Consider the following 576,716-nt stretch of genomic DNA (forward strand, 5'->3'; position numbering starts at 1 on the left):
TCCTGGTACACCATGAACAGAGACTTCTCTCCAGCTCCTTAACTCTTCTCGTCCTTGGATCTTGTGCTCCGCATGGTACACCATGAAGAGAGTCTTCTCTCCAGCTCGTTAGTACTTCTTGTCCTTGGATGTTGCGCTCCTCCTGAAGCACCATGAACAGAGGCTTCTCATCAGCTCGTTAGATCTTCTTGTCCTTGGATGTTGCGCTCCTCCTGGTGCACCATGAACTGAGGCCTCTCCTTAGATCATTAGCTCTTATCGTCCTTGGATATTATGATAGTTCTGGTACAAAATGAACCAAGGCTTCTCCTTAGCTCGTTAGCTCTTCTCGTCCTTGGATCTTGTGCTCCTCCTGGTACACTATGAACAGAATCTTCTCTCCAGCTCGTTAGCTCTTCTCGTCCTTGGTTCTTGTTTTCCTTCTGGTACACCATGAAGAGAGTCTTCTCTCCAGCTTGTTAGTTCTTCTTGTCCTTGGATGTTGCGCTCTTCCTGATACACCATAAACAGAGGCTTCATTTCAGCTTGTTAGCTCTTCTCGTCCTTGGATGTTGTGCTCCTCCTGATACACCATGAACTGAGGCCTCTCCTTAGATCATTAACTCTTCTCGTCCTTGGAAGTTATTCTCCTTCTGGTACAAAATGAACCGAGGCTTCTCCCCCTTAGCTCTTCTCGTCCTTGGATGTTGCGCTCCTCCTAATGCACCATGAAGATTGTCTTCTCCTCAGCTTGTTAATTCTTCTTGTCCTTGGATGTTGGCCTCCTGCTGATACACCATGAACAGAGGCTTCTTCTCAGCTTGCAGGCTCTTCTCGTACTTGGATGTTGCCCTCCTCCTGGAACACCATGAACTGAGGCCTCTCCTTAGAACATTAGCTCTTTTCATCCTTGGATGTTATGCTCCTTCTCGTACAAAATGAATCGAGGCTTCTCCTCAGATCGTTAGCTCTTCTTGTCCTTGGATATTGCACTCCTCCTGGTAGACCATGAACAGAGTTTTCTCTCCAGCTCGTTAGCTCTTCTTGTCCTTTTATGTTGTGCTCCTCCTGATACACCATGAACTGAGGCCTCTTCTTAGATCATTAGATCTTCTCGTCCTTGGATGTTATTCTCCTTCTGGTACAAAATGAACCGAGGCTTCTCCTCCTTATCTCTTCTCGTCCTTGGATGTTGCGCTTCTCCTGATGCACAATGAAGAGAGACTTATCCTCGGCTCCTTAGCTCTTCTCGTCCTTGGATCTTTTGCTCCTCCTGGTACACCATGAACAGAGTTTTCTCTCCAGCTCGTTAGTACTTCTCATCCTTGGATGTTGTGTTCCTTCTAATACACCATGAACAGAGGCTTCTCCTCAGCTCGTTAGCTCTTCTCGTCCTTGGATGTTGTGCTCCGCCTGATACACCATGAACTGAGGCCTCTCCTTAGATCATTAGCTCTTCTCGTCCTTAGATGTTGTTCTCCTTCTGGTACAAAATGAACCAATGCTTCTCCTCCTTAGCTCTTCTCGTCCTTGGATGTTGCGCTTCTCCTAATGCACAATGAAGAGAGACTTATCCTCAGCTCCTTAGCTCTTCTCGTCCTTGGATCTTTTGCTCCTCCTGGTACACCATGAACAGAGACTTCTCTCCAGCTCCTTGACTCTTCTCGTCCTTGGATCTTGTGCTTCTCATGGTACACCATGAAGAGAGTCTTCTCTCCAGCTCGTTAGTACTTTTTGTCTTTGGATGTAGCGCTCTCCTGATACACCATGAACAGAATCTTCTCCTCAGCTCGTTAGCTCTTCTCGTCCTTGTATGTTGTGCTCCTCCTGATACACCATGAACTGAGGCCTCTCCTTAGATCATTAGCTATTCTCGTACTTGGATGTTATTCTCCTTCTGGTACAAAATGAACTGAGGCTTCTCCTCCTAAAGTCTTCTCATCCTTGGATGTTGTGCTCCTCCCGATGCACCATGAAGAGAGTTTTCTCCTCATCTCGTTAGCTCTTCTCGTCCTTGGATCATGTGCTCCTCCTGATACACCATGAATTGAGGCTTCTCCTTAGATCATTAGCTCTTCTTGTCCTAGGATGTTATCCTCCTTCTGGTACAAAATGAATCGAGGCTTCTCCTCAGATATTCAGGTCTTCTTGTCATTGGATGCTGCGCTCTTCCTGATGCACCATGAAGAGAGAGGCTTATCCTCAGCTCGTTAGCTCTTCTCGTCCTTGGATCTTGTGATCCTCCTGGTACACCATGAACAGAGGCTTCTCTCCAGCTCATTAGCTCTTCTTGTCCATGGATCTTGTGCTACTCCTGGTACACCATGAACAGAGTCTTCTCTCCAGCTTGTTAGTTCATCTTTTCCTTGGATGTTGCTTTCCTCCTGATACACCATGAACAGAGGCTTCTCAGCACGTTGGATTTTCTCATCCTTGAATGTTGTGCTCCTCCTGGTACACCATGAACTGAGGCCTCTCCTTAGATCATTAGCTCTTCTCATCCTTGGATGTTGTTCTCCTTCTGGTACAAAATGAACCGAGGCTGCTCCTAAGATTGTTAGCTCTTCTAGTCCTTGGATGATGCGCTCCTCCTGATGCACCATGAAGAGAGGTTCCTCCTCAGCTCATTAGCTCTTCTCGTCCTTGGATCTTGTGCTCCTCCTAGTTGACCATGAACAGAAGCTTTTCTCCAGCTCGTTAGCTCTTCTCGTCCTTGGATCTTGTGCTCCTCCTGGTACATCATGAACAGAGGCTTCTTCTCAGCTTGCTATTTCTTCTCGTACTTGGATGTTGCACTCCTCCTTGTACTCCATGAACTGAGGCCTCTATTTAGATAATTAGCTCTTCTCGTCCTTGGATGTTTTGCTCCTTCTGGTACAAAATGAACCGAGGCTTCTCCTCAGATCGTTAGCTTTTCTCGTCCTTGGAGTTTGTGCTCCTCCTGGTACACCATGAACAGAGGATTCTCTCCAGCTTGTTATCTCTTCTCGTACTTGGATCTTGTGCTCCTCCTGGTACACCATGAACAGAGTCTTCTCTCCAGCTCGATAGTTCTTCTTTTCCTTGGATGTTGCGCTCCTCCTGATGCACCATGAACAGAGGCTTCTCATCAGCTCGTTAGATCTTCTTGTCCTTGGATGTTGCGCTCTTCCTGGTGCACCATGAACTGAGGCCTCTCCTTAGATCATTAGCTCTTATCGTCCTTGGATGTTATGATAGTTCTGGTACAAAATGAACCAAGGCTTCTCCTTAGCTCGTTAGCTCTTCTCGTCCTTGGATCTTGTGCTCCTCCTGGTACACCATGAACAGAATCTTCTCTCCAGCTCGTTAGCTCTTCTCGTCCTTGGTTCTTTTTTTCCTTCTGGTACACCATGAAGAGAGTCTTCTCTCCAGCTCGTTAGTTCTTCTTGTCCTTGGATGTTGCGCTCTTCCTGATACACCATAAACAGAGGCTTCATTTCAGCTTGTTAGCTCTTCTCGTCCTTGGATGTTGTGCTCCTCCTGATACACCATGAACTGAGGCCTCTCCTTAGATCATTAACTCTTCTCGTCCTTGGAAGTTATTCTCCTTCTGGTACAAAATGAACCGAGGCTTCTCCCCCTTAGCTCTTCTCGTCCTTGGATGTTGCGCTCCTCCTAATGCACCATGAAGATTGTCTTCTCCTCAGCTTGTTAATTCTTCTTGTCCTTGGATGTTGGCCTCCTGCTGATACACCATGAACTGAGGCCTCTCCTTAGAACATTAGCTCTTTTCATTCTTGGATGTTATGCTCCTTCTCGTACAAAATGAACTGAGGCTTCTCCTCAGACCGTTAGCTCTTCTTTCCTTGGATATTGCACTCCTCCTGGTACACCATGAACAGAGTTTTCTCTCCAGCTCGTTAGCTCTTCTTGTCCTTGGATGTTGTGCTCCTCCTGATACACCATGAACTGAGGCCTCTTCTTAGATCATTAGATCTTCTCGTCCTTGGATGTTATTCTCCTTCTGGTACAAAATGAACCGAGGCTTCTCCTCCTTATCTTTTCTCGTCCTTGGATGTTGCGATTCTCCTGACGCACAATGAAGAGAGACTTATCCTCGGCTCCTTAGCTCTTCTCGTCCTTGGATCTTTTGCTCCTCCTGGTACACCATGAAGAGAGTCTTCTCTCCAGCTCGTTAGTACTTCTTGTCCTTGGATGTAGCGCTCTCCTGATGCACCATGAACAGAGGCCTCTCCTTAGATCATTAGCTCTTCTTGTCCTTGGATGTTATTCTCCTTCTGGTACAAAATGAACCGAGGCTTCTCCTCCTTAGCTCTTCTCGTCCTTGGATGTTGCACTTCTCCTGATGCACAATGAAGAGAGACTTATCCTCAGCTCCTTAGCTCTTCTCGTCCTTGGATCTTTTGCTCCTCCTGGTACACCATGAACAGAGACTTCTCTCCAGCTCCTTAACTCTTCTCGTCCTTGGATCTTGTGCTTCTCATGGTACACCATGAAGAGAGTCTTCTCTCCAGCTCGTTAGTACTTTTTGTCTTTGGATGTAGCGCTCTCCTGATACACCATGAACAGAATCTTCTCCTCAGCTCGTTAGCTCTTCTCGTCCTTGTATGTTGTGCTCCTCCTGATACACCATGAACTGAGGCCTCTCCTTAGATCATTAGCTATTCATGTACTTGGATGTTATTCTCATTCTGTTACAAAATGAACCGAGGCTTCTCCTCCTAAAGTCTTCTCATCCTTGGATGTTGTGCTCCTCCTGATGCACCATGAAGAGAGTCTTCTCCTCATCTCGTTAGCTCTTCTCGTCCTTGGATCTTTTGCTCCTCCTGGTACACCATGAACAGAGACTTCTCTCCAGCTCCTTAACTCTTCTCGTCCTTGGATCTTGTGCTCCGCATGGTACACTATGAAGAGAGTCTTCTCTCCAGCTCGTTAGTACTTCTTGTCCTTGGATGTTGCGCTCCTCCTGAAGCACCATGAACAGAGGCTTCTCATCAGCTCGTTAGATCTTCTTGTCCTTGGATGTTGCGCTCCTCCTGGTGCACCATGAACTGAGGCCTCTCCTTAGATCATTAGCTCTTATCGTCCTTGGATGTTATGATAGTTCTGGTACAAAATGAACCAAGGCTTCTCCTTAGCTCGTTAGCTCTTCTCGTCCTTGGATCTTGTGCTCCTCCTGGTACACCATGAACAGAATCTTCTCTCCAGCTCGTTAGCTCTTCTCGTCCTTGGTTCTTGTTTTCCTTCTGGTACACCATGAAGAGAGTCTTCTCTCCAGCTTGTTAGTTCTTCTTGTCCTTGGATGTTGCGCTCTTCCTGATACACCATAAACAGAGGCTTCATTTCAGCTTGTTAGCTCTTCTCGTCCTTGGATGTTGTGCTCCTCCTGATACACCATGAACTGAGGCCTCTCCTTAGATCATTAACTCTTCTCGTCCTTGGAAGTTATTCTCCTTCTGGTACAAAATGAACCGAGGCTTCTCCCCCTTAGCTCTTCTCGTCCTTGGATGTTGCGCTCCTCCTAATGCACCATGAAGATTGTCTTCTCCTCAGCTTGTTAATTCTTCTTGTCCTTGGATGTTGGCCTCCTGCTGATACACCATGAACAGAGGCTTCTTCTCAGCTTGCAGGCTCTTCTCGTACTTGGATGTTGCCCTCCTCCTGGAACACCATGAACTGAGGCCTCTCCTTAGAACAATAGCTCTTTTCATCCTTGGATGTTATGCTCCTTCTCGTACAAAATGAATCGAGGCTTCTCCTCAGATCGTTAGCTCTTCTTGTCCTTGGATATTGCACTCCTCCTGGTAGACCATGAACAGAGTTTTCTCTCCAGCTCGTTAGCTCTTCTTGTCCTTTTATGTTGTGCTCCTCCTGATACACCATGAACTGAGGCCTCTTCTTAGATCATTAGATCTTCTCGTCCTTGGATGTTATTCTCCTTCTGGTACAAAATGAACCGAGGCTTCTCCTCCTTATCTCTTCTCGTCCTTGGATGTTGCGCTTCTCCTGATGCACAATGAAGAGAGACTTATCCTCGGCTCCTTAGCTCTTCTCGTCCTTGGATCTTTTGCTCCTCCTGGTACACCATGAACAGAGTTTTCTCTCCAGCTCGTTAGTACTTCTCATCCTTGGATGTTGTGTTCCTTCTAATACACCATGAACAGAGGCTTCTCCTCAGCTCGTTAGCTCTTCTCATCCTTGGATGTTGTGCTCCGCCTGATACACCATGAACTGAGGCCTCTCCTTAGATCATTAGCTCTTCTCGTCCTTAGATGTTGTTCTCCTTCTGGTACAAAATGAACCAATGCTTCTCCTCCTTAGCTCTTCTCGTCCTTGGATGTTGCGCTTCTCCTAATGCACAATGAAGAGAGACTTATCCTCAGCTCCTTAGCTCTTCTCGTCCTTGGATCTTTTGCTCCTCCTGGTACACCATGAACAGAGACTTCTCTCCAGCTCCTTAACTCTTCTCGTCCTTGGATCTTGTGCTTCTCATGGTACACCATGAAGAGAGTCTTCTCTCCAGCTCGTTAGTACTTTTTGTCTTTGGATGTAGCGCTCTCCTGATACAACATGAACAGAATCTTCTCCTCAGCTCGTTAGCTCTTCTCGTCCTTGTATGTTGTGCTCCTCCTGATACACCATGAACTGAGGCCTCTCCTTAGATCATTAGCTATTCTCGTACTTGGATGTTATTCTCCTTCTGGTACAAAATGAACCGAGGCTTCTCCTCCTAAAGTCTTCTCATCCTTGGATGTTGTGCTCCTCCTGATGTACCATGAAGAGAGTCTTCTGCTCATCTCGTTAGCTCTTCTCGTCCTTGGATCTTTTGCTCCTCCTGGTACACCATGAACAGAGACTTCTCTCCAGCTCCTTAACTCTTCTCGTCCTTGGATCTTGTGCTCCGCATGGTACACCATGAAGAGAGTCTTCTCTCCAGCTCGTTAGTACTTCTTGTCCTTGGATGTAGCGCTCTCCTGATACACCATGAACAGAGGCCTCTCCTTAGATCATTAGCTCTTCTTGTCCTTGGATGTTATTCTCCTTCTGGTACAAAATTAACCGAGGCTTCTCCTCCTTAGCTCTTCTCGTCCTTGGATGTTGCACTTCTCCTGATGCACAATGAAGAGAGACTTATCCTCGGCTCCTTAGCTCTTCTCGTCCTTGGATCTTTTGCTCCTCCTGGTACACCATGAACAGAGACTTCTCTCCAGCTCCTTAACTCTTCTCGTCCTTGGATCTTGTGCTCCTCATGGTACACCATGAAGAGAGTCTTCTCTCCAGCTCGTTAGTACTTCTTGTCCTTGGATGTTGCGCTCCTCCTGATGCACCATGAACAGAGGATTCTCATCAGCTCGTTAGATCTTCTTGTCCTTGGATGTTGCGCTCCTCCTGGTGCACCATGAACTGAGGCCTCTCCTTAGATCATTAGCTCTTATCGTCTTTGGATGTTATGATAGTTCTGGTACAAAATGAACCAAGGCTTCTCCTTAGCTCGTTAGCTCTTCTCGTCCTTGGATCTTGTGCTCCTCCTGGTACACCATGAACAGAATCTTCTCTCCAGCTCGTTAGCTCTTCTCGTCCTTGGTTCTTGTTTTCCTTCTGGTACACCATGAAGAGAGTCTTCTCTCCAGCTCGTTAGTTCTTCTTGTCCTTGGATGTTGCGCTCTTCCTGATACACCATAAACAGAGGCTTCATTTCAGCTTGTTAGCTCTTCTCGTCCTTGGATGTTGTGCTCCTCCTGATACACCATGAACTGAGGCCGCTCCTTAGATCATTAACTCTTCTCGTCCTTGGAAGTTATTCTCCTTCTGGTACAAAATGAACCGAGGCTTCTCCCCCTTAGCTCTTCTCGTCCTTGGATGTTGCGCTCCTCCTAATGCACCATGAAGATTGTCTTCTCCTCAGCTTGTTAATTCTTCTTGTCCTTGGATGTTGGCCTCCTGCTGATACACCATGAACAGAGGCTTCTTCTCAGCTTTCAGGCTCTTCTCGTACTTGGATGTTGCCCTCCTCCTGGAACACCATGAACTGAGGCCTCTCCTTAGAACATTAGCTCTTTTCATCCTTGGATGTTATGCTCCTTCTCGTACAAAATGAATCGAGGCTTCTCCTCAGATCGTTAGCTCTTCTTGTCCTTGGATATTGCACTCCTCCTGGTAGACCATGAACAGAGTTTTCTCTCCAGCTCGTTAGCTCTTCTTGTCCTTTTATGTTGTGCTCCTCCTGATACACCATGAACTGAGGCCTCTTCTTAGATCATTAGATCTTCTCGTCCTTGGATGTTATTCTCCTTCTGGTACAAAATGAACCGAGGCTTCTCCTCCTTATCTCTTCTCGTCCTTGGATGTTGCGCTTCTCCTGATGCACAATGAAGAGAGACTTATCCTCGGCTCCTTAGCTCTTCTCGTCCTTGGATCTTTTGCTCCTCCTGGTACACCATGAACAGAGTTTTCTCTCCAGCTCGTTAGTACTTCTCATCCTTGGATGTTGTGTTCCTTCTAATACACCATGAACAGAGGCTTCTCCTCAGCTCGTTAGCTCTTCTCGTCCTTGGATGTTGTGCTCCGCCTGATACACCATGAACTGAGGCCTCTCCTTAGATCATTAGCTCTTCTCGTCCTTAGATGTTATTCTCCTTCTGGTACAAAATGAACCAAGGCTTCTCCTCCTTAGCTCTTCTCGTCCTTGGATGTTGCGCTTCTCCTGATGCACAATGAAGAGAGACTTATCCTCAGCTCCTTAGCTCTTCTCGTCCTTGGATCTTTTGCTCCTCCTGGTACACCATGAACAGAGACTTCTCTCCAGCTCCTTAACTATTCTCGTCCTTGGATCTTGTGCTCCTCATGGTACACCATGAAGAGAGTCTTCTCTCCAGCTCGTTAGTACTTCTTGTCCTTGGATGTAGCGCTCTCCTGATACACCATGAACAGAATCTTCTCCTCAGCTCGTTAGCTCTTCTCGTCCTTGTATGTTGTGCTCCTCCTGATACACCATGAGCTGAGGCCTCTCCTTAGATCATTAGCTATTCTCGTACTTGGATGTTATTCTCCTTCTGGTACAAAATGAACCAAGGCTTCTCCTCCTAAAGTCTTCTCATCCTTGGATGTTGTGCTCCTCCTGATGCACCATGAAGAGAGTCTTCTCCTCATCTCGTTAGCTCTTCTCGTCCTTGGATCATGTGCTCCTCCTGATACACCATGAACTGAGACTTCTCCTTAGATCATTAGCTCTTCTTGTCCTAGGATGTTATCCTCCTTCTGGTACAAAATGAATTGAGGCTTCTCCTCAGATATTTAGGTCTTCTTGTAATTGGATGTTGCGCTCTTCCTGATGCACCATGAAGAGAGGCTTATCCTCAGCTCGTTAGCTCTTCTCGTCCTTGGATCTTGTGATCCTCCTGGTACACCATGAAGAGAGGATTCTCTCCAGCTCATTAGCTCTTCTCGTCCATGGATTTTGTGCTACTCCTGGTACACCATGAACAGAGTCTTCTCTCCAGCTTGTTAGTTCATCTTTTCCTTGGATGTTGCTCTCCTCCTGATACACCATGAACAGAGGCTTCTCAGCACGTTGGATTTTCTCGTCCTTGAATGTTGTGCTCCTCCTGGTACACCATGAACTGAGGCCTCTCCTTAGATCATTAGCTCTTCTCATCCTTGGATGTTGTTCTCCTTCTGGTACAAAATGAACCGAGGCTGCTCCTAAGATTGTTAGCTCTTCTAGTCCTTGGATGTTGCGCTCCTCCTGATGCACCATGAAGAGAGATTCCTCCTCAGCTCATTAGCTCTTCTCGTCCTTGGATCTTGTGCTCCTCCTAGTTGACCATGAACAGAAGCTTTTCTCCAGCTCGTTAGCTCTTCTCGTCCTTGGATCTTGTGCTCCTCCTGGTACATCATGAACAGAGGCTTCTCCTCAGCTTGCTATTTCTTCTCGTACTTGGATGTTGCACTCCTCCTTGTACTCCATGAACTGAGGCCTCTATTTAGATAATTAGCTCTTCTCGTCCTTGGATGTTTTGCTCCTTCTGGTACAAAATGAATCGAGGCTTCTCCTCAGATCGTTAGCTTTTCTCGTCCTTGGAGCTTGTGCTTCTCCTGGTAAACCATGAACAGAGGATTCTCTCCAGTTTGTTATCTCTTCTCGTACTTGGATCTTGTGCTCCTCCTGGTACACCATGAACAGAGTCTTCTCTCCAGCTCGATAGTTCTTCTTTTCCTTGGATGTTGCGCTCCTCCTGATGCACCATGAACAGAGGCTTCTCATCAGCTTGTTAGATCTTCTTGTCCTTGGATGTTGCGCTCCTCCTGGTGCACTATGAACTGAGGCCTCTCCTTAGATCATTAGCTCTTATCGTCCTTGGATGTTATGATAGTTCTGGTACAAAATGAACCAAGGCTTCTCCTTAGCTCATTAGCTCTTCTCGTCCTTGGATCTTGTGCTCCTCCTGGTACACCATGAACAGAATCTTCTCTCCAGCTCGTTAGCTCTTCTCCTCCTTGGTTCTTGTTTTCCTTCTGGTACACCATGAAGAGAGTCTTCTCTCCAGCTCGTTAGTTCTTCTTGTCCTTGGATGTTGCGCTCTTCCTGATACACCATAAATAGAGGCTTCATTTCAGCTCGTTAGCTCTTCTCGTCCTTGGATGTTGTGCTCCTCCTGATACACCATGAACTGAGGCCTCTCCTTAGATCATTAACTCTTCTCGTCCTTGGAAGTTATTCTCCTTCTGGTACAAAATGAACCGAGGCTTCTCCCCCTTAGCTCTTCTCGTCCTTGGATGTTGTGCTCCTCCTAATGCACCATGAAGATTGTCTTCTCCTCAGCTTGTTAATTCTTCTTGTCCTTGGATGTTGGCCTCCTGCTGCTACACCATGAACATAGGCTTCTTCTCAGCTTGCAGGCTCTTCTCGTACTTGGATGTTGCCCTCCTCCTGGAACACCATGAACTGAGGCCTCTCCTTAGAACATTAGCTCTTTTCATCCTTGGATGTTATGCTCCTTCTCGTACAAAATGAACCGAGGCTTCTCCTCAGATCGTTAGCTCTTCTTGTCCTTGGATATTGCACTCCTCCTGGTACACCATGAACAGAGTTTTCTCTCCAGCTCGTTAGCTCTTCTTGTCCTTGGATGTTGTGCTCCTCCTGATACACCATGAACTGAGGCCTCTTCTTAAATCATTAGCTCTTCTCGTCCTTGGATGTTATTCTCCTTCTGGTACAAAATGAACCGAGGCTTCTCCTCCTTATCTCTTCTCGTCCTTGGATGTTGCGCTTCTCCTGATGCACAATGAAGAGAGACTTATCCTCGGCTCCTTAGCTCTTCTCGTCCTTGGATCTTTTGCTCCTCCTGGTACACCATGAACAGAGACTTCTCTCCAGCTCCTTAACTCTTCTCGTCCTTGGATCTTGTGCTCTGCATGGTACACCATGAAGTGAGTCTTCTCTCCAGCTCATTAGTACTTCTTGTCCTTGGATGTAGCGCTCTCCTGATACACCATGAACAGAGGCCTCTCCTTAGATCATTAGCTCTTCTCGTCCTTGGATGTTATTCTCCTTCTTGTACAAAATGAACCGAGGCTTCTCCTCCTTAGCTCTTCTCGTCCTTGGATGTTGCACTTCTCCTGATGCACAATGAAGAGAGACTTATCCTCGGCTCCTTAGCTCTTCTCGTCCTTGGATCTTTTGCTCCTCCTGGTACACAATGAACAGAGACTTCTCTCCAGCTCCTTAACTCTTCTCGTCCTTGGATCTTGTGCTCCTCATGGTACACCATGAAGAGAGTCTTCTCTCAAGCTCGTTAGTACTTCTTGTCCTTGGATGTAGTGCTCTCCTGATACACCATGAACAGAGGCTTCTCCTCAGCTCGTTAGCTCTTCTCGTCCTTGTATGTTGTGCTCCTCCTGATACACCATGAACTGAGGCCTCTCCTTAGATCATTAGCTATTCTCGTCCTTGAATGTTATTCTCCTTCTGGTACAAAATGAACCGAGGCTTCTCCTCAGATAGTTAGGTCTTCTTGTCATTGGATGTTGCGCTCTTTCTGATGCACCATGAAGAGAGGCTTATCCTCAGCTCGTTATCTCTTCTCGTCCTTGGATCTTGTGATCCTCCTGGTACACCATGAACAGAGGCTTCTCTCCAGCTCATTAGCTCTTGTCGTCCATGGATCTTGTGCTACTCCTGGTACACCATGAACAGAGTCTTCTCTCCAGCTTGTTAGTTCTTCTTTTCCTTGGATGTTGCTCTCCTCCTGATACACCATGAACAGAGGCTTCTCAGCACGTTGGATTTTCTCGTCCTTGAATGTTGTGCTCCTCCTCGTACACCATGAACTGAGGCCTCTCCTTAGATCATTAGCTCTTCTCATCCTTGGATGTTGTTCTCCTTCTGGTACAAAATGAACCGAGGCTGCTCCTAAGATTGTTAGCTCTTCTAGTCCTTGGATGTTGCGCTCCTCCTGATGCACCATGAAGAGAGGCTCCTCCTCAGCTCATTAGCTCTTCTCGTCATTGGATCTTGTGCTCCTCCTAGTTGACCATGAACAGAAGCTTTTCTCCAGCTCGTTAACTCTTCTCGTCCTTGGATCTTGTGCTCCTCCTGGTACACCATGAACAGAGTCTACTCTCCAGCTCGTTAGTTTTTTTCGTCCTTGGATGTTGCACTCCTCCTGATAGACCATGAACAGAGGTTTCTTCTCAGCTCGTTAGATCTTCTCGTCCTTAGAAGATGCGCTCCTCCTGGTACACCATGAACTGAGGCCTCTCCTTAGATCATTAGCTCTTCTCGTCGTTGGAGTTATGCTCCTTCTGGTACAAAATTAACCAAGGTTTCTCCTCAGATTGTTAGCTCTTCTCGTCCTTGGATGTTGCGCTACCCCTGATGCACCATGCAGAGAGGCTTCTCCTCAGCTCGTAAGATCTGCTTGTCCTTGGAACTTGTGCTTCTCCTCATACATCATGAACAGAGGCTTCTCTGCAGCTCGTTAGCTCTTCTCTTCCTGAGATATTATGCTCCTCTTGGTACACCATGACCAAAGTCTTCTCATCAGCTTGTTAGTTCTTCTTGTCCTTAGATGTTGCACTCCTCCTGATACACCATGAACAGAGGCTTCTCCTCAGCTTGCTATCTCTTCTCGTACTTGGATGTTGCGCTCCTCCTTGTACACCATGAACTGAGGCCTCTCCTTAGATCGTTAGCTCTTCTCGTCCTTGGATGTTATGCTGCTTCTGGTACAAAATTAACCGAGCCTTCTCCTCAGCTCGTTAGCTCTTCTTGTCCTTGGATCTTGTGATCCTCCTGGTACACCATGAACAGAGGCTTCTCTCCAGCTTGTTAGCTCTTCTCGTCCTTGAATCTTGTGCTCCTCCTGGTACACCATGAACAGAGACTTCTCTCCAGCTTGTTAGTTCTTCTTTTCCTTGGATGTTGCTCTCCTCCTGATACACCATGAACAGAGTCTTCTCAGCACGTTAGCTTTTCTCGTCCTTGAATGTTGTGCTTCTCCTGGTGCACCATGAACTGAGGCCTCTCCTTAGATCATTAGCTCTTCTCATCCTCGGATGTTGTTCTCCTTCTGTTACAAAATGAACCGAGGCTGCTCCTAAATATTGTTAGCTCTTTTAGTCTTTGGATGTTGTGCTCCTCCTGATGCACCATGAAGAGAGGCTTCTCCTCAGCTCATTAGCTCTTCTCGTCCTTGGTTGCTTGTGCTCCTCCTAGTAGACCATGAACAGAAGCTTTTCTCCAGCTCTTTAGCTCTTCTCGTCCTTGGATCTTGTGCTCCTACTGGTACACGATGAACAGAGTCAACTCTCCAGCTCATTAGTTCTTCTTGTCCTTGGATGTTGCACTCCTCCTGATACACCATGAACATAGGTTTCTCCTCAGCTCGTTAGATCTTTTTGTCCTTAGAAGATGCGCTCCTCCTGGTACACCATGAACTGAGTCCTCTCCTTAGATCATTAGCTCTTCTTGTCCTTGGATGTTATGCTCCTTCTGGTACAAAATGAACCAAGGTTTCTCCTCAGATTGTTAGCTCTTCTCGTCCTTAGATGTTGCGCTCCTCCTGATGCACCATGCAGAGAGTCTTCTCATCAGCTCGTTAGTTCTTCTCTTCTTTGGATGCTGCACTCCTCCTGATACACCAAGAACAGAGGTTTCTTCTCAGCTCGTTAGATCTTCTCGCCCTTAGAAGATGCGCTCCTCCTGGTACACCATGAACTGAGGCCTCTCCTTAGATCATTAGCTCTTCTCGTCCTTGGATGTTATGCTCCTTCTGGTACAAAATGAACCGAGGCTTCTCCTCAGATCGTTAGCTTTTCTCGTCCTTGGATCTTGTGCTCCTCCTGGTACACCATGAACAGAGGCTTCTCTCCAGCTTGTTAGCTCTTCTCGTCCTTGGATCTTGTGCTCCTCCAGGTACACCATGAACAGAGTCTTCTATCCAGCTCGATAGTTCTTCTTTTCCTTGGATGTTGCGCTCCTCCTGATGCACCATGAACAGAGGCTTCTCCTCAGCTCGTTAGCTCTTCTTGTCCTTGGATTTTGCGCTCCTCCTGGTGCACCATGAACTGAGGCCTCTCCTTAGATCATTAGCTCTTATCGTCCTTGGATGTTATGCTAGTTCTGGTACAAAATGAACCAAGGCTTCTCCTTAGCTCGTTAGCTCTTCTCGTCCTTGGATCTTGTGCTCCTCCTGGTACACCATGAACAGAATCTTCTCTCCAGCTCATTAGCTCTTCTCGTCCTTGGTTCTTGTTTTCCTTCTGGTACACCATGAAGAGAGTCTTCTCTGCAGCTCGTTAGTTCTTCTTGTCCTTGGATGATGCGCTCCTCCTGATACACCATAAACAGAGGCTTCATTTCAGCTTGTTAGCTCTTCTCGTCCTTGGATGTTGTGCTCCTCCTGATACACCATGAACTGAGGCCTCTCCTTAGATCATTAACTCTTCTCGTCCTTGGATGTTATTCTCCTTCTGGTACAAAATGAACCGAGGCTTCTCCCCCTTAGCTCTTCCCGTCCTTGGATGTTGCGCTCCTCCTAATGCACCATGAAGAGAGTCTTCTCCTCAGCTTGTTAGCTCTTCTCGTCCTTGGATCTTGTGCTCCTCCTAATACACCATGAACAGAGTCTTCTATCCGGCATGTTAATTCTTCTTGTCCTTGGATGTTGCCCTCCTGCTGATACACCATGAACAGAGGCTTCTTCTCAGCTTGCAGGCTATTCTCGTACTTGGATGTTGCCCTCTTCCTGGAACACCATGAACTGAGGCCTCTCATTAGAACATTAGCTCTTTTCATCCTTGGATGTTATGCTCCTTCTCGTACAAAACGAACCGAGGCTTCTCCTCAGATCGTTAGCTCTTCTTGTCCTTGGATATTGCATTCCTCCTGGTACACCATGAACAGAGTTTTCTCTCCAGCTTGTTAGTACTTCTTGTCCTTGGATGTAGCGCTCTCCTGATACACCATGAACAGAGGCTTCTCCTCAGCTCGTTAGCTCTTCTCGTCCTTGTATGTTGTGCTCCTCCTTGTACACCATAAACAGAGACTTCTCTCCAGCTCCTTAACTCTTCTCTTCCTCGGATCTTGTGCTCCTCATGGTACACCATGAAGAGAGTCTTCTCTCCAGCTCGTTAGTACTTCTTGTCCTTGGATGTTGTGCTCCTTCTAATACACCATGAACAGAGGCTTCTCCTCAGCTCGTTATCTCTTCTTGTCCTTGGATGTTGTGCTCCTCCTGATACACCATGAACTGAGGCCTCTCCTTAGATCATTAGCTCTTCACGTCCTTGGATGTTTTTCTCCTTCTGGTACAAAATGAACCAAGGCTTCTCCTCCTTAGCTCTTCTCATCCTTGGATGTTGCGCTTCTCCTGATGCACAATGAAGAGAGAATTATCCTCAGCTCCTTAGCTCTTCTCGTCCTTGGATCTTTTGCTCCTCCTTGTACACCATAAACAGAGACTTCTCTCCAGCTCCTTAACTCTTCTCTTCCTCGGATCTTGTGCTCCTCATGGTACACCATGAAGAGAGTCTTCTCTCCAGCTCGTTAGTACTTCTTGTCCTTGGATGTAGCGCTCTCCTGATACACCATGAACAGAGGCTTCTCCTCAGCTCGTTAGCTCTTCTCGTCCTTGTATGTTGTGCTCCTCCTGATACACCATGAACTGAGGCTTCTCCTTAGATCATTAGCTCTTCTTGTCCTAGGATGTTATCCTCCTTCTGGTACAAAATGAACCGAGGCTTCTCCTCAGATTGTTAGGTCTTCTTGTCATTGGATGTTGCGCTCCTCCTGATGCACCATGAAGAGAGGCTTATCCTCTGCTCATTAGCTCTTCTCGTTCTTGGATGTTGTTCTCCTTCTGGTACAAAATGAACCGAGGCTGCTCCTAAGATTGTTAGCTCTTCTAGTCCTTGGATGTTGCGCTCCTCCTGATGCACCATGAAGAGAGGCACCTCCTCAGCAAATTAGCTATTCTCGTCCTTGGATCTTGTGCTCCTCCTAGTTGACCATGAACAGAAGCTTTTCTCCAGCTCGTTAGCTCTTCTCGTCCTTGGATCTTGTGCTCCTCCTGGTCCACCATGTACAGAGTCTACTCTCCAGCTCGTTAGTTTTTCTCGTCCTTGGATGTTGCACTCTTCCTTATAGACCATGAACAGAGGTTTCTTCTCAGCTCGTTAGATCTTCTCGTCCTTAGCAGATGCGCTCCTCCTGGTACACCATGAACTGAGGCCTCTCCTTAGATCATTAGCTCTTCTCGTCCTTGTATGTTATGCTCCTTCTGGTACAAAATTACCAAGGTTTCTCCTCAGATTGTTAGCTCTTCTCGTCCTTGGATGTTGCGCTACTCCTGATGCACCATGCAGAGAGGCTTCTCCTCAGCTCGTAAGCTCTTCTTGTCCTTGGATCTTGTGCTCCTCCTGGTACATCATGAACAGAGGCTACTCTGCAGCTAGTTAGCTCTTCTCTTCCTGGGATATTATGCTCCTCCAGGTGCACCATGAACCGAGCCTTCTCCTCAGCTCGTTAGCTCTTCTTGTCCTTGGATCTTGTGATCCTCCTGGTGCACCGTGAACTGAGGCCTCTCCTTAGAACATTAGCTCTTATCGTCCTTGGATGTTATGATAGTTCTGGTTCAAAATGAACCAAGGCTTCTCCTTAGCTCGTTAGCTCTTCTCGTCCTTGGATCTTGTGCTCCTCCTGGTACACCATGAACAGAATCTTCTCTCCAGCTCGTTAGCTCTTCTCGTCCTTGGTTCTTGTTTTCCTTCTGGTACACCATGAAGAGAGTCTTCTCTCCAGCTCGTTAGTTCTTCTTGTCCTTGGATGTTGCGCTCTTCCTGATACACCATAAACAGAGGCTTCATTTCAGCTCGTTAGCTCTTCTCGTCCTTGGATGTTGTGCTCCTCCTGATACACCATGAACTGAGGCCTCTCCTTAGATCATTAACTCTTCTCGTCCTTGGAAGTTATTCTCCTTCTGGTACAAAATGAACCGAGGCTTCTCCCCCTTAGCTCTTCTCGTCCTTGGATGTTGCGCTCCTCCTAATGCACCATGAAGATTGTCTTCTCCTCAGCTTGTTAATTCTTCTTGTCCTTGGATGTTGGCCTCCTGCTGATACACCATGAACAGAGGCTTCTTCTCAGCTTGCAGGCTCTTCTCGTACTTGGATGTTGCCCTCCTCCTGGAACACCATGAACTGAGGCCTCTCCTTAGAACATTAGCTCTTTTCATCCTTGGATGTTATGCTCCTTCTCGTACAAAATGAATCGAGGCTTCTCCTCAGATCGTTAGCTCTTCTTTCCTTGGATATTGCACTCCTCCTGGTACACCATGAACAGAGTTTTCTCTCCAGCTGGTTAGCTCTTCTTGTCCTTGGATGTTGTGCTCCTCCTGATACACCATGAACTGAGGCCTCTTCTTAGATCATTAGATCTTCTCGTCCTTGGATGTTATTCTCCTTCTGGTACAAAATGAACCGAGGCTTCTCCTCCTTATCTCTTCTCGTCCTTGGATGTTGCGATTCTCCTGACGCACAATGAAGAGAGACTTATCCTCGGCTCCTTAGCTCTTCTCGTCCTTGGATCTTTTGCTCCTCCTGGTACAACATGAACAGAGTTTTCTCTCCAGCTCGTTAGTACTTCTCGTCCTTGGATGTTGTGTTCCTTCTAATACACCATGAACAGAGGCTTCTCCTCAGCTCGTTAGCTCTTCTCGTCCTTGGACGTTGTGCTCCGCCTGATACACCATGAACTGAGGCCTCTCCTTAGATCATTAGCTCTTCTCGTCCTTAGATGTTATTCTACTTCTGGTACAAAATGAACCAAGGCTTCTCCTCCTTAGCTCTTCTCGTCCTTGGATGTTGCGCTTCTCCTGATGCACAATGAAGAGAGACTTATCCTCAGCTCCTTAGCTCTTCTCGTCCTTGGATCTTTTGCTCCTCCTGGTACACCATGAACAGAGACTTCTCTCCAGCTCCTTAACTATTCTCGTCCTTGGATCTTGTGCTTCTCATGGTACACCATGAAGAGAGTCTTCTCTCCAGCTCGTTAGTACTTCTTGTCCTTGGATGTAGCGCTCTCCTGATACACCATGAACAGAATCTTCTCCTCAGCTCGTTAGCTCTTCTCGTCCTTGTATGTTGTGCTCCTCCTGATACACCATGAGCTGAGGCCTCTCCTTAGATCATTAGCTATTCTCGTCCTTGGATGTTTTGCTCCTTCTGGTACAAAATGAATCGAGGCTTCTCCTCAGATCGTTAGCTTTTCTAGTCCTTGGAGCTTGTGCTTCTCCTGGTACACCATGAACAGAGGATTCTCTCCAGCTTGTTATCTCTTCTCGTACTTGGATCTTGTGCTCCTCCTGGTACACCATGAATAGAGTCTTCTCTCCAGCTCGATAGTTCTTCTTTTCCTTGGATGTTGCGCTCCTCCTGATGCACCATGAACAGAGGCTTCTCATCAGCTCGTTAGATCTTCTTGTCCTTGGATGTTGCGCTCCTCCTGGTGCACCATGAACTGAGGCCTCTCCTTAGATCATTAGCTCTTATCGTCCTTGGATGTTATGATAGTTCTGGTACAAAATGAAACAAGGCTTCTCCTTAGCTCGTTAGCTCTTCTCGTCCTTGGATCTTGTGCTCCTCCTGGTACACCATAAACAGAATCTTCTCTCCAGCTCGTTAGCTCTTCTCGTCCTTGGTTCTTGTTTTCCTTCTGGTACACCATGAAGAGAGTCTTCTCTCCAGCTCGTTAGTTCTTCTTGTCCTTGGATGTTGCGCTCTTCCTGATACACCATGAACAGAGGCTTCATTTCAGCTCGTTAGCTCTTCTCGTCCTTGGATGTTGTGCTCCTCCTGATACACCATGAACTGAGGCCTCTCCTTAGATCATTAACTCTTCTCGTCCTTGGAAGGTATTCTCCTTCTGGTACAAAATGAACCGAGGCTTCACCCCCTTAGCTCTTCTCGTCCTTGGATGTTGTGCTCCTCCTAATGCACCATGAAGATTGTCTTCTCCTCAGCTTGTTAATTCTTCTTGTCCTTTGATGTTGGCCTCTTCCTGCTACACCATGAACAGAGGCTTCTTCTCAGCTTGCAGGCTCTTCTCGTACTTGGATGTTGCCCTCCTCCTGGAACACCATGAACTGAGGCCTCTCCTTAGAACATTAGCTCTTTTCATCCTTGGATGTTATGCTCCTTGTTAGAAATGAGGGGGCTCTGGTTGACGCAGGTGTGAACCCACAACAAGCAGGGACCCTTTACTTCTTGTCAGGGCGAAGGATGACTCCTCAGAATAACCCCTGCTCACCCTCTAGGTGCGTGGCGCGAGCAGTCTAGGCTAAGTCTCAGGCGTACACGGTTAAGCAAATGCAATTACACATACAGTAAACCCCTTGCATGCACCACAAATGGACACCAATCCGGTAGTATATAAAAATAAGCTTTTATGTAGTTTCAGCAGAGTTAAATACAAGGCCCAGTAACGTTGAACTGATGGGGCCACAATTCTTAGGAATACGGTAAAGTTCTCTTTGTACGGAAAGTTCTTTAGGTGGGCACAAGGTAACTGTAGGCCTCAGCGCACTCCAGGCTGAGGTGGCGACTTGGACGCCCACAGCAGATGACAGGGAAATCAGAACGTTGCGGACCCTGGATCCGATGCGAGCTCGCGGTCGAGTTCGTAAGTACAGTACCTTGTTTCTTGACGCGAAGGTGGGTGCGGGATGTCAGCGACTCTTCCTGAGAAGAGCGAGGCGGCGTCCGAGGCTCCCACACTTCACGCTGGGTGTCTGATCTTCAGGCTCACGACAAGAGCGGGTGTTGCAGGTGGCGGGTGAACAAAGCGGGGCAGCCGGGCACGCAGATACGTCCGGGCCGTCCGAGGCTTGGAGATGCTCACAAACGCCGATTCCGGCGGGAGGGTGAAGGTGCACAGCGAGCCTCCAGCGAGCGAGGTGACAGGGGCAGCCCAGCACAGCGTAGGGGGAGCGGCTCCGATCGAGCGAGGCTCTTCCCAAGGCGGGGGCGGCTAAGCAGTCCTGGTCACGGCTCAGGGAGGGACTGCGGCACGAGGGTCACAGCTCCGGCGAGGGAAAGGACACCACAGTCCAGCAGCAGGCGAGTGAAGATCAGGTAGAGCCCAATGGTCCTGGGGCTCCGTTCAGGGGGCAAGCTCAGTTCCAAGCCCTTGGAGATCGTTTTGGAAAAGCACAAGTCTTGAAAGTAAGAATAAAGCAAAGTCTTCAGCAACAGTTTCTCTTCTCCCCTTTGGCAGCGAGGTCACCACTGCAGGCCAATCCCCCAGGACAGGGACAGTCTTCCTCCTACAGCTTTCCCGGTGCCTCCTCCTCAGGCAGAGATTCTTCTTGGTCAAAAGCGGATCTAGTTTCTTAGGAGCAGGGCTCCTCCATTTATACCACAAATCTTTTGTTCTCCCAGGCCAGGGGGGCCCTTGCCTAGTTCAGTCCGGTTTCTGAGCACTTTGTTTACGTGATGCAGGCTTCTTCTTTCAGAGTGCAGGGCAGAGTCATCAGACGCTCCACAGGGGGTGGAGCCGGCATCGAGGTAGCGGAGCACTGTCCTATTCAGAGCCTAGGAGCACTCCTCCCACCCATCTACCTGCCGATCGTCCTATTCATACCAGGCTACCTAGCCCTGCCCATCTGGGTTCCCCCATCCCTGTCACTCACACCAGCCAGACATCAGATACACATCACGCAGAGGCGGCTGAAATGGTTAGGCAAGCAAAGGCCAACTTTCTAAAAGTGACATTTGCAAACCCGGAATATTAAAATAAACCTTGCGAAAAGATGTACCTTATCATTCCGAGTTCAGGCATACTAAACTCGATCTCCTACCATGTTCCCTGGGTCGGTTAGGATCATAGGGTGTAATAATCCAGGCCGCCCATACTGGCCTATGAGAACAGGGTAGCCTTACAGTAGTGAACAACAAAATGGCGGTCATTCACTACCCGGACATGCCACGCATCTAGGCTTGTCCTACCTCAGGCTCACAATGCACCCTGCCCGTGGGCCTACCAGAGCGGTGACTAACATGCAGCTAAGGGAAGGTTTCAGGGACCGGCAAGTGTGGGCACTTGTCGGTCGGCGCGTCAGTACCAGACTGCACGCAGGTTCTGCGATGGCAGACCTTAGACGTATTTTACCGGCCGCTTCCGTGGGTGGCACAACCCGTGCTGCAAGCCCACCAGCGGCGTTTGCCTTTACATGCCCTGGCGCTCCTGGCGCACTTTACTGGGGTCTGATAGTAAATCAAACAATCCAATCATGGAATCCAACCAACATATACAATTTACAAAGGGAGCACTCGCACCGCGACACTGGTTGGCAGTGGCACAGCGCGCTGAGCGGCCAACACCGTAAAATCACATGAGGCACAGCGACAAAAAGAGGGAGGGAGACTCACGCCAAGGTGCCAGGTCTAACACTCCTTCTCGTACAAAATGAACCGAGGCTTCTCCTCAGATCGTTAGCTCTTCTTGTCCTTGGATATTGCACTCCTCCTGGTACACCATGAACAGAGTTTTCTCTCCAGCTCGTTAGCTCTTCTTGTCCTTGGATGTTGTGCTCCTCCTGATACACCATGAACTGAGGTCTCTTCTTAAATCATTAGCTCTTCTCGTCCTTGGATGTTATTCTCCTCCTGGTACAAAATTAACCGAGGCTTCTCCTCCTTATCTCTTCTCGTCCTTGGATGTTGCCCTTCTCCTGATGCACAATGAAGAGAGACTTATCCTCGGCTCCTTAGCTCTTCTCGTCCTTGGATCTTTTGCTCCTCCTGGTACACCATGAACAGAGACTTCTCTCCAGCTCCTTAACTCTTCTCGTCCTTGGATCTTGTGCTCTGCATGGTACACCATGAAGAGAGTCTTATCTCCAGCTCGTTAGTACTTCTTGTCCTTGGATGTAGCGCTCTCCTGACACACCATGAACAGAGGCCTCTCCTTAGATCATTAGCTCTTCTCGTCCTTGGATGTTATTCTCCTTCTTGTACAAAATGAACTGAGGCTTCTCCTCCTTAGCTCTTCTCGTCCTTGGATGTTGCACTTCTCCTGATGCACAATGAAGAGAGACTTATCCTCGGCTCCTTAGCTCTTCTCGTCCTTGGATCTTTTGCTCCTCCTGGTACACCATGAACAGAGACTTCTCTCCAGCTCCTTAACTCTTCTCGTCCTTGGATCTTGTGCTCCTCATGGTACACCATGAAGAGAGTCTTCTCTCAAGCTCGTTAGTACTTCTTGTCCTTGGATGAAGTGCTCTCCTGATACACCATGAACAGAGGCTTCTCCTCAGCTCGTTAGCTCTTCTCATTCTTGTATGTTGTGCTCCTCCTGATACACCATGAACTGAGGCCTCTCCTTAGATCATTAGCTATTCTCGTCCTTGGATGTTATTCTCCTTCTGGTACAAAATGAACCGAGGCTTCTCCTCAGATTGTTAGGTCTTCTTGTCATTGGATGTTGCGCTCTTTCTGATGCACCATGAAGAGAGGCTTATCCTCAGCTCGTTAGCTCTTCTCGTCCTTGGATCTTGTGATGCTCCTGGTACACCATGAACAGAGGCTTCTCTCCAGCTCATTAGCTCTTGTCGTCCATGGATCTTGTGCTACTCCTGGTACACCATGAACAGAGTCTTCTCTCCAGCTTGTTAGTTCTTCTTTTCCTTGGATGTTGCTCTCCTCCTGATACACCATGAACAGAGGCTTCTCAGCACGTTGGATTTTCTCGTCCTTGAATGTTGTGCTCCTCCTGGTACACCATGAACTGAGGCCTCTCCTTAGATCATTAGCTCTTCTCATCCTTGGATGTTGTTCTCCTTCTGGTACAAAATGAACCGAGGCTGCTCCTAAGATTGTTAGCTCTTCTAGTCCTTGGATGTTGCGCTCCTCCTGATGCACCATGAAGAGAGGCTCCTCCTCAGCTTATTAGCTCTTCTCGTCATTGGATCTTGTGCTCCTCCTAGTTGACCATGAACAGAAGCTTTTCTCCAGCTCGTTAGCTCTTCTCGTCCTTGGATCTTGTGCTCCTCCTGGTACACCATGAACAGAGTCTACTCTCCAGCTCGTTAGTTTTTTTCGTCCTTGGATGTTGCACTCCTCCTGATAGACCATGAACAGAGGTTTCTTCTCAGCTCGTTAGATCTTCTCGTACTTAGAAGATGCGCTCCTCCTGGTAGACCATGAACTGAGGCCTCTCCTTAGATCATTAGCTCTTCTCGTCGTTGGATGTTATGCTCCTTCTGGTACAAAATTAACCAAGGTTTCTCCTCAGATTGTTAGCTCTTCTCGTCCTTGGATGTTGCGCTACCCCTGATGCACCATGCAGAGAGGCTTCTCCTCAGCTCGTAAGATCTTCTTGTCCTTGGATCTTGTGCTTCTCCTCATACATCATGAACAGAGGCTTCTCTGCAGCTCGTTAGCTCTTCTCTTCCTGAGATATTATGCTCCTCTTGGTACACCATGAACAAAGTCTTCTCATCAGCTTGTTAGTTCTTCTTGTCCTTAGATGTTGCACTCCTCCTGATACACCATGAACAGAGGCTTCTCCTCAGCTTGCTATCTCTTCTCGTACTTGGATGTTGCGCTCCTCCTTGTACACCATGAACTGAGGCCTCTCCTTAGATCGTTAGCTCTTCTCGTCCTTGGATGTTATGCTGCCTCTGGTACAAAATTAACCGAGCCTTCTCCTCAGCTCGTTAGCTCTTCTTGTCCTTGGATCTTGTGATCCTCCTGGTACACCATGAACAGAGGCTTCTCTCCAGCTTGTTAGCTCTTCTCGTCCTTGAATCTTGTGCTCCTCCTGGTACACCATGAACAGAGACTTCTCTCCAGCTTGTTAGTTCTTCTTTTCCTTGGATGTTGCTCTCCTCCTGATACACCATGAACAGAGTCTTCTCAGCACGTTAGCTTTTCTCGTCCTTGAATGTTGTGCTTCTCCTGGTACACCATGAACTGAGGCCTCTCCTTAGATCATTAGCTCTTCTCATCCTCGGATGTTGTTCTCCTTCTGTTACAAAATGAACCGAGGCTGCTCCTAAATATTGTTAGCTCTTTTAGTCTTTGGATGTTGCGCTCCTCCTGATGCACCATGAAGAGAGGCTTCTCCTCAGCTCATTAGCTCTTCTCGTCCTTGGTTGCTTGTGCTCCTCCTAGTAGACCATGAACAGAAGCTTTTCTCCAGCTCTTTAGCTCTTCTCGTCCTTGGATCTTGTGCTCCTACTGGTACACGATGAACAGAGTCAACTCTCCAGCTCATTAGTTCTTCTTGTCCTTGGATGTTGCACTCCTCCTGATACACCATGAACATAGGTTTCTCCTCAGCTCGTTAGATCTTTTTGTCCTTAGAAGATGCGCTCCTCCTGGTACACCATCAACTGAGTCCTCTCCTTAGATCATTAGCTCTTCTTGTCCTTGGATGTTATGCTCCTTCTGGTACAAAATGAACCAAGGTTTCTCCTCAGATTGTTAGCTCTTCTCGTCCTTGGATGTTGCGCTACTCCTGATGCACCATGCAGAGAGTCTTCTCATCAGCTCGTTAGTTCTTCTCTTCTTTGGATGTTGCACTCCTCCTGATACACCATGAACAGAGGTTTCTTCTCCCCCTTAGCTCTTCTCGTCCTTGGATGTTGCGCTCCTCCTAATGCACCATGAAGAGAGTCTTCTCCTCAGCTTGTTAGCTCTTCTCGTCCTTGGATCTTGTGCTCCTCCTAATACACCATGAACAGAGTCTTCTATCCAGCATGTTAATTCTTCTTGTCCTTGGATGTTGCCCTCCTGCTGATACACCATGAACAGAGGCTTCTTCTCAGCTTGCAGGCTCTTCTCGTACTTGGATGTTGCCCTCCTCCTGGGACACCATGAACTGAGGCCTCTCCTTAGAACATTAGCTCTTTTCATCCTTGGATGTTATGCTCCTTCTCGTACAAAATGAACCGAGGCTTCTCCTCAGATCGTTAGCTCTTCTTGTCCTTGGATATTGCACTCCTCCTGGTACACCATGAACAGAGTTTTCTCTCCAGCTCGTTAGTTCTTCTCGTCCTTGGATGTTGTGCTCCTTATAATACACCATGAACACAGGCTTCTCCTCAGCAAGTTAGCTCTTCTCGTCCTTGGATGTTGTGCTCCTCCTGATACACCATGAACTGAGGCCTCTCCTTAGATCATTAGCTCTTCTCGTCCTTGGATGTTATTCTCCTTCTGGTACAAAATGAACCGAGGCTTCTCCTCCTTAGCTCTTCTCGTCCTTGGATGTTGCGCTTCTCCTGATGCACAATGAAGAGAGAGTTATCCTCAGCTCCTAAGGTCTTCTTGTCCTTGGATCTTTTGCTCCTCCTGGTACACCATGAACAGAGACTTCTCTCCAGCTCGTTAACTCTTCTCGTCCTTGGATATTGTGCTCCTCATGGTACACCATGAAGAGAATCTTCTCTCCAGCTCGTTAGTACTTCTTGTCCTTGGATGTAGTGCTCTCCTGATACACCATGAACAGACGCTTCTCCTCACCTCTTTAGTTTTTCTCATCCTTGTATGTTGTGCTCCTCATGATAAACCATGAACTGAGGCGTCTCCTTAGATCATTAGCCCTTCTCGTCCTTGGATGTTATTATCCTTCTGGTAAAAAATGAACCGAGGCTTCTCCTCCTAAGCTCTTCTCATCCTTGGATGATGTGCTCCTCCTGATGCACCATGAAGAGAGTCTTCTCCTCAGCTCGTTAGCTCTTCTCGTCCTTGGATCATGTGCTCCTCCTGATACACCATGAACTGAGGCTTCTCCTTGGATCATTAGCTCTTCTTGTCCTAGGATGTTATACTCCTTCTGGTACAAAATGAACCGAGGCTTCCACTCAGATCGTTAGGTCTTCTTGTCATTAGATGTTGCGCTCCTCATGATGCACCATGAAGAGAGGCTTATCCTCATCTCGTTAGCTCTTCTCGTCCTTGGATCTTGTGATCCTCCTGGTACACCACGAACAGAGGCTTCTCTCCAGCTCGTTAGCTCTTCTCGTCCATGGGTCTTGTGCTACTCCTGGTACACCATGAACAGAGTCTTCTCTCCAGCTTGTTAGTTCTTCTTTTCCTTTGATGTTGCTCTCCTCCTGATGCACCATGAACAGAGGCTTCTTCTTAGCTTGCTATCTCTTCTTGTACTTGGATGTTGCCCTCCTCCTTGTACACCATGAACTGAGGCCTCTCCTTAGTTCATTAGCGCTTCTCTTCCTTGGATGTTATGCTCCTTCTGGTACAAAATGAACCAAGGCTTCTCCTCAAATTGTTAGCTTTTCTCGTCCTTAGATCTTGTGCTCCTCCTGGTACACCGTGAAGAGAGCCTTATCTCCAGCCTGTTAGCTCTTCTTGTCCTTGGATCTTTTGCTCTTCCTGGTACACCATGAACAGAGTCTTCTCTCCAGCTCAATAGTTCTTCTTGTCATTGGATGTTGCGCTCCTCCTGATACACCATGAACTGAGGCCTCTCCTTAGATCATTAGCTCTTCTCGTCCTTGGATGTTATGGTAGTTCTTATACAAAATGAACCAAGGCTTCTCCTCAGCTTGTTAGCTCTTCTCGTCCTTGGATCTTGTGCTCCACCTGGTACACCATGAACAGAAACTTCTCTCCAGCTCGATAGCTCTTCTCGTCCTTGGATCTTGTGCTCCTTCTGGTACACCATGAAGAGAGTCTTCTCTCCAGCTCGGTTGTTCTTCTTGTCCTTGGATGTTGCGCTCCTCCTGATACACCTTAAACAGAGGTTTCATCTCAGCTCTTTAGCTCTTCTCGTCCTTGGATGTTGCGACCCTCCTGATGCACTATGAAGAGAGGCTCATCCTCAGCTCGTTAGCTCTTCTCGTCCTTGGATCTTGTGCTTCTCCTGGTAGACAATGAACAGAGTCTTCTCTCCAGCTTGTTAGTTCTTCTTGTCCTTGAATGTTGCGCTCCTCCTGATACACCATGAAAACAGGCTTCTCCTCAGCTCGTTAGCTCTTCTCATCCTTGGATGTTATGCTCATCCTGGTATACCATGAACAGAGTCTACTCTCCACCTCGTTAGTTCTTCTTGTTCGGATGTTGCGCTCCTCCTGATACACCATGAACAGAGGCTTCTCCTCATCTCATTAGCTCTTCTCGTCCTTGGATGTTGTGCTTCTCCTGGTACACCATGAACTAAGTCTTCTCTCCAGCTCGTTAGTTCATCTCGTCCTTGGATGTTGCGCTCTTCCTGCTACACCATGAACAGAGGCTTCTCCTCAGCTCGTTAGCTCTTCTCATCCTTGAATGTTGCGCTCCTCCTGGTACACCATGAACTGAGGCCTCTCCTTAGATCATTTGCTCTTCTAGTCCTTGGATGTTATGCTCCTTCTGGTACAAAATGAACCAAGGTTTCTCCTCAGATTGTTAGCTCTTCTCGTCCTTGGATGTTGCGCTCCTCCTGATGCACCATGAAGAGAGGCTTCTCCTCAGCTCGTTAGCTCTTCTCATCCTTGGATCTTGTGCTCCTCCTGGTACACCATGAACAGAGTTTTCTCTCCGGCTCGTTAGGTCTGCTTGTACTTGGATTTGAGCTCCTCCTGATACACCATGAAAAGTGGCTTCTCCTCAGCTTGCTAGCTCTTCTCGTACTTGGATGTTGCGCTCTTCCTGGTACACCATGAACTGAGGCATATCCTTAGATCATTAGCTCTTCTCGTCCTTGGATGTTTTGCTTCTTCTGGTACAAATTGAAGCGAGGCTTCTCCCCAGATCGTTAGCTCTTCTTGTCCTTGGATGTTGTGCTCCTCCTGATGAACCATGAAGAGAGGCTTATCCTCAGCTTGTTATCTCTTCTTGTCCTTGGATCTTGTGATCCTCCTGGTACACCATGATCAGAGGCTTCTCTCCAGCTCGTTAGCTTTTCTCGTCCTTGGATCTTGTGCTGCTCCTGGCAAACATAAAGAATGTCTACTCTCCAGCTCATTAGTTCTTCTCGTCCATGGATGTTGCGCTCCTCCTGATACACCATGAACAGAGGCTTCTCCTCAACTCAATAGATCTTCTCGTCCTTAGAAGATGTGCTCCTCCTGGTACACCATGAACTGAGGCCTCTCCTTACATCATTAGCTCTTCTCGTCCTTGGATGTTATGCACCTTCTGGTACAAAATGAACCAAGGTTTCTCCTCAGATTGATAGCGCTTCTCGTCCTTGGAAGTTGCTCTCTTCCTGATGCACCATGCAGAGAGGCTTCTCATCAGCTCGTTGGCTTTTCTCGTCCTTGGATCTTGTGCTCCTCTGGGTACATCATGAACAAAGGCTTTGCTCCAGCTCGTTAGCTCTTCTCTTGCTTGGATCTTATGCTCCTCCTGGTACACCATGAACAGAGTCTTCTCTCCAGCTTGTTAGTTCTTCTTGTCCTTGGATGTTGCGCTCCTCCTGATACACCATGAACAGAGGCTTCTCCTCAGCTTGCTAGCTCTTCTCGAACTTGGATGTTGCGCTCCTCCTGATGCACCGTGAAGAGAGGCTTATCCTCAGCTCATTAGCTCTGCTCATTTTCATCCTTGGATCTTGTGCTCCTTCTGGTACACCATGAAGAGAGGCTTTTTTCCAGCTCATTAGCTCTTCTCGTCCTTGGATCTTGTGCTCCTCCTGGTACACCATGAACAGAGTCCTCTCTCCAGCTCGTTAGTTCTTCTCGTCCTTGGATGTTGCACTCCTCCTGATTTACCATGAAAACAGGCCTCACCTTAGATCATAAGCTCCTCTCGTCCTAGGATTTTTTGTTCCTTCTTGTACAAAATGAACCGAGGATTCTCCTCAGCTCGGAAGCTCTTCTCGTCCTTGGATTATGTGCTCCTCCTGGTACACCATGAACAGAGGCTTCTCTCCAGCTTGTTAGCTCTTCTCGTCTTTGTATCTTGTGCTCCTCCTGGTACACCATGATCAGAGTCTTCTCTCCAGCTCGTTAGTTCTTCTTGTCCTTGGATGTTGCGCTCCTCCTGATACACCATGAACAGAGGCTTCTCCTCAGCTTGCTAGCTCTTCTCGTACTTGGATGTTGCGCTCCTCCTTGTACACCATGAACTGAGGACTCTCCTTAGATCATTAGCTCTGCTTGCCCTTGGATGTTGCACAACTCCTGATGCACCATGAAGAGAGGCTTATCCTCAGCTCATTAGCTCTGCTCATTTTCATCCTTGGATCTTGTGCTCCTTCTGGTACACCATGAAGAGAGGCTATTCTCCAGCTCATTAGCTCTTCTCGTCCTTGGATCTTGTGCTCCTCCTGGTACACCATGAATAGAGTCCTCTCTCCAGCTCGTTAGTTCTTCTCGTCCTTGGATGTTGCGCTCCTCCTGATTTACCATGAAAAGAGGCCTCACCTTAGATCATAAGCTCTTCTCGTCCTTGGATTTTTTGTTCCTTCTTGTGCAAAATGAACCTAGAATTCTCCTCAGCTCGTAAGCTCGTCTCGTCCTTGGATCTTGTGCTCCTCCTGATACACCATGAACAGAGACTTCTCCTCAGCTCGTTAGCTCTTCTCGTCCTTCGATTTATTGCTCCTCGTGGTATACCATGAACTGAGGCCTCTCTTTAGAACATTAGCTCTTCTTGTCCTTGGATGTTATGCTCCTTCTGGTAAAAAATGAACGAGGGTTGTCCTCAGATTATTAGCCATTCTGGTCCTTGGCTGTTGAGCTCCTTCTGATGCACCATGAAGAGAGGGTTCTCCTCAGCTTGTTAGCTCTTCTTGTCCTTGGATCTTGTGCTCCTCCTGGTACACCATGAACAGAGTCTTCTATATCGCTTGTTATTTCTTTTCGTCCCTGAATGTTGCACTCCTCCTGATACACCATGAACAGAGACTTCTACTCAGCTCGTTAACTCTTCTCATCCTTAGGTGTTGTGCTACTCCTGGTACACCATGAACTGAGACCTCTCCTTAAATCATTAGCTCTTCTCGTCCTTGGATGTTATGCTCCTTCTGGTACAAAATGAACCAAGGTTTCTCCTCAGATTGTTAGCTCATCTCGTCCTGGGATGTTGAGCTCCTCCTGATGTACCTTGAAGAGAGGCTTCTCCTCAGCTTGTTTGCTCTTCTCATCCTTGGATCTTGTGCTCATCCTGGTACACCATGAACAGAGGCTTCTCTCCAGCTCGTTAGCTCTTCTCATCCTTGGCTCTTGTGCTCCTCCTGGTACACCATGAACAGAGTCTCCTCTCCAGCTCGTTATTACTTCTCGTCCTTGGATGTTGCTCTCCTCCTGATACACCATGAACATAGGCTTCTCCTCAGCTCGTTAGCTCTTCTCGTACATTGATGTTGCGCTCCTCCTGGTACACCATGAACTGAGGCCTCTCCTTAGATCATTGTTCTTCTCGTCCTTGGAGGTTTTGCTTCTTCTGGTACAAAATGAACCAAGACTTCTCCTCAGATCGTTAGGTCTTCTTGTCCTTGGAAGATGCTCCCCTTCTGATACATCATGAACGGAGGCTTCTTCTCAGCTCGTTAGCTCTTCTCGTCCTTGGATGTTGTCCTCCTCCTGGTACACCATGAACTGAGGCCTCTCCTTAGATCATTAGCTCTTCTCGTCCTTGGATCTTGTGGTCCTTTTGGTACAAAATGAACCAAGAATTCTCCTCAGATCGTTAGGTCTTCTTGTCCTTGGATGTTGCTCTCCTCCTGATGCACCCTGAACAGAGGCTTCTCCTCAGCTCGTTAGCTCTTCTCGTCCTTGGATCTTGTGCTCCTCCTAGTACACCATGAACAGAAGCTTTTCTCCAGCTCGTTAGATTTTCTCGTCCTTGGATGTTGCGCTCCTTCTGATACACCATGAACAGAGGCTTCTCCTCAGCTCGTTAGATCTTCTCGGCCTTTGAAGATGCGCTCCTCCTGGTACACCATGAACTGAGGCCTCTACTTAGATCATTAGCTCTTCTCGTCCTTGGATGTTATGCTCCTTCTGGTACAAAATGAACCAAGGTTAATCCTCATATTGTTAGCTCTTCTCGTCCTTGGATGTTGCGCTCCTCCTGATGCACCATGAAGAGAGGCTATTCTCCAGCTCATTAGCTCTTCTCGTCCTTGGATCTTGTGCTCCTCCTGGTACACCATGAAAAGAGTCCTCTCTCCAGCTCGTTAGTTCTTCTCGTCCTTGGATGTTGCGCTCCTCCTGATTTACCATGAAAAGAGGCCTCACCTTAGATCATAAGCTCTTCTTGTCCTTGGATTTTTTGTTCCTTATTGTACAAAATGAACCGCAGATTCTCCACAGCTCGTAAGCTCTTCTCGTCCTTGGATCTTGTACTCCTCCTGATACAGCATGAACAGAGGATTCTCCTCAGCTCGTTAGCTCTTCTCGTCCTTGGATGTTATGCTCTTTCTGGTAAAAAATGAACGAGGCTTCTCCTCAGATCATTAGCTCTTCTCGTCCTTGGCTGTTGCGCTCCTGCTGATGCACCATGAAGAGAGGGTTCTCCTCAGCTTGTTAGCTCTTCTTGTCCTTTGATCTTGTGCTCCTCCTGGTACACCATGAACAGAGTCTTCTATATCGCTCGTTAGTTTTTTTCGTCCTTGAATGTTGCACTCCTCTTGATACACCATGAACAGAGACTTCTCCTCAGCTCGTTAACTCTTCTCATCCTTAGATGTTGTGCTACTCCTGGTACACCATGAACTGAGGCCTCTCCTTAGATCATTAGCTCTTCTCGTCCTTGGATGTTATGCTCCTTCTGGTACAAAATGAACGAGGCTTCTCCTCAGATTGTTAGCTCATCTCGTCCTTGGATGTTGCGCTCCTCCTGATGTACCTTGAAGAGAGGCTTCTCCTCAGCTCGTTTGCTCTTCTCATCCTTGGATCTTGTGCTCATCCTGGTACACCATGAACAGAGGCTTCTGTCCAGCTCGTTAGCTCTTCTCGCTCTTGGCACTTGTGCTCCTCCTGGTACACCATGACCAGAGTCTTCTCTCCAGCTCGTTATTACTTCTCGTCCTTGTATGTTGCTCTTCTCCTGATACACCATGAACACAGGCTTCTCCTCAGCTCATTAGCTGTTCTTGTACTTTGATGTTGTGCTCCTCCTGGTACACCATGAATTGAGGCCTCTCCTTAGATCATTGTTCTTCTCGTCCTTGGATGTTATGCTCCTTCTGGTACAAAATGAACCAAGACTTCTCCTCAGATCGTTAGCTCTTCTCGTCCTTGGCACTTGTGCTCCTCCTGGTACACCATGAACAGAGTCTTCTCTCCAGCTCGTTATTACTTCTCATCCTTGGATGTTGCTCCCCTCCTGATACACCATGAACAGAGGCTTCTCCTCAGCTCGTTAGCTCTTCACGTCCTTGGATGTTGTCCACCTCCTGGTACACGATGAACTGAGGCCTCTCCTTAGATCATTAGCTCTTCTCGTCCTTGGATCTTGTGGTCCTTCTGGTACAAAATGAACCAAGACTTCTCCTCAGATCGTTAGGTCTTCTTGTCCTTGGATGTTGCTCTCCTCCAGATACACCATGAACAGAGGCTTCTCTTCAGCTCGTTAGCTCTTCTCGTCCTTGGATCTTGTGCTCCTCCTAGTACACCATGAACAGAAGCTTTTCTCCAGCTCGTTAGATTTTCTCGTCCTTGGATGTTGCGCTCCTCCTGATACACCATGAACAGAGGCTTCTCTTCAGCTCGTTAGCTCTTCTCGTCCTTGGATCTTGTGCTCCTCCTAGTACACCATGAACAGAAGCTTTTCTCCAGCTCGTTAGATCTTCTCGTCCTTAGAAGATGCGCTCCTCCTGGTACACCATGAACTGAGGCCTCAACTTAGATCATTAGCTCTTCTCGTCCTTGGATGTTATGCTCCTTCTGGTACAAAATGAACCAAGGTTAATCCTCAGATTTTTAGCTCTTCTCGTCCTTGCATGTTGCGCTCCTCCTGATGCACCATGCAGAGAGGCTTCTCCTCAGCTCGTTAGCTCTTCTCGTCCTTGGATCTTGTGCTCTTCCTTTTACACCACGAACAGAGGCTTCTCTCCAGTACGTCAGCTCTTCTCGTCCTTGGCTCTTGTGCTCCTCCTGGTACACCATGAACAGAGTCTTCTCTCCAGCTCGTTTGTTCTTCTCGTGCTCGGCTGTAGCGCTCCTCCTGATACACCATGAACAGAGGCTTCTCCTCAGCTTGCTAGCTCTTCTCACACTTGGATGTTGCACTCCTCCTGGTACACCATGAACTGAGGCTTCTTCTTAGATCATTAGCCCTTCTCGTCCTTGGATGTTATGCTTCTTCTCGTACAAAATGAGCTAAGGCTTCTCCTCAGATCGTTAGTAACCCCGGGCGTAGCACTACGCTTCGCCCACGTAGTGTACGTAGCGCTGCCTGCTGCGCACTTTTCGAAGTAGGCGACGCAGGCAGCGCTACGCACACGCCAGGGTGAAGCGTAGCTGCGTGCCGCCCGCCACCCACCTCCCGCCCACCCTCCTTTTAAATCTTATCTTGCATGTAAAATAAATTAAAAGTATAGACTTACCTTAAGCGCGGCGTCTCCGGGGCTCCCTCTTCCTCATTTCCAACTTCTTCTGACAAATGCGCAAACGAGGAAGAGGGAGCCCCGGAGATGCCGCGCTTAAGGTAGGTCTCTTTACTTTTAATTATTTTACGTTCACGCAGGAGGCGGGTGGCGTGTAGTGGGGCTACGCGAAGCGCGCATGTGTGCGTAGATTTGGGCACACTACACGCTGCTTCACATAGCCCCACTACGCCCACTACGCCCACCCTTATTTAGCTCTTCTTGTCCTTGCTTGTTAGGCTCCTCCTGATGCACCATGAAGAGAGGTTCATCCTCAGCTCATTAGTTCTTCTCGTCCTTGGATCTTGTGCTCCTTGTAGGAGAGTAGGATGTGCTTCACATGGGTACCCCCACTTTTTGCTGGTGTTTCACTGTTTTTCGACCTTAGTCTGGCTGTGGCCCTGCCAATCAGGACCACAGCCTAGCTGACTCCTCTCTAAAATGGTTTCCATGTACATTAGGTACATATCTGATTGGATTCTGGAGTGATTTATAAGTCCCTAGTATATGGTATACTATGTATCTAGGGCATAGGTACCTTAGAGGCCTACCAGGGGCTGCAGCATGTATTACGCAACCCCTGGGAAGCACTACAACATGACACCACAGGTGTGCTTGCACCCCTTACTGTGGTATAGGCTACCTATATCACTACCTTATCCAGACACACATAAACTTATAAGCCACTCCTATGGCAGGCCTTGACAATCCTGAAGGCAGAGTGCTTGGTTTTATGTGAGAGGGTGCCCAAGCATGAGATGAGCCCCTCTGCAGCTTTCAGAAATACTTACTTATGGCTGTTCTATGATACAGCCATACCATATACTCTTAAGTGCATTATAAGCTCACGTAAATGCTAACTTTGGAATCGCTGCATCAAAACATGTCGTGTTTGGTGTCAAACGCTTTGGAATACTACCCCCCCACCAGTCCTGGCGGCGGGGGTAGCATTCCACCCTTCTAGAGGGAGAGACATGTTCACACTGGCTAAACCCGGTTAAAACTTTCCAAAGACCTGGCATCACAAAATGGATGCCACTGCCACAGACACGGGTCTGGCCTCCTGCTCCCCTGCCGAAACTCCGGCAGGGGAGGCCTGGACAATAGGTTTCCTGTCACAGGGAGGTGTAACCACCTCCCCAGAAGTGCAGATGTGTATTGGGGCAGGGTGGGTGCATTCAGAGAATGCTTTTGAGACACTGCCTGGGGCACAGAAGGTGTCCCTGTATATAGCCCAGTTCAAACCGGTTGCCGGGGCACTCAGCCCCTGCTCTGGTGTGAAACTGGAAAAGGGGAAGGGGTGTAACAGCCCCCACCCCAGGCCCACCCATAAGTGGGGTCTTAGAGTTAGTCCATCCCCTAAACGTAGTATAAGTATAGAAATCCAGTCCCTAGGACTTTAGATTACCTTGGAGGAAACTCTGCTACATATATCCTGGACCTTCGACTTTCTATCACTACTGGAAGATGGAAGAAATCTCCCTTGGGGTCAAGGAGTGACTCCCCTGCTTGGAAGGCACCAAAGAAGCAACTGACCGTCTGCAATTCTGAAGCTCCCGCCAGACGTCGAAGTCTCTGCATCCCCAGAAGTTGATTTCCAGACTTCCCTGAGGCTACCCTGAGTCCACAGCAAAGCTGAGGCCCGTGGCTATCGTGGGTGAGGTGGAACCATGACCCCTGGACACGGTGAACTTTTGCAGCAACACTATCTTCCTGGACATCCTCAAAGTTGTGCTTTGGAATCCGAGTAGCCCCAACCTTGGGCACCTCCTGCACCAAAGATTGTTGGCCTCCGCTCCACGAGTGAGCCATGGGCCAGCTCCAAGTGCGACCACTTGAGGCTCCTTTGCGATAATTAGCTCGTTGGCTAGCAGGTCCCCACGAAGGCAACTCCACTTCTGCTTGGGCTTTTCTGGTTTTGCCAGACTTACGCTTACTTACCCTTGCTGAGTGAGTCCGTCAGACCTTGCTGGTCTGCACCGCAGTCCTTTCTCTGCATTTCTGTGACTTGCAGTTGCCAAGGCTTGTTGGGTCCTTTCTGGTCGCAGACACCGCAGCACTGGACAGACTTCGTGGGCAGCTGGAATCCGGCTCGCAGACTTCTTCGACGCCTCTTGGACTTTGTGGCTGAAGAGTCAAGACACCCATCAACTCACCTGAAGCTCCCGACATCTGTGGGCATTGATCCATCCTGCCCTAGGTCACTGGCAAGTGAAACAGACTCTGTTACCTCTGCTTTCAGGTTCCTTACATCCTAGATCCAGGCTTGGATCTCTCCGGACACTTCTCCTCTTCACGGCAGCAGCAGTTCCTTACAGGCTTCCATTGAAATCGACGACGCGACCCGACACCAAAAGACACCTATGCACCCGGCTTCCCTGGGTGACATAACTCGAGTACTCTGGTACTCTCGTGGGTGCTAGCCCTGGAACTTCTTAAGTCCAAAAGGGTTTTGTCCTGATTCGATTAGAAGTGTCCCTAATCTTTAAAATTCCAACCGCGACATTCCCTTACAAGATAATAGGAACCCGCGGTTGTGTTTCCACACTGCATACAGTTCCCGTGGTTCCCCTGTGTCACTACCTTGGGTGGTTCCTTGGGGTCCCAGCGATTCTAGAGGCCCAGTGCCTATTACAGTTGTGGTTCTTATACCACTTTTTAAGTATATGGTTTGGTACGCCCCTAGGGCCCAAACGTGTATTTGTGCTTTACTGATGCTTGATCACATATAACTACAGTACTTCGAACTCCAGCCTCATAAAGAGACTAGAGGGGTGTGTTTAACCTTAAATACATATATTTTGAATATATACCTGGTGTGGTTGTCATTTCATTTGATCATTCAAGAGATTATAGACTGGTAAAACAAGCTGCTTTACATTCCTTCAAGACTTAGCCTGAATGCTGCTCTCCATTGCCACCACTAGGATAGCTTTCAATAAAGGTTGTCTTTAGCCTATTCACCATAAGGGGTTGTTTGGACTGATACAAGGTGCCCACTAGAACTAGTGGACAGCATATATCAGGCCACCTTCTCACATTGGTGTGCAGCGTGTGGGATTCCAGCTTGCTATTGTTTTACCAGATAATCTCAATTGAATTGATCAACTGAAAACATCTAAAGGTACCTGAGGTACATATAACATCAAGTTTAGCTACAGTAAGTTCTACTGAACTTAGAGCTGTGTGTTAAGGGATAGCACTCAAGAGATTTCAGTAGGCCACACTAGTGTAGGTAGTGCAATACACCACACCACATTAGTAATGTCTAACCAGCCAGGAACCAGTGGGTCCCTACCTGGAACCAGTGAGCTCCTTCCCTATAAGTATGAGCATCTCACCTTTGTTCAGCTTAGGTCCCTATGCACACTTAGGAAGCTGAAGACAGGCAAAAGTCCATCCACCAAGGAACTCATAAAGATACTGAAACTGGATGATATCACAAGTCCTAGAGGCCTGTAGATGGAGACAGTCTGGGTGGGGCAGCACCTGAGGGTGTCTCCAGGGATGGAAACCCCCCTGACCCTAACTCTAATGCTGACCAGATTGGTGACAATGACCAGACTCTGGTGGACGCAGACCATCAGGATGAGGATGAGGATGATGACAATAATGCCACTTCCTTCATTCCTCCTGGTAGGCCTGAACACAGGGCTAGAGGGGATGGATCTCTGTCAAGGGGATCTATTCTTTTTAACTCCTCTATTAGAACCTCTGTTTCTTCTCACAGAGGGAGGGAAACCTCCCAATGAGAGGAGAGAGAGACTGCAGAAGTATGAGCAAGACATGTTCAACCTCAGAAAGCAGCAGATGGCCTTAGATAGGGAAGCCCTGGAGCTCTACATAGCTAGTAAAAATGAGGGACTAGAGTCCCTTGGTGGCAGCAATTTCCCTAGAGATAGGGAGAGGTCTTATGACCATAGAAACATAAGTAAGATTGTCCCTCCCTACCAGAGTGGGGATGACATCCACAAATGGATAACTGCCTTGGAGAGGGCCTGTAAAGTACAGAAGATCCCTCAAGGACAGTGGGCAGCAATCTTATGGCTCTCCTTTGCAGACAAAGGTGGAGACAAGCTCCTCACTGTAAGAGAAGAGGATGCTGATGACTACAAAGTCTTGAAAAGTGCTCTGATAGATGGGTTTGGCCTAACCACTGAACAATACAGGTTAAAGTTCAGAGATACCCAAAAGGCACAAAATCAGGACTGGGTTGACTTTGTTGACTGTGCTGCTAAGGCTCTGGAAGGTTGGTTATTGGGCAGTAAAGTGTGTGACTTCAAAGGATTGTACAATCTGATAATGAGGGAGCAGATTATTAATAACTGTCAAAATCAGCTGTTGCACCCGTACCTGGTAGACTCTGATCTGACCTCTCCCCAAGAATTGGGAAAGAAGGCAGACAAATGGGTCAGAACCATGGTGAGGCAGAAAGTACAGAACCAAGGCGGTGACCCTAAGAAGCAATGTTCTAAAAACTCTGATAAGGGTGGGGACAAGGGTAAAGACCAGAAGTCTTCACAAGGGCCCCAAAAATCTTCTTCAGGGGGGGATTCACAGGCTAACAAAGGGAAAGGCCAAAAGAAGCCCTGGTGCAACATCTGTAAGCAGAAAACTCACTGGACTAGTGACTGCACCAAGGCTAAAGAAAATACACCAACCACCACAAATGCCCCTAAGGCACCTGTTCCTCCTAGTACAGTTACAATTGGTGTTGGGAAAACACAGAATAAGGGTATAGTAGGTGTTAGGAATCAGGTATCTTCTGCAGTATTCAAGACTACCTGTCCCAGAATGCCAAGCAATAGAGGCGGGTTGTGTGCTAACCCATACTACACTGGGGATGGTTAGCTGATGTGGGAGGGTATTTAGCTCCATGAGACCTGTCCTCCCGTGCTTGGCTTTGCTCGAGTTTCCATGAATGGTACCTTTTTGATTCCTGTTTCCAGTATCCCTTTAGTGAAGGATTGGATCGTGTTCTGCCTCGTGCGACCGTGGTGTTGGACGAAACACTAGGAAGCGCTGTGTTTGATCGTTGAATTTGCCTACCTTTTCCGATATCTCGGACGACCGGCGGATCTCCCAGCTGTAAACTATTCAACAGCGTGAAGGCGCGCTACGCTGAAAAAACTCAAGTTCAATTGCCGGCTCCGCCCCCTGCACGCAGCGTTGAAGTCGCTGCGGCTGCCTAGAGACGTTCCTGGATTGCTCCTTGTTGCTTTTCATCAAGCTCTCGCTGCAGCGTACCATGAGAGGACGTTGCTGACATGTCATTTCCCCCACCAATATTCCCAAAGCCCTCAACTTCCATAAACCCAATTCTTCAGTTCTGACAACTGGGACGCTTTAATTAGCTCGCGCTTAATGTTCAAGCTCTGACTGGCTGCACTCGTCTTTCCTCCTCCTTCTGGCTCTGTGGAGAGAAAGCGACTTCACAGGATTCAAAGTCAGTAAGGACCTTGCTTTTTCTTTGTGTTGTATGAGAGGAGAATAGACTAACATTTATTACGTTTTGGAATATTTTGGCACCAGTATACTTTTGTGACTTTGGATACTACTATATAACTCTAAAAACAGGATTTATCTGCGGCTTAAGATTTATTAAGCTTACAATTCTTTTCAAGCACTAATTTTTTTTTGTGGATACAGAAGAGACGGACTTGTGTCGCAGGGTCCCGTATCATGTTATAACCTACTACCTGTAAGGAGAGCAGGTGGGTATGGAACAGCACAACCTACAGGGTTAAATAGGGAGGTGGAGGTAGTTTACTTAGACTGCATCTATCCATGGTTTGGTCTAACTGATTTCTTGTCCCTTTGCAGACGACTTGCTGTTCCCTCTGGTGTCTGGACCCCCTCCTGTTGGTGACCTTGTGAGACTGGTCGTTGCTCCTCTCTGGTCTCTTCATGTTTTGAGAGTATTTGCCTTCCTTGAGTGTGGTTTTCTGACAACACTGGGTAGGAGGTATTCTTGAGAAAGGGAGAGGTTTTTTCTGCGCTCCTGGGGAAAGGTCATTTCTGCTTGGGAAGCCACACGGACCCGACAGTAGGGTTGACCCTGGTTTCTGAAATGGACTCTGGACTAGTCAGAGTACCAACTCAGGCTGTGCTTGTCAGTGTTGGGGGCATGGATATGTCCCCCTTTGTGAGCCCCAGTAACATGGGCAAATACAGACAGCAGCCTTTAATTAATGGAGTAGAAGCTTGGACATTCAGGGACACAGGAGCAAGTGTCACAATGGTGACAAAAGATCTTGTGGATCCTGGGCAGATTATACTTGGTAAAACGTACCAAGTGACCAATGCTAGCAACATCAGAAAAGACCATTCTCTGGCAGTTGTTAACTTCTCCTGGGGAGGGGTAACTGGCCTTAAGAAGGTTGTGGTAAGTGCAGAACTACCAGTACAGTGCTTGCTTGGCAATGATCTGGAAACTTCAGCTTGGGCTGAAGTGGAGCTCAGGACACATGCAGAAATGTTAGGGATCCCTGCACATGTATTTGCTGTGACCAGGTCACAGGCTAAAATGTCAAAAGCTGGACAGGCCCTGGATTCTGGAATAATGGACCAGGTACCTCACAAGAGGAGGAGCAGTAGGGTTAAGGCAGGGCCATCTCACATGTCTCAGGAAAGTGATCAGTCTCCTCAGGGAGATGATCTTGAGCCTGAAGAAGGAACTGTCCTAGAGGAGCTTCAACCTGATCAGGTTGAGTTCTTGGGGACAGGGGGCCCTTCCAGGTCTGATCTGAGCCAGGAGCAGAAAACCTGCCCCTCTCTTGAAACCCTCAGACAGTAAGCTGCTGCTGAGGCTGCTGGGAATGCTAGTGGCACCCATAAAGTTTATTTGGAGGATGGACTCCTTTACTCAGAGAGTAGAGACCCCAAGCCTGGTGCATCCAGGAGGTTGGATATACCTCCGAAGTTTAGAGTTTCCTATTGACACTAGCCCATGCTATTCCCCTAGCAGGACACTTAGGCCAGAACAAGACTTGGGTCAGAATTGTTCCTCACTTTCACTGGCCACACATGTCAAATTACAAAGGAGTTTTGTCGCTCCTGTGTAACCTGCCAAGCCAGTGGCAAAGCAGGTCGCACTACAAAGGCCCCCCTGATACCACTACCTGTGGTGGGGGTTACCTTTGAGAGGTTTGGGATTGACATTGTTGGTCCCATGGATCCTCAAACAGCATCTGGGTACAGGGTTATACTGGTGGTAGTGGATCATGCTACTAGGTATCCAGAAGCTATTCCCCAAGGACCACTGCAGCACCTGTAGTGGCAAGAGCCCTCTTGAGTGTGTTCTCAAGAGTAGGCTTTCCTATGGAGGTAGTATCTGACAGACGTGCAAACTTTATGACAAGTTACTTAACTGCAATGTGGAAGGGGTGTGGAGTGAATTACAAATTCACCACACCAAAACCTTAAAGGGCATGATCAAAGGACTCCCAGAGAAGCTTAGGCGAAAATGGGACCTTCTCTTGCCCTGCCTTTTATTTGCATACAGGGAGGTGCCTCAGAAGGGGGTTGGCTACAGCCCTTTTGAACTTCTGTTTGGTCACCCTGTCAGGGGTCCATTGTGTTTGGTGAAGGAAGGATGGGAGTTACCTCTCAAGACCCCAAAGCAAGACATAGTGGACTACGTACTTGGTCTCCGCTCTCGGATGGCTGAGTACATGAAAAAGGCAAACAAAAACCTTGAGGCTAGCTAGGAACTGCAAAAAGCCTAGCATGACCAAAAGGCTGTACTGACTGTTTATCAGCCAGGACAGAAAGTGTGGGTGTTGGAGCCAGTGGCCCCAGCAGCTCTCCAGGACAAGTGGAGTGGACCCCACACTATTGTTGAACAGAAAGGGGAGGTTACCTACTTGATAGACCTTGGAACCCCTAGGACTCCCAACAGAGTTCTCCATGTCAACAGGCTAAAGCCATATGTGGACAGGGCTGATATGGGCTTGCTCATGGCAACTGATGAGGGACAGGAGGAAGAGAGTGCCCCACTGCCTGACCTCCTCTCACCGAACCCTGATGATGGGTCAGTTGATGGTGTAGCCTTGGCAGGCAGCCTCACTGCCCAGCAGCAAACTGATTGCAGACAAGTTCTCAATCAGTTCAGACACATGTTTTCACTGAATCCAAGTTAGACTACCTGGTGCACTCATAAGGTGGACACTGGGGACAGTCTGCCTATTAAAAATAAGATTTCTAGGCAACCTGACCATGTCAGGGACTGTATCAGGACAAAAGTCCAGAAAATGTTGGATCTGGGTGTGATTGAGCCCTCAGATAGCCCTTGGGCTAGTCCAGTTGTCTTTGTGCCAAAACCTCACACCAGTGGTGGAAAAAGAGAGATGAGGTTTTGTGTGGACCGTAGGAAAGTAGGATCTGCTTCACATAGGTACCCCCACTTTTTGCTGGTGTTTCACTGTTTTTCAACCTTAGTCTGGCTGTGGCCCTGCTAATCAGGACCACAGCCTAGCTGCTTCCTCTCTAACATGGTTTCCATGTACATTAGGTACATATCTAATTGGATTCTGGAGTGCCTTATAAGCCCCTAGTATATGGCATACTATGTACCTAGGGCATAGGTACCTCAAAGGCCTACCAGGGGCTACAGCATGTATTATGCCACCCCTGGGAAGCACTCCAAAATGACACCACAGTTCTGCTACTGCAACCTGGGTAAGGGTGTGCTTGCAACCCTTACTGTGGTATAGGCTACGTATATCACTACCTTATACAGACACATATAAACCTATAAGCCACTCCTATGGCAGGCCTTGACAATCCTGAAGGCAGAGTGCTTGGTTTTATGTGAGAGGGTGCCCAAGCATGAGCTGAGCCCCTCTGCAGCTTGCGGAAATACTTCCTTATGGCTTTTCTGTGATACAGCCATACCATATACTCTTAAGTGCATTATAACCTCACGGTAAATGCTAACTTTGGGAAGGCGGCATCAAAACATGTCGTGTTTGGTGTCAAACGCTTTGGAATACTACCCCCCCCAGTCCTGGTGGCGGGGGTGGCATTCCATCCTTCTAGAGGGAGAGACAAGTTCACACTGGCTTAACCCGGTTAAAACTTTCCAAAGCCCTGGCATCACAAAATGGATGCCACTGCCACAGACACGGTCTGACCTCCTGCTGCTGGGGGAAACTCCGGCAGGGGAGGCCTGGACAATAGGTTTCCTATCACAGGGAGGTGTAACCACCTCCCCAGACAGACAGATGTGTATTGGGGCAGGGTGGGTGCATTCAGAGAATGCTTTTGAGACACTGTCTGGGGCATACAAGGTGTCCCTGTGCATAGCCCAGCTCAAACCGGTTGCAGGGGCACTCAGCCCCTGCTCTGGTGCGAAACTAGACAAAGGGGAAGGGGTGTAACAACTAAGGGTGGGCGTAGTTCGCGAAGTAGCACTTCGCGAAGCTACGCAAAGTGAAGTTCGCACTACGCGAGCTACGCGTAGCACTTCGCGAACTGCGTAGTATCATGTTCGCATTGTGCAAGATGTTGTTTTCAATGATTGCACAGTGCGGACAAGCAACCGGCACTGTGCAATCATTGAAAATGGCATCTTGCACAGTGCGAGCTGTAGTTTTCTGTTGCTCGAGTAGATTTTTACACGAGCGGCAGCTTTCTCAACGCGAACTGGTAGTTTCTCATCACGAGCGGTCGCGAGCATACGCGACCTCTCGCAATGAGAAACCTGACCTCCTCGCGTTGGGAATCTCACCGGGAGGTTTATTTTCCATGCTCGCGATCGCCAACTTGACGTTGAGGACCGCGAGCAAGCAAACAATGACCGCAGCACTACGCAACACTACGCTACGTGTGTTCGCACTGTGCTACGTGCAGTTCGCGTAGTGCGAAGTAGCTCGAACTTCGCAAACTACGCGAGCGTAGCGTAGTGCTTTGCCCAGGCTTAGTAACAACCCCCACCCCAGGCCCGACCATAGGTGGAGCCTTAGAGTTAGTCCATCCCCTAAACTTAGTATAAGTCTAGGAATCCAGTACCTAGGACTTTAGATTACCCTGGACGGACCTCTGCAACATATTTCCTGGACTTTCGACTTTCTATCACGACTAGAAGATGGAAGAAATCTCCCTTGGGGTCAAGGAGTGACTCTCCTGCTTGGCAGGCACCAAAGAAGCAACTGACCAGTCTGCAATTCTGAAGCTCCCGCCGGATGCCGAAGTCTCTGCATCCCCAGAGGTAGATTTGCAGACTTCCCCGAGGCTACCCTGAGTCTCCAGCAAAGCTGAGGCCCGTGGCTATCGTGGGTGATGTGGAACCATGACCCCTGGACAGTGCGAACTTTTGCAGCAACACTATCTTCCTGGTCATCCTCGAAGTTGTGCTTTGGGCACTGAGTAGCCCCAGCCTTGAGCACCTCCTGCACTGAAGATTCTTGACCTCCACTCCTTGAGTGACCCGTGGGCCAGCTTCAAGTGCGACCGCTTGAGGCTCCTTTGCGTTCACTAGCCCATTGGCTAGCAGGTCACCTCGAAGGCAACTCCACTACTGCTGGAGCTTTTCTGGTTGCTCCAGACTTGCTCTTAATTACCCTTGCTGGGTGAGTCCATCAGACCTTGCTGGTCTGCACCGCAGTCCTTGCTCCGATTTCCTATGACTTGCAGTTGCCAAGGCTTGTTGGTTCTTTTATGGTCGCCGAAACCGCAGCACTCGACAGACTTCATGGGACAGCTCGAATTTGGCTCATGGACTTCGTCAACACCTCCTGGACCTCGTGGCTGAAGAGTCAAGACACCCATCAACTCACCTGAAGCACCCGACATCTGTGGGCATTGGTCCATCCTGCCCTAGGTCACTGGCAAGTGACCCAGACTCTGTCCCCTCTGCTTTCAGGTTGCTTACATCCTAGATCAAGGCTTGGATCTCTCCGGACACTTCTCCTCTTCACGGCAGCAGCAGTTCTTTGCAGACTTCCACTGAAATCGACGGTGCGACCCGATACCAAAAGTCACCTATGCACCCGGCTTCCATGGGTGAGGTAACTCGAGTACTCCGGTACTCTCGTGGGTGCTAGCCCTAGAACTACCTAAGTCCAAGAGGGTTTGCTTCTGACTCGATTACAAGTGTCCCTAATCTTTAAATTTCCAACCGCGACATTCCCCATAGAAGATAATGGATAATGTTTCCACGCTGCATACAGTTCCCGTGGGTCCCCTGTGTCCCTACCTTGGGTGGTTCCTTGGGGTCCCAGCGATTCAAGAGGCAATAGGCCTAGTGCCTATTACATTTGTGATTCTTATACCACTTTTTTAGTATATGGTTTGGAACGCCCCTAGGGCCCAAACATGTATTTGTGCTTTTAATGATGCTTAATCACTTGTAACTTTAGTACTTCGAACTCCTGTCTCATAAAGAGACTAGAGGGGTGTGTTTAACCTTAAATACATATATTTTGAACATATACCTGGTGTGGTTGTCTTTTCATTTGATCATTCAAGAGATTATAGACTGGTAAAACAAGCTGCTTTACATTCCTTCAACACTTAGCCTGAAGGCTGCTCTCCATAGCTACCACTAGGATAGCTTTCACATAAGGTTGTCTTTAACCATTCACCATAAGGGGTTGTTTGGACTGATACAGGGTGCCCACTAGAACTAGTGGATTGCATATATCAGGCCACCTTCTCACATTGACTACAGGGGTCTCAATGCAGTCACTAGGACTGATGCCCATCCAATACCAAGGGCAGATGAGCTTATAGATACTTTGGCCTCAGCCAAGTACCTTAGCACATTTGACTTGACAGCTGGCTACTGGCAGATCAGACAAGCTGATGATGCAAAGCCAAAAACATCATTTTCTACCCCTAGTGTGCACTATCAATATGTGGCAATGCCCTTTGGGTTGAAGAATGCACCTGCCACTTTCCAAAGGTTGGTGAATACAGTTCTCACAGGCCTGGAAGCCTTTAGTGCAGCATATCTAGATGATATTGCTGTCTTTAGCTCCACCTGGGTGGATCACCTGGTCCACCTAAGGAATGTTTTGGAGGCCCTGCAAAAAGCAGACCTAACTATCAAGGCTACTAAGTGCCAGATCGGGCAGAGTCAGGTTGTGTACCTGGGCCACCTTGTAGGTGGATGCCAGGCTCAACCATTGCAGAGCAAATTCCAGACCATAAGGAATGGACTGCTCCAACTACCCAGACTCAGGTGAGAGCCTTCTTAGGCCTGACTGGGTACTATAGGTGACTTGTCAAAGGGTATGGATCAATAGTGACACCCTTGAATGACTTAACTTCCAAGAACATGCCCAAAAAGGTTCAGTGGACAGCTAGCTGTCAAAAGGTATTTGATGACCTGAAGCAGGCCATGTGTACCGCTCTCATTCTGCAGAGTCCTGACTACTCCAAAAAGTTCATTGTTCAAACTGATGCATCTGAATTGGGGGCAGGGGCTGTACTGTCACAATTGAATGAAGAAGGTCAGGATCAGCCAGTAGCTTTCATAAGCAGAAGTCTGACCCCTAGAGAGAAACGTTGGTCAGCCATTGAGAGGGAGGCCATTGCTGTGGTTTGGGCTCTGAAGAAGTTGAGGCCATACTTGTTTGGTACTCACTTCCTTGTTCAGACAGACCATAAGCCCCTCTTATGGCTCACACAAATGAAGGGTGAAAACCCCCACCTGCTTAGGTGGTCCATTTCCCAACAGGTATTTCCACTTACAACATGAAGACTCAACTGGTCAAGGTTAGTTTAATGTCCCTGCGTTTGGGGGGGGGGGGTTGTGAAGGAGAGTAGGATCTGCTTCACATGAATGCCCCCACTTTTTGCTGGTGTTTCACTGTTTTTCGACCTTAGTTTGGCTGTGGCCCTGCTAATCAGCACCACAGCCTAGCTGCTTCCTCTCTAAAATGGTTTCCATGTACATTAGGTACATATCTAATTGGATTCTAGGGTGCCTTATAAGGCCCTAGTATATGGTATACTATGTACCTGGGGCATAGGTACCACAGAGGCCTACCAGGGGCTGTAGCATGTATTATGCCACCCCTGGGAAGCATTCCAAAATGACACCACAGGTCTGCTACTGCAGCCTGGGTAAGGGTGTGCGTGCACCCCTTACTGTGGTATAGGCTGCCTATATCACTACCTTATACAGACACGTATAAACCTATAAGCCACTCCTATGGGAGGCTTTGACAATCCTGAAGGCAGAGTGCTTAGTTTTATGTTAGAGGGTGCCCAAGCATGAGCTGAGCCCCTCTGCAGCTTTCGGAAACTATTCACCCTGGAGCAGAGGTGGGTGATGAGACTGTCTTCTAATACCGATGGACTGAACGAGGACATCCCGTGGAGCAGCCTTACTAACATTTGACGTGACAGAACTAGCTGTCTCCAATAGACGTTCTATACCTGTTTGGGTCCACCCTCGTTTGAGCTTGTGACGCTTAGACACCATAGCATATTAACACATGTACCTATAGGCATCCTCTGATACATTTATGTCAGTTTCCCAAACATGCGAGTTGGCAACACAATGATTATTTCACATCAGATACCTATAGATATCCTATGATACGTGCATGTCAGTTTCCCTAACATTCGAGCTGGCAACGCAACACTTGCGAGTTGGCAACACAATGATTACATTACATCAGGTGCCCACAATACGCATTTGTCATACATATAGATATGTCTTCTCGGCTCGAATCGCGGAATTACGTCCATACCAAGCATTCCGGACTGACACGACATCACAAGGTTACCACAGCAACCCCAGCTCTAGCAACCAATAAGGGCTCCTCACGTAACACTGTTGTTGTTACATGTGACTCCGCGTCATCACTTCCTGTTGTTTACGCGGCACGTCCTGCTACACGCCCACATCCATCTCTCTTCCTCTACCGGAAGTAAACCTCGCACACTAGTCTTTCCACCGGCAACTCTCTGACGTACCAATTGGCACGCGGATCAGATTGGCTGGTCTACGCTAGATAATCCCTCCGGGAGTTCTGAGATTCGTCCCCCGAGTCGGCGTGGATCAAGGGTAGGTGGATAGGCGTCCTGTACTACGGACTTCTGTAAGTATTCTCTCGTGGGTCCCAGTGCCTGGGTCCTCATCTTGTGCGGATTTCCATGCTATATGATTAAGCTACTAAGTGAACAGCTCTCAATTCTATCTTCTTGCGGCTGCACTTTCTGCCCTCCGCTCCGGTCGCCGCTTTTTGTACCATTAGGACACTGTACTATCCGGTGTCTGCCTCCAGCGCCAGCTCGTTGGATCTTGCAGCCCTGCAGTTAAGGGTGAGTGGTTGAACCAAATTAACTGATATCTCTGCCCTGATGCCATTAAATACCTCCCGCATCCGGCGTTCTTAAATTTCTGCCCTAGCACCAGTCACAGTGGGAATTGGTCAACTTTTAAATACTCTGGTTTTAATCCACTTCTAAAGGGTGTTCACAACTAGTACCACCTTATAGCTGAACACTTGGCAATAGTGAAATTGCATGACAACTGATTATCGTAGTTGTTAAGAGATAAGATCTATAATGTTTGTCGCCAAGCGATTGTTATTTACATGTATGTTTGTGTCCCTGTATATTTTTCTCTTTCAGGCATTTTACCTAACCTGCACTAGTCACCACTTATTAGGGTGCTGTATGTGTGGTAAGTGCCACAGTAGCCACTACCACTACCAATAAGTGTGTGAATCACCTGGTCCTGAAGAATTGCGGTTACTTTACTTCAGCAAGAAACATGTTGACCATCTATGACCACAGCGTAATACAGTCAATCTAACTGTAATATTACGCACTCTATTGTTTTTATTATAAGAGTGGGACCCCAGTCATTTAATAAACACTATTCAGGTTCCCCACTACTTATTTTTAATACACTCCCTTCACCACACACTTTCTCACTTGAAGGCCCTCACCTGCATTCACCCACCGGCAACTATGGAATAAAGATCTCCACTAAAAGGCGCCATTGGGGTCGCCGATCGGGGATTGCAGCGCCGCCCCGATTCGGAGCAGACCCGATGATGACACTTAACATCTGGGCCACATGCTGACGACATATGACAGCTAGTCTGCCGGGTGTGTGAGGGTCTTTTTCCTAAAGGAGGATTCTCCTCCTGACCTCGGGGACACATTTATCTCTTTTCTCACCAATAATTCTCTCTAGGAACAGCATACTTTCTTATTTATTCGAGTGTTCTGTGATACAGCCATACCATATACTCTTAAGTACATTATAACCTGGCGGTAAATGCTAACTTTGGAATGGCTGCATCAAAACATGTCATGTTTGGTGTCAAATGCTTTGGAATACTACCCTTCCACCAGTCCTGGCAGCGGGGTTAGCATTCCACCCTTCTAGAGGGAGAGACATGTTCACATTGGCTAAACCCGGTTAAAACTTTCCAAAGCCCTGGCATCACAAAATGGATGCCACTGCTACAGACACGGGTCTGGCCTGCAGCTGCTGAGGGAAACTCCGGCAGGGGAGCCCTGGACAATAGGTTTCCTGTCACAGGGAGGTGTAACCACCTCCCGACAGGCAGATGTGTATTGGGGCAGGGTGGGTGCATTCAGAGAATGCTTTTGAGACACTGCCTGGGGCACACAAGTTGTCCCTGTGCATAGCCCAGTTCAAACTGGTTGCAGGGGCACTCAGCCCCTGCTCTGGCACGAAACTGGACAAAGGGGAAGGGGTGTAACCACCCCCACCCCAGGCCCACCCATAGGTGGGGCCTTAGAGTTAGTCCATCCCCTAACCTTAGTATAAGTATAGGAATCCAGTCCCTAGAACTTTAGATTACCCTGGACGAACCTCTGCAACATATATCCTGGACCTTTGACTTTCTTTCACGACTAGAAGACGGAAGAAATCTCCCTTGGGGTCAAGGAGTGACTCCCCTGCTTGGAAGGCACCAAAGAAGCAACTGACCGTCTGCAATTTCGAAGCTCCCACCAGACGCTGAAGTCTCTGCATCCCCAGAGGTGGATTTCCAGACTTCCCCGAGGCTACCCTGAGTCTACAGCAAAGCTTAGGCCCGTGGCTATCGTGGGTGACGTGGAACCATGACCCCTGGACACTGTGAACTTTTGCAGCAGCACTATCTTCCTGGTCATCCTCGAAGTTGTACTTTTGGCTCTGAGTAGCCCCAGCCTTGCGCACCTCCTGCACTGAAGATTGTTGGCCTCCACTCCAAGAGTGACCCGTGGGCCAGCTCCAAGTGCGACCGCATAAGGCTCCTTCATAATCACTAGCCTGTTGGCTAGCAGGTCCCCACGAAGGCAACTCCACTTTTGCTTGGGCTTTTCTGGTTGCTCCAGACTTGCCCTTACTTACCCTTGCTGGGTGAGTCCATCAGACCTTGCTGGTCTGCACCGCAGTCCTTTATCTGCATTCTTGTGACTTGCCGTTTCCTTTCTGGTCACCGACACCGCAGCACTCGACAGACTTCGTGGGACAGCTCAAATCTGGCTTGTGGACTTTGTCGATGCCTCCTGGACTTCGTGGCTGAAGAGTCAAGACACCAATCAAGTCACCTGAAGCACCAGACATCTGTGGGCATTGGTCCATCCTGCCCTAGGTCACTGGCAAGTGACCCAGACTCGGTCCCCTCTGCTTTCAGGTTCCTTATATCCTAGATCCAGGCTTGGATCTCTTTGGACACTTCTCCTCTTCACAGCAGCAGCAGTTCCTTGCAGGCTTCCACTGGAATCGATGACGCGACCCAACACCAAAAGACACCTATGCACCGGGTTTCCCTGGGTGCTAGCCCTAGAACTACCTAAGTCCAAGACTGCAGGTGCCCCCCAGTGCTGTAACATGGAGGTATGCTCTGGACCCAGACAGGAGCTCTCAGAACAGGGACCTGCAACCTGTGCACAGTGCCAGAGGGGGCCCCTACAGCAGTCATCCCTGCACACCCTGGGGTGTCTGGGGCTAATGTTACACCACTGGTGTCCCCCAAAGGTGTAACAGGGAACCCCCCTCACACTCTGCACCCAGTCAGGAGCTCTCAGACCAGGGACCTGCAACCTGTGCACAGTGCCAGAGGGGGCCCCTAGAGCAGTCACCCCGCGCACACCCTGGGGCTGCTGGGGCTAATGTTACACCACTGGTGTCCCCCAAAGGTGTAACAGGGAACCCCCCTCACACTCCGCACCCAGTCAGGAGCTCTAAGACCAGGGAACTGCAACCTGTGCACAGTGCCAGAGGGGGCCCTAGAGCAGTCCCCCCGCACACCCTGGGGCTGCTGGGGCTAATGTTACACCCCTGGTGTCCCCCATAGGTGTAACAGGGAACCCCCCTCACACTCCGCACCCAGTCAGGAGCTCTAAGACCAGGGAACTGCAACCTGTGCACAGTGCCAGAGGGGGCCCAAGAGCAGTCACCCCACACACCCTGGGGCTGCTGGGGCTAATGTTACACCCCTGGTGTCCCCCATAGGTGTAACAGGGAACCCCCCTCACCCTCCGCACCCAGTCAGGAGCTCTCAGACCAGGGACCTGCAACCTGTGAACAGTGCCAGAGGGGGGCCCCTAGAGCAGTCACCCCCACACACCCTGGGGCTGCTGGGGCTAATGTTACACCACTGGTGTCCCCCAAACGTGCAACAGGGAACCCCCCCTAACACTCCACACCCAGTCAGGAGCTCTCAGACCAGGGACCTGCAACCTGTGCACAGTGCCAGAGGGGGCCCTTAGAGCAGTCACCCCCGCACACCCTGGGGCTGCTGGGGCTAATGTTACACCACTAGTGTCCTTCAAAGGTGTTACAGGGAACCCCCCTCACACTCCGCACCCAGTCAGTAGCTCTCAGACCAGGGACCTGCAACCTGTGCACAGTGCCGGAGGGGGCCCCTAGAGCAGTCACCCCTGCACACCCTGGGGCTGCTGGGGCTAATGTTACACCACTGGTGTCACCCAAAGGTGTAACAGGGAACCCCCCTCACTCTCTGCACCCAGTCAGGAGCTCTCAGACCAGGGACCTGCAACCTGTGCACAGTACCAGAGCGGGCCCCTAGAGCAGTCACCCCCGCACACCCTGGGGCTGCTGGGGCTAATGTTACACCACTGGTGTCACCCAAAGGTGCAACAGGGAACCCCCCCTAACACTCCACACCCAGTCAGGAGCTCTCAGACCAGGGACCTGCAACCTGTGCAAAGTGCCAGAGGGGGCCCTAGAGCAGTCACCCCGCACACCCTGGGGCTGATGGGGCTAATGTTACACCACTGGTGTCCCCAAAAGGTGTAACAGGGAACCCCCTCACACTCCGCACCCAGTCAGGAGCTCTAAGACCAGGGACCTGCAACCTGTGCACAGTACCAGAGCGGGCCCCTAGAGCAGTCACCCCCGCACACCCTGGGGCTGCTGGGGCTAATGTTACACCACTGGTGTCACCCAAAGGTGCAACAGGGAACCCCCCCTAACACTCCACACCCAGTCAGGAGCTCTCAGACCAGGGACCTGCAACCTGTGCAAAGTGCCAGAGGGGGCCCTAGAGCAGTCACCCCGCACACCCTGGGGCTGCTGGGGATAATGTTACAACACTGGTGTCCCCCAAAGGTGGAACAGGGAACCCCCCTCACACTCTGCACCCAGTCAGGAGCTCTCAAACCAGGGACCTGCAACCTGTGCACAGTGCCAGAGGGGGGCCCCTAGAGCAGTCACCCCCGCTAACACTCCACACCCAGTCAGGAGCTCTCAGACCAGGGACCTGCAACCTGTGTTCAGTGCCAGAGGGGGCCCTAGAGCAGTCACCCCCGCACACCCTGGGGCTGATGGGGCTAATGTTACACCACTGGTGTCCCCAAAAGGTGTAACAGGGAACCCCCTGGCTGTTCTTAAATGTCATTTTAACATATGAAAAATAAAGAAGATCATTTTGGAAAAGAAAAATTTGATGTACATGGACTAATTTGATATGATTTAAATTTGAGGTTGTGGTGCGCCTTTTGCTGTTTATGTTCCTCTTTTGCCCCAGTATTTGGGGAGGTATTGTGTTAGCGGGTACCGGTCGAGAGCGCACACATAGGGTGAATTTGAACTTATCACCTATCAATATAAAGGGTAATTGATAATCCGGTGCTGTCCCAGAGGGTTACCGCTAGCTCTGTTCCTTCTGATTCAGTCACCCCCGCACACCCTGGGGTTGCTGGGGCTAATGTTACACCACTGGTATCACCCATGAACTTGCCTCGTATTAAAAAGATTCCTGAGTGTCTAGTGTGGATTCCTACTCAAACACAAGGGAAACCACACTCTGGGGATCCAGGCGAATGCTGATTTGGGTCATTCCGTGGCAGAGGTACGTTCCTGTGTGAGTAAAACTGAAGGGTGAAAAGAGATATTGATGAGAGGTTTACACGCCAGCAGGTCGCCCTGAATGTAACGAAAAAATGTACTGTTTTATAAGTGTATTGTGTGAGCTCATGCTTGGAAAATTCTAATGCTGAAATTTTAGCAAACACTCTGGCACAGGGGTTGTAAATATCCAGGCAGTGAAAGGGTTTATAGAATGAGAATGATTTGCATTTCTTCTGTTTCTGCAGATCCCTTTATGAAGGTTGTACTGACGGATTCCAAGGATCCCTGTGTTGGGTTTGTGCGGATTAAAGTCCGTGAATGGGGAAGAGTGTGTAACCACCAGTGGGACATGAAGGATGCTGCAGTGGTCTGTAGAGAGCTGGGATGTGGAGCTCCAGTTTCAGCAACAAAGGGATCTTCATTTATTGAAAATAGATATGAGCCAGTACTGATTTCAAATGTACAGTGCAATGGAGATGAACACAGGCTCTCAGAGTGTCCCTACACCATCAAGATACCTCAGGATTGCGATACCACGAAGTCCGCAGGAGTGCGCTGCACAGGTAAAAAAACAATCACTATTATGAGATCTCACTTCCTGGTAAGAGATGTAAACAATGACTCTGCATCTTTGTAAAGCAAAGCTAACAACAAAGTAGCAGAGTGCTGTACAGTAAACTGGAGGGCATTGCAGTGTGGCGAGGAGCACGTGGGAGCTGACTGAGGAGGAAACATGGTCCACAGAGATGGTGGACACGAGGACTGGTCTGTAACCAGAGGCTGTGACCCCAGGAATGGTGAGCAGTCTATATATCGACTTTTTAATATCGAGGGACATAAATATCGAGTCAAAAATATCGAATGTCCAAAATATCGAAATAGCTAATATCGATGTGAAAAATATCGTTTTTTTTTTTTACTTATATGTCGATGTAAGTAATATCGTTAGTAATAATATCGACATGTGAAAATATCGTCATTGTGTGTTTAGTAAATATTTTGAAGTTGTTTGTATAAATAGTTAAAATGTATATAATATGAGAAATATTTATATTGTTTTAGGGGCGGGATGTTGGGTTATAGGGGATAAGGGTGGGGAGTGTTTTAAAAAAGTTAATTTATTTTTTTAATATATTGTAAAATTTAATTAGTAAATTTTATTTAAAATGTGAAATGTATATTTAATTTTAGGAGCGGGATGTTGGTTTATAGGGGATAAGGGTGGGAAGTGTATTAAAAATGTTTATATATTGTTTAATTTAAAAAAAAAAAATTAGAAATTGTAAATTAAATGTAGAATTTTAAAAATAATTTTAGGAGCGGGATGTTGGTTTGTAGGGGATAAGGGTGGGAAGTGTTTTAAAAATGTTTATATATTTGTACATTTTTAAAAATACATTTTTAGAAATTGTAAATTAAATTTAGAATTAAAAAAAAAAAATTAGGAGCGGGATGTTGGTTTATAGGGGATAAGGGTGGGAAGTGTATTAAAAATGTTTATATATTGTTTGAATTTTTTTAAAAATTATTTAGAAATTGTAAATTAAATTTAGAATTTTAAATATAATTTTAGGAGCAGGATGTTGGTTTATAGGGGATAAGGGTGGGAAGTGTTTTAAAAATGTTTATGTATTTGTAAATTTTTAAAAATAAATTTTTAGAAATTGTAAATTAAATTTAGAATTTTAAAAAAAAATTTAGGAGCGGGATGTTGGTTTATAGGGGATAAGGGTGGGAAGTGTATTAAAAATGTTTATATATTGTTTGAATTTTTTGAAAATTTATTTAGAAATTGTAAATTAAATTTAGAATTTTAGAAATAATTTTAGGAGCGGGATGTTGGTTTATAGGGGATAAGGGTGGGAAGTGTTTTAAAAATGTTTATATATTGTTTAATTTAAAAAAAATATTAATTTAGAAATTGTAAATTAAATGTAGAATTTTAAATAAAATTTTAGGAGTGGGATGTTGGTTTATAGGGGATAAGGGTTGGAAGTGTTTTAAAAATGTTTATATATTGTTTAAAAAAAATTAAAATTTATTTAGAAATTGTAAATTAAATTTAGAATTTTAGAAAAATTGTTAGGAGCGGGATGTTGGTTTATAGGGGATAAGGGTGGGAAGTTTTTTAAAAATGTTTATATATTTGTTAATTTTTTATTAAAAATATTTATAAATTGGAAATAAAATTTCGAATTTTACAAATATATTTCGGAGCGGGATGTTGGTTGATAGGGGATAAGGGTGGGAAGTGTTTTAAAAATGTTTATATATTTGTTAATTTAAAAAAAAAAAAAATTTAGAAATTGTAAAATAAATTAAGAATTTTACTAATAATTTTAGGAGTGGGATGTTGGTTAATAGGGGATAAGGGTGGGAAGTGTTTTAAAATTTTTTATATATTTGTTAATTTTTTAAATAAATAATTTAGAAATTGTAACTTTAATTTAGAATGTTACAAATAATTTTAGGAGAGGAATGTTGGGTTATAGGGGATAAGGGTGGGAAGTTAATTTAAAATGTTTATATATTTTTTATTAAAAAATACAAATATTTAGAAAATTTAAATATATTTTAGAATTTAACAAATCCCATAGTTAAATATAGATTTCAGTCAGAATATTAAATTAATTAAGTTCACTGTCCAGCACTTATCTTAATGAAATATAGACTGGAGTAGGAATAGTAAATTAATTAAGTTCATTGTCCAGCACTTACTGTAATTTAATGTAGTTTGGAGTGAGAATAGTAAATTAATTTAGTTCAGTGTCCAGCACTTATCTTAATTAAATATAGATTGGAGTGGGAATAGTAAATAAATTAAGTTCACTGTCCAGCATCTACTCTAATGTAATATAGGTTGGAGTGAGAATAGTAAATTAATTAAGTTCAGTGTCCAGCATTTATCTTAATTAAATATAGACTGGAGTGGGAATAGTAAATTAATTCAGTTCAGTGTCCAGCACATACTCTAATTAAATATAGGTTGGAGTGAGAATACTAAATTTATTAAGTTTAGTGTCCAGCACTTATCTTAATTTAATATAGACTGGAGTGGGAATAGTAAATTATTTTAGTTCAGTGTCCAGCACCTACCCTAATTTAATATAGGTTGGAGTGAGAATAGTAAATTAATTAAGTTCAGTGTCCAGCACTTATCTTAGTTAAATATAGACTGGAGTGGGAATAGTAAATTAATTAAGTTCATTGTCCAGCACCTACTATAATTTAATATAGTTTGGAGCGAGAATAGTAAATTAATTAAGTTCAGTGTCCAGCACTTATCTTAATTAAATATAGATTGGAGTGGGAATAGTAAATTAATTCAGTTCAGTGTCCAGCACATACTATAATTAAATATAGGTTGGCGTGAGAATAGGAAAATAATTAAGTTCAGTGTCCAGCACTTATTTTAATTTTATATAGACTGGAGTGGGAATTGTAAATTAATTTAGTTCAGTGTCCAGCACCTACCCTAATTTAATATAGGTTGGAGTGAGAATAATAAATTAATTAAGTTCAGTGTCCAGCACTTATCTTAATTAAATATAGAGTGGAGTGGGAATAGTAAATTAATTAAGTTCATTGTCCAGCACCTACTGTAATTTAATATAGTTTGGAGTGAGAATAGTAAATTAATTAAGTTCAGTGTCCAGCACTTATCTTAATTAAATATAGATTGGAGTGGGAATAGTAAATTAATTCAGTTCAGTGTCCAGCACATACTCTAATTAAATATAGGTTGGAGTGAGAATAGTAAATTAATTAAGTTCAGTGTCCAGCACTTATTTTAATTTAATATAGACTGGAGTGGGAATAGTAAATTAATTTAGTTCAGTGTCCAGCACCTACCCTAATTTAATATAGGTTGGAATGAGAATAGTAAATTAATTAAGTTCAGTGTCCAGCACTTATCTTAATTAAATATAGAGTGGAGTGGGAATAGTAAATTAATTAAGTTCATTGTCCAGCACCTACTGTAATTTAATATAGTTTGGAGTGAGAATAGTAAATTAATTAAGTTCAGTGTCCAGCACTTATCTTAATAAAATATAGATTGGAGTGGGAATAGTAAATTAATTCAGTTCAGTGTCCAGAACATACTCTAATTAAATATAGGTTGGAGTGAGAATAGTAAATTAATTAAGTTCAGTGTCCAGCACTTATTTTAATTTAATATAGAATGGAGTGGGAATAGTAAATTAATTTAGTTCAGTGTCCAGCACCTACCCTAATTTAATATAGGTTGGAGTGAGAATAGTAAATTAATTAAGTTCTGTGTCCAGCACTTATCTTAATTAAATATAGAGTGGAGTGGGAATAGTAAATTAATTAAGTTCATTGTCCAGCACGTACTGTAATTTAATATAGTTTGGAGTGAGAATAGTAAATTAATTAAATTCAGTGTCCAGCACTTATCTTAATTAAATATAGATTGGAGTGGGAATAGTAAATTAATTAAGTTCAGTGTCCAGCACTTATCTTAATTAAATATAGATTGGAGTGGGAATAGTAAATTAATTCCGTTCAGTGTCCAGCACATACTATAATTAAATATAGGTTGGAGTGAGAATAGTAAATTAATTAAGTTCAGTGTCCAGCACTTATTTTAATTTAATATAGAATGGAGTGGGAATAGTAAATTAATTTAGTTCAGTGTCCAGCACCTACCCTAATTTAATATAGGTTGGAATGAGAATAGTAAATTAATTAAGTTCAGTGTCCAGCACTTATCTTAATTAAATATAGAGTGGAGTGGGAATAGTAAATTAATTAAGTTCATTGTCCAGCACCTACTGTAATTTAATATAGTTTGGAGTGAGAATAGTAAATTAATTAAGTTCAGTGTCCAGCACTTATCTTAATAAAATATAGATTGGAGTGGGAATAGTAAATTAATTCAGTTCAGTGTCCAGAACATACTCTAATTAAATATAGGTTGGAGTGAGAATAGTAAATTAATTAAGTTCAGTGTCCAGCACTTATTTTAATTTAATATAGAATGGAGTGGGAATAGTAAATTAATTTAGTTCATTGTCCAGCACTTACTGTAATTTAATGTAGTTTGGAGTGAGAATAGTAAATTAATTTAGTTCAGTGTCCAGCACTTATCTTAATTAAATATAGATTGGAGTGGGAATAGTAAATAAATTAAGTTCACTGTCCAGCATCTACTCTAATGTAATATAGGTTGGAGTGAGAATAGTAAATTAATTAAGTTCAGTGTCCAGCATTTATCTTAATTAAATATAGACTGGAGTGGGAATAGTAAATTAATTCAGTTCAGTGTCCAGCACATACTCTAATTAAATATAGGTTGGAGTGAGAATACTAAATTTATTAAGTTTAGTGTCCAGCACTTATCTTAATTTAATATAGACTGGAGTGGGAATAGTAAATTATTTTAGTTCAGTGTCCAGCACCTACCCTAATTTAATATAGGTTGGAGTGAGAATAGTAAATTAATTAAGTTCAGTGTCCAGCACTTATCTTAGTTAAATATAGACTGGAGTGGGAATAGTAAATTAATTAAGTTCATTGTCCAGCACCTACTATAATTTAATATAGTTTGGAGCGAGAATAGTAAATTAATTAAGTTCAGTGTCCAGCACTTATCTTAATTAAATATAGATTGGAGTGGGAATAGTAAATTAATTCAGTTCAGTGTCCAGCACATACTATAATTAAGGTGCCAATTCCGATCCGGTAAAAAAATTCCCCGTCCGACTCGTATCCGGATTTTTTTCCGTCCGAATCGTCAAAGTAGCGTACAAACTGCCAAGTACGATTCGAACGGAAAAAAGTCCATACGAATCGCATTGGGAAGATTTCCCCACACGTCCTCGGGTCGGGAAAAGTCACCGACACGTCCCCGGGCGAGAAACCCACCGTGCGGAAAAATAAAGTCCGACTGCGCAAGTACGATCCCTCCCGTCCTCCCCATTTCACAACCGTACGCAAAAAACACCGTCCGAACCGAACTCCCATAGCAACCATGGAGACATGTGCCCGCATACGCGCCGAACACCCCACCACCCCCCGCCCGCGTATGTACGCCCCGAACCCCCACCCGTGTATGTACGCACCAAACACCCACCCGTGTATGTACGCCCCCGAACCCCCCCCAGCCGTGTATGTACGCACCGAACCACCAGCCGTGTATGTACGCCCCCGAACCCCCCCCAGCCGTGTATGTACGCACCGAACCACCAGCCGTGTATGTACGCACCTAACACCCACCCCAGCCGTGTATGTACGCACCGAACCACCAGCCGTGTATGTACGCACCAAACACCCACCCGTGTATGTACGCCCCCGAACCCCCCCCCAGCCGTGTATGTACGCACCGAACCACCAGCCGTGTATGTACGCCCCCGAACCCCCCCCAGCCGTGTATGTACGGACCGAACCACCAGCCGTGTATGTACGCACCAAACACCCACCCGTGTATGTACGCCCCCGAACCCCCCCCAGCCGTGTATGTACGCACCGAACCACCAGCCGTGTATGTACGCACCAAACACCCACCCGTGTATGTACGCCCCCGAACCCCCCCCCAGCCGTGTATGTACGCACCGAACCACCAGCCGTGTATGTACGCCCCCGAACCCCCCCCCAGCCGTGTATGTACGCACCGAACCACCAGCCGTGTATGTACGCACCAAACCCCCACCCCAGCCGTGTATGTACGCACCGAACCACCAGCCGTGTATGTACGCACCAAACACCCACCCGTGTATGTACGCCCCCGAATCCCCCCCCCAGCCGTGTATGTACGCACCGAACCACCAGCCGTGTATGTACGCACCAAACACCCACCCGTGTATGTACGCCCCCGAACCCCCCCCAGCCGTGTATGTACGCACCGAACCACCAGCCGTGTATGTACGCCCCCGAACCCCCCCCCAGCCGTGTATGTACGCACCGAACCACCAGCCGTGTATGTACGCACCAAACACCCACCCGTGTATGTACGCCCCCGAACCCCCCCCCAGCCGTGTATGTACGCACCGAACCACCAGCCGTGTATGTACGCCCCCGAACCCCCCCCAGCCGTGTATGTACGGACCGAACCACCAGCCGTGTATGTACGCACCAAACACCCACCCGTGTATGTACGCCCCCGAACCCCCCCCAGCCGTGTATGTACGCACCGAACCACCAGCCGTGTATGTACGCACCAAACACCCACCCGTGTATGTACGCCCCCGAACCCCCCCCCAGCCGTGTATGTACGCACCGAACCACCAGCCGTGTATGTACGCCCCCGAACCCCCCCCCAGCCGTGTATGTACGCACCGAACCACCAGCCGTGTATGTACGCACCAAACCCCCACCCCAGCCGTGTATGTACGCACCGAACCACCAGCCGTGTATGTACGCACCAAACACCCACCCGTGTATGTACGCCCCCGAATCCCCCCCCCAGCCGTGTATGTACGCACCGAACCACCAGCCGTGTATGTACGCACCAAACACCCACCCGTGTATGTACGCCCCCGAACCCCCCCCAGCCGTGTATGTACGCACCGAACCACCAGCCGTGTATGTACGCCCCCGAACCCCCCCCCAGCCGTGTATGTACGCACCGAACCACCAGCCGTGTATGTACGCACCAAACACCCACCCGTGTATGTACGCCCCCGAACCCCCCCCCAGCCGTGTATGTACGCACCGAACCACCAGCCGTGTATGTACGCCCCCGAACCCCCCCCAGCCGTGTATGTACGGACCGAACCACCAGCCGTGTATGTACGCACCAAACACCCACCCGTGTATGTACGCCCCCGAACCCCCCCCAGCCGTGTATGTACGCACCGAACCACCAGCCGTGTATGTACGCACCAAACACCCACCCGTGTATGTACGCCCCCGAACCCCCCCCCAGCCGTGTATGTACGCACCGAACCACCAGCCGTGTATGTACGCCCCCGAACCCCCCCCCAGCCGTGTATGTACGCACCGAACCACCAGCCGTGTATGTACGCACCAAACCCCCACCCCAGCCGTGTATGTACGCACCGAACCACCAGCCGTGTATGTACGCACCAAACACCCACCCGTGTATGTACGCCCCCGAACCCCCCCCAGCCGTGTATGTACGCACCGAACCACCAGCCGTGTATGTACGCACCAAACCCCCACCCCAGCCGTGTATGTACGCACCGAACCACCAGCCGTGTATGTACGCACCAAACACCCACCCGTGTATGTACGCCCCCGAACCCCCCCCCAGCCGTGTATGTACGCACCGAACCACCAGCCGTGTATGTACGCACCGAACCACCAGCCGTGTATGTACGCCCCCGAACCCCCCCCAGCCGTGTATGTACGCACCGAACCACCAGCCGTGTATGTACGCACCAAACCCCCACCCCAGCCGTGTATTTACGCACCTAACCACCACCCCACCAGGGAATGTACGGACCGCACCCCCACCAGTGCATGTACGGACCGTACTGACGCCAAAAAAACACGTACTGAACCCGGACAAACCATATTTACACAAGGAGAGTCAAGTAGAGTTTCCCCACACCACCAAACAGGCCCAACAACCCCACAAACATCACATACACTCACCTGCAACTGCCAAACTGCCAAACAGAGGCCCAAAACTCAATCACTCCTCATAACACACCCACACAAATTTCAAACACAGCCACACCCACAAATGGACCAATAAAAATGGACCACACACACAAACCATGAGCCTTTGCAACAGACCCACTGCTGCCAGAGCCCACAGACGACCCACACCACCATACTTGAACCTCACACTTGCATACCTTCACACAACCACCTACACAAACACCCCCTCATCACATTCACACACACACCTCCACTACCACACCCACACACCCACAGCCATCCACACCCACACCCCCACAACCACACCCCACGCCATGTCCACCACCAAGAATCCAAAGTTCACAAAGGAGGAGCTGGAGATCCTTGTCGACGAAATCCTCAGAGTCGAGCCACAGCTCTTTGGGACATTGGTCAGACAGACCAGCATATCCGAAAAAACCGCCATGTGGCAGAGGATCGTCGATTCTGTGAATGCTGTTGGGACAACCAGAAGGACCAGGCACGAGTGCCAATCCAGGTGGTACGATCTGCGGAGGACGGTCAAGAGGAAGATGACTGACAATCACAACCAGGGGAACATCACTGGAGGAGGGCCGCCCCCCAGACCGGTACTATACCATCCCTGGGAGGAGAAGGTGATGTCCACGCTGGCGGTGGAGGGACTACACGGACTGCCAGGACTCCCAGACCCTGGTGAGTACACAAACAACTCACCTCACATGGGGGGGATGCCATACACAATCAATCATGCATGCCACCCCCCCCAAGCCACCACCGGACACAACAACACTCCACAAACACACACATGCCACTGGCACCTCCATGCCCCATGCATCAATCAGGGCCATGCCAAGTCACAGGCCACACAAAACACCAACACAACACAGGATGTGGTCGATGCTGGGAGTGGGGGCAGCAAAACTAACATTGAGCAACTCACAAGCACACAACAATGCCCTCAGCCCATATGGCCCAGGGCACAGCCATACAAACTGTGTGTACCCACACAGTACTGTCTTGCCTGCAAATGATGGCTGCCATGCAGGATGCCATGGGTCTGAAGGCACAATTTGCACATAACAGCAGACAATGAAGATGCATCGCTCTGATAGAGTCTCAGCACACACCGCCACAGCAGCAGCCTACACTCAGACACACTGCCCAATGGGTGCCCGGAGAACAGGGACTAACTCACATGAACAAGCCAATGGCCATTCAAAGACCGGCTAACTGTGTGTGCCCAGGAAGCTGGCCTGAGGTGACAGAGAGTGACAAAGAGAGGGAGGGAGAGGGGGAATGAGAGGGAAGGAGACAGAGGGGGGACACAGGGAGACAGACAGAGGGAGGGAGTAGGGTGACAGAGGGAGACCGACAGAGGGAGGGAGGAGGGTGACAGAGGGAGGGAGGAAGGGAGACACAGGGAGACTAAATCACCCTTGGGTGGTGTGGCCATGTCCACTCGTCAGCCGGTGGACTGTGTGCATGCAGACCAGGTCTGGCAGTGCCTCAACCCCCCCTTCCGTAGATGAAGACCGGTCCATGTGTCAATCTGTGCACGAGTCCATCCGTGCTGCAGGCACAGACCTAACCACACACCCAGTATACCCACCCACCGTGTCGGTAAGAACCCTGTCACAAATGCTTCAGTCCCCTACCTGCAACATCAAATTGCCTTGCCAAAACACCATTTGGCCACGTACAGTGCAACACGTAAGGCGCCTCTGCATGGCTCGCTACGCCCGCACACCACACTGCTGACTGTGTACCCAAATAGATGCATCAACTAAGATTGTGTCTCACACATGCGTAAAGCCCTGACAGCTGTGGCCAAGGGACATAGCCATGCACAAGTGCACTGTGAGAGGAATGCAGGACAGATCCAACTACCCAGAGGAAGAGTGCCAAATCAGAAATGCATGCAACATGGATGCCACATGTGACACTGTTAACATTGTCTCTCTCACACACAGGTCAACGTCGACGAACACCCCCCAACACTGGGGGGGAAGTCACACAGGACCAGGCTCCGCGGGATGATGACCCCACCGCCAGCGATGACTCTCACCACTCCGTGGATGACCCAGACCAACCTGGCCCCTCTGGTGTCCAACCACCTGCAGCACCTGCGTCAGGTACAACTGTGCCAACCACCACCCCCATTCCTGCCACATCCCAGGAGACGTCCAGGAGCCCTGCCCGCACACGACCACCCAGCCAGTCTGCCCAGGAGGGACACGGTCCTCCGGGCACCCAGGAGGAGGCAGGCGGCAACGCAGATGCCATCCCTCAGGGGTCCCGGAGACCCGATGCACCCACAACGGCAGGCCAGGTGCACGTGGGCAGGGGTGGCGGGAGTGGAGGACGGCGGAGGCGCGAACCTGACCAGGCAGCTCAGGACCCGGTAGTGTCCCAGGTCAGCAACATCCTGGATACATACCGGCGTGACACCAGGGGCATGGACCAGATTGCGTCCACCCTCAATGACATCAAGGGGACCCTCCAGGAGATGAAGACCCTGCAGTCCCAGCAACATGCCTGTCAACTGCAACACCAAGGAAGGATGGAGGATAGACAGGCTGAGCTCGTGGCGGTGCAAACCCAAATGACCGGTGTACTCCGTCGGATTGCCGACAACATGGGCAACCCTCCCTGTGGCACCAGGCGAAGGCCATTACCAGACACAGGGAGGGATCAGGAGGAGGAGGATTCATCCGACGGAGCGTCACAGACATCGTCACGGACTGCTTCCGAGGGTCCCCGCAGGAAGGTGGGTCGTCCACGAAAAAGACTGTGAGAGTCAGCAGAACATCACCATCTCCCAGGTCACCTGGCCTGGCACCTGGCCCTCTGGCCCAATAGCAGCACATGACATTCTCTGCCACATGGACTTGCTGGTCACTGTCTGACCTATGTTGACGAAGACTGTGGCATGGACTCTGACATTTTGCTACGACAAGGATACCAACTCCCCCAGTGAACTCTGGATTCTACACTCCCGCTGTGCACCTCTTGTCATCCCCACAAACCCGTACCCCACCACAAATAAATGAATCACACTTACAAGATGATGCCGTGATTCTACATTATTACAATACATGTGTGTGTCGTACAGTCAAAGCATGCCTGATCTCAGAATTAACTCCAACCATCCAAACCGTGGGGTCGCAGTCTTGCCCAGGACACACATGGGTCCCAATGTCTCATCTGATACAGACATGGAGTACCAAACTCACCTGTGCTGGGCCCAACCAGCTGAGTGGTTCCCGCACAACTGTGGCAACAGACACATTCAGGGGAGCAACAGTCATGCGCAGAGGTCAGGGATCATGTGGAGTGACCTGGCTTGCCGCTCCCAGGTATGTCTAGACATGTGTCCCTACAATGTGCAGCATGCTTGCGTCAGGCGGATGTTGAGAATGGTGGCTAGGCCAAGGTTGGATGCATGGAGATGCCAGAATGCAGTTTAGGATCACTGTGCCACATGGTTGTGTTGGGGTTGTGGGCTGCATCATGAGTGTGGGCGTGGATCTAGAAGGTCATCCTGCAGCTGGCTGTGAAACATTCCCCCCATCCCGTTAGGACGTTGATGTGGCCTGGTTGCCCGACGCAGTAGCAGAGCTGTGCAGATGCACTCCGGATATGGACAAGTACCATGGGAGTCGTGAGGCACATGTCCGTAGACTGCAGGGTAGGATTCTACACAGATGTTGTAGTTTCCCTGGGGGATGGTCTCTCTTGCCTTGAGGTGGATGGAACTGTGCATCTTGTGCATAATACAGTTCCCACTCCCTGACAAACCCCTAGCATCTTGTCACTCTACACATAGACACATATGCACCACCTATGAAAACTATGCCAGACCTGCGGCACGCACAGTGGCAACAGGGCACCATTGACAGGGAAGAGGCACCTTGGAGACAGAGGGACAAATTTATTAGTCATGTGTGTTGGAATGACAATGATACTCTGTCAACACATACACAGGTCATGTGGATGTACATGTGGGAGCAACACTGGCACCCCCCATTGCAACACAGATGCTGGCATCCCATTGACCTGGCACACAAGTGACGGATAACAGCTAAACACCCCCTGCTGCCACGGAGAGGCCGCTATACACCATTGAGGCCCTGATGGGGCAATCACACACCATGTCAACCCGGTGCAACCTGTATGTTTCCGAGGCCAGTGTTACACACAATGATGGCCTCATCACAATCCCCAATCCCCTGCCACATGACAGTCACCAAGTCTGAGCATGGCTCCAGGTGAAGCCTGCCCCATGTCATGTTCCCCATGTAGGATCACCATGTATGCAAATGGAACACACATGAACCGGAGAAGTGCACACAGACTACAAACAATTCACACACCCAAAACGACGTGAGGCATCCCTTACCCTGAGGAGATTTCAACACTTGCCCGTGCATGTGACGCTGAATCAGCACATGTCGCTGTGTTCATGAGGAGTAGCAGGAGCACAACAATGCCACCAGCAGACAGCATGCACATGGACCTGTGGAAGAGAGACACACAAGGATTCAGCACAAAGGAGCACATCCGCAAGCATGTACTTAACACGTATCATGTTGTTAACATGACAGGTGACAATGATGACCCTCAGACAACATCCTTCCATTGCGCCATCACTTGAGTGACACTTCAATACACACCACTGACTCACTTGGCAGACATGCAGATGGACACACACATTGCAACACATGCCACACACGGCCCAATGCGTGCACACTCAGACACTGGAACTCACCACTAAGCAAAGAAGTTGCGTATGAGCCGACTCCGCATGTCCTCCACAGCCTCCTCCTCCTCCACATCACTTGCCCCGTCACCAAGCCCTTCATCCTCCACGGGTGGATGGTCCTGGTCATCTTGATCCAGTATGAGTGGAACAGCTTCCTCCACTGCCATGTTGTGCAGCATGCAGCAGACGATGATGATCTTGCACACCTTCACCGGGGCATATGGGAGTGCTCCGCCGGTCTTGTGGAGGCACCGGAATCGGCTCTTCAGAAGTCCAAACGTCCTCTCAATGACTCTCCTGGTCCGCCCATGTGCGTTGTTGTAGAGGTGCTCGGCAGCCGTGCTGGGGTTGCGGACAGGCGTCATCAGCCATGGCATGTTGGGATAGCCAGCGTCCCCTACAAGGAAACATCATGGACAGAAGTGTGTCAGCACAGGCAGTGAGATTGGAAGATGACGCCAAACACTGAACTGCCAGAGTCTACCCACCAACAATACATGCTCGCTCGTTCCGCAGCTGCAGCATCATTTCTGGCACCCTGCTACGCCTCATGATGAAGGCATCGTGTGCTGATCCTGGAAAGCGAACACAGACATGTGAAATCACCATGTTGGACAGACACACCACAAGGGCATTAATGGAGTGATAATGTTTGCGATTCCTATACACCACCTCCTGTGCCTGTGGTGGTACCAACGCAACATGTGTCCCATCTATGGACCCAATGACATGGGGCATCCCTCCCAGGGCATAGAACTCACGCTTGACATCTGTCAACTGCTCACGATTTGGGAATTTAATGTACTCATCCAGGTGAAACAACATGGCCTCTAAGAAATCATGCAGAACACGGCTGAACATCGTCTGGGACATGCCCCCGACATCAGCAATGGTATGTTGGAACGTACCCGTGGCAAGGAAATGTAGGGCTGCCATCACCTTCAACTTGGGTGTCAGTGCACTTGGATACCTGTGGCGCGGGAGGAGTTGTGCTTCCAGCCGGCCAGTCAACTCATCAATCAACCGTTGGCTGAATCTGTAGCGGCGTATACAGTCCCGTTCATGCAGGGCAGCAATGTCTGGCATACGTCGAGGGAGAGGCGGAGCCCTGCAGTGAAATGGAAGGAACACCTAAGAGTGAGCACTGTACAACAACATCGTCAATGCACTGAGCACATGTTACACAGCCAATACACATATGCCACGTTGTGAGTCAGGTCTGTGCCACAGTTCCTGGACACGAACGCCAGTCAGGTTACACTCCTACCAAGGGACAGCCACTAACGGAGGGGGGCAAGATCACGATGACATGGCATGAGACTAGCTGTGGGCCAGTGTAAGTGAACATGCACACGCATCACAGGATTCACAGACATCCACACATGTGCAGAAGTAGTATGCGTATGGTACAGACAGGTAGTTGGATGCGATATGCACTGGTCACATGTCATAGGAATAGGACAGGCCACACACATTGCCTTTGAGGAGTACATGTCGAGACAGAACATACATAGGGAGCATGTGGATATGTACTTGTGTTGATACTCCGTGTAGTTGGATACATACACACCTCATGGCAAATCACATATGTGGGCTGGTGTGCGGAACAGTGTGCCATGCCCATCGACACACAGACACATGTTGGCAGCAGCAACTGCTGACACATTGAATCACACACCTACAGCAAAATCATGGAAAGACATGCCACACACATGACATGGTTGCAGCATGCAACGCAGCCATACACGTGTCATATGTAATATTCCGTGTACCTGGCATCAGGGGACAGGTGCGGGTGTCCGTGACTGGGACATGCAAGTGACTCATGGCTCCACTAGTGTGTACGACATGCACACATGTCAAAGGAGTGCAGGGGATGTGTGGTACAATGCGCACCATCACACACGACATGTGTACACAGCTCATCGTACATGTGCTTTGCCCACACCTCAGGGGTAAAGTGCCACATCACATCCTGACACACCTGTGTCACACACAGGTGGTATTGCACAGACAATGCATTGGTGTCCACCCTTGGCAATACCTGTCCGCTCCATTCCTGTCTGTGTGCCGCCTGTCACCACTGACAGTTGTAATACGCACCGTACATACGCTCGGAGCGCGTGTATAGGGTCCCTGGGCCAATATTGCCGCTGGCGTATGCGTACGCCACAGTAGTACGGACTGTACACGCGCTTGTGCGGTCCGGATCACAATATGGGCGCTGGCGTATGCGTACGCCACAGTAGTACGGACTGTACACGCGCTTGTACGGTCCGGATCACAATATGGGCGCTGGCGTATGCGTACGCCACAGTAGTACGGACTGTACACGCGCTTGTACGGTCCGGATCACAATATGGGCGCTGGCGTATGCGTACGCCACAGTAGTACGGACTGTACACGCGCTTGTACGGTCCGGATCACAATATGGGCGCTGGCGTATGCGTACGCCACAGTAGTACGGACTGTACACGCGCTTGTACGGTCCGGATCACAATATGGGCGCTGGCGTATGCGTACGCCACAGTAGTACGGACTGTACACGCGCTTGTACGGTCCGGATCACAATATGGGCGCTGGCGTATGCGTACGCCACAGTAGTACGGACTGTACACGCGCTTGTACGGTCCGGATCACAATATGGGCGCTGGCGTATGCGTACGCCACAGTAGTACGGACTGTACACGCGCTTGTACGGTCCGGATCACAATATGGGCGCTGGCGTATGCGTACGCCACAGTAGTACGGCCTGTACACGCGCTTGTACGGTCCGTACTACTGTGGCGTACGCATACGCCAGCGCCCTTATTGTGATCCGGACCGTACAAGCGCGTGTACAGTCCGTACTACTGTGGCGTACGCATACGCCAGCGCCCATATTGTGATCCGGACCGTACAAGCGCGTGTACAGTCCGTACTACTGTGGCGTACGCATACGCCAGCGCCCATATTGTGATCCGGACCGTACAAGCGCGTGTACAGTCCGTACTACTGTGGCGTACGCATACGCCAGCGCCCATATTGTGATCCGGACCGTACAAGCGCATGTACGGTCGGTATCACTGCTTGTGGGGTGCCCTAGGGCGTGGAACGCACCGTACCTGTGTGTAAATGTATGAAAACACATAGGGGACACATGAGGGACAAGTATAAGGGCCTAAATGCCTGATGGTTGCCATGGAGACTGAGTTAAATTTTTGATTTTGAGCACCAGGTGCACAGCAGAAGTCAGTTTGAAAGAATCTACATTGTTGCAATGTGGATGTTGACTTGACATCATTATCAAAACTGAAACCATGCAAAGCCACACACTGGGGTAGGTTTGAAGGGATTGGATGAAACGTAGGATGCTAATGTGACTGACCAATCAATCTGTACTCCTATACATGAACAGGCCAGCCAGGCATATATAAGGCAGCCAGGTCCCATGAGAGAGCACTTGCCTGCACATCCATTCATCCATTACCACTGCTGCTGATAGTGATTCCTCTGGCACCATGTCCAGGACTGTGGAGAGGTCACAGCCATTCACCCAGGAGGAGAACCTTGCCCTGATAGATGTGATCCTCCCACAGTTCCAGAGCCTGTATGGTCGACCAGGGGTTCAGGTGAGTGCAGACTCCACTAGCTTAGACTGTGCCCCTTTTGTGTGACAGTGACTTCTGGCATTGTGTCCATGTGTGACAGACATGCACTGTTGTTTGGAGTGGGTCCCAGGGTGTGGAAGGCCTCATGTCACCCATGCAGAGCATGCTGTGTTTCCTGTGTGCACTCCTCACTTGCATAGTGCCTACTGTGACAATGAATGCAAGGTGCATGCCACATTCTGCCTGCATACTCCTCCTGGGGATGTTGTTTCCACAGTCCTGATGTGATCCTGTGTTCCCCCCAGTGTGACAGGTGTCAGTACCCATGGATGTGTGTTTGTTCAGTGTACCTGTGCTGTGAGTGTCCAAAGGCCGTGTTCGTCCCCTGCACATTGGTGTGTGTGTTAGTCCCCTGTCATGTGGGTGAGTGCATATGGGGAGTGTTGCACACAAGCAGCATGAGGGATGGATATGGCCTGGCCATCGGATGTGAGCAGGGAGCAGTGCTGTGTGCATGCCGTGCTGAGCCAGCCCCACACCTGTGACACCCCCGTCTACTGGCACATGGGCAGAGTGAGGTGTGTACCCGCAGTTGGCAATGCCATGTGATTGTCCTGTACCTGTGTGTGTCTGTGTACTCTGCTGAGGTAGCATCAGTGTGCTGGGGCAGGTGACTGCTGTGAGGTGCTGTACATAATCCTGGTGTAGCCTGTGAGGCACAGTGTGATCCCTGGTCAGTGAGTGTGTGGTACCCCTCATGCCACCCGTGTGCTTCCACTGGCACGTAGTGCATTTGGCCTTCCACAGTGGATAATGTCCCTATGACAAAGGTGCAATTAGTTGCATGCATACCATGGCCTGTTCATAATGAGGATTGTTCTATATGTGTGTCTCTGTGTCTTTGCTCATGTGGATTAATGTATTCTCTCTTTTGCATCCTCACAGGTAGGCGCCATTGCCAAGGGGGAGATCTGGAGGGAAGCCGTCAGTGCCGTGAGGGGTACAGAGGGTCGGAGGCGGAGCCTGTCTCAGGTGAGGAAACGCTGGCAGGACATCCGGTGCTGGACGAGGAGGATTGCACGGCTCCTGCTGGGGGACTCACCTGAGAGCCGTAAGAACCGTGGCCGCCGTCGTCTGACCCACATCCAGAAGCGTGTGCTGGCGGTGGTCTTCCCCGATATGGACAGGCGCCTACAGGAGAGGCAGCAGCAGGAAGGGGGTAGGTACATGTGTGTCAGTTGTGTGTCCCCAGCCAATGTAAGTGTGCAGTTGCATGGATACACTGCCAGGGTTTGATTGTGCAGTGCGTCAACTTCTCCACAAAGTAGCACAGTGCTGTTCTCACTCCCTCCCTTCCCCTCCTTGCAATGTGTTCCCTGGTCTGTCGCCACTCTTGCACAAGGTTATTTATGCAGGCAGTTCATGCAGGTGCCCTATGCTATCAGCATCATGTGTGGGGGTGATGTGCCACAGGTATGGGGACCTTGCGTGTGCCATGGCCAATTTCAGTCATTGTGGTGTCCATGTCACTTGGCACTGATTGTGAATCACGACATAGGGGTGTGTCTCCAAAATGTACAGCCTTCCAGCATGCATGTCCAATTGTGTGCCCTCTGACATGATGTGCCTGAGTGGGAGGCCTGCTAAGTGCAGGGACGGTTGCTTAATTTGCAGTCATGTCCATCCTGGACCATGGAGGAGTGTGGGCACTACTGTGCCCTGGGGCACCTCTTCCTAGGTATCATGTGCGTCATCCAACAATATGGCCATTCACTGTGTCTTTGCCATGGGTTGCGTAGGGTGGCATTGTACCCTGGGCTCAACTGTTAGGACCTACAGGTTGCTACATGTGTCCACTGTACAGGGGGACCCATTTTGCTTGTGCATACTCACAGTGGGCATTACCTGTGTGTGTTGTTGAGACAATCTGATGATGTTTGCCTGTCAATGATGTGTGGACATGGCCACCAGGGGCTGTGTGTTTACAGTCATGAATTAGTGGAGGCCATGTGTTTCCATCCCAGAGTAAGAGGTGTACATACTTTCTCCGTCTCAATGAGATTGTCTCAGGTGTGGGTGGTTTGTGCGTACAAGGCCTACATGTCAGAAGCTTCATCCTCCTTGCTGGGTTTAGCCTGTGTGTGATGTTTGACTGGACATACGCTCAAGGTGCAGTGACCCTGTCATGTGTGGCCTGGTTTCATGTATTGCCTTTGCAGCATGCGGCAAGAGTAAATGGATATGATTCATGCTCATCCCTTTTTGACGACGCAGTGTGGTGCAGGTGCTGTGCACATTTGTCCCCAGAGGCTGACTCCTCTCTAAAATTTCAGGTGCAGTGATTTGCTGTTGTGTCATGATCTCCATTGTGTCTCAGTGGCATGGTGGGTAGAAAAACTGTGTGTTCCATGGCCTACATGTGTACATTGTTTTGTAGGTGTTACTCCTGTTGCTTTTCAGGCTATGCAATGTGACCTATGTATATTTGACTCATGTGACATATGTGTACAGGTGTCTGATTTTCTCCTGTCTCTTCACCTTGCCCACAGCATCGCCGGGGGACACGGAAGGAGACACTAGCACGGACCGGGAGGAGAGATTGAGCACCAGTACCAGCAGTGCTGTCCTGTCTGGCACATGGAGTGGCACGGAGGCCGAAGGGAGTGAGGCGGAGGACCTGTTGACTGCCAACACAGACTATGACGCAGACGGGTCCGAGGCTGAGCTCCCAGAGGTGGCGGAGTCTGCCCCCCCAGCTGATGGCAGCCCTCCACATCCCCCCGCCACCTCAGGTTCCATCACCGGCCTCCCACATGCTCGTGGCCCTTCCCTCCGTGCTCGGTCCCCACATGTCTCCTTCCTGCCAGGCACCGCACCCCCTGCCCCTGTCACCACTGCTGCGGTGAGTGCGGAGTCTGTGGACATCCTGAGGCAGTTGCAGGTTGGTCAGACTGCGATGCTAAATGTCCTCCATGCCCACACCCAGGTGCTGACCCAGATGGAGGCATACATGGAGGGCATGTCGGCTGCGCAGTCTGACCAACGGCAGTTGCTGAGGTCCATAGACTCCACACTGACTGCAGCACTGGATCTCCTGCAGCGCTGCGTAACACCCCCTACCCCTGCCCCATCCCCAATTCCCACTCCCGTGCCTGTCCCACGCACATCCAGACGTCAGCGTGCACGCACCCCAACAGACACAGGCACCACACCACCAGGGAAGTCGAAGCGCACACCTCCTGTCACGCACACACAGGGTGAGGAAGGCACACCCACTGGGTCGGGGGGGAAACGTAGAACACGCAGCCACAGTGGGAGTCCGCATTCCACACAACCCACTCCCTCCAAATCCACTCCCCTTAGCTCTCCTGGCCAACAGTCAGTGACAGCATCATCCACTGCGAGTGTGCCCCCCAGCCCCAGGATGACACCACCCCGCAAGCGGTGGAGGCGGGACCCGGCCAGGGGAGTTGAGTCCCCCACCCTGTCCACACCCTCCCCCAGTGGCGCTGCGACCCATCCCTTTGCCCCCCCCCCCTCCTTGGGGCCTGTGGTTGGATTGGGTACGGGGGAGTCGCTGGGGGAACTTGCCGACGTGTGCAGCGCCATTCTGTCCTCCACCTTTGGCGCTGGCACCCCCCCTGTGGCAGATTCATCCCTCCCTGCACCCACAACACCTACCCTTTCCCCTCCTGTCCCTGCGGTGCCTGTTTCCACCCTCCCCCCTGATGCCCCCTCTTCTGTGGATGAAATGGACTTGTGAACTGTGCAGCCAAGCTAGGGGACACACGTCCCGATGTGTACCCCCCCCCCGGACATTGCTGCTGGGCTGGCCCATGGCCCTTGTACATAGTGGACATTTTCTCTGATATATTTTCCTGCTGAATAAAGCCTTTTCTTTTTGTTTTGCACACTGATGCTTTCCTGGACTTGCTGTTGGTGCTGGTGCTCCCTGCGTTGGGGTGGTGATAATGTGTTAGGGGTCTGTGAAATGTTGGAGTGTGCTGCTCATGGGGTGTACCCTGCCATCTGCGTGCCATCACAAAGGTCTCTGCAAATGGTATTTGGTCATGTTTGCTCTCACTGTATGGTGACATTGTCCCAAGGTGTGTTCCGTCCTCTGTGGCCCAGCCCATTTTTCCTGCAGGGTGTCTCCCAAATGCTGTGCTGTGCTGTGTCTACATTTCCTGGATGTGTGAGGGTTGCCTTTCAATATAGCCATGCTGGCTCAGCGATGTCTCCGCCTGCATCTGGGGTATCACCCTTGTAGGTCACTGAACTTGTTGATGGGGTATATTGTCCGATGTCTGGGCACTGCTGGGAGTGATAGGTACACACCCCTCCTGTGTCTGGGCACTGCTGGGAGTGATAGGCACACACCCCTCCTGTGTCTGGGCACTGCTGGGAGGACCCTGCACCCACCCCTCCTGTGTCTGGGCACTGCTGGGGGTGTTTTGCACACCCCATTCTTATAGCAGGTTCGGTGCGTACATGCACGGGTGGGGTGGGGGTTTGGTGCGTACATACACGGCTGGTGTGGTGGTTTGGTGCGTACATACACGGGTGGGCGTTTGGTGCGTACATACACGGGTGGTGGTTTGGTGCGTACATACACGGCTGGGGTGGTGGTTTGGTGCGTACATACACGGGTGGTGGTTCGGTGCGTACATACACGGCTGGGGGGGGGTTCGGGGGCGTACATACACGGGTGGGTGTTTGGTGCGTACATACACGGCTGGTGGTTCGGTGCGTACATACACGGCTGGGGGGGGGTTCGGGGGCGTACATACACGGCTGGTGGTTCGGTGCGTACATACACGGCTGGGGTGGGTGTTAGGTGCGTACATACACGGGTGGGGGTTCGGGGCGTACATACACGGCTGGGGGGGGTTCGGGGGCGTACATACACGGGTGGTGGTTCGGTGCGTACATACACGGCTGGGGTGGGTGTTAGGTGCGTACATACACGGGTGGGGGTTTGGTGCGTACATACACGGCTGGGGGGGGTTCGGGGGCGTACATACACGGGTGGTGGTTCGGTGCGTACATACACGGGTGGTGGTTCGGTGCGTACATACACGGCTGGGGTGGGGGTTTGGTGCGTACATACACGGGTGGGCGTTTGGTGCGTACATACACGGGTGGTGGTTTGGTGCGTACATACACGGCTGGGGTGGTGGTTTGGTGCGTACATACACGGGTGGTGGTTCGGTGCGTACATACACGGCTGGGGGGGGGTTTGGTGCGTACATACACGGGTGGTGGTTTGGTGCGTACATACACGGCTGGGGTGGTGGTTTGGTGCGTACATACACGGGTGGTGGTTCGGTGCGTACATACACGGCTGGGGTGGGTGTTAGGTGCGTACATACACGGGTGGGGGTTTGGTGCGTACATACACGGCTGGGGGGGGGTTCGGGGGCGTACATACACGGCTGGTGGTTCGGTGCGTACATACACGGCTGGGGGGGGTTAGGGGGCGTACATACACGGGTGGTGGTTCGGTGCGTACATACACGGCTGGGGTGGGGGTTTGGTGCGTACATACACGGCTGGTGTGGTGGTTTGGTGCGTACATACACGGGTGGGGGTTTGGTGCGTACATACACGGCTGGGGGTTCGGGGCGTACATACCAGGGTGGGGTGGGGGTTCGGGGCGTACATGCACGGGTGGCGCTTGGGTGCGTACATACACGGGTGGGGGTTCGGGGCGTACATACCAGGGTGGGGTGGGGGTTCGGGGCGTACATACACGGGTGGCGCTTGGGTGCGTACATACACGGGTGGCGGTTCGGGGCGTACATACACGGGTGGGGGTTCGGGGCGTACATACACGAGTGGGGGTTCGGGGCGTACATGCACGGGTGGGGGTACGGGCCGTACTTCCACGGGTGGGGGTACGGTCCGTACATACCCCTGCCCACGCTCTGCGTGCCTGGGTACGGGCCGTACCCATGCCTTTGGTGTGTGGGTACGGTGCGTCCCACCATTGTTGCGGGCCGTGGGGTCCGCACCGTACACAGGCCTTGGGGGCGTGGCTACGGGTCGTACCACGCGTACCCCTACATGACCCCAGCAATGCTGGTACGAGCTGTACCAAGGCCTTTCTGACGTGGGTACGGGCCGTACCGCTATTGTTGGAGTGACGTAGGGGGACGCGTGGTACGTTCCGTACCCACGCTCTTGCGGCCTGGGTAGGGTACGTACCGGTTCGCGTGACCATCCACTTCCGTTGTGGCGGACGCTTGCGTTGCTGGCCTTGCCCCCACCCCCTGGAAGTGACCAGGCCCTGATGGTCAGGTATGTCCAGGCCATGTGTGATTTGGTACCATGTGTTGGTGTTGTGTGTCCTGCCCCTGCCCCCCCCTTTGCCCCTGGTTGTTGTGCTGACCTTCTGCGGCGTCTGCGTCGGTTCCTGTACGCCAGGTGGACTGCTAGGAGGGCAGGGATGGCACGTAGGTTCGGGTCCATGTCTGTTCGTCGCGTCCAGCTGCTCCTTGCGTGTGTCGTCCTGATTTCCCGGCAGTTTTTGGCAGCCGGTAAATATTTTCCGTGCGGGATGACGTCGGTTCGAATCGTACTTCCTGGTTCGTGAAACGTAGGCTGGATGCGTACCGACGTCACGTCGGCTCCTTTCAGGATCGGAATTGTGTTTAGTTTCTGTTCGGTCGGTGTTTTGTTCGAATCGTACGGAAATGGTGTTTCCGTATGATTCGTACTTGCATTTTCGGATGGATTTCGCACCGGGTACGAGTCGGACGGAGAAAAGGCTCCGTCCGACGGTTCGTACCCGGTTTTTACCGGATCGGAATTGGCACCTAAATATAGGTTGGCGTGAGAATAGGAAAATAATTAAGTTCAGTGTCCAGCACTTATTTTAATTTTATATAGACTGGAGTGGGAATTGTAAATTAATTTAGTTCAGTGTCCAGCACCTACCCTAATTTAATATAGGTTGGAGTGAGAATAATAAATTAATTAAGTTCAGTGTCCAGCACTTATCTTAATTAAATATAGAGTGGAGTGGGAATAGTAAATTAATTAAGTTCATTGTCCAGCACCTACTGTAATTTAATATAGTTTGGAGTGAGAATAGTAAATTAATTAAGTTCAGTGTCCAGCACTTATCTTAATTAAATAAAGATTGGAGTGGGAATAGTACATTAATTCAGTTAAGTGTCCAGCACATACTCTAATTAAATATAGGTTGGAGTGAGAATAGTAAATTAATTAAGTTCAGTGTCCAGCACATACTCTAATTAAATATAGGTTGGAGTGAGAATAGTAAATTAATTAAGTTCAGTGTCCAGCACTTATTTTAATTTAATATAGACTGGAGTGGGAATAGTAAATTAATTTAGTTCAGTGTCCAGCACCTACCTTTATTTAATATAGGTTGGAGTGAGAATAGTAAATTAATTAAGTTCAGTGTCCAGCAGTTTTCTTTATTAAATATAGAGTGGAGTGGGAATAGTAAATTAATTAAGTTCAGTATCCAGCACCTACTCTAATTTAATATAGGTTGGAGTGAGAATAGTAAATTAATCATGTTCAGTGTCCAGCACTTATCTTAATTAAATATAGACTAGAGTGGGAATAGTAAATTATTTAAGTTCAGTGTCCAGCATCTACCCTAATTAAATATAGATTGGACTGAGAATAGTAAATTAATTAAGTTCAGTATGTAGTGGGAGTAGTATGTTAATTAAGTTTCGTAAATAGCAAATATTAGAATTAGTTATAGAGTTGAATAGGAATAGTTAAATTAATTGGATTTAATTTACAAAAAATCTGTAGATTTTAGTTTTGGTAGGATAAAAGATAGAAGTTATATCAGAATGCAAATTCCAATTTTTTTTTATTAAATAGTAGAAAGGAAAATAATATTTATTTTATAGTTGTTGGAATGTATATTCATTAGAGAGAAAATTTTGTTTATTATTATGCATATTCTAATAATTAAATCATTGAAATAAACATGTAATAAAATAATTAATATTTAACATTTGTATTATAGTTATAATTTTTTTATAATGGATATATATTTGTTTAATGTATATTTTGGACATGAATATATGAACACACAAAATAAATAAAAATTAAAAAATCAGATTTTTATAGCTGTATAATATTTATAAATTTATATTGTGTACTCTGAAATTTTTTAGAATTTATTTGAATTTATAAGAAATTGTATGTTTTGAAATATATGACTAATATATTTTAATTATTAATATTTATATTATATATTTAATATTGAAATTGTTAACATTTTAGAATATGTATTTTTTTAAATATTTTTTTGGTATGTTGTAGATACAATATATTAATTATATCATGTTCATCTATTTATTTTGTTAATATATACTGTTTTATTGATATATTAATAAAAATATTTTATTTATTATATTTATTTTTATACGTTAAAGAATTTTCACATAGAGACAAAAATTAGGTATTCTTTTTTAGTATTATATTCTAATGTTTTACTAATTTTTAAAGTAATGTGTAATGTTAAATAAATAGTTAGGCCATTTATTGGTATTTTTTTAGTTGTTATGTTTGTTTTGGGTCTTTTATTTTGTAACCGCTCGCTGTTGTTTTGGGGTATTTTGGTCGAATCCAGGTCGCGGTCCGGAGCTGTTTCGCGTTTGAGAAGGTAAGAGTTATTTTCTTTATTATTAAATAGTTTTAAGTGTTTTGTGGAAGTAGTAATGTTGTAATAAGTGTGTATTGATTGATGTTTTAGAAGTTAGGGTGTTAGTAATAGTTTGTATACGGTTTTATAATTTACGTTGTGTTCCGTGTTTGTGGCTTTGTTAGTGTTTTGTTATTTCGGTGTGTTAAAGTTTTATAGTGTTTGAATAACGTTTGTAGTGATGTTTTTAGGTGCGTTTTGTGTGTTTGTGGGTGGGTGGGAATGTTTGTTTCTCTTTTGTAGGTTTTACGGAGAAGATATTTTCGTCGGTTTCGAACACCTTATTTTTTTTAAAGGAAGTGTGTATTAGTTGTGTTTACTAAAGTTTATTTTACACTTCCTTTATTGTTCGGGTTTCCAGGAGCGGTTATTTACCTTTTTAATATTTTTCGGGATTTTTATGGTTAATGGATAGTCGTTTTTTTGCGTAGACGTTGTTTTCGATAAACAGTTGTATTTTTACATTTTATTGGGATTTTTTTTTGGATACCTATGGATTTTGAACTCCCTGGATTTATTTGGAAGGAATGTTATTATCCCATTGGAGCAACTACACAGGTAAGTTCATTTAAATATTTTTATTGTTGGTGGCCAAACCTTATATATTTAATATTGTTGTTGTGTACTTGGTTTGTTTAATTATGTTGTCTAAATATATGTCCATATAATTGATGTATATATTTTAGACCACATAATTAAATATGTGATATAATAAAGTGGTTTATTTATGTTGTGATAGTTGTTTTAGTCGATTTGTGGGTTAATATTTAGGAAAGGGTTTAGAAGAGAGTTTGAGCTATTATATTTAAGTACTCAAGTCCTCTTGTGGATGGGTATAACTGTACCTGTTGTTGTAGGTAATTATACATTTGAGTAGTTTGTCTAGACTGTTTTGGTTTTAATTGTAGGACAGATTGTTGCATTCTTAATTCTTGGAAACTTTGTTCCTTTTGTATGGCAATTAGTAGTTTTTGTAGTGTTGGAGTTGTTCTCCCAGTAGAAGTTAGGAATGCATTATGCCAGCCCTCGACGGCGTTGTTAGTTTTGGCTTGTTGGTTGAGTTTACTTACATATACATTCCACCAAGGTATTTGGAACTTGGGCTGACGTCTATGGCCTGATCTGTGTAGTCTCCCCACCCAGGTATCCTCAAAATAATCTAAGAGGGGAGATAACTTTACTTCATTTTGTTTGTAGAATGGACTTTCTAATAAAAGATTGTAATGTTCTGCAACATCTGTGGTTGGTACATAAGCTAGGGCTGTTAGAAGTTTTATTTGATGTGCAAAACTTATGTTAGTGGCATATTCTACACTTAGTGAAGATTTTTGTAAATGTCTCCATATACATTGGTTTAGATGGAAGTAACATCCTTGGATAGCTGTATGGGGGTACAGTTTTAGAATGGAATTTATCATGGCTTGCTCAAAGTCTATGATAATTCTTTGAGGGTAAAAATCATTTGATTCTTGTTTTAGTTTTCCTAGCATTTCATGATATGTTGTGTTTTGTTTGTTAGGTAATAGTGCATAAATTAAAGGTATGGAAGTGTTGTGATATTGACCGTGTATTGTGTAAAGCTGGTAGAATGGTTTTGGGCATATTGTAAAGGTGCCATCCATCATCCATGTTTGGCATTGTTGCAGTTTAGTTATATTGTTTGCAGTAGCAAACATTATGATTCTTTTTTCTGGGCTTTTGTTATCAAAAAAAATAAAAGGTTCATTATTGTGGGTGATACTTAATTCTGGTGGAATGATGATCTCTTGAAAAGTTTTAGGGGATGGTATAGTTGTCGTGGTTGCTTTTTTGGTCCTAGCAATAGTTCTTTTTATAGAAGCAATTGATGGTAATTGGCCTCTTGCTTCTTTGGGCACTCTAGGTAATAGTTCTTTTAGGATTACACTTGTAGCAGTTTGTGAACCTGTGCTTAATTCTTTGATATTTTCAAGAGTTGAACTGACTTCTATTTCAGAGAGATTGGGTGGATGGTTATGCTCTCTTGTATATAGTACAGTTGTTTCTCTTGTTGTTGCTCGTCCGTAGCATTTGTTAGAATAATATTTAGTACACTTCCAGTTCACTTTTCGGTCCGTCTGCTTTTCTTGGGTGTATGTGTAACCCATGTAACACAATAGGAATTTTCCTTTCTGCGAAGTTATAAATTGGGCTTCTTCTGTCATCGTGATGTGTTACAAATCTGGAAAAAATGTATATTAAAATATATGCAATAGTACTTTATATATTTAAATGAAAATAGCAAAAAAGCATTTTTTTATATATATACTTACCAAGTGTTTTTGGTTGTATTTGAATGAAGATGTTGTTTGTAGACAAAATGTTGTTTAGTTGATGTAGTCTCTGAAAGTTAAAGAACATTTATTGTTGTGGTTGGTTTAGTTTTTTAAGTGGGGTGGTATTGCTGTTTGGTATAGACTATATTTTTATTGTAGAAACGTATTTTATTGTTTTACAAATTAACAACTCAAAAAACATTCCCCCGCCTTCACCTGTCCCGGAAGTACCACACATTTATCATCAAGACCAATTATTCAGGAGAATGAACAACCTTTCCACCCAGTTCTCTACCCCCCCTCCCCCACCACATGTCAATGTACCCCCGTCCCCTACCCCTCTTACTATGTGCCCCTCCTGCCTAATAAATAAGATGCAGTAGCCTAACCTCTCCCTAAGCAAACAGAGCCTACCCTCATGCCCAGTGGTATAGACTATAGGTGTTAATTTATACAGGTTTTTAAAAATTTAAAAAAGAGAACATGGATTTGTTTAGGGGTTTAGGATGTTTTGGGGTTTGAGTAGGATTTAATTAATATTTTATAAAGTATTTTGATAGTATACTTACTTTTTAGTGAGTCTTTTCTGGCAATCTTCAATATTTTCTTTAGCTGCTTGGAGTAATATCTGTAGTGGAAACATAAAGAGATGGAATATATAAGTTAGTTATTTATTTGAGTAAAGATAAACTAGTGTTTTAGTTTAATTTGGCAGTTTAGTTAGAAAAGAATATTTACTTACGTTTTTAGAATAGTAGTAGGATGTAGGTTTCTTCTGTTTAGTAGAGTTTCTTCTTCGTTCAATGCTTTGGTTTAAGGCACAGTAGAAGACTTGTTTTAATTGGTTTATATAGTGGTTTCAAATTGTTTCTTGAATGTTATTGGTTGTTTTCTGTATGTGGCCTTTCTATTGGATGGTTTGAATTGTTTTTAGTTAATTGGTTTCCTTTTATGGAAAATGCTAAGTAAGAGTATATTTAGTTTTAAAGGAGGAGAGTTTTAAATCATTATATATAAAAAGATTGTTTATAATGTGTAGTAATTTTATTTAAATGTGTTCGAAATGCCAATGTGATAATTATTTCAGTGTTTTTTTATTATGTTGTTAAATATTGAGATCGCTATAAATGTTATGTTTATGTTTAAGTAGAATCTCATTTGAAAATGTATGTTTTGGGAAAATATTGTCTTTATGTTGTTGAAAGTATTGGTTTTATTAGTATTAGAATTGTCGATATATTAAAAAAAACGATATTATTGATGTCTATATTTTGGTTATCGATATTTGTGACATGTGTCATATTTATTAACTCATGTCGATATTTAGTATTGCGATATTAATGTGTGCGATATTTGAGTGATCGATATAATTGTATTACGATATTGTAGTGTCGATATTAGTGTCGTTTTTTAAATAAGTATACAATGTCGATATTTTTGATGTCGATATATTTGATGCGATATTTGTGTAGTTCGATAATGTGTCTGTCGATAATATGTCAGAGATCCCCCAGGAATACGTTGGGAGTAAGATATACTTTAGGGCATTTTCAGGTAACATGGTTATAGTGAAATTGGATTTTGATTATATTTTTTTTCACAGAATCCACAAAACCATACCATTTTCAACCCAAACCAACCACCAAGTAGATCTTCCTTAACCCGCACACCTCCCACAATTTAGCAGGACATTATGGGTCAGATGTGCGACCATTTTTTGCAGTCACAAATGGGAGATCGGCCTGTTTGAGACCGCATAAAAGGGTCCAAGCATGTACAAACGTTATTTTGCGAGTCACTGATTCACAAAATAGCGTTTGCGACTCTTGCTATTAGGAAGGGGCATCCCTTCCTTATAGTGAGTCTCAATGGCAAGTACTATTTTTTTGTAACCGCATTTGCGCTCACAAAACACTCGCAGTTTGCCACCTGCTTCAAGTTGGTGGTAAACCACTCGCAAATGTGAAGGGGTCCCCTGGGGACCCCTTCCCCTTTGTGAGACTGTGAGAAAATATTTTTTAAGAGGGACCACTGCCTGCCCTTAAAAAATGAAACTGAAAAGTTAAATTTTTCTTTTTTAAATGCACCCCATTTTCCTTTAAGAAAAATGGACTGCTTTTATTTTTTTTAAACTGCTTTATTGAAAAAGCAGTCCCAGACATCGTGGTCTGCTGACCCCAGCAGGCCACCATCCCTGTGAGTGCTAGCCATTCCCAATGGGGTCACAATTTGCGCTTGCCTCATGAATATTAATGAGTCATGCAATTTGCGACCCCATTGGGAATCACAAACAGTATCTAAGACACTGTTGTACATTCACTTTTGCAAGTCGCAAATTGCGAGTCGCATTTTCCACGCAATTTGTGATTCGCCAAAGTGAATGGTCGTACATCTGGCCCTATGTGTATTGGATAAGACATCAATAATCCTACCAGAGACAGTCAAAAACACATTTATTTGGTTTGCGGGTTGTTGGAACACCTTTCCTCCCAAGGAAGCACACACAAGAACTCCACTGTAAGAAATTGTATCATTGTTTGTGGCGGGTGACTGCCCACCTCAAGTAAAAATCACAACACTAGTCAGGGTGAACCCTGAAAGTCACTAAATTAACTTTGCGCTCAGCCCCCTGATAGGTATGGCACAGTGTAGACAGGATGGACATAGCTCATGGTGCAAAGTTAATATGCCGTATCACAACAATAGCAAAATCAAAACACCAAGCAATACAAATTCAAAATTAGAAAAGTAGAGTTAAATGTAAAAACAAACACCATAGCAACACAAAACCAAGACAAATAGTGTTAGAAAGCACAAAGCTCCAATTGTAGTGAAGGGTTGGAATAGACAAGGACCTAAGAGTGATTTCAGGCCTACCTGGAGAGAAGATAGGATCTACCAACCATGTTAAACCCAGTCGGAGGTTTTACCTTGGGACTAAGTCTAGGAAATGGAAGACGAAATCCTTAAGTAACTCAGTATTTTTTTCAAAGCACGACCTAATGACCCATAAGAGTCTCAAGGCGCTGGGGCCGTCGAGGAGATTAAGTGAGCTATTGCCCAGAGTCACATGATGCTGAGCTGATCTGCCTCTGGCGCTGGGGATTGAACCGTGAGCCCCGCGCTCCAGAGTCAGCCAACCTAGCTGCTGCGCCACACCTCTCCCACCTTAAGTGAGGCAAGTCAGCAGTCTTTTTCAGAAGAAGTCCTCATGAAGTCGGTTATGCATTGGACAAGGTCCCACTGATGATGTTGGATTTGGGAGATAGCTCAGAGAAGGAAAAGTTTAAATGTCGCACCCAGGGAAGTCCTGTGGTTAGATACTTTTGCAGCCTACTTCTGGTCAAGATTTTACCTTAAGACTTAATCTCAGAATTGTGAGAAGTTGGCTTGGTATATGCTGTCCACTAATTAAAGTGGGCACCTTGTATCAATCCAAACAACCCCTTATGGTGAATCGGTTAAAGACAACCTTTATTGAAAGCTATCCTAGTGGTAGCTATGGAGAGCAGCCTTCAGGCTAACTCTTGAAGGAATGTATAGCAGCTTGTTTACCAGTCTTGAATGACCAAATGAAAGGACAACCACACCAGGTATATATAAAAAATATATGTATTTAAGATAAAACACACCCCTCTAGTCTCTTTATGAGGCTGGAGTTCGAAGTACTTAAGTTACAAGTCAGTATTCAACAGTAAAAGCACAAATACACGTTTGGGCCCTAGGGGCGTACCAAACCATATACCAATAAAGTGGTATAAGAACCACGACTGAGCTTGACACAAGACCGTTAGCCTTTAGAAGTGTTTGGGCCCCAAGGAATCACCCAAGGTAGTGACTTAGGGGACCCACGGGGGACACGTGCAGTGTTAGAACACAGGCGCAAATCGCCATTAACTTCTATGGGGAAAGTCGCTGTTGGAAAATTACAAGTTAAGGACACTTAGAAGATGACTACAAGCAAACCCTTTCGGACTTAGAGGTGTCTAGGGCCAACACCCACGGGAGCACTGGAGTATTCGAGTTACCTCACCCAGGGAAGCCGGGTGCATAGGTGTCTTTTAGAGTCGGGTCGCGGCGTCGTTTTCAAAGGAAGCTGGCAAAGAAGTGCTGCTGCTGTGAAGAGCAGACGTGTCCGAAGAGATCCAAGCCTGGATCAAGGATGGAAGGAACCTGAAAGCAGAGGGGACAGAGTCTGGGTCACTTACCAGTGACTAAGGGCACGATAGTCCATTGCCCACAGATGTCGGGTGCTTAAGGTGAGTTGGTGGGTGTCTTGACTATTCAGCCACGAAGTCCAGGAGGAGTCGATGACAACCAGGAGCTGGATTTGAGCTGTTCCACGAAGTCTGTCGAGTGTTGCGTTGTCGGCGACCAGAATGGATCCAACAAGCCTTGGCAACGGCAAGTCAAGTGGAAATAGAAGAAGGACGTCGGTGCAGACCAAAAAGGTCTGGGGGACTCACCCAGCAAGGGTAAGTCAGGGCACATCTGGAGCAACCAGAATAGCCCAATCAGAAAAGGAGTTACCTTCGTGGGGACCCACTAGCCAATGGACTAGTGATTGTGAAGGAGCCTCAAGCAGTCGCACTGGAAACTGACCCACAGGTCACTCGTGGAGTGGAGGGCAGAGATCTTTGGTGCAGTTAGTGCCCAAGGCTAGGGGTATTCAGAGCCCAAATCACAATTTTGAGGAAGACCAGGAAGATGATGTACCGGCAAAAGTTCATGGTGTCCAGGGGTCATGGTACCACGTCACCCACGATAGCCACGGGTCTCAGCTTTGCTGTAGACTCAGGGTAGCCTCGGGGAAGTCTGGAAATCCACCTCTGGTGATGCAAAGACTTCGGCGTCCAGCAGGATCTTCAGAGTTGCAGACCAGACAGTTGCTTCTTTGGTGCCTGCCAAGCAGGGGAGTCACTCCTTGACCCCGAGAGAGATTTCTTCAGTCTTCTAGTCGAAATAGAAAGTCGAAGGTCCAGGATATATATTGCAAAGTTTAGTCCAGGGTAATCCAAAGTCTCAAGGACTGGGTTCCTATACTCAGTCTTTAAGTTCTATAAGTTCACAGATGATTGATTATTTATATACTTCATGGTTGGGTATGTCATGACCTCTACGAAACAATCCATGAAAATGCCTTTGTCCAGGTTTATTGGGAATATTTGGACTCCCAAGGTCTGAGCAAGGAGAAGGTGACGGTTTGCTGAAACAATTAACACTATGTGAGAACTCTGCGTGGTATGTGCACAAGATATCATGGAAGTGTGCCTTTAATGCGACTCGTGATATGTGCTCAAAATATCATGTGTGTGCCCTTAATGTGACCCCGTAAAAACAGTTATTTACAGAAAGCTTGTTATTCATACACTCCAGTCACAAGTGCCACCTGCAGACTGCTCACAGCTAGGAGTGGGAGGAACTGCTAGAATTTCACTCTGTGAAGTTACCAAAAAATGCCATGAGATTCCTGGGAGTTCTGGAAATGGGCGTAAAATGTACCTGGTGCTGCTCGCATTGCTATTTAGTCCTGGTAGCTCGATCCATACTGTAAAATCAGTGCAAACAGCACCACAACTGCACAGCCATTTTGTTTTACCAGCTTCTGCCTAGCTTTCTCCTGCCGCTCTTTCCCAACTTTTCAATTCTACCAAACCCACCCCCTTTTGATCACCCACTTCCCAGTCCCACATTTTGTTTACCTATTTTTTATCACTTTCTCTTTTTTCCTGTGTGTATTTATGTTTCTGTGTGTATTTATGACTTCTACTTTTTTTTCTTTTCATTTCTTGACTTGTCCTCTTCTTATTTTCTTTTCCCTTTCCAAGTTACCCATTCCAGGCCGACTCCCTCCCATCCTGATCAGTCCAGTGCACTCCCCTTCCCCCATGGCATAGGCAGGCAACGCCCATGCCACCTGCACCCACCCATTTTCAGCAAGTCAGAGGCAACCACAATAATCTTTTGGATGCAGCACTAACTCCCCTACATTTTGGCAGCAGGGCCAGTGAGAGTTACACCCTGTGGGAGGGTCAGCTGCAATGGGGGCAAGTGTGGAGGTTTGCGTGTCGCAGCACAGAGGTCAAGAGCACCCAGCAGCAGCTGACACATCGCTGGGTCAACATCTTAGACCAGGAACAGGACCTTCTCAACCTGCTAGGTGTTAAGGTTGCAGGACTCGGTGAGTATTCTTTTTGTTTCTAAAAATGCAATTTGTTTTTCAAGTGGTATAATCCTACTCAGAGGTAAGTTAAGTTTATGTGATGATTGAATATCAATCTATCTATCTATCTATCTATCTATCTATCTATCTATCTATCTATCTATCTATCTATCTATCTATCTATCTATCTATCTATCTATCTATCTATCTATCTATCTATCTATCTATCTATCTATCTATCTATCTATCTATCTATCTATCTATCTATCTATCTATCTATCTATCTATCTATCTATCTATCTATCTATCTATCTATCTATCTATCTATCTATCTATCTATCTATCTATCTATCTATCTATCTATCTATCTATCTATCTATCTGTCTGTCTGTCTATCTATCTATCTATCTATCTGTTTATCAGTCTATTATCTATCTATCTTTGTAGTTAGGTGAATTGTTCAGTGACAACATTAAAGTTTTGAAGTAAAAAGCATCAGTGATGTCACATATGATGTCATAGAACATATCATCAGTGATTTCATGTGAGGCCATAAGCAGGGCGTGGCGTGGACGCATGTTTTAGTTAGTGCTGCTGTGAGAAGTTGGCCTGGCATATGCTGGTCACTAGTTATAGTGGCCACCTTGCACCAGTCCAATTCGACTCTTATGATGTTAGGTTTAAAAGACAACCTTTAAATAAAGCTATCCTAGTGGCAGTTGTGGAAAGCAGCCTTCAGGCTAAGTCTTGAAGGAGTGTTAAGCTTATTGTTTTACCATAGATAACCTCTTGAATGACCAAATGAAAGAGTATTCCACACAGGTATATATATAAAATATATGTATTTATTCTAAACAGAATCCCACAGTCTCTTTATGAGGCTAAGGCAAAATTATACATAAAACAAGCATTGATAGATACAAATAAATAGCACTGTTAACATTGGGCCCTACAGACAATGCCTAGGGCATTTAGGATCGCTGGCCCCTTAAGAATCCACCCCAGGTTATGAGGAAGGGGACCCACAGGAGGCGCGTGCAGTGGAAGTACCTGCTATCGGGATCTCTATTAAAGCCTATGGAGAATGTCGCGGTTGAAAATAAACTTCTAGCAGGAGTAAAAAGTTAAAACTTTAGAGTTAAGCTTTTGAAGAGCCCACAACCTTGAGAGTACCATAGTACCACTGTTACCTGCCCCAGGGAAGCCGGGTGCATAGGTCGTTTTCGATGTCCGGTCGCGGGCTGATTTTCAATGGGAAAATAGTCAAAAGTTCTGCTAGCCAAAAGCGTCGATGATGCCGTGAAGATCAAAGATGTGAAGATTGTAGAGAAGAACCTGAAAGCAGAGGGGACAGAGTATGGGTCATGGCAAAGTGACCAGGAGGCTCAAAGCAAAGAGCCCTTCGATGTCGGGTGCTTCAGGTTGAAGGTGGTGTAGCTTGGATCTGCAGCCACGAGCTCTGGGAGGCTTCAAGGAAGGCCAGCTTCTGGATGGCGACTGTCCCATGTCAGATGAGGGTCGCTGCGGTGTTAGTGTCCGGATTGGATCCACTAAGCCTTGGCAACCGCAACCCACGCAAGATGAACAAATCTGCTACGGTGCATACCCACGAGATCTGAGAGAGGTCTCCGTCAAGGAGACTGTAGAGCAGGCCTGGAGCAACCAGGGGAACTCTTGTTTGTTGTGATAGACCTCCGCTAGGGCCCACAAGTCAAGAGACAAGGGACCACGGGAGGCGGCAATTTGGAGTGCGTAAAAGGGCACCCACGGACCACCGGAGGGGGCTAGGGCGCTGGTCTTTGGCACAATTGCTGTAGAGTGGTTGGCTCGAAAAAAGGCCAAAGCACAACTTTCCCACTTTTCAGGGTCGTGTGCTACGCAAGAGGTAGCCGGTGTCTTGGTGTATTGGGGATCTCGGCACCCACGCGGTCCACAGTGCCCAAACTCATTGTGCACACTCACTGGCCTCTGGGATGCGCTGGAGACCCACCTCAAGGGGGCAGGAAGGCGTCGAAGTCCATAGGAGCAGCGAAGTTCCAACCGGGTCACTTGCAGTGTTTCAGGTGCCTGCCAAGCAGGGGGATAACTCCTTTATCCCAAGGGAGATTTCTTCCGTCAGCTGGGCAGCAGCAAGTCGAAGGTCAAGACTGTATAGTTCAAGATTAATCTGAGGCTCTGGGGCCACGTTATTCACCTTTATCCCCAAGATTAGGGGAGTGTCCAGAGTAGTGTCCACCAATGAGTGGTGAGGCGGGAAAGGGTGGCTACACCCTCTCCCCTTTGTGTGTTTCCCGCCTGGGGGAGGGGCAGGATGCCCCTGAACCGGTTCCAAGCGGTGTATGCAGAATGCAGGCGCTGGAGCTGCCTACGTGCAACTCTGAAAGGACATTTGGTGCACCCACCCTGTTCCAATCCACATATCCTGTCTGGGAAGGTGCTGGCACCTCCCTGCCACAGGAGCCCTATTGTCCAGCTGTCGAGGCTGGGATTTTCCCCAGCAACAGGCAGCCAGAGTTGTGTGGGTTGCCGGCCGCTTACGGTCGCCAGAGGCTCTACCGGGCCCCGTGACTACGCTCAGAAGCCACAAGGCTATTTTAAAAAATTGAACTGTGTATTTTAGATTGCATTTGCACTTTGTTTGTTAACCCCCTTTTTTTTGTGCAGGTTGACCGTATGTGCTTACCTGGGCTTTATTTGTGTATTCGCCCTTGATCTGTCTCGTGGCTGGCGATTGTAGCGTTGCCCGGGACCCGACTTTGGCCGCCATCTTGGGTGAGGAGCCTGTAGTGGAGCCGAGGCGAGCGGACTAGCGCTCGGCCCCTCCCGCCCTCAGCCCTACAAAAGCCTTTCTTGTGCTTCGGTCATTTGATAGACGCTTACGGTCGCTAGAGGCTCTACCGGGCCCAGTGACTACGCTCAGAAGCCACAAGGCTATTTTAAAAAATTGAACTGTGTATTTTAGATTGCATTTGCACTTTGTTTGTTAACCCCCTTTTTGTTGTGCAGGTTGACCGTATGTGCTTACCTGGGCTTTATTTGTGTATTCGCCCTTGATCTGTCTCGTGGCTGGCGATTGTAGCGTTGCCCGGGACCCGACTTTGGCCGCCATCTTGGGTGAGGAGCCTGTAGTGGAGCCGAGGCGAGCGGACTAGCGCTTGGCCCCTCCCGCCCTCAGCCCTACAAAAGCCTTTCTTGTGCTTCGGTCATTTGATAGACGCTTACGGTCGCTAGAGGCTCTACCGGGCCCCGTGACTATGCTCAGAAGCCACAAGGCTATTTTAAAAAATTGAACTGTGTATTTTAGATTGCATTTGCACTTTGTTTGTTAACCCCCTTTTTGTTTTGCAGGTTGACCGTATGTGCTTACCTGGGCTTTATTTGTGTATTCGCCCTTGATCTGTCTCGTGGCTGGCGATTGTAGCGCTGCCCGGGACCCGACTTTGGCCGCCATCTTGGGTGAGGAGCCTGTAGTGGAGCCGAGGCGAGCGGACTAGCGCTCAGCCCCTCCCGCCCCAGCCCTACAAAATGGCCTCCCCTTACCGGATGCGCAGCGGACGAGCGCAGCGGGCGCGACGTAGGCCCGCCGGAGTTGCGCCTGAGTTAAGCCCGTCTGCGCCCGTCCGCGGCCTGACGGGCCCTGGGCCCTGGAATGCTGCTCCTTGCATCATCCATTCAGCTGCCACACTTAGAGCGCTGCAGCATCCTCCCTGCGCACTCTCTACTACAATTTGGGATCGCCTAGTGTCTCTTGGCATCTCGGCTGATACATCTGCACCCCGACTTACACATCAGGTTCTGCCTACCCCGTCCCAGCCGGAGTCCTGCATTCGCATACTCTACCTTAACACACGCTCCCTCCCTCAACATCACTCCGATATATTTCTTCTTTTGACAGCTGAGAACCCTGATGTCTTGCTGCTTACCGAGACTTGGCTGTCTGATTCCTCCCTCCCTGATATCCTGGCAGCCTTGCCTCCCAGCTACTACATGCTGAATGCCAATCGGCCTACAGCTCGTCGCGGTGGAGGCGTGGCGGCAATCATACGTAAAGATCTCAAATTCATTGCGTCCTCTTCGCTCTGTCTTCCTGAGGTTGAGAACCTTGTCATCAGCCTAGCTTCTGAAGCTGGAGCCCTGACTCTCATTGTTCTGTATCGTCCTCCCACCCCTATGCCCTTGTTCCCTGCTGCTCTCAGCGATCAGCTTGCCGCCCTGATGACTGCCTCTGCTCGTATTGCCATGTTCGGCGACTTTAATTATTGGTACAAACAGGCTGACGCCGGCCCCCATGCTACCGAATTGACCGAGCCACTCCTCAGCTTAAATTTGACCCAGCATGTTACCACTCCCACTCACATCGGGGGTCACATTCTGGATCACATCTGGACGCTGGGGGCATCACTCTCTTGCCCGATCATCTCCCCATGTGTCTGGTCAGATCACTCGCGGATTGAGTCCTCCATCTCTGTGAAGGGCCTGGTTAGACTGCCGCCTTTGGAGGGTGGGGCCCCTAGGAAATGGAATGCTCTTGATCTTCCTGCCTTCCTCTCCCTTCTCGCAGAGACTCAACCCCCTCCTAGTAACAGCTTACGGGTCGAAGTTCTGGATGCAAATATCACCGACTGGCTCACAATGGCTAGCGACCAATTTGCCCCCCTCTCTCGGTTCCCTCGCTCCCGACATAGTAAATCTCATAAATGGTTTACTTCAGCCCTGAAATCTCAACATCTTGAGCTACGTCAAGCAGAGCGTAGGTGGAGACGCAATTACCTTAGCACCGACAGGGAGGCATACGTGCTTGCACGTAAGGAATATAAAAATGCCATCACCACCACTAAGGCCGCCTTTGTCTCTAAGAGAATACTAACTGCCCCTAATAAATCCAAAGAGATATTCAAGGTTCTTGCTCAATTAACATCAGACGATAGGACACTCCCCAACCAGGCCCCCTCTGCCGAGTCATGCAATGCCCTGAACTCCTTCTTTATCGATAAGATCTTGGCAATCAAAAACTCTATTCCTCATTCTCCCTCCCCGGCTATTGCTGCAGTCCCTTCTATCAATACCTCTACTCTGACTTGTTTCCCGACTCTTGACTCCGACTCTCTGGCCAAATTGTCTACGCGTGTGAAATCTGGCTCCCCCAAAGATTGCTGCCCTCCCTCAGTGTTCCGTGAGATCTGTCACACTTTCCCGCACAATGTTTTATCCCTATTTAACGCCTCTCTTAGCTCCGGAATAGTTCCAAGGTCATTCAAGGAAGCTATCCTGGTGCCTCTGCTGAAAAAGCCTGGCGCGGACCCTGCGGTCCTCGCAAATTATCGGCCCATCTCCCTTCTGCCTTACCTGTCTAAAATCTTAGAGGCACATGTCACTGCTTGCCTCTCGCAATTCATTGAGGAATCCAATTTCTTGGAAATAAATCAAGCGGGCTTTAGACCAGCCCATTCTACCGAGGCTGTTATTCTCGCCGTGCTGGATAACCTCAGAAGTAATGCTGACAGAGGTCTCTCCCAGGCACTGGTCCTACTGGATTTGTCGGCAGCTTTCGACACGGTGGATCATGCCATCTTACTCCACCGTGTCGAGTCAGCTGGAATTCGTGGGCTCGCTCTGACTTGGGTCAGGTCTTTCCTTGAGGGAAGATCTCAAGCTGTCAAACTGGGCCCCATCAGAGCTACTAGTGCCCCGTCGCTGTGCGGCGTTCCCCAAGGATCATCTCTGTCTCCCCTTCTCTTTAATTTATATCTCCAACCCCTCATCCACTCCTTGGGCAGGTGGGACGTCACCGTGTTAAATTATGCAGACGACTTACAAATTATTTTCCCCCTCACCTCCCCTGACGCCATTATCAACTTCCAGGTGGTCATGACACACATCCAGCACTGGATGAATCAAAACCAACTGAAGCTCAATCCTGGGAAAACTGAGCTCTTCCTTCCCGGGAGGAGCGTTTCCCACTGGGGTCCTCAGTTTTGGCCCTCTGAGCTCGGTCCTCCGCCTCTCCCAGCTGATTGTGTAAAGAGTCTCGGGGTCATTATTGACTCTGAGCTCAATCTCAAGGCTCAGGTGAGTGCTGTAACCTCCGCCTGTATGTTCCAGCTCTACAGAATACGGAAAGTCGCCCACCTTTTGACCCCGGAAGCCTTGTTACAGGTTATAATAGCATTGGTGATGTCCCGTCTGGACTTCTCCAATTCTCTTTACTTTGGCCTCCCAAAATCCCTGCTTTCCAGGCTACAGATTATTCAAAACCAGGCCGCAAGACTTGCCTTCAAAATCTCAAGATGGCAGTCGGCTAGACCTCTGCTCCACCAATTGCACTGGCTGCCTATCAGTGAAAGAATAGCCTGTAAGGTCTGCTGCTTGGTTTTTAAAGCCCGTACCGGCTCCTCCCCGGTTTTCGTGAAGTCCTTGGTTACCCCTTACTGTCCTTCCCGTACTTTGAGGTCCTCCAATCTCCAGCTTCTGGTCATTCCTCGCTTCAGACTCTCTAGACTAGGCGGCCGCAGCTTTATCCACTTGGCACCTAAGCTGTGGAATTCCCTCCCACTCTCCCTCAAGACTGAGCCCTCTCTTCTGACTTTTAGGAAATCTCTGAAAACCCTGCTTTTTTCACATCCCCGCTAAGTCTCCTCTGCACAACCTTGGTAGTCTATCAGCGCCAGGAAACTCAACGCTTAACAAATTCCCCTTAACATTAACATTAACATTAACATTTTGTGTTACCTGTGCACTTTTAAATTGGTGTCTAAATTCTACCGCTTTTCCCATATCGCCCCTTTAGCAGGGGGGAATCGTACCCTCATGCCCATGGCTGGACTGGGGGTATGATTCCTACATGTTTGACACCAAACTCGATATGGTTCTGTGTAGCCATTCTCAAGTTATCGCGATATCGCGATTGACTTATAATGCGGTTAAGAGTATATGGTATGGCTACACAACAAAAAACCCAGCAATGATGTTATGAAGGTTGCAGAGGGGCCCTACTCAGTTAGGGGTCCCCCCTCACACATACCTCAGCACCGGGCCTTGTAGGATTACCAAGGCCTGCTATAGGGGTGACCTATGAGAGTACATGTGTTGTAATGGGGTGGTATATAGGCTACCTATATCCCTGTAAGGGGTGCTAGCACCACCTTACCCAGACTACAGTAGTGGTCTGGTGGTGTCAGTTTGTATGGCTGTCCCAGGGGTGGCACAATAAGTGCTGCAGCCCCTGGTAGGCCTACTGAGGGACCCATGCCCTGGGTACCTAGGGTACCATCTACAAGGGGCTAATAGGGTGTCCTCAGTATCCAATTGGTTTTTACCTAGGGTGCTCACATCAGTTTAGAGAGGAAGCAGATAGGCTGGGGTCCTGGATAGCAGGACCACAGCCTGGCTAGAGTCATAAAACAGTCAAAACATCAACAAAAAGTTGGGGGCAACTATGCAGTCGATGCCACTCTCCTACAGCTGCTAACTATAAATGCTGAATTTCTGTATTTGTTTTAGTTTAAAACATTTATGATGTCACTGAGAAATTCACCAAACTATAACATAACTTTTTTACCTTTGTTTTTTTCTGTGAATTACTAAGGTTTTTTTTATTTTAAATGAAACAGATCTTTTTATTACCCAACACTATAACTTTACTCTAAACTTAGTTTTTTCTGTCAATTTCTAGGTTTTGTTTAACCCTTTAAAGGCGGGCGAAATTTTCCAGCAGTGTGGGAAGATTTGACGCGTGCACAAATCGAATGGCTCCCAGCCGTCCGACGCACACGTCACCCGTGGCGTCAGACAGCCGGGGGCCGTCTGACGCATTCAAAGGGTTAAAGTAAATAAAAAAAATTGTGAGTGTATGTGTGGTAGAATGACTTTATTGTATATGTTGTGTGCATACATTATTTTGAAAAAGAATGGTTCACAGTTTGCAAAATATTTCTTAAATATGTGTGAGTATTAAACAGATAAATATTCAGTATTTCAGTGTAGATTGTGTATTTGCTCAGTTCTTGTAACTCTCATATCGAGACATGATACCAGCAGTCTATTTTTTAGGTGTCATTACTCCCGTGAAAACCTTGTGGGACACTTGCGAGATAGTAGAGTTCTAAATTTCATTGTGATCTTTATATACAGGTCTTTATCATATTTCATTTATTATTTAATGCCAATCTATAATAGATTAATGATTTGGTGATAAAAACATGGTTGGATATATAATTTTTTTTAAGTGATGTCTCTCGTGAGACGCTTGCCGGAGTCGGATGTACATTCCCCTGCGTGGACTCTAAGGGGCTGTACCTTCTGTTTGGCATTTGCAATGTACTCGTGAGACCCTACATTTAGAATTAAGTTAATTACAGTGTTTTCCCGTAAATTTGAAGAAAGTAAAATATTATACATGTTGATTAAATTAGAAAAATGAATTATGTATTGATGTCATGACTCCATTGAACTGCACTTACATTGAGATGGGGAAAACACAATGTCATCCAGAGAAGTTATCCCCAATGAAATATCCACGATGGATTAAACTGGGCTGGACTTGGAAGACAACTCTTAAGTCCATTTTACTGAGACTAAGAGTTTCCACTTCCTCACATCCAGGCCAATGTCCCACTTCCCTAGAGAGTTCTCGGTCTAGTTGTTTTCCAACTCGAGACTCTCTTGGTGTTCAACGCGCCTGCGCGAGCTTCGAACGGCGCACTTCAACTGTGAACAAACCTGAAACGGATGTTTCTCTTCTGCGCGCTGTGACCAAACTGAGGAGATAAAGTCTGTGGCGGTCGCGTATCCTGAACTTCAGCTTAGGCATCTTTGAGGAAAGTACTGGAGGCATTTTTGTGATGTTTGCTTGAATTATTCCTTATGTTCTCAATTATTTGAATGACAGCGCTATTCCTGTCAGCAGGTTTATCGCGCTAATCAGTCAGCAAGTTTACCGGTGAGTCGTGTCCAGTATCTGAGGAAGGCGCAATGCAGAGTTTGACTAGGACAGCAAAGAGAAGAGTCTTCTGTGAAGAGAAGCCTTATCAATAGTCATAAGTAAGAGTGTTTATTCTACAGTGTTCTGCAAGTGTTCAAATAATCGGCAGGGTTATGCAGTGAAGAAATTATAAGCAACGTTTTTTCCAGCCAATAATTCCTAGAGATATATAAGACTTTTGAGCAGCTTTTTCCTTACATAGCTCTTCAAGTACAATTTAAGAAAATACTTATTTTGACTTACTGCAAACGGAGTTGTTTATCTTCCGCAATACTTCAAAAACAATTTAATGGTTTGAAAGACTGGTCAGCTACGAACTTTTCATTTTTCTCAATTCTAATATCACTCTGAAGCCCTAACAAACTGATCAAATGAATCAATGACAGAACTTTTAAGAGAGGGGCTAGATCTCTGACACAAAGAGGTAAAGAGCAGTTAAATAGGAAAAGTATTACTACGCAGGGTTTAGATTGGGAAAAAACTAATTGTTGTTATTCATTTTAAGAATCAAAATAGAGCAGATTTCCAGAAGAAGAAAGACAATCCAGAGGCAGTCTCTCTTGTTTTGTCTTCCACTTCCCCTTCCCCCCTGGCTGAATTCGGAGGCAGTTGTTTTCACCTGTCGCTGACTTTGGTGAGAGGGTTTTGGGACCAATCATCTGTTCCTGGGGAGATCGCAACAGGAATCTGACAGATTGAAGTGCCAAAAACCTCTTTATTGAGGATATAGATCTACCCCGGAGCAGAATGGCTGAAGGCTTTGATTTAAAAACCCTAGCTTCCATATTAGAGGGAATGCAGAAGCAATTCAATTGTGCCTTAGAAGATAATACGTCCTTGAGAGAGGAAGTTAGAAGGTCTAGTCAAGAGACCATTCAGGCTAAGCAGAAGTTAGATGAGTTGGTAGCAGCGGATCCGAGTTTTAAGAGTACGCAAGGTTTGCCAAGTAGTCTGTCTCCTTCTGATATCTCCACTAAAGTTATCCATGAAGTCTCGCCCATTATTCCTTTGGCCCCTCCAGAGAGATTTGGTGGGGACCCTCGGAAGGCGCAAAAATTTTTAACACAGTGTTCATTGCATTTTCTGTGCAGGCCAATCATTTTTGCCGAGGATCAATCAAAGGTGGCTTTCATACTGTCGTATTTGAATGGTGATGCAGCGGCTTGGTCAATGTCATTAGTCACGCAAAATGATCCAATATTGTACAATTTTGATGTCTTCAAGTTGGAATTTTTACGAATTTTTGATCGACGTTCAGCTTCACAGGCAACAGACAATAAGTTATTGGAGCTCAAGCAAGGCAATCGGGATTTGGTGGCATATCTTGCCCACTTTAACAAATTAATTGTGGAATCCAAGTGGCCAGAAGCCAAGAGAGCTGCAATTTTTTATAGGGGTTTAAAAGACGAACTTAAAGATGCTTTGGCACAAATCCCAAAGAGACCTACGGAAGTCTCTGAGTTGATCGACTTGGTATTGCAAATTGATCATAGATTGAGTGAGCGCCGAAGTGAAAAAAGAAGAGATTTTCGTGCACCCCCTCCTCGGTTTGATCGCATGAAGGTCGAAGCCCACAAGTACTCAGAAAGTTCATCTTCAGAATAGCCGATGCAGATTGGATCAATAAGAGGACCGTTGTCTAAAGAAGAAAAGGAAGGACGCAGAACAGGTCATCTGTGTTTGTACTGTGGGCTCTCGGGTCATTTTGTAAAAGATTGCCCGAAAAAACCAAAATCTGTTCAGCAGGGAAAAGATCGGCTTCACCTGTAGAAGGAGTTGTACAGGTGGAAGCAGTCTTAAAGTCGGCTCCATTTTCTCAGCAAGTAGTTAATACTCTTCAATCTTCCGCACCTCACTTGGTGGTCTCCTTTACTGCAAAATTTTGTGATCAAGAAATCAGTAAAGTCTCTGTGATGATTGACTCAGGGGCAAATGGGAACTTTTGCGACATCAAATATGCTCAGCGCATTGGTATCAGGTTTGTGGCAAATGCAAGTTATGGAAGCAGTGAGAGCTGTGGATGGTACAAATCTATCCTCTGGGCCAATTACTCACGAAACAGAATTGATTCAATTAACAGGTTTGAAAGGTCATTCTGAAAGATTAGTCTTCAAATTAATTGATGCTGCACAGTTTCAGTTAATCCTTGGTTAGCTGAGCACAATCCGCTTATAGACTGGGAGAAGAGAACAATAACTATGGATACAGCATTTTGTAAGGCAAATTGCTTTTGTGAGCAATTGAAATTGTCTGAAGAGTCTCCAGCTAGAGAATTACCTAGTCATCCTGATTTGATTTGTTCTTTGGAAACAAAGGAGATTCCAATGGAGGATTTGTCTATGGTATTTGACAAAAAAGAGGCAGAAAAGCTTCCCCCTCATCGTCCATACGATTGCAAGATCAACATCGAACCAGGAGCGGTTTTGCCATGCAGTCGAATATATGCATTGACCAAAACGGAAAACAAATATCTTAAAACTTATTTGAAATCACACTTAGCAAACGGTTTCATACCCCCCTCCAAGTCCCCAGTCTCATCATCTTTATTTTTCATTCCTAAGAAGGACGGTGATCTGAGAACTTGCATTGATTATAGAGCACTGAATCAAGTCACAATTAAGAATCGATATCCACTCCCTTTGATTTCAGTCCTCTTGGATCAAGAGAAGAATGCAAAAGTTTACTCCAAACTGGATCTGCGTGGGCTTACCATTTAATTCGAATTGCCCCAGGAGATGAATGGAAGACCGCATTTAGAACCCGTTATGGATTATTAGAGTATGAGGTGATACCTTACGGGTTATGTAATGCTCCTGCAGCATTCCAGCATTTTGTAAATGATATCCTCAGAGAATTCCTAGACAGAATTGCCGTAGTCTACATAGACAATATTTTTATCTTTTCTGACAGCATGGAAGAACATGTGGCGCATGTTAGGTCGATTTTAATTAGGTTACTAGAGAATCATCTTTATGTGAAATTGGAGAAGTGTGCTTTTCATGTAGAAAAGGTGGAATTTCTTGGATTTGTGTTGTCTCAAGAAGGGGTCACCATGGATATTTCAAAAGTCAAAGAAGTTCAAGAATGGCCTTCACCCAAGAGCGTAAAAGAGGTCCAGAGTTTCATTGGATTTTCACATTTTTACAGAAGATTCATTTCGGATTTTTCCCACAAAGTCAGTCCAATCACACGATTGTTAAGAAAGGAGTCAGGTTCGTCTGGGATAAAGAAGCTGAAGAAGCCTTTCAATTTTTGAAGAAATCTTTTACGCAGGCTCCTATTTTATTGCATCCCAGAGTTGATGAACCATTTTTTGTTGAAGCTGACGCCTCAGATGTAGCTATTGGAGGAATTTTATCACAACGTCACAAGAATACTGGTCAGCTTCACCCAGTGGCTTATTATTCCAGAAAACTAATGTCTCCAGAATGCAATTACTCAATTTCAGACAAGGAATTGTTAGCTGTTAAGAGTGTCTTTTTGGAATGGAGGCATTATTTGTTGGGTGCCTTGCATAAAGTAACTGTCTATACTGACCATCGAAACCTTCAATTCCTTAAGTCAGCTCGAACATTGACAGCACGACAGCTACGTTGGTCTTTGTTTTTTGCTGATTATAATTTTGTAATCACATTCCGGCCTGGCACAAGTAATGTATAAGCAGATGCACTTTCAAGAATTAATTCAGACCATCTGGAAGTTAATCCAAAAGAACAGACCATAATTCCAGAAGAGAAAATCATTTTGGCCACCCTCTCTACTGACTTTTCGACTGGTATTCAAAAGGCTATGTCTCAAGAGGACATTTTTCGTTGGGCAGGAGAACAATCTGAGAGAGAGATCAGGAATGGTCTTCATATCAAAAGAACGGTTTATATCTCCCAACTAGAGAATTACAAGATAAGGCTCTAAAGTTATGTCATGATGATGTACTCGCAGGTCACAAAGGGTTGCAAAAGACCATGGAATTGGTGGAAAGAAATTTTAGGTGGCCCAAGATAAAATCACAAATACGACAGTACGTTGCCACCTGCGAGAGATGTTTAAAAGGAAAATCTGATCGAGGAGCTCCTCAAGGGTCATTGATGCCTATGCCTGCCCCACCACACCCTTGGCACATGGTCTCTATGGACCTGATAGTTGACCTTCCTCTTAGTCAAGGTTTTAACACCATTTTGGTAATGGTAGATACCTTTTCAAAAATGGCTCATTTTGTCTCATTAAAGAGTATTCATCAGGCATCTCAATTGGCACATGTTAGTCCTGGCACCTTGGCGTGAGTCTCCCTTCCACTTTTTGTCGCTGTGCCTCATGTGTTTTGCTGGTGTTAGCTGCTCAGAGCACTGTGCCACTGCCAACCAGTGCCACAGTGCAAGTGCTCCCTCTTTAAAATATATATGTTGGTTGGATTCCATGATTGGCTTATTTGGTTTTCTGTCAGACCCCAGTAAAGTGCACCAGGAGTGCCCAGGGCTTGTAAATACAAATGCTGCTGGTGGGCTTGCAGCACTGGTTGAGCCACCCACAGAAGCGGTCTGGTAAAATGTGTCTAAGGTCTGCCATTGCAGAACCTGCGTGCAGTCTGGTACTGTTATGCTGACTGGCAGGTGCACCCACATGCCAGTCCCTAAACCTTCCCTTAACTTCATGTTAGTCACCCCTATGGTAGGTCCAAGGGCAGGGTGCATTGTAAGCATAAGGTAGGACAAGCCCTGATGTGTGTGGCATGTCCTAATAGTAAATTACAGCCATTTTCGTTTTTCGCTATTGTAAGGCTACCCTGTTCTCATAGGCCAGAATGGGCTGTTAGAATTGTTACATCCTATGATCCTAACAGACCCAGGGAACATGGTAGAAAATCGAGTTTAGTATGCCTGAACTCAGAATAATAAAATACATCTTTTAGGAAAGTTTGTTTTAATGTTCTGTGTTTGCAAATGCCACTTTTAGAAAGATGGCATTTGCTTGCCTAACCATTTCAGCCCGCCTCTGCGCTGATGTGTATCTGCTGTCTGGTTTATGTGAGTGACAGGGCTGGGGAATCCCAGAGGGGTAGGGCTAGGTAGCCAAGTGGTGAATAGGAAGATTACACCAGGATGGGTGGGAGGAGTGCACCTGGACTCTGAATAGGGCTGTGCTCTGCCACCACAATGCTGGCTCCACCCCCTGTGGAGCGTCTGATGATTCTGCCCTGCACACTGAAAGCAGAAGCCTGCATCCTGTCAACAAAGTGCTCAGAAACCAGACCGAACTAGGCAAGGGCCCCCCTGGCCTGCTAGAACAAAATAAATGCAGTATAAGTATAGGAGCCCTGCTCCTAAGAAATCAGATCCTGCTACAAGACGAACCTCTGCCTGAGGGGAAGGAACCGGGAAAGCTGTAGGAGGAGTACTGGCCCTGACCTGGGGGATTGGCCTGCAGTGGTTGCCTTGCTGCTGAAGGAGAGGAGAAAGATTGCTGATAAACTTTGCTTCAACTTGTGCTGTTTAAGGTCTCCAAGGGCTTGTGCTGGAGCTTGTCCCCTGAACGAAGTCCCAGGACCAGTGGACTTCACCACCGTGAAAAGAGCACCGGAAAACTGCGGTTTTCCCTGTAAAGCGGAAGCGAATTGCTGTGTACGTCTCGACGATCGAAGCGTACCCTCGAAAGCTTATACCCCGCGGTCCGGCCCGCAAAACGTTACTGGAGGCCCCCAACGAGCCGTAGCTCGCAACGCAAAGGAAGGACCTGTCCGACCCGAGCAACGCGACTAACAGGCCCCTGTGGGCCGTAGCTCACAACGTAAAGGACGGACTTTGCACCATACTTGCTTTCAGTTCCTGCGAACTGTACTACTCAGCGTACGCTCCTTTTCCCTGCTTCGGAAAGGCTGCGGTGCGTAGAGTAGCTGAGTACATCTCCCCCAAGCGAAGCGTATGGTTCGCTTCCTCATCGGACTTCAAAGAAGGGTGCTGATCTCACGGTACAGCGCGTACGCCGCTACAAAACTCAAGAGCACCGTACCTCCGCACCGTCACCTCGAGCAACGTGAACCAAGGCCCAACGTGCCGTAGTACGCCCCGCGACGGGAGGACAACGCGACGGACAACGCGCTGATTTTTAAAGCATCGTCCGTGATGACTCCTCAAGATAAAGGTACTGTGTACGTTTGCACCATAAGGTGTACGCTTCCCCCCGAAGCACCTGCAGTAGGTGTGAGACCCGTGCTGGAACATTTTTCCACCGCGTACGAAGCGTACGAAGAGGCAAGACGCGCACAGAACTTTAACATTACGCTAAACTCAAGAACTCTTTCCTTTTCTTTGTGCTAATAGTATTGTGGGCCGTAAACGTTATTTTGGTCTTGTGCTAAGCCTGATATATATAAAGATACTAATTTTTGATAAAACCCAGTGTGGAGTCCATTTGTGGGGGTATCATTGAATTACTGTGTGTGGTCACAAATGCTTAACCATTGCCCCCTAAGATAACGCCTTGTCTGCTCGCGCCAAGCTACCTAGAGGGTGAGCAGGGGTTATTGTTAGAGTGTAACCCCTTACCCTGAGGAGAGGATCCCTGCTTGACACAAGTCCCTACCTTTGTCAACCAGAGATTCCCAATTCTAACAGCACACTTGTTCACTCAGCATGTTGTTAGACCGCATGGAATTCCCAAAATATTAGTCACAGATAGAGGTTCACAATTTGTTTCCCATTTTTGGAAAGCCTTCACCAAACGACTAGGAATTGACACTCGTTACTCCACCAGTTTTCATCCTGAAACTGATAGACAGACGGAGAGAGTCAATCAGGATTTAGAACAATATCTCAGGCTCTATTTAATGAATCAAAAGTCTGGATGGTCAGATTTGTTGTGGTCAGCAGAGTTTGCTTATAACAATGCCAAGCATTCCTCTACTGGTTACTCACCTTTCTATTTAAACTATGGGTGACATCCAAGTTTGATACTAGAAAGAGAGGAGGGTCCAGTTCCAGCAGTAGAAGATTTTGTAAAAAGGGTTCAGGATTCCTTAATTCAAGCCTCTGAAAATATTGAAAAGGCTAAAGGTTGTTATAAATCTCAGACAGATAAGAAAAGAAGGGAGAGTCCGTTTTTTAAATCAGGAGACAGAATTTGGTTGTCAACCAAGAATCTTAAACTAAAAGAGAATCGAAAATTTCAACCTCGATTTATTGGTCCTTTTAAAGTAGAAAAAATGATAAACCCAGTGTCAGTTAAGATTCACTTGCCATCCTATCTCAAGGTGCATCCTGTATTTCATGTCTCATTAATAAAGAAAAGCCCACCTAACCTGAGAATCCAATCTCCTCCAAAACCTATAGTGTTAGATTCAGTAGAGGAGTTTGAAGTCCACAAGATTCTTGATTCAACCTTTAGAAAAGGCAAATTGTATTATTTGATCAGTTGGAAGGTTTTTGCTCCTGAGGAGCGATCTTGGGAACCACATACCAATGTTCATGCTCCAAGACTCATTCAAGAATTTCCTAAAAATAATCCTACCAAGCCAAGAATGAAAGGACGCCTGTTGATGGGGGGTACTGTCATGACGCCATTGACCTGCGCTTACATTGAGATGGGGAAAACACAATGTCATCCAGAGAAGTTATCCCCAATGAAATATCCACGATGGATTAAACTGGGCTGGACTTGGAAGACAACTCTTAAGTCCATTTTACTGGGACTAAGAGTTTCCACTTCCTCACATCCAGGCCAATGTCCCACTTCCCTAGAGAGTCCTCGGTCTAGTTGTTTTCCGACTCTATACTCTCTTGGTGTTCAACGCACCTGCACGAGCTTCGTGCGGCGCACTTCCACTGTGAAGAAACCTGAAACTGACGTTTCTCTTCAGCGCGCTGTGACCAAACTGAGGAGATAAAGTCTGTGGCGGTCCTGTATCCTGAACTTCAGCTTAGGCATCTTTGAGGAAAGTACTGGAGGCATTTTTGTGATGTTTGCTTGAATTATTCCTTATGTTCTCAATTATTTGAATGATAGAGCTATTCCTGTCAGCAGGTTTATCGTGCTAATCAGTCAGCAAGTTTACCGGTGAGTCGTGTCCAGTATCTGAGGAAGGTGCATTGCAGAGTTTGACTAGGACTGCAAAGAGAAGAGTCTTCTGTGAAGAGAAGCCTTCTCAATCGTCATAAGTAAGAGTGTTTATTCTACAGTGTTCTGCAAGTGTTAAAATAATCGACCGGGTTCTGCAGTGAAGAAATTATAAGCAACGTTTTTTCCAGCCAATAATTCCTAGAAATATATGACTTTTGAGCAGCTTTTTCCTTACATAGCTCTTCAAGTACAATTTAAGAAAAGACTTTTTTTGAATCTCAGCAAACGGAGTTGTTTATCTTCCGCAATACTTCAAAAGCAATTTAATGGTTTGAAAGACTGGTCAGCTACGAACTTTTAATTTTTCTCAATTTTAATCTCACTATGAAGCCCTGACAAACTGATCAAATGAATCAATGACAGAACTTTTAAGAGAGGGGCTAGATCTCTGGCACAAAGCGGTAAAGAGTAGTTAAATAGAAAAAGTATTACTACACAGGGTTTAGATGGGGAAAAAACTAATTGTTGTTATTCATTTCAGGAATCAAAATAGAACAGATTTCGAGAAGAAGAAACAGAATCCAGAGGCATTCTCTCTTATTTTGTCTTCCACTTCCCCTTTCCCCCTGGCTGAATTCGGAGGCAGTTGTTTTCACCTGTCTCTGACTTTGGTGAGAGGGTTTTGGGACCAATCATCTGTTCCTGGGGAGATCGCAACAGGAATCTGACAATTGTTCTTTGAAAGATATGGAGCAAGTACTTTTTTTACGGTCTCGCAAGACATCTGGAGAGTCACTGCCCGGTGGCTCAGGTTCCCTTTGAGTGGGGGGGGGGTCTCTGGTACTCTTCAGGTAGCAATAATGCCCGCCATGCCTGAAGACTGTCTGTTAGGGAACGATCTGGAGAGCTCACCTTGGGCTAAGGTGGAGCGGAGTGCTCACCTGGAGATGTTGGGTATGCCTGATTGGGCGTGTGTGACCACACGGTCCATGGCAGCCAGTAGAGGTGCTCAAGAGGACCTGGAGCCTGAGAGTGAGGCCCAGGAACCAGCCTTAGGGAGAAGAGGCAGGGGGCGTGGGAAACCGGCCCCCGAAGTTCCCATGGTCCAGGAGGAAGCAGACCTTGTGGGGGATGCCCTGGAACCTACAGGGGAACAGATAGTTGAACTGGGGGACCTGCCTGAGCTAACCCATTGGCAGCAAGAAGGAGGACCCTCCAGGGAGGAATTCTGCAGGGAGCAGAAAGAATGCTCTTCTCTCGTGGGTATGCGGCAGCAGGCTGCAGACCAGGCCAACGGTGATCAGTCTGGGACACATTTCATTTACTGGGAGAACGACCTCCTGTATTCTGAGCCTAAGGTTGCTGAGCCTGGGTCAGCCCGTGTGCTGGTGGTACCCCAGCGCTTTAGAGCCTTCCTACTGGGGCTGGCTCACGATGTGCCATTGGCAGGACATTTGGGGCAGGACAAGCCCTTTGAAAGGTTTGTCACCCACTTTTATTGGCCTCAAATGCGCAGGAGTTCAGACACTCACTGCAGGACATGCCAGACTTGCCAGGCAAGTGGAAAGAGTGGAAGGAAGCAGAAGGCTCCACTCCAGCCATTCCCTGTGGTCGGTGCCCCATTCCAGCGAGTGGGGATTGACATTGTGGGGCCACTGGACCCCAGGACAGCCATGGGCAACAGGTTTATCCTGGTCCTGGTGGACCATGCCACCCGGTACCCGGAAGCCATCCCTCTGAGGACAGTGACGACCCCCGTGGTGGGATGTGCACTGATGGGAATTTTCTCCAGAGTGGGATTCCCTCTAGAGGTGGTGTCTGACCGGGGTACCAATTTCATATCCAAGTATATGAAATCCCTTTGGCAAGAGTGTGGTGTAACCTACAAGTTCACCACACCTTACCACCAAGGAAACAGGTTAGTTGAGAGATTCAACCGTACCCTCAAGGGCATGATAATGGGTCTGGAAGAACCCATGAGGCGTAAGTGGAACATCCTCTTGCCATGCTTTCTCTTTGTGTACCGTGAGGTGCCCCAGAAGTCTCTAGGGTTCAGCCCCTTTGAGCTCCTGTATGGCCACCCAGTGAGAGGACCTCTAAGTCTGGTCAAGGAAGGCTGGGAGCAATCTCCCAGGAAACCTCCCCGGAATGTATATAGCTACATGCTGGCCTTCAGGAATCAGACTATGCGATTCAGGCAACTTCCTGAGGCAAATCTGGAAGCCAGCCAGGAGGAGATGAAGCGATGGTACGACCAGAATTCCACTCTGGTAGAGCTTCAGCCTTGACAAAAGGTGTGGGTCTTGGCCCCCGTGGAGCCTTGTGCGATCCAGGATAAGTGGACCGGTCCCTTTGAGGTTGTGGAGCGCAAGAGTTCAGTTACCTATTTGGTGGACTTGTGGTCTCCAAGGAACCCCTTAAGGGTCATTCATGTCAAGCGCCTGAAGCCCCACTTGGAGAGGTCCCAAGTGGGCATGCTCTTGGCCACAGATACTGGGATGGAGGAGGAGCCCGAGCCTCTTCCTGACCTCCTGTCAGCCAAGGAGCAAGATGGGTCAGTGGATGGTGTCATCCTCTCTTCCACCCTGACCCCCGAGCAACAGAATGATTGTCACCAGTTACTGGGACAATTTTCTGATATGTTTTCCCTGGTTCCCGGTGTCACTGATTGGTGTGTCCATGATGTGGACACTGGGGATAGTACACCTGTGCGGCACAAGGCCTACAGGGTAACTGACAGGGTAAGAGCATGCATCAAGGAGGAGGTCTCCAAGATGTTTGCCCTTGGGGTAATTGAGTCCTCAAGCAGTCCTTGGGACAGCCCAGTGGTCTTGGTCCCAAAGGCTGCAGCGCCGGGAGCCACACCCGAACTCCGGTTCTGTGTGGACTACAGAGGACTCAATTCGGTCACCAGGACTGACGCACACCCCATCCCCAGAGCTGATGAACTCATAGATCGGCTAGGGACTGCCAACTACCTCAGCACGTTTGAGTTAACATCTGGGTATTGGCAGATCGCCTTGACCGATGGGGCCAAAGAGAGGTCAGCATTTTCCACCCGAGATGTGCACTACCAGTTCCGGGTTATGCCCTTTGGGATGAAGAATGCCCCTGCCACCTTCCAGAGGTTGGTCAACCAGGTGTTGGCTGGGCTGGATTCGTTCAGTGCAGACTACCTGGATGACATCGCAGTGTTCAGCTCCACGTGGGAGGAACACCTGCACCACCTCTGGTAAGTGTTGATTGCGCTGCGGAAGGCAGGCCTCACGATCAAGGTGAGTAAGTGCCAGATCGGGCAGTGTTCGGTGGTGTACTTGTGGCACCAAGTTGGGAGTGGCCAGGTGGCACCCCTTCAACCCAAGATAGAAACCATCCTGAATTGGGAGTAGCCCGAAAACCCAGACAGAGGTGAGAGCCTTCCTAGGTCTCATCGGGTACTACAGGAGGTTTGTCAAGGGGTATGGCAACATTGTTGCCCCCTTGACAGCGCTGACTTCCAGGAAGCAGCCCAGGAATGTGATTTGGACTGACACCTGTCAAAAAGCTTTCGAGGCCCTGAAAGCTGCTATGTGCTCGGCGCCTGTGCTTTTGGCTCCCAACTTTTCCAAAGAGTTTATCGTCCAGACAGATGCTTCAGAACATGGTGTGGGGGCTGTTATTTCACAGATTAATGAAGAGGGCTTAGATCAACCTGTAGCCTTTCTTAGCAGGAGGTTACTACGGGAACAAAGATGGAGTGCTATTGAGCGGGAGGCATTTGCTGTGGTCTGGGCGCTGAAGAAGCTAAGACCCTACCTGTTTGGGTCTCACTTCCGGGTTCAGACAGACCACAGGCCCCTCAGATGGTTGATGCCTATGAGGGGTGAGAATCCTAAGCTGTTGAGGTGGTTCATTTCCCTACAGGGTATCGATTTCACGGTGGAACATCGCCCTGGTACAGATCACGACAATGCTGACGGTCTGTCCAGATTTTTCCGCCTTAGTGATGAGGAACTCCCTGGGGTAGGGTAGTTCTCCCCACATTTCAGCTGGAGGGGACACGTGTTAGACCTGGCACCTTGGCGTGGGTCTCCCTTCCATTTTTCATCGTTGTGCCTCATGTGTTTTTGTTGGTGTTGGCCGCTCAGAGCACTGTGCCACTGCCAACCAGTGTCACAGTGCAAGTGCTCCCTATGTAAATTGTATATGTTGGTTGGATCCCATGATTGGCTTATTTGGTTTACTGTCAGCCCCTAGTAAAGTGCACCAGGAGTGCCCAGGGCGTTTAATTCCAAATGCTGCTGGTGGGCTCGCAGCACTGGTTGTGCCACCCACAGACTCAGCACTGTAAAATGTGTCTAAGGTCTGCCATTGCAAACCTGCGTGCAGTCTGGTATTGTCATGCTGTCTGCGTAAGTGCACCCACTTGCCAGTCCCTAAACCTTCCCTTAACTTCATATTAGTCACCCCTATGGCAGGCCCAAGGGCAGGGTGCATTGTAAGCATAAGGTAGGACATGCCCTGATGGGTGTGGCATGTCCTAATAGTGAATTACAGACATTTTCGTTTTTCACTATTGTAAGGCTACCTGTCCCCATAGGCCAGAATGGGCTGTTAGAATTGTTACACCATATGATCCTAACAAGCCCAGGGAACATGGTAGAAAATCGAGTTTAGTATGCCTGAACTCAGCGTAATAAAAAGGGTATTTTAATATTCTGCGTTTGCAAACACCACTTTTAGAAAGTTGTGTTTGCTTGTCTAACCATTTTAGCCCGCCTCTGCGATGATGTGTATCTGCTGTCTGGTTTCTGTGAGTGACAGGGCTGGGGAATTCCAAGAGACAGGCTGGGGTAGCCCCGGTGGTGAATAGAAAGATTTACAGTAGATGGGTGGGAGGAGTACACCTGGAGTCTGAATAGGGCTGTGCTCTGCCACCACAATGCTGGCTCCACCCCCTGTGGAGTGTCTGATGTCTCTGCCCTGCACTCTGAAAGAAGAAGCCTGCATCACATACACAAAGTGCTCAGAAACCGGACTGGACTAGGCAAGGCCCCCCCTGGCCTGAAAGAACAAAATAATCTCTGTATAAATGTAAGAGCCCTGCTCCCAAGAAATCAGATCCGCTTTGAACCAAGAAGAATCTCTGCCTGAGGAGGAGGCGCCAGGAAAGCTGTACGGAGGAAGACTGTCCCTATCCTGGGGGACTGGCCTGCAGTGGTGACCTTGCTGCCAAAGGATAGAAGAAGAACCCTTTACTGAAGATTTGCTCCATTTTTATTTTAAAAACCTTGTGCTTTCAAAAACGATCTCCAAGGGCCTGGAAGCGAGCTTGCCCCCTGAACTGAGCCCCAGGACCATTGGGCTCATCCTGACCTTCATTCTCCCGCCGGAATCAGCGCTGTGAGCATCCCAAAAGCCTCGGACGGCCCGGACGTAGGAAACGTACCCGGTTGCCCCGCTCTGCTCACCTGCCCAACCGGAACACACCACTCCCCCTGTAAGCCTGAAGGACCAGATCCCCCCGTAAAGCTTAGGAGCCCCGGATGCCGCCTCACCCTTCTGAAGAGCCGCTGGACGCCCCGCATCTGCCTTTACCAAGAAACAAGGTACTGTGTAACACGAACTCGACCGCGAGCTCGCATCGGATCCACGGTCCGCAACGTTTGTTTTCCCTGTCTTAACTGTGTACGCCCTGAAGTCTAGCCTTGATTGCTCGTGCCACGCACCTAGAGGGTGAGCAGGGGTTATTCGAAAGAGTCATCCTTCGCCCTGATTAGAAGTAAAGGGTCCCTGCTTGTCGCTGGTACTTACCTGCGCCAACCAGAGCCCCCTCATTTCTAACAGTATATATATTATCTACTGGCGGTTGCCAGTAGACAGTTATAGTTATGACCTATTTTCCATAGGAAATCCGCAACATTCTATTGGGAATATCTTTGACGCCGGTTGACGAATCTTAGCGAAATTTTCCAAACTTTTGGCCAGCTGCACTCCGCTCCTATCCTGAAAGTTTCGTGGTGATTCGTCAAGCGGGGGCCGAGAAACAAGGGGGGTCCCAAAACGCGTTTTCCCTATGCAATTTCCCATAGGATCTGTTTCCACAGCTACAGCCCGAACTGCTGAACGGAATTACACCAAATTTGGCAAAGAGGTAGTCCTTAGTTCAGACTCGTCTCTTTTTCTTAAATGGTGTAAATCCGTTCAGTAGTTCCTGAGAAAATTAGGGTAAAAAAGTTAGTGATATCTATGGCTGAGGAGGATCCGCGCACCCTAACCGCACCGTAAGCGCACCCTCCCCGAACCGAGCGCGCACCCTCCCGATCACGTGCTGAATGCTAATTGGCTGTCGCGCGTCTCTCTGCATTCAAAACCAGGAACTGTTGGTGGCCATTTTCTGCCTCGGTAGAAGCGAGGCTGAAGAAGTAAGGGGAATAAGTGTGTAAAGCATATAAAGGGGGCAGAGTGGAAATACTCTGACCCTCTAGATCTGCTTAGGGGGTCCCAGAAGGACCCTCTGGGGCCCCCTTTTTAAAAAAAAAATGGCGAAATGCGCGCAGTGTATGCGGATCCCCTCGCGTTGGGTGCGCGGATCCTAACGCGTTGGGTATGCGGTTCCTAACGCGCTGGGTGCGCGGATCCAAGGGAAAAAAATTGAAATTTTTGGGAGATAAATATAAAGCTTAAGTGTTTTGGGGCATATTAACAACGAGGCGATAAAAAATTATCGCCGCTTTTGCGGCCGTTTTCGGCCGAAAAGCGGCGATAATTTTATCGCATTATTTACAAGGACACGCTATCGCGTGTTTCCTTGAATCAGCTCCTGTTTGGTTCACGCCTCACTTTGCATCTCTAATGAGATGCAAAGTAGGCGTTCCCTGCAAAAACTAAGGGAAAATTATCTCTAACTGCCCTACTCCGTATTTACAATACGGCCCAGGACACCCTTAGCGATGTAAAATACAGCGTTAACCACTTTTATCGCTGGTATTTTACGTCTGCTAATTTACATGACTACCCTATCTATGACATGGGAGGTGGATTCAGTGGCTGAATCCACATCTCCCTATCATCAAGGTTTCTTCTATCGCTGCGGGAATATCGCTGGTTTACCAGCGATATTCCCGCATAACGCCACTTTTGATGTAAAATTTATCGCCCTGGAGTAACGCTTTGTTAATAACGCGTTATCCAGGCGATAAATTACAGCGATAGGCAGCGATAAATATAAAAGCGCTAAGCTCTGGTGAAACAAAGGAAAGGAAATTTAATCAATCACAGGAAACTGAGTTGCGACACTGCTGACAAAAGGGAATTTTACTATTTAGCCCTTTTGCAAATGTTCAAACCATGGCGTTCAGAACTGGAATTACTTGGAGATTTTCCCAGCCATGAAGATTCATTTAATGCATCTAAAGATAGCATACAATACTTTGCAATGTCTTTCCAAATAAAAGTGTATGTGGAAATTGCTAAAAATAAATCAGTGATTTGCTTAATGCCAACACTGCGCGAGTGTTCCATATTCAACGAAGAACTATTGAAACTGGAAAACAAAGAAATTGTAAAAATGGAAGCCATCGATAAAATACAGCATGAAGGAATCACTATTATTTTGACAGTAAAGTTGAGATCAAAACTGGATTGTTAAGAAAAAAAATATCTAAAACTGCTGGTTTAGAAAAGACACTATATGAGTGTGTAAACAGTCGGGTAATTTTAAGGCGTAATTTGGATGTAGAGAAAGGTTTAGTTAACCCCTTCCATGCTGCGCAAATTCCGCCGCTGTGCTGACGGTTACTTGCGCGGGCGTGGTCATGACGGAACGGTTCCGTCATGAGCACAGCTCAACCGTGGCTCATGACGGAACCGTTCCGTCATGAGCACCGAAGGGGTTAATGGTGCAATGGGCAAAGTGGTGGATTTTGTGAATTATCAGAAAAAAGAAGGAATTGAATTTTTAAAAATTATATTTGATCAGATTGATGAAGGTAAAGAAATTGGTTGTTGTTCAGTTTGTTTTTTGCTTGTTAAAGATTTATATGTCCGCAGGAAACAATTTCCATTTTCTCTGGCATACGCAGTGACTATTCATAAATCTCAAGGATTAAGTGTAGACAGTGCATTGGTGAACATTGGATCTACCGTATTTAAAGTGGGTATGGCATATGTTGTTTTGTCGCGAGTCAGAACATTATCTGGTTTGTTTTTGATTAATTTAGATGAGACGAAGGTTACTGCAGATGCAAACTGTGTAAAAGAGTATAATAGGTTAAGAAGGGTTTATGCTCCAAATTTAGGTCAATATCCTGTATTTGAAAAGTGTGTGGTTGGTCAAAAAAGATGGTTAAAGAATATCTGTTCTGAAGGTGTCAAGAAGGGAAAAGAACAAGAAAATGCTGTGATTGCAGGTATAAAGAAATTGGACACTGTTGAAGAGATTGTTGGTTATCAGTTTGAAAATAGTTCAGGTGTAAACTGCTATGCTAATGTAGTGGTCAATGTTGTTTTTTATCTGGAAGGTTTGCAAGAAAAATTATGCAGAATCGGCAAAAAAGATTTTGTTCTCTGTTGCATTCTGTTTATGAAAAGTTGACAACAGATAAAAGTAAAATACAATCTGTTTCAGATGTTCTGACTAGGTGTGAGAGTACCTCTATGGATGATTGGTGGTGTGTGAGTGTCTATGTAGGTGTATAAATACATATGATAGTCCTGTACTGAGTGACTGTAAGTATGAGTGACTGTACAGGTGAGTGAGTGGATGTGTGTGTAGATCTAAGAGTCAATGAGTGGGTATGTAGTTATTGGTATTGGATTATCTATGGTTTTGAGAAGGGACGCCTGAAATTTTGATTGAGTATATCAAAGGGTGTGAGAAGATGCACTAATTTATCACATGGATGACGTCATCAGTGATGTCATCAGTGATGTCATTTCAGATGTCATCAGTGATGTCATCATTGATGTCACTGACCATGTCATGAGTGATATAATATGTGACGTCATCAGCAGTGCATTGTGGGGGCGCGAGTTATAGTTAGCTGAACTAACTATAACGGGGGAATTTCTAGGGTTTTGTACGAGGGAAATGTCCAGCTAACTATAAAACCCCTGAAACCTATGGTTTTTTCAGTGAATATATATATATATATAAGGTAGTTATAGTTACGACCAAGTTACCATAGGAAGAGCATTTTTTGTTTTGCTTATAACTGTGACGTTGTTTGATGAATTTTCATGAAATTTTCCAAACTAATTCTTTGTACATATGAGCTCCTATGTTGAAAGTTTGGGGGTGATTCGTCAAGGGAGGCTGAGAAAAAAGGGGGGTCCCAAAACGTGTTTTCTCCACGCAATTTCAATCGGAAACTTTCGACAAGGCTACAGGTCGAACGGGTGAACGGAATTACCCCAGATTTGGCAGGGAGAAGGAACTTGGTCTAGAAAGCAAACTTTTGTTTATTTGGTGTAAATCCGTGCAGTAGTTTCGGAGACATATCGAAATTTGCAGATATCGATATTTGGGAATTCTGCTATCTGATTGGTTGAGGCGTTACGAGCACGAGTTTGCTGCTTATTGGCTGCGAGCTGTTGCAACTAGGAAGTGTTGGCAAACATTTTGTGATTCCTTTGAAACGAGTAAGGGGAAAAAAGGGCCAAAGGAGTAGGAAACAGGATGACAGGAGCACTGTAACTTCTGTGGGGGAGTAAGAAGCAAAGTAGTCACTCCTGCCGGTCTGAAAGTGCGGTGTTGCTCAGAGTGACATGGTGCTGAAATGAGATGCTGCTGCACTCGGGTGTAAAACCGAGAACCTAAACCATGAGCTCATTGCTGTAAAGTGATGTGCTCTGGTCTTTGTAGCATACCTGTGCAAGTAGTGTTAGTAGGCATTTATACCATACAGGGAGCGTGAAGCGAACTACTGACCTCTATCGTTTGTTTATACTATACCGGAAGTGGGAAGCGAAGTACTCACGCCTACTGGAGTGAAGACTCAGGGATCAAACCGAGCTGATTTCTATAAAGTGATGGGCTCTGGGCGCTTTATCATACTGGCTGCTGCAGTATAACTGTGTAAGTAGTGTTAGTATGTGTTTATACTATACAGGAAGTGGGAAGCAAACTACTCACCCCTACTGGTCTGAAGACTCGGGGATTAAACCGTGAGCTCATTGCTGTAAATTGATGTGCTCTGGGCGCTGTAGCATACCTGTGGAAGTAGTGTTAGTTTGCGTTTATACAATACAGCGAGTGGGAAGTGAACTACTCACCCCTACAGGTCTCAAGACTCGTGGATGAAACCATGAGCTCATTGCTGTAAAGTGATGTGCTCTGTGTAGTATTCCAATGTAAGTCATAGTAGAAGGTTAGTATGTAATGCTACAAGAATGTAAGTATGTAATGTTAGAATGTAGGGCTGTCATGAGGGGAATCTTGGGGAGTTTGTACACGTTGCTGGAGAAGACAGTTGCCTTGCTGTCTGCTCCTGTTGGTGGCTGTTTAAGCTCTCTTCTTTTCCTGCAATAAATCTACTTATCGGATCCTCTGCTGTCTGCCTCTTCACTACATAAATTTGGCGACGAGCGGGAGAAGGTAAAAAGAAGGGAGCACTTACCAATATTTCTAGCTTCCTTGTGCTCTGCTGAAGACCCATTTTCTTCGTGAAGCTGGTTCTACTCATCCCAGGGTCGTCGGCTCATCGAACTATGTCATCCGACCTCTGGTAGGATTTATATTTTTGGATTTTGGGCTCCCTCTGCCTCTTCACTACACTCTGGTCACTGTACTACACGCGTGCAAGTAGTGTTAGTATGCGTTTATACTAATTCTGTAGTTATGCAGTAACCAATGCATCATGGCCCTATGGAGCGCAACCTCCCTGGTGCAGCTCATACAATGTCCTGGGGTGTGCATCCGCGGGACATTTGTGTTTGCTATTACAGGGCGTGAGCATGCCTTCCACCCTTTGATAGCAAATCCTTGTTTGCCTCGTTGAAGCGAAAGGAGGATAACCTCGTATCGCTTCAATAAAGTGGACCTGGATGGTAAAAATGGAGAAAAAAAATGAAGCGGGGTCTCATACATTCATTTAAATGAGCCCCCTGGTGAGTAATGTTCAGGGCCAATCCTATTATTATATTGTGGGGTCTCTGCAGCACTGGGGACCGTAATCTCACATGTAAATTAGGCGCGGGAGGGCACAGAGACGTTTTGCAGCCTAGGGGATCGCTACCTCCCCGGGTATTGTTTACTAATTGTTTGTAGGGGTTCGAGGCCAACTCAAATCCGGGGATCGTCACCCTCCGGGGCTTTACTTAAATATACAAGGGTGTGCCTTGCCAGTCCCTGAAGCCTCGGTGGCCCTAGGCAGTGCCTTATTGGTTCTGTAATCACACAGGCAGTACTCATGGTGTTATAAAGTGATACACTCACAGAACCCTTGCAGTTGTAGAATTACCAAGGCTTCATTTATGTAATAGTCTGTTGGTTTATATTTGGTAGGCGCACCGCAAAAATACAAATGTTTTCCCTCATAACCTCCTATCAACCGCCGATTTTCACAATAAACTACAGAAATAAATGGAAACACGACTTTATTCGAAACAACAGTATAACATGAAGAAAGTGGTTGGGACTTCTCCGGAAGCAGCGTTCAAAAACCTGCAAGACATAAAAGAAACATAAGTATGTGTGCCATGTCCAAGAGAAAAAGAAAGGTAGTCAGAACGAAAGGAAGAAAGTGAGAATGGGACAGAGAGCGAGTGGGTGGAAGGGAGAAGGGGAGGGAGAGTCAAAATAACAGAGGGAGGAAGAGACAGAGTGTCGGCCTACTGCACCCAGTGCTCACTGTTCACCTCCCGTCACCCGTGTGTCTGGGACGCTGGGGTCAGCGAGAAAGAGTGCGGTCCAGCAATTCCTTAAAATGAAACAGAAATATGAATGAGGCCAGAGATTACATTATTATATATGGCAACATCGCTTGTCTGCACCTGTGCACCCAGGCTGCTGCACCCCAGCCCCTTCCTCCACACTTTGCTCAATTGCAGCTCCTGTGCACCGAGGCTTCACTGCTCACCTACCACCACCGGTGTGTCCAATGACGTGCCGGTGCGAGCTCCGACTCCGAGGTGCCTCTCTCAGGATGGCACAGCTGGTCTCTGGTCTGGGACGGTGTCTTGATACAACGATGGAAGGCATCAGAATGCCCAGGGCATCATCATGGGCTGAGCACCTGCTGAGCGCGTTTTGGTGCAACTAACTCAATGTCTGAAAAGGGAGAAATAATATAATGTTGGAAACGTCTTGAGGTAAATGAAGGTTTCTTTCAAGCTTAATAGAGAACATCAGTTGAGTGCATCCTTCCTTGTTGAAGTACTATCTACCAACTGTTAGTGGTAATTGTGGTTCAAAGAGGAGTTGGAGTGCACGCGAATACAGAAGGTTAAATAATAATATGTTATGCCAACGTTCAAATACAAAGGAACAGAGCACATGCTAGAAGCATAAAGTGAGCGTGTAATGCAGTGGCGCAAGCCTGTGTGCATGTACACTTAGTAATCAGCTCACTAGAGTGCCCCAAAAGCCAAAGCCACATGTCTGTAGGGCAGCGCTGCCCACTGGCTCAGGCCTACAGTACGGTCCAGCAGGTCCTTAAAAGGAGACAGAGATGTGACTGAATGAGGTCAGAGATCACATCATTACGCACGGCAACATCGCTTGTTCGCTCCTGCGCACCCAGGCTGATGCACCCCACCCCTCCCGCCCCACCTCATTCAATTGCAGCCCCTGTGCATCCAGGCCCCACTGCTCACCTGCTGTCATTTTTGTGTGTCCAAACACGACGGCTAGCAGAGTTAACAATTCACATCGAGTTTTGATTGCCAGAATGGTGTACACCTCATGGATCCATTTTTTTATTGCTCATTGTGACATGTGAGGTGGATGCGGCCATATCACCTGAGGCAGTGTGGAAGAACTGGGACATGTGGCATCATCGGTATTCTATTTATACGTACACAAAGTGGGCTGGGCTTGCGTACGGCAGGCCAGTGTAGGGGTGTGAATAATTATTCCGGGGACCTGGGCGTTGTTCAGTTCCTGCATGGCTAGGAAGTGTACTTATGAGTGTGTCCCTGTTGCAGATTTGACGTCGTACAATCCGCAATTTACATTAATGTAGCATGTACTGGGAGGGAGGCAACTATAGCTAATGAGATGCTGACCGAAAACATTGAATGGCCAACATCACATGTCGTTGTCAAGCTTCCGGATATGCGCAAACACGCATGTCAATAGTGTGCGGTATTATTGAAAGTGTTGCTATTGTGAAGCGCACACATGTGAATGTGCTCGGATGGAGGGAGGATCAGCAGTGACGCTACGTCATACACAGTGATAATGCTCATTACAGTCAAGCAATGCATGTCAAATGTGAATCTGAAAGTTCCACATATGACACACTACAATACTGGTAAAGCCTGACAGCAGAGCATACTGTGGTAAATAATTTAATTACCGGTACTTAATTTGATGCGGAAAATTATTAAGAATAGCTCAGTAAAATAAGAGGCAGAATCCGTGGTATTAGAGGTTCGGAAAGGGCTTTATTCCTTATACAATTCGAATTGTGGGCTTCATATTCCATCACCACGGAGGTTCAGGAAGTGAAGGGCAATACATTATTGACAGGTAATCATTTTTATAGAAGAGGCATTACAGTGAAACAGATGCAGGAGGCGTAACAGTTGATAACAGAGATAAAGACATACATGCGTAACTAAAATAGGCGTAACTAGGCGTAACTAAAAAACGTCATTAGGTATGATGTCACAATGGGTGGTTCCATGAAAGAATTTCGCAATGTCAGCAGAAATACTTGGCAGAGATGCGCGCGCAGCAGCATGACGTGTGATTGACGTGCAACTAGGGGGTGAAGGGGACTTGACATTTAGCTCTACATGTGGAGACAGAAGTCTGGGGGGTCAAGTCAACCTAATCCCAAATCATATCTAACATCCTATGTTTAAAGAACTATGTTATCCAAAAGGAAAGGTCTTACGAACAAAATCTATTCTATACTGACTGTGAGTGCGTGTACAAGCATCTAAGTGTCTACATGAGATGCGAAGGGCAGAAATCTTCCATAGTAACAGGGCCATGAATTACTTGCATGAGAACAGAGGAGCCGGGCCCCTTGCTCGGTAGCTGGAAGGATGTTTACTTAAACTACCAGACAGGAATGCATTGGATGAGGAGCGGAGCAGATAATGTTGAAGGTGAAATACAGTTTTTGGCAGGCAGACGGGCCGAGTCAGGCACCGTTAGCCGCGCAGGGAGTAGGACAAAGTTCATGGATACAGATGCGAGCTCAGACTGGAGCTGTCAGAGGTAGAAAGCAGGGAAAGGCTTGATGGTAGCATTCAGGGCCTATTCGCCTGAACTGCAAAATGGAGTAACTGAGCCATATAAAGTCGGTGGCCTTTCATACTTAGGAATCGAATATCCAGCCCATTCATGGCGGATCTGAAAGAGGACATGTTGACTGTGGACGCACATGTGTTTGCGTCTTCGTAACTGGAACTGGAGGGAACATACATGTACTTATAACATATACATGGAACCGTTGGGGTCTAAGATAGGGGACATAACTGATCACAAAAATCCATATTTCCACATTCCCTCCTTGTCCCCTACTGGCCCTTAGGAGATATCAATCTTCATTAATCCATCGATCTGTTCATATAGCATCATTTGTTCTTCTTTCTTCTTTCGTGATCCTGAGCGAAAACCTTGATGTGGAATACACGATGTGGCACACAGACCACAAATCGCTGGTCCACATTGCAGGCATAAGCAGCAACTGAATAGTATGAGAAAGCCAATACCTAGGAAGGATAGGACCCTCCATCCCCAGGCTGACAATACACTCCAAAACCAACCGGACCAAGTCCAGGTGCCTGGATTCTGGTGTATCTGGTTTACAATCTTATGAAGGCGGGTTATAGCTTTATATACAGATGGCGAATTTTCTGGAATGAATACGCAGCAACTTGATCCGATGACCCTACAAGCTCCGCCCCTATCGGCCAGGATGACGTCAAGGACAAGACGATTTTGAAGAACAACAATCCTCATCGCAGACTGCTCCTCTGTCAAGTTGCCTAAGGCGGAAATAGTTTCATTTACTGCGGCTTCAAGAGTCCTAGTTAATCTACGTATCAGCTTACTATTGGTAACTGTACCTATATAGGGAAAGAGACCTTTATTAAAATCTGTATACTTTTCCCATGCCGTCTCAGTGTAGTCAACAATTGGGAGATCTCTCCGTTCTCTATTGTGTACTAAATGAGTATTTCTGTGATAATCAGGAGGGGCTAGAAAAACAGGTGGCAAAAGAAATGCGATGTAACAGGTACCATCCCAATCTAGAGGCAGACGTATATATGCAGTCTGACCACATACGAAGTAGGAATGACGAGAAGCTCTAAATGTAGACTTGCCTTGATCATTAAATTCTATCACAGTGGTGCATTTACTATGGCCCATATGTATTGAACCATTCTTTCTTACGCATAATTCACGTTTAACTGGAAATACTGACATAGCGGGCAAGCTTGGTGCAGCTTCGGATTCAACATTCAGGATCATGAGATTAAGCGTAAAATTACCTAATCCATATACTTCATTTTCTAGATCAGTTCCTGTTCTTTTGGGAAGTCCCTCCTTGTCAGGGTAGCAGACTTTGAGTAAAACTAGGTTCAGGTTTCCCCATACCCAATTATCTTGATAAACTACTGAGTTTGAATCTAAGGAATTAATTAAACTAAACCATGCTCCACAGGAGCCATTGTGTGTGAACGGATATGGAAAGAGAGGCAGAATTCCCTTATAGTTCTGATAAGGAGGGAGTCGGCCACATATCCAACAATTGGTAGCATTGCTAGTCTGATGGGAATGATGTAACATACTAATAAAAGTGTTATTGCGCAGCGCAAATCTATAGGACAACTCATGCGGTGGTAATTCACTAAAGGAATGTTCAGCAGTAACATTGTAAACATGTTTAGAAATAGGATAATATATGTGCAACAGTATACTCGTCGCGATGATTAGAAGACTTAAGAAAAATAAAATTAATAACGTCACTGTGCAATGACTACGCAGTGATTTACAGTACGCATGCTTTTTCAACTGCATCTTTCGGTTTCTTTCTCTATTCAGGTCTAGGGGATACATGTCAGAGACAAATTCAACCGATTCACCTTGGAGAGGACTTAAACAATCAAATTGTCTGACTTGCTTGACCGTAATTTCAGTTTGTATAGTTCCTTATCGCTTTGTTCAACCAAAGGGAGCTTTGAGTCAATCGGTGAAGACACGCAAGGTGTAACGTTTACATCAGACGGTAGTCCATGAAATTTCTTGATATGACTTGAATGTAACCATCCTTTGCGACCTTCGATCTTCACGGCTGTCCTCGTGGTGAGCAGTACAAGTTGAGGCGATTTCCACCTAGGATCCAGCTGAGTCTTCCGGTCAAAATTTCGCACTAACACCAGGTCCCCGGGAACTACGTCATGGGGTTTCACCTCGGTGTTGTCGGGAAAGGCTGCAGCTACCTGTGAACGACAAGATTGTAGTGCAGACATCAAGGAAGCCAGGTAATCTGTCAGCATATTACAGTCAACATCAGTTATTTTACGGGGTATAGGCGTCCCCCACATATTTGGTGGTCTGCCAAAGATCACCTCATAAGGGGATAGCCCTGTTCGAGAGTGCGCTACCATTCTCATGTAAAAGAGTGCAACTGGTAAGGCTACTACCCAATCAACACCTTTCTCTCTACATATTTTTGACAATCTAATTTTCAGAGTTTGATTATGTCGTTCCACGAGACCTGCTGCCTCGGGGTGTCGGACACAGTGAAACTTCCATTGATAGCCTAACAAAAGTGAAACGTGTTTCATTGGTTCAGATGAGAACGGCTGGCCATTATCTGAGTAGACAACACGTGGTAAACCGTACCGTGGGAAGAATTCTCGAACTAACTGTTTGGCAGTAGTCGGGGCAGTGTAATCTGAAACCGGGTAGGCTTCGGTCCAACGGGAAAGAGCACAGACAACTACGAGAACATATTTGAATCCTCGACATCGTTCCATCTGGATGTAATCCATCTGGAGGACTTCAAAAGGGTGATCAGGAGGCTGAAATCCACCCTGTTCTACGGGAATGCTTTTACCTGGGTTAAACTGACAACATATCATACAGGTACGAACTTTTTGTTTAGCTGCCGCTCGTAAATGTTTGTTGAACCAAATGTGTTGAATGCTGTCTAGCATAGCTTTTTCTCCTAGGTGCGCTGGACTATGTATTGTATTAATGACAACTTGAACCATAGAATCAGGAAGAAACCATACAGATTTTTCCTTCGTCATCCATCCTTGGTCCGTTTGGATCCCTCCTAATTCAGTCCATTTCTTTATTTCATCTGGTGTAGCATGTGTCTGTATGTCAACTACGTCAAGAGCGGGATCCTTAATCGTCATACAATGTGTTGGTGTCGGAACTATTGTCTTTGTCATGTCAGATGTGTGAGTTTGAGCAGTCTGTTTAGCTGTTCTGTCAGCTAAATCATTGCCTTGAGAAATGATATCAGTAACTTTCGTATGAGCTTTGCATTTCATAATCGATATTGCAGTGGGTAGATGAATTGCGTCTAATAGGGCATGAATGAGGGGTCCGTGCTGAATGTGGGCACCGTGAGAAGTTAAATAACCTCTCTCTCGCCACAGCACGCCGAAGTCATGTACAACTCCGAATGCATAACGTGAGTCAGTGTATATGTTGACTTTCCTATTTGTGGCTTGAATACAGGCTTGTGTTAGAGCGGTGAGCTCTGCTGCTTGAGCTGACAAGGTGTTTATACAATTTGTTTCGATGACTTCAGTGTCTGTTGTGACTGCATACGCGGCCACTAACTCTCCTGTACTTGTTCTCATAAATGAACCGTCTACATACAACGTCAGGTCTGGATCTGACAATGGGACATCTGTCAAGTCTTGTCTGGGTTTCGTCGTGATAGTAATAACTTCAATACAATCATGTGCTAGTGGGTCTGTTCCGTTTACTGGCAAAAGTGTGGCAGGATTCAATGTATTACAACGTCTGATTTCTATGTGTGGCTGAAACAATGTCAGTTCATAACCGGTAAGTCTTGCTATAGTCAAGTGTTGTGTTTGCGTTCGGTTCACAAGAACCTCTACTGCATGTGGTACTTGTACTGTCAATGGATGTCCTAACACTATGGCATCGCTTTGTCTGATTGCTAAAGCTGTCGCTGCCACAGATTTCAGGCACGCAGGCAAGGCCTGAGCTACGGGATCTAATGTACTAGAGAAATAGGCACATGGTTTGTGTGATCCTGCTTGTTCCTGAGTGAGTACTGACAAGGCAGTACCTTCGCGTTCTGTAACAAAGAGTGTAAAATGTTTATTGTAACATGGTGTCGCTAAAACAGGTGCTTGACATAAAGCTGTCTTTAAGCTTTCAAAAGCTTGTGTATGTTCCTGAGTCCAAGGGAGGACAGTCGATGTGGCCGCCTCCTGTGTTGTCAACTGAATGAGTGGTTTTGCTAGAAATGCGTACTGAGGGATCCACTGCCTACAATATGAAGTGAGGCCTATAAAAGCCCGCACCTCCTTTTGTGTCTTGGGTATTGGCATGTTAGCAATTAACTGGATGCGATCTGGTGTAAGCTGTCTTCCCTCCTTGGACAGCGAGTGCCCAAGGTAAACAACTCGCTGGACACAGAATTGCAGCTTAGAAGGGGACACCTTGTGCCCCTTGTCGGCCAGAAATTGTAAAACCGTCGGTGATGCTTTTTCACATTCAGGTTCGCTTCTAGCGGTGATCAGCAGATCATCGACATATTGAAGCAGTGCCGTGTTGACTGGCATGTGGATACTGTCAAGTTCTCGTTTCAGTGCTTGGCTATAGATGCTGGGGCTTTCTGTAAATCCTTGAGGTGCGCGTGTGAATTTAAAACTTCGTCCATTTAAACTGAATCCGAACAAGTATTGGCTTTCCGGATCTATTGGGACGCTGAAAAAGGCATTCTTGAGATCAATTACAGTAAAGAACGTTGCTTTGGAATCAATGGCTGTCAGTAATGACGAGATGTCTGGGACCACAGGGAATTGTGGTACAATGCATTTATTTAGTTCGCGCAGATCAATAACTAATCGATATACTGGCGAGGCCTTTGGATCTGTTCGTTTAAGAATCGGAATTATCGGGGAATTACATACATTGGAGTCTGTTTCCACAACCACTCCTTGGGCAATAAGCTCGTCAATGATTTGCAGTAAAGCCACTACAGCATCTGGGGGTAACTTGTATTGTCGCATTTTTGGTAGTACCACTCCTGTCTTTAGTGTGACTCGATATGGTGTAATGTTCATGCAACCAACATCTGTAGGGCCTTGTGCCCATAAATGTGTAGGTAAATTCTGCAGTCGGTGATCCATGTCTCGAGACACATAGTGCCCTTTGAAATCACGTAAAAACAATCTTACTCCTTCCGGAGAACAACATATTATAGCTCCTAGGGCTTTCAATGTTTTTATACCTAACAGGTTTTCTGGACATGATTTAGTAAGCAATAAATCTGTAGTTCGTGTCAAGGGACCAATCGTAAGTGGAAGAGGCTGTGATACTTCATTAATGACAGGTTTTCCTGAAAAGCCAAGGGAAATATTCTGTGAGCCTGAGAGGGGTGCCCCTGGAACTTCACTACGTCGTATTGTTGTTCTGCTTGCCCCTGTATCAAGTAAAAATTTTCTGTCTTGGCCTAATAGTTCACTATGTACATAAGGTCCCTCTTGATCTACAGGGACCTCGATAAGGGGTAAGCCAACTTCCCTCTCTAGGCTGTTTCATGCGTATCGTTGATAATCAGGGTAGTCATATTGTGCGTACTGGTACATCTGTCGTGTCGTGTTTTGTATTGCAGTAATAGGCTGCGGTGGTGGAGCTGGCATGGACTGTTGTTGAGCTGGCATGGACTGTTGTTGAGCTGGCATAGACTGTTGTTGGTTCTGATCCTGTCTAGGTGGCCGTGGTCTTTCCTTTGTTATACCTATGGCAATATTATGTTTCAAGACTGGACAATCGTGTATATAATGACCTGGCTGCTTACAATAGTTGCATGCCCCTTTCACAGGACCTGCTGAATCACTGGACTGTGTCATACCCTTTTTATGACCGTCAGCTGGAACTGTCTGGGCAACTAGCATTTTCATTTTCGTGTCTTTCATGCGTCTTTGTTCATGTTCTTGTTCCTCTCTAATTCTATTGTGATGATACTGTAACATTTGTAACATTTGTGACGGAGTGTTACCTTGCCAGGTACTCTCGAATTTCAATACTCTATTCTTAACTTGGGGCAGGGAATTTTCAACTAATTTTGTCACAAACAGATGTGGATATGATTCGCTATTTGCTTTTATGCCGCTATTTATACCAAAACATTTTTCGAATCGGGCATAGAAATCACTAGTGTCTTCATCTTGCTTTTGTTTACAGGCTGAAATTGCACCCCAGTCTTCCTTTTTCGTAGTTAATAAACGTGGCAGTACCTGTACTAGTAAACCTGGTAGCATTTTAGTCTTTTCCCCAAGCCCTAAACCTGCACCTCGGGCTTCCTCTTCGTTTTCTAATGCTGTCCAATCTATCTTTTGGTCTCCCACCTCCCAATCTTTTTCTTTGAGTTTTTCGTAAATGCCAGCAGGCATTAATACCTTTAATATTTTCATAATGTCGGGGTAGGTATATTCTCCCATGAGTAACATGTCTTTAATCTCACGGTGGAAACCCGCTGGGTCTTTGTCATGACTGGGTACCACTTTCTTCATTTCTAATAGTTCCATTTTAGATATGGGTGTGTATACAAATACGCGTTTAAAATGATTGTCATCACCTTTTATTGGGTGTACTTCGCGTAAGGGATTCTGTCTATCCATATGATACGTCGTTCTTTCCTTGATGGGCAGTGAGACATGTTCTGGACATACGAAAAGAATATACTGGTTTCTGGATTCTAGTATTTCTCTAATTAAATCAGTACCTGAACCTCTCCATTTATTCGTGAGTAATTCTGTCAATATATCAGGTAAAGGACCAGGATCGGAGTGTTGGCTTTTATATAATATAAGGAGATGTTGGATCATGTATATACCAGCTAAACGCTGTTCGTCTGGAGTAAGGTTCAAAAACGTGTGTGCTAGTGTATCATCACTGTATTTTCCGGGACTGTCAGCCCATAGTACTGCTGATCTAGCTAATTCCTGTTCGTCCAATGAATCAAGTATATGATGTCCTCTTCGTTCTCGAAGTAGGTTGTCAGCGGCTTGGAATAAGTGTTCGGGAGATCTTATATTGATTATAGGGGTTTGGTAATGTCTGCTACTTTCTGGACGTGTCGGATGTACCGAATCATTACAGCATCTAGTATTATTAGAAAATCTTCCTCTACCTACAAAATCCACCGTGTCCACGTGTCCTGTTGGCGTTCCTGACTCTTCCTCTTCCCTTCTGTTTTGTTCAGGCTTGTCTACCTCTAATCTCTCTTCGTGTATTCGTTCAATTTCTTTGCGGATCTTTCGGCACATAGCTACTATACTTAACTGTCTATCATGTCTCCCCTCTGATATATTCCGACTCCATGTGGTAAGAATTCGCATTTCTTCCGGATTTACCCCAGGTCGGTCTTGATTTCTGATCACACAATTTATGAGGAAACGTAACAGTTCCCCCTGTATCTCCACTTTCTGGTACTCCATGGCTCTGTTAATACTTTCAGAATCTCGCCCTGACTGGACAAAGTGATATATATTTTCTAAATGTGTAGTCATTCCTGGTAGCCTTGCTAAATATATTGCAGCTCGTCGGATACGTAATGATGCCAGCAGCATTTCGTCCTCTTTGCCGGGCACAGGGTCATATCTACAATCTACTAGAAGTTCCTTAAGCATGTCGGGAGTTACTAGTTTGGGCGTACGTTGGTGTGCTAATTCTTGAAAGGAAAGTTTATTTACTCTGGGTGGCGTGGAAAAAATGTTTGTTGTACCTCCTGTAGCACCGCCTGGGGTGCTGGGCGTGAAAGGATTTGTTGAACGTGATACAGCAACCATAGGTGTGGGAAGAGCTGTAGAAACAGATGTGCTTGCCGGAACTTGTGTCGGAGTTTGTTGTTGCGGAGGTACAGACGGAGGGTCTTGGCGTTGAACCCCCCCGGCAGGCGGTCTATGTGGTGCAGTATTAGCATACTCGGGAGCTGCGTCGTCTAAATAAGAGGAAAGGAAAACATCTTCTGCGGTTCTGGGATGCCCTTTGGGGTGTACTTTTATTGGAAACAATGGAGGTGGCAAGTCTTTTGGTATTTCCGGAGTAGCCTTAGGTAACCCTTCGGCCAGAAGTGGATACATACCATTCATAAGGGCGTTTCTTTGTCTATCTACTTGTTCTGATTTTACTCGGGTACCTTCTTCAATTAATAGATTTTCTCGAACTTTATTTGAATTCTCCTTACTTTTCTCTTCCTGTCTGAGTGCTTTTTCTGTACGTCTATGGGATTCTTTACGCCATAATTCAATGGCATCTTTCTGTGACTGTCTAGCTTTCTTTTTCCATAATTCTTCTTCTACTTTCATGATGCAATCCGCATCCCAGGTCCCAGCTGCGGGCCATCTCTGATTTTCTGGTAATTCCTTGGTGTAGTCTACCCATAAATCAAGAAATAATACGGCATCTAGGCCATGTTTATGATACATGAAGTACCCTGGAGTGTCCCTAGGAGGAATGGGAACAGCTTCTTCGAGTACCCCTTTTCTAGTTTTGATCTGTCTTAACTTTGAAAAGAGCGGCATGTTTGAGAACTGATCTGATACCTAAATCTTAAACACACTTAATACAACTAAACAAAATAATGAACAATAATGAACAGTCATTCACCCCACAATATGTAGAACGTATTTAAAACATTTAACATTTAACATTTAACAGTTAACGAACAATAACGATGGCCATTAGGGAACTAGTCACTTAGCATACTTGACATACTAGATATACTGCTAAACAGTACAGATACACTGCTGAAACAGTGCAGACCGGATTTGTGTACCCAAACCCGTCTTGACCGGCACAACCTATGTGCACGTCAGAACGCCTCCCCGGCAATGGTACTCACCGGGTAGCTCGGAATGGAAGGCCTCGGAACTGAACAGAACTGAACTGGACCGGACTGGACTCGACTCGGAACTTCGGAACTTCGGGACTTCGGAACCTGGTGGGCCTCTGTATACCTCGGATCTTGCTCTCTCAGCTAGGCTCTGGTCGGGATACTTCGCACTTCTCACCGCCTCGTCTGGGTGTTGATCGCAGCCTCAGTCGACCCCGCTTGACCGGAGGGAGATACAGGAAATCCTGCTGGTACGCGTTATTGTCCGTCCAGCTGTGGCAGGAGACCGGGCCTGCAACGCACCTCCGGCGCGTGAGATGAGAAAGTGTCCTGTTCGGGCGCCAATTATGTGGTAAATAATTTAATTACCGGTACTTATTTTGATGCGGATAATTATTAAGAATAACTCAGTAAAATAAGAGGCAGAATCTGTGGTATTAGAGGTTCGGAAAGGGCTTTATTTCTTATACAATTCGAATTGTAGGCTTCATATTCCATCATCACGGAGGTTCAGGAAGTGAAGGGCAATACATTATTGACAGGTAATCATTTTTATAGAAGAGGCATTACAGTGAAACAGATGCAGGAGGCGTAACAGTTGATAACAGAGATAAAGACATACATGCGTAACTAAAATAGGCGTAACTAGGCGTAACTAAAAAACGTCATTAGGTATGATGTCACAATGGGTGGTTCCATGAAAGAATTTCGCAATGTCAGCAGAAATACTTGGCAGAGATGCGCGCGCAGCAGCATGACGTGTGATTGACGTGCAACTAGGGGGTGAAGGGGACTTGACATTTAGCTCTACATGTAGAGACAGAAGTCTGGGGGGTCAAGTCAACCTAATCCCAAATCATATCTAACATCCTATGTTTAAAGAACTATGTTATCCAAAAGGAAAGGTCTTACGAACAAAATCTATTCTATACTGACTGTGAGTGCGTGTACAAGCATCTAAGTGTCTACATGAGATGCGAAGGGCAGAAATATTCCATAGTAACAGGGCCATGAATTACTTGCATGAGAACAGAGGAGCCGGGCCCCTTGCTCGGTAGCTGGAAGGATGTTTACTTAAACTACCAGACAGGAATGCATTGGATGAGGAGCGGAGCAGATAATGTTGAAGGTGAAATACAGTTTTTGGCAGGCAGACAGGCCGAGTTAGGCACCGTTAGCCGCGCAGGGAGTAGGACAAAGTTCATGGATACAGATGCGAGCTCAGACTGGAGCTGTCAGAGGTAGAAAGCAGGGAAAGGCTTGATGGTAGCATTCAGGGCCTATTCGCCTGAACTGCAAAATGGAGTAACTGAGCCATATAAAGTCGGTGGCCTTTCATACTTAGGAATCGAATATCCAGCCCATTCATGGCGGATCTGAAAGAGGACATGTTGACGGTGGACGCACATGTGTTTGCGTCTTCGTAACTGGAACTGGAGGGAACATACATGTACTTATAACATATACATGGAACCGTTGGGGTCTAAGATAGGGGACATAACTGATCACAAAAATCCATATTTCCACAATACTGCAACACAAATCTACACATTACTCTTTACTGTTTGTCACATGTGATCTAGGATGTGCACTCTGCCCGTGGCTGATGATACCCCTTCGTTGCATGTTGTGTGTAGTATAAGATATGTGTACACAGCAAAAAACTTTTCAAAAAAGCTCTGTAAGCAGAAGAGGAGTCACTCATCAAACGCTGTAGAGAGAATGTCTTAAATGGGTGGGGTCCTCCAACTGTTACAATGGGAAATGTTATGAACCAATCAAATGCGTTTTTTTAAGGTCACATGGCAATAGCGCACCGAGCACGTAATGAGGTCGCACCGGATGCTATTTTGAGAAAAGTTTATTACAGTTAGAAATATATAAATGTTTAAAATATTTTAGATTATCACTTGCTCTCATATACACTTTAAACTTATTTAGATATAGTTTTGAGACATAAAAAAATGAGGGAATGGCGTACCCGGCGCGACACCATATGTTTATGACGTAACACAGGGCCTGGCAGCCTGCACTCGTCTCATACGCAACGCGCAGCGGGCACAACCCCATAAGTACATGACATAACGCGCGGCTTGGCACTGCGTACCTGACGCATACCAAAGTAGCAGCTGGCGCGACCTCATACGTATGTGATGTTACACGGGACGCGGTGCCACGATCCCGTCGGATACGAAATGCACATTTACGAGTTTAGCAATATGGTGGATAGGATTCACATGCTGAAGGAGCTTGATACACTACCGGTACGGGACTCCAGTTTTATCCCCCCCCCCAAAAAAAAGATATACATATTTTTGGGGAAGATATAAAATATTACATCATTTTTAAAGTGCAAAAAAAAGGATAATTAGTTCCAAAATATTACAAAAAAAAAAGAAAAAATATAGGTTTTATAAATATTAAAATATGAAATTAACATTTAAAAAACTTTCAAAATTCAATAAAAAAACCATAGGTTTTACAGACGTTATAGTTAGGAATTAGCATTTAAAAAACCTTTGAAATTTACCGACATTATAGTTAGTTGGACATTTGACTCAAAAAACCAGAGAAATTCGCCCGTTTTAGTTAATGGGGCTAACTTTATTCGCGCACACGCAATGCACTGCTGATGACGTCACATATTTATCACTCATGACATGGTCAGTGACATCACTGATGACATCACTGATGACATCTCAAATGACATCACTGATGACTTCACTGATGACATCATCCACGTGATAATCTGATGGACATACTGATGCCCTAATATAAACTTTGATACACCCACTCTAAAATGCAAAACTACTATTTTTGAAACCATACACACAACAATGCCAGATACTACATACCACCCACTATTTCCTAGATCTACACACACATCCAGTCACTTATACATGCAGTTACTCATCAATACAGTACTATAATATGCACTCACACACCTATACATACAGTCACACTCCGCCAATCATCCATAGAGTTACTCAGACACCTAGTCAGTCATTCAAAGAATCAATCACATACCCATTTACAATCAATCAATCATTCATAGCATTTGTAAAGCCCACTACATACCCATGAGGGTCTCCAGGCACTGCGGGAGAAGCTGCTACTGTTCGAAGAGCCAGGTCTTGAGAAGTCTTTTGAAGGTCAGAAGGTCTTCGGTCTGCCGTAGGTGGATGGGGAGGGTGTTTCATGTTTTGGCGGTGAGGTGGGAGAATGATCTGCTGCCAGTGGTCACTCTTTGGATGATGGGAACAGTGGTGAGGGCACGGTCTGCGGAGTGGAGCTGGTGGGTGGGAGTGTAGAGGCTGCTAAGGTACGTTGGTCCAGTGTTGTGGAGTACCTTGTGTGTGTGGGTGAGGTGTTTGAAGTTTATCCTCTTATTGACAGGGAGCCAGTGCAGGTCTCTCAGGTGGGGTGTGATGTGGCTGCGGCGAGGGATGTCGAGGAACAGGTGTGGGGAGGCATTCTGGATGCGTTGAAGCCGTTTCAGGAGTTTGGCCAGGGCTCCTGCGTAGAGTGTGTTTCCGTGATCCAGCCTACTGCTGAAAGAGGGCCTGGGTGACCGTCCTTCTTGTTTCGGTGGGGATCCACTTGAAGATCCTGCGAAGCATGGGGAGGGTGTTGAAGCAGGAGGAGGAGATGGCGTTGACCTGCTTCGTCATGGAGAGGGTAGAGTCGAGGATGACCACTAGGTTGCGTGCGTGGTCGGTGGGTGTTGGGGGTGTTCCTAGTACAGTTGGCCACCAGGAGTCGTCCAAGGCCGAGGGGGTGGATCCGAGGATGAGGACCTCCGTCTTGTCCGATTTCAGCTTCAGTCAGCTGTCCCTCATCCAGTCGGCGACGGCCTCCATTCCTTCATGGAGGTTGGTTTTGGGGTGTGGGGGTCATTGGTGAGGGAGATGATCAGCTGAGTGTTGTCAGCATAGGAGATGATGTTGAGGTTGTGCCGTTGTGCGATGTAGGTGAGCGGTGCCATGTAGACGTTGAACAGCATTGAGCTGAGCGATGAGCCTTGGGGTACTCCGCAGATGATCCTGGTGGCTTTGGAGCAGAAGGGGGGGAGGCGCATGCTCTGTGTTCTGCCGGAGAGGAAGGAGGAGGTCCAGTCCAGGGCCTTCTCTTGGATTCTGGTGTCGTAGAGGAGTGTTCATAGTGTGCGGTGGCAGACCATGTCGAAGGCGGCTGACAGGTCCAGGAGGATGAGGGCCGCAGTTTCTCCATTGTCTAGCAGGGTCCTGATGTCATCGGTGGCGGCAATGAGGGCAGTTTCGGTGCTGTGGTTGCTGCGGAACCCAGACTGGGACGGGTCCAGGATGCTGTTCTCGAGTAAGCTGGTTAGGTGTTTGTTGACAGCCTTTTAGATGATCTTCCCCTGGAATGGGAGCAGGGAAATGGGCTGGAAGTTCTTGAGGTCCTTGGGGTCCGCCTTGGGTTTCTTGAGTAAGGCGCTGATCTCTGCGTGCTTCCAGCTCTCCGGGAAGGTTGCTGTCTCGAAGGAGATGTTGATGGTTTTCCGGAGATGGGGTGCGATGGTGCTGCTGGCTTTGTTGAAGATGTGGTGTGGGCAGGGGTCTTCCGGGGATCCGGAGTGGACGGTGTTCATGATCTTGATGGTGTCGTCGTCGTTGATGTTGGTCCAGGCGATCAGGCAGTTAGTGCTGTTGGTGATCGTGGGAGCGGGGGTCTTAGTGGTTGCCGGGGTGGTGACGACGTTGAAGCTGTCATGGATGTCTGCATTCTTGTGAGGGAAGAAGGTGGCCAGCGAGTCGCACAGGTCTTATGAAGGTGGGATGTCATTGGTGTTGGAGCTGGGGTTGGAGAGTTCCTTCATGATGTTGAAGAGCTCTTTGCTGTTGTGTGCATTGTTGTCTAGGCAGTCTTTGAAGGAGGTCCTTTTGGCGGATCTGATGAGGTGGTGGTGTCTGAGAGTGGCGTTCTTGTGGGCTGTGTAGCTTTCCGGTGTTCGCTCTCGGAGCCAGTTTTATTTTAGTTTTCGGCAGTTTCGCTTGGAAGCCTGGAGGTCTTTGGTGAACCAGCTGGCTTTCCTGCTGGTGTAGGTGTTGAAGGGCTTCTTGTGTGGGGCAAGGGTGTTGGTGCAGTCTTTGATCCACTGTCTGAGGTTGTGAGCGGCGGTGTCAGGGTCGGTCGGATCTGCGGGTGGGCTTCGGGCGAGGGTGGTGGAAAGCTGGTCTTCGGTGACTTTGCTCCAGCAGCGGCATGGAATCTGTTGGGTGCGATGGTGCATGGTGGGTTTCCGGAAGGTGAAGTGGATGCAGCGGTGATCGGTCCAGTGGAGCTCGGTGGTGTGGTTGAAGGAGATGTGGGAGCTTGTGGAGAAGATGGGGTCAAGCGTGTGGCTGGCGGAGTGGGTGGGTGTAGTGACGAGTTGTCTGAGTCCGAGGTTGGCGAGGTTGGCGATCAGGGTGGAGGAGTTGGTGTCGTTGTTGTTCTCGAGGTGGAAGTTCGGGTCCCCAAGAAGGATGTAGTCCATGGAGGTGAGGGTGTGTGTGCTGACAAGGTCAGTGATGGAGTTGCTGAACTGAGCTCGTGGTCTGGTGGGTCTGTAGATGAGGGTTTCTCTGAGGGTGGTGTTGGGATCGGTGTGGATCTGGAAGTGCAGGTGTTCGCAGTGCTGAGGGTGTCGTCGGTGTTGGTTGAGACTTTGAGAATGTTCCTGTGGACGATGGCGATTCCTCCTCCTACTCCATTGATGCAGTCCCTGCGGGTGATCTTATAGCCTTCTGGGATGGCTAAGGCAATGTTGGGTGCCAAGGAGGGGTTAAGCCAGGTCTCTGTCAGGAAGGCGACGTCTGGGTGTTGGAGTCCAGTAGGTCCTAGAGTTCCACGGCGTGTTTGCGTGCGGAGCGGGTGTTGAGAAGGATGCATCTGAGGTGGTTGGGTTCTTTGGTAGGTGGGTTGGTGGGCCGGATGCCGGTGAAGCTGCAGTTCCGGCAGGAGAAGGGTCCTTGGGTGCGCTTCGGGGAGGCCAGGCAGCAGGTGCGTGATTGTCCGGTGTTGAGTGCGTGGAGGTGCTGGAATTGCAGCAGAGGCGGGTGTCGTGCATTCACGGGGGCCGGGGGTCCTGGTGCAGGGTGCGGTCCAGGCATGGACGGGCACAGATGGGCTTACCTTAGGCGTGCCTTTGGCGCTCCGGCTGAGCAGCGGCTGCCATATAAAGGGAGGTGGGAGGGAGGAGCAGCAGGCAGGCGGGAGCAGGGAGGCAAATGGACAACGGGAGGGAAAAACGGCAAAGGGAAAACAGAAGGCAAAGAGGGGCACAATAAGTACAGAGGGAGAAAGAAACATTGACAAAAAAAAAACAGGTAGCAGAGATAAGCCACACAGCACAAATACAGTAAACAATCACAGTACAATTATATTGAGATGGGAGACTGGGCAGAACCTACGGCGGGTCTTGAACGCAAGACACCGTCACAGCGGCAGCAGCTGGGCTGAGACACGGGCACAGTCAGGTGGAGCTGCGTGGCGTGGGGAGCGACCTGCCTGGAGACAGGGTCAAGGGTCGCTCATATATTATCATACTCTGTTATACAGTTATACACACCAACTCAGTTATATATACACACACCACATCACTTATTTATGCAGATACTAACACATACATACTGTCTTATACAATCACTGATACAAGCAGACACTCATTTATACACCCACTCCTTCAAATAACTTACTCTCATGTATAGTCATTTATATACTGCAACACTCACATATACTGTCTTAAAACATATGTAGTCACCCACATATACCACTGAGGCATTCATTCACTCACCAACACACCCATACACACACTAACTCACCTATACAGCCCTTCGGAGATGCACTTTTGAATCCATACAAACAGTGAATCACCCACTCACACATCTATGCACAGAGTCACACACCCCCACCCACCCACACAGAAACTCAGGCACCCATACAGATACTCAGACAACAAATCAATAACCCATATAGACACTCATGTAGCTATTCACCAACCCATGCAGCCGCTTACACACCAACTGAGAGACTAATGAAAATTTTCACACAGTTTAGTCACTAACCATTACATTCAGTAAGACATGTTCAATCACTCATTTATACAGTCAGTCACGCAACTACTAAATAATCCCTTCAAGCACATGTAAATTCACTCATTCTTCAATACATCTTGGCATAGATATATATGAAAAATATTTAAACTTCACAGAAACACACATTCACTGGATGATGTCATTAGTGATGTCATCAGTGATGTCATTTGAGATGTCATCAGTGATGTCATCAGTGCTGTCACTGACCATGTCATGAGTGATGTAATATGTGACGTCATCAACAGTGCATTGCGGGCGCACAAGTTATAGTTTGCTCAACTAACTATAACGGGAGAATTTCTCTGGTTTTATAAGTCAAATGTCCAACTAACTATAACGTCCCTGAAACCTATGTTTTTTTCAGTGAATTTCTCAGGTTTTTTAAATGCTAATTCCTAACTATAACGTCTGTAAAACCTATGGTTTTTTCAGTGAATATATATATGCATATATATATGCAGGCATGTATGTATGTATGTATGTATGTAATATCTACTGGCGGGCGCCCGTAGGTAGTTATAATTAGAACCTAGTTTCCATAGGAAAAAGGTTTTTTTGATTTGCCAATATCTTTGGCGCCGTTTGACGAATCTTTGTGAAATTTTCCAAAAAACAGGGTTGGACAGCTCAGTTTGTGTGTTGAAAGATTAGGGGTGATGTGTCAAACAGGGGCCGAGAAAAAGGGGGGTTCCAAAGCACATTTTCCCCATGTTAATTTCTATATTAACTTTATTACAGGCTGCAGCCTGACCTGCTGAACGGAATTACACCAAATTTGGCAAAAAGGTAGGTCTTGGTTTAGACTGCGACCTTTTTGTTAAATGGTGTAAATCTATTCAGTAGTTCCTGAACATTTTTAAAAAGAAAAATATCGATATCTAAGCAGCGAGGAAGGTTCACAAACCCTCCCGGGCATGAGCTTCACTCTGATTGGCTGCCAACACTCCAAACCAGGAACTGTTGGCAGCCATCTTGTGACTCGGTAACCGAGTCACAAGAAAAGAGCAGAATAAAGGTTGAAAAAAAAGAAAACGGGGCAGGGTAGAAACACCCTGACCCCCTAGGACTGCTCAGGGAGTCGCACAAGGACCCCCAGGGCCAAAGAAAGCATTTTTTCTTTTTTAGAAAAACGGCATAATTCGCGTTGGGGTCGGGAATCCTGCCGAGAAAATAAAAAAAATGAAGCGCGACGACCCGCGCTTTGTTTTTAAAAGCCCCCCGGTGGGCCAGGACCTGGGGGGCACTCACCAATCAACTTGTGGGGGCCCCACAGGGGCCCCTGCAGCCCCAGGGACTGCCACCTCCCCAGAGCTTTAAAAAAATGCATGGGGGTCCCAATCCCCCATGCTGCCCCAAGGACCGCCACCTCCCCATGGCTTTGATAATAAACCGCTGGGGCATGTGGCCTCCCTGAAGCCCCGGGGACCGCCACCTCCCCAGGGCTCTGTTTTATAAAAAAAATGGTATGGGGAAGAGTCCCTCCACACGCCCACCCCTGGGACATTGCTGTTTGCTATGGCAGGGCAGGAGCACGGCTCTGGGGGGTCCTAGGAAATCCTGCTCTTGCTCCAATAAAGCAAAGCAGAATTGCTTTTGGGCAAAGGGAGCTGAATGTTAACAGCTCCCCTTGCTCAAAAGCAATGCCAGCTCCTGCAGGAGGTGGGCAAATGGCAGGGACCCTGGGGGCATTAGGGCTCCCCCCACGGTCCCGAACGCAAAGGGCCGGCCCCAGGGGATGGCGTCCCCAGGGCCAGGAGTTGCCCAGGAGGGGGGCTGAGCAGCCCCCATCAGAGTAATTTTTTTTTTAAAATGGCCAGGCCCCGGTGGATGGGCTCCACAGGGCCAGAATTGACAAAGGGGAGAGGGGACAGTGCAGCCCCCCTCCCTGCAAAAATATAAAAAAAAAAAAAAAACCAGGCTAGGCCAAAGGGGATGCGGTCTCTGGGGCCAATAGTGGCCATGGGAGGAGGAGCCACTTGGCCCCCTTCCCGTTTTTTTATATAAAAAAAAGAAAATGCTCAGGCCCCGGGGGATGGGGTCCCCATGGCCAAAAGTGGCCTATGGAACGGGTGGCACGCAGCCCCGTCCTATAAAGTAAGAATATTAAAAAAGAAACCGGCAACTCAACGGATGCTTTGCCCCCTCCCTGCAGCACTCTGCAAACATGCCCCCGGCGCGTTCTAAGTTGGGGATTAAGTCCCCTTGAATACTGAGGGTCCCTGGGGGAAAACTAGCCCACCTCTGGTAAGCAACACAGAGCTGCGTTGCACAGAGGTGATTCGAGGCATGCCCCTTTTTACACCTCTCTGCAATGCAGCTCTGTGGCCCTTACTGGAGGCACCTGATGGGCTAGTTGGCCCCCAGGGACCCTCAGGATTTAATGGGACTTAATCCCCCAACTTTCAACGCGCAAGGGGGTGCGTTTGCACAGTGGTGCAGGGAGAGGGTGGGGCTTGATATAAGAAGTGTGCAAACACGCCCCCAGGCACGTTGTAAATTGGGTGATCAAGTCCCCTTCAATCCTGAAGGTCACTGGGGCCAAATAGCCCACCAGGTACCTCCAGTAAGTGCAAAAGAGCTGCGCTGCAGAGAGGTGGTCCGAGGCCACTTCCCTTTTTATACCACTCTGCAAACGCGGCTTCTGGTGCACTGCTGGTGGGGCGATGGGGTCATCATGTGTCCTGAGGTCCTCAGGACATAAGTGGACTTCATCCTCCCAGCAGCAGTGCACCAGAAGCTGTGTTTGCAGCGTGGTTTAAAAAGAGGCGTGGTCTCGGAACACCTCTCTGCAACGCAGCTCTGTGGTGCTTACTGGAGGTACTTGGTGGGCTTGTTGGCCCCCAGGGACCTTCTAGATTCAAGGGGACTTAATCCTGTAACTCACAAAGCACCAGGGGGCGCTTTTGCACAGTGGTGCAGGGAGGGGAACAGGGCCTGATATAACAAGTTAGCAATCTTGCGGTGTGGGACTTACTGGAGGTAATAGAAGGGGTAGTTGATCCCCAAGGTTGACGTTGGGGGCTAACTACCCCTCCTGTTACCTCCAGTAAGTCCCACACAGTGGGATTGCTAAAAGGTATTTGGAGGCCACGCTCGCCTTTCTCCACCACTCTGAAAATGAGACGGCTATGTTATAGTTAGAAATTAGCATTTAAAAAACCATTGCAATTCACTGTAAAAACCATGGGTTTTGAGGGACGTTATAGTTAGAAATTAGAATTTAAAAAAGCTTTGAAATTCAGTGAAAAAACATAGGTTTAAGGTACATTATAGTTAGAAATCAGCATTTAAAAAACCTTAGAAATTCACTGAAAAAACCATAGCTTTCAGGTGTGTTATAGTTAGTTGGACATTTCACTCATACAAAACCAGAGAAATGTCACCGTTATATTTAGTTCAGCTAACTATAACTCGCACCCCAGCAATGCACTGCTGATGACGTCACATATTACATCATTCATGGCATGGTCAGTGACATCGCTGATGACACCACTGATAACATCTGCATTGTGCAGCAAACCTGGAAAAAGCTAAATGCCATGGTTTGTTTATGTATAAGAAGGTGACCCTTCCTGTACATAAACAATCTTTTTTAAAAAATGCCATTTTGCCACTTTCATGTGTGCTGCATGAAGCAGCACACATGAAAGTGACAGAAAGGCATTTTAGAATTGTTAATGTGCAGGATAGGGCACCTTCCTACACATAAACAATCCTCCCCTGCACGCAGACACCCTTTCACTATGGTGCGCGGGTGCCTCATATGCTTGTTTAACGCGGTGGGTGCGCGAATTCCGCAAAATATTTTTAATGTTAAAATATATATATATATATATGTACTTCATGTGAATATTAATTGAAGACATAATCTAAACTACTCATAAAAGTAATATATTTTTACTTCTAATCCTATATTCCTTTTAAATTCAATTTTGCGGATTCACGCTCGGTGCGTGCTGCCTATGCGCACGGTGCGCGGATCCCATGTGACCTGAAACAAAGAGATTTGATTGGTTCATTACACTTCCTATTCTAACTATTGAAAGACCCCACCTATTTCAATCATTCTTCTTTGACCTTCTTTGGAGGAGCATCTCTCTGCAGAGAAGAACCTTTTTTGGACTGTTTTCACTTAGCTCTAACTTTTTTTTTAAAAAACAATGGCTTCAGGGCAGCAGGCATCTCCAGGATCTCCTCATTCATCTGAGGGTATTTTTTGGAAGAACCACCACGCCCACCAAGATATTCATCTGTGGTGTGGAAATTTTTCACTTTTCCTGAGGGGCAAACCAAAACAAATGCCACCTTAGTGACCTGTAAGATCTGCCAGTGAGTGCTCTCCCGTGGGGATCCCAACAAAAAATATTCCTGCGGAACAGCAAGTATGATGACGCATCTGAGGACCCTCCATCCGGTGAACCTTGCTCGAGAGGAATGCTGAAGAATGAGAGTTCTTCCAGCTCCATCAGATCCATCGCAGCACTTCAAGGGTGGATCTGTGCAAGACTTGGACATCCGTCCACAGTTTGCAACCCTAAAAGTGCTCTGCATAAAATGCAACGCTGTACTATGCTATGGAGAGCAGTCAATTGATCTTATCTGTCGAGAGCAAGAGAATCATCATTGCTAGTTTTTTTTGTTTGTTTTTTTCCCTGAAGTTCATTGTTTTGTTCCTTGAGTTCTGTTTTTTCCTTTTTTTTCAAGAAAAAAACAATTTTTTTATATTGTTCAAAAAACCAAGAAAAAAATATAAAAGAAAAAATAAGAAAAAAATAAGTTCTTCTAAGAACTAACTTTCCTGGTTTAAAAAAAGAGCTACATTTCTTTGTTAGTGTGTGAAAGTTTAGATGAATGTATTTGTAGTATGTAATTGACTGAATGAATGCATTAGTAGCGTATGGTGAATGTATAAGTGCAGAACAATGAGGAAGTGCTGCAGCATCATACAGTAACCTCTTTAACTGCAGTGTGCTGTGGTACTTCCAAAGCACAGGGATGCAACATATGTACATAAATATGTTGGACATCTATGCTTCTCTCTGCACAGCTGCTTAAACTGCAGTCATGTGGTGACACAGGCACCCTTGCACCATGGTGCAAGGATATCTGTGTCATGTGGTGTTTGTTTTTGTGCAGGAAGACACACCTTCCTGAACAAAAACAATCAGAAAACACATTTTTCTCCTTCAATGTATGCTGAACATTTTAGCATGCATTTAAGGTTAAAAAATAAGGAGAAATGAAAACAATTCTCTTTGTTGTGCTTTCCTACACCAATTTTAGAATGGTGCAGGATTCACACACATATCAATATTTATGATTTCTGATAAATCTGGAGATGTGTCTTGTTCTATGAGTATTCAGTGCAATCACGCACAACCACACTAATAGAACGCCCTTACAACGCAAAGTGGTGTGTATGATGAGGTTGTATTTACATGGAGTAGAAAAGGTACACAGAGTGCCTTTTCCTCTCTTTGTAAATATGAAAGAGTGTCTTGCGCAATAACTATGTTACAAAAAGTGACATATTTCTGTTTGGAAAATTGATTGCGAATGATAGAAGGTAAGCACAGAGTTTTGTCTGCAAAGATGCTCAAAGAAGAATGAAACGATTGAGGTCCTTCAAAAGGTACAATGGGAAATATTATGAACCACTCAAATATGGTTATTTGCAGGTCACATGATATCCTATGACAGGGAGATTCAAAAACTACATAGGTATAAACAGGGTGTTTTGAAAAACGTACTCAAACGTTGTAGCTTCTTGCAGATCTGCCCATTTTACATATTAATACTTAGTTAAACTTAACTTCACAGTAATAGAAATAAAAAATGGTACAAATTTTTTTCAGATGTTTTTTGCAATGTAAATTGGGGTAAATTGCTTTTAGAATTAGGATTTGTGAAAGAAAAGAAAAAATACTTATAACATATAATAATACATTTTTAACAACACAGCATAATTTAAACAAAGTAATTTGTTTGCCTTTTTTGCTGTTCTCAGAATATATTGAATTTCACTAGAAATAGTGATTTCAATCGTACTCATAACATAACAGCGGGCAAAAAAAAAACAACCAAAAAGATTGTTTAAAAAAAAACATAATTCTATTCTCAGTAAAATACCAGAAAATACAAATCACACATATATGAAATGCTTATGGCTAACAACATTTTATAACATTAACTTATAAAAACTGTAAATGTTATCGCTTTAAAATATTCACCGAGTCAATGAGCATGAAAAAGTCCATAATTCAAACATATTCCTTTCCTTGAGGCCAAATGGTATTTTTGCACTCCTTTTTATGTAAATTGTCCAATGGTAATCCTATTAAATTATAATAATAAATTCCACAGAGAGTGAATTATCTTCCTAAAACTTTGACTTTAAAAATATTAGGTAGGAATTTTGTAATTCCCTAGGCAAACGTTGTTTGAAAACCAACTGGGAATCATTACAACGTGTCCAGCCTTTGTCACATTTTAGATAGGCAGTGTAATGTCCAGATGTGGTGGAAGGACCATCATGGAAAATTATTGCAATTGCTACAAAAGTCCTTCCTGATATTGATAGTTTTGTTGCTACAAATTGCTTAAATAAAATATCCAATTTTCTTCCATCAGATGTACAACGTTGCATCATTAAAATTATGTATTGTCCATATTTTTTTTTAAATAATGTGCATAACATTTCTGATTTACATTGGATACACTCCATGTTTTGATTTGCACCTTTAACTAATTTATTGAAAGACACTGATTTATAGTCTGGCAATGTGAAATACAGAAATCTTTCAGTGTCTACATTAGTGCTAGATGTATACATGCAATTTTCACAATGATGTTCCCATTTGTAACAAAGGCCACAAATATTTTCTATTTCTACACCTTCATTTTCAAAAATGGTAAGCATGTACATTAAAAATTCCTGAGCATCTTCTTGGATATTTTGTCTAAATTGTGTAGAACCAGAACACACATCCAAAAGATTACGAACATCTGAAACAGTTTGTATTTTACTTGTATCTGTTGTCAATTTTTCATCAACAGAATGCAACAGAGAACAAAATCTTTTTTCCCGATTCTGCATAATTTGTTCTTGCAAACCTTCAAGATATAAAACAACATTGTCCACTACATTAGCATAGCAGTTGACACCAGAACTATTTTCAAACTGATAACCAACAATCTCTTCAATAGTGTCTTTTTCTTTTTACTTGCTATCACAACATTATCTTGTTCTTTTCCCTTCTCTACACCTTCACACCAGATATTCTCAAACCTTCTTTTTCGACCAACCACATGCTTTTAAAATACAGGATATTGACCTAAATTGGGTGCATACACCCTTCTTAACCTATTATACTCTTTTACACAGTTTGCATCTGCAGTAACCTTTGTCTCATCAAAATCAATCAAAAACAAACCAGATAATGTTCTGACTCGCGACAAAGCAACATATGCCATACCCTCTTTAAATACGGTAGATCCAATGTTCACCAATGCACTGTGTACACTTAATCCTTGAGATTTATGAATAGTCACTGCGTATGCCAGAGAAAATGGAAATTGTTTCCTGCAGACATATAAATCTTTAACAAGCAAAAAACAAACTGAACATCGACCAATTTCTTTAACTTCTTCAATCTGATCAAATTTAATTTAAAAAAATTAAATTCCTTCTTTTTTCTGATAATTAACAAAATCCACCAATTTACCCATTGCTCCATTAACTAAACCTTTTTCTACATCCAAATTTCGCCTTAAAATTACCCGACAGTTTACACATGCATATAGTGTCTTTTCTAAACCAGCTGTTTTAGATATTTTTTTTCTAAACAATCCAGTTTTGATCTCAACTTTCCCTTCAAAATAATAGTGATTCCTTCATGCTGTATTTTATCGATGGCTTCCATTTTTACAATTTCTTCATTTTCCAATTCTTATATCTTGAAGAATACTTCCATATTCAGCATCATTTGCCTGTCGCTTATTTGTTGTCAGTTCTTTGTATTCAAAATTACTCCAAATGTTCACATTACCAACACTGCCAAGAGACTTCCTGGTATCTTCATGCGCAAGTGTTTTAAATACCGGTTGTCCTTTTACTGGAGTCAGTTGCAGTAGCTCTTCAAAAACTATGACGTGTTTTCCTCCAAATAAAACGTCATACTCTGTTTTTAGAATTTGCTGCATTCTTAAATGCACAAAGGCAAGCATCAAGATTGAGACCATGCTCACCTCATCAATAATGAGAAGTTTCATTTTCTTCAGGACTCTTGAAACTTCACAACAAGCTTCTCCAGATAGCTTCTGGTATTCCAATGTGTTCTCATGCTCTACTGGTAGCATTAGTAAACAATGCAAAGTAATTCCTTTAATGTTATATGCTGCCAACCCAGTTGGAGCAGTGACAGCACAAGACAAATGCAACTCAGTTGTTGTCTGCAGATAACTTGTAATTACTTTAATTAAGAAACTTTTTCCTGTTCCAGCTTGACCACTCACATATATTTGGATTGGTTGAAATGATGTACATGAGCACCCTTTCTTTTCATGAAGTAATCCATGGTCAATCTGTTCTTTCACTTGTTGATATATTGGTTTCTGTTAAACATTTAGTTGTTCTTTCAAGTTTCCTAACTGTATTACATCTTCTTGAGCTTGATACATTGCTGTTTCCACCTCATTCATGGCAATTGCTGTTTCATTTTCAACAATTGGTTGTCCTAGTGGATCTTGACTCAGTGCAGCAGAACTTTGATTGTCTTGAGAACTGTCTCCAGCAATCTCAGCTGCAATTGTAGCGTCTTGATCAATTTCATCATTCAACATTTTGACATAATTTGCAAAAGCACTGCATTGTATGGTATCTTTACAAGCATTAAATTAATCGTCATAGCTCTTAAAATCTCCAAGTAATTCCATTTCTGAACGCCACGGTTTGAACATTTGCAAAAGGGCTAAATAGTAAAATTCCCTTTTGTCAGCAGTGTCGCAACTCAGTTTCCTGTGATTAATTAAATTTCCTTTACTTTGTTTCACCAGACATCCTTCGGAACCAATCACTGCATATTTTCCATCATTAATGTTCTCTGTAGTATTCCGTTTAAAAGTCTAGTTCTGCAGCACTTCATAGAGACACATGTTCTCAAGATGATGACTTCTGTTTGGGTAATATGTGTCCAACATATTCGTTTTCAAAATATCTGTACTTTCTAGTTCTTTTTCTGCTAAATATTTATTTTCTTGAACAGATTTCAGTACCCGATTTCGCATTGCTGCAAGACCTAGACTCACCCAAATGATTCTTCTACTTTTGGAGTATAGACTTGCAGACGATAACCAATCTGAGCATTCATATGTTTCAATTTCACGATGCGATAACATCTTCAAACTGAAACTGTATAATTTCTTACTTAGAGTCTTCTCGTGAGAAATCTCTTCCCACATTTCTTTCAATTCCGTCTTTTCTGATTTAGTAATGTAGGACGTTACATATTGAGCAACAGCAATGGAATTGTCCGCAACATACTGAATATCCATGTTAGCATTCCACATGGATAAAATAACTGGATTGTAGTCATTTATGTCAAGACTGCGGCACCAATATCTTCACGGAGGCAGAATGATGCTAGCTCCCCTTGCCCCTTCTCCGGAACACACTGCGTATGAGCAGCTGCTCCAGATGGGGGGAAAGGGGAATGGGACAGAGAAGAGACACTCGTGCTGGCCTGGACTCCCTCCTCAGTCAGGTGACGATTTCCGGAGGATTCCTAATGCACAGATGGGAACATCATTTCAACTTAATGCCTCGACTTACCCCCTAATCACTAAGGTTCCAGTTTATTTCCTTCCCCCCCTTTGCCTACCAGGTGTCTGCAGGAGTTTTGCTTCTCTTCTTATGATCAGAGGTCCACTTCTGATTAGATTAAGTGGATGACCTAATGCACAGAGGGATAAATACAGGTTAAGTGATCCTATTCTAAACCTCTAATGCTCTCTGCTTACAGTATACTTCCTTCTCTTCCCTCTCTCTTACCTATTCTCTGATCTTCCTATCGTTACCTCCTTCTGTTAATTCTTGGTGTAGTCCAAAAGATGAAAGTTTAGTTCAAGAGAGCTTTCGCTTTTGAAGGATTATCCCTGCTCCACTGTAGCTCTGCTTCACGGCTTGAAATCGCGCAAAAGGGGACAGGGAAGGAAAACAGTAAGGAAAGAATAGGGAAAGCGCAAGGGAGGCAAGGAATTCCGTGCAGCAGGCGTAAGTACTTTCAGTCAAGAACTAGGCATGCGCTGCAACAACAGTCCAGTGCTTACTTGCTTCTTGTGACAACTGGTTGGCTGACAAACTTCGGTCTCCTTCTCTCGACGGTAAGCCTACCGGAGTAAAGGAGACACAAGATATCTTGTTCTCAGTAGCTCGACGATAATCTGTGTTTCTGGATTCCGCTACCTCTTCTGACTCTAGAGGGGCTAACGGATTTCTCTGACTGGAAACGCTCTTCTTTTGACGTGCTCATTCACGACCTCCCACTTCATGAGTGTAGGTCTGGGACAAGAGTTCCTTCCGCGTGGTTACACACGAAGGTACAAGACAGACGCTCTGACTGGAATAACTGAGAGCCTTCCGCAAACACAACCTCTCTCAGACTTAGGCAAATTGAAGTGCGCAGTGGAACGTTCTTCCACGGCGCGCGAAATCTCACTTCCCGCGAGACTTCCAACTCCCTTCAATACTGGGGTAAACTAGGCGGCCATCTTGTAACGGTCGACCTACAAGGAACAGCAGACCAACAGTTGCAAAGAGATGGCTTAACGATGACTCGATGTCTTTTCAGAGAGTGATTACTTAGAGTCATGGCGTTCACATAGTTCCTGACAGTACCCCCTCTCAAGGACCGATCCATCGGTCTCGGTTTCAGAGGATGCTGCATATGGAATCATCTTATCAGTTTGGGAGCATGAACATTCTCAGCTAGTTCCCAAGACCTTTCTTCGGGTCCATAACATTTCCAGTCTATCAAGTACCATAACTTTCCCCTACTCTTCTTTGAATCCAGAACCCCTTTTACTTCATACTCTACATGTTCGCCCAACATCAGAGGGGGTGGAGGTTTCTGTAATCGGAGATTAGGAACTGTTTTCTTCAAAAGGGACACATGGAACACGGGGTGGATCTTTAACTGAGTAGGTAATTTCAGTTTGACAGTGACTGGACCCAGTATTTGTTCAATTGGAAATTGGCCTATGAAACGAGGCTGAACTTTTCTATTTCCCTTCAGTCTAAGATGTTGTGAGGACAACCATACGGAATCTCCTACTTGATACTGGGGTGCCTTTCGCCTGTGCTTATCTGCCTGTCTCTTGTATCCCTCCTTAGCCTTCAATAAATTGGACTCTGCTGACTTACGAGCTGAATTTAAATCTGACAATCAATTGTTGACTGCTGGAACCCTAAAATCTCCTTGACTACAGAAAGGATTTGGGTGCTGCCCATAGTTTAGGAAGAAGGGAGAATATCCTGTGGAAACATTCTTTGCATTATTATGTGCAAACTCCGCCATCCATAACATTTCTGACCCCTGGCCACCCCGATCCAGAAGGAACAGACGTAAATACTGTTCCAACTCTTGATTCACCCTCTCCGTCTGGCCATCTGTTTCGGGGTGATAACTGGTAGAATGTCTGACTTCCACTCCCAATCCTTTCAAAAATGCCTTCCAAAAGTGGGACACAAATTGGGGACCTCTGTCGGAAATAACAATCTTTGGGACACCATGAATCCTCACTATGTTTTCCCGAATGAGTCTGGCTAACTCGGCAGCTGAAGAAACCCCTTTTACTGGTATGAAATGACTCATCTTGGTAAAGGTGTCGACCACCACCAATACTGTGTTATATCCCTTACTCAAAGGAAGGTTGGTAATCAAATCCATTGTAATAGTATGCCAAGGTTGATTGGGTGTGGGTAGGGGTTGCAAATACCCTTGTGGAGCCTGCCTATTCGACTTTCCCCTGGCACAGAGTTCACAGGCTGCCACATACTCTTTGATCTGAGAATTCATGTTGGGCCACCAAACATATCTCTGAATTAGGTCAATAGTCTTCGAGATTCCCTTATGGCCTGCTAGAGGATGGGCATGGCAGTCTTTCAACACTAGTTCTTGAATTTTCGTAGTTGGTAGATTCAGCGCTCCCTTTCGATACGGTAACGAATCCTTGATGATTCTGCCCTCTTCTTGGCTAACCCACTCCGCCATTTCTGCTGCAGACATCTGTTTCCCGACTTCTTCTTTGAACTCAGCCAGAGATAAGGTGCACACAAATTTAGATGCTGGAATAATAGGCTGCGGAGTAACGGAATGTTCAGAACTTTCTGTTTGAATCCTGGACAAGGCATCTGCCTTACCATTCTTGTTTCCAGGTCGATAAGTAATCACAAAGTCAAAGTCTGCGAAGTACAAGGACCAACGCAGCTGACGCGGAGTTAAGGTTCTTGCAGATTTGAGGAATTGGAGATTTTTATGATCAGTATACACGGTTATAGTGTGTCTCGCCCCCAGTAGATGATGCCTCCATTCCCCAAACGCATCCTTTACTGCTAACAGTTCTTTTTCGGCAATGGTATAGTTAATCTCAGCAGGATTTAATTTTCGAGAGTGATATGCCACTGGATGTAGCTGTCCAGTTGATTTGTGGCATTGGGACAAGACCCCCACAACTGCTTGATCTGAAGCGTCGGCTTCCACAAAGAAGGGTTCAGTGAGATCCACATGGAGTAAAATAGGCGCAGTAGTAAAGCTGTTTTTGAGGAAACGAAAAGCTTGTTCAGCCTCTTCTGACCACTGGAACTTCACTCCTTTCTTGAGTAGTCTGGTAATTGGAATGATTTTCTGAGAAAATCCCTGGATAAATCGTCAATAGAAATTAGCGAATCCCAGAAATCGTTGAATCTCCTTGATATCTTTGGGGGAAGGCCAATCGGCAACTGCTTGCACCTTTTTCTTCTCCATTGTAATGCCTCCAGGAGACAGCACAAATCCCAAGAATTCCACAGTCTGTACGCTGAAAGCACACTTTTCCAGTTTTACATATAGTTTGTGCTTATGTAGTCTTTCAAGAACTGTTTTGACATGCTGAGGATGTTCCTGAGGATCCTTAGAATAAATCAAGATGTCATCCAAATATACTACAGCAATTCGATCCACCAAATCATTCATGATGTCATTTATAAAGTGCTGAAAGGCCGCCGGGGCATTACATAAACCAAATGGCATCACTTGGTACTCAAAGAGCCCATACTTGGTCCTGAAAGCAGTCTTCCATTCGTGACCTTCCTTCATGCGAATAAGATGATAAGCACCACGAAGGTCCAATTTAGTGAAGATCTTGGCGTCTTTCAGCTGATCTAAAAGGTCCGAAATTAAGGGCAGAGGATAACAGTTCTTAACCGTGACCCGATTGATTGCTCGATAGTCAATACATGTCCTCAGTGATCCCTCCTTCTTAGGAATGAAAAAAAGTGGGGATGACACTGGGGACTGGGAAGGTCTGATAAATCCATTAGCCAGGTAACGGTCCAGGTATTCTTTTAGATAGCTGTTCTCGGCTTCTGTCAAGGCATAAATCCGACTACATGGTAGCATGGCCCCTGGTTCCAGGTCAATGGTACAGTCATAGGGACGGTGTGGTGGGAGCCTCTCTGCCTCTTGCTCACTGAAAATTTCTTGGTATTCTATTGGAATCTTCGAGGTGTTGACCACTCCGATAGCTCCTCCACCAAACGATAACAAAGTGGATAAAGAAGGCTCCAAGGCAGAAGTAGGATCAGCGAAACAGTGTTCCGTACAGAATGACGAGTCCATCTCCACAATGCGATCCTCCCAATTGATTGTAGGATTATGCAAGGAGAGCCAAGGAAGCCCCAAAATGATCTGAAATTGTGGAGCATCAATCAAGTTGAAATGAATGGTCTCACGGTGACCATTGGATTGAATTAATTCCAATTCTTCTGTGTAATGGGTAATTGGGCCAGAAGAGAGATTAGTTCCATCGACTGCTCGAACTGATTCTTTACATTCCTTGTGAATTGCTTGAATCCCCATCGCATTTGCGTACTTGATATCACAGAAGTTGCCCGTGGCTCCAGAATCAATCATAATGGCCACACCAGTAATCTCCTTTTCTCGAAACTTAAGAACCATTGATAAAATCAAATGCGGGGTCTGAGTCTGCAAGGTGTTCATGATATGATGAATCTTTGGAGCCGAATCTACCTCTTTCACCACCTGAGCGACTCCGCCTACAGATGGTTTTACAAGTTTCCCGAATTGGACAGCTTAGGCCTTTTTGGGCACTCTCTCACAAAATGCCCTGCTCCTCCACAGTACATACACAGTTTCTTTAACCTCCTCTGTTCTTTCTCTTCTTTGCTGAGGGGCCCACGAATTGACCCAATCTGCATTGGTTCACTTTCTGCACCTCCACCCGGAGATTTGCCAACTTCTGCTCTTGTTCGCTCGAATCGTGGGAAACTTCAACGAAAATCCTTGGTCTTCTTTTCTCCTCTTCTCTCGGAACTTCTAAAGTCGATCTCTAAAACCAAATCCACTAATTCAGAGTAGTTGGTGGGTCGATTGGGAATCTGTGCCAAGGTGTCTTTTATATCATCCCTCAACCCCCGATAAAATAAGGCTGCTCTTTTCTCCTCAGGCCAATTAGTCTCTACTAATAATTTATTGAATTGTGTTAGATAGGTGATTACATCCCTATTCCCTTGGCGCAATTCTAATAATTCATTGTCCGTAGCCTGGGACACTCTACGTCTATCAAAAATCCTAAGGAATTCTGCTTTAAAATTGTCCAAATTATACAAAAAGGGGTCATCTCGGGCAACTAAGGGCATGGCCCAATTTGCTGCATCCCCTCCCAGGTAGGATAAGATAAACGCAACCCGTGACTGAGCATCAGGAAAGAGATTTGCCCGACACATGAAGTGTAAAGAACACTGAGTGAGGAAGAGTTGGGCCTTTTGGGGATCTCCACTGTATCTTTCTGGGGGAGCTAAAGGAATAATGGGAGAAACCGAATGGACCACCTGAGCTACTGTGTGAGGGTCTTGATGTGGGAGTGAACTACTTGAAAGTTTTTGAGCAGGTGACGCCCCGGCAGAAATTTCACTAACTCTCTGAGCTAATTGAATTGTTTCCTGTCTAGACATTACTACATCTTGTCTTAAGGTCTTATTCTCATCCTTCAGGACCCCTAGATCTCTCTGAATTCCCTCCAACATTTCTCCCAAAGCTTTTAAACTAAACCCCTCCGCCATTCTACCTGGGTGAAGAACACTCTTTTAGGGCACTTCAATCTGTCAAGACTGCGGCACCAATATCTTCACGGAGGCAGAATGATGCTAGCTCCCCTTGCCCCTTCTCCGGAACACACTGCGTATGAGCAGCTGCTCCAGATGGGGGGAAAGGGGAATGGGACAGAGAAGAGACACTCGTGCTGGCCTGGACTCCCTCCTCAGTCAGGTGACGATTTCCGGAGGATTCCTAATGCACAGATGGGAACATCATTTCAACTTAATGCCTCGACTTACCCCCTAATCACTACGGTTACAGTTTATTTCCTTCCCCCCCTTTGCCTACCAGGTGTCTGCAGGAGTTTTGCTTCTCTTCTTATGATCAGAGGTCCACTTCTGATTAGATTAAGTGGATGACCTAATGCACAGAGGGATAAATACAGGTTAAGTGATCCTATTCTAAACCTCTAATGCTCTCTGCTTACAGTATACTTCCTTCTCTTCCCTCTCTCTTACCTATTCTCTGATCTTCCTATCGTTACCTCCTTCTGTTAATTCTTGGTGTAGTCCAAAAGATGAAAGTTTAGTTCAGGAGAGCTTTCGCTTTTGAAGGATTATCCCTGCTCCACTGTAGCTCTGCTTCACGGCTTGAAATCGCGCAAAAGGGGACAGGGAAGGAAAACAGTAAGGAAAGAATAGAGAAAGCGCAAGGGAGGCAAGGAATTCCGTGCAGCAGGCGTAAGTACTTTCAGTCAAGAACTAGGCATGCGCTGCAACAACAGTCTAGTGCTTACTTGCTTCTTGTGACAACTGGTTGGCTGACAAACTTCGGTCTCCTTCTCTCGACGGTAAGCCTACCGGAGTAAAGGAGACACAAGATATCTTGTTCTCAGTAGCTCGACGATAATCTGTGTTTCTGGATTCCGCTACCTCTTCTGACTCTAGAGGGGCTAACGGATTTCTCTGACTGGAAACGCTCTTCTTTTGACGTGCTCATTCACGACCTCCCACTTCATGAGTGTAGGTCTGGGACAAGAGTTCCTTCCGCGTGGTTACACACGAAGGTACAAGACAGACGCTCTGACTGGAATAACTGAGAGCCTTCCGCAAACACAACCTCTCTCAGACTTAGGCAAATTGAAGTGAGCAGTGGAACGTTCTTCCACGGCGCGCAAAATCTCACTTCCCGCGAGACTTCCAACTCCCTTCAATACTGGGGTAAACTAGGCAGCCATCTTGTAACGGTCGACCTACAAGGAACAGCAGACCAACAGTTGCAAAGAGATGGCTTAACGATGACTCGATGTCTTTTCAGAGAGTGATTACTTAGAGTCATGGCGTTCACATAGTTCCTGACAGTTTATGTATTTTGACTCTTCGCTTCTTCTTAAGTTGTAGGTATTTTTTGGAGACTTTCTTGTGATGGTATGTCGCATAGCTGACATAAAACTGTTCACTCTTCCTTTGGATAATACAAGACGTGGAAATCCAGAACGACATTTGGTATAGAGCTTATCCTTTGACTTGTACTTTCGTAAACAGTATTTTCCACACCTATGGCTTTGGAATCGTAAGACTTGTTGTTTTAAGTTTTTATCTTCTCTGCTATTGGGTACGGCACATGTGACATAATCTTCAATGAAAGACAAAACAGTTTCATCTGAATCTGTTCCAAATTTGGGGGCGTCCTTGATCCATAACAACATATGTACATGAGGAGCACCTCTTGCTTGATACTCCTTTCTCCAAAAGAAATTCACAACTTCTCCAAGAGGAGGATTCTTTTTAATGCAGATGAAAGGCATCATAGCTCCAAATCTATGATTGAAATATCTGCATACATTAACTGGATCCAAACAGCACAATTCTCCAGGTGTCTTGTATTCAATATTTTTTCTATTGGAATTTGCCTCTCGAAGAAATTCAAGTAAATCATCCCAAGCATACTCAGCACAGCTTAGGGTAACAAACCACGTAGGAGTTCCCAAGTTCTGTAGCATACATTTCAGTTCTCCATGACGACGGTACCAATATTCATTAGTCCCACACTGACATGCCATCAGATTAATCAACTGAGATTCTAAATGATCATCTCTCTGATGCACTTTATCCATAAAATCCTTTGCAATTACATTTTGCAGGTGCATTCCAGTTTTTAAAATATGATTTACTGCATATGAAAGTCCAGACAAGTCACTTTCAAACAAAATATGAAACATATAAGGGATACATTGTCAAAATTTTGGATCTTCTGCATATAATCTTGTTGTCCGATATTCAGATGCAGGAATCTGCACAGGACGTTCATCATATCATCCACCTTTTCGTTTTGGAAACAACTGCGGGAAACAACGAGCTTCCAAACTCTCTTCCCATACACTCATGGGACTTCCTCTTGCTTTTTTCATTTGGAACATCTCAATCGTATTCCCCATCACCTCTTTGGAATGAAGTGGATGTACACTGTAATGTTCATACATTTCTTCACATCTGGACATGTCCACTTTTTCAATTTGTCCACTTAATATTTCATTATCTTCTGCTAAATCTATTTCTTCTTCTCCTACAAACACATTTCTATAGTACTCATTATTTTTTAACAGATACGATGATGCCTTTTGCACTTTTCTAACATCCACTAACTCTTGCCAGATTTTCTTATTCTTAGTAGGAACACCATTAACTAGAATGACTAGTGGTTCATTTTCTGCATGGTCTACACCAATAGTTTCAATGTTTTTCTTCAAATCTAACGGTAATAATATACAACTCTTCCTTTCAGTCCTCTTTGTAACTCTGATGGAGGTAATTTACCTGTTTTAGGCTCCATACGAACAATAGCCTGAAACGGGTGCACACATTGAATGAGAATAGACTCATACAAATTTAAATCTATCAGCTCTGGAGGAATAGCAACCAACTCTAGATTATTATGAACACCTCTAGCAGGCATTTTATTCTCATCTAATTTGTTATAACAATGTTTGCAAATACGCTGCTCAGATCCCAAATCAAAACAATCCTCTACCAACAAATAAGTTGCAAATTCCTTCCACTTATCATTATTTTCTGTTTCTCTTTTTAAATACAGATTGACACTCCTAGTCTGATTTTTATAGTGACTTCGCCGACAACAAATACAAGAAACATTTGGTCTTTCACCTGAAATTACCTTAAACTTTGTGATTTGATCTTAAAATTTTTTTGTAATCACGGGTTCTACATTGTCTTCAACATTGTGTTCTACTAATGTGTCAGTTTCTGCACCTTTTTGCTTAGGACCAAAGTAACAAAACTCAATATCATCACAAACCTTCTTCACATCTGATACTGACCCACGCAAAAGAGCACTGTTCAACTCATTTAACTTTAGTGCTGGACTTTTTGCATAATACAATCTTCTCACTAACTTCTGCATTTGAGTATGATGTACTGCCAACATCCTGAAATGGTGAAAAACACTTTGATAAACTTTCCTAGAAAGTCAAGCCAGAGAATGACCTTGCAAACCAGTATTTTTTCTCACTCTGCAAGGGTCTAGTCCTTGCAACACCTTAATCTTTTGTTTAACACTTTTTTTACTATATGCTCGTAAAAAACTACATAATTTATCAATAGATTCTTGTTGTACACTACAAATACTACTGCTATCCCAAGTGTACACAGGGTGTTTAGGACGTCTCCCTAGAACTTCATCAGCTATCACTTCTTCTGATTTCTTTCAACCATTTTCTCTTTGTCAATTGGACAACCATCTCTAACCTCATAACCTCGACCACTGGTGTCAACTGCATGCAATAAATTAATGCTCTGTAAATAACTCTCCTCATTAAAGAAAGGCTCTGAACTGGAACTGTGTTTCCATTCTCCCAAAAAAAGCACAAAAATGTGTTCTATTAAGTACTCTTTTCCTCCTAATTTTGGCCTTCATTAAATGGATTGATTTATCTGGTGATCGAATTCTGTTTAATAATAAAATAAATAGTTTCTTTTTTACTTCAATAGCCTTTTCAACATTGGTTTCAATATGCTTCTTTTTTTTATAAAATAGTTCTCTCTTTTTATATTTCTTCACATCTTTCAGCAAATTATGTACTACTCTCTTGTAAAATATTTATTTGCGCATTTCCTTATACTCATTTTGCCTTCTTTTACCATACTTCGTCTCCTTTGACTGTCCATTTGCTTTATTGCTTTTCCTATTATTTTGAATTTTTTTTCTAGTTGAAGCATTCTCAGAGGTTTCAGCATTCTGTACATTCTGTCTGGTCCTACAAACATTTTTAATAAATTGCTTTGTGATCTTACCAGAAGATTTTTTCTTTTTAGCCACATTATTTTGTTCATTCAATACTTGTTGTTGATTTTTCTTCAAGTAACTCTCCTTTCTCTGTTCTCTTCTTTTTCTTTTTTTTTCTGGCATGATTTCTCTATTTTGGTGTCGATTCCAATCCTGTAAAACCCGGGTACGAATAGTCGTACGGAGCGTATTCTCCGTACGACTCGTACCCGGGAAATCCTCCTTACAAACCAGCAAGTACGAATCGTAGAGAAATACAATTTCCGTAGGATTCGTAAAAAACTACGTGCGGCAAAAAAATACCCACAATTCTGATCCGGGACATCGCGTACATGACGTCCGGACGGAGTCAGGCAGCGTTTTACGGACCAGGAAGTACGATTCGTGCCTACGTCACTCCGCACGGCTCATTTTTTACGGCAGCCAAAAACTCAAAGGAAATTGAGGACGACGCGAAGAAGGAGCACCGGTACGCAACGGACAGCTATGGACCCCATCCTACGTGTCATCCTAACCTACGATCTGGTGCACCGAAACCGCTGCGCATGCTGCAGAAGGTCAGAACAACACCCAGGGGCAAAGGGGGGGTGAGGGGCAGGGCATAACCTCTACCTAATTTTAAAAATACCATATACTGTACATACATTACCTCCAGGGTCTGGTCACTTCGGGGGACGTGTCCACCAATCCCTGCGTCCCGCTACAATGGCAGTGGGCGTGTACGTGTACCCGTCACCACTAAAATGGTGGTACGGGCCGTACCCACGCCCACCATTGTAGTGGTGATGCAGGGGTACGTGTGGTACGGGCCGTACCCACTCTCTGAGGGCGTGGGTACAGCACGTACCCCTACATCACCACTATAATGGTGGCATGGGCCGCACCCATGCTCTGAGGGCGTGGGTACGGCGCGTACCCCTACATCACCACTACAATGGTGGTACGGTCCGTACCCATGCTCTGAGGGCATGGGTACGGCACGTACCCCTCCTTCACCACTACAATGGTGGTACGGGCCGTACCCATGCTCTGAGGACGTGGGTACGGCGCGTACCCCTCCGTCACCACTACAATGGTGGTACGGGCCGTATCCACGCTCTGAGGGCGTGGGTATGGCCCGCACTACCCTTGTAGTGGTGATGGAGGGGTACGCGCTGTACCCACGCCCTCAGAGCGTGGGTACGGCCCGTACCACCATTGTAGTGGTGATGGAGGGGTACACGTGGTATGAACCGTACCCAACCTATGAATGCGGGGGTACGGACCGCATCACCCGTACCCCTAGGGCACCAGTACATTTGTGATACAAGGCTTACACGCGCCACGAATATTGGCTTAGAGCCTGATGCAGCATATAACCAGTATATTGGGGTGTGTTCATGGCCAGGACAGCAGTGTACTGCACCAAGGGTGCGGGTGGGTGGGTGGGTGGCTGCCTAGGATTCCCAGCAGTGGACAAAGACATGTGAAGTGTGGGTGCAGAGGAATACCAGCAGTGGACAGAGACATGTGAGGGGTGGGTGCATATCACTCCCAGCAGTGAACAGAGATATGTAAGGGCTGGGTGCCTATCACTCCCAGCTGTGGACAAATACATGTGATGGTGTGGGTGCAGAGGAAAACCAGCAGTGGACAGAGACATGTGAGGGGTGGGTGCATATCACTCCCAGCAGTGGACAGAGACATGGGGTGGGTGCCTATCACTCCCAGCAGTGGACAGAGACATGGGGGTGGGTGCCTATCACTCCCAGCAGTGGACAGAGATATGTGAGGGGTGGGTGCCTATCACTCCCAGCAGTGGACAGAGACATGTGAGGGGTGGGTGCCTATCACTCCCAGCAGTGGACAGAGACATGGGGGTGGGTGCCTATCACTCCCAGCAGTGGACAGAGATATGTGAGGGGTGTGTTGCCTATCACTCCCAGCAGTGGACAGAGACATGTGAGGGGTGGGTGCATATCACTCCCAGCAGTGGACAGAGACATGTGAGGGGTGGGTGCAGAGGAATACCAGCAGTGGACAGAGACATGTGAGGGGTGGGTGCCTATCACTCCCAGCAGTGGACAGAGACATGTGAGGGGTGGGTGCCTATCACTCCCAGCAGTGGACAAAGACATGTGAGGTGTGGGTGCAAAGGAATACCAGCAGTGGACAGAGACATGTGAGGGGTGGGTGCCTATCACTCCCAGCAGTGGACAGAGACATGTGAGGGGTGGGTGCCTATCACTCCCTGCAGTAGACAGAGACATGTGAGGGGTGGGTGCATATTACTCCCAGCAGTGGACAGAGACATGGGGTGGGTGCCTATCACTCCCAGCAGTGGACAGAGACATGGTGGTGGGTGCCTATCACTCCCAGCAGTGGACAGAGATTTGTGAGGGGTGGGTGCCTATCACTCCCAGCAGTGGACAGAGACATGTGAGGTGTGGGTGCCTATCACTCCCAGCAGTGGACAGAGATATGTGAGGGGTGGGTGCCTATCACTCCCAGCAGTGGACAGAGACATGTGAGGAGTGGGTGCATATCACTCCCAGCAGTGGACAGAGACATGTGAGGGGTGGGTGCAGAGGAATACCAGCAGTGGACAGAGACATGTGAGGGGTGGGTGCCTATCACTCCCAGCAGTGGACAGAGACATGTAAGTGGTGGGTGCCTATGACTCCCAGCAGTGGACAGCGATATGTGATGGGTGGGTGCCTATCACTCCCAGCAGTGGACAGAGACATGTGAGGGGTGGGTGCCTATCACTCCCAGCAGTGGACAGAGACATGGGGGTGGGTGCCTATCACTCCCAGCAGTGGACAGAGATATGTGAGGGGTGGGTCCCTATCACTCCCAGCAGTGGACAGAGACATGTGAGGGGTGGGTGCATATCACTCCCAGCAGTGGACAGAGACATGTGAGGGGTGGGTGCCTAACACTCCCAGCAGTGGACAAAGACATGTGAGGTGTGGGTGCAGAGGAATACCAGCAGTGGAGAGAGACATGTGAGGGGTGGGTGCATATCACTCCCAGCAGTGGACAGAGACATGTGAGGGGTGGGTGCCTATCACTCCCAGCAGTGGACAGAGACATGGGGGTGCGTGCCTATCACTCCCAGCAGTGGACAGAGACATGTGAGGTGTGGGAGCAGAGGAATACCAGCAGTGGAGAGAGACATGTGAGGGGTGGGTGCATATCACTCCCAGCAGTGGACAGAGATATGTGAGGGGTGGGTGCGTATCACTCCCAGCAGTGGACAGCAACATGGGGGGGTGTACATCATTATCAGATGACCACAACTAATGGGTGTATGTATGCATCCCTAATTTTCGAATATGTTGATGTGCCATAACAACACATCACTGACAGCAGTGTCCCACTCCCATGAGGATGGATGTCTTTCACCCACTGCATGACACACTACATGTGGGTGTGAGGACAAATGACACATGCATACCCACCCCTGGCAGATGCAGCACAATACACACACAGAGATCATGCCACAAGACTGTATAGTCATGTCAATGCCTACTAAACTAAGAGAGCCAAAGGGAACACACACTGTCATGCACATCCCAGGACTGATAGGAATGTACAGGTGCTGGGACAGCCACCAAGATGTTGTCTCTCATGGACGGAATAGGGTGGAGTTCCCACAGATACAATGCCCACAATTGTGAGTCAGGTGCCCAAATACCCTGCAGAACAAGTACCATATGTGTGCTCGGCTAGGATTACCCACATGCATAGTGCGGAAAAGGGACAATTTCTCCATGAAGGCATGGCAACATACTCAATACACAAGTACAGTGACTAGCAAGGATGGCACAGACGAGGCAGCCGGAGACATTGCTGAGCAGGTATGGCCATAGTTGAAGGGATCCGTCACCAACAAAGGGAATGTAGACAATTGTGCTACTCCCTGCAGGGAAAATGTCAGGTGCCACAGAGGAAGGAACACCCCTTGGGACAATGTCTCCAAACACAAATAGCACACACGACCAAAGATTCTTTGCAGAGACCTTGCAATGGCATGCATATACCATGGTCCACCCCATGAGCATTAGACTACAACAATTCCCTGAAACATAACACATTACCACAACCCCAACTCCTGGAGCATCAGCACCAACATCAATACCTGAAATGCAATAGTGTTCAAAGGAAAATGAAAATGCTTTATTCAGCATTACATTAAAAATTCTTAAAGGACACTATTTACAAAGGCCAATGGCCAGTCCACATCAGAAGTCCTTGGGGAGGACACATGGCCAAGCGTCTCTCCTAGCTTGCCTACACATTAGAACCCTCAGGTTTGTCGACTGGGGGGCATCATGTGGGGAAGGACCAGGCACCGCAGGGACAGGAGGTGTAAGGGTAGGTGTGGTGGGTGCAGAGCTGGACGCCTCCACCACAGGGGGTGGGGCAGTGCCAAAGGTGGAGGTGAGCGCGGCGCTGCACACTTCTGCCAGGGTGTCCAGAGTATCCCCTGCACCCGAAGAAACCACAGGCACAAAGGAGGGGGGGTCAGAGGGATGGGGTTCAGCACTTCTGGGGGAGGGGGTGGACAGGGGGGACTCAACTCCCCTACCCGTGGAGTGCCTTGCCCGTTTGCGGGCTGGTGAGCCAGTGGGGCTGAGGCCCAGAACAGCCATGTAGCTCTCTTTGTCAGACTGTGTGGCAGGAGAGCCGAGGGGAGTGCCTTTGGAGGGACTGGGTAGTGAGGCATGCGGACTCAGACTGTGGCTGCGTGTATGCCTGTGTGCCCCAGACCCAGTGGGTGTGCCATTATCCCCCTGAGTGTGCGTGCCAGGAAGTGTGCACCTGCCCTTACGTGTTTGTGTGCTGCCTGTGTCTGGTGGGGTGCATGCTTGGGAATGTCTGGGTGTGCATGGGAGTGGGAAGTGTGGATGGCGCAGGGGTAGAGGGGGACGAAGCGCTGCAGGAGACTCACTGCTGCCGTCAGTGAAGAGTCCATGGACCTCAGCAACATCCGTTGGTCAGACATCGCTGCTGACATGCCCTCCATGAACGACACCATCTGTGTCAGCAGTCTGGTGTGGCCATGGAGGATATTCAGCATCGATGTCTGGCCAACCTGCAACTGCCGCTGAATGTCCACAGACTCTGCAGTGAGGGCAGCAGGTGGGACAGGGGGAGGGAGTGCGGTGCCTTGCACGAAGGAGACATGGTGGTGCCCTGCACGGACAGAAGGGACCGGAGCAACCTGGAGGGCGGTGATGGGAATGGAGGGGGCGGTGACAGATGTTGTGCTGCTGCCAGGTGTTGTAGCAGCCTCCGCCTCCTCGAGGAGTTCAGCATCAGACCCGTCAGCGTCGTAGTCGTTGTCGCCACCAGACAGGTCCTCCGCCTGACTCCCCTCGCCCTCCGTGCCACTTGCTCCCGCAGACTCACCAGCACTGGTGGCACTGGTGCCGGATCCCTCCTCCAGGTCCGGGCAGGTGTCTCCCTCAGTGTCCGCCGATGATGCTGTGGGCAAGGTGAAGATACAGAAAATAATCAGTCACCTGTATACATCTGACACATGAGTCCAAACAAAATAGGTCACAGTGCATATCAGGCAATGCATCATGAGTAACATCTAGAATACTCCGCACATATGTAAGCCCTGTACTCCCCAGTTGGCTGACCCACCATGCCACTTGGAAACAAGGAAAAATAGGACACAACAGCCAAAAACTTGATTTAGAATTAAACTGAGATTCTAGTGTCTGGGTACAGTTGAGCACCGCAATACTATGAAGGCATGCCACCTCTTGTTTACTGTAAAAGAAACAGGATTGGTGCACCCAAGGCTAAATAACAGACCTCACACTCAGACACCTGTAAGTACTTAGGAAACCCAAACTAAATACATTGTGATCCCTTGGGAATCACACCACTTTACGCAATCTACATGTTTAGAATGTGTGAATGTGCCACTTTGTGGACAGAACACACATGTGCCTGTATAAAAGAAGTCACATAAGTAGGTGCACACAAAACTACATTTACACAGTCATTGTATGAGCTGGCAGCCTTATTCAAAGAAGCCACTGTTAGAAAGAAATGGGGTTTCAGTAAGTACATATACATGGCACCACGGTGGTCTGGATGACTTGACACTCGTAAGTTGGTATCAGCAACAACCAAGGACTTACCAGAATGCAACCACACTGTGGGAACATGTATATGTATAATCTGAAAACAAGTGTCATTCGACCTGTGCCTTCCTTTAAAATGTGCCAGCGTGTCCCCGGAAATTGTAAAGGTGGTCTCTTGTGCATTTCTTTGGGAGACATCTGTCATGCAGGCACATTATTGTCCTTAACAACAAAACATCAAAGTCAAGCATTGAAAATATTGAGACATGTTGACAAGTGTAGAGAGTGCCAAGGTACAAGACTTCTTGACTAACAACTTGAATCATGCCACCTGTGACATAGCCATCCATACCATTATGACACAGTTGGCAACACATCTGACCCACTGCCTGTCATGTGGAGTGGCACACATGTCCAAACACAGGACAATGCATTAGCTAATGTGCCTGCAATTGTATCGGAATAAGGAGCACCTGCACTGAGGAGACACCCTCATGGGAACCAAGAATGTCCACACAGATGTCAGCACACACAGACCAAACTACGTAGCATCTCGACCACACACTGGCGGCAAAAATGGATGAGCATGAACCATGTATGTAAACTTTTGACACATGCTGCAAAGCACAAACATTAAACCCTGCACAAAATGACTGGGCCATTGCATGTTGAGAGTCTGTCCAGACAATTATCACACACAGGTCACACCTGACAAGGAGACATAGGGTTTGGACATGTAGGCCTTGCCCGCACAAACCCCCCATACCTGAGACAATGTGATTGAGACAGATCAAGAAGTTACATCTCTTAATTTGGGTTTACAAAAATGTACATCAAGATCTCCTAAATGTACTCCACATCACCTTGTGAGGCTGCCAACACATATCTGTGACAAACAACCATCAACAGATAGTTGTACATAGACACACAGGCACTGCCCAGTGTGAGGAAGTACAAGCCAAATGGGGCACCCTGTCCAGTGGACACATGTAGCACACTTTAGATAAATACAAATGAGGCCAGGGAACAATGCCACAGAGGCCAACCTATGCTGAACACACAGAGAATGGGCACAGTGTTGGATGACACACATGATTCCGAGGCAAGGTTGTCTCAGGGCACTGTAGTGTAGTGGGCACACTGCTCCATGGTCCTGGAATGATCTGACTTTAACATGAGCAACCGTCCCGGCACTCTGTATATCACCCACTCATGCACATCATGTCTGAGGCCACAACATCGGTCATGCATGCTGCAAATCTGTTCATTTGAAACTTCACACTCCTATGTTGAGACTCAGCATCAGTGCCAACAAATATGGACCCCCAAATGACTGAACGGGACAGGGCACAGTCAAGTTACCAACACATGTCACAGACCACCTCCACACATGATGCAGAAAGCAATGTGCACTTGGATGAACTGGCAGATGACCTAGATGACCTAGATGACCATGTGCAATAGTGATTACACACAGACCAGGGAACACATGTTAAGGAGGGGAAGGGAGGAAGAACAGCACCGGTTGACTTGGGGGAACAGAATATGCACTGCACATATAAACCCTGGCAGTGTATCCAGGCGACTGAGCACTTCCAAAAGCTGGTGACACACAACAAACACACATGTACCTACCCCCTCCTTGCTGCTGTCTCTCCTGTAACCGCCTATCCATGTCAGGGAAGACCACCGGCCAGGACACGCTTCATCTGGTGGGTCAGGCATCGGCGCCCACTGTGGGGGCGCGGAGGTGAGTCCCTCAGCTGGACCCGGGCGATCCTCCGGGTCCAGCACCTGATGTCTTGCCAGTGTTTCCTCACTTGGGCTAGGCGCCGACTGCGACCCTCCACCGATATCACAGCCCTGATGGCCCGCTTCCATATCTTCCCCTTCTCGTAGGCAGTTACCTGTGAGGATGACAAAGTGTGACAACATCACTACACCTGCTCCATGTCACAGAGACACACATTTGAACATCTTTGATATGTTGAACAGGGCATAGTATGCTGCCAACGAATAGCACCTTTGTCATAGGGACATTAGCCTCTGTGGAAGCCCCAATGCACTATATGGCATTGAAAGGACACAGGTAGCATGAGGGATGCGACACACTCCCTGATCATGGCACACACTGTGCTGATGGACAGCACCTCAAAGCAGTCACATGCCCCAGGCCACTGACGCAACCTCAGCAGAGTACACAGACACACACAGGCACAGATCAATCACCTGCCATTGGCAACAGCGGATACCAACCTCACTCTGCACATGTGCCACTTGCCTGTGGGGTGTCACAGGTGTGGGGCTAGCTCAGCAAGTCAGACACACAGCACGGCTTACTTCTCACATCAGATGGGTAGAGTTGTTGCCTCCTCCATGCAGCTGTGGTGCAACACTCCACATAGACACTCACCCACATGACAAGGAACATTCACACACATCAATGTCCAGGGGACGTACACATCATTTGGACACTCTCACCACAGCTCCACTCAACTCACACACATCTGTGGGTACAGTCACCTGTCACACCGGGGAGACCACTGAATAACCTCAGGACAATAGAACAAAAAAGGGCCAAAGGATTAGCCAGTCTGAATGTGCCATGCACTATGCAGTGAATGTCACATTAAGCACAATGCAAGTGAGGAGTGCACACATTAACTACATTATGCTCTGCATGAGAGACATAAGCCAGTCCCCCCAGGACCCACTCTAAACTAGGGGTGGGCGGAATTTGCGAAATTAACGTTCGCAAATTATCGCGAAAATGTTTAAAATTATCGCAAACAAGCGGAAATATCGCGAAGATGCGGAAGTTCTTTTCCGGCATGTTCGCGAGATTTTCTGCATGGTTGCGGGTCGCCAACTTACCCATGTGGTTGCTTGCGGGCGCGGCCATCTTGTTTTGAGTTGTCTCGCGGTGCATGATCGCGAGAAGAAAGACGTGATCATGCGACGCATGACGTCACTGCGGGCGCGAACTGTCGCGAGACAGCGCAAATGGCTGAAAACAATACAACATCTCATGGAGAACGCGACCGGATCAAGAAAACTTGTCAGCGAACGCAGGGATTCAGGTAAGACGATCGCGCGCGCGCGAGAATGTATTATTTTACAGCGCGAGCAAGAAACAAATTATCGCCAAGCTGCGGAAATCGGAATTTTTTACATTTTCGCGCTCTCCGCGGAACGCGAAAATGTCAAATTATCGCAATTTCTGCGAACGGAACGAAATTTTCGCCCAGGCCTACTCAAAACAACATTACATGTCTGTCACACCTGGACACAATGCCAGAAGTGACAGTCTCAAAAAAGGGGCACAGTCCCTTTAAACATACACCAGTGACAGCATTTGCATGGTTCAAATTAGCAGCATCATGTCAAGTCAACAACCACTTTGCAACAATGTATTTTGTGGCCAACTGACTTTTCAGGGCCACCTGATGGAAAATTTTGAACAGAATACTCGGTATCCATGACAAACAGCATGCATTTATGGCATAAAACTTGTCCCTTATGTGTCCCCTATGTAATTTTCAAATCCCCACACAGGTACAGTGCGTTTCACATGTACGCAAAGCCACTGGGAGTACACTTACGTGTACTGTGGTAGTACACGTATGTGTACTCCCAGTGCCTACACGTACGTGTACTGAGGTAGTACACGTACGTGTACTACCAGTGCATACACGCACGTGTACACGTACGTGTACTCCCAGTGCCTACGCGTACATGTACTGAGGTGGTACACATACGTGTACTTCCAGTGCCTACACGTACGTGTACACATTCATGTACCACGTCAGTACATGTAAGCGTAGGCACTGGGAGTACACGTACATGTACACGTACGTGTAGGCACTGGTAGTACATATACGTGTACTACCTCAGTACACGTACGCGTAGGCACTGGGAGTACACATACGTGTACTCAGGTAGTACACGTACGTATACTCCCGGTGCCTACATGTACGTGTACATGTACGTGTACTCCCAGTGCCTACGCGTATGTGTACTGAGGTGGTACATGCACGTGTACACGTATGTGTAGGCACTGGTAGTACACGTACGTGTACTACCTCAGTACACATACACATAGGCACTGGGAGTACACGTACTTGTACTGAGGTAGTACACGTACGTGTACTCCCAGTGCCTATGCGTACGTGTACTACCAGTGCCTACACGTATGTGTACACGTACGTGTACTCCCAGTGCCTATGTGTATGTGTACTGAGGTAGTACACGTACATGTACTACCAGTGCCTACATGTATGTGTACACGTACGTATACTCCCTGTGCCTACACGTGCGTGTACACGTACGTGTACTGCCTCAGTAAACGTACGCGTAGGCACTGGGAGTAAACGTACGTGTACTGAGGTAGTACACATACGTGTACTCCCAGTGCCTACACGTACGTGTACATGTACGTGTACTCCCAGTGCCTACGCGTATGTGTACTGAGGTGGTACATGCACGTGTACACGTATGTGTAGGCACTGGTAGTACACATACGTGTACTACCTCAGTACACATACATGTAGGCACTGGGAATACACGTACTTGTACTGAGGTAGTACACATACATGTACTCCCAGTGCCTACGCGTATGTGTACTGCCAGTGCCTACACGTATGTGTACACGTATGTGTACTCCCAGTGCCTATGTGTACGTGTACTGAGGTAGTACACGTACGTGTACTACCAGTGCCTACACGTATGTGTACACGTACGTATACTTCCTAGGCCTACACGTACGTGTAAACGTACGTGTACTGCCTCAGTACACGTACGCGTAGGCACTGGGAGTACATGTACGTGTACTGAGGTAGTACACATACGTGTACTCCCAGTGCCTACGCGTACGTGTACACGTACATGTACTACCTCAGTACATGTACGCGTAGGCACTGGGAGTACACGTACGTGTACACGTACGTGTAGGCACTGGTAGTACACGCATGTGTACTACCTCAGTACACGTACTTTCCCTACAGTGAATACGCGTACGTGTACACGTACGTGTACTCCCAGTGCCTACGCGTACGTGTACTGAGGTGGTACACGTACGTGTACACATACGTGTAGGCACTGGTTGTGCACGTACGTGTACTGAGGTGGTACACGTACGTGTACTACCAGTGCCTACATGTACACGTACGTGTACTCCCAGTGCCTACGCGTACACGTACACATATGTGTACTACCTCAGTACACCGATGCAAAGGCACTGGGAGTACACGTACGTGTACACGTACATGTTGGTACTGGTAGTACACGTACGTGTACTACCTCAGTACACGTACGCATAGGCACTGGGAGCATACGTACGTGTACTGAGGTAGTACACGTATGTGTAAAAGTACGTGTAGGCACTGGGAGTACACATACGTGTACTACCTCAGCACACGTACATGTAGGCACTGGTAGTACACGTACGTGTACTCCCAGTGCCTACACGTACATGTACTAGGTAGTACATGTACGTGTGTACGTCCTGTAACACGCGTGCTCCTACAGCAACACTACTATAGTGATACGGACCGTACACGCCCTCAGAGCGTGTGTATGGTGCGTTTCACATGCTTACACTGGTGATAGGGGGCGCACACGAAATCCATGGAGGTCTCAGACTCGCAAAAGGCTGTACATCTAGTCATTGTCATTTATGTCCTTCATGTGCAGGGCCTAGGTGTGTCAGGCAGTGATATTGCACATGTCTCCTCATGTTTGAGCACAATAGATGTGTGATGACCTGTGTATACATGTCATGTGTGATGTGGCACTATGTGGCACACTTCCCCTTCACACTTTGCACATGTGTGCATGTATTTCAAACGTGTCAAGCACAGCATCACTGGTATGGCACAGTCACCAACACCCGCAACTGTCGCCTGATGCCAGGGACAGGGACACTAATAACTGACATAGAACGACCAGCGTGCCACGACGTGACTATGTCATGTGTGTGTCATGTGTTCCCATGAGCTGGCAGTTGGTGTCCCGTCAACTGCATCTGCTGTTGCTACATCCAACATGTGACGGTGTGTAGATGGGCATGGCACACATCTCCAAACACCATGCCACATGTGGAATCCCACGTAACGTGTGTCTGTATGCATTGAACATGGGATTTTGACATGAGGACATATCTGCGTTGTCTCAATGTCTGTGTTTTCATTTTTCCCGTGTACCCCTTCATCGCAATGTGTGTGATCTGTACATTTGACCTTCCATGTGACCTGTGCGTCTAGCTTGCCGTCAGCTGTCTGTATGAGATAACATCCTTCAAATGCAGATATATGGATGTATGTCACTCCTGTGATGTCTATGGCTGTTCACTTACACTGGCCCACAGCTCGTTTCAGGGCATGTCATGTAGACTTGCCAATCAATGGTTGTATCTGGCTTTTCGTAGGAGTATCACCTGGCTGGCATACGTGTCCTGGATGTATTGCACAGACCAGACTCTGTATTAAGCAGATGTGTATTAACAGTTGAGCATGGGCTCACTTCATTGACATTGATGTTGTCATGTTCTCACTCTTCGTTATTCATTCTAATTTTCTACAGGGCACCGCCTCTCCCCCGACCAATGCCAGACTTGGGTGCCATGAGGGAACGTGACTGCATAAGACGTTACCGTTTCTCTCAACAGTTGATTGACTTTACTGCCAAGCTGGCACCACACCTCCAACCGCGACACAGGTATCCTACAGCGCTGACCCCCATGATGAAGGTGATGGCAGCCCTACATTTTTTTGCCACCGGTACATTTCAATTCACCATAGCTGATGTCCGTGGCATTTCTCAGACGATGTTCAGCCAAGTCCTGCATGATGTTTTAGAAGCCATGTTGGAGCACCTAGATGAATTCATCCATTTTCCGACTCCTGAGCAGTTGACAGGTGTCAAGGGTGATTTCTATGCCCTGGGAGGGATGCCCCATGTAATTGGGTCCATTGATGGGACACATGTGGCTTTGGTACCACCACAGGCACAGGAGGTAGCCTATCGCAACCGTAAACATTACCACTCCATTAATGCCCTTGTGGTGTGTCTTGCTAACATGCTGATCTCCCATGTCTGTGCACGTTTTCCAGGGTCAGCACACGATGCCTACATCATGAGGCGTAGCAAGGTGCCACAAATGTTGCTACGGCTGCACAACGAACGAGCATGTCTTGTTGGTGGGTATACTCTGTATGTCCTGTGTGTTGCCATATCTTTGTATCTTACGGCATATCCTGACCCACTTCTTTACATGATGTTTCCATGTAGGGGACTCTGGCTATCCCAACATGCCATGGCTGATGACGCCTCTCCGCAACCCAAGATCAGCTGCAGATCACGTTATAATAATGCACACGGGCAGACCAGGCGAGTGATTGAGAGGACGTTTGGCCTCCTGAAGAGCCGATTCCGGTGCCTTCACAAGACAGGCGGGTCCCTCCCATATGCACCGGCAAAGGTCTGCAACATCTTCCTCGTGTGCTGCATGCTGCACAACATGGCAGTGGAGAAGGCAGTGCCACTCATCCTGGATCCGGATGAGCTGGAACATCCACCCGTGGAGGATGAAGGGCTTGGTCACGAGGCAAGTGAGGAGGAGGAGGAGGAGGAGGAGGACATCCGGAGTCAGCTCATACACAACTTCTTCTCTTGATGGTGAGTCACTGGGTCTGAGTGTAAACGCTTGGAGCCTTGTGTGGCAGGTGTTGCAATGTGTGTGTCCAGCTGACTCTATGCTAAGTGACTTAGAGGTGTGTTCTGATGTGTCACTCGAGTGATGATATAATTCCACACATTTTAGCTGAGACACTAATATTTGAATTAGCATGGTGACAACATTAATCATGTAGAGTAAATGACCATGCATGCGGATAAGAACATTATCGCTGTCTCCTTGTGTGTCTGTCATCCCCAGGGTCTGGCGCATGTTGGTTGCTCGTGTCTTCGTTGGCCTCCTGATATTCCTCATGAGTATTGCAGCATGTGCTGATTCAGCGATCCATGCACGGACATGTTGAAAAGACACTTTGGGCAAGGATTGCAGCAAGGCATTTGGGGGTGTTACGCGTTTTGAATGTGTGGGGACTGCTCCTGTGCATGTAGTGTTACCATGCACACATGTCGACTCACCATGAGGCACATGACATGTAGCATGACTCCCATGAATTGATAGTCACCCTTCGTGACAGTCATCTGTAATGGTTTGTGGATTTGGAGGAAGGCATCAATGTGTGTAAAACTTCACTCAGACACATACAGGATGCTACGGGTGGACATAGTGTGGGACATCCCCATAGGAGGCTCACTGGGGAATTGCAGCCTCTCCATGTGCAGCAGGGGGTGTTTAGCCCACCTCTTTCACTTGTGTGCCAGTTCATTTGGATTTACAACATCTGTGTTGTGAAGGGGGTGTCCAGTGTAGGTCCCACATGTTCAGCCAAATGACCTGTGAGTCTGTTAATATTGATGCATTTACCTTAGTGTGAGCCTGAGCAATAAAGGTGTTCCTCACACTCCAAGGTGCCTCATCTCTGTCAATGCAGGTCTCTTGCCACTTTGCATGCGGCATCTCTGGCATAGTTGTCAAAGATAGTGCATATGAGTCTATGTGTAGTTTAGCTACATGCATGCAGGTCTTCATGGATTAGAATCTGTATTGTGCATGAAGTCCATGGTTGTGTATGTATTTGTGCATTTTGGTCCCCACAACGGGCCGTCAACACCTGCTGAGGGTGTGTCTCCTGTGTGCAGCTCGGCCTTCTGTTTCCTGATCCTGTGTCAGTCATCTTTGGTGATTGTGCATCCATTTTCTCGGGGTGTGCTATGGGTGACCGGACACTCCTTCCTTTACATACGCCTGTTGCAGTGTCCTTTCTGACATCCTTGTCTTTGTGTGCAACTCTTGGCATACTTTCCAGGGCATGGCGCTTGCTGCTCCAGCCCCTGCAGCAAGGGCCCACAAAGTAGCGGGATTCGGCAACACACACGCCTCAAAGATGCTCTTCCCTGCCTCACTCCACCCATTCATTTGGCTGTCATCATCTTGGCTGTGCCACTGTTGCGGCCATGCGGTGCCAAAGGCAGGACTAGGGGTGGGTGGAATTTGCGTAATCGCGTTACGCAAATCTCCGCGAAACGGTAAAAAATCTCCGCGAACACGCAGAAATTCCGCGAACACGTGGAATTGCTTGTTCGCGATACTTTTTTCCTGTTCGCGATCGCTGTTTGCGTGCTCGGGTTGAAATATCTCGCGAACACGCATATTGAGAATGCGAACAAGCAAAAAATTTCGCGAAGTCGCGGAACGCAGATTTTTGGGCAATTTCGCGTTCTCCGCGAAACGCAAAATTACCCAAATTCCGCAAATTCCGCGAACGGGACGGAATTTACCGCCCAGGCCTAGGCAGGACCATATGCACATGCAACGTGCACACTGCACGACCCTCATGTCCTTGCATGAACCACATCACACTACAGTCTGATGTTGTAGCCACCCTCCAAGCAATGTCTATCCAAAACTCAACCACCTGCTCTCAGGCATACCCTAACTGCACACACGACCCCTTTGCATGCTGAGTGTGCAACTCCAACTGCCTACACAGCGCTGCCCCGCCTTCCAGGCCCTGTTACACCAACCAGATCATGTCCCTCCTGCTCCACACAGGCTCCCTCCTCCAGCAAGGCCATGGGAGTGGGACTCAAGCCTTCATCATGTGGTATAGTGGTGTCATCTGGCACATGGCCCAGGGATCATCTCTCAGCGTGTCAATCTTCAATGTGTCCAGGACCCCCCTCTCCACCATCACATGCGCACACAACCTCCACATCATGTCGTATGCCATTGACACCCAGGTGCTCCTCAGCCTCACCAAAGACGCAGCCATTGCCAGTTCCAACATTCAAGAAGGCATAAGGTCCGTGGATGAATGGCTGAACATCAGCCACCTGAGGCTGGACTTGTACAGGACTGAGGTAATCATCTGAGGATTGTCCCCTTACAGCTGGCTCAACTCCTTGCTTCCCACCCGCAGGGGCACTACACAAGCACCCAATGGCAATGCACACAAGATGGTGTGCATCATGGATTTGACGCTCACATTTGCCATGCAAATCACCAGCGTCTGTACCTCATGCTGCAACAGCCTCTGCATGATGCACATGATCCACAGATAGAACCACTCCAAGGAAAGACAGAAAATTCCCCAGGTCCACAACAACAGCCGTGTCAACGACTGCCACACCCTCTACAGAGCAAGTACATCCAACCTCCCGGGAAACTTGTCCACATCCAGGGTGCATCTGCACACCTCAGCTTCAACATCCCGCGCCCCAGCCACATCACCGTCCACCAGAGAAAGCTGCAATGGATCACTGTCTGCTGCAGGATTTCCTTCAGACTCCTCACCCACACTCAGGAGGCAGGCCACAACCCCAGACCCCAAACCAACCTTGGCCGTCAGTCATCCGAGACCCCGTTGTGCCAACTCCGTGCATCCAACCTTGCCCTGGCCACCATTCTTCACATCCACCGTACTCCAGCATGCAGGACATAGTTCTCCCACCTGGCAAGACACACCTGCTACTCCCTCCCCGGCAACATCCACATGAGCCATGACCTCTACGCCTTCATGATACTCTTCCCAATTGGTCTGTCCGCACAGTATTGCAAGCCCCCCCTCAGCAGCTTGAGGCCATCACGGGTGAGTATTGTTCTCCATGTCTGTATTGTATGATACATTGTGACCCATGTGTGTCCTGTACCAGACTCAGATTCCAGGGTATGGATGGCTGGAGTTAGTTTGACATTTGCCCACACGTAGGTTGTGTACTCATGCAAAATTAATGCAACATCAAATTGAAGTAATTAAGATTTATTCTCAGTGGGGGGCGTGTTTAGTGTGGACAAATAGGTGCTATACAGTGTGCATGGAACCCAAAGTTCACAGGGGGAGATGGGATCCTTGTCATTTAGAGTCATCAGAGTCCAGACCACAGTGTCGGTCATCATTGGTCAGACTGTGACCAGCAAGTACATGTGGCAGAGAATGTCATTGGCGGAGGTGCTGCTGTTGCGCATGAGGGCCAGGTGCCAGGCCAGGTGACCTGGGAGATGTGGATGGTCCGCTGCCTCTCACGGTCTTTTCCGTGGACGACACACCTTCCTCGGGGGACCCTCAGATGCAGGCCTTGACGATGTTTGTGACGCTCTGTTGGACGATTCCTCCTCCTTCTCCCTCCCTATGGCTGGTGGTGGTCTTCACCTGGGGGCACAGGGAGGGTTGGCCATGTTGTCGGCGATCCGACAGAGTGAACGGCTTATGTCCATTTGCACCGCCAGGAGCTCAGCCAGTCTTGCCTCCATCCGTCCTTGGTGTTGTCGTTGACTGGCGTGTTGCTCAGCCTGCTGGTTCTTAATCTCGTTGAGGGTCGCCACTACCTGGCTGATGCCCCTGGTGTCACGCCGGTATGTGTCCAAGATGTGGCGTATGTGTGACATACCGGTTCCCTCAGCTGGCTGGTCATGTTCGCGCCTCCGCCTGCCTCCACTCCCACCATCCCTGCCCACACGAGCCTGGCCTGGCGTTCTGGGCACATCGGGTCTACGGGACCCCTGAGGGATGGCATTTGCAGGGTTGTGTGCCTCCTCCTGGGTGCCCGAAGAACCTTGTCCCTCCAGGTCAGACTGGCTCAGTTGTTTTGTGCGGGAAGGGCTCCTGGGTGTCTCCTGGGATGTGGCAGTAATGGGGGTGGTGGTTGGCACAGATGTACCTGAAGCAGGTGCTGCAGGGGCTTGGACACCAGAGGGGCCAGGGGGGTCGGGTCATTCGCGGAGTGTTGTGAGGTGTCGCTGCCGGTGGGATCAGGTTCCTCCCGAGCCTGGGACTGTGGTACTTCCCCCCCCATTGTTGGGGGGCGATCCGTGACGTTGTCCTGTGTGTGAGAGAGAGACAATGTTAATGCTGTTTCATGCGACATCCATGTTTCATACATATTCTAGTTGCCACAGTTCCCCCAGGTAGTTGTATGTGCCTAGCATTCACATCAATGTTCACTTGTGGATGGGTATGTAGCAGGGGACTGATTGAAATGTTCTTCAGTGTGTTTGACATGTCGAATTTGGGCTTGGATGCTTTTTTGGCTGTGGCTTGATCTTGTTGTGTCACATGTCCATTGTGAGAGTGGGTGACTCCATTGGCTGCCCCGGGGGTGTGTGCTTGTGGAAGGGGTGAGTGATCATCCCTCAGCCCGATGCTGTTCAACATCCACATGGCCCCCCTCACACAAGTGGCCCGCCACCACAACCTCAAAAACATCTCCTATGCCGACGACACCCAGCACATCCTCTCCCTCACCAAGGACCCTCACACCGCCAAAACCAACATCCACGAGGGTCTGAGGGCCATCGCCGACTGGATGCGGAGCGGCCATCTGAAACAGAACTCGGACAAGACGGAGGTCCTCATCCTCGGACCCACACCCTCAGCCTGGGACGACTCCTGGTGGTTGATCGCTCTGGGGGCATCACCGACACCCACCAAACACGCACGCAACCTCGGATTGATCCTCGCATCCTCCCTCTCCATGTCCAAGCAGGTCAACGCCGCCTCATCCTCCTGCTTTGACACCCTACGCACGCTCCGCCAGATCTACTGGTGGATCCCGACCTAAACAAGTAGAACAGTGACACAGGCCCTCGTCAGCAGCTGACTGTACTACGCCAATGCACTCTACGAAGGACTCCCATCCAAACACCAACGGCGGCTACAACGCTTCCTAAACGCCTCCGCACAACTGATCGACAACGCCCCCCACCACATCCACATCCCCCCCTTCTGAGTGACCTGCACTGGCTTCACATCGACAAGAGGATCACCTTTAAGCTCCTCACCCACGCACACAAAGCACTCCACACTGCCGGACAAGCCTGCCTGCACATCAGACTCACCTTCTACACCCCCACCCGCCAACTTACTACTTTTGCTATTCACAGAATGGATTTACGACTACTAAACTTACGTCCGCACTCGGGCCGGAAAAAGTAGTACGTTCATTCTGTGAATACCAGAAGTAGTAAGTGCATTCTGTGAATACCAAAATGGTACTAAGTTTAGGATTTTGTCTTAAGTTTGTTCTGTGAATCGGCCCCTATGGGTGCAGTTGTTTGTGTGATGTCTGTCAGCAGTGAGTCTGTTGCAAAGGCTCATGGTTTGTGAGTGTGGGCCCTTTTTATTGGTCCATTTGTGGGTGTGGCTGTGTTTGAACTTTTGTTGGGTGTGTTATAAGAGGTGGTTGTGAGTTTCTGCCTCTGTTTGCCTGTTTGGATGTGCCAGGTCAGTCTTTTAGATGTTTCTTGTCCGATAGACGTGTTTTGTGGTGTTGTGCTAGTTGAATTGACCCTCCTTGTGCAGTTTTACAGTGTCCTGGTTCAGTACGAGTCGTTTTTGTGTATGTAAGGTGCGTACATACGCTATGTTGTTGTACAGTGATCACATATGCAATGGTGTTGTACGATTCGTATATACATGATGCTGGGGTACGGTGCGTCCAACTACGGGGCTGGGGTGGGGGGTACGGGGCGTACATATGCGGGTGCTTGGGTGGGGGTATGGCGTGTACAAACGCGGGTGCTGGGGTACGGCGTGTAAATACACGGGTGCTGGGGTGGGGGATATGGCGTGAACATGCGCGGGTGCTGGGGTGGGGGGTACGGTGCGTACATACGCGGGTGCTGGGGTAAGGCGCGTACATACGCGGGTGCTGGGGTGGGGGGTATGGCGCGGACATGCGTGGGTGGGGTGGGGGGGCCATACGACTCGTACCCCGGGCCAAAGAGTACCCGGGGTAGGGGTCGTACACAGTTCGCTCGTACAGGACGTTTTCCATACGCTTGTGTATTCAGAACGCCGATACGGATAGGACTTGTGCGCTCGGACTTCAGTTTTACGACTCGTACGTAAAACTGTCCGGGGGCGTCTCGTAGACTTTTCCCGATACATTTGTATGTATTTTTACAATACGAATCGTACTTCGCCATTTGTACGGGACTTGTACGACTCGTACGTAAAAAAATGCGGATACGAGTCGTACAGTATATTTTTTTACAGGATCGGAATCGCCATCTTTATTGGTGAAAAACAGTATCTGTAAAAAATAATCACAAATAAATGTATATTAATAACTTTAAAATGTATACTTTTCTATTACTGTACAAACACATTTTATATAAATACTGACTAAGAAATTATAGCCCTGAAGCACAACTGTGACGATGGTTAAAACACTACATGCATAGTGCATACTACTTTGAAGCAGTTCATGCCCTAGAGCCTGCCTCACTCAAAGACTACATGCTTACTGAATGATTACAGTACTATAAGGAGAGACACTGGGTGAGTGACAGGGTATTTGCTAGAAGTGTATGGATACTGACTGGGATATTGATGGTGTGAAAGACAAGTGTGTAGGTGATTAGAGACCTACATGCATAGTGGATAAGGGTTTGAATCAATCCATATGTTAAGACCTGTCTCACTCCAATAGTACTTGGATACTGACTGAATGTTTTGAGTATTGCAAGGAGAGTGCCAGGATGAATTTATAAGTATTTATTTTTTGGCGCAGTAAATACATTAGTACATGGTGCTGAATAAGTCACTGGAGAAGTATAAGGGGAGTGACAGGGTGTTTGCGGGAACTGTATGAATAGTGTCTGGGGTATTGAAGGTGTGAAAGACAAGTGTGTAATTGGGTAGACACCTTCATGCATAGTGGATAGACTTTTGAAACAGTCCATGGAGTAACACTTGGATCACTGCAAAACTACCTGAGTACTGACTGAATCATTAGAGTACTACAAACAGAGTGACTGGGTAAATCTTTATAAGTTTTGGGGTTTTGGCGCAGTGAATAGATTAGTACTTAGTGCCAAATGAGTCCCATCAGGCCCAACAGCAAGAAAGCCTCCTGGTTCAACAACGACATCAAGAACTCCAAGAAGAACTGCCGCACCCTCGAGAAAGCCTGGTGAAAAAACCCGACTACAGACAACATGACCGCCCTCAAGCACGCCTCCTGCAAACACCACCAGCTGATCGACACCACCAAGAGGACAGCATTCAAAGAACGACTAGACAACAACGCACACAACAGCAAGGAACTCTTCAGCATCGTCAAAGAGATCTCCAACCCCAGCTCCGGAAACAACGACATCACTCCCTCACAAGACCTCTGCGACTCACTCGCCTCGTTCTTTCACCGCAAGATCGCTGACATACACATCAGCTTCGGCGCACAGACCACGCACCCAACCACCGAACTGACGCCCCCCAACACCACCCTCCGCGCCTGGACCCCGGTCAGCACCGAAGATACCATCCACACGATGAACACCATCCACTCCGGATTACCAACCGACCCATGCCCCCACCACGTCTTCAACAAGGCCGACTCCGTCAACGCACCCCAACTCCGGGACATCATCAACTGCTCCTTCAACACCGCCACCTTCCCGGAGAGCTGGAAGCATGCGGGAACTTAATAATTGCATAATGGTCAAGTCTTCCTTCTTGGAAACTGAACTCAGACAAGATGGAAGTCCTCATCCTTGGATCATCACCCTCTGCCTGGGACGACTCCTGGTGGCCTCCTGCCCTGGGCAGCGTACCCAAACCAACGGACCACGCACACAACGTGGGCTTCATCCTGGACTCCTCCCTCTCGATGACCAGACAAGTCAACGCCGTCTCATCATCATGTTTCAACATCCTACGCATGCTTCGAAAGATCTTCCGATGGATCCCCACCGAAACCAGGAAGACTGTCACCCAGGCACAACAGAAAAGACTCCAACGCATCCAGAACGCCTCCGCACGACTCATCCTGGACATCCCCCGACACAGCCACATCTCCGGACACCTGAGAGACCTGCACTGGCTCCCAGTCAGCAAGAGAATCACGTTCCGACTCTTCACCCACGCACACAAGGCCCTCCACGACCTGGGCCCCAGGTACCTCAACAACCGCCTGACCTTCTACACTTCCACCCGCCAGCTATGATCGACCAGCCACGCCCTCGCCGCCGTTCCACGCATTCGAAGAGCCACCATGGGAGGAAGATCCTTCTCCTACCTGGCAGCCAAGACTTGGAACTCCCTCCCCATCCACCTCCGTCTGACCCAAGACCACCTATCCTTCAGGAAGCAACTCAAGACCTGGCTGTTCGAGCAGTAGCGGTCCCCCTTCCCCCTAGCACCTAGAGACCCTCCGGGTGAGTAGCGCCCTCTACAGAGTGTTATTGGAGTTTATAGATACTGACTGGGAAATTGAAGGTCTGAAAGACAATTGTGTTGGTACTTAGAGGCCTCCATGCATAGTGGAAACACATTTGAATCAATCAATGTGCTAAGGCCTGCCTCACTCCATTAGTACTTAGGTACTGACTGAATGATTAGACTATTGCAAGGAGAGTGCCTGGGTGAATTTATAAGTGTTTCAGTTTTGGCACAGTGAATGCATTACTACATGGTTCTGAATAAGTCACTGGAAGAGTGCAAGGGGACTGACAGGGTGTTTGCTGGAAGTACATGGATACTGACTGGGGAATTAAAGCTGTTAAAGACAAGTGTATAGTAGGTTAGAAGCCTGCATGCATACTGGCTAGACCTTTGAAGCAGTCCATGTGGTAATGCATGGTTCACTGCATGAGTACCTGCGTATTGACTGAATCATTAAACTACTGCTAGGAGACTGCCAGGGTGAAACTTTTAAGTTTTTCGGTTTTGGCGCAGTGAATAGATTAGTACATGGTACTGGATCAGTCACTGGAGGAGTGCAAGATGAGTGACAGGGTGTTTATTAAAGTATATAGACACTGACTAGTTAATTGAAGAAGTAAAAGACAAGTGTTTAGGTGACTAGAGGCGTGCAGGCATAGTGAATAGACGTTTAAACAGTCCATGAGCTAAGACCTCAGACACTGCATGATTACCTGGGTACTGACTGAATCATTACACCACTGCAAGGAGAGTGCCTGGGTTAATCTTTTTTAAGTTTTTGTGTTTTGGTGCAGTGAATAGATCAATACATAGTGCCAGATGAGTCAGTAGAGGTCTGCAAGTGGACTGAAAGAGTGTTTACTGGAGTTTATAGATACTTACTAGTTAATTGAAGAAGTGAAAGACAGGTGTGTAGGTGACTAGAGGCCTGCATACATACTGGACAGACGTTTGAAGCACTCCATGGGCTAAGGTATGGGTTACTACATGAGTACCTGGGTACTGACTGAATCATTAGAGTACTGCAAGGAGAGTGCCTGGATTAATCTTTTAAGTTTTTGGGTTTTGGCGCAGTGAATAGATTAGTACATGCTGCTGAAAGTGTCACTGGAGGTGTGCAAGGGGAGTGACAGGGTGTTTATTGGAGTATATAGATACTGACTGGGCAAATTAGGTGTGAAAGACAAGTGTGTAGGTGGTTAGAGGCCTGCATGCATACTGGACAGACATTTGAAGCAGTCCATTATCTAATGCCTGGCTCCTTGCATGAGTACCTGCAAGGAGAGTGCCTGGATGAATCTTTTAAGTTTTTGGGTTTTGGCGCAGTGAATAGATTAGTACATGGTGCTGGATGAATCACTGGAGGGGTGCAAGGGGAGTGACAGGGTGTTTATTGGAGTATATAGATACTGACTGGGCAATTGAAGGTATGAAAGACAATTGTGTAGGTGATTAGAGGCAATCATGCATAGTGGATAGACGTTTGAAGTAGTCCATGTGCTAAGTCCGGGTTCACTAAGTAAGTACCTGGGTACTAACTGAATCATTAGAGTAGTACAAGGAGAGTGCCTCGGTGAATTTATAAATGGTTGGGTTTTGGTGCAGTCAATGGATTAGTACATGGTGCCGAATGAGTCACTAGAGGAGTGCAAGGGGAGTGACAGGATGTTTGCTGGAAGTGTATGGATAATGACTGGGGAATTGCAACTATGAAAGACAAGTGTGTAAATGGTTAGAGGACTACCTGCATAGTGGATAGGGGTTTGAAGCAGTCCATGTGCTAAGGCCTGGTCACTGAATGAGTACTTGGGTACTGACTGAATAATTAGAGTACTGCAAGGAGAGTGCCTGGGTGAATTTATAAGTGTTGGGTTTTTGCGCAGTGAATGGATTAGTACATGGTGCTGAATGGGTCACTAGAGGAGTGCAAGGGCAGTGACAGGGTGTTTCCTGGAAGTGTATGGATATTGACTGGGGAATTGAAGGTGTGAAAGACAAGTGTGTAGATGGTTAAAGGACTGCATACATAGTGTATAGGTGATTGAATCAATCTAGGTGCTAAGGCCTGCCTCACTCCATTACAACTTGGAGATTAACTGAATGTTTACAGTATTGCAAGGAGAGTTCCTGGGTGAATACATAAGCAATGACTAGCTTCTAATTCTACCAGAAAGGTTTTTAAGCAGTTATGTGTATGCAAAGATATGAAATACCCAAATGCTTCTCTCACAATGGTTCCCAAATGCACACAGACTCACAGTGTGATTCTAGACAAGCAACATTAACCCTTGGACTTTACCAAAACTCATTCACTACTGTGGAAGGGGTAAGTGCACTACACACAATCTACATATTCCAGTACTGCACTTTACTGTCAAAGCCTGACTCATTTTATCAATGCATAAGCAATGACTGGCTTCTAATGCTACTAAAACTTGACAACATGACAGATTTTAAAACAGTTATCTGTTAACAAATACATGATGTTACCAAATGCTTCTCTCACAATGGTTAGCCAAATGTACACAGACTCACAGTGTGATTCTAGACAAGCAACACTTTCCCTAGGAGTTTACCAAAACTCATTCACTACTGTGGAAGAGCTAAGGGGACTGCATACAATCTACATATTTCAGTACTGCACTTTAGTGTCAAAGCCTGACTTATTTTATCAGTGCATAAGCAAAGACTAGCTTCTAATGCTACTAAAACTTGACAACATGACAGGTTTTAAAACAGATATCTGTCAGCAAATACACAATGTTACCAAATGCTTCTCTCACAATGCTTACCCAAATGCACACAGACTCCCAGTGTGATTGTAGACAGCCAACTATCCCTTGTACAAAATACGTTTACTAGTCTACAAGATGTAAGGTGACAGCACACATTGCAGAAAATCTTTCTACTACACATTAGTACCAAAATGTTTCTCTCAAAATCATTCCTAAATGCACACAGACTCACTGTGTGATCCTAGACAAACAACACTATCCCTTGCACTATACCAAAACACATTTCCTAATCTACGTATACTACATTTTAGTGTAGAAACATGACTCGTTTTGCAAATTAATAAACAATGACTGGTTTCTAATTCTACCAAAACATAAAAACAGCACAGTAATCTGTCTGCAAACACATGAAAAACACAAATGCTTATCACAGAATGGTTTCTACATGCACACACACTGTCAATAAGATTGTAGACAAAAAAAAACTACTCCCTGCACTTTAGCAGGAGAAATACATTAGTCTGATTAAAATCAAATAGACCACATACATCCCCTCACAATTAAAAAACTCACCTTTCAAGTTGTTTTGTAGATTAAGAATTATATCAGTCACACACCAGATTTTCTTATACAGAATCTCTGCACTGTGCACCTGTCAGCAAAACCAAAGAATGGCAAAGTTCCCCTCTCATTTTTCACACATATACACGTAAACATCAAATCACATTCCTTCCCACATAAATTCAAAAGCTAACACACATTTCTATTGGTTAAACATTTCAACCCTTTCCAAATGACATAAATGTGAACCCTACCCCCAATCTGCCTTCTGCCTGTTACCATAGAAACAGGTCATGGAACACTGAACTGAGCACACAGGTCACAAGTTCAGCACACAATCTTGCTAATCAAAACAGCAAGTGTGCTTGACTTTTCAACATATCAGCTTATCATATATAATGTTCCTTTCAATCAGTTTTTGTTAACCAATAAGAATCATGCGTTTAAAAAACAGAAACATGCACCCTAGTTTTCAGTGTAGAAGGTTGTCAAACAACCAATGATTTCTTGTCTTTATTCAAAACTGCATCTTAGCCACCATTTTAGAAAAATCTTACTTTTCAATCTGCCATTTCATTTACAGAGACCATCTGAGTGCATCCAGACCTCCCTTCAAGATGCTTAGAGTGTGGATTGTGGGACACAGCTATATTTTCTGGAGCCAAAGGTATGCAGGAAACAAAGGCATTCAGAAAGACCTAGGTTTGCCAAATGTAGACATTAAATGGATTGGACAGAGAGGGTTAAAGTGGCACCAATTGATGCCATTGGTAAAATCCTTCATGCATCTCCAACACCCTGACCTCATAATAGTGCACTGTGGTGGCAATGACCTAGGCACTTTGACTGGGGTGGGTCTGGAAATGCTTATTTCACTTTTTCCCAAAACTGCCTTTGTGTACTCTAACATATGCCAAAGGCAGAAATTGAACTGGTCCAATCATTTTTGTCCACAGATTGAGAAGGCTAGGAAACATGTGAATAAATCTGTTTCTGCTTTTCTCCGAGACCATAGAATGTGGTCCATTTACAATAACAATCTGCGCTTTCATATGCAAGAGATGTATAGGAGAGATGGAGTACACCTTACTGATAAAGGAGTCTTCCTCAACAACTTTAGACACTGTATAGGTACTTAAAGTACCAAAAACTCTCAATGAACACAACAGCTCTTTTTAGAGCCACTCAAGAACAAAACACTTAAGCTTGATGTTTATCTCCCAAAAATTCAGTTTTTTTCCCTTGGAGTTGTGCACGTGTTAGGAACCGAGCACCCTCCTCAAGAGAAATCGTGCACCCAACGAGTTAGGATGCGCGACTAATTATACCGTTAAAAAAAAAATAGCCCCTATCACTAATCTTTATTATCCCCGGGGACCTCATCCCCCGGGGTTTATTAAAACACGTTGGGGACTGTGGAGGGAGCCCCACGCCCTATGGTCCCAGCCGGCTCCCCGCGTCCTTCGGGATCCGGCATTGCTTTTCCACATGGGGAGTCTGATTCCTGAAGGCCAGCATGTAGCTATATACATTCTGGGGAGGTTTCCTGGGAGATTGCTCCCAGCCTTCCTTGACCAGACTTAGAGGTCCTCTGACGGGGTGACCATACAGAAGCTCAAAGGGACTGAACCCCAGAGACTTTTGTGGCACCTCGCGGTAAGCGAAGAGAAGGCATGGTAAGAGGACGTCCCACTTGCGCCTCATGGGTCCTTCCAGGCCCATTATCATGCCTTTGAGGGTTCGGTTGAATCTCTCAACCAACCCGTTTCCTTGGGGGTGGTAAGGTGTGGTGAACTTGTAGGTTACACCACACTCTTGCCAAAGAGATTTCATGTACTTGGACATGAAATTGGTACCTCGGTCAGACACCACCTCTAGAGGGAACCCCACTCGGGAGAAAATTCCCATCAGTGCACGTCCCACCACGGGGGCCGTCACTGTCCTCAGAGGAATGGCTTCCGGGTACCGGGTGGCATGGTCCACCAGGACCAGGATGAACCTATTGCCCATCGCTGTCTTGGGGTCCAGTGGCCCTACAATGTCAATCCCCACTCGCTGGAACGGGGTACCGACCACAGGGAATGGCTGGAGTGGAGCCTTCTGCTTCCTCCCACTCTTTCCACTTGCCTGGCAAGTCTGGCATGTCCTGCAGTGAGTATCCGAACTCCTGCGCATTTGAGGCCAATAAAAGTGGGTGACAAGCCTTTCGAAGGTCTTGTCCTGCCCCAAATGCCCTGCCAATGGCACATCGTGAGCCAGCCCCAGTAGGAAGGCTCTGAAGTCCTGGGGTACCACCAGCGCACGGGCTGACCCAGGCTCAGCAACCTTAGGCTCTGTATACAGGAGGTCGTTCTCCCAGTAAATGAAATGCGATCCTGACTGATCACCTGCGGCCTGGGCTGCAGCCTGCTGCCGCATACCCACGAGAGAAGGGCACTCCTTCTGTGCCTTACAAAAGTCCTCCCTGGTGGGACCCCCTTCCTGCTGCCAATGGGTCAGCTCCGGTAGGTCTCCCAGTTCAGCTATCTGTTCCCCTGTAGGCTCCAGGGCATCCCCCTCAAGGTCTGCCTCCTCCTGGACCGTGGGAACTTCAGGGGCCGGCTTCCCGCGCCCCTTGCTCCTTCTCTCTGAGGCCTGTTCCTGGGCCTCCCTCTCAGGCTCCAGGATCTCTCGAGTACCTTTACTGGCTGCCATGGACCGTGTGGTGACACACGCCCAATCCGGCATACCCAACATCTCCAGGTGAGCGCTCCGCTCCACCTGAGCCCAAGGTGAGCTCTCCAAATCGTTCCCTAACAAACAGTCTACAGGCATGGCGGGCCTCACAGCTACCTGAAGAGTACCAGAGACCCCCCCCCACTCGAAGGGAACCTGAGCCACCTTGCAGTGTCTCTCTGTGTTGTCAGCGGCAACAACGGGATAGAATGCATTGGGGACCACCTGCTCCTGAGACACCAGGTGACACCTGACAGCTGTCACACTGGCTCCTGTGTCTCTAAGAGCTTCCACCCTATGGCCATTTATGGTCACCCACTGCCTGTACTTCTTAGTGTTCTCAGGCAGCTGGGTTGGAGGGACCACCTCACGGTCTCCTAGCGAGACCAGGGACATCTCTGCGGGACCCCACCCACCTTGGACATCCCTCTCCTCCCCCAAGGCTACACTAGTCACCTGCCGGGGTGGAGCACCAGTGGGTGCTGGTTTACCATACATCGGACACTTCACATCAGAGGCAAAATGCCCCAAATTGTTACACCTGTAACATCTTACGGGCCCCTTCTGAACAGGAGGACCTGTCGGGGCCCCGGTCGGTTTCGGGGGTGGGGGAGGCTGAGAACCCTTCCCTTGGTTCCCTTGGGGATTATTTTGGGGCCCTTTCTGGAACTGCTTCTGTTTACCCCTGTCCCCCCCACTCTTCTGCTGGGGACCCTGCCCACCTTTGGCGGAATCTCCCACGGTACCCTTGTGGACCCTGGTACTGACCCAGCGGTCCGCCTCCTCAGCAAGCTTCCTCGGGTTAGTCAGCTTACTATCGATCAGGTGCTGGCGCAGCTCAGGAAAACAATTACTGGACAAGTGCTCCCATGCCATTAGATCAAGAAGCCCTTGATAATCATTCACCTTACTACCCTTCACCCAACCATCCAGCGCTCTGCAAAAGAACGTCACATACTCCACATACGTACTATTGGGAATCTTAGTGCAACCCCTGAACCTCTGTCTATATAACTCAGGGGTCAACCCATACCTAGTCATCAATGCTTCCTTCATATGGGGATAAGAATTACGAACATCAACAGGTAAGTCTAGCAGTGTGTCCCGCCCCTCACTCAGGAACCTTCCCCACAACCCCGCTCCCCAATCTTTCTCAGGGACCCGGTGGGAAGACATGGCTACCTCGTAGGCTCTGAACCACTGCCCGATGTCGTCATTCCTGAAGAACTCCTTCACTACATCCTTAGGAATATAAACTCTTGGTTCCGCCGATCCTGGCGGTGTGCTGCCACCAGAGGGATTAAGCTCCAAACTTTTGGCTTTCAGCTCCAGCTCCCTCAGCTTCATGTCATGCTCTAATTGTAGTTTCTTTTCTTCCATGGCTAATCTTTGTTTTTCCATATCCATCTGCCCCTGAAGTTTCGCCATTTCCACCTCGTGTGCCCGGGTGGCTGCCCTGTCCGCCAACTCCTCTGGCGACAGGCCTCTGCCGAACTCATGGACACTTTCTGGGGGAATCACTTCCACCTGATTCTCTGGTGCCTTTGACTCATACCAGGCCCTCAGCGCCTTTACGAGTTGCTCCTTCTTTTTCAATCCAGTTTGGGCAATCCTGAACTTGGAGCAAAGACCTTTCAAGTCTTCATTGGTACGATCATGAAGTGCGCCTTCCTCCCAATCTATGTCTTCAAATCCAGAGATTATGGAAGCCGCCCTTCCGGCAGAGTGTGAACCAGGCATGGCTCCAACAACGGAGATTCTTGGCAAAACAAAAACAAATGCTAGCCTTGTGGCTGTGTTACTGGTCTGCTCTCACTACGTGGTGATCAGTGATTCACTATACGCAAACCACAAATGCAAATCCGTAAATCCTCACCGCTGCCACCAATGTTAGAAATGAGGGGGCTCTGGTTGACGCAGGTGTGAACCCACAACAAGCAGGGACCCTTTACTTCTTGTCAGGGCGAAGGATGACTCCTCAGAATAACCCCTGCTCACCCTCTAGGTGCGTGGCGCGAGCAGTCTAGGCTAAGTCTCAGGCGTACACGGTTAAGCAAATGCAGTTACACATACAGTAAACCCCTTGCATGCACCACAAATGGACACCAATCCGGTAGTATATAAAAATAAGCTTTTATGTAGTTTCAGCAGAGTTAAATACAAGGCCCAGTAACGTTGACCTGATGGGGCCACAATTCGTAGGAATACGGTAAAGTTCTCTTTGTACGAAAAGTTCTTTAGGCGGGCACAAGGTGACTGTAGGCCTCAGCACCCTTCGGCTGAAGCGGCGACCGGGAAGCACACGGCAGATGACAGGGAAATCAGAACGTTGCGGACCCTGGATCCGATGTGAGTTCGTGGTCGGAGTTGTAAGTACAGTACCTTGTCTCTTGACGCAAAGGTGGGGGCGGGATTTCAGCGGCTCTTCGGCAGAAGAGCGAGGCGGCGTCCGGGGCTCCCACACTTTACGATGGGGGTCTGATCTTCAGGCTCACGACCAGAGCGGGTGTTGCAGGTGGCGGGTGAACAAAGCGGGGCAGCCGGGCACGCCGATGCGTCCGGGCCGTCCGAGGCTGGGAGATGCTCACAAACGCCGATTCCGGCGGGAGGGTGAAGGTGCACAGCGAGCCTCCAGCGAGCGAGGTGACAGGGCAGCCCAACACAGCGTAGGGGGAGCGGCTCCGATCGAGCGAGGCTCTTCCCAAGGCGGGGGCGGCTAAGCAGTCCTGGTCACGGCTCAGGGAGGGACTGCGGCACGAGGGTCACAGCTCCGGCGAGGGAAAGGACACCACGGTCTAGCAGCAGGCGAGTGAAGATCAGGTAGAGCCCAATGGTCCTGGGGCTCTGTTCAGGGGGCAAGCTCAGTTCCAAGCCCTTGGAGATCGTTTTGGAAAAGCACAAGTCTTGAAAATAAAAATAAAGCAAAGTCTTCAGCAACAGTTTCTCTTCTCCCCTTTGGCAGCAAGGTCACCACTGCAGGCCAATCCCCCAGGATAGGGACAGTCTTCCTCCTACAGCTTCCCCGGTGCCTTCTCCTCAGGCAGAGATTCTTCTTGGTCAAAAGCGGATCTAGTTTCTTAGGAGCAGGGCTCCTCCATTTATACCACAAATCTTTTGTTCTCCCAGGCCAGGGGGGCCCTTGCCTAGTTCAGTCCGGTTTCTGAGCACTTTGTTTACGTGATGCAGGCTTCTTCTTTCAGAGTGCAGGGCAGAGCCATCAGACGCTCCACAGGGGGTGGAGCCAGCCTCGAGGTAGCGGAGCACTGTCCTATTCAGAACCTAGGAGCACTCCTCCCACCCATCCACCTGTCGATCGTCCCATTCATACCAGGCTACCTAGCCCTGCCCATCTGGGTTCCCCCAGCCCTGTCACTCACACCAGCCAGACATCAGATACACATCACGCAGAGGCGGCTGAAATGGTTAGGCAAGCAAAGGCCAACTTTCTAAAAGTGACATTTGCAAACCCGGAATATTAAAATAAACCTTGCGAAAAGATGTACCTTAACATTCCGAGTTCAGGCATACTAAACTCGATCTCCTACCATGTTCCCTGGGTCGGTTAGGATCATAGGGTGTAATAATCCAGGCCGCCCATACTGGCCTATGGGAACAGGGTAGCCTTACAGTAGTGAACAGCAAAATGGCGGCCGTTCACTACCAGGACAGGCCACGCATCTAGGCTTGTCCTACCTCAGGCTCACAATGCACCCTGCCCGTGGGCCTACCAGAGGGGTGACTAATATGCAGCCAAGGGAAGGTTTTGGGGACCGGCAAGTGTGGGCACTTGTCGGTCGGCGTGTCAGTACCAGACTGCACGCAGGTTCTGCGGTGGCAGACCTTAGACATCTTTTACCGGCCGCTTCTGTGGGTGGCACAACCCGTGCTGCAAGCCCACCAGCGGTGTTTGCATTTACATGCCCTGGCGCTCCTGGCGCACTTTACTGGGGTCTGATAGTAAATCAAACAATCCAATCATGGAATCCAACCAACACATACAATTTACAAAGGGAGCACTCGCACCGCGACACTGGTTGGCAGTGGCACAGCGCGCTGAGCGGCCAACACCATAAAATCACATGAGGCACAGCGACAAAAAGAGGGAGGGAGACTCACGCCAAGGTGCCAGGTCTAACACGTGTCCCCTCCAGCTGAAAGGTGGGGAGAACTACCCTACCCCAGGGAGTTCCTCACCACTAAGGCGGAAAAATCTGGACAGACCGTCAGCATTGGCGTGATCTGTACCAGGGCGATGTTCCACCGTGAAATCCATCCCCTGTAGGGAAATGGACCACCTCAACAGCTTCGGATTCTCACCCCTCATATGCATCAACCATCTGAGGGGCCTGTGGTCCGTCTGAACCCGGAAGTGAGACCCAAACAAGTAGGGTCTTAGCTTCTTCAGCGCCCAGACCACAGCAAATGCCTCACGCTCAATAGCACTCCATCTCTGTTCCCGTGGAAGTAACCTCCTGCTAATAAAGGCTACGGGTTGATCTAGGCCCTCCTCATTAATCTGTGAAAGAACAGCCCCCACACCATGCTCTGAAGCGTCTGTCTGAACGATAAACTCTTTGGAGAAGTTGGGAGCCAAGAGCACGGGCGCCGTGCACATAGCAGTTTTCAAGGCCTCAAAAGCTCTCTGACAGGTGTCAGTCCAGATCACCTTCCTGGGCTGCTTCTTCGAAGTCAGCGCGGTCAAGGGGGCAACCATGTTGCCATACCCCTTGACAAACCTCCTGTAGTACCCGGTGAGACCTAGGAAGGCTCTCACCTCCGTCTGGGTTTTGGGCGCCTCCCAATTCAGGATGGTTTCTATCTTGGGCTGAAGGGGTGCCACCTGGCCACTCCCCACTTGGTGTCCCAAGTACACCACGGAACCCTGCCCGATCTGGCACTTACTCGCCTTGATCGTGAGGCCTGCCTTCCGCAGCGCCATCAACACTTCCCAGAGGTGTCGCAAGTGTTCCTCCCACGTGGAGCTGAACACGGCGATGTCATCCAGGTAGGCTGCACTGAACGAATCCAGCCCAGCCAACACCTGGTTGACCAATCTCTGGAAGGTGGCAGGGGCATTCTTCATCCCAAATGGCATAACCCGGAACTGGTAGTGCCCATCTGGGGTGGAAAATGCTGACCTCTCTTTGGCCCCCTCGGTCAAGGCGATCTGCCAATACCCAGACGTTAGATCAAACGTGCTGAGGTAGTTGGCAGCCCCTAGCCGATCGATGAGCTCATCAGCTCTGGGGATGGGGTGTGCGTCAGTCCTAGTGACTGAATTGAGTCCTCTGTAGTCCACACAGAACCGGAGTTCGGGTGTGGCTCCCGGCGCTGCAGCCTTTGGGACCAAGACCACGGGGCTGGCCCAAGGACTGCTAGAAGACTCAATGACCCCGAGTGCAAACATCTTGGAGACCTCCTCCTTGATGCATGTCCTCACCCTGTCAGTCACCCTGTAGGCCTTGTGCCGTACGGGAGGGCTATCCCCAGTGTCCACATCATGGACGCACCAATCAGTGACACCAGGGACCAGGGAAAACAGGTCAGAAAATTGTCCCAGCAACTGGCGACAATCACTCTGTTGCTCCGGGGTCAGGGTGGAAGAGAGGATGACACCATCCACTGACCCATCGTGCTCCTTGGCTGACAGGAGGTCCGGAAGAGGTTCTGTCTCCTCTTCCATCCCCGCATCTGTGGCCAAGAGCATGCCCACTTGGGACCTCTCCAAGTGGGGCTTGAGGCGGTTGACATGTAGGACCCGTAAGGGGTTCCTGGGAGTCTTCAGGTCCACCACGTATGTAACAGGACTCTTTCGCTCCACCACCTCAAAGGGACCGGTCCACTTATCCTGGAGCGCACATGGCTCCACGGGGGCCAAGACCCATACTTTCTGCCCAGGCTGAAGCTCTACCAGAGTGGCATTCTGGTCGTACCACCGCTTCATCTCCTCCTGGCTGGCTTCCAGATTTGCCTCAGCAAGTTGCCTGAAACGCCTAGTCTGATTCCTGAAGGCCAGCATGTAGCTATATACATTCTGGGGAGGTTTCCTGGGAGATTGCTCCCAGCCTTCCTTGACCAGACTTAGAGGTCCTCTGACGGGGTGACCATACAGAAGCTCAAAGGGACTGAACCCCAGAGACTTTTGTGGCACCTCGCGGTAAGCGAAGAGAAGGCATGGTAAGAGGACGTCCCACTTGCGCCTCATGGGTCCTTCCAGGCCCATTATCATGCCTTTGAGGGTTCGGTTGAATCTCTCAACCAACCCGTTTCCTTGGGGGTGGTAAGGTGTGGTGAACTTGTAGGTTACACCACACTCTTGCCAAAGAGATTTCATGTACTTGGACATGAAATTGGTACCTCGGTCAGACACCACCTCTAGAGGGAACCCCACTCGGGAGAAAATTCCCATCAGTGCACGTCCCACCACGGGGGCCGTCACTGTCCTCAGAGGAATGGCTTCCGGGTACCGGGTGGCATGGTCCACCAGGACCAGGATGAACCTATTGCCCATCGCTGTCTTGGGGTCCAGTGGCCCTACAATGTCAATCCCCACTCGCTGGAACGGGGTACCGACCACAGGGAATGGCTGGAGTGGAGCCTTCTGCTTCCTCCCACTCTTTCCACTTGCCTGGCAAGTCTGGCATGTCCTGCAGTGAGTATCCGAACTCCTGCGCATTTGAGGCCAATAAAAGTGGGTGACAAGCCTTTCGAAGGTCTTGTCCTGCCCCAAATGCCCTGCCAATGGCACATCGTGAGCCAGCCCCAGTAGGAAGGCTCTGAAGTCCTGGGGTACCACCAGCGCACGGGCTGACCCAGGCTCAGCAACCTTAGGCTCTGTATACAGGAGGTCGTTCTCCCAGTAAATGAAATGCGATCCTGACTGATCACCTGCGGCCTGGGCTGCAGCCTGCTGCCGCATACCCACGAGAGAAGGGCACTCCTTCTGTGCCTTACAAAAGTCCTCCCTGGTGGGACCCCCTTCCTGCTGCCAATGGGTCAGCTCCGGTAGGTCTCCCAGTTCAGCTATCTGTTCCCCTGTAGGCTCCAGGGCATCCCCCTCAAGGTCTGCCTCCTCCTGGACCGTGGGAACTTCATGGGCCGGCTTCCCGCGCCCCTTGCTCCTTCTCTCTGAGGCCTGTTCCTGGGCCTCCCTCTCAGGCTCCAGGATCTCTCGAGTACCTTTACTGGCTGCCATGGACCGTGTGGTGACACACGCCCAATCCGGCATACCCAACATCTCCAGGTGAGCGCTCCGCTCCACCTGAGCCCAAGGTGAGCTCTCCAAATCGTTCCCTAACAAACAGTCTACAGGCATGGCGGGCCTCACAGCTACCTGAAGAGTACCAGAGACCCCCCCCCACTCGAAGGGAACCTGAGCCACCTTGCAGTGTCTCTCTGTGTTGTCAGCGGCAACAACGGGATAGAATGCATTGGGGACCACCTGCTCCTGAGACACCAGGTGACACCTGACAGCTGTCACACTGGCTCCTGTGTCTCTAAGAGCTTCCACCCTATGGCCATTTATGGTCACCCACTGCCTGTACTTCTTAGTGTTCTCAGGCAGCTGGGTTGGAGGGACCACCTCACGGTCTCCTAGCGAGACCAGGGACATCTCTGCGGGACCCCACCCACCTTGGACATCCCTCTCCTCCCCCAAGGCTACACTAGTCACCTGCCGGGGTGGAGCACCAGTGGGTGCTGGTTTACCATACATCGGACACTTCACATCAGAGGCAAAATGCCCCAAATTGTTACACCTGTAACATCTTACGGGCCCCTTCTGAACAGGAGGACCTGTCGGGGCCCCGGTCGGTTTCGGGGGTGGGGGAGGCTGAGAACCCTTCCCTTGGTTCCCTTGGGGATTATTTTGGGGCCCTTTCTGGAACTGCTTCTGTTTACCCCTGTCCCCCCCACTCTTCTGCTGGGGACCCTGCCCACCTTTGGCGGAATCTCCCACGGTACCCTTGTGGAGCCTGGTACTGACCCAGCGGTCCGCCTCCTCAGCAAGCTTCCTCGGGTTAGTCAGCTTACTATCGATCAGGTGCCGGCGCAGCTCAGGAAAACAATTACTGGACAAGTGCTCCCATGCCATTAGATCAAGAAGCCCTTGATAATCATTCACCTTACTACCCTTCACCCAACCATCCAGCGCTCTGCAAAAGAACGTCACATACTCCACATACGTACTATTGGGAATCTTAGTGCAACCCCTGAACCTCTGTCTATATAACTCAGGGGTCAACCCATACCTAGTCATCAATGCTTCCTTCATATGGGGATAAGAATTACGAACATCAACAGGTAAGTCTAGCAGTGTGTCCCGCCCCTCACTCAGGAACCTTCCCCACAACCCCGCTCCCCAATCTTTCTCAGGGACCCGGTGGGAAGACATGGCTACCTCGTAGGCTCTGAACCACTGCCCGATGTCGTCATTCCTGAAGAACTCCTTCACTACATCCTTAGGAATATAAACTCTTGGTTCCGCCGATCCTGGCGGTGTGCTGCCACCAGAGGGATTAAGCTCCAAACTTTTGGCTTTCAGCTCCAGCTCCCTCAGCTTCATGTCATGCTCTAATTGTAGTTTCTTTTCTTCCATGGCTAATCTTTGTTTTTCCATATCCATCTGCCCCTGAAGTTTCGCCATTTCCACCTCGTGTGCCCGGGTGGCTGCCCTGTCCGCCAACTCCTCTGGCGACAGGCCTCTGCCGAACTCATGGACACTTTCTGGGGGAATCACTTCCACCTGATTCTCTGGTGCCTTTGACTCATACCAGGCCCTCAGCGCCTTTACGAGTTGCTCCTTCTTTTTCAATCCAGTTTGGGCAATCCTGAACTTGGAGCAAAGACCTTTCAAGTCTTCATTGGTACGATCATGAAGTGCGCCTTCCTCCCAATCTATGTCTTCAAATCCAGAGATTATGGAAGCCGCCCTTCCGGCAGAGTGTGAACCAGGCATGGCTCCAACAACGGAGATTCTTGGCAAAACAAAAACAAATGCTAGCCTTGTGGCTGTGTTACTGGTCTGCTCTCACTACGTGGTGATCAGTGATTCACTATACGCAAACCACAAATGCAAATCCGTAAATCCTCACCGCTGCCACCAATGTTAGAAATGAGGGGGCTCTGGTTGACGCAGGTGTGAACCCACAACAAGCAGGGACCCTTTACTTCTTGTCAGGGCGAAGGATGACTCCTCAGAATAACCCCTGCTCACCCTCTAGGTGCGTGGCGCGAGCAGTCTAGGCTAAGTCTCAGGCGTACACGGTTAAGCAAATGCAGTTACACATACAGTAAACCCCTTGCATGCACCACAAATGGACACCAATCCGGTAGTATATAAAAATAAGCTTTTATGTAGTTTCAGCAGAGTTAAATACAAGGCCCAGTAACGTTGACCTGATGGGGCCACAATTCGTAGGAATACGGTAAAGTTCTCTTTGTACGAAAAGTTCTTTAGGCGGGCACAAGGTGACTGTAGGCCTCAGCACCCTTCGGCTGAAGCGGCGACCGGGAAGCACACGGCAGATGACAGGGAAATCAGAACGTTGCGGACCCTGGATCCGATGTGAGTTCGTGGTCGGAGTTGTAAGTACAGTACCTTGTCTCTTGACGCAAAGGTGGGGGCGGGATTTCAGCGGCTCTTCGGCAGAAGAGCGAGGCGGCGTCCGGGGCTCCCACACTTTACGATGGGGGTCTGATCTTCAGGCTCACGACCAGAGCGGGTGTTGCAGGTGGCGGGTGAACAAAGCGGGGCAGCCGGGCACGCCGATGCGTCCGGGCCGTCCGAGGCTGGGAGATGCTCACAAACGCCGATTCCGGCGGGAGGGTGAAGGTGCACAGCGAGCCTCCAGCGAGCGAGGTGACAGGGCAGCCCAACACAGCGTAGGGGGAGCGGCTCCGATCGAGCGAGGCTCTTCCCAAGGCGGGGGCGGCTAAGCAGTCCTGGTCACGGCTCAGGGAGGGACTGCGGCACGAGGGTCACAGCTCCGGCGAGGGAAAGGACACCACGGTCTAGCAGCAGGCGAGTGAAGATCAGGTAGAGCCCAATGGTCCTGGGGCTCTGTTCAGGGGGCAAGCTCAGTTCCAAGCCCTTGGAGATCGTTTTGGAAAAGCACAAGTCTTGAAAATAAAAATAAAGCAAAGTCTTCAGCAACAGTTTCTCTTCTCCCCTTTGGCAGCAAGGTCACCACTGCAGGCCAATCCCCCAGGATAGGGACAGTCTTCCTCCTACAGCTTCCCCGGTGCCTTCTCCTCAGGCAGAGATTCTTCTTGGTCAAAAGCGGATCTAGTTTCTTAGGAGCAGGGCTCCTCCATTTATACCACAAATCTTTTGTTCTCCCAGGCCAGGGGGGCCCTTGCCTAGTTCAGTCCGGTTTCTGAGCACTTTGTTTACGTGATGCAGGCTTCTTCTTTCAGAGTGCAGGGCAGAGCCATCAGACGCTCCACAGGGGGTGGAGCCAGCCTCGAGGTAGCGGAGCACTGTCCTATTCAGAACCTAGGAGCACTCCTCCCACCCATCCACCTGTCGATCGTCCCATTCATACCAGGCTACCTAGCCCTGCCCATCTGGGTTCCCCCAGCCCTGTCACTCACACCAGCCAGACATCAGATACACATCACGCAGAGGCGGCTGAAATGGTTAGGCAAGCAAAGGCCAACTTTCTAAAAGTGACATTTGCAAACCCGGAATATTAAAATAAACCTTGCGAAAAGATGTACCTTAACATTCCGAGTTCAGGCATACTAAACTCGATCTCCTACCATGTTCCCTGGGTCGGTTAGGATCATAGGGTGTAATAATCCAGGCCGCCCATACTGGCCTATGGGAACAGGGTAGCCTTACAGTAGTGAACAGCAAAATGGCGGCCGTTCACTACCAGGACAGGCCACGCATCTAGGCTTGTCCTACCTCAGGCTCACAATGCACCCTGCCCGTGGGCCTACCAGAGGGGTGACTAATATGCAGCCAAGGGAAGGTTTCGGGGACCGGCAAGTGTGGGCACTTGTCGGTCGGCGTGTCAGTACCAGACTGCACGCAGGTTCTGCAGTGGCAGACCTTAGACATCTTTTACCGGCCGCTTCTGTGGGTGGCACAACCCGTGCTGCAAGCCCACCAGCGGTGTTTGCATTTACATGCCCTGGCGCTCCTGGCGCACTTTACTGGGGTCTGATAGTAAATCAAACAATCCAATCATGGAATCCAACCAACACATACAATTTACAAAGGGAGCACTCGCACCGCGACACTGGTTGGCAGTGGCACAGCGCGCTGAGCGGCCAACACCATAAAATCACATGAGGCACAGCGACAAAAAGAGGGAGGGAGACTCACGCCAAGGTGCCAGGTCTAACAGTGAGTAGTAGAAAGTAGTAGAGAGTAGTAGAGAGAGAGTAGTAGAGAGTGAGTAGTAGAGAGTGAGTAATAGAGAGAGAGTAGTAGAGAAGTAGAGAATGGGTAGTAGAGAGTAGTAGAGAGTAGTAGAGAGTGAGTAGTAGAGAGTGAGTAGTAGAGAGAGAGTAGTAGGTAGAGATGAAGAGGTAGAGAGGTAGAGGTACAGAGGTAGAGAGAGGTAGAGAGTAGAGGATGAGTAATAGAGAGTAGAGAGTGAGTAGTTGAGAGTAGTAGAGAGTGAGTAGTATAGAGTAGTAGAGAGTGGGTAATAGAGGGTGAGCCGTAGAGAGTAGTAGAGAGTGAGTAGTAGAGAGTGAGTAGTAGAGAGTAGTAGAGAGTGAGTAGAGAGAGAGAGAGTAGTAGAGAGAGAGTAGTAGAGAGTGAGTAGTAGAGAGTAGTAGAATGACTAGTAGAGAGTGAGTAGTAGAGAGAGAGAGTAGTAGAGAGTGAGTAGTTTAGTAGTATAGAGTGAGTGGTAGAGAGTAGTAGAGAGTAGTAGAGTGAATAGCAAAGAATAGTAGAGAGTGAGTAGTAGAGAGAGTAGTAGAGAGTAGTAGAGTAGCAGAGAGTGAGTAGTAGAGAGTGAGTAGTAGAGAGTGAGTAGTAGAGAGAGTAGTATAGAGTAGTTGAGTAGTAGACAGTGAGTAGTGTAGAGTAGTAGAGAGTGAGTAGTAGAGAGTGAGTAGTGGAGAGTGAGTAGTAGAGAGTAGTAGAGAGTGAGTAGTAGAGAGTGAGTAGAAGAGAGTGAGTAGTAGAGGGAGTAGTATAGAGTAGTTGAGTAGTAGACAGTGAGTAGTAGAGAGTAGTAGAGAATGAGTGGTAGAGAGTGAGTAATGGAGAGTGAGTAGTAGAGAGTAGTAGAGATTGAGTAGTAGAGAGTGAGTAGTAGAGAGTGAGTAGTAGAGAGTGAATAGTAGAGAGTGAGTAGAAGAGAGAGAGTAGTGGAGAGTGAGTAGTAGATAGTAGTAGAGTGAGTAGTAGAGAGTGCATAGTAGAGTGAGTAGTAAAGAGTAGTAGAGAGTAGTAGAGAGAGTAGTAGAAAGTGAGTAGTAGAGAGAGAGTAGTAGAGAAGTAGAGAATAGGTAGTAGAGAGTAGTAGATAGTAGTAGAGAGTGAGTAGTAGAGAGTGAGTAGTAGAGAGAGAGTAGTAGGTGGAGATGTAGAGGTAGAGAGGTAGAGGTACAGAGGTAGAGAGAGGTAGAGAGTAGAGGATGAGTACTAGAGAGTAGAGAGTGAGTAGTAGAGAATAGTATAGAGTAGTAGAGAGTATTAGAGAGCAGTAGAGAGTGAGTAGTAGAGTGAAAGTAGTAGGTAGAGATGTAGAGGTAGAGAGGTAGAGGTACAGAGGTAGAGAGAGGTAGAGAGTAGAGGATGAGTACTAGAGAGTAGAGAGTGAGTGGTAGAGAATAGTATAGAGTAGTAGAGAGTAGTAGAGAGCAGTAGAGAGTGAGTAGTAGAGTGAGTAGCAGAGAGTAGTAGAGAGTGAGTAGTAGAGAGTGAGTAGTAGAGAGTGAGTAATAGAGAGTAGTAGAGAGTGAGTAGTAGAGAGTGAGTAGCAGAGAGAGAGTAGTAGAGAGCAGTAGAGAGTGTGTAGTAGAGCGTAGTAGAGAGAGAGTAGGAGAGAGTGAGTAGTAGAAAGTAGTAGAGAGTAGTAGAGAGAGAGTAGTAGAGAGTGAGTAGTAGAGAGTGAGTAGTAGAGAGAGTAGTATAGAGTAGTTGAGTAGTAGACAGTGAGTAGTGTAGAGTAGTAGAGAGTGAGTAGTAGAGAGTGAGTAGTGGAGAGTGAATAGTAGAGAGTAGTAGAGAGTGAGTAGTAGAGAGTGAGTAGAAGAGAGTGAGTAGTAGAGGGAGTAGTATAGAGTAGTTGAGTAGTAGACAGTGAGTAGTAGAGAGTAGTAGAGAACGAGTGGTAGAGAGTGAGTAATGGAGAGTGAGTAGTAGAGAGTAGTAGAGATTGAGTAGTAGAGAGTGAGTAGTAGAGAGTGAGTAGTAGAGAATGAATAGTAGAGAGTGAGTAGAAGAGAGAGAGTAGTGGAGAGTGAGTAGTAGATAGTAGTAGAGTGAGTAGTAGAGAGTGCATAGTAGAGTGAGTAGTAAAGAGTAGTAGAGAGTAGTAGAGAGAGTAGTAGAAAGTGAGTAGTAGAGAGAGAGTAGTAGAGAAGTAGAGAATAGGTAGTAGAGAGTAGTAGATAGTAGTAGAGAGTGAGTAGTAGAGAGTGAGTAGTAGAGAGAGAGTAGTAGGTAGAGATGTAGAGGTAGAGAGGTAGAGGTACAGAGGTAGAGAGAGGTAGAGAGTAGAGGATGAGTACTAGAGAGTAGAGAGTGAGTAGTAGAGAATAGTATAGAGTAGTAGAGAGTATTAGAGAGCAGTAGAGAGTGAGTAGTAGAGTGAGAGTAGTCGGTAGAGATGTAGAGGTAGAGAGGTAGAGGTACAGAGGTAGAGAGAGGTAGAGAGTAGAGGATGAGTACTAGAGAGTAGAGAGTGAGTAGTAGAGAATAGTATAGAATAGTAGAGAGTAGTAGAGAGCAGTAGAGAGTGAGTAGTAGGGTGAGTAGCAGAGAGTAGTAGAGAGTGAGTAGTAGAGAGTAGTAGAGAGTGAGTAGTAGAGAGTGAGTAATAGAGAGTAGTAGAGAGTGAGTAGTAGAGAGTGAGTAGCAGAGAGAGAGTAGTAGAGAGCAGTAGAGAGTGTGTAGTAGAGCGTAGTAGAGAGAGAGTAGGAGAGAGTGAGTAGTAGAAAGTAGTAGAGAGTAGTAGAGAGAGAGTAGTAGAGAGTGAGTAGTAGAGAGTGAGTAGTAGAGCGAGAGTAGTAGAGAAGTAGAGAATGGGTAGTAGAGAGTAGTAGAGAGTAGTAGAGAGTGAGTAGTAGAGAGTGAGTAGTAGAGAGAGAGTAGTAGAAAAGTAGAGAATGGGTAATATAGAGTAGTAGATAGTGGTAGAGAGTGAGTAGTAGAGAGTGAGTAGTAGAGAGAGAGTAGTAGGTAGAGATGAAGAGGTAGAGAGGTAGAGGTACAGAGGTAGAGAGAGGTAGAGAGTAGAGGATGAGTAATAGAGAGTAGAGAGTGAGTAGTTGAGAGTAGTAGAGAGTGAGTAGTATAGAGTAGTAGAGAGTGGGTAATAGAGGGTGAGCAGTAGAGAGTAGTAGAGAGTGAGTAGTAGAGAGTGAGTAGTAGAGAGTAGTAGAGAGTGAGTAGAGAGAGAGAGTAGTAGAGAGAGAGTAGTAGAGAGTAGTAGAATGACTAGTAGAGAGTGAGTAGTAGAGAGAGAGAGTAGTAGAGAGTGAGTAGTTTAGTAGTATAGAGTGAGTGGTAGAGAGTAGTAGGGAGTAGTAGAGTGAATAGCAAAGAATAGTAGAGAGTGAATAGTAGAGAGAGTAGTAGAGAGTAGTAGAGTAGCAGAGAGTGAGTAGTAGAGAGTGAGCAGTAGAGAGTGAGTAGTAGAGAGAGTAGTATAGAGTAGTTGAGTAGTAGACAGTGAGTAGTGTAGAGTAGTAAAGAGTGAGTAGTAGAGAGTGAGTAGTGGAGAGTGAGTAGTAGAGAGTAGTAGAGAGTGAGTAGTAGAGAGTGAGTAGAAGAGAGTGAGTAGTAGAGGGAGTAGTATAGAGTAGTTGAGTAGTAGACAGTGAGTAGTAGAGAGTATTGGAGAACGAGTGGTAGAGAGTGAGTAATGGAGAGTGAGTAGTAGAGAGTAGTAGAGAGTGAGTAGTAGAGAGTGAGTAGTAGAGAGTGAGTAGTAGAGAGTGAATAGTAGAGAGTGAGTAGAAGAGAGAGAGTAGTGGAGAGTGAGTAGTAGATAGTAGTAGAGTGAGTAGTAGAGAGTGCATAGTAGAGTGAGTAGTAAAGAGTAGTAGAGAGTAGTAGAGAGAGTAGTAGAAAGTGAGTAGTAGAGAGAGAGTAGTAGAGAAGTAGAGAATAGGTAGTAGAGAGTAGAAGATAGTAGTAGAGAGTGAGTAGTAGAGAGTGAGTAGTAGAGAGAGAGTAGTAGGTAGAGATGTAGAGGTAGAGAGGTAGAGGTACAGAGGTAGAGAGAGGTAGAGAGTAGAGGATGAGTACTAGAGAGTAGAGAGTGAGTAGTAGAGAATAGTATAGAGTAGTAGAGAGTAGTAGAGAGCAGTAGAGAGTGAGTAGTAGAGTGAGAGTAGTAGGTAGAGATATAGAGGTAGAGAGGTAGAGGTACAGAGGTAGAGAGAGGTAGAGAGTAGAGGATGAGTACTAGAGAGTAGAGAGTGAGTAGTAGAGAATAGTATAGAGTAGTAGAGAGTAGTAGAGAGCAGTAGAGAGTGAGTAGTAGAGTGAGTAGTAGAGAGTAGTAGAGAGTGAGTAGTAGAGAGTAGTAGAAAGTGAGTAGTAGAGAGTGAGTAGTAGAGAGTAGTAGAGAGTGAGTAGTAGAGAGTGAGTAGCAGAGAGAGAGTAGTAGAGAGCAGTAGAGAGTGTGTAGTAGAGCGTAGTAGAGAGAGAGTAGGAAAGAGTGAGTAGTAGAAAGTAGTAGAGAGTAGTAGAGAGAGAGTAGTAGAGAGTGAATAGTATAGAGTGAGTAGTAGAGAGAGAGTGGTAGAGAAGTAGAGAATGGGTAGTAGAGAGTAGTAGAGAGTGAGTAGTAGAGAGTGAGTAGTAGAGAGAGAGTAGTAGAAAAGTAGAGAATGGGTAATAGAGAGTAGTAGATAGTAGTAGAGAGTGAGTAGTAGAGAGTGAGTAGTAGAGAGAGAGTAGTAGGTAGAGATGAAGAGGTAGAGAGGTAGAGGTACAGAGGTAGAGAGAGGTAGAGAGTAGAGGATGAGTAATAGAGAGTAGAGAGTGAGTAGTTGAGAGTAGTAGAGAGTGAGTAGTAGAGAGTAGTAGAGAGTGGGTAATAGAGGGTGAGCAGTAGAGAGTAGTAGAGAGTGAGTAGTAGAGAGTGAGTAGTAGAGAGTAGTAGAGTGTGAGTAGAGAGAGAGAGTAGTAGAGAGAGAGTAGTAGAGAGTGAGTAGTAGAGAGTAGTAGACTGACTAGTAGAGAGTGAGTAGTAGAGAGAGAGAGTAGTAGAGAGTGAGTAGTTTAGTAGTATAGAGTGAGTGGTAGAGAGTAGTAGAGTGAATAGCAAAGAATAGTAGAGAGTGAGTAGTAGAGAGAGTAGTAGAGAGTAGTAGAGTAGCAGAGAGTGAGTAGTAGAGAGTGAGTAGTAGAGAGTGAGTAGTAGAGAGAGTAGTATAGAGTAGTTGAGTAGTAGACAGTGAGTAGTGGAGAGTAGTAGAGAGTGAGTAGTAGAGAGTGAGTAGTGGAGAGTGAGTAGTAGAGAGTGAGTAGTAGAGAGTGAGTAGTAGAGAGAGTAGTATAGAGTAGTTGAGTAGTAGACAGTGAGTAGTGGAGAGTAGTAGAGAGTGAGTAGTAGAGAGTGAGTAGTGGAGAGTGAGTAGTAGAGAGTAGTAGAGAGTGAGTAGTAGAGAGTGAGTAGAAGAGAGTGAGTAGTAGAGGGAGTAGCATAGAATAGTTGAGTAGTAGACAGTGAGTAGTAGAGAGTAGTAGAGAATGAGTGGTAGAGAGTGAGTAATGGAGAGTGAGTAGTAGAGAGTAGTAGAGAGTGAGTAGTAGAGAGTGAGTAGTAAAGAGTGAGTAGTAGAGAGTGAATAGTAGAGAGTGAGTAGAAGAGAGAGAGTAGTGGAGAGTGAGTAGTAGATAGTAGTAGAGTGAGTAGTAGAGAGTGCGTAGTAGAGAGAGAGTGGTAGATAGTAGTAGAGAGTGAGTAGTAGAGAGTGAGTGGTAGAGTGTAGTAGAGAGTGAGTAGTAGAGAGTGAATAGTAGAGAGAAGTAGTAGAGAGTAGTAGCGAGTGAGTAGTAGAGAGTGAGTAGTAGTGAGTAGTAGAGAGTAGTAGAGAGTGAGTAGTAGAGAGTGAGTAGTAGAGAGTCGTAGAGTAGTAGAGTGAGTAGTAGAGAGAGACTAGTAGAGCATAGTAGAGAGTGAGCAGTAGAGTAGTACAGAGTGAATGGTAGTGAGTAGGAGAGAGTAGTAGAGTGAGTAGTACAGAGTAGTAGAGAGTGAGTAGTAGAGAGTGAATAGTAGAGAGTAGTTGAGAGTGAGTAGTAGAGAGAGAGTAGTTGAGAGTGAGTAGTAGAGATTAGTAGAGAGTGAGTTGTAGAGAGTGAGTTACAGAGAGAGAGTAGTAGAGAGCAGTAGAGAATGAGTAGTAGAGAGTAGTAGAGAGAGTAGTAGAGAGTGAGTAGTAGAGAGTAGTAGAGAGAGAGTAGCAGAGAGTGAGTAGTAGAGAGGGAGTAGTAGAGAGTGGGTAGTAGAGAGTAGTAGAGCGTGAGTAGTAGAGAGTGAGTAGTAGAGAGAGAGTAGTAGGCAGTAGTAGAGTAGTAGAGAGTGAGTAGTAGAGAGTAGTAGAGAGTGAGTAGTAGAGAGAAAGTAGTAGTGAGTGAGTAGTAGAGAGTAGTAGAGAGTGAGTAGTAGAGAGAGAGTAGTAGAGAGAGAGTAGTAGAGAGTGAGTAGTAGAGAGTGAATAGTAGAGAGTAGTGGAGTAGTAGAGATTGAGTAGTAGAGAGTGAGTAGTAGAGTGAGTAGTAGAGAGTATTAGCGAGTGAGTACTAGAGTGAGTACTACAGAGTAGTAGAGAGCGAGTAGCAGAGAGCAAGTAGTAGAGAGTGTGTAGTAGAGAGTGAGTAGTAAAGAGTAGTAGAAAGTGAGTAGTAGAGAGAGTAGTAGATAGTGAAAACTAGAGCGAGTAAGAGAGAATAGTAGAGTTGTAGAGAGTGAGTAGTAGAGAGTAGTTGAGTGCGAGTAGTAGATAGTGAGTAGTGGAGAGTGAGCAGTAGAGAGTAGTAGAGAATGAGTAGTAGAGAGTGAGTAGTAGAGAGTAGTAGAGAGTGAGTAGAGAGAGAGAGTAGTAGAGAGTGAGTAGTAGAGAGTAGTAGAATGACTAGTAGAGAGTGAGTAGTAGAGAGAGAGAGTAGTAGAGAGTGAGTAGTTTAGTAGTATAGAGTGAGTGGTAGAGAGTAGTAGAGAGTAGTAGAGTGAATAACAAAGAATAGTAGAGAGTGAGTAGTAGAGAGAGTAGTAGAGATTAGTAGAGTAGCAGAGAGTGAGTAGTAGAGAGTGAGTAGTAGACAGTGAGTAGTAGAGAGTAGTAGAGAGTGAGTAGTAGAGAGTGAGTAGTGGAGAGTGAGTAGTAGAGAGTAGTAGAGAGCGAGTAGTAGAGATTGAGTATTAGAGAGTGAGTAGAAGAGAGTGAGTAGTAGAGGGAGTAGTATAGAGTAGTTGAGTAGTAGACAGTGAGTAGTAGAGAGTAGTAGAGAATGAGTGGTAGAGAGGGAGCAGTGGAGAGTGAGTAGTAGAGAGTAGTAGAGAGTGAGTAGTAGAGAGTGAGTAGTAGAGAGTGAATAGTAGAGAGTGAGTAGAAGAGAGAGAGTAGTGGAGAGTGAGTAGTAGATAGTAGTAGAGTGAGTAGTAGAGAGTGAGTAGTAGAGAGAGAGTAGTAGATAGTAGCAGAGAGTGAGTAGTAGAGTAGTAGAGAGTGAGTGGTAGAGAGTAGTAGAGAGTGAGTAGTAGAGAGTGAATAGTAGAGAGAAGTAGTAGAGAGTATTAGCGAGTGAGTAGTAGAGAGTGAGTAGTAGTGAGTAGTAGAGAGTAGTAGAGAGTCAGTAGTAGAGAGTGAGTAGTAGAGAGAGACTAGTAGAGCATAGTAGAGAGTGAGCAGTAGAGTAGTACAGAGTGAGTGGTAGAGAGTAGGAGAGAGTAGTAGAGTGAGTAGTAGAGAGTGAGTAGTAGAGAGTGAATAGTAGAGAGTAGTAGAGAGTGAGAAGTAGAGAGAGAGTAGTAGAGAGTGAGTAGTAGAGATTAGTAGAGAGTGAGTTGTAGAGTGAGTAGTAGAGAGTGGTAGAGTGTGAGTAGTAGAGTAGTAGAGAGCAGTCAGTCAGTGTCAGTCAGTGTAAGTCAGTCAGTGTCAGTGCCAGTCAGTCAGTGTCAGTCAGTCAGTGTCAGTCAATCAGTGTTAGTCAATCAGTGTCAGTCAGTGTCAGTCAGTTAGTGTCAGTCAATCAGTGGCAGTCAGTGGCAGTCATTCAGTCAGTGCCAGTCAGTCAGTGTCAGTCAATCAGTGTGAGTCATTGTCAGTCAGTCAGTTTCAGTCAATCAGTGTCAGTGTCAGTCAATCAGTGTCAGTCAGTGTCAATCATTCAGTGTCAGTCGGTCGGTGTCAGTCAGTCAGAGTCAGTCAATCAGTGTCAGTCATTGTCAGTCAGTCAGTTTTAGTCAATCAGTGTCAGACAGTGTCAGAGTCAGTCAGTGTCAGTGTCAGTCAATCAGTGTCAGTCAGTGCCAATCAGTCAGTGTCAGTCAGTCAGTGTCAGTCAGTCAGTGTCAGCCAGATTAGCTCTGCTGACCTGGTTCTCTGGCTCTAAAGCAGCTCTGCTGACCTGGTTCTCTCCCTCAAATGCAGCTCTGCTGACCTGGTTCTCTGGCTCTACAGCAGGTCTGCTGACCTGTTTCTCTGGCTCTAGAGCAGCTCTGCTGACCTAGTTCTTAGGCTACAGAGCAGCTCTGCTGATCTGGTTCTCTAGCTCTACAACAGCTCTGTTGACCTGGTTCTCTGGCTCTAAAGCAGCTCTGCTGACCCAGTTCTATGGCTCTGAAGCAGTTCTGCTGACATGGGGGCATATTTGCAACAGGCAGCGATAATTATCGCTGACCTTGCGGCATATTTGCAACAGGCAGCGATAATTATCGCTGACCTTGCATAGCGCATTTTTTTCTATCGCTGGAATAGTTCGCCAGGCTAGCGTTGTATTAACAACACTTAGCGCCATGGCGATGTATATTCCACCTATAGCACTCTTTTCCATGGAACATCGCTGGTTTTCCAGCGATGTTCCATGTAAAATGGCGATATGCTTGATGATACGACCCTGTGGTCGTATCACATGAATTCACCTCCCATGTTAGGTATGCCTTACTCAGTTATTTAACAGACGTTAAATTCCTGCTTTAAGGCATACTTAGCATGATTAAAATAATCACTTCCCCGCATTGTAAATATCACGATGCTGGCTTCGCGATATTTACCCATGTTGTTTCCACGGACATGCCTACTTTGCATCTCATTAGCGATGCGAAGTTAGGCGTGCTGGAAACGGGAGCAAAATCAGCAAAACACGCGTTAGCGTGTCTTTGCTGATAAGGCGATAAAATTATCGCCGCTTTTCGGCTGAAAACGCCCGCAAAAGCAGCAATAAGTTTTCTATCGCCACATTGTTAATATGCCCCATGGTTCTCTGGCTCTAGAGCAGCTCTGCTGACCTGGTTCCCTCCCTCTAAAGCAGCTCTGCTGACCTGGTTCTCTGGCTCTAAAGCAGCTCTGCTAACCTGGTTCTCTGGCTCTAAAGCAGCTCTGCTGGCCTGGTTCTCTGGCTCTAAAGCAGCTCTGCTGACCTGGTTCTCTCGCTCCAAAGCAGCTCTACTGACCTAGTTTCTCTGGCTCTACAGCAACTCTGTTGACTTGGTTCTCTGGCTCTAGAGCAGCTCTGCTGACCTGGTTCTATGGCTCTAAAGCAGCTCTGCTGACCTGGTTTTCTGGCTCTAAAGCAGCTCTGATGACCTGGTTCTCTGGCTCTAAAGCAGCTCTGCTGGCCAGGTTCTCTGGCTGTAAAGCAGCTCTGCTGACCTGGTTCTCTCCCTCTAAAGCAGCTCTGCTGACCTGGTTTCTCTGGCTCTACAGCAGCTCTGCTGACCTGGTTCTCTGGCTCTAGAGCTGCTCTGCTGACCTAGTTCTTAGGCTCTAGAGCAGCTCTGTTGACCTGGTTTTCTGGCTCTACAAAAGCTCTGCTGACCTGGTTCTCTGCCTCTAAAGCAGCTCTGCTGACCCGGTTCTATGTCTCTAAAGCAGTTCTGCTGACCTGGTTCTCTAGCTCTAGAGCAGCTCTGCTGACCTGGTCCCTTGGCTCTTAAGCAGCTCTGCTGACCTGGTTCTCTCCCTCTAAAGCAGGTCTGCTGACCTGGTTCTCTCACTCTAAAGCAGCTCTACTGACCTGGTTTCTCTGGTTTTACAGCAGTTCTGCTGACCTGGTTATCTGGCTCGGATGTATGACGTTACAACGCACACTTTTACAACGCATGCACTTACAACGCATTTTTTACAACGCATAATCCATTACAACGCACTACACTTACAACGCATGACACTACAACGCATTTTTAAAAACTACCTTTACAACGCATACCATTACAACGCATAATATTACATTGCATTTAAGGTAAGTATTAGATAGTATAGGGGTAAAAATTACTTTTCTAACTCCAGGGGGTGCAAGAGTAGGGTAAATGTTGGATAGTATAGGGGTAAAAATTACTATTCTAACTCCAGGGGGTGCAACATTAGGGTAAGTGTTGGATAGTATAGGAGTAAAAATTACTATTCTAACTCCAGGGGGTGCAACAGTAGGGTAAGTGTTGGATAGTATAGGGGTAACTCCAGGGGGTGCAACAGTAGGGTAAGTGTTGGATAGTATAGGGGTAAAAATTACTATTCTAACTCCAGGGGGTGCAACAGTAGGGTAAGTGTTGGATAGTATAGGGGTAAAAATTGCTATTCTAACTCCAGGGGGTGCAACAGTAGGGTAAGTGTTGGATAGTATAGGGGAAAAAATTGCTATTCTAACTCCAGGGGGTGCAACAGTAGGGTAAGTGTTGGATAGTATAGGGGTAAAAATTGCTATTCTAACTCCAGGGGGTGCAACAGTAGGGTAAGTGTTGGATAGTATAGGGGTAAAAATTGCTATTCTAACTCCAGGGGGTGCAACAGTAGGGTAAGTGTTGGATAGTATAGGGGTAAAAATTGCTATTCTAACTCCAGGGGGTGCAACAGTAGGGTAAGTGTTGGATAGTATAGGGGTAAAAATTGCTATTCTAACTCCAGGGGGTGCAACACTAGGGTAAGTGTTGGATAGTATAGGGGTAAAAATTGCTATTCTAACTCCAGGGGGTGCAACAGTAGGGTAAGTGTTGGATAGTATAGGGGTAAAAATTGCTATTCTAACTCCAGGGGGTGCAACAGTAGGGTAAGTGTTGGATAGGATAGGGGTAAAAATGAATATTCTAACTCCAGGGGGTGCAACAGTAGGGTAAGTGTTGGATAGTATAGGGGTAAACATTACTATTCTAACTCCAGGGGGTGAAACAGTAGGGTAAGTGTTGGATAGTGTAGTGTAATATTATGCGTTGTAATGGTAGGCGTTGTAATGGAATGCGTTGTAAAGGTAGTTTTTAAAAATGCGTTGTAGTGTCATGCGTTGTAAGTGTAGTGCGTTGTAATGGATTATGCGTTGTAAAAAATGCGTTGTAAGTGTAGTGCGTTGTAACAGTTGCGTTGTAAAGGTTGTTCCCCATCTGGCTCTAGAGCAGCCCTGCTGACCCGGTTCTTAGGCTCTGGAGCAGCTCTGCTGACCTGGTTCTCTGGCTCTAAAGCAGCTCTGCTGACCTGGTTCTATGGCTTTAAAGCAGCTCTGCTGACCTGGTTCTCTGGCTCTAAAGCAGCTCTGCTGACCTGGTTCTCTGGCTCTAGAGCAGCTCTGCTGACCTGGTTCTCTGGCTCTAAATCAGTGATGTCATCAGTGATGTAACTGACCATGTCATGAATGATGCAATATGTGACATCATCAGCAGTGCATTGCGGACGCAAGAGTTATAGTTCGCAGAACTAACTATAACAGAGGAATTTCTATGGTTTTGTATAAGTGAAATGGCCAGCTAACTATAACACCCCTGATACCTATGTTTTTTGCTGTGAATTTCTAAGGTTTTTTAAATGCTAATTTCTAACTATAACGTCTCTGAAACCTATGGTTTTTTTCAGTGAATTTCAAAGCTTTTTTAAATTCTAATTTCTAACTATAACGTCTCTGATACCTATGTTTTTTTTCAGTGACTATATATTATCTACTGGCGGTCGCCAGTAGATAGTTATAGTTAGGACCGAGTTCTCATAGGAAATCTGAAAATTCTATTTTGAATAACTTTGGCGCCGGTTGACTTATCTTCATGAAATTTTCAAAACTAATGGGGCGCTCCGCTCAGCTCCTACCCTGAAAGTCTCGGGGTTATTCGTCAGGCGGGGGTTGAGAAAAAAGGGGAGTCCCAAAATGCATTTTCCCCATGCATTTTCCCATAGGACCTTTAGTCGAAGGTACAGCCCGAAGTGCTGAACGGAATTACACCAAATTCGGCAAAGAGGTAGTCCTCAGTTCAGACTCGTGCCTTTTGCTTAAATGGTGTAAATCCGTTCAGTAGTTCCTGAGAAAATCAAAAGTAAAATCATATACATATCTGGGCGGAGCCTAACCACACATCTCATCGTGAGATCTGATTGGCTGTCAGCACTTCATCCAAGAAGTGTTGGCAGCCATCTTAAAAAGCATTGCAGTTAATAGAAGGTTTTAAGACTTTAGTTACATTATAAATCATTTGTTGATGGTACCATACTCATTTTAGGAATTGTGGTGTGTTCTAAGGTGATTTTTACCATGTGAAAAAGCCTTCTGCTGTGATATCATGAATCATGTTTGAGAGAAAACTATTTTCTCATGCTTTTCCCACAGACGTTTGGAAGGTGATCTATAAGCTAAACTGAGAGCATATTTTCTGTAAATTCACATTATCTTTCTCAGTCATGTGATAATGAAGTCTGACATTCTCAGTAAAACATGTACATCCAACAAGGACAGAGACTGTCAGTTGATTCCTTTGTGTTCTACTGCAGCTTCCCAGAGTGTTCCAAAGAACAACTAGAGCGCCAACAGTCCTACTTATGATAAACATATGGCACACCTGAAGCCATCTTGCTTGGATTAAAGTGGTAACACTTAAAACATTTAATTTACAAAGGAACAAAATGAGGGGGTTAATTTTGCCATAGAAATTATGATTAGTTCTGCAGAAAGAAAAATTAGGGCACATTTTGACTTCTCAAATCCTCTTCTATTTCATAAAAAAATTCTGACATGCAGACGGAAACATGCACTTTCAATACCAGCAGCAGACTTCCCTGGTGAGCAGTAGTTTTACTACAGTGATCTAATGAGCAACTAGAGTGCTAACATTCAGAATTTATGGCAAATGTGTGACACATCTGAATGCCTTCTTGATGGAACCAAAATAAAAAACCGAAAGTATTACCACTGAGGAGACTGCAGTAAATAAGGAAATTAGGAAACTTCATAACAAATAAATCTCCCAAGATGGCCACCAGAGACAAAAGAGCCCAAATGTAGCCCAAATATCACCCAGATGTAGCCCAAGTATAGCCCAATGACAGAAGTGTGCAAAACACTTATTTTTTGTGTATTTGCAGTTTTATATAGTGCAGACTAGTCAGGTATTGGAGTGCTTTACATGAGCATTGGTTCCATCACACAAGATCAAATTCATTTTCGTTGTAGCCATGGGGAGATTAAGTGATTTGACCAGAATCACAGAATGTTGAGCTGAAGCAGAAACTCCAACCTGGTTCCCCAGTTGCAAAGTCTGCAGCTCTGGAAGTAACACCACATCCTCTCCCCTAAGTGCAACATTTAATCAAGTGGTCAACTGGATAAAAAAACATAAAGATTACAAATAATTTAAAAGTTCTTTGTCGCTATTTGAAAACTCAGAAAATATGTCCTCATTTTAGTTTTTTAGAGCACTAACCATAATTTTGATGCAAATAAGACCCTCTCATATATGTAATTTCGAAAGGAAATACTCTAGGTATTACAGTTTTGATTACATCAAGATGAAGTCAGACGTTCTACACTTTTGTAATAAATATAGAATGTTAGCAATCTAGTTGTTCATTGGGAGACTGTTGAGAGGCAGAGGCCAGGGGCACGGACTCTGAAAATTGAAGGCAGGTAGGAGAGTGCAGATGCAACAATTTGACCACACTGGGCAGGCAGGAAGGGCAGTGGCAGCACAACAGACTATGGAGGGCAGTGGAAATGGGGGCAGGGGCAACAAACCAACAATACAGGACTGGCAAGAGAGGCTGTGGCAATATAATAGTCCATTGTGGGCAGAAGGAAGAGGCAGTGGTAGTGCAACCATACATGCCAACAGACCTGTTTCAGCCAGGAAACGTCCAATGTTTTTAAGCTCAAATGGACTTTATTTGATCTGTCTCCTGTCTACAATCTCCTCTTTTTCAATGTAACTCAAAGGGGAAAATCAATACCCCAGTTTTTTTTCAAAATCTCCCTCTTACCATGTTCAAAATGTTCGCATGTATGGTACATTGGATCACGGCAGGCAGGAGGAATTGGGGTAGGGACATGGAGAGGAATAACAGAGGACAGGAGGGACATGGAGAGGTGCACCAAACTGACCCTACAGGGCAGGCATCAGGGTTTGCAGCAGCACAATACACCACACAGCGCATCCGGGACGGGAGTGCAGCACAACAATCCATAGAAAGCAATAGGGATGGGACAGGACCATGCACATGGACAACAGAGAACAGAGGGGAAAGAGGCAATGGACAGACAGGAGAGAAAGCTGCAGCATAACAGACCATAAAGGGCAGGAGGGACGGATCAGGGGCATTACAATGGAACAGACCATCCAGGAGGGAGGAAATAGGGGTCTGCACATGGAAACAGAGGGCTGGGGGCAAGGGGGCAGGGCAGGAGCAGCAAGATGACCATGGAGGTCAAGCAGGATGGGCACTAGAAACAAGACACACAATGGAGAGCAACAGTGAGACTATGATGCCATACACACAGACAATGGAGGGAAGGTGGGAGGGGGTCAGGGGCAGCTAGCTGACCACACAGGGAAGGTGGGAGGGGCCATGGTAGCACAGAAGACCATGCATGGCAAGCGGGAGGGTTAGTGGCAGCACAATGGCTATGATGGGCAAGAAGGAGGGTGCAGGGGCATGCACAAAGGACCATGGAGGATAGAAGGGAGGGTCATGACCTGGGCACAGACAAGAGAGTTCAGGGGAAGGGGCCTCACAACAGACCGCGCGGGGTAGGCAGGAGGAGCAGTTGCAGCACAACAGACCAGGGAGGGCAGAAGGGTGTGGCAGTAAAATGGACCATGGAGTACAGGAGGAAGGGGATAGGGGCATGGCATGTGGACAGGCAGGGTGGAGGTGGCAGGGACAGGTTACAGTCATCTGACAATGCTAGGCAGGTGGGAGGGGAGTGGCAGCTCAACAGAACACTCAGAGTAGATAGGAGTGGCAGGTCCATGGAACATGGTGGGCAAAAAGGATGGAGCAGGGGCATGCACAAAGACATCGGAGGGCAGGGGGAAGGAGAATAGGGGCAGCAATCTAAGCACAGAGGCTAAGCAGGAGGTCAATGATGGGCCATAGAATTGGGCAATGGAGGGCAGGAGGAGTGGACTGGTACATCATGCTAAATGGAGGGCAGTGGCAGCACATCAAACCATGCATGGCAGGAGGGAGGAGGCTAGTCCATAGAATCAGACAACAGAGGATAGGGAGGAGGTGGATGGGGCAGCAAGCTAACTGTTCAGAGAGGGTGGGTATTAGGAACTTTATTGTTTTTAAAATGTGTGTCTGTGCAAACTACTTAAAATATGAACAAGTATGCAGCATAATCTCACTTTTATTCAGGAAGAAGAGGACGATTGTGACTGTGACTCCGGGCTCACCTGGCAGAAACACCCCCTGACCCTCCACCCCCATCGCAAAATGTAATGCCAGTGAAAAGGGTAGGTGGATGCAGTGTTATATAGAACATAGTCCTGAGAGCACGATTGAAAATGAAAATTAGATATGGTATATTGTATAAACTATGCACCAAAAAGTGTGATATAAGATGAACCGGGGCGTGAAATATAATATGCAATACATTGTGTGCAATGACAGATTCATTGGAGAGCGCGAGATAGCACAGGCACTAGCGCCTTGGAGCATAATATGCACAGGGCAGTGTTGTGTAACCTAACTAATCTCTAAAGTCGTAATATAAAATATGTGCTGGGGAGTGTAACGTTGCATATGCACTGTGACAAAGATATGGATCCCAGATTGTAATATGTATGGCATAGCGCTGTGCATTATAACATAGGCCTCGAGGAAGGCACGTTAGATGGGGCAATATAACTCGTGCAAAGGCAAGTGTGGCATGACATATTCACGGGGTGGTGTTAGTGCACATGGGCTAGAGAGTGTCATAGCATACGCACTAGCTGGTGGAATACAACACAGAGGTGTGAGGCACTCGGCGGGCACTGGTGGGTGTAACACAGCATTGGGCTCAGCCAGGAGCACGCTGTGACTCTCAAGTGAGGTTTGTCTCCTTTCCAGAGAGTAAAATAAAAAGTATTACACATCCAGCGGTGGATGTGTGTTTTATTTTCCGTGAGGGGGATTTTGTGCATAGTTTGGTTGAATTTTATTTGAGTCCCCTTTGAAAGGCTTGGTGTGCGTGTATATTAAATGTGCCCGTCAATAGCTACCCATGTTTGTATAAATAAACGACAAGGGTGTCTACTTGGAGAGTACCCACCGGCGGGGGTGCCGGGATTAGGCACGGTAGGGCGTCAGACATGTCAGAGCTTCACTAGCGGTGTAAATACATTCCATGTGGATTCATTCTATGCATAGTCGCCTTTTAATGAATATCACGCAAATCGTCATGGTGATAGGTACATATGGTTTGTCCAGCATGTCCTAGGTGTTTCTCTAAATGTATATTTTTTAAAAATAATAAAAAACAAAGGCCGGCCCCGGGGGATGGGGTCCCCGGGGCCATAAGTGGCCTGAGGAGGGGGGCAACGCAGCCCCCTACTAAAGAATTAAAAAACAAAAAAAGGCCATGACCCAAGGGTTGGGATCCCCGGGGCCGATTAAGGCCTTGGGAGCGCCAAATGTATTTTTTTAGACAAAAAAAATTAGGGTGCAGGCCCTGGGGGATGGGGTCCCCAGGGCCAGTAAATTAGAAAAAGAAGGGAGCCACACAGCCCTCCTTCTTTAAAAAAAAATAAAATAAAAGACCGGTATCGCGCCGGAGGCCATGCCCTCTCCTTGCAGCACTCTGCAAACGCGCCCCCTGGCCAGTTGTAAGTTGGAGAATTAATTCCCCTTCAATACTGAGGGTCCCTGGGGGCCAACTAGCCCAACAGGTATATCCAGTATGCGCCAGGGAGCTGCGTTGCAGACAGGTGTTCTGAGGCCACACCCCTTTTTACACCTCTATGCAAGGCAGCTCTGTGGCACTTACTGGAGGTACCTAGTGGGCTAGTTTGACCCTAGGGACCCTTAGGATTCAAGGGGACTTAATCTCTCAACTTAGAACGGCCACATGGCGCATTTACACAGTGGTAAAGGGAGGGGACTGGGCCTGAGGTGACGTGTGCAAACACGCCCTGTGGCGGGGTTTAAGTTGGGAAATAATTCCCTTTCAATCCTGAGGGACCCTGGGGGCCGATTAGCCCACCGGGTGCTTCCATTAAGCGCCACTGGTCTGCGTTGCAGAGAGGTGGTGCAGGCCGTGCCCCTTTTTGCACCTCTCTGCAATGGCACTTACTGGACGTACCTAGTGCGCTATTTTGCCCCTAGGGATCCTCAGGATTCAAGGGGACTTAATCTCCCAACTTAAAAAATGGCCACAGGGTGTGTTTACACAGTGGTAAAGGGAGGGGACTGGGCCTGAGGTGACGTGTGCAAACACGCCCTGTGGCGGGGTTTAAGTTGGGGAAATAATTATCTTCAATCCTGAGGGCCCCTGGGGGCTAACTAGCTCACCAGGTGCTTCCAGTAAGCGCCACTGAGCTGTGTTGCAGAGAGATGGTCCAGGCCGTGCCACTTTTTACACCTCTCTGCAACGCAGCTCTGTGGCGCTTACTGGAGGTACCTAGTTGTCTAGTTGGACCCTAGGGACCCTCAGGATTCAATGGGACTTAATCTCCCAACTTAAAATGGCCACAGGGCGTGTTTACACAGTGAGGAAGTGAGGGGACGGGGCCTGAGGTGACGTGTGCAAACACGTCCTGTGGCGCGTTTTGAGAGGTAGTTTTAATCCCCTGCCCTATTATATACTAGGGGCTTACAGATTAGGTCATGCTGATCACAGGGGGACCCCAACGCATAGTGTTCCATAGTGTATGTAGGCGTTTCACTGTATTCTGATTGTCTTTTAACATAGCACTGGCTCTAGGACTGGTTAGTCAGAGTATCCGTCTGAAAAAGTTGAGGGTACAGGATTATTTTGCAACAAGGCTTCTTTCTGCTCTTCTGTTTGTTCTTTCTGCACGTTATCCTTCTTCCTGCACTTTTCTTCGTCTTTGAGGACTTCTGTTGCTTCTTTCTGCATTTCTTTTTTTTCTTTCTGTGCGTTTTTTCTTCTTTCTTCACATGTCCTATCTCTGTAGGCATAGTTAGAAATTATCATTTAAAAAACCTTTGAAATTCACTGAAAAAAACATCGGTTTCAGGAACTTTATAGTTAGGAATTAGCATTTAAAAAACCTTCGAAATTCACTGAAAAAACCATAGGTTTCAGGGGCGTTATAGTTAGCTGGACTTTTTTTTACTCGTACAAAACCATTGAAATTCCCCCGTTATAGTTAGTTCAGCTAACTATAACTCACTCATGACATGGTCAGTGACATCACTCATGACATCACTGATGACATCTCAAATGACATCATTGATGACATCATCCTTGTGATAGCGTGGCAGACCTCCTCTCCCCCTAATACAACCTTTGATACACACATTCAAAAATAGAAACTAAAAGTTTCAAAACAATGGACATACCAATATCAGTTACAACAACCTATTCAGTAAATCTAAGATCCACATACACATCCACGCATTCACCAACAGTCCTATACAGTCACTCATACATGTACTCACTCATCATATGTACTCATACACCTATACATCCTGTTACACAACACCACTCATTCATAGAGTTACTCACACACATAGTCACTCATGCTAATAAAGAATCAAACATCCATTTACTTGCATATACAGTTATACACACACCACCACACTTACTTCTACGGAAACTTACACATACTTAGTCTTTTAAACAATGACTTATAGAAACACATACTTATTCATACAGGAACTCTTTCAATCTCTCACTCTCACATATACTCACTTATATACACCAATAGTCATATATACCAGTTTAAAACATATGTAGTTACTCATAAAGACACTATTGAGACAGTCATTCACTCACTAACACACCCATGCACACACTCATCCACCCATACAGTCTTCAACACATACAAACAGTGAGTCACTCATTCATGCACCTATGCACTACGTAATACCCCCCCACCGAACCATACAGACACTCAGACACTCATACTGATACTCAAAAAACCAACTAATAACCTATATAGACACTCATGCAGCTACTCACTAACCCATAAAGCCACTTATACACAAAGTGAGAGACTGATACAGATATTTACATATTTAAACATTACTCACTAAGCCATGTATTCCCTAAGATACACTTAATCAGTCAGTTATACAATCAATTTTTCAAAAACAAATCATCCATTTAGACACTTATATACCCATTTATTCTTCCATCGACCTTGAGATATACATATATAAAACATATGTAATTTTCAGAAAAACACACATTCACTGGATGATGTCATCAGTGATGTCATCAGTGATGTCATTTGAGATGTCATCAGTGATGTCATGAGTGATGTCACTGACCATGTCATGAGTGATGTAATATGTGACGTCATCAGCAGTGCATTGCGGGCGCGCGAGTTATAGTTAGCTGAACTAACTATAACGGGGGAATTTCAATGGTTTTGTACGAGTGAAAAGTCCAGCTAACTATAACGCCCCTGAAACCTATGTTTTTTTCAGTGAATTTCTAAGGTTTTTTAAATGCTAATTCCTAACTATAACGTACCTGAAACCTATGGTTTTTTCAGTGAATATATATATATATACAAATTCCGGTCTTTCAAAATTGTTTTGCCGGATGCCTTTTGAGGCCAACAGTCTCTTATTTATAGGCAGCTTGGAATGCATGTGTTTATATACTGACCCCCAGTGGGCCTTGCTAAGCCTCGAAACACATCAGGCAAAACGATTTTGAAAGACAGGAATGAAGATGCTGTTTTTTCTTTTGAAAAATAAACCAGATTTTTTGCATATGCTGTTGAGTGCGTCCTTAAATGTTTTGGGCCTTTGTTTGAACATTTATATATATATTGCCTACTAGCAGTCATAGATATAGTTAGGACCAAAGTTTCGATTGGAAAAGCACTTTTTGTTTTACCAATGACTTTGGCCCTGCTTGACGAATCGTCACAAAATCTTCCAAACACTTCCACTTTTTGGTCCAACTGCTGTGTTGAAAGTTTCGAGGTTATCCATCAAGCAGAGGCCAAGAAAAAAGGGGATACCAAAACAGATTTTCCCCATGTTATGTATATGGGGATTTTTCATCTACAGCCCTAATCGCTGAAAGGAATTACACCAAATTTTGCAGAAAGCTGGATGTTGGTTCAGAAAGTGTGATTTTTGTGATTTGGTGTAAATCTGTTCAGTAGTTTCATAGAGATATTTTAGTTTAAAAAATGTAGCTATCTGGGAGCCCAATAGCCTACTGAAAACCTGCTGAAATTTGATTGCCTGCCAACACTTCAACCAGGAGGTGTTGGCATCCATATTGGGATTCGTTGATCCGAGTCCCACAAAAAATATTATTTTTTTTTAAAAAAGGAGGCAGGGTAGAAACACTCTGAACCCCAGGTCTCTTGGGGAGTCATACTGGGACCCCCCCCCCCCGGGCCAAAAAACCATATTGGCTGTGGAGCTGGCTGAAAACCTTAAAAAAAAAACAAAGCTGGTTCTCCGAAGCTTCTTTATTACTTCGCCCCCAGGTGGGCCAGGTCCTGGAGGCAGTGTACAAATAAAAGAGGTGATTGCACAAGCCCCCTCATTCCTGGGGCTTATTGTGCCCCCCGGCCCCCCACCTCACTGGTGCTTCATTGAAATAATGGTGTGGGGGTTGCCCTCACGACAACCCCTGTGCTCTGGGGACCGCCACCTCCCCAGGGCAAAATGTGAATTTTAATGCAGATGGGTCTGTACTCATCCCGCAGCCCCAGGGACAACCCCTTCCCTGGGGATTCATTGAAATAATAGTGTGGAGTTTGCCCTCACAGCCACCCCTATTCCCTGGGGACCGCCACCTCCCCAGGGCAAAATTTGAATTGTACGAAATATACTAGTGAAGTTCTGTTAGGATTGCTTTGTTTCATAAGCTAGGCCTGAGTTTTAAAGTGACCTTTTACCTATATTTGTCCTACTTTGCTCTTCCTAATGGTTTCAGCACTAACCTGTTATCCAGCTACGCGGAACTCTGCAAAGTGCAAATAAAACTCAGCCGCGCTACGCGGTGCTCTGCAAGCGGCAGAGTACGATAGAAAAATGCAGTCCGTGGTGATTTTCAGTGCTGGATGCTTGTCCGCACTGTGCAATCTTCACAAACGGCACCATGCACAGCGCAAGGAGGCGCTGCTTCCGTTCTTCCACTCGAGCAGCAACTTTCTCAATGCGAACGGACAGTTTTGCAACGCGAGCGGTCGCGGGCATACGCGAACACTCGCAATGAGAAATCTGACAGCCCGCATTGAGAAATCTTGCCGGGAGATTGATTTTCCACGCTCGGGCTCACCAACGTGATGTTGACGATCACGAACAAGGAAAAATCTCATCGGGAGGTGGATTTTCTTCACTCGCGCTCGCCAACATGACATTGACGAATGCGTTGCAGAGTGTTTCGGAACTCCGCGACCTCCGCGCAATGCGGAGTGCAGAAAAATCCGCTAACTCTGCGAGAGGTGCGGAGTTCACCGCCCAGACTTAATTTATATGCCTGCATATATTTGCTGTCTTTGCACCATGGCAGAATTTTGCCTTCTTTTTATGCTGTTGGTGCGTGTAATCTCTTACGTTAGTTTCTGTCTGTTGATTGTTGCAGAATATGTTTTTTACTAGAATGACGCTGGTTCAATAAATGCTTATTGAAAACATCCCCACTGTTTATTATTCTGTGTATCTCTCTGAGACTAAGGGGCATATTATCAAGACAGGTGATAAAATTATCGCCGCTATAAGCGGCAGAAAACTGCCGCTAAAACGGCGATAATGGGCTTGATAATATGCTCTATGGAATTCCAATTGAAGCCCATGTTAGACGTCCTTCACATTTAACACTAGGTTCCAGCCTTTCCCGTTGTTCTTTTGTGGAAACGTGAGGAAGCGTTTCATCACCAGACGTTTTTGTCTGGCTCCCGCTAATTATTTTCCTGTATTAAGGAACGCCAGGTCGCGTTCATTCTTGGCCGTGGACTTTCTCTGTTTCCTCTGCATCGGCCAGCTATTTTTGTTGTAAAATTATAACTTATCTGCTGCCAATACAAGCCCGTGTATATAATTGGAAGAGACTCCTGAAACAGCAGTATAAGCCTGCCTCCATGGGTGACGCAAGTAAGTGTATTGAATTAAATATAAAAGGTGCATCTGTTCTAATCATTGTGTACATGATAGTTGTTTCCTCTTTTCTTCTTTTATCCTCTCTTGTGTAGATATTCAGCGTCTACTGATCATGAACCCACTTCTATTGGCAGTTGAGAGACTATTATGAGGGGTCTCGGTTGTCTCTCCATTTTTTGAGGATACTGTTTCTACCCTAGTGTATGACATTGCGATACTGGGTGGAAAGTGTCTTTGAGAAAGGGAGAGGCATTATCATCGCTCCTGGGGAAAAAGGTTATTTCTGCCTGGAAAGCCAGCCTACGCCTGACATGTGGGAGCCCAGCTGTGCCAAACATATTCACCCGCTCATGTCTGCAGAACACTTGGTCAGTCAGCCATCAGTTAGCACACAATGAAGGCTCTGGTCACAACAGCCTTGGTACGTGAGTCTCCCCTAAGTCAGCTGCACATACCCAAAGCATATGTCTAGCAAGTTGCACAGAGGACCCAGTTGCTCCTATTACAATGATGCCCACACCTGTAGGGCCAGTAATGATGAGCACGATGTATGTTGAAGTGACAATTTGGACAATGGTAAGCACATCATATGTGCAGGGGTGCAAGCCACAGATGTGACCATGCCAATGAAATGCTCACAGAGAGATGTACACAAATAGTTGATCCAGACACACCCAGGTAGCTGCAAAGGATGGCATGGATACCCACCACAATAGCATTCATATCTCATGGACCACAGGGAGTACCTCACAGCAACACATCAGTATTCAACATTGTAAACAAAGCATCACAGGTGCAAGGGCATGTAAAACAACATCAACATGATGAACAGCTATATCAAGTTCGCAGGGACAAAGTAAAAAGCTTTAGTTAGCATATTAAAAGTTAAACGTCCGTTTATGGCCAGTCCATGTCCAAATGGCAAGGAGTGAACCAGAGACACAAATTCAGTATATGAAATGCTAAACGTCTGTGCAAACAAAAGGCCAATGACCAGTCCATGTCAAAATGCCAAGGAGTGCACTAGAGTGACAACTGTCACACCTTGCTTGCTTGCACTGCTAAGGACCGGGGTCATCCCCTTGGAGGGGCATACATGGGGGCAGGGCAGGCACCGCAGGGACAGGATCAGGGCGCAGCAGAAGGAGGCAGTGAAGAGGTGGGGGATGCAGGTGAGACACTTGCAACTGCAGTGGAGCTCACTGAAGTGGTGGGTGCTGTCACAACTGTGGGGCACAAGTCAGATGGGGTGGGTGCCGGCACAACTCCAGTGGGCAGGTCAGATGTAGTGGATTGGCTCACCACTGCAGTGCCCAAGTCAGACGGGGTGGTCGTGGACTCCAAAGCAGTGCCTACATCCATGGGAGCAGAATGGGGGACAGGTGAAGTCGGCAGGGCAGGGGGGGGACACGGTCCCTAAATCAGTGGCACCAACTGTCTGACCAGGTGTGAAGGAGCAAGTTCTAGGGAGGGATGGCCTTAGCATTTTGGGGATGGTGTATCTGTGTGTGGGGGAACCCGGGGCAGGGAGTGGCGGGGGAACCTCTGGAGTGGTGGCCTGGGGGATGGAGGACGGAGACTGCCTTGGAGCTGCGCGCTGGCGGGGGTGTCTTGCTCTTCTTGCACCGGGGGGACTTGCAGGTGGGCGTCTCTGTCTGACTGTGCCTGGGGGAGGGTGTCCGGATGTGAGTGGCACTCCCTTCTGTGTGTGGGGACTTCCTCTTCCCCTTGTAATCAGGATCTGCTGGGTCGGTGGGGAAGAGGCCATGGTCATAGAGGAAGAGCTTCTGGGGGGATGGGGTTGCAGGTGAGGCAAGGGAAGGGGGCTGGGAGGGTGAGGTCTCGGAGGACTGTGGAGTGGTTGTGGATGACTGTGTGTGTGTCAGCAAACCAGCCCCTGGGAGTGTGGAATCGGTCCCCTGTGCTTGCTTGTGTGCATGTCTAGCCCTTGGTTTGGGTTTTTTTGTGCTTGGGACAGGTAGTGTGCTAGGAATCGTGGGTGGTGCAGGGGTAGGAGGGGTGTGGGACTGTTGGAGGAGGGACACTGCTGCCGTCAGGGAGGAGGCTACGGACTGGTTGGTCCTCTGTAGGGCAGGCATGCCCGAGGAAATGCCCTCCATGAATGACACCAGTTGTGTCAACAGACCTGTGTGTGCATGGAGGACCTTCAGCATCGACGTCTGTCCTACATGGATCTGTCAAAGTAAGTCCACAGACTCCTCACTCAGGGCAGCAGGGGACACAGGGGCAGGGGGTGCGGTGCATGGCACAAAAGAGACATGCTCACGAACACGGGCGCCCACAGGGACCTCTGGGATGGGAGCCGATGGGAGGGGAGTGATGGTGGTGGTGGTTGTGGCGTGGCGGAGACAGCCTCACTAGTTGGGGTTTGGTGGCTGCTGACACCCGCCTTCACAGGGGAGTCATCCTCAGAGCTGCTGTGGCCTTCAGCTGGGGGAGATGGTGCTGACGACTCCTCTGTGTGGCTCAACTCGCCCTCCGTGCCACTGGGTCCACCTGACTCCTCTCCTTCTGTCCCTCTAAGGCTCTGTGGCTCCTCCTGGTCCATGGAGCTGTCCCCTCCTGTGGCCGTGGATGTATCTGGATAGGAAAAGGAAGCAACAGAACTATATCAGTCAGCTGCACCAACTGCACACACCACAGTGAGTACATCACATCACAGGGCAAGCCCTGACATCATCAGCTGAACACATCTCAAAGTGCCAACACTTTTTAGTATGAGACACATGTCCTTCTCAACATCAACCATGGAACACATAACCCTCCTTGACTTTCACACATATGTCCATTGTATGTTGGATGCTAACAGACCAATGTGCCAACATGCACCACCCACACATTAGCTGTACATGCAAGTGAACATGTAGGAGTATGTCACTAGACCCACAGCACATCTCTTGCGACTGACTCAGTACAGGTGACCGCATGAAGGGATGGGCAGAGACTCATTTCACATGCTTGGGATGCATGCCAGCAACACACACTATGATGTACTCATGTCCTGATGGGCAAGGCCACAATGGGGTGCATGGTGCACACTTTAACACAACGCAGGCTCACTCATAGCAAGTTCAATGCTATGGCACTGGGATGCCCTGAAAGTCAGTCAACAATGTCTCCTGTCATAGGGGCAGGGCATCCAGACAACAACAGTATGCACTGACTCACAATCCTAGCTCAGGGGTAAATCTGACTCTGCAGATGACCAGCGCACTTGCCCATCCCATGCAAACAACATATCCCGGACCCAGAAGACCCCACATCATGAAAATCATTCATACGAGTCTCAGCAAACACAAATCCATGTACAATAATAACACATCACAGTCTGCCATGTATGTAACCCAGCTGCATGAGGGACACAGTTGCATACACCATTGTGCGCTGTCAGATGATCACACACCTATATGTCACACAGGTCTTGTCTCTCACAGTCACATCTCAGATGTCATGCTGACCTTCTGAATCATGGACACCCCAGTTGTACGTAGCAACAAGCCACACCCTAATGACACAGAGGGGCACACACCTGAGGGCACATGTCACTAAGCACAACCTGCAATTTCATACACAGGAGTGGGATTACAGAGTGTTTCTGAATGCCCTTGAGGGGGCATGACTGGGCAGGACTAAGTGAAACAGTGTTTTGGCCCGGACAGTAGTCAGGTGGCTAAGCAATTGTGACATACTTGATATACATACTCCTGATGCCTAAAAATTGGATGCCCCTGCTGCATGGGTTTCTTTTCAATACCCCAGAAACATGTTGCGAGTCAGACCAGCAAGTGGTACACATCTCAAGGGCACACACAGTTCACATGTCAGATCTCAGGCATTGTGTAAACAATTGAACCACCCATGAAACACAGAACAGAGTCACGAGAACTGATGCTGACTGGTACCTGAAACATAGCTGACTGCAGGGACACAGTGCTCTAGTGACACAAGCAACAGACTGTAGGGGCCACACCTGTGGAACAGATGAGGAGGGTGCATCACACAGATGAGGGACCAGATTTTGGGACTACAAGACCTACGTAATGTGGAAGTGTGACCCGGACAAAAGACTGCTATTTGCATGTCAGACATAGTACACAGATCAGGCATGGACTTACCCCCTTCCTGCTGCTGTCTGGCCTTCAACTGCCTATCCAGGTCTGGGAAGACGACCGCCAGTATCCAGAGCATGTGGGGAGTCAGGGTCCGGTGTCCGCCCCTCCTGCGTGGAGGTGACAGCTTCAGATGGACTCTAGCTATCCTCCGGGTCCAGCCCCGAAGGTCCTGCCACCTCTTCTGGCAGTTGCGGATGCGGCGCTTGTAGACCCACACCGAACGAACAGCCCGGGCGATGGTCAGCCATATCTCCTGCTTCTGGTGGGCATCAACCTGTGAGGATGACAAAGTGAAAAGTACATTAACACACATGCCCCAGATTTGTGCAGCACACAATTGATTATACATGTCATCAGCACAAAGGGAAATAAATTACACAGGTAGTGCAACCATGGGGAATGAAAACTCACATGCATGTCTGACATGTTAACAATGCCTGGATAGTTTAAGCTTGCAATAATGCACTTTAGCAGCAGGAAAACTATTCATTACATGTACCTACACACTTCAGTGGATGAAAGTAGTCAGTGAGAATGCTTGCCACTGGTGTACACACTGCTAGTACTGCTAGTCAGACAACATGCATAATTAGGAAGGCAGTGGACAGCACACTCACCTGCTCCCCTGGTGTCCATAGAGCTTTCTGTACTCTGGAAGGAGCCCGTCCAGCAGGGCCTGGTTCTCCTCCTCAGTGAAGGCTGGGGCCCTCTCCAGTGTACGTGCCATAGCAGGAGCCAGAGGATGCATAGACAGCAGCAGTGGTAGCAGGGATGTGGTCAGGTAGCATGTAGTGAAGGCAAGTGAGCTCCCTGGGGGCCAGCCAGCCTTAAATCTGTGCTGCAGAGGCAGACTCTGTACCATGTGTCCAAAGTGATAGGTCCAACACAGTTGCATCCTGTGAATTTGGCCAATCCATTTAAAAGTATGAGTCGTACACGCCTTCCGGATCGTTCAAATCTTCACCTTCATGGAACACTTGAAATTGCAACATTGTTGTAGGCATCCAACTGAATTTCCAGTGCACAACTCGTACAAGTTTTGAATCCGCATCCGTCTCCATGACAGTCCTGAGCCAATGGGTGTGCCCGGCTCATTCAACTGACTGCACAATGTGTATTTTGAATATACACATGCACCCGTCTCCATATGATTCAATGGCCAAGGCGTACGCCTGTCTCGGACCATGCCTGTCCGGCGTGTATGCATGATAGTCACCCGCGTCGGACCTCATTGCATTCAATGACAAGGCGTACGCACGGCTCGGTCATGACCCGTGCAATGCGTACGCATTGTCACCCGCGTCGGACCTCATTGCATTCAATGACAAGGCGTACGCACAGCTCAGTCATGACCCGTGCAATGCGTACGCATTGTCACCCGCGTCGGACCTCATTGCATTCACTGACAAGGCGTACGCACGGCTCGGTCATGACCCGTGCAATGCCCGCGTCGGACCTCATTAGTGTGACTATTAGATGGATGCAACACACATATACTGGCCATGGACACCTGCAAACACCTACCACACTATAGCAGTGGCCACACAGTGTCCCATGGCATGTGAGGCTGCATTCCCTCGGTGTTTGAGGGGGCCACATCTGTTTTTTTGTCTGGCACGTTGTGCAGCCATTCCCAGGCTGTTATCTTGTACATAGGGGCAGAGTCCTCTGTGTGTTGTGCAGATTAGCACTGTGATGTGCAATTGGACAGTAATGGGCATGAGTGAAGGCCACAGTGTCAGGTTGGATATGTTTAAGACATGTCACATACACCCTGAGTCCTGGGGGTGATGGCATGTACGTCACAGTGAGACCTGTAGCCCCAATACTGATGTGCACCCACAGTCTGTGTGCATGTTGTGTCTCAGATGTGTCTGATCACATGTTACCAATGGCTGACAGTCTCCACATCCATGTGGTATATGCATCAACCTTGATGGGGAGTGTGTCTAAGAGACATACATGTAGGGCCGGCAAGAACAACAGTGGCCACTACCTGTGGGACTTACACTTGCCTTGTGGTGTGTACGTGCTACGCCATGTCCATTGCTGTATTGATGTGGCAATACCGGGACCCTGGGTTTCTGCATGGCAAAGATCTGTGATGCCTGGGAGACATGAGTCCTCATTTGTAGGCCTGGGCGGTAAATTCCGTTCCGTTCGCGGAATTTGGGTAATTTCGCGTTCCGCGGAGAACGCGAAATTGCTCAAAAATCTGCGTTCCGCGACTTCGCGACATTTTTTGCTTGTTCGCGTTCTCAATATGCGTGTTCGCGAGGTATTTCACCCCGAGCACGCAAACAGCGATCGCGAACAGGTAAAAAGTATCGCGAACAAGCAATTCCGCGTGTTCGTGGAATTTCTGCGTGTTCGCGGAGATTTTTTACCGTTTCGCCGAGATTTGCGTGACGCGATTACGCAAATTCCGCCCACCCCTACTCATTTGTCACTGGGGTGGGTTTTTTGAACATTGCAGCAGCACATAGGTTGGGTGACACAGCCAGATGATTAGCCCATTGAACTACATAGCACTCATGTGGACATGTGGAATTGAGATGTGAGGTGGTGGTTTTGTAGGTGAGATATGTGTCCATGCCCAACAGCACACACCTCAGTACATTGTGTAATGTCATGAACTAGATATGTGATAGTGATCGTGGTCATGGCCACATGGGTGGATATACTGACAATCTTCCTTTGTGCATCTCTGTACTGCAGGACACCAGCTGTCCATCGGCCGTTCCCAGACCTTGCAACCATGCATTAACGCGACAGCATCAGACGGTACCGCTTTACCAGGCCACTGATTGAGGAGTTGGCGGAGCAGTTGGCGCAACATCTGCTACCTGGCCGGACATACCCTACAGCACTGACCCCAGAGGTGAAGATGATGGCAGCCCTGCACTTCCTTGCTACCGGTACCTTCCAGTACACTGTGGCTACTGCTGGTGGTATGTCATGAACGATGTTTAGTCGGGTGCTACGCGATGTCTTGGAGGGGATGTTGCAATTCCTCGACCTGTATATCAAGTTCCCGAGCCAAGATAAACTCCCTGAAATTAAGGATGCCTTTTATACACTGGGGAGGATGCCAAACGTCATTGGATCTATTGACAGGACACATGTTGCCCTGATACCACCACAGGCACATGAGCAGGCATACCGGAACAGGAAGCACTACCATTTGATCAATGCTCTGGTGGTCTGTCTTGCTGACATGTTGATCACACATGTGTGTGCACGGTTCCCTGGTTCGTCGCACGATGCCTACATTATGAGGAGTAGTCACATTGCAACGCTGATATCACAGATGCCAGCTCAGCGTGCCTGGCGTGTCAGTGTGTACTGACTGTTTCTCATTGTGTGTGTTTGTCAGTTTTGCATTCCGCACTCCTACATAACTCAGCTACTTGTTCATTTTTGTGTGTGTAGGTGACTCTGGATACCCCAACATGCCGTGGTTTCTGGCACCCTTCAGGAACCCTGTGACACCAGCCGAGCTGCGCTACAATGAGGCACATGGTCGGAGCAGGAGGGTGATTGAGCGGACATTCGGCCTCCTGAAAAGCCGCTTTCGCTGCCTGGACATGACCAGTGAGGCCCTCCCATATGAGCCTGCAAAGGTGTGCAAAATAATACTGGTCTGCTGCATGCTACACAACATGGCGGTGCGGAAGGAGGTGCCTCTCATCCAGGATGAGGATGAAGACGACCAACGTCCGGCACCTGTGGAGGATCCCGGCCTGGGCCAAGATGCTAGTGATGATGAAGATGATGGTGACGTCCGCTCCCAGCTCATCAACAACTTCTTCACCTGAATGTGAGTTTCCAGTGTTGTTATGTGAATGTATGGAGGTAGCCTGGAATGTGTTGAGCCAGCTCTGTTGCTGTCTGAGTGTGTCTGTGTGCCAATTGACTGAATGGGTGCTGTGATGTGTCCATTCAGGTGGTGTGTACTCCACAATAGGGTAGTACTGCTAACTAGTGTTTGTGTAGGTGTTTTGCTATATGTTTTGTGCATGTGTATTGCATTTCTCTCCTGTTCGTCTGCGCTTTTGACTGTATCTTGTCTGTCCTTCCCAGGGTACTTTGCCTGTTGTGTGGTCAACACTGACCCCCAACACCCAGAAGCCAACACCAGTGTGGAAGTTGAGAATTCCCATCAACTGATGTACCACACATCCCTGGACATCCATTCTCCAACACATTGTGAGCGTGTGTCCACTGTTACGTAGAATTACTGTGCAACTAGTGTGGAATAAACGTGTTGCTGAACCTGTGCTACGCTTTGTTATGTATGTTGTCTGTCTTCCCACATCTGAGTGACATCTGCTTACCTCACCTGTGGACTTGTTACCACTGACTGTGCTTGATGTTGTGTCTGTGCATGCTAATGTGTTTCAGGTCAACATCATTGTGTGTGATGAGTAACATGGCCATGGTAAGTATGTGTTGTGTTGCCATAGTGGTGTGTCTCCCTCACATGTGTCACATCCCCATGACTCACCTTACGTTGGTCACATTGTTGCAGTATTTGGTATGCACTGTGTTGTGTAGCAGATCGACTTCTCCCTGAACATGACAAGTTGGAATCACAACAGAGGCAAGTATGGTGTACTGGTGAGTTTATTTACAAACATGTGTGAGTGAAGTGCACAGGATTGTGGGTGCTTTACAGTGGTTTGGGAATCCAAAGTTCACATTGGAGTTGGTAGTGCTGGTAGACGAAATGTCCAGAGTAAAGTCCACAGTCGTCTGCTACATTGGCCCAACATGAACCCTCCATGTCATGTGGACGAGTTGTGTGGGATTGGACAAGGTGAACGGATTGCGCACAAAGAACATTGTCCAGAACAGGTTTAGAGGTCCTGGGGGATGTGCTGGGACATCTGCCTCTCACATGTCCTTCTTCGGACGACCCCTCTTCTTCCGGGGGGGGCAGATGGTGTTGTGACAGATGTTGTGGGCACACAGGGGGGTGGGGACAGGTTGGTGTTGATCTGGCGGAGGCATTGTAGTATGTCCCGATGCTCCGCAGTACGGGCCTCCCTCTTTGCCTTCATGCAGGCATGGTGTCCGACCTGCTCATGTTGCATGTCCTTGAGGATCCCCACTACCTGGCCAAATACTCCGGTCCATCTAAGATGCGTACCAGTTGGGGGTCATCATGCAGTCCAGACCCCTATGCAAGGCGCGCCCTGTGCCTCTCACCCCTCCCAGCACCCCTCTCCACACGGGCAGGACCAGCAGCGGTACGCACAGGTGACACTGGGACCCCTTGGGTGGTGTTGCTGGTGGTGTTGGCTCTAGCTTCCGGGGGGTCCTGTGTCCCTGTGCTGTGGGTGTTGATTGTCCTTGGTCTGTCCGTGTTGGCGGGGGTGCCCTGTTGGTATCCAGATGCTGGAGGCATGGGTACAGGGGGGCAGATGTTGCTGCTGCTGGTGCTGCATGATGGCTCACACCGGAAGGGTCAGGTTGGTCGTCGTCATCCGAAGAGGACAGTAAGAGAGTCAGACCAGAGAGCTCAGTGTCCACCAGAGTCTGGGACTGGGTATCCTCATCATTTGGTGCTGGGTGCCCAGCACGACCTGTGTTTGGAAGAGACACACAATTTGATTTATGTTTCTAAATGCATCTTGGTTCACAAACATTACATTTTTTTCATTTTCAAACAGATGCCTGCCTGTACACTGCTTTTTCCCAGCTTGTCACAGACAGAGTTTGATCTTGTTTTTGGCCATTTGCCAGCATGGCCTTGTGCTCTCCACAACAGAGCCCAGTGTCAGACATGTTGTCAGTCCCTTCCCACTCCCTGTGAGGCGAGTATGGTTCAGGTTGATATTTCTGTGCCATGTGGGTGGGTGTAGGTTGTCTGTGACTGCGAGTCCCATCATACTCTTGGCTACACCCCCCCTTCCCAGCATACCCATGCTTCCTCCCTCTTGACTCTACTTCCCTGTGAGGGGGTGTGACATCAATGGCAATATGGCTGACTGTGAAATCCTGGTGTTTGTTTGGCTACCAGTCCCAGCATGGCCTTGTGCTCCCCACAACAGAGCCCAGTGTCAGACATCTTGTCAGTCCCTTCCCACTCCCTGTGAGGCGAGTATGGTTCAGGTTGCTCTCTCTGTGCCATGTGGGTGGGTGTAGGTTGTGTGTGACTGCGAGTCCCATCATACTCTTGGCTACACCCCCCTTCCCAGCATACCCATGCTTCCTCCCTCTTGACTCTGCTTCCCTGTGAGGGGGTGTGACATCAATGGCAAGATGCCTGACTGTGAAATCCTGGTGTTTGTTTGGCTACCAGTCCCAGCATGGCCTTGTGCTCTCCACAACAGAGCCCAGTGTCAGACATCTTGGCAGTCCCTTCCCGCTCCCTGTGAGGCGAGTATGGTTCAGGTTGATCTTTCTGTGCCATGTGGGTGGGTGTAGGTTGTCTGTGACTGCAAGTCCCATCATACTCTTGGCTACACCCCCCTTCCCAGCATACCCATGCTTCCTCTCTCTTGACTCTGCTTCCCTATGAGGGGGTGTGACATCAATGGCAAGACGACTGACTGTGAAATCCTGGTGGTTGTTTGGCTACTAGTCCCAGCATGACCTTGTGCTCCTCACAACAGAGCCCAGTGTCAGACATGTTGTCAGTCCCTTCCCACTCCCTGTGAGGCGAGTATGGTTCAGGTTGATCTTTCTGTGCCATGTGGGTGGGTGTAGGTTGTCTGTGACTGCGAGTCCCATCATACTCTTGCCTACACCCCCCTTCCCAGCATACCCATGCTTCCTCCCCCTTGACTCTACTTCCCTGTGAGGGGGTGTGACATCAATGGCAAGACGGCTGACTGTGAAATCCTGGTGGTTGTTTGGCTACTAGTCCCAGCATGACCTTGTGCTCCCCACAACAGAGCCCAGTGTCAGACATGTTGTCAGTCCCTTCCCACTCCCTGTGAAGCGAGTATGGTTCAGGTTGCTCTCTCTGTGCCATGTGGGTGGGTGTAGGTTGTGTGTGACTGCAAATACCATCATACTCTTGGCTACACCCCCCTTCCCAGCATACCCATGCTTCCTCCCTCTTGACTCTGCTTCCCTGTGAGGGGGTGTGACATCAATGGCAAGATGGCTGACTGTGAAATCCTGGTGTCTGTTTGGCTACCAGTCCCAGCATGGCCTTGTGCTCCCCAGAACAGAGCCCAGTGTCAGACATCTTGTCAGTCCCTTCCCACTCCCTGTGAGGTGAGTATGGTTCAGGTTGATCTTTCTGTGCCATGTGGGTGGGTGTAGGTTGTCTGTGACTGCAAGTCCCATCATACTATTGGCTACACCCCCCTTCCCAGCATACCCATGCTTCCTCCCTCTTGACTCTGCTTCCCTGTGAGGGGGTGTGACATCAATGGCAATATGGCTGACTGTGAAATCCTGGTGTTTGTTTGGCTACCAGTCCCAGCATGGCCTTGTGCTCCCCACAACAGAGCCCAGTGTCAGACATCTTGTCAGTCCCTTCCCACTCCCTGTGAGGCGAGTATGGTTCAGGTTGCTCTCTCTGTGCCATGTGGGTGGGTGTAGGTTGTGTGTGACTGCGAGTCCCATCAAACTCTTGGCTACACCCCCCTTCCCAGCATACCCATGCTTCCTCCCTCTTGACTCTGCTTCCCTGTGAGGGGGTGTGACATCAATGGCAAGATGGCTGACTGTGAAATCCTGGTGTTTGTTTGGCCACCAGTCCCAGCATGGCCTTGTGCTCCCCACAACAGAGCCCAGTATCAGACATCTTGGCAGTCCCTTCCCACTCCCTGTAAGGCGAGTATGGTTCAGGTTGATCTTTCTGTGCCATGTGGGTGGGTGTAGGTTTTCTGTGACTGCGAGTCCCATCATACTCTTGGCTACACCCCCCTTCCCAGCATACCCATGCTTCCTCCCACTTGACTCTACTTCCCTGTGAGGGGGGGTGACATCAATGGCAAGACGACTGACTGTGAAAACCTGGTGGTTGTTTGGCTACTAGTCCCAGCATGACCTTGTGCTCCCCACAACAGAGCCCAGTGTCAGACATGTTGTCAGTCCCTTCCCACTCCCTGTGAGGCGAGTATGGTTCAGGTTGATCTTTCTGTGCCATGTGGGTGGGTGTAGGTTGTCTGTGACTGCGAGTCCCATCATACTCTTGGCTACACCCCCCTTCCCAGCATACCCATGCTTCCTCCCTCTTGACTCTACTTCCCTGTGAGGGGGTGTGACATCAATGGCAAGACGGCTGACTGTGAAATCCTGGTGGTTGTTTGGCTACTAGTCCCAGCATGACCTTGTGCTCCCCACAACAGAGCCCAGTGTCAGACATGTTGTCAGTCCCTTCCCACTCCCTGTGAGGCGAGTATGGTTCAGGTTGCTCTCTCTGTGCCATGTGGGTGGGTGTAGGTTGTGTGTGACTGCAAATACCATCATACTCTTGGCTACACCCCCCTTTCCAGCATACCCATGCTTCTTCCCTCTTGACTCTGCTTCCCTGTGAGGGGGTGTGACATCAATGGCAAGATGGCTGACTGTGAAATCCTGGTGTTTGTTTGGCTACCAGTCGCAGCATGGCCTTGTGCTCCCCACAACAGAGCCCAGTGTCAGACATCTTGTCAGTCCCGTCCCACTCCCTGTGAGGCGAGTATGGTTCAGGTTGCTCTTTCTGTGCCATGTGGGTGGGTGTAGGTTGTCTGTGACTGCGAGTCCCATCATACTCTTAGCTACACCCCCCTTAGCAGCATACCCATGCTTCCTCCCTCTTGACTCTGCTTCCCTGTGAGGGGGTGTGACATCAATGGCAAGATGGCTGACTGTGAAATCCTGGTGCTTGTTTGGCTACAAGTCCCAAGTGAGGCCCTGTGCTTCACCCAGCAGCACCCAGTATGGGGTAACTTTTGCTAAAATTTCAATGAGGTGTGTGTCAATGCATTGTACCCGGTGAATTGTGTGGAGTTTGTGTTGGGGGGGCGGTGTCTTCCCATGCTGATTAGTATGGTTGGGGCTTTCAGTCCTCCTTCCCATCATGAAACGTGCTTCCATTGTAGGGAGTGCAAGTTGTCTTTCAGGATGTCAGTCAGTGGTGTCCTGCTTCTGATTTGCACACAAGCCCTAGCAGGGCCTTGTGCTCCCCACAGCAGGAGCCAGTGTCAGTCCTGTTGTCAGTCATTTTCCACTCCCTGTGATGTGGGCATGTTTCAGAGTGGTCTTGATGAGCCAATCAGGATGGGGAGCATTATCTGTGACTACAGGCCCCATCATGCTTTTGTCTACACTCACTTCAACTCCATCCCCACTATTCCTTCCTGATAGTCATCTGCGCTGTGAGGTGGTGTGTTTGTGGTGGCAAACTGTCTGGCTGGATGTATTTGGCTTAGTGCCAGTGGCTTGCTCTATTTGTTTGTAGGTTGGTGCATGTCATGACACAGTCCCCAGTCACTATGAGATGGCAGGTATTGTGTTTGTGTGACTGGCATACACATCTTGGGTTGATTATCTATTGGTTAGTGTAGGTTTGCTTGGGGTGCATGGTTTCACTGTTCCCTTGCCACACAATCCTGGATATGTTGTTTGTGTACTCACCAGTCTCTGGGATGTCTTTTAGGCCATGGACGCTCTCAGGTGGTAGGATGTCCCGCACCTTCTCCTCCCAGGTCCTGAAGTAGACTGGTTGGCACGAGGGCCACCTCTGGTGCGCTGACTCAAGGCGTGATCTTTCTCGATGAGTTTCTTGACCCTCCTGCGCACGTCATACCACCAGTTCTGGATATCGTCCTTTGTACGCAACGTTGGTGCTTGTGCGTTCACCTTGACCACAATCCTCGCCCACATCTTGGTTTTCTGTGAGATGGGGGTCCTTTGGACCAATGTACCAAACAAATGTGGCTCTACTCTGATGATCTCGTCTACAAGCACTTCTAACTCACTATCTGTGAACTTTGGATTCTTCTTTGGAGGCATGGTGATGGGTGGTGGTGGTGAGGGATGTGTGTGTGAGGGTGCTAGTGGGGGTGGGTTGGTGTTGGTTTTTCTGGGTGTATGTGTGTGTGGTTTTGTATGAGGTGCTGATGGTGTGTGAGTTGTGTGATGGGTGAGTTGTGAGTGTGTCTGTGGTTGCTGTGTACTGGTGTTTGCTGCTGGCTGTGTCTCCTGTTTGCAAGGGATGATGGTAGCGATTGTAGTCCTTTATATAGTTGGAGTTGAGGGTGTGTCTTTGTCCAATTAATTTTTTGGGGGTATTAATTGGCTTAGTCATTGCTTGTTTGGTCTTTTTTGTGTGTTTTTTCCTTTGTGTTTTATGGGCATAAAGGAGACGTTCGTGTGACGGAAACGTACGCTGCTGTTGTCTCGTGCGGGCTTCTCCGCCTCGTTCATGCTGCCTGTCTTCTGTGTTTGGTACGCGTCGTTCGCGTCGGTCTCTATTGCTTGTGTGCCGGGTTGTCTGTGAGTGTCGGTCGTGCGACTTTGTCTCCGTGCGAGTCGGTCTCGTTTTACACGCATTGCATCGTACTGTGCTAATCGTACATCGCGGGTACCGGTCGCTCGGGTTGATTCCGGGTTCGTGTCGGTCGGTGAAAATCGCGTTAGTTTTCTGGCCGGACCACTATTTTCCCTCCGGCTCGGTCGTACGGCTTGTATTCCGTACGTGTCGGTTGTAATTCACTCGCGATGCATCGTACTGCACAGGCCGTACGGCGCTGGTCCGTGTCGGTCGGTATTTGGTCCGGGTCCATGTCGGTCGGTTCGTTTTGGGGCCGGAATCGGAATCGGCCCCTTAGTGTGTGGAATGAAAAAATAAAGGAAAAAACCTTGTAAATTTTGAATAAATCCTGTAAAGACAAAGGTTCTAGTGCCTTTTGGAAAATTGTGAGTGCTAAGAAAAGTGGTTGTGATAACTCCAACAGGCCGGCTACCAATATTAGTGCCAAAGGTTGGGTGGAGCATTTTATTAATATTTTTTCTTTCGACATGGACAGTAATAATGTTGTACAGGAGGCTCCCATGACTTGCCTAAGGAACATCCATTTTTCTGTTGAAGAGGTTGTAGACACCCTTAGAGGTAGCCCAGCTCACAAGGCCCGGAACCTGATGGACTCTCTATAGACTGTATAAATTAAATACCCAATTCTGGGGGCCCATCATAATTAATGTTTTGAAAGCTGCTGTGTCACCAGTATTCCAGCTTCATGGCAGACAGCTACTATTGTTTGTATCTTTAAGAAGGACAATAGATAAGAACCTAAGGGCCATATGTATCAAATACTTTTGCATTTGCAAACGGTGCAATTCGGTATCTTTGCCCATTTGCGAAAGCATAAGAGCTTTTCAAGGTGTATGATATGCATTGTAGTCGCAATTTTAGGTAATCACAAATGTGTCAAGCAGTTTCTAAATGCAAACTGTGCAGTTAGAACATAATTTTACCATCGACTTGGAGTTGGTGTAACAATGTGCACATTTTTACAAATTAATTTTTCAAAGTGTCATGTGGCAAACATGCCTCTAGGGAATTTGTGCTCCTTGCATGTACGCATTTCTTTTTTGGGGTGCTTCGGGGGGGGGCCTTAGGCCCCCAGGCACAATTGGTATTGCTTTACCTAATTTGTGATTACCAATTAGGTAAACACAGATTAGGTAATGCAAAACCATTTGCACCTATGGGCCTTTAGGCCCCATAGGAAAGAATGGAGTAGTATTACATAATAGCGATTACCTAATTGTGATTACAAATCTTTAGTACTCGCTATTAGGTAAACCCTGTTTTCTTACATACAATTTTGCATTCCTTAAATAGCGATTACCTAAAATTCACTATTCAAGTAATGCAAAATGGAGTTTCGATTCATGTGACCCTAAATGCTGCAGGCCGATCTCTATATTCGATTTAGAGGCCAAACTTTTATAGCGTAGTATTTTACATAGAATTGAGGCCTGGGCAAATGAGAATAAGGCAATATTATTATGGTGCTGTTTGGATTTAGAGAAGGATTGGGGACTCAAAATCAATGCTCGTAATTGCACCTAATCACTGAAAAGTACACTGTAGCCAAAAAAGGAACTATGTATACCTTTCTTTTATTGCTCTCAGAGGTGTCTTTGACTGTGTCAACCGATCAAAGCTATTGGACATTTCAATACATATGGGCCTTCCCAAACTTCTTGTGAATTTTTCACAGGCACTTCACAGTGGGGTGACTGCTTCTGTGAGGTATGGCCCAGAGGGGTAGTGCACAAAACGAGTCAGGCTAGCTAGAGGGGTTTGTCAAGGCTATGTCCTTGCCCTCATATTGTTTGGTCTGTATATTAATTAGGGGTACGTGGAACTTGAGAAGTTTCACTCCACGGAGTTATGCAGAGTTACCCAAAAACTCAGCGAGACTCAGCGGAGTTCCCCAAGCAGTGGATTTGTGGTACGTCACTCTGCTTACGCTGATTTTTAGCACTGGAAGCTGGTCCCACGCTATAAAGTCAGCACAAACGGAACCACGCGGTGAGCCAAAAGGAGCTGCATTTTTCCGCTAGAGTTGATTTTCTGCGCAAGTGGCAGCTTTCTCAACTCAAGGGGTAGCGACCTGTTACGACCACCCACATTAAGAAATCTTACCGGCAGGTGGTCTAGCACTTGATTTTTCCACTCTCATGACTTAGAATTGGTGAGCCGCACACAAGAAAAAACTCTGCCACAAGGTATTTGGAGAAGTACTACCGTAACTCCAAGCTGAGCACGGAGTGGCCAAAACTCCACGAACTCCGTTGGAGGAGCGTAGTTTACCGCCCACCCCTAATATTACTAGGATGAACTATTTTCTAATCGCTACTGGCAAGGACCTGTCAAAGTTGGGGCCCTGGTTTGTTTCTGCACTACTGTTTCGGCACTACTATATGCAGATGATGCTGCCTTAATTGCACGTACCCCAATAGTCCAAGATAATTTGTTGATCACTTTTTTAAACTAGTGGACAACCCGAATATTGAAACTAAAATCTCTAAAACTCCTTGCAGGGTCTGTGATAAACAATGCCAGAAGGTTAGACAACTCACTATGAACAGAAAACCGATTATCAGAGTAAATGATCTCTCATATATAGGGTTGATCTTCGATGTCCGGAGCTCCTGGTTAACTTGCATCTCGCACAGGTGTCTCTATTTTAATCAGTCTGCGAGGGTAGTCTTTGATTTAGTCAGAAAGGTGGGTAAAAAGCTGTGCTGCCATCTTCAAAATTTAAAAACCCAAGTACATTCCAGTTGTATCCTATGGGGCAGCCATCTTGTCTAAAAATGCTACAGGAGGGGAGCCGCTATTATAGATGTCTGCTTGGACTTCCACCATCCAGTCTGCACTTTTATATACTTGAAGATCTGGAGCTTCCTTATGTTGAGGGTTCCATCAAGCTAGAAGCTCTTCTTTGGATTTTAATTTGGGCAAATGAGCAGGACAATTTCAAATGTATGTTCATCACTTGCTTTTACGCCTGTGAGTATGGCCTTAAAATGAGTGGCTAAAATATGTTAAGAATAGTACAGAAGTATTGGGCAGACCTGAAATGTTTACTTCCCCACACTTGATTGTTAAAGGAGACGCAAAACGAGTCAAAAAGTTATATATGTCTTTTTTCAGGGTGTAGAGTGAAGAGAAAGAATATTGAAAAAAACATTGTCAGGGACTAAAGCTGCTTTTAAATTAGCTATTAGGGTGTGGAATGAAAAACTGGTATTGGGATGGAATCCTGTTTAGATGTGTGAAAAATACGTCAGAAAACTCGTTCCCAACAAACTTTCATTTGGATACCATCAGGAGCCGTCTGTGTTTCCTCCTTGGCCATTGTGACTGAGCGTCTATTTTAATCTGTGATGAGGTTTCTACTCTGACCTTGCCACATTTGTCTGTAAATATCATGTGTTCCCTCAATGAACATTTTTATTACCAATTTTAAAACTAAATGATTTTCATCAGCGCAAACCTGCACTCTAATTTTAATTTATGTCATCCAGTCCCCTGGTGTGTTCTGCAGTTGGTAGGTTTTTAAAATCGCCATTCATATGCACAACTCAATGGGTTACTAAATATTTAAGAACAAAGTCCTGTGCACACTTTTCAGGGTTGTGTGGTTCCAGTGTAGGAACCGTTAATCGAGTGTTCTTTGTGTAACAAGAAATATGAGAGTTGACATCAAGCGAATCTTTCTGAAGATGTTTATGTATCAAACCAAATCAAATACAGAAATGAAAACCAACCAGTTACTAAGTATTTGTTTTCCAAATGTTGGACGTTTTACAGTTATGAATAATAAACAATAGATGTTATGGTTCTGATATACCCCGGGAACCATTTGTGATTTTGTATGAGTTTTTGCTTTTGATGTATTTGTATGATGTCATTGGTATTTTTGCGACCTTATTGTCTTATTCTTTTATGGATTGGTTTTAAATTCGACATAACAATTTTATTAATTGATTGATTGATTGATTGATTGATTGATTGATACTCATATTGTGCATGGAACATGCTCTCTGATGTGATTCTCCTGTGACTTGCCTTCACCGCTGTGTTTCTGAGGTTCGTTTACAAACCAACAATAAATACTGCTTCATATTCAGTTATTCCTATCGATGCTGTATTACTAAACAAAGTACATCATTGTATCGTCTTTCACATGAGTCGCAGGTTTATTGAATTCTTGGATAGTAATTGACACTACTTCTTTCTTTCCAGGACCAGATGAGATCCGCTTGGTGAATGGGATGTCCCCTTGCTCAGGAAGAGTTGAACTCAAGCAGAATGGTGTTTGGGGGTCAGTGTGTGATGATGACTCTTGGGGACAACAGGAGGCTTCGGTTGCCTGCAGACAACTGGGCTGTGCACTGGTGCAGGACTACATGCATAATTCCTCGTTTGGAAAGAGTTCTCTTCCAGTGCTGATTAGCAACATTCAATGCCAGGGATATGAGGCCGCTCTCTGGAAGTGTGCACAGCAAGACTGGGAACTCAATACCTGTGCAACAGGAAGGGACGCAGGAGTGACTTGTACTGGTAAGAAATACTAAGACAATGCAAGCAAATTCTTTATTCTTACAGGACTATAATTTATACCAGACTACAATAATGTGATAAAAAGCAAAAGGCTACTAATGATGCATTTTAGGGCTTGCTACTGTAAGCAGTAACACAGACCAGGCCAGTGCTAATCATGAGCGGGTTCTATACACATTATCATAGCACAGACGAGATTTATTCGATGATGAGTACACCATATAATAGGATCACAGAGAATCACTGTCCATTCTCAAGTGAGTGCAGGATACAGTGATATCATTCAGACCCACTATCCATCCTTGAGTGAGTGCAAGATACAGTAAGATCATTCAGACCACGATCCATCCTCAAGTGAGTATTGAATACAGTAAGATCATTCAGATCCATTTTCCATCCTCGAGTGAGTGCAGGATACAATATGATCATTCAGATCCACTATCCATCCTTGAGTGAGTGCAGGATACAGTAAGATCATTCAGACCCACTATCCATCCTCGAGTGAGTGCAGGATATAATAAGATCATTCAGACCCACTATCCATCCTTGAGTGAGCGTAGGATACAGTAAGATCATTCAGATCCACTATCCATCCTCAAGTGAGTGTAGGATACAGTAAGATCATTCAGACCTCCATACATCCTCAAGTGAGTGTTGAATACAGTAAGATCATTCAGACCCACTTTCCATCCTCGAGTGAGCGTAGGATACAATAAGATCATTCAGACCCACTATCCAACCTCGAGAGAGCGTAGGATACAGTAAGATCCTTCAGACCACAATACATCCTTAAGTGAGTGTTGAATACAGTATGATCATTCAGACCCACTATCCATTCTCGAGTGAGTGTAGGATACAGTAATCATTCAGACCCACTATCCATCCTCGAGTGAGTGTAGGATACAGTAATCATTCAGACCTACTATCCCTCCTCGAGTGAGTGTAGGATACAGTAATTATTCAGACCTACTATCCATCCTCGAGTGAGTGCAGTATACAGTAAGACCATTTAGGCCCATTATCCATCCTTGAGTGATTGCAGGATAGAGTAAGATCATACAGATCCACTATCCATCCTCGAGTGAGTGCAGGATACAGTAAGATCATTCAGACCCACTATCCATCCTCGAGTGAGTGCAGGCTACAGTAAGATCATTCAGATCCACTATCCATCCTCGAATGAGTGCAGGATACAATAAGATCATTCAGACCCACTATCCATCCTCGAGTGAGCGTAGGATTCAGTAACATCATTCAGACCGACTATCCATCACCAAGTGTGTACAGTATACAGGATACAGGAAACAGTAACATCATTCAGACCGACTATCCATCCTCAAGTGACTGCAGGATACAGTAGGATCACTACGACCAAGAAAAAATCCATGAGGGAGTGCAGGATATCGTAAGACTCCATCTACAAGTGAGTGTAGTTAGGCAAAAGCAAATGACTTCGATTTCGCACACCCCCAATTTCACTGTGCCAGGAAACCCTTTGCTAACTTTTTCCAAACTACCTAATATACACTTTTGTCTCTCTTTTGATTTGCAGGAAACCCAGTTAGATACAGAGTTTGAAATAGGTCTATTTGGTTACAGCAGTTCCTCCTTTAAAGCGGCATGCCAAAGGGGGGGTCCGTGTTTTTTATTGAAATCAGTCATTTTGTTGCAGTCTACCAAAGTGTTTTTGTCTTTGAATTTTGCATTGATGATGTATTGTTTAGTCACAGATGTCCATGATAAATGTGTGGAATACCTCGCTTGCAATGTTTATTTTTCACCCACTTGTGACTTTAAGAATGACTTTTCAGTTCTTCAGACAGCCATCCTGAATACAGAGAATTTATTTCCAAATGCCATCTGTTAATTGTAGGATAATTTATTGTTAACATCTCCTCGTCTAGTTATCAGAAGTGTATCTTTTCTGAGCTCAATATGTTTAGACTCTGTACTTCTAAATATAAGGAGTGATAAGCGGGCACCTCTATTACTCAAATGTGCATTAGAATGAAATGTGACGTAAATCAATTGAAGGTTCGATGACCGCCCATCTGAAAGTTTTTTATGGCAGCTGGAAACTCTCAGGTTTCCATTAGATTATGCCTTTCTACACTACTTTGATTCTAAATCTGTATCTGGCATGACATGAGGCTCAAGTCTCGGGAGTGATCATCTTAAATTAACAATTGGCCTTTGGTTGTAAAGTGAACTTCTAACTACTGGTCCCCATTGTTCAGGATCAAAAGATCTCATTCAAACAGGATTTATGTAATGATCAAGTTATACATGAGAAATTAAGGATGCAAATTCAATCGGTTGTTGACTCATCTTCAGGCAATGTAAACAACCCTTTATTTGAGAACTTACTTTTAATAATAATAATAATAAAACCACTTATAGAGCGCCTGATTACACTCAAAACGGTGTGTCCCCGCGCTTAAGAAATGCTAACGTCCCCCTGAAAAGCCGATGTCCGAGGCTAAATCAATCCTAGGGAGAAGAAGACATTTATTCACTAGGGAAAAGGTACGTTTTCAGCTTTAGTCTAAATCTAGCTTCAGAGGGTTCCATACGCAAGTCGAGAGGCAGATGGTTCCAGTGCCTACTGGCTAGAAGGCGAAAGGAGCTACCTCCCATCCTGGTCCTGCGTACGCGAGGGAGCTGGAATAACATCGCTCCAGCCGATCTCAGGTTGCGAATAGGGCGATGGATGGTAAGGAGATTGCGTAGATAACCAGGTCCTTTACCCTGGGCAATGCGATGGGCTAAACAAAGTGCTTTGAACTTGATGCGCTCCTCGATAGGGAGCCAGTGGAGTTTCCGTAATGCCGTTTTTCCTGAAGCCCTGCGAGGAAGATTGAGAACCAGGCGGGCGGCTGCATTTTGGACGCACTGCAATTGATGTATGCCCTTTCTTTTCAGGCCAAGGAGAAGAGCATTGCCGTAGTCTAGATGTGGAGTGACTAGGGCATGAATCAATGTTTTCCTGGCACTAATGGGGAGCAGGGTGAGAACTTTCCGAAGAGTTTTTAATATTCCAAAACATTTTCCCGTAGTTTTGTTAATCTGTTGTTTAAAAGATAACTCCCCATCCAGCAACACTCCCAGATTTCTAACGGAGTCTGCCGGGACGGGAATTGCACCTAATTCTAGTGGCCACCAAGCCTGGGACCAGGCCGAGGGGGATTTACCAACCACCAACACTTCTGTTTTATCGCCATTAAGGCGTAGGCAGTTGTTGTTCATCCACTCTGCCACAGCTCTCATGCAGTTGGAGAAGTTTTTAGCGTACTCTGCCTGATTGTTGGTGAGTTTAATTATTAGTTGGGTATCGTCCGCATATGAGACGATATCCACACCAAAAGCATCCACAATATGTGCTAAGGGCTCCATGTATAAATTGAATAGCGTGGGGCTCAGACTTGAGCCCTGTGGAACCCCATGTCTCAATTTGCGAAGAGTCGATTTCTAGGGAGGATAGTAAATCTGAAAGCTCCTGTTATCTAGAAAAGATTCTACCCACTTCAGGGCTGGTCCTTCAACTCCCAAATCTGAGAGGCGAGACAGCAGCGTCGAGTGCAGCACGGTGTCAAATGCTGCACTGAGATCTAGTAGAACCAACGCTGGCGTCTGCCCCTCGTCCGCAGCTAGTCTCAGACATTCAGTGGAGAAGAGCACCGCCGACTCAGTAGAGTGGCCCGCTCTAAAACCTGACTGAGTGGGGTGGAGAAGCGAGTTTTCTTCAATGAACTTCATGAGTTGACTATTGACTACCTTCTCCACGACTTTCCCACAAAATGGGAGGAGAGAGATGGGGCGTAGATTTTTTAACTGGGAAATGTGGGTATTGGGTTACTTTTTCAGGGGTATAACCTGTGCTGTTTTCCAAGTGTTAGGCACGTGGCACTCCTGGAAGGATAAGGAAATCAAGTGTTCAATCTGTTCAATCATGCAGTCAATTATTCCCTTGCAACGATTGGGGGATATCACATCCAAAGGAGAGCCAGTCTGAATGCTATTAACAATAGTAAGTAAATCTAACCTCTCTGGAACTCTGCCGAATGTTTAGTTGGCATGTTATCTGTAAAGGAAGCGTGTATTAAGTCCACTTTGTTTATGAAAAAATCTGCAATCTCATCACATAATTCATTGGAGAAGATGTCTTGGGCCTCTAATCTAGTGGGAACCGTAAGCTCTTTGTAGATTGAAAAAACTTCCTTAGTAGGATTTTTTGCCGATTCTATACGTTCTTTGAAATGAGCGCCTTTAGCTGCTCTTACGAGTTTGTGATAGGCTTTAAGTTCTCTTTTATAATTCAGTTTATCCTCAGAATTGTAGTTTTTCCTCCAGCTACGTTCAGTATTTTTACATTTAGCTTTAGCTTCTTTAAGTTCTTTAGAAAACCAGGGGGTAGTCTTAATTTTCCTGGCGGGGGGCTTTAGTATCCATGGCGCTACCTTGTCCAAAGCCCTAGACATCCATATTTCATAATCGGCCCAGGTTTTGAGCAAAGTGTTACCTGGAGACGGGGATTCTTTAAGTAGAGCGGATTTATAGTTTTCCTTCGTAAACTTCTTCCAGTCTCTACGCTTCTGAGGTCTAGGTTTGATCATACTATCATCCTGTGGGCCAATTTCAATCTCAAAAGGAATAGCGAAATGGTCTGACCATGTAATTTGCAATGGAGTGGCAACCTTAACCCCTTTCCAGTTAGAAAAAATGGGGTCAAGAAGGTGGCCCAATTGATGTGATGGGAGAGTTGATTGCAGTTTGAGCGACTGTGATTTCAAAGCATCTATCACAGCTTGTGCCTCCTTACAATTGGGGTCCTCAAAGTGGAAATTAATGTCTCCCAAAATGAGAAATTTTTTGTAGCGAAGTGCATGCTGAGATATTATCTCTGTCAGATTATTACAGAACTGGGAAGTCTTGCCTGGGGGCCGGTATACAAAAAATCCATTAATAACATTTTTAGGGTTGGCTTTAATCGAGAAGAAACCACCCTCACTGTTAGGTAGAGTGGCCTTCTCTAAGGTACAGTGTAGGTCGTTTTTATAATGCGCTGGCTAAGCCTATACAGCCTTCATTTAACACCTGCTCCCACTCATGTAAAGGAACAAAAAGAGGCCCAAGTCACACAACTATGGTGGTCTTTGCAGAGTGCCTTTGTTAAGAGAAAGACCAGTATATTATCGCAAAGTGTTTGGATGGAGACTGTAGGAAGCTGGCTCTGTATATTCTATGACAAAGTAAGGTATAGTCTGCACAGAGTCCAGTGGATCTCCAGAGGTATAGCAGAAGCTAATTAGACAATCGCTGGCAGCTTGTGGTACTGTGGTTGAGCAGTTAGGCTTATCAGGAGGGTCTGTGAAGCATTTATTGTATTCGCTCAGATAGGAACTGATGGCACACACTCAGAGGCTGAATCCAGACCAAATAGGTAAGAATAAAAAAGATATGCTTAAGTTTTGTTTCTGGACCCAGCAGGACTTGGCACAGGTGAGCAGAATATACTTTCAAATGCAAACCTTTACAAGAAAAGGCAAATGTAGATGAAATTGGAATTGTTACAGGTTTGTATTTGCTTTTAAACAGTTCAGAATACATTAAGATTACGTTGGATTACTGTAATATTAAATTTCAGTTACTTCGACTACTCTTGGTGATATGCTGAGATATCACACCGTGGAGCTCACAAAATACAGTTAAGTATGACAGATTTTGGTTCAAAAGAAAGTTACTTTGGTTTCCATGCAAACGTTAGTTCACTACTTACAACATTTTTAGGAGAAAAATCCTAACATGGATTCTTATGGAGAAAAATAGTGTTATTGGTTTGCAGGCAAGTAAACAACTTACAATGCTGGGTGTCTGGAGTTAGAACAAATGTTCCCCAAGGTTCAGGTTCGCACTAAAAGAGAGTCACCAGTGGCACTGGGGCGCAGGGTGCAGAGTGCAGGGGCCCAATGTTAGCCAATAGGGCTGAGGGGTCGTCAGTCAAGGGTTGCTTATGAGCAGGTCCCTCGGTTATGGGAGCAAAGCTCCGGGGATTAAGATCAGAATTGCAGGGGCCAACAATCAGAACATGAGCTGCACCAGCAGCAGCATGGAGGCGGCCGGAGGCAGAATGCCAAGGAGACGTCAGGTGCCCTGTGGATTTCAATGGCGATCTCTGGTTTGGAAGAAGAACTGCAGGCTCTGGCAAGGAGGTTTGCTGAGGGAGACCACTGGCCAGAGAGGTGAGTTGGATTCTTGGGGGATGCCTGGACACCATTGGTTGGGCCACAAAGGCCGTGAGGCGTCAGGTGCAGGGGTGTCCTTTAGGCATCAAGTTTTCTTACTACCTCCGCTCACTATCAGTGGGACCCTCAGGTTTAGGCTGCAGGCATCATTCTGAAGCTCGAGGTAGGTCGGAATCACCAGATCCCAGGTCAGGATTGCTGGGGAAACCTCCTCGTGGTGTTGAGCCGCTCAAACTCGGGCCATTGGTGTCGGGTGCAGAGCGGTGCAGAATGATGGTGCAGAACCGCAGAGCCACCTGGATTTGAGTCCTCTGTTGGAGTCTTGGTTTTAGCAAACCGGTACTCACAGGAGACAGAGTCGTTCAGGGGAAGGCAAGGCAGGTTCTCAGGGTTCTGGATGGCGGCTGACTGCTGGACAGGCCGGGTTACGCCGTTTGCTGGTTGAAGTCAGGACAGACGGTCGGGCTGGGGCCTCTTCTTCCTTCTTCAGGACGGCTCTTCTGTCCTTCTTCTTTTTTCTTCTCGTATCTGAGAAGGCACGGTTCAGGGTGGCCCCTAAATACTAAATGTAGGTGCATTACAGGGGTGTGCAGGTTGGAACCAGTAGGTACCTTCCTTGGGGTGAGTACACCCCTTAGTATGCCATCCTCCAGTGGGAGGGGGCATAAGCCTCACTCTGATTGGCTCGGTCCCCTCATCGTCAAGATGGAGGGGACTGAGATGTGTGATTCACCTCACCTCCTTCACCAGAGGGGTGGGGTTGGCAAAGGTGGGCACACTTCTTCTTCTAACTTGGTTTTCCCACCGATTCTGGGGGTCAGAACCAGTGGGAGCAAGTTGCTGTGGACAACAAAAGGCAGGGTCAGCTAACAAAGGCGGCAGGCCTTTGAATCTTCCCCTTCATGGCCCGAGCCCATCCTAGGGGAGGAGGCATGACACCTCTTCCCAGGATGGGCTTTGTTTCTGAACCCAGAGAGCGAAGGCCTTCTGCCCAGGGGTCCAGAAACCTGTCTGGTGTTGGCAAATGGCGGGTAGCCATTCAGGAACTACACCAGGGCTGGTAGTTTTTCAGGGGGCATCTCAAAGTGGCCCTCTGAGTGCATTTTACATTAAATCCCACACTGGCATCAATGTGGGTTCAATTTGCTGAGACATTTGCTACCAAGCTGCCCAGGTTTGAGCAAAGCCATTTTGGAGCTGTGGAATTTGTGATGACCAACTCCCATACCATATACTCTGAAGGGATTTAGAATGTCTAAGAATGGACTTAGACACTGTAGGGGTACAGTGCTCATGCAACTGTACCCTCACCTATGGGCTTGTGCACGCTGCTAGAGGGGCAACTTTCCTAGGCCACAGGCATTGAGTTTCAGGCATGGCACACAAGGATTTGTGTCATGTCGACTCTTCACTTTACCTTTTTCTGTACCAAAACATGCAGCCTGCAATGGAAGTGTGTGGGTGTTAGTGTGCATGGCCTCTAAGGGTGTCACAATAGGTGCTGCAGGTCTTAGAGGCCTTCCCTGATCACAGTGCCCATGGTACAAATGTGTGCCTGGGTGTCTAATTGGATGCATTAGAGTTTGGCTGGGTGTGTCAGTGTCTGCACTGGAATGTCCCTGAGAGTGTTAGGGCCTGATTCACAAAAGTAAACTTAGACCAAAAATCTAAGTTTAGACCTAAAGTCTAACTTTACTACTACTAAAGTTAGACCTTTCGTCTAAGTTTAGACCAAAAGTCTAACTTAGACCAAACGTCTAACTTTTCTACTACTAAAGTTAGACGTTTGGTCTAAGTTAGACTTTTGGTCTAAACTTAGACCAAAAGTCTGACTTTAGTAGTATTAAAGTTAGACTTTAGGTCTAAACTTAGGGGCAGATTTATGACTGCTGGCGCATCTCTGCTAATCAGCAGAGATGCGCCAGAAGAGTTGCGACGCATCTGCCCACCCGTGCGCCACCACTGATGCGCCGCATTTACAATGCGGTGCACCGTGGCACTCGGATGGGCAGATGCGTGACGCCTCTCCTGTCGGAAAGGAGGCGCATTGCTGGAGTTGTGTCGCAACCGCATAGCAGCTCCAGCAAGGCTCGGGGTGCCCCTATCCCTAACATGCTGCGTCAATCCTTACGCCTGCTTCAAGCAGGCGCAGGGATTTGACGCAGCATGGCCGGAAAAGTGACTGAAATCTTGTAGATTTCACTCAGCCACTTTTCGGAGGCGTTCCTGTGCCGGAACGCCCACCCTGTGAAGGTACGCCCACATGTGGCGCAAGATTTACAACGTGACGCATCTCCATAGATGCGTCACGTTGTAAATAGCCCGCAGCATGGCCTTGGCTTTGCGCCGCCGCTGCGTCACAAAAGTGATGCAATAGCGGCGCAAAAGTGGCGCACGGGGCTCATAAATCTGCCCCTAAGACTTTTGGTCTAAGTTTACTTTTGTGAATCAGGCCCATAGTGTATGCATCGGTGTGTGCCTGGGTGTGTCAATGTATGAATCAGTGTGTGCCTGGGTGTCTTATTGGAGGCATTAGTGTTTGGCGGGGTGTGTCCATGTCTGCATCAGTGTATATCCATGGGTGCATCAGTGTGTGCCTGGGTGTCTTATTGGAGGCATTAGTGTTTGGCGGGGTGTGTCCATGTCTGCATCAGTGTATATCCATGGGTGCATCAGTGTGTGCCTGGGTGTCTTCCTTGATACATTAGTGTTCGGCTGGGTGTATCAGTGCCTCCATTGCTGTATGCCTCGGCGTGTCAGTGTCTGCATTGGTGTGTACCTGTTTGAGTTAATACCTGCATTAGTGTTTGTTTGGCTGTGTTTAAGACAGCGTATCAGTGTGGGGCTGGATGTGTCAGGGTTTGTATTGGTGTGTAGATGGATTTACCAGTGACGTATCAATGTGTGTCTGGGCGTTTCAGTGGCTGCATCACAGTCTGCCTTGGTGTGTACCTTGAGAATGTAGGATTGTTGAGCAACACAGAAAGATTGAATTAGTAAACTAAATTACTCCAATAGATGGTACCATAAATATAACATGAAGTAAAAAACCTAAATACAAGTTAGTATAACGTTATACAAAAGTACACAAAAAACTTTTAATTTCTGCAAAGCATAAGTTCATATTATAAACAAAACAGTACACATTTCTTATGCTGTAACGCTATCTTAAATTACATTCAAGCATTTGATTTTCCTTTTCTTACTGTTCTCAGGTTCTATAGTTATACACCATAAATGATGTACTGTATTATGAATCATCCTTGAACAGTGGGAAAAACAATCATATAGATTGTGGGAAAAAACACAGAACTGCACTTTATGTCACTGTAAATAAGCAACTCTGTGCATTGTACTCACTACAATTATGTATTCATTGTTTTACCTATAGTTACTCAACTAATCTACCTTACTGCTAATAGATATAAAGGACACCGGGATATGGAGACCTTTATAAAGGCATCAATCCTGGTAGGCCGAATGATGTCATAAATACTCATAATGCAACTACTACAACTATACAATTTCACTTTTTGAGTTGTAACCATCAAAAGATAAGAATTTGGGAGCTTATAGGGCAATCGTTGCTTGAATTTAAAGGTTGCTGTGATTACATTCTGTCCATTCAGTTTTACTTTCTAAATAGACAGTATAGAGTCCAGATGTAACACAAACTGCTTCATGAAATATAATAGCCATTATGGTTTATGTTCTTCCAGAAATAGATATTTGGCCATCTTTGAAATTTGCAATCTCTGTTTCCAATTTACTTCCATCAGCTCTGCATCATTGTAGCATTAAAATAAGACACTCCCCACTTCCTGGTATACATAATCTTGAAATAAGATCTGAGTGACTGTGAGAAGTTGGCCTGGCATATGCTGGTCACTAGTTATAGTGGCCACCTTGCACCAGTCCAATTCGACTCTTATGGTAGTAGGTTTAAGAAAACCTTTTAAAGAAAGTTATCCTAGTGGTAGCTGTGGAGAGCAGCCTTCAGGCTAAGTCTCGGAGGAATGTAAAGCAGCTTATTTGACCTTATAATCTCTTGAATTACCAAATGAAAGGACACCACACAGGTATATATATCAAATATATATGTATTTATTTCTAGACACACTCTACTAATCTCTTAATGATATTAGAAGCCAGGAACACATTCAAATATCAACAATTCCCATAAGTTAAGCACAAATATGGCTGGGGCCCTAGGGGCGTACCAGACCATATACTAAAAAAGAGGTTTAGGAAAGTCGACTTGCAAGGGGACAAGGCCTAGAGCCTGTAGAATCGCTGGGGCTTCACTAATCCACCCAAGGCAGGTAAGTAAAAGACCCACGGGAGACGCGTGCAGTGTGAGAACACAGCCGCGGGTTCCCTATTGATTTCAATGGAGCAAGTTGTGGTTGGATTTTTAAAGTTTAAGGGTACTTCGAGGAAGTCTAAAAACAAGCCACTTACAAGGTAAGTAATTTGAGGGCCAACAAACACCAGGGCACCGGAGTGCACGAGTTACCTCACCCAGGGAAGCCGGGTGAATAGGTGTCTTTTGGGGTTGGGTCGCGTCGCTGTTTTCTATGGAAGCCAAAGAAGATTTGCTGCTTGCGAAGACTGAAGAAGTGTCCGGTGGAATCCAAGGCTGGATTCAAGATGAAGATGACCTGAAAGCAGAAGGGACAGTGTTCACAGTCACTTGCCAGTGACCCGGGGCCAGGAAGATAGATGCTCAAGGATGTCGGGTAATTTCAGGTGATCAAGGGTGTTTTGACTCTTCGCTCACGAGGTCCAGGAGAGATCAACGATGACCAGCAGCTGGATTCAGAGTGTACCACAACATCTGCAGCTGACTGTGGTGTCGGCAACCGGATTGGAGCCAACAAACCTTGGCAACAACAAGTCTTGTGAAAAGTAAATAAAGTCAATGGTCCAGACCAGCAAGGTTTGAGGGACTCACCCAATGAGGGTAAGTGAGGACAGGCCTGGAGCAACCAGGGGAGCCCTTTGGTTTGAGAAGAAAGTCTTCAGGGGACCCACAAGCCAACGGGCAAGGGATCGCGAAGACGCCTCTTGAGGAAATGCTTTAGAGGAGCCCACTTTCACTCGGGATGGGGTAGGCCTCTGATTTTTGGTACACAACCTGCGGAGGGTTTGGCGACAAATGGTCCAAAGCACAAGTTCGTGGAATGTCAGGAAGGGGTTGCACTCGACAATAGCGCAAGGTTCCCAAGTATTGCAGTTCCTCGTCACTCGTGGGGTCCACTCTCCTCAGCTTTGCAGAGAACTCACAATGGCCGTCGAGAAGTCAGGAAATCCACTTCCAGGGCTGCAGGGACTTCCGACTCCGGCGGTAGCGGGAAAGTTTGCAACAGCTGATTCAAGTTTTTGGTGCCTGCCAAGCAGGGGAGTCACACCTTGACTCCAAGGGAGATTCTTCCGTCTTCCAAAGGTAGTGGAATGTCGAAGGACCAGGATTCTTCTTGTAAAGTGTCATCCAGGGATATCTACCGTGCAATGGCAAGGGTTTCCTAACTTATACTCAAAGGCAGGGAGGGACTAGCTCTATGACCACTCCTCTGGGAGGATGAGGGGGGTGGGTGGTTACACCCACTTCCCTTTGTCCAGTTTCTCGCCAGAGCAGGGGCAGGTAGCCCCTGAACCGGTTTGAGCTGGCATATGCACAGAGGAGCCTACTGCTTCCCTAGTGCAGGACTTCAAAGCACTCTAGGAGTGCACCCAACCCAGCTCCAATACACTAAATCCTGTCTGGAAGGTGGTGACACCTCCCTGTGACAGGATGCCTATTGTTGGGCCTCCTCCACTGCGAGTTTCAGTCAGCAGCAGGAGGGCAGCCCCGTGTCTGTGCTGGTGACATCCATTTTGTGATGCCACGGCTCTTTCAGATTTTTACCGTGTTTCCACAGTAGGTACATGTCGTCCCCTCTAGAAGGGTGGGATCATACTCCCACACCAGTTACTGGTGTGGGGGTATGATTCCAAGTTGTTTGACACCAAACACGACATGTTTTGATGCAGTCATTCCAAAGTTAGCATTTAACGGTAGGTTATAATGCACTTAAGAGTATATGGTTTAACCGCATCCACAAACAGCCACAGAGAATAGACTCTGCCAGCTGCAGAGGGGCCCTGCTCATGTGAGGCACCCCCTCACATTGTATACCAAGCACCCTGCCCTCAGGATTGATAGGGCCTGCCTTAGGGCTAACTGGTAGGTTCATATGTGTGTGTAAGGTGAGATATAGGAACCTATACCTGAGTGAGGAGTGCTAACACTACCTCACCCACGCTGCAGTAGCAGGCCTGTGGTGTCAGATTTAGTCTGCTTCCCAGGGGTGGCATAATACATGCTTCAGCCCCTGGTAGGCCTGTGAAGTACCCATGCCCTTGGTACCTAGGGTACCATATACTAGGGGCTTATAAGGGACCACAGTATCCAATCACTAGTGCATCTAGTATGCACTCCAAGTTGTTTAGAGAGAACAGAGAGACTGGGGCCCTGATTAGCAGGAACCCAGCCAGACTATAGCCAGAAACCAGTGTTAACATCAGAAAAAAAGTAAGTGGGGGCAACATAAGTGCAGATCTTACTCTCCTACACACCCCCCCCAAACGCAGGGACACTAAACTAACCTTGACCAGTTGAGTCTTCGTGTTCTAAGTGGAAACACCTTGAAAGTCCATCTGCATTGGCATGTTGGGTCCCAGGTCTATGTTCCACTGTATAGTCCATCCCCTGTAGGGAAATGGACCACCTTAGCAGTTTACGATTTTCACCTTTCATTTTTTTGAGCCATAGGAGGGGCTTGTGGTCAGTCTGAACTATGAAGAGAGTGCCAAACAAGTATGGCCTCAGCTTCTTCAGGGCCCACACCACAGCAAAGGCCTCCCTCTCTATAGCTGACCAACGTTTCTCTCTAGGGGTCAGCCTTCTGCCTATAAATCTACTGGCTAGTCTTGATCTTCATCATTCATTTGAGACAGTACAACTCCCACACCCAGCTCAGAAGCATCTGTTTGGACAATGAACTTTTTTGTGTAGTCTGCACTCTGTAAGATGGGGGCAGTGCACATGGCCTGCTTCAGGTCACCAAATGCCTTTTGACAGCTAGCTGTTCACTGAACCTTTTTTAGCATTTTATTTGAGGTAAGATCATTCAAGGGGGTCACTATAGATCCATACCCCTTAACAAACATCCTATAGTACCCAGTCAGGCCTAAAAAGGCTCTCACCTGTGTCTGGTTGGTTGGAGCTACCCATTCCATTATGGTCTGGATTTTGCTCTGCAATGGTTGAACCTTGCCTTCACCTACAAGGTGGTCCAGGTACACAACCTGACTCTGCCCCATCTGGCACTTAGTGGCCTTAATAGTAAGGCCTGCTTTTTGCAGGGCCTCCAAAACCTTTCTGAGGTGGACCAGGTGATCCTGCCAGGTGGAACTAAAGACAGCAATATCATCTAGATAAGCTGAGCAATAAGTTTCCATACCAGTCCGAACTTTATTCACCAACCTCTGAAAAGTGGAAGGTGCATTCTTCAAACCAAAGGTCATCACCACAAAGTGGTAGTGCCCACCAGGGGTTGAAAATGCTGTTTTGGCCTTGGCATCATCAGCTAACTTGATTTGCCTGTAGCCAGCTGTTAGGTCAAATGTACTCAGGTATTTGGCTGAGGCCAAAGTATCAATCAGCTCATCTGCCCTGGGAATTGGATAGGCATCAGTCCTGGTGACTGCATTGAGGCCTCTGTAGTCAACACAAAACCTAATTTCTTTCTTACTACCCTGGGTATGAGGTGTAGGCACAAGGACTACTGGACTAGCCCAAGGGCTATCTGAAGGCTCAATCACAACTAGTTCCAACATTTTCTGGACTTCAGTCCTGATACAGTCCCTGACATGGTCAGGTTGCCTGTAGATTTTACTCTTGACAGGCAGACTGTCTCCTGTGTCCATCGCATGGGTGGACCAGGAAGTCTGACTAGTGGTCAGGCTAAACATAGGTCTGAACTGCTGCAGAACTTGTCTGCTCTCAGTTTGCTGATGGTCCGTGAGGCTGCTTGCCAAAGCAACACCATCTACTGACCCATCATCAGGGTTCTGTGAGAGCAGGTCAGGGAGAGGATCACTCTCCTCCTCCTGTTCCTCATCAGTTGCCATATGCAAGCCCATGTCAGCCCTGTCTACATATGGCTTTAATCTGTTGACATGGAGCACCCTAAGGGGGCTCCTGGGAGTTCCAAGATTTACCAAGTAGGTGACCTCTCCCTTTTTTCAACAATTGTATGGGGGCCACTCCATTTGTCTTGGAGAGCTGCTGGGGCCACAGGCTCCAACACCCACACCTTCTGTCCTGGCTGATAAACAGTCAGTACAGCCTTTTGGTCATGCCAAGCTTTTTGTAGTTCTTGGCTTGCCTCCAAGTTTTTGGTGGCCTTCTTCATATACTCTGCCATCCGGGAGTGGAGACCTAGTACATAGTCCATCACATCCTGTTTGGGAGGTTTGAGAGGTAACTCCCATCCCTCCTTCACCAAACTTAATGGTCCTCTAACAGGGTGCCCAAACAGAAGTTCAAAAGGGCTGTAGCCAACCCCCTTCTGTGGAACCTCCCTGTATGCAAACAGAAGGCAGGGAAGTAAAAGTCCCATTTTCGCCTAAGCTTTTCTGGGTGTCAGGTGCGTCTTTTTTTGCAAACCACACAGGAGTAGAATGACACAAGCTCCCAATGCCCTTCTCGGAACTTTCCCCACCAGGTTTCTTGGGTTACACCTTAGTAAGTGAGTACCGAGGGGGTAAAGGGGATGGACAGAGAAGAGACAACTCCAACACTGCTGTTCAGCACGAACCTCCTCCCTCACCGGTAGTGACAGCTGCAGACAAATCATGAAATCAAGTGGCGAAACATTTATAACTTATTTGCATTTAAAAACTAAGATAACTTATCTTACCAGGAAGTGTTTTGAGTTTTGCCCCTCTTCTACTTCTCTTTTGCGTTGCATGTATTTGAAGAGAAGTCTTAACTCTTATTGTTCTATCGTCGCAGGAATGCTACTTATTCTCTACTCTAGAAAATTGGGAAAAACAAGGTAAGTGTACATCCAATTAATTTATTAAAATCTGAAAATTGCGTTTTTTCCCTCTCACTGAGTATACTCACTGGATAGTTAAGAGTTGTTTTTATTAAATGGAGTCTATTGGATTTATTGTTCCAGATTATTGAACTTGGAGTCTTTAAGGAAACAATTCTTGATTTGGTCTTTATTTTTCTGGTGGTAAAAGACTCCCAACGTTATTCAGGACTAACCCAATTGAGAAGGTTATTTTAATGGCAAACGGACTGGCAAACGTCCACTGACTATATTGGATAATTAATTAACCTTGAAGCGAAGGAAGTATGATTATTCCTTTCACTCGACTTGCTTCATATTTATTTATCTCTAGCACAGGTCCTTTTATTACCAGCTGGAGATTCTTTAAATGAAAGTCGAGGGTTTATTTTAGCCTGCTCATTTCGTTTACTTTAAGTTTGCATTTCAAGGTTACACACGAAGGCTAATGTGAGAATAATTTCACTCGTGTGAGCCTTGTGTAGAAAGCTGGTGATTTATTTGAGCATGAAGAGCATTTATAGTAACTTGCTCTTGACCTTGAAATTAACCAGCCTTTCAGTGCGCACAGAAAACGAAAATGAAATAACTCTTGTGCTTCTAAATAGCTTCCTTCAATTAACAGCTTGGAAGCTCTGTGCCAGAATGCTTAGGTTTCAGCTAATTATACCACTGAATGAATTTATTTATAAACGCTGCGAAAAGTGACTGAGGCTGGCGTTTCTTCTCTACAGTTTCCACTACAGTTTTTACTCTATATTAATTCTGAACCTCTTCAGTAAAAGGATTAACTTTGGTTGTAGTTTCTTCACACGTAAATTTCTGCTGACATTGGTTTTTTAAACATGCTGGCTTTTCTCATTAACATTAGAATTTTAAGGCTTATTTCTCAAACGTGAATTACACTAGACAGTTCAACTAACCTGAGGTTTTAAACCGACGAACTAACCCCGAGTTTAACGCCACTACCCTGACTGACTTTCACGACGCAGAAACAGGTGCTCCTTCTGAAGAATCTTCGGTGAAGTGCACCATGGAATGTTGGAGCACACCTCACCAACTGTCATTCACTGCAAGACTAGACTGCTAACAGCAATATGCTATTGCAGCAAGTTGGCAGCCATGTTGGAATTTCTGCGATGCCAACAAGCACTCCAACTCAAAGGATTGACTGCTTTCTGAGTTTGCGATGAGAGCATAGAAGCCACGGAAGCAGAAGGAGGAGGAAACCTTCCGTGATTCCTGACAGTACCCCCTCTCAACGGGGTTTCCTCCTGTCTAGGTTTAGAGGGAAATTGAGCATGGAAGGCCCTAATTAATCTGGGAGCATGAACATCAGTAATTTTTTCCCAGGAACGCTCATCAGGGCCAAATCCCTTCCAATCAATGAGATAAAAAAGTTCATCACGGATAAATTTTGAGTCTACAATCCGTTTAACTTCATATTCAGTCTCTCCATGCAGAATTAAAGGATCAGGAGGGGAAGACCTACGTAACCTTGGATGAACTGGTTTTAGGAGAGAGACATGAAAGACCGGGTGAATCTTAGTGGAACCAGAAAGAGATAATCGATAGGTAACAGGATTTATCACCTTCTCAATTGGATAAGGACCCATAAAACGAGGCTGGAATTTACGTGGACCCTTAAGTCTAAGATTCTTTGTACACAACCAGACTAAATCTCCTACATGAAGTTCAGGTGCTTTCTTACGCTTCAGGTCAGCGAAATGTTTGTAACGAGCTTTTGCTGTAGTCAAATTGTGAGTTACTGAGTGATGGATGTTAGTTAGCTGTTGAGCAATGTCGTGAATAGCAGGAACATGCACAGTGTCAAAATTAGCATGGGAATTGGGATGTCTGCCTGAATTTATAAAGAAGGGCGTGCAACCAGTAGAGACACTAAGGGCATTATTATGGGCATACTCTGCAGTCCATAAATGGTCAGGCCAATCACCCTCCTCATCTAACAGGTATAACCTAAGGTGTTGTTCTAGTTCTTGATTAATGCGTTCAGTCTGGCCATCAGTTTCAGGGTGGAAACTAGTAGAGTAACGATGGTCAATATTAAGGACTGTGATGTAAGCCTTCCAAAATCGTGATAAGAACTGAGAGCCCCTGTCTGAAATGAGTACCTTAGGTATCCCATGAAGGCGAATTATGTGTTGATTGAATAATTGTGCCAATTGTTTAGCAGTGGGAACACCCTTAAAGGGTACAAATTGTGCCATTTTACTAAAGGTGTCAACAACAACAAGGATAGTGTCATAACCATGGGAAGAAGGCAAATCAACAATCAAGTCTAAGGAGACCGTGTGCCAAGGATAAGGGGGGGTTGGCATGGGTTGTAAGAGTCCCTTAGGGGCCTGTCTGTCTGGTTTTCCCCGTGCACAAAGGTCACAGCTCAAAACATATTGACGAATATCACGGCACATACATGGCCACCAAAAATTTCGTCTAAGTAAGTCTTCGGTTTTTAAAATGCCCTTATGACCAGCCAAGGGATTGTCATGACTTTCCTGCATTGCTTTTAACTGGAGGTCCTTGGTGGGTAGGTATAGAGCAGAGCCATGATAGGGGAGACCATTGGAAATGGAACGTAGAGGATCTTCTGAGGCCCAAGTTTGCGTAGCCGGATTTGACATCAGGGTGCGGACATGTTGTTCAAAGGGTTCCAAAGATATTACTCCAATAATTTTGTCATCCGGTATGATAGATTGATTTGCAATGACAGGGGTTTGATTTTCTGTATCCAATCTTGAGAGGACATCAGCCTTTCCATTCTTAGAGCCAGGACGGAAGGTGATAACAAAATCAAAGTCCGCGAAGTACAAGGACCACCGCAACTGACGTGGAGAGAGTGTACGGGCGGAGCGCAAAAATTTCAGATTGCGATGATCTGTAAACACCGTTACAGTATGCTTCGCCCCCATTAAGTAGTGCCTCCAGTCCTTGAAAGCATCCTTAATGGCCAGAAGTTCTTTCTCCGTAATAGTATAATTACACTCTGCAGGATTGAGTTTACGTGAACGATAGGCAACAGGATGCAACTGCCCAGTGTCTTTGTGTCGTTGAGAAAGTATTCCTCCAATAGCTAGATCAGAAGCATCCGTCTCCAAATAAAAGGGTTCAGAGGGGTCTGCATGAAGAAGAACAGGTGCAGTGGTGAAGCTGGTTTTCATCAATCGAAATGCCTCTTCTGCCTCATCCGACCAATGAAAAGAAACACCTTTCTTCAGAAGACGGGTCAAAGGGAGAATCTTGGAAGAGAATCCGTGAATGAATCGTCTGTAAAAATTGGAGAATCCAATAAAACTCTGGAGTTCTTTGACGCTAGCAGGAGACTTCCAATCTTTTATGGCTTTCACCTTCTGTTCATCCATTTGAACTCCCTTAGGCGACAATACAAAACCAAGAAACTCCACCGTATCTGTATTAAAAAGACACTTCTCCAATTTGACATATAGGGAGTTTTCTCGTAAACGTTGTAAAACCGCTCTGACCTGTTCATGATGTTCTTCCGTTGTGTTCGAATAAATTAGAATATCATCGATGTAGACGATAGCACAACGATCAATGAAATCGCTTAGAACATCGTTGATGAAGTATTGAAACGCCGCAGGCGCATTGCACAGACCATACGGCATTACCAGGTACTCATAGAGTCCAAATTTGGTTCTGAACGCAGTTTTCCACTCGTCACCCTCTCGAAGCCTGATTAGATGATAAGCGCCACGTAAATCTAGGCGAGTGTAAATCTTTGCTTCTTTTACTTGATCGATCAATACAGAGATAAGGGGTAATGGGTATCAATTTTTGATGGTAATTCTGTTGATTGCCCTAAAGTCTATGCAAGTCCTGAGATCCCCCCCCTTCTTCCGTACAAAGAAAAGGGGGGAAGAGACAGGTGACTGGGATGGTCGAATAAAACCATTTGCCAAATTTTTGGTTAGATATTCCTTCAAATGTAGGTTTTCCTTTTCAGTCAAGGCGTATACCCTACTACAAGGTAGATTAGCTCCAGGTTCGAGGTCAATCTTGCAGTCATAAGACCTATGTGGAGGTAAGGTTTCGGCTTTGACCTCATCAAAGACATCCAAGAACTCCTGGTAAGGTTCTGGTATTTCAGGTGTTTGAATAACACATATTGTTCCTCCGTTGGTGCAGAGCTGAGTGACTGCACTAGCCTCCGTAGAATTTGTCAATTCTGCAAAACAATGTTTTGTGCAATAGTCAGAATTTAATTGAATGGTTCGGGCTCCCAAATCTATCAGCGGGTTGTGTTCCGTCAGCCATGGTAGGCCTAAAATTAACTGAAATTGAGGGGCGTCTATTAAGTTAAACTGTAAGATCTCTCGATGTCCCTCCATGGTAGTCATATGTACCATTTCCGTGTGACTTGTTATGTGTCCAGAAGTCAGTTCTGTACCATCCACGGCTCGGACTTTCTCACTTTTTTCCTTGTTGATTGCTAACAATCCTTTCTGAACAGCAAATTTTTGGTCACAGAAATTACCCGTTGCTCCAGAATCAACCATGACATTCACTCCAGTCAGTATGGTGTCACGAAATTTCAATGTCACAGTTAGTACAAGATGAGGTGAAGAAACTTGTAAGGTGTTGGCCACTTGATGACTTGTTGGAGTTATTGCTACTTTCGCAACCACGGGTCCAACTCCGCCTACCCGTGGTGCCGCTAGTTTTCTTTCTCCTTGATTGGTAGCTTAGGTCGTTTCAGACAATTCTTGACGAAATGTCCACTTCCTCCACAATACAAGCACAATTTATTTGACCTCCTCTTTTCTTTTTCTTCTTTGGAGAGAGGGCCTCGGATAACTCCAATCTGCATGGGTTCCACTCCCGTAGAACTCTCAGGTCGGGTTGACTCAAGCTTGACTCGATCTAATCGTGGAACACTAGATCGAAACTCCCGTTTACGTTCTCCCTTTCGCTCATTGAGCCGATAGTCAATCTCAAGGGTCAAATCCACAAGGGCAGAAATATCAGTAGGTCTATTTGGGATTTGGGATAGAGCATCCTTCAGTTCTTCTCGCAGTCCCCTGTAAAAAACTGCTGCTCTTTTAACTTCAGGCCAATTAGTTTCAACTACTAACCTATTAAATTGGGCTAAATAGGCCACCAGTTCTCGATTCCCTTGTTTTAACTCTAACAGTTCATTGTCTGATGCCTGGGAAGCTGTTCGTCGATCAAAAATGCGAAGAAATTCTTTTTTGAAATCATCTAAACTGTATAAAATGGGGTCATCTGTAGAAACGAGTGGCATTGACCAAGCAGCGGCGTCCCCACTCAAATATGACAAGATGAATGCCACACGGGATTGAGCATCTGGAAAAATTGTTGGTCGGCACATAAAGTGCAGTGAACACTGGGTCAAAAAAATGTGTGCCTTTTGTGGGTCTTCATTGAATCTTTCTGGAGGGGCTAAAGGAATTACTGGGGATAAGGAGTGGATGACTTGGGTCGGAGCAAAGGATGGAGTGCTAGAGCCTGGGTTCTGTGTGGTGAATAATGTAGGGGTCTGACTGGCTCCCTGAACTGGTGTCCCAGTTTTAAATGTAATAATCTCTTGCCTTAAAATCTTATTTTCCTCCCTGACTGCCTCTAAGTCCCTTTGTATTGTATTCAAAATCTCGCCTAATTTCTTAAAATCTAACCCTTCCGCCATTCTACTCAGGTGCTTGTACCAACGTGGGCACTTCACTCTGTCAGGTGCGTCTTTTTTTGCAAACCACACAGGAGTAGAATGACACAAGCTCCCAATGCCCTTCTCGGAACTTTCCCCACCAGGTTTCTTGGGTTACACCTTAGTAAGTGAGTACCGAGGGGGCAAAGGGGATGGACAGAGAAGAGACAACTCCAACACTGCTGTTCAGCACGAACCTCCTCCCTCACCGGTAGTGACAGCTGCAGACAAATCATGAAATCAAGTGGCGAAACATTTATAACTTATTTGCATTTAAAAACTAAGATAACTTATCTTACCAGGAAGTGTTTTGAGTTTTGCCCCTCTTCTACTTCTCTTTTGCGTTGCATGTATTTGAAGAGAAGTCTTAACTCTTATTGTTCTATCGTCGCAGGAATGCTACTTATTCTCTACTCTAGAAAATTGGGAAAAACAAGGTAAGTGTACATCCAATTAATTTATTAAAATCTGAAAATTGCGTTTTTTCCCTCTCACTGAGTATACTCACTGGATAGTTAAGAGTTGTTTTTATTAAATGGAGTCTATTGGATTTATTGTTCCAGATTATTGAACTTGGAGTCTTTAAGGAAACAATTCTTGATTTGGTCTTTATTTTTCTGGTGGTAAAAGACTCCCAACGTTATTCAGGACTAACCCAATTGAGAAGGTTATTTTAATGTCAAACGGACTGGCAAACGTCCACTGACTATATTGGATAATTAATTAACCTTGAAGCGAAGGAAGTATGATTATTCCTTTCACTCGACTTGCTTCATATTTATTTATCTCTAGCACAGGTCCTTTTATTACCAGCTGGAGATTCTTTAAATGAAAGTCGAGGGTTTATTTTAGCCTGCTCATTTCGTTTACTTTAAGTTTGCATTTCAAGGTTACACACGAAAGCTAATGTGAGAATAATTTCACTCGTGTGACCTTGTGTAGAAAGCTGGTGATTTATTTGAGCATGAAGAGCATTTATAGTAACTTGCTCTTGACCTTGAAATTAACCAGCCTTTCAGTGCACACAGAAAACCAAAATGAAATAACTCTTGTGCTTCTAAATAGCTTCCTTCAATTAACAGCTTGGAAGCTCTGTGCCAGAATGCTTAGGTTTCAGCTAATTATACCACTGAATGAATTTATTTATAAACGCTGCGAAAAGTGACTGAGGCTGGCGTTTCTTCTCTACAGTTTCCACTACAGTTTTTACTCTATATTAATTCTGAACCTCTTCAGTAAAAGGATTAACTTTGGTTGTAGTTTCTTCACACGTAAATTTCTGCTGACATTGGTTTTTTAAACATGCTGGCTTTTCTCATTAACATTAGAATTTTAAGGCTTATTTCTCAAACGTGAATTACAATAGACAGTTCAACTAACCTGAGGTTTTAAACCGACGAACTAACCCCGAGTTTAACGCCACTACCCTGACTGACTTTCACGACGCAGACACAGGTGCTCCTTCTGAAGAATCTTCGGTGAAGTGCACCATGGAATGTTGGAGCACACCTCACCAACTGTCATTCACTGCAAGACTAGACTGCTAACAGCAATATGCTATTGCAGCAAGTTGGCAGCCATGTTGGAATTTCTGCGATGCCAACAAGCACTCCAACTCAAAGGATTGACTGCTTTCTGAGTTTGCGATGAGAGCATAGAAGCCACGGAAGCAGAAGGAGGAGGAAACCTTCCGTGATTCCTGACACTGGGAGGCCTTTAATCATTCCCTTTAGGGTTTTGTTGAATCTCTCAACTAACCCATTGCATTGTGGGTGATAGGGAGTGGTGAATTTGTAGTTTACACCACACTCCTTCCACATTGCAGTTAGATATCCTGACATAAAGTTAGAACCTCTGTCAGAGATGACCTCTTAGGGAAATCCACTCTGGAGAATACTCCAATGAGGGCTCTTGCTACCACAGGGGCTGTGGTAGTCCTGAGGGGAATAGCTTCTGGATACCTGGTGGCATGATCCACTACCACCAGTATAAATCTGTGCCCAGATGCTGTTGGAGGGTCAAGGGATGTATGGATACTTGTATAGCGCACGACTACCCGGAGGCCTCTCGGCGCTTGTACGAATACCGCTGTGAAACCCATCCTGGCTTTCCCTGTGAGGCGTCCACTCCTGGGCACCCCCAAGCTGGAGGCCAGGCATCCTTAGCATTGTGGGGCCGTTGTGGAGATTAAGCAAGCTATTGCCCAGAGTTGCAGAGTGGGACTCCATGATTGGAATGGCACTGAGGCGAGAATTATCAGGTCCATGGAATTTTTGAGCCCAAGACCCGCCGAGGCGGGGAATTGAACCCTGGTCCCGGGCTAGACCTCTGCATCAGGGTCTGCCGCTCTAATCATTGAGCCACACTTCTCCAAGGGGACCAACAATGTCAATCCCTACCCTTTCAAAGGGTACCCCCACCACAGGTAGTGGTATCAGGGGGGCCTTTGTAGTGCCACCTGTCTTGCCACTGGCTTGACAAGTGACACAGGAGCGACAAAACTCCTTTGTGTCTTCAGACATGTGTGGCCAATGAAAATGTGGTACTAGCCTTTCCCAGGTCTTGTTTGGCCCAAGTGTCCTGCCAATGGGATATCATGTGCTAGTGTCAAGAGGAACCCCCTAAACTTCTGAGGTATTACCAACCTCCTGGTGGCTCCAGGGGTAGGATCTCTAGCCTCAGAATATAGGAGTCCCTCATCCAAATAAACTTTATGGGACGCAATAGCACTCCCAGCAGCCTCAGCAGCAGCCTGCTGTCTGAGGGGTTCAAGAGAGAGGCAGCACTGTTGCTCCTTACTCAAATCTTCCCTGGAAGGTCCCCCTGCCTCCAAGAACTCAACCTGACCAGGCTCAAGTTCCTCTGGGGCAGTTCTATCTTCAGGCTCTGCTTCTCCTCCCTCAAGAGGGGAATCTGAGATCTGAGACAGAGGGGAAGGCACTGCCTTAACCCTACTGTTCCTCCTCTTGGGTAGCATACAGTCCATAGTGTCAGGATCCAGAGCTGGTTCAGTTTTATGCATTTTGGCCTTTGACCTGGTAACAGCAAATACCTCTGCATGTATGCCCAACATCTCAGCATGAGTCCATAACTCTACTTCAGACCAGGCTGAAGTCTCCAGATCATTGCCCAATAGACATTCGCCAGGGAGGTCTGCACTGACTACTACTTTCTTGAGGCCAGTTACCCCTCCCAGGAGAAATTCACAACTGCCAGACTATGGCTGGTCCTGACATTGCTTGCATTGGTAACCGGGTACATTTCACCCAGGATGATCTGTGCAGGGTCCACTAGATCCTCTGCCACCATGGTAACACTAGCACCTGTGTCCCTGAATGCCAAAGCCTGTTTGCCATTTATTATAGGCTGCTGTTTGCATTTGCCCAGATTATTGGGGCTCACTGGGAAGGACATGTCAAGGTCTCCCTCACTAACCAGCAATGCCTGTGTGGGTACTCTGACTAGTCCAGAGTCCACATCAGAACCCAGGGTCAACCCTACTACACCCTTATTCTGATTACCACCTCCACCAGTAGCTGTAATGGGAGAACAGTTGCCTTAGGGGCAGGTGTGGTGGTGGTTTGGTATTTGGACTTGGTACAATCAGAAGTCCAGTCCCCTTTCTATTTACAGAATTGGCACCAGGGCTTCTTTTGGCCTTTTCCCTTTGTAGACTGTGAATCCCCACCAGATGTAGATTTGTGGGGCCCTTGTGAAGACTTCTTTTGCCTTATCCCCACCTTTCTCAGAGCCTTTAGGATCCTGCTTCTTAGTGTCACCCCCTTGGTTCTGGGTTTTCTGCCTCACCCTGGTTCTGACCCATTTGTCTGCCTTCTTTCCCAATTCTTGGGGAGAGGTCAGATCAGGGTCCACCAGGTACTGATTGTCAGGAATCACGGAAGGTTTCCTCCTCCTTCTGCTTCCGTGGCCTCTATGCTCTCATTACAAACTGAGAAAGCAGTCAATCCTTTGAGTTGGAGTGCTTGTTGGCATCGTAGAAATTCCAACATGGCTGCCAACTTGCTGCAACAGCATATTGCTGTTTAGCAGTCTAGTCTTGCAGTGAATGACAGTTGGTGAGGTGTGCTCTAACATTCCATGTTGCACTTCACCGAAGATTCTTCAGGAGCAGCACCTGTTTCTTGCGTCGAGAAAGTTAGTCAGGATAGTGGCGTCATTCTCGGGGTTAGTTCCGTCGGTAAAATGACCTAAGGTTAGTGTGAAATGTCAAGTATAAATAAGCATTTCTGAAAAGAGCATTGTAATTCAAAAAACTTGTAAGGAGAAAAGTCTGACTTAGATAATCAATTATTTGCAGTAATAATATGTGTGGAACAACCATTAACTAATGAGATTCATTAGCAGAAGCTTTAACTGAAAATTAAAAGGTAAACTGTGGTAGAAGCTTACGAGGAAACGCAGGCGATTCCTGTCATTTCGCCGTGTTTACGTTAATATTCCATCGTGTAAAATAGTTAAAAACTTGAGAGTCAGGCACAGAGTCTTCGTGCCAAGTTCAGAGGAAGTTTATCGAGACGCGCATGTAAATTCATTCACGCGCGGCTCGCGTGTTCACAGGAATTCCTGAAGCATACTAAAAATTAGTGAGCTAAATTTAAACGCGCTATGCGCATTGTCAGAAGCATTCAAAGAAACAAGCGAGCTTAATTTAAACGCGCTACGCGCATAGTCAAAAGCATCAGCTGGCAATAATTAAAACGCGTCTTTTATTTGGAAGACACGTCTTGGGGCAAGACTAACAAAGGCAAATAAACTCACTCTCTCCGCTTCAGTAATCCTCTAAAAAATACAATAAAAAGACAGCGGACGCTTGCTAGTCCGTTTCAAATTTACAATCACCTTCTCAGTTGATTAAATTCATAACTACGTTAGGAGTCTCACCTTACTAATCGTAAAATAAGCCAAATAAAGAATAGTTCCAAAGAAAAGCAGAAGCAATACATTGGAACAGAAAAAACCTATTAGACTCCAATTAAATTAACAACTCTATAATTTTCCAGTGAGTATCCATAGAGAAGGGAAAAACGCAATTTACAGAATATAGTAACAATAAAGATGTACACTTACCTTGTCTTCTCATTTCCCACAGAGCAGTGAATACATAGCGTTCCTGTGAGGATAGAACAAACATAGAGTTAAGACTTCTCTGCAGACACTTTCAACACAGTAGAGAAGTAGAAGAGGGGCAAATCCAAAAACACTTCCTGGTAAGATAAGTTATCTTAGATTCAAATGCATGTAAGTTATAAATGTTTCGCCATTTAATCCATGTTCTGTTTGCAGCTTACACAACCAGTGAGGAAGGAGGTTTGTGCTGAACCGCCGTGTTTTGGAGCTGTCTCTTCTCTGTCCCATCCCCTTTCCCCCCTCGGTACTTACCTACTAAGGTGGAATTAAAGAAACCAAGTGGGGAAGGTTCTGAGAAGGGCATTGGGAACTTGCGCCATTCTACTCCTGTGTGGTTCGCAAATAAAGGAGGCATCTGACACTGATGCAACCACTGGTTTTGGCAATTATTAAGGAACGGTTCTCTCATCATAAGATTATACAATCCCTTAAAGTCAGTAAATCTACTACCAACCAGCCAACCCTCCAGAGCCTTGGTTGCACAATCTACAAAGTCTGTCCAGTCATGATTGGGTGCTTTCTGGGTGTCTCTGAACTTCAACCTGTACTGCTCAGTGGTTAAGCCAAACCCATCTATTAATGCACTTTTCAAGACATCATATTCATCAGCATCCTCTTCTCTAACAGTGAGGAGCTTGTCTCTTCCTTTATCTGAAAAGGAGAGCCACAAGATTGCTTCCCACTGTTTCTGGGGGACCTGTTGAACTTTACAGGCCCTCTCCATAGCAGTTATCCATTTGTAGATATCATCCCCACTCTGGTAGGGAGGAACAACCTTGGACAGGTTCCTATGGTCTGGAATGTAATCTCTGCCTCTAGGGACACTGTTGCTGCCATCAGCGGGTTCTAACCCCTCTTTCTTAGAAGCTCTCTGGAGCTCAAAGGCTTCTCTATCTAAGGCCAATTGCTTGGTTCTGAGGGCAAGTCTTGCTTCCTCATAATGGAGCATGTTGTACCTTCTTTCAGAGGAAGTCTCTCTTCTATTAGAGTATGAGTTCCTCTGGTGGACAGATTCTCTGCCAGAGTGATTTGAGTGGTCAGATTCCCTTGAAGGGGATCTAACCCTCTCTTTTACTCTGTCAGTTATCTTAGGGAGAATTCCTCTGTCCCTTTCAGATCCTTGTGGATCTGGCCCTTCAATCACAGACTCCAGGTCATCTTGATTTTCATCATCAGAACCAGAGACTATGGCTGACCCACTCCCTGATCCAGATCCACTAGCTCCTAAAGCTAGTCTAAGATCATCTGCTATAAGTAGATTTATCAGGTGCTGTGTGGAGGGACTCTGTCCTAACCCCAGGTGTCTTGCAACACACATGGCCTTCAAGTCAAAGAAGGTCATGTCCTTATACTGAGGTTGGGTGGACCCACTGGCTCCATCCCTTGAGGACATTCTAGTGCTGTGCAGTGTTGTACTACCTACACTAGTTTGTGGCCAACTGATCCTAGCTTGAGCTGTAGCAAGGGTGTGCTATCCCTTCACAAACAACTCTAAGTTCAGTAGAACTTATTGATACTAAGCTTGACTTTTATATGTACCTTGAGTACCTTTAGTGGTGTTCAGTTAGTAATTCAAATAGAGATTTTCTGGTAAATCAATGGCAAGCTGGAATCCCACACGCTGCCCACCAATGTGAGAAGTTGTCCTGGCATATGCTGGTCACTAGTTATAGTGGCCACCTTGCACCAGTCCAATTCGACTCTTATGGTAGATAGGTTTAAGACAACTTTTTAAAGAAAGCTATTCTAGTGGTAGCTGTGGAGAGCAGCCTTCAGGCTAAGTCTCGGAGGAATGTAAAGCAGCTTGTTTTACCTTATAATCTCTTGAATTACCAAATGAAAGGACACCACACAGGTATATATATCAAATATATATGTATTTATTTCTAGACACACTCTACTAATCTCTATATGAGATTAGAAGCCAGGAACACATTCAAACACAATAATGGCTGGGGCCCTTGGGGCGTACCAGACCATATACTAATAAAGAGGTTTAGGAAAGTCGACTTGGAAGGGGACAAGGCCTAGGGCTTGTAGAATCACTGGGGCTTCGCTAATCCACCCGAGGCAGGTAAGTAAAAGACCAACAGGAGACGCGTGCAGTGTGAGAACACAGCCGCGGGTTCCCTTTTGATTTCAATAGAGCAAGTCGCGGTTGGATTTTTAAAGTTTAAGGGTACTTCAAGGAAGTTGACAAGCAAGCCACTTACAAGGTAAGTAATTCGAGTGCCAATACACACTAGGGCACCGGAGTGCATGAGTTACCTCAGCCAGGGAAGCCGGGTGCATAGGTGTCTTTTGGTGTTGGGCCGCGTCGCTGTTTTCTATGGAAGCCAAACAATATTTGCTGCTTGCGAAGACTGAAGAAGTGTCCTGTGGAATCCAAGGCTGGATTCAAGATGAAGATGACCTGAAAGCAGAAGGGGCAGTGTTCACAGTTACTTGCCAGTGACCCGCGCCAGGAAGATGTATGCCCACGGATGTCGGGTGATTTCAGGTGATCAAGGGTGTTTTGACTCTTCACTCACGAGGTCCAGGAGAGATCCACGATGACCAGCAGCTGGATTCGGAGTTTTCCACAACGTCTGCAGCAGACTGCAGTGTCGGCAACCAGATTGAAGCCAACAAGCCTTGGCAACAATAAGTCTTGTGAAAAGTGAATAAAGTCAATGGTGCAGACAAGCAAGGTCTGAGGGACTCACCCAGCAAAGGTAAGTGAGGGCAGGCCTGGAGACACCAGGGGAGCCCTTTGGTTTAATAAGAAGGTCTTCAGGGGACCCACAAGCCAATGGGCAAGGGATCGTGAAGATGCCTCTTGAGGAAATGCTTTATAGGAGCCCACGGTCACTCAAGATGGGGTGGGACTCTGATTTTCAGTGCACAACCTGCTGGAGGCTTTGGCCATAAATGTCCCAAAGCACAAGTTTGTAGAACATCGTGAAGGGGTTGCACTCAACAATAGTGCACGGTTCCCAGGTATTGCTGTTCCTCATCACTCATGGGGTCCACTTACCTCAGCTTTGCTGAGGACTCTCAATGGCTGTTGAGAAGTCAGGAAATCTACTTCCAGGGCTGCAGGAACTTCAGACTCCGGTGGGAGCAGGAAAGTTTGCGACCATTGATTCAAGTTTTTGGTGCCTGCCAAGCAGGGGAGTCACTCCATGACTCCAAGGGAGATTCTTCCATCTTCCAAAGGTAGTGGAACGTCGAAGGACCAGGATTCTTCTTGTAAAGCGTTGTCCAGGGATATCTAACTTGCAATGGCAATGGTTCCCTAACTTATACTAAAAGGAAGGGAGGGACTAGCTCCATGACTACTCCTCTGGGAGGGTCAGGGGGGTGGGTGGTTACACCCACTTCCCTTTGTCCAGTTTCATGCCAGAGCAGGGGAAGGTAGCTCCTGAACCGGTTTGAGCTAGCATATGCACAGAGGAGCCTACTGCTCCCCCAGTGCAGGACTTCAAAGCACTCTAGTGCACCCACCCAGCTCCAATACACTAAATCCTGTCTGGAAGGTGGTGACACCTCCCTGTGATAGGATGCCTAATGTTGGGCCTCCTCCACTGCGAGTTTCGGTCAGCAGCAGGAGGGCAGCCCCGTGTCTGTGCTGGTGGCATCCATTTTGTGATGCCAGGGCTCTTTCAGATTTCTACCGTGTTTCCACAGTAGGTACATGTCGTCCCCTCTAGAAGGGTGGGATCATACTCCCACACCAGTTACTGGTGTGGGGGTATGATTCCAAGTTGTTTAACACCAAACACGACATGTTTTGATGCAATCATTCCAAAGTTAGCAGTTACCGGTAGGTTATAATGCATTTAGGAGTATATGGTTTAACCACATCCACAAACAGCCACAGAGAATAGACTCTGCCAGCTGCAGAGAGGCCCTGCTCATGCAGAGGCACCCCCTCACATTGTAAACCAAGCACCCTGCCCTCAGGATTGATAGGGCCTGCCTTAGGGGTGACTGATAGGTTTATATGTGTGTGTAAGGTGAGATATAGGAACCTATACCTCAGTGAGGAGTGCTAACACTACTTCACCCAGGCTGCAGTAGCAGGCCTGTGGTGTCAGATTTAGTCTGCTTCCCAGGGGTGGCATAATACATGCTTCAGCCCCTGGTAGGCCTGTGAAGTACCCATGCCCTTGGTACCTAGGGTACCATATACTAGGGGCTTATAAGGGACCACAGTATCCAATCACTAGTGCATCTAGTATGCACTCCAAGTTGATTAGAGAGAACAGAGAGACTGGGGCCCTGATTAGCAGGTACCCAGCCAGACTATAGCCAGAAACCAGTGTTAACATCAGAAAAAAAGTGGGGGTAACATAAGTGCAGATCCTACAGTGACAATTCGGGCAGGTATTGTTTTGTGTAGCTTGTTTGAACAGTCTGCCAAAAGACACAGTTTTGCAATCTAGGAGTATTAAATAAAGAAATTGCTCTGAATCTATTTCCTTATTTGATCTGAATGAGCAAACTTCACACTACGGTTCCATGAGCAAGTACGACCAAATAACTTATCAATACATATTTCTTCTTCTACAAGCTACAAATATCACCATTATAAACTCTTGTGCATCCTGTTGAGTTTTTGGAGTAAATTGTAGTGGCCCAGTACATATCTACAAGGTCTCAAATGTGTGAAGCACAGTGTGTTACAGTTCTATCACTACGTAAACGTTGCAGCAAAGCACACAGTGCAGAACACAACATCTTCTGTGGTTTCTGTTCAATTGCATGTACAAGATGAGGTCATTGAAAGAGCATGTTTAGAACAATACTTGCATATCAGTTGACACCAGAGGGGTTTGACATGTGTTAACCAAAATTATCTTTATCAAGTCAATATTTTTCTTCTTAACAGCGTCTTTGTTTTTCTTGTTTTCCTTTCTTTCAACAATTTCAGTACAATCCTTTTTATGTTTTCGCTTTGGACAGATGATGCGTTTTTCATAGATGGGATACTGTCCTAAATGAGGAACAAGAAGACTTCTTAACCGATTATATTCTTTAACATATCTTGGATCAGGACTTACTTTCATGTCATCAAATGCAACCAAATACAAACCGGCCAATGTTGTAGCTCGAGATAAGGCTCCATATGACATACCTTCCTCAGACACAGTTCAATATTAATAAATGCTGCATCTACACTTAAACCGTGAGATTTATGAATAGTCTCAGCGTATGCTAGAGAAATTGGAAACTGCTTCCTCTGAACATACAAGTCTTTCATGAGCAAAATACCGACAATAGACCTTCCAATCTGCTTTACGCCATCAACCTGATCACAATTTATTGCTAAATATTCAACCTCAATCCTATTAGGAAAGTAAAGGAAAATGATCACTTACCCTAAGCACAATTTACAAATCATTCCTCAACATCTAAATTACTATGAAAAAGTATTCTACAGTTCTTGCAAACACTTCTCTAATCCTGCAGTTCTGTAAACAGATTTTTCCAATGAATCCATTTTTACTTGTAGTTTTTGATTTAAATACTGTCGCACCCTGATGTTCCATTTTGCCCACTGCTGTAAGTTGAAAGAGTTCCTCTTTCTCCAATTTTATCAATTCTTTATTGAAACAGGCACACTTCTGGAGTCTAGGAATTAGGGACACAATGGATTTTCCTTCTTGAATAAAAGTGACCATTAGATCAGCTGCTGTCTTGTTCGTAGAACGCAGTCTCTTAACAAGTCAACTTTCTAAGTGATGTTTTCCCTCCTCTGGGAGAACGCCTACTCAAATATCCTTAAGAATATTTTCATATTCAACGTCAGATGTTTGTCACATATTCTTAAGTAGTTCTTCGTATTGAAAGTTTAACCAAATGTTTACATTTCCAACACTTCCCAAAGAATTCCGAGTTTCATCATGGAGCAGTGTTTTGAACACAGGCTGTCATTTTTGTGATGTGAGTTGTAATAGAACACTTATAATCACAATAGAGAGCGAGGAACTAGAGTGGCTAGTTCACTTCCCCAAGGAGTATGTAGTAATCAAAAAGAGCAAGCTACTTCAATAATGTACGTGTTGTATGTGTCTGGGTGGGAAAACCTATTAGTTTTTAAGAAAGCCCTCACCCACCAACCTAGTTTGTGGCATGCTTCATCATCGGGCCCCACCCGAGGCACCGAATGTGCCTCAGGTGTGCTACGACGCCTGATTACAGCAGAGTAGGATGTGTTAGGTGAGTGTGCAGTGAAGGTGTGTAGAGTGGGGTTAAAATGCTGTCCTAGAGGTCCCAAACGGTTAATTTATTGGTGGGCCCCAGGCAGAGTTAAAAACAAGGCTTTTGGACGTGGTAGGAGAGACTTATGGTCTCCCACGTCCAGTGTGGTCAACTAGTTTCAGCCAGGCCTTTGGTTAAAACTGGCTTTCGTCAGGATCTATGTGTGAGGGGGTGAAACAAGGCACTAACGTGCTGTAAGCACCCTATGTGAGGCACTCGCTAAGGTGCAGTAATTGTAAGAGGAGGTTTTCCTCTCAGTTTGTACCTGTGGAAAAAAAAGACGGGACAAAACACATAGACACATAATATGTAAAACACGCTGGTTTAGGCACGTAATTGGTGGTAGTGATACCTGGTGCCTAAGTGGTGATCGAGTCAACCGACAGTGATGAGCGGTAGCGTCGGCTGGTGTAATATATGCCGAATAGTAAAACTATGCGATACAGGTGCTAGTACCTGAGGGCGGAATGGCAAAATGCTATGGTGACCAAGGCAAAATGGTATTTAAGGTTAAAAAGTTAGAGTTTACTTCCTAACTTCGGGGGACAAACTTCATGAGTCTCTGGCGGGGATCCGAGACTCTCATGCACTCTGAGGGGGTAGAGAGAAAAAGTTCAAAAGGAGCGGTGGGGAGAAGAGAGCTCACTGCCAGCGGTAAAAATAAGCACTCAGGAGCAGCCAATGGCTATGTCCCGGTGGGGATACCGTGAGCGAACTCTCACTCTCCCACTTATTTGGCGTTGTCTCTGGATTCGCTGCTACACCTGGTGTGTCCGGCCAGGAACTCCGATGGTGCGGGATCCGGAAGCCGGCGTGGTTTAAGTAGTGTGTTTACGCCGCAGCCGACGGTCGTTGATGCGGGGCGTGTCTCATGGGTGAGTAGCGTCTGTCAAGGCAAGAAAGAATGAACAGACACAGAAGACATGCTATACTCCCTGTGATATTTGCCAGCGGTAAAGTTAAAACGGCACAGCAAATGGATGCAAGTGTGTGGCATTGTGGGGGGGGGCACTTGGGAATTAGAAAAGGAATGAATACAGTTGCTGTCAACGAGTGTATTCCAACCCAGTAGTTTGTAACTAATGCGGTGGCTCAGTAGAGTGTATGTGCAGCTGTTATGCTCACTATGTGACAGTTATCTAGTGTGTGTTGGCACCCTTCATATGACACAGAGTATAGTGCCGCAAATAGGGTGGTGCATTCTGAGTGGCCTTATCGGGGTCAGCGGGAGTCAGCTCTGATGGGATAGTCCCGTATAGGCCGTGCTCCTGCTTAATCGGACGCACTGCCAATCATGTTTGTAGTGCATATGTCTGGCCGATAGGGTATCTTGCGCATGCTTACATTAAATGAGACGCGGTGGACACGTCGTAAAAGTATCAGGCGTGCGTCGGGACTAGCTAGGACATGCCGGTAGGCTTGGGCCTAGTGTCCACGCATGTGGGTGGAGGTTTGGCTATGAAGGGGGAGGCCCAGTAGATAAAGGAGGGTCATTATTATCGCCCAAGGTGGCCATGGCCAGTCCATTTTAATCAGAGGGTACAGTTCCGTTCATGAGGAGATGGGCTAATGCAGTCGGGCCCAGAAGGAGGCGTCAACCGGGCAGAGTATGGTTGCTGGATATGGGGTAGAGTATGCAGATTCTGTGGGGGATCAGCGGTTGAGGCTGTTCCACAGTATGTTGTCACTTAGCCCATGAATGGGCGTTGAAAGACGGTAAATCCAATGTTGCTCCTTTGTGAGGAGTGTTCTTTCGTTGTTATTCGGATGGGGTGGTATTTGTTCGATAACCGTCCACCGCATATCATTGGGCGTGTGTCCTTCTTCTAGGTAGTGGTCCATGAGTTTGCTGTTGGTCTTTTTGCAGCGTATCGTGCGCCTATGTTCCATATTTCTGGTCCGCATTGGTGGTCATACCAACGTATCTGAGTTTGCAAGGGCACTCTATAAGGTATATCAAATTAGTAGAGTTGCAGTTGGTGTGTTTCAGTAGCTGTCATGTCTTGCCGGGCTCCAAGTTAAGGGTCTTGCTGTGCTGTGTAAGGTGGCAAACACTACAGTCACCACAGGGGTAGTGGCCGATCACATTAGGTAGACACAACGCCGTGTGCAGTGTGTTCTTTGGAGGTGGTGTCGGGGCTCTGGGGCGGGTTGACACCAGTTGGTCTTTTAGGCTACTCGTTTTTTTGTAGGCGAATAGAGGTTGTGTCCAGTTTCTGTTGCCAGTGTTAAGGATCCTCCAATTTTTGCGTATTATTTTGGCTACATGATTGGATATGCCATTGTACGTAGTGACACAAGTCAGTGGTGTTGGTGTCTCTGATCGTTTGGTCTCCTCCAGGAGTGCATCTCGGTTCTGGTTCCTGGCGCGCTTCCTGGTGTTTTGAATTATTCTCTCAGGGCAGTTCCCGTGCAAAACCTCGTGACAACACCACTCTACAACATTCTCAACGACCAGCAATATTGGCGATAAGATCACAAAACATGCAATAAGGCGCGTTAGCAGCAGGAAACTAACACCTGCTCTGAACTGGTGCATAGTAAGGGTGGGCAGAATTTGCGAAATTGACTTCCGCAAATTATCACGAAATTGCGCAAAATCTCCGCGAGCATGAAAAATTTTCGCGAAGATGCGGAGATTGCTTTTCCCGCCTGTTCGCGATGTGTTTTTGCGTGCTCGTGGAGAAATATATCTCCAACTTGCCCATGCGGTCGCTAATGGGCGCGGCCATCTTGCTCGCGATGCTTATTTCCTGTTCGCGATCGCAATGACGTGTTCGCAATCGCAAACTCTCGTGGAATAGAGCGACCGGCTACCAACAATCCAACATCTAGGGGCGTGCACGAATGGACAGGAAAACTCGTCGGCGACCGCGCGCGCGAGAATGCATTTTTAAAGCCCGAACAAGAAAAATACTTCCGTTTCGTGGCAGGTTGCGAAAGTTTTGACATTTTCACGAATTTCTAAATATCGCAAATTCCGCGAGTGGAACGAAATTTACCGCCCAGGCCTAGTGCAAATACGGACGATAACCTGCACCATCAAAGGAAGCTCAGCTCAGAGCCACACCTGAAGAACAACAGATGCCATGGAGCCACTGACCATGCATCCCGTAGCCCCAAAAGAGCAACGTCACCCCCCCAAGGACCCCACCCCCCCTGTGGCCCCACTCCGGGCACCCCCCAGACAAAGGTATGCCAGACAAAGATATGTCACATCAACGTTACAAAATCATGATCAAAACAATGTGCCTGACGTTGCACACTTACGACACCTAACAAACATGTGTGGTCATAACAATGAGAATCATACATTTATCTTATAATTCCCAAATAATTTGTTCTATTCTGAATAAACACAAAGCAACCAATCTGAAGTGTCATGGCGGGTCTACTCAGGACAATCTGTAAGTCACAGCCTGCAAAACAAAATCCCAGATAAGAAAGTGTCATGCACTCATCAAAGGACAGAGAGAGCAAGCAAAAGAGAGAGAGATAGAGAGATAGAGAGAGTGAGAGAAACATAGTGAGGGTGAGAGAGAAAGAGAGAGAAAGAGAGACATTGTACAAGGAGTGCAAGGCCAATCCGGCACTTGGCTCATACATGCCAACTGTTGTGTGTGTATCGCTATTGTTGCACACTAAGTCACAGGCCTGACATCAATTGCAACGCGAAGGCCACATCACATTTAAAAAATGCAAGCATTAGTCAGACTAACATTAGGTATGAAAGCCCCTTTGTCTCAATACACAAGACGGAAGGACAGCTGAACCCCTGACCTTGGCCTTGAATGCGGCTAGCACTCCCTGCGAGAGATACCATACCAGAACCTGACGACTCCCACACCACGAACTATGCGAATGAAAGACCAACTTGTCCACACCCCACACACACTTGTCCCTGCTTGAGGTACACCTGCATGGGATGCCCTTGACACATAAGTAAATAAAAAAACATAAGTCCAAACGTTGCACACAAATACAAATCATTGCTCCGAGCAGTGGCATATCATCCACATAACTGCCGTCTGTCAGAAGAGTGCCGGTGCTACGAGACCAACAAAGGCAATGTCTGGCAATCCCTGGCACATGCACAACCCCTGTCACGCGGAACTGTACCATGCACGAATGCTGCATCTGTTGGGATCACTGCCAGTGGCAGTGTTGCGCATCAGTTTCCGTCTGAGATTCTGTCTTGCGTACTTCACCTGCGTTCAGCCCTGGTTCCACTGTCAATCATGCACATTCGAGTGGCCCATGGATGTCTGCCTATCCAACACAAAAGTAGCTGAACTGGATTATGACTTGTGTGTGCGCCCCCTGTTGGCCCATGAACAGGAGTGTAACCGTGATACCCGTGCATGGGATGCCTTGATATTTGGCGTCTGTGCAGGCAGTTGGGCATGGGACATTGCACAACTCCTTGTGTGCAGTGACCGCATAGAGGCGCTCCTCTATTGGGCTGTTTTGCGGATCGGAGAAGCGAAGTGGTCAGAGTACAGCTGCCCGGACCAGTTAATGGATTGGATCACCCTCATGATCCTTGAACTTGACAACGATGTACTCTTGGAACAGATTGCCCATGAAGCTGCGCTCGCATTCATGGACGAGTAACTACATTCCTGCAGCCACAACTGATTGTCACCCACAGCACAGGTCCCCACACCTAGTAGCATCTTGGAGGATTGGTCACATATCCCACCACAACAGTGAACATATCTGCCTTCGCCTGGTCTCAGAATGCTTGTGCGTGGACCTATGTGTGTGTACACACACCTGTGCAAGGTGATGCAGTCCCATTGGCGGGGCTGCACAGCGTCATTTTGCAATGTTCCAAAATCTGAGAAACTTCTGGGGGGAGAGTACACACATGGCAATGTAGTATGACATGTGACCTTGTAGTACCCTTTCTCCTGCTCACTGTCAGCATAGCACACAGTCGGCGCAGTCCGGTGGTACAGCACTATGCAGATCCAATGGGCTGTGAGTCGTGTTCCCTGACACGGGGCAATGAGCAGACGCCAAACATCACATGACGCGTCCAGCAATGCAAGGTGGGCTGTGACCGTCGACATCCGTGATGTTTTGACTTCATTCTTGCCACCCCATTTCTTGCACCTCAACATGTCTTTGAGCTGTCTGTAAGTGGTTTAAACATTGGTATGCATGTTGTGGCCCTTGCCCTCTCCGTACTGACACGCACATGCTAATAAAGTCTACGCAACTACACTAGTGTACAACTGTGATGAGTGTTGATTATAAAGAGAAATCATGTGCCTACATGTGCATTGTCCGTACAGAGGGAGGGTTTGACTGACACTTGTGTGTTGGGGGTGAGTCCCTAGTGACAGCTTCACCTCTGTGAGCCAGACATTGTGTTTGGGATAGGTGCTAGCAGACCTGTACTCTTACGTGTCTCCAGCAATGTGAGTATGGTGTCCAACTTCTTGCCATTTATCAATGTTATCCATCAAAACAGACTGTGTCCACACAGATGTGTGTAAGCAGGTATGCGAAGAGACATTTTGTTGTCACATGTGATGGGGCACCACTTCAGGACTGCTACCGAATTTGACTTTTCTACACACAGCCCTTACTAATACATGGCAGTGGGGCTACGTTGGGGGGTAACGAGATTGTTGATCATGTGCAATGATGCCACAGCTAGTTCACACCTTCACAGTCATCTAATTGGTCATGTGGGTCAGGGTCAAACGTGCACATTGATGACATTTAACAGGATGTATCTTTTAGTGCAGTCAATGTCTCTACATTCATCCATACTTGTATGCGTGCGTGAACATAGACATGACACATCTGTGTGCTTTGGAATGTTTTATTCACATTCTGGGGAGTTTGGGAGCTGGAGCAGTACATGGCCATTTCAAGCCCACATGACATGGTTTCCCAGTGGTGGTCCAACTAGAGTCCTCAGGGGAATGCAAAGTTAATATGAACAGGAAGAGTTCAGTCCGCAGCCGGATTGCTGTGTCATTGGTACCGGAGCAGATATGGCAGGCCATGTCGGGGTCCAGGTGAATGTCACAGAGTGTTTTGGGGGACAGTGGGAGGTGTTGTTCCAGGGCCTGATGCATAGGGCTGAGCCAGGCAGGGCCAGGACATGTGGCGTGGATGGATGCTACTACCTCCTTCCTCAAACAGTCATTACCCTACACATATTACTCATCTGAGACGGGTTCTGTGTCCGATGTGTCAGGCGTGTGTGTGGTGTTATGGCTGCACCACTGTGTGCCACTGGCACATCAGGGTGTGAAGGTGACAGGGCTGCATCACTGTGTACCACTGGCACATCAGGGTGCAAAGGTGATAGGGCTGCATCACTGTGTGCCAAAGACACATCAGGGGGCGGAGATGTGTGTGTCGAGGTTCCTAAAGCAGTCATCTGGTACAGGCTCAGTGGCAGCAATGGTGGTGTGTGTTTTCTGCTGTGTGGTCTGTGCAGGGTGTGGGGTCAGCTCAATGCAGCTGGGCTGCCCTGCTCCTGGGGGTGGGGTGTGGAGGCTGTCAATTATCCGTTGGACGGTGTCTGGGCAGATGTGCAGGGTGCCCTCTTCATCATCACTGTAGAGATGTGTGGTCTGGTCTGCAGGAGGCGTTGATTGTCCCTCTGCAATGTAAAGGGGAGATGCAGGTTAACAGTGTGTTCCAAGTATTTTTACGCATTGTAGATGCTTACATTTGGACGCATGACAATGTACATTTTGACTGTTTTGGTGAAGCTGGCTATTTAATGTGAGGCAGTGGACATTTCGACTACATGACAGATGTGTGGCTGTACTCGTACCTTATAATGTCACAGTGTCATGTAATGCCAGATGTGATGGGCCAGTTTCTATGCACAAGCGGCATCAGTTGTGTCCTCTGTCCTGTGGTGTAAGGGTTACACTTTGTACCCCATTGTCGTCCATGTTGATGTACTGTGATTGCTATGTGTGTGTGCTGCATTGCTAGAGAGTCGCCCCTGCAGCTCTGATTTGGCGGCCCCTTATCCCTTCGGGTGCTGGAATGTTTGCGACGTGTGTGAATTGTGCTTCTAGACAAATGTTGTTCTCTTGTGCATTGTTTGTCTGCAGATGTGTTTTTGACGCCTTGGGTTGTATGTGCACATGGATGTGTCAGAGTGTGATCTGCTACTTTACAGATGTGGTGCACACTCACCCACCTCAATGTCGTCTCATGCACCTTGTCATGTATTGTGACTGCAGCCATGCTATCTGTCATGCAGTGTCACTTGCATTGTCAGCGTAGCTCACGGAGCCGCTGCTTTTCTGGATTCAGCACATGTGCATGGGTAGGTAGTGGCATTGGTGATATGGAGGGGGGCCCATTTGTGCACATTGTGGACAGGGGCCTTCTTGGTGTTTCTATGTGTGCTGCATTGTGCCAAGGGTATCAGCGACATGTTCCACACTCATTGTGGGTGTGCAGTGTGCTGCTCATGATTGTGCATGTGTGCCATTGTTCCCATCTCCCCTTGGCCCCCCAGTCCCTGGTCGTTATTCACCCTGTTGTTGTTGGGTTAGGTGATATCGAGCTGTGTCCAGACCCCCAACCCCTTGCACCATCTCCACACTGATGACCGTGGCCCCCATTTCCTCCAGCTCATCCAGCTACTCCTTTGGTGCAGGACTCCCACCTCCAGTCACCTTTGCTGCCTTCCTGTTGACAGCGAGTTTCTCCTTGGTTTGGCTGTGCACTTCATGCCAGCGCCTCTTGACCTCCTCCATTGACCTCCTCGACACTCCGACTGCATTCAGGTTGGTGACGATGGACTGCCATATTTCCGTTTGTGTTGCCAATGACGCAGTGGAGGTGACGAACAGTTGTTGGTAGTGTTCTATCACCTCCATGACGATGATCCGATCTTCCTGCGGACTGAACCCCGTCTTCCTCTTCATCACAGGGTTCCTGGCTGGTCCTCCATTGGGCTTTTGGGGTTCGGGTTGTCCTCTGCACTCGGTCTGGGTGCATCCATGGTGATAAGAAGTTTGATTTGGTTTTGATGTGTTCTTTTTTTTTTGCTTTTATAGTGCATTTTCCCTCATGACGCATGGGAATTGCAGGCCTGTCGCTGGTTGTCGCTGACTTTTATATCGTGATTTGGGGCATTGCAGATTTTTTCGGGTTAGTGCTTTGCATTTTTTCAGCGTTGCGTTCATTTTTAGGCAGACATTTGGTGCGATATTCTGCTACTAACGCATGGTGCCACCGGGTTGTGAATACCACGTTAACACAGCATTATTTTCCCGCGGTCAACTGCGATGTGGAGAGTTGCGTTAGGCTGATTTTGCGATGGTTATCACTCGTTCTTTAGAACATGTCCCTTACCCTGTTAAGGCTGACCAATCAGTAGAGACTACTGGAAGGCTGGATTTTGGCTTACAGAAGGGAACGGTACATAACTTCTCTTCTGTACTTGTTATGATGAATACATTCAACAGTGGCAAGTCCTTGAATAATATTGTAACCTCTTTCCAAGCGATCTGTATGACTGAACAAAATATTGCAATGTTAGCCTCCGGGGATAAGTATTTACAATGCAGAAAAATTAAAATGGGCCATTTTTCCCTGACCAGGGTATATACAACATATTTTATAAGGGCCCTGCTTATAGTTACATGACCCCCCACCCTTGGGAAACCTAGGGAGGACCCTGTGGCTGCCTAAGATGGATCAATAAGGTAGATTATCACCTTTAAATGGCCCAAACCACCAAAGTTGAGTTTGCACACAATTTATATTTAAAGACAGTCTGCAAAGGCAGGCTGCCTTTAAAATGACAACAGGCACTCAGCATTGCACACATTCAAGTGCAGGAAACTTGCTGGGCCTCTAAACGTCCATGCCCTATTACATCTTAGGGACTTTTAGGACGTGTTACCAATTGTGTGAACTTACTTTTAAAGACATGCTGCAAGGCGGGACTGCTTTTAAAAGGACAGCAGGCACACAGCAGTTGACACATGCAAGTCCAGGTAATCTGCTGGGCCTCTACACTTCCATGCCCTATTAAAAATTATAGGTAGTTTGCACCCTCTGCCCCTGCTATCTACCAAGGACTTATATGGCCTGTCATTGCCAACTGTAAGTATGCCTTATAGCATGTACCTTTGTACACATAGCACTGGCTCTGGGTCTGGTTGGCAGAGCCCAGGGTACAGTCAGAGTCAGTTCACACCAGTATCATGCAACAAAAAATGGGGGTGGACAGGGCAAAAGAATGACTTCCAACAATCATCATGTGTCCTTAGGATCTGATGCATTCTTGTACGAAGGAAGGCAAGCATTAAGTTTGAGACCATGCTCACCTCAACAATGATTAAAAGTTTTACCGTCTTCAGTACTCTTGTTTTCATAGGTCCGTAAGTGTAGTGAAGTGGCATTGTCAGAGGTCCAGTACCCATACCCAGTTTGGCCTTTGAAGTGGGGGAGACGTCAAAGACAGGCTTTTGAAGTACACAGAGGTCCTGCCCTTCCTGCCCAGGTACCAGACCTACTACAGGAGGGTATGCAGCCCTTTGTGTGGGGGCATGACACAGCCTATTCAGGTGTAAATGAGGCTGGGTCCAGCTCCTCCCTCCCACCCTCCAAGGATGGCCCATCAAGTCACACCTAACCTCCCATGGTGTGTGGCTGGCTAGGGGGAATACACAAAGCCCAGCTGTCACCCACCACAGACATGCGGTCAGAGACAGGCAGCAGGAACCAAATGGCTAAAGTAAGAGAATGCCAACTTTCTAAAAGTGGCATTTTCAGAAATGGTAATTAAAATCAGACTTTAGCATAGTTAGAATTTAAAATTTGGATTCCAGAAACACCAGGCTTGGAGGGTTCTATATCTTCAGAATTAGAAATGACACCTGTAAAATGTAATGAGGAAATCCCAATGTTATCCTACTGGAGGGGTAGGCCTTCCTGTAGTGAAAAACAACTTTGATATTTTTTCACTACTAGGACATGTAAAACTTAAAAGGGAAAACAGCCTTTACCATGCAGTCGGAACCACACAGTGACTTTACAAACCAGTCTCAACAATTAATATGTCTTCACCACACTAGTCTTTACAACGACTTGCTTTAGGGAATGCATTGTTGGACTGGGGTTGAATTTGATGTCCAACACTTTCCCTTCTGTTGTGCAGATTGGAATTGGAATAGTAAATTATACTATTCCAAAGCCCAGTGCTTCCCTAAGGTAAGTCATTGTAATGACTTGCGTGTTAAAGGAATGTTTGGTAACAATTCATTTGTTGTATTGACCAAGTTGTAAAGGCATGCATGGTAAAGGCGTGCTTGAGTCCATCATACAGCTGCTTAAAAGTACATGTCCTGCCTTTTAAATGCATTGCACCCTGCCCACTGGGTTATCCAGAGCCTCCCAAAGGTGTGGCTTGTGTGTATGAAAAGGGAAGGTTTAGACCTGGCAAGAGATTTATCTTTAAACTGCAGACACCTTCTCTGCCATAACAGGCGTGAACCATTGATAGAGGGCAACTTAAGTGGGTGGCACAATCAGTGCTGCAGGCCCACTAGCAGCATTTACATTACAGGCTCTGGGTCATGTAGCACACTTTACATGGGACTTATAAGTAAATTAAATATGTCAATTGGGGATAAACCAATATTACTATGTTTAGGGGAGAGAGTTCAAGCACTTTAACACCAGTTAGCATTGGTAAAGTGCACAGAGCTCTAATACCAGCAAAAACGAGGTCAGAAAAATGGAGGGTGCCAAACACCTGTCCGGTCTAACGGAAGGGAAGCATTATTATTCCTTTATATAAAAACGGTAGTAGGAATGATCCCAAGAGTTATAGATCGATTGCCTGATAGGTAAAATCTTTTCCATATGTCTCCTAGAAAGACTCAAGGAAGGATACACTGAAAACATCTCCTCCTGATGGAGCAATCTGATTTCAGGGGGGGCTGTTCTACAGTCAGACCCTCCACCTTTAAGTGAATTAGTGAATTGCTAATTAAGCAAAAATTGTTAAAGGGCGCAATGCCCGCAATTTTAATCTAAGAGGCCGCAATAAACATAGAGGGTCTCGTCGTTAAGTTTCCTTGCTTTCTTTGTTTCTTGAAAATGCTTCCTGACTATTGGCTCTGCAGGCCACAGTTAGAAAGAGCTCGTTCATGCCGACACTTTAGTCATGAGGCACTTTTAATAAGACACTAAAAACAGTAAAAAGTAAAGAAACTGAAAACAATCACTATGGGGAGACTGTTTACTTTTTTCTGCAGTGCAGAGCAGTCTTCACCAGCCAGCACACAGAACTCCATGAAGGCCACAAAATCATTTTCAAGGGCGGTATGCATGACCCCTCCTCACCATTCCTCCTGTGGCAATGGCTATAAAAAAAGGCAGGGTGGAGAACCAGCGCTAGCTTGGGAACCACTAACAGCCCTGCGAAAAAAGTTCAGAAATGCAACCACTCTAACTTGAGCACTTTCATTTTTATCATTCCAAAAGGTACATTTGATAGGTCACAGCACGTTTTCAAGTGCATGTGCTATAAGGGCGTTATCAGTTTTACAGCCAGTTCTATAATACAGTAATCAAAGGATATGTTGCCCTCACAGTTTTTACTTCATGAGGCTATATCGCAGGTAAGCACATTAGGGTTTTTATATTGCAAGTAAGTTTATCAGCGTCTTTACAGCGCAGGTAGGTTTTTTTAGTACTTACTTTGCACATAGATATATTTTAATTATTTAAAGTCATTATAAATGTGTATATGATTTGGTTAAAAATGTATGTATGAATATTTATATAGAAAAGATGATATATAATATATACATATTATCTAATGGCGGTTGCCAGTAGATAAAGTTAGGACCTAGTTTCCATAGGAAAAGCGTTTTTTCTTTTTCCAATAACTTTGGTGCCGGTTGACGAATCTTCGCGAAATTTTCAAAACTCGTGAGGCGCTCCGGTCCGCTCCTATCCTGAAAGTTTTGGGGTGATTCGCCAAGTGGGGGCTGAGAAAAAAGGGGTGTCCCAAAATGTTTTTTCTCCATGGTATTTCCCATAGGAAACGTTAGACACGACTACAGCCCGAACTGCTGAACGGAATTACATCAAATTTGGCAAAAAGGTAGCCCTTGGTTCAGAAAGAGAATTTTTTTTTAAATGGTGTAAATTCGTTCAGTAGTTCCTGAGAAGTTAAAAAAATAGAGGTCAAAAATTCAGTTTCCCATAGGAAACTTTAGACACGGTTACAGCTGAAACTGCAGAACGGAATTTCACCAAATTTGGGAAAAAGGTAGTGCTTGGTTCATAAAGCGACCTTTTTTTTAAATGGTGTAAACCCGTTAAGTAGTTTTCGAGATATTAAAGGAAAAAATCTTTATATAACTGGGCGGGACCTAACTACACAAGCTTGGCTCTAATTGTCTGCCAAAACTTCAATCCATGAAGTATTGGAAGCCATCTTGGTGCAATGCTTTTTAGGTCTCTCCTAGCGACGCAGCACATGGCCGGCTCACTGCACGAACACCACAGCACTGCCCTAAACCCTAAAACACTTCCCCAGCACGACCCCCTACTCTGCCCTAACACCACTGCTCAGCCCTAAATCCTGATTCACTACCCCCAGCACGAGCCCTACACTGCCCGAGCACCACGGCACTGCCCTAAACCCTGAAACACCATCCCCCGCATGACCCCCTACACTGCCCAAACACAACTGCACTGCCCTAAACCATGAAACACCACCACCAGCACGACCCCCTACACTGCCCGAACACCACTGCACTGCCCTACACCCTGAAACACGACCCCCTACACTGCCCGAACACCACTGCTCTGCACCAAACCCTAAATACCAACACCAGCACGACCCCCTACTCTGCCCGAACACCACTGTTCTGCCCTAAACCCTGAACCACTACCCCCAGCATGACCCCCTACACTGTCCGAACACCACTGCACTGCCCTAAACCCTGAATCACCAGCCCCTGCCAGACCCCCTACACTGCCCGAACACCACAGCACTACCCTAAACACTGAAACACCACCCCCTGCACGACCCCCTACACTGCCCGAACACCACTGCACTGCTCTAAACCCTGAAACACCACCCCCAGCACGACCCCCTATGCTGCCCGAACACCACTGCTCTGCCCTAAACCCTAAACACCAACACCGGCACGACCCCCTACTCTGCCCGAACACCACTTCTCTGCCCTCAACCCTGAACCACTACCCCAGCACGATCCCCTACACTGCCCGAACACCACTGCACTGCCCTAAACCCTGAAACACCAGCCCCAGCGCGACCCCCTACACTGCCCGGACAACACTGCACTGCCCTAAATCCTGAAACACCAGCCCCAGCAAGGCCCCTTACAGTGCCCGAACACCACTGCACTGCCCTAAACCCTGACACACTAGCTCCAGCACGACCCCCTACACTGCCCGAACACCACTGTCCTGCCCTAAACCCTGAAACACCAGCCCCAGCACAACCCCCTACACTGTCCGAACACCACTGTACTGCCCTAAACCCTGAAACACCACCGGCTGCATGACCCCCTACACTGCCCGAACACCACTGCACTGCCCTTAACCCTGTAACACCACCTCCCTGCACTATCCCCTACGCTGCCCAAACACCACTGCACTGCCCTAAACCCTGAAACACCACCCTGCAGAACCCCCTACACTGCCTGAACACCACTGCACTGCCATAAACCCTGAAACACCGCCCCGCATGACCCCCTACACTGACAGAACACCACTGCACTGCCCTAAACCCTGAAGCACCACCCCGTGCATGACCCCCTACACTGCCCGAAGACCACTGCACTGCCCAAAAACCTGAAACACCACCCCCTGCTTGACCCCCTACTCTGCCTGAAAACCACTGCACTGACCCAAACACTAAAACACTCCCCCAAGCACCACCCCCTACACTACCAGAGCACCACTGCACTACCCTAAACCCTAAAACACTGCCCCCAGCAGTACCCCTACACTACCCAAACACCACTGCACTACCCTAAATCCTAAAACACTACCCATAGCACGACCCCCTACACTACCCAAACACCACTGCACTAACCAAAACCCTAAAACACTACCCCCAGCATGACCCCCTACACTACCCAAACACCACTGCACTACCCTAAACCCTAAACTGGAGCACAACACCCTACACTACCCAAACACCACTGCACTACCCTATACCCTAAAACACTTCCCCCATCACGACGGCCTACACTACATAAACACCACTGCACTACCCTAAAACACTACCCCCAGCACGACCCCCTACACTGCCCGAACAACACTGCACTGCCCTAAATCCTGAAACACTGCCCCGAGCATGACCCCCTAAACTGCCTGAACACCACTGTCCTGAACCTTGAAACACTAGCCCCAGCACGACCCCTACACTGCCCGAACGCCACTGCACTGACGGAAACCCTGAAACACCAGTCCCAGCACGACCCTCTACACTGCCCGAACACCACTGCCCTGTCCTAAACCCTGAAACACCAACCCCAGCACGACCCCCTACACTGCCCAAACACCACTGCACTGCCCTAAACCCTGAATCACCAGCCCCAGCACGACCCCCTACACTGCCCGAACACCACAGCACTACCCTAAACACTGAAACACCACCCCCTGCACGACCCCCTACACTGCCCGAACACCACTGCACTGCTCTAAACCCTGAAACACCACCCCCTGCACGACCCCCTATGCTGCCCGAACACCACTGCTCTGCCCTAAACCCTAAACACCAACACAAGCACGACCCCCTACTCTGCCCGAACACCACTGCTCTGCCCTCAACCCTGAACCACTACCCCAGCACGATCCCCTACACTGCCCGAACACCACTGCACTGCCCTAAGCCCTGAAACACCAGCCCCAGCACGACCCCCTACACTGCCCGAACAACACTGCACTGCCCTAAACCCTGAAACACCAGCCCCAGCAAGGCCCCCTACAGTGCCCGAACACCACTGCACTGCCCTAAACCCTGACACACTAGCTCCAGCACGACGCCCTACACTGCCCGAACACCACTGTCCTGCCCTAAACCCTGAAACACCAGCCCCAGCACAATCCCCTACACTGTCTGAACACCACTGTACTGCCCTAAACCCTGAAACACCACTGGCTGCATGACCCCCTACACTGCCCGAACACCACTGCACTGCCCTTAACCCTGTAACACCACCCCCCTGCACTACCCCCTACACTGCCCAAACACCACTGCCCTAAATCCTGAAACACCATCCTGCAGAACCCCCTACACTGCCTGAACACCACTGCACTGCCCTAAACCCTGAAACACCGCCCACACGACCCCCTACACTGACAGAAATCCACTGCACTGCCCTAAACCCTGAAACACCACCCCCTGCATGACCCCCTACACTGCACGAACATCACTGCACTGCCCAAAAACCTGAAACACCACCCCCTGCATGACCCCCTTGTTAGACCTGGCGATTTCCGGTTGGCTGAGGCTTGCGCCAAAGCCAGGCAGAAACCACCAGTCTAGTCAGGGCTGGGGAGTTACACGCCAAAGATAACCCCTGCTCACCCCCTTGGTAGCTTGGCACGAGCAGACAGGCTTATCCCTGAGGCGATGTGTAAAGCGTTTGCGCGCGCACCCAGCAACAACACCCAAGGCCCACCACAAAGGAAACTCCACACAAGGTATTCTATAAAAATAGCCTTTGTATTATACACAACACATTAGATAAAAACACACACTCTACAATGTGCCACCAGGCACGGGCAGAATTTACAAGGGATTATATATACAGGGGACAGGGCCACATGGACCACTGTCAGGAATTAGCACTTAGAACATAACACAAATTACCAATAGTAAATGTAGAACATAACACAAAGTAACTGTAGAACACCGCCAGTCTCTACTGGCGCAATAATGACCTCAGCGTCATCACACTAGCATCAGGTATAAAACCTATCCTGCATCTATCACAGGGGCATAAATCACATTATGCAATTCTCATTGGTCTAACTCATTAGACCTAACCACCTAGGTATAACTATACTAGGGGCGCACATCGCACAGGGAAGTACCTTCTCCCTACCATCAACCTAAGCAGGTAAAACAACCTTCTAGGCAAAAAAAACACCACATTTAGAGGTACACAACACAGGGTGCGCAAAACATACTATACACCGTACATTTCCTAGCACCCAAAAGCATATTAGAGTCCAGGTTGCGCCAGAACCTAAACGTAGCAGCTGCCCACTACTTGCTGGGCAGCTGGGGACAAGCACAGGGCCTAAACGCTGCAGCTGGCACTAAGTGCTGCGCAGCTGTGGAAGGCAAATAGGGGCCTGGGCTCTCAATGGCCCTTGAAATGATGTCACCGGCGTTGGAGCCACCTGGGCTCAGAAACGACATGTCCCCCTGGAGCACACTGGCTCCTGAAAGTCATCTGCGCCAACCGTGGGAGCCATCTAGGCTCGGAGAACAAACTTGCACACGTGTTGGAGTCCCTCAGACTCTAAAATAACAATATTGGCCGGCGTTGGAGTCCCCTCTGGACTCAAAATAAAGAATGGCCGCCTCGTTGGAACCTCACTGGGCTCTAAACAAATATGGCCCGCGTTGGAGCCTTGTGGGCTCAGAACACTAAGGAAATGCCCCCGGAGCTGGAGCGCACGAGCGCTCTAAACTAAACACTGCACCCGTAGCTGGAGCCTCCGGGGCTCTGAAAGGCAGCATGCACCATGGGCCGGGGGGGCAGTGGGGAGACATGCAGCTATAGGCATGGGCACCTCTGTGCCCTTACTTTGGGGCCCTCTAGGCTCCAAACAACAGACGTTGGAGCGGCCCACTGCCATGCGGGGCCGCTCTGACCCTGCCTCCCCCCATCCGGACTCACTCAGATCACTCACCGGCTGGGGGGGGGGGGTAGCTTCTTCGTCTCCGGTCTCCTCTGCGGTAGGAGCAACGGCACTCCTCTCGGGGCGCGGGCAGCGGGCGGGGCTCCTTCTCCTCACTACGGGAGCCCCGCCGACGACACTGCCTCCTTGTCACTCGGCGCAGTCCAGCGCGGGGTGGGCTCCCGCCTGGACTCTCCCATCACTCCGCAACACCGGGGCGCAGGGTAGGCTCCTGCCGGCTCCGGTGCTTCAAACCAGCCACGAGTCTTCGGTTGGAGGCGGGGTAGGCTCCCGCCCTCCCACTTCCGGTTGTCCCGGAGTCCCGCCCTCGGCCTGCCTGACTTCCTGCAAGCCCGGCCGCGGCGGTGATCTCCAAACTCGGTCCACAGAGGGGTAGGCTCCCTCGTTAGATGTGATATACGGCGGGGTGGGCACCCGCCGTAAGAAAATAATTAAATAAGCGGGGTAGGCACCCGCAAAGTAAATAAGGATGAAGCGGGGTGGGCACCCGCTCCGGCAGCGTTTCGGGGGAATCCTTACGAAGGGGATTCCCTCCACACGGACGGCAGCGCCTTGCTGCGGAGCTCCATTGCTCCTACGGGGCAAAATAAAGCAATATAGCGCTCCCAGGGCGCTAGACGCAGCCAGGTCTTGGACAGAGCCAGGAAACAGCAATCAACGGTTCCCCAAGGTCCATCAGGCATCCAGGGGCTGGGCAGGGCCCAGGGAGGCAAACCTTCCCCTGGGCCCCAGCAGCAGCACGCCCCTGGTAGATTCAAGTGCAGAACAAGAACAAGAACATTTTGTAAGGGGACACAGCCCCTTTTTATACACCAAATCCCTTTGTTCTGGGTTCAGGGTGAGGGGGAAAACCAGTCGCAGCTGGCTGGGGAGCACCCTTGATGTGCTCAGCCCCTCACTCTATTCACTGGCAGGGCTAGGGTCATTAGACGCACCACAGGGGCCGGCGCCAGCATTGTGTGGGGGAGCCCTGTCCTATTCAGGACCCAGGTACACTCCTCCCCAGCCATCTACATGCTAACTCCCCATTCACCACTGGGTGACTCCTCCTGACTCTGGGGAATTCCCTAGTCCGTCACCTGACCTCACCAGCCAATCACCAGACACGCCACACATTTCAGACTGCACACTGAAGTGCCCACTTCTAGAAGTGGCACTTCCACACCAGGTACATGCACGCCGCACACATCAACGCGCAGCATTCACTCCCACGAGTCCGCACATACCAAACACGGGCCTGCACACCCCACGCATCAGGAACTACCGGGACATCTACATTCCCCCATGCATTCCTATGGGAGGGCAGGCCAACCTCACAACACGCACGCACTTTACCCTGGGACACAGCGGTAAAGTGCGCAGAAACCCAAAATCACTACACCAAGTTACCAATTACAAGCAAAAAGTTTCGGGGGGAACCTGCCAGAAGGGCCAAGTCCAACACAACCCCCTTCCAGCCAAAACGCAGGGCAGACCAATCACCACCGTGATGGTCTTCCCTGCTTGGGGCGATAGAACACGGACGCAGGCCCGCACTGCAGGGACACTCTCCGGTTCTACGCCCTTCTCCATCAACATGGTTCCATCTGAAAAAAAAACAACCGAAAAGAACTCAGGCCCAACTAGGCTACCCCACTGGTACTACCTAGTTGTCCACGGCCAGGACCAGGCCCTAGGCCACCCAGATACCACTGGTCCTTGCCAAACCCAGAGTGGGGGGTAGTAACCCCTGGCATACAAGCCCTTCTCCACTCTCCCTCTCAGTGTAGTTCCCAACTACCACTGATCCTTCAACCTAGGGTCCGCACCCTCAGGCTGACCAGAGGTCACGGGCAAGAATGCCCCACCCTACCTCTACTTCTGGGGTTCCGCACCCTCCCAGGGAAGCACCCACCAGAACACAACTCTCCCACCAGTTTAGGACCTCTCTCCACCAACTGGTCTACCACCTGGGATCCAAGGGGTCAGAGGCGAGGACTCCCTCCCTCTGCACCCCCTTCCACTGTAGAGCAGGGTCTCTTCACTTAGGATGAGCCCCACCTGCCCTCAGGACTACAGCTGCCCTTACGTCCAGATCCGGAAACACCGACTACTGGCTCCCCAACCGAGGGACGTACCCTTTGGTCAGATGCCTGGCGAACCAGGACTTAACGAGGGTGACACATACCTAATGGGTCGTGTGACAGTCTGCCTGGCGCTGATCTCACGACCTCCTGTCCATCTGACAGTGCGTGCAGACCCCCCAGGACAGAAGTGGCGACACCACGGTCACTCAGTGGCGACACAGCCCTCCCGGCTGGTCCCTGACCTACTGGTTCCCACTGGGGAATCCCTCCCCCTCTCACCCCTCCCTCTGGACTTCCGCACCCTCCCAACTGGAGCGGTACCGCCAGACACCAGGACTACTGGAGCTCTGATTACAGACGCTCCACGCCCTCTAGACACTGGGAGATCCTCCTCAAATGACCTATTGGTACAGCCTAGGCCCCCGACCTGATGTTCCCTAAAGAAACCATCCAGGCCCTGACACTGGGTTTCGGGCACCTGGAGACACGCAGTCCCACCCACTCCTTCTCCGCAGAGACAGGACGTGAGCCCCTACACCGAGACCTAGCTGGGCTACTCTGAACCTCTTCCACCACGCTGGGCTGGAAGACACCTCAGCCACTACTTTTGGAATCACTCCCCAATGCAAGTTCCCTATCCCAGAGAACTCACACCCAATCAACCAGCAAGCTCCTTATTTCAGAGAACTCACATCATTCATCCACATACACACACCCCCCAGACTAGTAAGACAGTTTCTACCGCCCCTGATTTTCTCAACCTGACCACCACGTGACACAGGTACTATTACTCTGGGAACTGGGAATGGGACATTCACATTCATCCAGCGCATTACACATTCATCCCCAAACCCCTCCCAAGACTGGTAAGACAGTTTCTACCGCCCCTGATTTCTCAACCTGACCACCACGTGACACAGGTACCACTACCCCGGGAACTGGGAATGGGAATACATACACTGGACACACATCTGCTGCCACCACTGGATCCCACCCTCTGGTGAATCCAGAAAACACAATGCACTAAGGGGGATGATCTACCCTCCCGAGCTAGGGACACCTAACTCACAGTGCACAAGAACACATTTCCAAAGAAATGACATTTAAAAGCAAACTTTAAAACAATAATCCCTATACCATGTGATTTATCTAAATGCAGAGTTTTGTAGTGCGGCCAGTTGCTGCTGCGGTACAGCGCAAACGCAAGTCCAAATCCCACCGCTGATCACCAATGTTAGACCTGGCGATTTCCGGTTGGCTGAGGCTTGCGCCAAAGCCAGGCAGAAACCACCAGTCTAGTCAGGGCTGGGGAGTTACACGCCAAAGATAACCCCTGCTCACCCCCTTGGTAGCTTGGCACGAGCAGACAGGCTTATCCCTGAGGCGATGTGTAAAGCGTTTGCGCGCGCACCCAGCAACAACACCCAAGGCCCACCACAAAGGAAACTCCACACAAGGTATTCTATAAAAATAGCCTTTGTATTATACACAACACATTAGATAAAAACACACACTCTACAATGTGCCACCAGGCACGGGCAGAATTTACAAGGGATTATATATACAGGGGACAGGGCCACATGGACCACTGTCAGGAATTAGCACTTAGAACATAACACAAATTACCAATAGTAAATGTAGAACATAACACAAAGTAACTGTAGAACACCGCCAGTCTCTACTGGCGCAATAATGACCTCAGCGTCATCACACTAGCATCAGGTATAAAACCTATCCTGCATCTATCACAGGGGCATAAATCACATTATGCAATTCTCATTGGTCTAACTCATTAGACCTAACCACCTAGGTATAACTATACTAGGGGCGCACATCGCACAGGGAAGTACCTTCTCCCTACCATCAACCTAAGCAGGTAAAACAACCTTCTAGGCAAAAAAAACACCACATTTAGAGGTACACAACACAGGGTGCGCAAAACATACTATACACCGTACATTTCCTAGCACCCAAAAGCATATTAGAGTCCAGGTTGCGCCAGAACCTAAACGTAGCAGCTGCCCACTACTTGCTGGGCAGCTGGGGACAAGCACAGGGCCTAAACGCTGCAGCTGGCACTAAGTGCTGCGCAGCTGTGGAAGGCAAATAGGGGCCTGGGCTCTCAATGGCCCTTGAAATGATGTCACCGGCGTTGGAGCCACCTGGGCTCAGAAACGACATGTCCCCCTGGAGCACACTGGCTCCTGAAAGTCATCTGCGCCAACCGTGGGAGCCATCTAGGCTCGGAGAACAAACTTGCACACGTGTTGGAGTCCCTCAGACTCTAAAATAACAATATTGGCCGGCGTTGGAGTCCCCTCTGGACTCAAAATAAAGAATGGCCGCCTCGTTGGAACCTCACTGGGCTCTAAACAAATATGGCCCGCGTTGGAGCCTTGTGGGCTCAGAACACTAAGGAAATGCCCCCGGAGCTGGAGCGCACGAGCGCTCTAAACTAAACACTGCACCCGTAGCTGGAGCCTCCGGGGCTCTGAAAGGCAGCATGCACCATGGGCCGGGGGGGCAGTGGGGAGACATGCAGCTATAGGCATGGGCACCTCTGTGCCCTTACTTTGGGGCCCTCTAGGCTCCAAACAACAGACGTTGGAGCGGCCCACTGCCATGCGGGGCCGCTCTGACCCTGCCTCCCCCCATCCGGACTCACTCAGATCACTCACCGGCTGGGGGGGGGGGTAGCTTCTTCGTCTCCGGTCTCCTCTGCGGTAGGAGCAACGGCACTCCTCTCGGGGCGCGGGCAGCGGGCGGGGCTCCTTCTCCTCACTACGGGAGCCCCGCCGACGACACTGCCTCCTTGTCACTCGGCGCAGTCCAGCGCGGGGTGGGCTCCCGCCTGGACTCTCCCATCACTCCGCAACACCGGGGCGCAGGGTAGGCTCCTGCCGGCTCCGGTGCTTCAAACCAGCCACGAGTCTTCGGTTGGAGGCGGGGTAGGCTCCCGCCCTCCCACTTCCGGTTGTCCCGGAGTCCCGCCCTCGGCCTGCCTGACTTCCTGCAAGCCCGGCCGCGGCGGTGATCTCCAAACTCGGTCCACAGAGGGGTAGGCTCCCTCGTTAGATGTGATATACGGCGGGGTGGGCACCCGCCGTAAGAAAATAATTAAATAAGCGGGGTAGGCACCCGCAAAGTAAATAAGGATGAAGCGGGGTGGGCACCCGCTCCGGCAGCGTTTCGGGGGAATCCTTACGAAGGGGATTCCCTCCACACGGACGGCAGCGCCTTGCTGCGGAGCTCCATTGCTCCTACGGGGCAAAATAAAGCAATATAGCGCTCCCAGGGCGCTAGACGCAGCCAGGTCTTGGACAGAGCCAGGAAACAGCAATCAACGGTTCCCCAAGGTCCATCAGGCATCCAGGGGCTGGGCAGGGCCCAGGGAGGCAAACCTTCCCCTGGGCCCCAGCAGCAGCACGCCCCTGGTAGATTCAAGTGCAGAACAAGAACAAGAACATTTTGTAAGGGGACACAGCCCCTTTTTATACACCAAATCCCTTTGTTCTGGGTTCAGGGTGAGGGGGAAAACCAGTCGCAGCTGGCTGGGGAGCACCCTTGATGTGCTCAGCCCCTCACTCTATTCACTGGCAGGGCTAGGGTCATTAGACGCACCACAGGGGCCGGCGCCAGCATTGTGTGGGGGAGCCCTGTCCTATTCAGGACCCAGGTACACTCCTCCCCAGCCATCTACATGCTAACTCCCCATTCACCACTGGGTGACTCCTCCTGACTCTGGGGAATTCCCTAGTCCGTCACCTGACCTCACCAGCCAATCACCAGACACGCCACACATTTCAGACTGCACACTGAAGTGCCCACTTCTAGAAGTTATTTTTAAGAAACAAGGTCCCATTCAATTTAAAGATAGGTATAATCTCACAATTTTCCAATCAAAAATTGGATTATATGTTTTATTCAAAAAATGATTCAGATATAGTACAGTTGCTACGAACCAAAATACATGTGGTGAAATAAGTGAGCAGCCCGTGAGTTGTAAAAGGAAATCAGCCGATTTCCTAGCCGCAGGCAAGTGACTTAAAATGTGACTTTTTGTGTTTGTGAAAATAAAGGTTATTGAAAGTCACAATTGAACAACATCTCGTACTCAAATAAGATTTACAATGTATTATTAGGAGATTAGAGATGTGAGTCGACGACGTTTCGATCCCCAAAGTATGGTGGGATCTCTTCAGGACTAACCGATTGATGAAATGCCTGGGAAAGTATGCTGTGCGATATACCGCTGGAGAGCGAGAGTTACAGCAGGTGAAAGAGCTAAAAGGTTCTCCTGTGCCACAAGGGAATATCTGGAATTAGCGGAATAGGACTATAGGAACCGTCAAGATTGAGGATGGTGGAGAGTTAAGTCTAAGTGCACTCATTCCGTGTGGCCGGACAGCGGAAATCCAGTCTTAGGTAGTTGAGCAGTGGAATTCCTGGGAATTAAGCCAGGAACTGGATAGGTCCTGGTACGGGAAAAGCGGCAGAAGATTCGCCGCGATTAAGGAATCCTTCGTGCTGGAAATCGGAGAGCCAAGACTGTTCACGTCAATGGTGGGTAATCTGAATGGTCAGCTGGTTCTCCGTAGCGAGACTGGGCTCGAGTAGAAGTTCCCGGGTCTGCAGACCCGGGAACTTCTACTCGAGCCCAGTCTCGCTACGGAGAACCAGCTGACCATTCAGATTACCCACCATTGACGTGAACAGTCTTGGCTCTCCGATTTCCAGCACGAAGGATTCCTTAATCGCGGCGAATCTTCTGCCGCTTTTCCCGTACCAGGACCTATCCAGTTCCTGGCTTAATTCCCAGGAATTCCACTGCTCAACTACCTAAGACTGGATTTCCGCTGTCCGGCCACACGGAATGAGTGCACTTAGACTTAACTCTCCACCATCCTCAATCTTGACGGTTCCTATAGTCCTATTCCGCTAATTCCAGATATTCCCTTGTGGCACAGGAGAACCTTTTAGCTCTTTCACCTGCTGTAACTCTCGCTCTCCAGCGGTATATCGCACAGCATACTTTCCCAGGCATTTCATCAATCGGTTAGTCCTGAAGAGATCCCACCATACTTTGGGGATCGAAACGTCGTCGACTCACATCTCTAATCTCCTAATAATACATTGTAAATCTTATTTGAGTACGAGATGTTGTTCAATTGTGACTTTCAATAACCTTTATTTTCACAAACACAAAAAGTCACATTTTAAGTCACTTGCCTGCGGCTAGGAAATCGGCTGATTTCCTTTTACAACTCACGGGCTGCTCACTTATTTCACCACATGTATTTTGGTTCGTAGCAACTGTACTATATCTGAATCATTTTTTGAATAAAACATATAATCCAATTTTTGATTGGAAAATTGTGAGATTATACCTATCTTTAAATTGAATGGGACCTTGTTTCTTAAAAATAACTTCCTACCCTTGGTCCCTTCTGATCAATAGGGTTTCCTTGTTTCTATTTTTCACTTCTAGAAGTGGCACTTCCACACCAGGTACATGCACGCCGCACACATCAACGCGCAGCATTCACTCCCACGAGTCTGCACATACCAAACACGGGCCTGCACACCCCACGCATCAGGAACTACCGGGACATCTACATTCCCCCATGCATTCCTATGGGAGGGCAGGCCAACCTCACAACACGCACGCACTTTACCCTGGGACACAGCGGTAAAGTGCGCAGAAACCCAAAATCACTACACCAAGTTACCAATTACAAGCAAAAAGTTTCGGGGGGAACCTGCCAGAAGGGCCAAGTCCAACACCCCTACTCTGCCTGAAAACCACTGCACTGACCTAAACCCTAAAACACCAACCGCAGCATGACCCCCTACACTATTCGAACACCACTGCACTACACTAAACTCTAAAACACGCCCCCAAGCACCACCCCCTACACTACCAGAGCACCACTGCACTACCCTAAACCCTAAAACACTGCCCCCAGCAGTACCCCTACACTACCCAAACACCACTGCACTACCCTAAATCCTAAAACACTACCCCCAGCATGACCCCCTACACTACCCTAACACCACTGCACTAACCAAAACCCTAAAACACTACCCCCAGCATGACCCCCTACACTACCCAATCACCACTGCACTACCCTAAACCCTAAACCCCAGCACAACACCCTACACTACCCAAACACCACTGCACTACCCTAAACCCTAAAACACTACCCCCATCACGACGGCCTACACTACATAAACACCACTGCACTACCTTAAAACACTACCCCCAGCACGACCCCCTACACTGCCCGAACAAAACTGCACTGTCCTAAATCCTGAAACACTAACCCCAGCATGACCCCTACACTGCCCGAACACCACTGTCCTGAACCTTGAAACACTAGCCCCAGCATGACCCCTACACTGCCCGAACGCCACTGCACTGTCCTAAACCCTGAAACACCAACCCCAGCACGACCCCCTACACTGCCTGAACACCACTGCACTGCCCTAAACCCTGAAACACCAGCCCCCGCACGGCCCCCTACACTGCCCAAACAACACTGCACTGCCCTACACCCTGAAACACCAGCCCCAGCACGACCCCCTACACAGCCCGAACACCACTGCACTCCCCTAAACCCTGAAACACTACCCCCAGCACCACCCCAACACTGCCCGAACACGACTGCTCTGCCCTAAACCCTAAACACCAACACCAGCACGACCCCCTACTCTGCCCGATCACCACTGCTCTGCCCTAAACCCTGAACCACTACCCCCAGCAAAACCCCCTACGGTGCCCGAACACCACTGCACTGCCCTAAGCCCTGAAACACCAGCACCAGTTCGACCCCCTTAGCTGCCCAAACACCACTGCAGTGCCCTAAACCCTGAAACACCACCCCCTGCATGACCCCCTACAGTGCCCGAACACCACTGCACTGCCCTAAACCCTGAAACACCACCCTCAGCACCACCCCCTACACTGCCCGAACACCACTGCACTGTCCTAAACCCTGAAACACCACCCCAGCACCACCCCCTACACTGCCCGAACACCACTGCTCTGCCCTAAACCCTAAACACCAACACCAGCATGACCCCTAATCTGTCCGGACACCACTGCTCTGCCCTAAACCCTGAACCACTCTCCCCAGCACGACCCCCTACTCTGCCCGATCACCACTGCTCTGCCCTAAACCCTGAACCACTACCCCCAGCATGACCCCCTAAACTGCCTGAACACCACAGCCCTGAACCCTGAAACACCAGCCCCAATACGACCCCCTTCTCTGCCCAAACACCACTGCACTGCTCTAAACCCTGAAACACCACCACCAGCTTCACCCCTACACTGCCCGATCACCACTGTGCTGCCCTAAACCCTGAAACACCACCCCAACACCATCCCTACACTGCTCGAACACCACTGCACTGCCCTAAACCCTGAAACACCAGCCCCAGTTCGACCCCCCATGCTGCCCAAACACCACTGCACTGCCCTAAACCCTGAAACACCACCTCCTGCACGACCCCCTTCTCTGCCCAAACACCACTGCACTGCTCTAAACCCTGAAACACCACCACCAGCTTCACCCCTACACTGCCCGATCACCACTGTGCTGCCCTAAACCCTGAAACACCTCCCTCAGCACCACCCTCTACACTGCACGAACCCCACTGCACTGCCCTAAACCCTGAAATACCACCCCCAGCACAACCCCCTACTCTGCCCGAACACCACTGCTCTGCCCTAAACCCTAAACACCAACACCAGCACGACCCCCTACTCTGCCCGAACACCACTTCTCTGCCCTAAACTGTGAACCACTCCCCCAGCACGACCCCCTACACTGCCCGAACACCACTGCACTGCCCTAAACCCTGAAACACCACCCCTGCACGACCACTTCCACTGCCCGAACACCACTGCACTGCCCTAAACCCTGAAACACCACCCCCAGCATGACCCCCTACACTGTACGAACACCACTGCCCTAAACCTTGAAACACCACACCCAGCAAAACCCCCTACTCTGCCCGAACACTACAGCACTGCCCTAACCTAAGCCTGGGCAAAGCACTACGCTACGCTCGCGTAGTTTGCGAAGTTTGCGATACTTCGCATTACGCGAATTGCACGTAGCATAGTGCAAACACGTGTAGCGTAGCGTTGCGTACTGCAGCGGTCATTTTTTGCTTGCTCGCGGTCCTCAACGTCAAGTTGGCGACCGCGAGCAAGCAAAAAAATGAACACCACTGCTCTGCCCTAAGCCCTGAAACACTACCCCCAGCATGACCCCTACACTGCCCGAACACCACAGCCCTGAACCCTGAAACACCAGCACCTGCACGACCCCTACACTGCCTGAACACCACTGCACTGCCCTAAATCCTGAAACATCAGCCCAAGCACGACCCCCTACATTGCCAGAACACCACTGGACTGCCCTAAACCTTGAAACACCAGCCCCAGCATGACCCCCTACACTGCCCTAACACCACTGCACTACCTTAAACCCTGAAACACCAGCCTCAGCACGACCCCTTACACTGCCCGAACAACACTGCACTTCCCTAAACCCTGAAACACCATCCGGAACACGACCCTCTACAGACCCCGAACACCACTGCACTGCCCTAAACCCTGACACACCAGCCCCAGCACGACCCCCTACACTGCTCGAACACCACTGCACTGCCCTAAGCCCGAAACACCAGCCCCAGCATGACCCCCCTACACTGTCCGAACACCACTGCACTGCCCTAAACCCTGAAACACCACCGGCTGCATGACCGCCTACACTGTCCGAACACCACTGCACTGCCCTTAACACTGACACACCACACCCCCGCAAGACCCCCTACACTGCCCGAACACCACTGCACTGACCTTAACCCTGAAACACCACCCCTGCATGACCCCCTACACTGCCTGAACACCACTGCACTGCTCTAAACCCCGAAACACCACCCCCGCATGACTCCCTACACTGCCCGAACACCACTGCACTGCCCTAAACCCAGAAACACCACCCCCTGCATGACCCCCTACCCCCTACACTGTCCGAACAGCACTGCACTGCCCTAAACCCTGAAACACCACCCCCAGCACGACCTCCTACACTGCCAACACACCACTGCACTGCCCTAAACCCTGAAAAATCACCCACAGCACGACCCCCTACACTGCCCGAACATCACTGCCCCAAACCCTAAAACACCCCCCCAGCAAGACCCCCGACACTGCCCGAATACCACTGCACTGCCCTAAACCCTGAAACACCACCCCCTGCACGACCCCCTACTCTGCCCCGAACACCACTGCACTGCCCTAAACGCTAAAACACAACCTCCAGCATGAACCCCTACACTACCAGAAACACCACTGCACTACCCTAGACCCTGAAACACTCCCCCAAGCACCACTCCCTACACTACTCGAACACCACTGCACTACCCTAAACCACTACCCCAGCACGACACCTTACACTACGCAAACACCACTGCACTACCCTAAACCCTAAAACACTACCCCAAGCACCACTCCCTACACTACCCGAACACCACTGCACTACCCTAAACCACTATCCCAGCACGACACCTTACACTACGCAAACACCACTGCACTACCCTAAACCCTAAAACACTACCCCCAGCAGGACACCCTACTCTACCCGAACACCACTGCACTATCCTAAACCCTGAAACAATACCCCCAGTATGACCCCTATACTACCCGAGCACCACTGCACTACCCTAAACCCTAAAACACTACCCCCAGTAGTACCCCCTACACTACCCAAACACCACTGCACTACCCGAAACCCTAAAACACTACCCCCAGCACAACCCCCTACACTACCTAAACACCACTGCACTACTCTAAACCCTCAAACACTACCCACAGCACGAGCTCCTACACTACCCAAACACCACTGCACTACCCTAAACCCTAAACCACTACCCCCAACATGACCCCCTACACTACCCAAACACCACTGCACTACCCTAAACCCTAAATCTACCCAGCACAACCCCTTACACTACCCAAACACCACTGCACTACCCTAAAACCTAAAACACTACCCCCAGCACAACACCCTATACAACACCAACACCACTGCACTACCCTAAACCCTAAAACACTACCACAGCATGACCCATACATTACCCAAACACCACTGCACTACCCTAAACCCTAAACCACTACCCCCAGCACGGCCCCCTACACCACCCAAACACCACTTCACTACCCTAAACCACTACCCCAACACGACTCCCTACACTACCCAAACACAACTGCACTACCCTAAACCCTAAAACACTCCACCAGCACAACTCCCTACACTACCCAAACACCACTTCACTACCCTAAACCCTAAATCTACCCAGCACAACCCCTTACACTACTCAAACACCACTGCACTACCCTAGACCCTAAAACACTACCCCCAGCACAACCCCCATACTACACCAACACCACTGCACTACCCTAAACCCTAAAACACTACCACCGCATGACCCCTACACTAACCAAACACCACTGCACTACCCTATACCCAAAAACACTACCCCCAGCATGACCCCCTACACTACACAAACACCACTGCACTACCCTAAACCCTAAATCTACCCAGCACAACCCCTACACTACCCAAACACCACTGCACTACCCTAAACCCTAAAACACTACCCCTAGCACAACCCCCATACTACACCAACACCACTGCACTACCCTACACCCTAAAACACTACCACAGCATGACCCCTACACTACCCAAACACCACTGCACTACCCTATACCAAAAGCACTACCCCCAGCACGACCCCCTACACTACACAAACACCACTGCACTACCCTAAACCCTAAATCAACCCCAAGCACAACCCCCTACACTACACAAAAACCACTGCACTACCCTAAACCCTAAAACACTACCCCCAGCATGACCCGGTACACTACACAAACACCACTGCACTGCCCTAAACCCTAAAACACTCCCCCCAGCAAAACCCCCTATACTACACCAACACCACTGCACCCCCCTAAAGCCTAAAGCACTGCCCCAGCACGACCCCTACACTACCCTAACACCACTGCACTACCCTTAACCTTATAAAAGTAACCAGCACCCCATGTCCAATCCCCCTTACCTCTCACTCCTCGTGGTTCCTCCCTCCTCGTGGTTCCTGCTTCATGTTGTCTCCGAGGGGCGGTGCACGTTGTTGTGAGGAAATGGAACAGCCTATCTTTCCCTACAACGACGTGGATCGTCTGCATTTTTTTAGAACTCATGGTCATTTACAATACATATCTTTTCAAGAAAATTTGTTGCAAAGGCATGTGTGGAAATATGACCATGCGTTCTAAAAAAATGCGTAGTAATGACTTTGCGATGTACAACGCATGCGTGGTAATGCATGCGAAGTAAAAAAGTTGTTGTAACGGCTGTTTACCGATCGAAGCTGGCCCCTATTCTTCAGTGAGCCGTTTATTTGATAAATTAGGAGGAAGGAATGTCTTTTTTTTACCGAAAAATGCATTACCGGCTGTTGTATTGTGAAAGTGTCCGTGTGTCCTGATTTCACTTCCAGTGAGAGAGTAGAAGAGTCTGTTTGGATCTAAAGGGGTTCTGCTGTTGGACAGGGCCGGCGTGACACGTCATCAGAAAACACAGCTAATGGAAAGCGCTGTCCCCGAAGTGTGGAGCAGTGCCAAGAGAGGTCAACGAGTGTGCGTCCCACCGCAGTATGACCGTACCGCGTGACCCATGTGCCGCCTCCGGTGTACGGAAGACAGAAGCGGCATCCATCGCAGGTCCTCTTGAACACCGTTATAGCACTAATTCTACATTTTGGAAATAGGGCATTTTAACCTTGTTGTTCCTGCCAGATACAAAGAGAAAATCCTGTGTTATTCAGTGCCCTTGTTACCTTTTCTGTGGGAAGTGGTGCTTGTCACTTCGGTGCCCCGCCGGTGCACACAACTGGGCTCCCCACCTTGTGTGCCATCTGCAGGGCCTCTGCCCTCAGATCAATGGTTTCGGTTTCTGGAGTGGCAACATAAACAGTTGCTCCCAAAGGACTAGCCTGAATACTTAGGTGAATATCCCCTGTGCCAGCATTCCGCAGAAATTCTTTCCTAGCTCTCCCATGATAATAGCACGGCTCCGCTCGCCACACCGTATTACATCATAGGAGCTATAAGAGGACCTTGTTGGCGGGCTGACGTCAGTTCCACCCATTTTTGCCATGCCACTGAGGTAAACAGGTGGACCGACAAATTTTCACATGTATACATAGTATACTAAATATATAGATATTATCTACTGGCGGTCGCCAGTAGATAGTTATAGTTACAACCTAGTTTCCATAGGAAATCTGAAAATTCTATTTTGAATAACTTTGGTGCCGGTTGACTTATCTTCGTGAAATTTTCAAAACTAATGGGGCGCTCTGCTCAGCTCCTACCCTGAAAGTCTCGGGGTTATTTGTCAAGCGGGGGCTGAGAAAAAAGGGGGGTCCCAAAACGCGTTTTCCCCATGCATTTTCCCATAGGACCATTAGTCGAAGGTACAGCCCGAAGTGCTGAACGGAATTACACCAAATTTGGCAAAGAGGTAGTCCTCAGTTCAGACTCGTGCCTTTTGCTTAAATGGTGTAAATCCGTTCAGTAGTTCCTGAGAAAATCAAAAGTAAAATCATATACATATCTGGGCGGAGCCTAACCACACATCTCATCGTGAGATCTGATTGGCTGTCAGCACTTCATCCAAGAAGTGTTGGCAGCCATCTTGGGACCAATATACATGATAGCACCTCATTAAAAAGCATTGCAGTTAATAGAAGGTTTTAAGACTTTAGTTACATTATAAATCATTTGTTGATGGTACCATACTCATTTTAGGAATTGTGGTGTGTTCTAAGGTGAAAAAGCCTTCTGCTGTGATATCATGAATCATGTTTGAGAGAAAACTATTTTCTCATGCTTTTCCCACAGAGGTTTGGAAGGTGATCTATAAGCTAAACTGAGAGCATATTTTCTGTAAATTCACATTATCTTTCTCAGTCATGTGAGAATGAAGTCTGACATTCTCAGTAAAACATGTACATGCAACAAGGACAGAGACTGTCAGTTGATTCCTTTGTGTTCTACTGCAGCTTCCCAGAGTGTTCTAAAGAACAACTAGAGCGCTAACAGTCCTACTTATGACAAACGTATGGCACACCTGAAGCCCTCTTGGTTGGAATAAAGTGGTAACTCTTAAAACATTTCATTTAAAAAGGAACAAAATGAGGGGGTTCATTTTGCCATAGAAAGTATGATCAGTGCTGCAGAAAGAAAAATTAGGGCACATTTTGAGTGACTTCTCAAGTCCTCTTCTATTTCATTAAAAAAGTCTGACATGCAGACTGAAACATGCACTTTCAATACCAGCAGCAGACTTCCCTGGTGAGCAGTAGCTTTACTACAGTGATCTAATAAGCAACTACAGTGCTATCATTCTGAATTCATGGCAAATGTGTGACACATCTGAATGCCTTCTTGATGGAATCAAAGTAAAAAACTGAAAGTATTTCAAACTGAGGAGACTGTAGTAAATGAGGAAATTAGGAAACATCATAACAAATAAGTCTCCCAAAATGGCCACCAGAGACAAAAGAGCCCAAATGAAGCCCAAATATCACCCAGATGTAGCCCAAGTATAGCCCAATGCCAGAATGTCCCAGAGTGTTCTAACGAACAACTAGAGCTCTAACAGTCTTACTTATGACAAAAGTATGGCACACCTGAAGCCATCTTGATTGGAATAAAGTGGTAACACTTAAAACATTTAATTTACAAAGGAACAAAATGAGGGGGTTCATTTTGCCATAGACATTATGATTAGTGCTGCAGTAAGAAAAATTAGGGCACATTTTGACTTCTCAAATCCTCTTCTATTTCATAAAAAAATCTGACATGCAAACTGAAACATGCACTTTGAATACCAGCAGCAGACTTCCCTGGTGAGCAGTAGCTTTACTTCAGTGATCTAATGAGCAACTAGAGTGCTAACATTCAGAATTTATGGCAAATGTGTGACACATCTGAATGCCTTCTTGATGGAACCAAAGTAAAAAACTGAAAGTATTTCCTACAGAGGAGACTGCAGTAAATGAGGAAATTAGGAAACTTCATAACAAATAAATCTCCCAAGATGGCCACCAGAGACAAAAGAGCCCAAATGTAGCCCAAATATCACCCAGATGTAGCCCAAGTATAGCCCAATGACAGAATGTCCAAGAGTGTTCTAACGAACAACTGGAGCGCTAACAGTCTTACTTATGAAAAAAGTATGGCACACATGAAGCCATCTTGATTGGAATAAAGTGGTAACACTTAAAACATTTAATTTACAAAGGAACAAAATGAGGGGGTTCATTTTGCCATAGAAATTATGATTAGTTCTGCAGAAAGAAAAATTAGGGCACATTTTGACTTCTCAAATCCTCTTCTATTTCATAAAAAAATTCTGACATGCAGACTGAAACATGCACTTTGAATACCAGCAGCAGACTTCCCTGGTGAGCAGTAGTTTTACTATAGTGATCTAATGAGCAACTAGAGTACTAACATTCAGAATTTATGGCAAATGTGTGACACATCTGAATGCCTTCTTGATGGAACCAAAATAAAAAACTGAAAGTATTCCCACTGAGGAGACTGCAGTAAATAAGGAAATTAGGAAACTTCATAACAAATACATCTCCCAAGATGGCCACCGGAGACAAAAGAGCCCAAATGTAGCCCAACTATCACCCAGATGTAGCCCAAGTATAGCCCAATGACAGAAGTGTGCAAAACACTTATTTTTTGTGTATTTACAGTGTTATATAGTGCAGACTAGTCAGGTATTGGAGTGCTTTACATGAGCATTGGTTCCATCACACAAGATCAAATTCATTTTGGTTGTAGCCATGGGGAGATTAAGTGATTTGACCAGAATCACAGAATGTTGAGCTGAAGCAGAAACTCCAACCTGGTTCCCCAGTTGCAAAGTCTGCAGTTCTGGAAGTAACACCACATCCTCTCCCCTTGGTGCAACATTTAATCAAGTGGTCAACTGGATAAAAAAACAAAGATTACAAATAATTTAAAAGTTCTTTGTCGCTATTTGAAAACTCAGAAAATATGTCCTCATTTTAGTTTTTTAGAGCACTAACCATAATTTTGATGTAAATAAGACCCTCTCAGATATGTAATTTCGAAAGGAAATACTCTAGGTATTACAGTTTTGATTACACCAAGATGACGTCAGACGTTCCACACTTTTGTAATAAAAATAGAATGTTAGCAATCTAGTTGTTCATTGGGATACTGTTGAGAGGCAGAGGCCAGGTGCACGGACTCTGAAAATTGAAGGCAGGTAGGAGAGTGCAGATGCAACAATTTGACCACACTGGGCAGGCAGGAAGGGCAGTGGCAGCACAACAGACTATGGAGGGCAGTGGAAATGGGGGCAGGGGCAACAAACCAACAATACAGGACTTGACTGGCAAGAGAGGCTGTGGCAATATAATAGTCCAGTGTGGGCAGAAGGAAGAGGCAGTGATAGTGCAACCATACATGCCAACAGACCCGTTTCAGCCAGGAAACGTCCAATGTTTTTAAGCTCAAATGGGCTTTATTTGATCTGTCTCCTGTCTACAATCTCCTCTTTTTCAATGTAACTCAAAGGGGAAAATCAATACCCCAGTTTTTTTTCAAAATCTCCCTCTTACCATGTTCAAAATGTTCGCAAGTATGGTACATTGGATCATGGTAGGCAGGAGGAATTGGTGTAGGGACATGGACTGGAATAACAGAGGACAGGAGGGACATGGAGAGGTGCACCAAACTGACCCTACAGGGCAGGCATCAGGGTTTGCAGCAGCACAATACACCACACAGTGCATGCGGGACGGGAGTGCAGCACAACAATCCATATTAAGCAATAGGGAGGGGACAGGACCATGCACATGGACAACAGAGAACAGAGGGGAAAGAGGCAATGGTAGCTAGCTGACCATAATTGACAGACAGGAGAGAAAGCTGCAGCATAACAGACCATAAAGGGCAGGAGGGACGGATCAGGGGCATTACAATGGAACAGACCATCCAGAAGGGAGGGAATAGGGGTCTGCACATGGAAACAGAGGGCTGGGGGCAAGGGGGCAGGGCAGGAGCAGCAAGATGACCATGGAGGTCAGGCAGGATGGGCACTAGAAACAAGACACACCATGGAGAGCAACAGTGAGACTATGATGCCATACACACAGACAATGGAGGGAAGGTGGGAGGGGGTCAGGGGCAGCTAGCTGACCACACAGGGAAGGTGGGAGGGGCCATGGTAGCACAGAAGACCATGCATGGCAAGCGGGAGGGTTAGTGGCAGCACAATGGCTATGATGGGCAAGAAGGAGGGTGCAGGGGCATGCACAAAGGACCATGGAGGATAGAAGGGAGGGTCATGACCTGGGCACAGACAAGAGAGTTCTGGGGAAGGGGCCTCACAACAGATCGCGCGGGGCAGGCAGGAGGAGCAGTTGCAGCACAACAGACCAGGGAGGGCAGAAGGGTGTGGCAGTAAAATGGACCATGGAGGACAGGAGGAAGGGGATAGGAGCACAGCATGTGGACAGGCAGGGTGGAGGTGGCAGGGACAGGTTACAGTCATCTGACAATGCTAGGCAGGTGGGAGGGGAGTAGCAGCTCAACAGAACACTCAGAGTAGATAGGAGTGGCAGGTCCATGGAACATGGTGGGCAAAAAGGATGGAGCAGGGGCATGCACAAAGACATCGGAGGGCAGGGGGAAGGAGAATAGGGGCAGCAATCTAAGCACAGAGGCTAAGCAGGAGGTCAATGATGGGCCATAGAATTGGGCAATGGAGGGCAGGAGGAGTACACTGGTACATCATGCTAAATGGAGGGCAGTGGCAGCACATCAAACCATGCATGGCAGGAGGGAGGAGGCTAGTCCATGGATTCAGACAACAGAGGATAGGGAGGAGGTGGATGGGGCAGCAAGCTAACTGTTCAGAGAAGGTGGGTATTAGGAACTTTATTGTTTTTAAAATGTGTGTCTGTGCGAACTACTTAAAATATGAACAAGTATGCAGCATAATCTCACTTTTATTCAGTAAGAAGAGGACGTTTGTGACTGTGACTCCGGGCTCACTTGGCAGAAACACCCCCTGACCCTCCACCCCCATCGCAAAATGTAATGCCAGTGAAAAGGGTAGGTGGATGCAGTGTTATATAGAACATAGTCCTGAGAGCACGATTGAAAATTAAAATTAGATATGGTATATGGTATAAACTATGCACCAAAAAGTGATATAAGATGAACCGGGGCGTGAAATATAATATGCAATACATTGTGCGCAATGACAGATTCATTGGAGAGCGCGAGATAGCACAGGCACTAGCGTGTGCTATGAGATATGCGCCTTGGAGTGTAATATGCACAGGGCAGTGTTGTGTAACCTAACTAGTCTCTAAAGTTGTAATATAAAATATGTGCTGGGGAGTGTAACGTTGCATATGCACTGTGACAAAGATATGGATCCCAGATTGTAATATGTATGGCATAGCGCTGTGCATTATAACATAGGCATCGAGGAAGGCACGTTAGATGGGGCAATATAACCCGTGTGAAGGCAAGTGTGGCATGACATATTCACAGGGTGGTGTTATAGTGCACATGGGCTAGAGAGTGTCATAGCATACGTACTAGCTGGTGGAATACAACACAGAGGTGTGAGGCACTCGGCGGGCACTGGTAGGTGGAACACAGCATTGGGCTCAGCCAGGAGCACGCTGTGACTCTCAAGTGAGGTTTGTCTCCTTTCCAGAGAGTAAAATAAAAAGTATTACACATCCGGCGGTGAATGTGTGCTTTATTAACTGTGAGGGGGGTTTCTTGCATAGTTTGGTCGAATTTTTGTCGAGTCCCCTTTGAATGGCTTGGTGTGCGTGTATATTAAATGTGCCCGTCAATAGCTACCCACGTTTGTATAAATAAACGACAATGATGTCTACTTGGAGAGTACTCACCGGCGGGGGCGCCGGGATTAGGCACGGTAGGGCGTCAGACACGTCAGAGCTTCACTAGCGGTGTAAATACATTCCATGTGGATTCATTCTATGCATAGTCGCCTTTTAATGAATATCACGCAAATCGTCATGGTGATAGGTACATATGGTTTGTCCAGCATGTCCTAGGTGTTTCTCTAAATATATATTTTTTTAAAATAATAAAAAACAAAGGCCGGCCCCGGGGGATGGGGTCCCCGGGGCCATAAGTGGCCTGAGGAGGGGGGCAACGCACAGCCCCCTCCTAAAGAATTAAAAAACAAAAAAAGGCCATGACCCGAGGGTTGGGATCCCCGGGGCCGATTAAGGCCTTGGGAGGGCCAAATGTATTTTTTTTTACCAAAAAATTAGGGTGCAGGCCCTGGGGGATGGGGTCCCCAGGGCCAGTAAATTAGAAAAAGAAGGGGGGCCACAAAGCCCTCCTTCTTTAAAAAAAAGAAAAATAAAAGACCGGCATCACGCCGGAGGCCATGCCCCCTCCTTGCATCACTCTGCAAACGCGCCCCCTGGCCAGTTGTAAGTTGGGGAATTAATTCCCCTTCAATACTGAGTGTCCCTGAGGGCCAACTAGCCCAACAGGTATCTCCAGTATGCGCCAGAGAGCTGCGTTGCAGACAGGTGTTCTGAGGCCACACTTCTTTTTACACCTCTATGCAACGCAGCTCTGTGGCGCTTACTGGAGGTACCTAGTGGGCTAGTTTGACCCTAGAGACCCTTAGGATTCAGGGGGACTTAATCTCTCAACTTAGAACGGCCACAGGGTGCATTTACACAGTGGTGAAGGGAGGGGACTGGGCCTGAGGTGACGTGTGCAAACACGCCCTGTGGCGCATTTTAAGTTAGGGAAATAATTCCCTTTCAATCCTGAGGGACCCTGGGGGCCGACTAGCCCACCAGGTGCTTCCAGTAAGCACCACTGCTCTGTGATGCAGAGAAGTGGTGCAGGCCGTGCCCCTTTTTACACCTCTCTGCAATGGCGCTTACTGGACGTACCTAGTGGGCTATTTTGCCCCTAGGGATCCTCAGGATTCAAGGGGACTTAATCTCCCAACTTAAAAAATGGCCACAGGGCGTGTTTACACAGTGGGGAAGGGAGGGGACGGGGCCTGAGGTGACGTGTGCAAACACGCCCTATGGCGCGTTTTAAGTTGGGGAAATAATTCCCCTTCAATCCTGAGGGCCCCTGGGGGCTAACTAGCCCACCAGGTGCTTCCAGTAAGCGCCACAGAGCTGTGTTGCAGAGAGGTGGTCCAGGCCGTGCTACTTTTTACACCTCTCTGCAACGCAGCTCTGTGGCGCTTACTGGCGGTACCTAGTGGGCTAGTTGGACCCTAGGGACCCTCAGGATTCAAATGAACTTAATCTCCCAACTAAAAACGGCCACAGGATGTGTTTACCCAGTGGTGAAGGGAGGGTACGTGCCTGAGTTAACGTGTGCAAACAAGCCCTGTGGCGCATTTTAAGTTGGGGAAATAAATCCTCTTCAATCCTGAGGGACCCTGGGGGCCAACTAGCCCACCAGGTGCTTCCAGTAAGCGCCACTGCGCTGCGTTGCAGAGAGGTGGTCCAGGCCGTGCCCCTTTTTACATCTCTCTGCAACGCAGCTCTGTGGCGCTTACTGGAGGTACCTAGTGGTCTAGCTGGACCCTAGGGACCCTCAGGATTCAAGGGGACTTAAGCTCCCAACTTAAAATGGCCACAGGGCGTGTTTACACAGTGAGGAAATGAGGGGACAGGGCCTGAGGTGACGTGTGCAAACACGTCCTGTGGCGCGTTTTGAGAGGTAGTTTTAATCCACTGCCCTATTATATACTAGGGGCTTACAGAGGGGGTCATGCTGATCACAGGGGGACCCCAACGCATAGTGTTCCATAGTGTATGTAGGCGTTTTCACTATATTCTGAGTGTCTTTTAACATAGCACTGGCTCTAGGACTGGTTAGTCAGACTCAGTTACCACCAGTATCCATCTGAAAAAGTTGAGGGTACAGGATTATTTTGCAACAAGGCTTCTTTCTGCTCTTCTGTTTGTTCTTTCTGCACGTTATCCTTATTCCTGCACTTTTCTTCGTCTTTGAGGACTTCTGTTGCTTCTTCCTGCATTTCTTTTTTTTTCTCTCTGTGCGTTTTTTCTTCTTTCTTCACATGTCCTATCTCTGCAGGCATAGTTAGAAATTATCATTTAAAAAACCTTTGAAATTCACTGAAAAAACCATAGGTTTCAGGTATGTTATAGTTAGGAATTAGCATTTAAAAAACCTTAGAAATTCACTGAAAAAACCATAGGTTTCAGGGGCGTTATAGTTAGCTGGACTTTTCACTCGTACAAAACCATTGAAATTCCCCCGTTATAGTTAGTTCAGCTAACAATAACTCGCGCGCCCGCAATGCACTGCTGATGACGTCACATATTACATCACTCATGACATGGTCAGTGACATCACTCATGACATCACTGATGACATCTCAAATGACATCATTGATGACATCATCCTTGTGATAGCGTGGCAGACCTCCTCTCCCCCTAGTATAACCTTTGATACACACATTCAAAAATAGAAACTAAAAGTTTCAAAACAATGGACATACCAATATCAGTTACAACAACCTATTCAGTAAATATAAGATCCACATACACATCCACGCATTCACCAACAGTCCTATACAGTCACTCATACATGTACTCACTCATCATATGTACTCATACACCTATACATCCTGTTACACAACACCACTCATCCATAGAGTTACTCACACACATAGTCACTCATGCTAATAAAGAATCAAACATCCATTTACTTGCATATACAGTTATACACACACCACCACACTTACTTCTACAGAAATGTACACATACTTAGTCTTTTAAACAATCACTTATAGAAACACATACTTATTTATGCAGGAACTCTTTCAATCTCTCACTCTCACATATACTCACTTATATACACCAATAGTCACATATAATAGTTTAAAACATATGTAGTTACTCATAAAGACACTATTGAGATAGTCATTCACTCACTAACACACCCATGCACACACTCATCCACCCATACAGTCTTCAACACATACAAACAGTGAGTCACTCATTCATGCACCTATGCACTACGTAATACCCCCCACCGAACCATACAGACACTCATACTGATACTCAAAAAAACAACTAATAACCTATATAGACTCTCATGTAGCTACTCACCAACCCATGAAGCCACTTATACACAAAGTAAGAGACTGATACAGATATTTACATATTTAAACATTACTCCCTAAGCCATGTATTCCCTAAGATACACTTAATCAGTCAGTTATACAATCAATTTTTCAAAAACAAATCATCCATTTAGACACTTATATACCCATTTATTCTTCCATCGACCTTGAGATATACATATATAAAACATATGTAATTTTCAGAAAAACACACATTCACTGCATGATGTCATCAGTGATGTCATCAGTGATGTCATTTGAGATGTCATCAGTGATGTCATGAGTGATGTCACTGACCATGTCATGAGTGATGTAATATGTGACGTCATCAGCAGTGCATTGCGGGCGCGCGAGTTATAGTTAGCTGAACTAACTATAACGGGGGAATTTCAATGGTTTTGTACAAGTGAAAAGTCCAGCTAACTATAACGCCCCTGAAACCTATGGTTTTTTCAGTGAATTTCTGAGGTGCTTTAAATGCTAATTCCTAACTATAACGTGCCTGAAACCTATGGTTTTTTCTGTGAATTTCAAAGGTTTTTTAAATGCTAATTTCTAACTATGCCTACAGAGATAGGACATGTGAAGAAAGAAGAAAATATGCACAGAAAGAAAAAAAAGAAGTGCAGAAAGAAGCAACAGAAGTCCTCAAAGATGAAGAAAAGTGCAGGAAGAAGGATAACGTGCAGAAAGAACAAAAAGAAGAGCAGAAAGAAGCCTTGTTGCAAAATCATCCTGTACCCTCAACTTTTTCAGACGGATACTGGTGGTAACTGAGTCTGACTAACCAGTCCTAGAACCAGTGCTATGTTAAAAGACACTTAGAATACAGTGAAAACACCTACATACACTAGGGAACATTATGCGTTGGGGTCCCCCTGTGATTAGCATGACCTCCTCTGTAAGCCCCTAGTATATAATAGGGCAGGGGGATTAAAACTCCCTCTTAAAACAGGCCACAGGGCGTTTTTGCACACGTTAACTCAGGCCTAGTCCCCTCCCTTCACCACTGTGTAAACATGCCCTGTGTCCGTTTTTAGTTGGGAGATTAAGTTCATTTGAATCCTGAGGGTCCCTAGGGTCCCACTAGCCCACTAGGTACCTCCAGTAAGTGCCATAGAGCTGCGTTGCAGAGAGGTGTAAAAAGTGGCACGGCCTGGACCACCTCTCTGCAATGCAGCTCAGTGGCGCTTACTGAAAGCACTTGGTGGGCTAGTTAGCCCCCAGGGGCCCTCAGTATTGAAGGAAAATGATATCCCCAATTTAAAACGTGCCATAGTGCGTGTTTGCACACGTCACCTCAGGCCCCGTTCCCTCCCATCACCACTGTGTAAACGCGCCCTGTGGCTGTTCTAAGTTGAGAGATTAAGTCCCCTTGAATCCTAAGGGTCCCTAGGGTCAAACTAGACCACTAGGTACCTCCCGTAAGCGCCACAGAGCTGCGTTGCAGAGAGGTGTAAAAAGGGGCTCGGCCTCAGAACACCTGTCTGCAGCGCAGCTCCCTGGTGCATACTGGAGATGCCTGTTGGGCTAGTTGGCCCTCAGGGACCCTCAGTATTGAAGAGGAATTAATTCCCCAACTTACAACTCGCCAGGGGGCGCGTTTGCACAGTGCTGCAAGGAGGGGGCGTGGCCTCCGGCACGATGCCAGTCTTTTATTTATTTTAATTTTTTAAGAAGGGGGGCTGTGTGGTTCCCCTTCTTATTCTAATTTATTGGCCCTGATGACCCCATTCCCCAGGGCCTGTCTCCTAATTATATTTTTTTGACCCCAATCCCCAGGGCCGGCCACTGTTTTTTATTATTTTTAAAAAATATATATTTATAGACACACCTAGGACATGCTGGACAAACCGTAGAGCTCCAAGAGCTCCAAGAAGAACTGCCAAGCCCTCGAGAAAGTCTGGAGAAGGGAACCAACAGCGGACAACATGACCACCCTCAAGCTCGCCACCCGGAAGCACCACCGACTGATCCGCGCCGCCAAGAAAACCGCTTTCAAGGACCGGCTGGATAACAACGCACACAACTGCAAGGAACTCTTCAACATCGTGAAAGAGCTCTCCAACCCCAATGCCGGAAACAACGACATCACCCCTTCGCAAGATCTCTGCAACTCCCTCGCCTCCTACTTCCACAACAAGATCGTGGACATACACAACAGCTTCACGCCGCCCACCGCCGCCCTCCGAGCCTGGACTCCGATCAGCACCGAAGACACCGTCCGCATGATGAACTCCGTCCACTCCGGATCTCCGACCGACCCCTGCCCTCACCACGTCTTCAACAAGGCCGACGCTGTCATCGCACCCCACCTGCGGGACATCATCAACACCTCCTTCGACACCGCCACCTTCCCCGAGAGATGGAAGCACGCAGAACTCAGCGCTCTCCTCAAGAAACCTACAGCAGACCCCACCGAACTCAAGAATTACCGCCCAATCTCGCTCCTCCCGTTTCCAGCCAAAGTCATCGAGAAGACCGTCAACAATCAGCTGGCCGCCTTCCTCGAGACGAACGGATCCCTCGACCCCTCGCAGTCCGGCTTCCGAGCCAACCACAGCACCGAGACCGCCCTCATCGCCACCACCGACGACATCCGAGCCCTGATGGACAACGGAGAAACAGCGGCCCTCATCCTCCTAGACCTCTCCGCGGCCTTCGACACTGTCTGCCACCGCACCCTAGTGCAACGCCTCAGCAACGTCGGAATCCAGGAGAAGGCACTGGAATGGATCATCTCCTTCCTCGACGGAAGAACACAGAGAGTCCGCCTACCACCGTACAAGTCAGAAGCCACCAAAGTCATCTGCGGCGTCCCTCAAGGATCCTCGCTGAGCCCTACCCTCTTCAACGTCTACATGAGCCCCCTCGCGGCCATCGCACGCCGACACAACCTCAACATAATCTCCTACGCCGACGACACCCAGCTGATCCTCTCCCTGACCAACGACCCCGCCGCCGCCAGAACCAACCTGCACGAAGGGATGAAGGAGGTAGCCGAGTGGATGGCGACCAGCCGCCTGAAACTGAACTCAGACAAGACGGAGGTCCTCATCCTGGGCTCCACGCCCACCGCCTGGGACGACTCCTGGTGGCCCCCCGCCCTGGGCACCGCACCCAAACCGACTAACCACGCACGCAACCTGGGCTTCATCCTGGACTCCTCCCTCTCCATGACCAAGCAAGTCAACGTCGTCTCCTCGGCGTGCTTCAACACCCTACGCATGCTACGGAAGATCTTCCGGTGGATCCCCACGGAGACCAGGAAGACCGTCACCCAGGCCCTCGTCACCAGACGACTGGCGACGGCAACGCCCTCTACGCCGGAACCACCGCCAAGCTCCAGAAGAGACTTCAGCGGATCCAGAACGCCTCAGCCAGACTCATCCTCGACATCCCACGTAACAGCCACATCTCCGGACACCTGAGAGACCTGCACTGGCTCCCCGTCAACAAAAGATTCTCCTTCCGTCTCCTCACCCACGCACACAAAGCCCTACACGATCAAGGCCCGAGCTACCTCAACAACCGAATCAACTTCTACGCTCCCAAACGCCACCTCCGTTCAGCCAGTCACGCCCTCGCCGCCGTCCCACGCATCCGTAGAGCGACAACAGGAGGAAGGTCCTTCTCCTACCTGGCCGCCAAGACCTGGAACTCCCTCCCGACCGACCTGCGCCTGACCCAAGACCACCTCTCCTTCAGGAAGAAGCTCAAGACCTGGCTGTTCGAGCAGTAACGGCACCCCCCCCCCTAAGTGCCTTGAGACCCTACGGGTAAGTAGTGCGCTCTATAAATGTCTTTGATTGATTGATTGACCGTACGTACCTATCACCATGACGATTTGCGTGATATTCATTAAAAGGCGACTATGCATACAATGAATCCACGTGGAATGTATTTACACCACTAGTGAAGCTCTGACATGTCTGATGCCCTACCGTGCCTAATCCCGGTAGACACCCTTGTCGTTTATTCATACAAACATGGGTAGCTATTGACGGGCACATTTAATACACATGCACACCAAGCCATTCAAAGGGGATTCGACCAAAATTCGACTAAAACTATGCAAGAAACCCCCCTCACGGTTAATAAAACACATATCCACTGCCGCATGTGTAATACTTTTTATTTTACTCTCTGGAAAGGGGACAAACATCACTTGAAAGTCACAGTGCGCTCCTGGCAGAGCCCAATGCTGTGTTACACCCACCATTGCCTGCTGAGTGCCACACTCCTCTGTGTTGTATTCCACTAGCTAGTGCATATGCTATGACACTCTCTAGCCCATGTGCACTGTAACACCACCCCGTGAATATGTCATGCCACACTTGCCTTCACACGGGTTATATTGCCCCATCTAACGTGCCTTCCTCGATGCCTATGTTATAATGCACAGCGCTATGCCATACATATTACAATCTGGGATCCATATCTTTGTCACAGTGCATATGCAACGTTACACTCCCCAGCACATATTTTATATTACAACTTTAGAGACTAGTTAGGTTACACAACACTGCCCTGTGCATATTACAATCCAAGGCGCATATCGCATAGCACGCGCTAGTGCCAGTGCTATCGCGCGCTCTCCAGTGAATCTGTCACTGCGCACAATGTATTGCATATTATATTTCACGCCCGGTTCATCTTATATCACGCTTTTTGAAGCATAGTTTATGCCATACACTATATCTAGTTTTTATTTTCAATCGTGCTCTCAGGACTATGTTCTATATAACACTGTGTTCACCTACCCTTTTCACGGGCATTACATTTTGCGATAAGGGGTGGAGGGTCAGGGGATGTTTCTGCCAAGTGAGCCCGGAATCACAGTCACAAACGTCCTCTTCTTCCTGAATAAAAGTGAGATTATGCTGCATACTTGTTCATATTTTAAGTAGTTCGCACAGACACACGTTTTAAAAACAATAAAGTTCCTAATACCCGCCTTCTCTGAACAGTTAGCTTGCTGCCCCATCCCCCTCCTCCCTATCCTCTGTTGTGTGAATCCATGGACTAGCCTCCTCCCTCCTGCCATGCATGGTCTGATGTGCTGCCACTGCCCTCAATTTAGTATGATGTACCAGTCCACTCCTCCTGCCCTCCATTGCCCAATTCTATGCCCCATCATTGACCTCTTGCTTAAACTCTGTGCTTAGCTTGCTGCCCCTATTCTCCTTCCTCCTGCCCTCCGATGTCTTTGTGTATGCCCCTGCTCCATCCTTTTTGCCCACCATGTTCCATGGACCTGCCACTCCTATCTACTCTGAGTGTTCTGTTGAGCTGCCACTCCCCTCCCACCTGCCTAGCATTGTCAGATGACTGTAACCTGTCTCTGCCACATCCACCCTGCCTGTCCACATGCCATGCCCCTATCCTCTTCCTCCTGTCCTACATGGTCCATTGTACTGCCACAACCTTCTGCCCTCCCTGGTCTGTTGTGCTGCAACTGCTCCTCCTGCATGCCCCGTGCGGTCTGTTGTGAGGCCCCTTCCCCTGAACTTAATTGTCTGTGCACAGGTCCTGACCCTCCCTTCTATCCTCCATCGTCCTTTGTGCGTGCCCCTGCACCCTCCTGCTTGCCCATCATAGCCATTGTGCTACCACTAACCCTCCCACTTGCCATGCATGGTCTTCTGTGCTGCCATGGCCCCTCCCACCTTCCCTGTGTGGTCAGTTAGCTGCCCCTGAACCCCTCCCACCTTCCCTCCATGGTCTGTGTGTATGCCATCACAGTCTCACTGTTGCTCTTCATGGTGTGTCTTGCTTCTAGTGCCCATCCTGCCTGACCTCCATGGCTATCTTGCTGCTCCTGCCCTGCCCCCTTGCCCCCAGCCCTCTGTTTACATGTGCAGACCCCTACTCCCTCCCTCCTGGCTTGTCTGTTCGATTGTAATGCCCCTGATCCATCCCTCCTGCCATTTATGGTCTGTTATGCTGCAGCTTTCTCTCCTGTCTCTCCATTATGGTCCTGCCTCTTGCCCATCTGTTCTCTGTTGTCCATGTGCATGGTCCTGTCCCCTCCCTCTTGCTTTCTATGGATTGTTGTGCTGCACTCCCGTCCCGCATGCCCTGTGTGGTGTATTGTGCTGCTCCAAACCCTGATGCCTGCCCTGTAGGGTCAGTTTGGTGCACCTCTCCATGTCCCTCCTGTCCTCTGTTATCCAAGTCCATGTCCGTACCCCATTTCCTTCCATAATCCAATGTACCATACTTGCGAACATTTTGAACTTGGTAAGAGGGAGATTTTGAAAAAAAACTGGGGTATTGATTTTCCCCTTTGAGTTACATTGAAAAAGAGGAGATTGTAGACAGGAGACAGATAAACTAAAGCCCATTTGAGCTTAAAAACATTGGACGTTTCCTGGCTGAATCGGGTCTGTTGGCATGTATGGTTGTACTACCATTGCCTCTTCCTTCTGCCCACAATGGTCTATTACATTGCCACAGCCTCTCTTGCAAGTCCTGTATTGTTGGTTTGTTGCCCCTGCCCCCCTTTCCACTGCCCTCCATAGTCTGTTGTGCTGCCATGGCCCTTCCTGCCTGCTCAGTGTGGTTAAATTGTTGCCTTTGCACCCTCCTACCTGCCTTCAATTTTCAGAGTCCGTGCCCCTGGCCTCTGCCTCTCAACAGTATCCTAATGAACAACTAGATTGCTAACATTCTATATTTATTACAAAAGTGTGGAACGGCTGACGTCATCTTGATGTAATCAAAACTGTAATACCTAGAGCATTTCCTTTAGAAATTACATATATGAGAGGGTCTTATTGGCATCAAAATTATGGTTAGTGCTCTAAAAGACTAAAATAAGGACATATTTTCTGAGTTTTCAAATAGCGAGAAAGCACTTTTAAATTATTTGTTACCTTTATGTTTTTTTATCCAGTTGACCACTTGATTAAATGTTGCACTTAGGGGAGAGGATGTGGTGTTACTTCCAGAACTGCAGACTTTGCAACTGGGGAACCAGGTTGGAGTTTCTGCTTCAGCTCAACATTCTGTGATTCTGGTCAAATCACTTAGTCTCCCCATGTCTACAACCAAAATGAATTTGTTCTTGTGTGATGTAACCAATGCTCATGTAAAGCACTCCAATACCTGACAAGTCTGCACTATATAACACTGCAAAAACACAAAATAATAAGTGTTTTGCACACTTCTGTCATTGGGCTATATTTGGGCTACATCTGGGTGATTTTGGGCTACATTTGGGCTCTTTTGTCTCCGGTGGCCATCTTGGGAGATTTATTTGTTATGAAGTTTCCTAATTTCCTCATGTACTGCAGTCTCCTCAGTAGGTAATGCTTTCAGTTTTTTACTTTGATTCCATCATGAAGGTATTCAGATATGTCACACATTTGCCATAAATTCTGAATGTTAGCACTCTAGTTGCTCATTAGATCATTGTAGTAAAACTACTGTTCACCATGGAAGTCTGCTCCTGGTATTAAAAGTGCATGTTTCAGTCTGCATGTCAGAATTTTTTTTAATGAAATAGAAGAGGATTTGAGAAGTCACTCAAAATGTGGCCTCATTTTCTTTCTTCAGCATTAATCATAATTTTTATGGCAAAATGAACCCCCTCATTGTGTTCCTTTTTAAATTAAATGTTGTAAGTGTTACCAGTTTATTCCAATCAAGATGGCTTCAGGTGTGCCATACTTTTGTCATAATGAAGACAGTAAGCGCTCTAGTTGTTTTTAAGAACACTCTGGGACAGTCTGTCATTGGGTTATACTTGGGCTACATCTGGGTGATATTTGGGCTACATTTGGGCTCTTTTGTTTCTGGTGGCCATCTTGGCAGACTTATTTGTTATGAAGTTTCCTAATTTCCTCATTTACTGCAGTCTCCTCAGTAGGAAATACTTTCAGTTTTTTACTTTGATTCCAAAGGCATTCAGATGTGTCACACATTTGCCATAAATTCATAATGTTAGCACTCTTTTTGCTCATTAGATCACTGTAGTAAAGCTACTGCTCACCAGGGAAAACTGCTGCTGGTATTGAAAGTGCATGTTTCAGTCTGCATGTCAGAATTTTTTTATGAAATAGAAGATGATTTGAGAAGTCACTCAAAATGTGCCCTAATTTTTCTTTCTGCAGCACTAATCATACTTTTTATGGAAAAATGAACCCCCTCATTGTATTCCTTTTTAAATTAAATGTTTTAAGAGTTAGCACTTTAATCCAAGCAAGATGGCTTCAGGTGTGCCATACGTTTATCATAAGTAGGACTGTTAGCGCTCTAGTTGTTCTTTGGAACACTCTGGGAAGCTGCAGTAGAACACAAAGGAATCAACTGACAGTCTCTGCCCTTGTTGGATGTACATGTTTTACTGAGAATGTCAGACTTCATTCTCACATGACTGAGAAAGATAATGTGAATTTACAGAAAATAAGCTCTCCGTTTAGCTTATAGATCACCTTCCAAACCTCTGTGGGAAAAGCATGAGAAAATATTTTTCTCTCAATCATGATATCCCAGCAGAAGGCTTTTTCACATGGTGAAATCACCTTAGAACACACCACAATTCCTAAAATGAGTATGGTACCATCAACAAATTATTTATAGTGTAACTAAAGTCTTAAAACCTTCTATTAACTGCAATGCTTTTTAATGAGGTGCTATCATGTATATTGGTCCCAAGATGGCTGCCAACACTTCTTGGATGAAGTTCTGACAGCCAATCAGATCTCAAGATGAGATGTGTGGTTAGGCTCCGCCCACATATATATATATATGATTTTACTTTTGATTTTCTCAGGAACTACTGAACAGATTGACACCAGACCTGCAAAAGGCACATCCCTGACCTGAGGACTACCTCTCTGCCAAATTTCAAGTAATTCTGTTCAGCCGTTCGGGCTGTACCTTGGACTAAAGGTCCCTATGGAAAATTGCATGGGGAAAACACGTTTTGGGACCTCCCTTTTTTCTCAGCCCCCGCTTGACGAATCCCCCCGAGACTTTCAGGGTAGGAGCGGAGCGGAGAGCCCCACCTATTTTGAAAATTTCGCAAGGATTCGTCAACCGGCGATAAAGTTATTCCAAATAGAATGTTGCGGATTTCCTATGGAAACACGGTCCTAAATATAACTATCTACTGGCGACCGCCAGTAGATAATATATATATATATTATCAACTGGCGGTTGCCAGTAGATAGTTATAGTTAGGACCTATTTTCCATAGGAAATACGCAACATTCTATCTTTGCAAATTTTTCCAATTTTTTGGCCAGCTCCGCTCCGCTCCTACCCTGAAAGTTTCGTGGTGATTTGTCAAGCGGGGGCCGAGAAAAAAGGGGGGTCCCAAAAACGCGTTTTCCCCATGCAATTTCCCATAGGATCTGTTGTCGCAGCTACAGCCCGTACTGCTGATCGGAATTACACCAAATTTGGCAAAGAGGTAGTCCTCAGTTCAGACTCGTGCCTTTTGCATAAAATTGTGTAAATCCGTTCAGTAGTTCCTGAGAAAATTAGAGTTCAAAGTTAGTGATATCTATGGCCGGGGAAGATCTGCCCACCCTCCCCGCACCCTCCCCGAACCCTCCCGAGCACAAGCTGAATGCTAATTGACTGCCAACACTCTGAATCAGGAAGTGTTGGCAGCCATCTTGTGCCTCGGTAGAACCGAGGCACAAGAAAGCACAAAAAAAAGGTGCAAAACGCGACAAGGGGGCAGGGTAGAAACACCCTGACCCCCCTAGGCCTGCTCAGGGGGTCCCACAAAGAAATTTTTTTTTTTTTTAAATCGCGGGATGCGCATCCCGCTAACGAAAAAAAAAAATGAAGCGCGGGCTTCCGCGCTTCGTTTTGATTTAGCGCCCGGGGGTCCAAGTCCAGGGGGCAATATGAAAGTATAATGGAGGGCTCGGAGGGGCCCCCCAGCCCCGGGGACCGCCACCCCCGGGGCTTTCATTTATTGTAGGTGGGGGCTCATGGCCCCCCCCCACAAGCCCCGGGGACCGCCACCTCCCCGGGGCACTAATTATGTAAAATAGGGGGTGCGTTACGGTCGCCCAAGCCCCGGGGACCACCACCCCCCAGCGCTTTAAATTCAGTGGGAGCGGGGCAGCGCTGCCCCCCTCCTGGAGCCAAAGATGGCCCTGGGGACGACCATCCCCCAGGGTCGGCTCCTGCAGTGTCCTGGGGTGCCCACCCCCGGGACACTGCTGTTTACTATGGCAGAGTGGGAGCCTCGCGGCTCCCATCCTGCCATAGAAAACTGCTTTGGTATTTGGAAGAGAGAGCAGGAAACCTGCTCTCTCTTCCAAATACCAAAGAGGATTGCTTTTCCACACAGGGAGTAGCATGTTAGCTGCTCCCCATGTGGAAAAGCAATGCCGGCTCCCGCAGGACGCGGGGAGCCGGCGAGCCGTGGGGGGATTGGGGACCCCCCCACGGCCCCCTCGGAGGCAATGCCCCGGGGGATACAAATACAAATTGGGGGCAGGCCCTGGGGGATGGGGTCCCCAGGGCCAAAAAAATAGGAAAAAGAAGGGGGGCTACACAGCCCCGCTTCTTAAAAATAAATATTTTTTTAAAAACAGGATCGCGGCGGAGGCCACGCCCCCTCCTTTCATCACTCTGCAAACACGCACCCTGGCGCGTTTGCAGAGGGGGAATGAATTCCCCTTCAATACTGGAGGTCCCTGAGGGCCAACTAGCCCACCAGGAACCTCCAGTATGCGCCATGGGGCTGCATTGCAGAGAGGTGTAATGAGGCCACGCCCCTTTTTACACCTCTCTTCAACGCAGCTCCCTGGCGCTTACTGGAGGTACCTGGTGGGCTAGTTGGCCGCCAGGGAACTCAGGATTCAAGGGGACTTAATCTCCCAACTTAAAACGCGCCACGGGGTGCGTTTGCACAGTGGTGAAGGTAGGGGGCGGGGCCTGAAGTGATACTGTGCAAACACACCCTGTGGCACGTTTTACGTTGGGCAATTCATTCCTCTTCAATCCAGAGGTCCCCTAGGGGACAGCTAGCCCATCAGGTACCTCCACTAAGCGCCACAGAGCAGCGTTGCAGAGTGTTGTAAAAAGGGGTGTGGCCCCTGAACATCTCTCTGCAACACAGCTTCCTGGCGCATATTGAAGGTACCTGGTGGGCTAGTTAGCCGCCAGGGGACCTCAGGATTCAAGGGGACTTAATCTCCCAACTTAAAACACCCCACGGGGCGCGTTTGCACAGTGGTGAAGGTAGGGGGCAGGGCCTGAGGTGAGATCTGTGCAAACAAGCTCTGTGGTGCGTTTTAAGTTGGGGAATTAATTCCTCTTCAATCCTGAGGGTCCCTGGGGACCAACTAGCCCACCAGGTACATCCAGTAAGCGCCACGGAGCTGTGTTGCAGAGTGTTGTAAAAAGGGGCGTGGCCTCTGAATACCTCTCTGCAATGCAGCTCCCTGGCGCATACTGGAGGTACCTGGTGGGCTAGTTGGCCCCCAGGGGACCATGGGATTGAAGAGGAATTAATTCCCCAACTTAAAACGCGCCACAGGGCGTGTTTGCACAGGTCACCTCAGGCCCCTCCCTTGTACAAATATTCCTCTAAAATCAGCCAAACTACGAATTCCGATTTACTCACCTGTAATCAGGAGAGAACCCAGTGCTGCATCTTTTAGCTCAGCACTGACCCTGAAAAGTAATTCTAAGTGTACTTACCAGTAACTTGTATTTCCTTCCATAGGAATCCATTGCGTGGTTTTCACAAGAAAATTTTCAAAGTGTCCATTTTTGAAACGTACAAATATTCCTCTAAAATCAGCCGAACTACGAATTCCGATTTACTCACCTGTAATCAGGAGAGGACCCAGTGCTGCATCTTTTAGCCCAGCACAGACCCTGAAAAGTAATTCTAAGCGTACTTACCAGTAACTTATATTTCCTTCCTTAGGAATCCATTGTGTGGTTTTCACCAGAAAAGTTTCTAAGTGTCGATTTTCACAAGCTAAAAATATTCCTAAAAAATCGTCTGTATGACCTAAACACATTCTTTCAACTGTTTACAGGAGGTTGGCCGGTGCTGGATCCAGGATCCACCACTGAGTAAGAAAAAGTAACGATAACACTACTTACCTGCTAAGTGAATTTTCTGCCATAGGATTACATTGGTGATTCTATGTGAAAAAATTTCTAAGTGTCAACTTTTAAAATACGAAAATATTCCTTAAAAGTCACTACTGTAACCAAAGTGCTTTTACTCAACTGTTTACAGGAGATGTCCAAGGATTGAATCTAGGATCCAGTCCTGTGGTTAGAAAAGTAATCCATAAATTAACTAATTGCATTTAACTAGAAATTCACATTGAGCTCAATGTTGCTTTGTGTTTGAAATTGTGTTGCCCATTGCAACAACTGTAACTACTGTACTTAAAAGTCTGTTGCCTATTTGCTAAGTATTTAAACTAAAGTAATTCAGAGGTGTGGAGCCGCGGCCAGGGTGACTGACTCCGGAATCTGGGGATCACGGTTCGATCCCCGGCGCCAGCAGCAGATTAGCCCAGCACCATGTGACTCTGGGCAATAGCTTGCTTAATCTTCCCGACGGCCCCCAGCGCCTAGAGACACTTACGGGTGATTGTTCGCGCTTTACAAATGTGGATTATTATTATTATTCTGAGAAAGTATATTTTGTATTGTAATGTATAATGTCATTATAATGTAATTTAAAAAATATATCTAAAAATAAATAGTTTAAAAAATGTAGTAAATCAGTATCAAAAAAAATCAGTATAACAATTAATACATTCAAAATTGTCATTTACAGAACCTCTGAAATTCACTGAAAAAAACATAGGTTTCAGGCCTGATATGGTTAGGAATTAGCATTTAAAAAACCTTTGAAATTCACTGAAAAAACCATAGGTTTCAGGGGCGTTACAGTTAGGAATTGGCATTTAAAACACCTTAGAAATTCACTGAAAAAACCATAGGTTTTCCGGGGCGTTATAGTTAGCTGGACATTTCCCTCGTACAAAACCCTAGAAATTCCCGCGTTATAGTTAGTTCACCTAACTATAACTCGCGCCCCCGCAATGCACTGCTGATGACGTCACATATTACATCACTCATGACATGGTCAGTGACATCACTGATGACATCACTGATGACATCTGAAATGATATCACTGATGACATCACTGATGACGTCATCCAGTGAGTGTGTGTTTCTGTATATTTTAAATATGTTTAATATATATATAGGGAAAAATGTGTGAAGGATTGTGATTTGATGTTTACATGTATATGTGTGGGAAATGAAAGGGAAACTTTTCCATTCTTTGCTTTTGCTGAGAGGTGCACAGTGCAGAGATTCTGTAAAAGAAAATATGGCGAGTGACTGATATACTTCTTAATCTACAAAAGAACTTGAAAGATGAGTTATTCAAATTGTGAGGGGATGTATGTAGACTATTTTGATTTTAATCAGTCTAATGTATTTCTCGTGCTAAAGTGTAGGGAGTACTTTTTTTCTCTACAATCTTATTGAGAGTGTGTGTGCATGTAGAAACCATTTTGTGATAAGCATTTTTGTTTTTCATGTGTTTGCAGACAGATAACTATGCAGTTTTTATATTTTGGTAGAATTAGAAACCAGTCATTGTTTATGAATTTGTGTAATGAGTTATGTTTCTGCAGTAAAATGTAGTACTCCTTGTAGATGAAGAAATGTGTTTTGATATAGTGGAAGGTGTAGTGTTGCTTGTCTAGAATCACACAGTGAGTATGTGTGCATCTGGGAACCACTGTGAGAGAAGCATTTGGTAACATTGTGTATTTTTTAGCAGATAACTCTTTTAAAACCTGTCATGTTGTCAAGTTTTAGTAGCATTAGAAGCCAGTCTTTGCTTATGCATTAATTAAATGAGTCAGGGTTTGACACTAAGGTGCAGTACCATGTACTATTCTGTTCACTGTGGCAGAACTGAAAATTTAAAAGTTTTACCTAAGCACTGTCCTAGAAGTAGTTTGAATATTTAGTCAGTTTCTAAGTACCAAATAGATTGCTTCAAATGTCTATGCAGTATGCATGTAGTGTTCTAACATACTATACACTTGTCTTTTACACCTTCAATTCCCTAGTCAGTATCCATACACTTCCAGGAAACACCCTGTCACTCCCTTTGGAGTCCTTTAGTGACCCATTCAACACCATGTACTAATCCATTCACTGTGCAAAAACTCAAACACTTATAAATTCACCAAGATACAAAAGTGCACTTTTTAAATATGCACATTTTGTGAAGTTCCCTTACCACTTTTATAGTAGTAAATAAGGTTTGGTAAACTCGTAGGGATAGTGGTTGTTGTCTAGAATCACACTGTGAGTCTGTGTGCATTTGGGAACCAATGTGAGAGAAGCATATGGTAAAATTGTGTATTTGCTGAGAGATAACTATTTTAAATCCTGTCATGTTGTCAAGTTTTAGTAGCTTATATGTATTGAGAGGGTAACTGTTCCTAAAGACGGTCGTGTGTGCTCTCAAGATGTAGACAGGTCGGGTAGAGTGTGGGGAATTTCTCCTTTTGAATATAGTGCCCTCACACACCCTTTCGAGTGTCTTGCTTCATCATGGGGCGTTGCTCCTCGTGGGGGTGGCGCTGCAGTCCCCCACGGGCCCCGCAAGAGGGCTCTTTGTCGGAGATCTTTTGTTTGGAGACGCCGCAGATGTGCATGGGGGTGTGTGGGCCTGTCTAAAGGGTGGTGGATGGTGCGTTTAAAAATTACTGGATAGAGTACAAGACCTTTATTCACAACTCTACCTAGTAAAAATTTAAAATAGTGATCCTGGAGCTCCTCTTGGAAAAGAAATAAAGAGGGCAGATGTGAAGATAACATGCATGTAATCATTTGAAGCATGGTTTAAATTATACTCCTTGTGCTGGGTTACATTGCAATCACAACAGACTATGTTTAATGATTACCAGATGTTATGTTTTATTTTTACTGATTTCCCTCTCCCCTATCCATATGTGTGTCTCTCTTTTTGTATTTCTACCCTACCAGGTTGGGTAAAGGTTATCCAAACAAGAAGGAGTACCTATCAGCGCGAGGACGCTGCGTTTACCTATTATTAAGGTATCACAGGTTTACAACACAGCACCTTATTTGAAACCTGTTCTCGTTTATTCACAATTGTTTCACCCACCTTATAGTTTGGTCCTGACGAAGCGCATCGGGATCCCTTAAGGACCCACCCTGAAGCGCGAAACATGTTGACCATTTATTATTAGGACTTACACGCACTATCCTGAGAGCAGCAGTTATCTTCACATCTGCCCTCTTTATTTCTTTTCCAAGAGGAGCTCCAGGATCACTATTTTACATTTTTACTAGGTAGAGTTGTGAATAAAGGTCTTGTACTCTATCCAGTAATTTTTAAACGCACCATCCACCACCCTTTAGACAGGCCCACACACCCCCATGCACAACTGCGGCGTCTCCAAACAAAAGATCTCCGACAAAGAGCCCTCTTGCGGGGCCCGTGGGGGACTGCAGCGCCACCCCCACGAGGAGCAACGCCCCATGATGAAGCAAGACACTCGAAAGGGTGTGTGAGGGCACTATATTCAAAAGGAGAAATTCCCCGCACTCTACCCGACCTGTCTACATCTTGAGAGCACACACGACCGTCTTTAGGAACAGTTACCCTCTCAATACATATACGTGATTCTGAGGGAGCACGGGTACTGGACCTATTTCCAATTACGCTCCCGGTCCCCCCCTCTTCTTGTAGTGCAAGTTTTAGTAGCATCAGAAGCTAGTCATTGCTTATGCTTTCATTAAATCAGTCAGGCTTTGACACAAAAGTGCAGTCCTGAAATATGAACATTGTGTGCAGTTCCACTTCCACTGTAGTGAATGAGTTTTGGTAAAGTTGTAGGGATAGTGGTGCTTGTCTAGAATCACACTGTGAGTCTGTGTGCATTTGGGAAGCACTGTGAGAGAAGCGTTTGGTAACATTGTGCATTTGCTGACAGATAACTGTTTTAAAACCTGTCATGTTGTCAAGTTTTAGTAGGATTAGAAGCCAGTCTTTGCTTATGCGTTGATTAAATGAGTCAGGCATTGACACTAAATTGCAGTCGTGAAATATGTAGATTGTGTGCAGTTCTGTTATCTCTTCCACTGTAGTAAATGAGTTTTGGTGAACTCCTAGGGATAGTGGTGCTTGTCTAGAATTACACTGTGAGTCTGTGTACATTTGGGAACCACTGTGAGAGAAGTGTTTGTTAACATCGTGTATTTGCTGACAGATAACTCTTTTAAAACTGGTCATGTTGTCAAGTTTTAGTAGCATTAGAAGCCAGTCTTTGTTTATTTGTTTATGCATTGATAAAATAAGTCAGGCTTTGACACTAAAGTGCAGTACTTAAATATGTAGATTGTGTGCACTACTCTTACCCCTTCTACACTAGTCAATGAGTTTTGGTAAACTCCTAGGATAGTGGTTGTTGTCTAGAATCACACTGTGAGTCTGTGTGCATTTGGGAACCACTGTGAGAGAAGCATTTGGTAACATTGTGTATTTTTTAGCAGATAACTGTTTTAAAACCTGTCATGTTGTCAAGTTTTAGTAGCATTAGAAGCTAGTCTTTGCTTATGCATTGATAAAATGAGTCAGGGTTTGACACTAAGGTGCAGTACCATGTACTATTCTCTTCACTGTGGCAGAACTGAAATTTAAAAAGTTTTACACAAGCACTGTCCTAGAAGTAGTCTGATGATTTAGTCAGTTTCTAAGTACCAAATAGACTGCTTGAAATGTCTATGCAGTATGCATGTAGTGTTCTAACATACTATACACTTGTCTTTTACACCTTCAATTCCCGAGTCAGTATCCACACACTTCCAGAAAACACCCTGTCACTCTCTTTACAGTCCTCTAGTGACCCATTCAACACCATGTACTAATCCATTCACTGTGCCAAAACCCAAACACTTATAAATTCACCAAGACACTCTCTTTCCAGTATTCTAATGATTCAGTCAGTGCCCAAGTATTCATGCACTGAGCCAGGCCTTAGCACATGGACTGCTTCAAACATCTATCCACTATGCATGCAGTCCTCTAACCACTTAGACACTTGTCTTTCACACTTTCAATTTCGTAGTCAGTATCCATACAGTCCAGCAAATATCTTGTCACTGCCTTTGTACTCATCTAGTGACCCATTCAGTACCAAGTACTAATCCATTCCCTGTGCGAAAAGCCTAGCACTTATAAATTCACCTAGGCACTCTCCTTGCTGTACTTTAATCATTCAGTCAGTACCCAAGTAGTCATGCAGTGAGCCAGGCCTTAGCACATGGACTGCTTTAAATGCCTATGCAGTATGGATGCAGTCCTCTAATCACCTACACAGTTGTGTTTCACACCTTCAATTCCCTAGTTAGTATTCATACTCTTCTAGCTAACACCCTGTCACTCATGCAGTGTGTCTCCTTATAGTACTGTAATCATTTAGTCAGTTAGCATGTAGAGTTTTAGTGAGGTAGGCTTTAGGGCATGAACTGCTTCAAAGTAGTATGCACTATGCATGTAGTGTTTTAACCATCGTCACACTTGTGGTTCAGGGACATAGTTTATTAGTCAGTATTTATATAAAATGTGTTTGTACAGTAATGGAATAGTATAATTTTGTAAGTTATTAATATACATTTATTTGTGATTCTTTTTTACAGATACAGAATAGGAGTGTTTCTCATCTGTTTGCACTCTTCTCGTGCAACCTTGTTCAGATGAAGGGTCCTTACGTGTTTCATCATACTTGCCATGCTGTACGAGTATTTCTTGTTAGGATCCCCTTGGGACAGAACTGTTTTGCAAATCTTGCACGTGACCAAGGTGGCATTGGTCTTTGTTTGCCCTTTGGGAAAACTAAAAAAAATTCTTCACCACTGAAGAAAAACGTTCTGGGCGTGGTGCCTTCTGCAAAAAAAATTCCTCACATTCGGTAAATATTTTAAAGCGGCAATATTTACAGTTTTTGTAAGTAAATTATAAAATTTTGTTAGCTGTATGCATGTTATATATCTGTGATTTGTTTCTTGTGGTATTTTGTTGAGAATAGCATGTTGGATTTTTTTAACAATCTTTCTGATTTTCCAGGTCTGTCGTCGACATCCATGGTCCCCACAGGAGTGTTGCGCCTTGTTGTTTTGCATTTTTTTGATACATGTTGTTTATTAGTTTATTGTTATTATATATGTTAATAAAAAAAGAAAGTTTGAAAAAAATAATAATAACGTATTGGGTTGTTCTCTTAACTTTCTTGTTCTTATTACTGTTATTTGATGGAGTCCACCATGGTGTTAAATTTTGGGGCACTTATCACTGGAATACTGGTGATATCTGCAGTTTGCACCAACTTCTGAATAGTGTGTTAGATTTATCTCAACTTCACTTCCGTTAAAGTGCTGAAAATGAAATGGAGACTAGCCGTTCCCGTGCAAAAAGACACGAGGTGCACTTTTCCGATTTATTCTAAATACTAAAAACCTGTATTGAATTGCACTGAGGTATTGGCTGCACTTACAGTGTACACACAAAATCTATTAAGAAATATCATTGTATTTATATTGATTGGGAATAGTGCGTCAGGTGCTGGATCTTGACGAGATACACTGCTCAGTTTGTATATTGTTCTGTACACGAAAAAAATCACATCACAACTACCACACCAATTGAAATGCAAAACAAATTCCTGCGATAAGACACGTTAGCACCAGGGATTTTGCACCTGCTTTCTGCAGGTGTTAAGCAGGACAACTACCTGCTCCATGAAAGGGAACACAGCCAAGAGCCACACCACAACACCCACAGGTGCCATAGAGTCAATGAGCATGATACAGGGATACCCATGAGGGCCAGAAGTCTCATCTCAACAACTCCAGGACAGCCAATGCCCCCCAAACCCACATCTTAGCAAGTGTGTCCCTGTGGTCATTGTCTTAGCATGATAGGCACGAGCCCTGCAACATCACAGTGTGCTGTCACTTCAGCGTTGGCAGTGAGCCTGGACATGTAGCTATGCACACATCCCCTGTATGCACAACTGGCGTGTGCTGGTCTGGGGTTCACAGGTCATTGCAGGGGTGTGCCTATCCGGATAGGGGAACAGGGTGTCTCGGACATGTCTGTGTACAGTAAGTGCGGTAAGTGTGTCTCTGTGTTCTGGTGCGGCCTGCTACAAGAGCTGCAGCAGTCGATGTTGTAAAGTGGTATGCACCACCTTCAAACGGCACTGTGATGGTGTAGTTGGAATGTAGCAGGACATGTGCAAATAGGCATTACAATGGTGTGCCGTATGAGTGCACGAGATATAACAGCGCACTGTACAAAAGTGTGGGGGCTCGTGGGAGGGAGGAGCAGCTGTTTGGCAACATAACACACAGTGAACTCGACCATGTGCCACATGCTGGACATCTCATCCATGATGCCCACGGTTGCAGACATCCCACAACACCAACAACTGTCCTTTGTACACATCCTGTATGAATGCAGCGTGGTTTTCACTTCTATGCTCGTTCAGTGGTGTGATGTTGGCGAGTTGTGTGACTTGTGCTCCTTGTTGGTGTGTTTCATTTTGGCCATTGTTAGTCTATATGTGTGTTGTACTTAATTGTGCATGTGTGCCATTCTGCCCATCTCCCCCCTCCCCCCACTCCCTGCTTCTTCCTCTTCCGAGTGCTGTTGTGTCTATAATTTTGTTGCTCCACACATAAATACATGTAAAGAATAAATTAGAATAGTTCCTTGATTCTTTTAGGTTTCAAAACTTCTGTCTATTGGTTTCTTTTTAATTTTCCATATAAACGGTTTTTTTAATATTCAACAACACATAGAAGACAGAAGTGCAACGTATTCTATCAACACACTTTCTAGAACATTCTACAACACGTGCAGGTTAAAAGTTCATCAAGTTTTTAAAACTTAACAATATTTTTTTGCAACATTTTCTTGAACATTTAACGACACGTGCAGGTTAAAAGTTCACGATTGTTTTAAGTTCGAACAGTGCCTTCCAAATGCAAGTAGCAGGTGTGGTTGAGCTGAGCAAATTGTATCCTATGATATGTACTCCATGTTGAAACTGATTTTTCTTAACCAATTACAAAGATGCTTTTCCACAAAACTAATGTGCAACCTAATTTAAAAAAGAATGCTTTTCATGATATCTTTAGAGATAAGTTATAGATAGCAATTAGCATTTAAAAAAACCTTTGAAATTCACTGAAAAAACCAAAGGTTTCAGGGGCGTTATAGTTAGGAATTAGCATTTAAAAAACCTTAGAAATTCACTGAAAAAACCATAGGTTTCAGGGGTGTTATAGTTATCTGGACATTTCTCTCGTACAAAACCCTAGAAATTCCCCTGTTATAGTTAGTTCAGCTAACTATAACTCGCGCCCCGGCAATGCACTGCTGATGACGTCACATATTACATCACTCATGACATGGTCAGTGACATCACTGATGACATCACTGATGACATCACTGATGCCATCTCAAATGACATCACTGATGACATCACTGATGACATCATCCATGTGAGAAATTAGTGCATCTTTTCACACCCTAATATAACCTTTGATACACCGACTCAAAATTTGAGACGGCCATTTTGACAAACATAGATACTCCAATACCAATAACTACTCACCCACTCATTGACTTTTAGGTCTACATACATGTCCACTCACTCACCTCTACAGTCACTCATACTTACAGCCACTCTGTGCATTTATACACCTATATAGACATTTCACACCGCCAATCATCCATTGAGGAACTGGCACATCTAGTCAGTCATGCAAATAATTAATCACAGTTCAATTTACTCACGTATACAGTTAAACACACTGAAGTTCACTTACTTATAAAAATACTAACAAATTCTGTGTCTTCCTGCAGAAAAAAACAAACAGCACATGACACAGATATCCTTGCACTATGGCGAATACAGCCATTCCCAAAATCACACACTCTCACATATAGATAGTTATATACTGTTACACACATATACACTGCTTTTCACATATGTAGTTACTAACACATGTACAACTGAAATATACATTGAATCACTAACACACCCATATGTACACTCACCCAACCATACAGTCTATCACAGATGCACTCTTAAAACCATGCACCCACTGAATCACCCACTCACACACCTAGTCACAGAGTCACACACACCCTACCCACACAAACACTCAGATTCCCATACAGATACTCAGACAACCAATCATTAACCCATATAGACACTCATATAGCTATTCACAAAACCATGTGGCCACTCATACACTAACACACAGACACATACAGACATTCACACAGTTTAGTTACTAGTCTGCAGTAAGATACATTTAATGACCCACTTATAGAGTCAGTTACGCACCTAGAAAATCATCCATTCACACACTTGTACACCCACTCATTCTTTCACAGGTTCTTTCACTATAAATATATAAAACATATTTAAACTTTACAGAAACATACAGTCACTGGATGACGTCATCAGTGATGTCATCAGTGATGTGATTTGAGATGTCATCAGTGATGTCATCAGCAGTGCATTGCCGGGGCGCGAGTTATAGTTAGCTGAACTAACTATAACAGGGGAATTTCTAGGGTTTTGTACGAGGGAAATGTCCAGCTAACTATAACACCCCTGAAACCTATGTTTTTTTCAGTGAATTTCTAAGGTTTTTTAAATTCCGATTCCTAACTATAACTATAACGCCCCTGTATATTTCAGTGAATATATATATATATATTATAGAAAATAAAAAGCATAGGACTGAGGTACATTAGACTTACAAATTTTCATTTAAAAAACCTTTTAAATTCTCTGGAAACACAATAGGTTTCAGGTAAGTTATAGTTAGAAATTAGCATTTAAAAAACCATAGAAATTAACTGAAATAATCATAAGTTTCAGGAATGTTATAGTTAGTTGGACATTTCACTTGTACAAAACCATTGAAATTGTGGTGTTATAGTTAGTTCAGATAACTATAACTCGCGCCCCCACAATGCACTGTTGATGACGTCACATATTACATCATTCGTGACATGGTCAGTGACATCACTGATGACATCACTGATGACATCACAAATGACATCACTGATGACATCACTGATGGCATCATACACGTGGAAATCTGATGCACCTCCTCACACCTGAATATAACCATTGATACACCCACTCTAAAATACAGACTACCATTTTCGAAAAAATAGACATATCAATACCAGTTACTAAATACGCACTGACTGATTCCTAGGTCTACACACACATCCACTCATTCACAAATGCAGTCACACATACATGCAGTCACTCATCAATACAACACTATCATATGCACTCATACACCTATACAGACACTCACACACTGCCACATATCCAGAGTTACCCACACACTTGTCATGCAAAGAATCAATCATACTTCTATTTACTCACCTATACAGTTAAACAGACACAACCCCATTTATTCATACAGATACTAACACATAATTACTCTCTTATAGAATCACTGATACAAATACACACTCATCCATGCAGCCACTCTCACAATTACTGACTCACACACATAGTTATTTATATACACCATCACTCACATATACTGCCGTTTACATATGTAGTTACTTGCACATGTACCACTGAGACATCCATTCAATCGCCAACATACCCATACACACACTCACCCACCCATACAGCTGTTTCCAAATGCACTCTGGAACCCATACACCCAGTGAATCAACCACTCACACATTTATGCACAGAGTCACACACCTCCCACCCACTCACACACACACTCAGGCAGCCATACAAATACTCAGGCAAGCAAGCAATAAAAATATAATATGTGACGTCATCAGCAGTGCCTTGCAGGGGCGGAAGCTATAGTTAGCTGAACTAACTATAACACCGGAATTTCTATGGTTTTGTACGAGTGAAATGTCCAACTAACTATAACGTTCCTGAAACCTATGGTTTTTTCAGTTAATATATATAAATACCCATCAGGTGCCTCCAGTATGTGCCAGAGGGCTGCGTTGCAGAGAGGTGTTCAGAGGTCACGCCCCATTTTACAGCACTCTGCAACGCAGCTCCGTGGCGCATACTGGAGGTACCTGGGGACCCTCAGGATTGAAGAGGAATTAATACCCCAACTTAAACCGTGCCACAGGGTGTGTTTGCACACATGTCAACTCAGGCCCCACCCACTCCCTTCACCAGTGTCGCGTTTTAAGTTGGGGGATTAACTCCCCTTGAATCCTGAGGGTCCCTGGGGGCCAACTAGCCCACCGGGTACCTCCATTAAGCACCACAGAAGCTATACCCCTTAGGACCACTACAGCACCTGTGGTGGCAAGGGCCCTGTTGGGAGTTTTCTCAAGAGTGGGTTTTCCTAAGGAGGTGGTATCAGACAGAGATACCAACTTCATGTCTGGTTACTTAAGGGGAATGTGGAAGGAGTGTGGTTTGACTTACAAGTTCACCACTCCCTATCACCCACAATGCAATGGTTTAGTTGAAAGGTTCAACAAAACCTTAAAGGGCATGATTAAAGGACTCCCATAAAAGCTTAGGCGAAGATGGGACATCCTCTTGCCCTGCCTTTTGTTTGCATTCAGGGAGGTGCCACAAAAGGGGTTGTCTACAGCCCCTTTGAACTTTTGTTTGGTCACTCTGTTAGGGATCCATTGTTTTTGGTGAAGTAAGGGTAGGAGTTACCTCTAAGGCCCCCAAAGCAAGACATAGTGGACTATGTACTTGGTCTCCGCTCCAGGATGGCTGAGTACATGAAAAAGGCAACTAAACACCTTGAGGCAAGCCAGGTACTGCAAAAAGCCTGGCATGACCAAAAGGCTGTACTGACTGTTTACCAGCCAGGACAGAAATTGTGGGTGTTGGAGCCTGTGACCCCAGCAGCTCTCCAGGACAAGTGGAGTGGACCCCACACTATTGTTGAACAGAAGGGAGAGGTTTCTTACTTATTAGACCTAGGAACTCCCAGGAGACCTCACAGGGTTCTCCATGTCAACAGGCTGAAGCCATTTGTAAACAGGGCTGACATGGGATTGCTCATGGCTACTGATGAGGGACAGGAGGAAGAGAGTGATCCACTCCCTGACCTCCTCTCACGGAACCCTGATGATGGGTCAGTTGATGGTGTGGCCTTGGCAGGCAGCCTCACTGACCAGCTGTCAGGAACCTAGTGAACGTCATTTCTGTAATGGAGAATCAGAATTGCAATCGTAGGGTTATTGTGAAGCCCTCTAGTTGCAATTGTTGGGTAAACGTCTAGGCGGAATTGACCCCTTTAAGATGGCCGCCCTATTTGCTAATTCTTCTGAGGTACTTGTGCTAAGGCATGGATATCGCGTGATCCGAGATTTCATCCTCGACGCGCGCGCATTCCATTGCGCACTTCAATTTGAGTCTTGACAGGAGTAGAAGTTTATTTTCGTGTCGCGCTACAGTTTTTTTCAAAACTGGTAGCGTCCCTCATAGTTAATGCACATTCTCTTCAGAAGAGTAGAGTAGCATTCAGACTAGTACGTCCTCATCACAGCTCCTCGTTTTGGGCAGTTGGTCAACTGTGCTGCCCCTTGAGCTGAGAAGTTCAAAGCTTCCCTCTGCTCATCGAATTCCTGAGAAGCCCCCTACTGTTTCACGGCTCCGGTAGGCTACCGTCAAATACGAGGTGAGCCAGTGGAATACCGTTGTGACCAGAGACAAGTAAGAGCTAGACCTTGTAAAGACTGCGTCGTGAACACAGCAAGTTACAACTCTGTGATAATAAATGCTCAGTCTCCTTTTTTCCCCCCCTGCCTTTCATGCGTGCTTCCCTTTTCTTACCTCCACCCTTTTCTCCTACCTGGCTTCCTTTTTGCACGTACAGTCCTAGGAGCTGAGCATAAGGAAATCTGCTTTCATTCCAAGGCTTCGCCTTCCCTCCCAGAGATTTGGAATGCAATGAGAAATACTGACTATCGTTTCATCAAGAAGACTACTCAAACTGCTGTATGTTGTAAATCAGACTCCTCCATTGGGTAGTCGCAGAATAAGCGAGAAGGTAGGAAGAGAGGCCCATAGAAGAATTAGAGAAGTAGGTTAGGAAGGGAGTTTAACTGTTACTTTTCTCTCCCATGTGCACTAGGAAGTAGCTGTCCCTCAATCCCAGCTGCAATCTTCTGAATATACAGAAAAAGAAAGAAGAGAAGCAATACTCACGCAGAACCTGGTAGGATTCAAAAGAGAGAGAGAGAGAGCTCGATAAGGAGGAAGAAGTCAAAAGTAGGTACAAGTGTAGTATTGAAGTGTTGTCTCCCTCTGTGCATTAGGTGCTCCCGTATCATCTAAGAAAGGCGACGAAGGAGTTCAGGTCCAGCACGAGTGTCTCTTCTCTGTCCACTTCCCCTTTCCCCCGGCCTGGAGAAGCTGCTTAACGCAGTGAGCTCCGGGAGGCGGGCATTGGGAAAAAGCAACATTCTGCCTCCGTGGAGATTCCAGCGCACCTCTGACAGATTGAAGTGCCCACGAATTTCCTTCACCCAGGCAGAATGGCTGAGGGATTTAGTTTAAAGGCTTTAGGAGAAATGTTAGAGGGAATTCAGCGAGAAATGGGGACACTTAGTGAAGACAACAAAAATTTAAGGCAGGATATATTAGCTTCCCGTCAAGAGACTATGTTACTCTCTAAGAGGGTTAGTGAAATCACGACAGGAGTTCCCATGTCCCAGTCCTTGTCCAGTAACATTCCAGCTGACCAAGACCAACGCACAGTAGCACAGGTAGTGCATTCAGTTTCTCCACTCATTCCTTTGGCCCCCCCAGAAAGATTTAGTGGAGATCCACAAAAGGCCCAGCTTTTTCTCACGCAGTGCTCCTTACATTTTATGTGTCGTTCTACTCTTTTTCCTGATGCTCAGTCACGAGTAGCCTTTATATTATCCTACCTGAGTGGGGATGCTGCAAACTGGGCCATGCCTTTAGTTTCACGGGATGATCCTTTTTTGTATGACTTTGAACGTTTTAAGGCTGAATTTTTGAGGATCTTTGATAGACGCAGAATCTCCCAAGCTACAGATAATGAATTGTTAGAGTTGCGTCAGGGATCCAAAGACCTTATAACATATTTGACTCATTTTAATAAACTTTTAGTAGAAACAAACTGGCCAGAGGAAAAAAGATCTGCCCTATTCTATCGGGGATTACGTGATGACATCAAAGATACATTGGCACAGATTCCGAATCGGCCTACAGAGTTTTCGGAACTGGTGGACCTGGTGTTGGAGATTGATTTCCGAAGTTCAGAGAGAAAAGGAGAAAAGAGGTCACGAGATATACGATGGAATATTCCACGATTCGATAGAGCAAGAGCTGATCAGAGTAAGAGTTCAGGAACTTCCATGGAAGGTGAACCCATGCAGATAGGATCTGTTCGCGGTCCCTTGACCCGAGAAGAGAAAGAACAAAGAAGCCAAAAGAAGCTCTGTATGTATTGTGGGAGTGCTGGACATTTTGTGAAGGAGTGTCCTAAGAGACCTAAGACCGCAGCTTCGGGAAACTCCCAAAACCATCTGTAGGCGGAGTCGCTCAGGTGGTGCAACAAGGGAATCAGACTCCTGTGAGCCATCAAATTATGAATACCCTTCAAACTCTAAGTCCACATTTAACTTTGCAAATGACTGTACGATTCAGCAAGAAAGAAATCACAGGAGTGGTCATCATGATTGATTCTGGGGCCACTGGCAACTTTTGCGATATTAAATATGCCAGAAAGATGGGAATCCAAGCGGTGCTTAAGGATCGTAAGGAATCAGTTAGAGCAGTTGACGGAATCAACCTCTCTTCGGGCCCTATTACACATCATACAGAATTGGTGAAACTCATTCAGTCCAACGGCCACCGAGAGAATATCCAATTCAATTTAATTGATGCCCCGCAATTTCAAATTATCCTAGGTATTCCGTGGCTCTCCTTGCATAACCCTAATATTGATTGGGAAAATCGGACAGTCAACATGGATTCATCCTTTTGCTCAGAACATTGTTTCCCTCAAGCTGAAGAGATTTTGGAGCCCTCGCTAGCAACTCTGTTGTCCTATGGGGGAGGATCCATTGGAGTTATCGATACCCTGGAAATTCCAAAGGAATATGAAGAATACAAGGAGGTATTCAGTGAACAAGAGGCTGAGAAGTTGCCACCACATCGTTCTTATGACTGTGCCATTGACTTGGAACCAGGAGTTGCTCTGCCTTGCAGCAGGATATATGCTTTGACCGAAGCAGAGAACGGCTACCTTAAGGAATATCTCGATAGATACCTTGCCAACGGCTTCATTAGACCGTCTCAGTCGCCGGTCTCTTCTCCGCTGTTCTTCATTCCGAAGAAAGAAGGTTCCTTAAGAACGTGCATAGACTATCGTGCAATTAATCGAGCAACTATTAAAAACCGTTATCCACTACCATTGATCTCTGTTCTTCTTGATCAGATTAAAGATGCTCAGATATTCACCAAACTAGATTTGAGAGGGGCCTATCACCTTATTCGTATGAAGGAGGGGCATGAATGGAAAACTGCCTTCAGAACCAAATATGGATTGTTTGAATATCAGGTTATGCCATTTGGTCTGTGCAATGCCCCAGCGGCCTTCCAACATTTTATCAACGACGTCATGGGAGATTTGTTGGATAAGATTGCTGTCATCTATTTGGATGACATTTTAATCTTCTCCAGGAATCCTCAAGAACATTCTGGTCATGTTAAGGCTGTACTAGAGAGGCTACGTCAACATCAACTGTATGTCAAATTAGAAAAATGTTCTTTCAGTGTACAGTCAGTAGAATTTCTGGGATTCTTAGTGTCTCCTGGTGGAATCACAATGGACGCTAAGAAGGTTCAAGCTGTAATAGAATGGCCTCCACCTAAGAATGTAAGAGAGATCCAGAGCTTTTTGGGGTTTGCCAATTTCTATCGCCGGTTTATTCAAGGATTTTCGCAAAAGATTGTCCCGATTACTCGATTGCTCAAGAAGGGTGTAAAGTTCCAGTGGTCAGTTGAGGCGGAACAAGCTTTTGAGTACCTCAAGAAGAGTTTCACTTCAGCCCCAATCTTGCTTCATGCGGATCCAGCCGAGCCATTCTATGTGGAAGCAGACGCTTCAGATCAAGCTATTGGAGGAGTCTTGTCCCAACGGCACAAAACTACTGGGCAATTGCATCCTGTGGCATATCACTCAAGAAAACTTAGTCAAGCTGAGATCAATTACACTATTGCTGAGAAGGAGTTATTGGCAGTCAAAGATGCTTTCGCCGAATGGAGACATTATTTGCTTGGAGCTCGACATACGGTTACAGTATTCACCGATCACAAGAATTTGCAATTCCTCAAGTCCGCACGAACTTTAACTCCTCGCCAATTGCGATGGTCCCTTTATTTTGCAGATTTTGATTTTGTAATTACTTATCGTCCAGGAAACAAGAATGGCAAGGCGGATGCCTTATCGCAAATTCAGACAGAAGCCGCAGAACACCCGATAGATCCACAGCCAATCATTCCAGAATCAAAGATTGTATGTACTCTCTCTTTGACCGACTACAAAGAAGAAATTGGAAAACACATGTCTCCTTCTGAAATGACAGAATGGGCAAGTCAGGAAAAGGGAAGAGAGATCGTGGATTCTTTACCATACTTTAATGGAACCCTCTATGTGCCTACTGAGGAGATTCGAGAACATGTTATGAAAGATTGTCACGATCACCCTTTGGCTGGCCATAAGGGCACCCTGAAAACTACCGATCTAATTCAACGTTACTTCTGGTGGCCCCACATGAAAACCCAGATTAAACAATATGTAGATTCTTGTGAGTTATGTGCCCGAGGGAAATCCACGAGACACGCTCCCCAGGGGTTTTTGCAACCATTACCCATCCCAAAGCACCCTTGGCATACTGTCACATTAGACCTGATAGTGGACCTACCATTGAGTAGAGGTTACAACACAGTATTGGTAGTAGTAGACACCTACACTAAGATGAGTCACTTTATCCCAGTAAAAGGGGTTCCTTCGGCTCCAGAGTTAGCTAAGCTTTTTAGTGAACATATAGTAAAGATACATGGGATTCCCAAGATTCTAATTTCTGACAGAGGTCCCCAATTTGTGTCCCACTTCTGGAGAGCTTTTATGAAAGGTTTAGGAGTAGAGGTCAGACTCTCCACTAGTTACCACCCTGAGACAGATGGTCAGACCGAGAGGATGAATCAAGAGTTGGAACAGTACCTTCGGCTGTTCCTTCTGGATCAGGGAGGCGATTGGTCCGACCTGTTGTGGATGGCTGAATTTGCACAAAACAACGCAAAGAATGTCTCCACAGGGTTTTCCCCATTCTTTTTGAATTTTGGGAGACATCCAAATCCTTTTACCACTCAAGGAGATTTTGGGGTGCCTTCAGTTAAGGATCTATTTACAGAGTTATCCTCAGCTCATAGGTCAGCGGAATCTAACCTACTCAAGGCAAAAGAAAGCTATAAGAAGCAAGCAGACAAACATAGGAAGAGAGCAAGAAAGTATCAAGTGGGAGATTCAGTTTGGTTGTCCTCACGTCACCTCAGATTGAAAGGCAATCGAAAATTTCAAGCCTCGTTTTGTGGGTCCTTTTCCTATAGAACAGGTCTTGGGTCCAGTGACTGTTAAATTGAAACTACCTGCTCATTTGGGTATTCATCCTGTCTTTCACGTTTCCCTTTTAAAGGCTGTGGCATCAAATCTTAGGAAAAGTAAGACACCCCCCCTTTAAAAATTGAAGAACATTTAGAGTACGAAGTTAAAGGGATCTTAGATTCTAAAAAGATTAGAGGAAAACTATTTTATCTAATTGACTGGAAGGGGTATGGTCCTGAAGAAAGATCCTGGGAACCTGCAGAAGAGGTTCATGCTCCATTACATATAAAACGTTTTCATTTGCAACACCCCTTCAAACCAAGACCGATCAATCGGTCATTGAGAGGGGGTACTGTCAGGAACCTAGTGAACGTCATTTCTGTAATGGAGAATCAGAATTGCAATCGTAGGGTTATTGTGAAGCCCTCTAGTTGCAATTGTTGGGTAAACGTCTAGGCGGAATTGACCCCTTTAAGATGGCCGCCCTATTTGCTAATTCTTCTGAGGTACTTGTGCTAAGGCATGGATATCGCGTGATCCGAGATTTCATCCTCGACGCGCGCGCATTCCATTGCGCACTTCAATTTGAGTCTTGACAGGAGTAGAAGTTTATTTTCGTGTCGCGCTACAGTTTTTGTCAAAACTGGTAGCGTCCCTCATAGTTAATGCACATTCTCTTCAGAAGAGTAGAGTAGCATTCAGACTAGTGTTGTAAATTAAAACAGCAATGTGATTAAGCATTTACTAAAGACATTAATCCTTTTCCCTTCGGACCATGCTCTCTCCGTTATGTTGACCGAAGTTTGGACTCCATTTTGTATTGTCATGCTGCCACGTGTTCACCACGAGAAGAGTCCAACCTCTGTGTTAGTTGCTCTTGTAATCTGCCCAGTAACAGCCTATAAATAGCGCTTTTGTCTATCTGGCGCATGCCCACACTTGACCACATCTGTTATCAGTTAGCCTTGCTTGACCATGTGTTCGCGGGCTCAAGGAGTGTGTTAGCTCCGCCCACGTATTGATTCAGTATCGAAAATGACCATAAATGGTAATGTTCTTCGGCCTCATGTTGTATCCACCCACTTATGAGCCCCTCTATTGTGTATAAAAGGGGACCATGTACGCAAGTTCTTTGTGCTACTCTATGCAATACTGAAGAGTGTTGTGTGGATTGTAGGACCACCCTTAAGGGTTAATAAATGCTGTTTTTGTACTTTGCAGTTTCCGTGCCAACTTCCTTATAGATTCCGTCACAGGAGAGCGAACCCTTGCGTCTTGCGGGCCTAGCTGGGGCCTGTATTCATCAATTGGCGCCCGTCACGTGGGGCTCATCGGCGACTCGGATGCTCGAAGGACTGGTCGCGACGAAGGTGAGGAGTTTGGCCGGGGACGTGATCACTGCCAGCGGCGTCTTAGCCCTGGCATCCTGAGGTTTTTCTTCCTTCCCTTCCGAGCTGACCGTCTGGGTGGCGCCGGTCATCGACTGAGACCTCTTCTGTCGGTCCTGCCGTGAGAGCCGTTTGGGCGATTTTGGAGCTTGGCAGTTGGAATCTGGACTCTTGATTGGTAAGAACCGTTGTACGGTACTTGCTCCGAGTTTTTGAAGCCTGGTTTGGCTATTTGAGTTTGATTTGTGATGACTAGTCATATTTTGTATTTGTCTTTGTGAAAATATATGCGTTGCAACACATATAGGCAGGTAATGTGGAGAGATTTCTCCGGAGCTGTGTGACTTTGAACGGCGCAACGATTAAGTGCCATTTTTCTCTATAATATTGCATATTTTGCATTATTCCTGAACATGCCTGCTTTTAGCGCACTCCGAAAGTGGTGTTGCTGCTTTGGAAACCGGTTGAACCTCGAGGAATCTGCTCCAGCTCCCCCAGAGGGGACTCCTAATAGGGATATGTATGTGAAGCATGGTCTTTCTTCCATAATGTACAGCACAGTATGGAGGAAATATACAAAAAAGGATCCTGAGTTGCGATGGCCTTTGTATGGATCGTTTGATATACGTAAGATTGAGTATGTGGAACAGTGTATGTGTAAGCGACGTGCTCGTCAGGATATGTTTGAGTGTGTGCGGTTATGGGTGAAGGAAGTGCGTGAGCGAGAGAAGCGTGAGAAAGCGCTGTTTGACAAAGAACAGCGGAAGAATGATCATGTGCGAGCGCAGGAAGCGAAGCGTCGGGAGGATAGAGAGCAGGCGGACAGACAAGAGAAAGAGCGTAGGCTACAAGTTTCGGGTCAAAATGTTGTTCGGCAGCCACTTTATCCTGTCCTTAATAATATTGATGATGATTTTTATTTACTAGATCGCTCTTCGCCCCCTTATGCCGGCGCATCTGCTCCGAGGCCGCAAGATTCTGTCCCGGGTTCGGGTAAGGTGGATACGCGGTCCATGTTATCGGCCGAGCATATGGCTGAGCTTCGGAAACTTTCCCTCCGTGCACTTAAGGGCAAGATATCTATGGCGGACTTGTTCAATACTTGGGGGTCGTGGCAGGATAGGGAGAGAGTGTATTTTCTGGCTCATTTCGCTGAGGAAGTGATTGCTGCTTTCTGAAAATATTCTCATGTCTTTGAGCCTGACGATGTGACATCGGATGCTAAAGCATTGCATGATGGTGTTTTTTCTCCCCCTAAGGCTCCTGATGCGGCTCGGCGGCTGTTCGCCTTGCGGGACGAGGTGCTGGCCCTTAGAGAAAAAGCGCGCCAACAAACGGAGGAGGAGAAGCAGTCGGATTTGTTTGCAGCAGGGGGCCACCCATCCACCTCCCAGTCAGATAAGGATGACGTAGTGCATGCTAAACCAATGCGAGAGGCGGCGCCTTTGTATGTTCCTCCTAAAGGAGCGGGGACTAGCTCGGACATTAACTCCGCCGATGCTAAGGGATATTTCGTGTATAATTGGGTTTACACTCCGTGGCATAGGGCTGATGTTATGGCATTAAAGAATGCATTGCCTGACCCCCGCAAGAATCCAGCGGCCTTCTACGAAGAAGTCGAGGGGGCCTTGAATTCTTGCATCATGACTTTAGCGGATATAGACCTGTTCTTTGGCCTTATTCTACCGCCGGATACGTGGCGATCTGTCCGAAGGGTAGATGATACAGTTGCCTTCAAGGCCCGGTGGTCTGAGCTTGAGGATGAGGACAGGGAGAGGAAGCCCGCACAGAAACCACCCCAGAATATTTTAGATCTCCCTGCTGCTATTGTGGCTAAATTGAAAACGATTATCCCCCCTAAAAAGATTGACTGGAATATGTTAACTGCATGTAAACAGACAGCTGACGAGTCAGTTGCAGATTTCTTCACGCGCTTCGAAGAAACGTTTCATGACTTTAGTGGCCAGTCGCTTACTGACGAAACGGGCCGCCACCTTTTCGCGGATAAATATGTGGCCAATCTGCTACCGGCAGTTGCGGCCCGTCTAAAAGCAAGCGAGAGTTCTTGGTCCTCCGCGACCCCGACGGCCCTCCTGACTATCGCTCAGTATTATGAGCGTCAGGAGCACGAAGCGAAGGGCCAGGAGGAGAAGAAATCAAAAGATCTAAAAACCAAGGTGATGTTGGCGCAAGTATATGGCCCGCCCCGACGGGGTAATAATAAAGGAAGGGGAGGATCTTATGGTCCCCTTCGGGCCGATCTGATTTGAATAGGAACCAGTGTGCGTATTGTAAGCAATCGGGCCATTGGGCCAGGGATTGCCCAGTGTTGCGTGCTTCGCGTCAGGGGCATACTCCGGGTGGCCCGAGAGGTAGAGGGGGTTTCTCGAGTTCTAGAGGGAATTCTAACGATAATGTCCGTTTCGACACTGCTGGGCAGCACCGAGATAGATCAAATGTTTTCGATCGCCAGCATCAGTATCACGTGTCGGAGATTGACCGATCGGGATACCATGATTCTCAGCATGCATAGGAATGCGTTGGATGGGGGTACGAATCAGTTGAGGTGCCGGTCGATCAGACGGGTCCTTATGTATCGGCTGAGGTTTTAGGCTCTACCGATCAGTTCCTAGTGGATACAGGAGCGACACGTAGTGCATTGTCTAGGCACTTGGTTCCGGGGGCTCCCCCATCCGGCTTAATGGTTACATCGGTAGGGTTTGACGGTACACTCTCCCGAAGCCCTCTTTCACAGCCCCTTACATTTAAGGTTGATTCTTTTTCTGCGCCCTGTCCGTTTCTGCTTGCCCCGTACACACCGGATAACATTATGGGCCTTGATATGTTAAAGCATTTTAGGGCTACGATCCGCTGCTCCCCAGATGGTGTGCGGGTGATATTAAATGACAACTACCCCCGGTCTGAGCGGATGTGTGCGATATCAGAGGATGTGTTGTTAGCTACCCTCCCTCGTGCTTTATGGGCGACTTCGGACACGGATGTGGGGCAAATGGTGATTCCTCCGGTCCACATTAGTGTCCAGGAGGGGGCGGTGTTACCACGCCTCCCGCAGTACCGTATTTCCCAGGAGGGCGAGGAGGCTCTCATACAGATTGTGCAAGATTTGATCGCAGTAGGAGTAGTGGAGGAAGTTCCCTATAATATCTGTAACAGCCCGATTCTCCCCATTCTGAAAAAGGACACGGATGCTAAGGTCTATCGGTTCATAATCGATTTGAGAGAGGTAAACAAGATCGTGATCCCTCAGTACCCAGTGGTTTCCGATATCACGACGTTGCTTACCTTGGTCCCGCCTACGGCGACCATGTTCTCAGTGATTGATTTGAAAAATGCCTTCTTTTCCATTCCCATTCACCCCGATAGTCGATATCTCTTTGGGTTCACTTTAAATAATAGGTCTTATCGTTTTTGTAGGATCCCCCAGGGCTACACAGAAAGCCCTAGTATTTACAGTCAGGCTTTAAAACGTCAGTTGGATTCTTTTGTTCTGCTCGAGGGGGTCGCCCTCATTCAATATGTCGATGACATCTTGCTGGCGGCTGATACCCTGGAGTTGTGTGAGAAGAGCACGTTATCCTTACTTTCCTTTTTAGCCTCTCACAATCATAAGGTATCTAGGAAGAAATTGCAATTCTGTAGACCAAAGGTGACTTATTTGGGTCACCTTTTGTCTAAGGAGGGGCGTGCACTCACACCGGATCGTATTCAAGTAATTTTGGACACACCGAGACCATCCACGCAGAAGGATGTGCGTGCATTTTTGGGTCTTGTTTCTTTTTGTAGACAGTGGATATTGGGGTTTTCTCACATAGCTAAGCCATTGCTAGCTCTCTTGACAAAAGACACGCCTATCCCAATCCCTTGGTCAGATGAGTGTGATGCTGCTTTTCAGCAACTGCGACAGGCCCTTTGTTCAGCACCAGTGTTAGGGACCCCTGATTATGCAAAACCCTTTTCGTTGTATGTGCATGAGAAAGATGGATGTGCATTATCAGTTTTAGTACAGATGCATGGCGATAAGCAACGCCCTTGTGCATACTTTTCGGCTGTACTTGATCCTGTCGCCCGAGCATTACCAGGGTGTTTTCGCTCGGTTGCGGCGACAGCAGTGTCAATACGCCAAAGTGAAGGAATTGTGTTATCCCATAAGCTGTTGGTGTTAGTTCCCCATGCTGTTGATGCCCTGCTTAATCAAACAAAGACACAGCATTTGACCAGTGCCCGTTTAACGGGATATGAGTTGACGCTCTTGGCTCCTCATATTACGTTGAAAAGGTGCGTAACGTTAAACCCCGCCACATTGTTGCCATACCCCGAGACCCAGCCTGAGGCGCGGAAAGCGCATGATTGTATTCTTGTGACTGAGGAACAAACAAAGGGTCGTATTGATCTCCAGGATACGCCCTTTCCAGATGTAGATGGAGAACTGTGGGTGGACGGATCATGCCTGAAGCTACCAGATGGTACGACTTCAGCAGCATATGCAATTACCACGTTGCAAACGATAGTGGAGACAGCACGCATACCACAGAAGTCAGCTCAAGCAGCGGAACTGATAGCATTAACACGAGCATGTGAGCTTAGTACAGGATTGTGTGTGAATGTTTATACAGATAGCCGCTATGCCTTCGGAGTAGCGCACGACTTCGGCCTACTCTGGAAGGAGAGAGGGTTTTTAACGTCACATGGGGTACAGATAATGCATGGAGAGTTAGTTCACAATCTTTTAACCGCATTGACATACCCAAAGAAAATTGCCATCGTTAAGTGCAGCGCCCATAGGAAAGTAGTTGATAGAGTTGGAGAAGGGAATGCTTTAGCGGACCGAGTGGCGCGGGATACTGCGATGCAGCCCGGTGCTACTGCCATGTATGTAGTGAAGTCGAAGGTGGAAAGATGGCATGATGCGAAGGAGGAAGTGCGAGAAATGCAAAGGACCGCTTCTGATAAAGAGCGGGAGCAATGGGCTAGCGAGGGAGAATTGGATGATGAAGGCTGCTGGAGGAATAAGCAGATGGACAGATGGAAATTACCCACGGCTTTTGTACAACCTATGGTTCAGATGGCACATGGGCTAGCACATGTTGGAGCTTCCGCAATTGTGAAATTGCTTACCCAAGTCTGGGAGCATCCAGAGATTGCTAGCACGGCAAAGAGGGTGGTGCAGACCTGTATGATCTGCCTGAGGTATAACCCAGGAAAGGGTACTCGAACTCCAGCAGGAGTATTTGCGACACCCACTGCACCCTTTGAGGTTCTGCAGATGGATTACATCCAGCTTGAACGCTGTAACAATTTGAAGTACGTTCTAGTAGTGGTTTGCGCCTTCAGTAAATGGGTTGAGGCGTACCCTACGAAAGACAATACTGCAATGACTACAGCGAAGCTACTGCTGAAAGAGTTTTTCCCTCGATACGGCGTCTGTAGACTTTTGTGGAGTGATAATGGGCCTCACTTTGTAGCGGATGTTATAAAGTATGTCTTGAAGGGCCTAGGCATTACTCAGAAGTTCCACGCCGTGTTTCACCCTCAGTCTGCAGGACTAGTCGAGAAGTATAATGGTACACTGAAGCTTAAGATCGCTAAAATTCAAGCTTCAACGTCTTTGACTTGGCCAGACGCCCTGCCACTGGCGTTACTGTCAATTAGATCAGTACCGCACTCCCGAACCGGCCTTACGCCATATGAAATCGTATTCAGACTCCCAATGAACATTTGGGGTCCACCAAGGCCTAAGGCTGTGTATGATGTACCTTGTGTAATGATGAGCGATTATCTGGCACAGTTAACGGATAACTTGGTTTCTATTCATCAACAGGTCCGAGAGGCGCTCCCTGATCGGTCTACTGGCGAAGGACATGGTCTCCGGCCTGGTGACCATGTCATGGTGAAAGTCTTCGACAGAACGAACAGTTTGGAGCCGAGATGGGTGGGCCCTGAGCAGGTCCTCCTCGCGACGAGGACGGCTGTGCGAGTCTCGAACAGGAAGAATTGGATCCATTCCTTGCACTGTCGAAAGGTACCGCCCGGATTGGTGGAGCCTGCCGTGCTGACCGATCAACGAGAAATCCTGGCAGCAGAGGCAGGCCGAGCCGAACGTCACTGAGGAGCTCTTTTCGGACCACGCGACTCCTGGAGGAAGGCGATATCATCTTCGACCAAGGAAGTGAGTTTCCAGTACCGGGACATACTGTCAGAACGGCCCTTGGGTTAGTGAAACGGAGAGCCGATGAGGCAAGGGGGGGGATCAGCCCTGCATTAGTGTAGTGACACCCGTCTTGGCCCGCTGGTGAAGAAATCAACCGCTGCCCAAGGGGAAGAGTTCTGACAGACCTTTTAGTTTCAGGAAGATATCAGGGTATTGTTCTTTTTTGACATGGAAAAGAAGAAAGTCCTTTGTGCATCGGGGTTCATGCTAACGGTAGCTATTGTTGGGATGACCACATGGTTTGTGGAGGAGGTAACTCCTGCTCGGAAAACACTTGTGTTGACGACTCCAGTGCCTGCGGAGCACTACTTTTATACATTACCGTATCAAGAGTTGAAGCATCGACAGTCTTATTTGAATAACACTTTCATTCAGATGCTGCATCATACCCACGTTGCTACGAACGCTACGAACTGTTGGATATGTGGGATGATGCCAGCGCATCAGAAGAAAGGAGGTACGCCGTTCATACCACTTCCTTTCTCTCATAATGGCTCTTGTAGAGCATGGTACACTTTGTTGTTTGCCACTCGGAAACCAACAGTGGGACGATTGCTTTTCAGACTTAATAAAGAATGTCATCAGGATAAAGATGGATATCCGCAAGCGAATGGGACAATTTGGGAATGGGAAGAGTACCGACCAGACAATGAATCCATTCCCTATATCTTCACGAATACCAGAGACACTGTGGGGAAGGACAAATTTGTGATCCAAGTGGCACAGGCTCAAGCGGACCTGTGTGTCCAGAGTGTGGGTTTTATTCCTGTTGGTGTCAGTGATTGCATCACCATCTTGAACATTGATGGATTGAATAATAGTACCTTCCTAGCGTCCCATAATACCTACTTTGTGTGTGGAAATAAAGGTTATTACCGTCTGCCGGCTGGGTGGTCTGGGGTATGCTATGTATCATTCCTATTACCTCCTGTATTCCTAGCACCTGCATCTTATCATAAAGATTTGAAATTGTTGAATAATGTGACTGTAAATAGGTACAAACGCACTCTATCGATTGATGATGTGGATCAGACTGATACCAGCTTGCAGCAGTATATTGATTTTAATTTAGGACTGTTTTTCTTTGTTGGAGCCGCCTTGAATAGTAGGAAGATCCGAAGATTAACAAGAGTGGTAGAAGCTGTGACAAATCAAACTGCTGCTGCTCTTGGGAATCTTACGGAAGAGTTGCAAATCACTAGGATTGTTGCATTGCAGAATCGTATGGTATTAGACGTAATGTTAGCTGATCGAGGTGGAGCTTGTAAAATTATTGGAAGTAGCTGCTGTGTGTTCATCCCTGATCATACGCCATCAGTTTATAACGCTATTAATAAATTGCATAAAATAGCAGCTGAAATCCACACAGAAAACGGCACTTGGTCCTTTTCTGGATGGTTTTGGGCATTGGTTACTGCCTGGGGATGGAAGGTCTTAACTGGTCTCTGTATTATTATAGCAATCCTGTTCCTTTTCTGTATGTGTGTTCAATGTGGACCATTGTTCTGTTCCGTATGCATTTCATTCTGCATTCCAGATAAGAAAGCTATTGCCGATGTTGCTCACCAGAAGCGTTTAGCTAAAGAAGTCGAAGGAATGATGACAATTGACATATATGATGATTATTCTGGTAAACCGGATGTCTTCAGTAAATGCTGAAAGGGTCGTCTGTTGTAAATTAAAACAGCAATGTGATTAAGCATTTACTAAAGACATTAATCCTTTTCCCTTCGGACCATGCTCTCTCCGTTATGTTGACCGAAGTTTGGACTCCATTTTGTATTGTCATGCTGCCACGTGTTCACCACGAGAAGAGTCCAACCTCTGTGTTAGTTGCTCTTGTAATCTGCCCAGTAACAGCCTATAAATAGCCCTTTTGTCTATCTGGCGCATGCCCAGACTTGACCACATCTGTTATCAGTTAGCCTTGCTTGACCATGTGTTCGCGGGCTCAAGGAGTGTGTTAGCTCCGCCCACGTATTGATTCAGTATCGAAAATGACCATAAATGGTAATGTTCTTCGGCCTCATGTTGTATCCACCCACTTATGAGCCCCTCTATTGTGTATAAAAGGGGACCATGTACGCAAGTTCTTTGTGCTACTCTATGCAATACTGAAGAGTGTTGTGTGGATTGTAGGACCACCCTTAAGGGTTAATAATTGCTGTTTTTGTACTTTGCAGTTTCCGTGCCAACTTCCTTATAGATTCCGTCACAGGAGAGCGAACCCTTGCGTCTTGCGGGCCTAGCTGGGGCCTGTATTCATCACTAGTACGTCCTCATCACAGCTCCTCGTTTTGGGCAGTTGGTCAACTGTGCTGCCCCTTCCGCTGAGAAGTTCAAAGCTTCCCTCTGCTCATCGAATTCCTGAGAAGCCCCCTACTGTTTCACGGCTCCGGTAGGCTACCGTCAAATACGAGGTGAGCCAGTGGAATACCGTTGTGACCAGAGACAAGTAAGAGCTAGACCTTGTAAAGACTGCGTCGTGAACACAGCAAGTTACAACTCTGTGATAATAAATGCTCAGTCTCCTTTTTTCCCCCCCTGCCTTTCATGCGTGCTTCCCTTTTCTTACCTCCACCCTTTTCTCCTACCTGGCTTCCTTTTTGCGCGTACAGTCCTAGGAGCTGAGCATAAGGAAATCTGCTTTCATTCCAAGGCTTCGCCTTCCCACCCAGAGATTTGGAATGCAATGAGAAGTACTGACTATCGTTTCATCAAGAAGACTACTCAAACTGCTGTATGTTGTAAATCAGACTCCTCCATTGGGTAGTCGCAGAATAAGCGAGAAGGTAGGAAGAGAAGCCCATAGAAGAATTAGAGAAGTAGGTTAGGAAGGGAGTTTAACTGTTACTTTTCTCTCCCATGTGCACTAGGAAGTAGCTGTCCCTCAATCCCAGCTGCAATCTTCTGAATATACAGAAAAAGAAAGAAGAGAAGCAATACTCACGCAGAACCTGGTAGGATTCAAAAGAGAGAGAGAGAGATCTCGATAAGGAGGAAGAAGTCAGAAGTAGGTACAAGTGTAGTATTGAAGTGTTGTCTCCCTCTGTGCATTAGGTGCTCCCGTATCATCTAAGAAAGGCGACGAAGGAGTTCAGGTCCAGCACGAGTGTCTCTTCTCTGTCCACTTCCCCTTTCCCCCGGCCTGGAGAAGCTGCTTAACGCAGTGAGCTCCGGGAGGCGGGCATTGGGAAAAAGCAACATTCTGCCTCCGTGGAGATTCCAGTGCACCTCTGACACCAGCAACAAACTGATTGCAAACAGGTTCTCAATCAGTACAGACACATGTTCTCACTGATTCCAAATCAGACTACCTGGTGTACTCATGAAGTGAACACTGGGGACAGTCTGCCTATTAAAAATAAGATTTATAGGCAACCTGACCATGTCAGGGACTGTATCAGGACAGAAGTCCAGAAAATGTTGGATTTGGGAGTTATTGAACCCTCAGATAGCCCTTTGGCTAGTCCAGTGGTCCTTGTGCCAAAAGTTTACACCAGTGGTGGGAAAAGAGAGATGAGGTTTTGTGTGGACTACAGGGGTCTCAATGCAGTCACTAGGACTGATGCCCATCCAATTCCAAGGGCAGATGAGCGTATAGATACTGTGGCCTCAGCCTAGTACCTTAGCACATTTGACTTGACTAGCTGATGATGCAAAGCCAAACATTGCATTTTCGACCCCCAGTGGGCACTACCAATTTGTGGTGATGTCCTTTGGTTTGAAGAATGCACCTGCCACTTTCCAAAGGTTGGTGAATACAGTACTCACAGGTCTGGAAGCCTACAGTGCAGCTTATTAAGATGATATTGCTGTATTTAGCTCCACCTGGGAGGATCACCTGGTCCACCTAAGGAATGTTTTGGAGGCCCTGCAAAAGGCAGGCCTCACTATCAAGGCCACCAAGTGCCATATAGGGCAGAGTCAGGTTGTGTACCTGGGCAACCACTGCAGAGAAAAATCCAGACCATCATGGACTGGTTGCTCCAACCACCCAGACTCAGGTGAGAGCCTTCTTAGGCCTGACTGTGTACTATAGGAGATTTGTCAAGGGGTATGGATCAATAGTCACACCCCTGAATGACTTAACTTCTAAGAAAATTCCCAACATGTTCAGTGGACAGCTAGCTATCCAAAGGCATTTGATGACCTGAAGCAGGCCATGTGCACTGCTCCCATTCTACAGAGTCCTGATTACTCCAAGAAGTTCATTGTTCAAACTGATGCATCTGAATTGGGGGTAGGGGCTGTACTGTCACAATTGAATGATGAAGGTCAGGATCAGCCAGTAGCTTTCATAAGCAGAAGGCTGACCCCTAGAGAGAAACGTTGGTAAGCTATTGAGAGGGAGGCCTCTGCTGTGGTTTGGGCTCTGAAGAAGTTGAGGCCATACTTGTTTGGTACTCGCTTCCTTGTTAAGACAGACCATAAGCCCCTCTTATGGATAAAACAAATGAAGGGTGAAAACCCCAAACTGCTTAGGTGGTCCATTTCCCTACAGGGGATGGACTTTACAGTGGAACATAGACCTGGGAGTAACCATGCCAATGCAGATAGACTCTCTAGGTATTTCCACTTAGAACGTGAAGACTCAACTGGTTAAGGTTAGTTTAATGTCCCTGCGTATGGGGGGGTTGTGTAGGAGAGTAGGATCTGCTTTACATGGGTACCCCCACTTTTTGCTGGTGTTTCTCTGTTTTTCAACCTTAGTCTGGCTGTGGCCCTGCTAACCAGGACCCCAGCCTAGCTGCTTCCTCTCTACAATGGTTTCCATGTACAATAGCTACATTTCTAATTGGATTCTGGAGTGCCTTATAAGACCCTAGTATATTGTATACTATGTACCTAGGGCATAGGTACCTCAGAGGCCTACCAGGGACTGAAGCATGTGTATGCCACCCCTGGGAAGCACTCCAAAATGACACCACAGGTCTGCTACTGCAGCCTGGGTAAGGGTGTGCTTGCACTCCTTACTGTGGTATAAGCTACCTACATCACTACCGTTGCACACACATATAACACCTATATGTCACTCCTATGGCAGGCCTTAACAATCCTGAAGGCAGAGTGCTTGGTTTTTATGTGAGAGGGTGCACCTGAATGAGCAGAGCCCCTCTGCAGCATTCGGAGTACATCCTCTGATGCTGTTTGTGGTGCAGCCTGACCATATACTCTTAAGTGCACTATAACCTCGTGGTAAATGCTAACTTTGGACTGGCTGCACGGAAACATATTGTGTTTGGTGTCAAACGCTTTGGAATACTACCCCCCACCAGTTCTGGTGGCGGGGGTAGCATTCCACCCTTCTAGAGGGAGAGACATGTTCACACTGGTCTACCCTGTGAAGACTTTCTATCGCCATGGCATCACAAAATGGATGCCACTGCCACAGACACGGGTCTGGCCTCCTGCTGCTGACTGAAACTGCGGCAGGGGAGGCCTGGACAATAGGTTTCCTGTCCCAGGGAGGTGCAACCACCCCCGAACAGGCAGATGTGTATTGGGGCTGGGCGGGAGCACTCTCTGGTGCTTTGAAGTCCTGCACTGGGGGCCTACTTGGTGTCCCTGTGCATAGTCCAGCTCAAACCGGTTGCAGGGGCTACCTGCCCCTGCTCTGGTGCAAAACTGGACAAAGGAAATGGGTGTAACCACCCCTTTTTCCAAACCCTCCCATAGGTGGGTCCCTAGAGTATGTCCAACCCCCAAACTTTGTATAAGTATGGAAACCCAGTCCTTGTGACTTTAGATTACCCTGGCCGAAACTCTGCAACATATATCCTGGACCTTCGACATTCTTCTTTAACTAGAAGACTGAAGAAATCTGCCTTGGGGTCAAGGAGTGACTGCCCTGCTTGGCAGGCACCAAAGAAGCAACTGTCCGGTCTGCAGTTCTGAAGCTCCCGCAGGACGCCGAAGTCTCTGCATCCCCAGACATAGATTTCCAGACTTCCCAGAGGCTATCCTGAGTCCACAGCAAAGCTGAGGCCCGTGGCTATCGTGGGTGACATGGAACCGTGACCCCTGGACACTGTGATCTTTTGCTGATCCATCATCTTCCTGGTCTTCCTCGAAGTTGTGCTTTGGGCTCCGAGTAGCTCCACCCCTGAGCACCACCTGCACCAAAGATTTCTGGCCTCCACTCCACGAGTGACCCGTGGGCCAGTTTCCAGTGCGACCACTCGAGGCTCCTTCGCGATCGCTAGCCCGTTGGCTAGCAGGTCCCCACAAAGGCAACTCTTCTTCTTAGTGGGCTTTCCTAGTTGCTCCAGATGTGCCCCAACTTACCTCTGCTGGGTGAGTCCACCAAACCTTGCTGGTCTGCACCGACGTCCTTTCTCGACAGACTTCATGGGACAGCTTGAATCCAGCTCCTGGTTGTCATCATCGCCTCCTGGACCTCGTGGCTGAATAGTCAAGTCACCCATCAACTCACCTGAAGCACCCAACATCTGTGGGCATTGGACTATCGTGCCCTTGGTCACTGGTAAGTTACCCAGACTCTGTCCCATCTGCTTTCAGGTTCCTTCCATCCTAGATCCAGGCTTGGATCTCTCCAGACACTTCTCCTCTTCACGGCAGCAGCACTTCCTGAGCAGCTTCCATTGAAAACAGTGACGCAACCCAACACCATTTGACACCTATGCACCCGGCATCCCTGGGTGAGGTAACTCGAGTACTCCGGTGCACCTGTGGGCGTTGGCCCTAGACATCTCTAAGTCCAAAAGGGTTCGCTCGTAGTCATCCTCTAAGTGTCCTTAAACTCTTTATTTCCAACCGCGACTTTGCCCATAGACGTTAACGGCGATTAGCGGCTGTGTTCTCATACTGCACGCGTCCCTCATGGGTCCCCTGTGTCACTACCTTGGGTGGTTCCTTGTGGTCCAAGCACTTCTACAGGCTCTAGGCCTTGTGTCTAGTTCAGTCATGGTTCTTACACCACTTTATTGGTATATGGTTTAATATGCCCCTAGGTCCCAAAGGTGTATTTGTGCTTTTACTGTTGAATACTGGCTTGTAACTTAAGTGTCGAACTCCAGCCTCATAAAGAGACTAGAGGGATGTGTTTTATCTTAAATACATATATTTTAAATATATACCTGGTGTGGTTGTCTTATCATTTGATCCTTCAAGAGATTATAGACTGGTAAAACAAGCTGCTTTACATTCCTTCAAGACTTAGCCTGAAGGCTGCTCTCCATAGCTACCACTAGGATATTTTTTCAATAAAGGTTGTCTATAACCTATCACCATAAGGGTTTGTTTGGACTGATACAAGGTGCCCACTATAATTAGTGGACAGCATATATCAGACCAACTTCTCACACCACACCACCCCAGTTTGGATCAAGCCTTATGCAAATCAGTCTTGACCCTGTTCCTTGTGTTAACAGTGCAGCCCAAACGGCCAAGTGAGGTCCTCCCTGGACCGGAAACAAGCATACTGGGACCGGTTTCAGAGCATCACCCTTCATCAGCCAGGCTAGCTAGAATCCAGTGGTGTAGTGAGCACAGGGGCCACATCTGGGCAAACCCTTTCCACTTAGGGCAACATATGCAAAAGAAGCAATTGATGGAAGGAATGCTGGACAATGCAAACATACATCCCCAGTCACAAGGATATGAGGTAAATTCAGCATTCTTTTGCTCACCACACCACCCAAGTAATGTCCCAGCTATATGCAAATAAGTCTTGACCCTGTTCCTTGTGGGAACAGTCCAGCCAGAAGTACCAAGCCAGGTCATCTCCGGGCCGTAAACAAGCATCCTGAGACCAGTTTCAGGGCATCACCCTTCATCAGCCAGGCTAGCTTTAATCCAGTGGTGTAGTTTGCACGGGACGCAAGTCTGGGCATACCTTTCCCACTTAGGGTGACATATGCAAAAGAAACCATTGATTGACTGAATGCTGGACAATGCAAACATTCACCCTCAGTCACATGAATCTGGGTTAAAGCTGTCATTCTTTTTCTCACCACACCACCCCAGTTTGGACCCAACGATATGCAAATCAGTCTTGACCCTGTTCTTTGTGGGAACAGGCCAGCCCGAACTGCCAAGCCAGGTCCAACCTGGAGTGGAAACAAGAATCCTGGGACGGATTTCAGGGCATCACCCTTCATCAGCCAGGCTAGCTTGAATCCAGTGGTGTAGTGAGCACGGGACCCACGTCTGGGCATACCCTTGCCACTTAGGGAGACATACGCAAAGGAAACAATTGATGGACGGAATGCTGGACAATGTAAACATTAATCCTCAGTCACAAGGTTCTGGGTTAAACCAAACATACTTTTGCTCACCACACCACCCCAGCCATATGCAAATCAGTCTTTACCCTCTTCCTTTTGGGAACAGTCCAGCCCGAACTGCCAAGCCATGACCTCCCTGGACCAGAAACAAGCATACTGGGACCGGTTTCAGGGCATCACCCTTCATCAGCCAGGCTAGCTTGAATCCAGTGGTGTAGTGAGCACGGGACCCACGTCTGGGCATACCCTTCCCACTTAGGGCGACAAATGCAAAAGAAACAATTGATGGAAGGAATGCTGGACAATGTAAACATTCACCCCCAGTCACAAGGATATGAGTTAAATTTGGCATTCTTTTGCTCACCACACCACCCCAGTTTGTCCTAGCTATATGCAAATCAGTCTTGACCCTGTTCCTTGTGGGAACAGTCCAGCCAGAAGTACCAAGCCAGGTCATCCCTGGGTCGCAAACAAGCATCCTGAGACCAGTTTCAGGGCATCACCCTTCATCAGCCAGGCTAGCTTTAATCCAGTGGTGTAGTTTGCACGAGACCCAAGTCTGGGCATACCTTTCCCACTTAGGGTGACATATGCAAAAGAAACCATTGATGGACGGAATGCTGGACAATGCAAACATTCTCCCTCAGTCACAAGAATCTGGGTTAAAGCAGTAATTATTTTGCTCACCACACCACCCCAGCCATATGCAAATCAGTCTTGACCCTGTTCCTTGTGGGAACAGTCCAGCCCGAACTGTCAAGCCAGGTCCTCCCTGGACCGGAAACTAGCAGCTTGGGACCAGTTTCAAGGCATCAGCCAGGCAGTCTTGAATCCAGTGGTGTAGTGAGAACGGGACCCACGTATGGGCATACCCTTCCCACTTAGAGCGACATACGCAACAGAAACAATTGATGGATGGAATGCTGGACAATTCAAACATTCACCCCCAGTCACAAAGATCTGGGTTAAATCAATCATTCTTTTGCTCACCAACCCGCCCCAGTTTCGCACCAGCAATATGCAAATCAGTCTTGACCCTGTTCCTTGTGGGAACAGTCCAGCCCAAACTGCCAAGCCTGGTCGTCCTGGACTGGAAACAAGCAGCTTGGGACTGGGTTCAGGGCATCACCCTTCATCAGTCAGGCTAGCTTGAATACAGTGGTGTAGTGAGCAAAGGACCCACGTCTGGGCATACCCTTCCCACTGAGGGCAACAAATGCAAAAGAAACAATTGATGGACGGAATGCTGGACAATGCAGACATTAAAATCCTAACTTAAGTTTAACTTAAGTTAGGATTTTTTCTTAGGAGCAAATTTTAAGACAAACTTAAAATAAATTCCTAACTGTACTACTCCTAAATGCCTTTTGTGAATACTGAAAGTCGTAAAGTTAGGATTTTGTCTCAGATTACCTTTGTGAATTGGGCCAGATAACAATTGTTCTTTGGTTTTTGGAACTGGAGCGTTTACAACAGCTTGCACATGATTTTGTTTAGACTTGATCCTATTTTTAGACATGCTGTGTCCACTTCATTGCAATTAAACTTGCATTTAGAAACTTCGAGTGTTAACCCCGTTGTCGCAGCCCTTGAAGAAAAACTCTTAGTTTAGCATTATGATCCTTACCTTCCTTTCCATAAACTAGAATGTCATCTTGAAAAGCTATAGCTCCATGCACTCCATGTGGAGTGGTGTGGCTTACTGGTTAGAGGCGGCAGACCCAGAAGTAGAAGTCGGCCCGGGACCAGGGTTCGTTTCCCGACACAGCAGTGTCTTGGGCCAAGTTCAGCGGACTCAATAATTTTCGCCTCATTGCCTACTCTAACCACGGATCTCACTCAGCAACTCTGGGCAATAGCTTGCTTAATCTCCACTTACGGCCCCATCAGCGCCGGGGATGCTTGTCTTCACCTTGGAGATGCCCAGTAGGGACCATCTCACAGGGAAAGCCAGGATGGGTTCCCCAGCGGTAGTCTACAACATTTACATTTACATTTACTCCTTCTAAAGTTTCTGGAAAACCGACGCAACACTAGCTAATCCGAAAGGCATCCTTCTAAACTGGAACATTCCCTCAGGTGTAACGAATGCAGTCAGATGACATGATTCTTCCATAAGCTCAATCTGATGCTATGTGCTTGCCAAATCAATGGGCATATCAACAAGGGCTTTATCTCTGCTTTTTTGGCTTTAAAAGCCAAAAAAGCAGAGATAAAACTAGCGCCCTATCAACAACAGGGTGCTAACACGCAAATTTGCATGTTAGCACCCTTTTACTCTACGCTTCCCCTTGCATCTCTAATGAGATGCAAAGGGGGCGTTCCAGAGTAAAATAATAGGAGAAATGTCGCTAAGCAACATTTCTCCTATTATCAAGAATGTCGCTAACCCTGTTAGAGACAAAAAAGCAGCGCTAACCGCGGTTAACGCTGCTTTTTTACGTCTGCTAATTTTCAGACTTAGCCATGATATCCTATGGAAGGAGGATATCATGGCTAAGTTTGCCTGTCCCTATCAACAAGGTAACGTGTGATTATCGCTGGGTTTCCAGCGATAATCTCATGTTAGCCTGTTAGCGTGTAGATTTTTATCGCTATTGAGATAAGCGTTGCTAATAGCACGCTATCTCAGCGATAAAAATTCACGCTAGCCGGCTATAATTATCCAAGCGCTAAGTGCGCTTTGCGATAATTATCGCCGGTTGTTGTTGATATGCCCCCAGGAGAGGAATATACTTTTGTGCCTGACAAAGTAGAAACTAATTCATGTAGATTAGGTAACAGATGTTTCTCTACCCATATTTAATTGTTAAGACTTCTAAGGTCAACAAATAGTCTCAAAAATCTCCTGACGGTTTCAAAGCAATAACAACTGGAGACACCTTCTTGTCATACATATCCTTTAACATCTCCTTGAACTTTCCTCTGAATGTCAAAGGAACATACACACTTTGTGCCGAACGGAACTGCATTGTCCAATAAAACTATTTTGTGCCTAAAACCAATAATCTTTCCCAGCTTCTCTGAAAAACTATCTGGGAACTCTGATTTCAAATCCATAGCCCCCATGTTTCCCTTCAATTCTTCTACTGCATAAACTTGTGGTGCTGCATTTGGGTTTAGTTTCATATTAAGTTCTTGTTGGTGCTGCCAACTCGAAGTAGGATCAACTTTGGAGGCTACGTTGATTTTTCCTCTGTTTTTCCTTCCTTTGAAACTGATATTTACCCAGAAGTAACCCAATAAATCAACGTTATGTCCAGTATATCCCCTGGACGTACATCTGGACCAATCAGTATTTTATTTTCCCACAAATCATTGCTAAATGTAGAGTACCAAGCACAAGAATCTACAATGACCTCCACACATTTTCCATTTATGTGCACCTGACACAAGGGAAAGTTATTCACTGCCCCATCTTGCACAAAAAGTATAGAATGAAGATATGATTCTTCTTTAAATTCCTCTTCTCACATGCAATTGACATTCAACTTTGGTTTGCTTCTACATACCCTTCCAAAGGACCTTTTTTCCTGCAACGGCTAAACGCTTTGTCTATCGCTGAACAACCTTTGAAGTTACCAATGTGAAAAATTGCGACCACATCTGTAACATACTTTATTTTTGTAGGAATCAATTTTTTTCTTTCTCATTTTTAATCACATTAATTCCGTTGCTATCCTCTTGTTTTATTCCATCTCCACTGACTGTAGTATTGTCTCCTCTTATTTCATGGACAAACCGCTCTGACTGCTCTATACTCTTTGCGATGCTCACAGTTGCATGCAACGCCATATCCATTCCAACCCAGAGTCTTTCTCTTGTACCTTTTAGTTTTTGGATTTCATCATGACCTGCTCTCTTAATACCTGGTCATATGTTATAGTTTCAAAAGCACAAGACACTGCCAAGGTTATAAGAGCCGACACATACTCTTCAATGCTTTCTTCATCTCTTTGAGCCCTAGAATAGAATTGTAATCTTTCCATGACAGTCTTAATTTTGTTTTCCATACCTTCCTGAAAGTTGTTTCACAGCTATCTCAAACACATCCAAATCTCTTGGATTTTCAAGAGCAGGTAATGTCATAAACTCTTTAAGTCCCACTCCCCTCCCCCTAAAATGTGTTTCAATGGAGCTAACTTCCTTTGAAGGGTACAATGTTCCCCTTCCAGCACATCAGCATAAGCTAGAAATACGGGAAACCATAACTCCCATTCCATAGCAGGATCTCCTTTGCACTGCAAGAATGAAGTAGGTGTCACAATACTGGACATGGTGATACCGCCAAACAACTAACTTCCTAGAATGTATGGAAGATATCATGGATAAAAATAAACTAGGGTCACAACTTGCAAGAAGAAGTTGCTTTTTTTTTTTGAAACTTTATTTATATATTTTGGTCTGTACAACATGTACAAGTGCTGCATAGTATGATATCACAGGGTACATTAGCATCATTCGGCATGGAATAAGTAGACAGTGCATTACAATCATAAACATATAATGTCTGAAAGAGAGATGAGCGGAAAATCACAATCCTGCAGTTTGCCAGCAATAACCAAGGAGGACCATAACAACAGTAGGGACCATGTGCCAGCAATCACGGGCGGCCACAGAAATCCCCAGCGGGGGGCAACTCAGCAAGAATGTCAAATAGTACCTAAGCGTGTTTGAACGAGTGTGATAGTACAGCAACTCCCACCCGGCCTGGGCATGACAGATGCCAAATCACGGAGTAATATCCCTAGTGCTGCCAACAGGAACTGTATTGTGAAGCCTGAACAAACATCCAAAGGGACGGTAGACTACGATGTTGGATGTGACAACAGATAATTCTTTAGAGGATCCCAGATATCCACTGGTCTGGAGACGGTGGGCAAAAGCTCCGAGTATGTAAGTAGCGTTTCCTGACAATGTACCATAGCTCGTATCCAGTCTTTGAATTTGGGGGCCCTGCCCCTCCCCCATCTGCATGCTACCAGCCTCTTTGCAATTAGAAAGGCAGCTGTAGTAAATCTACGGTAGGGCCTCCGAACGGTCTTCGTGTACCCCAAGAGCGCCTGTGTTGGGGATGGCGTCAATGGGATGGCTATCATCTCCGAGAGACCATCATATACTTGTTGCCAATAGTGAGCAAGCTCCGGGCATCCCCAGGCGAGGTGCAAAAAATCCGCCGCCGGAGCACGGCAGCGCCAACAGAGGTCATCACCTCGGAGACCACATTTGGGCTGGGGTATAGTAGAGTCTATGTAGGAACTTATAATGTATCACCCTGAACCTACTACTGGAGGAGATTTGCTCAGTCTGTAAGCAACAGAAACTCCAGAGTTCATCTTCAATGGGTGTACCCAGCTCCACCTCCCACCTGGTTCGTGCCTTACAAGGTTCCGGACCTAGTGAGGTGCGTAGTGAATGATACAGTTTAGAGACCACATGTGCAGGAGTGTCCGCCTTGAGCAACTGATGTAGTGGTTTGATATGCCGCCCGTGTCTCGGGCACACTAAAGAGTGCCCCTTCCAGCGGAATGGGATCCGCCAACCAATGTTCCACCGCTATCTGAGGCATGAAAGGAGTGGGACGGATCCAAAAATGAACATAGTGGGCCTGAGCGCTGTAATAGTAAAGTTCAAACTCCGGTAATCCCAAACCCCCCTGGGCGAATGGACGAGTCAGGATGTCCCAGCTCAGACGTGGTTGCCTCCCCCCCCAAACCAGTCGAATCAGCTCAGAGCGCAAGAGTTTGAAAAAGGACTTGCCCGGATAATATGGGATATTTAAAAAAAGGTAGAGGAGCTTCGGAAGGACAACCATCGTAATAAGGGACGCCCGGCCTGCCAGTGAGAGGGGCAGCGTAATCCATCTGGTTACGCAGGTTTGAATATGGTCGAATGCGCGGCCATAATTCAGCCGCATTAATTCCTCACGATCACGGGAGAGCATTACACCCAAATATCTCACCTCATCTGCGCACCAGCGCAGAGGGTAATCCAGGGGGAAGGGTTTAGCAGCGGCAGTAAGCGGAAAAATAGTGGATTTTCCCCAGTTGATGTGAATACCAGACATGCCAGCAAAGCGGATGAATTCCCTCAGGATAGGGTTAAGGTTAACTGAGGGATCGCGAATGTAAAGTGTAATGTCATCCGTGTACAGGGAGATAAGGACTTCCCGTTGGAGGCAGCGCAGAGCTTTGTCTCGGTGGTGTTGCCGGAGCCTGGCTGCCAATGGTTCCATCGCTATGGCAAATAGCAACGGAGACAGGGGGCACCCCTGGCGTGTGCCTCTCGATATCCCAAATTTGAAAAACAATAGGTCCTTCAAAAGCAATTCAACATGGGAGAAATATAGACCAGAATCGGCTCTATATAATTATGCAATGCCCAGCCGGACATTGAAGTTTAATGATCAAGAAAACGGATAATTTAGACATACGTGTGAATTTTGAGTGGGACACAGTCCTGCGTAATTCAACAATTAACACAATTACAAACAGTCACACATAAAAGACATTTATCAGGCTGAAGAGAGTAGCTTATAGCCGATAAGGAATTCAAGGGCAAGCTTTCAAGACGGTACAATATCATGCACAAATTTTAACATATGTGTTTAACATGCATGTTCGTACATAGGGTCGACAACGTTTCGATCTATTTACACAATACATAGATCATCATCAGGACTAGTGAATTAACAAGCCTGAGAGTACAATTCCTGTGAAAAGATGAAGGGGGAGGGATAGAAAGAGAAAGGAGACATTCATTAAAACAACCTATAGATACTGAGAATACTCAATAATGGCGTTGAAACAATCACCCTGGCTTGTTCCTATGGCCCTAATTGCGATGACCCGAGCAGCTTCATTGCCCTCTGGAACAAGATCAGGGACATAGGATCGACACACCTAATATGGGGAGGAGATTTTAACGCAGTTCTTAACCCAGTCTTGAAAAGGTCCAACCCATCTGCGCAACATTACACGAACACACACAGATATCTGCGGGACATATGTGACACTCAGGATGTCATAGATGCATGGCGACACCTACACCCCGCTCTGACAGAGGGCACGCATTGGAATACAGCACATGCCTCATGGGCTAGACTGGACTACATTTTAATATCGCGGGGGCTGGCCGACTCCCTAGCTGCGGCATTACATGTGGGTCGCACGTTTTCTGATCACTCCCCGGTGATGGCCAAGCTCCGCTTACCGGACATACTGGGGAAACCGCCTTCATGGCGGATGCAACCCAACATCCTACTCGACGACCTCTTTCGTAACGAATTGAATCAAGACATTGAAGACTTTCTTATACATAATAAGGGCTCGGTGAAGCAGGTGGCTACTCTGTGGGAGGCATTGAAGGTAACGGTGCGAGGTATGTGTATCGCTAAGAGTTCTGGCGTGCTGCGTGCATTGCGCAACACATTACACACACTGTCAGGTACATTGCACACACTGGAAACCCGGCCAGACTATGCTACCAACTCGGATGTACAGGCCCAGTACCGGGCAGCACTGTCTGATTATAAATCCACTGCTGAACGGGAGGTTAACTTCCGGGGTAAATACTTTAGGGCTAGAGCATACGGGAAGAGAGAACGCCCCGGGAAGTTCCTGGCGGGAATTGTGCGACCCCCTCGCCGCTCTAATTTCGTTTCGGGACTGGAAGGAGACGGAGGGGTACTCCTGCGAGACACACACTCGATCTTGGCTGCTTTTACTGCACACTATTCCACACTATACACCACTACTAGAGTGGGAGCACTGGACATGGACGACTACCTTAGGGAGCTCACCTTGGGATGGCTTCCGGACTATCAAAGGGAATTCCTGGTGGAGCCCATTGGCCTGGATGAAATTAGGGATGCAATCAGTCAGATGGCGCCCGGCAAAGCCCCTGGGCTTGATGGTCTGCCCATGGATTTTTATAAGGCCGATATAGACATACTGGCACCGGTGCTTCGGCAGGTCTTCCTGGAGGCGCTTGAGTCCGGGACGCTCCCTCCGTCGATGCAGGAGGCTCTCATCACTTCCCTACTGAAGCCTGGGAAGTCGCCTCAATATTGCGACTCCTATCGCCCCCTCTCACTAATCAACTGCGATGCTAAGATACTGACAAAGGTGTTGGCCAATCGGTTGCAGTTGTTGCTGGAGGGACTGGTGTTGTCAGATCAAGCGGGATTCATTCCCGGTAGGGCGACCTCCCACAACCTTCGTACCCTTTTTCCAATATTGCAAAATGTAGACCCGGACTTACCAATGGTGGCAGTTTTTCTAGACGCAATTAAAGCCTTCGATTCTTTGGAATGGGACTACCTTCTTTGCATCCTACGAAACATGGGGATGCCAATAGGCTTCACGAGGTGGATTGAGCTCCTCTATCATCACCCGGTAGCTAGAGTTGGGGTCAATGGTCAGATATCGGAGGCCTTTGGGATATCGAGATATATTTATGCTTGACAAGGGGAAACCCGTGAGGTAGGAAGGACCTAGGGTACTTACCAATTTGAAAAACAATAGGTCCTTCAAAAGCAATTCAACATGGGAGAAATATAGACCAGAATCGGCTCTATATAATTATGCAATGCCCAGCCGGACATTGAAGTTTAATGATCAAGAAAACGGATAATTTAGACATACGTGTGAATATTGAGTGGGACACAGTCCTGCGTCCTTCAACAATTAACACAATTACAAACAGTCACACATAAAAGACATTTATCAGGCTGAAAAGAGAAGCTTATAGCCGATAAGGAATTCAAGGGCAAGCTTTCAAGACGGTACAATATCATGCACAAATTTTAACATATGTGTTTAACATGCATGTTCGTACATAGGGTCGACGACGTTTCGATCTATTTACACAATACATAGATCATCATCAGGACTAGTGAATTAACAAGCCTGAGAGTACAATTCCTGTGAAAAGATGAAGGGGGAGGGATAGAAAGAGAAAGGAGACATTCATTAAAACAACCTATAGATACTGAGAATACTCAATAATGGCAATGGTTATGCACGACAATTCCTAAGTGAATCATGAGCCAGAGGAGGCTATTGCAAGTGCGAAGGAACTTGTTCTACATTTTAAGTAAGGAAAAAGGTGTCGGAAGAGGATTGCAAAAGTGCACCCACCTCAATTACAAGGGTGAGAGAGGCGGTACGTAAACTAGGTGTGAAGAACCGATGGCAGAATGAAACCAGAGGATAAGAGGGGTGAGTTAGGTCTGTGGGCCGTGAATTTACGGTGCGCGATCAACGGCGTGCAAAAATGGCTGGTACAATGTTAACCGCAATTAGGAGTGTGAAAATGCCCGCAGTAATACAGAGTAAGTGGGTACAGATAGCCAAGGAGATGTGAACTATATGTGTGGTGACATAATGCGAGAAAGCGGATGGCGGTAATACCGTAACCCGATCGGCGACGTGAGGTAATCAATCCGGTGGAATTGGAGGCATAATGAGCATAGTAAGGGAGACTGGAGACTGACCTAGAGTGGAGGCGAGCAGAATCGTTGCTACCAATTGGAAGGAACCGAGATGGGGTAGTTGTCCGGAGGTACAGCGGCCATAAGGAGGATCAAAGAATGGGGCAATCGCTGGAACTGACGGGGAGGGAACAGAGGGTATGGGGATGGGAAAATTGAGCAACGGTAAGGGGGAAAAATTAATTTGAATAAGGACTCACCACTTGTTCGTGACGGCGTGCAGAAGGAACGGGTGACCGGAGCAGTAAGGATAATTGGCTTCCGTGTGGGGCGGCTTGACAATCCAAGATGCGCCTAAGGAAAAGCGTAGTATGGGAGTCAGAGAGGGAGGGGGGGCCATTGAGCGGGGGTAATTGGACGGGACACGGACTTACCAGAGATCGAGTAAGCTGCACGATCGCAGGGTGAGGATGGAGACCTACGCACAGTTACTAAAACAAGCCCGGGAGAGACACGTGACCAACCACAACCGTGTCATGTGACAGGACGTGCAGTGTGTGTGGACATGGGCAACCGTGAGGGGATTTGTGTCGGCCATATTGGGTCAGTGTTGGCAATCAAGGAGTGATAGAAATAAGAATAAGAAACAACGAGGAGTGCATTATTCAGCTAAGCAGGTCAATTCAATTGAAATGACAACAATAAATTACAATAGTTACAGACAGGAAAATAATATTTGCCAAGTGTCAGATCATTGAAATTGCGAATAAAAAATCACGATTCTTTAAATAAGGGACAAGCAGTCCTCATTCCTATTAAGACCGTTACGGATTGTGTCCAAAAGAATAATGAGCTTCAACTCCTCTTTATTGAGGATTTGTGCCAAATCGCCGCCTCTTGGTGGCAGTTTGATGGTTCGTAGAACTGTCCATTTGATCTCGTTGTCTTGGTGGTTGGCCAGTTTGAAATGTTCAACCAATGGTGCATTTGGGACATTACAGCGGATCCTGCTGCGGTGTTGTCCGATTCTTGTTTTGATCTTCTGGGTTGTCTGACCAATGTAATTCTTGTTGCATGGACACTGAATCAAGTAAATCACGTTGCATGTGTTGCAGTTCGAGAAACCATTAGAATTAATGACAATGTTACCAAAAGAGAAAGTTTTGCCTTCCAATGTATAGTCACACAGATTACAATTACCACACTTAGCATGACCCACCAAGGGCGTCAGTCCCCAATGGGCATTCAGTGTTGTTGGGGGTGCTTTTCTGGGGATCGCAGCACGCACTAGATGGTCTTTCAAATTTCGATTTTTACGAAAGGCAAACAATGGTCTTTCTAGATTGAGCATACCCGCATTTAGTATGGGCCAATGTTTAAGAACAGATTTGCGAACATGGTTGGAAATAACCGAAAAGGTGGTCACACATACAATTCTTTTAGTTTCTTTTTTGGGGTTAGGTGTAAGCAAGACTTCCCTAGGGCAATACCAGGCCCGTTTCTGAGCGTTGCGGACAAGTCGCTTAGGGTAACCTCGAGCTTTCAGTTTATCTGAAAGAACTGAGGCCTCAATGAAGTAGTTTTCTTTAGAAAAACAGTTGCGCCGAATACGCAAGAATTGAGAGTAAGGTAGAGAATCCCTCAGGGCCCTGGGGTGGTTACTCTCATATCTCAACAATGTGTTGCGTTCGGTAGGTTTCCTGTAGAGTTTGGTGAGGTGTTCACCATCTGAGTGATATATGGTGAGATCGAGGAAGGGGATGGATGAGAAGTCAGTAGAAAGTGTAAACTGGAGACCTAAACAATTGTTATTGAGCCAATGTTGAAAGTTAGTCAACATGTCAACACTGTTGTGCCAAATTAAGAAAACGTCGTTGTAGGAACCTGGGGTCACCAGGCCCTATAGGCGGTAACGTGGCGCGAGCAGGTCGGGCAACCAGAGGGCTATGTGTTAACCAACCATACACCACACGCTTCTCATGGGCTAGGGACACACACAATAAGGGACGCCACACCATTGAAATTATGCAAATACTTCAAGTTTATACAATTAGGGCTGGTTAGATGCAGTTCAAGAGATAACCGTGTCATGCATGAGTTGTAATACAGCCATTGAGCATACACAGGCCATACATGAGGGATGAATGCAGTTCCTAATCTAAACATGCGGTTCATGGATATGGCTAGGCACAGGTGATTCTAGCGCTGCGCGCGTTAAGCAAGGTTTCTCTGAACGGGGCAGCTAGCACAGAACAATACTCGTGATTGGTGACACTGGATATTTCAACACGGAGCCTGTAGAACGAAGCGCTCCTTCTAATCAGTGACACGTAACCCTTTGAAGTAGAGCATGTAAACTAAGCGCTACTCGTAGTCAATGACAAGTACTACGATCAAGCAGAGCACATGACGCAACGCGCTTCTCGTAATCACGGGCATGTAATACGTTCAGGCAAAACATATGAAGCAGTGCGCTTCTCGTAATCACGGGCATGTAATACTTTCAGACAAAGCATATGAAACAATGCGCTCTCGTAATCACGGGCATGTAATATTTTCAGACAAAGCATATGACGCAATGTGCTTCTCGTAATCACGGGCATGTAATACTTTCAGACAAAGCATATGAAACAATGCGCTCTCGTAATCACGGGCATGTAGTACGGTCAGGCCAAACATCTAAAGCAACACGTTCATAGTCACTGGCTCCTGGGACGTGGAAACGGAGCAGGGGGAACAAGGCGCCGCTCACAATCCAGGCTAGTCAGTTTCTTTAGAGTGGAGCTTTCAGCGGGGAGCGCCACCAGACTCGAGGAGCAAGTCTCTGGGTGCCGGTGCAGTTCGTGAGGCACCGCGCTCAGTTACGCTGAAGTGGGCACACAGAAAGGATCCCTCGGCGGGGTCTCTCCGTCGTGCAGGCAAGGGGGGGGAACTCCCACTGAGGGGACAACCCGGGCCGGGTGCGGTGAGGTTCCCAGACCAGCAGGGGGCGCACCAAGGGGAATCCCGGCCTCCGGGCTTACCTCCGTCTCGGCGTCAGCAGGCGTCCGCCCTCACGACGATGGGGGAACTCGGCCCCGATCTTGCGCTTCTCCTCACACGGCTGCGACGGCAGCGGCGGGGCCCCGGGCTTCTCCTGGGCCTCGCGATACAGCAGGTCACTTCTCCAGGCCTCCAGGCCGCGGCGGTGAGTGCGCTGGCTTCGTCGACGCCGGGGGGGCTCAAATTAAGGATGGGGGTAAAGTGCTCAGCGGAGCACGCTGCCGGGGGTCCCAGACCAGGGCAGGGAGCGCGGGGGTCACAGCGCTAGTACCTGGTCGATCCCCGGTGGCTTAGCAATCGGTTTAGTAATTAGTTCAGTAGGTTAGCTTGGACACGCAGTCTCAGCTCTGGCATTCAAGGCTTACAACTCGCTCTTGTCATGCAGTCTCAGTTCTTGAAGTTAGGTTTCAGTTCTCAGTTGACAGATGAAGTCTTTTGGCGCAGATGTATCTGGCGCCCTTAATGGGTTCTGTTACTGGGGGTAGGAATGGAGAGGGCGACTAGATCCTTCCTAGTCAGGCTGGCAGAGAGTCACTCTCAGAGGCATAAGTCCCTGGCTAGGCCTTACCGCCTACACTCCTGGTGGATTCTTCCAGCTCTGCTTCACCCAAATGGCCAACTCACCACAAAAGTTTCCCTCCCACTCTTAAGTAGCCCAAGGTCAGGTGACCTCTAGCCAAGGCGGCAAAAGTAAAACCCCACCTCCCTTCTAGAAGGTTCCAGCTTCTTCCAGGAGCTTCCCCACTCTACCTATGGGACAAAAAGGCGGGCTGGTGTCGCAACATTGTTGTGGGTCCCAGCCAGCTCCTGGCAGCTAGGGTGCTACTATGAAAAACGACCACCCTGCAGTAGCAGGGGTCTGTGGCAGCCATCTTGGGAGAAGGGAGCACCTGCACCTTAACACTGATTGGCAATGAAAAGGCGCCCGGAGACCTAGTCCAACATAAAAATGAGGGTGGAAAAAATGAGGCACGATACAAAAATAGAAGGGGAGACCACCCTAGGGCTGACAGGTCCAACATGCGTCCCCCCCATCCGAAAGAGGGGAGAGCAACCCAACCTCTAGGGAGTTCTCTTCACTAAGGCGGAAAAACCTGGAGAGACCGTCAGCATTGGCGTGATCAACTCCGGGCCGATGTTCCACCCGAAAGTCCATCCCCTGTAGGGAAATGGACCACCTCAACAACTTGGGGTTTTCGCCTCTCATCTGCATGAGCCAGCGAAGGGGGCGGTGGTCGGTCTGGATAAGGAAGTGAGTGCCAAAGAGGTATGGCCTCAACTTCTTCAGAGCCCATACCACCGCGAAGGCTTCTCTCTCAATGGTGCTCCATCGCCGTTCCCGAGGGAGGAGTCTTCGAGATATGAAGGCCACAGGTTGGTCTTGGCCCTCGGTGTTGAGTTGCGAGAGCACCGCACCTATGCCGTGCTCTGAGGCGTCGGTCTGTACAATAAATTCCTTGCGGAAATCGGGTGTTGCTAGTACTGGAGCTGTACACATCGCATTTTTCAGCGTGTCAAAAGCTTCTTGGCATGCAGCTGTCCATATGACCTTGCGAGGTTGTTTCTTTGAGGTCAACTCCGTCAAGAAGGTCACAATGGTACCATATCCCTTGACGAACCGGCGGTAATACCCAGTGAGGCCGAGGAAAGCTCGGACCTCTGTTTGGGTCTTGGGGGGCTCCCAAGCCAAGATGGTTTCAATTTTGGCCTGGAGGGGTTGCACCTTACCTCCGCCCACCAGGTGTCCCAGGTACACGACAGATCCCTGTCCAATCTGGCACTTGCTGGCTTTAATGGTTAAGCCAGCGCGTTGCAGCGCCTGCAATACCTCCGGGAGGTGTTGCAGATGGTCCTCCCAGCTGCTACTGAAGACAGCTATGTCATCCAAGTAGGCTGCTGAGAAGGACTCCAGGCCAGATAGTACCTGTTTCACTAACCGCTGGAATGTGGCCGGAGCATTTTTGAGCCCAAAGGGCATCACTCGAAATTGGTAGTGGCCCTCTGGGGTGGAGAACGCTGTCTTCTCCCGTGCTCCTTCGGCCATGGCAATCTGCCAATATCCGGACGTCAGGTCAATGGTGCTGAGGTACCGGGCTGCTCCCAGCCGGTCCACCAGCTCATCTGCACGCGGGATGGGGTGAGCATCTGTCTTCGTGACAGAGTTCAACCCCCGGTAGTCCACACAGAACCGAAGTTCTGGCGTCGTACCCGGTGGGGCCGCTTTCGGCACCAACACCACTGGACTAGCCCACGGGCTGCTGGAAGGTTCTATCACCCCCAGCTCCAGCATCTTTGCCACCTCACGCTGGATGCTATCCTTCACTCGGTCAGAGAGCCTGTAAGACTTGTTCTTCACCGGGGGGCTGTCCCCTGTGTCCACATCATGGGTACACCAATGAATGATTCCAGGCGTGAGTGAGAACAACGAGGCGAACTGTCCCAGGACATGGCGACAGTCCCTCTGCTGCTCTGGGGTCAAGGATGGGGAGAGGACTACACATTCCACCGAACCATCCTTCTCTTGTGCCGCAAGAAGGTCAGGAAGAGCTTCACTCTCTTCCTCTTTGCTCCCATCCGTCACCATAAGGAGAGCAAGATCCGATCGCTCATGGTGCGGCTTCAGGCGGTTGACGTGGAGCACCCTGAGGGGCTGACGGGGGGTTTTTACATCCACAACGTATGTGGTCTGGCCTCGCCTCTCCACAATGTCAAACGGGCCAGTCCACCGGTCCTGGAGGGCACAAAGCTCCCCAGGTTCCATAACCCACACCTTCTGTCCAACGTCCAACTCGACCGTCCGAGCGTTGCGGTCATACCACTCCTTCATCACGGTCTGGCTAGCCTCCAGGTTCTCTGTGGCTGCCTTCCACAGCTTGGCCATCTGGCTGCAGAATGCCAGCATGTAGCTGACAATGTCACGGGGAAGCTTCTGTGAAGTCTTCTCCCACCCCTCTTTCACTAAACTGAGGGGACCCCTAACGGGATGGCCATAGAGCAATTCAAACGGGCTGAACCTGACTCCCTTCTGCGGTACCTCCCGATAGGAGAATAACAAGCAGGGGAGGAGGACATCCCACTTACGCCTCAAGCCCTCTGGAAGGCTTCGGATCATCCCCTTCAATGTCTTATTGAAGCGCTCTACAAGTCCGTTAGTCTGGGGGTGGTAAGGAGTGGAGAACTGGTAGGTCACTCCACACTCCTTCCACATGGCCTGCATGTAGGCCGACATGAAATTTGTGCCCCTGTCCGACACCACGACCTTCGGGAATCCCACTCGGGTAAAAATTCCCAACAGTGCCCGCGCCACCACCGGTGCAGTGATGGTCCTCAGAGGAATAGCCTCCGGGCACCTTGTGGCGTGGTCCACCAAAACCAAGATGAACCGGTGTCCCGCTGCAGTCGGAGGGTCCAATGGCCCAACAATATCGATACCGACCCTCTCAAAAGGGGTCCCGACCACGGGGAGCGGTTCCAACGGGACCTTCAACTTAGTCCCCGTCTTGCCACTAGCCTGACAAGACTTGCAGGTCTTGCAAAAGGTGTCTGAGCCAATCCTCATCCTGGGCCAATAAAAATGGGGGACCAACCGTGCAAAGGTTTTGTCCTGGCCCAGGTGTCCAGCTAAGGGTATCTCGTGCGCTAACTCCAGCAGGAAGGCCCGGTAACATTGGGGGACCACTATGGCCCTCGAAGACCCATGTACCGGCACCCTGGGCTCACTGTGTAGGAGACAATCCTCCTAATACACATGATAACCTCCCAGTTCCTGACTGGCCACTTGAGCTTCAGCCTGCCGCCGCATACCCTCAAGAGTGGGGCACGTCCTTTGTGCTTGACAAAATTCCTCCTGGGTAGGCCCTCCTTCCACTTGCCAGTCAGCAAGGGTCGGCAAGTCCTCCACAGGAACGACATCTACCTCCGCGGACTCCGGGGGCACCTCTGCGGCCTCCCCATCCGACTCACGGGGCATGTCCTCTACCACCTCCTTCCCACGTTTGGGTTTGGGTTGGGCCATGATTCCAGGCTCCAACTCCGGGTGAGTTCCATGCCGGGCAGCCATGGACCACGTGCTCACGCAAGTCCACCCTGGTAATCCCAGCATCTCAGTGTGAGCGTGAAACTCGACGTCCTTCCATTTGGTGTGCTCCAGGTCGTTCCCTAGCAAACACCCCACAGGCAAGGCAGGGCTCACAGCAACTCGCAGTAGGCCTTTGACTCCTCCCCACTCGAATGGAACACGAGCCACTGGATAGTGACTCAAACTGCCGTCAGCCAATACGGCCGGATGGAACTCCTCGGGGACTACTTGGTCTGGGGACACCAGCCGCCGCACGACAGTGGTCATGCTGGCCCCTGTGTCTCTCAGAGCTTCCACCTCCTCCCCATTAATTCTCACCCTCTGCTGATATTTAGCAGTGTTCGGGGGCAGGGACACTACGGGGACCACTTCTCTATCCCCGAGTGAAACCAGCGTCAGGCCTGTCCACTCCCCTTCCCTATCTAAGGGCAGCTCCACCCCAAGCGCTATACTACTCACCCCGGGACTTTTTCCGCCCAATGGGGCTGGTGGTCGCTTGCGACACTTGGGATCTCCTCTATAGTGTCCAATCTCCCCACACTCGTAGCACCGCACAATCCTTGGCTGCTGACTCCTGTCAGGGTAAGTGGGTCTTGTGGAATTGGACGGGGGTGGGGTTCCTACTCCCTTCCCAAACTTATTTTGGGGACCTTTCGAGAACTCCACCTTTTTATCTCCCCCCTCTTTCTTCTGGGGGAAACCCTGTCCGCCTTTCGAGCCATCTCCCCCGGGGCCCTTGTGAGACACCCGGGTGCTCACCCAAATATCTGCCTCCTCCGCAAGCTCTCGAGGATCCTTCAGCTTGCGGTCCACCAGATGTTGGCGCAGCTCCGGAAAGCTCTTATCCAAGAGGTGCTCCCTTAAAAAAAGATCGTACAACCCTTGGTAGTCCTGCACCTCGCTGCCACGCACCCAACCATCTAGTGCCTTCCTCGCATAATCAAAAAAATCTACCCATGTCTGGGTGGACAGCTTATGGCTGCCACGAAACTTCTGCCTATACTTCTCGGCGTTCAGGCCAAACTTCTTTAACAAGGCCTCTTTCATGGGGGCGTACTTAACCTGATCCGCCTTGGCCAAATATAACAGGGTTTCCCTAACAGTGGGAGGTATATACCGGTAGAGACCACCTCCCCAGTTACTCTCGGGTACCCCATGGGCCGTTAAGGCTACCTCGTATGCCTCCAACCACTTCATGATGTCATCCCCTAAGGTATAATTGGCTATGACTTCTTTGGGTAGGTAGAATTTTGGTTCTTGAGGTTCCCTGGGTATGCTGCCACCATTGTCTTTGTTAGACGCGTTCAATTGGAGGGCGCGTAGCTCCAGCTCTTTTAACTGAAGCTCGTGCGCCAGCTTCTTCTCCTCCATTGCCCATTTCCTATTTTCTCTTTCCTGTTCCAATCTGGCCAGTTCCCATTTTAATCGCCTCTCTTCCCTCCTGTCCTCGTACTCTTCTGGAGACGCGCTCCTCCTGGACCCTGTCCTACTACTGGCCCCAGAACGTCTTCCTGGGGGCACATTCTCAGACATGTCTACATTCAAGATGTCTAGGACTTCCTGGGCGCTCTCCCCCTGAGGTGCCTCTGGCGCTTCCTGTCCCTCATCCCCTCTCCCTTCTGGGTGGGCTTCTACCCATGCCCTAATGGCGGTACGGAGTTCCGGCCCTTTTGCCTTCCGCATCCCGGGCACCCCCATCTCCTGCGCGAACTCCCTTAGTTGCTTCACGGTGTACCCCTCGAGGTCCGCTAGCCGGGATTCCATTCTGGCAGGTGGGGACCTAGACACTAAGGAGAAAATTCCTAGGGTGTAGGCAACAGTCAATGGCTAACCAGGCTTCTTGCACTCTCTACCTGGACAGTGGAACCAATAATCCAGCAACCAATGGTTTTTGAGCTCTGGAACAAAAACGTAGGATAGGCGTTTAATTGTGGCACCCTTCGCCTCACGGAAGGGTGCTGTATGGTCACAGGTCCCAAGGATCCCACCGCTGGCCAACAATGTAGGAACCTGGGGTCACCAGGCCCTATAGGCGGTAAAGTGGCGCGAGCCGGTCGGGCAACCAGAGGGCTATGTGTTAAGCAACCATACACCACACGCTTCTCATGGGCTAGGGACACACACAATAAGGGACGCCACACCGTTGAAATTATGAAAATACTTCAAGTTCATACAAGTAGGGCTGGTTAGATGCAGTTCAAGAGATAACCGTGTCATGCATGAGTTGTAATACAGACATTGAGCATACACAGGCCATACATGAGGGATGAATGCAGTTCCTAATCTAGACATGCGGTTCATGGATATGGCTTGGCACAGGTGATTCTAGCGCTGCGCGCGTTAAGCAAGGTTTCTCTGAACGGGGCATCTAGCACAGAACAATACTCGTGATTGGTGACACTGGATATTTCAACACGGAGCCTGTAGAACGAAGCGCTCCTTCTAATCAGTGACACGTAACCCTTTGAAGTAGAGCATGTAAACTAAGCGCTACTCGTAGTCAATGACAAGTACTACGATCAAGCAGAGCACATGACGCAACGCGCTTCTCGTAATCACGGGCATGTAATACGTTCAGGCAAAACATATGAAGCAGTGCGCTTCTCGTAATCACGGGCATGTAATAGTTTCAGACAAAGCATATGAAACAATGCGCTCTCGTAATCACGGGCATGTAATATTTTCAGACAAAGCATATGACGCAATGTGCTTCTCGTAATCACGGGCATGTAATACTTTCAGACAAAGCATATGAAACAATGCGCTCTCGTAATCACGGGCATGTAGTACGGTCAGGCCAAACATCTAAAGCAACACGTTCATAGTCACTGGCTCCTGGGACGTGGAAACGGAGCAGGGGGAACAAGGCGCCGCTCACAATCCAGGCTAGTCAGTTTCTTTAGAGTATAGCTTTCAGCGGGGAGCGCCACCAGACTCGAGGAGCAAGTCTCTGGGTTCCGGTGCAGTTCGTGAGGCACCGCGCTCAGTTACGCTGAAGTGGGCACACAGAAAGGCTCCCTCGGCGGGGTCTCTCCGTCGCGCAGGCAAGGGGGGGGAACTCCCACGGAGGGGACAACCCGGGCCGGGTGCGGTGAGGTTCCCAGACCAGCAGGGGGCGCACCAAGGGGAATCCCGGCCTCCGGGCTTACCTCCGTCTCGGCGTCAGCAGGCGTCCGCCCTCACGACGATGGGGGAACTCGGCCCCGATCTTGCGCTTCTCCTCACACGGCTGCGACGGCAGCGGCGGGGCCCCGGGCTTCTACTGGGCCTCGCGATACAGCAGGGCACTTCTCCAGGCCTCCAGGCCGCGGCGGTGAGTGCGCTGGCTTCGTCGACGCCGGGGGGGCTCAAATTAAGGATGGGGGTAAAGTGCTCAGCGGAGCACGCTGCCGGGGGTCCCAGACCAGGGCAGGGAGCGCGGGGGTCACAGCGCTAGTACCTGGTCGATCCCCGGTGGCTTAGCAATCGGTTTAGTAATTAGTTCAGTAGGTTAGCTTGGACACGCAGTCTCAGCTCTGGCATTCAAGGCTTACAACTCGCTCTTGTCATGCAGTCTCAGTTCTTGAAGTTAGGTTTCAGTTCTCAGTTGACAGATGAAGTCTTTTGGCGCAGATGTATCTGGCGCCCTTAAGGGGTTCTGTTACTGGGGGTAGGAATGGAGAGGGCGACTAGATCCTTCCTAGTCAGGCTGGCAGAGAGTCTCTGGGTCCTCCTACTACTGGGCAAGATCAGTGGGATTCACAGGGCACCTCACTCACTTAAGAGGCAGTACCTAAATCCTGTCACTCTCAGAGGCATAAGTCCCTGGCTAGGCCCTACCGCCTACACTCCTGGTGGATTCTTCCAGCTCTGCTTCACCCCAATGGCCAACTCACCACAAAAGTTTCCCTCCCACTCTTAAGTAGCCCTAGGTCAGGTGACCTCTAGCCAAGGCGGCAAAAGTAAAACCCCACCTCCCTTCTAGAAGGTTCCAGCATCTTCCAGGAGCTTCCCCACTCTACCTATGGGACAAAAAGGCGGGCTGGTGTTGCAACATTGTTGTGGGTCCCAGCCAGCTCCTGGCAGCTAGGGTGCTACTATGAAAAACGACCACCCTGCAGTAGCAGGGGTCTGTGGCAGCCATCTTGGGAGAAGGGAGCACCTGCACCTTAACACTGATTGGCAATGAAAAGGCGCCCGGAGACCTAGTCCAACATAAAAATGAGGGTGGAAAAAATGAGGCACGATACAAAAATAGAAGGGGAGACCACCCTAGGGCTGACAGGTCCAACAGTCGTCAATGTATCGACGCCATAATTTAACCCCAGATATAAAGGGGTTAGTGGGTGACAGAATGATGTTAGTTTCTAGAAAGTCCATGCAGAGGATGGCCAAGTTCGGGGCAAAAATAGCGCCCATCCAAGTGCCTTTCACCTGCTAGAAGAATAAGTCATCAAAACAGAAGAAATTCCTAGTAAGGCACAATTCAAGCAATTTCAAAATAAATAAATAATGGCCAGTATGTCAATTATTTCATCAAAGATTTCGTACCTAAGACTCAGTGCTACATTAGGGATAGCATGGACATGATCAATTTGATTGAACATCATCCCTTTAATTCTTCAGAACACCTACTTTGCTCTCTTGACGTGGAATCACTTTATACAAATATTCCACAGACCTTTGCCCTCCAAGTGATCCAACAAGTCCTTGACTCTAGACCTAGACCGCATGCAGTTCCCACATTATTTATTTTGAAATTGCTTGAAATGTGCCTTACTAGGAATTTCTTCTGTTTTGATGACATATTCTTCCAGCAGGTGAAAGGCACTTCGATGGGCGCTATTTTTGCCCCGAACTTGGCCATCCTCTGAATGGACTTTCTAGAAACTAACATCATTCTGTCACCCACTAACCCCTTTATATCTGGGGTTAAATTATGGCGTCGATACATTGACGACGTTTTCTTAATTTGGCACAACAGTGTTGACATGTTGACTAACTTTCAACATTGGCTCAATAACAATTGTTTAGGTCTCCAGTTTACACTTTCTACTGACTCCTCATCCATCCCCTTCCTCGATCTCACCATATATCACTCAGATGGTGAACTCCTCACCAAACTCTACAGGAAACCTACCGAACGCAACACATTGTTGAGATATGAGAGTAACCACCCCAGGGCCCTGAGGGATTCTCTACCTTACTCTCAATTCTTGCGTATTCGGCGCAACTGTTTTTCTAAAGAAAACTACTTCATTGAGGCCTCAGTTCTTTCAGATAAACTGAAAGCTCGAGGTTACCCTAAGCGACTTGTCCGCAACGCTCAGAAACGGGCCTGGTATTGCCCTAGGGAAGTCTTGCTTACACCTAACCCCAAAAAAGAAACTAAAAGAATTGTATGTGTGACCACCTTTTCGGTTATTTCCAACCATGTTCGCAAATCTGTTCTTAAACATTGGCCCATACTAAATGCGGGTATGCTCAATCTAGAAAGACCATTGTTTGCCTTTCGTAAAAATCGAAATTTGAAAGACCATCTAGTGCGTGCTGCGATCCCCAGAAAAGCACCCCCAACAACACTGAATGCCCATTGGGGACTGACGCCCTTGGTGGGTCACGCTAAGTGTGGTAATTGTAATCTGTGTGACTATACATTGGAAGGCAAAACTTTCTCTTTTGGTAACATTGTCATTAATTCTAATGGTTTCTCAAACTGCAACACATGCAACGTGATTTACTTGATTCAGTGTCCATGCAACAAGAATTACATTGGTCAGACAACCCAAAAGATCAAAACAAGAATCGGACAACACCGCAGCAGGATCCGCTGTAATATCCCAAATGCACCATTGGTTGAACATTTCAAACTGGCCAACCACCAAGACAACGAGATCAAATGGACAGTTCTACGAACCATCAAGCTGCCACCAAGAGGCGGCGATTTGGCACAAATCCTCAATAAAGAGGAGTTGAAGCTCATTATTCTTTTGGACACAATCCGTAACGGTCTTAATAGGAATGAGGACTGGTTGTCCCTTATTTAAAGAATCGTGTTTTTTTATTCGCAATTTCAATGATCTGACACTTGGCAAATATTCTTTTCCTGTCTGTAACTATTGTAATTTATTGTTGTCATTTCAATTGAATTGACCTGCTTAGCTGAATAATGCACTCCTCGTTGTTTCTTATTCCTATTTCTATCACTCCTTGATTGACAACACTGACCCAATATGGCCGACACAAATCCCCTCACGGTTGCCCATGTTCACACACACTGCACGTCCTATCACATGACACGGTTGTGGTTGGTCACGTGTCTCTCCCGGGCTTGTTTTAGTAACTGTGCGTAGGTCTCCATCCTCACCCTGCGATCGTGCAGCTTACTCGATCTCTGGTAAGTCTGTGTCCCGTCCCATTACCCTCGCTCAATGGCCCCCCCCTCCCTCTCTGACTCCCATACTACGCTTTTCCTTAGGCGCATCTTGGATTGTCAAGCCGCCCCACACGGAAGCCAATTATCCTTACAGCTCCGGTCACCCATTCCTTCTGCACGCCGTCACGAACAAGTGGTGAGTCCTTATTCAAATTAATTTTTCCCCCTTACCGTTGCTCAATTTTCCCATCCCCTTACCCTCTGTTCCCTCCCCGTCAGTTCCAGCGATTGCCCCATTCTTTGATCCTCCTTATGGCCGCTGTACCTCCGGACAACTACCCCATCTCGGTTCCTCCCAATTGGTAGCAACGATTCTGTTCGCCTCCACTCTAGGTCAGTCTCCAGTCTCCCTCACTATGCTCATTATGCCTCCAATTCCACCGGATTGATTACCTCACGTCGCCGATCGGGTTACGTTATTACCGCCATCCGCTTTCTCGCATTATGTCACCACACATATAGTTCACATCTCCTTGGCTATCTGTACCCACTTACTCTGTATTACTGCGGGCATTTTCACACTCCTAATTGCGGTTAACATTGTACCAGCCATTTTTGCACGCCGTTGATCGCGCACCGTAAATTCACGGTCCACAGACCTAACTCACCCCTCTTATCCTCTGGTTTCATTCTGCCATCGGTTCTTCACACCTAGTTTACGTACCGCCTCTCTCACCCTTGTAATTGAGGTGGGTGCACTTTTGCAATCCTCTTCCGACACCTTTTTCCTTACTTAAAATGTAGAACAAGTTCCTTCGCACTTGCAATAGCCTCCTCTGGCTCATGATTCACTTAGGAATTGTCGTGCATAACCATTGCCATTATTGAGTATTCTCAGTATCTATAGGTTGTTTTAATGAATGTCTCCTTTCTCTTTCTATCCCTCCCCCTTCATCTTTTCACAGGAATTGTACTCTCAGGCTTGTTAATTCACTAGTCCTGATGATGATCTATGTATTGTGTAAATAGATCGAAACGTCGTCGACCCTATGTACGAACATGCATGTTAAACACATATGTTAAAATTTGTGCATGATATTGTACCGTCTTGAAAGCTTGCCCTTGAATTCCTTATCGGCTATAAGCTTCTCTCTTCAGCCTGATAAATGTCTTTTATGTGTGACTGTTTGTAATTGTGTTAATTGTTGAAGGACGCAGGACTGTGTCCCACTCAATATTCACACGTATGTCTAAATTATCCGTTTTCTTGATCATTAAACTTCAATGTCCGGCTGGGCATTGCATAATTATATAGAGCCGATTCTGGTCTATATTTCTCCCATGTTGAATTGCTTTTGAAGGACCTATTGTTTTTCAAATTGGTAAGTACCCTAGGTCCTTCCTACCTCACGGGTTTCCCCTTGTCAAGCATAAATATATCTCGATATCCCAAAGGCCTCCGATATCTGACCATTGACCCCAACTCTAGCTACCGGGTGATGATAGAGGAGCTCAATCCACCTCGTGAAGCCTATTGGCATCCCCATGTTTCGTAGGATGCAAAGAAGGTAGTCCCATTCCAAAGAATCGAAGGCTTTAATTGCGTCTAGAAAAACTGCCACCATTGGTAAGTCCGGGTCTACATTTTGCAATATTGGAAAAAGGGTACGAAGGTTGTGGGAGGTCGCCCTACCGGGAATGAATCCCGCTTGATCTGACAACACCAGTCCCTCCAGCAACAACTGCAACCGATTGGCCAACACCTTTGTCAGTATCTTAGCATCGCAGTTGATTAGTGAGAGGGGGCGATAGGAGTCGCAATATTGAGGCGACTTCCCAGGCTTCAGTAGGGAAGTGATGAGAGCCTCCTGCATCGACGGAGAGAGCGTCCCGGACTCAAGCGCCTCCAGGAAGACCTGCCGAAGCACCGGTGCCAGTATGTCTATATCGGCCTTATAAAAATCCATGGGCAGACCATCAAGCCCAGGGGCTTTGCCGGGCGCCATCTGACTGATTGCATCCCTAATTTCATCCAGGCCAATGGGCTCCACCAGGAATTCCCTTTGATAGTCCGGAAGCCATCCCAAGGTGAGCTCCCTAAGGTAGTCGTCCATGTCCAGTGCTCCCACTCTAGTAGTGGTGTATAGTGTGGAATAGTGTGCAGTAAAAGCAGCCAAGATCGAGTGTGTGTCTCGCAGGAGTACCCCTCCGTCTCCTTCCAGTCCCGAAACGAAATTAGAGCGGCGAGGGGGTCGCACAATTCCCGCCAGGAACTTCCCGGGGCGTTCTCTCTTCCCGTATGCTCTAGCCCTAAAGTATTTACCCCGGAAGTTAACCTCCCGTTCAGCAGTGGATTTATAATCAGACAGTGCTGCCCGGTACTGGGCCTGTACATCCGAGTTGGTAGCATAGTCTGGCCGGGTTTTCAGTGTGTGCAATGTACCTGACAGTGTGTGTAATGTGTTGCGCAATGCACGCAGCACGCCAGAACCCTTAGCGATGCACATACCTCGCACCGTTACCTTCAATGCCTCCCACAGAGTAGCCACCTGCTTCACCGAGCCCTTATTATGTATAAGAAAGTCTTCAATGTCTTGATTCAATTCGTTACGAAAGAGGTCGTCGAGTAGGATGTTGGGTTGCATCCACCATGAAGGCGGTTTCCCCAGTATGTCCGGTAAGCGGAGCTTGGCCATCACCGGGGAGTGATCAGAAAACGTGCGACCCACATGTAATGCCGCAGCTAGGGAGTCGGCCAGCCCCCGCGATATTAAAATGTAGTCCAGTCTAGCCCATGAGGCATGTGCTGTATTCCAATGCGTGCCCTCTGTCAGAGCGGGGTGTAGGTGTCGCCATGCATCTATGACATCCTGAGTGTCACATATGTCCCGCAGATATCTGTGTGTGTTCGTGTAATGTTGCGCAGATGGGTTGGACCTTTTCAAGACTGGGTTAAGCACTGCGTTAAAATCTCCTCCCCATATTAGGTGTGTCGATCCTATGTCCCTGATCTTGTTCCAGAGGGCAATGAAGCTGCTCGGGTCATCGCAATTAGGGCCATAGGAACAAGCCAGGGTGATTGTTTCAACGCCAATTCGTCCCCAAGTGATGCAATATCGTCCCTCCCGGTCAGCGGCATCTCCCAAAGGGGTATAGGGAACATTCCTTTTTATCAAGATAGCAGTACCTCTCGCATATGACGAGTATGGCGCAAAGACCGAGTGGGCTGCCCATCTGGAGGCAAAGTTGCCTCTGCGCTGAGGGTCCATGTGGGTCTCCTGCAAGAACAATATGTGCACACCCAGTCTATCCAGCGAACCCACAATCTGTCTGCGCTTCCTTGGGTCTCCCAGCCCCCGAACATTCCAAGTAATAGCGGAGAGCAGTCCCCCTGCGTTAATATAAAGGTTTCCGGCATGACTCATATCCCCAGACAAAAGAACAATTGGTCAAGACGTGCCCTGTCTGATACATTCTCTGGTGACACAATCAAAAGGTATTTCAGCACTATGCATTTTGACATTATCAACAATAAATTCAAACAAAACAGAAACAACCCCGTGAGAACCTCCCCACCCACCCACTCCGACATCCCAAACATGTCGGGCATCTCCCCCGCCCCGGACAAACCCACAGTACCAAATCATCACCCTGCTGGGGAATACCCAATTGGGGGACACATGGGGTCCAGACCCGCCATCCAACTCCCCCGATATTACACCCGCTACTCGCTGGGGTCAGTATCCAGCGGTAGGTGCGGGAAGGGGATGGAAGTGCCTTGGCGAGATTACAATAATCAACATCAAGGAAACCCTGAAAGCAATAGAACCCATCCAATGATAGGCCTTCAAACTGAAACCAGTGCGTGAAGCAGTAAATGGTATGGACATTACGGCATATCGCAAGGTGAAACCTAGAACGGGCTAAACGTGAAGAGCCTAATAAGGAGCAGGAAAATTAACAATGAAGCCCCCCCATCAGTCCAGAGCAGAGGTAGGCGAGTGGGAACCGGCTCTCCCCGAAGGGGACCGAGCAGCCTCATGAGGTCGTTTGTTGATTGATTGATTGATGTGGAGCTTATATAGCGCAACTATCGCCCTACGGGCATCTTGGAGCTTTTGACTAAAGACAGCATCAAAAGTTGACAGAGGGAGAGTCAGGAAGAAAACCTGCCTAGATTAAGCTTTAGGATATAACCAGGTCTTAAGTCCCTTACGAAATTCAAGTAGGGAGTTACACTGTCGCAGGTTAGCAGGGAGCTTGTTCCACAAGCCGGATGCTACTATGCTGAAGGATCTTCCGCCTACCCTAGTGCGCTTGTTGTCCTTTAGAAAGTGTTCCACCTGGGATGGGTCTTGGAATATGTGCTGCTTGCCATGGTGGACCACTCGCAGCCTGGCCGGGTACAGCATAGAGTATTAAATGCCATTTTGAAGTAGCCATTTCTTAACTGACACAAATTTACGGCGCGCATCTTGCACCGTCTGCGTGAAGTCAGGAAAGAAGGAGAGCGTGGTGTTCTCAAAGTGGACCGGTTGCTTCTCCCGGGGTGTCTCGGTCTCTATAATTCAGGAAGCGGATGATGACCATTCTAGGAGGGGCTCCGGGTATGGGGCGAGGTCCCAGGGTGCGATGAGCCCGCTCCACCACCAGTTGTGGAGAGAAGGCATCCGCGCCAAAAAGGTCAGAAAGGAGCTTTTCAATGAAGAGTTTCATTTTGCCCACGGTGGTGGATTCCGCAAGACCTATAAGGCGCACGATGTTGCAGCGCGACCGCGCCTCTAAATCCTCGTTCTTGTCAGAGATTACCTTCAATAGCCTCTCCATTTTGGAATACTTTGGTTGTAGTGACCGTCGCCCCATCCTCCAGCCCAGAGATTCTCGGTTCAGATTCCTTCGCTCTTTCCTCCTGTAAGTCAAGACGATGCACCACAGATTCAAGGCGCTGAGACATGCCATCAATCTTAGAGTCTATGGAGGCGAGACTAGTGTGCATATTAAGCAGGAGCGCCTTCCAATCCACCTCCTCCGCCTCCCCTCCATCAGATTCGTGATCCCCCGGCGGCGGAGCGCGGGCTTTTTTTTTCTGGGTCTCAAAGGGGAGCCTGGATTGTTTGGCATCTCTCTTCCCCATTGTGGCAAGGTAGACGAGACCGACTTTGGTGTAGGAAAAACCAGTATGTATCACCCCTGCGGCCCAAACTCCCCGCTGGGTCTGCAAGCGCCGCAACGCGAGGTAAGGGACTAGTCCAGTGCCGCCGCCCACTCCTCACGGATGCCGCTCCACATTATTAATGAGTCGGAGGGCCTAGGCAAGTGGAGGGGAGTGACTCCAGGATAGTTGTAGCATCAATGGCCTCCACGCAGGTGAGAGCGCTCCTCCCGGTGAAATAGAGGCGAGAACCCAGCGCCGCGTTCAGTCGCGACCACCGCAGCGCCCAAACACTAGACCAGGCGCGATCCAGCGACCACGATCAGTTCAGCACAGAGGGGGGAGCATCCCCCGCAGGCCTCTCGGGATAAGCACCCCCTTGCGGGTAACGTAGTGTAGTGTCAGCGCGGGGGCCCCCCCGGCCACCTCTCAGGATGTCCCAGGTGCGAGCCAGCAACTTTCCTCCCGCAGGCCACGAGGTCGTCCCCTCCCGGTAGAGCACAGGTAGATCAGCCAGTTTGCGTTCCAAGAGTGGGCACCTCACCACCACGATGCAGAGGGGGAGCGGGACCCAGCGACAATAGGGAGGCACCACCTCCCGTCTCCCCAGAGGTCGTGCACAGTAAAGAAGAGTGCGGAGGCCCCTTGCTCAACCCTCGCGGGTCTCGGTGGCCGTTAAGTGTCCCCGCCGCTACCAGGAGCCGCCAGTGTTACTCACGCCCTCCTCTACCTCACCGTCAGTTAGGGAGAGTCACAGCAGCCTCGCCATGCCAGGGTGGACGAGCTCCCGCTCCCAGTCCGCGCCGCCACCGTCCTTGATCTGCGGCCTGTTGATCGCGGCGAGTCCCCAGAGACGCGTGCACATGCACGCCGGCCGCGTCGCACCAGACGGGTCACAGCTTAGCTCGCGGTAGGAAACCGCGCCTCCACCTCCCGAGCCACAGGGCAAATCGACCCAGAAGTTGCAGCAAATGTGCCCCGGCCTTAGCTGGACAGGAGACTGCGATCAGCTTTACGTTTCCATAGATGCGGATGGGCTGTAGGAGCAATGAGTCGCCCGGCTGGCGAGAGACTCACAGGTATGCGGCCATGTTGGTCTGGCACCCTCTAGCGCCCCCCCAAGAAGAAGTTGCTCACTTAAAGCACAAGTAAAAAAATGCAAATGCATGCATTAATATAAATTCCAGACCACACTCAGTAGAGAGTTCCATGCTTGATTGTACCAAAATCCCTACTGGTGAGCGTATCGCTGTATAATTAGGGAGGAAATGCTCATGACAGGGAGAATATATCACCGTTTTGGTGTATCCACAGTGAACACACTGTAAGAGGTGTGTTTATCACCGTGTTGACTATACAACAATGCTGCCAAATTCAAGGTAAACGCATAATAAATGATGAGCGTATCATCATGAGGAACAGATGTATGCCCTTGAAAAGGTCAGTGTATCACCATGGCAACTTTAAACAAAAATAAAGTCAACTGATCGGTGTGCGATATATCATCTTGATGTATCCTCCCTCCTGCCCGTAATGTGCGCACGGGACCACCAGCGCTGGTAATGCCACAAATGCCAATAAATTGCTGGTCAACAGTTCAAAACGTAGCACAGACACAGAAAACACGCACTCTCACTATAGCGACGGTGAAACAAGTATCAATACTCCGTCGAACTTGCACGGCTCCTGTTCTGCCATAGCAAACAGAAGTTTCCCAGGGGTGGGCACCCCGGGACACTGCAGGACACAGCCCTGTGGGGCAGCGGTCCCCAGGGCCATCTCGGGCTCCAAGATGGGGCCGCGTAGCCCCACTCGCTATGTGATTAAACCCCCGGGGAGGTGATGGTCCCTGGGGCTCGGGGGTCCATAACAGATCCCCGCATTTTCATTTTAGTGCCCCGGGAGATGGCAGTCCCTGGGGAGTGTGGGGGGGCTCGAACCCCCCACACAGGAATATTTTAAAAACTAGCCTGGGGTTTGTGGCTCCCGGGGCTGCGGGGAGGGCATGGGCCCCCGTGAATATTTAATATAAGCCCCGAGGTGGTGGTCCCCGGGACTTGGGGGGCCTTGGAGGCCTTGGAGGCCCCCCACACAAAAAATTTAGACACACGTGAAAATTTAGACACGACTACAGCCTGAACTGCTGAACGGAATTACACCAAAGTTGGCAAAACTGTAGCCCTTGGTTCAGAAAGAGACCTTTTTTTTTAAATAGTGTAAATCCGTTCAGTAGTTCCTGAGAAATTAAAAAAATAGAGGTCAAAAAATCAATTTCCCATAGGACAATTCAGACAACGTTACAGATGAAACTGCTGAACGGAATTACACCAAATTTGTCAAAAAGGTAGTGCTTGGTTCATAAAGTGATTTTTTTTTTAAATGGTGTAAATACGGGACCTAACTACACAAGCACAACCTTGGCTTTAATCGACTGCCAACACTTCAATACAGGAAGTGTTGGCAGCCATCTTGGTGCAATGCTTTTTAGGTCTCACCTAGCAACGCAGAGCAGGCGCTGCACACTGCACGAACACCACAGCACTGCCCTAAACCCTAAAACACTACCCCAACACAACCCTCTACACTGCCCGAACACCACTGCACTGCCCTAAACCCTAAAACACTACCCAAGCATGACCCCCTACACTGCCCGAACACCACTGCACTTCCCTAAACCCTGAAACAGCACCCCCAGCATGACCCCCTACACTGCACAAACACCACTGCACTGCCCTAAAACCTGAAACACCACCCCCAGCACGTCCCCTACACTGTCTGAACACCACTGCACTGCCCTAAACCCTAAAACACAACACCCAGCACCACCCCTACACTGCCCATACACCACTGCACTGCCCTAAACCCTAAAATACCACCCCCTACACTGCCCAAACACCAATGCACTGTCCTAAACCCTAAAACACTACCCCCAGCATGATCCCCTATACTACCCAAACACCACTGCACTGCCCTAAAACACTACCCCCAGCATGACCCCCTTCACTACCCAAACACCACTGCACTACCCTGAACCCTAAAACACTACCCAAAAGCATGACCCCTACATTACCCAAACACCACTACACTACTCTAAACCCTAAAACACTCCCCCAGCACGACTCCCTACACTACCCAAACACCACTGCACTACCGCAAACCATAAATCTATCCCCAGCACGGCCCCCTACACTACCAAACACCACTGCCCTTCCCTAAACCCTAAAACACTACCCCCAGCATGACTCCCTACACTACACCAACCCCACTACACTACCCTAAACCCTTAAACACTACCCCAGCATGACCCCTATACTACCCAAACACCACTGCACTACCCTAAACCCTAAAACACTAGCCCCAGCACGACCCCCTACACTAGCCAAATACCACTGCACTACGCTAAACCCTAATACACTATCCCCTACACTACTCAAACACCACTGCACTGCCCTAAACCCTAATTCTACCCCCAGCACGACCCCTACAGTACACAAACATCACCGCACTACCTTAAACCCTAAAACACTACCCCCAGCATGACCCCCTACACTACACAAACCTCACTGCACTACCCTATACCCTAAAACACTACCCCAGCACGACCTCCTACACTACACAAACACCACTGCACTACCCAAAGTCCTAAAACACTACCCACAGCACGACCCCCTACACTACACAAACACCACTGCACTACCCTAAACCCTAAAACACTACCTTCAGCACGACCCCCTACACTACACAAACACCACTGCACTACCTTAAACCCTAAAACACTACCCTCAGCACGACCCCTACACTACTCAAACACCACTGCACTACCGTAATTCCTAGAAAAGTAACCACCACCCCATGCCCAATCCCCCTTATCAATCAATCAATCAATCAATCAATCATGGAACTTATATCGCGCACTACTCACCCGTAAGGGTCTCAAGGCGCTTGGGGAAGGGGGTCTGCTACTGCTCGAACAGCCAGGTCTTGAGCTGTTTCCTGAAGGCCAGGTGGTCCTGGGTCATCCGCAGGTGGACGGGTAGGGAGTTCCAAGTCTTAGCTGCCAGGTAGGAGAATGACCTTCCTCCCGCGGTGGCTCTCTGGATGCGAGGGACGACGGCGAGGGCGAGGTTAGCGGAACGTAGCCGGCGGGTGGGCGTGTAGAAGGTGAGGCGGCTGTTGAGGTACCCTGGGCCTAGGTCGTGGAGGGACTTGTGTGCGTGGGTGAGGAGTCTGAACGTGATCCTCTTGTTGACCGGGAGCCAGTGCAGGTCTCTCAGGTGGCACGAGATGTGGCTGCGTCGGGGGACGTCCAGGATGAGTCGGGCGGAGGCGTTCTGAATACGCTGAAGTCTTTTCTGAAGCTTGGCCGTAGTACCGGCGTAGAGGGTGTTTCCGTAGTCTAGTCTGCTGGTGACGAGAGCGTGGGTGACCGTCTTCCTGGTCTCGGTTGGGATCCATCGGAAAATCTTTCGGAGCATGCGGAGGTTGTGGAAGCAGGCTGAGGAGACGGCGTTGACTTGTCTGGTCATCGATAGGGAGGAGTCCAGTATGACGCCCAAGTTGCGTGCGTGGTCCGTCGGTTCAGGTGCGGTGCCTAGTGCCGGGGGCCACCAGGAGTCGTCCCATGCGGAGGGTGATGGTCCCAGGATGAGGACTTCTGTCTTGTCCGTGTTCAGTTTCAGGCGGCTGATGTTCATCCATTCAGCGACGTCTGTCATCCCTTCGTGCAGGCTGGCTTTGGCGGTGTCGGGGTCTCTGGTGAGGGAGAGAATTAGCTGGGTGTCATCGGCATAGGAAATGATGTTGAGGTTGTGTTGGCGTGCGATGGCAGCGAGGGGTTTCATGTAGATGTTGAAGAGAGTGGGGCTGAGCGACGATCCTTGCGGGACGCCGCAGATGACTTCGGTGGCCTCGGAGCGGAACGGAGGGAGGCGTACTCTCTGTGTTCTGCCTGAGAGGTATGAGATGATCCATTCCAGAGCCTTCCCTTGGATGCCGGTGTCGTTGAGGCGTTGGACTAGTGTGCGGTGGCAGACAGTGTCAAATGCTGCGGAGAGGTCTAGGAGGATGAGTGCCGCTGTTTCGCCGTTGTCGAGCAGGGCTCGGATGTCGTCGGTGGCTGCGATGAGGGCGGTCTCGGTGCTGTGGTTGGCTCTGAATCCGGACTGTGATGGGTCGAGGGATCCGTTTGTCTCGAGGAAGGCTGCCAGTTGCTTGTTGACGACCTTCTCGATGACTTTGGCGGGGAAAGGAAGGAGCGAGATGGGGCGGAAGTTCTTGAGGTCGGTCGGGTCCGCTGTTGGTTTCTTCAGCAGAGCGCTGAGTTCGGCGTGCTTCCAGCTCTCCGGGAAAGTTGCTGTGTTGAAGGAGGTGTTGATGATGTCTCGGAGGTGGGGTGCGATGGTAGAGGCTGCCTTGTTGAAAACATGATGGGGGCACGGGTCGGTCGGAGATCCGGAGTGGATGGTGTTCATCATGCGTGACGTGTCTTCGGGGGTCACCTTGGTCCATGTCTGGAGGGTGGCGGCGGGGTGCGAAGGTACGACCGATGGGTGCGGGGGTGAAATGTCGAAGCTGTTGTGGATGTTGGCGATCTTGCGGTGGAAGTACGAGGCGAGGGAGTCGCAGAGGTCCTGTGAGGGAGTGATGTCGTTGTTGCCGGTGCTTGGGTTGGAGAACTCCTTGACGATGTTGAAGAGCTCCTTGCTGTCATGGGCGTTCTTGTCCAGTCGTTCCCGCAGAGATTTCTTCTTGGTGGTGCGGATGAGCTGGTGATGTCTGCGAGTGGCGAGATTCAGTGCTGTTCTGTTGTCGGCGGTCTTGTTGAGGAGCCAGGCCTTCTCGAGGGTGCGGCAGGCCTTCTTGGAGTCCTTAAGTTCGTCGGTGAACCAGGGGGCCTTCTTGCTTCTGGGCCTGGTGAGGGGGTTCTTCAGTGGCGCGAGGTCGTCGGCACAGGAGGTCAGCCACTGCGTGAGGTCGAGGGCAACTGTGTTAGGGTCCGTGGTCCTGACAGGTGGGCTCTGGCTGAGGGAGGTGGCGAGCTGGTCGGCGGTGATCTTGCTCCAGTTTCTGTGGGGAGCCTGCTTCGGGTGATGGTGGACCGTGTTCTTTCTGAAGCTGAAATGGACGCAGCTGTGGTCGGTCCAGTGAAGTCCGGTGGAGTGGCTGAAGGTGACGTGCTTGCTGGACGAGAAGAGTGGGTCGAGCGTGTGGCCGGCGAAGTGGGTGGGGGTGTTGACCAGTTGCTGAAGTCCGAGGTTGGCGAGGTTATCCAGCAGGGCGGTGGTGTTGCGGTCATTGTTGCTCTCCAGGTGGAAGTTGAGGTCCCCGAGGAGGATGTAGTCGGCGGAGGGGAGGGCGTGAGGGTGATCTCTCACTCCTCGTGGTTCCTGCTTCATGTCATCTCTTAGGGGCGGTGCACGTCGTTGTGAGGAAACGGAACAGCCTCTCTTTCCTTACAACGACGTGGATCGTCTACTTTTTTTTAGAACTCATGGTCATTTACCATACATACCTTTACAACAAAATTCGTTGTAAAGGCAAGCGTGGTAAATGACCATGCGTTCTAAAAAAATGCGTAGTGATGACTTCGCGATGTAAAATGCATGTGTGGTAATTTATGCATTGTAATGGTCACGCGAAGTAAAAAAGTCATTGTAACGGCTGTTTACCGATCGAATCTGGCCCCTGTTGTTCGGTGAGTCATTTATTTGATAAATATGGAGGAAGGAATGTGTTTTTTTAACCGAAAAGTGCATTCCCGGCTGTTGTATTGTGAAAGTGTCCGTGTGGCCTGTTTTTACTTCCGGTGAGAAGGTGGAAGAGTCTGTTTGGCTCTAAAGGGGTTCTGCTGTTGGAAGGGGCCGGCGCGACACGTCATCAGAAAACACAGCTAATGCAAAGCGTTGTCCTCGAAGTGTGGAGCAGTGCCATGAGAGGTCAACGCGTGACCCATGTGCTGCCTCCAGTGTACGGAAGGCAGAAGAGGCATCCATCGCAGGTCCTTTTGAAGACCGTTGTAGCACTAATTTTACATTTTGGAACTAGGGCATTTTAACCTTGTTGTTCTTGCCAGAAACAAAGAGAAGATCCTGTGTTATTCAGTGCCCTCGTTACCTTTTCTGTGGGAAGTGGTGCTTGTCACTTCGCTGCCCCGCCGGTGCACACAACTGGGCTCCCCACCTCTTGTGCCATCTGCAGGGTCTCTGTCCTCGGATCACTGGTTTTTGGTTTCTGGAGTGCCAATATAAACAGTTGCTCCCAAAGGACTAGCCTGAACACTTAGGTGAATATCCCCTGCACCAGCATTCCGCGGAAATTCTTTCCTAGCTCTCCCACATCGACGACGATGTCATAATAGCAAGGCTCTGCTCGCAACAACGTATGACGTCATAGGAGCCATAAGAGGACCTCGTTGGCATGCTGACATCAGTTCCACCTATTTTTCTGTGCCACTGAGGTAAACAGGTGGACCGACACATTTTCACATGTATACATAGTATACTAAATATATATATATATATATATATTATCTACTGGCGGTCGCCAGTAGATAGTTATAGTTAGGACCGAGTTTCCATAGGAAATCTCAAAATTCTATTTTGAATAACTTTGGCGCCGGTTGACGAATCCTCGCGAAATTTTCAAAACAAATGGGGCGCTCCATTCAGCTCCTACCCTGAAAGTCTCTGGGAGTTTCGTCAAGCGGGGGCCGAGAAAAAGGGGGGGGTCCCAAAACGCATTTTCCCCATGCATTTTTCCATAGGACCTTTATTCGAAGGTACAGCTCGAACGGCTGAACAGAATTACGTGAAATTTGGCAGAGAGGTAGCCATAAGATCGAGGAAGTGCCTTTTGCAGGTCTGGTGTCAAGCTGTTCAGTATTTTCTGAGAAAATAGCATTTAAAAGCATATCAATATCTATATGTGCGCACTGTGCGTGCACGGTGCCGTGCGCGAGTGTAATTCTGATTGGTGGATAGATGTCAGTAAACATTCGAATCGATCGAAATCAGGAAGTGTCGGCCGCCATTTTGTCTGTCGATGATTCAAAAGTTGGTCGCACTCTGCTCGTCACACCAGCAAGTTGCCCCAAGGTACTGTGGTCAATGTAGTGGCGACGGCGAGTACGCCTATGCCACGATGTATGTAGGAAAGTATGTGTTGCATTAGCCATCCCTGGACTCGTGTTTCGAGGTAGTTGCCTCTCGTCAGCAGGGAGCAGGTCAGTGTAAAGGGGTGCCGCGTGGACTGCCAAAATGTAATTAAAACAGGTAGAGTACCTCTCATGGCGCGCAGGTGCAGGTCCAAGGCTCGTCAGCCCGTTGGCTCAAGGGAGCCGTAATAAATGATTCAAAAGTTGGTCGCACTCTGCTCGTCACACCAGCAAGTTGCCCCAAGGAACTGTGGTCAATGTAGTGGCGACGGCGAGTACGCCTATGCCACGATGTATGTAGGAAAGTATGTGTTGCATTAGCCATCCCTGGACACGTGTTTCGAGGTAGTTGCCTCTCGTCAGCAGGGAGCAGGTCAGTGTAAAGGGGTGCCGCGTGGACTGCCAAAATGTAATTAAAACAGGTAGAGTACCTCTCATGGCGCGCAGGTGCAGGTCCAAAGCTCGTCAGCCCGTTGGCTCAAGGGAGCCGTAATAAATGATTCAAAAGTTGGTCGCACTCTGCTCGTCACACCAGCAAGTTGCCCCAAGGAACTGTGGTCAATGTAGTGGCGACGGCGAGTACGCCTATGCCACGATGTATGTAGGAAAGTATGTGTTGCATTAGCCATCCCTGGACACGTGTTTCGAGGTAGTTGCCTCTCGTCAGCAGGGAGCAGGTCAGTGTAAAGGGGTGCCTCGTGGACTGCCAAAATGTAATTAAAACAGGTAGAGTACCTCTCATGGCGCGCAGGTGCAGGTCCAAGGCTCGTCTGACCAATACATTTAATGTCTACATTTGGCAAAGCAAGGTCTCTCACAATACCTCTTTTTTCTGCATACTTTTCACTCCAGAAGACATAGCTGTGACCTATAATCCACACTGTGAACATCTTCCAAGGAGATCTGGATGCACTCAGAAGGTGTCTTTCAGTAGAATGGCAATATGAAATGAAACATAGTTGTAAAATGGAGGCATACATACTTTTTTAAAATAAAAAGAACTCATTGGCTGGTTCAAACCATTCTACACTAAAAACTAGGCTGTATGTTTACATTTTTAAAAGCATGTTTTGTATTGGTTCTTAAAAATGTGTTCCCACAGAACATTAGTTTGGATTTGCTGTTAGGTTTGAAAAGTCAAGCACTCTTGCTCTTTGGATTAGAAACATTGTGTGGTGAACTTCTGACCTCTCTGCTCACACCAGTGTTCCATGACATGTTGCTATGATAGGAGGTAGAAGTCATGTTAGGGGTAGGGATCATTTGGAAAGGGTTGATTTTTTCAACCAATAAAAATGTGTGTTTCCATTTGAAAAAATGTGGGAAGCAATGTGATTTGAAGTTAACATGTATATGTTTGAAAAAAGAGAGGCAAACTGTGCCATTTACTGGTTCTGGTGAGAGGAGTACAGTTCAGAGATTCTGGCTCTGACAAACTGCTGTGTGACTGCCACATTTCTTTCTCAACTAACTAATTTTAAAGGTGAGTTATGAATTTGAGAGGGGATGTATATGTTGCATTTTGATATAAATAATAGAAATTTGATTCTTCTTTTAAAGTTGTGTTTTACATTTTATGTTTTGGAAGATATTTAACTGCCTTGAACTTGTAAGATATTATGGAGTATGTCTTCACCATAAGTTAAGGTGTACTGGTATCACCTAGGAATATTGTTTAGTGCCTAGAATCACACCATGAGTTTGTGTGCACACAGAAATTGTTGTCAGAGAATTAATTTGTGTTGCTGTTGTTCTGAAAGACTTGCACTTGCAGGAAAGGGGCTGTTTGTTTTCTTCAACTGTGATGGTTAGAACTCAGCAGAAATCACTATCTAACAAATGAGAGTCAAATGCAAATACATTTGAAATCAACAGGGTAGATTTTCCTTCCACTCTTGCAATGGGTGAGGTAGTTCCTACATGTTCAAAACTCCAATTAACCCTTACCACACATGTACTCTTACTTACATCTCTGTAGTCTTCATGCAGTTGTGCAAGTCTCCATGCAGATCTCTCTTGCACCTGACAATACACAGTCTCCAGAAACACACTCTTTGCACACACGCAGCAGCTTCTCCTACACTCCCATGCATACTACCCAGCTCTGTGTGGTGTTTCAGATAGCAGTGTGTAACGCAAACACATTCAACGTCACCAAGGCTCATTTCCTTTGCTCTAGTCTAATCACTCACTCTGTAACACATGCTGATGGTCTCAAGTAGCTGTTAGGACATGTGCTCTTTTCTGCTTCTCTAAAATATAAGGAAAATGTGTCAGGCTGTCACAGTAATTATCACTTGCTCCACCACAGTAGTAAATGTGCTTTGAAATTGCCAATCAAATATCGTTTTCTGCCTAGAATCACACCATGAGTCTGTGCGCACACAGGAATTGTTCTCACAGATTTAATTTATGTTGCGGTTGTTCTGAAAGACTTGCACTTGCAGGAAAGGGGCTGTTTGTTTTCTTCAACTGTGATGGTTAGCACTCAGCAGAAATCACTATCTCACAAATGAGAGGCAGATGCTAACACATTTGAAATCAACAGGGCAGATTTTCCTTCCACTCTTGCAATGGGTGAGGTAGTTCCTACATGTTCAAAACTCCAATTAACCCTTACCACACAGTTGTGCAAGTGTCTATGCAGATCTCTCTTGCACCTGACAATACACAGTCTGCAGAAACACACTCTCTGCACACATGCAGCAGCTTCTCCTACACTCCCATGCATACTACTCAGCTCTGTGTTGTATTTCAGATAGCAGTGTGTAACGCTAACACATTCAACGTCACCAAGGCTCATTTCCTTTGCTCTAGTCTAATCACTCACTCAGGTGCCTCTGTAAACTATAAGGAAAATGTGTCAGGCTGTCACAGTAATTATCACTTGCTCCACCACAGTAGTAAATGTGCTTTGAAATTGCCAATCAAATATCGTTTTCTGCCTAGAATCACACCATGAGTCTGTCTGCACACAGGAATTGTTGTCAGAGATTTAATTCATGTTGCTCTTGTTTTGTAAGACTTGCACTCGTAGGAATGGGTCAGCTCATATGATAGGATTTGAAAAGCTCAAAAAAAAAATCGTAATGAATTAAAATTACATAAAGGTATTTTTTTTTAGTTTCTTGCAGGTATTGCTGAGCAACAGTGAAAAAAATTAAAGATGCCTATAAAGTCAAGAAAGAGAAAAGAACAGCAACAACATCTATATTTGAACACAACTGGTCAAAAAAATTTAGTTGGAGAACCTCATGTTGGAAAAAAGAAAAAGTATTCTGGTAAGCAGACTAAGGATTTTTTTAAAAATATCTTCGAAAAAATTTTAAAAATATATCCACTGCAAATAGTGTTTCAAGTTCAAAACAACAACAGAGTCGACAGCAAAAACTAAAAGCTAATGTAGAATCAGAAGTAAGAAAGAGTGACTTAACACGAAAAATAGATTTTAAAAACATTGGTCGAAAAATGTTTCAGAGAAGATTGATGTTAAATTTGCTAAAGGATGTGAAAAAATATAAGAAGAAAACCAAATTTTTTAAGAAAAAGAAATTTATTGAAACCATTGTTGCAAAGGCTTTGGAAATAAAAAGAAAACTATTCATTTTAATTTTGAACAGGATGCGTAGATTAGATAAATTAGTCAATGCAATGAAGTCACAAAGCAAAAGGAAAAGAGTAGTGAAAAAAATTTACTTTTGTAAAGTGTTCTTAGGAGAATGGAAGCATAGTTCAAGTACTGAACCATTTTTTAATGAAGAGAGCTATCTTCAAAGTAATAGTTTGCTGCATGCAGTTGACACCAATGGTCGAGCTTATGAAGTTAAAGATGGTTGTGTAATGGAAAAGGAGAAAATGGTTCCAAGAAATGAGGAAGAAGTGATAGCTGATGAGGTTATGGGAAGACGTCCTAAAGCCCCCGTGTACACTTGGAATTGTAGTAGTATTTGTACTGTGCGACAGGAATCTATTGATAAATTACGTGACTTTCTAAGAGAATATAGTAAAAAGAGTGTTAAACAGAAGATTAAGGTGCTTCAAAGACTAGATCCATGGAAAGTGAGAGAGAATACTGGTTTGCAGGGACATTCTCTGGCTTGTCTTTCTAGGAAAGTTTATCAAAGTGTTTTTCACCATTTTAGGATGCTGGCAGTACATCATACTGAAATGAGAAAGTTTGTGAGAACATTGTATTTTGCTAAAAGTCCAGCACTAAAGTTAAATGAGTTGAATAATGCTCTGTTCAGCGGATCTGTATCAGATGTAGTGAAGTTTACTGATGATATTCAGTTTTGTTACTTTGGTCCAGATCAAGAAAGTGCAGAAAATGACACAGTTATTGATGAAAATGTGGAAGAGAATGTAGAACTCACTGTTAGTAAAAATTTTGAAGATGAAATGACAATATTTACTATCATCTCTAATGAAAGACCAAATATTACTTGTATTTGTTGCCGGAGAAGCCATTATAAAATTCAAACAAGGAATGTTGATCTCTATAAAAAAAGTGAAAATGAAGATAATTATAAGAGGAAGGATTTTGCAACATATATATTTCTGGAAAATTGTTTTGATTTGGGTGAAGATCAGCGTATTTGTAAATACTGTTATAACAAGTTAGATGAAAATAGAATGCCAGCAAGAGCTGTACATAATAATTTAGAATTGGTTGATATTCCAGCAGAACTTTCTGATTTAAATACGTATGAGTCTATACTCATTCAATGTGTCCATCCGTTTCAGACCATAGTACTTATGGAGCACAAAACAGGTAAATTAACTCCTTCAGATTTACAAAGAGGTTTAAAAGGAAGAGTTGTCTATTTGCCATTGGATTTGAAAAAAAGTATTGAAACAATTGATGCAGATAGTTTGGAAACTGGACCATTAGTTATTCTGGTTAATGGTGTACCTACGAAGAATAAGAAAATTTGGCAGGAGCTGGTAGATGTACGAAAAGTACAAAGAGCAAATTTATATTTGAAAATAAATAATAAATGGTATGAATCAATTTATATGGATGAAGATGAAGAAGTTTTACTAGCAGACAAAGGAATACCAACTGGGCAAATTGAAAAAGTGGATAAGTCAAAAAAAGAAGAAATTTATGAACATTTCAGCATACATCCTCTTCATTCTAAAGAAGTTATGGGAAACGCTATTGATCTGTTTCAGATGAAAAAAGCAAAAGGAACTCCCGTGAGTGTATGGGAGGAGAGCTTGGAAGCTCGTTGTTTTCCCCAGCTGTTTCCTACAGGAGAAGGTGGACGATATGATGAACGTCCAGTACAGATTCCTGCTTCTGAGTATCGGACTACAAGATTATATGCAGAAGATCCAAGATTTCGTCAAAGTATTCCTTATTTGTTCCATCTTTTATTTGAAAGTGACTTGTCTGCACTATCTTATGCAGTAAATCACATTTTAAAAACTGGAGTACATCTCAATAATGTGTCAGCAAAGGATTTTATCAACAAAGTGCAACAGCGAGATGATCATTTGGAATCACAATTGTTGAATCTGATGGCTTGTCAGCGTGGAACTAATGAATATTGGTACTGACGCCATGAAGAATTGAAATGTATGTTACGGAATTTAGGAACTCCTACATGGTTCCTTACCCTAAGCTGTGCTGAGTACGCTTGGGATGATTTACTGGATTTTCTTCGAGAGGCAAATTCAAACATTAAAAACATCCAATACAAGACAGCAGGAGAATTGTGCTCATTGGATCCGGTTAATGTTTGCAGATATTTCAATCATAGATTTGAGGCTATGATGTCCTTCACCTGCAATAAAAAAAATCCACCTCTTGGAGAAGCTGTGGATTTCTTTTGGAGAAAAGAGTACCAAGCAAGAGGTGCTCCTCATATTCATATGCTGTTGTGGATCAAGGATGCCCCAAAATTTGGAACAGATGCTGATGAAGCAGTTTTATCTTTCATTGAAGAATATGCAACATGTGCTATACCTAAAAGCACACAAGAAAAAAACTTAAAAGAGCATGTTTTACATTTCCAAAGTCATCGGTGTGGAAAATACTGTCGACGAAAGTACAAGAGTAAAGATCAATTCTAGACAAAATGTCGATTTGGATTTCAACGACCTGTCCTTTCAAAAGGAAGAGTAAACAGTTGTATGTCAGCTGTGCGACATACTATTACAAGAAAATCGCCGAAAAATACCTACAACCTAAGAAGAAAAGAAGAGTCGAAATACATAAATGACTACAACCCAGTCATTTTATCCATGTGGAATGCTAACATGGATATTCAATATGTAGCTGACAATTCTATTGCTGTTGCTCGGTATGTCACATCTTACATCACAAAATCTGAGAAAACGGAATTGAAAGAAATGTGGGAAGAGATTTCTCACAAGAAGACTGTCAGTAAAAAGCTATACAGCTTCAGTTTAAAGATGTTATCGCATCACGAAATTGGATCATCTGAATGTTCAGATAGGTTATCATCTGCAAGTCTGTACTCCAAATCCAGAAGAATAATTTGGGTAAGTTTAGGCCTAGCAGGAATGCCAAATCGGGTACTGAAATCAATTTGAGAAATTGAATATTTAGCTGAGTACGAACCAGAAAGTACAGACATTTTAAGAACAAACATGTTGGACACATATTACCCACAAAGAAGTCATCACCTTGAGAACATGTGTCTCTATGAAGTGCTGCAGAACTACATTTATAAACGGAATACCACAGAAGACATCAACAATGGAAAATATAAAGTCACTGGTGAGGAAGGATGTTTGGTGAAGCAAACAAAAGGAAGTTTGATTAATCACCGGAAGCTGAGTTGTGACACTACTGACAAAAATAAATTTTACTACTTGGCACTTTTGCAGCTATTTAAACCATGGCGTTCAGAGGACGAACTACTTGGAGATTTTCAGAGCTATGTAGATTCCTTTAACCCCTTCGCTGCTAGGCCTTTTCCCCTCCTGTGCTAAGCCCTTTTTGGGCTATTTGAGGTAGTGCGCGCTTAGGCCCCTGTAACTTTTTGACCACATTAGGTATCCACGCCAAATTTGCGTCCTTTTCTTCCAACATCTTGGGGATTCTAAAGGTACCCAGGGTTTGTGGATTCTCCTAGAGGGGTCACAGAAATTAGTCAAAATACAGCAATTTTTTTTTTTTTTGTGAAAAATGTGAAAAACGGGCTGCAAATGAAAGCTTCTGGGTTTTTCTCTGCAAATGGTATCAAAAAAGGGTTTGTGGGGCTGAAATCACAATTTCTCCAGCTTTTAGGGAATGACAGACTTTTGTTAGAAAACCAACATTTTTTACACAGTTTTGGCATTTTTCTGGGACATACCCTATTTTTGCTATTTTTTGTGCTTTCAACCTCCTTCCAGTTAACGGTAGAAAAGGGTAACAAAACAATAATGGATCCTGGAAAGCTATACATTTTTGAAAAGTAGACAAAATTCTGAATTCAGCAAGGGGTCATTTGCGTAGATCCATCAAGGTTTCTTTATAGAAATTTACAGGCAAATATAGGAAAAATTAAAAATTTGTTGAAAAAAGCAGCCTCTTGAGTCAACGTTTTTACCTGTAACTTCTTCGAATTATGACATCTCTTTGAAAGCAATGTACCGTTACATCCGGTAGACCTTCCTGGTTGTGGGGACATATAGGACTTGTAGGTTCATCAAGAGCCCAACGAACCCAGAGTAGAAAAATGAGCAGCATTTTGTAATGGTTTTTTTTTTTGGTCCGGGTATATAGCAATTATTGTGGGAAAATGTATACTTGGAAAAATCGGTATGAAAGTCACCTATGTATTTCTGAAATGGGAACAAATTACAGAGTTCAGAAACAGTGCATATTTGCACATTTTCGAAATTGGGAATACTCATATTTGCATGACAATTATTGGTCATTTTTCAAAATGACTTTTTTTTTACACAATGTCTTTCATTTGGAAGGGAGAAAAGCATCAAAAATCAACAGGTAATAACAGTTGCTTTACAAATTTGAACTACCCTAAGTCTCCCGAGAAAAATGGTACCTAACTTGTGTGGGTAGGCATAGTGCCCACGACAGGAAGTGGCTCAAAACCTAAGGTGAACACACCACATTTTCACACTGAAAATTTACACTTTTTTTGCAAAGAGTCTAGCTGTAGTTTTTGAACCCTAGCCCTGCCGGCACCTAGGGAAACCTAGCAAAGCTATACATTTTTGAAAACTAGACACCCAGGGGAATCCAGGATGGGGTGACTTGACTGCCTCCCACCATGGTCTGTTACCCAGAATCCCTTGCAAACGTAAAAAATTGACAAAAAAAACACATTTTCCCCACATTTCTGTGATGGAAAGTTCTGGAATCTGCGTGGATCCACACATTTCCACCCACCCGCGTTCCCCAAAGTCCTATGAGAAAAATGGTACCTCACTTGTGCGGGTCGGCCTAGTGCCCGCGACAGGAAACGGCGCAAAACGCAACGTGGTTTTGGAGTGAAAAATGACCCTTTTTTTGGCAAAGTGACTAGCTGTAGATTTTGTACCCTAGCCCTGCCGGCACCTAGGGAAACCTAGCAAACCTATACATTTTCTAAAACTAGACACCCAGGGGAATCCAGGATGGGGTGACTTGACTGCCTCCCACCATGGTCTGTTACCCAGAATCCCTTGCAAACGTAAAAAATTGACAAAAAAAACACATTTTCCCCACATTTCTGTGATGGAAAGTTCTGGAATCTGCGTGGATCCACAAATTTCCACCCACCCCGCGTTCCCCAAAGTCCTACGAGAAAAATGGTACCTCACTTGTGCAGGTTGGCCTAGTGCCCGCGACAGGAAACGGCGCAAAACGCAACGTGGTTTTGGAGTGAAAAATGACCCTTTTTTTGGCAAAGTGACTAGCTGTAGATTTTGTACCCTAGCCCTGCCGGCACCTAGGGAAACCTAGCAAACCTACACATTTCTGAAAACTAGACACCCAGGGGAATCCAGGATGGGGTGACTTGACAGCCTCCCACCATGGTCTGTTACCCAGAATCCCTTGCAAACCTAAAAAATTGACAAAAAAACACATTTTCCCCACATTTCTGTGATGGAAAGTTCTGGAATCTGCGTGGATCCACAAATTTCCACCCACCCCACGTTCCCCAAAGTCCTACGAGAAAAATGGTACCTCACTTGTGCGGGTCGGCCTAGTGCCCGCGACAGGAAATGGCGCAAAACGCAAAGTGGTTTTGGAGTGAAAAATGACCCTTTTTTTGGCAAAGTGACTAGCTGTAGATTTTGTACCCTAGCCCTGCCGGCACCTAGGGAAACCTAGCAAACCTATACATTTCTGAAAACTAGACACCCGGCGGTTTTCAGGGAGGTATGTCTTGCGTGGATCCCCCAACGTTTCCTTACCCAGAATCCCCTGCAAACCTCAATTTTTGCCCAAAAAATCACTTTTTTCACACATTTTGGGGTGGGAAAGTAGTGGCATCACCGGGCTCACACAAATTTACCACCACCCAGCGTTCCCCCAGGTCTCCCGGTAAAAATGGTGCCTCACTTGTGTGGGAGGCCCAAGTACCCGCGGCAGGCAAGGGCCCCAAACGTAGTGAGGCGACCTCAAGATGGCCTATCGCCAAACCACCTGGTTTTGCAAGGGGGGTCACTTTGGTTTTTGGCCCGGTGCGCGGCGGCCATCTAGGGAAACCTAGCAAACCCAGGCATTTTTGAAAACTAGACACCCGGCGGCTTCCAGGGAGGTATGGCTTGCGTGGATCCCCCAACGTTTCCTTACCCAGAATCCCCTGCAAACCTCAATTTTTGCTCCAAAAATCACTTTTTTCACACATTTTGGGGTGGGAAAGTAGTGGCATCACCGGGCTCACACAAATTTACCACCACCCAACGTTCCCCCAGGTCTCCCGGTAAAAATGGTGCCTCACTTGTGTGGGAGGCCCAAGTACCCGCGGCAGGCAAGGGCCCCAAACGTAGTGAGGCGACCTCAAGATGGCCTATCGCCAAACCACCTGGTTTTGCAAGGGGGGTCACTTTGGTTTTTGGCCCGGTGCGCGGCGGCCATCTAGGGAAACCTACCAAACCCAGGCATTTTTGAAAACTAGACACCCGGCGGCTTCCAGGGAGGTATGGCTTGCGTGGATCCCCCAACGTTTCCTTACCCAGAATCCCCTGCAAACCTCAATTTTTGCCCAAAAAATCACTTTTTTCACACATTTTGGGGTGGGAAAGTAGTGGCATCACCGGGCTCACACAAATTTACCACCACCCAGCGTTCCCCCAGATCTCCCGGTAAAAATGGTGCCTCACTTGTGTGGGAGGCCCAAGTACCCGCGGCAGGCAAGGGCCCCAAACGTAGTGAGGCGACCTCAAGATGGCCTATCGCCAAACCACCTGGTTTTGCAAGGGGGGTCACTTTGGTTTTTGGCCCGGTGCGCGGCGGCCATCTAGGGAAACCTACCAAACCCAGGCATTTTTGAAAACTAGACACCCGGCGGCTTCCAGGGAGGTATGGCTTGCGTGGATCCCCCAACGTTTCCTTACCCAGAATCCCCTGCAAACCTCAATTTTTGCTCAAAAAATCACTTTTTTCACACATTTTGGGGTGGGAAAGTAGTGGCATCACCGGGCTCACACAAATTTACCACCACCCAGCGTTCCCCCAGGTCTCCCGGTAAAAATGGTGCCTCACTTGTGTGGGAGGCCCAAGTACCCGCGGCAGGCAAGGGCCCCAAACGTAGTGAGGCGACCTCAAGATGGCCAATCGCCAAACCACCTGGTTTTTCAAGGGGGGTCACTTTGGTTTTTGGCCCGGTGCGCGGCGGCCATGTAGGGAAACCTACCAAACCCAGGCATTTTTGAAAACTAGACACCCGGCGGCTTCCAGGGAGGTATGGCTTGCGTGGATCCCCAACGTTTCCTTACCCAGAATCCCCTGCAAACCTCAATTTTGCTCAAAAAATCACTTTTTTCACACATTTTGGGGTGGGAAAGTAGTGGCATCACCGGGCTCACACAAATTTACCACCACCCAGCGTTCCCCCAGGTCTCCCGGTAAAAATGGTGCCTCACTTGTGTGGGACAACAAACAATTGATGGACGGAATGCTGACAATGCAGACATTCTCCCCCAGTCAAGAGATCTGGGTTAAATCCATCATTCTTTTGCCCACTACACCACCCCAGTTTAGACATGGCCATATGCAAATCAGTCTTGACCCTGTGCCTCATGGGAACAGTCCAGCCCGAACTGCCAAACCATGTCTTCACTGGACCGGAATCAAGCATCCTAGGACCGGTTTCTGGCTATCAGCCGTCATCAGCCAGGATAGCTTGACTCCAGTGGCGTAGTGAGCACGGGTCCCACGTTTGGGAATACCCATCCCACTAAGGGCGAAAAGCGTTACAACAAACAATTGATGGACGGAATGCTGACAATGCAGACATTCTCCCCCAGTCAAGAGATCTGGGTTAAATCCATCATTCTTTTGCCCACTACACCACCCCAGTTTAGACATGGCCATATGCAAATCAGTCTTGACCCTGTGCCTCATGGGAACAGTCCAGCCCGAACTGCCGAACCGCCCTCAGTGGGATGGGTATTCCCAGACGTGGGACCCGTGCTCACTACGCCACTGGAGTCAAGCTATCCTGGCTGATGACGGCTGATAGCCAGAAACTGGTCCTAGGATGCTTGATTCCGGTCCAGGGAAGACATGGCTTGGCAGTTCGGGCTGGACTGTTCCCATGAGGCACAGGGTCAAGACTGATTTGCATATGGCCATGTCTAAACTGGGGTGGTGTAGTGGGCAAAAGAACGATGGATTTAACCCAGATCTCTTGACTGGGGGAGAATGTATGCATTGTCAGCATTCCGTCCATCATTTGTTTGTTGTAACGCTTTTCGCCCTCAGTGGGATGGGTATTCCCAGACGTGGGACCCGTGCTCACTACGCCACTGGAGTCAAGCTATCCTGGCTGATGACGGCTGATAGCCAGAAACCGGTCCTAGGATGCTTGATTCCGGTCCAGGGAAGACATGGCTTGGCAGTTCGGGCTGGACTGTTCCCATGAGGCACAGGGTCAAGACTGATTTGCATATGGCCATGTCTAAACTGGGGTGGTGTAGTGGGCAAAAGAACGATGGATTTAACCCAGATCTCTTGACTGGGGGAGAATGTATGCATTGTCAGCATTCCGTCCATCATTTGTTTGTTGTAACGCTTTTCGCCCTCAGTGGGATGGGTATTCCCAGACGTGGGACCCGTGCTCACTACGCCACTGGAGTCAAGCTATCCTGGCTGATGACGGCTGATAGCCAGAAACCGGTCCTAGGATGCTTGATTCCGGTCCAGGGAAGACATGGCTTGGCAGTTCGGGCTGGACTGTTCCCATGAGGCACAGGGTCAAGACTGATTTGCATATGGCCATGTCTAAACTGGGGTGGTGTAGTGGGCAAAAGAACGATGGATTTAACCCAGATCTCTTGACTGGGGGAGAATGTATGCATTGTCAGCATTCCGTCCATCATTTGTTTGTTGTAACGCTTTTCGCCCTCAGTGGGATGGGTATTCCCAGACGTGGGACCCGTGCTCACTACGCCACTGGAGTCAAGCTATCCTGGCTGATGACGGCTGATAGCCAGAAACCGGTCCTAGGATGCTTGATTCCGGTCCAGGGAAGACATGGCTTGGCAGTTCGGGCTGGACTGTTCCCATGAGGCACAGGGTCAAGACTGATTTGCATATGGCCATGTCTAAACTGGGGTGGTGTAGTGGGCAAAAGAACGATGGATTTAACCCAGATCTCTTGACTGGGGGAGAATGTATGCATTGTCAGCATTCCGTCCATCATTTGTTTGTTGTAACGCTTTTCGCCCTCAGTGGGATGGGTATTCCCAGACGTGGGACCCGTGCTCACTACGCCACTGGAGTCAAGCTATCCTGGCTGATGACGGCTGATAGCCAGAAACCGGTCCTAGGATGCTTGATTCCGGTCCAGGGAAGACATGGCTTGGCAGTTCGGGCTGGACTGTTCCCATGAGGCACAGGGTCAAGACTGATTTGCATATGGCCATGTCTAAACTGGGGTGGTGTAGTGGGCAAAAGAACGATGGATTTAACCCAGATCTCTTGACTGGGGGAGAATGTATGCATTGTCAGCATTCCGTCCATCATTTGTTTGTTGTAACGCTTTTCGCCCTCAGTGGGATGGGTATTCCCAGACGTGGGACCCGTGCTCACTACGCCACTGGAGTCAAGCTATCCTGGCTGATGACGGCTGATAGCCAGAAACCGGTCCTAGGATGCTTGATTCCGGTCCAGGGAAGACATGGCTTGGCAGTTCGGGCTGGACTGTTCCCATGAGGCACAGGGTCAAGACTGATTTGCATATGGCCATGTCTAAACTGGGGTGGTGTAGTGGGCAAAAGAACGATGGATTTAACCCAGATCTCTTGACTGGGGGAGAATGTATGCATTGTCAGCATTCCGTCCATCATTTGTTTGTTGTAACGCTTTTCGCCCTCAGTGGGATGGGTATTCCCAGACGTGGGACCCGTGCTCACTACGCCACTGGAGTCAAGCTATCCTGGCTGATGACGGCTGATAGCCAGAAACCGGTCCTAGGATGCTTGATTCCGGTCCAGGGAAGACATGGCTTGGCAGTTCGGGCTGGACTGTTCCCATGAGGCACAGGGTCAAGACTGATTTGCATATGGCCATGTCTAAACTGGGGTGGTGTAGTGGGCAAAAGAACGATGGATTTAACCCAGATCTCTTGACTGGGGGAGAATGTATGCATTGTCAGCATTCCGTCCATCATTTGTTTGTTGTAACGCTTTTCGCCCTCAGTGGGATGGGTATTCCCAGACGTGGGACCCGTGCTCACTACGCCACTGGAGTCAAGCTATCCTGGCTGATGACGGCTGATAGCCAGAAACCGGTCCTAGGATGCTTGATTCCGGTCCAGGGAAGACATGGCTTGGCAGTTCGGGCTGGACTGTTCCCATGAGGCACAGGGTCAAGACTGATTTGCATATGGCCATGTCTAAACTGGGGTGGTGTAGTGGGCAAAAGAACGATGGATTTAACCCAGATCTCTTGACTGGGGGAGAATGTATGCATTGTCAGCATTCCGTCCATCATTTGTTTGTTGTAACGCTTTTCGCCCTCAGTGGGATGGGTATTCCCAGACGTGGGACCCGTGCTCACTACGCCACTGGAGTCAAGCTATCCTGGCTGAGGACGGCTGATAGCCAGAAACCGGTCCTAGGATGCTTGATTCCGGTCCAGGGAAGACATGGCTTGGCAGTTCGGGCTGGACTGTTCCCATGAGGCACAGGGTCAAGACTGATTTGCATATGGCCATGTCTAAACTGGGGTGGTGTAGTGGGCAAAAGAACGATGGATTTAACCCAGATCTCTTGACTGGGGGAGAATGTATGCATTGTCAGCATTCCGTCCATCATTTGTTTGTTGTAACGCTTTTCGCCCTCAGTGGGATGGGTATTCCCAGACGTGGGACCCGTGCTCACTACGCCACTGGAGTCAAGCTATCCTGGCTGATGACGGCTGATAGCCAGAAACCGGTCCTAGGATGCTTGATTCCGGTCCAGGGAAGACATGGCTTGGCAGTTCGGGCTGGACTGTTCCCATGAGGCACAGGGTCAAGACTGATTTGCATATGGCCATGTCTAAACTGGGGTGGTGTAGTGGGCAAAAGAACGATGGATTTAACCCAGATCTCTTGACTGGGGGAGAATGTATGCATTGTCAGCATTCCGTCCATCATTTGTTTGTTGTAACGCTTTTCGCCCTCAGTGGGATGGGTATTCCCAGACGTGGGACCCGTGCTCACTACGCCACTGGAGTCAAGCTATCCTGGCTGATGACGGCTGATAGCCAGAAACCGGTCCTAGGATGCTTGATTCCGGTCCAGGGAAGACATGGCTTGGCAGTTCGGGCTGGACTGTTCCCATGAGGCACAGGGTCAAGACTGATTTGCATATGGCCATGTCTAAACTGGGGTGGTGTAGTGGGCAAAAGAACGATGGATTTAACCCAGATCTCTTGACTGGGGGAGAATGTATGCATTGTCAGCATTCCGTCCATCATTTGTTTGTTGTAACGCTTTTCGCCCTCAGTGGGATGGGTATTCCCAGACGTGGGACCCGTGCTCACTACGCCACTGGAGTCAAGCTATCCTGGCTGATGACGGCTGATAGCCAGAAACCGGTCCTAGGATGCTTGATTCCGGTCCAGGGAAGACATGGCTTGGCAGTTCGGGCTGGACTGTTCCCATGAGGCACAGGGTCAAGACTGATTTGCATATGGCCATGTCTAAACTGGGGTGGTGTAGTGGGCAAAAGAACGATGGATTTAACCCAGATCTCTTGACTGGGGGAGAATGTATGCATTGTCAGCATTCCGTCCATCATTTGTTTGTTGTAACGCTTTTCGCCCTCAGTGGGATGGGTATTCCCAGACGTGGGACCCGTGCTCACTACGCCACTGGAGTCAAGCTATCCTGGCTGATGACGGCTGATAGCCAGAAACCGGTCCTAGGATGCTTGATTCCGGTCCAGGGAAGACATGGCTTGGCAGTTCGGGCTGGACTGTTCCCATGAGGCACAGGGTCAAGACTGATTTGCATATGGCCATGTCTAAACTGGGGTGGTGTAGTGGGCAAAAGAACGATGGATTTAACCCAGATCTCTTGACTGGGGGAGAATGTATGCATTGTCAGCATTCCGTCCATCATTTGTTTGTTGTAACGCTTTTCGCCCTCAGTGGGATGGGTATTTCCAGACGTGGGACCCGTGCTCACTACGCCACTGGAGTCAAGCTATCCTGGCTGATGACGGCTGATAGCCAGAAACCGGTCCTAGGATGCTTGATTCCGGTCCAGGGAAGACATGGCTTGGCAGTTCGGGCTGGACTGTTCCCATGAGGCACAGGGTCAAGACTGATTTGCATATGGCCATGTCTAAACTGGGGTGGTGTAGTGGGCAAAAGAACGATGGATTTAACCCAGATCTCTTGACTGGGGGAGAATGTATGCATTGTCAGCATTCCGTCCATCATTTGTTTGTTGTAACGCTTTTCGCCCTCAGTGGGATGGGTATTCCCAGACGTGGGACCCGTGCTCACTACGCCACTGGAGTCAAGCTATCCTGGCTGATGACGGCTGATAGCCAGAAACCGGTCCTAGGATGCTTGATTCCGGTCCAGGGAAGACATGGCTTGGCAGTTCGGGCTGGACTGTTCCCATGAGGCACAGGGTCAAGACTGATTTGCATATGGCCATGTCTAAACTGGGGTGGTGTAGTGGGCAAAAGAACGATGGATTTAACCCAGATCTCTTGACTGGGGGAGAATGTATGCATTGTCAGCATTCCGTCCATCATTTGTTTGTTGTAACGCTTTTCGCCCTCAGTGGGATGGGTATTCCCAGACGTGGGACCCGTGCTCACTACGCCACTGGAGTCAAGCTATCCTGGCTGATGACGGCTGATAGCCAGAAACCGGTCCTAGGATGCTTGATTCCGGTCCAGGGAAGACATGGCTTGGCAGTTCGGGCTGGACTGTTCCCATGAGGCACAGGGTCAAGACTGATTTGCATATGGCCATGTCTAAACTGGGGTGGTGTAGTGGGCAAAAGAACGATGGATTTAACCCAGATCTCTTGACTGGGGGAGAATGTATGCATTGTCAGCATTCCGTCCATCATTTGTTTGTTGTAACGCTTTTCGCCCTCAGTGGGATGGGTATTCCCAGACGTGGGACCCGTGCTCACTACGCCACTGGAGTCAAGCTATCCTGGCTGATGACGGCTGATAGCCAGAAACCGGTCCTAGGATGCTTGATTCCGGTCCAGGGAAGACATGGCTTGGCAGTTCGGGCTGGACTGTTCCCATGAGGCACAGGGTCAAGACTGATTTGCATATGGCCATGTCTAAACTGGGGTGGTGTAGTGGGCAAAAGAACGATGGATTTAACCCAGATCTCTTGACTGGGGGAGAATGTATGCATTGTCAGCATTCCGTCCATCATTTGTTTGTTGTAACGCTTTTCGCCCTCAGTGGGATGGGTATTCCCAGACGTGGGACCCGTGCTCACTACGCCACTGGAGTCAAGCTATCCTGGCTGATGACGGCTGATAGCCAGAAACCGGTCCTAGGATGCTTGATTCCGGTCCAGGGAAGACATGGCTTGGCAGTTCGGGCTGGACTGTTCCCATGAGGCACAGGGTCAAGACTGATTTGCATATGGCCATGTCTAAACTGGGGTGGTGTAGTGGGCAAAAGAACGATGGATTTAACCCAGATCTCTTGACTGGGGGAGAATGTATGCATTGTCAGCATTCCGTCCATCATTTGTTTGTTGTAACGCTTTTCGCCCTCAGTGGGATGGGTATTCCCAGACGTGGGACCCGTGCTCACTACGCCACTGGAGTCAAGCTATCCTGGCTGATGACGGCTGATAGCCAGAAACCGGTCCTAGGATGCTTGATTCCGGTCCAGGGAAGACATGGCTTGGCAGTTCGGGCTGGACTGTTCCCATGAGGCACAGGGTCAAGACTGATTTGCATATGGCCATGTCTAAACTGGGGTGGTGTAGTGGGCAAAAGAACGATGGATTTAACCCAGATCTCTTGACTGGGGGAGAATGTATGCATTGTCAGCATTCCGTCCATCATTTGTTTGTTGTAACGCTTTTCGCCCTCAGTGGGATGGGTATTCCCAGACATGGGACCCGTGCTCACTACGCCACTGGAGTCAAGCTATCCTGGCTGATGACGGCTGATAGCCAGAAACCGGTCCTAGGATGCTTGATTCCGGTCCAGGGAAGACATGGCTTGGCAGTTCGGGCTGGACTGTTCCCATGAGGCACAGGGTCAAGACTGATTTGCATATGGCCATGTCTAAACTGGGGTGGTGTAGTGGGCAAAAGAACGATGGATTTAACCCAGATCTCTTGACTGGGGGAGAATGTATGCATTGTCAGCATTCCGTCCATCATTTGTTTGTTGTAACGCTTTTCGCCCTCAGTGGGATGGGTATTCCCAGACGTGGGACCCGTGCTCACTACGCCACTGGAGTCAAGCTATCCTGGCTGATGACGGCTGATAGCCAGAAACCGGTCCTAGGATGCTTGATTCCGGTCCAGGGAAGACATGGCTTGGCAGTTCGGGCTGGACTGTTCCCATGAGGCACAGGGTCAAGACTGATTTGCATATGGCCATGTCTAAACTGGGGTGGTGTAGTGGGCAAAAGAACGATGGATTTAACCCAGATCTCTTGACTGGGGGAGAATGTATGCATTGTCAGCATTCCGTCCATCATTTGTTTGTTGTAACGCTTTTCGCCCTCAGTGGGATGGGTATTCCCAGACGTGGGACCCGTGCTCACTACGCCACTGGAGTCAAGCTATCCTGGCTGATGACGGCTGATAGCCAGAAACCGGTCCTAGGATGCTTGATTCCGGTCCAGGGAAGACATGGCTTGGCAGTTCGGGCTGGACTGTTCCCATGAGGCACAGGGTCAAGACTGATTTGCATATGGCCATGTCTAAACTGGGGTGGTGTAGTGGGCAAAAGAACGATGGATTTAACCCAGATCTCTTGACTGGGGGAGAATGTATGCATTGTCAGCATTCCGTCCATCATTTGTTTGTTGTAACGCTTTTCGCCCTCAGTGGGATGGGTATTCCCAGACGTGGGACCCGTGCTCACTACGCCACTGGAGTCAAGCTATCCTGGCTGATGACGGCTGATAGCCAGAAACCGGTCCTAGGATGCTTGATTCCGGTCCAGGGAAGACATGGCTTGGCAGTTCGGGCTGGACTGTTCCCATGAGGCACAGGGTCAAGACTGATTTGCATATGGCCATGTCTAAACTGGGGTGGTGTAGTGGGCAAAAGAACGATGGATTTAACCCAGATCTCTTGACTGGGGGAGAATGTATGCATTGTCAGCATTCCGTCCATCATTTGTTTGTTGTAACGCTTTTCGCCCTCAGTGGGATGGGTATTCCCAGACGTGGGACCCGTGCTCACTACGCCACTGGAGTCAAGCTATCCTGGCTGATGACGGCTGATAGCCAGAAACCGGTCCTAGGATGCTTGATTCCGGTCCAGGGAAGACATGGCTTGGCAGTTCGGGCTGGACTGTTCCCATGAGGCACAGGGTCAAGACTGATTTGCATATGGCCATGTCTAAACTGGGGTGGTGTAGTGGGCAAAAGAACGATGGATTTAACCCAGATCTCTTGACTGGGGGAGAATGTATGCATTGTCAGCATTCCGTCCATCATTTGTTTGTTGTAACGCTTTTCGCCCTCAGTGGGATGGGTATTCCCATACGTGGGACCCGTGCTCACTACGCCACTGGAGTCAAGCTATCCTGGCTGATGACGGCTGATAGCCAGAAACCGGTCCTAGGATGCTTGATTCCGGTCCAGGGTAGACATGGCTTGGCAGTTCGGGCTGGACTGTTCCCATGAGGCACAGGGTCAAGACTGATTTGCATATGGCCATGTCTAAACTGGGGTGGTGTAGTGGGCAAAAGAACGATGGATTTAACCCAGATCTCTTGACTGGGGGAGAATGTATGCATTGTCAGCATTCCGTCCATCATTTGTTTGTTGTAACGCTTTTCGCCCTCAGTGGGATGGGTATTCCCAGACGTGGGACCCGTGCTCACTACGCCACTGGAGTCAAGCTATCCTGGCTGATGACGGCTGATAGCCAGAAACCGGTCCTAGGATGCTTGATTCCGGTCCAGGGAAGACATGGCTTGGCAGTTCGGGCTGGACTGTTCCCATGAGGCACAGGGTCAAGACTGATTTGCATATGGCCATGTCTAAACTGGGGTGGTGTAGTGGGCAAAAGAACGATGGATTTAACCCAGATCTCTTGACTGGGGGAGAATGTATGCATTGTCAGCATTCCGTCCATCATTTGTTTGTTGTATCACTTGTGTGGGAGGCCCAAGTACCCGCGGCAGGCAAGGGCCCCAAACGTAGTGAGGCGACCTCAAGATGGCCTATCGCCAAACCACCTGGTTTTGCAAGGGGGGTCACTTTGGTTTTTGGCCCGGTGCACGGCGGCCATCTAGGGAAACCTACCAAACCCAGGCATTTTTAAAAACTAGACACCCGGCGGCTTCCAGGGAGGTATGGCTTGCGTGGATCCCCCAAAGTTTCCTTACCCAGAATCCCCTGCAAACCTCAATTTTTGCCCAAAAAATCACTTTTTTCACACATTTTGGGGTGGGAAAGTAGTGGCATCACTGGGCTCACACAAATTTACCACCACCCAGCGTTCCCCCAGGTCTCCCGGTAAAAATGGTGCTTCACTTGTGTGGGAGGCCCAAGTACCCGCGGCAGGCAAGGACAACAAACGTAGTGAGGCGACATTTGGGATAGGCAATGTTGATGTTGCCTCACTACGTTTGTTGTCCTTGCCTGCCGCGGGTACTTGGGCCTCCCACACAAGTGAGGCACCATTTTTACCGGGAGACCTGGGGGAACGCTGGGTGGTGGTAAATTTGTGTGAGCCCGGTGATGCCACTACTTTCCCACCCCAAAATGTGTGAAAATAGTGATTTTTTGGGCAAAATTTGAGGTTTGCAGGGGATTCTGGGTAAGGAAACGTTGGGGGATCCACGCAAGCCATACCTCCCTGGAAGCCGCCGGGTGTCTAGTTTTCAAAAATGCCTGGGTTTGGTAGGTTTCCCTAGATGGCCGCCGCGCACCGGGCCAAAAACCAAAGTGACCCCCCTTGCAAAACCAGGTGGTTTGGCGATAGGCCATCTTGAGGTCGCCTCACTACGTTTGGGGCCCTTGCCTGCCGCGGGTACTTGGGCCTCCCACACAAGTGAGGCACCATTTTTACCGGGAGACCTGGGGGAACGCTGGGTGGTGGTAAATTTGTGTGAGCCCGGTGATGCCACTACTTTCCCACCCCAAAATGTGTGAAAAAAAGTGATTTTTTGAGCCAAAATTGAGGTTTGCAGGGGATTCTGGGTAAGGAAACGTTGGGGGATCCACGCAAGCCATACCTCCCTGGAAGCCGCCGGGTGTCTAATTTTCAAAAATGCCTGGGTTTGGTAGGTTTCCCTAGATGGCCGCCGCGCACCGGGCCAAAAACCAAAGTGACCCCCCTTGCAAAACCAGGTGGTTTGGCGATAGGCCATCTTGAGGTCGCCTCACTACGTTTGGGTCCCTTGCCAGCCGCGGGTACTTGGGCCTCCCACACAAGTGAGGCACCATTTTTACCGGGAGACCTGGGGGAACGCTGGGTGGTGGTAAATTTGTATGAGCCCGGTGATGCCACTACTTTCCCACCCCAAAATGTGTGAAAAAAGTGATTTTTTGAGCAAAAATTGAGGTTTGCAGGGGATTCTGGGTAAGGAAACGTTGGGGGATCCACACAAGCCATACCTCCCTGGAAGCCGCCGGGTGTCTAGTTTTCAAAAATGCCTGGGTTTGCTAGGTTTCCCTAGATGGCCGCCGCGCACCGGGCCAAAAACCAAAGTGACCCCCCTTGCAAAACCAGGTGGTTTGGCGATAGGCCATCTTGAGGTCGCCTCACTACGTTTGGGGCCCTTGCCTGCCGCGGGTACTTGGGCCTCCCACACAAGTGAGGCACCATTTTTACCGGGAGACCTGGGGGAACGCTGGGTGGTGGTAAATTTGTGTGAGCCCGGTGATGCCACTACTTTCCCACCCCAAAATGTGTGAAAAAAGTGATTTTTTGGGCAAAATTTGAGGTTTGCAGGGGATTCTGGGTAAGGAAACGTTGGGGGATCCACGCAAGCCATACCTCCCTGGAAGCCGCTGGGTGTCTAGTTTTCAAAAATGCCTTGGTTTGGTAGGTTTCCCTAGATGGCCGCCGCGCACCGGGCCAAAAACCAAAGTGACCCCCCTTGCAAAACCAGGTGGTTTGGCGATAGGCCATCTTGAGGTCGCCTCACTACGTTTGGGGCCCTTGCCTGCCGCGGGTACTTGGGCCTCCCACACAAGTGAGGCACCATTTTTACCGGGAGACCTGGGGGAACGCTGGGTGGTGGTAAATTTGTGTGAGCCCGGTGATGCCACTACTTTCCCACCCCAAAATGTGTGAAAATAGTGATTTTTTGGGCAAAATTTGAGGTTTGCAGGGGATTCTGGGTAAGGAAACGTTGGGGGATCCACGCAAGCCATACCTCCCTGGAAGCCGCCGGGTGTCTAGTTTTCAAAAATGCCTGGGTTTGGTAGGTTTCCCTAGATGGCCGCCGCGCACCGGGCCAAAAACCAAAGTGACCCCCCTTGCAAAACCAGGTGGTTTGGCGATAGGCCATCTTGAGGTCGCCTCACTACGTTTGGGGCCCTTGCCTGCCGCGGGTACTTGGGCCTCCCACACAAGTGAGGCACCATTTTTACCGGGAGACCTGGGGGAACGCTGGGTGGTGGTAAATTTGTGTGAGCCCGAGGATGCCACTACTTTCCCACCCCAAAATGTGTGAAAAAAGTGATTTTTTGAGCAAAAATTGAGGTTTGCAGGGGATTCTGGGTAAGGAAACGTTGGGGGATCCACGCAAGCCATACCTCCCTGGAAGCCGCCGGGTGTCTAGTTTTCAAAAATGCCTGGGTTTGGTAGGTTTCCCTAGATGGCCGCCGCGCACCGGGCCAAAAACCAAAGTGACCCCCCTTGCAAAACCAGGTGGTTTGGCGATAGGCCATCTTGAGGTCGCCTCACTACGTTTGGGGCCCTTGCCTGCCGCGGGTACTTGGGCCTCCCACACAAGTGAGGCACCATTTTTACCGGGAGACCTGGGGGAACGCTGGGTGGTGGTAAATTTGTGTGAGCCCGGTGATGCCACTACTTTCCCACCCCAAAATGTGTGAAAAAAGTGATTTTTTGAGCAAAAATTGAGGTTTGCAGGGGATTCTGGGTAAGGAAACGTTGGGGGATCCACGCAAGCCATACCTCCCTGGAAGCCACCGGGTGTCTAGTTTTCAAAAATGCCTGGGTTTGGTAGGTTTCCCTAGATGGCCGCCGCGCACCGGGCCAAAAACCAAAGTGACCCCCCTTGCAAAACCAGGTGGTTTGGCGATAGGCCATCTTGAGGTCGCCTCACTACGTTTGGGGCCCTTGCCTGCCGCGGGTACTTGGGCCTCCCACACAAGTGAGGCACCATTTTTACCGGGAGACCTGGGGGAACGCTGGGTGGTGGTAAATTTGTGTGAGCCCGGTGATGCCACTACTTTCCCACCCCAAAATGTGTGAAAAAAGTGATTTTTTGAGCAAAAATTGAGGTTTGCAGGGGATTCTGGGTAAGGAAACGTTGGGGGATCCACGCAAGCCATACCTCCCTGGAAGCCGCCGGGTGTCTAGTTTTCAAAAATGCCTGGGTTTGGTAGGTTTCCCTAGATGGCCGCCGCGCACCGGGCCAAAAACCAAAGTGACCCCCCTTGCAAAACCAGGTGGTTTGGCGATAGGCCATCTTGAGGTCGCCTCACTACGTTTGGGGCCCTTGCCTGCCGCGGGTACTTGGGCCTCCCACACAAGTGAGGCACCATTTTTACCGGGAGACCTGGGGGAACGCTGGGTGGTGGTAAATTTGTGTGAGCCCGGTGATGCCACTACTTTCCCACCCCAAAATGTGTGAAAAAAGTGATTTTTTGGGCAAAAATTGAGGTTTGCAGGGGGTTCTAGGTAAGGAAACGTTGGGGGATCCACGCAAGCCATACCTCCCTGGAAGCCGCCGGGTGTCTAGTTTTCAGAAATGCGTGGGTTGGAAAGGTTTCCCTAGATGGCCGCCGAGCCCTGGGCAAAAAACCAAAGTAACCCCCCTTGCAAAACCAGATTACCTATTGTTACTACAGCGTGAGAATTTAGGAATAATACTGCAAAGAAAATGTGGTAGACAATTTGAGGTTTACAGGACAATGGGGATAAAAAATATTTTTCAAATCACTAGAGAGACATCACCATGAACTCCCAAAGGTTTTCGACAATATCTACAGTTGGTGGGTTATTCTTACATGGAAAGTGTACCTTGGCAGAGAAACAAAAAACAAAGATTCCTGCACAACCATCTATTCCTCAAACACACACACATACTGGTTGGATTTGGCACGAGGGCAAGTCATGGTTCAGTGAATTAAATTTTATTAACAAGAGATTTCACAAAAATGAAATGCACTGTCAATAATTAAATTCACAAAAAACCAAACCAATGACTTGCAGCTCGTGAGCTGTAAAGCCACGTCAAGGCACCAACCGCTTTACAGGCCATTCACACACCTTTCATACGTGATACAAACAAGACCATTCGCACCACCAGGTACAAAAGCAACACAGTACAAAAATCACCAAAAAGGGACAAGGTACACCCTGCTTCAGAAAGACAAATATTACTGCACAGTCATCTAACCCGCAAGCACACACACATACTGGTTGGATTTGGCACGAGGGTGAGTGATGGTTCAGTAGATAAAATTGTACTACCAAGTGATTTCACAAAACATGAAATGCACTGGTAATAATTGAAAGGGCAAGAAACTGAACCATTGACTCACAGCTCGTGAGCTGTAAAGCCACGACAAGGCACCAACCTCTTTACAGGCCATTCATACACCTTTCATACGTGTGAGACATACAAAACCACTCACACCGCCAGCCGCGGGCCCATCACATAACAAAACTCACACCGGCACACAGCGCCATTCAAGGGCCCATCACTTTCACACGCCCACAATCCAGACACAGCAACTACACAGGCTGAAGGATTGCGTGGAGTGGCACTCAGCTAGCAGTGTGTGTAGTGACCAGCAGAAAGTCACTACTCACACACAGCCAGCCAAGCACCGGTCGACACACACCGCTAGCCAAACGCCAGTCCACGCACACCGCTAGCCAAGCGCCAGTCCAGGCACACCGCCATCCAATCGCCAGTCCAGGCACACCGGCAGCCAATCGCCAATCCACCTACACTGCCAGCCAAGCTCCAGTCCACGGACACCACCAGACAAGCACCATTCCACGCACACCGCCAGCCAAGCTCCAGTCCACACACACCACCAGACAAGCTCCAGTCCACGGACACCACCAGCCAAGCTCCAGTCCACGGACACCACCAGCCAAACACCAGTCCGCACACACCACCAGTCCACACACACTGCCAGCCAAGTACCAGTCCACGCACAGCGCCAGCCAAGCACCATTCCACGCACACCACCAGCCAAGCACCATTCCACGCACACCGCCAGCCAAGCACCATTCCACGCACACCACCAGCCACGCACCAGTCCACGCACACCGCCAGCCAAGCACCATTCCACGCACACCACCAGCCACGCACCAGTCCACGCACACCGCCAGTCCATGCACACCGCCAGTCCACGCACACCGTCAGCCAAGCACCATTCCATGCACACCACCAACCAAGTGCCAGTCCACACACACCAACAGCCAAGCGCAAGCCTACACACACCGCCATCACATTTTAGATTTTTTTAGAAAAAAATAAAAACACAAACAAATTGCAAATAGATACAAATCTTCTAACAGAAAATCAGCAACTAAATACATTGCACTAACACCAACATTGAAACAGAATCAAATTATCCAAAGAATACAGACCAGGCAGTTCACTTTACCACTCAAGAATGCTCCCAAAAATTCTTTCGCGTGTGGTACGCTCTAAAACAAGCAGAGAGACACAGTGCAGGATGAGAGGGACAATCGGGGCAGTACATACGACTCTCCTTCCGCAAACCTCTTCGCCAACAGACTCTACATCTCCTACTGGGAAAATCTTTTGCGGGTGTGGGAGGAATGTGATCTGGAAAGTGGCGTTCTTTCAATCTAGCAACATCCTCCACCAGTCCAACTCTAGGAACACTTGCCTGTTCCACTACAACAAGGCTGCCTATTACAGACTCCTGAAACTTAACAAAAGTCATCTTTGACTCAGGGCAAGAATCCTGGAACACAACAAAAGCATTAAACATTGCCAAGTGGAAAAGATGGATAGCCAACTTCTTGTACCAAATGTAAGCCTTACGAAGAGCAGTGTAAGGTTCCAACCTCTGATCTACTCTGTCAACACCACCCATGTACCTATTATAGTCTAAAACACATACAGGTTTGCGCGCTTCAGCGACCTGACCCCAAACAGTCACAGGTGCAGTGCTTTCATCATGAATGGAAGTCAGCATGTAGACATCTCTCCTGTCTGTAAACTTCACAGCAAGAAGCTCCTGGCAACGCAACGCACTGCACTGTCCCCGCACAAGCTTTTGACAAACAAGTTCTTTCGGAAAACCTTTACGGTTACAGCGGACTGTGCCACAAGCAAAAGTGTCCACTTTGGCCAATTCCCTGAACAACCGTACACCAGTGTAGAAGTTATCTACATATAAATGGTGGCCTTTGTTAAAAAATCCTCTTCCAAGTTCCCAAACAATTTTCTCAGTCACTCCAAAAGTGGACGGACAACCAGGGAGGTTAAACCTAGATTCCTTACCGGTGTACACCCTGAAATTAGAGACATATCCAGTCCTACTGTCACACAGCATATACAGCTTTGTTCCATAGCGTGCCCTCTTACTAGGAATGTATTGCCTAAAAACCAAGCGGCCCTTGAACAACACCAAAGACTCATCCACTGCAATTTCTCTACCAGGGGCATAAATCTCAGAAAACCGATCAACAAAGTGATCAAGGACAGGCCTAATCTTAAAAAGACGGTCACAATCAGGGTGATCTCGTGGCAACGCTAAACCATTATCTACAAAGTGCATCATCCGAAGCAGAAGCAAATACCTGTCACGACTCATGACTGCCGGAAAAATAGACGTTGCCATCAAGGGACTGCTAGACCAATATGAAGCCAATGATGGCTTCCTTAGCAAGCCCATCAAAAAAGTTAAACCCAAGAACTTCTTCATCTCTTCAACATTTGTGGGAGTCCACCGGGTAGCTCTAGAGTGTGGCTTAAGACTGGCACTGTTGTCCCTCAAAAACTGTTCGGCATACAAATTAGTCTGCTCAACAATCTCTGCCAAAAACACATCGTCCATAAACAACTGAAAAAAATTTACAGGCAAAAAGTTCTCGGTATTCACTCTAGACCCTGGAACACCAGTAAACTCAGGAAATTCCGGCTGCACCATGCCAGGGGCAACCCAGAGGTCATCACTTTCAACGGGAAGACTTGCAGCCCCAGCCTGCAGCCCAGATGTCTCTTGCCGCACTACACCAACGGAAAGGCTTGCAGCCCCAGCCTGCAGCCCAGATGCCTCTTGCCGCACTACACCAACGGGAAGCCTTGCAGTCCCAGCCTGCAGCCCAGATGTCTCTTGCCGCACTACACCAACGGGAAGACTTGCAGCCGCAGGCTGCAGCCCAGATGCCTCTTGCCGCACTATCGGCACATCAGTCTCCTCCTCTAACACAGGCACTTCATCCGCACTAAGAGTATCTTCATCATCCGATGACCCCATACGGAGAGAAAACTCACTGCCAGAATCGTCCCCTGCCCCCTCTCCCTCAGAAGCAGAGTCAGTCTCTGACCCAATATCAGAGGAAGACTCAAACAGCAAACCAACAACCTGCTGAGCAGTCATCCTGCGGCTAGCCATTATACCTACTAAGATGGAAGACTGCACAAACAAGTCAACAACAACCAACAATGTGCAAACCAAGTAAGTAAAGAAATGTGTACCTTATATCAATAAGATCAATGTACTCAAAAACTATACAATCCAAAATCAAAAGAGACAGCTACACTCACCAGAAACAAACTCTGCAGTGACACAGCAAAGACCAACGATATCAAACTAGAAAGAAGAAAAAAAAACAAATTACTCACAAGACAACAAAATACACATCGTGCACCAATGCAAAAAGTTTTTGAAACTCAAAAACCAAACATACTGCTATTATTACACCATTTGCAAAAAAAAACAGGCAGAGAAATCAAACACATTTGCATTGTACAAAAAAACAGTCTCTGACCAAACTACACAAACAGCAAAACCACCAGAACCAAAACGTCACCGTGAACAGAAGAAAAGCCTTCACCTAGAACAAAAAAGTAAACAAAAAAAACATTACAATTGGAAATCACAAAAAATATAACAATAAACATTATAACATGCCATGTCACTACCCAAATGGTCAATCGGTTTGTGTGCCAGGTCAGGCAGAAAACAGCAGGAAAAAAAAGGCTATTCAGTCCCGGGGCAGGTGAGCCAAATACATATAACAAATTGCACCCTGGAAGCGAGGGGTCACTTCTATTTCTAATTGAACTAATTCCCTGGTGTCTAGTGGGCTTTTCTGCCTCCAATGGGAGCAGAAACGGCAAAAAAATAAAACCGATCTGCCCACAGAGGGGGCAGAAAAGTCTTCAAAACATTTAGGGGCCCAAGGAAGCGACCCTTGCCCAAGGGGTCGCTTCCTACAATAATATTTATATCCCTGGTGTCTAGTGGGCTTTTCTGCCCCCCCCCAAGGAGCAGAAACGGACAGAAAGACGACCAATCTGCCCCCAGGGGGGGCAGAAAAGTATTCTAAATAATTAGGCCGCAAAGGAAGCGACCCTTGCCCAAGGGGTCGCTTCCTACATAAAGAAAAAGACATCCCTGGTGTCTAGTGGGCTTTTCTGCCCCCCCTGGGGGCAGAAACGGGCAGAAAGACGACCGATCTGCCCCCAGGGGGGGCAGAAAAGTCTTCTAATCACTTTACCACCCTAGGAAGCGACCCTTGCCCAAGGGGTCGCTTCCTACATAACGAAATAGACATCCCTGGTGTCTAGTGGGCTTTTCTGCCCCCCCTAGGGGCAGAAACGGGCAGAAAGAAGACCGATCTGCCCCCAGGGGGGGCAGAAAAGTCTTCAAATTATTTGGCCCCCCAAGGAAGCGACCCTTGCCTAAGGGGTCGCTTCCTACATAGGATAAACGACATCCCTGGTGTCTAGTGGGCTTTTCTGCCCCCCCCTGGGGGCAGAAACGCGCAGAAAGCGGACCGATCTGCCCCCAGGGGGGGCAGAAAAGACTTCCACAAATTTTGCCCCCAAGGAAGCGACCCTTGCCCAAGGGGTCGCTTCCTACATAGTAAAAACAACATCCCTGGTGTCTAGTGGGCTTTTCTGCCCCCCCTGGGGGCAGAAACGCGCTGAAAGCGGGCCGATCTGCCCCCAGGGGGGGCAGAAAAGACTTTGCCAAATTTTCGTCCCCAAGGAAGCGACCCTTGCCTAAGGGGTCGCTTCCCAAACTCAAAATACAAAATCCCTGGTGTCTAGTGGGGCATCCCTACTCCACGATCGCGACGCTGTGCGCGATCGTGGAGCAGGAATGCCCTGTATTGAGACATCGGGGGAGAGGAAATACTCTTTCCTCTCCCCCGATGCCTCAATACTAGAGATTTCACCGCCGCGGCCCCCACCAGACGACAAACACCTACCTCTGCTCCCCTTGGACGCGCTGGAAGAAATGGATTCCAGCGCGTCCAACGCTTCCTGATGACGCCGGCGCGCGCTGTGCGCGCTGACGTCATCAGAAAGCGTGGGGGGGCTCGGGGGGGTCGGGGGTGGCAGCGGAAGCTCTTCCGCTGCCACCCCCGTAAAGGGGGGCAAGATCGAGGCACAAGGGGGGGAGCGCCAGCGCTTCCCCCGGGGGCTGTCCTCATGACGGAACGGTTCCGTCATGAGCACAGCCCAACCGATGCTCATGACGGAACCGTTCCGTCATGAGCATCGAAGGGGTTAATGCTTGCAAAGATAGCATAGAATGCAGTACTTTCACGACTTATGTTCAAATGTTAAATGAAGAAATTGAACAAGAAGCAACAATTGCAGCTGAAGTAGCTACAGACAGTTCTCAAGACAGTCAAAGTTCTGGGACGCTCAGTCAAGATCCTCTAGGACAACCAATCGTAGAAAATGAAGCAGCAATAGCCATGACTGAAGTGGAAACAGCTATGAATCAAGCTCAGAAAGAATGTTACCAGTAGAGCACGAGAACAAAATACAGTACCACAAACTAGCAGGAGAAGCATGCTTGGAAGTTTCAAGAGTATTGAAGAAATTGAAAGTACTCATTATTGATGAGGTAAGCATGGTATCAAACTATTTTTAGCATGTGAAGAAACCATTATTTCAATTTTAAAGGATTAAAATTGGATATTTCACTGAAAAAGGATTTTAAAATTACCATTTGGCCTCATGGAAAGGTAAAGATAACAATTGTGGACTTCTTTGACAGATAATATTTTGGTGTATGTCCTTAAGCAAAACGGTTTACAGACATTATTTCTTGAAAATTGTTATTGGTCTTAGAAGGTATTTTTAATATATATGTGACATTTCTATCAAGGTATGTTTTAGTGAGGATACATTTGGGGCTTTTTTAAACAATCTTTCAGATTGTTTTTTTTTTGCCCGCTGTTAAATGATGAATACAATTGATTTCACTATTTTCAGTGAAATTCAATACATTCTGAAAACAGCAAAAAAAGGGCAAAAAATTGCTTTGTTAAATATGAAAAAACATGTACTGTTTAATAAAATGTATTGTTGAATATTAATACTTTTTTCTTTTTTCAGATCTTAAAAGATAATTTAGGAAATGTAATTAATTTTACTTGCAATTAAAAAAAAACATTTATTTCTAATTAAGTTATTTTGTTGGTCAGGTAAGTTTGAAATATCTGTATGTCTCACTCCTTCCCTTTCATGCTTCTTTTTCTTCACCTCTCCTCACTCTGCTTTTCTCATTTCTCTTCCCTCTCTCTCTTCTTGCTTTGCTACTCTTTCGTAACTCCCTCACTCCTTCTCTACTACTCCCCTAGGTTTACTGCCTCCATCACTATTTTTTCAACCATGTTTCTCTCCCTGTCTCCATATGTCTCAGTCATTCTAACTGCCTTACTCCTTCTCAGTTCCTTGCTCTCTCTCTCTGTTTCTGTCTCTCTCCCTTTGTCTGTCTTACCCTTAATTTCCTTAACATCTCTGGGGCAGATTTATAAGCCCCCTGCGCCACCACTACGTCACTTTTCATGACGTACTGGTGGTGCAGGGGGCTCCTCCATATTTACAAGGAGAGGAAAAGCCACCCTGTGTGACTTTTCCTCTCCTCGTAAATACTGTCACTTCACACGCAGCACTGTGCGTTGAAGTGGCGTTCCATGGGTGTTGTTGTGGGTGTTCCCACGCAACACCCATAGAACTAGACACATCTCCAGATTTACGAGAAATCGTAACATTGGAGATGCGTGTGAATGCAACTCCGCCCTAGAGGTGGCGTAGCGAGGCACAACGAGTAGAAATGTTTTTATTTCTCCTCGTTTTTTCCTCTTTCAGTACATGCTGCATTCTACAGCACGCATTGAAAGAGGAAAAAGCCTCTTGTGATTGTTTTTGTGCAGGAAGGTGTCCCTTCCTGCACAAGAAGGATCTCCCCACCACGCAGGCATCCTTGCACCATGGTGCAAGGGAGCCTGCGCCGGCGCATGGCTGCAGTTTGTGCGCCAGCGCAGGGGAAGCATAGAGATGCGACAAAAAATTCGTTAAAAAAGTAGAATTAAAAATCAAATTTAAGTGTTTAGATGTTGATGTTAATTGAGTGTTTTTTGGTACCTATAAGTAAGTACCGATGCAGAGTCTAAAGTTCAAGAGGAAGACTCTGTTCCCTTCATCTGTGAAATGTACACCGTCTCCTCTATAAATGCCTTGCCACTCCCCTCACTATTGCTTCTTATTTCCTGGGACAAGGAGCTGAACAGGTATAAATTTTACTTGAAAATGGCAGAACAGCAGTCTACTTCAGGGAGTGAGGAGGAGACCTGGATGCACTCAGAAGGTGTCTTTCAGTAGAATGTCAATATGAAATGAAAGATAGTTGTAAAATGGAGGCTTACATACTTTTTTTATAAAAAGAACTCATTGGCTGTTTCAGACCATTCTACACTAAAAACTAGGCTGTATGTTTACATTTTTAAAAGCATGTTTTGTATTGGTTCAGAAAAATGTGTTCCCACAGAACATTACTTTGGATTTGCTGTTAGGTTTGAAAAGTTAAGCACCCTTGCTCTTTGGATTATAAATATTGGGGCAGATTTACAAGCCCGTTGAGCCACTTTTGTGTCTCTTTTACCATGTTAAAAGTGATGCAAAGGTGGTGCAAGGGGCTGTTAAATCTGCCCCATTGTGTGCTGAAGTTCTGACCTCTCTGGTCACACCAGTATTCCATGATCTGTTGCTATGCTAACAGGTAGAAGTCCTGTTAGAAGTAGGAATCATTTGGAAAGGGTTGAAATTTGCAAGCAATAGAAATGTGTTTCCATTTAAAAGAAAGGTGAAGAACATGGAAAGGGGGCAGGGTAGAGACTTCCTGACCCCCTAGTCTTTGTCAGGGAGTCCCTGAAGGTTCACTAAGGTTGAAAAAAACTATTTTTTTTTTAAAAACAGCATAGGGTGCGCGCTCCGTGCGCGCACCCTAAAAAAAAATTTGACAAATAGATTCAAAAAACAAGTTTTTGTGTTTAGATTTTAGGTGGCTCTAAAAAGAGCCCTTGTGTTAATGTAGGGACAGAGGAACAGAAAAACGAAAAAATTAAAAAAACTATGGCCTGGTGCATGAGTGCTCCTCTAACTTTCTCTCAATGAGATCAATACTGGTTTCACCAAGAGAAATAAGAGCATGACAGTCAATGCACCGTGTATACAGCCTCCGAAAAGCAGGGCGTATATCCAGAGGTACTGAAGAAGGTGAAGGCGCCACCGCAGAAGAAGTGCTCGGCTGCGCTGCCAAAGATGTGCTCGGCTGAGCTGCTGCAGATGTGCTCGGCTGAGCTGCTGGAGGGTTTGCTCCAGCAGCTCGAGCAAAAGACACAGTATGCACTTTTTCAACGTGCCTTAACATTGTGTGAATACTAAAAGAGTATTTCTTATTAGCATTTCCACGTGATAAGGTCCGGTGACAAAGAGTGCAGGTGACTTTTGGTGCATTCACTTTCTTTTGCCCCTCTGGAAAAGTGAAAAACTGCCATATGAAGGAGTCTTTCTGCTTCCTCTGTCTCTGTCTCACAAGAGTATCCTGCTCACTCTCAGAAGATGGCTGCTGCTCTGCCATTGTATCACAAAAACAGATTAGCTCCTTCTCCCAGGGAATCAGAAGTAATAATGAGGGGAGTGGGTGTGGTGTTGGAAGAATCTGGAACTGAAACTAGTATGAACCAATGAAAAGTGTTGTTTTTTAATCACATGACTTGAGGGGCGCGCACGGAGCACGCACGCAGCAAGCACGGAGCATGCACGCATGCGCATACGAGTACGCATACATGCCCGTACGTATTACGCGTGTACATAGCACGCATACGAAGCACGCGCGCATGCACGAACGTACTACGCGCGCATGCACGTACGAATTACGCGCATACCTAGCGCGCGTACAAAGCACGCACGCATGCGCGAACGTACTACGTGCGCATGCGCGTACTCAGCGCGCGTAGTAGGCGCGCATGCGCGAATTTAGCGCGTGTCCTACGCGTGAATGTGCGAACGTAGCGTGCGGAGCACGCACGACGTACGCATGCGTACGTGGAGAACGTACGCATGCACACACGGACTACGTACGCATGCGTACTTAGTGCGCGCACCGAGCGTGCACTATGACGTACACATGTGTACGTAGATAACGTACTTATGCGTACACGAAAAACGTACGCATGCGTACTGGGTGTGCGTACACCGTAAAAACCCTTTAAAAAAAAAATGAATTAATCAAACTGTATATAAGTTAATAGAAGATATTAACTATGCTGTTCAACTTTATCCAAATTCAAAAAAAAAAAAAGCTGAGCCATTCCAAATTAAAGGATACAGATAATCTATAAATATATACATAGGTAACTTTTTGTAAAAGAAATATATAAAAAATATAATAAAAAATTCATAAATTAGTATTTAAAAAACCTTTGAAATTCACTGAAAAAAACCATAGGTTTCACACACGTTATAGTTAGCTGGACATTTCACTCGTAAAAAAACAATGAAATTCCACCGTTATAGTTAGTTCAGCTAACTATAACTCACGCGCCCGCAATCCACTGCTGATGACATCACATATTACATCACTCATGACATGGTCAGTGACATCACTGATGACATCACTGATGACATCTCAAATGACATCACTAATGACATCAATGATGATGTCATATATGTGATAAAATAGTGCATCTTCTCCCACCCTAATATAAATTTCAAAACACCAACTCAAACTTTCAGACGGCCAATTTGAAAACCATAGAAACTCCAATACTAATAACTACATACCCACTCATTGACTCTTACATCTACATGCACCTCCACTCACTCACCTGTAAGTGAATTTATATATATATATATACAAATGCATAACCAGTAAAGGCATAAAGAATTAGCAACAGATCAAGCATTTCTCACTATTAAAACATAAGCGTGATTAAAACATATTAAAAACATTCATGCCAAACAGTAAAAGCATATTTTTGGTAGAAACAGGTGGACATCCTCATGTTTTTTGTTGTTTTATATTTTTTTAAATATATCTATATTATTTTCTTTATTGTTTTTTTTTTTCAAATTTTTTTGGGGAGTTGTGCGCCCAATGCGTACCTTTCCTGATCACTGCGCGGAACCTAGCCGCCATTTTGGGATTGTTGTGTAGGATCCGCGTAGGATGTGCGATGGGTGCCTATTTTCATGCGCAATCTCTATGTGACTGGAACGCGACTCCAGGCACATACGCGACAAATACGTATTACTTTACGCGACGCTCGCGCGCTTGTGCATGGAAAGCCCCGGTGGGTGGCGGTCCCCGGAGCTGTGGGGGGGCCTTGAGACCCCTGTATGTATTCTAAAGAAGCCCCGGGGTGGCGGATTCATGGGACTTGTGGGGCCTTTTAGCCCCCCACCCATGAAAATTGAAGCCCCGGGGGTGGCGGTCCCCGGGGCTGGGGGGCAGTGAGCCCCCGTACATAATTTTATAAAGCCCCGGGGGTGGCAGTCCCCGGGGCTCACATAATAATATTGCCCTCGGGGCTTGGCCCCCCGGGGGCTAATTACCAACAAAACGCTTCGTTTTGTTTTTAAACTGTAGGATCAGCGCACCCTGAGAAAAAGGATTTCTCGTGCCGCGGTTCTACCGATGCACAAAATGGCTGTCAACACTGCCTGGTTTGGAGTGTTGACAGCAAGTTGACAGCCAATTAACATGCAGCTCGTGATCGGGAGGGTGCCCGCAGGGTGCGCTCAGGGTGCGCAGATCCACCGCGCCCATAGATATATATGTGATTTTACTTTTGATCTTCTCAGGAACTACTGGACGTATTTACACCATTTAACCAAAAGGCACGACTCTGAACCAAGGGCTACCTTTTTGCCAAATTTGGTGTAATTCTGTTCAGCAGTTCGGGCTGTAGCTGCAACTAAAGGGTCCTATGTAAATTGCATAGGGAAAACACGTTTTGGGACCCCCTTTTTTTCTCGGCCCCCGCTTGACGAATCACCCCGAGAGTTTCAGTACAGGAGCGGAACGGAGCTGGCCAAAAGTTTTGAAAATTTCGCTAAGATTCGTCAACCGACACCAAAGTTATTGGGAATAGGCCTGGGCAAAATTTTCGTTCCGTTCGCGGAATTTGCGATATTTTGGCATTTCCGCGTTCCGCGGAGAGCGCGGAAATGTCAAAATGTCCGCATTCCGCAGCTTTGCGATAATTTGGTTCTTGCTCGCGCTGTAAAATAATACATTCTTGTGCGCGCGCGATCGCCTTACCTGAATCCCCGCGTTCGCTGACAAGTTTTCCCGATCCGGTCGCGTTCTCCATGAGATGTTGTATTGTTTTAGCCATTTGCGCTGTCTCGCGACAGTTCGCGTCCGCAGTGACGTCATGCGTCGCGCGATCACGTCTTTTTTCTCGCGATCATGCACCGCGAGACAACTGAAAACAAGATGGCCGCGCCCGCAAGCAACCACATGGGTAAGTTGGCGACCCGCAACCATGCAGAAAATCTCGCGAACATGCCGGAAAAAACACTTCCGCATCTTCGCGATATTTCTGCTTGTTTGCGGAGATTTTTAACATTTTCGCGATAATTTTCGGAAGTCGCTTCCGCAAATTCCGCCCACCCCTAATTGGGAATAGAATGTTGTGGATTTCCTATGGAAAATAGGTCCTAACTATAACTACCTACTGGTGACTGCCAGTAGGTAATGTATTTGCATGTATATGTGTAACTATTTGTATATGTTATGCCAATATGCCATCAACATACAGGTTGACACATGTCCAACACACAAGAAGAGTATGTTCTTCATGGTATACATTTTCCACATCGTGTAGGATGATGTGTTTTGTCATTAATTTGCTGAAAAACAATGCCAATAACTTTCTGATCACTACCAAATGACAATACAATTGCCCCTAACACCCCGGATGTGCTGAGTGAGGAGGCTATTGACCTCTTACGCGGCATCTCTGTAGACCACACTGGAATTGTGAATGACATCCAGAACATTAGTTGCCAAATGCAATAAATGGTTCCATTACTGGTCGACATTCACAGTCTAATGTCTGGAAGGCAGGGATCACTTGCATAAATAGCCTCCTCACTCACCACAGTCTCCCAAGCAACCCAACCTTGTACACCAACTCAGCTCCCTTCTTTAACCCAAATCTCAAGCCCCATCCCAATCTGAACTATACCCTTTTTCTTTACAGACACCCACTCCAACAGACACAAGCAGCACAATCAGGCACACATAAACACAGACACACAAAGAAACACACAAACAACATGCACACACTAGTGATACTGCACTCACAGGCATCAAAACCACCACCACACCCACAACCACCACAATATCCACAACCACAACCACCAGCACCCCCACAAGCACCACAAACACCTCCACACCTACAACCAGTAGCACACCCACAAGCACCACAACCACCACAACACCCACAATCCCCACCACATCCCACAACCACACAAACCACCTCAACAGCACACTCATCCAAATCAACACACTCACACTAAAGCACACCTACACGCAAAACAACACAAACCAAACCCAAACACACTAATTCATCAGAATACCAAACAGCAGCCAAACCACACACATCCAAACATACACAACATACACCAGATCCACATGTAACTGCAAAACATACAGACACACGCAATACAACCACACCAACCACTTCAACAGCACACTCATCCAAATTAACATATTCACACTAAAGCACACCTATGTCCAAAACACCCACCAAAGTCAAACGCACACACTCTTCCAAAAACCAAACACCTGCCAAAAATTACACTTCTACACATACACCAGACCCACATACTACTGCAAAGCATACAGACATACGCAGCTCCCTCTGCCTCCAAAACCCAATCCTCTCCCACCCCTCCTACCTGTACTCCTCCTTTTGAATTCACATCCTACCTGTCCCTAACCCCTGTCAAACCCAAACCCACCCCCTCAAAAAAGATCCTCGAAGTCCATTCTCTGTGGCCAATAGCTGCCACTTCTTGAGGAGGTTAACCTTTGGCAGTATATCTATGAGGCATGTTTTGAGCAACACTGCAACTGCCTGTTGTGAAGATAAATTCTTTTTGTTACCCTTTTATGTAAAATAAATATGAGAGAAGTATCTAATTTGTTAATAAAAAACTAATTTGACAAAGTTTGTCCTAACATTATTTTTCATTTACAATTTGTTGATTCCTAGAAATCTAATGATGAAAATGTGAATTCCATATTTTTACTTGCAACTATGGGGCACATGCAACAAAAGTAGAAATAGTGATTCCTTAATTGCAAAAAATAAGGATTTGCAATTAAAAAATCGCTATCTGGAATGCATGAAGGGAATCGGTAAAAATAGAGATCCGCTATTATTCGCAAAAATGATAACGAGGACGCAAATGCGACTCGCTAAGCCAGGGAATCGCAAAATGCGAGCTCGCTATTAGCGATTTCGGTATTTGCGAAATCGCTATTAGCGAATTTGCAAATAGCGTGTCACACTGGAAGCAGGCTGATGACATCACAACCAGGAAGTCATCCAGTGCATGCTTCATTCAGTGCCCTGAGGAGCTCAGAGGAGGAGGCAGAGTACTGAAGCTGACCTGAGACACCTAACAATCGGTATCCAGCAACTGTTTACAGACCCAGGAAGGCCAAACCAACAGCAGGGGAGAGTGTCACGCCCAGGAAGAGGAAGCTGAAATTGTCAGAGAGGAAACTTGAACATCTGATTGAGAAGGTCAGCAGTAACCATGATAAATTATTTTGGAAACTGTCCCTGAAGGTGCCAGAGGCAGTAAAGCGCAAAACATGGCTGTGCATCACGGAAAAAGTAAATGCTGTGGGAGTCACACACCGCAGCATTGATGATTTGAAGAAAAGGTGGTACGACCTGAGGAAACGTGCCAAGGAGCGCATAGCCAAAAGGGTGAAGGAAGCAGGTGGTACAGGAGGGGGACCATCGAATGCACCCACCAACACAGCCCTAGAGGACCTTGTTGAGGCGACAATCGAGCCTGAGGCAGTCGTTGGAGTCACACAATTGGACACATCCGGCGCAGCAAGTACCCCACAAGGTAAGATGCATGCAAGCGTTAATCCTTTGCGTACTGTATATTCGTGCACATACCCCCAGGCAAATGACAGTGTACTGGTAAAACTCCATGCCACGTTTCCCCTCATACACAAAATGCATCATGGGAGCTGTAGTCATGACAGCCAAGTGGGCATTCAAAATCAACAATGGTTAACAAAGCATACCAACACTGCATGCCAGCCAGTGTGTTTAAATCTGTGATTTAATCTGAACATAGTATGCCAAATGATAAACAGAAGTAGGATCAAACAAAATTAACACTCCACTGTTTGACATCACAGATGCAGCTGAGTCAGACTCCGAGGATAGTGATCGGCTCAACATCTCAGAGACACCTGCAGAGACGGATGTAGAGACTCCAGTGGTCCCAGCACGAAAAACGCAGGGCACATGTACCCTCACTGCAGCCAATGGAAGCCGAGCTGACTCCAGCACCCACTACAGGCTCCAGCCAGCAACGTGTTGCATCACCAACTCCAACACAAGCACAGGTCCAACCAGGACAACGGTGCAGATCCAGGGCCTGTATTGCGGAACGTGATGCGCAGACTCCAAATGTGTATGGCTGCGTGGAGTCACAGATGCTACGTGTGCAGCGCCTGTAGGGGAGACACATGGGTACAATAAATATGCAGATCTCAAAGCTGGCTAAGAACATAAGCACAATGGCAGACAGTGTGCGTGAGCTAACAACAGTGGTTGCTGAGGTGAATCGGTAGACAAACTTGAGCCTACAGGAGCTCACCCGGGCGGTGATTGCAGGACAAAGCACTAAGCGGAGAAGGCATCGCCAGAGCTTGATCCGTACGTCAGCGAATACAAGGCCCATCAAAAAGCTCAGCAACACCACCACGCTTCGTGTCACAGCAAATCAATCTTGAACATTTCTGTGGGGATGTTGCCAGGGCCTTAGGACAAGTGACCACTGCTGTTGAACACAGCCAGTCCGGGACTGTGAGTGCGATCAACTTGGCAGTGAGGAGGCATTGAGCCTGAGTAGCCTGTCGGTGCCAGTGACCACTACCAGGAGGCGCAGCTCACACAGCTCCACATCCAGAGGCACACATCAGGGTGATGTTGCAGAGGCAGGCGACAGGAGGCTGGGGGTACGTGGAAAGAGGCGCTAGCCGTGCATATCCTCCTTTTTGGCCATGGTGGTGTAACCATGTCAATTACAACGCAGTGATTGCCCTCCAGTGATTATGACTATTTTATTTTGACTTTAGAGCCCAATGCAATCACCTTCCTAATTTGCAAAATAGTCTTCTTTAGTTTGACATGTGCTCATGTTAATAAAACATTTACGTTCAACATTCAGTTGTAATGGCTCATTATTACCTACCTCAGAAATGATGTTGTGTGATGTGTGCACGTCTCCTCTGATCTTCTGGTGGCAATGTTGTGCAACATGGTACATATAGCCACAATCCTGCAGCAGGTCTCGGGCTGAACTGCAGCGCTCCACCAGTTTTATGAAGAATGCGGAAATGACTTTTGAAAATACCGAAGCTCCATTCAATCACATTCCTAGTGCTTATGTGTGCCGCGTTCTACCTCTGCTCCTGTGGTGTGGCTGGGTTGAGGTATGGTGTCAGGATGTATTCGCGCATGGCGTATGCGCTGTCACCTACAGGGTGGAAAGCAAAGGGTTGGCCACAGTTATGCAATTACATTTGGTTGAATGATGTAGCAAATAGGTATATGTATGTACCAAGTAGGTGTCCTTTGCCAAATTCACCCCCGAGCAGATGCATGTGGATGCCACTGTGGCGGAATATATATGAGTCATGGGTGCTTCCTGAAAATTGTGCCACGATGTCTGGTATTATATGCTTTGCTTTGCACACGTCCTGCACATTGATGGAGTGGTACGACTTCCTGTTCCGGAAGATGTACTCGTTGGCTGCTGGGGGACAGATGGGGACATGCGTGCAGTCTATGCATCCGATCACATGGGGGAATTGGGCCACCTGGTTGAACTCCAGTTTTGTCTGATTCAACTCCTGTGGGGTTGAGGGGAAGGTGATGTGTGTGTGGATCCTTGTCATCATGGCGTCAAGGAATTTATGGAAGAAGCGTGAGAGTGCGCTTTGGGATACACCACCGGCTACAGCTAGTACCCCCTGGAAACTGCCTGACGCTAGTAGGTGCAGGCTACATAGGACCTGTACGTGTGCAGGGATGGCATGGGTCTTATGGGTCTGCTGCTGCAATAGGGGTTCCAAATCTACAATTAGGGACATGATCATTGCACGGTCCAGCCTGCACTTATCATAGATTTCGTCATGTCTGTCCCAGTAATGTTATGCGCACTCAGAATACCCTCTCCTGTATCCTCCTTCTGCGCTGGGCTGCTGCATTGATCCTCATCCTCCTTGCAAGCACGTAGAGGGCTGCCATTGTGAAAGGCTTATGGGGTCTCCTGAGGCATTTTAACGGCTTTCAGATTGCTAGCACCTGTATTTTTTTTTTTAACTTTACCTCCTGGTTGAGATTCCCCTTATTCTGCTCTTGCTAAATAGCGATTTTCATGATATTCGCTATTTGCGATTTTACATGCATTGAATTGCGATTCTTTAATTGCTAACCTCTATTTGCGGTTGCAGTTTTATGTTTCGCTATTAGGGATTCGCTATTTTGCTAATAGCTAATTTTGCCGAAGCTTTTTTTGAGAATTTCTTGTATTTTCGGTATTTTGGTAGCTGCATTGGAAAGTGTTGTTTTGCAGTCACTAACGGGCTATTTTAACGATTCGCAATTTTTGCGAGGGTATTTTTGCTTGATGCATGTGTCAGTATGAGAGGAAATACAACAGTTTTTTTTAAACAAATTTCTAATGCAAGAGTCCATACACTAGCAAACAAAGGATTTGATGGTTACTTAAATTTTGGTGAAAGCCTTCCTCATGATAATGGACACTTACACCAAAAAATAAATTATTATTTTTTTAAAGTGTTAATACAGGTGCGTTTATTTGAACCTGATGGGAGATATAAATAAACACATATGCATTACACCTTAAAAAATAAAATTAACATTTTATAAAATACAGAAAACAAACTAGCCATGGGGAAATGTTACAATAATACATATATAAAATGATTTAAATTTAGAACAAACATTGATTTTACAATTAATAAAAAAAAAATCTCCTTGTCTAGTGCAATTTCCACAATATATTAAATGTAATTATTCCAAAAATTTGTAATGCATATGTTTAGAATTTGATAATTTCCCAAAAATAATGAAACACACTTGTATAAAAAATCATCTTTGATTGATGTCAATTTTTGTGTAAGTGTCCGTTATCATGAAGCCAGCCTGCACCAAATTTGAAAATAAAATTAAATTATACAGTTGTGTTTCTTTAAATTTCTTAAACAACAACATTACACACATATGTATTACACATTAGTAAACCATTACTGTAAGAGAGATTTAAAATTGCACAAGTCCAGAGCTAATGTAGACAGACAATTCAAAAGGAAACAAACTTACTTTCGATTCTGGCAACTACAGGGTTGATTTGCTTTGTGGTCAAATAGCAGCAGCAAAGGAAGGACTTGTACGATTGGGTTCATGATGGGAAGGGAAGTGGAAAAAAGAAAAAGGTAAGTTTCTGACTTCTATTCCTTATGAACTGCCAATCAAGTGTGGATGTCTCCACATGACAGTTCCGTTGGTGGGAAGGCACATCATGATTGGTCGGCAGAAATACTGGCTGTAGTCCCTCTTACAGCCGCTTTTACCCAGGAGGCCATTGACGCAGGAGGACAAATATGGCAGAGACTGTGGCGCTCAGATAGGCTATCGTCCATCGACCCACCAGCATCTATATATAGCGGGCGGACCTCCTAATAGGTGTATAGAGAAACCAATGGAAAATCGACGATGGGACCAGATCTGCCAATATCTAAATCAGGCCGTGAATCTACACAGGTAGAGTTACATCAGGGAATTGGCCCTTAAGTGTCAAAGTTTCTCAAAATACTTCAATTGTAGGTGTGAGTCCACACAGGAGTACAATTGGGTTCCTTTAATCGTTTGCAGTGAAAACATGCTTTGTGAAGAGGAATTTTGTTTGGTAGAATTGTTCATCAAAGATATCAAAACATGTTTACTTGGAGGAGATATATTATTCATAGGAGAATCCATATGAGGTAATAACTGAATACTGTGTGTCACACACTGTCTGCTCTCTTTGGTATTTCTGTCCTTAGGTGGTGCTGATAATATCCGTTTGGTGAATTCTGGAGATGCATGCAAGGGCAGAGTGGAAGTGAAACATGACAATCTATGGGGAGCTATCTGTTTTGATTACTGGGATATAAAGGAATCACAGGTGGTCTGCAGACAGCTGGGATGTGGGTCAACAAAAGGAGCAACCACCGAAACTGTACACTTTGGAAAAGGAACGCTCCCAGTCTTGCTGAGTGATGTCAAATGTACAGGAGAAGAAATCTCACTTTTTGATTGTCAGCACTCTTCCTGGGGATTCAATAGCTGCACGAACAGAAGGGATCCAGGAGTCATCTGCCCAGGTAAGAGATCAATGTGGAATCCTTAGGGGGAGGAGACATGGCCTAAGGGCCAGAACTTCAAAGTTTGGAACTGGCAAACTTGGTTTGAGTCCTGACCATCACTCAATATCCTGTGGATCTAGGTGAATCACTTAAGGCCAGATTTACTAACGCTTTACTAACAAGTAACAAAAGCCAAAAGTGTACCAGCACAGGAGGAGAGACAAAATGCACCAAGGCCTAATTAATATGGCAGGTTTGTCTCTATCCCTTTGACACAAGGCTGCACAGCAACTTAGCTTCAATTGTCAGTAAATATGGGCCTTAATCTGCCTGCGTCTAAAAAAAGTGTAATGTAATCTCGTTCTCATGTGAAGTACTACACTGCCCTTGAGCCAAGTTTGTATGATGAACAACACCTGCTAAATCCTTAAAAATACTTGTGTTATATTGTAATAATATAATTAGGAAGCAACACTGGCTAGCAGTCAATATCCTGTTAGTTCTAAAAGATATTTGGTTATACTCATTTTTTAAGGCATAGAGTTAACTATTAGATGAATGAATGAATGAATGAATGAATGTACTTTTGTAGACCACAGTAGAAACTCCAAGATAGGAGAACTCTGGTGTAGAGACAGCAGACCTAATAAAAGGCCAAGAAAGTTAACCTGATTTTAAGAGCCACGTTTTCAGCCTCTTGAGAAACATTCTTTCAGATCCGGAACGAAGCAAGCCATGAGTTCATCTTAAATTCTAAGATAAAAAGAAGCCTAATACAATAAAATTATCTCATATGTTAAAAATGCTATACAATTGGATGAACATGAAGTAAGCTCACAGAACTTAATACCCCATCCTTCCTCTTTCTCATGCAGGCCCATAGGAATGTCGTTACCGAATGACAAGTCAATGGATCGGGTAATGATCTTACAAATTATAGTGCCACCCGACACTGGTTAAAATTTCTTTGTTTTAAAATTAGGGTGAGGTAGTCATTCCTTTCTTTCTTATAGAGCCTGCAGAATAGAACTAAATGCAGCTCTGTTTGTAGTGAGAGATTGTCACTTGGGCATATACTTAAGTCTGATTGATTGTACGTTTTTCTGGGTACCCTAGCATCAATGGAATCATGTTCAAGCGGAACGTCAGCAATATAAATCTATGTTGCAGCCAAGTAACAATTACATAATATAAAAACCCCTCCTTTAGGAATGGGGGATTTTGACAGTATAGGCAGAACGCTTGTTTCTCTTTATAATGTTCCTTTCGCTTATACTCAGACATCAATAAAAATATGTTTCCAACCTTTTGTTTGGAGACGTTTCGGCAAGCCAGTGGATTATTAAACAATTCAGGGAGGCCAATCTCCTTTAGAGCAGATTTTATACAGCTGAACTTTCTTGAAGTCTTCCACTTATCCATGCTTAGACAACTCTTTATTATTGTTTGGGTGAGTGTCACTGTATCTCTCTGCCAGATTGAGCGCCAAAGGAGAATCGGGGCTAGCTGTATGGAATCAGAAATGTAGGGTAAGCCCAATTCCGAATGTAAAATATAGTTTGAAGTCGAAGGAGGAAGGCCCACTATGGATTTGAAAAAACTGTTTTCAGTGGATTGCAATGGTGTCGATGTTACCGTACCCCACACAACCGCCCCATAGGTCGCTGCTGCCTTTACCTTGACCTGATAAATATTTTTCAAGGGTAGGATAGGCTTAGCGCCCAGTTTCCGAGTGAAAGATTCAACAGTAGCGATGCCACTATCCATTTCCAACTTCCTTCCTTCTATCAATTTTGACCATGAAAGGTCTTTATCAAAGAGGACTCCGAGGTAAGGGAAGGAATCCACCATCTCTATCCTTTTGGCATCCGCTTTCAGATACGGCGTTTTATCTATTTTTTTCGCTCCACTATTATTACAAAGGACTTGGTTTGGTTTACTTTCAATTGAAGTGAATCCATGAAGGAAACATATGCATGTATCAATCGTTGTAAACCAAGTCCTGTTCTGGAGATTAACACTGCGTCATCTGCGTAATCCAATATTGGTAACGGTTTGGAGTCAAAAACAAGGCCATAGTGAGTGCTTTCTCGACTTCATTAGTGTATAGGGAAAAGAGGAATGGGGTGAGGACGCAGCCCTGCCTTACTCCCCAAGCAATTTTAAAATGGCGTGTACAGTCTCTGTCCTTGGTATAACGGACTGTTGCCAAAGCGTTTAGGTACGATTGTCTAATGAAGTCTGGTATAGGTTGGTCGACCCCCATAACCTCCATTATGTTCCAAAGCTTAGCATGGACCACACAATCGAATGCGGCCGTCAGGTCCATGAAAGCCTTATAACTCCTTTCGCCCTTCATTCTAGTGTATTTTTCTATGATCAGTGCTAGGTTTAAGCACTGTTCCACGGTACTCCTTACCTGCTGAACTCCATACTGGGCCTGGATCAAGATGTTATTTTCCTTAGCCCACCCCTCTAGCCTAGGGAGGAGGAGGCGTCCCATCAAGTTAGATGTTGCATGCAATAAGGAAATCGGTCTATAATTCTTTGGATTATCCCTGTGTCCTTTTTTGTGGATTGGTACAATCACACCTGTTGAGCACGATGGTGGGGGGGGCTACCAGGGCTATACTATTCATAACATTTGTCAGGAGCGGTGCCCATAAATCTAGATTTCCTTGGAAGAAATCGATTGGGACACCATCTGGTCCTGGAGCCTTTCCCATACTACAAGATACTAGTCCTACCTTGACTTCGTTGAGTGAGAATGCAAGGGGGGGCATACAATTTTTGCTCTACAGTCATGGAAGTAATTGGAGAGTAAGGTTTTAAAGCAAAGATATTCTCAAAAGAAGAGACCTCATATATGTTTGTGTCAATTGTGGGGTCACTATAATTTTTTAAGTAAGGTGCATTTACAAGCTTTCAGAAATCTTGACTGTTTCCTGTACTAGTCGCCTTGTCAAGATCTGCCCATAAATCCACCTTCATGGCCCTTTCTCTATTTTTCCGTGCCAGTTTATACGAGGCCCGTAATGTTTTTATTTCTTCCGGAACTCTAGGCCTGAATTTCAGTGCCTTCCTTGCTTTAGAGCATGGTGAGTCAAACCAGCCCCTGTCCTTTTCTTTATTCGACTTTTTTTTGCGAGTGAGGACCAGTTTTACCTTCTCTAGGATATCACAAAAAGCCAGCACCACTCCCCCTGCATCAGCCTCTGGATCTAGACACAGTAATATGTTATCTTGTGTGTTTGTTATAACATCTGGAATCATCTTTAATCTATCGATGTGTGCCTATTTCGATTGGACTCCATTTTTCCTTGCCACTGTTGGTCTTCCAACTTGCGTATAGTTGTGTATGTCCCATATAGATACTTTCATCTCCATGGATAAAATCGAATGATCACTAAAAGTTGTAAAACAGTTTCCTACCCTGGAAACCCTTAATCTGAGGGGGGTCGTTAAGAGTATATAATCGATTGTTGACTCCTGCCCGTTTTGGTGGAAAGTTCCCCCTGAGTTTTCTTTATCGAGATCTGTGTCACAGACTACTTCCATATTTAGGGAGGGTATTGACCTATTTAGGGAGTTACCATACTCATTTTGAGTAAAATGATATATAGGGTTACCACCCATGTCCTCTAGTCCACAGACGGTGAGTGCGTTATAATCGCAGGGGTGTATATTAAAGTCACCCATTCAAATAATATTAACATTCACACCCTTAAGGTTGTGCACAATGCTTTCTATTGCCTTAAGGACCTCACCCACAATTAGGTGCATGTTTGGGCCAAATCTGTTCTTATAAAATGTACTCATAGAAATATCCCTTCCTGTTGTATCTCCAGCATCAGGATTTGAAAGTTTGGATTTGTACAGTCACACTTTTTCACATTAACTTTTAGGTCATTTCTAATTAATGTCAAGAGGCCTCTCTTTGCCCTCCCCGAAATAGATGGTGTTGCTTTAGTCTGGAAGGAGTGGTAGCCTTGATGGGCACTGGCCCCACAGCCCATGTTTCCTGGAAACATACTATTTCGTACTCTTGCCATACACTTAGCCAGTTGTTATCGCTCAGCTTGGAAACAATACCAGCTACGTTCCATGATGCTATTTTTATGACCGCTTTTTGTATCCCCTGTTGTCTTATTGGTGTCTGTGGTCTATCACCGGTAACGGGGGCCGAGATGGCCTGGCTCTCTTTGTAATTTGACTTTACTAGCCGTAGGCAGTCACAAGCTTCTAGGTCAGAGGGGGTGTAAATCTATTTTCAAGTCTCAAGTCTGTTAACCTAGAGATCCCGCATGAGGCCCCCCTTGTCTGTCTCTCCATATATTGTGGGCAACTCCCTGTTGCTTGTCAGAGGAGTGGTCTAAAGAAAAAACCCAAAGGCAACACAGTAATTTTGGAATTTCTATCAAAGTCGTTACCCAAATTGTCCAAAAGGAATCTGGCCTGGTCTCAAAGCGCTGAGTTGGGGGGGTGGATCTGTGGTTCAGTCAAAGAGCCAGGTCTTCAGGTCCTTCCTGAATTGAGGCAGAGACAGTGATTGTCTCAGATGTAGAGGCAGGGAGTTTGAGGTCCTAGCAGTGAAGTAGGAGAAGGATCTTTCTCCAGCCGTGGTCTTGCAGATCCGTGGGATGTTCATGTATGAGATTTATAGAGTGCGACTGTTACTCCGAAGAGTGTCCTGGTGCTACTGCAGAAGGACAATCAGCAAGAAGAAAGAAGGACAGGACTAGAGGCAGGAGAAAAGTCAGGTCTTAAATTTTTCCGGAACGCAGCTGTCGCCTTAATGCACCTGAGAGTCAGTGGAAGTTTGTTCTAGAGAGAAGGGCCCAGGAAGGAGAGAGACCCGCCCCCTGACCTTGACTTTCTAATCAGCAGAACTATGGCTAGAAAGAGATTTTCAGAGCAAAGGTTGCTCAGGGAAGTACACAACTTAATTCTATCTTGTAGGAAGCCCGGGCCAGTTCTGTGGAGAGCTTTCTGGGTAACAAACAGTATTTTAAAAATGATCCTCATCCTAACCGGGAGCCAATGAAGGTTCTGAAGAAGGCAAGTGGCATGGGAATTGCGTGGGAGCCCAAAGATGGTACGTGCCGCTGCGTTCTGGACTAACTGCAGCCTATTGATCAGGTATTTGGGCAGTCCTATGTACAGACCGTTCCCGTAGTCAAGGTTTGCATCACTTGTTGTCTAGCCTTAAAGGATAAGAAATGAAAGAATTGCCTAAATACGCAAAGGAGGGCAAAACAAGTGCCAACCACCAAGTTAACTTGGGAACAAAATAACAGTTGTCCATCAAATTTGAAGCCCAGATGTTTTAGCACCTGATTTAAAGTTAACGGCGCGGGGGGTCATCCTCAGGCCAGAATGTCTGCATCGGTGTCTCACCCTCTGACCAAAGAAGAGGAACTCAGTCTTCCTGGCATTACATTTAGGTTGGTTGCTGGATAGCCAACTGTAAGACAGTTACGGATTTTCTCACCTGGGAAAGCCTCGCCCTTCCCCCAGGAGAAACGCAGTTGGGTGTCATCGGTACATGACACAATTTTTGCCCCATAGGATTCTACCAAGGAGGCCAAGGGAGTGAGATAGACAATAAATATAGTCGGAATAACGGCTGAGCCCTGTGGCACTCCTACCCTTCGCTTAGGGTAGGCAGCAGAGAAAGGGTTGCACCATACCTCTTGTCCTCGTTTCTCCAAATGCAATGCAAGCCACTGCCAAGCCGGCCCTCTAATTCCCATCGAATGAGGATGAGCTAAGAGGATTGGGTGAGAGATGGTGTTGAATGCTACAGATAGGTTGAGTAAAAACAGCAGCTCTCTGTCACCCCCGTCCAGACTGAGGATCAGCAAAGCTGCCTCAGCACTATAGTTGGGCTGGAAACCAGATTGGCTAGCATGGAGCAAGGTATTGCTTTCTAAGTATGAGGACATCTGTTGGTTAACGTTTCTCAAGCATTTTTGATAGAGCTGGAAGGAGAGAGATTGGTCTGTAATTGGTTGTGTCATTAGGGTCTGCCTGAGACTTTAATAAGAGCGGTACAATTTTTGCATGTTTACATGCTCTAGGCATCATAGCTGATGAGAGGGAAGTATTAAATAATTGATGTACCACCGGGTAATAACCTCTGCCCCTCTGGTTAAAATAAAGGAGGGACCAGGATCAGAAGGAGATCCTGATTCGAGGCAATGTATGGCCAGAAGAGAGTCTTCCATAGGGAGGGGAGAAAAGGAATCCAGGATACTATCTTTACACCTGGAGATGGATACTGAAGGAAAAGGATCTCCCACCTTTCCCTCCTCTTTGCTGATCGATTCCTCAGTACCATAGCCCAGCAAGCAACTGTCAGCTCCTGGAGGGAGAAGGCTAGCTTGAATAGAAGCTATTTTGTAATGGAAGGAACAAGTAAGTTGTTTACATCATTTTTGGGAAGAGGGTTTATAATTAGTCTCAGCCTCCAGTGAGGTAAAAGATTTAACAATTTAAAAAACTTCCTTGAAGTGATTGCCAGTGTTTAAGATTTTAGCCTCAAAATGTACGTTTTTTGATAATGTAATCTCTTTATGATACTTTCTAAAAACTTCTCTATAATCTGTTTTTGCCTTTGGACAGTAGGTGGCTCTCCATTGCCTCTCTATGCATTTACACTCTTGCTTTACATTTTTTATTGCCTGAGTGTACCAAGGACTGGTCTATTTACGGCAACGTTGCTGAGTCCTCCTCACTGGAGCAAGAGCTAGGATGGAGGTCTCAATCCAACTATCAATCCGGCTCACATCTTCATCAATATTGCTGGAAAGAGTGGGTGTATCCTCTTCTCGCGTACAACATAGGGCTTCCAGTCGAATTTTATGGAAGGCTCTTACCATACAGGATTATTTGCCATTCTTGGCAGGGGGGCCTCTGTGCTTTGCCCATTTGAACCTAAGCATGTAGTGGTCGAAACAGACGGACCAAAGGGATAGGGGTTAGCAACTTCCAGAGGACGCGAAGTGAACATTTGGTTGAGTATGACCAGCAAGATGTGTAGGGGCAAAAATAGTTTGGGCAAGGCCCATGACGGCCAGATTCTCCAGAAGCAAAGAACTTCCTCTTGCATCTGCACATTCCATGTAAAGGGCAAAATCTCCCAACACGATGCAATGCACGTACTTAAGAGTTAAAGGGGTCAGGACATTGCATAAAGAGGGTATAAACCCTCCAGTAGGGCCAGGAGGCCTATAAATAAGTGCCCCAGATACAGGTCGCTTGGATGAGAGGGAGAGCATGAAACCCAAATTCTCTGCGCCAGCTAGATACATTGGGGGTAAAGGGGCCAGAGTGTAGCATTCCTTGTAAATAATTGCAAGTCCTCCCCCTCTACCCTTATCGCAATCTTTCCTCAGAATCTTAAAGCCTTTGGGGACAGCTGTCCAAATTTCAGGGGAATCTGAGAGCCACGTTTCAGTTAAAAACAAAACATCAAGATATTCGTCACACAGTCGGCCATGTATATTATTTGCATGTTTTGGAAGAGAGCAGGTGTTGATCAAGCCTGCAACAAAACAGGAGCTGGGACATAATAGCGCCCTTAAAGATCGGTCCCTAGTGTTAGTACAGAAATGACATGATCTGCATTTTGTCTGAGAGAGACCAAGTGTGTAGGGATTAAGAGGAGTGCACGTGGAGGTTAGAGTCAAATCCCGAAGTTGTGAGGGGCGATAAGAGAGGTGGGGAGTACCTTTCCTGATGAAACCGGCATAGTGGCTGGCGCTGGTCCATTTTAGCGATGCTGACGGGTGCAGACGGGCTTGCCTTCAGTGCGCCAACGGTGCATCCACTGCGTGCGTCCACGCAGCCTCACTGACTAAATACATGGGGAGGCTAAGTAAGCCAGAGGGTGCACTTTCAGAAATGGCGGCTCTAGTTGTCCCTAAGGAGGAGAAATGGCCGCTAAGCACCGGTGCCTCGGTGAGAGGTACCAGCTGTTCCCTCTCCCGCAATCACAAGAATAACCCGGATTCCCAATTGCTCAAGGTCAGTTTACATCAAGTCAAATCCAACTTTTTCACAATTTAAACAGGGTGATGTATTAAGATAAATGCCTAAAGTGCTAAGAGAGAATAAAAAATCAGGAAGGAGCAATTAAAACTCAGGAATAATTTACAAGCATATAAAACCAAGGCCAGTTGGGCAGAGCAGAGGTGTGTGGTGGGTGTGTGAAAGGAGAGGTGGTGTTTGAGGTATGCAGGTCTGGCTTTGTGGAGGGCTTTGTAGGTCTGTGTGGGGAGCTTGAAGGTAATTCTTTTGTTGATCGGGAACCAGTTGAGGTCTCTCAGGTGACCAGTGATGTGGCTGTGATGGGGGATGTTCAGGATGAGTCTGACAGAGGTGTTCTGGATGTTCTGCATTTTTTTTTCAGTTTTTGTTGGTGACAGCATAGAGTGCTTTGCGGTAGTCTAGTCTGTTTCCGATGAGCGCAACGGTGCCTGTTTTCCTGGACTCAGTGGGGATCCACTAGAAAATCTTCCGAAGCAGGTGTTGCATGTGGAAGCAGGAGGATGAGACGGCATTGATTTGGCGGTTCATAGAAAGTGAGGAATCCAGGGTGATGCAGAGGTTCTGTGTATGGTCCGTGGGTGCGAGGGGATTTCTGGCCCTTTGGGCCACCAGATGTCATTCCATGCAGAGGGGATGGAGTCCAGAATGTGGACTTCAGTCTTGTCTGAGTTGAGCTTGAGGCAGCTGTCCTTCATCCAGGTGGCGACTCCCTTCATCCCGTTGCGGAAGTTGCTCTTGGCGGCTGTGGGTTCATCTGTGAGGGAGAGAATCAGCTGGGTGTCGTCGGCGTAGGAGATGATGTTGAGTCCATGGCTTGTGAAAATGGCTGTAAGAGGGACCATGTAGATGTTGAGGAGGGTGGGGCTCAGGGAGGGCCTTGGGGCACTCCGCAGCTGATCTCTCTGGGTTCTGAGTAGAACAGTGGAAGTCTGACTCTCTGTGTTCAGCCAGTGAGGAAGGAGCAGATGCATTCTAGGGCTTTGTTACAGATGCCGGTGTCATGGAGTCTTGCTCAGAGGGTGTGCTGGGAGACGGTGTCCAAGGCGTCTGAGAGATCCAGGAGGATGAGGGCTTCAGTTTTGCCTCAATCGAGGAGGATGTGGATGTCGTCTGCAGCAGCAAGGAGTGAGGTCTTGGTGCTGTGCTTGCTTCTGAAGCCCGACTGGGAGGCGTCCAGGATGTGGTTTGTTTTGATGAACTCACAGAGTTTTGCTGAGGGAGGTGGTGAGCTGGTCTTCTGTGACTTTGTGTCAGCTTCTGCTAGGATGGTAGTGGGCATGGTGGTGTGCGGTGGATTTGGTGAAGGAGAAGTGGACGCACTGGTGGTCGGTCCGCTGTAGCTCAGAGGAGTGTCTGGCAGAGATGTTGTTGCTTGCGGAGAAGATGGGGTTGAGCATGTGTCCTGCTTAGGTGGTTTGAGAGGTGACCAATTGATTGAGTCCGATGGTGGCGAAGTTCTCCAGGAGGGATGAGGTGTTGTGTCAACAAGGTTGTTCAGGTAGAAATTAAGGTCGATGAGGAGGATGTAGTTCCTTAAGGTGAGAGCCTGCTGAGCCATGAAGTCAGCTATGGCTTAGCTGACGGTGGGGTGGAGTCCGAGGGGTCTGTAGACAACGGTGCCGCAGAGGATGGTGTTCAGGTTGGTCTTGATCTGGAAGTGGAGGTGTTCCATGTCGGGTGAGTGGTCGTTGGAGCTGATTGTGAGGCAAAGGGTGTTTTTGTGTACGATGGTGATGCCTCCTCCCGGCCGGTTGGGCCAGTCCTTATGGATGATTCTGTAGCAGGATGGCGGTTGCAATGTCCAGGGCTGAGGTGGGGTTCATCCATGTTTCCGTGAAGAAGGTGACATGGGGGAGATGGGGTCAAGCAGGTCCCAGATCTCTGCTGATTGTGTTTTGAGGGAGCGGTTGAAGATTAGGATGCTGCTGAGTTGGTCAGGTCTGGTACTCAAGGGTTTGGCAAACAGGGGGTCTGGTGTGTGGAGGCAGGAGAAGGTGCAGTTTTAGCAGGTAAACAGACCTTGGGTGTCCTTCAGAGTCGCAAGATGGCAGCAGGCTGTAGAATGTCCAAGGTTGAGTGCGTGGAGAGTGTTGCCGTCATAGCAGTGGGGGCTGCAGGAACCAGAGTCCGTGGCACTGGGTGCAGTCCAGGTGCGGACGGGTGCAGATGGGCTTGTCTTTGGCACACCTTTGGTGCACCTTTGGTGTGCCAGTGGCATGCCTGCTGCACACGGGCGCACAACAGCCGCCATTCAGCAGTACTGGGGAGGTGGTGGTGCTGGTCAGCTGGGTGGTGGGAAGCAGTGCTGGGAGGGGGCGGTGCCACAGAGGCAGGCAGCAGCAAGATTGGGAAGCACGAAGGGGGCACAAAGAACAGCGCAGAAGGTAAAGGGCACAGAAGGAGAAATAAAGCAAGAGAAATAGCACAGAAAGAAAAATACAGTAGAGAAATACAAAAAATATAGGAAACAGAAAGGAAATACAGAAATCAGAAAGAAAGACAATACTCACCACCGGACCACCTCAGATGAGGTGCAGGCAGGAGCCTGTGGGTGGAGGAGGGCCTCAATCTCAAGACCCATGAGGGAAGTCCACTACTACGTGGAGCTGTACGGCGGGGGAACAATGCACACTGACAAGGTCAGTGAGGTTGTCCTGGGACTGGTTTTGGGGCATCATCCCCTCATCAGCCAGGCTAGCTTGAATACAGTGGCACAGTGAGCCTGGGACCCACATATGAGCAGGGACAAAATGCCTTGAGTGTGGGGAGGTGTTGTTGTTCCTTTCACAGAATGTTCTGTTGCCTGGGCCCAGAAACTTGATTAACATCAAAGAGGCCTACCTTGTTGCAAGCTAGTGGAGATAACACTTCAGTCAGGCAGGAACCTGGTTTAGAGTGACCACAGAGGAGGGGCTGCTTATTTTCATGGCCACATCTCTGGGGTGGGCACAGGGGAAGAATTATTCTATCATCTTGGTTTAAGTAGAGGGGGCACTGTAGAATTATTTGCATTATGGAACACAGGAAATGCCGTAAAAGTGATAATTTTAACCCCATTGCTTAGAGAGCAATGGGGTCCTCTGCCGGAGTAACCCTCAAGTGCTATTCCCTGACCCTTGGTAGATGTCCAAGTGTACGCCTCCTCCTGTCAGATCCTGAAACGTTTTGGCTACAAGAACCTTAACTAGGACTAGTCAAGTGTAATCAGATGACCACATTTTGCACTTCATTTTTTGGGCACAATTTTTATATTTAAACTTTCAAAATTCATAACTTTGGGTTCATTTGTTGTATTTCTGTTGCTCTGGTGTCACTTAATTTATTAAAGTTTATTCTAATTTGTCTTATTTTATTTGGGATTTTTCTTGTGTTGTGTTTTGAATTTATTATTGTTTCGGTCCTGCGTATATAATTTACACATTGCTTCTAAGCTAAACCTGTCTGTTCTGTGCCATTGCTACCAGGAGGTGGAGCTCAGGTTTATGTGAATACTTTAGTGGTTTAACCTCATTTTAGGTGGGTGATGCTTTCCTCCATCTCCCCCGTATCAGTTTAGTATGGCATTGACCCTGCCACTACCACCTTGCACATAGTCTCTCCTCTCCCAATGTATGATGGCCTTGGGCCTGTGATCACCACATAACATAGATTCTTTTATCTCAGTTTATGATGGCCTTGGGCCTGGGACCCCCATGCACCTGGCCTCTCGTATCTCCATTCATTATGGCCTTGGGCTATGACCACAGTGCCCATAGCCTTACTTGTGCTTGTCTGCAATGCAGAAAGTTTCTGATCCCACAACATATAACTCCTCCCATTGGACTGTCATTGAGAAGGTATGGGTTTGTGTCCTCTGCACTCACAGGCTCTCTCCTGACTGCTTGTTTCATGTTATAATTTCAGGTGGGTGTTTTCGTGCTTGTCATCTTCTCCTGAAAGTGCTGTCTCGCAAACAGGCCTCGGTGAAACAGATCCAAATCAAATACCCTTCCATGAGATCACCCAAACCACCCTTCTTTTCAGATTCCAAGCGATGATAACTGTTGGAATGGGAGAGAGTACTGTACTCTCCTAATAGTATATACACCCTGCAGGAAAAGCCACATTGTGCAGAGTGCTTTAGGCCATGTAGGTCAGGGCAGTACACGGCAGTGCAGTGTAGTTTAAGTGAAAGCACAGACAGCCCCACGCTGTGTGTGCTTTTACCCCCTCGTAAGGGTTTCTTTCTCATGGCGTGCTTTAGTATACAGGATGGTGTCAATTATACATGGTACACAATTGTAAGGTATATGATTACCCATACAAACTACCCCACTCTTACAGTATGACTCTAATAATTTATTTTTTATCTGTGCACTTGTTTCCATAAGGTATGTTCTTTCTATACAAAAACTATTAAAAAAGCTTTTGGTCTTTCTGCAGTAGCGTGAGCTGTTTAGGGAGAGATTTTGGAAAGGTTTACTACAGGGGAGTAGGCCTGTGTGAAAATTTCCACTCCGCACATGGAGTTTGCAGAGTTTTTGCCACTCCGCGCTCCACATAGCAGAGTTTTTTCCTCGCTCACCAGCATTAAGTTGGCGAGCGAGGAAAATCTTAAACCAGACCACCTCCCAGCAAGATGTCTGAACGTGGGCGGTCACAGATGCTCCCTACCGCTCGCTTAGAGAAACCTTCCATTCACATTGAGGAAGCTGCCGCTCGAGCAGAACATCTACTTGAACGGCAAAAAGAAGCAGAGCCCTCTTGCGCTGCGCATGGTGCCGTTTGCACTGATTTTATTGTACAGGATAAACACCTGATGCTAATAATCAGCACAAACCGTGCTAGCTAATGCAATCGGCCACTTGCGGAACTCTACGTAGCGCAGCAGAGTTTACGCATAACTCTGTCAACTCTGCCCAGGTCTACAAGGGAGGTCTTCTGTTTCTTCTCCCTTATCTTTGTCTTGCTGTGACAGTCTCACATGAAGAAGGTATAGCTCTGTGATGACATTACCCATAGACCCTCGTGTGCCAGTCTGACCTTATGAAGACATAGATCTGTGTCCACCACTGCCATAGACCCTCTTGTTCCAGTCTGACCTGAAGAAGACATTGGTCTGTGTCCACTGGTCATATAGACCCTTTTGTGCCAGTTTGACCTGATGAAGGCACTAATCTGTGTCCACTGCTCGGACAGAGGCTCTCATGATAGTCTGCTCTAAATAAGGTACTGACCCATGTCCACTGCTCACCCAGAGCCTCTTGTGCCAGTCCAATCTAATGATTGAAACAGCTTATGTATGTTCACAGCTTACACAGACCCTTTTGTGCCAGTCTGTCGGGGCTGTCAGTGGCACAAGAGAGAAAAGACCAAGCCACTAACCTTACTCAGCAGCCAGCGGGGACGACTTCAAGCAGAAAGGCCCCCCTATTCTCCAGGGCACTCTTCCCCACAGCGTACTGGACACAACTCTGGGAGAGAGCACCCACGAGAACAGGGAAGTGAAAGCACCAAGGTGGTAGCACTGAGGGTCTTTCTCTCGAGCAGGGGAATGCAGCAGTATAGGCGCCTCCTAACAACGTCCTGCACAATTGACAAATGACAGAAGTTAGTTCATCTATCGGTGTTAGTGGTAATGCACTAAACAACAACCCCCTCCCCACGCTGAACCCCTCCGGTACTCACAGGTTTATGTAGGTGCAGAGGTACCTTCCTTGGTACTGTGTTCACCCCCAGGATACAAGTCATAAACAATAGTAATCCACCTGCCTGTTATTCTCACAAACAGTGGTTCAGAAAGGATTCCCTGCTAGAATTGTGGGTAATATGTCAGGGTGACTAGATACTTGTTACCTGTCACGGCGGGGTCTCGTATCTTCGACCTTGAGGCGGGTAGGAAAGCGTCCGCCCTCAAGGTACCATACTCACTCCAAGGCGGGAAGGAAAGCGTCCGCCCTCGGAGCTTCCAGGTATAGTCACAGGATCTGTGGAATCAGGAACGGCGCACCACGGCGTCCGGCGGGTAGGAAAGCGTCCGCTCTAAGGCAGAAGACTTACTCCGAGGCGGGAAGGAAAGCGTCCGCCATCGGAGCTCAAAGCTGTGGTCTCGGTTTCCTCTGGGTCAGGGATGGCGCGCAAGGGCGCCCGGCAGGGTTAACGAATGAAACTCCAAGCGGGAAGGCAAGCGTCCGCGAGTTCCCAGCTTGACGGGAATACAGGAATCAGATTACGCGAGGGGAACTGGACATGTTCCCTCGCCGTCGGCTTCCATGAATGATTGTCAAGCACCGTCTCCTCACTGAGGCGGTGCTTATATAGGGTAGGCCGCTCCCTCGTGAGCTGAGGTTACGTAAGTCCTGCCCCGTTGCCTCCTGGGAGTTGTAGTCCCTTCGGGTCTCGGACTGCCTACCTCGTTTCCCACAGCTGCCTGAGGGCTTGCGGGGGTGTGTGCGGCCAGGCCCATGCCTGCTACAGCCGATGACCGTCACAGAGCCCCCCCTTAAGGACCGTCGTCTCGGCGGTTGGCCGGGCTTCCCCGGATTGTTCCTATGAAAGAGGTCCAAGAGTTCGGGGCAGTGGAGATTTTGCACTGGTTCCCAGGTTCTATCCTCCACTCCATACCCTTTCCATTCAACTAAGTACTGCACCCTTCCCCTGACCAGTCTAGAATCCAACAGTTGCTGGACCTCATATTCCTCCTGACCTTCTACATCTATGGGAAGGGGCCTATCAGGTAATCTCATGTACGCTGGGCATGGTTGGAGCAGGGATACGTGGAATACGGGGTGTATGCGCCATGCTGGGGGTAAGGTCAGCTTCATGGTGACTGGGTTGATAATCCTCTCGATATTGTAGGGACCAATGTACCTGGGTTTCAATTTTCCCGCCCCCTTGAGGTGTAAATGTTTTGTGGCTAGCCATACTTTGTCTCCGACCTGATAATCGGGTTCTTTGGTTCTTTTCTCATCCGCGTACCTTTTTTGTGCTGCCTGGGCTGTCATCAGGTGTTGTTTTGCATCCAATAGGACCGCTCTGAGATGAGCATGATGCTCCTGTATGCTGGGAAGTTTAGTTTCTACAGGCCACTCAAAAGGGAGCATGTTAGGATGGTGTCCGTTTAGACAAAAGAAGGGGGAGCATCCCAAGGTGGCATGGTCCGCGTTATTATAGACGAACTCCGCCATCCACAACAGTGTGACCCAATCCGTGGTGTTTTGGATAGCAAAGCATCGTAGGTACTGCTCCAAGGTCTGGTTCAGTCTTTCGGTTTTTCCATCCGTTTGTGGGTGGTAGCTGGATGATAGGCGAGCGTCGATCCCCATTGCCTTGCATAAGGCCTTCCAAAAGTGGGAGGTGAACTGTGTTCCCCGGTCCGTAATAAAAACACTGGGTATTCCGTGGGCTCTCACCACGTGTTGTAATACTAGTTGGGCTAGTTCTGTGGATGAGGGAAGCCCTTTCACCGGTATAAAGTGACCCATTTTTGTTAAGTGATCCACTATTACCAGGATTGTTGTGTATTCCTGATAAGGGGGCATTTCTACTATAAAATCCATGGACACCGTATGCCAAGGTCTCGGAGGGATAGGTATTGGCCTGAGTAGTCCTGTGGGTTTGGAGTGTTTAGCTTTCCCTTGTGCACATACACTACAACTTGTTACGTAGTTCCGGACGTCTTCTTTCACTGATGGCCACCAGAACGAACGTTCGACGCAGGCCGTCGTTTTGTGAATTCCCAAGTGCCCTCCTAAGTAAGAATCGTGGGCCCATCTCAGGACTTGGGCTTGCAGGTCAGGGAGGGGCACGTACAATGCTTGGAAATGGTATGCCAACCCATTCTCCAAGGTTCTATGGTCAGGGTCCTCATCTAGCCATGTTTGTACGTCCATCCCTTCTGTGGCAGTCTTGACTTCTGCTACGAAGTCTCGTGAGGTTATGAGTGCTATGGATTTATCCTGAAACACTGTTTCTTCAAGAATCAACGGACTGTCTGTCGGTGGTTCCTCTTCTGCGGTCAGGCTTCGGGAGAGTGCATCAGCTTTCCCATTCTGGGGTCCCGGGCGGTACTTGATTACGAAGTCATATTCTGCGAAGAAAAGGGTCCATCGTAATTGGCGTGGTGTAAGGGCCCTAGCCGTTTTTAGAAATAGGAGATTGCGATGATCCGTGTAAATTTCAACCGTATGTTGGGCTCCCATAAGATAGTGTCTCCATTCTTCGCATGCCCTTTTTATGGCCAGCAGTTCTTTATCTGTTACTGAGTAATTTATTTCACTGGGTGTAAGCTTCTTGGAGAAGTATGCCACGGGGTGTATTTGTCCTGTCGTAGGATGTCTTTGTGACAGTACTCCTCCCAAGGCGTACTGTGAGGCATCTGTTTCCACTATAAAAGGGAGGTGGGTGTCCGGGTGTCGAAGGATGGGAGCTTGTGTAAATTTGGATTTTAACAACTGGAAGGCACCTTCGGCTTCTTCTCCCCATACAAACGGAACGCCTTTTCTTAATAGAGAGGAGATGGGCTGTATTATCTGTGAGAAGTCCTTGATAAACCGTCTGTAATAGTTTGCGAAACCTAAGAAACTCTGGATGGATTTCACATGTTGCGGGGTTTTCCAATGAGTGATTGCCTCAATCTTTCCGGTTTCCATCTGAAATCCCTGAGCAGTGATTATGTATCCCAAAAACGCTACCTTCTGGACATTGAAGAGACACTTCTCTAGCTTTGCATATAGATTATGTTGTTGGAGTCTACTTAAGACCTCTTTGACGTGCTTGACATGTTCTTGGGGACAGGAAGAATAGATGAGGATATCATCTATATACACTACGCAGGTAGTGTCAAGCAACCCCCTTAGTACCTCATCCATGAAGTACTGGAATGCCGCAGGGGCGTTGCATAGTCCAAAGGGCATCACTCGGTACTCAAAAAGTCCGAATTTAGTCCGGAATGCGGTCTTCCACTCATCCCCGCTTTTGACCCGTACCAGATGATACGCTCCTCTGAGGTCTAATTTCGTGAAGTAACGGGCTCCTTTAAGTTGGTCCAGAAGAACGGGTATCAATGGTAGGGGATACCTATTTTTTACGGTGATACTGTTTATCGCTCGGTAGTCAATGCAGGGTCGGAGCTCGTCACAATCTTTCTTCGGTATGAAGAAAAGAGGGGACGACGCTGGCGACGAGGAGGGAGCGATAAATCCGGAAGCCAGGTTTTCTTCAATATAATTTTTTAGGTACAAGGTCTCGGTTTCCGTCAAAGCGTAAACTCTACTGCAGGGGATGTTGGCTCCAGGTGTTAATTCGATACAGCAATCGTACTCACGATGTGGAGGAAGCCGCGTGGCTTTTTGTTTATCGAATAGGGATCTGTACTCTTCGTACTCTTCAGGTAAGGTGCTGTTACTGCTGCGGTTTTCTTGTGCACATGCCACCGCCAAGAGACCAGCTTGCGTACCCATGGGTTTTATGGAAGGTGTTGTCTGTTGATAGCATGTCTGTTGGCAATACTGGGAGGTCAAAGTCACTGTACGTGTTGCCCAGCTGATAATCGGATCGTGGAGCGTAAGCCACGGCATGCCAAGGATGAGTCTGAATTGTGGTGCATCGATGAGATCGAATTGTATATATTCATAGTGCTCGGTGTTGACTCTCATTAATAATGGAATTGTATGTGAGGTGACAGGTCCTGAGGTTAAGGCGGATCCATCCACCGCGTGCACATACTCAGGTTTTGTCTTCGTTTCTCTTTGAACACCGATGGTGGAGGCATAACCCAGGTCCATATAATTCCCGATAGCACCCGAATCCAACAGTGCTGCTGTGTCCAGGGGTTTGTTTTGCGTCACCCACAACTCCACTCCTATACATAAATGAGCCACCGCCGGTTGTAGCGTGTTGGCAATGACATTAGAGACCTGTGTAGTTTGACCGCCCGACCCATCGATCTCTTTCTGGTTCGGGCTCCTCAGTTTTCCGTCGCTTCTTGGGTTCCCACCACCGCTTGTGTCCGTGAGGTGACCCCACGTTCTGGGAGTTGGGCTCTGGCTCTGCATTCTCTAATGAAATGCCCTCCTTTCCCGCAATATAGGCACAGCTTCATTTTACGGCGTTTTTCTTTTTCTTCACTGGTGAGGGGACCTCGGATACCCCCGAGCTGCATAGGCTCTGTTCCCTCCAGTGTCTTGGGCTGTTCGTCTATGGTTTGTTTAGGTTTGGGTAACCATCCTCTAGCTTCTCCTCTGCCCTTGTCTCCCTTTCTGTCCAACAGGCGATGGTCGAGTTGCACTGTAAGATCTATCAGTTCCTCACAGGTTTGCGGCAACTGCACCACTTGAGCGAGGACGTCTTTCAACTCCCCTCTCAATCCTTGGTAAAACAAGGATGTTCTTTTCTCCTGGGGCCAGTCGGTTTCTACCACTAACCGGTTAAAGGTGGTTATGTAGGTCAGCAGATCTTGAGATCCTTGCCGAATGGTTAGTAGTTCGCGGTCCAGAGTAAGCATGTGTGACTTTCGGTCAAATAATTTCCTCATGGCGGTACAAAAGTCAGGAAAGGCATGCAGCATGGGGTCATTTCTCTCCATCAGAGGTATGGTCCAGCTGGCAGCGTTCCCCCCCATATACGACATCATGAACGCGTTTTTTGCTGCTTCTGTCTGGAAGACTACGGGTTTGCATAAGAAATGTAGTCGGCATTGATTTAGAAATGTTTCAAATTTCTTCGGGTCTCCATAGAAACGCTCAGGTGGTGCCAGAGGGATACCTGTGTTTTGAATGACATGAACTGTAGGGGCAGAATCAGTAGTCATGGCAGGGACTGGAGGAACGGGACTGAACCCACCTACTAGGGGGTTGGTAGTATCAGGGGGAGATGCCTTGTGTCCCGGAGGTTGTAAAGTGGCTTCTCTGATATATGAGCCCGCACCTGTCCCCTTTCGGGACAATCCCGCCACCTCTCTGCGTAGGGTGCCCATTTCCCTTCTTAAGTCCTGATTTTCAAATCGGGATGTATGAACCTCCTGCTGGAGAGCTGTGAGGCTATCCAGTAGGGAAGCTAATATCACATTGGTGTCCATCGTCCAGGCTAGTCGTCTAACTTGGGCTTGACAATCTGTCGGGGCTGTCAGTGGCACAAGAGAGAAAAGACCAAGCCACTAACCTTACTCAGCAGCCAGCGGGGACGACTTCAAGCAGAAAGGCCCCCCTATTCTCCAGGGCACTCTTCCCCACAGCGTACTGGACACAACTCTGGGAGAGAGCACCCACGAGAACAGGGAAGTGAAAGCACCAAGGTGGTAGCACTGAGGGTCTTTCTCTCGAGCAGGGGAATGCAGCAGTATAGGCGCCTCCTAACAACGTCCTGCACAATTGACAAATGACAGAAGTTAGTTCATCTATCGGTGTTAGTGGTAATGCACTAAACAACAACCCCCTCCCCACGCTGAACCCCTCCGGTACTCACAGGTTTATGTAGGTGCAGAGGTACCTTCCTTGGTACTGTGTTCACCCCCAGGATACAAGTCATAAACAATAGTAATCCACCTGCCTGTTATTCTCACAAACAGTGGTTCAGAAAGGATTCCCTGCTAGAATTGTGGGTAATATGTCAGGGTGACTAGATACTTGTTACCTGTCACGGCGGGGTCTCGTATCTTCGACCTTGAGGCGGGTAGGAAAGCGTCCGCCCTCAAGGTACCATACTCACTCCAAGGCGGGAAGGAAAGCGTCCGCCCTCGGAGCTTCCAGGTATAGTCACAGGATCTGTGGAATCAGGAACGGCGCACCACGGCGTCCGGCGGGTAGGAAAGCGTCCGCTCTAAGGCAGAAGACTTACTCCGAGGCGGGAAGGAAAGCGTCCGCCATCGGAGCTCAAAGCTGTGGTCTCGGTTTCCTCTGGGTCAGGGATGGCGCGCAAGGGCGCCCGGCAGGGTTAACGAATGAAACTCCAAGCGGGAAGGCAAGCGTCCGCGAGTTCCCAGCTTGACGGGAATACAGGAATCAGATTACGCGAGGGGAACTGGACATGTTCCCTCGCCGTCGGCTTCCATGAATGATTGTCAAGCACCGTCTCCTCACTGAGGCGGTGCTTATATAGGGTAGGCCGCTCCCTCGTGAGCTGAGGTTACGTAAGTCCTGCCCCGTTGCCTCCTGGGAGTTGTAGTCCCTTCGGGTCTCGGACTGCCTACCTCGTTTCCCACAGCTGCCTGAGGGCTTGCGGGGGTGTGTGCGGCCAGGCCCATGCCTGCTACAGCCGATGACCGTCACACAGTCTGGCCTAAAGATGGCATTGATGCCCATTCGTAACTGGAGTGTCAGGCACTTGGAGCGGTGGCCCTTTGTACTTTAATCTGTATTCTCATTGTGGTGGCTGAACAGCAAAAGGAGAAAAGAATATTCTGAGAGAGAAAGTGTCTCCATTTATTTATCATTATTCATTTATCCATGCCAGTCTGCCCATACATACAACTGCTAAAAACAACAAGGAGGGTGGTAGCTACAATGGCACATACATACAAAAAATAATAACAATAGCAAGAGGCAATAGGAGAGGCACTTCTGAGGAAAAGCACTTCCTGATGTATTAGGCAGAGAGTGTGTTATTCCATAACTTTCAGCATGTTTCCCCCGCCTGCATTCCTGCCAAAATTTTAGAAGAAGTAAGAGGGAGATTAAAAATAAATAACCAGGAGAATGTGTTTTACCCATTGACGTCTATTGAAGCAAAGGTCATTTCAGGCGAGAGATAGACAAAATATGATTTTTTTTGTTTAAAAAATCGAGAGCCTCCTACCTGATTCGGGTCTAATGACCTGTAGGAGCCTGGCCTCTCATTAGTAACCAAGACCACCTCTTTGTGCTGCAGCCACTATGTTTAGTAAAGAGATATTGTTACAGCCATGTTTTAAAAAATACTATTGACCCCAGCTTGACACACAGAGAAATCCTTTACATGCATTAGGGAAGAGAACATCAGGAAATATATTTTTTGGGGCATTAGTAGTATGTAGCAGCAACACCATTTTAACATGGCCGCATTCTTGTCCTAAAGTTATTGCCTGTCTTTTTTGCCTCTGTTTTTCCAGTACCACGAGAGGGATGGGTAACCCAAAAACCCCAGGGGAGCGAGGGTTTCAGTAATGCCAGCAAGGGGACCACCTTCTTTGAGGGCATGTCTTCTGGGGGTAAAATGACACAGGTGAGATGGCAATGGAAATACATCAAACTAAAGAGCCCCTCTAATCCCCAGCACGAGACTGGAATAAATACATCAAGTTATAAAGAGCCCCACTAATCCCCGGCAGGAGACTGGAGTAAATACATCAAGTTATAAAGAGCCCCACTAATCCCCAGCAGGAGACTGGAATAAATACATCAAGTTATAAAGAGTCCCACTAATCCCCGATAAGAGATTTGGGTAAATACATAAAGTTGTAAAGAGCCCCACTAATCCCAGGACGGAGACTGGGGCAAATACATCTTCTGTGAAACATTATATCCACGATTACTGATAAAGTTCACATTTTCTGCAGTTTACCTTTTCTTTGCTCTGTAGCACCATGTAGTGTAAATGCCCTGACCTTTCACACATCTTCTCTCCCCAGAAACACAGAAGTTGAACCCAGCCATCTACAAAGGTAAGTTCCATTTTCTCAGTGAAAAGAATGCATTGAATAATTAAAATATATTACGTTGAAGTTGGGTGGATGAGAGTGCCTTAAAATTTGAAGTAAGGATTACTCTTTATGCCTATCCTTATGTAAACCATGAAAATGAATTTCTTCTTAAACAAAAACAATTACAACTTTTACAAACAGCATCTTTGTCCTGAAGATTAGTGAGGAAACCTCTGGGTGCTCTGGTAAGTACTATTGCGTACACTGGATATATCCAAGAGGGATTCAAAATAGGTGTTCATGGCCCACAGGAGAGCTTTACTCATGAAGGAGTTAAAATGTGATGAACTAAAGAAAATAAACAAATCATATATAAAACATGGGCTGATATTATTTTATCATTACCTGAATCAGATAACAGCTGTGTGTTGTAGGGTCAAAAATCTCATACCTAGAAGAAATATGCTTGCCTGCTCCTCATTTTATCATTCTGACAGACCTGGTGTGTGTTCCTGTACATGAGTCTCGTATCACAAACCCCTTGACAGGCGCTCGATAATACCTTTGTATGTTGTTAATCAAAGATTTGGGAGACTTTGCTGGAGTGTATGGCCACCCAAAGAGGTACTACTTTTATCAGGGGTAACTCCCAATCCTGTGACCTGATTGGTAGAAGGTCATGTTTGGTCTGTAGCCATTGTGTACAAGCCTTGTTTCTTGCACCCCTTCCTGTGTAAATGTCTGTTGCCTGTCGTGTGTCATGACTGGACCCCTCCACATTCTCCTAATGTATGCACAAACTAGTGTTTGGATACATGAGCGTTGGTTCAGCCCCAATGAGGGTCCACCAGTATGCATCTAGCACCTGAGGTTTTAGGGTGCTCATCGGATGTAATGGCTGTCAGAGCTGCTGTCTGGCATTCTGTGCTTGTCCTCGTCCACTGATTGCCTCCACTCCCTCCGATCACAGCCTTTATGAAGGCGCACTACATGTCTTTATTGGAATCACCGAAGAAGTCAAGATTATGGGCCAGATGTTTTAAACTTTCATGCGAGGCAGAAAGACTACTGGCTGAGCTACTGAAGTAAGGAGGAGACAAGAAGACTTCGAGGTAAGTAAAAGTGGATTTATTTTCAATCAGTGAAATACCCACGACCGAGCACTCCCACCATGTACCAAGATCTGTGCCAACTGATTAACGTTGGCAGAATCATGGCACGCAAACAACAGAGCCGGATTGTGGAACCATATTCAAACAACAATATAGAGCGAGACACCCTTGCGCTGGCTACAGCGCGAGGATGCCTCCAAGCAAAGTAAGTAAGAAGCTACTTCTCCTGCCCCCCAAAGAACAGAAGGAAAAGGACAAGGAGGCAGAAGAAAAATTTGTGGCAAAAAACATGGTAAGCATAACTTTAAAGTGAATGCAAAAGGAGTAACGAAAAGTCCTAGTTGCAAATTCATGACAAAACATAATCATTGAACCTGGAGGGTAATCTTCTTCTATGAGATACCAAATCATCAGATCGTACAGGAAAACCTGCGACATCAAAACAGCCTCAGGGACAGGACTTTCATGCTGACTGACATATGAGGGTGAACATTGAGAGGGAAAATCTCCCCCAGTATCACGTTCTCGCACAGGTTGTGATACAGAAAAAAGTGGGATCACGCAACCAACTAGTCCAGTCACAATGTTCAAACCTCTTGTTTAGACAAAGACTTAACCTGTGATTCAGAAAGATGAACAAGCGATCTTTTATTCCACCACCCCTTACTACCAAGGAGTGCTGAACCTTTGCTTACAACGGTGACATGAAAAGGGGCAGAAAATGTAGACAAACCCTTAGGAACTTTTGGGGGATTTTTGATAAGAACCCAATCATTCACTTTCATCTCCATATTATTAAAATTTTTACCTGAATCATGTTAAGACTTCATGAGATTTTGCTTATTCAACACTCGAGACACAATACTTTTGTTACAGGGGCCGCCCTTATCATGCTTGGTTTGTGGCCAATTGGGACACAAATTGCTGTGGGCGTTTCTGCCCCTCAAAAGGGTAAGAGGATGAACTCCTGTAGTTCAGTGAAGCAAAATATTCTAAGACCATTATTTAGCCTCAACACAATCTTGAATGTCTTGACCAGACGAAAGGGTTGCTTGAATGGCGACCTAAACTAACCTGTTCACCCTTTCGACCAAACCATTGGACGCTGGAGAATAAAAAGTATTTTTATAATGAGTAACATGGTTTTCATCTAAAAATGTGCACATCTTGTGCGAGACAAAAAGTGTACCATTGTCAGTTACATTAATAGATGGGGAACCTTCTACAGAAAAAAACATTTTTCAAACATTTGATGGCATTAGTGGTCCTGGCTGAGTCACAGAACATATGACAAATCCATTTAGAATGGTAGTCAACCATGAGAATGAGAAACTTAAGGTTATGAGGTGAAACATCATACGGTCCAGAAAAATCTAGGTCAACCTTGTCCCAAGGTCTGTTGGGAAAAGGAACAGGGTGCAATGGTGTACTCATCAATTTCCATTTTTATCTGATAAAAGACATTCAATGCATGAATTAACACAAACTTTGACCTGGGATTCCAAGGATGGCCACCAATAGTACAATTTGATTTGTTGAGAGGTTTTGGTAACACCTAAATGACCATGGTGTGCAGATTTGAGGATGTCCTTCCTGGGACTTGACGGAGGAAGAAAGGAATCGTGTTGCATGACCATACCATTGACAAGGGATAACTCAGATGCCACCATGGCAAAAGCTTTCAACTCAAAAGAAAGGTTTGCTCTCGATCCACCCCTTGACAATGTACTCCATAACCTGTTTGAGAATTTCATCTTTGCTGTAAGCCTCTGACCATGACTGTTCAGTAATGTTGGGGCATTCCTTGACAGCGTCTAAAGCTGCCACAACACATTCTGTGTCTTCAAAATCCTCAAGATCAGAATCATCGAGATAAGCCATGCGTGAGAGACAGTCAGCCCTGAAGTTCTTACCACCAGCATTATGCTTAATGGAAAAGTGAAATTCATGTAAACGCGAAAGTAATCTAACCAATCTGGTGGAAGCCTTGCCAAGCCCTGTACCATTGGGTAAATGAGTAAGGGGTTTATGGCCAGTAAAAAGGTCAAATTCGCGTCCCAAAATTTAATTTTTAAACTTATCAATTGCCCAAACACATACGAGGGACTTGCATTCAATAGTACTGTTATGAGTCTCAAAGGGTTTGAGCCTTCTTGAAGAAAGGGCTATGTTGTGTTCCTTTCCAGATACCCATTGACCTAGGACTGTACCCAACCTTGTGAGACTGGCATCCACCATGATGAAAGATTTATAGCCATCTTGAAAAGTGTGTAAAGCAGGTGCCTCGACAATGAATTTCTTGACTTGGTTGAAGGAGGAGGAGACTTTGTCAGACCAAACTAATTTTGAATCCTTGCGCAGGAGAGCACGCAATGGTTCAACTGTTTGAGCATAACCCTTAACAAACCGGGCATAATATTCTGCTAATCTCAAAAATGACCGAAGGGTATTGAAGAACCCGGCTTTCTCAGGCCCGGCGGCGCAGGGTACGCCTGAAATCTTCTGAGTTCGCCTTCCAAATTACAGAGACACGGAACACTCTGTTAGCATGGGAACTTCAATTTATTTAGCTGCAGCTAGGTACAGTTGTCCTAGAAGTACATCGTGAGTAGGTCTTTTGTAGTGCTGGAATTCCCTAAAGCAACAACCCCCTTCATATGCAATAAAAATACAAATCATCCACAAGAACACATTCTTTGTGCAAGATACCGGATCATGGGTAATAGAAATTCCTTCCCTAGGGTCGTGTTCTCTACCCGACCCGATAGGTCAGGTGGCATAGCCATTCCTTGGTTAAATTACTTTACGACAGGGCGCGTTTGCGTGTTGAAGATGGTGATTCATAAAACAGCTGTAGGGGCCGGAGAACGGTCACCGAGGGTCAAATAGATGGTTAGCTCGGGAATTGGTTGCTTCGAGCCGAGGTTCAGAATGGACTTAGCTCGAGAAAAAGGAAAGATCGTGTAATAAGTGCAACATTATAGAATACGAAAGAAACGCTATAGTGGTTGAAGGTGCCTGAGTGAGGGCAACAGCGTAATGATGTTACTAGCAAATATGGGGCCGAATTTGAATTTCCTCAGACCCTCCCTTTGTCATTACTCAGGCAAAGGTAACAGAAGCTGTTGTTAATCTGAATCGACTTCAATGGCCATGAAATCTACTAGCTGTTGTTGTAACATTATCTTTGCATTCTCTGCTTTCTGGGACACAGGATACGGAAGACACAGGGTGGCGCAGAGCCCGCATATAGCGGGACCACATTGTAGGCAAAGGCAACATGAGAAGAGAATAGCCAAAGTCGCTCCGACAAAGGTGAGACTCTTCCATCCCCATATAGACAGTATTTCCCCAAACCATCCCATCAGAGACCAATTCCCTTCATCCTGGTGAACGGACTCAGCGATCTTATGTAGCTTAGAGATGGCTTGGTATACTGTAGGGGCGTGGTCTGGAATATAAATGCAACAGCTTGATCCGATCAATTTGCATACGCCCCCACAGTCAGCAAGAATAATATCTAATACCATTCTGTTCTGAAGCGTGACAAGGCGGTTAGCAACAAGTTCTGCAGTGAGATTACTCAAAGCTCCAGCTGTTTCATTGACAGTGGCTTCTACAACTCAAATTAGTTGCCTTATGTCTCTACTGTTGGCTATTGGGCCCCAGAATGGAAGGAGTCCTTTCAAGACATCCCGGGCTTCTTGCCCTGACGTATCCTGGTCAGATGCTACCCTTCTTTTCTGTAAATGGTGCTTGGCATCAGCTATGTATGTAGAGGGCAACAACCAAGCGATATAACAAGTGCCTCTCCAGTTACCAGGTAGAGAAGTATAGGCCTTATTTCCACACACAAAGTATGTATTACGTGAGAGAACCATGCAAGGCCAGTCTGTCCCATTCAAGGTCACAATATGTTGGCATTTGCTTGTACCCTTATATTCTGACCCCCCTTTCCTAATACAGAATGGTGCTTGTCCAGGTACCACTAGAAAAGTTTGTCCTTTTCTAGAGGTTTTATTGGAGGGCAGAAAATACAAATTTGTAGATCTGGTTTGGCGATCAGCATATTCTGACTTCTCATTACTCGTCCCATATATCCTTTTCCTGTCTTGCCAACATAAGTGATACAGATGTACTCCCAAACTCCTTACGTCTTGGGTATCACCATCTCCAGAAAATACCCAACTGGCACTCAGTTCCCACCATGCACTACAAGAACCATTAAATGAAAACGGAAGGGTAATATACGGTATTCCAGTGTTCACTGAACTTGGCAGAAGACCACAAACCCAACAGTTTGTTGCATTAGTAGCCAATTGATGTTGGTGTAGCATAGAAACAAAAGTGTTGTTGCGGAATTCACTCCTTCTTGACTCAACATGAGGTGGTAGAGTGACATGTGTATGCATTTCAACGGTAACTTTGGTAACAGGCTGCGCAAAAATTGCATGTAGTCCCCATCCTATGCAAGACAATATAATACACATTACAATCAATATTATTAAGACTACTACAAAACGGTTATGCAATAATTTACAATGCTTTGTGTTCATTGTTTGTGTTTTGTCCATTCCCTTTTTAACAGCCATTTCCATCTCTAAAGGTTGCCCGTGATGGAAGGTTGCTTCAAACAGCTGTGATTGTCTGTAGCTTTCTTTACTTTCCTACAAGTCCCACAGGCCTAGAGCCACACTTGGGTCACAATTCTGAGTCCTACAATCACGGCCCTGCAACAAGTGGAAATCGGGATAAAAAGGACAAAGTCAATGAGGTACTATTGAGGTATTACTATTCAGTCTGGGCCTCAAATCGTACCTCTGGGAACCAGGTACAGTTTGTTCTTGGAAAAGGAGATGTGGTTCAGTAGTGTCCAATTTCGATGTTGGTGCTACGGTTGCTTGGAGGACCTCGTCGTTGTTTTTCTCTGATCTGGCAGAGTCTAGGTGTGCGTCGCTAAACAGTTCAAATCTTGGTATTCTTTCGTTTTCAGAATCGCCAATTGGGTTATGAACCCACTGATCATAAGGCAAAGGTAGGGGCACTTTCTTGCAATGTACCCCATGTACCCAGTTCTTTTTGCCGACGACCTTCACTGCAGTACACGTTGTGAGAAGTACTTGACGAGGTTCTCTCCAGCGAGGTTCCAAGTTCTTCGACCTCTGGAAGTTTTGAGTGCAGACCCAGTCTCCCAGCCGTATGGTATGACCAGGATCCGTTGAAGTCTGAGGCAAAATATCTTGTACCTGTTGGTGAATGACACGTAGCTTAGTGGTGAGTTCATGCAAATAATCAATTACCAATGGATGCTCTATCTCGGAGTATTTCTTGGGCCTTGGGACTCCCCAAACATTGGCCAGGCGTCCAAACACAACCTCATAGGGACTAAGCCCCATACGAGAATGGGTGGTTGTTCTGGTAGATAAAAGAGCCAAGGGCAAGGCATCAGGCCAAGCCAGACCCGTGCTGGCTTGAATTTTCGCCAGCTTAAGCTTGAGAGTGCCATTATAGCACTCCACCAAACCCGCTGACTGGGGATGGTTTGCTGCGTGGAACTTTTGCTTAATGCTAAGGCCTGCACATACTTTCTGCATGATTTGACCCACAAATTCATTCCCGTTGTCACTCCAAATAATTCTGGGTAACCCAAATCTCGGCAGAAACTCCTTTAAAAGGACTTTTGCCGTTGATAGAGTAGTATTATCTTTCAGGGAATAGGCCTCTACCCATCGGGAGAAGGCACATACCACAACAAGAACGTACTTCAGATTGTTACATCGCTCCATGTGAATGTAATCTATTTGCAACACCTCAAAAGGGTACGTTGGGGGAGCAAAGTGGCCTGCCGGTGTTGGTGTTCCCTTCCCCGGATTATGCATCAAACATACAATACAGTGCTTAACCAGATTGTCTGCGCATTTAGGTATCCCCACATTCTGCCACACTGGGACCAGAAGTTTGCATATACCTTTTGCGCTGATGTGGGCTGGACCATGTGCCATGGTAACTACTGGCAGTACATAAGCATCTGGTAACAACCAGCGTTGATGTTCCGACAAATCTGTCCAGCACCCTGTCACATCCAACCTTCCCATACTTTCTTTCCACGTACTTAATTCTTTCTCTGTGGCCTCCGCCTGGATCATTTTCACACTGTCCACAGTATTCTCACATCTCACACCTTGTGCGACCCATCTAGCAGAGCCGGCAATATACATGCGGCTTGTGGTGTCCTTAGCGGTCTCTTTCGCTATCTGGTCTGCGAAAGCATTTCCTCGACCTACATCATCAGTGATCTTCCTATGTGCGCTACACTTCACAATTGCTATCTGAGTGGGCAAGGTAAGCGATTCAAGAAGGTCATTTACCAATTGGCCATGCTGTATCCTAGTGCCATGGGATGTGAGAAACCCTCTTTCCTTCCACAGGCGGCCAAAACTATGGGCCACTCCAAACGCATACTGACTATCAGTGAACACATTCACCCTTTTTACTTCAGCCAACACACAAGCTCTAGTCAGTGCTATCAGTTCAGCTGCCTCGGCTGAATTATGCATAATACGCGCTGTTTCCACAACAGTGTACAAGGTAGTGACTGCATAGGCTGAGGTTGTTTCGCCATTAGGAAGCTTAAAACAAGAACCGTCCATCCATAGGGTCCCATCTGGGTCCGGGAGTGGAGTATCCTTCAAATCAACTCTGCCTCTTGTCTCTTCCTCCGTGCGGAGGAAACAATCATGTTGCTCCGGTGTACTATTTTCTACTGGAATTGGCAGCAATGTTGCCGGGTTCAGGACATTACATCGCTTAATGTGTATGTGGCTAGCCAACAGTGTCAGTTCGTAACCCGAAAGGCGGGCACTCGTAAGGTGTTGCGTCTTTGTTCTGTTTAGGAGGGTGTCTACTGCATGTGGCACCATGACAATGAGGGTATTATCTAATACCAATCCGGCAGACTGGCGAATGGAAACTGCTGCTGCAGCTCTCAAACAGCTAGGTAAAGCCTTGGCCACTGGATCTAATGTGGCAGAAAAATAGGCACAGGGACACTGCCTGTCCCCAAATCGTTGTTTTAAAACTGATAATGCGCAACCTTCTTTCTCATGAACATAGAGTGTGAAAGGTTTACTGTAATCAGGAGTACCTAACACAGGAGCAGAGCACAAGGCAGTACGTAAATAAGTGAAGCTTTGCTGACATTCCGCAGTCCATGGGAGAGGGTGCGGCGTATCTTTAAGAGTCAGTGTCAACAAGGGTTTTAGTGTCAACAAGGGTTTCGCCAGAAGGGAAAAATTGGGTATCCATTGTCTACAATAAGAGGTAATACCTAAAAAGGCACGTACCTCTTTTTGCGTACATGGAATAGGCATTTGAGCAATTGCGTGAATGCGCTCTGGGGTCAGTCGCCGTCCCTCCTTTGACAAGAGATGACCTAGATAGGTAACCTCTTGGCAGCAATATTGCAATTTAGACGGTGAAACCTTGTGGTGGTGGTCAGATAAGTGGCGTAACAATGAAATAGTAGCCTTTTTACAAGTGTCCTCAGAATCTGCTGCAACTAATAGGTCATCCACATATTGAATGAGAGTGGCACCTGGTGGTAAAGGCATAGTGTCGAGCTGTGATTTTAATGCTTGACTATAAATTGAGGGGCTCTCGCAATACCCTTGAGGAGCCCGTTTGAACCGGAAGCTTCGGCCTGGTAAGGAGAAGCCAAAAATATCTCTACTTTCCTCAGCAATAGGTATGCTGAAGAAGGCATTTTTGAGGTCAATGACAGAAAACCAGGAAGCTAAGGCAGGTATCATTGTCAATATGGCATTGATGTCTGGGACAACAGGGAATTGAGGTACTACAATCTTGTTGACTTCTCTGAGATCAATCACAAAACGATAGACAGGTGGCTGTGAGGGGTCGGTTCATTTAAAAACAGGCAGAACAGGGCTATTGCATACATTTCCCCTAGTCTCTTCGACCACACCATTTTGTACCAAATCATGAACTATAGTTAAAAGAGCCTTTTGGAGCCGTCACTGGAAATTTTATACTGTGGAATGCGAGGGAATTTAACATCGGGCTTAATGGTTACAATATAGGGTGGAATTTGTAAGAGGCCCACATCATTGGGGCCGGTGGCCCAGAGGGTGGCGGGAAGAGACCGTAATTCAGGGGGGAGCTGGTCTTTAGACAAAATACATCGGTGATGTCAATTTCTTACCTAGGGTAAGACGCACACCAGAAGGGGAACAGTGCAATGTCGCATACAATCTCTTCAATAAATCCAAACCCAACAAATTTTCACCACAACCAGTTGTTAAAAGGAGCGGGGCCTCCAATTTGTAAGGACCTATTGAAATGGGCAAAGGGCGTGAAACTGGACTTTGAACTGGGGCGCCAGAAAACCCTACAGAAACATTCGTAAAGCCAGACAAAGGTGCCCCAGGGAGTTTAGAGTGCATCATAGAGCTCTTTGTCGCACCAGTGTCTAATAGGAATGGCTCTGTAACACCTAGTGCTACCACACCAACATAAGGCCCGTTTTGGTCCACTGGAACTGATACTACTCCCTTACTTTGTCCAAGGTTGTCCTAACTAGATTGGCAATTCTGGCTCTCATCTTCGGTATAGTAATCGTCATTGTAATAGTTGGTAGACTGAACATTGTGCTGATCAAAATAGTTCGTGGAGTTTTCAGGGGGCATGGAACGTTGGTTATTATGCGATGAGCCTCGTCCTCTACCCCTGGGTGCTGATTGATAACCACCCCTGCCTCGTGACCCGGGAATGCTGCTCGTACGCTGTAACAAAACCGGGCAATTATACTTTAAATGGCCTTCTTCTTTACAATAGGCGCATTGATTCTGGCCCAGTGCGGGTCGGGGAACCAAAGGCCCACACCTCTGCAACTGTCTCTGAAATTGTGGGGGCGGCTGATATTCATGTTGGGCAGGGCGTGGAGGAGAAGCTTGCTGCAAGAGATCTTTCGTATTCAGCTCTTTCGTCTTTTTATCAAGTTTCTCTCTCTCCTCTTTATCCCTATTTTCATAATACTGAGCAGTGGCCAGTATCTGGGCAGAAGACGATACAGCCCACGCACTTTCGGAATTCTTTAATTTATTAGATATTTCCGGAACCAGATTAGACACAAATTTGTCTACAAACAGTCGTTGGCCACCTTCCGTGCTCATATCCTGACCACTATGGTCGATAAACGTCTCCTCAAAATGAGTGAAGAAATCAGAGACATTTTCATCCGCTTTCTGCTTACAGGCTGCTAACTTATCCCAATTAACTCGCAGAGGGGGCATCACAGTTTTCAGTAAGGCAATGATCCTAGCTGGGAGTTCTGTAACTAAAGGTTCAGGTTTAGCACCACCCACTTGGAGTGTATCTGCGGCAAGTATGGCAGCCCAATAACCCCCCAATTCCGCAGGATGGTCTTCCTTCCGAATCCTAGCCCATAATGGTTGTGGTACTACATTACCCATGAGCATGTCTATGTCGGCCAAATTCATAACACATGCGTCGATAGTTTGGGACAACTCTTTATAGTACCCAGCAGGATTTTTACGGGGGTCCGGTAAAGACTGTTTAAGGGCCAATACCTCTGAACGTTTCCAAGTAACGTGCACCCACACACGTTGGAAGTGAGCAGGTATAAGAGGATTGTTTCCCTGAGCTGCGACCTCCTCTCTCCACACTGGGGGAACCTCCCTCATAGGATAGTGTTTTAATTTTCGCCTAACAGAGGAATCGCGTTTTGGCAAAGACCGGCAAGCAAACATCATTCTGAACGTGACAAGCGTCCCTACCGCATCCTCAACTTCTGCACCCACAATCAGTCCTTTATCAAACTTGGCCTGGACTTCTAGCAGGCCCTGGGGAACTGGTCCCAATCCCATGCCTTCCCATTCTTGACCTAAGATGTTACACATAACATCAAAAACGTATCTCTGCGTCGGCGCTTCCCACTGGTGAAAGGTAAGCATAATGTCCTGCAAATTATACTGGGAGCCATTCGTGACCCACCGTCGGGCAAGGAGGTCTAATACTTCCCGTTCGTATGGACCGGGGAGCTGACCACGTGTTTGCCTGCAAGGAAGAACGGGGGTCGTTTGCAGTGTCCCAAAGAGAGGGGACAAAAGGCCGGACACGGTATCGATCATTCGCCTCCGAGCGGAGGGAGAATTCGTCATTAGGACAGGAGACATAATATTAGGTGGTGCAGGAGAGGGAGGAATATTCATGAAGGGAGCCGAAGGTAAGGGAGAGCTCGGTAATACCGGAAGAGGCTGTGATGGGGGTGCGGGAACCAATTGGGGAGCGACGGGTGGAAAAACAGGTGGGGCAGGTACTAACAATAAGGGTGGATTCGCTCCCGGGGGAGGCGGAAGTACAGGAGGTACATTAGTCCCCTGCGCATAGGGCGGGGGTAGTCTCAATAGATGGGACATTAAGGGATCCTTCTCAGGGTCCGCACTTTTCTCTGCAGGGGGAGTTGGCAACACTGGGTAACATCTATCGACCGCCATACGATGTTGCCTATCTAAAACCTCAATCGCATGCTCGGTCTCGTCATTTTTAAATTGCTGAGCAGCTTGCATAATAGAACAAAACCAACGGAACCGTGCGTATGGTGTGGCTGCCTTATGGAAGTGCTCACACAGTGACCCAAACAGAGTCATATCTAATCCATACAGGTGTTTACCAGATAAATGATAGGTGCAGATGCTTGGCGGACGCTAAGATGTGGAACACATTGTGCAGAGCCAACTTTTCTACTAGACACAAGGGACGTCCTAAACATCATCAAACAAATTAACGAAACTGGCAGTAGTGTGGATGCTCTGGTCACTATGGATGTAGAGGCCCTCTACACCAACATTCCTCAGAGGGCCACCTTGGATGTTGTGGAAGAAGTACTACGAGCACAAACATGGAACTCACCCACCCCAATCTCCTTTATTATGGAGTGTGCAGAGATTGCCCTAACAAAAAACTATTTCCAATTTGAAGATCGGATGTACCATCAAGTCCAGGGCACTTCGATGGGGAGCACATTTGCTCCCAGCCTGGCATGTCTCTACATGGCTCACTTTGAGGCCAACCACATCCTTTGTGAGACCAACATCTACCAGGGTAACATTACCCTTTGGCGGAGGTATATTGACGATATACTCATTTTTTGGAAAGGGGATCTGAATACCATCCCTTCTTTTGTAGCATGGGTGAATTCCCTAAACCCCTATTTGCGGTTTACAGCCAACTCCTCCGTGCTTGAACTGCCGTTCCTGGATCTGCTTATTCAAAAAAGCACTTTGGGGTTGAACACTAAAACTTATAAAAAAACAACTGACAGCCATAGCCCACTACTCTTTAGTAGTTTTCACCCCAAGGCTTTACGAAACAACCTGCCATACGGGCAATATCTCAGACTATGTCGAAATTGTAGCGCACTGGAGGATTTCAAATCACAGGCACACGAACTCACTGACCACCTAGCCCGCAGGGAATATCCGGACATTATAACACAAACGGCCTACAAAAGGGCTCGCAATACCAACAGAGATGTCTTGCTGGCCTCTTCAGAAAGAATGAAAACTGACCTAATTACTTGTGTAAGCACCTTCACTCCAGAATCCAACACCTTCCAAAAAATAATCAAAAGGCATTGGAAACTTCTATCGGTAGGAGGCTGGGTAGCTCCAAAACCACGTTTCGCATTTAAAAGAACTGACAATTTGAAAACTATGCTTATCAGCACCAGACCCAAACCAGCTCCACGAGCTGAGCAAAGACTGTGGGGACTTCCTCCTGTGACAGGCCACCATCCATGCGGACAATGCACAGCTTGTAATCTTACAAAAACGAGTAAATCTGTAACCTTCTCGGAAACTCTGAATTGGCAACAAAGATCCCATACTAATTGCAATACCCGCAATTGCATTTACTTAATCCAGTGCCCATGTGAGCTCATGTACATTGGCATGACGACACGTCCAGTAAAGATCAGGATCTCCGAGCATCGGAGTAACATTAGATGCAAAAAGATCAGTACGAAAATGTGTACACATTTCTTGGAAGCTAATCACACTGCCAACGACCTCTCATGGACAGTCCTTCAAGCCTTCCCAATAATCAGTAAGGAAGCCCTCTTCCGCAAGGAACAACAGTGGATCTTTAGAATTTCGAGCCATACCAACGGCCTCAACGATGATATACCGTGGGCCACTCTCAATAATACATGAACATCTGGCGATATGAGATGGCCGTTAAAAAATCTATGATGGGCATAACCTACTCAGGGCTGTGACTTGGGTTTTGCAAACAATTGCGATAAGCAACAGTGATTATTGGGGATAACCCAGGCCATGCCCCATGGGCTAGTCAGTCCGAAATTCAGTTTAAACATAAAATCCACTTTTTGGATATTCAGAGAATACATAAAATCTCCTTTAATATTTACAATTTTGTTATTATCTTTACGACAGAATCTATATCTATGTCTGTCCAGGGGATATTAAATCACATGTTATCCCTTTTAATAATCACCTACATATCTCTCACATACAATTTTTCCCTATCACGCTCGAGTTTTGTACTGAAAACCGGGCCGACTGTTCATCTCCGCCCTCGTTGAACAATAAAGTTGTTTTGCACTCCCATCATGGCGGCCGTGACTTGCGGTCTAGTCTTTCGCTTGTGCAACGCCTGCTCACTTCCGTTATCAGTCACACACGCCCAGCAGTGTGTTACGGAAGCCTGAGCCGCAGTAGGTCTCCGGCAGTGAACGCGCCGACACTCTGTAAGTAATCCTCCACCCCGGGGTTCCGTCATAACTATTTTGACTCGCCAGGCATTACAAACTATCCTTGTTCGTATTGTTTTAGGACAGGCGCTCCCTGGCCGCCAGGCGAACCCGTACTACAAGTTCTTTCCCTAATGGGGGTGAGTCTGCTCCGCACAACTTACATTATGATCGACAGACCCACGAGCTGGGCTCAGTAGTTTCTATTGAAACAGTGTCTTTTACCGTGATTGTTATTTTAAACCCCCCCACATTAGCGCGAGTGATTATTTTGAAGGGCGGTCTACTAGAATATAGTACCACACCTTACTCCTCCGCGGCAGAGCATGTGTAGCGCACAGATTTAAATTGTGGCATATTCTCGTTACGGTGTGCACCTAGTCGCACGTATCTAGTTACGTTAAGGCATGCCCCAAGTCATTTCAAAAACCCCCCCCCACATTAGCGCGAGTGTTCACTTTTTAAGGGCGGTCCACCAGAATATAGTACCACGCTTTATTCCTCCACCTCGGAGCATGTGTAGCGCACAGGTTAAAATTGCGGCATAATTTCGTTACTGTGGGCACTTAGTCGCACGTATCTAGTTCCGTTAAAGCATGCCCCACGCCTGGTAATTTTCTGTGCCAGCTCTGCACAATGTGTTCCACATCTTAGCGTCCGCCAAGCATCTGCACCTATCATTTATCTGGTAAACACCTGTATGGATTAGATATGACTCTGTTTGGGTCACTGTGTGAGCACTTCCATAAGGCAGCCACACCATACGCACGGTTCCCTTCAGGAGCCCAAGAACTTTTTCGAATTTTGTTTTATGTGTCTGTGTTGTCCTCCCTTGTCCCCGTTCTTTTCCAGGTACCGCAACAACGGGTCCACTTCCCTTAGGGACCCCATTGGATTGCATGGTGATGTATTGACAATTTCTGCATCACTAAATTATGTAGTAGAGTTTACACACTTTTTTTGAGCACTTTCTCACGTGGTCCTGATGAATTGCCACCGACCCACTTGGGCATAGAGCAAGAAACATGTCGACCGTCTGATCTCCCTAGGGATCATCATAATCCCTTGGGATCACCTATTTTTACTTAGGCTGGTATACCATCAGAATAAAATGGTTCATTGTCTGGCAATACCATACCTATTTTAACTCACTACACCACCACTCACTACACTTGTTGCACTGACCCCCACGCACCCATACGGCTGTCTCTTAAAAAGATCTCCGAAAAAGAGCCCCTTCGCGGGAGCCCGTCGGGCATTGCAGCGCCGGCCCGACGAGGAGCACAGCCCTATGATGAAGCATGACACCTTGCTAGGTGTGTGAGGGCATTATATAGAGACTAATCGCTCTCCCCCTTTCCTTCCCAGAGGAACTGCATCCCTTGGTTTTGTTCTATATTCCTCGGAGCACGGTGCAGGACCTCATTAAAAAGCTCTTAGTTCCTCCTCCTTTTTGAAGCAGCTTGCATAATAGTCATATTTCTCCTATCTTTTTTAGCTTGTTTTATTTCTTTCTGTTTGGCCTCCTTGCGCCATAAGCGAAAAGAGTCAAACATAGCCGGCCGGGCTTTTTGTTTAAACAAAGTGTCTTCTAAATTATCTAAGATATTGAGCTCATAACTGCCGTACTGCGGCCATCGTAAAACACCATCTTTTCTAGTATAACGAACCCACGCCTCATTGAAGCTATGGTGCCAATACCATGTTTCGAGTATACTTCATAAGTGGGAGTTCCGGCCGGAGGAATTGGACAATAGTCCTCCAGTCGGGAATCCCTATTGCAACCAAAACCAAACCAATTACCAAACTTATTGAAACCAGGCATCGCTAGCTCACTAGTTTCTTACAAACTTCAAGGGGATTAATTAGTCACTTTATAGTACAAAAAAACTGCACTCACCCCTCGGTTTCGGCTTTTGCAAAAGTCGAACAAAGACAAAACAAAGACAAAGGAGTGGCCACTATACTTAACTTAACCAGATGAGTCCCACACCCACAGAGGTTCATTCTAATGTCTCGCCATACCAATATGAAGAGGGCCAAACCGTGGCGGCAGTCAGGGCAGCAGGTCTTCGCAGCCGTCAGAAGGGAGAAGCCATGCTGTAAAAACCTTCGGTCCACTTACGACATGCAGGGGTCTGTCATGTGGTGAGCGTCCTCTGGAATTTCTCTGCGGGGCTCCTCACGATCCTAGGGCTGGACCCACGTCCTCTGAAGCCGCCTCACAAAGGACACCATTTGAAGAACCAGGCTTTGTCAGGCCCGGCGGCGCAGGGTATGCCTGAAATCTTCTGAGTTCGCCTTCCAAATTACAGAGACACGGAACACTCTGTTAGCATGGGAACTTCAATTTATTTAGCTGCAGCTAGGTACAGTTGTCCTAGAAGTACATCGTAAGTAGGTTCTCAGGAGACTGCCACTTCAATCCGTGGCTCACAGTCTTTTGTAGCGCTGGAATCCCCTAAAGCAACAACCCCCTTCATATGCAATATAAATACAAATCATCCAATAACACATTCTTTGTGCAAGATACCGGATCATGGGTAATAGAAATTCCTTCCCTAAGGTCATGTTCTCTACCCGACCCGATAGGTCAGGTGGCATAGCCATTCCTTGGTTAAATTACTTTACGACAGGGCGCGTTTGCGTGTTGAAGATGGTGATTCGTAAAACAGCTGTAGGGGCCGGAGAACGGTCACCGAGGGTCAAATAGATGGTTATCTCGGGAATTGGTTGCTTCGAGCCGAGGTTCAGAATGGACTTAGCTCGAGAAAAAGGAAAGATCGTGTAATATGTGCAACAATATAGAATACGAAAGAAACGCTATAGTGGTTGAAGGTGCCTGAGTGAGGGCAACAGCGTAATGATGTTACTAGCAAATATGGGGCCGAATTTGAATTTCCTCAGTATCATTGTCTTTGGGAGGAACAGAATGACTAATGGCCTTGATATGGGAGAACTTGGGTTTGATGTCCTTGGTTGACAAGGTATGACCTAAGTAATCCAATTATTGGGTACCAAAATGCCTGCTTAATCTAATTTCCTTAAAACTTTAGTCAAATTGTTCAAGTGTGTTTCCAAATTTTCTGCAAACACCAGGATATCATCCTGATAGGCCTGGAACCACGGCATGTCTTTGAAAAGATTATCCATCAACTTCTTAAAGACACTAGCTGTGGTGGCCTGGCCAAAAGGTAACCTGAGATACTTGTAAACCCCGAAAGGTGTGACAAAAGTAGTCAACTCTTGAGAATCCACTATAAGGGGTATTTGGTGATAAGCTGAACGAAGGTCAATGATAAAAAAAAACTTTGCCCCACCCAAACTGGCAAGAAGCTCATGAATCTTGGGAAGGGGATGGCAGCCAATCAAGATGTTTTTATTCAAAGTGCGCAACTCGGCACATAACCTGACCTCCCCAGATTTTTTTCTGACAATAACAATGAGAGATACCCATTCTGAGGAGTCACCAGGTGTGATAACCCGTTCATCAGAAAACATTTGCATCCCTACATATGAGTTGTATAACGGAATCACGCACTCCTAAACCACACGTGGCTTAACAACACAGTCACTGTTATGACTGCGTTGTTACCGCGCATTGCTTTAGCACACAAGTCGTCACAACGACTCGCTTTAGTGGCACGCTGGACTATGGAATAGTATTATTTTTTATTCCAACTCCAGTCAGTGTATTAATAGGGAAGGTGTTGAACTATATTCCAACACTAGTCCAACACCGTATTCCCTAAGCAAATCATTGTAGCGACTTACGTTCTAAAGTAATGTGTGGGAACTATGTTTTCAATGTAGTGCCCATGCTGTAAAGGCACTATGTGGTTTAAACTGCGTGGTAAATGGCGTTTGCCCTACATGTCTCTTCATAAATCTGCAGTGGAGGTTCCTGTGTCTTTCTTTTTGGGGTGTGCTTTTTACATACATTTGTGCAATTTTAGCAGTGAGTGATTATTCATGGATCGCCTTAATTTTTACTTATAGGTCGTTGGTTGACTCACCTCACCATGACAGAAAAGGATACAAGGGTGTTACATCAATGTGGGTTGTGTCTTTTGACCTACACAGGCATGGGGTGACATATAAAGAGGGAGTATGTCACAATTGGGTGTTGTTGACCATCGCAATGTGCCTTGAGGTCACATGTGTACCCCTCCAGTCTCGATACGCGGTATGCAGTGTGATTCTCCCTAGTGGGGCCAGTTGACTTGACTACGCCCTTTTTCTAGAGGCCTCTTTTTGTGCTGGTTTGGGGGTTCTCTTTATGGATCTTAGGGCCCTTCCCTACGTCTTCATCTGATTTGCTGTCTCCATGGCTGTACACTGCAAGGGGTCAAAAAGCTGTTCCACATCCCCCATGTGTTTCTGATGTGGTACTGTCTGAGATTGGGCTTATCACCTCTTCCAGACGGTGTGTTTAAGGCCTTGTGAGATGGTGTAGCAGGCACTATTCAGTGGTGAGTGTGTTTCTGAGTATCTAACATGAAGTTGTGATGAAATTTTGCAGATTCTGTTCTTCCTAGCATCCCCCTCTACCTTGGACCAGAATTTATCCAAGATTTTTTGGGCCTGCTTCCCTGGCTCTGGACAGGGACTTTTAGCTGGCAGAATTATATTTTTGCAGCTTTGGAAGGACATGACCTGGTGAGCAGGCTTTTGGATGTTTGAAAAACCTTGAGGGAAAGGAGGAGGCAGAATATTGCTACTAGGGGTGCGCGGAATTTGTGAAATTCACTTTCACAAACTATCGCAAAAATGTTAAAAATCTCCACAAACACGCGGAAATATCGCGAAGACGCAGAAGTTTTTTTCCCGCCCATTCGCGGTATTTTCTGTGTGGTCGCGGCTCGCCAACTTACCCATGCGGTTGCTCACGGGCGCGGCAATCTTGTTGCGGTGCATGATCGCGAGAAGAAAGACGTGATCGCGTGACGAATGACGTGATCACACGACGAATGTCGCGAGATAGCGCAAATGGCTACCAACAATTCAACTTCTGATGGAGAACGCGACCGGATCATGAAAACTTGTCGCCGAACGCGGGGATTCAGGTAAGGCGATCGCGCGCACGCGAGAATGTATTTTTTTACAGCACGAGCAAGCAAACAATTTTGGGTAAGATACGGATTGCGGAAATTTTGACATTTTCGCGCTCTCCGCGGAATGTGAAAATGTCAAATTATCGCAATTTCCGAGAGCGGAACGGAATTTTCACCCAGGTCTAATTGCTACAATGAGGGTCCAGTGCACTATGCAGTGCTTTGCAATCTGTTAGACTTTGTGCACGTGCTATGGAGGTTATGGTGTCTTCACCATACCAAGTGTGCAAGAAACCTGGCTCCCGACACTATAACATTACTTCGTTTTGGAACTGAAAGGGGGCCGCCATTTGGCTGGAGGTTGCTTTCCTGTCGGTGCTACATGCCTTGAAGGAAATTTGGTCACCCGGTGAGAGGCCCGAGAATTGGGTCCTTTTGATTTGGTTATAGGAACCCATCCCAATTAGACATGTGTGGACAGGGAGTGGCTCTGCCCCCTTTTTTAGACTGCCTCCCCCCCCCCCCGGGGTGTGGCTAGCCAACCCCACCCTGGGGGATCAACAGCAGGGTGAGGCCAAGGCTCCTACAGGTCCCAAATGGTGGACTCTAATGCGAATTCCTGGTCGACAAATCATACAACAGCCCTGAGTTTTCCTAAAAGCAAGTAAAAGGCATGAATTCCTAATGTTATCTAACTGCTTTCTGTTTTTGAAACAGATTTTGAAGCGTGCGTGGAGTGGATGTTTTTCATTGGGGTTTGAACTTAGTTTGTATTTGGGTTTTGCGACTGTGTAAGGCCATTGTCTGACAAGACAGTTGCCCCTCCCTCCGGTGGCTGTGGCCCCAGTCTTTGTTGAGCCAGGCTTTCTATCTGTGATTGCTGTTGCCCTGTGTTCGTCCAACTACCTGATCCTTGTTGCGGTCGTACAGTGGTTGTCTGACTTCACTGTAGATGAGTGTAAGGGGCATTTGGGTTACCCTGGGATTGGTTTTGTGGATGGGGATTTTGCAGCGGTAGGCACAGAGCAACGCACTCGCCACCTGAGAAGAACAGAGGTAGGCACAGAGTGCCGCTCAGAGATGAGTCCGAGCCGGAACTAGAGTGGAGGTTTCTGCCTGAGACTCAAGCCTCACTAGATTGGCAGGGCAGGAGAGGAGCTGACCAGAAAATAAGAGATCAAGGTAGCCTGCTGAAAATTCAATTAAGATGCAGGAGAAGAAACATGGAACCTTTGAAGGCACACAAGGAGAGCAGTGACAAAGACGTCCGCTAATTCCCCCGGACGTGCGTGATAGACAAACTGGCCCCAAGGGAGATAGTGACCAGAAAGGAAGGTGCGATCTTCGGGTGACCATTTTGTCACCTGCTAGCCAGCTGGACCAAAAGGGAGGGTCGGTATGATAGACCCTGGTCGAAAGAGTGATCCTTTGAAACAGAGGACATGGCCATTTTGGAAGACTGTATCCGGTGCGGATGGGGAGATCCCAAGTGTAACTTCTCCTACATGCAGGATTGCCTAAGAAGATGTGAGTTTTAAGTTGAGGAGAAAGTTAAGCCTGGGCAGAGTTCTGCATCCTCTATGCGGAACTCCTCAAAGTGACCAAATAACTCCACCGTGCTATACGCAGACTCCATTAGGTTGTGCCATTCATGCCAATCTTTAACGCTGGGTGTTTGTCCCGCGCTGTAAAATCAGTGCAAGCTGCACCATGCGCAGTGCAAGAGGGCGCTGATTCTTTCTGCTGCCCGATTAGATGTTCTACTTGAGTGGTTGCTTCCTCAACCCAAACTGAAGGTTTCTCAATGTGAGCGGTCACGGCCATCTCCGACCGCCCGTGTTGAGAAATCTCGCTGGCAGGTGGTCTGGAATCCATTTTTTTGGAACTCCGTGTACTCCGCGGAGCGTGGAAAACACTACATACTCTGAAAATGGAGTGAAGGTCGCCGCCCAGACCTAGAGAAAGCAGAGCTACCCAAAGCCAAAATATGCCCGCTATTGCAGGAGGGCACGTCAAGTACCATCTATAGGGAGGAAATGCCTGTAGACAGTCACAAGAGTTCATCAATTCAAGGGGAATTCCTCCCCAGGCAATGTTCCCTTTAAATGATTTATGAGGACTAATTTAATTTTAGATGTGTTGATCCCCAGGTCACGTGTGGAACAAAACTCTCAAAGCAAGTCAAAAGTTTCTGTTTTCTGCTCGATGTCTTGAACATCAACAAAGTGTCATTCATGAATAAAAGGATTGTTACTTTAGTTTCTGCCAAGAGCGAAGCGTCCGTGTCTTCCTGGGTTAGGAAGGGGACTATGCCACTAATGAATAACAAAAACAACGTGGGCACCAGTAAGCAGCCCTGGTTAACATATCTAGAAACAGATATCCTATTTGTCAACTGGTCTTGATCTCCCCACCTGACATGCGCATAGTTATCCTAGTGTAGGTGTATCACTATTGAAAGAATATTGGGAGTCATTGCCATGTCTGGGAGAGCCTTCCATAGACCAGTCTGAGGAACTAAGTCAAAAGCTGACTTTAAATCTACAAAGGCAACATAAAGGTTGCCCTTACCAATTGTGACCATTCTCCAGTATAACAACAAAAACCAAAAAACTTAATCTATTATGGGCATTTTCCTGTGAAATCCAGCTTGAAACTGGCTAAGGATGTCATGATCATACGTCTAGTCCTGATTTTCCCCAAAACACATTGAAAAAAAAACTTTCTGTAGGCAATTTATTAGACCGATTGGCCTATAGTTGCTCGGTAAGGATCTGTCTCCCTTTTTATATATTGGTACAACAATAGCACCCTTCCAGATATCAGGGAATAGAGCCCCTGCTGCAGCAGTGTTAGCAATTAAGAGGATGTAACTAGACCAGGCTTCCCGATCACTTATAAACAAGTCAGCCGCGACACCGTCCAGACCGGGGGCCCTGCCACACGTGACAGTGTCGAGTGATTGAGCAACATCAGAGAGTGTAAACATTTGGGTAGAAGAGGGACTAGGCCAGATGTATGGAACAGGATGCGGTTCATGAGCTAGGCTAGTAAAATCAGCAGAATACAATTGACTAAACTAGTCTGCTCAGTCTACAGGAGCAATGTTCATAGAAATGTCCAGTGAAGTCATAGCTGAACCAAGGGCAACCAATGACCAGAATTTAGAGCATTCCTTAGCAAAAGATTACTCCTTTCAGGCTCTCCACCTCTGGTCGTCCCAATTCCACTTAGCTTTAAAGATGGCCGTCTTCTAGACTTTCATAACTATGGAAATTTGAGCTGTGTTCTTGGATTTTATATCTTTAACCAGTGAAAGATTTAATGCGCGACATTCCTTGGTATAGCAGTAATGTTTCCCTCTAGTTCTATTGCTTCTAGGTATATTGGTGATAGAAAAGTGCACTACTACTCTTTCAAATAAGCCAATGCGAGATGATATCAGCTGATTGGCGATGATAAGGTGGCCTTCCTCAAACGTGTAAGAAAAGATTTGAGGCAACATTCACTGCAGACACTATATCAGGAAGAGCAGCCACCTGGTGCCATTTTAAATGGCGTTTGTCAATAGTCAAAATGATATCCCTGGTGTATGTGATGGGCCTATGTCTGAAAAGATCTTAGTACATAATGTTTGCATAGACACAGAAAGAGGACTGTGGTCACTTTCTGTTCGCTCTACTGCGGTCCTATCAATGACGGCTGGCCGCAGAAAGTAGTCTATTCTATTTGTATGATCGTCTTTATTGTACATGTGACATCCTTTTGGGTCAGATTGTGTCCTTCCATTCGGGACCCTTAACCCAACCTCAACTGTTAATGCTTTTAGTTGAAGGGCTACCTGTGACCACTAGGGGTGGGCGGAATTTGCGTAATTGCGTTACGCAAATCTCCGCGAAACGGTAAAAAATCTCCGCGAACACGCAGAAATTTCGCGAACACGCGGAATTGCTTGTTCGCGATGCTTTTTTCCTGTTCACAATTGCTGTTTGCGTGCTCGGGGAAAAATATCTCGCGAACACGCATTTTTAGAACGCGAACAAGCAAAAATTTCGCGAAATCGCGGAAAGCAGACTTTTGAGCAATTTCGCGTTCTCCGCGGAACGCGAAATTACGCAAATTCCGCAAATTCCGCGAGCGGAACGGAATTTACCGCCCAGGCCTAGTGACCACCTATTAATAGGTGGGCTACCCAAAGGAGGGTCAGTCCTCTTTGTGGCTATATAAAAGTCCTCCATGTCATGGGGCACAAATTGGCCAGCTACGATAAGATGGAAAGGCCAAGGACGCTGCTCAAGGAAACTTTCATGCATGTGAAGTGTATGAGATGCTATGCCCCCTTTGACCCCCATACCATTAATTATTAAATATGTTTATTTCTGAATTAGGGCCAAAGTCCAGCTGGATGCTTAAGATATCGGTGGAATTGATGTAAAGCTGTTAACCACACAGTAGTTATAAAAAGATGTATTTATTGATATAACACTATCTAGTACGACACAGTGGTAAACAACGTTTACCACGAAACTTTGTCCCCGCAGGGAATCACAATGCGGTTGTTACAAAGACCGCGTTGTGATTCCGCATACCATTACTCCGCAAGTTGGAACGATGACTTGCGGAGGGGGGGGGGCGGAGGGGGGGAGAGGGTGTTGGATTTAAAATCCAACACCTTCCCTAGTGTCCACACAGACTGGAGTTGAAATAGTAAATTATACTATTCCAACATCCAGCGACCCCCTCCGCAAGTCGTTGTTCCAACTTGCGGAGTAATGGTATGCGGAATCACAACGCGGTCGTTGTAACGACCGCGTTGTGATTCCCTACGGGGACAAACAATGCGGGATGACGAGATAGATTCCGACACAGTATCTCCTACATGGAGATAATCACAAAGCAAACACTATACTTAAGCACAGAAATGACAGTAAATAGCACTAATACACAGTGGGCCCCAGGAGAGGACCAAACCATATACTAAATAGGTGGTGTAAGAACCACAACTCTAGTCCAGACAGTGTCGAGAGGATGTAGACTCGCTGGGACCCCAAGGAACTACCCAAGGTGAGTAGATAGGTACCCCACAGAGGACAGGTGCAGTGTGGGAACATGACTGCATGAGACCGCATGCTCCCTACAATTCTATGGGAAAGTCGCAATTTACATGTCAGAGTTTAAGGACCCTTCCCAGTGGACTTCCAAGAAACCCTGTGGAAGATGGAAGGTTGGAGAGCCACCCTACCCGTGGATACTGAAGTACCCGATTTAGCTATCCCTGGGAAGCCGGGTGCATAGGTCTGAAATGGCGTCGGAAACCGCTGTTGAACCCAATGGAGAACTTCAAAGAAGAGTTGCTGCTGTAAGGAAGAAAAGTGTCCGCTGGAATCGAAAGGTGGATTCTTGTCGAGAAGTACCTGAAAGCAGAGGGGGCAGAGTCTGGGTCGCTTGGGAGTGACCAGGAGCTCGGAAGACAAATGCCCACTGATGTCGGGTTCTTCAGGTTGGTTGATGGAGTGCTTGACTCTGCAGTTGCGGGGACCAGGAGATGTCGAGAACAACCAGGAGCCAGATGCGAGCTGTCTCACAAAGGATGTCGAGTGCTGAGGGGTCGGTGTCCGGCGGGAGCACCAAAACCATGCAGAAGGGCAAGGAAGGGCACGGTGTGGACAAGCAAGGTACAGGAGACTCACCAATTGCAGGGAGTCAGGGCAAGCCTGGAGCAACCAGGGGAGCCCAATAAAAGCACATTTTACTTTCAAGTGGACCCACAGGCCGGAGGCACAGGAGTCGCGAGAGGACCAAGTGCGATTTCACCAAACAACAGCCCACAGAGCACTCCATGCGAGGAGGTCCGAGATCTTGGTAGAAAATGGCGCCAGCATTTGGGGCTATCAGTAGCCTCAAACTTGGTAAGAGGTCAGCTCGGGCCTCAAGAGATGTAAAATCCCACCTCCTGTGTTGATGACTCCTTCAGAGTCTGCAGGAGCTCAAGATGAGTAGACCAGTCAGCAGTATTGAGGTGCCTGTGAATGCAGGGGAGTGACTCCTTCACTCCAAGTGAGATATCTTTGGTTGTCCTTGATGTTCCACAGGTCTTACACAGATCCTGTATGGTGCACAGGTTCAGTCGATACAGCAGACTGAGTGGGAGACGAAGTAGGGCCCAAACGAAGTCCAGCAAAGTCCAGAGTGTCCAGCCTGTCGAAGTTCAGTGGTTTCTAGTTCAGAATCTTGTCCACCTCGAATCTAGAGACCTATTAGCAAGGTAACCCCTTAAGTACCCACGGGAGAGGGTTAGACAGATTCAGGGGACCTCCTAGGGGAGGGTCTGGACAGTGGGGAGGTTACTCTCATGTCCTTTGTCCATTTTTGTGCCAGAGCAGGAGCCAACGGCTCCCAGGACTGGTTTGAACTGGACTATGAAGAGGGACACCAAATGTGCCCCTCATACAGACTTTCGGTCACTGGAAAGTGCACCCAGCCAGCTCTAATACACTAAATCCTGTCTGAGAGTGGTCACATCTCCCAGTGACAGGATGCCTATTGTTCTGCCTTTCCCTGCTCGAGCTTTGCTCAGCAGTAGGATAGCTGAATTGTGTCTCTGGTCGGCAGCAACCCTTTTGTGCTGTCCGGGACTAGAAGGCTGTTACCAGGAACACCAGGGACTCCATGAAGCTCACTTCTGAGGGGTGGAATCGTACCTCCCACACCGGGTAGCGGTGTGGGGGTATGAGTTCAACATGTTTGACATAAAAAACGATAGGGTTTGTTTCAGTCGTTTTAGAGTTGATCATCATGTGGTCACATAATGCCGTTCTATGGGCCGGATGAATCAAGCAAAATTGCGATTGCAAACGGTGAAATTCGCAGAATTTCACTTTTTGCTATCGCAATATCGTAGTGTGCAATGTAGGGAAGAAAAAACCCACTTGTAAATAAAGAATCGCAAAATTTGCGATTCCCAATTTTGCGCAAGCATTTAGAGGATCCCAATTTGCAAATACCTAAATGCTATTCTAGTAGTCATCGCAAATTGCGATAATCATAAATTACCACCAAGTTGGTGGTAATTAGCGATTTCCTATAAAAATGCATTTTTTCAAAGTGCCATGTGGCTCACATACATGCCCTCAGGGCATGTATGTGCACCACATGTGCACGCATGCACATTTCAGGGGTGCATCAGGGTGTCCTTTGAATCCCTTGCATTATTGAAATTGCGCATGCAATTTCTGTCATCCCTATGGACCTCGAGGCCCATAGAAATGAATGGGAAGCCATTCCTTATTTGCGACTCGCAAATTGAGTAATGTGTAGGAATTGCAAAATATTGGCAGATTCCTACATATATTGCATTTTGCGAGTCTATAATAGTGAATCTGTAAAATTCGCTATTATAGACTCACAAAATGTAATTTTGATACATCTGGCCCTATATGTCATAAATGGCTGCTTCACTAACAACCCGGGAGGCTGGACTTTGTAGGCTGCAGGGGTGTCCGGCTCATGTAGTGACACCCTCTCACTTAGATCCAAGCACCCTGTCTTCAGGAGTTTTAAGGCCTGCAATAGGGGTGACTTATAGGTTTTAAGTGCAGTGACACGTAGATATAGTAAACCTATATCTTAAGTAAGTGGTGCAAGCACCAGCTTACAAAGGCTGCAATGGCAGACCTGTAGATCCATTTTGCATGGCCTCTCATGGGTGGCATAATACATGCTTCAGCCCATGGGAGGTCTCTGGGGTATCTATGCCCTGGGAACATGGGTACCATATACTAGGGCTGACAAGGGTACCCCAGTATCCAATCTGGAGTATACCTAGTACATGACATTACCAATTTAGGGAGAAAGCAGCTAGACTGGGGTCCTGATTAGCAGGATCCCAGTCAGACTAGTCAAAAACAGTATTACATTCAGCAAAAAGTGGGGGTAACCATAAGAAGCAGATCCTACTTTCCTACAATATTCTTCTTCAATTTATGCATCAGTGTTGCAAGCCACACCTGACCAAATTGGCCCTGCTGTGCCTTCCCTCGACAGGCGTACATGGAGGAGGTGTTTACAGAGGAAGGGGTGGCTGAAGCCATCTCAGCATTACCCACTGGAGAGGGCGGCTATAAGACAGGAAATCCCCTCCTGGTCCCTCTTCTGACAACTGATACCAAGTAGAGGAGGAAATGGACTCCTTGGGGCCCATGGCTAACCAACCTACCAACACTGTACTTTCTAAAGAAAAAAATACCCACTTGGGTGCACTATCACCTCATCTCCTTGGCTAATGTTGACCTTAACTCCTTCGCTGCTAGGCCTTTTCCCCCTGTGCTAAAACGTTTTTCAGCTATTTGGCGTAGTTCACGCTTAGGCCCTGGTAACTTTTTGTTCACATAAGGCGTCCATGCCAAATTTGCCTCCTTTGCTTTCAACATCCTGGGGATTGTAAAGGTACCCAGAGTTTGTGGATTCCTCTGAAGGGGACTGAGAAATTATTCAAAATACAGCTGTAGCGATGACGCTGTAGACCTTTCAGTTGAAGAGATAGTGAAGTTTAATAGCACAAACAGCTACACAGCAAAGAGAAGTACGGCCGATCCACAGCAGCCTCCAACTGTCCCAAGCTCCACTTCCAAACATATCCCACAACGACTCCGTAACCTGGCAACATCCTAACATTCTCCCTGATGTCACCAATGACAGAATACGATGAACAGAACTACATCTAAAGCCTCCTTCTTTCTCACTTTAAAAAAAATAATAATAAAAGCATAAACTGGAAATAAAGTAAACAACAAGGCATGTACAGAAAATACAAAATGAGAACACTAAAATAAAACGTTTCACATATGATACCTTATGGGAATCATTTTTTTTCTCCCACTTCTCCTAGCCGGGACCTCGAGAGGTCCACTGACCACCATATCAGGAAAAGCCGAAGAAGAGCATGGAATAACATTCTTAACTTTAACAATTTTACATACATTCCACCATTTCCCTCCTTCAACTTGAATGGAATTCTTTCCCACCTTGGTAACAAGAACAAGTGAACCAAACTTACTCTCTCCCTTCTTGACATGAAAAGGAGACTTGATTCGCACCGTGTTTCAGACACCCACCGAAACCAATTTGACACTTTTTTTTATGTCAAACCATGAATTTTGTTTGTGCTGTGAGCAAGAGATATTTTCTCTCACTAGTTCCATAAGTGAATCAATATCAGGAAAACTTTTGATCCACTTATTCATCCAGGTGGGTTTAAAGTTAGTGTTCACCTTCCTTCCCCTCAGAAGATCAAAAGGAGAGACCTTAGTAGTGGTCCTGTAGAACCATAACATGCTCACCAGAGAATTAACAATGTCCATATTCCCACACTTGGCCCACCTAATACAGTCCCCCACTATTCTATTCATACGCTCTACCAGCCCATTTGATTGGGATGGTAAAGTGAACTCTTTTCATGTTTGATGTTACATGATGAAAGGAAATTCCCAAAACTCAAACTGGGGAATTGAGTACCGTTATCCATCACCAAGGACTCTGGAAACCCCTCCCGCATGAAAACTTCTTTGAGGAAGGAAATTATGATATTGGTGGAGACCTCCTTGGCCAGTTTTATCTCAGGCCATTTCAAAGCATAATCGATAAGGACAATAATGAACCAACCACCACCAGGCAATACTTCAAGAGGCCCCATGATATCTCAACTAGGCCTGGGCTAAAATTTTGTTCCGGTCGCGGAAATTGCGATAATTTGACATTTTCGCGTTCCGCGGAAAGCGCGAAAATGTAAAAATTTCCGCATTCCGCAGCTTAGCAATAATTTGTTTCTTGCTCGCGCTATAAAATAATACATTCTCGCGTGCGCGCGATCGCCTTACCTGAATCCCCGCGTTCGCCGACAAGTTTTCCCGATCCGGTCGCGTTCTCCATGAGATGGAGGATTGTTGGTAGCCATTTGCGCTGACTCGCGACAATTCGCACCCGCAGTGACGTCATGCGTCGCGCGATCACGTCTTTCTTCTCGCAATCATGCACCGCGAGACAACTGAAAACAAGATGGCCGCGCCCGCGAGCAACCACATGGGTAAGTTGGCGAGCCGCGACCATGCAGAAAATACCACGAACGGGTGGGAAAAAAACTTCCGCATCTTCGCGATATTTCCGCGTGTTTGCGGAGATTTTGAACATTTTCTCGATAATTTGCGAAAGTGAATTTCGCAAATTCCGCCCACCCCTAATCTAAACCCACTTTTGACCAGGGACCAGAAGGAGATTCAATGGGAATTAACGGAGGGGTAATAACTTTTAATCCTTTATCGTCCGATCGACAAATAGGGCACATATCAACAAATTCATTGATTTGGTTATCTATAGAAGGCCACCAGAAACACTCACGAATATGTCTTTTAGTGAGTGTCGATCCTAAATGACCGTCGTGAGCACGTGTAATAATCCCCTTCCTAAGATGCTGTGGAGGAATAAGTCTGTCAGCACGGAGCAAAATACCACCTTCCAAAGAAATTTCAGACTGGACTTTCCAGTAAGGCTGTAAACTTGGAAGGAGAACACGCTCCCTCGGCCATCCTGATTTCACAAATTCGCAGACCTGCTGCAAAATAACATCCTCAGAAAGAGCTTTCAACCAATCGTCTTCAGAACCGACACCATGCTCCATTAAATCAATTGAAGCAATCAGACAGTCGTCGGAGTCTTCCTCACCACAATCACTCGAACTAGAGTCAATCCTTCCTTCGTCAATCGGAAAACGAGATAAGAAGTCAACCCTGACATTCCTCCCACCAGAGACATGTACAACATCGAATTGATAATGCATAAGCCGTGACACCATGCGTAAAATTCTTGGGGAGCAGGATTTCCCTGTGCTCGAACTGAGAATATTTACTAACGGTTTGTGATCGGTCCTCAACAAAAAACGCCTTCCCCAAACGTAAGGACGAAACTTCTCAATCGCCCATAAACATGATAATAATTCCTTCTCAATGACCGAGTATTGAAGTTCACTGCTTCTCAGGACTCTGGAAGCAAAAGTGACCATACGTTCAACATTGTGCTCATTTTGTGTAAGAACAGCCCCCAAACCTACCTGACTTGCATCGACTGTTATACAAGAAGGTAAACTTGGGTCGAAAGGCTTAAGAGCCTGGCTATTCTTTAAACACTCTTTCACAGAGCTCAAAGCCGAAGCACATTTGTTGTTCCACTCAAAACTCACACCTTTACTGAGAAGGGAACTAATGAGACGTACAAGAAAAGCATAATTTGGGATAAATTTAGAATAGTACTCAAGAAGACCAAGCAAGGATTTGACACCAGTTTTATCAAGAGGGGATGGAGCATGAGTAATGGCATCTAATAAACCCTGTCTTGGCTTGATACCTTCACCTGAAATGAGGTGACCTAGATATTCAAATTCATCGCGAAGAAACCTACACTTCTCTGATTGAACAACCACGCCACGATTTTTGAAGATCTCAAGTACCTTTCTAAGTATATTATCATGCGATAGGACATCCTTAGAGTGTATCAGGACGTCATCTTGAAAGACTAAGACTCCCTCAATATTTCCCAACATGTTTTGCATAACTCGTTGGAAAACGGATGCTGCAGATGCAAGTCCGAAAGGCATCCGTTTGTACTGAAATGTTCCCAACGGTGAGACAAAAGCTGTGAGAGGACGCGATTTAGGATCCAATTCTATCTGATGGTATGCGCTTGCTAAGTCAATTTTCGAGAAAAAGCGTGACCCTCTAACACATGTGAAAAGGTCATCAATTTTAGGTAAGGGGTGAGAATTGACCCAGATCTCTCTGTTTAGAGATCTCAAGTCAACACAGATGCGCAACTTCCCACATTTTTTGCACGCGACGACCAAGGGTGAAAGCCAGACTGATGACTCTGTAGGTTCGATGATCCCTTGGTCACAAAGTGACTTTATTTCAGACTCTAGATCGTCTCTAACGCTAGAGGGTACACCCCTTAGTTTATGCTTAATTGGCAGCGCTCCATCCTTTACAAGAATTTTGTGTCTGAACCCTTGTATAGTTCCTAGATTCTTTGAGAAAACAGAAGGGAAACATTCATCCCAACCTCTCAAATTGTGGTCATCTGTTACAACAAGGACTTGTTCAGCTGCACCTGGTTTTAAAATCATTCTGAACAAGCCTTGATGATACCAGCCCAGAATGTTTAACCCTTTAATGGCTACATAGATCTTCCCCCATATTTTCCTCCCCTTGAACATGAGATAATCCTCAAAAAAATCCTAATAAATCAATTTTACGACCCTCATATGAAACAGGGGAACGATCAGGAGGTTTTAAGGCTTTGTCACCCCAAGTCTCATTAAATACGTTTTGTGTTATCATGGTCATTCTTGCCCCAGAATCCACAAGTAGATTGAGACATTTATCACCAACACAGATTTCAACATTAGGATCGATGCAATCAGAGGAATCATGAACATTTGAAATAACATCATGAGAATCAACAATTACAGAAACAACCTCAGTATCAGATTCTTGATCAGATTCTATGACGCATGCAACAGTTCTTCTACGATATTTATTTTTTAAGCAAACTTTTTCAAAATGTCCTGTTTTCTTGCAATAATTGCAGATTGCATTAGCTCCTGGACATCTCCCCCCTTTTTGATGAGGTGGATTACCACAATGGTAACAGATTTGCTTGCATTATGGAATTCATTCTTTGAGGTAGAACCATTTTTGGCACTGTTTGAAAACTTATTTGGGAAATTTTTAGACGAACCAGGCTGAGATGTAGCAAGTTTAGTCTTATTGTTCTCAGCAACTACATTGACAGGATCAACAGGCTTAACTTCCAGCTCTTTCAGTGAAACTTGAGATGTCTCGATGCTCTTGGCAATTTGAATTGTTTCTTCCAAGGAGGGATTTGCTAAGGATAACAATTTTTGACGAATTTGTTTGTCTCTGTAGTGGCACACAAATTGATCTTGAATCAAGTGGTCAGTAAATGTGTCAAATTAGCATACAGAAGCCAACATACGTAGACCTGAAATTTAAGAATCAACATCTTCGGTTTCTCCTTGTTGTCTCCTGAGAAATTTGTGCCAAAGGACCATCAAGCTAGGTTGCTTGTCAAATCTTGTTTTGAGTTTCAAGATAGTTTCCTGGAAAACGTCTATATCTGTCCCCAGGGGGATTGTCAATTTCAGGAAGGTGTTTAAATATAGATCTCCCCTTAAAACCCAGGGAATGGAGAAGAAGGTATTTTTTCAGTTCGCTATTAAATCGTGAAGCACCGATGGCACCAAGATAGGTTTGGAAAGCGTCAAACCATGTCTTCCGCCGAACAGGAGGTTCACCAGGGGATTCAAGAAAAGAGGGAGGAGGAGTCACAGATTGCATGATGTAAGTAAAGTAGAAAGGACAATATAAGAAAGAGAGAAGGTAAAAAGAATATATAAAGAGAAATAGAAAGAATGTGCAAAGATGAAAAAGATTAGCTTAAAGAACGATTTTTAAAAAAAATATATAGAAAAACGAACTTTAATAGTAAAACATACTAATAGATGTGAATGCAATGGAAACAGAATGAATATTTTGAATAGAGGTGGAGAGTAAAATTATAAATCCCCACAGGTGTGCGAATTACCATTAAAAACTGACAAAGCTTGTAAAAACTGGTAAAGATGGTAAATATCAAGTTATATTGTATTGCAGAATGTATTTTTTTTTAAATGTAGATTCGAAAAATGCCTTGAAAAGTCAACAACAATCTACTAGTAGAGGTGTGCGAATCACCGTGATGCTTCTTGAATACATTTGATATCCGCACTGAGAAGGTGTGCGAATCACTGTTTGAACTTTAAATCACATGTTTAAATGAAGGAACTACTTGTAGAGGTCTGCGAATCAACGTGATGCTTCTTCAATATTTTTGTTACTCGCACAAAGAAGGTGTGCGAATCACCGTTTTAATGTTGTGAGTAGTGATAGATGTGCCGATTGTCGAGATCGGCAAAATATGAGGGTTTCCTTGTTTTCGAAAACACCTTGCGCACAAAGCTTGGGGTTGCTATGCAACGCGTATGAGAGTCGGGCAAGCTGAGGCCTACTGCGCATGCGCAATGAACGACTGATGCGAATGATCGGAAAGATCAACCTCAGAAAGCCGGATGCCGTCGAGTCAAGCTTGAAAACACCAATAGTATACGATGGTGCTGCCTTAGCGGAACTGGAGCTGCGACCAGTAAGGCTTGCGTGGTGAGCAAAGCATGCAGAAAGGATGTTAGGTGCCTCTGTGTTTAGAAAAGCTATGCAAAGCTAACGGGATCACCGAGTAGCGAGAGGCGGTGCAACTTTATTTGACGAAGCGGTGACAGTCAAAGCAGAAGATAAACCACTCGTCGATATTTTTGATGCACGTTGGGCCCTGAATGTCGCTGTGTAGCTGAGTAGATCGTCGCCAATAATTGTAGTGATGACGCAGTAGACGTTTCAGTTGAAGAGATAGTGAAGTTTAATAGCACAAACAGTTACACAGCAAAGAGAAGTACGACCGATCTACAGCAGCCTCCAACTGTCCCAAGCTCCACTTCAAAACATATCCCACAACGACTCCGTAACCTGGCAACATCCTAACATTCTCCCTGATGTCACCAATGACAGAATACTATGAACAGAACTACATCTAAAGCCTATCCCCAATGAACGTAGAGAGAGAAGCTATAACAACAGCTAACTTTTGTTTTTTTTGGGAAAACTTGGAAAAAGTGCTGTAGAAGAAAGCGTCCATTTTTATCCCTGCAAATGGTATAAACAAAGGGTTTGCAGTACTAAAATCATCATCTTCCCACTGTTCAGGAACAGGCAGACTTTTTTCAGAAAACCAACATTTTCTACCACTCCCCCTATCCAGAGTAACAAAGAATGCCTTAATGCAGAACTGTGCCCAAGGGGTTCCCTAACCTCAGAATTTGCATTATTAAATGACTGTATCAATGGTGAAAAACAATCTCCTCCCACTTGAAGAGCAGTCTAAACAAGTTTTATAAAATGGTAACACCTGTGTCTTTTGTTCTGTGGAAAAATACAAATGCTCAAAATGACTGCGGCACTCATATTTAATGATATCTTTATTCTGCTGCTGATGATTCTCCAGAGTCAGATATGAGAGCCTATATTCGGAGCCTTCAGCTCCCCAGAATCTGAGCTTTAAGACTGAGGCCAGACACAATGTGGCACCACGAATAACAGACACACCTTTCTACTGGGACCCCTGGTACGCAAAGGGGGTACAATACATGGATCAGATGTTTGCATTATAATTGCTTAGAAACAAATTTAGCCTCCTTCCAACTGACTGCTGGAAATTTCACTAACTGACACATTTTCTCCTAGCAGCGTATGACCTCCACCTGCAAAGTTGATGGTATGCCCCCTTCTGGAGTATCTGCAAATATAGTTTAAATGCAGGAGTGTCGCGTCCAGTCTATCTGAAGTTCTGATCAAGACTATACATTCCGGGTCTAGTCTTACTTTGACCGGGCTGACCTGACAGACCACCCCCGGCAGGGAATACTCTCCTAAATACTGGGAGGTGATGCTGCTCCTTGACCATGATAGAGTCCTCAGGGAATCCTGCTTGAAATATTTGTAATATAATGTCCTCCATGAATGGTATTGGAACCCACAGAATCTGCAGCGGGCATGTCTTCTGCCATACAAATATTGCAGGAAGTCCAGTGGGCAACCTGCATCACATCCTTTGGGCTGGTCCTGACCTGAGATCATGATGGATGTTTGCCTGGTACCACCTTCAAAGCTGTACCCACCTGCTGACTAGCTATGTCTTTGGCAGTAGTTAAAGTATGTATTCTACCTCACTGTGGCAACCCACGAGTCTCACTGAGCTCCACAGAGTGGCATTTCATGAGCAGACTACCTACCGACTGAATGATAGAACCAAAGCACTTGAGAGAATCTGGGGAAACTTCTTTGCTACAGAGAAAGAAAGTACTTAAACTAGCCTTTCCTCCCCTTCCCAACCTCACTGCCATGGGTCCTCTTCCCTTACTCATATGGCGTCCCTCCTATGTCCTGCCGAGTTTTCTCAATGTTGGCCTGTCTGTACCATCCATGGATGGCTTGGCCTTCACTTGGATATGCATAGGAAATAATGACCCTGACCCATAGTTGTGTCTCAGAAAGATCTCGCCTCCCTACTCCCAGCTGTCACCTCCTTCATCCATTGGTTTCTCACATTCACCTTCTACAGATAAGTCCGGCACCCACCCTCGCCTAGGGCACACTTCCCCACCCACTCCCTTTATCCAGCTAGATTCTTCTGCTCATCAATACCTCCCGTGGGGCATAGAATTGTGGGAAGGGCCTTGAATGAATGTTTACTGTCGCTGTTGTTGTATGGAGACACCCAACCCTTTCTCCCCACCATGTCTTTTGACCACATGCAGAACAAAACTATGCCACTGGGTAAATGAAGTGCACAATATGCACAGTTTGGCAATAATGGCCCCTTCTATTGGGGATGAGGGATATATGGTGTTAGAAATGGGGGTCTGTAGTTGGCCATGGCTAGCGCCACTGTCCAAATAGGAACCCTTCTTCCTAAGTCAGGGCAAGTGAGCTACCCCCTTCGCAACCCCTGCTCAACCCTGTGGTAACGTAGCACGAGCAACTAGGCCTATCTCAGAGGCAGTGTGTGAAGCATTTATGATCACATACAACAAGGCAGTAATAACACCACAAAAGGACACAACTCAGGTAGGTATAGAAAAATAATATCTTTATCCAACAGTTCAACTCAAAACTCTCCAAACGTTTCAACAACTGTAAGTCACGTCAACCCGTAGGGACTCAAAAAGACAACATATTCACCAAGGTGTGACACTAACTGAGTTCAGGGCCGGGGCCTACACTACCCACTGCGCACCAGATACCTGTCGTTGAAAGGGGGCACAGCACGCAGCTTCTCAAAGAAGCGGAGACGGTGCCAGGCGGACTCTGAGCGACCACAAGACTCGGCTGCGGAGGTCCACAGCGTGCACCCACAATGATTCGGGTACTCGGTGACAGGCGGGCGCTCAGCGACAGTAGCACATGGCTGCGGCAACCCAGACTGGTGGGGGCGCTGACTCTCGTTGTGTAGTTCCATGGTGGGCTCACAGCGGCAGCAGCTCTCTCTTAGCTACGCCGGCCCACGAGATGATAGAGACAATCCTCAACAAGGGGGGACAGGGTGCGGGCGTACAGCGGCAGCAGATCTCTCTCTGAGCTGCGGCGGCCCACGGGACAAATCTCGATGATGCAAATTTGCCAAGGGTGCGGGCACTCAGTGGCCACAGCTCTCTCTTAGCTGCGGCGGCCCACGGGACAGGTCACGATGATGCAAAAGTGGCAAAGGGTGCGGGCGCGTAGCGGCGGCAATGCTCTCCTAGCTGCAGCAGCCCACAGGACAAACCACAAGGATGCAGAAATTGGCAAGGGTGCAGGCACGCAGCAGCAGCAGCAGTTCACTCTCAGGTGCGGTGGCCCACACAGAAGATCATGGCAATGCCCAGTGGCCACGGGTGTGGGCACTCAGCAGCGGCAGCTGTCTCTTGGCCGCAGCGGCCCACAGGACTAACCACAAGGATGCAGAAATTGGCAAGGGTGCGGGCACGTAGCGGCAGCAGCTCTCTCTTAGCTGCGGCGGACCACACAGCAGATCACGGTCTCGACCAGGCAGGCACAACGGTGGACGCTCAGCGACTACAGCTCTCTCTTAGCTTCTTAGCGTCCCACCCAAGTTCAGCGGAAGGCTTGAAGATTCAGATTCTGGCAGGCTCTCAGGGGCGGCAGCTCTCTCTTAGCTGCAGCGTCCCACATAGACTTAGCAACAGTTTCAAAGGTTCAGATTTAGGCGGGCTCTCAGCCGCAGCAGCTCTCTCTTAGCTGCAGCGGCCCACACAGGGTTAGCAAGGATTTCAACAATGTCCAGTCCGCGATCCTCACAGTAGAACTAGAGGCTGCGGATTACTCCACGGAGGCCTCACCTGCAAGTAGGATTCCATGCATAGGAATTCCGGCGGCTGACGGGGTGAAGTCTAATGTCCCTGAGACTTCTGCTGGAGGCGCTGTCTATTTTAGGCCCTCGGGTAGTTTCTTCGGCAAGCTTGGTGAAAGTTTCAAAGTCCTTTCCTCTGTTTTTTCGGACAGAGTTTCGTCTTGACATCCAGAAAGAATACACCCGGACAAAGTTCCAGTGCAGCATTTTATACCTAAAAAGTCTTTGTTCTCTAAGGTCGCAAATCACTTGAGTCCAGTCAGAACCAGTTTGGTGGAGTCATGGGGCACTTGGTTTCCAAGGTGACATCCTGTCCTTTCAGAATGAGGGGGTCTGCTATTAGACACCCAGTGGGAGGTAGAGCCATCATTCACCTTGCCGGGCACGGCACTGCTCGGACAAAAGTCACCCCTCTCCATGCTCTCAATAGCGATCTCTCTCTCCAGCCAGGTCTGACCCAGCTGGCCCTGCTGCCTCAAAACCAGACAGCCAATACACATACTTGCAACAGCCTACAGTAAGGTTTAGCCAAGAAACTACAGTGGTTCCAGAAGAGGCATTTCACAACATGGGAAATATAAATGGTCCTTACTAAAAGGTGTCTCTCACTGTCCTGAGCGTAAACATATCAAACTCGAAAGTCCTATCAGGTTCCTAGGGCCCGATAGGAGAATGAAAAGTAATCCTGAATCAGTCCATTGTGGCCTATGAGAACGGATCATGTCATAGTAGCGACAATTAAATGGAGGGTAACTCACTATGGGAACAGGCTACACAGATGGTTGTCCTAACTCATGCAGTCATTTATATACAGGGAAAATTCTCGCTGTGACACTGATTAGCAGTGGCACTGCACCCAGAGCATCTAAATACAGCCAACATAAAAGATAGGAAGGGTAGAGGGGAAGGTAGACCCACACCAATGATGCCAGGTCTAACACGCGTCACCCCCAGCTGAAATGTGGGGAGAATTAACCATCCCCTTCGGGGTTCTCATCACTAAGGTGGAAAAATCTGGACAGACAGTCAGCATTGGTGTGCTCTGTGCCAGGGCGGAGTTCCACAGTGAAATCCATACCCTGTAGGGAAATGAACCACCTCAACAACTTGGGATTCTCACCACTCATCTGCATCAACCATCTAAGGGGTCTGTAGTCTGTCTGAACCCGGAAGTGAGTCCCAAACAGGTATGGTCTCTACTTCATCAGTGCCCAGACCACAGCAAATGACTCACGTTCAATTGCACTCCACCTCTGTTCCCGGGGAAGTAACCTCCTGCTCAGGAAGGCTACCGGTTGGTCTAGTCCCTCCTCAGTGATCTGTGACAGAACATCCCCTATACCATGCTCTGAGGTGTCTGTCTGAACAACAAATTCCTTTGAAAAGTCGGGTGCCCGAAGCACGGGTGCGGTGCACATGGCCATCTGCAGGGCGTCAAAAGCTTTCTGACAGGTGTCAGTCCAGTGAACCTTCTTTGGCTGCTTCTTAGAAGTCAGCTCAGTCAAGGGTGCAACAATATTGCCATATGCCTTGACAAACCTCAGTTAGTAACCCGTGAGCCCTAAGAAGGCTCTCACCTGTGTCTGAGTCTTGGGGGGTTCCCACGCCAGGATAGTTTTGATTTTGGGTTGAAGGGGGGCCACCTGGCCGCTCCCCACCTGGTGCCCCAAATATACTACAGAAACCTGCCCAATCTGGCACTTACTGGCTTTGATTGTGAGGCCTGCCTTCCGCAGGGCCATCAATACCTCCCAAAGTTGGCGCAGGTGGTCTTTCCAAGAGGAGCTGAACACTGCAATGTCATCTAGGTAGGCGGCACTGAAGTCCTCCAGCCCTACCAACTAGACTAACCTCTGGAAGGTGGCAGGGGCATTCTTCATCCCAAAGGGCATCACCCAGAACTGGTAATGCCCATCGGGTGTGGAGAAGGCTGACCTCTCCTTTGCTCCCTCAGTCAGGGCAATCTGCCAATACCCAGACGTCAAATCAAATGTGCTGAGGTATTTGGCAGTCCCCAACCGATCTACGAGCTTATCAGCTCTGAGGATTGGGTGCGCATCAGTCTTTGTGACTGAATTGATGTCTCGATAGTCCACACAGAACCGAAGTTCTGGGGTGGCACCAGGCACGGCAGCTTTCGGGACCAGGACCACTGGGCTGGACCACGGGCTGCTGTAAGACTCAATCACCCCAAGGGCAAACATTTTGGTGACCTCATCCCTAATGTAGTTCTTTACCCGGTCAGTCACTCGATAAGCCTTATGCTTAATGGGAGGACTGTTCCCGGTGTCCACGTCATGGACACACCAATCAGTGACACTAGGCACCAAGGAGAACAGATCACTGAATTGTCCCAATAGTTGACGACAATCACCCTGCTGCTTAGGAGTCAGTGTGGGGAAGAGGACCAGACCTTCCCCTGATCCATCTCGCTCACTGGCACACAGGAGGTCAGGAAGGGGCTCTCTCTCTTCCTCCATCTCAGCATCTGTGGCCAGAAGCATGCCCACTTCAGACATCTCAAAGTGGGGCTTCAGGCGGGTAACATGTAGTACCCACAAGGGGTTCCTGGGAGACTGCAAGTCCGCCATGTAGGTACCAGGACTTTTGCACTCCACCACCTCAAAGGGGCCGGTCAACCTATCCTGGAATGCGCAGGGCTCCACTGGGGCCATGACCCAAACCTTCTGTCCAGGCTGAAACTCAATCAGAGTGGCATTCTGGTCGTGCCGGCGTTTCTTCTCTTCCTGGCAGGCTTCCAGGTTTGCCTCAGCAAGTTTCCTGAAATGCCGAGTCTGATTTCTGAAGGCTAGCATGTAACTAAACACATCCTGGGGAGGTTTCCTGGGAGATTGCTCCCAGCCTTCCTTGATCAGTCTCAGAGGCCCTCTTACCGGGTGCCCATAGAGCAGCTCAAATGGACTGAACCCTAAGGACTTCTGTGGCACCTCACGGTAGGCAAACAACATACATGGTAAGATGACATCACACTTACGCCTCATGGGCTCACCTAGGCACATAATCATGCCCTTCAGGGTCTGGTTGAATCTCTCAACCAGCCCATTACCCTGGGGGTGGTAAGGAGTGGTTAACTTATATGTTACCCCACACTCCTCCCACAGAGACTTCATGTACTTGGAGATGAAATTAGTTCCCCTATCGGACACCATCTCTCCGGGGAATCCCACGCAGGAGAAATTTCCCATCAGTGCCCGTCGCACCACGGGGGCAGTCACTCTCCTGAGAGGGATGGCCTCAGGGTACCTGGTGGCCTAGTCCACCAAGACCAGGATGAAACTGTTGCCCATGGCTGTCTTGGGGTCCAGGGGCCCCACAATATCAATACCCACCCTTTTGAATGGGCTACTCACAACAGGAAAGGGCTGTAGTGGGGCCTTAATCTTCCCCCCACTCTTCCCACTTGCCTGGCAAGTCTCACACGTCCTGCAGTGAGCATCAGAGCTCCTGCGCATCTGGGGCCAATAGAAGTGTGTGACCAGCCTCTCAAAGGTCTTGGCATTCCCCAGATGTCCGGCCAATGGCACATCATGAGCCAACCCCAGTAGGTAGGTCCTGAAGCGCTGAGGTACCACCAGCACTCGGGCTGGCCCAGGCTCAGCAACCTTAAGGCTCGTTGTAATGGAGGTCATTCTCCCAATAGATCCTGTGTGACCCTGTCTGATCACCTGCTGCCTGGGCGGCTGCCTGTCGCCGCACTCCCTCAAGAGAAAAATGCTCCCACGCAAACAAATCATACAATTGCTCAAAAGTTTCCACTTTGCTACCTTTTACCCAGCGATCTATTGCTCTGCAGAAAAAAGACACATATTCAACCCACGTGGTACCCTCGAACTTCTTACAGCAATCAATTGCCCAATATCCTCACTCTTGTGAAAATCCTTAATGACATCTTTAGGAATATAAACTCTACTCTCAGGAGTTACTAAAGGTATGCTGTCACCAGAGGGGGTGACCGGGACACTCCTCGCCCTGATCTCTATCTCCCTCAAAATTCTCTCATGCTACATTCTAATTTTCTCAAGCTCAATTGTCAATTGATTCTTCTCAATATCTAACTTCTTACTCTCAAGGTCCTCATGAACTGCCAATTTAGCCATCTACAAACTATGCCTCCTATCTCTCTCCCTGTCCTCCAGCTCTGGGGTCAGGCTCCTTTGGGATACACTAATACCTGGATTGGAGGATGTTCTATCTCCACCCTCCTCTACTGCATTATCCTGCTGCCCCCAGCGTTCTCTTCCTCTTTCACAGTAGACTCTCTTGCTTCCCAACAGGCCTTCAGCGCCTTCTGGTACTCCTCCTTCCTAGACAGACCTATCACGGGGACTTACAAAATTACTTCAGCTGTCTGTCAGTATAGGTATCTAGTCTTTCCTCCTCCAAGGTGAGATCCTCCGAAGCATTGGATGTTGGCCTTCCTCTACTAGAAGTACTCATGGCTGCTATCAAAAATTCACTACTAAGACAACCAACCAAACAGGCACCCCTCTTCCTAAGTCAGGGCAAGTGGGCTACCCCATCGACAACCCCTGCTCAACCCTGTGGTAACGTAGCACGAGCAGCTAGGCCTATCTCAGAGGCAGTGTGTCAAGCGTTTATGATCACGCACAACAAGGCAGTAATAACACCACAAAAGGACACAATTCAGGTAGGTATAGAAAAATAATATCTTTATCCAACAGTTTAACTCAAAACTATCCAAACATTTCAACAACTGTAAGTCACGTCAACTCAGAGGGACTCAAAAAGACAACATATTCACTAAGGTGTGACACTAACTGAGTTCAGGGCCGGGGCCTACGCGACCCGCGGCCACCAGATACCTGTTGCTCAAAAGGGAGCACAGAACGCAGCTTCTCAAAGTAGTGGAGATGGTGACAGGCGGACTCCCAGCGACCACAAGACTCAGCGGCGGAGGTCCGTGAGTGCACCCACAATGATTCAGGCACTCGGGGACAGGCGGGCGCTCAGCGGCAGCAGCACGCAGCTGCGTCTGTCCGGGCTGGTCGGGGCACTGACTCTGATCGTGTAGTTCCATGGTGGGCTCACAGCGGCAGCAGCTCTCTCTTAACTACGGCAGCCCAAGAGACGATAGCGACAATCCTCAACAAGGGGGGACAGGGTGCGGGCGCACAGTGGCAGCAGCTCTCTCTTAGCTGCGGTGGCCCACGGGACAAATCTCGATGATGCAAAGTTGCCGCAGGCGCTCAGCTGCCACAGCTCTCTCTTAGCTGCGGCGGCCCACGGGACAGATCACGATGTTGCAAAGTTGAAATAGGGTGCGGGCACTCAGCGGAAGCAGCTCTCTCTTAGCTGCGGCGGCCCACAGGAGGATCACAATGAGGCAAAGGGGCAAAGGGTGCGGGCACTCAGCGGCGGCAGCTCTCTTTTAGCTGCAGCGGCCCACGGGACGGGTTACGATGATGAAAAAGTGGCAAAGGGTGCGGGCACGCAGCGGCAGCAGCTCTCTCCCAGCTGCAGCGGCCCACAGGACGAACCGCAAAGATGCAGAAGTTGACAAGGGAGTGGGCACGCAGCGGCAGCAGCTCTCTCTTTGGTGCAGCGGCCCACACAGAAGATTACGGCGATGCCCAGTGGCCACGGGTGCGGCCACTCAGGGGCGGCAGCTCTCTCTTAGCTGCAGTGGCCCACAAGACGAGCCACAAGGATGCAGAAGTTTACAAGGGTGCGGGCACGCAGCGGCAGCAGCTCTCTCTTAGCTGCGGCGGCCCACACAGCAGATCACGGTCTCGACCAAGCTGGCACAACGGTGGCCGCTCAGCGGCTACAGCCCTCTCTGAGCTGCAGCGTCCCATCCATGTTCAGGGGAAGGCTCGAAGGTGCAGATTCTGGTGGTCTCTCAGCGACGGCAGCTCTCTCTTAGCTGCAGCATCCAACACAGACTTAGCAACAGTTTCAAAGGTTCGGATTTAGGCGAGCTCTCAGCGGCGGCAGCTCTCTCTTAGCTGCAGCGGCCTACACGGGGTTAGCAAGAGTTGCCAAGGTTCAGACCCAGGCGGGCTCTCAGCGGTGGCAGCTCTCTCTTAGCTGCAGCGGCCCACACAGGGTTAGCAAGGATTTCAACAATGTCCAGTCTGTGATCCTCACAGTAGAACTGGAGGCTGCGGATTATTCAATGGAGGCCTCACTTGCAAATAGGATTCCTTGCACAGGAATTTCGGCGTCTGACGGGGTGAAGTCTAATGTCCCTGAGACTTCTGCAGGAGGTGGTCTCAATTTTAGTCCATCGGGTAGTTTTTTTGGCAAGCTTGGTGAAAGTTTCAAAGTCCTTTCCTCTGCTCGCTCGGACAGAGTTTCCTCTTGACATGCAGCAGGAACACACCCGGACAAAGTTCCAGCGCAGCATTTTATACCTAAAAAGTCTTTGTTCTCTAAGGTCGCAAATCACTTGAGTACAGTCAGAACCAGTTTAGTTCGGTCGGGGAGCACTTGGTTTATGAGGCGACATCCTGCCCTTTCGGAATGAGGGGGTCTGCTATCAGAAACCCAGTGGGAGGTGGAGCCATCATTCACCTTGCCAGGCACGGCCCTGCTCGGATCAAAGAGTCACCCCTCCCCATGCTCTGAATGGATCACTGACAAAATATCGAGAAGGAGAATATCGACCTGCCAAAATATCGAGTGAAAAATATAGAATGCCAAAATATCGAATCCCTATCTACAAAGAGGTAAGTACAAAAATATAGAATCCAAAATATCGTTGTAAAAAATATAGTTGGTCAAAATATCGAATTTTTTAAATGTCTTAAAAGTAATGTAAACTAAAACATACTTAAAAATACTTAATTAACTTTAAAATTATTAAATAATTAATGTAAGTAAAAAAAATGTAATACATATATAATAACGTAATAAAAATTAAAAATATTTTTAAAAAATTGCGTAGGATAGCGGGCGGGTAAAATTTGCTATTATCACTCCAGTAAGTGCAATAGTAGGGAAAACGTTGGATAGCGGGAGGGTAAAAACTACTATTCCCACTCCAGAGAGTGCAATAATAGGGAAAGCATTGGATAGCATGGGGGTAAAAATTACTATTCCCACTTTAGAGAGTGCAGCAGTAGGGAAAGCGTTGGATAGGGGGAGGGTAAAATTTACTATTTCCACTCCAGTGAGTGCAACAGTAGGGAAAGCGTTGGATAGCGTGAGGGTAAAATTTACTATTCCCACTCCAGTAAGTGCAACAGTAGGGAAAGCGTTGGATAGCATAGGGGTAAAAATTACTATTCCCACTCCAAAGAGTGCAACAGTAGGGAAAGCGTTGGATAGCATAGGGGTAAAAATTATTATTCCCACTCCAGTGAGTGCAATAGTAGGGAAAGCCTTGGATAGGGTAGGGGTAAAAATTACTTTTCCCACTCCAGTGAGTGCAATAGTAGGGAAAATAATAATTAAATATTATATTAAAAATAAATCAATTATTAATACCACAAAAAAATATTAAAATAAATTACCAATCACACATTATTTAATAAATAATTAATTATAAATACCAATATATTTTTTTAAGAATTACCTATTAATAATTAATTAGCAACCAATTAATTTTCAATACCAAAAATTTATAAATACTAATACCAATTAATAATTAATTAATAATAAATTAATTATCAATATACAAAAAATATTTCAATAATTAATTATTTACAATTCAATTACTTCCCACCATATTCCCCTATAAAACCACAACCCGATACAAATAATAAATTAATACAATTAACTGTCAAGAATTCCTGTCATGCGAGGGGAGGAAAACGGTAACCAGCGTAAACGGACTACATCTCCCAGGATGCTTAGCGGTTGAGAGGTTATGTAAACAGGAGAGCTGTTACATAACTCAAGGGAAAACACGCCCTTATGTAAACAGGAGAGCTGTTACATAACTCAAGGGAAAACACGCCCTTATGTAAACAGGAGAGCTGTTACATAACTCAAGGAAAACACGCCCTATAAAGGGAGGAACCGGGAGGTACAACGCTGTCGGATATTGTGTTTACACCGACGTACCTGCTTCGTGAAGAGCAGTGTTCCGGAGTGGTGCTCCAGTAAGGCAAGAACGGAGGTAGGTCGAGTCGTTACTCCCTGGGCCGTGTCTTGCCCCATCGTCACCTGTGAAGGACCCGGAAGCTCTACCGGTCAACCATTGAGCTTCGCTTTTTGACTCGGCTGAGTCAAAGCGCAGTGGCGCTTTTGCTGGTTGGAGTCGTAACTCCCAGCCCGACCAGAGATACAGGGACTGCCAGCTGTAACGCACACCAGGAGGTGTTTGCCGCGTTACAGACTCGGAAGTCCACAGGATCGATCGAGCGGCTGCTCTCGGTTCAGTCTTCTTGCTTTTGATTGGGGTATCGGTGACGCATCACCAGGAGGTGACTCCGCGTCCCGGTGCAGTCGGAGGAAGAGGTTGAGCGGCTGCTCCCTTCAGGTAGAGACCCCGGCTGGGTGTTTCCCTGACTCCTCGATTCTCCCCAACACTCGTCGTGCCCCTCACAGCCTACCGATTGGCATTGTCGGCCATTTCATTTCTGCCCTCTGTTGGCATACGCCGGGATCGGCGTATATGCCGAGGACGGTTAGGACCATCCGTGCTGTGGGCTGGTAACGTACTTAGCCTGGAGGATTCCAGTGACTATAACTTTTGTTTATTCGTTGTATTGTTTTTGCCTTCATTAAAATAACTAACCCTTCACAAGTGGTTGCGTCCTCATTATCGTGTCTGTTAAACGATCCTGAGACGTTCAGGGCGTTACATTAACATAATTATCAATTAAACAATTAATACAAATTAATTACCAATTAATACCAATTATTTACCAATTAATAATTAATCAACAACCAATTAATTTTCAATACCAATTAATAATTACTTAATAACAATTAAATTACTTCCCACCCTATTCCCCTATAAACCCACAACCCGCTACAGAAGTAAAACGCAAAATTAAATTAAAAATAATTAATAATTCCTAAAAATTATTATTTAATGTACTATAATTAAATTACTTCCCACCCTAATCCCCTATAAACCCACAACCTGCTACGGAATTAAATTACACAAAAATTAAATAACATAAAATTCATTACTTTAAAAATATTCAAACATACATTCTAAAATTATTACATACTTTTAAAACATATACTAACACTTAAAACACTATAAAAAAATTCGATATTTTTAACAACTATATTATGACTGTCGATATTACTTACTTCTATATTATGTAAATCGATATTTCTTACCTGATTTTCGATATTCTTCACCACTATATTTTGGCAATTCGATATTCTGTCTATTCTATATTAAAAACTCGATATTCTGTCCAGTCGATATTTTTTTTCGATATTATGACTGTTTACCGCTCTGAATACCGATCTCTCATTTATATACAGGGCGCATTCGCGCTGTGGCACTGATTAGCAGTGGCACGGCACCCAGAGCACCTAAATACAGCCAACATAAAAGATCGGAAGGGTAAAGGGGAAGGGAGACCCACGCCAATGATGCCAGGTCTAACATATGGGTCATGGCAATTGTAACTATTATGAATCTGTGACATTGTCCATCCTGTTAGTGCTCCCCTTTGTCCCCCCTCTGCTCTCCATTTCTCTGCCCCTCCACTCCTTTCCCCACCTTCTTTATCCTCTTCCCCCATCATGCTTGTGGCAGGTGTTCCTTGTGTGCTGCGCTTACGTCTTTCCCCCACAGCTGGAGGATCCAGACCTAGATCTCCACTGAACACTGAACATCTCTCTCCTGTTGACGAGGCCTGATCGAAAGTTTGATTACACTAGAGGAATTGGAGTAATTTTGGTAATTCTCTTTTGATGACTAAGAGTAATTTGTGGCACAAATCCTGCGGCAGGCAGACAGGTACAACAAACTTACAGAGCGTAAAGGTCGCAGCTGTTCTTCTCCTGTTGCATTAGATGATAGTGTCATCCTCCGACCCATTTTGTACACAACGGTGCATTTTGTTGTAAGAAAACAGTGCTAGATGCTGGATTGTTTGACCTGACAGCCCTAGGGCAGTCTTCCCCCAACCTTTTTCCTTGCCTCTCTCCATTTTTCTCACTTTGGTTTTGCTGGTATTAGGACTCTGTGCAATTCACCACTCCTAACTAGTGCTAAAGGGGTTGTCCTCTCTCCCCTAAACATGGTAATATTGGTTCATCCCCAAATATTATATTTAATTTACTTGTACGTCCCTAGTAAAGTGGTACCCAGGGACTGTGAGTTAAATGCTTCTAGTGGGCCTGCGGCACCCATTGTACCACCCACTTAAAGTAGCCCTTTAGCCATGCCTTGCGCCTGCCACCGCAGAGCCTGTGGGTAAAACCGTACACTGGCATCCGTATTTCTCCGGGATATAATAAAGTGCTCGTGCTGAGGGTGTATGGACTGCAGAGTTTAAAACAGATGAACGAGGCGATTTTGTATAGTCAAGTTCAGTTCATCTTTTATTCCTGTCCAATTCTTTTGCCGCTAGGATCTAAACCTTTATTGCCTCGCAAGACGATTGGAGAGTCGAGCCTCCCAGGCATTTTATTACGGCCTCTCTGAAGGTCCTTACTTGCTCTCTCCTCAGTGTTGGCCATAAGAGAGTTTACCGAGGGTTTGGCAGCGCAGAACAAATGCATGATATGTGGAGTAGTGACTCATCGCTGTGACCACAAAGACGGCATTCCTTTGTCGACCAAGTCCATTTCCATTTTGGGGTGCGGTCTTTCGAGGGGAAGGATCCCAGTCTCTGTAGGGTCAGATTCCGCTTATATTGTTCTGGGAAATGTTCTGACAAATACGGTTGAGGTTTCAATGATTTGTAAGATGTCATCACCGCCCACGCGTGTGTTTTGTGGATTAAGAAGGCTCTGACTGTTAACAGCAATTTTTGCTTGATGGCTTTGTTAGATATTTGTTTAGACTCGGGGCAGGCCGTTATTGTGAGCCAAGTAACGACTCGATCTTTAGTGCGGAAAGGGGTTGCTTTAAAACTCGGAATACTGACTCACTCAGCCTGGATTGTTTTTGACCTCCTTCCAGCTGTGGTGGGCTAAAGTGTTTTCCTCTGCTGCCCTCATTCTCCAATAGTATTTGACGAGGGCTCCTTGTCTTGCTGGGATCTGTCTTTTTTAATCCGTATTCCTGTCATATCTGGGCTTGAGGAGTGTGGCGTGGAATTGAGAACAATTTCTTGAGGAGACTAGATTGTGCAGTGTTTAAGACTGTCGAGTCCTTAGGGGCAGATTTACAAGAAAGTGACGCATCTGTAGAGATGCGTCACTTTCCCTGCACCACCATGCAAGACCCTTGCGTCACCATGGATGCGCCGTATTTACAATACGGCGCACCATGGTGCAAGGATTGACAGGTGCATCAGAAATTCTGACGCATCTGTTGACGGAAAAGTCACGCATTGCTAGAGTTGTGTCGCAAGCATGGTGCAACTCTAGCAATGCGTGTTGCGGCCTGTTCCCAATGCACTGCGTCACTCCTTACGCCTGCTTGAAGCAGGCGTAAGGTTTTGACGCAGTAGCATCCTAAAAGTCACGCAGTGAAATCTTGTAGATTTCACTGCGTCACTTTTACGAGGCTTTCCTACTTGGGAACGCCCACCCTGCATACATTATACCTGATGCAGGTATAATGTCACGCAGGGCTTTACAACGTGACACATCTCCATAGATGCGTCACGTTGTAAATGGGCCGCAACTTTTACGCCGCTGATGCGTCACAAAAGTGATGCAACAACAGCGCAAAAGTGACTCAAGGGGCTTGTAAATCTGCCCCTTAGTGTTTATCATTTCCGATCCCTATGAAATGGATGGCAGGAATTTTGCTGCTATGACATTTAGTGGATGGTTTGTTGAACAACTGCTGAGTTTTTTCTGCAGGATTTTAAATGCAAATAGCAGTTGTTTGGTTTTTACTTGCCCTAGGTCCAGATGTTGCTTGAAATTGAGCTGGCAATCTAGATGTGCCCCCAAATAGAGAGTTGTTGTTTAACATACAGGTGAATTTAGGACATATTTTATGGACTCTGGGAAAGCACATGACCTTTGATTTTTGGAGGTTGATTACTAATTGAGCTGAGGTGGTATATCTGCGAATTGGCTAATCAACAGCTGCAAGCCTCGAGGCGTTTGCGAGAGTAGGACAATGTCGTCCGCGTATTGGAGACGTACTATTGGGACGTTGCCCAATTTTGGAAGGTCTCCTGGTGATGAACGAAGGTTGTTCTCTAAGTCAGCTGTGTAAATGTTGACTAAACAGGGAGCCAGAAAGCACACCTGTTTTAACCTGTTGGTGTTTGACATTTTATTAGTTAAACTTTGCCTACCCACTTTTTTTATTTGGACCCATGTTTGTGAGTAAAGATTAGTGATTGCCTCTAATAATTTTGTAGGAACTCCCCAAGATTTCATTTTCGCCCCTAGCTTGGATCTGGGCACTTTGAGGCCTACAAAGCGTGCATAGAGGATGTTTGATTTGGCGATGGCTTGATTGGCCAGGAGGGTGACTGCCGATATGTTCGTTAAAGTGCCGATCCCTGCCCTAAATCCTGTTAGTGTTTTCGGAATTAGGTTTGTGCTGCTGACCCAATCCTCAAGGTCTGCCCACAAGCTTGATGCGTAGATGTTTGCCTCAACGTCAATGAGCGCTATCAGTCTGTAATTGGATGGGTCGGAATGCGCCCCTGATTTGTATATGGTTTGTAGGCTGCTTCCTCGCCAGGAATCAGGAATGATACAAGACTTTAAGATGTGTGTAAACAGAGAAGTTAGGTGGCCATACCGAAGGGATGGATCTTTTGTAAATAATGCGTTTGGCAGGCCATTTGGCCCCAGGGCCCCGTCCGGTCTCAGATGTTTTATGGTGTTCAGTACCTGCTTTTGTGTAATCTGTAGGTGGTGTTCAGTTGATTCAAACCTTGTTGTTTCCCAAGCTTCTGGATGTAATTTGTCCGCTGTTTGGTTTTTTGGGTGGTAGAGTGGATTTTTATGTAGCGATTTGCAGATTTTAGCATCTGTTTTCTGGATGGTTCCGGGTTTTCGGGCCTTAGGACTTGTTGTCTGACTGGCGCCCATCCCAATCGCTTTTAAAGGTTTGGTGATAGTTCCCATGCCTGGGAGTGAGGTCGTATTGTATGAGACTTCCATGTAAGTTCTCCATGTATGTTCCATTATGTCTGAATTGAAATGTCGGTTTTTGCCATTTAATAAGAAGTTGATGTTTGCCCAAAACAGTTTGGAATTTCTTTGCTTGGCGGCGTGGAGTAATTTCATCCAGTATTAATCGTTATATGTTTGCTTTGCCACCTTGATTTCTTTTTTTTTGTCTCTTCTCATTTTTGCTATTAATGTAAGGGTCCGTTGTGTCGGTTCTGATCCTTGGGTTGCTGTTTTACTGGAGGGGACATTTGGCTCATTAGTAGATCCCAGCTCGGGTCCGGCTGGATATGGACTAGAACCTTGACAAGCTGATGGTGGTGCCTTTGGGAAATAGCAGGTGAGTTTAGGGCCTTAGGTATTGGTAAATCTTGATTGGTTGATTGCAAGCTTAGGTATACTCTAATGAGGGAGAGGAGATCGAGTGATTCCGTACACTGGACTTCTTTGTTTTTATTGTGACAACTACTGTGGGAGAGGACCTCAGGGCCTTCACTTGGGGGGGTTTGTGTTGTTATTATTTTTCTTGGGGTCCCTATGGTCTGTGTGGTTCTTGTGGCTCACGGGCAAAAGTCTACGGCATACTTTAAAAAAGTCTGTGATCAGTGCCCACTTGCTAGCTTTGGCACCTGTGCAGTACGCAGTGAGTGCGGACGGCTCTCCTTCTTTGGCTCCTTCTTTGGCTGTGTCTGTCCACGGTGGTTATGGTGGTTATGGACATGGACGGCTCTCCATTTTTGGTTTTAACTGTCGCAGGGTAAATCGCTGGCTCTGACCCAGGTGACTTGTTGGCGTGGTCCATGCCTTGTGGTCCCACTTTTTCCCTCTTAGGCCTACCTTGCGTTTTTTTTCTTTGCCTCTGGCTTTCCCTGATCTCTTGACGGGTGTGGTTGGCCCAACCCGGGTAAGGCTTGAAGCGTGGGTGCTGGATGGTGCCTTGCAGGGACCCACCTGAGTCCTGCCTTAAACCTGCCTGGGAGCCCGGTCGGTTACTGCTGCAGAGGCACCCTTTGCAAAAGCTGGCCCGGGATGAAAGTAAAGCCTGGGTGAAGGGCAAGGACGGGATGCCAGAGGATTGTGTGCTTCTTCTTCGCTTTATCTTTTCCTTGATCCTTGCTTCTTTATCTTTCCTTAAACCTTGCTCCTTTATGCGATATGTCTTTTCCTTGATGTTTTGCTTGACCTGGCAAAATAAACCTCTTGCCAGGCCCAATCCTTCGTATTTTTCACATATAAATCATACCTAAGGTAGGCCCTGGACACCCCCGGGGGCAGGGTGCAATGTATTTTATAGGCAGCAGATGTACTTTTAAGTTTTACATGTTCTGGTAGTGAAAAACTCTCAAAGTAATGTTTCACTACAGCAAGGCTTATATCTCCCATAGCATAACATTAGAATTACTATATTATATTTTATAAGTGTAATTTCCAATTAGGAAGAGATACAAATCCCAAATCTGGTGTCTCTATAATCACAATTTAAAATCACAGCTTATGGTGAAATTGGATTTTAAATTGCCATGCTGAAAAGGCTACTTTTAGAAATGTGGTCCCTATTGCCTGTTTTTGACCACATGTCTGAAGTGAGTGACAGTTGGGCTTTGTATATTCCCTCTAGACTGCCACACACAATGGGAGCTTAGGTGTGACTTGATGGGCCATCGTGGCAGGATAGGAGGGAGGAACTGGGCCCAGTCTTACTTACACTTAAATAGGCAGTGTTCTGTCCCCACACAAAGTTCTGTATTCCCCCTTGTAATGTTTCTGGAACCAGGACAGGAAGGGCAGGGTCTCTGCGCACCTCAAGGGCATGTATTTGAAGTTTCTGCCACTTCAAAGGCACTGCTGGGTATAAGTACTGGACCTCTGAAACCGCCACTTCAGTACACCTCTGGATCTGTGAAGACTCTGCCAAGAAAAAGAACTGCTGTACTGCTGAAGACCTGACAGTCTGCTGAACTGTTGTTCTGCTGAACTCCTTCTATGTTGTGTTGCCCTTCAGCCTGCAATCATCTTGCCGTGTTGGGGGGACTGGAACTGCATCACTTGAACCCAGAGTAACTCCAAGGGCTAGCTGGCTGGCCTCCTGATCTGACGTCTCAAGGACATAAAAGACTTCCAACCACCCTGCCTCTACACCTGAACTCTGCCATCTGTGAGCCTACCCTGCCAAGTGGAGCCACCCTAGTCCTGGACTCTTGGAAGTGGGCCTCAGGTGTTTGCTCCAGCTGAACAGGCGCATTCCTTGCTGAACCAAAGCATCGCTGAGCTGTGGGGATCGGATCTGATGCATCCCCGCCAACGCATGGATAGGAACCCACACAGCGCCACTACTGCATGGATTGGACCTGACGCACTGCACAAGGTTCTTCCCGCTGCAGGGTCTTCACATTCCCATCAACGGCAGCCTTGATGACAGTGATAAATCTCTGTATTGGAGCTTTCCCTCTCACCGGAGCTGACACATTGCCTTGATTGCTCCACATATCCTTGACACTGCTCTTTGCCTTGCAAAACCCACTGACAGGGTACTCAACACATTTTTCAACTTATATCCACACAACGTTCCGCAACCGAGGATTAAGGTATTTTCGTTCAGTGGACCAAACTGGGACCCTGTATCCAGTCTGCGCTCCATTGTGGTCGTCCTGAAATGTTTAACTTTGTTCTGGTCTGACAAGACCAGATATCTTATTTTAGCGCTTTACTCTTCTTGCACTATTTTTACTTAAAACCTTTAAAAATTAATATTTCAAGTCGTTTTGAACGTCTTTAATTTATTAAAGTCAGAACAATTTTTCTAGTTTGTGTGGTATGTTTTTGTGTGGTGCTTTCTATGTTTTACTGTTTAAAGTGTTGCACAAATACTTTACACTCTGGCTCTAAGTTAAGCCTGATTGATGTGTGCCAAGCTACCAGACAGTGAGCACAGTTAATTTAGGCTTTGCCCGACACTTAACCTGACTGGGAGTGTGGTTTCTGTTTGATTATGGTTCATACTCCAGTCAAGCAACAACCCAATTTCTAATAATCCTCCCCATAATTACATGTAATGTCCTGTAATTACATCTAATTAGGCTAGAGGCAATTACACGAGTTACACCCACCCCTACTGTTGACCCTGTTAATTCAAATGTTGTACATCATGGATTTTTTGATATTTTTACATATATTTGTCTGCCAGTCCAATATGTAATGCTTAATGCTTTTTTGCTTGTTTCTTATAACTGTTAATGAATAGATGTTGTTATAGTGCAATGGATGAGTGTTTATGAGCCCTATAAACAAAATAAAAAATGTTTGAGTGATGTAGTTGATAAAACACAGAAGTGGACTCTTCATGAAGGTCGCCTTCGGAGACCAAGCTAAGATTATTCCATTCAACAAGCCTCTTAAAGCAGCAATGAGGGATGGTCCTCATCTAGAACAAACACCATGTTACTTCCAGAGAGATATATTTACACTGAGGTAGATACCACAAAGAGTTGCTTGAGTGGGGAGGAAAGTTCTGGCTGCATGAAAATTCCCACCCAGTCTCTTGGTGAATAAGTGAAGCTAGAAGAGAGGGAGCCCCTTTTAAAGGACCTCCACAGTGGTCTTCAGCACATGTGCATCTCAAAGTTCAAAAGTCTTCACTTCTCTCCTGGTGGGAGTATTACAGTTAGTGAACCCTCCAATTTATGTATCTGCAGTGTTTAAAGCATTTGTGTCTACTTGTCTGCTGGTGGTGCTTGTAAAGTGCAAATTCAAGACCGTTTAACCCCCTTCTTCTCTTTCTAGAGTCTCTCTCCTTTGATCCAGAGACAGCACACTCTTCCCTCGGCATCTCTGCAGATAGAAAGAGTGTCACCATTCGTGATACGCCAAACAAAGTTACTATCAATGATAAGAGATTTCTTCATATCAAATGTGTCCTGACATCACAGGGCTTCACGTCAGGACTTCACTACTGGGAGGTAACCCTGCCTCCAAGAATATCTAGAAAGTCCTTTTTTAAATTCCCCATGGCTTTCGGAATCGCTCTCCCGTCTGCTACACAAAAGCCCTCCCGTGACATATGGGTCTCTGGTAAGGATACATGGTTCTTTGCACATTTTGGGTATTTTTGGAATGTGAATCCAAGTCCACCACTAACACCTGAAGAAAAGAAGACAATAAGAAAGTTTGGGGTTTACCTGGACTATGAGGAGGGGCTCCTGTCATTTTATGATGCTGAGACTCAGCAGCACCTCTACACATACACCATCACCTTCACTGAGAAAGTGTTTCCTTGTGTGTGTATTTACAGCAAATCAACTATAACACTGAATTAGGCTATTAGGAGATAGGCTTGTGGAAATATGTCTGCCTAATACAGCTGATAATAATTTGGCAATATTACAGGGATGGTGATGTAATACATTTTAAAGGAGCTGCTTCAGTAGCAAGTAGAAATATAAACATGTTTGTTGCATCCCTGCACCTCCCTCCTACTCTCTCTGCTTCCCTCCTATTCTCTTAGCCTCTGTCTGGCTCGCTTTTACTCTCCTAGCTTTCTGTCTGACTCTCTTTGACTCCCTCTGACTCTCTTTGAATCCCTCTGACTCTCTTTGCCTCCCTCTGACTCTCTTTGAATCCCTCTGACTCTCTTTGACTCCCTCTGACTCTCTTTGAATCCCTCTGACTCTCTTTGACTCCCTCTGACTCTCTTTGAATCTCTCCAGCTTCCCGTCTAACTCTGTTTGCATCCCTCCTACTCTCTCTGCTTCCCTCTGACTCTTTTTCCCTCCCTCTGGCTCGCTTTTACTCTCCTAGCTTTCTGTCTGACTCTCTTTGACTCTCTGTGACTCTCTGTGCCTCCCTCTGCCTCTCTTTAACTCTCTCTAGCTTCCCGTCTAACTCTGTTTGCGTCCTCTGGCTCTCTTTGCCTCCCTCTGGCTCTCTTTGCCTCCATCTTCTCTCTTTGGCTTTCCTTGCCTCCCTCTGACTTGCTCTGTCTCCCTCTGACTCTCCTTGCCTCCCTCTGAGGCTCTTTGTCTCCCGCTGACTCTCTTGGACTCTCCTAGTCTCCCTTCTGACTCTCCTTGCCTCCTTATGACTCTCTTTGATCTCGTTGCTCTCTGTGACTCTCCTTGCCTCCCTCTGACTTGCATTGACTCCCTTTGCCTCTCCTGACTCTCTTTGACTCTCCTTGCCTCCCTCTGACTCTGTCTGACTCTCCTTGCCTCCTCTGGCTCTCTTTGACTATCCAAGCCTTCCTTCCCCCCTTCAGAGTTTCTTTACCTTCCTGACTCTCTTTTCCTCCCTTTGCCTCCTTCTGACTCTTTTTAATCCCTTTTGCTCTCACTGACTCTCCTTGACTTCCTTTGCCTCATTTGACTCTCTTTGCCTCTCCATGCCCACTCTGCTTCTGTTTGCATCCCTTTCCCTCCTTCTGGAGAACTTTGCTTCCCTCACTCCGTTTGACTCTCCTTGCCTCCCTCTGACTCTGTCTGACTCTCCTTGTCTCGTCTGGCTCTCGTTCACTCTCCTAGCCTTCCTTCCCCCTTCAGAGTTTCTTTACCTTCCTGACTCTCTTCTCCTTCGTTTGCCTCCTTCTGACTCTCTTTTACCCCCTCTTGCTCTCGCTGACTTTCCTTGCCTCACTCTGACTCTCTGTGACTCCCTTTGCCTTCCTCAGTCTCTTTTTGACTTGCCTTGCCTCCCTCTGACTCCGTCTGACTCTCCTTGCCTCTCTCTGACTTTCATTGACTCCTTTGCGTCATTTGACTCTCTTTTCCTCCCTGAGCCCCCTGCCTCTGTTTGCATCCCTTTCCCTCCTTCTGAGTATCTTTGCTTTCCTGACTCTGTTTGACTCTCCTTGCCTCCCTCTGACTCTGTTTGACTCTTCTTGTCTTCCTCTGCCTCTCTTTGCCTCCTCTGGCTCTCTTTGACTCTCCTAGCCTTCCTTCCCCTCTTTCTGAGTTTCTTTACCTTCCTGACTCTCTTTTCCTCCCTTTGCCTCCCTCTGGCTCTCTTTCACTCTCCTTGCCTCCTTCTGACTCTTTTCTACTCCCTCTTGCTCTCTCCGACTCTCCTTAGCTCTCTCTGACTCCTTTTGACTCCCTTTGCCTCTTCTCACTCTCTTTGACTCTTATTGCCTCCCTCTGTCTCTGTCTGACTCTCCTTGCCTCCTTCTGACTTTCTTTTACTCCCTCTTGCTCTCTCCGACTCTCCTTAGCTCTCTCTGACTATCCTTGACTTCCTTTGCCTCATTTGGCTCTCTTTGCCTCTCCATGCCCACTCTGCTTCTGTTTGCATCCCTTTCCCTCCTTCTGGAGATCTTTGCTTCCCTGACTCTATTTGACTCTCCTTGCCTCCCTCTGACTCTGTTTGACTCTCCTAGCCTTTCTTCCCCTCCTTCTGAGTTTCTTTACCTTCCCGACTCTCTTTTCCTCCCTTTGCCTCCCTCTGGCTCTTTTTCCCTTTTCTTGCCTCCTTCTGACTTTCTTTTACTCCCTCTCGCTGTCTCTGACTCTCCTTAGCTCTCTCTGGCTCTTTTTGACTCGCTTTGCCTCCTCTGACTCTCTTTGAATCTCCTAGCCTTCCTTTCTCTCCTTATGAGGTTGTTTTCCTCCCTGACTCTCTTTTCCACCCTTTGCATCCTCAGGCTCTCTTTGACTCTCCTTGCCTCCTTCTGACTCTCTTTGATTCTCTCTGGCTCTCTCTGACTCTCCATGCATCCCTCTGACTCACTGTGAAACCCTTTGCCTCCCATTGCCTCTCTCTGACTCTCTCTGACTCCCTTTGCCTCCCTCAGACTCTTTTTGACTCTCCTTGCCTCCCTCTGGCTCTCTTTGACTCACCTAGCCTCCCATTGTGTCCCTCTGTCTTCATCTGACTGTACTTGCCTCCCATTGCCTCTCTCTGACTCTCTGTGACTCCCTTTGCCTCCCATTGCCTCTCTCTGACTCTCTGTGACTCCCTTTGCCTCCCTTAGGCTCTCTTTGCCTCCCTTTGCCTCCCTCTGACTCTCTTTGTTGGTTGTTATGGATTGACAATAGCTGGATCGAAAGCAATGAGGAAAGTATGTCTAGTTGTAGCAAGTCCTTATGTTGTGCTTAAGGCTTGTGTATCTTTGGGGTGGTCTATAGTGCAGACATTGGCTGCAGAGTGTTCTACACAGAACAAGCAACGCATCAGGAGGTGTGCTATCTTTTAGAATAGGTAAAGGCTAAAGACATAAATATAATTAAGTGTGTTTATAAGTGTTTGGGGATGTCACTTGAGGATAAGTGCAATATAGGTGATAAGTGACCCCCTGTTGTATGTAAGGAGGACCTTGTAAGTCTGTGTGGATTTCTGTTAGAAAATATTAGAACAAGGCCGAAGGCTGACTTCCTTTATCATGTTAGCTCTGCGGAAACTCCCTCTGTCCGTATGTGTGGTAATGGATGTATTGTGTTCCTTCTATTTCTTCCACACAACCACATGTTAAATCCACGGTCTCCTTCCCTCTAATAAAAAGTATCTGAATGCAGAAATGAATGTGGAATTTGTATTCTTTAAACAGTTGCAATGAATAAACACTTCATTAGAAACAAATAATGAATGTGTATTTTGAGGAAATTAACTTAATAAAAACAGGTCTGCAATTTAGTCTACTCTCTACCTATGTGCTCAGTGACCTGCGTTTCTGTGTCTTTCAGTCCTAGCAAAAGGCATTGTGATGTGTTACTGTGGACTTGCTATGCCATGTTCCTATTACAGGTGCCTGGTGGTGTCAGATGTACTGTGTAATACAAATATTACAGTGCAGACTTTCAGTAGGCGGTGCAAGCTACCAGAACCTATACAAACAGACAGATGCAAAGCTGAGGTTAGGTTGGTGGATGAATAGAACAATGGGTTAAACAAAGATCTTTCCCATAAGAAGGGGAGTATTTTTTCAGAGCTGGGCCCTTGGAGGAGATGGTCGCCCTCCTTGCTGTGGAGATCCGGATTCATGAGAGGGCTCGTTCTGAAAGGAGAGGTTTCTCAGCTAGGTGAGGTGAGTAGTGGTGTGTAGGGTCCTGCAGAGAGTAACCTGAAGGTGATACCTGCTGGCAGGGTGAGCCAGCGTTGCTCCTGGCAGGTGAGGGTGATTTGCTAGAGCTGCTTGCAGGATGGCCTCAGAGGCAGAGGGGGGTGTTGTGTTCTCCTCATAGACTGAGTGAATGCCTGCAGTGGCACGGTCAGGGGAATGTATGCCCTTATTAGGAGAATGGATTTGGAGTGGTCCATGCTCCATTAATCCTTATAGATGGCAGCACACTCAGTCACCTCTGAGGTACTCGATGGTCTGTGTAGTCAATGCCTGGATGTCAGTGCACATCCTATAAGTTGGTAATTGATGGGTTGAAGAATGCAAATGAGTCAGTGTTTCTACAGGAAAGGTTCTGTCCAGGGAAGTGCTGCCTCTACAGTAGCATAAACCTGGGGAAGATATTGATGAGGCAATGCCCCCATTGAGCAGGAGAATGCTTATGCAGGTTACATCCCTCCAGTCCATTCCTCCCTAAAACATGTGTGTTGTACCCGCCAGCAGTGTGAAAGACAGTACGCCTCCCTCATAATGACTCTGTGTGTCCACGCCGCAGTCCATTCACCACAAGGGTTGGAGTGAGTGTAATCTCTCTGGGAAGGCCCCCTCTGCTCTGGTGTGTGGTTAAATATGCGTATCACAGTCAGAGACTGTAACTATTACCAAGCAGAGCTGGTGCACATGTTACAGGTACCTGGTCTTTAGGGTCAATGGGAATGCAATGAGAACATATTTTTTAGAATAGAAAAGTTGTAGATACCTATAGAATCTTAGCTCTATTTAAGAGATATTGGGACTGCACATGGAGAACTCTGGCCTGCACACTAGGTAAGTAAATGTACCAATGGCACAGCAGGGTCCTTCAAATTGCAGGGACTTCCCCCTTGTGGCAGCACTGGGTACAGCATATCTATCCATTCTGAAGTACAGGATGGGTTTCTCTGGTCGGGTGTTACAATGGTTCTCGTCCTTCCTTCACCACAGATCACAAAGAATCAAGGCAAACCACTCCCTCTCCCAGCCCTCTCCAGTACTCATGGGTGTCCCTCAAGGGTCCATCCTATCTCCTATCCTCTTCAACCTTTTCTTGGAACCACCAGCTAACTCTCTAAATTCCGTGAACATTCTCTTCCAAATGTATGCGGATGACACACAACTTTATTTGAAAATCTCATCCCCGGACAACATCATCTCACTCAACACTACCCTAAATACTACGCAAAATGGTTAACAAAGAACCATCTACCACTCAACACCTCCAAAACTGAATTCCTTTTCATCTCACCCCTGAACCACATCCTCAAGCTAGACCCTTGGCCGAATCACCTCACTGCCTTCAATTGCACCCCTCTCATCATAGACTCAGCCAAATCTCTCGGAATCACCCTGGACAAACACCTTAATATGAAAAATCATATTAGCAATGTGTGTAAGGGAGCTAATCTCTTGATGTGGACACTCAGAAGCATCAAGCCATTCCTTCCACAAAAGGACTTCAAGCAGGTGGTACAAGCACTGGTCCTGCCAAGGCTGGACTACGGCCACGCTACGCTCTGTGGCCTTCCCAAATACACTCTGGCTCCCCTAAGGGCATCACTGAACGCCGCGGCCAGACTGGTCACTGATACCAAAAGAAGTGAGCAAATATTCCCAATCCTAAAATCTCTTAAAAGGTTGCCGTATGAAGCTTGAATTCAGTTAAAGATTGCCGTTCTGACGTACAAAGCCCTCCATTTCAAAACTCCCAGGTATCTAGCGGAAAAGCTTGAATTATCCTGCGGTGGGAGAGACTCAAGAAGCGCAGACACTCTCCTCCTGAAACCACCCATCCTGAGCAAAAAGAGAACCGGTCTCCGAGCCTTCTCGGGCGCTGCCCCAAGGTTATGGAACTCTCTTCAACCAGAAGTACGCAGGATCTCCTCAAAGACTGCTTTCAAACTGGAAGCCAAATGATTCCTAATGAACACATTTTTACCCTAACTTGGGCCAGGATCACTTGCTCAAAATCATTATTCCTACAAACATTGTACCATCATTTGATGCTGCTCTTCTTTACCGCATTGCGTGTCCACCTTCATAGCCCGTTTTATTCATGTTTATCGTATTACTCTCCTTGATTCTCTTGTTTGGGAAACAAGCGAGTATTCCTGTTGTGTATCCCTTCTTGATGTCGATATGGGATCTATGCTCTCCTTTTCCGCATTGTGTATCCCCTTCGTAGTCTGCTACATGCCCGTTTATGATACTACTCTCCTTGATTCATTTGTCTGGGAATTTTGCGATTATTTGTCTGGGATTTATGCGAGTACTCCTGTTGTGAAATCTTTCTTGTTGTCGATATTGGATTTGGGTCCCTCCTTCCTTTGTAAAGCACTCTGATATCCTTCAGGATCTTGTTTGCGCTATATAAAACTTTATAAATACAAATAAATAAAATAAAATATCTGTAGGTGAATATTGTCAGCACACATATGGAAAAGTAGAGTGCGAGAAAGTGGATTATTCGTTGAGGTGAATGGGAGTCCACCACAAGTAAAAAAGTCACAAACTTGTTAGATCCAGTTAAGGTTACAGTAATGTAACATTGAACTCAGCTCTTGGTAGCTATTGCTTTGAGCAGACAGACTTAACCTAGAGGAAATATGTAAAGAATTTAGAAGAATCACAGCAGTTAAAAAGTCAAATGCACAATGCGATAAAAATGCCATTACATAGTAGGAATTATTAAGCAAAATGACATCAAAAACATAAATATCCGATAAGGGGAACCAGAGATGTGACATTTAAAGAATTTAGTGACAATAACACCAAGATGTGCCAATTGTAGTCAATGGTTACTGTGAACATAGACCTATGAGCAATTTGAGGTTGGCCCCAATCAAGGCCGGCACAGATAAACCGAGTAGATTGGTCCACATGAAACTATGAGATTCTGAAACTTTCAAAAACTTTCAAATCCCAATCCAAAAAGGAACTTTACTTTTTTGTTTTAAGTAAACATTTCCCCAGTCTAAAACGTAATTGATTTGGAAAGCATTGGGGTTAAAGTGGGGACTGTCACTAGTGAGAAGAGTTTGTGCGTGTGATGGAAGAAATCTTAGCCGTTTGATCAGCACATGGTTGCAATCAAATAAACCAGTCCAATATGTGAAGATATCTGCTTGATCTGCACAGAGATGTCATCATATGAAGCAGTCTATTATCTGGATAATATGTAGTACAGAAAAAATAAATCCTAGGATCCTTTCTCCATAGGGTTAATTTCACAACAGGGAAACCAGAACCCTAAAGTATTGTGGTAACACATTTGTAGAATTCCGGGTAACTTCTGCCCTGGGATATGGTGTTGATGCATTTTGACTCCATGGGGATTTTGGGGTCTCCTCAGGTAAGGGACTGGTGGGAACAGTGTCTGTGAGACATGGACAAAAGGCACTCAGAAGACACTGGGCTATTGTGTCTAGAAAATACTGTTTGCGGCATACCGTAAAAAATGCTGAAGAAAGACCTGGCCTCGAGAGCAGGAGCATTCTGTTGAGGAAATAATATTAGGAATAATGCTGTTTTAATTGGAGAAAGAGTGGGACACAATCACAATCTGTATGGATGAGGAATAAATGAGGACATTGTTATTGTTTTTTAGAACTCCTGGTTGGTCTTTGGTTGCCCAAGCGAGGATCATTTCCAAGAGCTGTGTTGCAGAGGGGTGCTCGACCTACTTGCAGGCTCCCTGTTTCTGCAGTGTGCTCTATTCATAAGAGTCACTGAGCAGATCACAAGCCGGGGCCAGGGAACGGCATATTGGCAAAATATTTCAAAGATAGATGCCCCATCACGCTCACTGCAAAAATCTTGAGATGTCACATGATAAGTGGTCATGCTGGGACTTAAAGTCCACCAAGCCAACAGTGGCGTAGCAAGGTCAGGTGGTAGCCGGTGCGAAAAGTTTCTTGTCACCCCCGGCTTGACAAACCGGCAAATATATGTGTTTAAACACATATTTTTGCCATTTTGTCACCCCCCTCAGTGATGATGCCCATGGCGGCCCGCACACACCGGACCCCCCTTCCAACGCCACTGCAAACCAGGAAGGGGTAGGAAACCCTGTTGGGTCACTCTAGATATCTTCCGGAAGTGATAGATAAGCTGGCTATGATGAAGGTGTGTGGATGGAGACCATAGTTTGATCAATATTCACAGTAGAGATTTGGATTGCTGGACTTAGTGGAGGCAAGGATGAGTGCGGAGATGTTGTGTTTACAATAAGTATTCCAGGACATGTAGTCTAGAGAAGTGTGGTGCAGTGGACAGTGCGGCTGCCTCTGGAGCGAGGGGCTCATGGTTCGATCGCGGGCAGAAGCTCGGCTCAGCACCATGTGATTCTGGGCAATAGCTCACTTAGGGGCATATTATCAACGGCCAGCGATAATTATAGCTGGCCGTGCTTAGCGATAATTTTGTTATCGCAGGCTGTCTCTGGAACGTATCGCCCTAGTAGCGCGTTATTAACAAAGCGTTTCTGCAGGGGGATGAAAATTCCAGAGATAGTGATGTTATCGCCGTTTTGCAGGGAACATCGCTGGTTTCTTGATCTGGAGTCCAATGTGTTTCTGATAACATCCAACGCAGCGTCTTGGGGAATTGAAGTGTACAAGGAGGACACATCTAGTGTGACCAAGAGTTGAGTATGGGGATCAAATGCCTGACCTTCTAGTATTTGTATAACGTGCGTCGTATCCCTTACGAATGATTTTGTTTTTGATACGAAGGGTTGTAAAAAATAGTCTATGAATTGATTGAGTGGTTCCAGGATCGAGCCACATCACGAGACAATGGGTCTTCCAGGTGGCTTCTCCATTCGTTTGTGTATTTTAGGTAAAGTATAGATGGTCGGTATTCGAGGGTCTTTGCTGTTGAGGAAATCATATTCATGCTGGCTTAGGAATCCTTTAGAGAGACCTCCTTTGGTCACTTTTTCTATCATAGATTTCAGAAGAGGTGTGGGGTCACGTGGGGTTGGTTGGTAACTATCCTCCATTCCTAGTTGACGTTCAAGCTCCTCCACATAATCGTCTGTGTTTTGTAGTACCACTGCACCACCCTTGTCAGCTGACTTGATGACGATGGTTTTGTTATCACTCAAGGAACGTAAGGCACATTTTTCATCTTTGCTGATGTTGTATTTTATGTACTTCCTTTCTGCCACAATTTGCATGGTTTCTTGGAGTACAATTTTCTCATATGCAAGTATTTTATCACTCAGCATGTGTGCCCCTGGGGTGAAAGTTGAGATAGGTCTAAATCCTGTGGCAGAAGGCAAAGGGTTGTAGGTATTCTTGCTGAAATAGTACTTCAATCTGATTTTGCGAAAGAAGCGGTGTAGCTCAATTTTAATCTGGAACGAGTCAGGGATGACAGTGGGGACAAAGGAAAGTCCTTTGGAAAGCACATCCCTTTCAGCCTGAGACATAGTGTGACTTGATAAGTTGATGATTGGATCAGATGAATTAGTGCTATTCTGATTCGTTGTAACAATGATGTTAGTTTCAGGTAGATGGGGTATGGGTTGCAAGATGGTCCCCGATTGGTCAAAGGACTGGACAAAGGGTGTGTGAGCCTCTACCATCTGTAAGTTTGCCTCCGTGTAGAGATTTCCTCGTGTGTTTCCGGTTGGTAGAACCGAACTCGTGATGTGCCTTGCTGAGTGTTCCTGCCCCTGTTCCATCCTCTCGGTCTCTCCCAGTTCTGAGCTCTCCCTCCGCCCCTGTTGTTTTGGCGGTAGCCCTCTCCTAAAAAACGTGAACCCTGGTTGGGTTGTGGGTTAGAAGAAGGTCCGTCAGATTCAGTATCTGAGCCACTGCCTGCAGAGGAATTCGAGAAGGTGTAAAATCTTCTGGGTCCCTGTCGACTTCTATTGCTGAAGAAACCCTGACTGTCTTGCTGGTAATAGTCGTCTGATAAATACGGATAAGTTATGTTCTTGTCGTAGTTCCTTATATCCTTGGATACCTTATCTAGCTTCCTATTCAGAGTGATGGTGTTGAAGTCAGAGAGTGTCTTTTCCGCTCTTTCTAATGCCTCCCTGGCGTTGGTAAGGGAAGTGTCATCAATAAGTTCCTTTTTAAGGTCCGCTATTTCTTGTGTTAGTTTTTTTATGTATTCTAATGCTGTTTCTACCCCAAGGACCATCCAATGCCTAGAGCAGTTGTTCGCTACGTAACTGAATCCTTCTCTGAATTTCGGGATATCTATGAATATAGCGGGTTCATTACGTACTTGTATGCCTTTGGGAATTATGTTAGACTGGAGGTATTTTGTCAATACATGCCCGTGACCTTAGGGATCTCCTGGGGCTGGCACCTGTATCTGGACACCACAAATGTGGGCAATGCAAGGCATGCGACTTATGCTATGAAGGAACTACATTCACGTATACTGGTAGAACATACAAACTTTCCCAGTTTACTAATTGCAACAGCATGAATGTTATATATGCCATCCAATGTCCCTGTGGACTAACATATGTTGGACAAACAACTCAGAAAGTGAAAGTCAGAATTTTGCAGCACATGAGTAGGATAAGATGTAAGGTACACGGGGCACCTATGGTTGAACATTATGCATCACACAATCACTCTCCCAACAACATCACATGGTGGGTACTAGAAAAAATCATCCCTAGTAGCAGAGGTGGGTCGATTGCGAGGATACTGAACTACAAGGAGTGTAGATGGATCCATTTGCTTAACTCGGTCCAGAACGGGTTGAACGAGATGGAGGAGATCTCGAAACAAATGGGCCTACTTTGATCAGCCCCCCTATGCTCAGTCAGACCCATTTCAGTATACATGGTTTTTTGACTAAAACATAGAACTGTCTGAATCCTTCACTTATGTACGAACTTGCACTTTCTGAATCCTACGTTGGGCCTACTTTGATCAGCCCCCCCTATGCTCAGTCAGACCCATTTCAGTATACATGAGTTTTTGACTAAAACATAGAACTGTCTGAATCCTTCACTTACGTACGAATTTGCACTTTCTGAATTTTCTAATTTCTATTTGCTCACATGAATGTACGTTTTTATGTTATGTGAATTACTGTTGTGAACCATACAATGTAGCACGAATGATTGGTATCTTGTTACTTGTACCTCGGCAACTTACCCGAGCACATTGTAAACTTTGAATGGAGACCTGAATCTTATGCTGACCTCTAAAATATGTGTTCGTATGGCACCTTTCTTGCAAGGTATGGAGCTCTCAATAAATCAGGTTGCCTGCACCGGGTATCATTGACTCTGCACCTCGATCTTTAATTGTGCCTCGATACTCCGCATTTGGTGCATGAATTTCCCTTTTGTGACGTAACTGTTTACTTTGTTACCTTAGTAACATATGATGACTAGTCACGTTCGTTGGCGCCAGCGCCACGCGTCACTCGTTGCTCAGCAATTGGTGCATGAGTTTCCACGAAGCCGATTTTCCTTATATGACGTATTTGTTTACTTTGTTACCATCGTAACACATGATGATTAGTTACGTTCGTTGGCGCCAGCGCAACTCGTTGCCTAGCAACCCACAGCGTTTGGCGTACACGCGCACGTTACTCTCGGCCTTTTATGCAGACTCACTGCAGACGTTACTGCCGATTCAATCAGATGAGCCAGGACCCCCGGCCTGCCGCCCGATCTTCCGAATGAGGTAATTGTGAATTCCCCAAGCGACCCGTATATTCTTAGTCCTTGCTCCCATTTGGCTCTCAGGCTTTTAATTCAAACCTGATTATTGCTTCTTTACAGTTAACTTCGGTTGAAGAGCCAACTTTAACCACACTAAGGGATTAGAAGCGCCTGGATTTTAGACAGCACTTCGCATGAAATTAGGTGAGCGCCAACCCTGCACTATTCGATCCATTTATCGGCCGATTTGCAGCGGTTTTACTCTAACGTCCCGTTATTTATTATTTTCTAGATGCAACCATTTTTAGATACAACTGTGGAGCCCCGATTGCTACGGGACCAGTGAATCAACATAGGTGAGCAAGTCAGGCTCCCTCTTCACATTGATCGTAATCCCCCCCCCTTTTTGGGATGATTTTAATTGACCCCGAATTATTTACAGGCCCTTCACCAACACAGAATACTTAAGTGGAACCCCATCCTGAGATTCATGCTGGATGCTTACCAACTCCACAGGCCCAGACTATTTTGAATTTGAATTTCTCTCTTACTAAGGTGAGTCACCTGCCACCCTTAGTACTTAGATCCTTTCACTGATGCCAACACACCTGACCAAGTCCTTTTGTCACTCACAGGCCGTCACCCTTTATCCTAGTCCTGATGAAGACCCGCACTGACCTATCAAGAGTGCAGTACTAGGGTTGAAACGTCGACTATTATGTGGACCTTTACATAGAATCTGCGCCAAAAGGAACTCTTCCATCACGCAGCGTTACTATTGAACCCTCTGGCCACTTTCGAATATCCTCGATTTTAAACTACTGTACATATCACGCACACTGTCACCGAGCACTTATTATTCACTGTGTCACTTGCATCATCACACTATTGCTTGACGGCCTTTCATGAAATATCGATGCATACATATATGAATGACGTAATTTATATATAAAGAATTTGATTTGCATATGAACTGTCTTGTGTGTTGCTTACAGTGGAATATCGTATATTTTCTGAATAACGCTTGACTATGCCCAATGCGTAAAGTAATTCTTTCACCCAACGGAACCACTGTTTACCCTATAACTTACTGCCCAGGTTCTGAGGAATACTGGGTCACCCCATTATTTGTTTAACTCTAATTATAGTGGCCACATTGCACCAGTCCAATTCGACTCTTATGGTGATAGGTTAAAAGACAACCTTTAAAGAAAGCTATCCTAGTGGTAGCCGTGGAGAGCAGCCTTCAGGCTAAGTCTTGAAGGAGTGTTAAGCTTATTGTTTTACCATAGATACCCTCTTGAATGGCCAAATGAAAGAGTAGTCCACACAGGTATTTATATAAAATATATGTATTTATTCTAAGAATAATCCCACACGTCTCTTTATGAGGCTAGAGGCAAAGTTACAATTCAAACAAGCATTGATAGTTACAATAAATAGCACTGGAATCATAGGGCCTTATCTGCCAGTAGCCAGCTGTCAGATCAAATGTGCTCAGATATTTGGCTGAGGCCAATTTATCTATGAGCTCATCTGCTCTGGGAATGGGATGTGCATCAGTCTTAGTGACTGCATTGAGTCCCCTGCAGTCTACACAGAACCTCATCTCTCTCTTGCCATCTTGGGTGTGAGGTTTTGGTACCAGGACTACTGGGCTAGCCCAAGGGCTATCTGTGGGCTCAATTACTCCCAATTCCAACATCTTTTGGACTTCTGTCCTTATGCAGTCCCTGACATGGTCAGGTTGCCTGTAGATCTTATTCTTCACAGGCAGACTGTCCCCAGTGTCCACTTCATGAGTGCACCAGGGGGTCTGACTTTGAGTCAGTGAAAACATATGCCTGAATGACTGTAGAACTTGTCTGCAGTCAGACTGCTGCTGGGCAGTGAGGCTGTCTGCCAAGGCTACACCATCTACTGACCCATCATCAGGGTTGTGAAAGAGCAGGTCTGGGAGAGGGTCACTCTCTTCCTCCTGTCCTTCATCCGTTGCCATGAGCAAGCACATGTCAGCCCTGTCCACATATGCTTTCAGTCTGTTTACATGAAGTACCCTGTGGGGACTTCTGGGAGTGCCAAGGTCTACCAAATAGGTGACCTCTCCTTTCTTTTCCAAAATGGTATGGGGTCCACTCCATTTATCTTGGAGAGCTGCTGGGGCCACTGGCTCCAACACCCATACCTTCTGTCCTGGCTGGTACACCACCAGTACAGCCTTTTGGTCATGCCAGGCTTTCTGTAATTCCTGGCTTGCCTCAAGGTTTTTAGTCGCCTTCTTCATGTACTCAGCCATCCGGGAGCGGAGACCAAGTACATAGTCCACAATATCCTGTTTAGGGGGATTGATAGGTAACTCCCATCCCCCCTTCACTAGACAGAGTGGCCCTCTGACAGAGTGGCCAAACAAAAGTTCAAAAGGGCTGTAACCAACCCACTTCTGTTGCACCTCCCTGTATGCAAAGAGAAGGCTGGGCAGAAGAACATCCCATTTTCGCTTAAGCTTTTCTGGGAGCCCTTTGATCATTCCCTTTAGGGTCTTGTTAAATCTCTCAACAAGCCCATTGCATTGAGGATGATAAGGGGCGGTGAACCTATAGTTGACACCACACTCCTTCCACATTGCCTTGAGGTAACTAATTGTAGGAGAGTGGAATCTGACTAATGGTTGCCCCCAACTTTTTGCCTGGTATTTAAGTGGTTTTTGACTAGTCTGGCTGGGATCCTGCTATCCAGGACCCCAGCCTATCTGCTTTCTCCCTAAAACTGTTGTGAGTACTCTAGGTACAAACATAATTGGATGCTGGGCATGCCCTACCAGTCCCTTGTAGATGGTACCCTAGGTACCCAGGGCATGGGTCCCCCAGTAGGCCTACCAGGGCTGCAGCACTTATTGTGCCACCCTGGGACAGCCACCCAAACTGACACCGCCAGACCACTACTGTAGTCTGGGTAAGGTGGTGCTAGCACCCCTTACAGGGACGTAGGTACCCTATGTCCCATACCATTACAACACATATACTCTCATAGGTCACCCCTATGACAGGCCCTGGTAATCCTACAGGGCTGGGTGCTGAGGTATGTGTGAGGGGGGACCCCTACGTGAGTAGGACCTCTCTGCAACCTTCGTAAAACCGTTACTGGGTTGTTTGTAGTGTAGCCATACCATATACTCTAAACCGCATAATAAGTGAATCGCGTCATCGCGATAACTTGAGAATGGCTACACAGAACCATATCGTGTTTGGTGTCAAACATGAAGGAATCATACCCCCAGTCCAGCCATGGGCATGGGGGCACGATTCCCCCTTGCTAGGAGGGTGATTTGGGAAAAGCGGTAGAATTTAGACACCAATTTAAAAGTGCACATGTACCACAAAATGGCTACTGTCCGCCACCTACACGACTCTGGCTGGCTGTTGCTGGGGAAAACCCCAGCCTCGCCAGCTGGACAATAGGGCTCCTGTGGCAGGGAGGTGCCAGCACCTCCCCAGACAGGATAATGTGGATTGGAACAGGGTGGGTGCACCAAATGTCCTTTCAGAGTTGCACGTAGGCAGCTGCAGAGCCCCAATTCTGCATACACCGCCTGGAACCGGTTCAGGGGCATCCTGCCCCTCGCCCAGGTGGGAAACACACAAAGGGGAGTGGGTGTAGCCACCCTTTCCCGCCTCTACTCTGATTGGTAGGCTCTATTTTGGACCATCCCCTAATCTTGGGGATATATGGGAATAACTTTGCCCTAGAGCCTTAGATTCGTCCAGAACTTCACAGAACTGACCTTCGAAGAGCTGCTGCCCAGCTGACTGAAGAAATCTCCCTTGGGATAAAGGAGTTATCCCCCTGCTTGGCAGGCACCTAAAAGACTGCAAGATACCCGGTTGGAACTTCGCTGCTCTCACGAACTTCGACGCCTTCCATCAACCTTGAGGTGGGTCTCCAGTGCATCCCAGAGTCCTGTGAGCGTGCCGACCAAGCCTGAGCACCGTGGACCACGTGGGTGCCGAGATCCCTGCATACCCCGGGACCCTGGCCACCTCTTGCATAGCACCCGACCCCGACCAGTGGGGAAGTGGTGCTTTGGCCCATTTCTGAGCCAACCTTCCAGCAGCATCCGTGCCAAAGCTCAGCTCCATAGCCTGCTCCGGTGGCCCGTGGGAGCCCTTTTACGCACTCCATTTTGCTGCCCTCCGCGGTCCCTTGTCTCTCGACTTGTGGGCCCTGACGGAGGAAAACCTATCTTTCCAAGAGTTCCCCTCGTTGCTTTAGGCCTGTTCTACGCTCCCTGCAAGGGAGAGCACCCTCAGACCTCGTGGGTCTGCACCAGCAGCTGCTTTGTTCATCTTGCGTGGTTTGCAGTTGCCAATGCTTAGTGGATCCAATCGGGACACTAACACCGCAGCGACCCTCAGCCGACGTGGGACAGTCGCCCTCCAGAAGCTGGCCTTCCTTGAAGCCTCCCGGAGTCCGTGACTTCAGAGCCCAGCTGTACCTTCAACACCTGAAGCACCCGACATCCACGAGCTCCTTCCTGTGAGCTCCCTGGTCACTTTGCTGTGACCCAGACTCTGTCCCCTCTGCTTTCAGGTTCATCTCTATCTTCTCTTCAACTTTAATCTTCACGACTTCAACGACGCTTTCAGCTAGCAGCAGTTTGGACTACTTTTCCATAGAAAATCAGCCCGCGACCCGACACCAGAATCGACCTATGCACCCGGCTTCCCTGGGGCAGGTAACAGTGGTACTTCGGTACTCCAGTGGTGGTGGGCTCTCCAAAGCCTTAAGTCTCAAGCCTTAACTTTGTACTGTTGCTAGAAGTGTCCTTAAACTTTAAATATTCAACCGCGACATTCTCCCTAGGCTAACATTGCGATCCCGATAGCAGCTCTTTGCACTGCACGCGTCTCCCGTGGTTCCCCTTCCTCTTAACTGTGGGTGGATTCTGAAGGGGCAAGCAATCCTGAATGCCCTAGGCATTGCCTGTAGAATTGTCGTGGTTCTTATACCACTATTTTAGTATATGGTTTGGTCCCCCCCTGGGGCCCATTGATTTCTGTGCTATTTATTGTGTTTATAAATGCTTGTTTGAATTGTAACTTTGCCACTAGCCACATAAAGTGACTGTGGGATTCTGCCTAGAATAACTACATATATTTTATATATATACCTGTGTGGGCTACTCTTTCATTTGGTTATTCAAGAGGTTATTATGGTAAAACAATAAGCTTAACACTCCTTCAAGACTTAGCCTGAAGGCTGCTCTCCACAGCTACCACTAGGATAGCTTTCTTTAAAGGTTGTCTTAAACCTATCATCAATAAGGAGTCGAATTGGACTGGTGCAGGGTGTCCCTATAACTAGGAACAGCATATGCCAGGCCAACTTCTCACATTGGTGTGCAGCGGTTGGATTCAAGCTTGCCATTGTTTTACCAGATAACAAATTGAATTTCTAAAGTGAAAGCCACTTGGTACCAAAGGTACATATAAATTCAAGCTAGAATACAATAAGTTCTACTGAACTTAGAGTTGTGTGTAGAGGGTTTAGCACACCTTGACTACAACTCAAGAAAGGGTTCAGTAGGCCACACTTAGTGTAGGTAGATACATCACTACACTAAACATGTCTTCAGGTGCAGGTGCCACTAAGGCTATGGAAGGACCCCAGAGGGTCCCAGTTGAAAAGTATGATCATTTCTCCTTTGCAGAGCTCAGGGAGATGTGCACCCTTAGAAAACTGAAGACAAACAAAGGTGCCAACACCCAACGTCTCAGGGAAATCCTGCTCATAGCAGACTTTATGGAATCCATAGGGTCCAGAGGGACAGACAGAGTGGGTGGGCATCCATCAGAAGAGGACGCTCCCAGAGTGGACTCTGATGAGGACCAGGAAGAGGATGAAAGTCCTGACCTGGAAGAAACAAACCACTCACAACATGGAGGTGATGGCCCAAGAGGCACTCCCTACATCCCTAGTGGGAGAGTGGTGGGTCCAAGAAGGAAAAGATCCCCCTCAGTGGGATCCAACCATTCTCAGAGATCCAAAGGGTCCTCTGCCTCTTCTCAGAGAAGAGAATCCTCCCATGAGAGGAAATGCAGACTGATCAAATTTGAGCAGGCTAAGCTTCAGCTTAAAAGAGAACAGTTAGCATTGGACAGGGAAGCCCTGGAGCTACAGAAAGCTTCAAAGAAGTGGGGTCTAGAGACCCCTGGAGGCAGTCATGAAACCGCTAGAGTTAGAGAGAAAGTCCCTGACAATAGGAACCTCCACAAGATTGTGCCCCCCTATCAGAATGGGGATGATATCCACAAATGGATATCTGCTCTTGAAAGGGCCTGTAGAGTGCAGAGGGTCCCAATAGAGCAGTGGGCAGCAATCATGTGGCTCTCCTTTTCAGATAAAGGTAGAGACAAGCTTCTCTCTGTAAGAGAAGAGGATGCTGATGATTATTATATCTTGAAAGCTGCTTTAATAGATGGGTTTGGCTTAACCACTGATCAATACAGACTTAAGTCCAGAGACACCCAGAAAGCACAGAATCAAGATTGGGTAGACTTTGTAGATTGTGCAACCAAGGCACTGGAAGGTTGGTTAAATGGCAGTAAAGTTAATGATTATCAAGGATTGTATAATCTCATTATGAGGGAGCAGATTCTTAATAATTGTCAAAAACAACTTTTACACCAGCACCTGGTGGACTCTGATCTGACCTCTCCCCAAGAATTGGGAAAGAAGGCAGACAAATGGGTCAGAACCAGGATTAGGCCTAAGAACCAAGTTGGTGACCAGAAGAAGGATTCCACTAAGCCCAAAGAGAAAGGTGGGGATGATAAAGCAGAAAAGTCCTCTGAAGGGCCCCAAAAACCCAGTGCTGGGGGTGGGTCCCAAAATACTTCCTCTAATAACAAGAAACCATATTGCCATATGTGTAAGCAACCTGGCCACTGGAAAACTGACTCCAGCTGTCCAAAGAATGGCAATAAAGAAAATGTTCCTCCAAAACCAGCTCCAACACCTCCTGTTACTACCAGTAGTAATCCCCCAGGTGGTGGGAGTGCACCCAAAAACTTAGTTGGGTTCTCTTTGGGAACACCAGTGGACTCTGGCCTAACCAGGTCCCCTGCATTAGCAACTCTAGTCTGTGATGGTGGCATGGGGTTTGCCAACTTTACCATGAGCCCCAGTATTCTGGGCAGGTACAGACAAGAGCCCATGATCAATGGTCAGAAGGCTGTGGCCTAAAAGGACACAGGGGCCAGTGTCACCATGGTGACCAAGAGGCTAGTGCCCCTAGATCAGCTTTTACCTGGGTTTAGCTACCAGGTGACCAACATAGATGGAATCAGGACAGATCATCCCATGGCAGTGATAAATCTCAGCTGGGTAGGGGTCACTGGCCCCAAGAGAGTGGCAGTGTCCCCAAACTTGCCTGTAGATTGTCTACTGGGGAATGATCTGGAAATCTCAGCCTGGGCTGAGGTTGACCACAAGGCCCATTTGAAAATGGTAGGAATCCCTGAGAGAGTGGATGAGACCCTGAGGGCCTCACCTCCACCCCAGGAGAAAATAGAAAGAGTGAAGCCTGAAACTATGGATCACTCTACCCAAACAGAGAGCATAGGGGAGGAGGAGCAGTCTTCCCCCCACCAGACTACAGGTAAAGGTCCAGTTTCTCAGGGAACTGATCCTGCCCCTTGTGAAGTAACTGCCCCAGAAGTGGACAGGCCTGGCCTGCCCACCTCTCTGATGGCAGGGGACCCTTCCAAGGTGGTACCCAGTCTGGAGCAGGTATCCTGCCCCTCTCTACCCTGCCTCAGTCAGCCCAGGGCTGCAGAGGTCAGGGAGGTCAGTGGACCCTTATTGGGCCCCTGCCCAGAGGAACCCCCTCATCAACAGATTAGGGACACCCAGCAGAGTACTTTCAGCCAGGTGAATATTCCTCTACAAACTGAGGGATCCCCCTTACCCCTAGGTATAGGCACCCCTCAAATGGATGTTGTTGAGCACAGGGAAACCTGGGGCCTAGCTGCCCCAAACCTTCTAGTGCCCTCCACTATTCCAGCCAAAGGGATCCAACCCCCAGCTGTAGGCAGCCAGAGGTTGACCCTTAGGGCCAGATATGACACAGTCATGGGCAGAAAGGCTTCCATAGTGGCCAGTGATCTGAGGAGGTTGAGACCAACCCAAGTAGGGTCTCACTTCCAGACTCAGACACCCCACCAGCCCACCTCTGACCCAAAAACCAATACAGGTAATTTTCCTAGACTTTGGAGAAACTCTAGAACCCCTTGGGGTAGGATTTCCCAAGTGGAACATGACACAGGGAGCAACCATGTTAGTACAGGTTCTTCCTTATATGGCCACTCAGGAAATAACGGCTTATCTGGACAAGGTTAGCCTTATCTCCTTTCGTTTGGGGGGGGGGGGTTATGTAGGAGAGTGGAATCTGACTAATGGTTGCCCCCAACTTTTTGCCTGGTATTTAAGTGGTTTTTGACTAGTCTGGCTGGGATCCTGCTATCCAGGACCCCAGCCTATCTGCTTTCTCCCTACAACTGTTGTGAGTACTCTAGGTACAAACATAATTGGATGCTGGGCATGCCCTACCAGTCCCTTGTAGATGGTACCCTAGGTACCCAGGGCATGGGTCCCCCAGTAGGCCTACCAGGGCTGCAGCACTTATTGTGCCACCCTGGGACAGCCACCCAAACTGACACCACCAGACCACTACTGTAGTCTGGGTAAGGTGGTGCTAGCACCCCTTACAGGGACGTAGGTACCCTATGTCCCATACCATTACAACACATATACTCTCATAGGTCACCCCTATGACAGGCCCTGGTAATCCTACAGGGCTGGGTGCTGAGGTATGTGTGAGGGGGGACCCCTACGTGAGTAGGACCTCTCTGCAACCTTCGTAAAACCGTTACTGGGTTGTTTGTAGTGTACCTAACAAAATAAGGAACCTAGAAGGATCCTAAAAAAGCCTACCTAGACAAAGATAGGTGCTCCATAATTAATAGAGTCCTACACTAGAAAAAACTTTTTGTTTTTCTATAGTCCCCTCACTCACCTAGGGTTGCCCCAGGGTGACATGCTTCATCATAGGGGTCCTCCCAGGCATTTACTGCCTGGGGCGTGCTGCAACTTGGCGAAATACGCAGGAGCACTTATATTTTCAACTATGTGTGGTGATGAGTAGTGCTGTGCTATGTGGAGTGAAAAAAAGAAAATTATAATAAAAATTACCTGGATAGTGAACCCTAATTTTATTCAGCTCCTATCCGGTAAATGTAGATTAAAATGGGGCTAGTAATAGAGTACAGTAACGTTATGTGTGCCTGTCCCTAATTACTTGGTCGACATGTTTCATGGTTACCCCAACCACTTCCTCAGGACCGCGCAAGGACCAGCCTTGCGTGTACCACTCCGAGTTATTACGAACAAATCACTAATTTCTATTGTTATTAAACTATTTGTTAATCAAATACGATACCCATAATACCAGGATTTTCTTTCGAAGTATTGGGTCGTAGTTTTTTTCAGGAGGGATAATTCTACTCCCTGGTGTTTGCTGGATGCGGTGTTCCTGGGAATCACTAGGTTCAATGGCTGATGGTGCATTCTAGATAAATATCTAAAGCCTCCTTGCCCCAGCAAACACCAGGGAGTAGAATTATCCCTCCTGAAAAAAACTACGACCCAATACTTCGAAAGAAAATCCTGGTATTATGGGTATCGTATATGATTAACAAATAGTTTAATAACAATACAAATTAGTGATTTGTTCGTAATAACTCGGAGTGGTACACGCAAGGCTGGTCCTTGCGCGGTCCTGAGGAAGTGGTTGGGGTAACCACGAAACATGTCGACCAAGTAATTAGGGACAGGCACACATAACGTTACTGTACTCTATTACTAGCCCCATTTTAATCTACATTTACCGGATAGGAGCTGAATAAAATTAGGGTTCACTATCCAGGTAATTTTTATTATAATTTTCTTTTTTTCACTCCACATAGCACAGCACTACACATCACCACACATAGTTGAAAATATAAGTGCTCCTGCGTATTTCGCCAAGTTGCAGCACGCCCCAGGCAGTAGATGCCTGGGATGACCCCTATGATGAAGCATGTCACCCTGGGGCAACCCTAGGTGAGTGAGGGGACTATAGAAAAACAAAAAGTTTTTTCTAGTGTAGGACTCTATTAATTATGGAGCACCTATCTTTGTCTAGGTAGGCTTTTTTAGGATCCTTCTAGGTTCCTTATTTTGTTAGGTACATTATAAAAGGAGGAAAAAGCCTGCCTCCCTATCCTCCTACTCCCTTTCCTTTAAAGTGGTTGTTTGTAGTGTAGCCATACCATATACTCTAAACCGCATTATACGTGAATCGCGTCATCGCGATAACTTGAGAATGGCTACACAGAACCATATTGTGTTTGGTGTCAAACATGAAGGAATCATACCCCCAGTCCAGCCATGGGCATGGGGGCACGATTCCCCCTTGCTAGGAGGGTGATATGGGAAAAGCGGTAGAATTTAGACACCAATTTAAAAGTGCACATGTAACACAAAATGGCTACTGTCCGCCACCTACACGACTCTGGCTGGCTGTTGCTGGGGAAAACCCCAGCCTCGCCAGCTGGACAATAGGGCTCCTGTGGCAGGGAGGTGCCAGCACCTCCCCAGACAGGATAATGTGGATTGGAACAGGGTGGGTGCACCAAATGTCCTTTCAGAGTTGCACGTAGGCAGCTGCAGAGCCCCAATTCTGCATACACCGCCTGGAACCGGTTCAGGGGCATCCTGCCCCTCGCCCAGGCAGGAAACACACAAAGGGGAGTGGGTGTAGCCACCCTTTCCCGCCTCTACTCTGATTGGTAGGCTCTATTTTGGACCATCCCCTCATCTTGGGGATATATGGGAATAACTTTGCCCTAGAGCCTTAGATTCGTCCAGAACTTCACAGAACTGACCTTCGACGAGCTGCTGCCCAGCTGACTGAAGAAATCTCCCTTGGGATAAAGGAGTTATCCCCCTGCTTGGCAGGCACCTAAAAGACTGCAAGATACCCGGTTGGAACTTCGCTGCTCTCACGAACTTCGACGCCTTCCATCAACCTTGAGGTGGGTCTCCAGTACATCCCAGAGTCCTGTGAGCGTGCCCAGCAAGCCTGAGCACCGTGGACCACGTGGGTGCTGAGATCCCTGCATACCCCGAGAGCCCGGCCACCTCTTGCATAGCATCCGACCCTGACCAGTGGGGAAGTGGTGCTTTGGCCCATTTCTGAGCCAACCTTCCAGCAGCATCCGTGCCAAAGCTCAGCTCCCTAGCCCGCTCCGGTGGCCCGTGGGAGCCCTTTTACGCACTCCATTTTGCTGCCCTCCGCGGTCCCTTGTCTCTCGCCTTGTGGGCCCTGACGGAGGAAAACCTATCTTTCCAAGAGTTCCCCTGGTTGCTCTAGGCCTGCTCTACGCTCCCTGCAAAGGAAAGCACCCTCAGACCTCGTGGGTCTGCACCAGCAGCTGCTTTGTTCATCTTGCGTGGGTTGCGGTTGCCAATCCTTAGTGGATCCAATCGGGACACTAACACCGCAGCGACCCTCAGCCGATGTGGGACAGTCGCCCTCCAGAAGCTGGCCTTCCTTGAAGCCTCCGGGAGCCCGTGACTGCAGAGCCCAGCTGTACCTTCAACACCTGAAGCACCCGACATCCACGAGCTCCTTCCTGTGAGCTCCCTGGTCACTTTGCTGTGACCCAGACTCTGTCCCCTCTACTTTCAGGTTCATCTCTATCTTCTCTTCAACTTTAATCTTCACAACTTCAACGACGCTTTCAGCTAGCAGCAGTTTGGACTACTTTTCCATAGAAAATCAGCCCGCGACCCGACACCAGAATCGACCTATGCACCCGGCTTCCCTGGGGCAGGTGACAGTGGTACTTCGGTACTCCAGTGGTGGTGGGCTCTCCAAAGCCTTAAGTCTCAAGCCTTAACTTTGTACTGTTGCTAGAAGTGTCCTTAAACTTTAAATATTCAACCGCGACATTCTCCATAGGCTAACATTGCGATCCCGAAAGCAGCTCTTTGCACTGCACGCGTCTCCCGTGGGTCCCCTTCCTCTTAACTGTGGGTGGATTCTGAAGGGGCAAGCGATCCTGAATGCCCTAGGCATTGCCTGTAGAATTGTCGTGGTTCTTATACCACTATTTTAGTATATGGTTTGGTCCCCCCCTGGGGCCCATTGATTTCTGTGCTATTTATTGTGTTTATAAATGCTTGTTTGAATTGTAACTTTGCCAAAAGCCACATAAAGTGACTGTGGGATTCTGCTTAGAATAAATACATATGTTTTATATATATACCTGTGTGGGCTACTCTTTCATTTGGTTATTCAAGAGGTTATTATGGTAAAACAATAAGCTTAACACTCCTTCAAGACTTAGCCTGAAGGCTGCTCTCCACAGCTACCACTAGGATAGCTTTCTTTAAAGGTTGTCTTAAACCTATCATCAATAAGGAGTCGAATTGGACTGGTGCAGGGTGTCCCTATAACTAGGAAAAGCATATGCCAGGCCAACTTCTCACACTACTCATAAAGTTTGTACCTCTGTCAGACAATACCACCGTAGGGAAACCCGCCCTGGAAAAGATTCCCAGGAGGGCTCTTGCCACCACAGGGCTGTGATGGTTATAAGGGAAATAGCTTCTGGGTATCTGGTGGCATGATCCACTACACCAGAATAAACCTGTTTCCAGATGCTGTTGGTGGGTCAAGGGGACCAACAATGTCAATCCCTACCCGTTCAAAGGGAACCCCCACCACAGGTAGTGGTATCAAGGGGGCCTTTGTAGACTTACCTGCCTTGCCACTGGCTTGACAGGTAATGCAAGAGCTACTACAACTCTTACAGTCCTCACTCATTTGAGGCCAATGAAAGTGAGGGACAATTCTGTCCCATGTCTTGTTTCGGCCTAGGTGTCCTGCTAAGGGAATATCATGGGCCAGTGTGAGTAGGAAACCCCTAAACTTCTGAGGTATGACCAACCTCCTGGCTGCACCAGGCTTGGGGTCTCGCCCCTCAGAGTAAAGGAGTCCATCATCCCAATATATCTTATGGGTTCCACCAGCATTCCCTGCAGCCTCAGCAGCAGCCTGCTGTCTGAGGGGTTCAAGAGTGTGGCAGCTCTGTTCCTCCAGGCTCAAGTCTGACCTATAAGGTCCCCCTGTCCCCAAGAACTCAACCTGATCAGGTTCAAGTTCATCTGAGACAGTTCCTTCTTCAGGTGTCAGATCCTCTTCTGCTAAAAGAGTGTCTTCAGACTGATCCTGGGGGGAAGGCACTGCCTTACTCCTGCTACTCCTCCTCTTGGAAGGTCCTTGGTCCATGTTTCCAGGATCCAAGGCCTGTTCAGTTTCTGTCAGCTTTGCTTTTGACCTTGTCAGGGCAAACACTTCTGCAGGTATACCCAGCATTGCTGCATGGGTACTTAGCTCCACCTCAGCCCATGCTGAGGTCTCCAAATCCTTCCCTAGCAAACATTTAACTGGTAGGTCTGCACTCACCACAACCTTCTTTAGGCCAGTTACCCCTCCCCAAGAGAAGTTAACAACTGCCAGAGCATGGTTAGTACTGATGTTGCTTGCATTGGTCACTTGGTAAGTTTCCCCAAGTATGATCTGGCTGGGGTCCACAAGGTCCTTAGTCACCATGGTGACACTAGCCCCTGTGTCCCTGTAAGCTAGAGACTCCCTTCCATGTATTCTAGGTTGTTGCTTCTATTTGCCCAGATCACTGGGACTCACAAATAGGGACAAGTCCCCATCACAAACTAACACAGCTTGAGTAGGAGTTCTGACTAGTCCAGAGTCCTCTCCAGATCCCAGGGTTAACCCTACTAATCCCTTGTTCTGTGTACCACCACCTATAGCTGGACTAGGGTGAACAGGTGCCTTAGGGGCAGGTGTGGTACTTGTGGAGTATTTGGCCTTGTTACAGTCTGAAGTACAATGGATTTTCTTCTTACAGCTTTTACACCATGGCTTCCTTGGCTGTTTACTTTGTTTGACTGGGAATTATCAGATGCTGCTTTTTGGGGGCCTGTTGAAGACTGCTGGTCTTTTCCCTTTTCCCCACCCTTCTCAGAGTTTTTGGCATCTTCCTTTTTAGTTGCACCCACAAGGGCTGGACCTTTTGCTCGATCCTGGTTCTGACCCATTTGTCTGCCTTCTTTCCCAATTCTTGGGGAGAGGTCAGATCTGAGTCCACCAGGTGCTGATGCAAGAGCTGATTCTGACAATTATTAAGGATCTGCTCCCTCATGATGAGATTATACAATCCTTGGTAATCATTTACTTTACTGCCAATTAACCAACCTTCCAGTGCCTTGGTAGCACAATCTACAAAGTCTACCCAATCTTTATTCTGTGCTTTCCAGGTATCTCTGAACTTTAACCTGTATTGATCAGTGGTGAGACCAAACCCATCTATAAAAGCATCTCTCAAGATATAATAATCATCTGCATCCTCTTCCCTAACAGAGAGGAGCTTGTCTCTTCCTTTGTCTGCAAAGGAAAGCCATAAGATTGCTGCCCACTGCTCTACTGGGACCCTTTGAACTTTACAGGCCCTCTCAAGTGCAGTGATCCATTTATGGATGTCATCCCCTGACTGATAGGGGGGCACAATCTTATGCAGGTTCCTATTGTCAGGAGCTTTCTCTCTAACTCTAGGGGTTTCAATACTGCCACCAGGGGTCTCTAGACCCCACTTTCTTAAAGCTTTCTGAAGCTCCAGGGACTCCCTGTCTAATGCTAACTGTTCTCTCCTGAGCTGAAGCTTAGCCTGCTCATACTGGATCAGTCTGCATTTCCTCTCTTGGGAGGATTCTCTTCTCTGAGAAGAGGCAGAGGTCTTTTTGGATCTCTCAGAATGGTTAGACCCCACTGAGGGGGATCTGTTCCTTCTGTTTGGATCCACCCCTCTCCCTTTAGGGATGGAGGGAGTGCCTCTTGGGCCATCACCTCCATGTTGTGAGTGGTCTGGTTCATCCAGGTCAAGTTCATTGTCCTCTTCCTGGTCCTCGTCAGAGTCCACTCTGGGACTGTCCTCTTCTGAAGGATGCCCACCCAACCTGTCTACCCCCTCAGACACTAAAGTCTGCTTGAAGTCTGTAATGAACAGGATTTCCCTGAGACGTTGAGTGTTGGCACATTTGTTTGTCTTAAGTTGCCTAGTGGTGCACATCTCCCTAAGCTCAGCGAAGGAGAGAGTATCATACTTGTCGACTGGGACCCTTTGGGGTCCTTCCAGAGCCTTATGGGCACCTGAACTTAAAGACATTTCTAGTGTAGTGGTACTGGTGTATCTACCCACACTAGGTGTGGCCTACTGAACCCTTTCTTGAGTTGTAGTCAAGGTGTGCTAAGCCCTCTACACACAACTCCTAAGTTCAGTAGAACTTATTGTATTCTAAGCTTGAATTTATATGTACCTTTAGTACCAAGTGGCTTTCACTTTAGAAATTCAATTTGTTATCTGGTAAAACAATGGCAAGCTTGAATCCAACCGCTGCACACCAATGTGAGAAGTTGGCCTGGCATATGCTGTCCTCTAGTTATAGGGGACACCTTGCACCAGTCCAATTCGACTCTTATGGTGATAGGTTAAAAGACAACCTTTAAAGAAAGCTATCCTAGTGGTAGCTGTGGAGAGCAGCCTTCAGGCTAAGTCTTGAAGCAGTGTTAAGCTTATTGTTTTACCATAGCTAACCTCTTGAATGACCAAATGAAAGAGTAGTCCACACAGGTATATATATAAAATATATGTATTTATTCTAAGAATAATCCCACAAGTCTCTTTATGAGGCTAGAGGTAAAGTTACAATTCAAACAAGCATTGATAGTTACAATAAATAGCACTGGAATCATGGGGCCCCAGGGGGGGACCAAACCATATATTAAAAAAGTGGTATAAGATCCACGACAATTCTACAGACAATGCCTAGGGCATTTAGGGTCGCTGGCCCCTTAAGAAACCACCCAAGGTAGTGAGGAAGGGGACGCGTGCAGTGGTATAAGCTGCTATCGGGATCTCTATTAAAGCCTATGGAGAATGTCACGGTGGAACTTTACAAGATTAAAACACTTCTAGCAGGAGTTCAAGTTCAGGAGCTTAGAGTTAAGCTTTTAAAGAGCCCACACCCACGAGAGTACCGAGGTACCACTGTTACCTGCCCCAGGGAAGCCGGGTGCATAGGTCGTTTTCGATGTCGGGTCGCGGGCTGATTTTCAATGGGAAAATTTGCAAAACTGCTGCTAGCCAAAAGCGTAGTCGATGTCGTGAAGATTGAAGATGTAGATCTTGAAGAGAAGGACCTGAAAGCAGAGGGGACAGAGTCTGGGTCACCGCACAGTGACCAGGGAGCTCAATGAGAAGAGCCCTTCAATGTTGGGTGCTTCAAGTGGAAAAGGTGCAGCTTGGATCAGCAGCCACAGGCTCCTGGAGGCTTCAAGGAAGGCCAGCTTCTGGAGGGCGACTGTCCCATGAAGGATGAGGGTTGCTGCAGTGTTAGTGTCCAGATAGGATCCACTAAGCCTTGGCAACCGCAACCCACGCAAGATTCACAAATCAGCTGCTGGTGCTGACCCACGAGATCTGAGCAAGGTCTCCAGCAAGGAGACTAAAGAGCAGGCCTGGAGCAACCAGGGTAACTCTTTGAAGTAAATATTGACCTCCGCTAGGGCCCACCAGTCGAGAGACAAGGGACCGCGGGAGGCAGCAATTTGGTGTGTGTAAAGATTTGCCCATGGGTCGCCGGAGCAGGCTAGGGCGTTGATCTTTGGCACAGGTGATGCTGAGAGGTTGGCTCAAAAATGGGCCAAAGCACAACTTCCACACATGTCGGGTTCGTGTGCTGTGCAAGAGGTGGCTGGTGTCCTGGGGTATTGGGGGTCTCGGCACCCACGGGGTCCACGGTGCTGAGCCTTGCTGTGCACACTCACTGAATTCTGGGATGCTTGGAAACACACCTCAAGATAGATAGGAGTCGTCGATGTCCGCAGGAGCAGTGAAGTTCCAACCTGGTCACTTTTAGTGTTTCAGGTGCCTGCCAAGAAGGGGGGTAACTCCTTTACCCCAAGGGAGATTTCTTCATTCAGCTTGGCAGCAGCTCATCGAAGTTCAAGTCTGTGAAGTCCAAGAATAATCTGAGGCTCTGGGGACCCTGCACCCACCTTTATCCAGAGGTATAGGGGGGTGGCTAAATCTGAGCCCCCCAATGAGAGTTCAGGCGGGATAGGGTGGCTACACCCTCTCCCGTTTGTGTGTTTCCCACCTGGGCGAGGGGCAGGATGCCCCTGAACCGGTTCCAGGCGGTGTATGCAGAATGTAGGAGCTGTGGCAGCCTACGTGCAACTTTGAAAGGCATCCTATGGTGCACCCACCCAGTTCCAATCCACATAGTCTGTCTGGGGAGGTGGGAGCACCTCCCTGCAACAAGATCCCTATTGTCCAGCTGTCGTGGCTGGAGTTCTGCCCAGCAACAGGCAGCCAGAGTCGTGTGGGTGGCGGGTAGCATCCATTTTGTAATACGTGAGCACTTTTAAATTGGTGTCTAAATTCTGCCGCTTTTACCATATCGCCCCTCTAGCAGGGGGGAATCATGCCCTCATGCCCATGGCTGGCCTGGGGGTATGATTCCTACATGTTTGACACCAAACACGACATGGTTCTGTGCAGCCACCCTTAAGTTATCACGCTATCGCGATTACTTATAATGCGGTTAAGAGTATATGGTATGGCTGCACTACAAACAACCTTGCACTAGTTTTAATGAAGGTTGCAGAGGGGCCCTACTCAGGTAGGGGTTCCCCCTCACACATATCTCAGCACCCTGCCTTGTAGGATTAGCAAGTGTCGTACTTTAATCTCTGAGACCGCGTAGGGGACAGGGCCCCACCCCTGTCTATCTCGGTATTAGCGAACCGCAAATGGTAAATGCGGCATGTACGAGTGCTTTACTCGTCGTTCTAGCCCTGAATGCACTGCGTACACGTTATTCTGCTTCACTACGCGGGTTCCATTTTGGAAGCAGTGGCCATCTTGTCATTGCCCTCACATAGGCTATAATGGAGCAAATACGGGCCTTACAGTACATGTGCTTTCCCGTGACTTCTCTGTGACCTGGGCAGCTGGCTCTGCTGCCCCGGGTCAAACTGGTCTCACGAGCTCCCCTTCCTCCGTCCACCTGTGATTAGCATCAGGGCTCGACCCATCATAAAACCCTTCTCATCCTACACAAACCCCCGGCTAATCTCTTCCACACCTGCTTGTTCCTGCTTTATGACTTGTTTCCCAAAACAGGAGATGCTCATGTTTATTGGGGGGTCTGCTTACATCTAACGTGGGATCTGAACCTTATTGTGTAAATCATTGTGAGTTGGCCGAACTGGAATGTGGGATGGTCATCATGACTTTGCCTTTTCTTTGTAACATATCCTTGTATATTGCCGTATCATAAAACCCAGGAATGTATGCTCGAGGCCGGAAAAGGCCTATTTAATGCGAAGTCCGTTTCCATGATTTTCAGCAGTCTCCTGAGAACATACACGCTGTTGTACTTCTAGGATACCTGTCATTGGTCTGCAGCCAATAAACGATTCTTTGACTTCACCCAGAAGACTCTGTGTTTCTGTTGGTCTGGAACAGGGTGAACCCAGAAGTCATAGGGTGTGTGCCCCTGCACCGCTGGGTCTAAAATACCCAGTACTTCACAAGGCCTGCTTGAGGGGTGACCTATGAGAATATATGTGTTGTAAATAGGTGGGATACAGGGTACCTGTATCCCTGTAAGGGGTGCAAGCACCGCCTTACCCAGACTACAGTAGTGGTCTGGTGGTGTCAGTTGGTATGGCTGTCCCAGGGTGGCACAATAAGTGTTGCAGCCCTGGTAGGCCTCTGAGGGACCCATGCCCTGGGTACCTAGGGTGCCATCTACAAGGGGCTGATAGGGTATCCTCAGTATCCAATTGGTTTGTACCTAGGGTGCTCACATCAGTTTAGAGAGGAAGCAGATAGGCTGGGGTCCTGGATAGCAGGGCCACAGCCTGGCTAGAGTCATAAAACAGTCAAACCATCAGCAAAAAGTTGGGGGCAACTATGCAGTCGATGCCACTCTCCTACAGAAATCACAACATTGCATTGCTTCTTTGCGATTGGTCAAGGGAGCTTGGCTGTGCTTTCTGTTCGTGAAGTCTGTCGCAAGAGAGCAGGAGCAGAGACGTGGGACCCAGCGGCAAGGTACGTTTTATTTGACTTTTTTTTTTTTCATTCGACATGAGCTGGACCCCCCTGCACGCCCGCCTCTCCACCCGCAAGCCGTGCAGGCCGCCACTGCTTATCACACTTGTCACATATTCATCCCACTGCTATGTAATTTGTAGATTTCAACAAAACAATGCAACAACCTCAAACTGATGAAAAGTTCATCAAAATGTGTATATAAATCCAGGTTACAACAAGGATATTGATGTGAAAACAGCAGTTATTTAAAAAAAAACTGGAATTACAGAAAAATCAGAAGCATTTAATGGTTTTTAAGGTCTGATGTCTTCAAGCCTGCCAGTGTGACACATACATTAAACACATGAAAGGTAACCATATGTCCCACAAGGATGCTTTTAAATAAAAAGGATTTGCTACTCGGAGCCCATAGTGTAGCCTGACGACAGAAAATTTAAACCAGTTCTAAAATATAACCCATGGTAGATAGAATGAAAGAGAGACGTATCTTGTTACATGAAGTGTTCACATGTCAGTTAATATTCTGCTGAGTGAACCCTTGTGTGTGCTGCACAAAACATTTTATCCTGGGAGTTAAAGTGGACATTGCTACTTTATTGAAATTATTCTGAAATACAGTTTAGGTGACGCTGCTCAGGACCAGATTGGAGTCAAAAATCAATCCTGGCAAAAATGGTCAAACCAGATTTACCCTAAGGGAGCAGTGACTATAATGGGGTCCCAGGGACATGATTAGGTTGTGGAAACCCTGTCCTGATCCTATAACAGCCCTGGGCATGAAACATACCAGAGTAATACCAGCGTGGCACAATGGTGAGTCCAGCCCGGACCATGCATACAATTCTAGCAGCCCCTTTGGTTGGCACTTCTTTGTGTCCGTGGATTCATTTCTTGTGAATGTATTTCTCAATATGATCAATCCTCTCCTTCCACAAAAGAAGTAAAATGGCTCCAACTAATGTTTTGGTTGCAGAAAAGCAGTAGCCTCCTTCCTATGTCAATCAAAGTATCAAGTGTTCCTCGAGGTTGTCGGCCATGTTTCCGCCAGCACAGATCACACTGAAAGGATATCAAGAAACTTGACTGCTCTTTCCATAGGTCACCAGGATCAGCTTGCCCATTTCAAGATGAAGGTTGGAGGTGTAACAATCACCTCATATAGTTCTGCTTAGATGGCTCACAACACTCCACTCCCCTCCTTTGGACTCTCTGACGAGGGTCATCTGAATATCCAGTCAGGAACTCTCAGGCCCAGATGTGCGCAGTGGCAGAGGGAGTCTCCCTGGAGCTTGGATGCTCCTGCACCGCAGGTGCTGCGGGGGCTATTGTCATGCCACTGCCTCCTCCCCACGCCACTAAAGGTTTGAGGTGCCACAACCTCCTCATGTAGTTCTATTTAGAGGACTCACAACGCTCCCCGCACCTCCAGTGGACTCTCTGATGAAGATCATCTGAAGATCCGGTCTGGAGCTCTCATAAACCGCTTGTACCAATGCGCACAGTGGAAGTCAGATCAAAGAGGGACCAATACAAGTGCAAGATCTTGAGACACACTGGTTCATTGGTAAGAAGTACTCCTTCTGCAAGAGACTTTAATGGTGACTTTTATTTTTGAAATATTTGAGATTTTCCTTTGGGGAATTCATGAACACAACATCGGGCGGTGTACGTGAGATTGTGCAAAGGCAATTGATTGGGTCAAGATCACACAGGTGGTAGAAGAGACGGTGTAAGGATGTGACAAAGGAGGAAGGCAATGAAGGTTGGAGGAAAGAGAGAGAGGCATCAGGGACAGAGGATCCATGAGAGAGACACGTGACCTGGAGCAAGAGAGAGGAGGGCATGTTAAGGGGAGTGCGAATATTGTTGATGGTGGTTGGAGACGGTAGGACCTCTTCACTCTCCTGGGATTTAGAGAGCGCATGTGAAGACCTTCTGATCCTTGGTGACCAGCCAGAGTCGGCCCAGATCTTCTGACACGTGTCGGAACTTGAGTGATTTGTAGTCCAGCTGATCCCAGCCGGTTCCAACAGAGTTCTCATTGCTTATTCCAGCCCTAAGAACAGGTCAGAAGATGCTTATTGTAGAGATCTGCTGGCAGAGAATCAACATTTACAGTAGATGTACCAGCAGGACACCTCAATCCCTCATCCACCCCACAAGAGGCTCCTCCAGCCCGGCTACAGGCACTTGGCGCGCCACATTCCGGCAGGAGGACACTGTGCAACAACGCCCCAGAATCAGCCCCAGAATCAGCAAAGAGTAATAAACACACAGGGCCTGATTCACAGACAAAATCCTAAACTTACTGCCATTTGGTATTCACAGAAGGCACTTACTCATTTCGGTATTCACAGAAGTTAGGAGTCCTAACTTTAGGACTCCTAAATGCCTTCTGTGAATACCGAAGGTCTTAAAATTAGGATTTTTCTCAGTTTAGTAGTAGTATAGTTAGGACTCCTAACTCTAGGACTCCTAAATTGCTTCTGTGAATACCGAAAGTCTAAAAATTAGGATTTTTCTCAATTTAGTAGTAGTAAAGTTAAGACTCCTGACTTTAGGACTCCTAAATGCCTTCTGTGAATACCGAAAGCATTAAAATTAGGATGTTTCTCAGTTAAGTAGTAGTAAAGTTAGGAGTCCTAACTTTAGGACTCCTAAACTGAGAAAAATCCTAATTTTAAGCCTTTCAGTATTCACAGACGGCATTTAGGAGTCCTAAAGTTAGGACTCCTAGCTTCTGAGAATACCGAAATGTGTAAGTGTCTTCTGCGAATACCAAAATGAGTAAGTGCCTTCTGTGAATATGAAAATAGCAGTAAGTTTACCATTTTGTCTTAAGTTAGTTCTGTGAATCGGGCCCACATTTTACCCAAATGATCTGTGGAAAGAGCTTGAAATATTAATACCACCAAATTAACAATTGTCTGAAAATGAAAGTGATGCTGGGTGGGATTCCTGGTGCCCACATGGCTGTAAAATCAATTGCTGCATTCCATCTGAGTGTGGCATGCTCTGCTATCTGAGGTCATGGTGGAAAAGTTTCAGAAATCTGTGGGATCAGACATTCATGCAATGTGTATCTTTTCAGTATGGTAATTGTTGTATAGAAAACAAAGAGTTCACTTCATCAGCAAAACATCTAAGTGACAGAGCTGGTTAGATACGGACACATGGGGGGTACACGGACTGATTGACAGACTTACATAATGTCCACTACCTTCTTTTTTATGGGAAAAGGTAAGATTGATTGTTATAACACTTAAAAACACTTGTGAAATTAATAGTGAAAACTCCTGGTGTAATGATGTAATGCAATTGTGTCATAGCACAATAGGCCAGGTCAATGCACAGTCAATGTGGTGCACAATGTTATGTCTATCAGCATGACACAGGACCTGTGTGATATACCAGAAGATATTATATGATTAACAATAGAACATCTATAAAAGGAGGTGGTGTTGTAGACATTATTAGTGAACATCTCCAGACTTCAGTGCTCCAGCTGTACTCTGACTGATACAGATCTGCTTCTGGTCAGAGTTGAGCAAGAAAGGAGCTCGCATACATTTCATTTAATATATCATCATTTAAATTACAGATATCCCTGAGGACTTATACAAACGTGTCTTCTCTCTCTTGGTTAGCTATTCTAGCCTGATCTTAAGTGAGGATTTTAATTACTAGGCAGAAGATCTTAAGGTGGGAATCAATGATGTTACATTTCTGGAGCTACTCTTGCTCCTAGATCTCACACAATGATTCCATCTTCTTAGTCGTGACTCAGGTCATATCCTGGCTATAGTATGGACATGTAATATTAAGTCACCGGACTCTTTTTTTCTTTTTGTACATGGTCTGACCATTCTTTCACTTGCAGCTACAGATTGGTGTAATTTCATCAAATGCCCAATAAAAGCAAAGCGACAGTGGCAACATTTTAACCCGACAGAAATGTCAAAAGCACTATCTGACTGACCGTATGAAACCCTCTCCCTAGCTCAAGATATTGACTCAGCCTTCTCAAGCTGGCTTAATGATGCTCTTGTTCTACCAGTCTCTGACTAAGGCGTGGACTAGGAGATGCCACAATCCGGCCCCTTTGTGTAATTTTGAACTTGCACTCAGAAAGAATGATCTACTCCGCTTAGATAGACAAAGGGACAGAAACTATAAAGACCCCATGTCTCATCAGGGGTTTTGAGCTGCATGTTTCAATGACCTCATGTCTCATCGGTGGCTTTGAGCTGCATGTTTCAATGACCTCATGTCTCATCACTGGCTTTGAGCTGCATGTTTCAATTGCCTCATGTCTCATCACTGGCTTTGAGCTGCATGTTTCAATGACCTCATGTCTCATTAGGGGTTTTGAACTACATGTTTCTGTGACCTCATGTCTTATCAGTGGATTTGAGCTGCATGTTTCTGTGACCTCATGTTTGACTAGTGGCTTTTAGCTGCATGTTTCAATGACCTTGTGTCTCATCAGTGGCCTTTAGCTGCAAGTTTCTGTGATCTCATGTCTCATCAGGGGTTTTGAGCTGCATGTTTGAATGACCTCATATCTCATCAGTAGCTTTGAGCTACATGTTTCAATGACCTCATGTCTCATCAGTGGCTTTGAGCTGCAGGTTTCAATGGACTTGTGTCTCATCAGTGGCTTTGAACTACATGTTTCTGTGACCTCATGAGTAGCTTTGAGCTGTATGTTTCCTTGAACTCTTGTGTCATCAGTGGCTTTGAGCTGCATGTTTCTGTGACCTCATCTCTCATCAGTGGCTTTGAGCTGCATGTTTCAACGACCTCATGTGTCATCAGTGGTTTTGAGCTGCATGTTTCTGTGACCTCATGTCTCATCAGTGGCTTTGAGTTGCATGTTTCTGTGACCTCATGTCTTATCAGATGCTTTGAACTACATGTTCCTGTGACCTCATGTCTCATCAGTGGCTTTGAGATGCATGTTTCTGTGACCTCATGTCTCATCAGTGGCTTTGATCTGCATGTTTCTGTGACCTCATATCTCATCAGTGGTTTTGAGCTGTATGTTCCAATGACCTCATCCCTCATCAGTGTCTTTGAGCTGCATATTTCTGTGATCTCATGTCTCATCAGTGGCTTTGAGCTGCATGTTTCTGTGACCTCATGTGTCATCTGTGGCTTTGAGCTGCATGTTTCTGTGACTTCATGTTTTATCAGATGCTTTGAACTGCATGTTTCTTTGACCTCATGTCTCATCAGTGGCTTTGAGCTGCAAGTTTCAATGAACTCGTGTCTCATCAGTGGCTTTGAACTGCATGATTCTGTGACCTCATGTATCATGAGGAGCTTTGAGCTGCATGTTTCCTTGAACTCTTGTCTCATCAGTGGCTTTGAGCTGCATGTTTCTGTGACCTCATCTCTCATCAGTGGCTTTGAGTGGCATATTTCAAAGACCTCATGTCTCATCAGTGGCTTTGAGATGCATGTTTCTGTGACCTCATGTCTCATCAGTGGCTTTGAGCTGCATGTTTCTGTGACCTCATGTCGTATCAGAGGCTTTGAACTGCATGTTCCTGTGACCTCATGTCTCATCAGTGGCTTTGAGATGCATGTTTCTGTGACCTCATGTCTCATCAGTGGCTTTGAACTGCATGTTTCTGTGACCTCATGTATCATCAGTTGTTTTGAGCTGCATGTGTCTGTGACCTCTTGTCTCATCAGTGGATTTGAGATGCATGTTTCTTTGATCTCATGTCTAATCAGTGGCTTTGAGCTGCATGTTTCCATGACCTCATGTCTCATCAGTGGTTTTGAGCTGCATGTTTCCGTGAGCTCATGTCTCATCAGTGGCTTCGAGCTGCATGTTTCTGTGACCTCATGTCTCATCAGTGGCTTTGAGATGCATGTTTCTCTGACCTCATGTCTCATCAGTGGCTTTGAGCTGCATGTTTCTGTGACCTCATGACTCATCAGTGGCGTGGAGGTGCATGTTTCTGTGACCTCATGTCTCATCAGTGGCTTTGAGCTGGCTGTTTCTGTGACCTCATGTCTCATCAGTGGCTTTGAACTGCATGCTTCTGTGACCTCATGTCTCATCAGTGGTTTTGAGCTGCTTGTTTCAATGACCTTATGTCTCATCAGTGGCTTTGAGCTGCATGTTTCTGTGACTTCACGTCTCATCAGTGGCTTTGAGCTGCATGTTTCTGTGACCTCAATTGTCATCAGTGGCTTTGAGCTGCATGTTTCTGTGACTTCATGTCTTATCAGATGCTTTGAACTGCATGTTCCTATGACCTCATGTCTCATCAGTGGCTTTGAACTGCATGTTTCTGTGACCTCATGTCTCATCAGTGGCTTTGAGCTGCGTGTTTCTGTGACCTCAAATCTCATCAGTGGCTTTGAGTTGCATGTTTCAATGACCTCATGTCTCATCAGTGGCTTTGAGCTGCATGTTACTGTGATCTCATGTCTCATCAGTGGCTTTGAGCTGCATTTTTCTGTGGCCTCATGTCTCATCAGTGGCTTTGAGCTGCATGTTTCTGTGACCTCATGTCTCATCAGTAGTTGTGAGCTGCATGTTTCTGCAACCTCATGTTTCATCAGTGGCTTTGAGCTGCATGTTCCTGTGATCTCATATGTGATCAGTGGCTTTGAGATGTATGCTTCTGTGAACTCATGTCTCATGAGTGGCTTTGAGCTGCATGTTTCTGTGACCTCATGTCTCATCAGTGGCTTTGAACTGCATGTTTTTGTGACCTCATGTCTCATCTGTGGCTTTGAGCTGCATGTTTCTGTGCCCTCATGTCTCATCAGTGGTTTTGAGCTGCATATTTATGTGACCTCATGTCTCATCAGTGGCTTTGAACTGCATGTTTCAATGACCTCATGTCTCATCAGTGGCTTTGAGCTGCATGTTTCAATGACCTCATGTTTCATCACTGGCTTTGAGCTGGATGTTTCAATGACTTTATGTCTCATTAGGGGTTTAAAACTACATGTTTCTGTGACCTCATGTCTCATCAGTGGCTTTGAGCTGCATGTTTCTGTGGCCTCATGTTTGATAAGTGGATTTTAGCTGCATGTTTCAATGACCTCATGTCTCATCAGGGGTTTTGAGCTGCATGTTTCAATGACCTCATTTCTCATCACTGGCTTTGCACTGCATGTTTCAATAACCTCATGATTCATCAGTGGCTTTGAGATGCATTTTTCTGTGATCTCATGTCTCATCAGGGTTTTTGAGCTGTATGTTTCAATGACCTCATGTCTCATAAGTGGCTTTGAGCTGCAGGTTTCAATGAACTCATGTCTCATCAGTGGCTTTGAATTGCATGTTTCTGTGACCTTATGTCTCATCAGTGGCTTTGAGCTGCATGTTTCTGTGACCTAATGTCTCATCAGTGGCTTTGAGCTGCATGTTTGTGTGACCTTATGTCACATCAGTGGCTTTGAGCTGCATGTTTCTGTGACCTCATGTCTCATCAGTGGCTTTGAGCTGCATGTTTCTGTGACCTCATGTCTCATCAGGGGCTTTGAGCTGCATGATTCTGTGACCTCATGACTCATCAGTGGCGTGGAGGTGCATGTTCCTGTGACCTCATGTCTCATCAGTGGCTTTGAGCTGGCTGTTTCTGTGACCTCATGTCTCATCAGTGGCTTTGAACTGCATGCTTCTGTGACCTCATGTCTCATCAGTGGCTTTGAGCTGCATGTTTCAATGTCCTCATGTCTCATCAGTGGCTTTGAGCTGCATGTTTCTGTGACCTCATGTCTCATCAGTGGCTTAGAGCCGCATCTTTCTGTGATCTCATGTCTCATCATTGGTTTTGAGCTGTATTTGTCTGTAACCTCATGTCTCATCAGTGGCTTTGAGCTGCATGTTTCAATGACCTCATGTCTCATCAGTGGCTTTGAGCTACATGTTTCAATGTCCTCATGTCTCATCAGTGGCTTTGAGATGCATGTTTCTGTGACCTCATGTCTCATCAGTTGCTTTGAGCTGCATGTGTCTGTGACCTCTTGTCTCATCAGTGGATTTGAGATGCATATTTCTTTGACCTCATGTCACATCAGTGGCTTAGAGCTGCATGTTCCTGTGACCTCATGTCTCATCAGTGGCTTTGAGCTGCATGTTTTAATGACCTCATGTCTCATCACTCACTTTGAGCTGGATGTTTCAAAGACTTTATGTCTCATTAGGGGTTTCGAACTACATGTTTCTGTGACCTCATGTCTCATCAGTGGCTTTGAGGTGCATGTTTCTGTGACCTCATGTTTGATAAGTGGCTTTTAGCTGCATGTTTCAATGACCTCATGTCTCATCAGGGGTTTTGAGCTGCATGTTTCAATGACCTCATTTCTCATCACTGGCTTTGAACTGCATGTTTCAGTGACCTCATGATTCATCAGTGGCTTTGAGCTGCATGTTTCTGTGATCTCATGTCTCATCAGGGTTTTTGAGCTGCATGTTTCAATGACCTCATGTCTCATAAGTGGCTTTGGGCTGCAGGTTTCAATTAACTCATGTCTCATCAGTGGCTTTGAATTGCATGTTTCTGTGACCTTATGTCTCATCAGTGGCTTTGAGCTGCATGTTTCTGTGACCTAATGTCTTATCAGTGGCTTTGAGCTGCATGTTTGTGTGACCTTATGTCTCATCAGTGGCTTTGAGCTGCATGTTTCTGTGACCTCATGTCTCATCAAGGGCTTTGAGCTGCATGATTATGTGACCTCATGTCTTATCAGATGCTTTGAACTGCATGTTCCTGTGACCCTATGTTTTATCAGTGGTTTTGAGCTGCATGTTTCTGTGACCTCATGTCTCATCAGTGGCTTTGAGCTGCATGTTTCAATGTCCTCATGTCTCATCAGTGGCTTTGAGCTGCATGTTTCTGTGACCTCATGTCTCATCAGTGGCTTTGAGCCGCATCTTTCTGTGACCTCATGTCTCATCAGTGGTTTTGAGCGGTATTTGTCTGTGACCTCATGTCTCATCAGTGGCTTTGAGCTGCATGTTTCTGTGACCTCATGTCTCATCAGTGGCTTTGAGCCGCATCTTTCTGTGACCTCATGTCTCATCAGTGGTTTTGAGCGGTATTTGTCTGTGACCTCATGTCTCATCAGTGGCTTTGAGCTGCATGTTTCAATGACCTCATGTCTCATCGGTGGCTTTGAGCTGCATGTTTCAATGTCCTCATGTCTCATCAGTGGCTTTGAGCTGCATGTTTCTGTGACCTCATGTCTCATCGGTGGCTTTGAGCCGCATCTTTCTGTGACCTCATGTCTCATCAGTGGTTTTGAGCGGTATTTGTCTGTGACCTCATGTCTCATCAGTGGCTTTGAGCTGCATGTTTCAATGACCTCATGTCTCATCAGTGGCTTTGAGCTACATGTTTCAATGTACTCATGTCTCATCAGTGGCTTTGAGATGCATGTTTCTGTGACCTCATATCTCATCAGTTGCTTTGAGCTGCATGTGTCTGTGACCTCTTGTCTCATCAGTGGATTTGAGATGCATGTTTCTGTGACCTCATGACTCATCAGTGGTGTGGAACTGCATGTTTCTGTGACATCATGTCTCATCAGTGGCATTGAGCTGCATGTTTTTGTGACCTCATGTCTCATCAGTGGCTTTGAACTGCATGTTTCTGTGACCTCATGTTTGATAAGTGGCTTTTAGCTGCATGTTTCAATGACCTCATGTCTCATCAGGGGTTTTGAGCTGCATGTTTCAATGACCTCATTTCTCATCACTGGCTTTGAACTGCATGTTTCAGTGACCTCATGATTCATCAGTGGCTTTGAGCTGCATGTTTCTGTGATCTCATGTCTCATCAGGGTTTTTGAGCTGCATGTTTCAATGACCTCATGTCTCATAAGTGGCTTTGGGCTGCAGGTTTCAATTAACTCATGTCTCATCAGTGGCTTTGAATTGCATGTTTCTGTGACCTTATGTCTCATCAGTGGCTTTGAGCTGCATGTTTCTGTGACCTAATGTCTTATCAGTGGCTTTGAGCTGCATGTTTGTGTGACCTTATGTCTCATCAGTGGCTTTGAGCTGCATGTTTCTGTGACCTCATGTCTCATCAAGGGCTTTGAGCTGCATGATTCTGTGACCTCATGTCTTATCAGATGCTTTGAACTGCATGTTCCTGTGACCCTATGTTTTATCAGTGGTTTTGAGCTGCATGTTTCTGTGACCTCATGTCTCATCAGTGGCTTTGAGCTGCATGTTTCAATGTCCTCATGTCTCATCAGTGGCTTTGAGCTGCATGTTTCTGTGACCTCATGTCTCATCAGTGGCTTTGAGCCGCATCTTTCTGTGACCTCATGTCTCATCAGTGGTTTTGAGCGGTATTTGTCTGTGACCTCATGTCTCATCAGTGGCTTTGAGCTGCATGTTTCTGTGACCTCATGTCTCATCAGTGGCTTTGAGCCGCATCTTTCTGTGACCTCATGTCTCATCAGTGGTTTTGAGCGGTATTTGTCTGTGACCTCATGTCTCATCAGTGGCTTTGAGCTGCATGTTTCAATGACCTCATGTCTCATCGGTGGCTTTGAGCTGCATGTTTCAATGTCCTCATGTCTCATCAGTGGCTTTGAGCTGCATGTTTCTGTGACCTCATGTCTCATCGGTGGCTTTGAGCCGCATCTTTCTGTGACCTCATGTCTCATCAGTGGTTTTGAGCGGTATTTGTCTGTGACCTCATGTCTCATCAGTGGCTTTGAGCTGCATGTTTCAATGACCTCATGTCTCATCAGTGGCTTTGAGCTACATGTTTCAATGTACTCATGTCTCATCAGTGGCTTTGAGATGCATGTTTCTGTGACCTCATATCGCATCAGTTGCTTTGAGCTGCATGTGTCTGTGACCTCTTGTCTCATCAGTGGATTTGAGATGCATGTTTCTGTGACCTTATGACTCATCAGTGGTGTGGAACTGCATGTTTCTGTGACATCATGTCTCATCAGTGGCATTGAGCTGCATGTTTTTGTGACCTCATGTCTCATCAGTGGCTTTGAACTGCATGTTTCTGTGACCTCATGTCTCATCAGTGGCTTTGAGCTGCATGTTTTTGTGACCTCATGTCTCATCAGTGGCTTTGAGCTGCATGTTTCTGTGACCTAATTTGTCATCAGTGGCTTTGAGCTGCATGTTTCTGTGACTTCATGTCTTATCAGATGCTTTGAACTGCATGTTTCTTTGACCTCATGTCTCATCAGTGGCTTTGAACTGCATGTTTCTGTGACCTCATGTCTCATAAGTGGCTTTGCGCTGCATGTTTCTGTGACCTCATATCTCATCAGTGGCTTTGAGATGCATGTTTTTGTGACCTCATGTCTCATCAGTGGCTTTTAACTGCATGTTTCTGTGACCTCATGTCTCATCAGTGGCTTTGAGATGCATGTTTCTGTGACCTCATGTCTCATCAGTGGCTTTGATCTGCATGTTTCTGTGACCTCATATCTCATCAGTGGTTTTGAGCTGTATGTTCCAATGACCTCATCCCTCATCAGTGTCTTTGAGCTGCATATTTCTGTGATCTCATGTCTCATCAGTGGCTTTGAGCTGCATGTTTCTGTGACCTCATGTGTCATCTGTGGCTTTGAGCTGCATGTTTCTGTGACTTCATGTTTTATCAGATGCTTTGAACTGCATGTTTCTTTGACCTCATGTCTCATCAGTGGCTTTGAGCTGCAAGTTTCAATGAGCTCGTGTCTCATCAGTGGCTTTGAACTGCATGATTCTGTGACCTCATGTATCATGAGGAGCTTTGAGCTGCATGTTTCCTTGAACTCTTGTCTCATCAGTGGCTTTGAGCTGCATGTTTCTGTGACCTCATCTCTCATCAGTGGCTTTGAGTGGCATATTTCAAAGACCTCATGTCTCATCAGTGGCTTTGAGATGCATGTTTCTGTGACCTCATGTCTCATCAGTGGCTTTGAGCTGCATGTTTCTGTGACCTCATGTCGTATCAGAGGCTTTGAACTGCATGTTCCTGTGACCTCATGTCTCATCAGTGGCTTTGAGATGCATGTTTCTGTGACCTCATGTCTCATCAGTGGCTTTGAACTGCATGTTTCTGTGACCTCATGTATCATCAGTTGCTTTGAGCTGCATGTGTCTGTGACCTCTTGTCTCATCAGTGGATTTGAGATGCATGTTTCTTTGACCTCATGTCTAATCAGTGGCTTTGAGCTGCATGTTTCCATGACCTCATGTCTCATCAGTGGTTTTGAGCTGCATGTTTCCGTGAGCTCATGTCTCATCAGTGGCTTCGAGCTGCATGTTTCTGTGACCTCATGTCTCATCAGTGGCTTTGAGATGCATGTTTCTCTGACCTCATGTCTCATCAGTGGCTTTGAGCTGCATGTTTCTGTGACCTCATGACTCATCAGTGACGTGGAGGTGCATGTTTCTGTGACCTCATGTCTCATCAGTGGCTTTGAGCTGGCTGTTTCTGTGACCTCATGTCTCATCAGTGGCTTTGAACTGCATGCTTCTGTGACCTCATGTCTCATCAGTGGTTTTGAGCTGCTTGTTTCAATGACCTTATGTCTCATCAGTGGCTTTGAGCTGCATGTTTCTGTGACTTCACGTCTCATCAGTGGCTTTGAGCTGCATGTTTCTGTGACCTCAATTGTAATCAGTGGCTTTGAGCTGCATGTTTCTGTGACTTCATGTCTTATCAGATGCTTTGAACTGCATGTTCTTATGACCTCATGTCTCATCAGTGGCTTTGAACTGCATGTTTCTGTGACCTCATGTCTCATCAGTGGCTTTGAGCTGCGTGTTTCTGAGACCTCAAATCTCATCAGTGGCTTTGAGTTGCATGTTTCAATGACCTCATGTCTCATCAGTGGCTTTGAGCTGCATGTTACTGTGATCTCATGTCTCATCAGTGGCTTTGAGCTGCATTTTTCTGTGGCCTCATGTCTCATCAGTAGTTGTGAGCTGCATGTTTCTGCAACCTCATGTTTCATCAGTGGCTTTGAGCTGCATGTTCCTGTGATCTCATATGTGATCAGTGGCTTTGAGATGTATGCTTCTGTGAACTCATGTCTCATGAGTGGCTTTGAGCTGCATGTTTCTGTGACCTCATGTCTCATCAGTGGCTTTGAACTGCATGTTTTTGTGACCTCATGTCTCATCTGTGGCTTTGAGCTGCATGTTTCTGTGCCCTCATGTCTCATCAGTGGTTTTGAGCTGCATGTTTATGTGACCTCATGTCTCATCAGTGGCTTTGAACTGCATGTTTCAATGACCTCATGTCTCATCAGTGGCTTTGAGCTGCATGTTTCAATGACCTCATGTTTCATCACTGGCTTTGAGCTGGATGTTTCAATGACTTTATGTCACATTAGGGGTTTCCAACTACATGTTTCTGTGACCTCATGTCTCATCAGTGGCTTTGAGCTGCATGTTTCTGTGGCCTCATGTTTGATAAGTGGATTTTAGCTGCATGTTTCAATGACCTCATGTCTCATCAGGGGTTTTGAGCTGCATGTTTCAATGACCTCATTTCTCATCACTGGCTTTGAACTGCATGTTTCAATAACCTCATGATTCATCAGTGGCTTTGAGATGCATTTTTCTGTGATCTCATGTCTCATCAGGGTTTTTGAGCTGTATGTTTCAATGACCTCATGTCTCATAAGTGGCTTTGAGCTGCAGGTTTCAATGAACTCATGTCTCATCAGTGGCTTTGAATTGCATGTTTCTGTGACCTTATGTCTCATCAGTGGCTTTGAGCTGCATGTTTCAATGACCTCATGTTTCATCACTGGCTTTGAGCTGGATGTTTCAATGACTTTATGTCTCATTAGGGGTTTAAAACTACATGTTTCTGTGACCTCATGTCTCATCAGTGGCTTTGAGCTGCATGTTTCTGTGGCCTCATGTTTGATAAGTGGATTTTAGCTGCATGTTTCAATGACCTCATGTCTCATCAGGGGTTTTGAGCTGCATGTTTCAATGACCTCATTTCTCATCACTGGCTTTGCACTGCATGTTTCAATAACCTCATGATTCATCAGTGGCTTTGAGATGCATTTTTCTGTGATCTCATGTCTCATCAGGGTTTTTGAGCTGTATGTTTCAATGACCTCATGTCTCATAAGTGGCTTTGAGCTGCAGGTTTCAATGAACTCATGTCTCATCAGTGGCTTTGAATTGCATGTTTCTGTGACCTTATGTCTCATCAGTGGCTTTGAGCTGCATGTTTCTGTGACCTAATGTCTCATCAGTGGCTTTGAGCTGCATGTTTGTGTGACCTTATGTCACATCAGTGGCTTTGAGCTGCATGTTTCTGTGACCTCATGTCTCATCAGTGGCTTTGAGCTGCATGTTTCTGTGACCTCATGTCTCATCAGGGGCTTTGAGCTGCATGATTCTGTGACCTCATGACTCATCAGTGGCGTGGAGGTGCATGTTCCTGTGACCTCATGTCTCATCAGTGGCTTTGAGCTGGCTGTTTCTGTGACCTCATGTCTCATCAGTGGCTTTGAACTGCATGCTTCTGTGACCTCATGTCTCATCAGTGGCTTTGAGCTGCATGTTTCAATGTCCTCATGTCTCATCAGTGGCTTTGAGCTGCATGTTTCTGTGACCTCATGTCTCATCAGTGGCTTAGAGCCGCATCTTTCTGTGATCTCATGTCTCATCAGTGGTTTTGAGCTGTATTTGTCTGTAACCTCATATCTCATCAGTGGCTTTGAGCTGCATGTTTCAATGACCTCATGTCTCATCAGTGGCTTTGAGCTACATGTTTCAATGTCCTCATGTCTCATCAGTGGCTTTGAGATGCATGTTTCTGTGACCTCATGTCTCATCAGTTGCTTTGAGCTGCATGTGTCTGTGACCTCTTGTCTCATCAGTGGATTTGAGATGCATATTTCTTTGACCTCATGTCACATCAGTGGCTTAGAGCTGCATGTTCCTGTGACCTCATGTCTCATCAGTGGCTTTGAGCTGCATGTTTCAATGACCTCATGTCTCATCACTCACTTTGAGCTGGATGTTTCAAAGACTTTATGTCTCATTAGGGGTTTCGAACTACATGTTTCTGTGACCTCATGTCTCATCAGTGGCTTTGAGGTGCATGTTTCTGTGACCTCATGTTTGATAAGTGGCTTTTAGCTGCATGTTTCAATGACCTCATGTCTCATCAGGGGTTTTGAGCTGCATGTTTCAATGACCTCATTTCTCATCACTGGCTTTGAACTGCATGTTTCAGTGACCTCATGATTCATCAGTGGCTTTGAGCTGCATGTTTCTGTGATCTCATGTCTCATCAGGGTTTTTGAGCTGCATGTTTCAATGACCTCATGTCTCATAAGTGGCTTTGGGCTGCAGGTTTCAATTAACTCATGTCTCATCAGTGGCTTTGAATTGCATGTTTCTGTGACCTTATGTCTCATCAGTGGCTTTGAGCTGCATGTTTCTGTGACCTAATGTCTTATCAGTGGCTTTGAGCTGCATGTTTGTGTGACCTTATGTCTCATCAGTGGCTTTGAGCTGCATGTTTCTGTGACCTCATGTCTCATCAAGGGCTTTGAGCTGCATGATTCTGTGACCTCATGTCTTATCAGATGCTTTGAACTGCATGTTCCTGTGACCCTATGTTTTATCAGTGGTTTTGAGCTGCATGTTTCTGTGACCTCATGTCTCATCAGTGGCTTTGAGCTGCATGTTTCAATGTCCTCATGTCTCATCAGTGGCTTTGAGCTGCATGTTTCTGTGACCTCATGTCTCATCAGTGGCTTTGAGCCGCATCTTTCTGTGACCTCATGTCTCATCAGTGGTTTTGAGCGGTATTTGTCTGTGACCTCATGTCTCATCAGTGGCTTTGAGCTGCATGTTTCTGTGACCTCATGTCTCATCAGTGGCTTTGAGCCGCATCTTTCTGTGACCTCATGTCTCATCAGTGGTTTTGAGCGGTATTTGTCTGTGACCTCATGTCTCATCAGTGGCTTTGAGCTGCATGTTTCAATGACCTCATGTCTCATCGGTGGCTTTGAGCTGCATGTTTCAATGTCCTCATGTCTCATCAGTGGCTTTGAGCTGCATGTTTCTGTGACCTCATGTCTCATCAGTGGCTTTGAGCCGCATCTTTCTGTGACCTCATGTCTCATCAGTGGTTTTGAGCGGTATTTGTCTGTGACCTCATGTCTCATCAGTGGCTTTGAGCTGCATGTTTCAATGACCTCATGTCTCATCAGTGGCTTTGAGCTACATGTTTCAATGTACTCATGTCTCATCAGTGGCTTTGAGATGCATGTTTCTGTGACCTCATATCTCATCAGTTGCTTTGAGCTGCATGTGTCTGTGACCTCTTGTCTCATCAGTGGATTTGAGATGCATGTTTCTGTGACCTCATGACTCATCAGTGGTGTGGAACTGCATGTTTCTGTGACATCATGTCTCATCAGTGGCATTGAGCTGCATGTTTTTGTGACCTCATGTCTCATCAGTGGCTTTGAACTGCATGTTTCTGTGACCTCATGTCTCATCAGTGGCTTTGAGCTGCATGTTTTTGTGACCTCATGTCTCATCAGTGGCTTTGAGCTGCATGTTTCTGTGACCTAATTTGTCATCAGTGGCTTTGAGCTGCATGTTTCTGTGACTTCATGTCTTATCAGATGCTTTGAACTGCATGTTTCTTTGACCTCATGTCTCATCAGTGGCTTTGAACTGCATGTTTCTGTGACCTCATGTCTCATAAGTGGCTTTGCGCTGCATGTTTCTGTGACCTCATATCTCATCAGTGGCTTTGAGATGCATGTTTTTGTGACCTCATGTCTCATCAGTGGCTTTTAACTGCATGTTTCTGTGACCTCATGTCTCATCAGTGGCTTTGAGATGCATGTTTCTGTGACCTCATGTCTCATCAGTGGCTTTGATCTGCATGTTTCTGTGACCTCATATCTCATCAGTGGTTTTGAGCTGTATGTTCCAATGACCTCATCCCTCATCAGTGTCTTTGAGCTGCATATTTCTGTGATCTCATGTCTCATCAGTGGCTTTGAGCTGCATGTTTCTGTGACCTCATGTGTCATCTGTGGCTTTGAGCTGCATGTTTCTGTGACTTCATGTTTTATCAGATGCTTTGAACTGCATGTTTCTTTGACCTCATGTCTCATCAGTGGCTTTGAGCTGCAAGTTTCAATGAACTCGTGTCTCATCAGTGGCTTTGAACTGCATGATTCTGTGACCTCATGTATCATGAGGAGCTTTGAGCTGCATGTTTCCTTGAACTCTTGTCTCATCAGTGGCTTTGAGCTGCATGTTTCTGTGACCTCATCTCTCATCAGTGGCTTTGAGTGGCATATTTCAAAGACCTCATGTCTCATCAGTGGCTTTGAGATGCATGTTTCTGTGACCTCATGTCTCATCAGTGGCTTTGAGCTGCATGTTTCTGTGACCTCATGTCGTATCAGAGGCTTTGAACTGCATGTTCCTGTGACCTCATGTCTCATCAGTGGCTTTGAGATGCATGTTTCTGTGACCTCATGTCTCATCAGTGGCTTTGAACTGCATGTTTCTGTGACCTCATGTATCATCAGTTGCTTTGAGCTGCATGTGTCTGTGACCTCTTGTCTCATCAGTGGATTTGAGATGCATGTTTCTTTGACCTCATGTCTAATCAGTGGCTTTGAGCTGCATGTTTCCATGACCTCATGTCTCATCAGTGGTTTTGAGCTGCATGTTTCCGTGAGCTCATGTCTCATCAGTGGCTTCGAGCTGCATGTTTCTGTGACCTCATGTCTCATCAGTGGCTTTGAGATGCATGTTTCTCTGACCTCATGTCTCATCAGTGGCTTTGAGCTGCATGTTTCTGTGACCTCATGACTCATCAGTGACGTGGAGGTGCATGTTTCTGTGACCTCATGTCTCATCAGTGGCTTTGAGCTGGCTGTTTCTTTGACCTCATGTCTCATCAGTGGCTTTGAACTGCATGCTTCTGTGACCTCATGTCTCATCAGTGGTTTTGAGCTGCTTGTTTCAATGACCTTATGTCTCATCAGTGGCTTTGAGCTGCATGTTTCTGTGACTTCACGTCTCATCAGTGGCTTTGAGCTGCATGTTTCTGTGACCTCAATTGTAATCAGTGGCTTTGAGCTGCATGTTTCTGTGACTTCATGTCTTATCAGATGCTTTGAACTGCATGTTCCTATGACCTCATGTCTCATCAGTGGCTTTGAACTGCATGTTTCTGTGACCTCATGTCTCATCAGTGGCTTTGAGCTGCGTGTTTCTGTGACCTCAAATCTCATCAGTGGCTTTGAGTTGCATGTTTCAATGACCTCATGTCTCATCAGTGGCTTTGAGCTGCATGTTACTGTGATCTCATGTCTCATCAGTGGCTTTGAGCTGCATTTTTCTGTGGCCTCATGTCTCATCAGTAGTTGTGAGCTGCATGTTTCTGCAACCTCATGTTTCATCAGTGGCTTTGAGCTGCATGTTCCTGTGATCTCATATGTGATCAGTGGCTTTGAGATGTATGCTTCTGTGAACTCATGTCTCATGAGTGGCTTTGAGCTGCATGTTTCTGTGACCTCATGTCTCATCAGTGGCTTTGAACTGCATGTTTTTGTGACCTCATGTCTCATCTGTGGCTTTGAGCTGCATGTTTCTGTGCCCTCATGTCTCATCAGTGGTTTTGAGCTGCATGTTTATGTGACCTCATGTCTCATCAGTGGCTTTGAACTGCATGTTTCAATTACCTCATGTCTCATCAGTGGCTTTGAGCTGCATGTTTCAATGACCTCATGTTTCATCACTGGCTTTGAGCTGGATGTTTCAATGACTTTATGTCTCATTAGGGGTTTCCAACTACATGTTTCTGTGACCTCATGTCTCATCAGTGGCTTTGAGCTGCATGTTTCTGTGGCCTCATGTTTGATAAGTGGATTTTAGCTGCATGTTTCAATGACCTCATGTCTCATCAGGGGTTTTGAGCTGCATGTTTCAATGACCTCATTTCTCATCACTGGCTTTGAACTGCATGTTTCAATAACCTCATGATTCATCAGTGGCTTTGAGATGCATTTTTCTGTGATCTCATGTCTCATCAGGGTTTTTGAGCTGTATGTTTCAATGACCTCATGTCTCATAAGTGGCTTTGAGCTGCAGGTTTCAATGAACTCATGTCTCATCAGTGGCTTTGAATTGCATGTTTCTGTGACCTTATGTCTCATCAGTGGCTTTGAGCTGCATGTTTCTGTGACCTAATGTCTCATCAGTGGCTTTGAGCTGCATGTTTGTGTGACCTTATGTCACATCAGTGGCTTTGAGCTGCATGTTTCTGTGACCTCATGTCTCATCAGTGGCTTTGAGCTGCATGTTTCTGTGACCTCATGTCTCATCAGGGGCTTTGAGCTGCATGATTCTGTGACCTCATGTCTTATCAGATGCTTTGAACTGCATGTTCCTGTGACCTTATGTTTTATCAGTGGTTTTGAGCTGCATGTTTCTGTGACCTCATGTCTCATCAGTGGCTTTGAGCTGCATGTTTCAATGACCTCATGTCTCATCAGTGGCTTTGAGCTGCATGTTTCAATGTCCTCATGTCTCATCAGTGGCTTTGAGCTGCATGTTTCTGTGACCTCATGTCTCATCAGTGGCTTAGAGCCGCATCTTTCTGTGATCTCATGTCTCATCAGTGGTTTTGAGCTGTATTTGTCTGTGACCTCATGTCTCATCAGTGGCTTTGAGCTGCATGTTTCAATGACCTCATGTCTCATCAGTGGCTTTGAGCTACATGTTTCAATGTCCTCATGTCTCATCAGTGGCTTTGAGATGCATGTTTCTGTGACCTCATGTCTCATCAGTGGCTTTGAACTGCATGTTTTTGTGACCTCATGTCTCATCTGTGGCTTTGAGCTGCATGTTTCTGTGCCCTCATGTCTCATCAGTGGTTTTGAGCTACATGTTTAAGTGACCTCATGTCTCATCAGTGGCTTTGAACTGCATGTTTCAATGACCTCATGTCTCATCAGTGGCTTTGAGCTGCATGTTTCAATGACCTCATGTTTCATCACTGGCTTTGAGCTGGATGTTTCAATGACTTTATGTCTCATTAGGGGTTTCCAACTACATGTTTCTGTGACCTCATGTCTCATCAGTGGCTTTGAGCTGCATGTTTCTGTGGCCTCATGTTTGATAAGTGGATTTTAGCTGCATGTTTCAATGACCTCATGTCTCATCAGGGGTTTTGAGCTGCATGTTTCAATGACCTCATTTCTCATCACTGGCTTTGAACTGCATGTTTCAATAACCTCATGATTCATCAGTGGCTTTGAGATGCATTTTTCTGTGATCTCATGTCTCATCAGGGTTTTTGAGCTGTATGTTTCAATGACCTCATGTCTCATAAGTGGCTTTGAGCTGCAGGTTTCAATGAACTCATGTCTCATCAGTGGCTTTGAATTGCATGTTTCTGTGACCTTATGTCTCATCAGTGGCTTTGAGCTGCATGTTTCTGTGACCTAATGTCTCATCAGTGGCTTTGAGCTGCATGTTTGTGTGACCTTATGTCACATCAGTGGCTTTGAGCTGCATGTTTCTGTGACCTCATGTCTCATCAGTGGCTTTGAGCTGCATGTTTCTGTGACCTCATGTCTCATCAGGGGCTTTGAGCTGCATGATTCTGTGACCTCATGTCTTATCAGATGCTTTGAACTGCATGTTCCTGTGACCTTATGTTTTATCAGTGGTTTTGAGCTGCATGTTTCTGTGACCTCATGTCTCATCAGTGGCTTTGAGCTGCATGTTTCAATGACCTCATGTCTCATCAGTGGCTTTGAGCTGCATGTTTCAATGTCCTCATGTCTCATCAGTGGCTTTGAGCTGCATGTTTCTGTGACCTCTTGTCTCATCAGTGGATTTGAGATGCATGTTTCTGTGACCTCATGACTCATCAGTGGTGTGGAACTGCATGTTTCTGTGACATCATGTCTCATCAGTGGCATTGAGCTGCATGTTTTTGTGACCTCATGTCTCATCAGTGGCTTTGAACTGCATGTTTCTGTGACCTCATGTCTCATCAGTGGCTTTGAGCTGCATGTTTTTGTGACCTCATGTCTCATCAGTGGCTTTGAGCTGCATGTTTCTGTGACCTAATTTGTCATCAGTGGCTTTGAGCTGCATGTTTCTGTGACTTCATGTCTTATCAGATGCTTTGAACTGCATGTTTCTTTGACCTCATGTCTCATCAGTGGCTTTGAACTGCATGTTTCTGTGACCTCATGTCTCATAAGTGGCTTTGCGCTGCATGTTTCTGTGACCTCATATCTCATCAGTGGCTTTGAGATGCATGTTTTTGTGACCTCATGTCTCATCAGTGGCTTTTAACTGCATGTTTCTGTGACCTCATGTCTCATCAGTGGCTTTGAGATGCATGTTTCTGTGACCTCATGTCTCATCAGTGGCTTTGATCTGCATGTTTCTGTGACCTCATATCTCATCAGTGGTTTTGAGCTGTATGTTCCAATGACCTCATCCCTCATCAGTGTCTTTGAGCTGCATATTTCTGTGATCTCATGTCTCATCAGTGGCTTTGAGCTGCATGTTTCTGTGACCTCATGTGTCATCTGTGGCTTTGAGCTGCATGTTTCTGTGACTTCATGTTTTATCAGATGCTTTGAACTGCATGTTTCTTTGACCTCATGTCTCATCAGTGGCTTTTAGCTGCAAGTTTCAATGAACTCGTGTCTCATCAGTGGCTTTGAACTGCATGATTCTGTGACCTCATGTATCATGAGGAGCTTTGAGCTGCATGTTTCCTTGAACTCTTGTCTCATCAGTGGCTTTGAGCTGCATGTTTCTGTGACCTCATCTCTCATCAGTGGCTTTGAGTGGCATATTTCAAAGACCTCATGTCTCATCAGTGGCTTTGAGATGCATGTTTCTGTGACCTCATGTCTCATCAGTGGCTTTGAGCTGCATGTTTCTGTGACCTCATGTCGTATCAGAGGCTTTGAACTGCATGTTCCTGTGACCTCATGTCTCATCAGTGGCTTTGAGATGCATGTTTCTGTGACCTCATGTCTCATCAGTGGCTTTGAACTGCATGTTTCTGTGACCTCATGTATCATCAGTTGCTTTGAGCTGCATGTGTCTGTGACCTCTTGTCTCATCAGTGGATTTGAGATGCATGTTTCTTTGACCTCATGTCTAATCAGTGGCTTTGAGCTGCATGTTTCCATGACCTCATGTCTCATCAGTGGTTTTGAGCTGCATGTTTCCGTGAGCTCATGTCTCATCAGTGGCTTCGAGCTGCATGTTTCTGTGACCTCATGTCTCATCAGTGGCTTTGAGATGCATGTTTCTCTGACCTCATGTCTCATCAGTGGCTTTGAGCTGCATGTTTCTGTGACCTCATGACTCATCAGTGACGTGGAGGTGCATGTTTCTGTGACCTCATGTCTCATCAGTGGCTTTGAGCTGGCTGTTTCTTTGACCTCATGTCTCATCAGTGGCTTTGAACTGCATGCTTCTGTGACCTCATGTCTCATCAGTGGTTTTGAGCTGCTTGTTTCAATGACCTTATGTCTCATCAGTGGCTTTGAGCTGCATGTTTCTGTGACTTCACGTCTCATCAGTGGCTTTGAGCTGCATGTTTCTGTGACCTCAATTGTAATCAGTGGCTTTGAGCTGCATGTTTCTGTGACTTCATGTCTTATCAGATGCTTTGAACTGCATGTTCCTATGACCTCATGTCTCATCAGTGGCTTTGAACTGCATGTTTCTGTGACCTCATGTCTCATCAGTGGCTTTGAGCTGCGTGTTTCTGTGACCTCAAATCTCATCAGTGGCTTTGAGTTGCATGTTTCAATGACCTCATGTCTCATCAGTGGCTTTGAGCTGCATGTTACTGTGATCTCATGTCTCATCAGTGGCTTTGAGCTGCATTTTTCTGTGGCCTCATGTCTCATCAGTAGTTGTGAGCTGCATGTTTCTGCAACCTCATGTTTCATCAGTGGCTTTGAGCTGCATGTTCCTGTGATCTCATATGTGATCAGTGGCTTTGAGATGTATGCTTCTGTGAACTCATGTCTCATGAGTGGCTTTGAGCTGCATGTTTCTGTGACCTCATGTCTCATCAGTGGCTTTGAACTGCATGTTTTTGTGACCTCATGTCTCATCTGTGGCTTTGAGCTGCATGTTTCTGTGCCCTCATGTCTCATCAGTGGTTTTGAGCTGCATGTTTATGTGACCTCATGTCTCATCAGTGGCTTTGAACTGCATGTTTCAATGACCTCATGTCTCATCAGTGGCTTTGAGCTGCATGTTTCAATGACCTCATGTTTCATCACTGGCTTTGAGCTGGATGTTTCAATGACTTTATGTCTCATTAGGGGTTTCCAACTACATGTTTCTGTGACCTCATGTCTCATCAGTGGCTTTGAGCTGCATGTTTCTGTGGCCTCATGTTTGATAAGTGGATTTTAGCTGCATGTTTCAATGACCTCATGTCTCATCAGGGGTTTTGAGCTGCATGTTTCAATGACCTCATTTCTCATCACTGGCTTTGAACTGCATGTTTCAATAACCTCATGATTCATCAGTGGCTTTGAGATGCATTTTTCTGTGATCTCATGTCTCATCAGGGTTTTTGAGCTGTATGTTTCAATGACCTCATGTCTCATAAGTGGCTTTGAGCTGCAGGTTTCAATGAACTCATGTCTCATCAGTGGCTTTGAATTGCATGTTTCTGTGACCTTATGTCTCATCAGTGGCTTTGAGCTGCATGTTTCTGTGACCTAATGTCTCATCAGTGGCTTTGAGCTGCATGTTTGTGTGACCTTATGTCACATCAGTGGCTTTGAGCTGCATGTTTCTGTGACCTCATGTCTCATCAGTGGCTTTGAGCTGCATGTTTCTGTGACCTCATGTCTCATCAGGGGCTTTGAGCTGCATGATTCTGTGACCTCATGTCTTATCAGATGCTTTGAACTGCATGTTCCTGTGACCTTATGTTTTATCAGTGGTTTTGAGCTGCATGTTTCTGTGACCTCATGTCTCATCAGTGGCTTTGAGCTGCATGTTTCAATGACCTCATGTCTCATCAGTGGCTTTGAGCTGCATGTTTCAATGTCCTCATGTCTCATCAGTGGCTTTGAGCTGCATGTTTCTGTGACCTCATGTCTCATCAGTGGCTTAGAGCCGCATCTTTCTGTGATCTCATGTCTCATCAGTGGTTTTGAGCTGTATTTGTCTGTGACCTCATGTCTCATCAGTGGCTTTGAGCTGCATGTTTCAATGACCTCATGTCTCATCAGTGGCTTTGAGCTACATGTTTCAATGTCCTCATGTCTCATCAGTGGCTTTGAGATGCATGTTTCTGTGACCTCATGTCTCATCAGTGGCTTTGAACTGCATGTTTTTGTGACCTCATGTCTCATCTGTGGCTTTGAGCTGCATGTTTCTGTGCCCTCATGTCTCATCAGTGGTTTTGAGCTGCATGTTTAAGTGACCTCATGTCTCATCAGTGGCTTTGAACTGCATGTTTCAATGACCTCATGTCTCATCAGTGGCTTTGAGCTGCATGTTTCAATGACCTCATGTTTCATCACTGGCTTTGAGCTGGATGTTTCAATGACTTTATGTCTCATTAGGGGTTTCCAACTACATGTTTCTGTGACCTCATGTCTCATCAGTGGCTTTGAGCTGCATGTTTCTGTGGCCTCATGTTTGATAAGTGGATTTTAGCTGCATGTTTCAATGACCTCATGTCTCATCAGGGGTTTTGAGCTGCATGTTTCAATGACCTCATTTCTCATCACTGGCTTTGAACTGCATGTTTCAATAACCTCATGATTCATCAGTGGCTTTGAGATGCATTTTTCTGTGATCTCATGTCTCATCAGGGTTTTTGAGCTGTATGTTTCAATGACCTCATGTCTCATAAGTGGCTTTGAGCTGCAGGTTTCAATGAACTCATGTCTCATCAGTGGCTTTGAATTGCATGTTTCTGTGACCTTATGTCTCATCAGTGGCTTTGAGCTGCATGTTTCTGTGACCTAATGTCTCATCAGTGGCTTTGAGCTGCATGTTTGTGTGACCTTATGTCACATCAGTGGCTTTGAGCTGCATGTTTCTGTGACCTCATGTCTCATCAGTGGCTTTGAGCTGCATGTTTCTGTGACCTCATGTCTCATCAGGGGCTTTGAGCTGCATGATTCTGTGACCTCATGTCTTATCAGATGCTTTGAACTGCATGTTCCTGTGACCTTATGTTTTATCAGTGGTTTTGAGCTGCATGTTTCTGTGACCTCATGTCTCATCAGTGGCTTTGAGCTGCATGTTTCAATGACCTCATGTCTCATCAGTGGCTTTGAGCTGCATGTTTCAATGTCCTCATGTCTCATCAGTGGCTTTGAGCTGCATGTTTCTGTGACCTCATGTCTCATCAGTGGCTTAGAGCCGCATCTTTCTGTGATCTCATGTCTCATCAGTGGTTTTGAGCTGTATTTGTCTGTGACCTCATGTCTCATCAGTGGCTTTGAGCTGCATGTTTCAATGACCTCATGTCTCATCAGTGGCTTTGAGCTACATGTTTCAATGTCCTCATGTCTCATCAGTGGCTTTGAGATGCATGTTTCTGTGACCTCATGTCTCATCAGTTGCTTTGAGCTGCATGTGTCTGTGACCTCTTGTCTCATCAGTGGATTTGAGATGCATATTTCTTTGACCTCATGTCACATCAGTGGCTTAGAGCTGCATGTTCCTGTGACCTCATGTCTCATCAGTGGCTTTGAGCTGCATGTTTCAATGACCTCATGTCTCATCACTCACTTTGAGCTGGATGTTTCAAAGACTTTATGTCTCATTAGGGGTTTCGAACTACATGTTTCTGTGACCTCATGTCTCATCAGTGGCTTTGAGGTGCATGTTTCTGTGACCTCATGTTTGATAAGTGGCTTTTAGCTGCATGTTTCAATGACCTCATGTCTCATCAGGGGTTTTGAGCTGCATGTTTCAATGACCTCATTTCTAATCACTGGCTTTGAACTGCATGTTTCAGTGACCTCATGATTCATCAGTGGCTTTGAGCTGCATGTTTCTGTGATCTCATGTCTCATCAGGGTTTTTGAGCTGCATGTTTCAATGACCTCATGTCTCATAAGTGGCTTTGGGCTGCAGGTTTCAATGAACTCATGTCTCATCAGTGGCTTTGAATTGCATGTTTCTGTGACCTTATGTCTCATCAGTGGCTTTGAACTGCATGTTTCTGTGACCTAATGTCTTATCAGTGGCTTTGAGCTGCATGTTTGTGTGACCTTATGTCTCATCATTGGCTTTGAGCTGCATGTTTCTGTGACCTCATGTCTCATCAGGGGCTTTGAGCTGCATGATTCTGTGACCTCATGTCTTATCAGATGCTTTGAACTGCATGTTCCTGTGACCCTATGTTTTATCAGTGGTTTTGAGCTGCATGTTTCTGTGACCTCATGTCTCATCAGTGGCTTTGAGCTGCATGTTTCAATGTCCTCATGTCTCATCAGTGGCTTTGAGCTGCATGTTTCTGTGACCTCATGTCTCATCAGTGGCTTTGAGCCGCATCTTTCTGTGACCTCATGTCTCATCAGTGGTTTTGAGCGGTATTTGTCTGTGACCTCATGTCTCATCAGTGGCTTTGAGCTGCATGTTTCTGTGACCTCATGTCTCATCAGTGGCTTTGAGCCGCATCTTTCTGTGACCTCATGTCTCATCAGTGGTTTTGAGCGGTATTTGTCTGTGACCTCAGGTCTCATCAGTGGCTTTGAGCTGCATGTTTCAATGACCTCATGTCTCATCGGTGGCTTTGAGCTGCATGTTTCAATGTCCTCATGTCTCATCAGTGGCTTTGAGCTGCATGTTTCTGTGACCTCATGTCTCATCAGTGGCTTTGAGCCGCATCTTTCTGTGACCTCATGTCTCATCAGTGGTTTTGAGCGGTATTTGTCTGTGACCTCATGTCTCATCAGTGGCTTTGAGCTGCATGTTTCAATGACCTCATGTCTCATCAGTGGCTTTGAGCTACATGTTTCAATGTACTCATGTCTCATCAGTGGCTTTGAGATGCATGTTTCTGTGACCTCATATCTCATCAGTTGCTTTGAGCTGCATGTGTCTGTGACCTCTTGTCTCATCAGTGGATTTGAGATGCATGTTTCTGTGACCTCATGACTCATCAGTGGTGTGGAACTGCATGTTTCTGTGACATCATGTCTCATCAGTAGCATTGAGCTGCATGTTTTTGTGACCTCATGTCTCATCAGTGGCTTTGAACTGCATGTTTCTGTGACCTCATGTCTCATCAGTGGCTTTGAGCTGCATGTTTTTGTGACCTCATGTCTCATCAGTGGCTTTGAGCTGCATGTTTATGTGACCTAATTTGTCATCAGTGGCTTTGAGCTGCATGTTTCTGTGACTTCATGTCTTATCAGATGCTTTGAACTGCATGTTTCTTTGACCTCATGTCTCATCAGTGGCTTTGAACTGCATGTTTCTGTGACCTCATGTCTCATAAGTGGCTTTGCGCTGCATGTTTCTGTGACCTCATATCTCATCAGTGGCTTTGAGATGCATGTTTCTGTGACCTCATGTCTCATCAGTGGCTTTTAACTGCATGTTTCTGTGACCTCATGTCTCATCAGTTGCTTTGAGCTGCATGTGTCTGTGACCTCTTGTCTCATCAGTGGATTTGAGATACATGTTTCTTTGACCTCATGTCATATCAGTGGCTTTGAGCTGCATGTTTCCATGACCTCATGTCTCATCAGTGGTTTTGAGCTGCATGTTTCCGTGAGCTCATGTCTCATCAGTGGCTTCGAGCTGCATGTTTCTGTGACCTCATGTCTCATCAGTGGCTTTGAGATGCATGTTTCTCTGACCTCATGTCTCATCAGTGGCTTTGAGCTGCATGTTTCTGTGACCTCATGACTCATCAGTGGCGTGGAGGTGCATGTTTCTGTGACCTCATGTCTCATCAGTGGCTTTGAGCTGGCTGTTTCTGTGACCTCATGTCTCATCAGTGGCTTTGAACTGCATGCTTCTGTGACCTCATGTCTCATCAGTGGTTTTGAGCTGCTTGTTTCAATGACCTTATGTCTCATCAGTGGCTTTGAGCTGCATGTTTCTGTGACTTCAAGTCTCATCAGAGGCTTTGAGCTGCATGTTTCTGTGACCTCAATTGTCATCAGTGGCTTTGAGCTGCATGTTTCTGTGACTTCATGTCTTATCAGATGCTTTGAACTGCATGTTCCTATGACCTCATGTCTCATCAGTGGCTTTGAACTGCATGTTTCTGTGACCTCATGTCTCATCAGTGGCTTTGAGCTGCATGTTTCTGTGACCTCAAATCTCATCAGTGGCTTTGAGTTGCATGTTTCAATGACCTCATGTCTCATCAGTGGCTTTGAGCTGCATGTTACTGTGATCTCATGTCTCATCAGTGGCTTTGAGCTGCATTTTTCTGTGGCCTCATGTCTCATCAGTGGCTTTGATCTGCATGTTTCTGTGACCTCATGTCTCATCAGTAGTTGTGAGCTGCATGTTTCTGCAAACTCATGTTTCATCAGTGGCTTTGAGCTGCATGTTCCTGTGATCTCATATGTGATCAGTGGCTTTGAGATGCATGCTTCTGTGAACTCATGTCTCATGAGTGGCTTTGAGCTGCATGTTTCTGTGACCTCATGTCTCATCAGTGGCTTTGAACTGCATGTTTTTGTGACCTCATGTCTCATCTGTGGCTTTGAGCTGCATGTTTCTGTGCCCTCATGTCTCATCAGTGGTTTTGAGCTGCATGTTTATGTGACCTCATGGCTCATCAGTGGCTTTGAACTGCATGTTTCAATGACCTCATGTCTCATCAGTGGCTTTGAGCTGCATGTTTCAATGACCTCATGTTTCATCACTGGCTTTGAGCTGGATGTTTCAATGACTTTATGTCTCATTAGGGGTTTCCAACTACATGTTTCTGTGACCTTATGTCTCATCAGTGGCTTTGAGCTGCATGTTTCTGTGGCCTCATGTTTGATAAGTGGATTTTAGCTGCATGTTTCAATGACCTCATGTCTCATCAGGGGTTTTGAGCTGCATGTTTCAATGACCTCATTTCTCATCACTGGCTTTGAACTGCATGTTTCAATAACCTCATGATTCATCAGTGGCTTTGAGATGCATTTTTCTGTGATCTCATGTCTCATCAGGGTTTTTGAGCTGTATGTTTCAATGACCTCATGTCTCATAAGTGGCTTTGAGCTGCAGGTTTCAATGAACTCATGTCTCATCAGTGGCTTTGAATTGCATGTTTCTGTGACCTTATGTCTCATCAGTGGCTTTGAGCTGCATGTTTCTGTGACCTAATGTCTCATCAGTGGCTTTGAGCTGCATGTTTGTGTGACCTTATGTCTCATCAGTGGCTTTGAGCTGCATGTTTCTGTGACCTCATGTCTCATCAGTGGCTTTGAGCTGCATGTTTCTGTGACCTCATGTCTCATCAGGGGCTTTGAGCTGCATGATTCTGTGACCTCATGTCTTATCAGATGCTTTGAACTGCATGTTCCTGTGACCTTATGTTTTATCAGTGGTTTTGAGCTGCATGTTTCTGTGACCTCATGTCTCATCAGTGGCTTTGAGTTGCATGTTTCAATGACCTCATGTCTCATCAGTGGCTTTGAGCTGCATGTTTCAATGTCCTCATGTCTCATCAGTGGCTTTGAGCTGCATGCTTCTGTGACCTCATGTCTCATCAGTGGCTTAGAGCCGCATCTTTCTGTGATCTCATGTCTCATCAGTGGTTTTGAGCTGTATTTGTCTGTGACCTCATGTCTCATCAGTGGCTTTGAGCTGCATGTTTCAATGACCTCATGTCTCATCAGTGGCTTTGAGCTACATGTTTCAATGTCCTCATGTCTCATCAGTGGCTTTGAGATGCATGTTTCTGTGACCTCATGTCTCATCAGTTGCTTTGAGCTGCATGTGTCTGTGACCTCTTGTCTCATCAGTGGATTTGAGATGCATATTTCTTTGACCTCATGTCACATCAGTGGCTTAGAGCTGCATGTTCCTGTGACCTCATGTCTCATCAGTGGCTTTGAGCTGCATGTTTCAAAGACTGTATGTCTCATTAGGGGTTTCGAACTACATGTTTCTGTGACCTCATGTCTCATCAGTGGCTTTGAGGTGCATGTTTCTGTGACCTCATGTTTGATAAGTGGCTTTTAGCTGCATGTTTCAATGACCTCATGTCTCATCAGGGGTTTTGAGCTGCATGTTTCAATGACCTCATTTCTCATCACTGGCTTTGAACTGCATGTTTCAGTGACCTCATGATTCATCAGTGGGTTTGAGCTGCATGTTTCTGTGACCTCATGTCTCATCAGTGGCTTTGAACTGCATGTTTTTGTGACCTCATGTCTCATCTGTGGCTTTGAGCTGCATGTTTCTGTGCCCTCATGTCTCATCAGTGGTTTTGAGCTGCATGTTTATGTGACCTCATGGCTCATCAGTGGCTTTGAACTGCATGTTTCAATGACCTCATGTCTCATCAGTGGCTTTGAGCTGCATGTTTCTATGACCTCATGTTTCATCACTGGCTTTGAGCTGGATGTTTCAATGACTTTATGTCTCATTAGGGGTTTCCAACTACATGTTTCTGTGACCTTATGTCTCATCAGTGGCTTTGAGCTGCATGTTTCTGTGGCCTCATGTTTGATAAGTGGATTTTAGCTGCATGTTTCAATGACCTCATGTCTCATCAGGGGTTTTGAGCTGCATGTTTCAATGACCTCATTTCTCATCACTGGCTTTGAACTGCATGTTTCAATAACCTCATGATTCATCAGTGGCTTTGAGATGCATTTTTCTGTGATCTCATGTCTCATCAGGGTTTTTGAGCTGTATGTTTCAATGACCTCATGTCTCATAAGTGGCTTTGAGCTGCAGCTTTCAATGAACTCATGTCTCATCAGTGGCTTTGAATTGCATGTTTCTGTGACCTTATGTCTCATCAGTGGCTTTGAGCTGCATGTTTCTGTGACCTAATGTCTCATCAGTGGCTTTGAGCTGCATGTTTGTGTGACCTTATGTCTCATCAGTGGCTTTGAGCTGCATGTTTCTGTGACCTCATGTCTCATCAGTGGCTTTGAGCTGCATGTTTCTGTGACCTCATGTCTCATCAGGGGCTTTGAGCTGCATGATTCTGTGACCTCATGTCTTATCAGATGCTTTGAACTGCATGTTCCTGTGACCTTATGTTTTATCAGTGGTTTTGAGCTGCATGTTTCTGTGACCTCATGTCTCATCAGTGGCTTTGAGCTGCATGTTTCAATGACCTCATGTCTCATCAGTGGCTTTGAGCTGCATGTTTCAATGTCCTCATGTCTCATCAGTGGCTTTGAGCTGCATGCTTCTGTGACCTCATGTCTCATCAGTGGCTTAGAGCCGCATCTTTCTGTGATCTCATGTCTCATCAGTGGTTTTGAGCTGTATTTGTCTGTGACCTCATGTCTCATCAGTGGCTTTGAGCTGCATGTTTCAATGACCTCATGTCTCATCAGTGGCTTTGAGCTACATGTTTCAATGTCCTCATGTCTCATCAGTGGCTTTGAGATGCATGTTTCTGTGACCTCATGTCTCATCAGTTGCTTTGAGCTGCATGTGTCTGTGACCTCTTGTCTCATCAGTGGATTTGAGATGCATATTTCTTTGACCTCATGTCACATCAGTGGCTTAGAGCTGCATGTTCCTGTGACCTCATGTCTCATCAGTGGCTTTGAGCTGCATGTTTCAATGACCTCATGTCTCATCACTCACTTTGAGCTGGATGTTTCAAAGACTGTATGTCTCATTAGGGGTTTCGAACTACATGTTTCTGTGACCTCATGTCTCATCAGTGGCTTTGAGGTGCATGTTTCTGTGACCTCATGTTTGATAAGTGGCTTTTAGCTGCATGTTTCAATGACCTCATGTCTCATCAGGGGTTTTGAGCTGCATGTTTCAATGACCTCATTTCTCATCACTGGCTTTGAACTGCATGTTTCAGTGACCTCATGATTCATCAGTGGCTTTGAGCTGCATGTTTCTGTGATCTCATGTCTCATCAGGGTTTTTGAGCTGCATGTTTCAATGACCTCATGTCTCATAAGTGGCTTTGGGCTGCAGGTTTCAATGAACTCATGTCTCATCAGTGGCTTTGAATTGCATGTTTCTGTGACCTTATGTCTCATCAGTGGCTTTGAGCTGCATGTTTCTGTGACCTAATGTCTTATCAGTGGCTTTAAGCTGCATGTTTGTGTGACCTTATGTCTCATCAGTGGCTTTGAGCTGCATGTTTCTGTGACCTCATGTCTCATCAGGGGCTTTGAGCTGCATGATTCTGTGACCTCATGTCTTATCAGATGCTTTGAACTGCATGTTCCTGTGACCTTATGTTTTATCAGTGGTTTTGAGCTGCATGTTTCTGTGACCTCATGTCTCATCAGTGGCTTTGAACTGCATGTTTCAATGACCTCATGTCTCATCGGTGGCTTTGAGCTGCATGTTTCAATGTCCTCATGTCTCATCAGTGGCTTTGAGCTGCATGTTTCTGTGACCTCATGTCTCATCAGTGGCTTTGAGCCGCATCTTTCTGTGACCTCATGTCTCATCAGTGGTTTTGAGCGGTATTTGTCTGTGACCTCATGTCTCATCAGTGGCTTTGAGCTGCATGTTTCAATGACCTCATGTCTCATCGGTGGCTTTGAGCTGCATGTTTCAATGTCCTCATGTCTCATCAGTGGCTTTGAGCTGCATGTTTCTGTGACCTCATGTCTCATCAGTGGCTTTGAGCCGCATCTTTCTGTGACCTCATGTCTCATCAGTGGTTTTGAGCGGTATTTGTCTGTGACCTCATGTCTCATCAGTGGCTTTGAGCTGCATGTTTCAATGACCTCATGTCTCATCAGTGGCTTTGAGCTACATGTTTCAATGTACTCATGTCTCATCAGTGGCTTTGAGATGCATGTTTCTGTGACCTCATATCTCATCAGTTGCTTTGAGCTGCATGTGTCTGTGACCTCTTGTCTCATCAGTGGATTTGAGATGCATGTTTCTGTGACCTCATGACTCATCAGTGGTGTGGAACTGCATGTTTCTGTGACATCATGTCTCATCAGTGGCATTGAGCTGCATGTTTTTGTGACCTCATGTCTCATCAGTGGCTTTGAACTGCATGTTTCTGTGACCTCATGTCTCATCAGTGGCTTTGAGCTGCATGTTTTTGTGACCTCATGTCTCATCAGTGGCTTTGAGCTGCATGTTTCTGTGACCTAATTTGTCATCAGTGGCTTTGAGCTGCATGTTTCTGTGACTTCATGTCTTATCAGATGCTTTGAACTGCATGTTTCTTTGACCTCATGTCTCATCAGTGGCTTTGAACTGCATGTTTCTGTGACCTCATGTCTCATCAGTGGCTTTGAGCTGCATGTTTCTGTGACCTCATATCTCATCAGTGGCTTTGAGCTGCATGTTTCAATGACCTCATGTCTCATCAGTGGCTTTTAGCTGCATGTTTCTGTGATCTCGTCTCATCAGTGGCTTTGAGCTGCATTTTTATGTGGCCTCATGTCTCGTCAGTAGTTATGAGCTGCATGTTTCTGTGACCTCATGTCTTATCAGTGGCTTTGAGCTGCATGTTCCTGTGATCTCATATCTTATCAGTGGCTTCGAGATGCATGCTTCTGTGAACTCATGAGTGGCTTTGAGCGGCATGTTTCCGTGACCTCATGTCTCATCAGTGGCTTTGAACTGCATGTTTTTGTGACCTCATGCGTCATCTGTGGCTTTGAATTGCATGTTTCTGTGCCCTCATGTCTCATCAGTGGTTTTGAGCTGCATGTTTATGTGACCTCATGTCTCATCAGTGGCTTTGAACTGCATGTTTCAATGACCTCATGTCTCATCAATGGCTTTGAGCTGCATATTTCAATGACCTCATGTTTCATCACTGGCTTTGAGCTGCATGTTTCAATTACCTTATGTTTCATTAGGGGATTTGAACTACATGTTTATGTGACCTCATGTCTTATCAGTGGCTTTGAGCAGCATGTTTCTGTGACCTCATGTTTGATATTTGCTTTTAGCTGCATGTTTCAATGACCTCATTTCTCATCACTGGCTTTGAACTGCATGTTTCAATGACCTCATGTCTCATCAGTGGCTTTGAGCTGCATGTTTCTGTGATCTCATTCCTCATCAGGGTTTTTGAGCTGCATGTTTCAATGACCACATGTCTCATCAGTGGCTTTGAGCTGCAGGTTTCAATGAACTGGTGTCTCATCAGTGGCTTTGAGCTGCATGTTTGTGTGACCTTATGTCTCATCAGTGGCTTTTAGCTGCATTTTTCTGTGACCTCATGTCTCACCAGTGGCTTTGAGCTGCATGTTTCTGTGACCTCATGTCTCATCAGGGGCTTTGAGCTGCATGTTTCTGTGACCTCATGTCTTATCAGATGCTTTGAACTGCATGTTCCTGTGACCTTATGTTTTATCAGTGGTTTTGAGCTGCATGTTTCTGTGACCTCATGTCTCATCAGTGGCTTTGAGCTGCATGTTTCAATGACCTCATGTCTCATCAGTGGCTTTGAGCTGCATGTTTCAATGTCCTCATGTCTCATCAGTGGCATTGAGCTGCATGTTTCTGTGACCTCATGTCTCATCAGTGGCTCTGACCTGCATCTTTCTGTGACCTCATGTCTCATCAGTGGTTTTGAGCTGTATTTGTCTGTGACCTCATGTCTCATCAGGGGCTTTGAGCTGTATTTTTCTGTGACCTCATATCTCAAAAGTGGCTTTGAGCTGCATGTTTCTGTGAACTCATGTCTCATCAGTGGCTTTGAACTGCATGTTTCTTGACCTTATATCTCATCAGCGGCTTTGAGCTGCTTGTTTCCTTGAACTCTTGTATCATCAGTGGCTTTGAGCTGCATGTTCCTGTGATCTCATGTCTCATCAGTCGCTTTGAACTGCATGTTTCTGTGACCTCATGTCTCATCAGTGGCTTTGAGCTGCATGTGTCTGTGACCTCATGTCTCATCAGTGGCTTTGGGGTACATGTTTCAGTGACCTCATGGCTCATCGGTGGCTTTGAGCTGCATGTTTCTGTGACCTCATGTCTTATCAGTGGTTTTGAGCTACATGTTTCAATAACCTCTTGTCTCATCAGTGGCTTTGAGCTGCATGTTTCCGTGACATCATGTCTCATCAGTGGCTTTGAGATGCATGTTTCTGTGACCTCATGTCTCATCAGTGGCTTTGAGCTGCATATTTCCTTGAACCCATGTCTTATCAGTGGCTTTGAGCTGCATGTTTCTTTTGAGACAGATTAGGTAATTGAGACCTTTCTTAATTCTTGAGGTGCTCCATTTGGTGACTACAGCCTTTTTTATCTCAAGACTTAATTATGACAATTCACTGTCCCAGGGTCTCCCAGCTACGTTGGTAGCTATGCTAAAAGGTTAAAAAACGCAGCTACATGCCTTGCACAATACACCCCAAAATTAATCCATGCCACCAATGACTTAAACATCTTGATTGCCTACCTGTTAGATTTATGGTGCAATGTAACACTCTCTGTGTTGTCTTTAACACTGTTAATAGCCTTGGTCCTTCATAGAATTTAAAGATCATTACACAATATTCTCTATCTCACACTCTAAGGGCCTCTTCTACACTCCCTCTGTCGATCAAAGAATTGCCAAATCTGTATTAGGAGGAAATGCCTTATCGGTTTGCACACCATCTGATTGCTGCCTTTCAGAAAAGCCTTAAAAGCCTGGTTCTTCTCGCAAGCTTTTGCATGTGAGGCTCGTAAATTGTTCACAGTCACACACTTTGGTGATTAGTAATACCACTCTGGCAGTCTGTGCTACTGCAAGATCTACCTCTTTTCGGCTAGTGCCAAGAAACCTGTTGATGAATGAGCGCTTTATCAAATATCACTAACATACCATCACACAGCATCACATGAAGCGTCACATACAGCACGGCAGGTGACATCAGAAAGGAGGCCCCCATTACGTTCACCTTGATAAATCTCAGTAAGCCCAGCGTGGTAGGTGTGCACAGGAAAGTAGCGATATTGTTGTTACAGGTCTTTCTATGCTATTGAATTACTATGAGATTATAAGAATGTCCATATCAAACCTCTATGGAATAAGGAATAACTGGAAGTAGTATTACAGCACTAATGTTTGCATTGGACATTTGCACAAGGACAAATTATTCTATGGCTAACCTGGAGAATTTGCCCTCAAAATACAAATAGCAGTTTTGGGAAAAACAAACTAATTTAGAGC

The 576,716-nt window shown here is 47.0% G+C and overlaps 1 protein-coding gene across 1 annotated transcript; it reads left to right on the top strand.

The window, feature by feature from the left end:
- The first annotated feature begins 31,702 nt into the window (after positions 1-31,702).
- LOC146829914 (CD5 antigen-like) lies at positions 31,703-433,534 on the top strand. Its single transcript, XM_085605479.1, has 4 exons — positions 31,703-31,835; positions 53,543-53,860; positions 235,448-235,765; positions 433,188-433,534. The coding sequence occupies exons 1-4, from the start codon at positions 31,703-31,705 to the stop codon at positions 433,532-433,534; spliced, it is 1,116 nt and encodes a 371-aa protein (XP_085461605.1).
- The last annotated feature ends 143,182 nt before the right edge of the window (positions 433,535-576,716 follow it).

Source organism: Triturus cristatus, chromosome 5_1 (genome assembly GCF_964204655.1).
Source record: "Triturus cristatus chromosome 5_1, aTriCri1.1, whole genome shotgun sequence".
NCBI lineage: Eukaryota > Metazoa > Chordata > Amphibia > Caudata > Salamandridae > Triturus > Triturus cristatus.

Excerpts from the sequence above, each read along its gene's own strand:
- LOC146829914 (XM_085605479.1), top strand. The coding sequence starts at position 31,703 with ATGAACCGCAGATTCTCCACAGCTCGTAAGCTCTTCTCGTCCTTGGAT. Across the intron at positions 31,836-53,542 it reads TGGATGTTATGCTCTTTCTG|ATCCCTTTATGAAGGTTGTA; the intron begins GTAAAAAATGAA and ends CTGTTTCTGCAG. Across the intron at positions 53,861-235,447 it reads CGCAGGAGTGCGCTGCACAG|GACCAGATGAGATCCGCTTG; the intron begins GTAAAAAAACAA and ends CTTTCTTTCCAG.